At 40.8% G+C, this 496,035-nt stretch overlaps 1 protein-coding gene across 2 annotated transcripts; it reads left to right on the top strand.

Moving 5' to 3' along the window:
• Window positions 1-9,155: 9,155 nt before the first annotated feature.
• On the top strand, window positions 9,156-247,281 carry ESRRB (estrogen related receptor beta). 2 transcript variants are annotated; one of them, XM_020986520.1, is made up of 7 exons: window positions 9,156-9,268; window positions 178,677-179,083; window positions 197,200-197,316; window positions 215,835-215,945; window positions 217,441-217,602; window positions 237,639-237,908; window positions 246,881-247,281. In XM_020986520.1, coding segments are annotated over exons 1-7 (1,314 nt in total). In that variant the 5' UTR covers window positions 9,156-9,266; the 3' UTR covers window positions 247,126-247,281. The 2 variants fall into 2 exon arrangements, with proteins under 2 accessions (XP_020842179.1, XP_078006767.1); XM_078150641.1 differs by lacking the exons at window positions 9,156-9,268; window positions 178,677-179,083; window positions 197,200-197,316 and adding an exon at window positions 215,252-215,296.
• Window positions 247,282-496,035: the final 248,754 nt, after the last annotated feature.

Here is a 496,035-nt window from a genome sequence, read left to right as displayed (position 1 = left end):
GCCAGGTGTGTGGGTGTATGTTTCTGCAGGCAGAGAGAAGGGCTTAGAAGATGTGGTGTATGCTTCCTAACCATCTTGTCCTTGCCTAATGGTGATGAAACATATGGGAGAAAGAACCATCAGCTAAGGTGAGTGCAATTTCCTCTAGGACACAGTAAGGTAAGACAGTCTCAAGAGGTGATGTAGAGTAAAGAGAACTGGACTTAGAGTCATGTAGAGTTATATGAATCTGCATTTTACAAAGCACTTCACATATATTTCTTCACTTGATCTTCACAAGAACTCTATTAGGTTAGGTTAGGGTTGTTATCCCTATTTTACAGATGGGAAAACTAAGACTTAGAGGGTTTAAGCAACTTGGTGACAGAATAAGTGTCCAAGATGGGATTTAAACCACCTTTTTCCTTTGTCTTTTTTTTTTTAAAGACTAGTGGTATGGTGGATAGAGTGCTATGTCTGGAGTCAGGAAGACTCATGACTTCGCGAGTTTAAATCTGGCTTCAGACACTAGCTGTGTGACCCTGAGCAAATCATTTAACCCTATGTGCCTCAATTCATCTGCAAAATGAGCTGGAGAAGAAAAAGGCAAACTACTCTAGTATCTTTGCCAAGAAAACCCCAAAATGGGATCACAAAGAGTCGAACACAACTAAAGTGACTGAACAAATCTCCCTGTCTTACCCTTGTTGGAAGAACAGGGGTTACTCACAGACCTGGTTCCATTCCTACTTATTACAACATTTGTGTCCTGCTCTGTTTCCGATCTGGGCCAGTTTGCCCCCTTCTTGGGCAACCTGGTAACTCCTTGTTCCTGGGCGTTCACATGTTAATGTTGAACTTAGCACAGATATTCAATTTGCTTAGCCCATGGCAGCTCAGAATTCCTGAACTCAAAGAGATCCATCAGGTTCAGTTCAAGGAAGCAGGGATCATAGGTATGCACCACCATGCCTAGCCCTTGTCTTTTTTTGCAAAGCATTTTGCTGAGACGCTGAGTTGTAGATATGGGTAGATTGGTGCCCCTCTGCCCTGCTACTAAAATCATCTCCAAAAATAAAGTAGAGTTGGCAAAGGAATATTCTTAATCTGGCATTCTGGGGGATGGGGGAATTCTGGTAGAGACAGCATGGTGTAGTAGAAAGTGGGCTGTATTTGGAGTCGGGCCTGAGTTAAAATCCGGCCTCTGATTCTTACTAGTTGTGTGACCCTGGGCAAGTCATTTAATACTGTTTGCCTCAGTTTTATCATCTGTATAATGAGCTGGAGAAGGAAATGGTAAACCACTCTAGTATTTTTGCCAATGGGGTCACGTTGAGTTGGATACCAAAGCAACTGAACAACAATGACAACATTTGGAGTAGGGAAGAAGGAGGATCTTTCCATTGATCTTGGGGATCTTTTTGGAATCCCCAACAACTGTCTGCTGGGTCTCTTCACTCCTGATGGATAAAGACCCTAACCTCTTTTCAGTTTAAAAGGTTTCCTGATTCAACTTGATCTTTTGTTCTCTGGTGGAGTGTCCAATTGAAAGATGAGACCGGAAGCTTTGTTAACTGAAGAGGCATCTGTTCAGTCAACACACGGGAAGCAAGAACTTCAGCTAGGGGTATGGCAGTCCATTGTTAGTGACGGGGCAGAGTGGGAAAGACAGTGGATTTAGAGGCAGGGACCCTGACTCTGCCCCTTACAATCTGTGTGCCCTTGGGCAGTTTGCTCCACTTTGCTGGGTTTCTGCTTCCTTATCTGTAGAGTGAGGGGGTTGGACAAGATGACCTCTAAGAATTCTCCTAGTTCTGTCAATAAGCCTATGAATTTTCCCATCCATTTGTGTTTCCTTCCTTTCTCCTGACTTTTCCTTTCCCTTTTACTCTTACTAAAAAATACATGTGTATGCACACATGCGTGCGCGCACACACACACACACACACACACGACACACACACACGACACACACAGTTCAAAAGAAACCCATACAACATAGCCCCAAAATAGATACAAGCAAATGAAAAAAAAAGCCTGCACCTTTTTTTCATTCTGGACTCTATCCAGGTTCTGCAAGTGCCAGGAGATGGAGAGAGAATGGAATGATTCATGTCTAAGTAGTAATTCTATTTCGCCCTACCCTGGCTATACTAAACCAAGCTAATGGAAGGGAGTGATAATCAGAAGTTGTCTCTTAACTGTGTGACCTTGGGCAAGTCATTTAATTTTGCTGAGCCTCAGTTTCCTAATCTAGGAAACAGAGATACTGTCTCCTACTTCATAGGCTTGTTATGAGATCAGATAATAATATGTGTGTCTAATGGTAGCCATCTCTAGGGTGGGGAGGGGGAGGAGACAAAAAGGAAAAAAATAAATTTACATGGTAAATCTGTTGTATATTTGAAAGGAAAGCAAATTGTGCATAGTAGATTCACCGTTTCATGTGCAATCATCTTTATTCCATAAATTAAAAATAGAAAATTAATATATGAAAGTGCTATGAAAACCATGAAATGCTATACAGAAATAGGATGAAATATTATAAGTATAAACTTAGTTGACATGGTGGTGATTGTGATCAGGCCCCTGATACAAAATTTGCTTAGGGGGTGTGTGTGTGTGGATGTGTGTGTGTGTGTGTGTGTGTGTTTGTGTGTGTGTGTGTGTTTGTGTGTCCTTTTCTTCTGGTCCAATACCGCCCGCTTCTTGAAATTGAAAGAATGGTAAAGGTGAGAATAGGATCAGCAGATTCCAACCCTTTCCTTTTCTAGAAAAGCAGACTGAGATTCAGATTGCTAAATTAACTCCCCAGAGTCACAAAGCTTGTGGCAAGCCAGGCTGGAGACACAGATTGACGTCAGATTGCGAAGGGCCAAAAGTGTTAGGCTAGAGGGTTTGCATTGTATCCTAGGAGTCAGGATACTTATTGAAAGTTTATGAGCAGGGAGGTGTGATAGTAAGACTTGTGCCCTAGGATTATTGTTTAGTAGCTGTTCGGAAGATGGATTAGAGAGGAGAGAGATTGGAGGTAGAGACCATTACAGTCCAGGTGAGAGATGATGAGGGGCTGAGCTAGTGAAATGGGAGTGTTAATGGAGAGGAGAGATGGGAGAAATGTTGTGGAGCTAATAAAAACACCATCACCACCCTTAATAACAATAATAGCTGGAGGGACAGTAAAACATGGTGGATAGAGGGCTAGCCTTGGGGTCATAGAGACCTGGGTTCCAATCTCACCTCTATATACTAGCTGGGTGACCATGGGCAAGTTAACACCACCACTCCCCCTTCTGGAAACTCTCTAGGACCATAAATTAGAGATGGGTTGCTAGGATTTCATATCCTGAGAGTTTCTACCACCCACTTCCCCAAATAAAGATCACAGAATCCAGTTCAGTCATTTTTCAGACTTGTCTGACTCTTTGGGACCCCATTGGGAGTTTTCTTGGTAAAGTTACTGAAGTGGTTTTTGCCATTTCCTTCTCCAGCTCATTTTATAGATGAGGAAACTGAGGCAAACAGAGTTAAGGAACTTGTCCAGGGTCACACAGCTAGTGAGTGTCTGAGGCAGGTTTTGAACTTAGGTCTTCCTGACTCTATGCAATGTTCCACATAGCTATGCAGAATCTAGACCTTTCCCTAAGAAATAACAGCTGAACTCTATAACATTACTCCCATCTGCCATCTTTTCTCTACTAACATTGTCAGTACGTTAGCTCTCTCCCAGGCTACTACAACAATCTCTTCAGTGATCTCTTTACCTGTAGTCTCTCTCCTCTCCAACATTATATAAATGAGTGGTTCTAAATCTTTTTTTGGTCTCAGGATTCCTTTATAATCTTAAAAATTATTAAGGACCCCTCCAAGAGCTTTTGTTTATGTGGGTTATATCTATTGGTATTTACTGTATTAGAAATTAAAACTCCTTCATATTATTACAAAAATAGTTTTGACCTTGAGGACCCCCTGAAAGGGTATCAGGGACCCTCAGTAGTCCTTGGACCACACTTTGAAAACTGCTGATATAAATGAATTTTATATACATATATATATATATATATGTATATATATATATTAATTAATATGTAATGCTTTAAAGTTTGCAAAGCACTTTGACTGTTGATAGCCCCTAATACAGTGGATGACCTTGGCATCTTTGATGTCTGTCCAAGCTCTAAGCGCTCTACAACACCTGCTTCAGCCGCCTTCATGGCTGTTGGAATAAATTGTTCTCATCTGCCCATTCCATTGGGGAAAGTCTTCACATGTTTGAGATAGATATCCCTGTACCACACCAATGGGTCTGAGGCCTCTCAGTCACCCTCAACCTGGTTTAGCCCATATGCTGAGATGGTTTTATTAGGGTGTGGCTGCTTGCACATGCTACAGATCCTTGGAGCCACAGGTGAGAGTTGGGTGATAGGTAGACACTCAAAGTGGATGAGCAGTGATGAAAAGGGCTCAGCAAGCCCTTGTACTAGAGACTCCAGCCCTCCCTGAACACCCCATACACTCCATCAGACAAGTAGAAGTGATCAGAGAGAGAGAGAGAGCAGTGTCATGGGAGCAAAAGGAGAAAAGACCATCTAGGAGGACATGATTATCAACAGAGTCTGAAGTGTCAGAGAAGTCAAGAAAGCTCAGATCCAAGAAAATGCCGTTGGATTTAGCAATTAAGAGATTATCAGTGACCTTGAAGAAAGAGAACAGCTTCAGTAGAATGGTAAAATATGAAGCCAAATTATAAGGAGCTGATGAGTGATCTGGAGGTGAGAATAGAGAGCCAGAGTGTAGACTACTATTTTTGGTTGAAGGGGAAAAAATCCAAAGCTATGTCTCCCAGAGAAGAAGCCTATCTGCAAAAATTTTAATGTAGGTTTTCAATCCCAAATGATCAAACATGGAAACCACTTTGGTTTCTCTGGAGTGCAGTCCCTCTGCATCATGATTCTCCAGTTTAGAATTATAGATTCATAGCTGGAAGAGGCCTTTGAGATTATATGATAATGTTACCCTAATTTTACAAATGAGGAAACTGAAATTATGACTCTCCCAAAGTCACACTGACAGTTAGGATTTTAACACGGGTCCAAATCCTGTACTCTTTCTACTGGGATCATAGCTGGAAGGTACCTTAGAGGCCTTCTAGACCCATGATTGTATAGATGAAGAGCTGAGGCCCAGAGAGGGTTGCCTTTCTTTATTTTTATTTGTTTGGATTGAGAAAAGTAAGTAGATCAAAAAGACAGGGGGAAATGCTAGCCCCAATCAGGAGGTGGTTGTGTCAAAGTGTGAAAAGTTGATTGGAAAATTTTCTTTGGTGGGAATTCCAACTCTTACCTTGCTAGGAAGGTTAGAGAGAAAATAAACCCAGTTCTACCAGAACAGGTAATAGTTTGGTATTGGGGACCTCTGGTGCCATCCAGTTGGGGATAGAATTGTACCTTCTGAGTCATAATTGCTGTTGTCATTATCATCACAATGATCCTTTTCAAATTTGGCATATATCTAGGTGATGATGTTCAGTTATTTCAATCATGTCTGACTGTTGGGGACCCCATTTGGTGTTTTCTTGGCAAAGATCCCAGAGTGGTTTATTTTCCAGATGAGGAAATTGAGGCAGAGTTAAGTGACTTGTCCAGGGTCACACAGCTAGTAAGTGCTTGAGGCTGGATTTGAACTCTGGAAGAGGAATCTTCCCTGACTCCAGGACTGCCATTCTGGCCACTGCACCACCTAGCTGCCCATGTACCAAGGTAGTGTAGTGGATAGAGCATTGGACCTTAAGTCAAGAAGACCTCAGTTCAAATCCTGCCTCAGACACATACTAGCTGTAGGACCGTGGACAAGCCACTTAATCTCTGTCTCATTTTCCTCAGCTGTAAAATGAGGATAATAATAGCACCTACCTCACAAAGTTACTGTGGCTTTCAAAGGAGATAATGTATGTAAAGCACTTAGCAGAGTGCCTGGCATATAGTAAGCGCCTAATACATACCTATTCCCTCTTCTACTTAAGTGACTTGCCCAAGATCATGGTAATAAGTAACAAGCCTGGGATCTGAACCCAGGTCTTTTAACTCTTAATCCAGGACTCTTTCCACTATAATCTGCAGCTTCTCACCACATAGCAGGTTCTACCTATTATACTTACAGAGAACTAGGTTCAATTGCTGCCTTCTGGTCCTGACTTGTGACTAACACGGAGAAGCATGTAGGTGCTTTGAAGACAACTCCACCTGGCATTCAGAAGACAGATTTGAGTGGAACCAATTCTGCTGACAAAACTATAAGAAAGGTAAAAGGTGCTTCCTCTAGGAAACCTTTCCTACTTCTCAGGGTGACAAGCTTCCCCTTCAGACCTTCCTTATCACTTTATTTTGTGATTCTCCAAGGCAGTGATCTATTATTGGATTACCTCCTGCTGGATTGTAGGATCCATAAAGCAGAGTGTCTAATCTAAATCTTGTATCTCTCCCACTGTCTAGGGTAGGGTTATGAATACACTAGGTACTTAACATGTCTGTTGCATCATATTATGCCTTTGATGTCCTTCCACCATCTATATCCCTAGTGGTCCAGTGATATTATTCTCCATATAACCTATTTTCTAGAGCACTCATTGAAGGGCCCTACCTACATGTTCCTGAAGTGAACCCTTTACTTGGATTTTCCTGTTCCCACTGCCACCATTCAAAACTGTTGTTGTTTCCTTCTCCTGCTCATTTTACTGATGAGGAAACTGGGGCAAATAGGGTTAAGTGACTTGCTCAGGGTCACACAGCTAGTAAGTGTTTGAGGCCAGATTTGAAGATGAGTCTTCCTGACTCCAGGCCCAGCACCCTATCCACTGCTCTACCTATCCACCCTATTCAAAACTTACCTTTCTAGTATCTCTTCCTTTCAAGCCCTAAAAATCTAAGGGTGGTTCTAAAAATTATAAAATACCATACTCTATCCCTCATCATAAAAGAAAGGGTTCCAGTTCCAAAGTCTTCACTTGTACCCACTGAAAAGAGGGAGGCCCTGTATGATTCTCCCAAGTGAATTTGCTGATGCAGTCACAGTAAATAAAGGTTTCTTCCCTTCCCTTCTCTCTCCCTTACCAATCTCTAAGAGCCAGAATTGGATTTCCCTAAATAGCAATCAGGTACTTATCTGGTCACCTATAGAGTAACCTATACTTTCTTCACTTTTCTGTGGAATGTGGGCCTTGTTGCTCCTTGGAAAATTCTGCTCAGTGGGCTGCCCCCCAAGAAACTTAACCAGTGTGTTCAGTGGGCATAACCCCAGCCTTCTCTGCACTATAAAAGTAATGAAGTAAGTCCTTGTGTTCCTGTCTGTGCCTGTGTTTCATGTCTCAAATGCTCAGCCTTTCCATATTTTCTTGGAGGATACTTTTTCAGACAAATACTTCTAGAAAATTTTCCTGGATAAATGGAAAGGTGTCTAATCTCTGCCATATAAAACCAAACTAATCTGACTTCTAACTGAGAATTTCCTGTGGTGGGACTATCGTCTTCAGGATTTCTTTAAGCATGGCTTGCTATCCATGGGCCTGCTGCGTCCTGGGATGATAGTATCTAAAGAACTGGAAACTTTATTCTCAGCCCCATGCCTTATGCCCCAACCCTCACATAGTCTCCAAGTAGGAGGTTCCTATCACTAAGTTAGGAAAGGTGTCCTTTTCTCCTTCCTGATTTTGCAGTATGGTAGAAACTTTCTTTTTTTTTCTTTAAATTTTTATTTCATAAAACATTTTCCAAATACATATAAAATTTTTTAAAGTTCAATTTAAAATAATTAATTTTAATTAATTTTTTAAAATTTGAGTTCCAAATTATGTTTCTCCCTCCCGTCCCTCACCAATCTCTTGAGAAGGCAGGCAATATGATAGCTATTATACGTGTGAAATCATGCAAAACATATTTCCATATAGTAGCCTTGTTACAAAAGAAAACACACAAGAACCCCAAGAAAAATAAAGTAAAAATGTATGCTTCAGTCTGTAGTTAGAATTCTTTTTTTTCTTTTGTAGGCAATGGGGTTAAGTGACTTGCCCAAGGTCACACAGCTAGTAAGTGTCAAATGTCTGAGGTTGGGTTTGAACTTAAGTTCTCCTGACTCCAGGGCGGGTGCTCTATCCACTACGCCATCTCGCTGCCCTTGTAGTTAGAATTCTTAAGTTCTCTCTCTGGAGGTGGATTTTTCTTGGATTATTATTTTGATCAGACTAAGTCTTTCACAGTTAGTCATCATTATAATGTCACTGTACTATGTACAATGTTCTCCTAGTTCTGCTCACTTTACTTTGCATCAGTTTGTATAAGTCTTCCCAGGTTTTTCTGAAACTGTCCCCTTCATCATTTCTTATAGCACAACAGTATTCCATCACAATTACATACCTCAACTAGTTTAGCCATTCCCCAATTGATGAGTATCCCCTCAATTTCCAGTTTTTTTTCCACCACAAAAAGAGTTGCTATAAATATTTTTGTACATGTAAGTCTTTCCCCCTTTTCTTTGATCTTTTTTGTAATACAGACCTAGTATTGGCGTTGCTTGGTCTGAGGTTATGCACGGTTTTATAGCCCTTTGGGCAAAGTTCCAAATTGTTTTCCAGAATGGTTGGAGTAGTTCAGAAGGGATAGAACTTTCATGGAAAGCACTTTGAGCTGATGAATGCTTTCAAATAAGAACTTTTCCTCTAGCCTGGGCTGTTAGAGCTCAGGATTTCAGGTTTGTCTTTTAAAGCATCTAGAAGCTAGTCCAGAATTGGGTTTTGCCTCCTCTTCTCTTCATCCTCCATCTGCTGAACTTCATTCATTTGCTTTTGTGACCCCCAAGTTGCTGGGGAAGTAATTATCTTTTTCACTTTCCATTTTTTCACCTTCTAGAAATCATGTCTCCTCCCCTCCCCCCTCCCTATTACATACATCTTTAATTTTATTTTTTACTTTTTTGGGGGAGGGGTGCTTATCGACATATGTGAAGAAGTATACATGGGGTTCGGTATACTGGAAAGACTATAGCTTTAGCTGTTTTGCTTAAGACCTGGTTATGTTTTTTTTTTTTTTTGTCAGCTGCCTGTTATATCAATCACGGAGCCGGGATCTATTTATAGGTTGGGAGTACTGTGTCCTTAGTCACAAAGAGAGACACAGACAGGGGACTGTCGGCTTATGCAGGAGGAGCCAAGCAAACGTCTAATCAGCAATTAGGAACACCTGAGGGGTAGAAAATTCCACCACAGCCCCCTTGGTCCTGTTCTCCAAACCTGAAGCATGTGAGTAACCAAACTTCTCTCTTTTTCTTGCCCCCATGCCCTTCCTTGCCCTCTCTCCTCCCTCTTTTTATCTAGGCACCCCCTTTCTCCCTCTCCTTTATTTGTGGATTGAAATATCACCCGGCACTAATCTTTCCACTTTTCATCCTGGTTCAAAACTCCGAAGCATCTCTAATTAGGCTGAGAGGAAAATTTTTGCCTTTCTCAGCCTGTCACAGGAAGGTCAGAGTGACTCAGAATGCTAGGGTGGGTTGGCTCCACAAACCCGTTGGGAATCAGTAGGTTTCCTTTTGTTTTTATTTGTTTGTGTTCAGAAAAGTAAGTAGATCAAAAGGGCAGGGGAAGTTCCAACACTGCTCAGCGGGTGGTTGTGTCTCACAGCATGAAAAGTTTTCTTTGGTGGAAGATCCAGTCCTTTGCTATGCTAGGAAGCTTAGAGAGGAAAGATACCCAGTCCACACAGGACAGGTAATATTTTGGTGTTGGGAACCTCTGGTCCAGTAGGGTGTAAAGTTGCACATGCTAAGTCATCACTGCTGCTGTCATCATTGTCACAATGATTTTAAAAATCTGGCATACACCTTTTTTACGAGTTAGCAAGTTAAAAACAGTTTTGCTTCATGCTGTTTTGTGTTGTGTTTTGTGTGTGTGTGTGTGTGTGTGTGTGTGTGTGTGTGTCTGCCCAGGCATTCAGTTCCTTTAGTGAAGTGGGGGAGGTCCAGTCGAGATCTGATGATTTATCTTATTTTAAAAACTCTCATTAGTTTTGTGTTCTGTTGGGCATCTTTAGTCCTGAAATTGTGTGTGTGTGTGTGTGTGTGTGTGTGTGTGTCTGTGTTTGGAGGGTTGGAGGGGTTGGGCGGGAATAGGGGTGAGATTCTCAAAGAGATAACCACCAGGAGTTCAGGGCTGCTGAGGAAGTCAGCTCAGCATCACTCACAGAGGAGAAACTTAATCTCATTATTCTTCTTGAAACAGCATTTGTTTCAGACATTTAAAACTGTGTACAAGCTTGTGAGTCATTTTGTCCCCAAAGTAGAAATTTAAAGTTCAATTGCCTTATATTTTATAAAATCTATTCTGTAAGTTTTTTTTAAAGCTTTAGTTTATACCCGTAGGCAAGTGGAATAACAATAAATAAGTTTAGTTTTGGATGGTAGGTAAGAGGGGAAAAAATTAGTTTATAATCTTAACAATAGCACAAAATCCCCAGAAGGAGTGGGGGCAGGGGAAATGCAGTGTCAGAGGACATGGATGTAAGATGTTTTTAAATGGACATTTGATGCTCAATTTTAAAAAGATATATTTAGTGTTTGCACATAATTTCTTTACATGCTATTTGCAATATTTTCAGTTGCTAAAGAAGACTCTCTGACCTGTTTTTATTGTGCCTAAGTTCTAAAACAAGGTTGATAAAAGGAATTTTTTTAAAATACTCAATTTGTTTAAAAGATCGTCTCATATCATATAAGATAGAATCTCCAGCAACCTTCTTAATAAACAGCAGCCTAGCAGCATGTTGAACTTGATAAAATTAAGACCAAATGTTTAGTCACTGTTTTTTAAAAATATAGATAGGAGTATATGTATATATCATATATATGCATATACATATATATATATATAATGTGTGTATACATACATATTCTATATATACTAGGTAAATGCAACTTAAACTTTTTCTTAGTTCTTTATTTCTGTGTGTATTTCCATTGGCTTTATATATAATTGCTTGCTAACTTTAACCTATATACTTTCTGTGGGGGCAAGAGAAAAGAGATCTGAGCTTCACAAACCTTGTTAACAAGGACAAATTAGTTAATGGGGAAATTCAGAATCAAGAATTCTGGTTTAAAATGACAAACACTATTATTTAAAACTTCCTTTGGAAAATGTGATCAAACAAACAAATTCCCCCAGAGATGAGTGAATGACTATATACAGAGTTAGAGACTTTGAATTTTGCCTCTTGAAGCGTTTTGGAATTTTTTTTGGTAACCATATGTCCTTCTGACATTCCCAATCACATTGTAGGGGGAATGAAATAATTGGAAAACCAGTTTCAGAAATCAGAACAATTCACTGTTCAATCCAGCAAACACTCATTGAATGTCTCCCAAGGGAAGGGTTCTGAGTAAGATACAGATAGATAAAACAAGAAGAAAGGATTCTTACCCTCAAGGAGATTTTAGTCCTCTAGGATTGGTAAGATAGGTATGCAAAAACTATAGTAAAACAGAGACTTTGACAAGTACATGCATAAAATAGGTAGAAATTAAGTCTTAGTAAAGTTCAGAGGAGAAAGTAAACTATATGTTAACTTCTGGCTTCTGATGATTTCTAGAGAAAGTGTAAATTAAAAAAATAATTTTAACCTTTTACTGTAAGGACAAACATCTCCCTTCTCCTACCAGCATGCACACACATTCAGGCATGACTGCACACACATCCATGATTAAATGCATTGGGAGAAATCCCAGCATTCCTGCACAAGTCCTGTTATTTCTTTCGTGTTAACTATTAGGTGAGAAGAATATTTGTTGGAGCCCTTTAGGGAAGAACTGTTCCTTGTCTCTTGCTACCTTGCAGATGCTTTTCCAATGGAGGTGGGCAATTTCCTTGGAAAAATGATGGAGAGCCTGGTGTTCAGAACTTGGGGAGGTTGTTTTTCCCTTTTTTTTTTTTGTGCTTGGATGGAGAGATGCAGTTGGTGGGGAAACTTCGATGCATTTGCGTGAGGCAGCTTCTGATTATTTAGTTTCTGCTTCAATAACGATTAATTTTGTGTGGACTGAGCTCCCATCAGCCTCATTTTTTTTTCCAAACTGATTTCTTAAATGTAATTTGTCACGGGGATGTCTGTGATTTCAGGACTGCAAAATCTAACTCATTCTATCCTTGTCATTGTTTATTTCTCTGAATGTAAACTAGCAGTCGTGAGCACACTAGAGTGTGTGCCTGGGCGCACTGTGATTTTTATTTCTGTCCCCCCTCTCTAGTACTGCGCATGGAAATCCAGAACCAATCTTCCATGTGGGATAGAAGCATGAGGTGCAGGTGTCTGGAATAGAGCAGGCTCAGGTGCACAGCTATAAATCTCCAGGAAGAAGTGCAAATACCTCGAAAGTACTCACCTAATTCAAACAATTTTACATAGCTGAAATCTCTCCAAATATCCCATAAATAAAAAATGGCAGCCAGGAGGATTTTTTTAATCTCTTCACTTGTAAAGTCTATCTGTCTGTCTATTTCTCCTCTCCTCTCCTCTCCTCTTCCCCCTCCATTTCTCTCTCTCACTCTCCATTGCATTATACTTATTCTCTTTCTCTTTCTTTTTCCTTCTTTCCCTCCCTCTCTCCCCTTTCCTGAAAACACATTTCTATCTGGCACAGAAAATAAACTCAGATTGTGGGTAGTTATGTTAATCTAATTCAATCCTCTGTGGGTTAAGAGTGAAATTCTAATAGTGGAACTGTTGAGGGCTTTTTTGTTAATGGCTTGGGGATTACATTGAGTTAAAGGCTCATTTCCTAATCAAACAGAGAGGGAGAGAGTGACTCCGAATATTTATGAGTCTCCCAGTGAGAGTTTAAACATTCAACTCCAAAAGCAGGATTTCTGCAGGAGGAAAGAGTTAAAACCCCTCAGGGCTGCTGTGGAAAAAAATTAAGCCAGTTGAGCCATCAGCATTTTCAGCTACCTGTACAACTTGAGTTTGGCAAAGTGGAAGGGAGTAAGGAGCTGAGGAGAGAGGAAAAATAATTTCCCAAAGCTGAAATGGAAACAGTGGCAAGAATTCTGAAGCTAAAATCAGGTGATGGCTTTAGAATAGAGTCCCCTGTAGGTAGACACACATACCCAATACACACACCAAAGGTCTGATGAGAGAAGCATGTGTCATAAACACTCCAGAATAGATCAATTCTCCTAGTTTTCCCACCTCTAGATTGGAAGAAAGAGGAGTGTAGCTCAATTGACCAAAAGCTGGCATTTTCATCTAGCTTTGAACAGGTTAGTTGAAGGGTATGTATGTATGGAGGGAGAGTGGGTTGGGGGTGGGGGGAAGCAGCAGCAAATTTAAATGAGTTCCTCACTTTTGTCCCCTCCTCAAAATGCTAAGAACCATTCTTCCCTCCCCTCTCCCCTTTACAGGCAAATCTTATCAAGTCACTTTCTCCTCCTTATCAATGATTCAGTTTGCCAAAATCCAAGGGTGGATAGAAGGTTAGACTAGTGTTTGGTGATACAGTTGCGTGACTGAAAAAGCATTGAACAGGCAGGGGGAGGGGTGGAGTGGGAGCACAAATGCTTTAAGGTATTCTGGTTTCTGTTGCTTTCAGAATAATATCCTCACACAGTACCTTTCGCACAGGATCTCAAAGCACTTTGTAATGACAGTCTCATAGCATGCAGGTGAGAAGCAGGTAGCAATCAACTTTAAGCCAGAGAAAGTGAGGCTTCACTTGACCGAGGTCAAACAATGTCAGGGCAAAACTGCTCTCAGAATTTTTTCTTACTCCTACTCAAAGTGGTCTGGCCTTGGTCACCCACCCTTTTACCTCTAGGGAAGTGGAAATGAAAGAGAATCAGACAGAGATATAAGCTCATAGTCCTCTAGGTTGAGGTTTTCCTTTTTGCCTATTCACTTTTTAGCACTTTCTGGAAATGTTGGCTGGAACCAACTGGCAAGTTGGCTAGCTCTCCTATTCTCTTCCTCTTGTGCCCTCCCCTCCCTCCCCCATCCGATCTATTCACAGAGTACTCCAGAGCATAGGTTTTTGAACTAAAAGGGATTTTGGAGCCCATCTGGTCCAAATGCCTCATTTTACAGAAGACGAAATTCAAGCCCAGAGAAATGAAGTTAATTGGCTCAAGGCTAAACGTGTTATAAGTGACAGAACCGGGATTTGAACTCTAGGTCCCTGACTCCAAATCCAGTGCTTTTTTTCCACCCTGCCCCCTCACTAACAATGGACGGCCATGTCCCTAGCCGAAGTTCTTGCTCCCTGTGTGTTGGCTGAGCAGATGCCTCTGCTGTTAACAAAGCTTCCGGCGTCATCTTTCAATTGGACACTCCACCAGAGAACAAAAGATCAGGTTATATCAGGAAACCGTTTAACCTGAAAAGAGATTAGGGTCTTGACCCAACGTGACAAAATAGAGCTAGTGGGCAGTTGTTTGGGATTCCAAAGAGATCCCGTGGATCAATAGACAGATTCCTGTTCTTCCCTAATGCTGTTGAAAAGTGCCTCCTTGGCCCTTATCCCACATAGTCTCCATGCTGTGATGGATGGCTCCTGTTTAGTTAGGAGGTTACACCTGCACCTGCCTCTGTTTCATCAACCCCGGGAAACAGGTAACAACATTCTGGACTTTCAGCGGTTTTCTACCGTCTGGTTTCGCAAACGTATTCTCTCTGCGTGTTTGTGAATGTGCTCAGGATTACGATGCTCAGGAAATAAAGTGCCCATGTCCTTCCTTCCACTTAGAAGCTATTGTGTTCCTACGTAGGAAATACAAGCAGGAGTCTTACATTCCAAAGACATTACTGTAGCCAAGGGGCACGTGGGAGAATGCTTTGTTCTTTTAAATGTCCAGTTACCTAAACAGCATTAGTGTGATCATCCATTCATCTTGGTCCCCACCGTTGATCTTTCTTTCTCCTGTTCTCACATCCTCAAATCAGGTGCGTCTTCTATTCATTTCTATGTCCTGTTTTTCCCAAGAACATACCCTTGTTCAGGGGCGGGGAACCTTCGACCTCAAGGTCACATGTGGCCTTCTGGGTCCTTGGGTGTGTGGCCTTTTGACTGAGTTAAAGTTTGGTAAAAACAAATCCTTTTCTTAAGGGGATTTGTTCTGTGAAGTTTGGATTTGGTCAAAGGGCCACACTTGAGAACCTAGAGGGCCACATGTGAACTCGAGGCTGCAGGTTCTCCACCCCTGATCTAGTTATTCAGGTGACTTTGTTGGAGTTATCCAATGTAATTATTAAAATATCTTTTCCATGTGAATTCTACTCTTGTACCCCATCGTCTCCTCTTTCCTAAAGTCTCTGCCAGGCCAAGGTATCTGGGTGGTGCAGTATATAGAGTAGCGCACCCAGAGTTAGGAAGACCTGAGTTCCAGTGCAGCCTCCGATTCTGTGTGACCTTGGGCAAGTCTCTTAACATTTGTCTGCCTCAGTTTTCTCAATTGTAAAATAGGATAATAACAACACCTACCTCTCAGGGTTGTTGTGAGGATCAAATGAGATAATACTTGTAAAGTGCTTAGCACAGTTTGCAGTGCACAGTAGGTACTTAATCAATGCTTCTTTCTTTTCTTCCTCATTTGTGAACCGAGGATGATAACACCAGCTCTTACTTCACGGGGTTGTTGTGTGAGTTAACATATGGAAAGCACTTTAAAGTGTCTTCTTGTTGTTATTATTATTCTTATGATGATTCCATCCTTCTTTTGGTCATTAGCCGGGGAGCCTGAGCTTCTCAGACCTATTTGGTGGCTTTTTTAGATCTCTCCCTTGCTTTGGCTCTTCTGGCCCCAGCTGGTACACCTGAAGAAAAACTGGTCCAGGCTGCTGTGCGTGGAGTGAGAAGGCTGGCATTTGAATCCTGCCTTGGTGAGATCACTAACTGTGTGGCCAGAGACAAACCATTTTAATACTTGAGCCTGTTTCTCCGTCTGTCAAATGGGGTTAAAAGAATTTGCACTACCTATTTCACAAACTCATTATGAGGGGGAAAAAAAAACTTTATAAGTCATAAGGAATTATACCAGATGTCCCAAAAATCTTAGTGTGTTTTAAAGCATACTAAAACTTCACTGAGACTTTTGAGACTTGCTGTATAAATGGGAGTTTTTTGTAGTTTCCAAATATAAATGTTTTGAAAGTGATCTAGACATATCCTTCTATTTCTCTTCCCCTGCTTCTCTCCAGCCCCCTCCCCCCCGAACATGTTAATCTTGTTTTTGCATATAGAAGGTAAAAACTCTGGATGGGCTGAAGGGGTTAAATGATACTGATAAAGGTCTAGGTGTTTCCTTGGGGAATGGTGACTGGCTGAGTGAATCGATTGCCGTGGCTTAGTGATCTCTCTAGCAATATTCAGGACTGAAATTATTGCTGATTTAACCAGATTTTGTGTATGTGTGTGAGTATGTGTGTATTAGAGAGCACAGTACTGCAGAACGATGAGACTTGGGGCCATGTTGGGGTGAGATGTAATTAGAAAAAGAAAAAAAAGTGCTGCTAGGTTGATTGTTCCCAACTCCAAGAATGGAACCTGCCACCACAGAGTATTTTTCTCTGGGTGTAAAGGACTGTGAATTTCAAATATATGGAAGGGATCACTGGATCTACTCTCAGCTCTGTTGCTAGCCACTAGGTCTTCAGTAGAGATCTTGAACATCCCCACCTATAGTGGAGATAGGCCCAGGAGGTTTCAGCTGTGCAGCATTTTGGGGAAGGTTCTTGCCAAGGACTAGGCTCAGTCGTGTTTTCCCTGCTGACCCCTTTTTATCCTTTCTGTCTACCCACATGTATCTGCTCTCTGAGGTGGTGTAACCAATACCTGAAGGAACTCCTGCATCCTTGTGGTCTCTCTTTTTCCGTGATTTTTCAAAAACTTTTTTGGGATTTGAGAGGCAGTATGGATAGAGACCTGGTCACCAAGCCAGGAAGACATGGATTCAAGTCTCACCTCTGACATATACAGGCTGAATGACGACCTTGGACAAGTCTCTTAACCTCTTAGTGCTCTAGACGACTCTTTCAGGCTATAAGTTGATGAGGAGAAGCTGACCTGCATTGGTAGATGGGGTTTCCTTACCTGGGAGTGTGAAATTATGCTAGGGTCTAGTCCCTAACCCAGTCTCATTTAGGATATAAGGGAAACTCAGTCAGGATTAATTATTTTGTCATAGTTTATCCATGCCAAGCCATAAGCATACCAGAGTGAAAATTCTGCATGGCTATGGTCCCAGAAACTGTATTTGGGTTTCTACATACAGAGAAGTCTGAATCTCTGGGCACCAGATTACTAACAATCTTTGTATAATGGAAGGATCTGGTTTTTATTCTCTCTATATTTGTAGCTTATAGGAAACTAGTGAAAAGGACTCACCCCTGGGAGCCAGAAGATGTTTCCAGTGACAATCTTGGGCAAGTCACTTAACTGTCAAACAGGGCTAATAATACCTGCTCTACATACCTTCCAGAAGTGTTAGGAACATAAAACGAGGCAATAAATATGACGTCACTCTAAGAAGCTGAAAGTGCTATATGTGTGAGGTTAGATTACTGTCAATAAGACAGCATTATGGAATGGGAACAGCAAGGATAGTGGACAGTCAGGCACTGAATTTTGATTTAGGAAGACCTAGGTTAAAGTCCTGCCTTAGAAAAACTAGCTAGCTGCATGAATATGGGTAAAGTCCATGCATCTTTCTGAGCCTCAAGGTTCCTCATCTGTAAAATAAGGATAATAGCACCTGTCTTACAGGGTTGTTGTGAAACTCTGATGAGAGGATGTTAAGTAAAGCTCTTTGAAAATCTTACACTATTTAAATGTAAGCTAAATTTAAAAAAAAGATCAATAGTTGATTTTTCAAAATTGGCAATGTCTCTTAGCCTATTTGGATAATTAATAATTATGAAATCATAGATTTAGGACTAGAAGGGACTTTAGTCTAACATTTAGTCCAAAGCCCCTAATTTTTACAAGTGAGGAAATGGAAGCCTACAGAGGTGACCACACTGGGATTCAAACTTGGGTCATCTCACTCCAAACCCAGAATTTTTTTTTGCCCATGATATCTCATAGTACTATAGTACAGGGTTAGCTAGGTGGTACAGTAGATAGAGCACCAGGCCTGGAGTCAGAAAGACATGAGCTCAGATATGGCCTCATTTACTAGATGCGTCACACTGGACAAGTCTTTGACCTCTGTCTCATTTTTCTCAACTGTGAAATGGGGATAATAATAACACTGCCTCCCAAGGTTGCTGTGAAGATCAAATGAGATAATAATTGTAATACACCTAGGTGCCATATAAATGTTAGTTATTATTATTTTTATAGTACTGCATTCTAATTAGTAGTATAGTAGTTATTACTTTGTATGTGATTGGGAACTGTTCTTTCTTCTCCTATTTCCTTTTTGGCAATAGGTGCCCAAGAGACAGCAAAATTCAATGAAAAGATCTGGGGTCACAGGACCTAGTTTCTAGTCTTGGTTTGTGTTACTGGGTATGGAACCTTGGTCAAATCACTGAACTGGTCTCAGTTCCTTCATCTGTAAAATGAGGGTGTTGAGTTAGATGACCCCTGAGGTTCCTTCCGTGCTCCTGTGCATCCTAACTCTGGGAGTATGCCTCATAGGCTACCATTTGACCCCTCTGATTTAGAAAACTAGGGAAAATGGAGAGGATTATTGCCTTCTGGCTACCTGATTTACACATTGCCAGTTGTTTGGGGATTTTCTGACACAAGTCTTTCCTCTCATTCTGGACCCAGTGTGTAGGGTAGCTAGTTTTAAAGCAGTCAGTGCCTGAAGACTGCCTCCAAAATGGGAACTATTTTTTAAAAAGATGCCTAATATTATTATGACATCGTATTACTCCTATCTCAAACATGGCATGTCTAGAATAGCCCCTCCAGGTTTAGAGCTATATTGAAGGTCCATATTCACTTGAAGTGATAGCTCATGAGTCCTCATTCATGAGTTTACTTTTTCTCCAGCCAGCCAAAGGACATAATGAATTCAAAGCAAGGGTATTTAATGAAATAGCATAGTAAGAAGCTATGTAATAGAACATGGGCATACTCTCCCATAAATAGAAATGTCATTGGTGGACAATATATGTTAAAAGACAACTTATTCCTCTGGCATTTTAGGACCCTTGATATCTTCTGGCCATGTCATCGTTCTGCTTTTACTAGGTTTGTCTTTCAGTGGGCATTGTATCTCTAGGGGCCCAGCATCTCTGCTGATCTTACCATTTATCGTCTCTGCTAATTCATTGTTTGACTCTCTGCATGTCTTTGTTGGATGCTTTTGCCAGCTACTATCTTCTGGGCTCATCTTTTCAGAGCCAGTCAGGCCATCTCAGCTTCGGTCTGCTAGGGTATAGTAGATAGAATCTCTCCCCAGTAAAAGTGGTTTGGCAATTCATTAGTCACATCTCTATCAAACCTACCTAACAAAAAAACCCAGGCAGATTGCCCCTCTGCCACCCCAAAATAAATTTTCATCTTTCTTTTTTGGCTCTATGTCTGGGCCAGAGAGTAAACTTTTTTGTTGCTGTTAACTAGCTAATTTAGGGTTCTCAAGATCTTATACATTCTCAAGATTCTCTCTGGCTTAGCTGCAAATGAATTTGAGCCAAAACAAAAAATAGTCTAAGGAAGTAAGGTTAATGTTCTCTATCTATCTAGCTCTGAATTCCTGTCTTCATTATGCATAGCTTTTGGAATGGCTTATGGTATTGTGGACAGTGAAAATCTCAGTTGCCTTATATTCATGTATTCCCTCACTATCTCTATATCCACAAGTGCTTAGCAATCATTAGAGACTGGATGTCTCCCATGTGATCTATTGCCTTTCATATGCAGAACATCCATCTTAATTTTTTTTTCTCTTTATAAGATTCAACCATTTTGATTGAAGCCGGAATGGTTTCAAGGTTATTTCTGTCACCTAAAAGGAGAGTCAGTTGTGTAGAAATCAAAAATTCGGAGAATTTAAGATTTTCCATCCTCTCTGGGGGTTGTTTAAAATCTGGTCCTCTATAATCCTGTGTGTGTAAATATGTGTTAGAGGTGTTGAGGGTCATCTCAAACCTTTCTCTTCTTTCCCTGTTTGAGGCAGAAGGTAATCTGGAAAAGAAGGAGTAATTACTGTTTGTTCTGTATTGCTTGTTGATTATAGCCCCATATTGTGTCTTTGGGGCTAATTTTTGCTTCAGACAGGCATGTGCTGCTATCCTAGGGAAAACCAATAGAATCTAAATGCCTGCATCTAAACGTGGAGAGAGACATTTAGCCCTAGGTAAAAGATCAGGGGTTATTGGATATTTATTCTCTGCGAATTTGAGCATTATCTCCCACTGTATTTTCCCTGCAAGGAAATCCTTATCTTCTTAGAGATGGAAACTGCCAAGCCTAATCTACAATCTAATGAGCAGCCTCTTTGGACATGGACAGTAAGCAATCAGTAAGCATCCCATTTAAACAGCAATGATGGAGAAGGGAGAATTTAAAGAATAAATCTACTGAATAACTTGATTTCTCCAACTTCTCAGACTATTTCTTTTTGGGGATAGAATTACTAAATTAATTGGGGGGGAGAATGGAAGATAGTAGATGCATTATGTCTGTACCTAAATAAATCATTTCACATGAATGTTTGCTCCTTGGAAATCTTACTTTGAAAAATCGATTCCCAGTGGCACGGATGGAGCACTCTTTCATGGAGGCCAAAAAAATGTTGAAGTCTGATTTGTATGAAAAGGAAACATTTGCCACTAACTGTCAGAAAATCAAGATTCTAGTTTTGGCTCAGTCATAACTCAGAAGACAATCCTGAAGTGATTTTCCCTCTCTGAGCCTCAGTTTTCATATCTGTAAAACAAGGAAGTTGGAGTAAGTAATCTGTAAGGTCCCATTCAGCTCTAAGATTCTATGATTCCGTGTCTCAAACAAGAGGTTATGGCATTTAGGGATTACTTAGATGGGTAGTATTTAGAAACTTCATGGGCTTGGCCAAAAATAATAGTATGTATTGTGTATCTCTGACTTGTTTTCTTTTTTAAAGCTCAAATTCTTTATACATCCGACTGGCCCTCAATTGTTTGGTTTTGTTTATATAAAATCAAAAGACTTTCTAAGTGCTACACAAATAGGAGAACCTTAAACCAATCCATTTAAAATTCTATTTAGGAATGACATAATTTCCAAAATGTCATCCTTGTCTTTTCACATCACCATTCTACTGTTTTGTCATCCCCTTCCTCCAAGATTCTATTCACTGAAAACATTATATTTTAGAAGCTATTAAGCAAGAATAACTCTGAGCATAAATTCTGTCCTTCCCCTCTTCACTTCCTTTATTCCCCACATTTCTCTCTGCTGCTTTCTAGGGAAAATTTCCCTCCTTCTCTTCCAGCCCCATGGCCTTGATTTCATCATTACTTAGCTGTGTCACTTATTTCTAAAATATTCACTATTGTGATTCTACCATCATGCCTTAATTCCTTTCTCACTGATCCCCTGTGCCTCTTTCCACTCCTGTCTTTACCTTTTCATAGGGTTTATAAAGCTGTTGCTTTATATATAAGACCCCTGACGTCAGGCACTCCCTAGTCATCCACCAATTGTTCCCATAAGGTTCTTACAATTGGACCTTCACTAGTTAGATGGTCTTAAGGGTTTCTGTCATTTCCATACTCAGCCTGGGGACATGCTTTGTTCTCTATCCCCTGAAACCTCACATTTCCTTTAACCAACCCTTTCCATGCTGGAAGTGAGAACAGAACACACTGCAAGTTTTTGCATCTTTTCGGCGTTTCTTTTTTGCTTTTCTTCCTGCCCCTGGGAGAAACCAGTCCTGAAGCATTTCATTTTCTTCCCGTAGTGATCGCCTGTCCCTTCTCTAAAGGCCTATACTGTCTGTACGGTTCATCTGTTACTTGATCACATTTCCCCTTTGGGACATCGATTTAATTTTTGCTTTGCTACATGAGTCAGATGTTACTTACTTATTGTATCTTGTCTCACCTACTCTATTGTAAGCTCCCCGAGGGCCAGACTCATGCCCAAAGCCATTCACTCTGTATAAGTGGTGGAATATGGATTCTAAACTAGGTTTTCTGACTTCAAATCTCATATTTCGCCCACTACATCATACTGTTATCTATCGCACACACACACACACACACACACACACACGTACTTGTATTTTAGAATTGCTTCATTTTGCTTCCCACTCTTGTCTGTTTTCTATCTCCTTCTTCATTTTCCATTAACTTACCTCATAGGTGTGGAACATGCAGCCTTGAGGCCACATGTTACTTCCTAGGTTCTCGAGTGCTGCCTTTGGACGGAGTCCAAGTTTTACAGAACTTGTGAACTTTGGATTCAGTCAAAGGCCTGCACTTGAGGACCTAGAGGGCCACATGTGGCCTTGAAGCCCCAGGAGCCCCATCCCTGACCTAGCTTGTTTCCTTTCCTACCTTGTTTTTTGCTCAAAGATTTGATAAGGTCCCTTCCAGCTCTAATAATGTATTTTTCTTTATAAAGCTACTGAATGTTCTCTCCAAAGACTCAGATGGAGTAAATGGTCCTGAAATGTTCTCTAGTTCTTTCCCCTCCAGCCTGCATCTTTTTATATATATTATAATATGGAACACAATATAAAGCTCCAGCCCTAAATACTCTGTAATTATTCTTTAGTATTTCTTTGGGACTGCTGTTAATTTTGTTTTTCTATAACATGATTAAAAACAAAACCAGAAAAATCAATGATGCAGTTGGCATTAGACAAAACTAGAATATACACACACACACACACACACACACATCATATATACACACACACACATATTTATATGACTAGAATTAGAAAATTTGTGGTAAAGCCTGTTTTTTATAAGACCATCTTTTCTATTTCCTGTAGCTTTATTTTTCTCATCTTACTTGTCTCTTTTCCTCTACTTTGCATTCCCTACACATGTACCACAAATCTCACAAGAATGAAGCCTCTTGCTATCTCCAGCTTCAGTGTTTCAGGCAATCACGGTTATTGTACAAATATGACTCAAACTCCCATGGGTGCCTTCATTAGGAACAAACCTGGAACTATAAAACAAGTAACAAAGTTTTAATTAGGCCCAAATAGCAAAGTAATAACAAAGTATCCCCTCCCTGAACAAAGGGATACAATGTGCCACAGATCCTAGTCACTAGAGGGAAAGGGAGCACTTTGTTTTGGAATTTCATAGTCCTAGGCTGTGTCTCTTCTGGAAGCCTTCTCTTGGCTCTTTTTTCCAGCAGCCAGAGGTGCCTCACTCCTGTTCTGTCCCACTTCCACAGCTGCTGTTTCTCCCTGCCTCTGAAGCTACTGTATGCCCCTTCTTTTCAGAACCGCTGCTTCTGTCTGCTGCTGGGCTGCTGCTTCTCCAGTGGGCTGCTGCCATCCGCTACTGGGTTGCTGCTTCTCTGCTAAGCTGTTGCCATCTGCTGGAGCTGTCTTTTGATTACTGGGGCTTCTTCTTCAAAAGCAGTGTCATCACTCTTTTGTAAGACTGCCAAAACATGCCAAAGGCTAGTCTACAAATTTTCAGCTCTGTTGCTATGGCCACAGTCACACTCAGCTAGAATAGGAAAGGAACCCTCAGGTCATGTTCAGAGATGGAAAAGATTTCAGAGGTCATTTGGTTCAGTCTGTATCAAAACCAAAATCTCATCTACAGCCATCTTGATGAATGGCTACGTAGCCTTTATTTGAAAATTCATAGTGAAGGGAAAACACACCACTTCTATTTGGAATAGCTCTATTGGCTACTCTGACATTCCAATTCAATAAGCATTTATTAAGCACCTACTATATGCAAGGCACCATGCTAGGCAATGGGGATACAAAGACAAATTGTAACAGTCCCTGCCCACAAAGAACTTAACTTCTACTGAGGAGATAAACTTATAAACAGATAAGGGCGTACAGTATAACTTGAGAAAAAGAGAGCACAGCACTAGAGGGGACTTTCCATAGCAATGTGAGTTAAGCCTCGAATGAGGCTAGAGATACTAATCACTGTGAAAAACTATAGCAATGAGAGATGAAATCCTGAGCACAGCGAACAAGTAGGCAAAATTGGTTGAAGCGTAGAACACTTGAAGTGAATAATATGAAATAAGTTTGGAAAGGTAGTTTGGCATCTGATTGTGGAAGGTTTTACATGTCAATTTGAGGAGTTTATATTATCCTAGAGACAACAGGAAACTACTTAAGGCTCCTAAGCAAGGAAGTGACACGTTCAGACTTGGGCTTTAATTTTGGCCGCTGTTTGGAGGAGAGATTGGAAAGAGGAAAAACAAATGGGAAGGAGTCCAATTAGAAGGCTATTACAAGAATTTAGACAAGAGGTGACGAGGGTCCCAACTAGGGTGGTGGCAGCATAAGCAGAGAAAAGGGGACAAATGTCAGAGGTATGTCATAGAGACAAAAGTAACAACATTGGCCAACTATTTAGATATGATGGATGAGGGAGTATGAAGAATTGAGGATGACTCTGAAATTGGAAGTCTGGAAGGATGGTATGCCCTCAACAGAAATAGGGAATTTTGGAAGAGAGGTAGGTTTAATGGGAGAAGAGAATAAATTCTATTTTAGAAATGTTGATTTTGAGATTCCTATGGAACAGCAACTTGGAGACTTTCAACATTCAGAGTTGGTTTTTCCACATGTTGAGCATGAATCTGTTTCTTCTCTAAGATGTCGCCTCCTGGCCAAACAGAATACATTTTATTCCTCTTCCATATGATGGGCTTTCAAATGCTTGAAGATGATTATTGGGTTCCTACCTTCCCTACTCTTCCTAAGACTTTTCTTCTTCAGGCTTAAGACTCCCAGTTTCTTCCATTGGTCTTTGTATGGCGTGGTCTCCAAGGCATTCTCCTTCTCCTCTAGATGCTCTCCCTATTAACAATGTCCTTTTAAAAACTGTGGCACTCTGAACTAAGCACAGCTTTCTAGATGTGGTCTGACCAGGGTAGAATCCAGCAAGATTTTCATCTTCCAGGTCCTGGTCCCTCATGTAGCCTGAGGCAACTTAAGCTTTTTTGGCTTCCGTATCATCCTGTTGGTTCATGAAATTTGCCATCTACTAAGACACCCAGATCTTTTTCAGATGTGGCCTTATCTAGCCATATCTTCCCCATACCATACTTTCTCATTTTTGGAAACTTACTCTGATTTTGCTTTCATATTACTAGCATTAGCCAACATTTTAGCTTGTAAGGATCTTTTCCTATCCTGCCATCCAGTGTGTTAGCCATCCCTCCTAACTATCCCTCATGCTGATTTCTCTGCATTTTGTATTTATTGAATTTTGTATCTGTACAGCTCTGTGTGTTTCATAAATTTGCAAATGGGGATTTGCAAAGTGGCTTGGCATAGAGGATAGAAGTATGAAATATGAAGACCTAGCTTCCAGTCCTGTCTATAACATCTCTTGGCTATGTGATCCTGGGCAAATCACTTAACCTTTTGGTGCTGCAAAGCAATTCTCTAAGTCTATAAGTTGCAGCTCTTCATTGATAAAGAGTTTCCTTACCAGGACTTCTCAACACCAGAGAAATCCCAACTGTACTTCCCCCACTAAAAACCATCCCCCCCCCTTTTCTGTCAATCAGGACCATCCTATTTAACTCACCATTTCTGTGGTCTTCCTTCTATCTATGCACTGTACTAACCTGAAATCTGTAGTGTGTGGGCATTGTGTTGTAGTAGGGAAAAAAAATGCTGGACTTGGGGTCAGGAATCTTGGGTTTGAATCCTGACTCGGTAGCTCCCTCACTGTGTAGCCTCAAATTCTTCTGAAGAGGAACAGAACCTCTCCTAACCCATTATCTGGAAAATGGGGATAATAAATACATGTACCATCTGTCTCACAGAGTTGTGATTAGAGCTTGTTGTATATATTAAAAGCAGAGGTATCAAATGTGCAGCATTGGGACCTGAACCACATTAAAATATAATTGGGGGGGGCAGCTAGGTGGCGCAGTAGATAGAGCACTGGCCCTGAAGTCCGGAGTACCTGAGTTCAAATCCAGCCTCAGACACATAACACTCGCTAGCTGTGTGACTCCGGGCAAGTCACTTAACCCCAATTGCCTCACCAAAACAAAACAAAACAAAACAAAACAGAATGTATTTGGGAAATATTCAACAAAATCAATAAAAATGCAATAGAACATAGATAATATGTTTCCTAGGTCAGTATGTGCCAACAGGGATCCTTGTGTATAGTTTAACGTCTTTTTCTACTTGAGTTTGACATTTCTGTTTTAAAGTATAAATATGTACTTTATTAAAAAAAAAAAAGCTGGGAGGGGGTAGATGTCTGTTGCCTATTCCACGGGCTGTTGACTACAAACTAATTTTGCCTTAATTCCTTTTGGGGCCTTTTCAAGTCCATCTTTTGATTCCCAGAATGCCAGTCACATTTGCATATCATCTTCTATATCTCTCTCTCCTCAGATAACAACCAATAAGCTTGCATTGTTTTAAAGGCAATCTCAATCTTGTGTGCTTACCTGTAGTTGATCTAGGTCTATGAGGCTGCCTGATCATTTCCATGCTTCTCTTAAGGTAACTGAACAGTGTGAAGCTTTTGCAGCCCAGAATGATGTTCTTGTGCATGATTGATGCATCCCTTACTCCCCATGATTGCAATAAAAATGCTTGCAAGATGGCTGATAGACTAAATTCAGTAGTACAATTTCTGATCTTTATTGGAAATCTCATCAATTGCTTTGAACCATTGAAATCCTTTGTTTAAGGCTTAATTTATATTTTATATATGTATATATTTTAAAATATTTTATACGATTTAATGATTTCATGTGGGAGCACTCCATTTCTTGGGGAAGCTTTCATTTTTTTTCTCTTTTGACAGTAATATTGGCCTCTAAACCCTTCCCAGTCTTTTCCTCTATTTTTTGGAGGATCCTTAAATCCTCTTTGGGGCAGTGCAGTGCAGTGGATAGAGTGCTGGGCCTGGAGTCAGGAAAAGTCATCTTCCAGACACTTACTAGTTGTGTGACTCTGGGCAAGTCACTTCACCCTATTTGCCTCAGTTTCCTCATCTGTAAAATAAGCTGGAGAAGGAAATGGCAAACCACTCCAGTATCTTTGCTAGGAAAACCCCAAATGGGGTCACAAAGAGTGAGACACGACTGAACAATGGCAAAGACTTCTTGCATTTTAGTTTCTTCCCTTTTTCCTGGTTATATCGGAGAATCAGTTTTTTAAAAAATTTTCTGACTGTTCCTTGACTTCTCCAGTTGTGATTTTCGTTATCTTCCCTCTAACTCTTGTTCTGCCATATTAGCCAGACTCTTGAGGAATCTGAGCATCTGTGAGCTATTGGCTAGATTGTAAAAATCTGAGCAGTGACTAGATTATAAGAATCAGAGCATCTTAATGGAGATAAGATGGACCTTATATACAGGAAGACTATGGGAGGGATCTAGGTGTGGCCAAGTAGTCTATGAGGTAATAGAACTCCAGGGGTGGCCAAGGGAGAATGGAGCCTAGATATAGCATTAAGGGTGGGAAATGGTGGGGGGACATAGGGAGGTGTAGGCTAGGTTAAGGGTAACAGAGAATTGGGATATTGGATATAGCCACAAAGAAAGGCCAGGATTATAGCCTCAGGTGAACTCCAGAGATTTGGCCATGTGGGAAAGTCCAGGGTTTTTCTTTTTTGGGGTAACTTTTGTATATAACCTTTTTAAGTAGCAAAAAATGCCCGTTCCTAAAAGTTGTGGACTTGTTTTATTGGCTGCTGTGTGTTGAAATACAGAATCTTAGAAGTTTAGACTGGGAAGGTACATCATCTAGTCCAAATGCTTAATTTTAGAAATGAATACATGTAGTTTTAGAGAGTTTAGCTGACTTCCCCACAGCTAGTGTCAGAGATAAGATTCCAGGTGTCCTGGAGCCTTCAGATTTAAAGTTCTTTTTCCCAATACCAACTACAGCTATCCATTCCACACTGTGACTTTCCCCATCACAGTTTTTATATGTCACAGATTGGCATAAGAAATTAAATGGGAATTTTTTTGGGAATTTTGTGGAAGCCACAGACAATATCCAAAGGCCAGCAGATGACACAGAAAAAGTTTAGAAACTCAGAAATTCCTAAAATACATGTATAGTGTCATGTAATATCAATTTAAAAAAAAATTTAATGCTATAATAATTCAGACTTCTTCTCTGGTATGAAAGGAGGGCCAAAATATTTTATGTGGGTTTTTCAGATTGTGGGGATGCCACACCCCAAACTCCCACAATGTGAAAGGGATAACTATTGCTTTCCAATGATTTAATGCAGTGCTCTATTTCACTAGGAAAGTCCTCTAGGTGTGAAACTCAGTTGTCATTTGCCATTTATTTGATGTATCAATGGCTAAGTTTTTCTCTTTAGAACTTGTTTTATAGTATTTGGATTTTTTGCAATGGGTATTTGTTAGCATCATTCTGATTTTGTGGTATTTTGAATATAAATTGTATTCATTGATGTCTATGGTTGGGCCTGACTTTTCTTTAACAACAGTTGGCACTCTGGGTGTAAAGTAGCTTCCCAGTAAAACTAGGGACCAGTATGTTGTTCCTTACAACTATTTCTTCCCCCCCCCCGCCATTTCCCATGTCCCCTTCTTTCCCCACCTCTTTTGGGCTGTTTTCAGGAGTCAGCTTTGTTCTTTAGTTGTTTTTCAGTTGTGTTTGACTCTTCCTGAACCCACTTGGGGTTTTCTTGGCAGAAATATTGGAGTGGCTTGCCATTTCCTTCAGCTAATAAGTATCTGAGGCTGGATTAGAACTCATGAAGATGAATCTTCCTGATTCCAAGTCAGTGTTGTATCCACTGTGCCAGCTAGCTGCCCTATTAAATGAGATTAACATTTGTAAAATACTTTGCAAACCTTAAAGCACTATATAAATGCTAGCTATTATTGTTATTGTTATTATCATAGCCAGCATTTACATAGGACCTACTGTGTGCCAGACATTGTGCTAAGCACTTTGTTGACACATAAAATATTCATTTCATTGAATCCTCAGAACAATCCTGGGAGACAGGTGCTATTATTATCCTCATTTTACAGTTGAGGAAACTGAGGCAGACAGAGGTTAAATGATTTGCCCAGGGTTAAACAGCTGGTAAGTGTTTGAGGCAGGACTTTCAAGGAATAGAACTTCTGATTGAGATTAATTGACTTGCCCAAGATTTCACAGCTATTAAGTGTCTGAGGCCAGATTTGAACTCAGGTTTTTTTTTTACTCCAGACCCAGCATTCTATCCACTATGCTACCTATCTTCCCTAGCACATTTTTATTATTATTTCTAAACAACACTGAACTTCTTTAAGCTTATTTTTATCTTTGTCTACCATGGGAACTACATTTTCTCCAAATTTATGATTTCTTATAATAGGATGGACAAAGTTGAGGTATACAGGTTTACCGACTGACTGAATCTAGGACTGTCCATGCCAGTAGAATGAATAGATCACTGTATTTCATGAATGTTTCTTCCTAGGCTTATTTATAAGAAGGATTCAGATGGATTTTGAACATAACTTTTTCAACTCTGATTTGTGTGACTCACAGTGAGAAGTTTCCCAACCATGAAGGTTTCTAAACCTTGCTAACAATTCCTTGTTATCACAATCAGGGAACGAATCCTTTTGGTTAGGGATCTTCTTGGTAAACCCTGGCTCCAGGTACCTCACCCTTCTCCCTGAATTCTCCTGCTAGGAACCCCCAAATATGAACCAAGAAGCAGTTTCCCCAGGAGGACAGGGGAAGGAGCCAGCAGATAGATGTGAAGGGCTTCAACATCTCTAATCCCACTTTGAGGATTAGGGGTCAAAATAATCAGGGATGGAACAAAATGATATCCAGGAAAAATAGCCCAAAGGACTTTTTTTTTTTGACCACTGGAGAGTTTGAGGAGAAAGGAAAAAAATGTAATTAGCAGGGAGATATACAAAGAGGTCTTATATAAAGGAAGTCCCATATAAAGGAAGAATCTAGGTGAAAAGAGTCAGCTGACTATCCTTCAAGCAATTTGGATCCTTTTGTCTGTTCTCCTCTCTTTTTGAATTTTAAAAAATATTTAGTTCAAAATTCTTCCTCTTCCTCCACCCCTCCCCAACTCATTGAGAAAGTAAGAAATACAATACCCATTCTACATATGAAGTCATGCAAAACATATTTCAACATTAGCCATATTGTGGAAGAAACATGGCAAGAAAAATAAAGAGGAAAAATATACTTCAATCCGCATTTGGAGTCCATCAGTTTTTAATCTGGAGGTGGCTGGTATTTTTTATGATGAATCTTTTGGAATTATCATGGATCATTGTATTGATCCGAATTGCTAAGTCTTTCACAATTGATTTTCTTTACAATATTGCCGTTACTGTGTAGATTATTCTCCTGGTTCTGCTCACTTCACTGTGCATCAGTTCATATAAGTCTTCTCAGATTTTTCTTTTCTTTTCTTGAATAAAGCCATTTTTGCAACCAATTGTGCTCCCACAATGTATTTACCAAGAAACCATATAAATTAAGCCTTTAGCAAAGGATTTCAATGTGTCAAAGCAATTGATGAGATTTCTGATAAAGATCAGAAAATATATTACTGAATCTAGCTCATCCCAAGTTTTTCTGAAACCATTACTTTCATCATTTCTTACAGCACAGAGGTCCTTTTAATTTTTTTTTTTTTTGGCTAGGCAATGGGGTTAAGTGACTTGCCCAGGGTCACACAGCTAGTGAGTGTTATGTGTCTGAGGCTGGATTTGAACTCAGGACCTCCTGACTCCAGGGCTGGTGCTCTATCTACTGTGCCACCTAGCTGCCCTCCACTCCCCCCCCCCAGGTTCTTTTCATTTTTCTTTGATCTTTTTAGGATATAGACTTAGTAACAGTATTGCTGGGTCAAAAGGTATACACAGTTTTGTATCTTTTGGGGCATAGTTCCAAATTGTTCTCCAGAATGGTTGGACTAGTTCACAACTCCACCAACCTTGCATTAGAATAACTATTTCCCCACATCCTCTCAAGCATTTACCATTTTCCTTTTCTGTCATCTTAGTCAATATGATGGGTATGAGGTGATACCTCGGAGTTGTTTTAATTTACATTTCTAGAATTATTAATGATTTAGAGCATTTTTCATATGATTATTGATAGCTTTGATTTCTTCTTCTGAAAGCTGCCTGTTCATATTCTTTGACCAATCATATTCTTTGTTCAATAAGAAAGTGATTCTTTTTTTTTGTAAATTTAACTCAGTTCCCTATACATTTCAGAAATGAGACCTTTATCAGAGAAACCCACTGTAAATTCCCCCCTCCCCCCATTTTCTGCTTTTCTTTTAATTTTGGCTGCACTGGTTTTGTTTGTTGTTTTCTCCAAGAACATTTGAGAGCCTATCCTGTATAATGCTGAAAATAAGCATTCCATTGTGACTTCGGTGCCACCTCAGCCATATTCAGTGTATGTAGTCAGGACTTAACAACTTGTTTCCTTCCAAGGAACAAGGCTATTTTTAAAAATAATTAATTAATTTTTAGTTTTCAACATTTACTTCCATAAGATTTTGAGTTTTAAATTTTCTTCCCCTCCTTCTCCTCCCCCCTCCCCAAGACAGTATGCAATCTGATATAGGCTCTACTCATACATTCATATTAAACATATTTTCACATTAGTCATGATGTAAAGAAGAATTAGAACTAATGGGAGGAACCATGAGAATGAAGAAACAAAACAAAACAACAAAAAAGGAGAGCAAATAGTCTGCTTCCATCTGCATTCAGACTCCATAGTTCTTTCTCTGGATGTGGACGGCATTGTCCATCAGGAGTCTTTTGGAGTTGTCTTAGATCTTTGCATTGCTGAGAAGAGCTAAGTCTATCAAAGTCAGTCATTGCACAATTATACTGTGTATAATGTTCTCCTGGTTCTGCTCATTTCACTCCACATCAGTTCATAAAAGTCTTTCCAGGTTTTTCTGAAGTCCACCTGCTCATCATTTCTTATAGCAAAATAGTATTCCATTACATTCATATACCACAACTTGTTCAGCCATTCCCCAATTGATGGGCATCCCCTCAATTCCAATTCAAGGAACAAATGTCAGTTTCCCCAGTCATACTTTTTAGACAAGCCCCCTTAGTTGCAAAATGGTCTGACCATATGGGCTGTAGACTAGAGGGATCTTATCCCAAGGTATCCTCACCTATTTCCAGGGCCCTCACAAAGATCAAAAGCTAGATTTTTTTCCTCTGAAATGGGTTGAATCTGTTGCCTAATCATTGTCTCATTATAGGGAAATAGAAAAGTCTCTGCAGAGGAGAGGATTTTTTGTGTGTTGACAGACACCATAGGGGTATTCCACACTCATGCTAGCCTTGCTAAGAACAGGTGGTCTGTGGGGGACCGATGAGTGGTAGGAGAAGGGAAAATTCTTGCGTAAGGAAAGTTAGAATTTAATCATTACCATCACCATTCTCTTTATAATTTGAATATGAGCTTCAGTTGCCTGCAGCTTGGGCCCAAGGGTAGAACCTATTACAAATGCTACCGACTTCCAGTGTATTGAAGTTTCCAGGTCATAGAGACAGGACTACTTGTCATGCTGTGATTCGGAAAGTGCATAATGGCCCAGGCAGAGATGATGAGATCTGTCTCTTCACAGTTGTGAACTATTCACCAAAGAGAAGGAAGGAGAAGAAATATCTTACAATTTTATTGACTAATATCTCTTAGCTCTGTCTGGAGAGTTGGAAATGAAGTCAAAGTTCCTTAACTTCTAAGATGATTACTCCCCCCAGGTCCTTTGGATAAGAGTGTTGATAAAAAGCTGTGGTCATTTACCTGAATCAAGGTTTTTGGTCTTTCATTTAGAGATAGTCTTGTAGTCTATAGGTAGCCTAGAGAAGTTGTCCATACCACTTATTTTTCCATCCATCTGCCTGCTCCTTTCCCTATTATCTTGGGAAAACTGCTTCTTGGCTCAGATTTGGGGGGTCCTGGCAGGAGAATGGAGGGTCAAGGGTGAGATGAGAGGAGGTTTTTCTGAGGAGGTTCCTCACCAAGAGGGTTCATGTCCTGCTTCTAATAGCACACTGCCTGACACATAGTAGGCACTTAATACTTGTTTACTGACTGACTGATCATAGCCCCAAAGTATTCTATCAAATGCTTTATGCATATGACCTGGCACTGGGTCCTGTCCTAACAGAGTTGACCATCTTAAAATTGGGGAAAGAGGAAGAGGGAAGCTTGCTTACATTTTAGTTTAGCCAAAGCATAAAGAGACTCTGTGAGTAAGGCAGTCTTTGGGATGAGCTGTCAGGACTGAGAAATTGAATTAGGAAAACCTCTGAAGGTCAGGGCTTTTCTGACCCTGTTGTACACATGGGTGGTTGCAAACCACAAACAGTGGAACCAAAATTCTTCTCAGTTTCTCATTTGCCTCAACACTGAGGTTCATTCATGACTTCTATCCCAGCCTTGACATCCATTTATAACCATCCACACTAATACTTTAGTGCAGTCCTAAAGCATCCTACGTATTCCCACACATAAGCAATTTCCTTTGCTTTTTTAAATAAACAAAACTAAAGTCTTCTTTGAAGTCTGATGTGAAAATCCCTATACAATCTCCATTTTCAGCACATCTCCCCCATTCATTTATAATTTTGCTCACCCCTTGCAATTACTTCATGAGTGGAATGAGGGTAGCTCCCCCTCCCCACTCCTGATCTTCTGGCCTGGGACACTTCCCATGGAGATAAACTTGGGCCCTGGTCACTTCCAGTAGCACAGTCGTTTTGGCCTCTTGCTGAAGGGCATGTATGAACAAAGGTTCTTCGGTGGTCTCTTGGTGCTGTGACAAAGAATATGTATTATGGGGGTGATACATCACAGCCACTAACTCAGGAAGAGCTGAAGTGACTCCTCTCCTTCTTCCTCTCTCTTTCCCTCTCTCTGCCTCCCTCTCCAATCCCCCCACCCCTCCCCATCCCTCCTCTGTCAAATGTATTAGAACTTTTTAAGCTATCCATTGGACTTTTGAGGAAGTGGGAAGGAGATTTTTTTTCTCCCCCCCCCCCGCCCCGCTGCTGCTATGACAGCTGTTTGCACATGGTGAGAAGAGCATGAAGCCCGACCATGTGTCACTGAAAGTGGCCAAGGTGCAGGCGAGGCTCCGTGGGAAGTACCATAGCCCAGAGATGTTGGGAATGGGGAGGTGGGGGTTCCTTTGATTACCCTCCTAACGTAGATATTTTTAAATTTATTTGTGCATGTGTCGCATCCTCCCAACAGAATGTAAACTCCTTGAGGGCAAGGGACTTTTTATTTCTGTCTGTGTCTCCAGCACCTAGAACAGTGACTGGTATTTAGTATGTGCTTAATAAATACTTGGTGAATAAATTGAATAAATGTGAACAGATATGCATGTACTTGCAGATGTATGTGTATATATACATATATATTGACATGCATATGAGTGCCCATGCTCCTTATTATCTTTAAGCCTGTCTCATTGCCCCAGTGAGATTCTATGGCCGACTTCATATATAATAATAAAAATATAACACAGGGATGATCACTGCCTTGAAGGAGTTTTTACCCTACTTGAAAGAGGAAGGCTAAAGGGAAAAGTTAGAAGAATGTTATGAATAAATGTCTAAATTCATTTCAGTGCTATATAGACGAATGTGGATGAGGAGTAGATGGAAGGACAGCTTCTGGTGTAAAAGTGATGAATATAATGAGAAAATGTTGCTGAATCAGGCATTTCCACTGAGGTGGGGAGGGGAGGGGTAACAGATGAAGTCAGGAGGACTTTTGGTGTCCTCTGATTCCTCTTTCCATGATAAACATACCCTCAGGATCCAATCAGACTGGTCCGGGACCCAGCCAAGAATTCTAAAGCTGTGTGTCCTCCTATGGGCTATGGCACGTTCAGACCCGAGTGGAAAGCCTGGTTGCTGCCAGTAGTTCTTTCCAGAGTCTGGAATGTTTTTTCTCTTTGGCGTGGAGAGAGGGTGCTGTTGGTGCATAGGCCACCATCTGCCTGAGGCTCTGCACCTGTCTCCAATACCAGCACGGTTCCCCAAACCATGTCCCTTCAATTGGCAGCTAGGCTGGAGGACTCCAGGGGTCTAGGGCTGGGCATGTGTGACCTCACAAGCTGTGCTTTCTGCTCCTTGGGGTTGCATTGTTTTTGTCTCCTGAGTATCTGTCCAAAAGTCCACTACTGCCCTTTGCTACCATCAGTACATTTCCTTCAGCTAGCTGTGCCAGAGGCTTCTGATGGTGAGAAACGACTTTGCAGCAGATCCTATTTCTCTTATATCTGTTGCTTCCTATGGTCCTCAACTCTACATGACAGAGCTTGTGCAAAGAGGCAAGGACCCATCTGTCTCTCAATGCCTCACTCTCTTTATTTTAGGGAGTTAACATATCCTTACAAAATTTTATCTACGGCCTCTGAAATAAGTGAAGAAATCCTTTGAAAGGCTCCAAAAGATAGACTCAACAGCCTCCAGAATGATGCTCTGCATACAGTAGGCTCTTATTAAATTAAACCGAATGGAATGTATGTTAATCATATGTAATGTGACAGTATTAAAAACTGGACCTATGGAAGACTTTGCTGAACTGAAGAGAAATTTCTCTTTATTTGTAGTTTCTTGATCACCTGAAATGAAACTGAGGCTGCTGTGATGTTTTAGCATCTATTATAGAGATAAACCGAGATAACATATGTAAAGTGCTATATAAATGCTACCCATTAATTTTAGTAATCATATTTTTCTTGAATTGTGGTCAGTAAAGTATTTAATGTTTCTGCTTGTTTTGTTTTTTATGTTGTGCGTGTGATTTTTTTTTTCTTGCATTTGAGGTGCTTAATGTCCTAGCATATGGTCAATTTTGGTGCCATTGCTGTGATAATTTAACATGCATGCGAGATGTCATGCTTTAGACATGTGTGTTTGGTCTGGGCATCCACTAGGTGAGCTATAGCCATGAAGACCCTCACCTCACCATCTACTAATATAGCCCAAGGAAGGGGAGAAAGTGATGATTTTTAGGCAAGAAGAAATGAAAAAAGTCTTTCACTATGGCTCCAACCTAAATTCAGAGCCAAATTGGACTTTAATTCTGAGAAGGTAAGCACTAGTGAAATCTCTTCCAGGTTGTGGAAGGGATGGGGAGTGGGCAGTTCCTATAAGTAGCAAAATTAATAAATGATTTAGCTGGTCTCCTGGGTCTGACTTCCAACAGAGGGAGTCCCCCTTGGCCTGATTGGTCATTGACGCCAGATGGAGCCTGAGCCAGCAGACCACATCTGCATACCCACATTCCTCACCACCTGCCTTCCATGGAGAGCTGCGGCCCTTCAGGTCCCCAGGTGCTCTGACCACCCCATCGGCACAGCTGGAGGCAGCCATGCACACCTCTCCCTATGTCTATGTAGACATTTCAGGCACTGACCTATGCAAACAGAGGCAGAATTATAGTGGCACATAAACAAATTAGCATGCTTTATAAGGTGAAAAGCACCATAAAATTGTCCTGTTTTTGTTTACAGCATCAGGGTAGGGGGCTAGAAGTGGAAGGAAGTTGAATTAAATCATAAAGGTGCCCGGGTTGCTCTTGCCTCCTCTCTTCTCTCTGTACAGCGTCCCCCCCAACCCCGCCTTAAATGGACGCTCAGTCCATCCCGCCATTGTTCCTGCCAGCCTGGGTCCCAGCAGGTGTTCCCTAATTAGCAATCTCTTCATTTCCAATCAAAGCACAAAGCGGCCCCAAAAGCCTCTCTTTATGAGGGAGCTGAGCAGCGGCTGGGGATGTGGAGTGGGATAATTGTCTTCGCCACTGGCAGCAGTAAGCAGGATGGCTAATTCATTATTGTAATAACTTTGCTTGTCCTTGGGGAGGTGGGGGGAAAGGGATGATGGCAGTTATTGGGGGGGAAAGGACCAAGTGTGGCAGAGCTGGCTGAGCCAGGGTGAGAGGGGAGTTCAGCTGGTTTGCACGGTCGGGCAGGTGAGGGACTCGGGAGTGGAATGTAGGGGGGAGGTGTATGTATGAGGCACCTACCCTTCTCCTCCTTATCCAGCCTTGTGGTAGTGAACTGTTCATCTCCTGTCCTGCACCCACTTTCCTCTGACCCCTTCAAATGTGTGGTGAGGGGTAGGGTCCAAAGGAAAGTTGGGGGTGGTAGAGGGTCAAGGGAAAGCTGATTTAAAGAGGGTTTGGAGAAGAAAACTTTTTTCAGAAGGGAGTTAGTTGCAGCTAAGTTAGCTAGGCCAGGGGTGGTCAGCCTGTGGCCTTGAGGTCACATGTGGCCCTCTAGGTCCTCAAGTGCAGCTGTAAGTCTGCACATGTGACCTCGAGGCTACAGGTTCCCCACCCCTGGTGTAGGCATAGTCATCACCTGTGAAACTCCCAAAAGGCTTGGAGAGGGGAATAGAAGTTCCTATCTCAGAGCTGTTGTGGACACTCCTTGCCTCCTCAAAAGTTCTGCTAACTCAAAACGAGATATGCATTATGTTCACCACAGAGCTCTTATTCCCCAATATTGTTCTATCTCCTGACTCAATGACTTTGCACTGGCAGTCCCTCAAGTCTCAAATACTCTCCCTTCTCTCTTCTAGACTGCCTTTCCTGGTTTCCTTCAAGACAGCTCAACTCCCATCTGCTGTAGGAGGCCTTTTCTGGTCTTCCCTACTACTAGTGACTTTCCTCTGAGGTTACTTTCTATTTACACTACGTATGTCTTGTATGTACAATTTTTGCATTTTATCTCACATTAGAATGTAAGTTCCTTGAGGGCAGGAACTATTTTTTTTTTGTATCTTCAGCATTTAGCGCAGTGCTTGTACTAATAATAAATGAGTAATAGATCAATAAATAAAAGAATAAATACTTAATAAAAGCAGCAGATTGACTGGTTGACTCCATATTATGCCACTTTTATAATCCTTACCAACCTCAGCTGTGCCTTCTAAGTTTCAAGAGTTACCAGCTTGCCAAAGATCAGTTATTTCAGCTTACTCATGTGGCTTTGGTTTTGTATAGAAGTGAATAAAGGAAATTGATATATTTAAGTCAGAGCAAAGACTCCCTCCTTTCTGTCTTTACAGACACAAATACATAGACCCTAAGTTGGAAAGATGGCAATGAATGAATGAATAAAAAAAGCTTTTATTAAGCACTGGGGCAGCGGATAGAGTACCAGGCTTGGAGACGGGAGGACTCATCTTCCTGAGTTCAAATCCAGTCTCAGACACTTACTAGCTGTGTGACCCTGGGTAAGTCACTTAACTCTATTTGCCTCAGTCTCCTCATCTGTAAAAATGAGCTGGAGAAGGAAATGGTAAACCACTCCAGTATCTTTGCCAAGAAAACTCCAAATAGGGTCACCAAGAGTCAAACATGACTGAAAAACAACTAAACATGTTACCAAGCACTGTTCTAAATGTTGGGATTACAGATATAAAAGCAAAGAGTCTATGACCTCAAGCAGTTTATATTCTAATTGGGGGAGACAACATATATATGGGAGTGGTGATTAGAAAGGGGCACTTTGGTCTAGAATATTATAGGGAACATGACAGAGGCATAAGGGAAAGAGATTGATACGCCCCTTCCAGGAACAATGGCAAAGTTGATTTGATCATGGTTGGAGAGTTCTGCTTATTTTGCAATTAACAAAGAAAGAGTAAGGTAGCTGTTTTTGACTTTCTTTTTGCTTCTTTTTCACATCTGAATGAAGGTCGTTATCCCGAAGTTTGTGGGACTTGGCTTCTAATCATATGGAGGAAGATCCCAGCCCCAGTGCTGCCATTACCATATAGACCCTGTCCTATATAGTCAAGCAAGTTGCTATTGAAAGCCTCTGTTCTGTACTGAGGATTCATACCAAAGGGAAGGGACCAGTCTCTGAGTCAGTTAGGAGATGGAACTGCCCCCCCACAGACAAGAAGTGAGACCAGTTCCATCCCTGTACGGAATGGGTAAGGGTATACCTTGGAATGCCCAGCTAGCACACTCTTGGGTACCAAAGAGAGTTCTTCTACCTCCCATGGATGCCTGTCCTATATTGTGTTAGGTGCTATGGGAGATGCCCTGCCCTCAAAAATGCTAGAGTCTAGCAGGGAAGACAAGGAGTGAATATATGGAACAACCAGAGAAGAGAATGATTTCTTTTATGACTATATATGGGTACATATATGTAGTGATATCTATCTATATTTATTTATACATTTATTATACGTTTGACTACATATAGTTATATAGCAGTGAATAATAAAGTAATACTAATGGTGGTTGTAGTAGCTAGTACATGTGTGTATATACATGTATGTGCATGCAATATACATATATGTATACACATGCATATGTATGTACATATAAAGTGTATATATATATATATGTATATATGTGTATATAGTGCCTTAGATTTGCAAAATGCTTTCCATTTGTTATCTTCTTTTATCCTCATGATGACCCTGTGAGGTAGGTACTATTATTATTCCTATTTTATTGAGGGGGGAAACTGAGGTGAGAGAGGTTAAGTCATTTAACCATTAACTATTGGAGGTAGTATTTGAACTCATGTCTTCCTGACTCCAAGTTGAGGACCTTATTCACTAAGCCCCTAAGCCACTTCAACCACTAAGTTAATAGATACAAATAGTAACTGCAGTTACAAGTCAGAGAACAGGGATCACCTCCTCCATGAAGCCTTTCCTGATCTTCCCAGATGAAAATGTTCTTCCTTACTCAGATTTGACAGAGCACTTTGCCCTGTCACTCCATCTCATGTTATACTTCCTATCATATTCCCCTAGTAAAATGTGAGATCCTTGAGGGGAGGGCCTGTGTCATTGTTGTCATTGTTTCTCCCCGGTGCCTAGACTCAGTGGACACTTTTCATGACTGTTGAATGTTGTGTTGAATACTGTCATATAGTAAGTGTGTGAGGTTACATTTGAACTCAGGTCTTCCTGACTCCAAGCCCATCCTGGATAAAGATCCACTGTATCACCTAGACATGCATGAGCATGGTAGGTAGAAACAGAAAGGAGATGGACCTGATTGGAGTGGACAGTATGTGTTGGGGTAATATGACCAGTTGAGGTTGGGTAGTCAAGATATGTTCATATCACAAAAGGCCTTGAATAGCCAGGCTAAAGAGTTTGGGCTTAATCTTAAAGGCAAGAGGGAGCCATAGCAAATCAACACTAAAGCTCCTATTTGGTAGGCATTGCTCTGACCAGGAGAGGGATGTATCATCACTGGGGCAAACGTGTGGGATGTACATAATCTGTGATTATGTAGATGTGAGTCCATTCTCTTACAATTTCCATTCCCATCACTTTAGTTCAGGCTGAAATTACCTCTCACTCAGCCCATTATATTACTTGTTCTTAATATCAATTAATAATAATAATAAATAGTAACAATAGCTAGCAAAATCCTGCATCTCTCTTTGTTTATCACAATACCTTTATCACATTCTAACTTGTAAATTATTTGCATACATTTTACCCTCTTATTAGTCCCTAAATTCCTTAAGGGTGTATAAATGGAAGAATTCTCCCTCATATCCCACACAGTCCATTGCTTCCTCTTCTCTAATGTACGTAATCTGTATACACTTGTCTGTGTGTATGCCACATGCTTTTAACCAACTTGTAGGCTCCTGGAAGGCAGGAATGCTATTCTACCTAAATTTTGTACCTCCTTCAGTCCATAGTATCATGCTTTACATAAATGAATTTAAAAAAACAACACCCCCCACTCATTGTTAAATGCTCCCTATGGGGCAAACACCAAACTTGGGGACACAAATGCAAAAGTGAAGACAGTTGTAGCCTTCAAAGAACTTATATTCTAATGGGAAAGACAACAGACATAGCAAGGGGAATGGCCAGGGAAGGATATTATGGTCCAGAAAGTTACAAGAATGCTGAGTGTGGCTATAGGATAATAGATCGATATATCTCTTCCAGGTGTAATGGTAGAGTTGATTATGATTATGGTTTCAGAACTGAAGGGAGAGCTGAGAAAGAGTCTGCGGCTGTTGTGGAGGTCACTGAGGAATGGAGAGAAGGGAGAAAAAGTAGTAAAGCATAGTTGGGGTTTGGGTGAAATAGTGGGCCGGGCGAGTCAGGAGAGTGGGGCTGAGGGCAGAAATTCTGGATATGAAAGGGTTAAGACCTTTCCTGGCATGGTCTTTGACCATGGTGACAAGGTGACTGGTGAAGCTAATGAGATGTCCAGAAAAAAAAGTTTGCATATAGTAGGGGCTTAATAAATGTTTGTTGAATTTCAGTTTTCGAAAAAAAATGCCACAGAGGGCCAAGGATGGAAGAGATTTTTTTTTCCTTCCTGCAGATGCTTTGTTTAAAATTCCCTTTTTCTTCTCACTTTCTTAAATCTCCATCTGATTTCATCTTTCATCTGCTAACCCCTTCTCATACATGCTCTTCTCCCTCGTGTTACCCCACCGCATGCCAACCTTGTTCATAGGCACCCCTCATTGCTAGGCATGCAGGCTATCATAAAAAGATTCTTTCCTCTAGGGGAGGGAAGGACCTGAGTAGGACTTCTTAACCGGGAGTCCATGGACTTGCTTTAAAAATATTTTGATAACTATTTTTCAACATAATTGATGTCCTTTGTAATCCCACATATTTTATTGTGAGTATTTTAAAAAATGTGATTCTGAGGAGTCCACAGACTTCATCAGATTGCCCAAACCGTCCAAAACACAAAAAAGGTCATGAACTTCTGGACTTTGGAGACCGAGACAAAAATTGGACATCATGGTCCAAGCCAGAAATCTAGCTGGCCTGGATATCCTTCCGAAGTCCCTGCCCAGACCACACAGAAGCCATGACTAACCATCTTAGTCCCCACCTCCAGCCACTGCTGAAATGCAGGATCATGAGCAGCAAGTGGCAGAATGGCTTCCTTGGCTATCAGCCCTTGGAGATTTTCTAAAGGGAAATTTTGGAATAGCTTCTGAGTTTCTTCCTATTTTAAAAGTCAAGAAAGACACCACCACCAACTTCTTCACCCAGAGATCATTCATTTTCACGTCTGTCACTTTGATGAGAGGGACCAGAGGACCCTGAAAGAACTTGGGAGGGAGCCTCGTGAATGTCTATCACCCTCTTCCCAAGGGGACAGAAGGCAGCCCTGCCTGGGGCTCTAAAAGACAAAGGATCCAGGGAGAGTTGGAGACTGGCCTCTTTGCCCTTTCCTTCCCCATCTTCTCTGAACCTAAACTGTTGCTCAACCAGTAGCAGCCGCGTGTGAAGAGAGCCAGGGAGTCGGCTGGAGGGGGAATATTAATGATCCAATTTTCAGCCGGGTTCCACTCCAGGGCCTTGCCTGCGACATGCATTTTTAATCATAACAAAACAGAATGACAAAGGGAGTCATTTGGAGCTAGGCAACCCTGCAAGCTAGCCCCTGGTGAAGGACCTCCAGGGGATGAAGGGGGAGACAAGGATGGTAAACATGGGAGATAAGTGGAAAGGAGGCTCTGCTCTTAGCCCTTATGAGCAATTCCTTAGCCTAGCACCCAGAATGGAGATCCTCACTCTTTCCATCCAACTTCAGAAAAGTCTGATGAGATAGACCCAAAGCCCGAGTCTTCTTCTAGTACCTCACTACAATACTGGTTCTAGAGTAATCCCTTTGATGGGGAAGGGCGGGATGGGGTGGTGGTCTGGCACCCCAGAGAGGAAAGGGAATTCTTGGATTTCCATTGGTTTAGGTCTAGAGTAGCTTGGAGATTACTGTGGAGATCAGCCCTGCTTAGCAATTCTCTCCTGCTGGTCTGGGAGCCAAGATGGGGTGATGGTGATGGTGGGGAGAGAGAAGATGTAGTTAGTTTCTCCCAAGTGAGATGGAAGCCCAAGAGAATGTCTAGAGGGAAAGGAAGGGAATTAGCATTTGTGTAGCACCTACTGTGTACCAGGCACTCTAGGAAAGAAGGAAGGAAGGAAGGAAGGAAGGAAGGAAGGAAGGAAGGGAAGGAAGGAAGGAAGGAAGGAAGGAAGGAAGGAAGGAAGGAAGGAAGGAAACAAGGAAGAAAGGAGAGAAGGAAGGAAGGAAGGAAAGAAAGAAGGGAGGAAGGAAGGAAAGAAGGAAGAAAGGAAAGAGGAAAAGTATTTTCAAAGTGCTTACTACCTACCAGGCACTGTGCTAAGTATGTGACAAATAATGTCTCATTTAATCCTCCCAGCAAACCTACAAAGTAGGTGCTTTTCTCCCCATTTTACAGTGGAGGAAACTGAGGAAAAAAGAGATTAAGTGACTTGTGCAGGCTCACACAGCTATCTGATTCCAGACTGAACTCAATTCTTCTTGACCACTATTCTATTCACTAATTTCAAATTGTAACCAATTGCTCTAGAAGGACCTAAATTACTGTAATACATTAATGTCATATACCACGTAATGGTTATTTGTTTGTATCTCGTCCCTCTACTAGATGGCAAGCTCCTTGAAGACAGTGTTTGTTTTATCTAAAATTTATTTAGCACACTGAGCTGCAGACAGGCACATTCTTTCCTTCATATTTCATTCAATAATTATTGAATGAAAGAATGACTAATGAATCTCAGTTTTGTTAATTGATCTATTAGCTCCAACCCTGGTTGCATTCTGATGCTATGTGTATCCCTTACCACCCACTTGCATTGTATTGCTAATTATGGGTCCCATCCTGGACTTTCTGTCTCATCCCTGCTACTTAGGACTATGGGTTCTATTTCCTGCTCCTCGGCTCTGATCAGACACTTGTCTGGTATCAGAATTCATCAAGAAGTTGGATAAAGGAGGGCTTTTATATTTAGACATAGGCATCAACCCTCTCAAGTCGCCACGGAGAAAACTCAGAGTTGGAAATCGTCCAGGAGTGTTTGCTGCCTACCTCCTTCTGGCCACTGGAGTTCTAGGAAAAGAAGAACTAACTAGCTGTGTGACCTTAGGCAAGGCACAACCTCTCTGGGCCTCAGTTTCCTCATCTGTAAAATGAGGATGTTGGTGTAGATGGCCCTTAAAGTCCCTTTCAGCTCTTAGTCTAAGATCTTATAATAAAGGCGCAGTGGATAGAGCACCAGCCCTGGAGTCAGGAGGACCTGAGTTCAAATCCAGCTTCAGACACTTGACATTTACTAGCTGTGTGACCCTGGGCAGGTCACTTAACCCCATTGCCTAGCCAAAAAAAAAAAAAAAAATGAAATCTTACTTTAAAAATGAGATGCATAGTGCCACTTTGGGACTGCTTTCTGTGGTTTTGAGGGCTTCCTGTGGAAAATCTTCTTAGGGCAGTACAGGGGAGGGTCTTAGTCAATAAACATTTAATCAGTCAATAAACATTTATTAAGGGCCTACTAGCATTAGACATTATGCTAAGTACTAGACTTAGGTACCTGATAATAATTCATTTGATTGTAGAGTGTAAAGCATAGTATTTCTTGAGAGTGGAGACGAACATTTTTTTTTCCTTGTTCAAAGGAGTAACATTTATATTTTATTTTGATCTTGGTCCCTGAAGCATTTCCACTGGGAGTAATTCTTTGTCACTGGAGAGGTAATGTGGTATAGTGAGAAAGCAACTAGAATTGAAATTTGGGAATCTGAGTTCAGATCTCAGCTGCTCTGAAATTTATCGGCTGTGTGACCATGGATAAATCATTTAAGCTGAGACTTAGTATCCTCACTTAGAAAAATGGGGATAATAATATTTGCACTAGCTACCTCACAAGGTTGTTGTGAGGAAAGTGTTTTTTATCCCCTAACGCTCTACATAAATATATCATTATTCCATCATCCCAAATTCATGGGATCCCCACTGCCCTACAGGGAGTCTTGGGATGGTTAGAGCAGGTGACCCTCTGGGGAGATGGCTTGCATTTTGACTTGATACAGGTATCACATCTTAATCCTCCATGCATCATCACTTGGGGCCCTTGATGTGATGCAAGGTGCCCTGCTGGACCACTGGTTTCCAGGGTGATACTGGAACTTCTGCAAATTGAGCAGCCTGACACCCAGGATTCTTGCTTTCTGTAAGGTAAGTGCACCTGTGAGCAAGTGTATCTTATAGACACGTTGAATTCACTTCCCCCTTCCTTATTCCAGTCATCTCTCTCTGATGTAAGGGCAGGTTTTATTCCCGAGCTGCCTCAGGGCTCCTCTTTCTGATTGCATTAAAGTCTCCGTAATTCTCCCCTCATTAATGATTGGCGTATTTTTACCTCTCACTAAAGGAGCTTCAAGGCAACTCCCGGGGGGCCGTGCTCTCCGAATGAAACAATTTCATCCTGCTCCAGAAACGCATTAAAAAGGGTTTGTCAGGATCTTATCGCTAGTTAGAGAAAGCTAATCAAATTACTTCTATTTATTAGCTGGTGCAGCAATGTGTCATTCTCTCAAGCCCAGGTGCCAGCCCAGGCTGGGTCTGGGAAGGAGCTGAGCGTTTCCCCACCAGCCCCAACAGCACCATCTGCTGCAGGAGTCTAGGCGCTGGGACAGGCTTGCTGCCCAACTCCTGCGGGCTGCTGTTGTCATTTCCTCCAGTCCAGGGGATTTACAGCTGCCCACTGGTCCTTCTGAACTGTATAGAGCTGTTGATACCCCCTGTACCACGTGTTTATTACAGGACACAGACAGACAGACCCTCTTGGATGCATTCCTAGGTATGTGCCACTCGGCACTGGAATTTCCGAGGGAATTGGGTCAATAGCAAATCTGACTGTGGGTCAACTGCAAATCCGGGCACATCGGAGAAGCGGCTGTTATTGATGTAAATAAAGTTACATATAGGCTCTGCATGCCTTCTACCCCATCTCTTTATGCAACCTAGTTCCTGTAGTAATAACTCACATTTGTGTGGCATTAAAAAATTTACAGGATGATCTAAGGGCTTTTTAAGTTAGGAAGCATAAGCATTTTACAACCATTGCCATTTTACAAATGAGGAAACTGAAGACCAGCATTTATCCTATTGTCATTTTGCAAGCAAGGAAACTGTTAAGAGACTTGCCTAGGTTCACAAAGCTATTAAATGTCTGAGCTGGGACATGAACCTGTGTCTTCTGACCCTGGGATCAGTGTTCTTCCTATTATGCCATGTTTCTATGAAAAAGTTGGACTAGGTCAGAAATGGGTAGATCATTAATAAAGAGCTGGAAGGGACCTCAGACCATCCAACTCAAGCCCTTTATTTTAGAGGAAGAAATTGAAAGGTGAGTGAAGTGACTAGCCCCAAGTCAGAGTCAGAAAAAGGCAGACCTGGGAATTGAGCCTCAATCATCTGACTCCAAATCCAGCATTCTTTCTGTTCTATCCCACTGCCTTTTTGGGCATGTAGGTGGCCCAGTGGGTAGGGTGACAGGGCTGGAGTCAGGAAGACTCATCTTCTTGAGTTCAAATCTGACCTCAGACAGTTACTAGCTGTGTGACGCCACATTGCCTCTCCAGTGATAAAGAATGGAAATTTCCAGTGGAAATGCTTCAGGGACCAAGATCAAAATAAAATATAAACCATATTCCTTTGATCAAGAAAAAAAACCCTGCTCATCTCCACCCTCAAGTCACTTCACCCTGTTTGCCTCAGTTCCTCATCTGTAAAATGAACTGGAGAAGGAAATGGCAAGCCACTCTAGTATCTGCCAAGAAACATGACCCCAGATGGGTCATGAAGAGTCAGACATGATTGAAAAGCAACTGAAAAACAACAATCATACTGCCTCCTAGGGGGATTGTGGAAGACAGCATGGTGAAGCAACGAAGAGTCTAGCTCTAGTCAGAGAACCTGGGTTCAAAACCTGCCTCTTATGCTTACTATCTGATTGATTATGGGTACATCACTTAGCTTCCCTCAAGTTCAGAATCCTTATCTGTAAAGTAAGGAGATTGGATTAAATGTCCTCTAAGGTTCATTCCAACTTCCAATCTATGATCTTTCCATCTGTAAGCATCCTTTCAGTTGTATCATAGATGCTCATTCTGCCTCCTTCCACACTCCCACCTCGATATAGGTTGTTTAGCTGTTTCAGTCACGTCCTACTCTCTGTGACCCCCACTTAGGGTTTTCTTGGTGGAGTGGTTTGCCATTTCCTTCTCCAGCTCATTTTACAGATGAGGAAACTGAGGCAAATAGGGTGAAGTGACTTGCCCAGGGTCACACAGCTAGTAACTATCTGAGGCCAGGTTTGAATTCATGTAGATGAGTCTTCCAGACTCTAGGTCTGGTGCTCTATCCACTTTGTCACCTAGCTGCCCCTGTACTTAGGGTAGTTCATTTAGAAAAGGACCAGTAACTCTACAGAAGAAAAATTAAACTGGAGTCAGGAAGCTGGTATGGTCATTAAAAAAAAAAAAGGAGAACTATGTGAAGTAGATCCCCTAACGTTATCCAGATTTGGAGTCAAAGGACCTGAGTTTGAATTTCATCTCTGCTTTATATTACTTGTATGATCTTGGGTGAGTTAGTTTTGTTTCCTTGGGCCTCAATTTTCTCACTTGTATAATGAGAGGTATAGACTAGACCTGGCATACTTAGCTTTTTTTGTGTATCAAGGGATCCTTTGGCAGTCTGATAAAGCTTATGGACCCTTTCTCAGATTAATGTTTTTATACTTATAAAATAAAATATGGGGCATTATGAAAGAGACCAATTATATTGAAACATCATAATCAACATATATTAAAAATAGTTTCCTGGACCCTAGATTAAGAACCCCTGGACTAGATGATTTCCAAGGTTTGTTCCAGTCCCAAATCCTATGATCCCGTACGTCATTTGGCTCTGCATTCTGGTGGCACAATCAGAGCAGACAGAGACCTGGCAAAATCAGAAGCCAAAATCCAACCCCTTCCATCCTGCAGTGAAGGGATGCTCAGAACTGCTCAGAGGAACTCAGCTGCCTTGCACAATCCAGGCCCAGTTCAAAAGGCTGAGCTGAGTGCCCCGTCACGTCCAACAAAAGGACATATTGATTGATTTGTAGGAGTATTTCCTGGGGTCCTTTATATCTCTCTCCCCGGTCTCCCATAATGAAGAGGCTCAGAGTGGCAAAAAAGAAAGGATAGGCAGGCAGGCATCCGGGTGGGATTTCTCCATCTTATCAATCAGGATTTTAATTAGACACGTCCAAGAGGGCAGTTCCATCTCAGGGCAGGCGGTAATCTTTATCAAGCATGCCACATCTCTAATTACTGTTTACTGACAGATAACAATTGGGGGACAGGAAAAGGAGCAGAGGCGACAGAGAAAGGACAGTGGGAGCCTGAGTGTGTCCATCCACCTAAGGAGATAGCCCCTTTCAGAAAGTCACTAAAGCATAGCTGAATTTCTCTTATTCTCTGCAGAATGTCTGGGGCAGGGGATATGGCCTCAAGTACACTCTGGCACAATGAATGGTAAGAAAGGGGCATTCTAAAAGGTGAGGGGAAAAAAGGGTTAGATGCATTGATGGGTAAGAAATTATTTTTCTTCTGTTTCCTTTTACATTTTTGTATCTAAATTGGATAATAGGATTATTAGTATTTAGAACTAGACGGGACCTCAGAGGTCATCAAGTCCAACCTACTCATTTTACAGGTGAAGAAACGAGGCCCAGAGAATTTAAAGGACTTGTCTTAGGTCACACAGGTATTACAGAGTGACTGATAGAGGCAGGATTCCAGCTCAGATCCTGGGATCCAAATTCAGCACACCGTCAGTTGTACCTTGTAAATGTTTTTCATTGAATTGAATTGAATCGCTATTCTCTCTTTTCCTTTCCCCTGTTTTCCTACTCTTTTTTTTCTCCAATAGAGTAAAGATTGCCTTTTGCCTTTCTGTGTGTGTCTAGAGTTTAGCACAGTACTTGGCACATAAGCAGGCACTTAAGAAATATTTGTTGAGTTCTGGATGGCATTGCTTTACAGCTCGATGTGGGGAATTTGCTTCTTAAGTGTGATTTTTATTTTGGGATCTAAGATCATTCAGATTCCTGAGGGACTAAAGACAAAAGCCCCTCGCTATTTTGGGGTGTTTCTTCTGGTCAACACTATTGATAAACCATCAAAGTAGATGGACCCTGAAGACTGTAATTTGTGAACAGCTCAGCTTGGATGGCTTTGGCCCCTGACCCGAGAGTCTGTGTGTCTGCCACTCAAGAGATTAACCTGACAAGATAAAACATGCCATAATTTAGGATGTTAACTGGCTGGACATTTCGAGACGGCCTGGGAGAAAATGATTGTCACGCGAAGAAAGGATAAAACTACTTCTGCTGCATCCTAGATGATAGAACCAGGAACCAATGGGTAGGACACAGATTTCATTCCATATGGGAAAAATCTTATAATATACTTTTCTGTTGTTGTCCCAGCCCCTACCAGATGGAATGCACTACCTCTGTAAAGTAGGGAGTTTTACATTATTACAGGTATCCAATTAGAGACCTGATGACCACTTTTTGGAGATGCAGTAGATGAGATTCATGTTTTGGGTAAGGATTAGTCTAGAGGATCTCCAGGGTGCCTTCCAACTGTAGGAATTCTGTTATCCTATTACCATAGTCTCAATGAAGGTAGGACCATTTTGAAGGTGTGGGCAGTACAGCAGAGACCAAATAAGGAAATCTATCAATGGAACTTATAATGGCTCACTTACCTCTCTGACTTTGTAGTTCCCTGACCTTCAAAGCTGGGGCCACATAACCCCTGACTAGAGGTTAGTCTGAGACTAGTCTTATGGCTCGGGCTATATGGATATAAGGACCCCCCTAGCAATTTTCAGCATCGAGTTAGTTGTCCTGAAGGTTCCACATGAACTATTCATACCCCATTCCCCAAGGCATGAATTCTTGCCTTGTTCCTTGGTGATTTCCTCCTGGCTACCCAAGTCCCCTCAACACTAGTTTCTTCTCTCCCTGAGACCCAGGCTTTTCACAACTGGATCTTCAATTCCTTTCAGCCTGGACCACTCACTGTTGATCACCCTCCCTGTCTCTCCTCAGATAGGCAGCCTAGATCTTACAGGGGTGGGGAATCTGCAGCCTCTAGGCCCCATGTGGCCCTCTAGGTCCTCGAGTGTGGCCCTTTGACCGAATCCAAATTTCACAGAACAAATCCTTGGATTTAGTCGAAGGGCCACACTTGAGGACCTAGAGGGCCACATGTAGTCTCGAGACCACAGGCTCCCCACTCCTGGGCTGGTGCTAAAGATTAGAAGATTGGGTGGCATAGAAATAACTGGTTGATTTTAGCACATACAAACACGGCACTACTATGATTCTCCAAGACTCACTTCCATTATTGTTAAGTGGGTTACCATGTGGGGTGGTCCCAGAACTATCATTTCAATATAAGGTCTGATAAAGCAAGCAGTATGTAGTGGGAAAGAATCAGAGGACCTGGGTTTGAATTCTGTTTCTGCATCTTACTACTTGTGTGATCTTAGGCATTCACTTCATCACAGCCTGGGCTTCCTCACCTGTGATGTTGAGCTAGATGACATCTAAGTTCCTTTTCTCCAGCACTAAATCTGGGATATAATTTACAGACTCACAATTTAGTGCTTGAGGCAGATAGAAGGTGCTCTCTATTGTGTGATGGACCTAGAATCAGGAGGACCTGAGTTCATATTTGACCTCTGACACTTACTAGCTGGGCTCTGCCTGCCTCAATTTCCTCATCTGTAAAATGGGGATAATAATAAAACCTACCTCTCAGGGTTGATGTGAGGATAAAATGAGATTATATTTATAAAATACTTTGCAAAGCTTAGAGCTCTTTACAAAGGCTAGCTATCATTATCATCATCAATTATTTTTAATAGCACCTACTTCACAGGGTTTTTATGAGGATCAAATGAAGTGCTATGTACCTACCTTCTTCTGCCTTCTACCTTTATTACATAAAGTACTTTGCAAATCTTAAAGCACATATTATTACTAGCCACTATTACTAAGTCCTCTTCACCTGGGAACCAGTCAGCCAAGAAGTATTTGTATGAAATGCTGTAGGAAATGTATAAAAAAACATAGACCTAGTCTGCAGTTTGAAGGTTTTTATCATGTAGGAAGAGAGACACAAGAGACATATAGGACAGTAACAAGAGAAGAATTAAGTGCTTTTCTGCTTGGCATTTAAAGCCTTCATAATCTCTCTCTCTCTCTCTCTCTCTCTCTCTCTCTCTCTCTCTCTCTCTCTCACACACACACACACACACACACACACACACACACACACACACACACACTTTTTTCTCTCTCTTCTACCTCTTTCCTGTTCTTCCTCCTCCTTCTTCCTCTTCTTCACCCTCCTCATCTTTCTTCTTCTTCTTCTTCTTCTTCTTCTTCTTCTTCTTCTTCTTCTTCTTCTTCTTCTTCTTCTCTCTCTCTCTCTCTCTTCTCTCTCTCTCTCTCTCTCACACACACACACACACACACACACACACACATACACACAAACTTACACTACATTCTAACCACTCTGGCCTTCTGGATATTCCCCATTCATTACATTCCATCCCTCATCTCCATACTTTTGCTCAAAGGCTATCTCTGAAATGTACTTCCTCCTCACTTCTGTCTCTTGGAATTCCTAGCTTTTCTGAACCCTCCAGTTGTAAGCACTCCCGCCTCACTGTCCCTCAATAACTTTGTATTTATTTTACATGTATTTTGCACGCACATGTTGTTTTTGAGTTGCACCCCCCCCCCCCAAAGATGTAAACTTTTTCAGGGCAGGGACCATTTTATGTTTGTCTTTGTAACCCCAGGACCTACAGTGCCTGGGACATAGTAAATTGGTACTCAGTAAATGATTGCTGAATTGAATTGAATTAAATTGAATTGTTATACTACAGGATGCTGATTATGAATGCAATGGGCATTCATGGAAAAGAGAGATTTGTGTGGACTGGAAAAGTCTGGGTAGACTTTGTGGAAATACTGGGACTTGAGCTGGACCGTTGTCTCCTTAGAGGGGAAAGATTTAAATGAATAGAAGGGGAGAAAAGACATTTTAGGGAGTATTGTTGGGGGTAGAGGAGTTGGGTGGGCTGTGGGTGGGAGGGAAATGGCATATGCAAAGGTATGTAGAGGTGAGAATGAATGTGATATAAAAAAGTCTCTGAGCTAGAGATTGGCCTAAATGTCATCCCCTTTCCTGAATACAAAGCCCAGGATTCTTGGCCAAGTGAGCTCCAGTGGGCCAAACTTCCTACATATTCTCTTATTCTTTTTCCTGGGTTTGATTCCTAGATACTCATTAATTGCATGACCTTGGGCAAGTCATTTGCTGCCTTTGAGTCCCATTTAAAATGAAGATGATAATACTTGTGAAACCAACCTCATAGGGATGTTATTCAATGCGACAAAAATTTTCACATCTATTTGGAAGGTATTGAGGTACCAGGCATACAAAGATGTGGAGTTATGAGTGTTTTGTAACTCCCCCAAGTGCTATATTAAGTGGTTTATTTGAGCTACTATTGTTGCCATATTGCTTAGTTTTCCTTCTGCCCTCTAAGAGGGAGGCTGCCTGTTAACAGTGGAAAGACCAGTGACTCAGGTCAGAGGACCTAGGTGCAAACCCCACCTCTGAGATGAACTTAGCTGTGTGACCTTGGACAAGTCACTTCCTGGAGCCCATGAGAGTGCTGAATTAGGTGGCATCCAAATTCAGCATCTAAGATGTATGAACAGCCCAGCTAAGCCATCCCTGCTAAGGAATTCCTCTCCCCTTCCCTTTGATATCATTCTTCAATTCACCGAGTACATTTATCCATGTGCAGATCACAGAGCTCCCCCTGTACTTATTTGGCGGTTCCAGGACAAGGTGGGAGAGAACAAGGGACCATGGTGGACTATTTATCTCTCATGCCAAACAGCTCTTCATTAACCACAGAGTGACCTATTGTGCAATGGCGGGCTTCGTTGTGCCAGTCTGGCCCCTGGCAGAGCCAGCTTAGAGCATCAGCACGCTCACCTCATATTCAGCCCTTCCGTCACGCAGCCAGCCTCTGCCTAGGAACCACAGGTTGGCCATTGCTTCCTGCACTGATTCCCAGCCCCTGTGCCTGACCATCCAGCCAGTGTTACAGAGGGGTGGCCACCGAGGCTTGGCCTGGAAGGCCGCTTCCTACTCAGCTGAGCGAGCCAAGCGGGAGCAGGAGAATGTGCCTGAGATCAACAAAGACTCAGTAATTGCACCGTTGTTCTTTCATTTTGCGACGAAGTAGCGAGCGGATTATAGACACCACATGCTATAGATTTCCTGTCAGGCCTCATGAATCAAACGTCGCTGTCTTATTTACTGTCGGCCAGTGGCTGTGAATAACATCACAGGGGGACGCGCATTCCCGGGCTTCTGTGAACGCTTTCCTTGCGGACTAGGCTGCCAAAGCCAAATGTTCTATGGCAGATTTGGGGCAGGAGGTATGGCATTCCCTTCCATCCATCCCCGTGCCTTCTCGCCATGGGCCACCCAGAGAAACACAGTGGCCAGAATCTAAGCACACATTTGTTACCTTTAAAAGCAGCCCTGGCAAACAGGCAACCCTAGGTGAAGATCTTGCTCCTTGGGTTACTTGCTGGATTCAGAATTTGGGTTTCTCCAGTCACTTGAGTATCTTGAGATTCTTGCTGGCTCACAGGCCAGTCACCATCCACAGCCTTACCCCTTTTGCTCCCAGAATGATGTTAGGCACTGAAAAGAATGAATAGTAGCTATTCTCACCCTTCTGAGCCTTCCCTCTGCTCCCTTCCCCCAGCAAAATTTCCAGGAAGGGCTTGCCCTGTATTCTGTAAAAATGATGTCGTGAGGAGAACACTAATTTTGGTGGCAGAAGACCCGGCTTTGAATCTTTGCCCTGATGCTTACTAGCCTTCTAACTGGCCAAGTCACTCACCCTTTCTAAGTTTCTGAATCTGTAAAATGTGAATGATAATACCTACATTAACTGCCTTATAGAGTTGTTGTAAGGAAAGCAATCTGAGAATCTTAAAGTGCTACCTGAAAGAGAGTTGTTATTATTAACATAGTAGATGTTTGTTGATTGCATAGCCATTTGTTAGGTCAATTTCTTCTCATCATCTCAGACCTCATTGAAGAGGCCCTGGAAAATTCTGGAGTTTGCAGCCTGGTTGTTATAGCCCAGGGAATGATTAGATTCCATTATGATTTTACTTCTTTGTTGTTTAGCATCTTGGCAATTTGTAGCAATTTGTAGGAGGAGTATCTACGGGGTGGCACAGGGGATAGAGTGCCTGATCTGGAGTCAGGATGATTCATTTTCCTCCATTCAAATCAGGTCTCAGTCACTTCCTAATTGTGTGACCCTGGGCAAGTCACTTAATGTTGTTTGCCTCAGTTTCCTCAACTATAAAATGAGCTGAAGAAGGAAATGGCAAACTACTCCAGTAGCAAGAGAAACCCAGATGGGGTCACAAAGAGTTGGGCACAACTGAAAATAACTCAGCAACAAACAGAAGTATCTACTAAGACTGGAAACTACTTGCCACCTAGTGCAGGCTAGTTTTTCCCCTGAAAAGAGCAAAGCAATTATATTCGAGACTAATGCAAGAAGGTTTGAACCATTGACATTGCTTTCCAGTTACCTAAGGCATGAAGAGTCCAGCTTGTGAGTCCTCGATACTCCTCACGTTTGATGGATTACCTGCTATTATTGTATGAATCAATGCTCCTGACCCCCTGAGTTGGTACAATTCTGTATGGAGACGAGAGAAGCTATATCCAACTGGGCCAGTGCTGTGTCTCTGCTGACTATCCTTCCTGTGCACTTCAGTAAGCTTCCTTTTATAAAATGTTATAGAGTCTTTGAGTATTTTATTTTATTCCAATCCTGAGGTTAAACTACTGGATCGTTCTAAGTCAGGCCTGACCTGGACCATTTGGCATAGATGATGGGATTGATATGGAATGACTCTGGGATTGCATCCAACCTCACTCCTGGAGAGCTAAGATGGCCTTCTCTCTCGCTGGCCTCCCTGACTCCAGTCTTTGGGTCCCCTCCAATCCCTTTGGTGAATTGCAAGATTAATCTTTGTTAACTGAATCACATTTGAATTAAAAAAACTGTCAATAGTTCCCTATTTGTCTAATTCATCAAATCTGTATTCCTTCACTTGACTTTCAAGGCTGTTCACAGTCTAGCCCTTCCCTACCTATGCAGTCTTATTTCCCTTTATTCCTTAATACCCCCTCCTTTCCATAGTCATTCTGGTTTTCTTAATACCTCATAACAATGATATAAGATCATAGAATCATAGTTCTAGGACTGGAAGGTACTTTAGAGACTATATAGTCCAATCTTCTAATTTTGTAGATGAGGAAATTCTGGGAGGTTGACATATTCATTAAATATATGTATGTATATGTATATATATATTATATATATGTACACACACAAATATATACATATATGTATCTACTATATATAGAGCATTATTATTTTATATATATATATATATATATATATATATATATATATATATATATATATATATATAATATATATATATATATATATATATATATATATATATATATATATATAGGTATGTATTCCATGTTTTTCTCCTCCCCTGGCAACACTCTGCCTTTTCCCCTTTACATATTTAAATCCTACCAAGCCCACTGAGCTTGATGGTTCAAACCTTCTTACATTAGTCTCGAATATAATTCCTTTGCTCTTTTCAGGGGAAAAACTAGCCTGCACTAGATGGCTTACTACTTGCTGTGGTAAGGCTGAGCCTAGGCATAGGTCCCCAAAGTGGGTGATACAGCCCCATGAGGGGCACTGGAATGATTGGGGTGGGGGGGTGGTAGTAGCCTAAGGTGCAATTGGGGGGCATTGAATAAAAATAAGGGGGTGGTGGAAGTAAAAGGAAAGAAGAAAAGATAAAAAAATTTTGAAAAACCATTTGTACATGTTTTATCTGTTGTGTAACAGAGTTAAAGTTGTAGTGATTACATTATTTTCCAAATAAACACACAAAATGCAAGTTATAAGCAATCAGTGGTCAAGTCTGATGACAGGTCTTAACAAGCAAGTGTTGGCAGGTGAGCATGTTATGCATTGTCAGGAAGTCCAGCATGCATCAGCAGGAACATGTGCGTGTAATGACTTGTTTACAATATGATACCATGTGGTTACATGATGCAATATTGCATCATCAAAATTTCAGTGCGAGAAAAAACTGCAAGTTTATAATAAATTGTTAAATTTAAGATACATCATTTAAAAAATTATTTTTTTTTGAAATGATGCAAATTTTAAAAAATCATTAAAGCGTTAAAGAAAGTAGATTTCTGGAGGGGGAAGCTAAGTAATTTTTTTTTTTAGAAAACGAGGTGATAGGCCAAATAAGTTTGGGAACTTCTGATCTACAGGATCTTTGAGCTCAGGAGTTCAGAGCTGCAGTAGGGCTTAAGTCGATTTGATGTTCACATCAAGCCTGGCCACAATATGGAGAGCTTCTGGGAAGTGGGGCAGATGAAACCAGCTGCCTAAGGGGAGAAAACTGGCCCAGGTAGCAAACAGGACCAATTGATCTGTGATGCCCTCTGAACTTCTAGCATAGGCACAATCTCGAAAACCAACCAAACAAACCAACCAAAAAACAAACAACCCTGGCCCCCTTCCCCCTTATCCCCCCACCTCCCCCACCCTGGGCAAAAAAACCCAAAACCCAAACCAAATGAAACCAAATTAAACAAACAAGCAAATAAATAAATCTTATACCAATCCTTCAAGGCCTAACTCAAGTCTTACCCACTATTCTTGCCCTCAGTGATGTTCTTCTATGATTCACTGTGGTGCTTGAGGTGTGACTGTGTCAAGCCATCTTCATGCTTACTGATATACTGTCCCAGTGGTAGCTAGGTGGTGCAGTGGACAGAGTGCCAGGCATGGAGTCAGGATGACTCATTATCTGAGTTCAAATCTGGCTTTAGCCACTTAATCGTTATCCTTTCCACATCTCTGAGGTTAGGGAGTGGCACCCCAGTGATCTGGAAAATCTGCATAAAAATTTTTGACACTTTCTTCATACTAGAGAAGAAGTCTGAATTTTTTCTTTTTTTTTTATGGGTGTTTACATTTTATTGTAAATTTATGTTAAGTATTTGGTCATAGGCTCTGCGTCTTCTGCTGGCCTTTGCATGTTGTCTGCAGCTTCCACAAAACACCCCCTGAATTCCCATTTAATTTCTTATGCTGACCTGTGATATATTGAAATCTCAATGGGGAAAGTCATTATGTGGAAGGGATAACTACTAGCTGTGGGACCCTGGGCAAGTCACTTAATCCTGTTTGCCTCAGTTTCCTCATCTGTAAAATAAGCTGGAGAAGGAAATGGCCAACGACTCTGGTATCTCTGCCAAGAAAACCCCAAGTGGAGTCATGACAAAAAGACTGAACAGCAGCAAATACTGTCCAGCTATAGGCAACTGTTGTCGTGTGGATTGGAGTCATCTCTCCAGTTAGATTATGACAGCCTTAGGGGCAAAGGGATGTTTTTCTTCTTTTATATTTAGATGAGTGGGAGTGGGGTGAGAGTGGGGAAGGTGGATGGCAAGATGGGCAGAATATTGGACTTGCGCTTAGAAGAACCAAGTTATAATTCTGCCTTGGCTGTGTGATGCTGGGCAAGCCACTCTCTATACTGCAGTTGCCCCCTCTGGAAAATGAGGGGAAATGAGGGGTTGGATTCAATGGTCTCTAAGACCCCTTGCAGCTGTACTACTTTTTGATTGATTGGTTGAGGAACTTATAGTTACAGCTCAGTGTAATGGGGACTTTGAGTACCTAGGCAGCTATTTCTACCAGGATTTCATCTGTGCTGAGCTAGTGTCAGGCACAAGTAATACAGATAGACATTAACCCTCCTCTTCTTCCCCTTTCCCTATCTCACCCCAAAGAGAGCAAGTCAGTGGTACATAATGGACCAAAGTAGAAACTTTAGCTTTCAGTGAGGCATCCATGCATTTTTGAAAACCTACTAACCTCTTGTTTTGTGAATCATCCTCAGACTCTTTCCCCTTCTTGTCTTTCAAAAAAAGGGAAGCGGGGAGGGATGGGAACAAAGGAAAAGAGAAGACAAGCTCTTCACTTGCCTGTCCTGTGCCCAGAGGAAGTGTTTTGTCTTCAAATGTAATTGTGTCTGAGGAGGTGTCCTCTGCAACCTGGCAGGTCACAAAGCCATCTAATGAGTCAGCACATGCTGGCAGAGTAAATTAAACCAGCAGTGGCTGATGGGGGTGCAGCTCGGGAGTCAGAGGACTCAGAATTAAGATTATGCTGCTGAGATAGGGAACTCGCCCCGCCAGAAATAAAACTGAGACCCTATTGTGTGACTAGGGTCTTGGAGATAGATGGAGACAAGGCATTGAGAGCTATGCAACTACTCTAGAAGAGTTATAGAAATGTACATTTTGATCTTGAGGAGAAGAGGAAGAAGAGGGGTGACCAGTGACTTAAAGCTCTTGTGGCTATTTTCTACCATGCATCCGAGGATTTGGCATGTTCTTACTCAGCAGTATGGTCTCAACTGCTCAGCTACTGTTCTCTGTATGTGGTCAGTTGACTATGTCATTTCTCCTATACATTGCACAAGACTACTCAATCAAGCAAACCTATTGAATGTTGACTATTGCCTGATATGGACCAGACATCTCTCTCTGTTTCTCTTAGCTTTTGGTGAGGGCAGCAAGTGGAATGTGAAGTTAGAGACTTGAGAATCACACTTGTAAATCTTAAGTTTACAGCATGCAAACGCCTCTTTGGGCAATGGTAGTAGGAGGGAGAAGAAAGGAGGACAGCATGGAAAGAAATATAGCCTTTTGTACCTAGAAGTGTTTGAACTCACATCTGGGGGAAACAGAGTGATGGAAAGGACTTGCAAGTAGAAGCTGGAAGTGCAGCTAGAAATCTCTCCTGAAACATTTCTCTCCATCTCCACTGTACCCTTTTCCAAGTTCTCCACAGTGAGAAGGTACACCCAGGTACATATGTCCAGGACCAAAAGGCAATCAGAAGGGTTGTTGTTATTATATGTCTGACTCTTCCTGACCCCATTTGGGGTTTTCTTGGTAAAGATCCTGGAATGGTTTGCCATTTCCCTCTCCAGCTCATTTTATAGATGAGGAAACTGAGGCAAACAGGGTTAAATGACTTGTCTAAGGTCACATATCTAGCAAGTGTCTGAGACTGGATTTGAACTCATGAAGATGAGTCTTCTTGACTCTAGGCCAAGCTCTAGCCACTGTGCCATCTAGCTGCACATCAGAATGGACCTAATAGAAATCAGGCAACCCAAATGGCCACCTTATTAGCATCAATAATATTATTGATACATATATTATCTCATATATTATCTACATATATTATCTCATTTGACTCTGCCCTCACAGTGTAGTAGGTAGAATGCAACTCTCTTTCTTGCCATTTGTCATAAGGCTGTGAGCCACGCCACTCCCTTTACGAATGAGACCCTGAAGAAGCTATTCTACTGCAGGCCCTTCCAATGCTGGTTCTCTGTGATCTGGTGCCAGATCTCCCATCCTCCTATGGGTGAAAGAGGGTCCAAGGACTGGCTAGGGGTTGGGGCCAGACTGAGCAGGGTGGGGGTACCTGACAGCTGAGTCCCTTCTCAAAATGTACCTTTGGGGAGGAACCCCATGCCTTTCTTCCACACCGTGTACCAGGTGTCTCAAAACAGAGGTTTAAAGATTCAGAGGCCATCTGTCATTGTTCTGTTTTTTCTTTCATCAGCAGAGTGATGGATTCAGAGAGTGAAGACCTGAGTTCAAATCCTAACTGTGTCACTTACTACCTATGTGACCCTGAACAAGTGATTTAATCTCTCTCAGCCTCAATTTCCTTAACTGTAAAATGGGTAGGAGGGGATATTGAATTAAATAATCTCAAAGGTCCCTACCAGCTCTAAATCTGTATCCTATAACAGTGAATGAAGCTCAGAGATTATTTATGCTATTTTTTTGTATTATCTTTCTTATATGTTTAAGATTTTTTTGCTTTGAATTATAATAAATCATTACTTTAAATGCAATAAATAATAAATACAATACAAGCCTGGAAATTTATTTGAATTTTTTATGAAAAGTGTTGGGTAGAAATGTATTATTTTTCTAAAGAAGGAGGGCAATGGTACATAAAATTTTATTAATTTCAGATTCTCCTTCATCTCATCTGTTCCATTGATTTATGTTCCTGTTTTTAAAACCTGTATCAAATAGTTTTAATGATAATTTCTTTATAATATAGTTTGTAGTCTAGAAGTGCTGGTCTCTCTCCATTCCTACCTTTTTTCCCCATTGTTTCACTTCATATTCCAGATCTGTTGATCCTCCAAATGAATTTCATCATTATTTTGCCTTACTCTGGAAAGTATCCCCTTTGTGGTTTGATATAGCATTAAATTGCAAATTAATTGGCAGTATCGCCATTTTTATTATATTGGCATGGCCCAGCCATGAGCACTGAATATCCCTTCAGTTATCTAAGTTGTTCTTTATTTCTCTAAAGAGTATTTTGTAATTGTCTGTACACTAGTATTGAACATATCTTGGTATTTTATGAATTTTGTAGTTATTTTGTATGAGCATAATCTTTGCCAAAGTAAACAAGGTAGAAAAGCCAAGGCTAAAAGTGATAGATGGCTTCTTTAACCACCCTTGTTGCATTTGGTTAAGGTGAATTATGATACTGAAGGACCTTGACAATATGATTCTACTCAGTTGGATGAGAATTGAACTATCTCCATGTGGCTTTCCATCCCCTAGAGACTTAAGCATGATCATATTGCTACCCTTAATAAAGACAATAATGAGAAAAAATAACTCACATTTACTCTCCCCAATAATAATAACATGTTTCTATAGTGTATAAAGTTTACCAAGTGCTTTCCTCAAAATGGCAAAAGTAGGCATTATTATTATTTCTGTTTTACAGATTAGGTCAGCAAAGTTTAGTGAATTCAGTGGCATTACCCATAGCTACCCAGCTAGTGATGTCAGAGCTAGAAAGACTGGATTATTTCGGAAAATAGGATCATAGTAGGATTTAGAATAGGAAGAAATCTTAGAAAGAACCACTTGTAACTCCTCTCATTTTTACAAATTAGTAAATTGATGTTTGGGTAGGCTAAACAGCTTACCTAAGATACTAGCACTTGAACTTAGGTCTTTTAACTGCCCATTTAGTTAGTCTTCCTAACTACTCCATATTCTTTCCCTGATTAACCAGACAGTGTGATGAGAATATTTCTTAGTCTTTTGGGCTTTTTCTCCATTCCTTGGCTCCATTTGCTAGAGGGGGCATAAGGACCTTGAGGGGAAAAAACCAGACCCATAGTAATGAAGTTCTTGTTCTCTTTTCAATCACTGGAAATAAAAGAGCTTCCAATCCACCTCCTGCTTCCTATTGTAGCCCTACTACCTCTCCCTTTCTCCCTCCTCTTCCCCATGCACACAGATGCACATTCACACATTGGATCTGGGATTATAATTATTGCTACCTCCATCTGTGAGATTCAGGGTGCCCTCTGGTGGTCAAGGATGTCTCAGCTGCACCTCTGGAGCTGGGTACTGGCTGTGACAGCTCCCAGCGGCCGGCCAGTCTCCAGCTTTGCTGAAGGTCATTGAAAGGGTGTATTTGCCATTGCCATGTGCACTTGCTTTCCTTTCTTTTTCTCTCTCCTCTACTGTTAAGGAGAAAGCTTTAGCCATTCTCTGCCCCACAGTTGCCTGCTATTTCTTTGCTTTTCTAGAGTTCTGGAGAGCAGCAGGGAACATAGAGGAATCCTGCTGGACAGAGCCCACAAGGAAGCCCCCAGAAGTGAGGGAGATAGAGCAGAGGGATGAAACAGGTTCATTAGTGTAGCTCATGGCTGGCTAAGAGTTCCAGTCCCTGGGGATCTGGGCACCACATGAGTTAGGAATAACTAAGGAGTGTCTACTTTTCTTTTCCTTTAAAAAAATCTTAGTTTTTCTTTTCTATAAAATATTTGAACTGAATTTCAGACAGAAAAAAGGACAGATTCTGATTCGCCAATTCTTGAATTCAAGTCAGCCAATAATTGTTAAGAACAGAGACATTGGCAGCTAAGTGATGCAGTGAATAGAGCACCAGCCCTGGAGTCAGGAGGACCTGAGTTCAAATCCATCTTCAGACACATAGCACTTACTAGCTGTGTGACCCTGGGCAAGTCACTTATCCCCATTGCCTAGCCAAAAAAAAAAAAAGATCAGAGACAACTGTAATGTTGTGGTTTAGTCATGTTTGACCCTTTGTGACCCTGTTTGGGGTTTTCTTGGCAAAGGTACTAGAGTGGTTTGCCATTTCCTTCTCTGGTGGATCCATTTTGTTAGGCAGTCAGAGGTTAAGTGACTTGCCCAGGGTAATCCAGCTAGGAAGTATCTGAGACTGGATTTGAACTCAGGTCTTTCTGATTCCAGGCCCAGTGTTCTCTCCACTGAGCCACTGGCTGCCTCTAATGTGTCAGTGTAATGTGATAGGTGATGATGATGATGATGATGATAGCATTTCTATAGTGTGTTAAGGTTTGCAAATCACTTCACACATTTCTCATTTTACCCTCTGGAAGGTAGGTGCTATTGTTCTCCCCATTTTACAGATGAAAAACCTGAGGTCAAATAGGCATTAAATGTCTGAGGCATGATTCAAACTCAGGTCTTCCTAATTCTAATTCCAGGGCTCTACCCACTCCACAACCTAGCTACCTTAGTTGGTTACCTTCCTACCGCTCCACTCTGAAGTTCAGTCCAGTCCTTTCTCCCCACCTCCAGGTTCTTCTGGAATTAGGTAGGCCCAGGATGCCAGGGTCTGTGGAGTCTATCTTCACTAGCTGATTCTGCTTTTCAGTGACATTTGCTTAGAAATCCTGGTTTGGATATTGGTGATCTGAAGGATTTAATCCTAAGGCTCCTTGACTGACAAGTCCCCCAAAGCAAGGATTCTGAATTGAAATCCACCAAGTAAGAAAGCCTGCATGCCAATGAAAATTAAGAAATTGTACTATGCCCATCTATATAAACTAGAGTCAAATCTCAGGTCACCTTCCTTGGAAAAGAAGAGAACCCCATTTTAGGGAGCGGAACACTTACCTAGGGTAAATGACTCGCCTAGAACCATAATTAAAGGGCCACAAATTCTTTATTTTGGTGTTTTGACCCGGTAAACAAGTGTCTGTTAGGAACTTTGGGGGTGAGTTGTGTGTTAGATTATACACTATTTTTTTTTAAGTGATGGCAACCTCCAACATTTTTTTTTTGGTATTTTCTTTGTTTTCTTTTGGTAGAGAACAGGGAAAGTTAGTCACATAAGTAATTACATAGGAATCTAGATAGAATAACCAAAGGCAAAGGTAGCCAGGTCACCTTTGACCAAGGATGAGCTTGGCATTATAGAATAAACCAGTCAGTTAGATTCAGGGCATCCGCAAACTGAGTTTGGGGATGTTGTGGTAGGGATCATGGGATCATGGGAGAGATGTCTTTGCCCAGCCTAGGGAGAGTCATTAATAGACCACGGTAGGTTTAGGAAAGCTAGATTGAAGTGCTGAGCAGTTAAGTACTTCCTTAATCTGGGACTTCATAGGATTTTCCTTTGTATGCATGGCAAATATACCTTGCTCTATTATTTTTAATTTTTAATATTCTCTTTTCCATTAAGCCTTAAAAATTTACTTTTGGGGTTTGGAATGTGTAGAAATGGGGTAGGACAAAAAGAAGGAAGTAGACATCAGGGGACAGAATCAAGAAAAAATAGCAGTGCCCCCAAGAAAAGGAACAGGGTTAGGGTTAGGGTTCATATTTCTGAGCCCAACAAGTCAAGTTGGACTTGAAATCCGAGAGAGTCCAGAAGGCCTAATACTTGACTTGGGGTTTAGTGACTAGGGAAAATTAGAAAGTAATGAAAGATAATAAAGCTCTGGATCCAAGGGCAAAAGGTCTCCTCGATCAACTTCTCATGGATCTCATTTCTAATCAATTTCTGCCCTTGACCCTCTGGTCTTTTCTACCTCCATCCTGCTCTCCTTCTCACCCTGGAAATGACTCTGCTTCTTGGGCAGGGCTACCAACTTCTCTTGGTGACTTCTATCCGGAAGAGAAAGATCAGGGTATGGCTGGTCCAGGTAATTCTTCAAATACAGGTTCTGCTCCATTTAAAGAAGTACCTGGAACAGCCATTCCCCGACCTTTCTCTTCTGGTTCTTCCTCCCTTTCACCCCATATTCCATATTATGTGTAGTTCTCCCCCATTAAAATGTAAGCTCTTTAAGAGTAGGGGTTTGCAGTGTCTTTGCTTGTCACAGTGCCTGGCAGTAGTAATAATCATCATTTATAGAGTGCGTATAAGCTTCCAAAGCACTTTATAAATATGATCTCACAGCAAAACCCTGGGAGGTAGCTGCTGTTGTTATCCTCATTTTACAAATAGGGAAACAGGTAGACAAAGCCTTAAGGGACTTGCCCAGGGTAACACAGCTAGTGTGGGGGTCTGAGGCCTGTTTTGAGCTTGGGTCTTCCTGACTCCAGGCTCAGTATTCTATCCACTGTGCTACCTTGATGCCCCTATCCAGGTGTGTGCTGGGGCTAGCTCTAACTGCTTTGCAGACCTGACTAGAATTTTCAATGTGAGCGATTGGACCTCAGAAATCAGCAAGTACAACAAAGAAGGACTTGGTTTTCTGTCTTGTTGACTGTCTGGACTTAGGAAAGGATGGAGAAAATATTAGCAATACAGGTAAAACTTAAAAAGTGTGTAATGCAGCCCCCTATCATTCCTGCCTACCCAAGGTGGTTTGTTAAATATTCACCAACACATCCCTGCCTCTGTCTCTCTGTCTCCACTTGACTCCAGCTGGAGGAGTAGGTCCCTGAAATATTCAGGGATTCAACTGGATCCATCATATCAAAGGTACAGGGCTGGATCTTTCCCTTGTGGTTAGCAAAGAAAGAGGCCAAAACTACCAGAAGGACAGTGAGCTTTGGAGAGTGTGCAAGGATTTTTTTTTTCCACCCTCGTAAAGTAGATTAGCAAGAGAAGGAGACATTCCACTAACTGATGCCATTTGATTGGCAACCATACCAAGGGCAGCAAGCTACACAGACCTGGGAAGAAAGGCTTCCTGTTCCATGGAGATTGGGAAGGGCAAACAGCCAGTGGCTGGCAGGTGGTCATCAGAGGTGAGTGGAGGATTTCACTGCGGGCTGAGGAAAGTAGATGTGCTCAATCTGGACAGAGTCCTGATGGGACTAGCTAACCAGAATAGCTTAGTGCCACATTTTATTGTTATTGTTCAGTCATGTCTGACTCTTCCTGACCCCATTTGGCATTTTCTTGGCAAAGATACTGGAGTGGTCTGCCATTTCCTTCTCCTGCTCATTTTATAGATGAGGAGACGTTAAGTGACGTGCCCAGGGTCACACAGCTAGTAAGTGTCTGAGGCTGGATTTGAATTTAGGAAGATGAGTATTCATGAAGCTTTAGTCCCAGTACTCTGCCCACTGCACCACCTAGCTGCCCTATTGCTACTCACTCTGTAGCAATAAGAGCTCATGTTCATATAGTGCTTTAAGTTTTGAAAAGAGGTTTGTTCCTTGAAACAACCTTGTGAGGTGGGTGCTATTATTATCCCCCTTTTACAGCTGAAAAAACTGAGGCTCAGAGTGGTATAGCAAGCTGCCCAGTGTCACACAGAGATCAAGTGTTTGATATGAGTTATGAAACCAGATTTTCCTGACTCTAAAGCCAGCATGCTCTTTGTGATGCCAAGGATTCACAAATTACATTCTCATTATCTTGCATTAAGATCTGGCAGTTAGAAAGTCTTCCTTAACCTCTCTACAAAGGTGCTTCTTCCTGCATGTGGCCCTTAACTCTTCTTACCCTAGCTTATATCCTATTGGGGGTATTAGAGCTAAACATATTAGATAAAGGAACATAGTTACAAGGAACTGGAAGCCAAACTTTCACTGAACTCCATTTATTCTTTTAATGTAGTAGAACAGCCTCTCCTTTCTTCACCTGTCTTAGATTTTGTGCATACTTTGAATTCTCTTGCCCTGTTAGATTATTTCTAAATTTTTTTGTTCACATACAAATAAACCCCAGAAAATGTACTCTTGAAATCTGAAGTGTGTGAAGACAGGATCTGGAGGAAATAGCAAAGGGAGTAGTAGAAATGGACGCCAAAATTTGGTGATGACAGTGACAGAAGGGTGACAGGTAATTTGGAACTGAGTAGGGAAAATTTCTGATCTCAGAGAGTCAAGGTGGTTCATAGATCTTCCAAGAGGTTTGTGACCTCAAACTAAGGTCCAAGGATAATGGAAGTTTATAAAGTAAAAGTGGAATATAAGTGTCGTAGGTCCAAGGGAAAAGGTCTTCATAATCAGTTCCAAAAAAGAAACTGATACCCCAGAAGACAGACCCACCATCTTTCCAGGTATTCGGGTTTTCAGACTTCATGACATATTTGACTCTTACCTTTTCCACAACATACACACACATATATGAATGACAAAAAATATATAATAAATATATTTATATATAAGTATACATAAATTTATAAGGTATAATATAAATATATTATATATAATAAACATAAATGAAATATAATAGACTATATAGTATTATATTGCATAATATATAAATATGTAATGACTGAGATGAAAACTACATATATATTTGTGTGTGGTGTATATGTATACATGTACACACAGAGAGATACATACATACATACGTGCATGCATATATATATACACACAAACACATGCATACACATACATGCATACATACATACACGCACACACATATATGGAGAGAGAGAGAGAGAGAGAGAGAGAGAAAGAGACAGAGAGAGAAAGAGAGAGGGAGTTTTTCTCCTGGTCATTTTTTTTCCTTTTGTGACTTTTATCTTCCTTGATGTGATCTTGATATTGTTATTTTGGAAGCAGTAGGACATGCGTCTGGAGGCAGCACGGAGATTGGAATGTGGGCTGACACAGTTGAAGGGAATAAAAGAGGTGATTAGAGCCCTGAAGTTAGGTAGGGGGACTCTCACTCCTTGGATGGGTAGAGTAGAGCCCAGGAAAACAGAAGTCACATTTCGTAAAGTCTCACAGATTTTTTTTTTCTTCTCAGTACCTTGCTTTAAGATTTGCAATGAAAAAAATCTTCATTAACTTTTCTAATAAAATAGTTCCCAGCATGTAGCCCCTAACTCTTCCTACTCCAGGGCTGTATGGCATCCGTGTCTGTTTTGCTGAAAATACTAAAGATAATGCATTAACTAGATTGTGACCTAAACATTAGCTGAACTCATTTTTTTCTTGGAATGATCTTCACCTATCTCAATCCTGTCCGTCTTTCCTGGTCCACCAATACTTAATAATAATCAATTTATTAGGTACCTACTATGTTCCAATCACTGTGCTAAGCAGTAGAGATAAAATGAAAGTCAAAAACCCCAGTCTCTGCTCCCAAGAAGCTCTCAGTGTAATGTGTGCTGAGAACAATATACAACCGACCAGACACAAACAAGATATATACTGGCTAAGTGGGAGATCATCTCAGAGGGAAGGCACTAAGGAGGACTGGGAAAAGTTTCTCACAGAAGATGGGACTTTATCTGAGATTTTAAGGAAACTATGGAAGCCAGGAGACAGAGATGAGGAGGGAGAGAGGTCCAGGTATGAAGAACAACCAGTGGAAATGTCTAGAGTCTGGAGATGGAATATTTTGTATGAAAGGAACAGTAAGGAGACCAGCGTCATTGGATTGCAAAATAGATGGAGGGGTATAAAATATAAGATTAGAATGGTAAGAAGGAATCAGGTTATGAAAGATGTTAAAAGCCAAGCAGATGATTTTATATTTGATCTTTAAGGAAATAGGGAGCTACTGGAGTTGATTGAATGGGGGTGACACAGCCTTGTGCTTTAGGAAGATCCATTTTATGGCTTAAAGGAAGATGGACTGGGGTGGGGAGAAACTTGAGGCAGGGAGTCTAGGCATGATGTGATTCTGCACCAGGGTGGTAGCCATGTCAGAGGAGAGAAGAAGGAATAGTTAAGAGCTTTTATAATAACTACAAAGATAGAAACAAGACTTGAGAACCAATTGGATGCAAGGGGTAAGAGTATGCTAGGAGTCCAGGAGGACACTTATATTGCAAATTGCATTGAGTGATGAAGCCAGAAACCAGACTGCAGAGGGTTAAGAAGAGGAGAGGAAAGCAAGTGGAGACTGGCTTCTTGTCTGCTCAAGGAATTTCACCACATAAGGGAGGAGAAATAGAGGATGACAGGTAACAGGGATGGATGGATCAAGTGAGGGTTTTTTGAGGATGGAGAAGACATGGGCATGTTTGTGGTCAGTAGGGAAACAGCCAATCATGTATGTACACACATGTATATATTCTGCACATACCTATCTATGAACACACACGTACAGATATACGTATGTACATAATACAATATACACATATATTTGTTCACTCACGTCCAACTCTTTGTGACCCCATTTGGGGTTTTCTTGGTAAAGATATTGCAGTGGTTTTCTATTTCCATCTCCAGCTCATTTTACAGGTGAGGAAACTGAGGCAAACTGAGGCAAGTGGTTTGCACAGGGTCACACAGCTAGGAAGTGCCTGAGGCCAGATTTGAACTCAGAGAGATGAGTCTTCCTGACTCCAGGCCTGGCACTCTATCCATTGCATGACTTAGGTGCCCTATACATACATATACATATACATATACATATACATATACATATACATATACATATACATATACATATACATATACATATACATATACATATACATATACATATACACACATATACTCATGTATTTGTATATGTAGAAATGTAATTTCTATATATGTGTATATATGTATATGTTTGCATGTCTATATACATATAAACACGCACACATACATACATACAGATTTGGCAGGAGGCACTAATGGAAGGAAAGATCAGGAAAGACTTCTTAAAGGAAGTGGTTCTTATATGAACTTTGAAAGAAGTTAGAGTTTCCAAGGGGCAGAGGTGAGAAGGAAGAACATTGCAGTCATGAGGGGTAGATGTAAATTCATGTGTGGGACCCAACAAGTAAGCCAGTTTAGCTGGAACAGAGAGTAAGGGAAAATAATGCATAATTAGCCTGGAGACACAGGCCGGAGTCAGAACAGGAAGGGCATTAAGTGACCTTGTATTTTATCCTCACGGTAATAGAGAGCTCCTGAAGGTCCTTCAGCATGGAAATCAATGCGACTGGACTCGTGTGACCTTCAGTAAGTCACGTGTCTTCCCTGGACTTCAGTTCTCTCATCGATAAAATCAGGGAATTGTACTAGATGAACCCTGAGTTGCCTTCAAAGCCCTAGATCTCTGATGTGGTGAGAGAACAGAGAAAGAATATCAGTTGATATCTATCTGGAGGCTAGTTTGGAGGAGAGAGAGACCGGATGTTGGGAGATCCTTGAAAGGGTTTTTGCGATAGACTGAGTGAGAGGTAGGAATAAGGACCTGGGCTAGGGTGGTTGGGGTATCAGCAGAGAGAAGGGAGTGGATAGAAGAGATGTGGAAGTATTAGAATCAGCAAGACTTGGCAACTGATCACATGTGGGGCTGAGGAAGAGTGAGGAGATGAGGATGAAGCTTAGATTGCAAACCTGGGTGACTGGAAGAATGAAGGTTCCCTCGACAGAAATAGTGAAGTTTATGCCAGAGGTGACAAATCTATGACAAAAAGAGGAGGGCCAGAACTAGATTAAAATGTAATTGGGAAATGTTTGGCAAGATAAAGATACAATGCAACATAGATAATGTAAAGTTGTGGTTTTTTAAGACAATGTACATCAGCAGGGATTGGTTTCTTTTGAGTTTGATGATGTTGGTTTATGGCCTTGGCTTCAAGGGCACCTCCACAAGATAGTACAGAAGTAGACATCTCTAGTCTAGCTCTGACTGTTCTTTGAGGTTCACTATAGCTGCCTAGAAGAGATCTCTATCCCATCACCACCACCCTGATACAATAGCCTAATATAGGGTGTATGGGACACTCAGGGAGGACCAGCACCTCTGGCATGGGGGCCTGCTGAGCCCTTTTCAGGGCTGCTCATCCACTTTTGGTGTCCACCTGTTACCAACTCTCACGTGTGGCTCCAAGAAGCTGTAGCATGGGCAGCGACCATAGTCTGGTAAAACTATCTTGGCAGACGGGCTAACGAGGTTGAGGGTAACCGACAGGCCTCAAACCCATAGGTGAGTTAGGGGTATGTCTACCCCAAGCATATAAAGACTCCCCTAATGGAAGGGGCATAGGAGAACAATTTGTTCCAATGGCCATGAAGGCAGCTAAATTAGACACTATGGAATGCTTAGATCTTGGTCAGACATCGAGGATGCTTGCGTTATCGACTGCACCAACGGCCATCACCAGTCATTCTAATTTTTGTCTTGCCATTGGACTTGGATGACTCTGGAAGAGAGAGTGAGGCTGACAACTTTGGCCAACTCTGCCTCACTTAAATCCAATTCATAAGTGAGTCAAGACATCACTCCGTGATGTCATCAGTCTTCTTCAAAATCAAAAGAAAACAACAGGCACCACAGTGTGAACTCATTAACCACCCAAACTAGACAGTGCTAACAGTCTTTTAATAGGAGATTTCTCTTCTTGCCTCTTCTCTCTTTTCCCCTTTACTTCCTCTTTCCTATTCAGGCTAGTTCATCTATCTTATGAATAGATCTGGTCACATAGCTCTTCTATTCGAAAATTGCCAGCAGCTTCATACAACAACCCAAATAAAATTCACACTTTTTTGACTGTTATTCAAAGCGCTTGACAATATGGCAGGACCCTAATTTTTTTTATCCGTATGTCAGACTGGGCCCTGCTAAACACTCTGTGCTTTGGACAAACTAGACCATATCTTAAATATGTTCTTCACTTTTCCTACATTTGTAGTTTTGCTCAAGCTCTCCCTAATTCCTGAAATGCTCATCCATTCTTCAACCCCCTCACCTCTATCCCTCCTTTATGTCAAACTCAAATGCTGCTTCCTTCCTGAAATCTTCCCCAGTTCTCCCTAGTTGGCAATGAGATCTCTTCTACTCCACTACATCTCATATAACACTTTATTTGCAACTCTCTTATACTATTTTTAGTCAGTCGGACAGTAAACATTATTAAGCACCTACTATGTGCCCAGCACTGAGAATACAAAGAAAAGCAAAAGATACTCCCTATTCTCAAGGACCTCACCATCTAAAGGGGAAGTCAACATGCAAATAACTATGTACAAACAGAGGCTTAGTATTATTTGTGTATGTTATAACTTCCTTCTAGATTACAAGTGATATTATGGTTATTATTATCATCATCATCATTATTATATGACTTGCCCATAGTCACATACCTAGTAAGGGCTGGAGCTGGGACTTGACTCCAAGTATTCTGAATCCAAGTTCGTTGCTTTGCCTATGATGCCACCTTGTCTCTGAATGTCAATGATATTGTAGAAAAAATCACAGGCTTTAAGTGATTATAGACATTTATTTGAGGGATGAGACAATGTTAGGAGGTAGCACAAAGTAGGTTAATGACTTATGGAATTCTTGGATTTGTGGAAGCCTCTTCTGTCTCAAAGTATGACTCAGCTCTTGAAATACAGTTCCCTGTCTTAATTTAGAATGAAAAATAGAGAGATGAGTGGATCAATAGAGAGATACAGATACTTAGATGGATAGATGGATGGATAGAGAGAGAGGGACAGACAAATAGATGGACAAAGAGATAGAAGGAAAATTTATTGTTTACTATATGCTAGGCACTGTGTTAAGTGCTAGGGATAGAAATACAAGCAAATAAGATGCTTGCATTCTAATGGAGGAAAGTACCACATAGAGAAGGGAAGAGGGAAGGGACAGGAACAAGCATTTATTAAATGCCTACGATGTGTTAGGCAGGGGCAGCTAGGATTTCTACCTAGCAGTGGATAGAGTGCTGGGCTTGGAGTCAGGAAGACCTGAGTTCAAATCCAGCCTCAGACACTTACTAGCTAGTGTATCCCTAGGCAAGTCACTTCACCTGGTTGCCTCAGTTTCCTCAACTGTAAAATGAGCTGGAGAAGGAAATGGCAAACCACTCCAAATGGGGTCATGAAGAGTTGGACATGAATGAACAACTAAACAGCAACAATGTCCTAGGCGTTACGCTAAGCACTTAATAAATATCTCATTTGATAATAAAAGGAAACTGGAAAAGGGCAGGTGCTCACATGACAGCACAGTGTAGAGATGGATGGGGAGCAGCACGTAGGAACAACTGAGGCAAGAGAAAACGAAGGCTCAAAACTATCAGAGCCTTGTGTCTCAGGGACAGAGTTAAAGTTTGGGGGCAGGTCGGGAGAGGAGGAGGATGGCTGAGCAGAGCAAATTCTGAGGCAGCTCCAGAGTGCTGGCCAGGATGCTCAGGCCTGCCTTCCTTGTGTTCCTTAGTGACTGGGAAAGGGAATATGGGCTGGAAATGAGTGGTTTTGTGGGAAATAAGCAGTTTTGCAGGGGTTGTTGTTTTTCTCCAACCTTTCACAATGTGCAGGACACTTGTATTGGATTTTTATTATTGTCATTACACCACATATCAGCAGTCTAAAGAATGACAGAGCCTGAAATCTTATTTGAATTCTTACTCACCCAAAGCTTAATATCTTTGAGAGCCAAGGATCATGAGCCTGTCCTAATACGTATGGTTATGCCACCACATCTTCATATTGAGTTCTATGCACATGGTCATAGATTTAGAGTTGGAAGGGACCGGACAGGTCATTTAGACCAGGATTCTTAACCTTTTATTGGATTGTAGATCCCATTGGCCATCTGGTGAAGCCTCTGGACCTTCTTCTAAGAATGTTTTTTTTTTTAATGAATAAAATAAAATACAAAGGAAACCAATTCTACTGAAATAATGATGTATTTTTCCCCATCTAATTTCATGGATATCTTAAATCTACCCAGTGACTTCTTGGGGGGAGGGTCTCTGGGTGGCAGGTCAAGAACCCCAATCTAGTACAATTCCATTTTAGAGATGATGAAACTGAGGCCCAGAATCACATAGGTAGTGAGTGGCAGAAATGAGATTCAAACCCAACTCCTTTGATGCCAAATCCAGTGGTCTTTCCAGTGTACCTTCACTATCTTTCCATGTGAGCCTGTATAAACAATGGAATCTCTCCAGATTTCAGCTTTCTGCTTTGCTCCTCTCCAGACTTTCATAGCAGAGATGAAAACCCCAGGGAAAAGGAGGACAAGCATTACATCAATAAATAATTCTTTCTGTCCGTCCCCATCAGTGTACAGCACTTTGATGGCTTGTGGGTGGCTAGACAGCTTTTAAGTCAACCTCATTATTGCTTCTGTCCCCCTCTCTTTTTCCCTCACGTCCATTATTCCTCCTAATCTCATGGGAAACAGGGAGTTTGTTGGGACTTTGGTAGTAGCCTACAATGGTTTGTGTATGTTGCCCTGTGGAGAATTCCATGAAAGTGATATTTATTTGGTACTTTAGAGTTAGGGATTAGACGTGTGTGTGTGTGTGTGTGTGTGTGTGTGTGTGTGTGTGCGCGCGCGTGTGTGTGCATGTGCATAAATATCTGTATATATACACATATACACATGTATATACATATACATACATGCATACACATGCACACACACATATCCCTCTGCCAACGCAGGTTGACACCTTCTCTGTACCTTAGTCTCAGAGAATTACATAGAGTCTTCAATAGTTATAACTTGTCCAGGGTCAGAAAGTCTATGTGTTTTAGTGGTAGAGCTTGAACCCAAATCTTCCTGGCACTAACGCCAACTTTATAGCCATTGCACCATTCCCTTCTCCAGGTAGCATTTTAAAGCTGGTACATTGCTTCTCATATGTTATCCCATCTGGGCCTACAACAACCCCATCTGTGGGGTAGGTACTTTTGTGCCCACTTTACAGCTGAGAAAGCCGAGGCTGACTCAAGAGAAATTAGTACCTTACTGATGGCCACATGACAAGTGACTGTTCCAGATAAAATGCCAACCCAAGTCTTACTGATTCGAAGTCTAGCATTTATCCACCATGCTGTGCTACCTCTCTGTATAGTTTATAGACGTGGAATTTTATATAGATTTTAATACACATATTATATATAGGTTTTACTTTACATATTACATATATAGAATATTACATACATACTATAGACAGAATCTTCCATAGAATATAATAGATTTTATTATGCATATTATATATAGAAGTTTATGTGTGTATTTTATACATAAAATTTTATGTTCATAATAATTACATAGAATTATCCATTTTATATATATATAGCATTTTATAGACATACTTTGAACAGAATTTTATATACGTGTTCTATATAGAATTTTATATTCATGTCATATACAGAATTTTCTATACATGTTGAAGCTGGACTCCAAGTATTATGAAATCAAATGTACTACTTTTCCTATGACACTGCTCTGCCTTTCCAATGTAAGTTGTATTTTAGAAATATCTAGATAGCACAGTGAATAGAGAACTGGGCCTAAAGCATTGAAAATCTGAGTTCAAATCCAGACTCAGGCACTTATTAGCTGTGGGACCCTTGGCAAGTCACTTAACCTCTGTCTGCCTCAGTTTCCTCAATTGTAAAACAGGGATAATAACTTCCTTCCTAGGGCTGTTGTGAGAATCAAACGAGACGATATTTGTAAAGTGTTGAGCACGGTGTCTGGCACCTAGCTGGCACTTCATGTATGTTTGTTTCCTTCCTTCCTAATAATAATTACAGAATTTGACGCATAAAGACATTTATTTGGAGAGATGGGTTTGTGTTGGGTTGCAGCATAAAGTGGGTTAATGCTTTACAGAGTTCCTGGAGTCACTGAATTTCTGGAAGCCTCCCTTATCTGGAGAAGTAAATCAGGCCTTGAAGACCTCTGAAATACAGTTCCCTCTCTTCACTTTGAATGACCAAGGTGAGAAATCCTGAGGCAGCTTCAGAGTTCTGGGCAAGCTGCTGAGGCCTAGCCTAATTGTATTCTTTAGTGACAGGGAGAAGAAAAGGAGAAAGAGTGGGGTAGAATCACAGAATTTATTATCCCCAGCATAGTCCCTTGTACCTAGTAGGCACTTAAGATTTTTTTTTTATGTTGTTCAGGTGTTTTTCAATTGTGTCTGAGTCTTTATGACCCCATTTGGGGTTTTCTTGGCAGAGATACCAGAGTGGTTTGCCATTTCCTTCTCCAGCTCATTTTACAGATGAGGAAACTGAGGCAAATAGGGTTAAGTGACTTGCTCAGGGTCACCCAGCTAGTAAGTGTCTGAGGCTAGATTTGAAGTCACGAAGTTGTCTTCCTGACTCCGCTCTACCTATTGCACCGCCCGGAGGCCAAGATATGTTTACCTTATTGAACTGAGCTCCTCAGACCAAGAAGGGCAGAGGTTTTCTGTACTCTGTTCCTATTGGCTGGAATAAGATTTACAGAGTAATTAATTGGCTGCTTAATTATAAGCTCCTATAAGGGCCTTGTTTATACATGGTAGTGGAATATGGGAAGCATTTTCATGGAGGTATGGTCCATGTGCAGAGTCTCTGTAGTGACATTTTGTCACATGGGGGAGGGATGATGGCTGTCGTGACCTTCCTGCTTAGTTGCCTTCCAGACCATTTAAACTCACAACAAAGGAGTCATCAAGCTCCCCCAAAGAAAAGGTGGTAGAAGCCTTTTTGCATGCCTCTACAGCCAATCAAAGGGCCTCCTCTTTATCACATGGTTAGCTGACCACGACCAGTTATAGAACGTCCATGTGCTCACAATAGTCTCTCTAAGGCACTTCCATGGCCCATTATCATGACTCTCCCAGGAGCAGAACGCAGACTCTCTAGCATCTTCATGTGGGGAGACACCATTAGTAGTGCTCTATGCATGCATACTGCACCCCAATTTCAATACATTGTACCTAAATCTTGGCGACTTCACAAGGTTAATGGAAAGGTTGAAAAATAAACACATTAAGAACTTAAGACCTTGCATCAAAACATTCCCACTACTGTTCTGCCTCACCAGTGATGGAGGAAAAGGCGATGAAAGCAAGTTTATGATGAGCTAGACTCCATAGAAATCTTGGTTCTACTTAGCTCCTTCATCTGAGTCCAAATCAAGAAGAAGATGTGAAAGAAAAGCCAAAAGGAAAAGTTGCTGGGGATTAATTACTTATCCAGGTGTCAAGTGGTGATCTCTCCTTGAAAGCGGGGATTGTTTAATTTGTTTCGTCTTTTCGTCTCCATCACTTAACATAGTGTCTGGAACCCAGTAGGCGCTTCATGAACTTCTGTTGACTTATTGCTTGATTCATCTCATCTAAGTCTGGCATTCCTTCCAGTGATGCAAGCTGCAACTCTTCCATGCCTATAACCCCTAGTCGTGTCATCCAGTAAGTTTTCCATAGGCCCACCCTACATTCTGGAGGCCTTCCTCAATTTCTCTTGAAAAGTGAAGGGAACAAGCATTTATCAGCAATCTAATATGTGCCAGGTGTGGTGCTAAAGCTTTCACAAATATTATCTCATTTAATAATGGCATTGAGAGGATGCCATTGAAGCATATAGGCTTTCCATAGGTTAGCTCTTGTTCCTGTGATGTGACCGGCCCACTCTTTTCATTCGTAGAATTCTTGAATGACACTCTTTATTCCCTTTCTTCTAATTCCTTACTTGAAAAGCATTCTGACCTACTCATACTCATGGGCTTCTTCACTGGCTCTGTGGCTTATTTTTAATTTTAACCCTTTGGGGACCATCATGTTATATTGCTATAGACATAGCATCAGAATAATAGGGATATTAAAAAGATAGGCCTTTATTTTAGAGAGAAGCTTGAGATCATTAAAATAACTGCAATTTCCCATCATTGACTCAGTCTGCTTTCCTTCCTTTTATTCAATTCTGGGCTCAACTCATCTATTGTCACTGGTTGCCGTACATACATGCATACATACATACACATACATACACATAGGAAAAGGAAATTGATGAGGTCAGTCCCTGTTCAATTTAATGAGCTCCCTAATCAATCTGTTGAGATAAGCCATGAGAGACACATCCACTCCATGGAAAAGGACATGCTCACTGGCACCTTGCTGATAGGATATGAGGATTTCTTAATGATCGGCCAACTGAGACTCAGGAGGATAAACTTGTCTAAGAAACTGCCCATTATGTGGTCTATAAAAGCAAAGACTGACCAGTGTCAGTAGACTAGACCTGAATACTGGGGAGTTAGGAAGGAAGCTGTGCCCATGCATAATATCTTCCCTTCAGAAGTGGTTGATAGTGACTTGTGGTAGAAATACATCAAAAGACATCGTTACATGCTTTCACATTATCCAAGAGGAGAGTTCCTGTGTGTGGGCTCCCCTAGCTTATCAGATGGTAGCAAATGATGGACTGAGAGATTTCTTGAGAAAGCACAAAGTGGAGACACATGCCCACTCAACCTGAGAAACTAGTCAATGGTCAATGTTTATGAACCCCAAACTGCTGCGTAGAAGAGGGGAGATTTTGAATTCTCTGTGCAATGTGGTTCTGGAATCTAGCCTTCTAGTCGCAGCAAGATTTCCTGGGCAGAGCCAGCTTTGAGAATTGCCTCCTGGGTGATCCTAAGTTAGAGAGTACCAAGTTTGAGAGTTTAGGAAACAAACCTTTTAGAAAGAGAAGGGGATTTCCTGATGCAATGAGCTGAAGAGAATCGTATACATATCATTCTTGCTTAGTGTCTTAATTGTCGAACAAAGCCAGTAGTTCCTAAGACAGGGCAGCTCAAATGGGAAGGGAATTACTAACTCAATAACCCACAAAGTTTACCTTCTTAAGGGTGTCTAAACTATAGGGAACTGCTACAAGTCCTGGAGAAGTGTAGGCTGGTGTTGGAAAGGACTCACTAAAATAATCACGGGGTTGCCATAAAAGTAATGGAATAATAGCTAGCATTTTACATAGCTCTTTAAGGTTTGTAAAGCACTTTTTATGCTTTATCTCATTTGATTCTCACAATGACTCTGGGAGGTAGGTGCTGCTATTGGCTTGTCGTCGTTTCAGTCACGTCCAACTCTCCAAGACCCCATTTGGGGTTTTCTTGGCAAAGATACTGAAGTGGTTTGCCATTTCCTTCTCCAGCTTATTTTACAGATAAGGAAACTGAGGCAAACAGGGTTAAGTGACTTGCTCACGTTCACAAGCTAGTAAGTGTCCGAGGCTGGATTTGAACTCAGGAAGAGGAATCTTCCCAACTCCAGGCCTAGTACTCTATCCTTTGTGCCACCTGGCTGTCCAGGTGCTATTATTATCCTCATTATATAAAGAAACTGAACTTGAAAGAGCTGGAAATGGCTGAAGGAATATTTGAATATTTTATTTTTTTATAAGTTCCTGTGAATCCTTTGTGTCATATGCATGGGGTGAAATAAAGACTGTGCTGTGCCTGGCATGTGTTTACTACTTTGTATGCTTATATGGGAACTAGGCATTCTATGTAGGAAACCTGGAAATGAGCTATCTTAGGAGCAGAGTTGAACTTCCAAAGCTTTCAAAAAGATGTTGGCTCTCCCTCTGTTTTTATAACTCTGGCCAAGTTGGGTAGGCAGGCAAGAGACACTCAGGAAGGAAGGAAATCTTTTCCTCAGTCTATAGAAATCTATGGCAGTGCAAACTACTTAAAGGGGTCAGCTAGATGGTGCAGTGAATAGCACACTTGGCTTGGAATCAGGAAGACTCACTTTCCTGAATTCAAATCTGGCCTTAGACACTTACGAGCTGTGTGACCCTGGGCTAGTTGCTCAACCCTATTTGACTCAATTTTCTCATCTGTAAAATGAGCTAGAGAGGGAATGGCATCCCAAAATATAATATCTTCTAAGAAGACCCCAAACGGTGTCATGAAGAGTTGGACATGACTTAAAACGATTCGACAACAACAACAACATAGTTGATTTTTTTCCTGGATCAACTCCAGGTGGGGGCAATGAGTGAAAGAGAGAAATCGTCCGTCATGGATCATGCCACAGGATCAGAATGTGAGTCCAAAATCTGGAGAGGGAGATACCCTGGACCTTAGGTTGCATATACACCTGTGGACAAACTAACTATATTTTGTTGTCTTCATTGGTAAAAGGAAGGGGTTGGATTAGATGGTTTTTTTCCTCATCTGTAAAATGAGCTGGAGAGTTTGGAAAAGTCAAGCCACTCCAGTATCTTTGCCAGGAAAACCCCAAATGAGGTCACCAAGAGTCAGACAGGACTGAAACAATTGAATAACAACAACGATCTCCTTTGTGTTCTGTATTTAACCACAGACATCTGTGGCATCTACCATTTTTCTACCATTTTGGTAAGAGGATGTTAGGATAATGCTGCTTGCACATAACTGTATTATACAGAACATAGGTTTTTCGTGTTATAATGAGAGAATTTCACTTACATCATTATGTCTGGGATGGAGTTGGTGAATGCTAATTGATCAACTCTATGGCCAACACCATGGCTTAGAAAACTGCTTTGTATTGGGGTTTTAGCTGACATCTGTTGAGCATCCTTAGGAAGTCTGTTCTGTTACTTACAAACTAGGCTTTGATGATAAAAAAGATGACTTATTTCCCACCCCCCACCCTAGACCAGCCAAAGGGTCATCTTACCAATAAGACTTCCATAATGGTACCAGAGTATATGAAATCCTATGTTTCTGACATGACTCCACTCTTTCCTGCAAACCTTTTGGGTACCTTTAACGGACTTCCGTTCTGTGGGGCCTACATACATTTCCTTTTCTCTCTCTCTCTCTTCTCTTTCCATTCTTCTCCCATTTTGCTTTGTTGTTTCTCTGCTCAGCTTTTCTTCTCCTCTGATGTAGAAGTAATATCTAAGCCATGCTAGCTAGACCACTTTTTCTTTACAAACTATTGAAATTGTCCTCAGGACTTACTGGTTCAGAGGACTGATGTTCAGAGCACTGAGGTTGCTTCCTTGGTGGCCTGAATACCAAAGGCATTAGAGAAGGAATGAGGAGCTCTTCCTTCAGGCTTGACACAGGTCTGGTCATAGCAGAGCCAGGGAATGTATATCTAATTGAATCAATGCTGAATCCCACCTGAACATGCCTTCCATTCTATGGCTAAGCAAACTTCCTTTTGGGAACTTTTAGAGGATCTACAAGGGTCTCATTTCATTCCATTCTTGAACCTGAACGACCATATGAGCCCGAGTCAGGTCTGGCCTATAACATATGACATCAGTTAGCAGAAACAGACTATAATGAAGCTATTGAAGAAAGAAAAGGGCAATGAAGAGGAAGGTGAGCCTTATATAATCAGAGGCACTGACTGATAAAGCCCTCCGTGATGTATCTGGCTCAGATGATGATTTTGCTGGTTCTTGATGATTCTGTTGGTTTTGTGAGGGGGGCCCCAGTTGACCCAATGAGGTTACAGAATAAACTATCTGTGGGCATTCAGCAGCTATGTGCCTATGTATCTTTAAGAACTCTGCCTTGAAGATAACTAATTCTATAAAGTATCATTTGTTGAGTTTGCATAACTTTTGTATTGGGACATGAAGGTGATCTATGGGCACACATGCTGTGGTAGGTCTGTGTCTTCATAAATGCCTGGGCTTTTGGTACTAAGAACTGTTTCTGAACTGACTGCTTGGTACTTTTTGTGTGGAGTTTGAAAAGTTGTTGGGAACTCTGCCACGTGGGCTTTTTGACTATTCTTTGGCGCAAGGCACTGGGGGGAGACACTTGAAAGAATAATCCTTGGTCTTTGCCAGCCCCCACAGACCTTTCTAGAATGGCTGATAGGGACAAATGTATCAACTACACCCTAGGTGATTTGCTGAGACCAGGGGGCTGTGTCAATGTAAATAGAGACATACTCCAGAATCATAGCTCTTTTTACTCTTTGAGACATCCAGTGAGAGGTGAGTGAAGATTCCAGACATCCTCCTGAACTCTTACAGAAAGAGCACCTGCTTGCCCCTGGCAGATGGTTTACATACATGGGCCTAGCTCAGTCTCTGGTGCCCCTTCTACTCTGTATCTCTCTCCCTGTGCATAGGTAAGTGAGCAAAGATTTTGAAATGGACATTTCCGTGAGTTTGAGAGTTTAGCCAGGCAGGAGGGGAATGGGGGCAGCACAGGTAGGGCACTGCTCAGGGCTCAGCGTAGGAGAACACGGGTAGTATCCGTGGAGGTTCTTGACCCTGGCACAGAAGAGCACTGCTAGACCTCAGCACAGGAGGGCCTTGGCACTGGAGGCATTGATCCTGTCAGTGCTCACAGCCCAGCATAAGAGGCATGGTTATGACCCAGGTGGGAGCAGGAGAGATGGTTTCAGGGCCCATGGGCCTGAGCAAAGGGTAAAATTCTTGGCCCTGATGTAGCAGGCAGTGTAACCGGCTCCAGTGACAATGGGTAGCAGAGTGCCACAGGCCCTAATGACAGTAGAATGGATAGCAACAGTGGGCAGGCCCCAGCAGAGTGGTGCTGATGTGATCAGCAGCGTAGGTGCTACAATCACCATTGTAGCCTTTTGTTTACTGTAATCTGGAACTAATAAGGCCTTTTCACATTTCTGTCAGTATAATACCCTGTGGTAATTGGGCACTTAATTCTCAGGATGGACTTGTAGGACCAAGGGGAGGAATCGAAAGGAAATGCCTTGCTTTCTGGTGACAGAGGGGAGGTGAAACTGTTGGTTTCCATGAAAGAAGTGGACAGTCTCTTAGCTGACCCTTCTAAATGGACAAGTATTTTTGTATCATTCCCCTGACAGGAGGAGATTTTGGCTTATGGGCCAGGGAACAATGAGTAGGTGAAGTTATGGTACAAGTCTCAGTATCACATCCTATAAAAGAGTGCCTACTATTGCTAAACACAGTGCTAAATAATGGGGTACAAATAAAAAATTAAGATAGTTCCTGCCCTCAAGAAAAGAGCTTATGTTCTATTACAGGAAGTTATATAAGAAAATGGTAGCCAATGAGAGTGTTTTGGTCTGGGAAGTCACAGGCTTGGTGAGGAGAGTCATGTGCCCATTCACTAACACATCCTTTCCAAGAATGTTAGTGTTAATCTGATTATTGTTCCCAGAACAAGAGTTGGAAAACAGGGAATGAGATGCAACATGGTGTGAAGATGGCAAAAGAGCATTGTGGGGTTTACTGGGGATCCTGGGTATGGAGAACTCACCATTTGGAAGCCTGCATTTACCATTGAGGAGGCTACAGTGACCCTGAGGGTCAGGATGGAACACTGGGTCTGAGTGGATGGATGATGGAGGGAGGAAGATGATTTATGAGCTAACATGCTTGACATGTGCTGGAATCATTACAATGGCAATTGTCTTATCACAGAAAAGGAACCAGAGAGTCACAAGGGAGTCCCAAGATGGCATCATTGCTCCCTCTGATAGATGAATAAGGACACCTACCAATTTAATGTTCTGGTCTAGTTCTTAGAATGCAGGCTCAGTCCTTTCATTCTTTGTGCTTTTACCCATAGCACCTTACACAGTGCCTGATATATAGTAGTTACTTGATACACACTTATTCATTGATAATGATGTAATAATTGCCATTGTAGAACTGACATGCTTTTAAAAATATAATATTTTATATTTTCCTCAATTACAAGTAAAAACAAATTTAGCACTCTTTTTATTTTCAGATTTTGAGTTCTAAGTTCTCTCCATCACTTTCCCCTTCCTCCTTCATTTAGAAGGCAAACAATTTGACACAGGTTACACACATATTGACTTATGCCATAAACATCTGGGATTCCATATACCTGTGAGTACTTTTCCTAATAATACTCCTCCTTACCTACCATAATAGTCAGTCTTCCTTTTTGAGTTACTTTTGGCAAAAAAAATTTTTCCCTCCTCACCTGATGACCAAGCCCCTGGTGAGGAAACTTTCAGCGTAGGCTGGGCCTGGAAGTACATCCGTGGCTGCTGCTGCTGCTATCCGAAGCCCTTCCAGCTCAGTAAGGCCTGCCACAGCTCACACTTCTTTGGGTCATTTGAACATTCCAAGGAGGCACCATGGCATGGCCTTAGTGAAGGAGGTCAGCTCCATTGAACACAAATGACATCATTAAGAAGCTCACTGTGAGATGATTGGGGTTGAGGAGGAAGTAGTTTGAAAACGAATGTACCTTCCAGGTACTGGAGTCTTAAGGGCTGCTGCCCTTTATCTACAGTTAGAATGATACAAGCTCAGATCTTCTGGGACTTGGGGGTGGGATGAGAGAAAGTGAATGCCTATGAATAGGAAATGTACAGCTGTCACACTGAATAAGATCAGTCACCAGTTAATGCCTCAGTTGGATCCTGTCTTACCAGGGTAGAATCTTATCAAGGTTTGAGTGTAATAGAGTAAATGGATGTAGCCACAAGGGAGAAGATCACTGATAGGTCAGATTTGAGAGCTCCCATCCTAACTCCCTAAGGTCGATGGCCCAGGCAGAATTCCTCAGTAGACACCTTGTAGAGCATCGGAAGAGAATGGTATAAGTTGGGATGCAAAGAGTGATGCTTTTACCCATTCTAGCCCTGTTGCATTGTGTTACTAACTAGATCAAATGGACTGGTTTAACACTAAACTTCTCAGGTCATTAATAAGGGAGAGTAGAATGTTTGGAGCATATAGCTAATATTCTGAGGTTAGAATAATATAGTCCAAAATATATTTTGAGAGCTGGAAGAAACTTTTTCAATCTATTTTCACTTCAGTCCCCTCCAGCCATTCTATGATCTGGCCACACTGAACTACTTGCTGTTCCTTGAGACTAACGTTTGATCGCCTGACTGTATCATTGTACTGGCCATCTCCTAGGCTTGATAGGTTTTGCCTCCTTACTGCCGTGTCTTAGGATCCCTGGTTTCTTTCAAATATTATGCCAATTCCAACTAATTGTAGGTTTCCAGGTCCTCCTAGCTGCTAATATCTCTCCCTCTCCTCCCCATACCTTTGATCTCCTCTGTCTCTCTCTGTCTGTCTCTCTCCATCTTTCCTTCTGTCTCTCCCCATACACACACACACACACACACGCGCACATATAGATCTAGATACAAAATTGTGGAAATAACAGTCAATATCTCCTAGGGTTGTTGGGAGGATGAAATGAGATATTTGTGAAGTGTATTGCAAATCTTGAAACATTTTATATATATATATATATATATATATATATATATATATATATATATGTATATGTATATACATATATATATATGTATATGTATATACATACAACCAATTAACTTGGTTCACATTATATATGTGTGAGTGTATGTATGTATATACGTACAACCAAGTGAGTTGGTTCATTTTATATATATGTAGTTCATACTATATATATATAGTATTCATATTATATATGTGTGTATATATATATTTAATATAAAGTATGAACCAAGTTACTTTAAAATTTTTATTTTCAGCTTAAAAACTGAAAAAGAGCCTTTCCACGGGCACAGAACACAAAAGTAGTAATAGCTAGCAGTTATATAGTGTCTTAAGGTTTGCAAAATATTTTTATGTATATTATCTCATTTCATCTTCCCAACAACCTTGGGGGGTATTTGCTATTATTTTCCTCATTTTACAGATGAGGAAATTGAGGCAGGCAGGAGTTAAGTGACTTTCCCAGAGTCATACAGCTACTAAGTGTCCAAGGCAGGATTCAAACTTGTCTTCCTGACTCTGGGTCCGGTGCTCCATCCACAGTGCCACCTAGCTTCAGGATTGTGTATGAAGCCACATAGCTCCATCATCTCCATTATATACCTAGTTATTCATATTTCATCTTCCCCATTAGAATGTAAACTCCTTGAGGGCAAGGACTGTTTTTTAGTTTCTTTGTAACTCCCAGACCTCATCACAGTGCTTGGCACATGAGAAGCCTTTAATAAATCCTTGATCATAGCCCAACTCCCTCATTTTGCAGATGAGAAAACTGAGGACCATAAAATGACTTGTCCAAGGTTGCTATTACATAGGTTGACCATGCTTTCCAATGCTACACCTTTGGTGCCTTTGCCAGAGACAGTGACAGATCACACACCTAACCCAGCCTGACAAGTTTTATATTCTTATAACATCACTTAGATCAAATGAGATCGTATTTTTAAAGCACTTTACAAACTTTAAAACATATAAATGTTAGCTGTTACAATTTAGGTTTCATATTGTTAGAGACTCTTGTTAGGATAAGTCCTTTCAGAATCCATTCTGAGATAGTGACTAAATAAAAATATTCTTAGCTGTGGCAGATTTCTTTATAGTATCTTGAATTATGTAATAACCTATCTCCAGTTGTAGATGAACAAAGATTTAACTAGGACTTTGGTCCAGTATACTCATAAGTGCAAAATATTACTATTCTAATAACCAATCCTGTCAATTAAATTTGTCTTAGTCACTTTTTATGTTATTTTCACACCATGAGTTACAAAGTAGATTTGAAAACTCTTCTGTGCTGCTTGTTGCAGGCACATTTCTGCCTCAGGTTTTAAGTTGCTGGTTTTGGTTCTATAGGTGAAGATGAATTAGAGAACTACCCAGCCTCTTTGCAGTCCTTTACTACTGAGCACAGAGTAGATCGATCTGTGTGAATAACTGTTTTCCTAAAACCCATAAAGGGAAATAAAAGGTGTTTGGAGCAACAAAAAACCAAAACTAGTTACTCAGTCACTGGGGGTCCTGCTACTTGGAAATGGAAGTATCTAGAAAGAAGGCCTCCTGAATTTCACTGGGGAAATTAAACTGGACTAGATCTCCTACTTCGTGGGTCTATAGGAATGATTGTAGTAAATCCAAGTGGGTCAGAAAAATGTTCCATGTTTGAATCTGCTCCAACCCAAGCAAATTGCCTTCAATGAGCAGATGGCTGGGCAGTAAATTGTTTTTCAGAAAAAAATGTAAATACTTTCATTTCTATGTTTCCCTCTCTATCACATCATGTGTAAACTCTTGTAGGATAGACGCTGTCTTGTTTGCTTGCGTTTGTATCTCTAGCACTTAGTGCTCTGTCTGACCCATATAAAGTATTAAATTATCTATCTTTCTATCTATCTATCTATCTATCTATCTATCTATCTATCTATCTATCTATCTGTCTGTCTATCTATCTGCTATCTGTTCATCCAAGCTGTCATATATGTATCCATACTTTTTAATCTATCTATCTATCTATCTATCTATCTATCTATCTATCTATCTATCTATCTATCTATCTATCTACCTAATGACCTTTTCAAGAATCAGCTAGCTTCCTAGGCAGTATAGTGGATAAGTTGCCGGACTTGGAGTCACAAAGATTGGAGTTCAAATGCTGCCTCAGATACTTACTGTGTGACCTTCTGGCAAGTCACTTAACTTTTCTGACCTCAGTTTCCTTTTCTGTAAAGTGAGAAAGTCACACTCAATGACCTCTGATGTCCATTCCATTTCTATGTCTATGATCTGATGACCCTTTTCTTAGCTTCTTTCTCACAGTTCCACCCTCTAATAATTACCCCCATATATGTATATGTGTGTGTACATATGTATGTATATGTGTACGCACACACACATACACACACACTTATACACTCATATTGACAGAAAAATGACCTTTGCACACAGAAGGCAAAACAATATAAATATTTGTTGAATTGAATTAGCTGGACTTCTCATCTAGGACGTCTCATTTCAAGTGATTTTGAAATGCAGACCCTCATCTTATAACTCTATTGTGTACTAAACTGTTTAATAAATTGGTTTTTTGGAATTGAGGACAGATTTTCCTACTGAAACAATATTATTAATGGTAGCTAATGATTCCAGTACATTTGTGGTGGTGAAAATAGTAGGAAACTATAGTTGTAATGCTAGAAATTAAACAAAACAGAGAAATAGTGCAATCAAATAGGAAATGGAGTTTTAATTATCTTATAGATCATAAATCATAGAATTGTAGAGCTGAAGACACCTTGAATGCTACTACTTGAGGTAAAACAGGTTTGGTTATCAGGAGGTAAACTGGTGAATTCCACTGTGGATACTTAGGGGCAATTTCAAGGGCTTTCAAGAGTCGGAGAGTAAATAAAAATAATTCACATTTATGTCATCCTTAAAGGCTTACAAAGTATGTTCCTCACAATAACCAGGTGGGATAGGTAGTTTAAGTATTATTACGATGCCCTTTTTTACAGATGAAGAAACTGAGACTTATAGAAGTTAAAATTATTAAATCAATGTTATATCATTGTTGACTATCCTACCTGTGCTATGACTCAGTAAACTTCCTTTTGTTAGAAGGTCTACAAGGGTCTCATTTCATTCTTAAGCCAGACCAGAACCAGCAGCCTGGCCTGAGTCAGACTGGGCCTACAATACTCCCCTGGAGACAATATGGTAAAGGGTCCTGGGCTCATGGATTTAGAGCTATAAGAGACTATTTAGACATTACTAGTCTAATCCTCTCATTTTACAGAGGAAGAAACTGAGGCTTACAGAGATTGTGTCCCCTCATGTCACACAGATAGTAAGTGGCAGAGATAGAGGGTCACAGAGCTATTGATTGTCAGAGTTGAAAGATGAATGCAGATTTCTTGACTTAAGACTCTAGTCACTCCCCACCCAACCATATTGCCTCTCAGCATCATTGCTGGGTAATGAGGGAAGCCTGAATAACTGCTTTCTTTTCTCAAGGTTTCTTGGCTACTAGAGAAGGAGGTAACAGAGGAAGAGTTGGAAAAGAAGGGAATCAGGGAGGTGGTTAAAGGAGATGTGTGCACGCTCTTGAGAAAGATATTCACTCAGGACAGGCTAATTTTGTGAATGGCAAAAAAAGAGAAAAGAGAGAATAGTGTTAGTGTTTGTGAATTCCCTGCTCAGTGACAAAAGGAGAGGAACAAAGATGGTGGGAAATGTCTCCTGAGCTAGCTAGCCATCAAGTAGCATTTTCACTGTGATTTGGTCACAAGAGCAGTTGAGACAGGGACATGAGCAGACTTAAGGTGAATGAGAGGAAGGAGACAGAACAACTGTTCAACCAACTGTTCAAATCATATAACACATATATGCCAACCTCTGTTTGTCTCAGTTTCCTCAAATGTAAAATGGGGATAATATTAGCACCTGCCTCACAGGGCTTGTCGTGAGGATCAGATGAGATCTGTGAATAACTTAGCATGATGCCTGGCACATAGTAGGTACCATATAAATTCTAGTAGTATGTAGATGTGTGTGTATGTGTGGGTATATATATATATATCCATACATTTTATATATACACATACATACATATATACGTATATGTGTGTATGTCAGTATGTGTGTGCAATATTCCTAAGCTGAGTGTTTTTAACTCAGGGAGTGCCAGTAAATATAGATGAATTGAGCCTAGCATCTTTTCCCCTCCAACCCTCCAAATCAATCAATCAATCAATCAATCAGTAAGCATTTATTAAGCACCTGCAATGTGTCACCATAATAGATAATAGGGATATCAAAAACAAAAATGAGGTAATTCCTAACCTCAAGGTGCTATATTCTGTAAGGGGAGACAATATGTTTTATATACATGTATGGGAATTATGTAACAAGTAAATACAAAGGAATATTGGGGGGTGAGATTGGCATCTAGAGGTCAGGACTCAGGACTCAGATAGATAGTAGAGCCTGAGCTGAGTTTGCTCCAAGGATGATGCACTAGATTTATAGTCAGTTTTTTTTAAGCCAGTTATTGCCAAACAATCATACTTACTCCGATGGCCTGGCCACGTTGTTTGAATGCCAAAATGTACATTTGCCTTAAAGACTATTTTACGGAGAACTCACACAAGGCAGGCGCTCACGTGGAGGTCAGAAGAAACAATACAAGGACACTCTCAAGGTCTCTCTGAAGAACTTTGATATCGATTTTAAGACATGGGAGACATTGGCACAGGGCCGCCTAGCATGGTGTACCCGCATCAAAGAAGGTGCTGTGCTCTACGTGCAAAGCAGAATTACAATAGCTCAAATGAAACATGAGATGCACAAATTTAGAGACATCTCCCTCTCAAATGGTCATGACCACTTGTGCCCACCTTCTGAGCTTTTATTGGACCGTTCAGCCAGAGCTGGACACACTGTACCTCGACCCCGACATCTTGATGTCATTTTGGTTCTCTCCAAGCATGAAGGACAAACAATAACAAATCGGTGGTCCTGAATTTACATGTCAGTTTCGCATCTTACCACCTATGTGATGTTACCTCTATGACCTTCAGTTCCTCATTAACAAAAGGAGGACAGTCAATTAGGTGGTCTCCAAGACCCCTTCCAGTCTAAATCCTATGACTGATTATTAGAATGCAGGCATTTGGCTATGGACACACCATCTCCTTTGGGACCTTATTGTTCATAATAAGGCCTCTGTGTATGCCTGGCACCTTTAGCTTTTCCCCTTCAGAAGCACCTTTGGATCCACATTTGCATCTTTATTATCGCTGGGTTCTTTCTAGATCACTGGTGTCTGCTTCGTAGTTTACTTGTGGAGTGAATCCCCTAGAGCTGAACATAGAACTCAATCTGTGTCTTCACTAAGCAAGTAAAGAGGACTTATTGCAACTCCCTGCTCTGCTAGGCTCTACAGAATTATCCCAAAGCAGTGTTTATAATGCCATTGCACTGGATGGCCGTGTTTAATGTGCTATCTGTTTTGACCCCAGGTCTCTCTCTGCATCATTGCTCTCTAACCAGCTCTCTGGCAGGCTGCAGCTCTGGATAGGGTCATTCCTGACAAGTGTATTACCTGTGTTTATCCATATTAAATCTAGTATCATTAACTGCCCTCTGCCAATTTTTCTAAACTCTCTTTAATCTTTCTACTGGTTCACTTTCTGTATTTTGCTAATGGTATCTCTCTTCCTGGTAAAGCAAACCATTTGAATCTATGAGTCCTATCAAAGCTTAGTACTATAGGTCATTTAACACAGTGTTGCAAGGTAATCCTCAACACAAAACAGTTTTGCCTGGGATTGGTACAACACCAATCATGATGATGTGGCTGTACCACGGTACCACCTAGCTGCCCTAGGTAGAGGAGGTCAGAGTTTCTTATACTTCAGCCAAACCAATAGATTACAACAAATTGAATGCAGAAGCAGATGTGAGAATCCAACTGGCTTCTTTTAATCCAGTCACTAAAGAGAGTTGAAAAAAAAATACAATGCCAGTCTTCTCATTATTATTATTATTTTTGGTCTTGGAAAATATAACCTTTTCATAAAATGTTTTGTTTATGTTAACAGGTAATGGGCTTATTATTATTATTATTTTAAATGAATCAATAAATATTTTTAAATTTTATCAATTTTAATTTCTAATACAGTAAACATAGATATAATAACCTACACAAAGTAAAGCTCTTTGGGGTCATCAATAACTTTTAAGAATATTAAAGGGGCCTCAATAATTTTTGTGAGAGTAAAGGTGTACTGAAAGTTTGAGAACTGGCATGTTGAATAGGGTCCTGGATTCATATCCCTCCTCAGACATTTGCTAGCTATGTGGACCTGGGCAAGTCCTTAACCTCTGTGCCTCAGTGTTCTTATCTGTAAAGCATTGAACTCAGTGACTTCTAAGATGGTTTCCAAGTCTAAATCTATGATCCTATGACTTAGTAGTATCCATGAGTGAGAAATCCAGCAACTGGTTTTTCAGCTTCTATGCCGTATCTCTTTTTAAATAGTCTAGTCTTACAGTACAGAAATATTTCCTAATCTGGAAAATGAGTGGGGTTGGACCAGATGATCCCTAATGCTCCTTCTCTAAATCTTATGATTCTATGTATTGCTATTATCAAATAGAATTGTTTAAGAATGAGGATCTGCCTTTACTATTAGTCAGTCAAGATGAGTGGGCCTGGAGTCAAGAAGACCTGGGTTTAGATCCAGCCTCAGCCACTTACTAACTGTATGACCTTGAACAAATCACTTCACTTAGACTTTTGGGGGTCCCCAAGATGCTTTCAGGAAGTCTTTGAGGTCAAAACTGCTTTCACAAGAATATTGAGTTGTTTACCTATGAAAACATTGCTCCCTTTTCCAGTGGTCATTCAGTCATTTTTCATTTATGTCCGACTCTTTGTGACTCCATTTGGGGTTTTCTTGGCCTCAGTTTCCTCATCTATAAAATGAGCTGGAGAAGGAAATGGGAAACCACTCCAGTGTCTTTGCTAAGAAACCCCAAAAGGGGTCAACTCAACAAATAGATTGAGCCAGGATTTTCCAGAGCTCACCCTTCTAATTATCAATCCAGAACGGGAAGAGACCTCAGGAGCTAGTACAGATCTAGTACAATCTCTTTATTTTGAAGATGAGGAAACTCAAACTTTTGGAGGTGAAATGATTTACCTAAGGTCAATGTGGCATTTGAACCCAAGTTCTCTGACTCCAGACCCTTTCCATTGTATCACTCAAGGCATATGACTTCTTCAATGACTGGCCTTGGGAACAGAAGTATAAAAAGAATAACTTAGGAGTTTTACAATTGTTCTTTCCTGCTATGATTGTTAGCTGAGTTGTTAACGGCTGTATTGAACAAACATGAAGTTTTCATTCTATCATTGATGATTCCCTGGAATCATTATTTGAAGCTTCTTTATTTTAAGAAGTCATCATGCTTGGATGGTTGGCAAAGACGTGAAATTCGTGAAACATTGTATGTGATATGTACAAAGAGGTATGGTCTCTCATTTTCTCATTACAGCAAAAAAGAACCCACTTCAATGGAAACCAGTTTCACTGGAGAAGGGAAATCCTTCAGCTGCTGTCAAAAGTATTGTCTGAAGGAGGAGAAACTATTAGGGTTAGGGTACGTGTTTGGTTTTTCTTTTGGATTAGAAAGAAGAAAATAAGCTTCTAGCTTCCACAGACTGTCAGTTCCTGAATCCTGCTTCCTCACCATAGTTGCTATCTTGAAAACCTCTTACAAGGGTATGAATCTGCTCAATTAAAGGAAGACTTGGCCTCGGGTACCATGTTGAGCATGGGTCCTAGAAAGTAATGTAGTCCTTTGAAAGCAGTTCTTAGGGTTCCTTCCTCTTTCTAGTGACCTTCCTAGGATAAAGTGTGTGTATGTATGTGTGTGTGTATGTGTGTGTGTGTGTGTGTGTGTGTGTGTGTGTGTGTGTGTGTGTGTGTGTGTGTGTGTAAGTGAACTAGGGGGAGGAATCCAAACATTTCTTCCCTCAAGAAGTTCCCTTTGCTTTTTTACCTTTGTTGTAATAGCAACAATACTAATAGGATATGAGACTTTTTGCACCAATAATGGCCCATTACTGCTTCAGGAAAAACCATCTTGTCTTTTCGGCACTTATCTGTCAGCAGGAGACTATTATAGGAGCACAAACTCACATTGTATTAATGTTATCAGTTAATTATGCCACATGGGACTCATGCCAACGAATCAGGTAGGAGGCTCGCTGACCACCACTCAGGGATATGACTTCAAATCCTAACTTAAAGGAAGTCAGAAAACAGCATATAAAGTAGGGGACAGTGTTCCTCCCAACCTGGAGTCCACGAAACCTTCACCCTGAAAACTGACTGGCTAGAGTGATAGACCAGCTTCGCCAACAAGGCCCAAGATAGAGTGAGTGACCACTGGCCAAGGACTGATTGACTTCTTGAACAAGCTGACCCCAGTCGTTGCCCTGGTGCGGAATTGAAGCGAGCTTGAGTTGAGGTTTGCAGAAGTTCAGTGGAGGCTTCTTCCATACTCTAGGTTGGTGGTAAGAAAAATCCTGGCTTGTCACGCATCCTTCCCAAAGCATCACCCTGAAAGGGAAGCTTCTCCTGGGAAAAGTGGGAAGGGAAAAGAGTAGTTAATTTAAATGAAGGGTGACCTTCACCAGAATTTGTCTCTTCCTAGTCAATGAAATTATCTTGGTTGGTAGGCCACCTAGTAGTTTCTCATTTGATTTTATCTTCTAGGGAGGATCAGTCCAATATACTTCCTTGCTTTTTTGGAAGCTAGGATGGTTTCTGCAGCACCTGCTGAGCCACCCTCTTGGAAATGGAAGGTTCAGTGGATGGAGAGCTGGACCTAGAGTCAGGAAGACTTGACTTCAAACCCTGCCTCAGACACTTAGCTGTGTGACCCTGGGCAAGTCACTTAAACACTATCATTCTCAGTTTCCTCAAATGTAAAATGGTCGTAAGAAGAGCACCTAGCTCACAGGCTTGTTGTGAGGGTCAAATGAGATAATGTGTCTAAAATACTTTGTAAATTTTAAGGTGCTATAGAAATACAAGTTACTGTCATTAGAGCTGTAACTCAATGGTATGGGGAGATTTGGGATTTTAAAAAAATCCATACTTGCCTTCTTTTTCATAAAAAAGCTATTTATGCAGTCCTGGAAAATGACCTTGGGAGAATGGAGGTTGAGTGAGCATGTCAGGCAATAATTAGTGTGTTCTGGGGTAGAGACTTCTTAGTAAACTCATGGGAAGAAGTTCCTTACTGAGGTCTACCCCTCAGTCCTTTTATGTGGCCATCTCCAGCCATCCTGATTATAGAATCAGGTTACTTTGTTATATGAATTCAAGCAGTGCTCACATTGGGAATATTCAGCCTCCTTGCTGTGAAGTGTGTATTAATTACTAGTGTATTGAGTGCTTTGGGGCAGGATGGATGGACAGTCTGGACCAAGCGTCTCAATGGGTGCATGTGAGGATGCTCACCCACTTACCCTTCCTATCAGGAGGACGTGTATTGAATGTTGTTGGTGTTATGCTGTGGAGAAGTTAGGTGGCATATAGGATAGATCATTAGTGGTGTAGAGGATAGATGGAGTTGGGAAGACCCAAGTTCAAATCCTCTCTCAGACTAGCTGTGTCACCCTGGGCAAATCACATGACCTCTATCTATTTCAGTTTCCTCATCTATAAAAATCAATCAATAAACACTTATTAAACTTCTACTATGTGCCAGGAACTATTCTAAGCACTGGGGACAAAAAAAGAGGTAAAAGATAGTCCTTGTCCTCAAGAGCATACAATCTAATGGAAAAAAAGGGAGTTGGACTTGATGATCTCCAAGATCATTTCTAGTGCTAAATCTACAATCTACTTATCAGCATTACCTTTTTACCTAAAAAGTATCAGCCGGGGATAATGGGGGTAGGAGTGTGGGCACAATGACCTTTGCCTTCTACCCATGCACGCTGGTACCAAAAGCGTCCTTCCCTTGCGTATATATTGGTATAGTAGATAGAATGATAGACTTGGAACCACAAAGACTGGAGTTCAAATCCTTCCCCGAACACTTGCTAACTTTGTGACCCAGGGCAAGTCACTTATCCTCTACTTCAATTTCTTTATCTATAAAGTGGCAAAGATGAAAGTACCTACCTTCCAGGGATGTTCTGAGTATCAAATGAGATAATAAATGTACAGCGCTTTACAAACCTTAGAGTGCTATATAAATGTTAGCTGTTGCCGTTGTTGTTACCAGGTCTTGTATGATTGCTGGGTTTAGTTTTTCTTAGGAAGAAGCTGACATTTTTTAAAGAAAGGGGGAATGAAAGAATGGAAAGCTGCTTCAGAGAACTTAGAAGTTGAATAAAGGGATAAGATCTCAGAGATGAGCAGATGTAAACAAATACATTGAAGAGCTCTGGCATTCATACTCTACAGCTTCTAAGCCCACTCAATATAATGCTCTTTACTCACCTCCTTGAAGGTTTAGTGACTTATCTCTTTGGGGATAGCTGGAAGGAATGGGAGGAGGCAGGGCGAGTATTATGCCAAGGGAAAAGTATGTGGGTGACAAGAGCTTTTTTCCTCAAAAATTCCACGTGGTTGGATTATGAACAGTACCTGGTGACAAAAGCCATCCATTCGAGGAAAGCAAGACGTCCCCTTCTTTCCAATGTGGTGGCAAAAAGCTAAAATTTTTGCTAGCCACTTGGTTGAACAAAACCACAACCCATAGACTCCTAAAATGTTAGAACTAGAAGGGATCTTTGAGGTAATCTTGTCATTTTATCAGAAGGCTGAGAGGTACCCAAGAACACACTGACAATTAGTGGTAGAACTGGGACTCCAGAACCCAGGTCTTCCTACCCTTAATCCAGTATTCTTTATATACTCCTCTCTAACTGGAGTCACCAGGACCTGACCTTGGGCTTCAGAAATATATGAATTTGCTTCATCTGATATCCTATTTTTTTGTGAGAAGCCTTATGAAGGACTATCCAGAAAGGTCACTTCCATGTCTAGCGGTGATCCAGGAAAGATTTTACAGAGGGAATCTAAGGAAGTTTAGGTCTTCCAGGTGAGATCGTATCCCTGGCACTCAGCTCTCTGCCATCAGATGGACTACAAAGTCCTGCTTCTCATGGAGGGAACAGGGAAAGAACTTCACTTCTGTTTGCACAGTATACCAAATCCCTCACACCATACAGGCAGTGAGAGAGTGGGGGTTAGGGAGATACAGGTAGGAGGAAGGAGATTAGAGGACACCTGTCTCATGAGGGCAATCAGCTCGTGCCCTGAAGTATGGCATTCAGTCATCCTTATCTCTATGCCATGGCTGCCGATGTCGTTATTGCTGGTCAGAGCATAGCCAGGATTTTTAGTCAACACAGCCTTATTTTCCCCATGCCCTCCAGGGGCTCACTGGAGGCTCACTTGGTAGTGGCATTGTATTGGAAAGTTCTTTTTCTTTGAATTAGCATCATGTATAAAGATTTTTGGTCCCCTTGGTATGTGGTCAGTCCCTTCTTAAAAAGAAATGACATACCCAAGTGTGTGCCTTTGTGTGCACATTGGTCCTTTTAACCCAGCCTGACTGAATGAGACACCCCTGAATAACCACTCCTCCAATCCTCCTGTGCTGGCTAACCTTTGTGGTTATCAGTCTTCTCAGTATGTTTGGCCCATACCATGGCAGTCTCATTCCTGGTCTGGATATCCTATTCCCAACTTTCCCAGTATACTTCATTTATGTAAATTAACACCAGGGACCGTGCTCGGGGGAAACTGTTCTGCAGTCTTTTGTGGTAGGTGCTTATGATTCTCCTTTCTTTCTAATGTAACCAAGTACCCTACGTGGTTTTTAAAAAGAGAAGTGGGACTGCTGCTTGGTCTTGCACACCAAGCAGACATCTCCGTCCATCGCTCTTTGTGATGCCTCCTAAGTCTCTCACTTCAGAGAGTCCCACAAGTTCTGAGAACATTCGTGTACGTGAAAAATCGCAATTCCATTTCCCAGTATGTATTAACTTACATTTATCCAAGTCAAACATCATCTGCCACCATGCTGCCCAAACCCCCACCTCTTCCCTATATGATTAGCCCCTCCTGGGGTTTCTCACAATTCTCACTGCTTTTATTTCTGACGGCTATACTGCTGCCTGCCGTTACATTCCATTTAGACATTATTTTGATGATAAAATTATGTCTTTCCCCTACTGGCTCATTGTCTTTCGCAGACTGTAGGAGAATAAGGTGGTGGTCTCTCCTGAGATTTTTTTCTCTTCTCTCTTTAAATAATTCTTTACCTTGTTTGACTCATTTAAATTATTAAATTGATTATTATCCCATTTGGCTGGCAAACTCAAAAGATGAAAACAGAAGAAAAGGCAGAAAAAAATAAATGGTTTGTCTGACAAGTTGTTTCAATAAGATGCCCCTATACAATTGTGCATTGTATGCTCTGTCTAGAAGTATGAGATGTGTGTGCTGATAGCTTTTTACAGGTATTAAGGTATATGTTTGAAGAGATGTCCTTGGGTATACACCTTCCAGTGAGTTGGGGCATGTAGGTTATTTTAATTGAATGCCATCTTTTGCTTATTTTAGCGGGTAAGCATATGTTGCCACAAATCTGAGAGTTGCATGTTCATAAATTATGTGGGTAAAGAAAGAATGATGTAAGTCTGGAAAGCTATTTTCACAGTAAATGAACGTCAATATCCCAGTTGTTCAAGGGAGTTTCAAGACAGATTCAGTGAAAATACTATTAAGGAATCTACTTCTTTTCATAGCACTCACACTTCACATATAAGCAGGGTCTAAGTCTGTGAATCCCCAAGTATGGGGAATTCTCATCCTTTAGGGAGAAAAGACAATCATGGACACAGGAGAGATGTGGCCCTTACTCAGTATAGAAGGCAAACTGAGATCTGTATAACAAAATGGTCCATAGACGGCTTGGTCTAAATGCCCAAGGAAAAAGGGTTGAGGGGTCTTAATCAAATCACCCTATCTCCCCTAGCCCCAAGTAGTCCTGGCTTTGCCCAACCAGTCTGACATGTTTTCATTAACTGTGAGACTGAGAAAGCCCTCTGGCTATGTAATCCATGTTCTCCTCTTCTGATGGTATTAGACCATGTGTGGGTATTTGATTCCATTGAAGTCTCACTTGCTTCTCCCCCTCCCCCCCACCCCAGTTCTGTTCTGTCACTTTAAGTCCAGCCCCCGAGAGGTAGCCAATGGGAGCAATACCATATTCATCAGTCTCTCAGTCTTAAAGCTACAGTAGGGTTAGTGGGATCTAAATCTCTTGTGCCCGAGTCTCCTCAGCTGTCTCCCTTCCCCTCTGCCAGCCTCAGTGTGTCTGGATGAGTGTGAGCGTTTGGATGTGCATATGTCTTTCTCTCCCCACCCCCATACTCCCTTTCTCTTTCTCTCTCACTGTCTCTTTCTCTCTCTTCTTTCTCCCTTCTATTGTCCCCCTGCCTGGATTCCGGACCTTTTCATCACCCTTCACTCTGTTTTCCGTGTGATTCTTTTTGTCGCCTTTCTCTACCAACTGGGAATGCTAAAACTGGACTGATGGACATGTCAGAACTTTGCATCTCGGACCCCCTCAGCTACCACAACCAGTAGGTGCCCTGCTTGTCTGTCTTATGTCTGTGTCTCTGTTCTCAGTTTTGCAATCCTTCTACTAGGCATTTAAAAAAATAAAGTGATGGGGATGTTGCTGAACGCAGGTGAGGACCTGAAAAGTGGCAGGTGTTTTACTTTTAGTAGGAGAGGAGGAAGGCTGTCATACTTTTTGGGTTTTCCTCTGCTTGGATAGATCATCCCGTAACTTTTTTCCCCCTTTTCCTATTCATGTACCTTTTGGGAAGGGCATCTCCTTCATTCATTCTCTCTTCTCCCTCTGTTTCTTCTCCTTCTTTATCCCATTGTGAAGAAAACATTTGCATCATTATTGGATAGGGATGCGATAGCCCTGAGCCGGTGCAGAGACGGAAGTTTTCAACCTCGGCTTTCGGGGTAAGGGAGAGTCCGCTCCTCGAAGGAAAAAAGATTCCTGTTCACTGTTTTTACTTTATTTTTAATTTTTCCCATTCCTTCGTGGGGGAGATATTTGAGGGTGAGGAGGTGGAGGAATGAACAGAGAAAATTCAGCCTCCCGTGGCTTAGTTTTGATTCAGCAGGTTCACTCGTGTTTGCTCAACGGTCCTCACTCGCTGGCAAGCAAGTCCTCCCTTCCTGTGTTCCTCATGGATTATAATATGATGTGTGCACAAGACTGTGTGCAAAACGAGCCCCCTTCCATGCTATGTTCTTCCCTCCTCCGGGCAGGAAGAGGGGATCTTATGTGACTCCCTGAAATACAGAGTAGATAAAAACTCAGCTTCTTTCTGGACCCAGGGGGAAAGGGACAGAGGCTAAGCTACGAGCAGGCGTCCCGCCCAGGAGTGGGTGGAAGGCAGAGATGCTGAGCCTGGGGCTGGAGCAGTAAGACAGAGAGGTAGAGAGGTCCCACTCCTCTGATTTCAGTCTAGAGTGTGTTGGGCGCTGGGCACATAGGTCTTCAGGAAAGTTGACTAGGAGACTTTCGGGAAAGTTGGAAAGAGAGGCGAAAATTACTTTACACTGGAGCCCAATATGATTTCTTTTCCCACCAACTCCTCATTAATAGGACTGTACCAGAGCTAAGCTGTTCCCAGTTTCTCACTATCCGCACTGTCTGTTACAGGGCTCTAGGCGATTTGTCCCAGCAATCCGACCCTTAGGGACAGCTAGCTTCACTCTTTTCCCCTCCCCCCTTCATTTAGTGTGCCTCTTGTGAGAAGATGCTAAAGAAACCCGTGCCGATCTCAAGTGCCAGAAAAATGATGTTCTCTCTCTGTGTCATATGTGCTCCTCTCAGTCTTCTTCAGCCTTTTATTGTCTCCTTTATTTCCTCAGATTCATCTTCACTCAATTCCAGAATTGTTCCTATCCCACGCTTTCCCTTGTCCCCAGTCCTTTCACTCAGTCCACTAAAAGAAAGGGCATGTGTGAATGCATGTATTTGTAAGTGTGTACTCATTTAAGGTCTTTGTGTGGGTTAAAAAGATTAAAATTTAAAAAAAACCAGACTTTAGGGATTTGGGGGAAAACTTTCTCTTGCTCATCTTTCTTTTTGTCAACAACCAAAGTTAACATTTCTTTCACTTCCCCATCCTATTCTATTCCCTCCCTTTCCTCCCCTCCAAACACAATTATTGCATCAACCCCCTGCACCTCCCAAGGAACTCTCTGGATTTCATGGAAGCTTTAGGAACCACATCTAATATACCCCACAATCCCCATAGTCATCTCCATGACTCCCACCCAACAGAAATGATGAATCCACATGGTGATTCTGAGGTAACTTCCTATTTGGAGGGCATAAGTATTGCAGTCTTCACTTTACCTCTTTCAAACAAGTTCCAATATCTTTCTAGGCACAGTGATCTCAGGGAAAAAATATTGAGTTGGATTGAAAGTGGGGCAAACCACCCTATAGATGGAAGCTGGCCTCTGGTGAGGTTTCTAAAGGGAATCTCTTTGCATTTAACAAACAGTGATCCTCCTAACTTGCAAGGCAGAAAAGGACATTTTGGTTAAATAAAGGAGAAGGGAGAATTTTAATGTTGACGTCTCCCAAGAATAGAAGGGAAGGAAAGGGGAAAACAAGAAGAAACCTGAAAGTGTATGGACATGATTCTGTGGAAGTATTGATATATCTGTATCCATTTTTTCCCACATCAGACTACCATGAATGCCAAATATTGGATATCTAAATTACTCAGACTTGGTCTCTCCAAAGATGACGTTTTTAGTTGTGCCTATTTGTGTATGTACACATACACACACACAGGTACAACTATTATATATACAAACATACATACATGCATATATATATATATATATATATATATAATAGTTGTATCTGTAAAATAATTGTGCCTATGTATGTATATGTTAAGCAAGTCTGATAATTCTGTATAGAAAGTAGACCCTTTCGTATGTACTGATCAGGCAAGCACATGAGATTGTGGGTCTAGGGATCATCAGCTGAGTTGCTTTAATACCAGGATTGAGTCTGAATAGATACATAGGCAATGAGGGAAGCCCAAGGAATGAAAAAAAAAAAGGATATATAGTCAGCATCCTTGGGAAGAATCCCAAGAAGCAAATGCCTTCAAAATTAACTGACAAATGTTCAAACTCTGTCATATATATTCTATCAGTTTGTCTGATTGGCAGAAATATATATACCTGCTCTCATTGAGGAATTAAGAAACCATCCGAGGGAAAGTCCTGTCATGATAATGTACTGCTTTCCTCAAGTCCAAAGCCTGCGATGGCACCTTTGAGCTGGCATTGTTGTATATGTTTATGTCACTACCTGTGTGTGTAGGTGGATATGCTGGTGCACTTTCCTCTTGCATTGTGTGGCTAGCTGTAATTCAAAGTAGGTTCAAATTTTCTGTGGTCCAGGTGCTGCAGTCTCCAATGGAGAGAGATCGTGGGGGCCATAGTCTAGGCTGGTGTCTGGGGAAAGTTTTCCTCTTTAGGGTCTTTCCTTTCTAGCTTTCTCTCTGTGACAGGTGAACCAAACCCTGTGGAAGAACCTTCCACAACAGCAGGAGTGGCCCAATAACAAAGCAGATGATTTGAGTCTTCTGCCTGGCAGGTTGAGTAAATGCATCAATTGTACTGCTGGTGGAGTGGGTAGTGACACCACATGCACTCTGTCATAATTGTGCATGTGAATATGTGTACTTATGCACTGTGCACATCATAAACAGAATCTTTTTGCATGAGATTATTTGATAGCTCTTCAGTTTATACAGATCCAAGAGTATGCCACAGCTTAGAGTTCAGAGAGAGAGAGAGAAAACAAAAATTCCGTATTTCAGCTTTTAATGTTCTCTTCACTTTCCCAGGTGAGAAGAATTCTTTCCTTCACTCTCCTTCATTTTCAGCCAAGTCAATAAATGTAGGTGAAACCATTACCATTTCTAATCAATATTTTATATACACATATAATCAGCAGGAACATGAGTGTGCTTGTATGTATGTCCATGCTGTGTGCTCAGACACAATTGGGACCGACGGGAAGGCAGCGGCCACAAAAACAGTGACAAATGTGGATGTCCTCTCGACCATCTTATTCCCAGATCCACTCTTTCTGCTGTAACCCAAAGCAACAAAGAACAAACTGGACTGAAGGTAAAAATGTGGCCTCAAAATAAATAAATTGTCACATCATAATTCAAAATCAGTGGCCCAGAGGAAAATAAAAAATACATCCATTTTCAAAGACAAGTGGGTTTTTTTGGGGGGCTATTAAATAGATAATAGATTGTTTCACCTTTTCCAAGGAATTTTAGGTAATTTTCTGTCCAGTGAAATCTTGGGAAGGAGAGGGTGAACTATGGGAAAAGATAGGGACAACTATAATGCTGTATATAACTATATATATAAAACTGTATGTATACACACACACACACATTTATATAGTTATATATATGTATACAAAACTATAAGACTTTTATACTAAGGAGTTATTTTGGGCCCCAGTTGGGGTTGGGGAGGGAGTGGTGAGGGTTGGGAGTTGTTCTGGGGCACAGAGTGATAAATAAGCAGAAACTATTAGGTAAATGTTGAGCTCTCAGGGTGGCTGTGAGGCCCTTGCTCAGCTCAGTAACTGACTTTCACTGGAAATCTTCCTCCAAGTCTTTAATCTTCCTGTTGTTCTTTCTTTTATTTTTTTTAAAGAATCCTTTTATCATTAATATGGAAACATGAAAAGCTCAATTTATTTAATAAAAAAAAAGAAAGAAAAGAAGAAACCTGCCTACCCCACCAAACAGGAACCTTTTCATTCTATTGATTTGGAGTAATCAATAAATATTCCATTTAGTCAGAGATAGAGGGAAAGGGAGGACTTTCGGGGAAAGAGCTGCAAGGAAAGTTGCTTCGATGGAGATTTTCACATCTCCACCACAGCATTACTGGATGAACACAAGGGCCTTCATCCCTTAGCCTGCTTCTTCATCCTGGACCATGCCCTTCTCAGCTGATCCTTCTTACTTGGGTGCTTGACTCATGTCCTTGGGAATTTATCGTGTCTCAAAGTCATCTTTTAAGATTCTGTTAACTCATTAGGAACTTTTCTCCAACTTGCCTTTGAATTTCTTCCTCTGGAACTCTTTGTGGTCATTTCCTGAGGTAGAAAGACCCAAATGCTATAGCTGACAGAAAGAATTACATATGGAAGAAGATGTGAACATGACATTTAGCCTTCTGGATGAATGTCTTTATTTTGATGACTGTCTTGATATTAAAAGGAGGAAGAATGGTTAGCTAGGTAGAGGGAGTAGGAGAAAAAACAGGGAAAAAAAACCAACCAAATGCTTCCATTTCCCCACCAGCCTAACCCGAATCTTCATGCTGGATCATAGGAGCCAGTTCAAATGATCCACCTCTTTGCTTTCAATTTAAAGGCAGTTCTCAAAGAGAGAGCCGCTATCAGCTAGAGTTGTGTGTGTGTGTGTGTGTGTGTGAGTCAGAGGAAGCAGGGAATCTGTTACAGGAATTAGTCATTATTCCACTTACTCTCCCCAGGAAGCCCCTTTCTTGGAATTTGAGGGCTCTTGAACTTAATTTTTCAGTGGGGGATCCAAGCATGCACTTTCATTCCTGAACTACTGTTGAATAGTTAATTTTTCTTTATACTCTTGTAAAAAAAATCTAGGGGAAAGAGGGTGTGAGGTGGCAAAGGATGGGGGAATACAGCAAGATCTTTCAATGTATTGGGGAAAAGGTATGAAGGTGACTGGCTGCTGGACAGGTCTGAGCCCAGATTTTCCAGAACCTTCCTAATTTGTCTTGTTTTCATCCTTGGAAGGAATGTTTGCTGGATTGAGTTGAACTGAATAGAATTGGTGAGTCCCTATGTGTCCTTCATGTCTGTTAAGTTTTGTTTTTTCCCTTCCTTCGTGGAGCCACACCAGAGTAGCCTGGAGAGTTATGGAAGGTAGTCATGACCCCACAGAGGCTGTAGAGAATCCCTTGGTATGATGTATGTGTTGGGGGAGGGGAGTAATGTTCCTGGAAGCCTGGCATCCTTGCCCACCCAAAGTCTCCCAGGCCTTTCAGCCCCGGGCGGCCTCCTTCTTGCTCAGGGAATGCAATGAGTATGTTTGTCATGTTTGTAATTGCAAATGTAATTAGCAGACCAGCTCTGGGGGATTGGGGATGTTCAACTTTCCCTGCACATCAGGATGACCCCTTGTAATGTCTGGGCCAGGACATATTAACCCTATCCAGTCCAGCTTGCTTTTCCTTTTTCCTTTGATCTGGATTCAGAGGGTGGACTATTGACCTTTTAAAGCCTCGGCTCTTTCCCACCTCCACTCCCACCCCATGCAATTTAGAGGCAGGGTCAAATGACCTTTACAAATAAGATTTTTCAAATGATCATGATGATAATGATGCCAGCTCATGAGGCACAGTGGAGAAGGCTCCCATCCTCTGACAGTATAAAAGTCTGGGCAACAAATACCCTGTAGACCATAGGTCAAATACTCAATTTCTATCTATGATACTCTGATTTCTAGAATTCAGGGAGTTGTAGAATCTTGCTTTCTACCCAGACCCTCAATATATATATATATATATATATATATGTACACACTTCCCCTTCCACAGGGCCAAGACTTTCTCAGAAACCTTCCTATCCTGTTTGTCTCTTCCCAGCATTGCCAGCCTGTTCTACCAGCCACCCAGTGATGGTTCCCAGTTAGAGGGGGCAATCCTTGTTTTAAAAAGGAAGCCCCCCCCATCACACAGACCATTTAGAATAATGACTCTCCATCCCAGTGGATTACGTGTGTATTCACTGCTCTCCCTCACTTTGCAGAGACAACTTGTGAAAAGCAGGGGGCAGGTTGCTATCACATAATCCTGCCTGTCTGGGCTCAGACTCCCCAGCAGAACCTGGTGGTTGGCTCTTCTTTTTCTGAATGGGGATAGAAAGCCAGGGTAGAGCAGGGCAGAACATGAGAGAGCGTGGAGTAGGGACAGAGGAAAGTGGCTAGGAGTAGAGGCACCGGGTTTTTTTGTTTGTTTGTTTGTTTTCTCATGGAGGGAGAAAGATAGAAGGAGCTGAATCTAGGATAATTCAGTCATCTGACCTGGATTTAAAATCAGACAAACCACTACACCCAGCACTAGTAAAAAGGAGAATATGGAGCCTTTATTATAAGTGATATTCTTCTATTTATGTGTATTCCCCAATCGAGAAGAGACTATATATATATATATATATATATATATATACACACACACACACACACACACACATATATATCTATGTATACATATACATACCCATATACATATATATATATGCATATATGTAAGGATATATACATGCATACATATGCGTGTGTTTCTAAGTAATAAAAGCTGACTCCATTCATAAGAAAGTCACAAACTATTTCCAGGATTTTTTCCCCTTACCCTGTTTTTTTTTTTTTAAATGCTTGGCTTTCTTATGCAAATCTCTTGTTTAAAACAGCTTCCTATTCTCAGCCTTTTTTTGGGGAGGGGGGTGGTGTTAGGATTTAACTGGCTGGAGCATTCTTTGATAAAGCGGCTGTTGTGTTTTAGATTTTTTCCATAGTATGAAAGAGAGTATAGAGACACCTGCCTTGTCCCAGCTTACACTGCTGGAGAGGTGTTCTGTCTTTTTAGGGCATCTTTCCAATTTTCTTGCCTGGATGGGGCTGGAACAAGGGGCTAGGGAGGGAGAATGGGAAGCTGGGTTCCTTCTTTGGGTTAACAGATGGCAACAGTCAAAAGAGCATTTGGACAATCTTTGTGTCAAGATCTCAACTTTGCTTCCTTTCCATGGAAAGAGCCATGGACATTCTATAGGTTTTAGTGTCAAACATTTTCCTGGATAGAAGTAAATCTTTGTTAATCTGCCCATGGGACTTTCGGATTGAGTAGGAGAAAACAAAATAATTTATCACTTAAATGCTTTCGATTCAGAATTAGTCTGTACTATATTTAAAAACCAAAGAACAACAACAACAAAAAATTGTCCTTGATCGTAGGAGAAAAAATATTTCCCCTTTTCCCCTCTGCTTCCCTCCTCCCGCTCCATTCATTATTGTTTTGAAGAATGGAGGTGAGTTTTGTTTGGGGGGGGGTCGTTGAATTTTTTCTTCTGTTTATTTCTGAGCACTTTAGAGTATTCTATTCAGCACTGTCACTCACAGTCCCCGTGACTGAACAGTTTCTGGGAACAATGTTGCTGGAGAGGGTCATTTTATTTCCCAATGTCATTTTATCTCTAGAGGTCAAAATACAGTCCCTAAAGATCCCCTAAGAATATTTTGTTTTCCTCTTCTAGTCTCAAAAATGAGCATTTGTTGTTTTAAAACACAACAGATTTACCTAATACACAAGAGTTACAGAAGCAAATGCAATTTCCTGCTCATTGTTATTTATCTTAAAATTCCATTTAAAATGATAGATGTGTAAGATACTCAATTACAAGCAGTTGTCTCCTTGTATCTAGAAAAATAAAGCTTTAAAAACCATCGATGTACCCATACCTTATCTTTATTCTTTGACAAAAAGGAAAAAAGACTTTCTTGGATTAACTGAAGTTGACAAGTTTTCTTTTTGTTCAGAAAATAATCTCATTGGCCTAATTACTTTACTTGTGAGTGCCCTCACCTGCTTTTTGATTTTTTGATTTTTAATTTTAAAAAAGATACTTGGAAGGGTTTCTGAGTGTCACGGGATCTTTCACCTGCTTTTGCCTTCTGAAGGACATAGAACAAGGAAATACTGTCTGTCTCAAAGGAAAGGAAATAGGGGAGGGGTGGTTGAGATGTGGAGAGAAAAGGTTTAACTGAAATTTCTCATGAAAGTTCGTTCATACTTAGTCTTTTTCTTTTGAGAATTTCTCATCTTTATCTGCTTTTTCTCTTCATTCTAAGTGTCTTCTCTCCACCATTCCCCCCTTCCCCCCCCTTTAAATTGACTTAAAGAAAGTACGTATGTGTGTATTTGTATGTCTCTGTGTGTGCCTGCAATTTCTAGCACAGCCTGCCAGGGTGGGTGCTGATTTAAGATGCTGAGCTCCAAACAAATCTTGTTGTTTTTCTTGTCATTTCAGTCCTGTCTGACTCTTTCTGACCCCTAAACAAATCTAATGATATACAAAACCTTACTACCTCATCTCATGTAACTGTCCTGCTCAGGTACTTTGGTGGAAAGGAAAGGAAGAAAGTAAGGTCTTGGTATTTCTTTATGGGCTTACTAGCTTCTGAATTCCAGGCAATTACAAAGATTGGTTCAGTTGTGGAGGCTGGGGTGCAATAGAACACAGGCTTGAGGTGTTGTAGAGAGGGTCCAAAAGTTCAGAGTTTATTTGGGATTTATTCAAAATTTATTTTTTTTTAAACGCTACCATCCTCTTCACTCACTCCTGGCCCTTCATTTGAGGTTAGAAGAACAAGGTAGGTTTTAGCTAGGTCTGAGCTTCTTAACCCGTTTTGTGTGTCTTCGATTCCTTTGGCAGTCTGGTGATGCCTATGGAGTCCTTCTCAGAATGATGTTTTTAATTTCATAGCACATAGGATTACAAAAGAAAGTAACCATATTGCAATATAATTATACATATACACATACATGCACATACATAGATGTAATAGGCATATGTTATGTTATATTATAGTCTATTATGTATAAAAGCTCACAGATCTCAGATGAAGAACCCCTGAGCTAGAAGGAGGTCTAGAAGTTCTGTCATAGACACCTCTGTTTTCTAAAAAATATTCCTTTTTGGTAGTGAAACATAGCTCCAGTGCACAGACATTAAACAGTATTTATCCTTTTCTTGCTAGCATCATTCTTTATCGCTCGTCTCGTTGGTGTCTTGGTATTGCATTACTTAAAGGGACAAGATAAACTGGGTGGAAAGAATTCTGGTTTGACAGTCATCATAGTAATAATAGGAGAATGCTAAGTATTATTAGTTAACTAATTTACTAAATTGCTGATAATAACAATAGCTATAGCTTTTTTCTTCCCAATAACCAAAGCAATTTATGACTAGCTTTCTCACAGCATCCCACCAAAGTGGGTGCTTTGTCCTAAACGTAAGCGTCTTGATACAAACGTTAAGACATAAATTTACATATACATGAATTCTATGTATGTGTGTCTGATTTCATCTGTGTGTCAGAATTGTGTATTCTCTAGGTTAGAACAAATCAGTATAAGACAGGGACTCAAGAAGGCAGGTGTATTTCATGTAGAAGAATGTGGAGTTTGATTTGAATTTTTTTGAATCATCGATGGGCAAGAGGACCGGTGACATTCCGAGCAGAGTGTTGGGCTTGGAGTCAGGAAGACCTGAGTTCATCTCCCAGCTCTGACACTTCCAGCTCATGACCATGGGCAGCTCACTTAACTGTTGTGAGGCTCAGGCAGCTCTCTAAGACTTATCTACCGAGTTAGAGATGTGTTGACTTTGTCTTGATGCAGCCAAAAAAGGTATTGACCTCTGGGTGACTCAGAGCTCCACGGCTGGGCTGCCCACGGATCCTCCTTGTAGGACAAGGGATGTACTTCATAAGCCAAAAGCTCACAGGAACACAAGAATATTTTTCGGTTTTGCCATGTGCATTGATAGGGAAAGAATTACTAGAGAGAGAGAGCGTTTTTCTGCTCTTGATTATTTTCTTGGCCATTCAGTAACCATCTCTGGGCATCACATGCCTTGAACTGGATGCTTGTGGAATAAACACTTAGAGACAGCTTCGTGAAGTTCTTCAAGAACATCATTCCTCTCTGGACACAGGCCACACCTTGAATGGACCTTTTCCGGGAATTTTAACATTGATTTTCAAATTCAGAGAAGTTTTACCCTTTGATAGGAAAATGCCTTTGTTATTGCTTCTCTTTCTCTCTACTTTTTCATCTATTTGCTTCATAAATATGGGGCAATATAGTATTTCTGGCACTGACACAGCTAGTTAATGTCGTGCTGGGCTTGGAGTCCAGGAGACCTGAGTTCGTATCGTGCCGCAGACACACTAGCTGTGTGACCCTAGACAAGTCACTTAAGTGTCTCTGAGCCTGTTTCTTCATCCATAAAATAATAATAACACCTACCTCCTAGGGTTGATGTGAGCATCAAATGAGTTAAAATGTGTTTACGATATTATACTTTGCAAATCTTGAAGCACTAGCTCATATCTTGTGTGTATATGCACTTCCTGTTTTCCTTCCTCCACCCACCCCCTTGAGAATTTTATCCATGTTGTTTTACGAGGAAAAAAAAAACAAACAGAAAAAAGCATGTGTTGCTTCTAATGATTATTAGTTGGCTTAGCAATACAGCACCAAAGAAACTAACCCAGAGTTTGGCTGAGGAGCTCTGAGGCTGGAGCTGCCTTTTTGCCTCAATCGGTGAGAAATTTTATAGCTTCAATTCCCCTGTTGGGCCCTGAGTAAAAAATTAATTCATGAATAATAAAAACCAATCAGTCTTGTTGAGTTTAAGAAGGATTAGGAAAAAGGGGTGTTTTTTCTTACAGAGAACATTTGGAATCTGAGTGTCATCTCCACTGAGCAGTCAGGAATGGCTCAAGCTTGCTTTTATTAGCAGCAGACAGCAGCAAAGCTGGCAAATGAGCTGTTTATTATCCCAAGGAGTATTGTGTCTTTAGGTGTAAGGTCAAGTTCTGATGACCAAGGGGCATTTTCTACTCATTTATTTTCTTACAATTCCACACTTCAAACTGGTGAGAAGTCATTGAAATCATTTTCCTGTGTAAGTAATATACAACCAAAGAGCCCCAGAGCCTATTATTATGAGGAAGCTGATTTCTGAATGGATAGAGTTGTCCTTAGTCTCCACCCCCACCCCCACCCCCACCCTGACCCTTACTAGGACTGAACCTCAAAACAATAAAATGGACTGGCCTTGAAAAGAACAGAAGTTAGGCTTGTAGACATCCTCTTCACATCTCCCCCTTGATCGCATGCTATCTATGATTTAATATTATTTTTTTTGGCTCAGGATGTGGGGCAAGAGTGCTAAAAATGTACTTTGCTATTACCACTATTGCACAATTAGAGCTCTACCCAGCCCTGTGAGATTGAGTATTGATGAAACTGCACTTTAGTAGAAAGGATCTAGTATTCAAATTAGGGCTTTGGTGCATAATATTAAGAGTAAAGAAGAAAGATGAGGTGAATTCACACACACACACACACACACACACACACACACACACATATACATGTATATATTACAGCTAGGTGGCACAGTGGATAGAGCACTAGACTTGGAATTTGGAAGACTTATCTTCCTGAGTTTAAATCTAGCCTCAGACACTTACTAGTTGTGTGCCCCTGGGCAAGTCACTTAACCCTGTTTGCCTCAGTTCCTCATTTGTAAAATGAGCTAGAGAAGGAAATGGCAAACCACTCCAGTACCTTTACCAAGATGTCACAAAGAGTCAGACGTGGCCTAAATGACCAAAATCAACACATGGATATAGACATATGAACACATGCACACACATGCACACGTGTATGTGTACATGTGCGTGTATGCGCACACATATGTACACTACATATATAGATACATGTACGTTGTAAATATGTGTATATACAGATGTGTATATGTAAAAGCAGCTAGGTGGCACAGCAGATAGAGTGTCAGGCCTGGAGTGAGGAAGACTTCTCTTCAAGAATTCAAATCTGGTCTCAGACACTACTAGCTGTGTGACCCTGGGCAAGTTACTTAGCCCTGTTTGCCTCAGTTTCTTCATCTGTACAATGAACTGGAGAAGAAAATGGTAAACCACTCCAGTATCTTTGCCAAGAAAATCCCAAATGGAGTCATGAAGAGTTAGACACTACTGAAAAATGGCTGAACATCAGATGTATACATACACATGTGTACACATGCATGTATACATATGTGTATGGGTGTGTATATTTAGGCATATACGTGTTTTAAACTTAGCTCGCTAAAAGCTTGGTTTTCTTCTGGCCAAGCCATGAAGACAGCATTTGGTCATGTGCAGATACTGTATTGTTTTATTTCATCCTTTGTGCAGCTTTAAATAACTCACCTCTGTTAGCTCATTGGATTTGACCATCATCCTGGGACACTAGTGGGTAGAATCTAAATACTTGATAATTTTGCAATTTGAAAAACAGTCATTTGGTCAAGTCTCCCAGTCCACCTGGAGCTCTTGGTAGGATAAGACCGATACTGTCTCCTTAAGTTGTCTACCTGAAGAACGGGTTGAGATTAGAGACCCCTTGGACCCTGAAGTTCTTTGTGACAGGAGTCCACCCAATGTTTTACTTTCGGAGACTCCAAATCAGTTGTCCTACACCATCCAGTCATGCAGTGGTGGCTGGCTGGCCACTCGTACCACTGCTCATTCTCAGGGGAAAGAAAACATAAATTAAGGGTGAGTGAATAGAGGGTTGAGCAAGAAATAGAACCAGTTGGAATAAGGATGGACTGACGTCCTTATGGGGAACGAGTGAATGAGTGGATGGATGGATAGATGAATGAATGAATGAATGAGTGAATGAATGGAAAAGACCCCATTAGCCTCTACCTTTAGAGTAATAGCTTTAAACCTCTGCGTCAAATTGCCTAGGGTGTGGAAAACAGAAGCATTCTAGAGCCCCCTGCAGGGCTTGGATAAAACTGCACCTGTATTACACTGGGTAAAGCATTCCGGGGGTATGCTATTCTGGAAAGTGATTCGATTAAAAAATCCTGCAGGGATGAGTGATCTGGAGGAGGGGCTTCACTGCTGATCAGGCTTCAGGAAACAGCTCCAGTTCTTTCTTCAGTCTTTGCTTACTTTTAGAATTCACACCTCAGTTTTTCTCTTAAGTCATCTTCCTCATCAGGACCATTGCCTCACTGTTAAAAGGCTGCTTCCTTCCATCACCACCCACATCCCACACCCCATATCCCACATTCACAATTTTGGTGTTTGCTCGATTTCAGCAATTGTGAAGTCCTACAATGGAATATCAAGTAAGTATTCAAGGGTCCTACTGTTGGGAAGACGTGATCATCTCTGTGTCCAAATATATTGGTTGCTGGCAGACAGAGATGCGGGCAGTATCGAAACAGTTCCACCAGCATCAACCAGTTGTTTGCACTGGATCTCAAACTCTGAGTCACTTAAGTCCCAGTGGGATGATTTCTCCCGAGGAGAAAGGTTTGGATAGGTTGGGATTGAAGGAGAGAAAATAATGTATTACTAGCTGTGTGACCCTGGGCAAGTCACTTAACCCCAATTGCCTTTAAAAAAAAGAAAAGAAAGGAAAAGAAAATTCTCTAGTAGCAGGAAACTAGAGAAAGCAGCCAAAGAGGATCAACTAAATCTTAGAATTCTTTTCTGATTTAGAACATTATCACCCCCTCTCCCATTAGAATTCCTGACCAGTCTTGTCTAAATTACTCCCGTGGGTTTGGACCCTGCATTGCCTCACAACTGTGAAAAATCAATGGCTGGCCTGTCTCCATTAGAACCTTTGACCGGGTGTTCGTACTTACTTATCTCAGCAGTGAGGATTCAGAAATTCAAGTTTTGTGTTTCAGGCCTTTTAAATAAGCCCTTCAGTTGCATGTGGATACTATGCAGATGGTTGTGTGAAAAGGGTACCTGAGGCCAAGGCCATCCTTGTATTACTGCTGCAATGCATAGGAGGGAAAAAAAAGCAGTTAAGGGTTAGAGGGGGCGAAGAATGGACATAAGCATTGCTATAGAATGTATGAAAGAAACATTTATTAAATACTTAGTATGTGCCAAGCACTAGGCTAAGTGCTGGGGGGATTGCAAAGAGAAAAGTGTGATAATTCTAGCTGTCAAGGGGCTCCCATTCTAATTGAGCAAGACAAGAGATACAGGAAGGGAGGATTCAGCTAGAGAAGATAGAAAGTCCTGGTGGTTCTTAGGGTGTAGAAACACATTAGATAGCACTGCCCAGGGATCTGTAAGGTATAGTAACAGGGCAGATGGAAAGGCCCAGTGACACTCCATCTTATAAAAAGGATTGTAGTCAGGATTTCCATTCCATTCAAGTAGCATGACTAGCCATGTTAACCCAAAGCCAGCAGTAGAGATGGGGTAGAGAGATCCAACCCATAACCACCAGGAAGAGGGTTGAAGTGGGATGGGATTTTTGATTCTCTCTATTGAGAGAGGTGAGGGTGGAGTGGGGGGAATCAACATCTAGCCAGGAAGGAGATGAAGGTTGGGGAGAAAGCGCACCCCATGGCATCTTCTCTGCTGGAACCTTGGGTGCCCATTGGGCGGGGAGTGGGGGTGGTCTGAGGCAGGAAAGGGGAACGAGTCACTTCTCCAATTTCTGCTAATACTGCGTCCCCAGGTCCTCTAGTCTCATTCTTTAGGGCTTAGTTCTTAGGCACAAAGTCTTTGCCAGAAGTATTAAGGTATTGTTCTCTTTAGCATTGACCTCAAAGACTGGAAACGTGACAAATCCTGATTTTCTGGAGAAAAAAAAACCCAACTCTTATAGAACTGGCAATTTATCTAACCCCTTTTTTTGGGGGGGGGGACATTCTTTACATTTTCAGCCTGTTCAACGATTCTTTAGAGAAATAACTGCGGTATAGTATGGAAAGAAGAATATATTAGGGAGTTTGAGTAGCAGCCCCATCACTAAGCAACCATCAGAACCTTGGAAGAATCCCCCCAACTCTCTGGCCCTGAGTTTCCTCATCTGTTACATGAGGAAGTTGGACAAATGGCCCCTAAGTTCCTTTCCGATTCTGAATCTATGCTGCTAAAGCTAGGTCCTTCCTAGCTCTGTTAATGACTTCTGTGAATTTGCTGCCGTTTATGTGAGGTTTTGTGGTTGTATGGTTGTCCCATGACCCCATCTGAGGTTTTCTTGGCAAAGATACTGGAGTGATTTTCCATTTCCTTCTCCAGCTCATTTTACAGATGAGAAAACTGAGGCGAGCAGAGTTAAGTGACTTGCCCAGGGTCACACAGCTAGTAAGAGTCTGAGCTCAGATTTGAACTTAGGAAGACAAGTATCCCTGACTCCAGGCCCGGTGCTCTATCTACTGTGCCACCTAGCTGCCATGCTTTATGTGAGGTAGGTCGTGTTTTTCTTCTTGCAATTATCAGAAACTAGAGTGAAGTGTGAGCTGTGAGTCAGAGAAAAGAGGAGGATGATGGTAGTAAGGATGCCAAACTCAATAAGAAGCAAACTCCTGGCAAAGACTGCTTTATTAGGCGAAAATGGCCTGACATACAGAAACAACCAGAAGTCCCAACACAAAGGGAAAATGTCTCCAGGCTTCTACTAGGAAGGGACATGGTATAGTACAGCGAGCGCTGACTCTGCAATCAGAACACCCGTATTCGAATCCCACCTCTAATTCTTACTTCCTGTGTGACCTTAGACAAATCACTTAACTTCCCTTGTCATCAGATTCCTTTTCTGTAAAATTTGGCTTGGACAATGGCTTCTGGGGATATTTTGGTGGTAGAGTGGATAGAGTGGATCTAGTGCCAGGCCTAGAGGCAGGAAGACTCATCCTCCTGAATTCAAATCTGGCTTCAGATGCTTACTAGCTGTGTGACCCTGGGCAAGTCACTTCACCCTGTTTGCTTCAGTTTCCTCATCTATAAAATAGGGTTAATAATAACACCTGGGGCAGCTAGGTGATGCAGTGGATAGAGTGCTGGGAATGAGTGAGGAAGACTCATTCTCCTGAGTTCAAATCTAGCCTCAGACAATTACTAGCTATGTGACCCTGTTTGTTTCAGTTTCCTCATCAGTAAAATAGTCTGGAGAAGGAAATGGCAAACCACCCCAATATCTTTGCCAAGAAAACCCCAAATGGGGTCATGAAGAGTCAGACATGACTGAAAACAACTGAAGAACCAGAAGAAAAAGAAATGTGGCTTCTGAGATACCATGACTTGAGAATCCATGACCAGTCCTGGTAGCAGCAGGTTAGATTGAAGAAAAGAGAAAGAAAGATACTAAGACCCCTATAAAAGAACTTCTGAAACTTCCTAAAGAGGGGAAGCAAATTATTTAGAAGACCCTGGTGAGATATAACACTCAACGGTGGTCAGGTAGAGAAGCCAAGGCCGATGCCTCCATGAATACCAATGCAGGGCAACCCACCATTCTGGAAGCCAAATGAGACTGGGGTCTGGATGACAAGAGGGTATTGATTACCCATCTCAAGCCAGGGTTAAATGGTAGGGAGGTTCATGAGAATGACTGAACAGTGTCTGCTTTCTCAATGGAACCCTAATGTTGCCCTTAACCTTGATGGAAATATAAGGGGTGATTGGAAGGTCAAGGAGAACAGGGCCATAGACTTCTTGTCAGGAAGAGAGGGTAGGAGGGCCAGGTCTTAGGAGCTAATTTGTTTCTGGCTTCAGGGTTCTCTGCCTTGGGTCAGCATGTTTCTAGCTTTTTGGGGTTGTGGTTGTCACTGCTTTACTGAATCTGGAACTTAAATTGCCCTAGGTCCTTACTCTTTGATTTAATACAGAGCTAAGGTCCTCCACATGTTCCACTGGACAGTGGTGTCAAACTCAAATAGCAATGTACCTCTGCCACATATGGCTTTAGAAAACCACAAATTAACATTATCTATGTTGTGTTGTATTATTTACTTTGTTAAATGTTTATCACTTCTGGTATAAAGTTAAAATTTTTTTTTACCAGAGCTCAAATTGTATTATAAAATAATAAATATCAGAACAATCTGGTACTAGCCAAGAAATAGAGTGGTTGGGGCAGCTAAGCGGTGCAGTGGATGGAGCACTGGCCCTGGAGTCAGCAGGACCTGAGTTCAAATCCAGCCTCAGACATATAACATTTACCAGCTGTGTGACTATGGGCAAGTCACTTAACCCCAGTTGCCTAACCAAAGAAAAAAGTGGTGGATCAGTGGAATAGATTAGGTATATAATATACAGTGGTAAATGACCATAATAATCTAGTGTTTGTCAAACCCAAAAATCCAAGCTTTCGGGACAAAAATTCATTATTTGACAAAAACTGATGGGAAAACATTATGGCAGAAACTAGGTATAGACCAACGTCTCACACTATATACCAAGATAAGGTCAAATGGGTATACAATTTATATGGAAAGAGTGATACCATGAGCAAATTAGGGCAGCATGGAATAGTTTACCTGTCAGATCTATGGATGTAGGACCAAACAAGATACAAAAAGCATTACAAAATGTAAAATGGATAATTTTAATTATGTGAAATGTTAAAGGTTTTGCACAAACAATAGCAATGCAACCAAAATTAGAAGGAAAGCAGAAAACTGGGGGAAAATTTTATAGCAACTATCTCTGATAAAGGGCTCCTTTCTCAAACACATAGAAAACTGAGTCAAATTTATAAGAATAAAAGTCATTCACCAAATGGTCAAAGGATATGAACAAGCAGTTTTCAGACAAAGAAATCAAAGCTATTTATACTCATATAAAACATTTCCTAATTACATTTTAATGTGATTTAGATCTCACTTGGGAGTTTTGCAGGCCTTGAGTCTGACGCCTCTGAAGGGCATTCAGTCAGGACTTAGAGGTGAAAGGGCAGGATCAGAGGTACCGTTCACTGCGTATCATGTACCAAGGAAAAGACACCTTGACCTAGAGCAGGACAGTACAGTATTTGGAATCAGGAAAATCTGAGTTTTTAATTTGACTTCTGATACTTAGAGGGTGTATGACTGTGGGCAAGTCACTGAGCCTTAAGTACGTCTCTGAATTTTAAAGTTATACACAGATGTTATCTGCCTTGAGAATATGATGAACATGAAATCATAGGTCCCATTAGAATGAAAGCTGCTTGAGGCCAGGGACTCTGTGTTTGCTTTTCTTTTTATCCTAGGCATTTAGAACCATGTCTAACACAGAATAATCTTCCTGATTGACTTGCAGATATTGACCTGTCACACACCCTTTCTGCATTTTGGAGATAGCCTTTCATTTCTTGTATCCTTGCTTTGCTGCCCAGAAATGAAGGCTGATCAGGAAGCCACTTTAAAGGGCTGGGTCAGGAATGGAAGAGACCTAGGGACTCTGGGAAGCCATCCTACAAGTCCATCGAGTTGGCATTGACTTAGAATGTCTACATGCCCATGATTGGCTCTGGGGGAGTTTTTCGGTTTGTTGCTTGAATCAGCTCAGAATGTACTTGTTCCCTCAGAGTGCTTTGATCTTTGCAGAACAATCCAGCTCAGAAACAGCCTTCCTAATACTCCCCCTGGCACTGTCTGGTCCAAATCGGGGCAGTCTTACCAGTCCCTGAAAAGGCTTCAGCACTTTGGGTCAGTGGGTGCATACAGTATCTAAAAAGCAACTGTGCTATATTAATTTCCCTGGATGGGCGTAGGCTGCAGCTCTGTCCAGGGCAGCTCTCTGCAGCAGCCATATGGGATGAGCCATCAGGGATATATTTGTTTACCTTCAGTAGTTTGCTTCTTCTCCTATCTGTGCAGTGGGAATGAATACCTATTTGTGCCAAGGGTGAGTGGTGCAAAGAGGACACAAGCACCATCCTTTGTTTTGTAACCTGGGGCTCAATTCTTGTGGGCAGTTATTAAATGCTCTTGGAGTAAAAGTTCCTTTACAAAATACACAAGAGTGTTTTGCAGTGATAGGCAGTGTTTGACCTCCATGTGTAGTGTATTATTGGCTGGGGGGAGCTAAGAGTTCCAAAAGGAACTCTTAATTAGAAAAATATTTTAAAGAGTAATGGATAATGCTGGACTTGGAATCAGGAGAGTCTTAGGCCTGAATCTTGCCTCTGATATTTTCTATCTGTGTGACTATGGGCAAGTCATTTACTCCCTGGGAGCTTTATTTTTCTCATCTGTAAAATGGGAATATCATACCTGTAGTTACCAAATTCACTAGGTTGTTATTGGGACCAAATGAGATAATATGCTGTAAAGCGCCACATAAATAAAATGTCAGCTATTATTATTGCAGTGGACAGTCTAGCGTCTGTTTCCACCTCAATGAGTTATATGTGCTATAGTTACTAAATATGCTATAATTACTAAATATGCTATAATTAACAAATATGCTATAATTACTAAATATGCTATGATTACTAAATATGCTATAATTACTAAATATTCTATAATTACTAAATTAAATGTTAACTGTTGCAAATGTATGTACTTAGTGTTAATAAACAAGGGTGTTGTTGGTATTTCCTGTGCTAGTTAGGGGAGGGCATTGTTTTGCTCTTTTTTATATACATATGTGAGGTTAGTAATTTCTTCCCTTTGAAAATTTTATTTTATTTTTTTCAATGAAAAAGCATTTATTTTTCTTTCTTCCATCCAGCTCCAATTTAAAAGAAAAAGAAAATCTTTGTAACAAATATGCATAGTAAGGCAAAACAAATTCCCACATGGTCCATATCTAAAAATGTCTTTCTCACTCTGCACCTTGAATCCCTTTGAGGCAACATGGTACAATGGAAAGCACCCTGAAATTGAAGTCAGAGGACCTATGTTAAATCTGGATTTGGCAACTGATTATCTTTGTGACTTTGAGCAAGTCACATGATTTCTTTGGGCCTCTGTGTCCTCATCTGTAAAATGGAAGAGTTAGACTAAATGACCTCCAAGGTACCTTCCAGCTTTAAATCAATGACCTTAGGATTCCCTGTGAATTTGGTGCTTCTATATATGAAAGATGGCAGGCTAAATCAGGCTGAGGGTAACCGACAAGCCTCAAACCTGTGGGTGAGTTGGGGCTATCTACCCCAAGCGTGTGAAGGTTTACCCTGATGGAATGGGCAGATGACAACAATTTGTTCCAATGGCCAGGAAGGCAGCTGAAGTAGGCACTGTGGGGCACCGAGAGCTTGGTGAGACATCAAAGATGCCAAGGTCATCTACTGCATCCTGGGCCATCGCCAGATGTCCTGACTTTTGCCCTGCTGCTGGACTTGGATGACTCTTTTTTTGTTTGTTTGTTTTGTTTTTATGAGGCAATCAGGGTTATGTGACTTGCCCAGGATCACACAGCTAGTAGGTGTCAAGTGTCTGAGGCCAAATTTGAACTCAGGTCCTCCTGACTCCAAGCCCAGTGCTCTATTTACTGCACCACCTAGCTGCCCCTGGACTTCGATGACTCTGGAGGAGAGAGTGAGGCTGACAAACTTGTGCACCTCTGCCTCACTTAAATCCAATTCATGTACAAGTCATCATCCCACGATGCCACTGGTCCCCTTCAAAAACAAAGGAAAAACAACAATAGGCAATGTAGTACTAGAAGGATAACCTCTTATGTTTCGGATAGGACAATGCCAGCTGAAGCCAGCCTACCCTTTTATTTGCCTGTGGGAAGTCCTCAGAATGAAGGTTAGATTACCCCCTTAGAGGTGTTATCTTATTTTGAAATGATACAGTAGAAATCTGGCTGGCTTGTCCAGAGGGTCTCTCCGGCTTCACCCAATGGAGCCCTTGTGTCAAAAGACTTCCAAGGGAGATGGACTCCCATACTCTTTACTGCCAGCTCATCACAAGGTGAGGTGCAAAAACTTATAGGGAACGTGGAAACTAGACTAGAAAACTTGCTTGCTTTTTGTTATCTAGTACAAATCAGCCATTGGTAGCTACTGGGCTGTGAGCATAAAGAGCACTAAATAGATATGGGATCTTCTGGAAGAATTGGGTGGGCTGCCAGTAAATGCCCAATTCTGTAAGATCACCAGGAGAAAAACAAGAAGGTAAGGTGGGTAATCCAGGGATGGGCACCAGAGGAAAAGTGGTTAAGATACTTTTTTCCTCTTTATTATTGATGCCTTTTGTTGAAATATCACATTTATTTTGATATATGTCTCTCTGCCCCTTCCCTTTCCAGTGCTCCTTCCTTTGTAACAAAGATTTACAAAGAAAGTGAAATAAAGCAGTTTAGTAAAACCAATGAACACATAATACGCCTGGCAGTATATGTAGGGTCCTACAACCATCTTTCTCCATGCTATTTTTTTTCTTTAAATTTTTTTTCTTTCGATATCTTTTGTTTTTATATCACCTTTTCCAAAGACATCCCTTCCCATTTTCTTACCCATCCCTTGTAACAATAAATAAACAATGAATAAAAGACAAAGAGTTCATCAAAATTAATACATTCCCCCAATTCTAAGATACATATTCTACACCCCCCCCCTTCAGTCCCTTCACCTTTCCAATGAAAGTAACAAAGTCTACTTTCTCGTTGCTTTTCTGAAGCCTCAACCTCGGTCATTTTAATTATATAGAATTCAATTTTGATGGATTTTGTTATTGTTTTCTTTCCTAGTATTGGAGTCATTCAGTGTGTTCCTGGTTTCCACTGTGCATTATTTCATATAAATCCATGCTTCTCTGAATTCTTCATTGCCATCTTTTTAAAAGCAAAGTAATATTACTTTATATCCATGTACCACCATTTAAATTCTTCCCTAATTGATAGGCATCCATTTTGTTTTCAGTTCTTTCCTACCATGCAAAGTGCTCTATGAATATTACAGTGTATAAAGGACCTTTCTGTCTTTAACTTCTTTGGGCTATACAACTTGGTCCTGATTAGTGCAAATAAATGTATCCCCTGAAGTGGTGGCATTATTTGAATTCATATTGCATATTTCCATTGGATTGGAACCAATGATCCATATTTTATGTGATTATAAATTCGGATACTGCAAATTTGAATACATGTGACCACTTCAGAGGAGTCATTATTTCCACTAATTGGGGCCTAGCTGTTATCTAGCAGGGGGATCTCTGAGTCAACAAGAATGGACATTTTAGTCTTTTTTTTTTTTAAAGCATAACTCTGAATTGCTTTCTAGAATGATTGAACCAAAATGTAGTTCCACAAACAGTGTATCAGTGTGCATATATTTCCTTAGTACACTAACATTCACCATTCTTATATTTTGTAATCTTTTGTGAATTTTTATTGGTGCGAGGAGGACTTGTGCTGTACTAGTATTTACTGAATGCCAATCTCTCCCATTCAAGTGAAATAAAATTCCTCCCATCCATGGTACATGAAGCCCAGACTGTTCATGACAAGATGAGTTTTATATAAATATATGTATGTGTGTATATATATATATATATATATGTATTTTCATAATAATAATAAGACATTATTGCTGATTAAAGTATTCCTCCTTAGGCCAACTACATATCTATGTGAAGCCAGATTTTCTTTACAAATGTTAACGAAAGCAATATATCATAACAGATTGAATACAGAAGCAGGTATGAGAATCTAGCTGTCTTCAATTAAGTCATTAAAAAGTTTACAAAATTTTGTAAAGCAATATCACTCTTCTTGCTGTTCTTGTTTCAGAAAATACAGTTATTTTCACTAAAATGTTATTTATGTTCATATATAATGGGTTTATTATTGTTTAAATTAATTAACCAGTATTTTAAAATTTTATTAGTTTTAACTTCTAATATGATAAACATCAATAACTAGAATCTATATAAAGCTCCTTGGGGTCCTCAATAATTTTCAGAGGGTTAAAAGATCCTGAGACCAAAAAGTTTGAGAACCACTGCTTTAAACCAAATAAATGAATGCAAATTTTAAGGCAAATCAAATGTACCAAGTAATATTAGTGAAGTCTCGGGGTGCCGAGACCCTGAGAATGCCAAGGCAGAATTGCCTGGAATAAATTCACACACTCAAGCCTTCTCTTAGTCAAGTGGCAAAGAGTTTAGTGTAACCCTTGAGCAAAAGTGGGCAAGGTTCCTTACAGGAACCTGGAAAGCTTGAGGATGGTGCTGGGGCTTATATGGAAATGGGGCATGGGAAAGGAATGCCAGGGATACTAATTAGGTAATCTAAGGGTCCAGGTGTCTTTGGGAGCTATGGATGGGAAAGTGTAGGGAGTATAGTAGACATTGAGGGAATTGTCAGAGGCATGGACTTTGGGAATCTGGTGGGAGAAAGAGTCCTTGGGCCAGCCACGAACAAAAAACCCGAGGGCCAGGCACCCCTCTGTCTGTTCTGATAAGAGAATGCATTCTGCAATAAGAGAAAATTTTTTCATAGGACGGAGGACTACCGAGAAATTGGGAGGCCTCCAGAGACATGAACTCAGGGCTGGAGCCTGAACACCTCATCAATGGGCTCTCTGGGATTTGAGACGCTGAGAAGGCAGTGTGTTGGATAAAGCACTGAACTGGGAGTGGAGAGACATGGGATCTTTGCTCCAAACTAGCTGTGTGACTTTGGGGAAGTCACTTTGCCTTTTTTTTCCAATATCCTTTTCTCTCATTGTTTCTCATAGTAATTTTCTCTTTTCTTCTTTATCTTGGATCTCAATTTTATCATTTTTTAAAACGAGAAGATTGGACTAGATAATCTCTAAGACCTTTCATATGTTCCTGGTATTTGTGTATCCATACTCTACAGGAACTTAAGTTGCAGCACAAATGTTTTGAAATGACTTATTAAAGTCACCTAGCAAACCCAAGGCAAAGCCAGGGACAGAACCCAGGAGTTATGATTTCTAGGCTGCTTGCCAGAGTATTTACATACCATTGTAGCTATCCATGTATGAAAATTAAAAAAAACCACAAAGATTCCCAAGACAGTTATGATTGAAAGATATGTAATTTGGTAGCTAATAGAGAATATTAATCCGTGTGTGATTGTATTGATAGATAATCATTTCTGGTTTAGGCAAGATAAGCCTTTCCTAAACAGATCTATTGCCAACCTGACTATCCCAACCTACTGCCTGCCTCTCTTTTTCCTTATCGTGTGTGTGTGTGTGTGTGTGTGTGTGTGTGTGTGTGTGTGTGTGTGTGTGACACAGGGAGAGCACAAAGAAGTTTCGGCTCAGATCAGACTGGGCTCTTTAGGCGAGAAAGGACGATGCTTAAATTTTTTTGGAAGACGATACTTAAATTGTTACAAAGGAAAGAACATGTCCTTTAGTGTAACAATTTACACTGGACCAAAAGAAGCAAAATCTTTGTCAGTTAGTCAACTTGTTAAGCAACTAGTATGTGCCTGATTAGGTAATATAAAGCTAAGGGAATGAGTTCCAGGAAACATTCAGAGTTCTGAGTTTTCTTTTGTAGTAGGGGAAGGGAAGGGTTGAAAGGAAAATTCTTCATTGAGCTTTTCATTCTGATTAACGAGGCAAAACCCAGGAGAAAGAGAATTAAAAGGAGTTTGTTGTAAGTACGTCAAGGTATCAACATATTGATGGGCTGATTACTGAAGATCAGCCTTATCCACTTCTTAAAATCTTATTTGTGCCTGGCCACGTGTTAGTGGTGAATATTAAATGCAGTGTCCAGACCTGGTCCCTAGGTATATGGGTGTATCTTCAGGGAGCTCACAGTCCTATAATCAAGAAAGCCAGCACAGCTTCAAACAGATTGGAGCAGAGTGTTAAAACCCCCTGCAGATGTGAATGCCTTGGTCCTCTTGGGTCATTAATAGTGCCACATAATTCCTGTCATGTAGACCTTTGCTTCAAGCTCTGCCAGATGACACCTGGCCAACAAAGCTTGTCCAAGGTCAGCACCAGGGTTGCTAGATTGAACGAGTGATTTCTGTAGGCATCCTATGTAGTCTAACTGATATATCTTCTGCTGCTAGTGAAAAGTGAGTCTAAGAACCCTGTGAAAAGAGTCTTTGGAGCATTGGGATGGTGCAGGCTTCCTTTTGAGAGCTAAAACTTCAAGGACAGATCTCAGCATCTTTTTTTAATATAAATTTATTTATTTTTAGTTTTTAACATTTACTTCCACAAGTTTTTGAGTTCCAAATTTTCACTCCATCTCCCCCCTCCCCCCACCCCAAGATGGCATGCATTCTGAATATCTCTTCCCCTAGTCTGTCCTCTCTTCTATCTCTCTCCCCTTCTCTTATCCTCTTCCCCTTCTATTTTCCTGTAGGGCAGGATAGACTTCTGTACCCCATTTCCTGTATTTCTTATTTCCCTGTAGCATGTGAAAACATTTTTTTTAAACATATGTTTTTAAAACTTTAGGTTTCAAATTTTCTCTCTTCCTCCCTCCCCACCCACCCTCATTGAAAAGGCAAGCAACTCAATATAGGTTGTACATGTGCAGTTATGCAAAACACGTCCATAGTAGACATGTTGTAAAAACTAACTCTATTTCCCTTAATCCTATCCTGCCCTCCCATTTATTCTATTCTTTCTTTTGACCCTGTCCCTCCTCAGAAGTATTTACTTCTGATTACCCCTTTCCAATCTGCCCTCCTCTCTATCATCCCCTGCTCTCTTGTCCCCTTCTCCCCTATTTTCCTGTAGGGTAAGACAGATTTCCATACCCAATTGAATGTGTATGTTATTCCCTCCTTAAGCCAAATCCTATGAGAATAAGATTCACTCATTCCCTCTCACCTTCCCCGTTTCCCTCCACTGTAAGAGACTTTTCTGTTTTTTTTTTGTGAGATAATTTACCCCATTCTACTCTCCCTTTCTTCTTCTCCAGTATAATCCTCTCTCATCCTTAATTTTATTCTCCAGATATGACCCCTTAATCTTCAACTCACCCTGTGACTTCTCATTATCTATCTATCTATCTATCTATCTATCTATCTATCTATCTATCTATCTATCTATACTAACATACATATAATTTTTTTCCTCCAACTACCCTAATACTGACAAAGGTCTCATGAGTTATAAATATCATCTTTCCATGCAGGAATGTAAACAGTTCAATCTTAATAAGTCTCTTATGATTTCTCTTTCCTGTTTACCTCTTCATGTTCCACTTGAGTCCTGTATTTGAAAGTCAAATTTTCTATTCAGCTCTGGTCTTTTCATCAAGAATGCTTGAAAGTCCTCTATTTCACTGAATGACCATTTTTTCCCCTGAAGGATTATACTCAGTTTTGCTGGGTAGGTGATTCTTGGTTGTAATCCTATCTCCTTTGCCCTCCGAAATATTATATTCCATGCCCTGCGGTCCTTTAATGTAGAAGCTGCTAAATCTTGTGTTATCCTGATTGTGTTTCCACAGTACTTGAATTGTTTCCTTCTGGCAGCTTGTAATATTTTCTCCTTGACCTGGGAACTCTGGAATTTGGCTATATTCCTAGGAGTTTTCCTTTGGGGATCTCTTTCAGGAGGAGATCTGTGGATTCTTTCAATTTCTATTTTGCCCTCTGGTTCTACTATATCAGGGCAGTTTTCCTTGATAATTTCTTGAAAGATGATGTCTAGGCTCTTTTTTTGATCATGGCTTTCAGATAGTCCAATAATTTTTAAATTCTCTCTCCTGGATCTATTTTCCAGGTCAGTTATTTTTCCAATGAGATATTTCACATTGTTTTCTAATTTTTCATTCTTTTGGATTTGTTTTACAGTGTCTTGATTTCTCATAAAGTCACTGCTTCCAATTTCTATTCTAATTTTTAAGGAAGTATTTTCTTCAGTAATCTTTTGGACTTCCTTTTCCATTTGGCCAATTTTTCTTTTTAGGGCATTCTTCTCCTCATTGGCTTTTTGGACCTCTTTTGCCATTTGGGTTAGGCTATTTTTTAAGGTGTTATTTTCTTCAGTATTTTTTTGGGTCTCCTTTAGCAAGCTGTTGACTTGTTTTTCATGATTTTCTTGCATCACTCTTCCAGTTTTTCCTCTACTTCCCTTACTTGCTTCTCAAATCCCTTTTGAGCTCTTCCAAGGCCTGGGACTGATTCATATTTTTCTTGGAGGCTTTGGATGTAGGAGCTTTGACTTTGTTGTCTTCTTCTGGTTGTATATTTTGATCTTCTTTTTCACCAAAGTAAGATAATATAGTCTGACTCTTTTTGGCTGCTTGCTCATGATCCTGGCCAATTACTTGAGTTTTAAACTCTTTGTTAAGGTACAAGTCTGCTTCCAATGTGGAGAATGTACTGTCCCAAGTTTTGGGGGGTTCGTACGGCTGTTTTCAGAGATACTTGTAGGGACCTGTAAATTTTCAGTTCTTCCAAGGTGGTATGATAAGGGGTGAGGTGTTTACTCCCTTCCTGGCCTGCGACTACAAGTACTCCTTTCTGTCCTATAACTGTGAGGAGGGTTCCTCTCACAGCCACTACAAGCTCCACCATGCCAGCGTTCCTCCTCACCCCAGCACCGCCGCCCAGAACTGTGGCCCAGATCCAAACATGGGCAAAGCAAGAGATTCCTGCCTCAGCACTGGCAAAGAGATCCCTGCAGTCCCTCTCTGATCAGCCACTGGATTCCCCCTCAGTCTGTGGGCCGGAAGCTCGGGAAGCAGCTGCCCCCGCCCAGGGCCATGCTCTTGGGGAACGGAGCTGAGACCCTCCTTCCTTTCTCAGCACTGACAGAAACAGACTTTTCCCACTGACCTTCTCAGTTGTCTTTGGCATTGGTGGATTGAGGAGTCTGGAAACCTCCACAGCTGCCCACGATTCAGTCCTCTGAGGCCTGCTCCAGGTTCACTGTGGCCTGTGCTCCCATGCTGCATTGCGCTCCCAGCCTGGCGCGATACACCTTTCTAAGCAATCGTCCACGTTGTCTTGGGCTGGAAATTTGTGTCACTCTGTCTTTTTGTGGGTTCTGCTGCTTCAGGATTTGTTTAGAGCCATTTTTTATGAGTATTTGGAGGGGTTTGGGGGAGAGCTCAAGCAAGTCACTGCTTGCACTCCACCATCTTGGCTCCGCCAGATCTCAGCATCTTAATCTCCATCTTTTTCTGCTACCATCACTTCTTCCTTCTTCTGCTCCTACTCATGGGTAGTATTAAGCTTTGCTGATACAATGTAACTACAATATGCAGTATTAGTGAAAAGTGCCAACGCCAACAATAGTTCAAATCCATAGCTAAACACTTTAAAGTTACAAAGTTTTTCACATATGTCTTACATGATAAAGTCAATCCCTCTGAATCTCATTCTTCCCCATGTAAGATGGGGCAGGAGCACATTGATAAATATTTAATAACTGGCTTTCTGAAAGAACAAAAAAAACACATGACACACTTTTAAATTTGGCCCTGGATTCAGGAAGACCCGAGTTCAGTCTCAGACACATAACACTTACTAACTGTATGACCCTGGGCAAGTCACTTAACCCCATTGCCTAACCCCCCCCCAAAAAAAGATTCTCTTTGCCCATTAAAAAAATAAATTTAATCTGCGTTATTAACATTTTCCCTATCACTGGCTTAGTTTGGGTAGTTAACAAAACAATAAATCAGGCCACGATTGTAACATTTGCTGATTTCTAAAGTGTAAACACTCGCCTGAAAATTTAATGACTGACTCTCACCCGCAGCATGAGCTTATACTACTCTCGTTATTTATATCACAAGGTTGTTGTGGGGCAAGCTCTTTACAACTCTTCAAGTGCTGTATGGTTTTAAATTTGGAAATAATTTTTAAGTGTCTGTTTCGTGCAAGGCCCTGGGGTTATTGTCTTTATCATTTTTATTATTATGGTAATTGTTATTATTAGAAGATGGCATTCATTAATTAATTAACAAAGCAATATTTTTTGAGCACCATTATTTTTCAGGCTCAGGTGGGTCTGTCCCCACAGATACTTAAAAAGAGTGGTGATAATGGTCTAATCACAGCTGAATTACCACACAGGGTTTGTGGATACTTTCTGTTGCAGCATACCTTAGTAAGCAGTATTGGGAAGCATTAAATAAATAATAGACATAATTATTGCCCTAGAAGAAGAATTAGCTTCCCCCCCCAACCCTGTGACTTCCTTAAGGTAATGTCAAATGAATGAAAAAAGCATTTATGAAGCTCCTACTGTGTACCAAGCACTGTCGAATAACAGATTAGAATAAAAATGGAGGGAAGTCTATAACGGAGTACTGCGGGGCTCTCTCCAGGGCTGCATCCTGGTTGATATTTTTATCAGTAACTTGAAGGAATAGATGAGCATCCTTATCAAACCTTGCTAAGGTGATTTAATGCTGGAAGGGATATGACAGAATTGCAATTTTTAAAAGTCTCAAAAGGGTGTATTAAAGCTAAGAAGATAAAAAGTAGTAGGGATAAATATAAAGCCTTACATTTGGGTTAATTTTCTTTGAAAGCTTAAGAAGTATAAGATATAGAAGGAGCTCATGTGAAAAAGACTCAGAGGTTCTAATGTAACCTCAGCAACAGGAGTTGGTGAGATGTGATAGACAGAAAAAAAAGGAATAGCAGCTAGGTGGCTCAGTGGATAAAGTACTGGGCCTGGAGTCCAGAAGACTCGAGTTCAAATCCAGCCACAGATGTTTACTAGCTGTGTGACTCTGGTCAAGTCACTTAACCCTGTTTGACTCAGTTTCTTCATCTGTAAAATGAGCTGGAGAGGAAATGGAAAACCACTCCAGTCTTTTTGCCAAGAAAATCCCAAATGGAGTCACAAAGAGTAGGACATGACTGAAACAAGTGAACAACAAAATCCTAGAGTAGACCCGCTATACATTGCCTTGGTCAGACCCTCTCTAGAGTACTATAATTGATCTGGCTGCCATATTTTGGAATCATCATCTAGAAGTGAACCTGGAGAATGAGGACGTGTAGATTCGGGATATTTAGCCTGAATGAGAGGATGTTTGGGAGCAATATGATAGCTGTTTTTAGTTACTTGAAGGGATATTATATGGAAGAGGAGAAGAGGAAGAGAATGAAGTAATCATTTGTCAGCTCCCCCTATTTTTGCCAGGCATTTTATAAATAATGCTTTACAAATTCTATTTCATTTGGTCCTCACAATAACCTTGGAAGGCAAGTGATATTATTATCCCTGATTCATATTTGAGGAAACTGAGGCAGACTAGTTAAGTGACTTGTCTACAGTTATAGCTAAGTGTCTGCTGCTGAATTTGAACTGAGATCTTTAGATCTCAAATCTTGAATCTGAACTCAAATATTCTTATTTCAGATGAAGAATTCTATGTGCTTTACAATCTAGCTCCCAAAAGCCTAGATGTTTTCTGCTTAACTCAGAGGGCAGAATTTAAGAGTAACAGACAGAAGTTACAAGGAGACAGAGTTCAGCTCCTCATGAGGAAAAATTTCATAACCATTACAGTTGTCCTTAAGTGTAATGGACCAGCTCGTGGGGGGTTGGGGTGTGGTAGTGAGTTCTCCATCACTGGTATTCAAGCAGAAGCTGGGTAGCTACTCTTTGTTAAAGACTTGATTTTGGGTAGGAATTAGATTTCAAGGAAGAAGCTTTTACAAACCTTAAAGCATCCTGTAAATGGAAATTGGTGAGTTAAATGAATTCTGAGACTTCTTCCAACTCAAAATCTATAATTCTATGGGATATAGACCCATGAAAAAATTCCATTTTTATTAAAATAGAATTATTAAATTCCATATTTATTTAAAAAAACCCAACCCTGAAGTCAGGAGGACCTGAGTCCTCCTGACTTCAAATCTGGCTTCAAACACGTAAGCTATGTGACCCTGGGCAAGTCACCTCACTCCAATTGCCTCAAAAATTAGAGTGTATAAAAAAAATTGAGGCTGCTAGGTGGTGCAGTGGCTAGAGCACCAGCCCTGGAGTCAGGAGGACCTGAGTTCAAATCCGACCTTAGACACTTGACACTTACTAGCTGTGTGACCCTGGGCAAGTCAGTTTGCCCCAATTGCCTAAAAAAAAAAATCCATTAAAAATAAATATTACATTAACATGGAGAAACAATGGAGATAGGTTTAAAAGCACTAGGGCAAGTATTCCAATGCTTGCCAACAGCAGTGCTGGTTTGTACCACTTGGGGATAATGCTGCTTGGGTGAGGCTAAGCCGACTCCATTGAAAAAAAAAAGCTGTTCTTGAGGACACTTAGAAAAGAGGAGGGATAGGGTTTGGATGAAAGTTGAAGACAGCAATGAGCAACCATTTGGAGGTTCACTCCCTTTCTCTGCCCCCTGGCTGTTTGGCAGCTGAGGTGGCCAAGTCTCTATCTCAACTCCATTCAGGAAGTCTTAGCTGGAGCAGTCTGTGACACAGGCTCCCCTAAAGGACTGTGTTAGGAGAGGCTTCGCAGCAGCGCCTGCAGAGCATTCACTCCCAGTCAGCCCACGCTCAGGACCTCTCCCACCCTCTACCTCTTCACCAGCAGCCCTGCCTCCCCTGGAGATGCCTCTGCCCCGAGACCTGCTGTCCTGATTGGTGAGTCCCTGGACAAGATGGACATTTTATGAGGGGCACCAGGCAGGCTCCCTTTACTCCCAGGGGCTCAACTCACTTTGTGGATTTCTCCTATTCTTTGCCAGCAGCCTTATCCCCTCTATGTTTTATTTTCCTCTGTTATAGAGGTTCTTAGCCTTATTTGTGCCACAGCAGTCTGGTAAAGCCCATCTCCTCCCTCCTCAGAACAATGTTTTTAAATGCATAAAATAAGACACATACAATTATAGTGGAAGACACTACAGTTTTCAAAATTAAAAACAAAACAAACAGGTTCACAGATCCCAGGATAAGAATGTTTGCTCTATTAGAATACAAGCTTCTTGAGAGCAGGAATCATCTTGTTTGCTTGTATTTGTATCCCATTGCCTGACACACAGCAAACACTTAATAAATGCTTTATTCACCCCCTCCTCCACTCCCTCATCTCTCTCCCCTCCATCTCTCTTTTTCTTTTCTTTCTCTCTTCCCTCCTCCTCCTCTTTTCTTCTTCTCCTTCTTCTTCTTCTTCTCTTCTTCTTCTTCTTTTTCTTCTTCTTCTCCTCCTCCTCCTCCTCCTCCTCCTTCTCCTCTTCTCTCTCTCTCTCTTTCTCTCCCTCTCTCTGTCCATCTCTCCCTCTGTTGCTGGAAGGCATCTTAGAAGCCAAGCCCGCTAGTCTAGCTCTCATTTTATAGATGAGGAAACTGAGACAAAGTGACTTGCCCAAGGTCACCAGGTATTAAATGACTCTTCCTGCTTTCTAGTTCTGTCATTTACTATAGAATCCTCAGCACAATTACCTCACAATAATGCTGTGACAGCCTTGAGTGCTGTGATCCTAAATTTGAAGGATTTAGTTTCTGGTGACAACTGCTACTGAGTCAAAAAACAAACAATTCCCCACCCCCCCAACAAGAAATCAAACCCTTGACTTCTCATCAGTGTGTCTTTCGCCCTTTGTGTATGAAGGATATGCTGACACCCTGTACCTGGGGCCCTGCTCCTGGCTGTGGGAGTGGCCCATATCAGGAAGCCGTTCATCTCCATCATCCTTTCCTTTCTGCACCTAACCATCTTGGTGTAGGCCAGCTCTGAGTTCTTTTCCATAGTGGACTGAGACTCCGGGAAAAGACTCTCTTTTGTGGGAATGTATTTTGACCCTAATTCCCTAACTTGAGGGCACCTCAAAGAGAAGAACCTGTCTACCGTTTGCTCATTATTACTCCTTTGACAGGGCCTGGGGGATTCAAGGTCATGGGAAGACACATGCCTTTGGACATGGCCTGTGCAGCCACATACCTTGGTTTAGTGTCTTGAGAATGAGCTTGCAGAGCAGAGCTCGATATGGCTTTATGTAGTGTTAAAAAAAAAGCATCCATGGAGCTAGGGTTTGGAGGTCTCCTCCCTATACTCTGAGCAGTTCTTATGATGTTGGCCCAATTGGTGATACTGGACCAGAATTTATTTTCACTGCTGATCTCTGTTCTTCCTGCTCTTTGTCCCCTAAAACACGCAAAGTACAAGGGACTCTGCAGAATAATGAACAAATGACCTGTTACCCTCTGGGATGCTCTGACCCTGACGTGAAGAAACTAGTCTTGAGTTACAGAACCAATTTTCTGAGTGAGGAAAATGTTAAGGTTGCCAGCTATAAAGATCAATGAACCAACAAGCATTTATTACCTACCTAGCACATGCCAGGGACTGTGTTAAACACTGGGACTACAATGACAAAAATGAATAGTCCGTGGGGTAGACAACATATACTTTTATAGGGAAATGAAAAATATATGATTAGGGGTTAAACCTTTGGGGGGTTTTTTTGTATACAGAGACTCCCAGATGAAGAATTCCCCTATAATCCTGTGTGTTGGAACTTTCTCAGCCATGTATAGTTTTTAGAGAATTGCCTAGAATACTGAGAAACTAAGTGACTTACCCAGGGTCACACAGCTAGGATATAATCAGCCTTTTACAAAGCTGGGTCTGCCTTAAAAGGCCACATCTTTCTCTAACTACATCATATCTAAAGTAGTATAAAATAGTATAAAAATAAATAGTATAGAATAAAATTTTGGAGGTGGGATGGGGAGGAGGCACTAGTTACTGTTGGGGACTAAGAGACGGCATCATTATGATAATAATGGCTAGCATTTATAGTGCTTTAAAAAGTTTGAAAATGATTTACATATGTTATCTCATGGGTCCTAATGACAACCTTGGGAGGTAGGTGTAAGAGCACTTTACAGATGAAGAATCTGAGGCAAGTTAAATGACTTGTCCAGAGTCACACAGCCAGCTAGTATCTGAAGAAGGATTTGCACTCAGGTTTCTCCTTCATTTATTGCGCCACTTAGCTGCCTTAGCACTAATAGATGTGGGGACCAGGAAAGGCATTATGAAAAGATGGAGTGTTGAAGGATACAACAGATTAGAAGAGAAAGATATGAGTAGGGAGTGTATTCTAGCTATGAGAGAGAGCCTGTGTAATGACAACTCTTGTAGGTGAGGTAAGTAAAAAGAGCAGGCTTTTGATTAGTCTGAGTACTTTGATCTCTTTCACTACAAAAAAATTTGCTATTTCCTCAGAGAGGAACACTCTTCACTAATGCAAGTAGCAGCCCTCAGTTGTCTGGGATTTAGTATGTAAATCCTGGATTGTTGCTTGAGGCACATAGGGATTAAATGATTTGCCCAGGGTCACACACATAGTTAAGAGTAAGAGGCAGATTTGAATCCCAGTCTTCCTGACTCTAAACCCAACATTCTAACCACTATTCCATCCTGCCAGCCCAAAAATATTCTCTCTTTTCCTCCAGATCTACTATTTACTATGTTTCTATGTCTAGTTACTTTAAAATGTAGTGATTTTATCACTGTGGTTACTTTTCCTCTCAATACAGATCATAAACCCTCCATGCCTGAATAACGTTCATGCCAAAGTGAGCAGCCCCCTGTTGATGAGTCTCTTGACATTTAACTAGGCTGATTCCTCAGTGAAAGACATGTTATCTGTTGCTAGGTCCCCACTCACGGTCCTTGTAACTTAGTAGGAATGACATTACATGCCCTCTGCTCTCATAGTTTTTTGAAAACCTTGGGACACCTCCATGCCACAGTGATGCATTAGGAGAAGAGGTAGGTTGATGGTCCCATATGGTCCTTCAGTGGCATCTCACTCTTTTTTTTCCTGAGACCGGACAGAAAGAATGTGTAGGGGGACCTGGTTTGCTCTTGTCTTTACTGGATTTCTCAGCATATTATTTAAGTATTAAAGTATACTTAAGTATTACATAAATGTATTGAAGTTGTTAAAGCTTAAAACTACATTAAAAGTTTTGGAATACCTGTGTCTTGTCACCTTTTATTTCCCCCTGAAAACTTTTTCTCTATAGCTGTATGTGATACTTGTTAAACATAATACAAGTATATCCTGCTTTCAGAAAATCCCAAATCTGAAAACTCAAACATATCAGAACTTAAATGGTAGGAAGAGATTATTGACCTTCTGCCAGAAGCATTTTCCATTTATCTTACTGTTAGTGCCTTCCCTTTGACATTATCTCTAATTTCTCTCTCTCTCTCTCTCTCTCTCTCTCTCTCTCTCTCTCTCTCTCTCTCTCTCTCTCGTGCTCATGCGCGCGCACGCACACACACACACACCCCTCTTTTCATGCTATTATTCCAATTAGATTGTGAGCCACTTGAGGGCAGGGACTATTTTTTACATTTTTTTTTGGTATCTCTAGCACTTAGCACAGTGCCTGACAGCCAGTAGGCACTGGATAAAAGCTTGTTTACTTATTGATTTTATAGAAGCATTCTTCAAAATGTTGAAAAGCTCAGTGCAAGGTTCCTTTAATAAGCTGCCTTACCATATTTAAAATAGGATTCAATTTACAAAACATTGATTGTTATAATACTCTGGGGGTAGACAAGTGGGATTCACCAGTATACTTTCTCCCCTAATTGGGAATAATTTGTTCTCCCTTTTTCTGTGGGCTGAAAATATTATTTCATTATTGATTTTGATCCTTAAGAGAAAATACAATCCTTATATCTTGTCATTTGTACCTGTCTGGAACAGAGGTTAAATTTTATTTGACAGATCATGGTGGGCAAACTTGGGTGTTGGGATGAGGTGGGAATGATGGACATCTAGGAATACAGAGAAGGGAGGATGGTAATAGACCAGGGGTTAGGGGTTGGTGGCCTATACCAGGAGGTGAGAAGCAGAGACAAGGATGAGTCAGGGTTAGGCCAGGACAAAGAAGGGGTGACTTTAGGATGACTTGAGTTTTGGTATTCCTTCTAGGGATCTCAAAGTAGTTTACCTAATTCTCAAAGTTTTTTTAAAAAATAATTTGCTTGACATATGTTTGTTGTTCAGTTGTTTTAGTCATGTCTATGACCCCATTTGGGGTTTTCTTGGCAAAGATACTGGAATGTTTTGCCATTATAACAAAATAGAAAGGAGAAATTACTATTATCATTTTTCACATTGGGACCTCAGGAGTTTTTCTTGAGATTGGACAAGGAAACTTTGGCCACGGTGATATTCCCCTTTGTCTCTTTGTTTCATAGTAGTAACAAAGGCAGGGGAACTGGGACCTTGACCCTGAACACTGATGTATAGAGGACATTGGACCAATTGAGCTTAGCATCGAGTTAGAGTGATTAGTTAAAACGGGAAGTCAAGTCATCTTAGATTTCCTCCAAGGGAGGTGAGCTCCTCTCTTACCTGGTCCCCTACTTTGCCCTGTATATTTTCTGATGCTTATTCCAGTGCCAAAATGACTAGTTATGGCTCTGTTTTGCTCTATACTCCCTTTTGCAGATGGAGACAATCAAAGCATCTCATAAGCCCTTGAAGAAAGTTCAAGGTGCAATTCAAAAGTAATGACCAATATTTTTTAACAAAAGTGCTAGAATTAATGTGTCCAAATGAATGTTTTTGCTTTCAGTGCTATAACCTTGGAAGTCTGTGCACTTATCCCAAGCTTTTTTTTTTTTTCAGTTTCTCTTTGGGAATTACCTTTGGAGGCTTTGGCTCATTATATTACATATCTTCAGGGATGGCAAATCTTTATCCTTTGAGGGTTGATTTTAATTCAGAAAACAGTCAAATGTCATTCAGAGCCAAGCATGGCAAATGAGGTGGATGATCAGGCTGAGGAATACAAGAAACAGCGTATGATGATTAAAATGATTAAAGAGATGAATTTAGGAGGGATTCCAGAGCTGTTTTCAGAAATGAAAGTGTCCTAGCAAAAACGTATAGAATCTCCCAAGGAGACTGTGCTAAGTGTAGCAATATCCATTTGAATGAGTGTGCAAGTTCTGGGGGGTTTGTAAAAAAAAAAAGTCCTGCTTTTTAGTCACAACCCAGAGCTCTGGGCCAGCTGACTAAATGCTCTTCAACAGTCTTTGTGAGAGCCCAGATTGGTAACAGAGAAAATTTAGGAAATTGATGGAAGGTGATGGTTGCTTTCACAAGCCCCCAGTGTGTTTCTTACCATCAAAAATTGCCAACTCCCCAGAAGAACTCTGATGCTGTCCTTCCCTGTGAACGTGCCAGAAAGCCGAAACGATCAGGAACTAGCCAGAGTCTCACCGATTAGTGGAGACAGCAAACATACAATCCAATTGCACTGCATATTATTTACCTTTGAAAATTAACCTGACTGCAGGAACCCTAGAATTGACATTTTCTCTTCCTAGAAAGATCCAAGAGAAATTGCTCTGTGGAAAAGTGGAGGTTTGCGAGCCATGATTTTAGAGGTTTGAAATAAAAAAAAAATGGCAAGCTGTGATAATAACAGGAGGCCAGGGACAAGGCTGGGAGGACCCTGGAGGATATTCCAGGAGAAGCTGGTCTTCCCTGAACCCTGCAGAAGGACCAGCTGGAGACCCTGGACCCCCAGAAAGTCAGGGAAAACAAATATTGCAGCCTGCAATCGAAGCTGAGAAGGAACGTGGCTGGATCATATGTCAGGCCATTCCAGTGATTCTATTCTGCCTACATGGAGTTCTCCTCTTTCATTTTGTTCAGCAGGCAGGAAGCCGATTTTAGGTCCCAGAGATATAAGATTTCTTTTCATGATTGGTCCTGAGCCCTGCAGATGGTAACAATGCGGTCGCCTCTTCTCCATCCACAAAATCCCTCCGGAGTTTGCACTGAGCTCATGTCTCCTGTTCTGCGTTGCCAGACTCATGTCTGGGAAGAAAGGTTCCTCTTACCCTTTGTCTTGATCTCTGGGTCCGAGCCATTGCTCGTGCTGGGCACAGCCAATGCTATTCACTTGGGATGGATTGTGAGAGTTGGGACAAATGTTTTGGTGGAAAAGCACAAAACTCCCAGCCTCAAAGGGAAAAGAAAGGATGAATGTAATTCAGATCAAGACAGCCATTCACAATGGAAGTCACCTTTAACATTTCTCCACTAGTCCTTTAGCCCTAGAAGATTTCTATGTAATAGATTCATGATGTGTTTGGATCAGGATTGGGTTACTTCTGTAGACAGAACTGCTTGAGAGGGTAGAAGCTACGTTGTCAAGATGAATCTTCCTGACTCCTGGCCTGGCACTCTATCCATTGTGCCACCCCGATGCCCAGAAGCCATAAGTAAATACTTATCTCAGTATAAGGAAGATTTTCTTAATAAGAACTTTCACAAATCAGAATGGACCACTTGCAGCTAGTAAGTTCCTTGGCATTGGAGGTCTTCAAGAAGGAACTGAGCAAAAATTTGGCTTAGAATCATAGACCTGGAGCTTAGATTCTAATTAATACAACCTTCTCAATTTATAGATGAAGACATTGAGGTCCAGAGAATTTAAGGGCCTGCATCAAGGTTACACAGGTAGTAAGTGACAGTAGGGTTTGAACCCAGGTCCTCCATTTCTATCAGCCTTTCTACTAAACCATGGTGCCTTCAGCACTCTTAGATTCAAGCTTAGACTAGCTGATCTCTGAGGTCCTTTCTGTTATCAGGATTTTTGGCTTACCTGAGGGAATCATTCTCACTTCCTCTAGGTAGCAGAGCGGAAGCAGCTGGTAATTGTTGACTTGCCTCTCCTCCTAGCAGCCCACACAAATGCCTTACTAAAAAGACCTCATATAAGACATTACCAATCAAAAGTATTTTTTCTGAACAAGTTGTGGGATAGCGTTGTGATGGAATACAACTGCACTATAAGAAATCACGAGCTCAATGATCTTAGAAAGGCATGGAAAGACTTGCACAAAATAATAAAGAGTGAAATAAGCAGAACCAAGAGAACATTGTGTACAGTAATAGCAATATTGTTTTAAGCATGACTTTGAGTAAGTTACTTTGACTATTACAAATACCTAAATTAACTATAAAGGACATATGAAGAAAGATTCTGTTTGCATGCAGAGAAAGATCTGATAGAAGTATAGAATAATTTTACACATGTATGTGTATATGTGCATATGCATATATAGTTATATATATGTATATATGTGTGTATATGTATGCGCATGTGTGTGTGTATATATATATATATATATATATACGTATACATATTTGTGTCTAATGGTGGCCATCTCTAAGGCAGGGGTTGGGGAGGGAGGGAAGAAAAAAAAAGAAATTTGCATAATAACTTTGTTGTATATTTAAAAGGAATAGCAAGTTATATAGATTTGCAGTTTCATGTGTAATCATCTTTTTAATTATTATACTATGTTATAGAAATGCTTTTTTTCCATAAATTAAAAATAAAATAAATAATCAGCATACATAAATTATATTTTGTAGTTAAATATCTAGGGAATCCATCCTGACTTTGGGGAGGAGGTACCTGCCCTTTTAGGGAGTGGAAGACAAGGCTAGAAATTTACTGTCTGCTGGCTATACTTTCACAGTCAAGTACAAATTACTTAAAATAATAACTGTGGTGCTTTGATATGTGTAAAACCCATCTCTTCCCTGAGGCCATTGAGGTATTAGCTCCATTTTATAGATGAGGAATCTCAAAGTCAGGGAGTTTGTGTCTTTTGGGGGCCATACAGCTCAAATGTCAGAGCTGGGTTTTGAAACTGACTCTCTTAACTCAGAGTCCAGCACTCTTGTTACTCTGTTCCATGGTAGTAGAACTAATTGTGGTGGATTTATTGGCGTCATAGAACCTAGGTTCAAATTTTGACTCCGATATGTTTTACCTACATGACCGTAGACAAGTCACTCATCCCTGGATCTCTTGGTTTGCTTACCTGCCACGGTGGGTGTTTAGTTAGGTGGCCTTTGAGATTTCTTCCAGACATGCAAACCTATGATCCTTCCGACCGGGTTCAGGTCCCAGTTCTCTAAGCCTCGCCGTCCTCATCTGTAGAATGAAGGAATTGGATGAGATGGCTTCTGAGGTCCCTTCTTTTCCTAAACTTAGAATCCCTGTGATAATAACAGTACCATCTTTCACTAACTGCTGCCTTGTCCGTGTTTCCTTTGAGGTTCTGTGATTCAGGTTTCAGTCATGATTCAGAAACATGAGGTCATTTCCCCTACAGTTGAGAGAGCTTTGATGGAGAAGAAAAAGAAATCAATTCAACAAACATTTCTTAGGCTCATAGCACTTAGAGCTGGAAAGGGCATTAAAGATTACTTTCTAACTGGACCCCCTCAATTCCCAGATGAGGAAAATGACTTCCCCAAGGCCATAGCAGGGTCTAGAATCTAGGTTTTCTGCCCCTAAGCCCAGGGTTATTCCCCTCCCCCTTCCACTCCGCTGCCTGCCATGTTAAGTGTTTGCTGTGCTCAGGGGACTGTCCTGGGGGAGATTTGCAGTGATTGTCCCAGCCTTCACAGAAGGAGGAATAGAACATGACACCATAACACAGAACAGAGCATGAAGAAGGATCATTTCCTACATCATTCTCAACTCCTCACTTTCACTTGTCTCATTTATCCAATCACTTCCCAAATCTTGTCATTTCTACCCACATCATACGTCTTGAATACATCCCCCTCTCTCTAGTTGCATGACTCCCAACCTAGTTCAAGCTCTCACCATTTCTTTCCTCAGCTGTTGCCATAGCCTCCTAATAATAATTCTCCTGCCTCACGTCTTTACCTTCTTTGATCCATCTTCCACGTGGCTGCCAAAGTGATTTTCCTAAAGTTATGGGTCTGACCATGTTACTACCCTACTCAGTAATCTCCAGTGGCTCCCTATTACCTCTAGGATCAAGTAGAAAGCATTCTGCTTGGCATTTAACATCCTTGACAATCTAGTTCCTTTCTAGGCTTATCATACCTTATTTCCCTCTGTATACTCTATATTCTAAACAAACTGACCTTCTTGCCATTCTTCGTATATGACACCCCATCTTCCATCACTAGCTTTTGTACTGGAAGGAAAAGAAGGGAATAAGCATTTATTAAGTGCCAGCTGAATGCTAGGCATTGTACTTAGTGTTTTACATGTTTTATTTCATTTATTCCTTACGACAACCTTGGGATATAGCTTCTATTATTATCCCTGTTTTACACTTGAGAAAACTGAAGCAGACAGCAGTTAAATGAGTTGCCAAGGTCACACAGTTAGTAAGTGTCTGAGGTCACATTTGAACTCAGGTCTTCCTGACTTAGGCCCAGCTTTCTATCCGCTGTGCTACCGAGCTGCCTCAGGGGATGCACTTGGAATCACTGGTTTCCTTCAAGACTCAGTTTGAGCCTTTCCTCACCACCCTCTTCAGCTATTTCCTTCCTGCCCCTCCATCCCCTCAACCCTTCCAAGATTACCATGTGTTCTGTGTATACTTGTATGTGCACGTGTTGTCTTCCCAGTTAGAATGTAAGCTGCCCATGGGCAGGGACTTTTCTAATTTTGTCTTTGCATCCTCAGAATCTAGTATAGGACCTGGCACCTAGTAGGCATTTTTTTAAATGCTTGTTGATTGATTAGTTCTAACTGGCATCAGGGAAGGCTTTCTGGAAGAGGAAGACTAGTTATGTAAGGCTAGTAAAGGTTATCTCTTAAATAGAGACTAGAAAAGATTGATTAAAAACTGTCTTCTGCACAGAGGTCATAGAATCACAGAATTTCAGAGTTGGAAGGGGCCCCAGTGGCCATCTGCGCAAACTTGCACCTGAAAAAAGAATCTCTCAGTTACTTTTGACAGCAGAGAGGAGCAGGGAAAGAGACGTTTGAAGGTCAAGATACATTGGGAATTGTAGGGGAAAGGGTCTGGTTAATGAATGAGAAGGAGGCTTATAACATTCAATCATATTCCAGAAAGAGGATGTCATATCAGCTTGAAAAATTAGAAATCCGTGGTGCAGTGGATAAGGCACTGGCCCTGGAGTCGGGAGGACCTGAGTTCAAATCTGGCCTCAGACACTTGATACTTATTAGCTGTGTGATCCTGGGCAAGTCACTTAACCCCATTGCCTAGCCAAAAAAAAAAAAAGTTAGAAATCCAATGTTCCATTCTGGTCATTGCAAGTAGATCTTTTCTTGCCCCATCCCTAACAAAGGAACTTCCCCATGCCCTTGGACCTGGACTCTGGAAACTACAGACAAAGGAAAGGTTAGGACTAACAACCAGGCATCTTGATGACTGGAGCAGGATCTCTTGGGTCAATATTTGGTGTAACCTGGCGAAATCGGAATGTCCCTCAATGTGTGCCTGGTCACTCACTAATTGAACAATGGTGTCATGCTGTACCTTGCAGTAGAGTTTTCTAGGAAAATAATCTCGAGTGTGGGTGTTTCTGTGTATTGTCAGCAGCCAATATTTGCCAGGTGCCTACTGAATGCATGGCACCACGCTTGTCTGTTTATCAGCTTGTCATGCGAACTTGAAAAAATACATCCTTTGGGGACCCTTGTCAGACACTGTGCTATACTCAACAGATTTGCATATACTTGTGTGCGTGTCATAATCAATTCAATTGAATTCAACAATGCACAAGGCACCGGGGACACAAAATAGTCTCTGCCTTAAAGCAGTTTACATTCTACTGAGGCAAAGCAACATGGAGACAGAGAAGTAAATACAGAATTTATTCACAGTAATTTCAAAAAAGAGAAAATGCTAGTAGTTGAGAGGGAGAGGAGTGGCTCCTTAGGAGGCATTGAAACCTGTTCTATGATGGAAGATAGGGATATATGTCATATACACATATCTAGGAAAAATAGATATGGTAAATATTATTGTTCAGTCATTTTTCAGTCATTTCACATTCTTCATGTCCCTTTTTGGGGGTTTTCTTGGTAAAGATATTGTAGCGGTTTGCCATTTCCTTTTCCAGCTCATTTTACAGATGAAGAAACTGAGGCCAGCAGGATTGAATGACTTGTCCGGGATCACACAGCTAGCAAGTGTCTGAGGCCAGATTTGAACTGAGGAAGATGAGTCTTCCTGACTCTAGGTCTTGAACCTAGCTGCCCCATGTTACATATTGTGAATGTGTATATGTATATATGTGTATGTGTATATGCATACATATGTATATATGCACGTATATATGTATGTGTGTCTATATATGTATACCTACATATATACACACATGTATATATACATATATGTACATAACATATTGTTACTCAGTCATTTCAGTCATGTCTGACTCTTTGTGACCCCATTTGAGATTTTCTTGGCAAAGATCCTGGAGGGGTTTGCCACATTTCCTTCTCCAGCTCATTTTATAGATGAGGAAACTGAGGCAAACAGGGTTAAGTGACTTGCCCAGGGTTAAGCTAGCAAGAGTCTGAGGCCAGATTTGAACTCAGGTCCCCCTAACTCCAGGACTGGCACTCTATCCACTGCACCACCAAGCTGCTATGCATATATGTATATACGTACATGCATACATATCAATGTATGTATCCCACAAATAAGAAGCAACCTGGTATAACTTGGCCTTGAAGTCAAGAAATCCTGCATTCAGATCCCTATCTCTATCATATTCTAGCTGACTGATTGTAGCCAAATCACTCAAACTCTTAGTTCTCTAGGAAGATAACTAAGTTGCAGAGAACGTGCCAACCTGCTTTGCAGAGAGAATTTTCTCACCTGGAAGTTCCCTATACCAATGAAATCATAGGCCTAGTCCCTATTCCGTGTATAAAGTAAGCTGAAAAGTATTAATATTGAATTTAAAAATATAAATATATTTTAAATATTTACAGAACTTTTAGGACCCATGCATCCAAATGATCGCTGTTCTCTTTAAAGTAGTCACCTTGGGAAGCTGCACACTTGATTCTATCAGTGTTATCACTGCTGTTGCACTTTTGGAGCTCCTCTTTCGGGAAGCCTACAGTAGCATCAATGTTGATAAATCTTTGTTCTTTGAAGAGGAATTTGATTTTTGGAAACCACTGAAAGAAATATAGAGCCTACTCTAATGAAGGAGGTGGATGGCCAACCTTGGTCACAACATTTTTAATAAAAACAGAAACACAAAATGTGCTTCCATGGTAAAAGATGAGATTTGTTTTCACATGTGCCTTCATGTGTGTGTGTGTGTGTGTGTGTGTGTGTGTGTGTGTGTGTGTGTGTGTGTGAGAAAGAGACAGACAGACAGATAGACAGAGAATAAGTGAGAGAATGAGAGAGAAAGAGATAATGAGAGAGAAAAAAGAGAATGAGAGAGAGGGAAGGAAGGAGGAAGAGAGAGAGACAGAGAATGAGTGAGAGAATGAGAGAAAGAAAGAAAAAGAGAATGAGAGAGAGGGAGAGAAGGAGGGAGGAAGAGAGAGAAAGAGAGAGAAAGCGCACTGGAGGAAATAAAAGAGGTTAAGTGTAAATCCCACCTCTGTTTTTACAGATGAGGAGCTGAGGCTCAGAAGGTTTGTGACTTGTCCAAGGTCATACGAATAACAAGTAGCAGAGATTACAAATTTAATTTTTTTTAACTCTCTTAAGCTGTTTTTAGAAGAGTGTGTGTGTGTTTGTGTGTGTGTGTGTGTGTGTGTGTGTGTGTGTGTGTGTATACTTTTTAAACTGGTTCTAAAGGCAAGTCCAAAAGAGGAATTTCCAAAATGCTGTAAGTGTTGGCAGAATTAGTGTAATAAATATATAATCTGTTTTTTAAAAAAAGTATTATTGATACCCCATTTTTATATCTTAATTACTTCCCCAGTATATCTCCTACTCCTACCCCAGGACTCCTCTCTTTAAGAGAAAACCCAACAGACACAATAGCGGTGTCTATTAGAACATCCCCACTGAAAGGAGAAGAGTAGTTCATCTTATACAGCCTTTCTTTGAAAAAGACACACTTATTAAGATGTGTAAATCCTGGTATGTTACAGGTTTTTTTTTTAAATAACCCAATTTCGTTGAAAAAACAATGCCATGTTACGTCTATGTACCTAAACACAAGTGCATGCAGCTTCTGACTGATTATGGGAGGAAGGCATGAGGCACATGGTAGGGGAAGGTTTAGAGGGAAGATGGATGAATAGACAAAGCAAGAATTCTATACATTTGTGGGGAAGGAGGAGAAGGAGGAGAGTGGTAAGATGTGGAAGAGTGATTTGGGATTGGAACACTGACTTTGCTAATTACTACCTGTAGGATTTGGGGTAAGTCCTTTTGCCTCTCTAGGCCTCAGTTTTGTCATCTGTAAAATGAATAGGTTGGCCTAGGTCAGAAGTTGGGAACATGTGGCCTTGAGGCCACATGTGGTGATCTTTAGCCTTAAGTCATGAATTTATGAGGGGATGACCCAGGTCCAGTTTGTACTTCAGGCTACTCAGCTGTATCCTATGGCCTGGATCTGACCTGCTGACCCCTTTCTACATACTGTCAGTAGAAATGAAGCCACCGCTTTAGCATCTCTACAGATGCACATACCTGAAACTTGTCATTCTCTTTGCTTTCTTTTCCCTACAGTGGCATTTCTCTCCACCCTTCTCTTCTTTACTCTAAGTAATCTTTACACCAACTCAGAGCTTCCCTCCTTCCCCAAACCTTTCCCAAATCTTTAATCACTTTTGGATGAGCCAGCATCATGCACAGCAGTGGAAATAATAATGAACTAAAAGTCAGGTGATACTTGGGCTCTTTTCCCACCTCTGACACAAAATGACCACTTGGGTGATCTGGGTCAAGTCATAGACTCTGTGCCTCAGTTGCCTCATTTGTAAAATGACAACTTAAGACTGGATGACTTTTAAGATTCCTTCTAGCTCTAAGATTCTTGATCCTTCTCTGGGCTCTGGAAGCCTTATCTACATCTCACAGAGGCCTAAGCTGTTAAGCCCCATACTGGACACCAGACTTTAATTAATAATTGATTTAATAAGGGATGGGATGAAGAGAGACATATCATAGAATTATCGACTTAGAGCTGGAAGGGACCTTCGTGAAATCGACCCTTTAATTTATTTTACAGATGAGTAAACTGAGTCTCAGAGAGGTTAAGTGATCTGTTCTGAGTTGTACAGCTAATAAGCTGTTTTTTGTAATTTTTTTTTTTTGCTAGGCAATGGGGTTAAGTGACTTGCCCAGGGTCACACAGCCAGTAAGTGTTATAAGTCTGAGGCTGGATTTGAACTCAGGTCCTCCTGAATCCAGGGCCGGTGCTCTATCCACTGTGCCAACTAGCTGCCCCTGTAAATGTTTTTTGATCTATCACTTTAAGCTTCCTAGTTGCCCATTCCTAGTAGCTTTTTTTAGACCAGCAATACTGAGTGGACTAGTTTTTACTTAGATTCAAGCATGTGGGTAGAATCTTACATCAGCAAATAAGATGGAGATCTTAAAGAAACAGTGAATTGGCAGGTGCCAAGTTCTAGGCTTGGAATTTAGCCTTTTGCCTCTTCAAAACCCCTTTCACTGGCTTCTCAAGGACAATCTAAGGAAGTCAGGCTTCTGTCTTCAATCTGATTCCCTCCGCTCACCTCTGTGGAGACAGACTGCTCCCCTATTAGATTGTGAGCTCCCGAGGGCAGGGACTGTCCCTTGCCTTTCTGTATATCCCCAGTGCTTAGCACAGTGCATGATATATGCTGTTGTTCAGTTGTGTCCAACTCTTCTCGACCCCATGGACGCCAGGCCCTTCTATCTTCTACCATCTCTTGAAGTCTGTCCAAGTTCATGTTTACTGTTTCCATGACACTATTTATACATCTTATCCTTTACCATTCCCTTTTCCCAGCATCAGGACCTTTTCCAATGAGTCCTGGTTTCTCATTGTGTGGCCAAAGTATTTAAGTTTCAGTTTCAATATTTGCCCTTCCAATGAATAGCCTGAATTAATTTCTTTAAGTATTGACTAGTTTGATCTCCTTGCTGTCCAAGGGACTTTCAAAAGTCTTCTCCAGTACCATAATTCAAAAGCAATAGTAGGTGTTTAATAAATGCTTATTAGCTGACTGAGAGTACCAGGCATTTCTAGCATTGCCTCGGACTCTTGCCTTGGACATTCCAGTTCCATTCCATGACTTTTCTCTCTTCAGTGGAAGACTGCATTTGTATTCCAAGTTGCATTACAAGTATTATATTCTTTCCTGGAAGACCCTTTCCTTTGACCCAACAGAGTACCATCTTCTCTCTTGATCAGTAACTTATTGTAGCATACTTTTCCAGGGGTTAGTACTGATTCACCCCATCCTCTGTGGAAGTGAGTGGTAATGCTGGAGCCCACTGGACTCCAAGGGGACCTACCAAGGTCAAGAAATCTAGAGAAGTTAATCCATATGATTCAGCTCAACTGTATTTAATAAACATTTATTAAGCATCAGCTATGCACAGGGCTCTGTGGATACAAAGACAAAACAATCTTCAAGACAACTTACCTTTTCACCATTGACACAAGTAAGTATTCAGGCAATGAGCATTTATTAAGCATCTACTAGCTTCCAGGCACTTTGCTAAGCACTTTGGATACAAAGAAAAGCAAAAACATTGTCCCTGTTATCAAGGTGCTCACATTCCAATGGGGGAGACAGTGCTAATAATTGGGGGATCAGGAGAAACTTCATGTAGAAGGTCTAGAAATTGGAAGCTAGGGATTCTATGAAGTGGAGGTTAGGAGGTAGTTTATTCTGACGTAGAATGGTAGATTTAGAGCTGGAAGGGTTAATAGAGGTCTTCAAGTCCACTCCCACTCCCTACCCCCATTTTACAGATGAGGAACTGAGGCTCAGAAGGTTTAAGTGAATTGTCCAAGGTCATATGAGTAGCAGGTGGCAGAGGTCCTTTGCTTCTGAATTCAATTCTCTTTTTACTCTCCTAAGCTACTTTTTGAGGGGTGTGTGTGTGTGTGTGTGTGTGTGGTGTGTGTGTGTAAATCTTGTGCAAAGGCAACATAAGCAATGTGCCTGTGTACGAAGACACTGCTCTGAATGCAGGTTGATTCTCTCAACTGGGCTGGACATCACTTGCCTACCTCTTGAAATTGTTCCTTATGTCTCTGAATGCCACTGAAGGAGCCAGAGCTGCTACTGGAAGTCAGGTTCCCAGGTGCCCAGGACTGGTTTAGAACTCTTTGCATTTCTCTCCTTTGCTGCTGCCTTAACATCTTGGGATGGGGCCCAGGGGAAAACAGTCTTTGTGAAGCATTAGCAGAGCTCTGTAACATGAGAGCAAGGCAGAGATGAATAGTCAAAAGCAAACTCAGGATTTAGTATGGAGAGGCCAGAGCCCTTATCCTTTCATTCTGTGGTTTAAGAGACAGGCCTAGAACACGTAGGTCATGAGCTTGTGGCCAGAATCAGATCTGAACTCATAGGCTGGGCCTCAATTCCCCTCGAGGCTCATGCTACCTCTCACTGCTTCTGTGATGAACAGCAGCTGCCTTCATCTCTTGTATCATTTTTGAATCAGGTCCTGGAGTTGTGTATAAGTCCCTGGGCTGGCCTTAGGAAGTGGGCACATTTAAGGCCACATCAAAGTGTTAGGTCCTCTTCACAACATGGGGCCATCCACTCTCTGTTTCACTATTTGTTCTGAAAGCTCCAGCATACTCTGATCTTTGAGCTGCCCAGGAGCCTTGACTCCTAAGTATTTTTCAGCTTGCCCCACGGAGGTCATTTGGCCCTGACTTTCAGTACACGATCTCTTTTATGTCTTTGACTCTCCAATCCTTCTCCTTTAGAAGGGTGCATTACAGAAAAGGTCCCCAATTTTCCCTACCCTTTCCATTATTTTCTATAAACCAAAGGGAGAGGGACTATTTCTGAGTGCAAGAAACTGCCTGCAGAATATGCCCTCGTATCCTGCCAGGGAGAGGCTACAGTGCTATGGCATCACATTCATTTTTAGTCTTTAATTTCTAAGCACTGAGAAAAAGGCATGAGGTCCAGCAGGGGCCAAGCTGAGAGATGCTTCAGGGGAACATTGTCTGGGGCACAGAGTTCTATCTCTGCCATGGACCTTTGGGAAAGGGCTAGAGACTGCATAGGGCCCTCAGGCCAGAGGCAGAGGAATACTAACCGAATCACATATTCTCAGGATAACTGGCCCTCAGGAGTCTGGCTTGAGTGGGTCAGTGTCCTCACAAGGGGTCTTGCAACTCAAGACTGGCTGGAGCTTCCTAAACCTGACCCTATGTATAACTAGAAAGCTGTGAACTTCTCTAGTCATTTGGGTGCCCTGGTATGGGCGTGATGGTTCTTATGAAACTACCATCTAGTACTTTGAGGGAAAACACAACCTTCTGCGGGGAGGGGGAGCTGTAGGGCACTGGGGTGGGGGGGGAGTGACATTCTAAAGGAGAGCACGAGGGCCAAAGATACAATGGCAATTTCAGACTGAAATTTGGGGCCGAATGACCTCCACACATCATTCCTATGGGGAAATTCCTACGAACCCTGATAGTTTCTAGTGGGCAGTGGACCACTAATGCTTTCTGTCCCCTTCCATTCTCCTCCAAGGAAGAGTACCAAGTTCCAATCCAGATCAATGGGCACATATCCAGTTCAGTGCAGTCCCACTAAAGGTTACAGAAAGGAGAGAGAGGAGTGGGAAAAAAATGCAATGAAATTTGGAATTTTAAAGGGAGAGAGAAACATATTTTTCTTGGGGACAAGGAAGACATAGGCTGTTAGAAAAATCGGGTCTCTACTACCATCCCCCCCTCCCTCCCACCTCATGCCTCTCTCTCATTGAGGGGAAGGACACAGTGACAGGCTCACTTCTTACTTAATACAGAATGTGTTTTATCTCCCCCGACTTCTTGCAGACTTAGTTTAAAGATCTCAGCTCAATACCATTAGTGTATCTCTGCAGAAGGCCCTTTGTAAAATTGATTAGAAAGTGGGCTTTTGCATGTGGTGGGCATGTGGGGGGGGCTCTAATCTGATTTGAGTCTAAGATGTTATCTTTAATTCAGTGCATTGTGGCAAGTGGCTTTGTAGAACTTCCTGGGGAGTCAGGGCCCCTAATATGGTTTGAGAATACATTAGCCAAACGAGTTCAGGAGGCCCATTTTAAGGAGGGAGTAGGTAAGGGGAGGTGGTGGGCAGGCTGACTACACAGAGACGATTGTGCATTCAGCCTAAGTCCTAGGCATAGGTTATTGCTAGAGTTAATAGGAAAACAGGTAAGAATGAAAACTTAATTGCTGGCCTCGGTGGCCACCATGGGAAAGACAGAAAACATGACCCTTTCTGACGCAAGGAAACTACATGAAACTATAGAACAGTTGGGTACATTCGTGTTTCATTTAACTTTGGCCCTTTTCCCAACTCATTTTTATCCCATGTCAAAGTGTTATCCATCTTTTCATTTCATCCAATCCAGACCAATAGGCATTTAGATATAGAATCTTAGGATCATAGCTTTTGAATTAGAAGGGACCCTAAGGTCCCTAAGTCCTCTGGTCCAACCTTTCATTTTATAGATGAGAAAATTGGGGCCCCAAAGTCATAAAGATAGAAAATGGCAGAGAAAAGTTTTGAAGTCGTATCTACTTACTTCAAATCCTTCCACCATGCATATCTTGATCCACCTATAGGCAAAGTAAATCTGTTGGGGTAGGCCCTCTACAAAGAGTCCCTTAAACACCGACCCTTCAAGTACCAGGAGACATGAGAGGCTTTCCAACTTCCATCCCCTCATTCTGTCCTCCTGAGGGTCATGTGGATGGAATTCTCTTCTGTGTGTGTGTTTATGTACACACACACACACACACACACACACACACACACACAGAGAAACCAAGTCATTGACCAAGGACATGAGTCCACAGTAAACCTAGAGATAGAACAAGCATTCCTTTTCCTCATATTTTGTCTATCACTTCTCAATAACAAGAACACTTCTGAGATGGAATTAAAAGGTATTCTTTGTGGGCTATGGACTTTGAAATGGAAGTGACCATAGACTTGGGGTTAATGCTGAGTTGGGGAAAGCAGAGGAGAATTCCATCCATATGATCCTCAGGAGTCACACACACACACACACACACACACACACACACACACACACACACACACACACAGACATCTTTTTTTCATTTAAAAAATGTGTGTAAGTAATGTAGACTAATTCCTGAAGTACATTATGTACTGTACTACATTCCTAACTATGTTCCTAACTCTCTAAAGAATGGCTACAAAGACCAGGTAAACTGGTAGCGATATCTAAAACACAGGGATACAGTGTTGTATTTGGCTATATTAAAAGTTTCTACCATAAGTCAACTTAGGGCCAGATTATTTCTCCATTTCTTCAAATGGGAGAGAATGATACTTCCCTATGTGGGACAGCTAGGTGGCGCGGTGGATAGAGTGCTGGGCCTGGAATCAGGAAGACCTGAATTTAAATCTGTCCTCAGACGCTTACTAGCTGTGTAACCCTGAGCAAGTCATTTAACTCTGCCTCAGTTTCCCCATCTGTAAAATGAACTGGAAAAGGAAATGGCAAACAATTCCAGTATCTTTGCTGAGAAAACGTGTGATGCACGTAATGTTGTTTGGGCTACTCAGATGTCCAAGTTTTAAGCTCTTCTTCTGCCACAAACTTCATGGAAAGCCCACTCTTCCAGGACCATCTGAGCTATATGTGTGGGTCAAACCACACCAGAATGGGAATAGAGGGATTAACCTTCATTTCCCCATCTTATTCCATTTGGTGTCTCCCATTCCCCTGGCCCATCAGTGGAATTATACCTAAAACCTGTACTTGTTCTAACCCTACCTCTTCAGTGGAAAGATATGGAGTCAGAAGATCCAGATTCAAGTTTGCCTCTGATGTATATTGCTTGTGAGATCTTAAGCAAGTCACTTAATCTTTAAAGGCCTCAGATTCCTCATTGGTAAAATGAAGGAGTTAGAATTGATCTCTAAGGTCTGTCCCAGCTTTAAATCTTTGAACCAATGATCTTCAGAAAAAGATGTGGCAACGGTAAGGGATCTCTTACTTTTTTTTGTTGTTCAGTTGTGCCCGACTCTTCATGACCCTATTTGGGATTTTCTTGGCAAATGTCCTGGAGTGGTTTGCTATTTCCTTCTCCAGCTCATTTTACAGAAAAGGAAATTGAGACAAACAGGGTTAAGTGACTTGCCCACAGTCACTCAGCTGGTAGGTGTCTGAGGCCAGATTTGAACTCAAAGATAAGTTTTCTTAACCTCAGGCCCAGCACTCTATCCACTGAACCATCCCTTACTTTATAGATACCCAATTAATAAAGGAAAGATAGAATTTATACAACCAACTTCTATTCTTTTTTCAAAGTAAAATCATTATGTCCTACTTTAGGAGTGGAATCTTAGGGTTTCTGAATCTGGATTTCAGAGCTGTCAAGATACTTTGAGGCAAGAAAAGGAGCTAATATCCAGGGTTCTACTACCTCCAAAAATTCCCTATTGGGCACTGGGTTCCTGCCTTTTCTGTGGGGTAAACTAAAAGCCAGAATTGGGCTCATCCATCTCCGTATGGAGTGTGCCTCCTCAGCATTCCCAGGAGTGCTGTCCTCTGTCAATGATGTTCTCAGAAGGTTCGTTGATTTTCCCCCCACACTTTGCTCCTCCCCCAGAACTCCACAGGATTTGACGTGCTGCTGCTAAGGTTGGTGCATTCTGTTCAGTCTCTTGCACTTCAATGGACTTCCTCACTTTTTTATCCTCCTATGAAGTCAGCACCGCAGTGCAGAGGAATAATCCAATTTTACTTGATTATTAATAATTACTTTCTGCTGCTGTTTTTGTTTATTACCTTTTTGGGGACATTCTAGATTGAATTGAGTTGATTGATTAGAATAAATGCTGATTGAATAGCCTACTCTGCAACTCTATTTTCCTTTCCTCTCATCCTCATGGAGAAGAGGCCAAATGTGGTAATGGCCTGAGAGTTAGGACACCTGGGTTCCAGTCCTAACTTTGGTGGTCTTGGGAAGATTGCTTCATGTCTCTAGACCTCAGTTTCTGTATCTATAATATGAGAAATAGATGACCTCAAAACTAATGCAGAAATTCTATAAAGTTATTGAGTAGCTCATAGAATTTAGAGTAGGAAGGAACCTTAGAAAGCATCTGGTGCAACCTTCTCATTTTGGAAATAAGAAAATCATAGACTAGAAAGGCTGAGTCAATTGTGCAAAGTCACATAGGTACTAAACATTAGAGTCAGGATTTGAACCCTTGATTGTAGAAAGTATTCTTCTTCACATGTAGGTAGGACTAAAATCGTAAATCTAGAAATGGAAGATACCTTAGATATCTTTTAGTCCAATACATTTTTTTTTGTAGATGAGGAAAGTGAGACCCAGAGAGACTGAGTGACTTGACTGATGGGGTCACACAGGTAATATCAGAGTTGAGGATTTGAACTCAGGTCCTGTGACTCCAGACTTGATGCTCTTTTCCTCTGTCCACAATTATAAAAGGGGCTCCAATTTAGTCATGGGTGACCTAGATGAACTGTAAGGTCCCTTCCAATTCTGACACTCTATGATTTCATGAGTAAATGCCCTAGACCAGAGGAAAGCACAATGTAATTCACTTCCCAGTCAGCTTGCTAAGCAACTATTTCTCCTGCTTCTTCCCAGAGGAAAATGAAGTCATTTCCCAGAGGTTACCATGGTGTTTGGCACATAGCAAATGTTTAATATATGCTTTTTCATTGATTTCTCCACTTATTTGGTCATAGATCAGTAATTCTGAGTTTTATCAGTGAAGATATTCCTTCCAGTGGGGCAGACCACCACCCACCCATACCTTCTCATCCTATGCAATTCTTCTCCATGTTTTCCCATAGTTCTTCCACAGAGGATCTATTCTGTGTCCCAGAGGTCTTCCTCTTTTCTTTTTACATCATTTGAGTACGAGTGAAACACTAGGATTTTCTGTTATCACCTTAATCTCATCTACCAACAGTCAAATTATTTTGCCGATTATACATTTCCTAGGTGGCATCCTTTTATGTCATTCGCTTTGTGACCATGGGTATCCCTTTTGTCTGCTTCATCTACAAAATGGAGATAATAATAGCATCTGCCTCCCAGGAATGTTGTGAGGATCAAATAAGATAATAATAAGAATAGTTTGTGGTTCTCCAGCTCATTTTACAGATGAAGAAACTGAGGCAAACAAGGTTAAGTGACTTGCCCAGGGTCACACAGCTAGTAAGTATCTGAGGCCAGATTTGGACTCAAGAAATGCCTGACTCCAAGCTTGGTCCTCTATCCACTTCACCACCTAGCCATCTAATACTTACATAGTGCTTTTTATGTGGCAGGCATTGTGCTGAGCACTTTAGGTCACTGATGAAAATGTTCTGCAGACCATTCCCACTATTTGTCCCTACCTACTGCCCTTTGGGTCACCTACAACATTGATTCTTCAGAGACTGGGGTTTTCTAAGATTCTCAGCCATACAGAATCAATGGGAGAGCATCCGTGTTAAAAAGATAGATTTTTGTGCCAGATGTTTCCCCTTAGATTTAGAAACAGAAGGCATCTCAGAGGACTTCTAACCCAACATCCTTATTACAGAAAGAAGGAAAGTTCAGCTTAGAGAGCCCAAGTGATATCCCCAACGGCACAAGAACCAAGATTCGAACCCAGGTCCTTGAACTCCAAAAAACAATGTTCTTTCCTCTTCACCACACTGTCTTTGAATCATAATAAGTCACAATTTCTCAAATGCAATCCAGGCCTCTCTTTTAGTTTGCAGGGCTTATTGGAATAGCAGATCAGAACTGAGCTCAAGTGATGTACTAACCACTGTCTCCCCAGTAGCAAAAATTGGAGGAGTGTACCACCATGATGGGCCTTAATGGGTTTAAGAAAACGAAAGAAAGATTATCATTTACTTGTTGTTTTTTTTTAAATTTCCATGACCTCACCTATAATAATAATCCTTTAGATAGCACTTTTAGGTTTACAAAGAATGTTACTAATGTCAACTAGCTAGGTATTGTAGTGGATTGAGTGGTAAGTCTGGAATTCAGGAAGACCTGGGTTCAAACCCAGCCTCAGACATTTATTGGCTATGTGACCCTGGGCAAGTCACTTAACTACTATTTACCTCAGTTTCCTCATCTGTAAAATAGAAATAATAATAGCACCTATCTCACAGGGTTTTTTTGAGGACCAGATGAGATAAATTTTTAAAGTATTTAGCACAGTACCTGCCACATAATAAATACTATATAAATGATGATGTTATTCAATTGTTTCAGTTGTGTTTGACTCTTTGTAATCCCATTTGGGATTTTCTTGGAAGAGATACTGGGGTGGTTTGCAATTTCCTTCTTTAGCTGATTTTACAGGTGAGGAAACTGAGGCAAACCAGGTTAAGTGACTTGCCCAGGGTCACACAGCTAGTAAATGTCTGAGATTGGATTTGAGCTCAGATCTTCCTGACTCCAGTGTACTACCTACCTAACATAATAATAACAATAACAAAGCCTTTTCAAATTTATAAATAACTCTAAGACATTTGAAGCCTTTCAGCATCTGGCTCTAACCTATTTTCCCCATCTGATTCCATATTTCTCCCTATCACATATTCCACATTGAAGCCAAACTTCTATACTTCATACAACCCCCACACGGCAGTTGTCTTCTGTCTTTGAGCCCTTGTACAGTCTGCCCTCTCTCCATGCCATAGGCATGCTCTCCCTCCTTACTTCTGCCTTTAGCAACCTTCAATGCTCAGTTCAAATATCACCTCCTAGGAGAAGTCTTTCCTGTTTCCCCTCAGTTGTTGGAGCTCCTCCTCCTAATTGGGGTACAAGGGCCTACTGCATTCTGGGTGCTACAGATACAAAGATAAAACCAAAACTGTTCTGTCCCCAAGGAACTTCGTCTACTGGGAGTCAGGAGGAAACAAGGGGGCATGTAACATATACAGTCAAAACAAGATAAAAAATAAGAACGGTCACAAGAAATAGTCACTTAAGAGTAGAAGAACTAACAACTGGGAGAATAAAGAAGGGCCTCAGACTCTTTATTGAATTGATCTTTCTACCCTCGGCACCTAACTTTTGTGTCATTGTTGTTGAGTTATGTCCTACTCTTTGTGGCCCCATGGACCGTAGTATGCCAGTAATGTATATGGGGTTTTCTTGGCAGAGATACTGGAGTGATTTACCATTTTTTTCTCCAGCTCATTTTATGGATGGGGAAACTGAGGCAAACAAGGTTAAGAATCATTCAGTTATGTCCTACTCTTTGTGACCTCATGGACCATAGCATGCCAATAATGTATATGGGGTTTTCTTGGCAAAGATACTAGAGTGGTTTGCCATTTCCTTCTTCAGTGGATTAAGGCAAATAAAGGTTTTGTGATTTGCCCAGGGTCACACAGCCAGTGAGTGTCTGAGGCCAGATTTGAACTTAGCTCTTCTTGATTCCAGGTCCAATGCTCTATCCACTGAGCTACCCAGATGCCTCACCTGGCTTTTAGGAGCCATTTAATACTTATCGAATTAAATACAAGGACAAATAGGATAAGTACAAAAAACTCAGTAAAGTGCTATGAAGAATTTGAGGTGTATGTATACTTTTTGGAGCAGAGAAGAGGAAGTGACCTTATAAGTAATAAAGACCAGTTTCACATTCCATGCAGAAATCTCACCAGCAGCCATGACAAGTTGTTATCTGCCTTCTGCTTGAATATTTTCTGTGATGGGGAATCTAGTGTCTCAGAAGGCAACTGAGTCCACATATTATCCTCCTTTGGCATTTATTGTCTGTACTCATTTGGCACGAATCATTGACTGTCTGGTGAATCCTTTTCAAGCGTGTGGTCTCATCTGAACTATAAACCCTTTAAAGACAGGGTCTACACTTCGTATCCCTGTATAAGTAATAGGTGCTTAGTAAATACTTTGTGGTTGATTGGTGTAGAGGCTAGAGAAAGTACCCTTGAGGTAGACTCCAGCATCTCCTGTGGAAGTGTTAGAACCTGTATCTTCCTGTCCCCAATGTTTTTCTTAGAAGCAGCTTAGCAGAGAGGAAAGAGCTTAGAATTTAGAGTCAGGCAATGTGGCTTCAAACCCATATCTCTCATTTACTATCTGTGTGACCTCAGGCAATTGACTTCACCTCTTTGGGAATGAAGAGGTCAAAAGTTTCCAATCTCTAAAATGAGGGGCGTTGTTCTTCCAAGGCATCCAAGATTTCTTCCTGTTCAGAATCTATGGTCCTATAATAAGATGGCTTCTAAGGTCTTTTCCAGCTTGAAATCAGTGACCCTTAAAGAGACAGTGCTCTAAGTATTTTTTTATGTTGTTTTAATTTAATCTTTGCATTAAAATATTCCTCTGATACTTCATTGAGGTGGGAAGTTGGACTTTGATGTTTGAAGGCATAAATAGGTTAGAAAAATCCCTTATAACCCCAGTGACCCACCATGTGTTGTCTAAAGACCAATCTTACAAAGTCTGGAGTATAAATTGGAGGATAAAGCTAGGTGTCATGGGAAAGAGAGCACTGCACTTGGATTTTGCAAGACCTACGTTCAACTACAGCTAGGTGGTCAAGCGCTGGCTCTGGAGTCAGGAAGACTCATCTTCCTGAGATCAAATCTGACCTCAGATACTTCCTAGCTATGTAACCCTGGGCAAGTCACTTAATCCTGTTTGCCTCAGTTTCCTCATCTGTAATATGAGCTAGAGAAGGAAATGGCAAACCGCTCCAGTATCTCTGCCAAGAAAACCCCAAATGGGGTCACTAAGAGTTGGATATGACTGATCAATGGGTTAAAATGCAATCTCAAAGACTTACTGTGTGACCTTGGGAAAGTCACTTAATCTCTGTTTGCCTCAGTTTCCTCATCTGTAAAATGGGAATGACTAGAATAGCCTCTGTCTCCTGGAGTTGTTGTGAGGATTAATTGAATAAATCAAACTTATGTCAAACTATATAAATGCTAGTTGTTATTATTACTATTATTATTACTATTACACTATTACATTATACAAGTTCTCAAAGACTAGCCTATCAATTTGTGGAAGGGTTGTGAGCTATTTTGCTGAAAGAAGAATCCACATGGATAAAACCATAGCTCCTTGAAGTATTAATTAAATTATTATGATTACTGGATATTGTTGAATAGATATAATTTAAAAGTCAAATGCCGGAGTTCAAGTCCTGATTCTGCTGTTTATTAGTGGGGTGACATTGGACAATTTACTTCACCTAAAATTCATTTTCATTATCTTCCAATGGGGTCAATAACAATTGAACTACCTATATTATCCATATCATACGGCAGTTCTTAATCTTTTTTTGTATAATGGACCCATTTCACAATCTGGTGAAACCTATGGACCTTTTCTCAGAATAATGTTTTTAAATGCATAAAATAAGATGCGTAGGATTATAAAGAAAACCAATTATATTACAATAGTTAATTATATATATATATGTATGTATGTACATATATATATATATATATATATATATATATATATATATATATACACACATATTAAAAACCCAAGATAATGGACCCCATGCTAAGAACCTTTGTTATAAAGGAAACATTTTGAAAACTTTAAATTGGTTATATAAAAGTGAGTTAATATGTTATTCATTTTATTACCCCATATGATCCAATATAAGAATACTTCAAAGTATTGGTTTGAAGGTATAAGAGATGTGGTTAAATGGCTAAAATAAGGAAGTAGGATGGAAAGAGCTGGTTAGATCAAGAAATCATAGAACTGAAAGAGATCTTTGAGGTCTCATATCACACATAAGGAAACCGATGTCCAAAGAGATTTGGGGTTTGCTCAAAGTGATAGTTAATGACAAAACTGGACAGAAAAACCAAGTTTTCTGCCTCCTAGTTCCATGATTTCCACCCCTCACTCCCACTCCTCCATTACTAAAGTGACAGTACGTGAAGCTTGGAGCCTGCCTGGGCTTTGTGTTGGGGAGATGAAGTAGGCAACTATATGCCCCAGAGCAGGTTGGGTGGAGATAGCATTAGGACAGAGAGTGTGGTTTGGCTATGTCTGTAGATTGGGGTTGGAGGCTAGGGAATTATGGATTCTCTGTCTTTACGCATCATATTGATCTCACTCCCGTATATTATGGTGAGTGTTTCATTTGTGTAATGTGGATTTTTCATTGGTCAACTTTATTTTTAACACTTGAGTTTCCATCAGTAGTTTACTGTGGGCATTAAGGGAAAACCAACCCATGCAAAAAGATGGTGACTAGATTGAGAGGGACATTATATCTAGATGACAATAGGCTTTAATGATGATGATGATGATAATCATCACAAGGGCACAGAGGTAGCACAACAAGTGACCTCAGAGGGCATCTAGTCAATTGCCCCCATTTTATAGATGATGAAATTGGGGCCCCCAAGGTGTTAAATGACTTGTCCAAGATCACACAGATATAGGTGCTGGAATCTGGACTCAAATTCATTTCCTGTGATTCCAAATTCAGCACATTTTCCACTTTATTGTATCACCTCTCCATCCTCAACATTGATATCACATGTTCATTTAAAAGAGCCAGAATATTGTCGCATGTGCCGCTTCACTCATCTTCATGCCCTTCATAGTGTCTTAGAATTTAGAACTGAAAAGGTCTTTAGAGGTCATCAAGTCAGTCTCTTTATTTTATTTTTAATTGGATACTTACCAGCAAACACAAGCATTGTGGTATACAAAGAAGAACAAAAAAGAAACCATGATCTAGTAATGTACACTTTTTAAAGTAGATTTTAAATTTAGTGTGGTGGTAACAAAATCGCCCTGGGTGTGCTGTCTTCTGAACTTTTTGTTCTCTTGTTCTTTATTTTGTTGATGATATTTTCTTCATTTTTTTTTCTTTTTCCATTTCTATCAGGCCCCACTCACTCCTTTCCACCCAAGAAGAAATGCTGCCTTTTAACAAATTTGTTTTTGTTCATTGGTTTTTCAGTCATGTCCCACTTTCCTGTGGCCCCTTTTGGAGTTTTCTTAGCAAAGATACTGCAGGGGTTTACTATTTCCTTCTCTAGATCATTTTACAGATGAGGACACTGAGGCAAATAGGGTTAAGTGACTTGCCCAGGATCACATAGCTAGTAATTGTCTTACTCCAGGGCCAGCTCTTTATCCACTGCTCCCCCTACCTGCCCCATACTAGTAAAGCCTAAAAATGTTTGTCTCATTCTGCACCTCTAGTCCATCATCTCTTGTGCATTCTCTACTACCTTGAATTCTTGCACTGTGGGATATAACCCTATAAGTCATATGTATGGCCAAGATGTGCCATCTCACATGCCAAAAAACATGTAAGAAACATGTTTCATCCTTCACTGGTCTTCTGAAGTCATGATTGGTAACTGTATTGATCAGAGTTCCATAGTCCTCCTTGTTTCCCAGATGAGGAAACTGAGGCCCAGAGAAGTGACTGAGGTAGTAAAGAAAGCATCTGGTATTCAAAGCCAGGTCCTCTGACTCTATAACTTATGCTTAATAAATGCTTGTTGACAGAATGACTGACTCTACTGGAGATAACCACACTTGTCTCCATTTTATAGGTGGTGAGGTAGAATGACTGTTAGGTCCAATGACTTTCCAAAGGACATATTGTCTGTGGTGGAACTGAGAGCAGAATCCAAATCAATCAGTCAATAAATTAATCAATCATCAATGAGCATTTCTTCCACTAGATGATGGCTCAACATTAGGCTGTGGAGATTTTGTTCATTGTGACATCTGAGATCAGAGCAAAAATATATCCCAGCTCCAATCCTGGAGGAGCTTGATGAAAGAGTGGTGAAGGGAGGGTGAATCACAGGCTGGTGACTGAAAGGGGATGCTATGGTCCAAAAAATATCAAATTTGGGGTAATTCTCCTGGATTTCCTATTGGGAAATTGCTCCCCCATTCTGTGTCCAGCCCCGTGAGTATTCTGCTTCCAAGATGTAAGACCTCCCTCTGTCCAGATTCAATATATGGTTGTCTCAAGTTCACCTAATTTCAGCTGGCTCTTAAAGCTCTCTAGGCCTGTTTTCTGCTCTTGTCTTGTTTCCTCTCAGAATTTAATTGTTGATTCTTCATTGACTGGGGTTTCAGTCTTTGATTTCTCCCTTGCACATTCTCTCTACTACCTTGAATTCTTGCACTGTGGGATGTAACCCTATAATCTGAGGCCAGTGGTCTTCTGGTCAGCTATAGCCTTCAGAATGTCCAGAATTTTCTCACTCCTTTTCACCCTGCAATGAAAAGGATGAAATTAGTTGTCCTCATCCCAATTATTCATCTCTCTTAAAATCTAATGTACTATCTACTTCTTCCTTATATCCAGTTATAGCAAGGAAGACGAATAGAAAAATACTCAAAAGTCTCTGTTTCTCCTAGGATACTCTCTGCCTTTAAATTACATATGTGTATATATTACCTCTCTTCAAATTATAATATAATATATAAATTAAAAAATTATAATAACACTGTTGTGTAGATGCATAGCTTCTTTAACTCATTTTTTCAAAGGTTTTACACACCTATTAGAAAGGCAGTATGACTTACTAGATCGAGGGTTGATGAAAGAGTCACTAAGACTTTTTTCCAAATCTTGCTTCTGACACATACTGTCAGAAGGTATGGGGTAATTACATAACCTCTCAATACACCCAGGAAGTTTCTGATCTGCATCAATGAAGGGAGTTTCCACGCTGGGATATCCCCCCCCCCCACACTTGTGAAAACACAGGTCTGGGTAAAAACAAAATTCATGCCATATAACTTTTTGGAAGTAGAAACATAAGGTAGTTTTAACCCATCTTACACATGAGGAAACTGAGGTTCCAAGAAGTTAAATGATTTCTCCATGGTCGCACAGCTGAATGGTGGCAGAGCCAATCACATATCATTAGCGTTTTTAGGAGAGAATTTCTGGGTTCTGAAGCAGACTAGGTAGGCCGAATTTCTCCACAGCTGAGTAGTAGAATACACCTCATCAAAAGGAGGTGACTCTCATTCTTCTGTTGGTCAGTTCGGCCATCCTGACAAGTCACCTCACTCCATCCGTCCTTACTCACCCTTGATCTTGTCTTACTCCTACTATTCGAAGCCCCCAGCTGCTTTTTCTTTCTGTTCACATCTGTACCCCCCCCCATCAGCCAAAGCTTGTCTGCCCGTCTCTGATCTCTCTTCTCTTGCTCAGCTAATGGAGTGTGGTAATCCCATTAGGTCCTTGCAGTGGGTACTGCCGAATCTGCTCCCAACTCTGGTGCTAGGTCTGGTGTCATTGCCAGCAGCTCTCTTGGCGGGATGAAGGTTGCATTAGTGAGCAGTAATTGAAATGCAAAATAACATTTTGATCGAGCGAGCAGGCTGTTTATTTATCAGATCAATAGCCAAAATGCCCCATCTGGAGAAGTCAGTGTGATAATAAGTGACAGCATTTCCAAGGGTAAGCAGGATAGAGAGCTCTGACTCCCCAGACTAGGAGGAGGGTCAAGGAGAGGCTGGAAAGTGACACTCACCTCGATGATTCCCCCTTCCCTGACAAAGGCACTTGTTTGTAGTGGCTGCAAAGGACCTAGAATTGTTAGAAAGCAGCCCTGGCTGAGTGGGAAAGGGGGCAGGAGGGAGGGAAGGGCAGTATGATGGGGTGGGAAGTGAATCAAATTTGGCGTAAGAGGACCTGAATTTGAATCTAACTCTGCTACTTATTACCTGGGTGACCTTAGGCAAGTGAGTTTGTGCCTCAGTTTCTTTCTGTATAAAATGGGAATGCTGGGCTTTGGTGTATGGGCTGGACTAGACCAAAGACTCTTAACTTGGGGTCCATGAATTTTTTTTTTACATTCGGTAAACATATTTCAATATAATTGGTCTTCTTTTTAATCCTATATCTTTTATTTTATGCATTTAAAAACCATTATTCTGAGAAGGGGTCCATGGGCTTCACCAGATTGCCAAAGGGATTGATGACACATAAAAAAGATTATGAACCACTGGACTAGAGCCTCCCTACCCTGTCATTAAGATTGAACAAAAAGGTCACAGAGTGAAACTGACCCCAAAGTCCTCAGGGCATGGACTTAACCGTCTTTCCAAATCACCCTAGGGAAAGGACTAAGACAGGGTAGAAAAGAGTCTACTTTCTCATTAGCTTTTACCTTCTGTAGAAGGAGAGTGGGAAGAAGGGATCCAGATAGTTGAATAGTTTCTGGTTTGGACTTTTAGATTTCTATTGCAACTCACAGAAGAATCTCATAGAAAACTGTTAACCCAATATAAAAGCAAATCCCGTAAAACCTCATTATATGACTTCACGGAATCATAGAATTTGAGAATGGGAAGGGATTTTAGCATCCATCTAGTCCAAATAATACTACAAAGGAATCTTCAGTATAACAAAGATGAAAACTTGGTCATATGCTTATGCTTCATTATCTCTAAAGTCCTTTTCTACTTTAAAGTCTGTGAGGCTCCCATAGGGGATGGGGTCTTGGATGAGGAACAGTGGGGTGGGACCTGGGCAGGAGCTATGGAAAACCATGCCATCCTGAGTTGGATAGAAGCCTAGAAAGTTAGAAGCAGCCTTGGCTACCATTTAGTCCAACCTCTTTCATTTTAGAGAAGAGAAAGTTACGAGGTTAGAACTAAGAATTGGTGAATTGGAAAGTGGCAATCCCATTATATCTGTGCAGTTTCTCAATTCCATTTTAAGCCTGGTATCTCCTGCACTGTGGCACCCAAATATCCACTTTTCCCTGCTTTAACATATGGGCTCTATATTTGGCTAATCAGGTATATTTTCTCAAATTCTCCCAGTCCCATTAACCCTTTCATCCTTCCTTGGAGGTGAGCTCACTCCAGAGGTATCAGATCCAGCCACAGTCCTCTTCCCACACCTTCCTTCCCAGGTGACTGTCCACTTGAGTTACCTTGTCTCTCTGTCACCTACCTAGCCTGTCCATTATCAAGAAGATTGAATAATCAAATCAGAAAGTGAAACTGACACAAAATCCTCAAGGTGTTGACTCGACCCTCTTTCCATATTACCCTGGGGAAAACAGCTAAGTCAGGGGCAGTGTGGTAGAAAGTACTCCACTTCCTCATTGGCATTTTATCCCCTGTTAAGTGAGAGTGTTGGGGGTAGTGAAGGTGAATGTAATCGTATGGTTTGTGATTCAGACTTTTATATTTCTGTTGTGGAAACTCATGGAAAGGCAAGCCAGTAAAATTCCATCATATAGTTATCCCTTCCATATCACTGGGGTTCAGTGCCTCTTGTGATCTGGAAAATCCTCATAAAATGTTTTGGCCCTCCCTTCATACCAGAGAAGAAGTCCATTGATATTATACAATACTATACATATATTTTATGCATTTCTGAGTTTCTAAACTTTTTCTGTGTCATCTGCTGGCCTTCATGTGTTATCTGTAGCTACCGCAAAACTCCCAAAAGATTCCCATTTAATTTCTCGTGCTAATCCTAGATATATCAAAACCTCAATGGGGAAAGTCGCAATGTAGAAAAGATAACTGTAAAATCTTTTGCTATTCATAGAATCACAGAATCACAGAATCTGAGAGGTGAAAGAGACCTCAGTGAACACATACCCAAACAGAACTGCCTTCCCCCCCCCCCATAGCATTCCTACCAAGTAGTCATTCAGACTCTGCTTAAAGACGTCCAAAGTGTGGAAATCACTCTCTGTTTAGGTAGTTTGTTAAATTTTGGGACAGCTCTAATTCTTAGGAAGTTTTTCTTAATATTGAGTTAAAATTTGCCCATTTGCCTCTTCCTCCTGATTCTTCCCTTTGGGGTCAAAGGAACAAATCTAGATTCTCCAAAGGTAGGTCAGATTTGGTTATATTGCAAGTCAAATTATAGCCCCCATCCATGCTGTAACCTACAAGGCATCTTTTGCAGCATCTCTGGCAACCCTTTAATGAGTTGTAGGCTTTGTCCCCCAACACCAGAATTAAAAGAGAGTTCTACAAGCTCAGTCTTACCTTCTATCCAGTCTTTCAAAGTGCCCTCTCATTATTTCCCTACACTCATGGTCTGCTTGGCCCAAAGCCATAGTTTCTATAAAACTGCCCCCTTCTCCTAAAGAAAGCCCTACGGGAATAAAAGAGATGCTAGAATCAGAGGTCTTAATGATGGAAGTTATAGACTGAAGCATACTTTTTTTTTTGGTTTTCTTTACTTTTCTTGAGTTTTTTGTCTATGTTTTCTTTCACAACAAGACTATTATGGATATGTTTTGCACGATTACACATGTATAACCTATATTGAACTGCTTGCTTTCTCGATGAGGGGAGGTGGGGAGGGAGAAAGAAAGATAATTTGGAACTCAAAGTTTTAAAAAATGAATGTTAAAGATTGCTTTTACATGTAACTGGGGAAAAATAAAATACTAAATGAAGCATAAAAATGGCATCAATGATGGAAGAGACAAAGGGAAGATGAAGATGAATAGAAAACTTTACTTTTACCTTTGGAAAATAGAAAAAGGTAACCTATTCCATTCACTCTTTTTTCTTCGAGGACAGAGAGACTGATTTGGTGTGACCAGTGTCTAGCCTTTGCTTTCTTTCCCAGTGGGGTAGGTCACCTTATTACTCCCCAAGTGGTAATTCTCAGTCCTGGGGGGCAATGTCCTCAGCCATGACTATGAAAAACAAAGCAAGCTAAAGTGATACTCTTGCTATTGATTTCCTTCCTTTCCATCTCCTCCCTCTGCTTTGAAAAAATGATCATTTGTCCCAGCAAATATATACTAAATACCTGGTATCTGTTAGTGCGTTAACATTAATACCCATGAGAGGCAGATTACTACAGCTCTAAAGGCCAGACCTACCTAGGCAGAAAGGGAGCATGAGAGTAAAAAGGCCTATATGGTATGATTTTAATGGGAGTATGCATGGATGATGGGGAGAAAGAGCTCTCCCAGAAGGATAACCTATTAACAAGGATTAATTTGTCTGATTAGCTCTGACCTAGAGGTAACAGAAAGTGCTCAGACTCATGCATGTTTTCAAATACTGTACAATTGAAATCACTCAAGAGCTGCCAAGCCAAGTGGATTTGATTACTTTCTTCCCTGTTGGCTAGTTTGTCTGGGAGATAATTGTAGAATTGCCATCTATGGTGCCCTTCTCCCCACTAGTTAGCCAAAAGCCTGCTAAAACATTTGGACCACGGGCCTTTTGGGAAAAGACTTTGTGCCTCTTAATGATGAAATTCTGTGGGCCAACAAAAGCAGCAGTTTTGATAATGATACTTCTAATTAGGTGCACTCCTAATTTCATGCCATTCTGTCTGAAGAGATATTTTTGTCCATTCTCTGGACTAGTTCCTGCTCCTGTATAAAAGCTTGAATAACTTAGATCTGTAGATCTTCCTCTTTTCCATCTCTGAAATGAGATGGGAAATGTCCAGCTCAGTGATGTTACCTCCGCAGAAATGCTGGGTGATGCCCTGGCTCTGGGACTCTTTGCCCGTATGACTCCTTCCCTTTCTCCTTTGATCCCAGGGTTCCTGACCCCTCAGTTAGAGGAATGCTGGTCCACCCATACAAGTTCAAAAAACCGCACAGTAGATGGTAAGGGATGGATCTAGAATTGACACTCAGCTGAGTTGTCAGAATTGCCGATGCATGGTCAATTTCCTGTAGTGTCAAAGTGGTGCATATTTTGAAAGGGGAGGGGAGGTTCTTGCAAGGAGGTTCTTCCCTCCTTATTTGACACTTCTCAAGGAGTTATGAAACTTGAAATGTTACTAGTAGGGGCCTGGATCTCTCCTTAGGTCAAAATTGTGGCTGTTCTGTGGCTCAGACCTCCCTTTAGAACATTCTCCCGTGACTCTTTTCTTTCACCTAATTATTAATTCTTTTGATATCTTCTTTCCATATGCACTTCCCTCTGGCATCCCCAAAGCAGTCTGGGGAAGTTTCTCCTGTGCTTCTTAATGTTGAGAGAATGAGCAGACCGTTGTGCATGATAATCTGCTCCTAGATTATGCAACTAATTACTTGCTAGACGAACTAGTTTGTCTCTTGGCTCCCTGCAGATTTCACCTGACCAAGGAGCCCTGCCAAATTCCTGTAGGGTCAGGTTAGAGGTCGTGGCCAAGCAATGGCCAGACTTGACAAGGGTAATCCATCTTTATCTGCAAGACGCAATGAGACTGGAGGTCCTGAAACTACAGCTGGTGGGGAGAGAGTGTGTGGAGATCAAAGTCAGTACTGGTCAGACTTATTCCATATTTATTCTCTGACACCAGCACCTCCTCTTTTCCTAGACAATGCCCCACTTCCTCGGGTCAGTGCTACCAATGAACTGTTCCTTCAAATATACTTTTGCTTGCCTGATATCTTAGTTGCTAATAAAATTGTATTGATTTCTGATAAACAAATACATAAATTTTGTGAGTTTTTACCATCTAGTTCAATTTGGACCCTTTAGATTTAGGTTGGAAAGTTTTTAGGAAGGGGACAAGCTGATACCCAGCAAGTGTTTGTCAGTCAATAAGCATCTAACTGCTTACTTTGTGTCAGGTAATGTAGCAAATGCATGGGATACAAAGAAAGGCAACATACTGTTCCTTCTCCTAAGGAGCTCACCGTCTAATGGGAAAGATAACATGCTCACAGCTAGGTATAAATGTGGTGCATTCAAGAGGAAGCCATGGAGGATAGCCAGTGAAAGGCCATAGTGTTGGGAGATGGAGGGTCATGTGGAAGGAATAGTAAGAAAGTCAGTGTAGCTGAATCTTAGCCTACATGGAAGAGAAACAGCATATGAAGACCAGAAAAGTAGGCAGGGCCTAGGTTATGAAAGGATTTAAAAGCCAAACTGAGGACTTCAAATTTGATCCTGGAGGTAATAGGGAGCTGCTGGAGTTTATTGAGAAGAGTATTGAAATGGTAAGATCTGGGCTTTAGGAAGATCTTTAGGGAATTCTTTGGGGAAAATAATCTTGGGTCCCCTAGAAAGGTCAAACTGGGAAGAGGAGGGGAAAAAAGCTTTGGTGTTTGCAGAAGGATGAGCCACATGTAAAACCTGTCTTGTCCCTCTATCTTAGAACTTCTCTTCTTTTCTCTTTTCTGGTGTTCCTCTACCTGATAGTATCTGGGGTGGGGGAAGAGAGCATAATGAGAGGTGAATCCCATACTTTGCCCTTTTCCTCATTATTATAGCTTACACACACACACACACACACACACACACACACACACACAACACACACACACACACAGAGCCATGGGACATTGAGGCTGGAGGGAAATTATTCCCCACCCACATTTCCCTTACAGTCTTTTAGTCATGGTATAGACGTAGGGGTGAAGTGACTTGTTCACAACAAAATGAGGTCTCTTACTCTTAATCTTGTTTTCCTTCTGTTTTACTTTTTGATATAGTATAGATACAAAAATAGATTCAAGAAGGGTTTAAGGAAGACCTGAGTTCAAATCTGGCCTCAGACACTTACTAGCTGTGTGACTTTGGGCAAGTCACTTAACCTCTGTTTGACCAGGAGGCATTGAGGTGGCTCAATGGATAGAGCACTGGGCCTGGAGTCAGGGAGACCTGAGTTCAAATCCAGCTTCAGACACCTACTAGCTGTGTGACCCTGGGCAAGTAACTTAACCTCCTTTTGCCTTAATCCACTGGAGAAGAAAATGACAAACTGCTCCAGCATCTTTGCCAAGAAAACCACATGGATAGTATGGTCCATGGGGTCAAGTAGAGTCAGACACCAAAGGGTTTAAGGAAATCTATATGTGATAGATCCGTAATAGGCTCTGAATAGAAACTAGAGATGTTTATGGTTTTATCCCTAACTTTTTTGAAACTGAAATAGAATAATCAGAGGCAATTAAGTAGTACAGTGGGCCAGGAGTTAAAAAGATCTGAGTTAAAATCTGGCCTCAGAAACTAACTAGCTGTGTAACTCTGGAACTGGGATTAGAAAGATCTGAATTCAAATGTGGCCTCAGACATTAAATTCGCTGTGTGACTCTGGGCAGGTCACTTAATCTCTCAGACTCAATTTCCTCAACTGTAAAATGGGGATAATAATAGCACCTACCTCCCAGTGTTATTGTGAAGACCAAATGAGATAAGATTTGTAAAGTACTTAGCACAATGCTTAGCACTTAGTAAGCACTTAATAAATGATTGTTTCCTTCCTTCCTTCCTTCCTTCCTTCCTTCCTTCCTTCCTTCCTTCCTTCCTTCCTTCCTTCCTTCCTTCCTTCCTTCCTTCCTTCTTTCCTTCCCTCCTTTCTTCCTGTCCCATAGCTCATCCTTTGGCATCTCAGTTAAGGACATTGCCCTGACCTAGTTGGCCTGGTCTAGGGTATCAGTTCCTATGCTTTGATAACTTAACCCAGCCCCATGGGCCCTCTGTGCAGTGCCAGGCCCAAATTCTCTCCAGTCTCAGTCCATTTTTCCAGTTCGGCAGGGCCTCTGAGCGCCGTGCTGTTTCATGCTGTTCTATGCACTTGCTTCTGTCCCTGTTCATCCTGATTGATGCTTCCAAGAAAGTCAGGGATAAAAAACCCTGATTGAAAAGCACTAATTACCCATCATTATTTTCCACGCTGTAATTTGTGTGGAATGAGATTTCAATCAGTTGTCCAAGATCAGCCTGGTTTTGACTAATCTTCCTAACTACAAGACACTTAATTACAGATTTCTCCCCTAGCTCCAGTGGGCACTGAACAGGCAGCCTCACACTCCAGAGCTTGTGTTTGCTTTGGGGTCATTTTTCAGCAAAGGGTCATGGAGGGGTCCCTGAAAGAGAAAGAAGGCGGGGGAATGGGGAGGGACACAATAGGCAGTGATAACTTCGGAGGAGACACAAGAAAGCTGTGCCTTGTGAGAGGCAATGAAGTAATGGAAAGCTTCAGACCTAACCTATTGGCCTTGTATTTATGCCAGGCTTATCTTCTGATTCTTTTTATCTCCAAATGGCCTGGACTGGAAGTCATGACACCTTCTCTGTCACACTGGCTATGTGACCTTAGGCAAGTCACTTTTGGTCTCAATTTCTTCATCTGTAAAAACTGGAGTGTTAGCTTAAGTCAACAGTTTTCAAACTAATTTGTTTTGGAATACTTTGGGTCTTGAACCATATTTATGAAATCTGTAAATATAGCTTGGGAAGGGGGGGCCTTAGAGACTCAATTTTTTTTTTAAAGCTTGGGCTTATGATTTTAGTGATATAGGGAATACCCAGTGAGGGCACCTTTTAGTCTTAGAAAATTACCTGGGGCATGAAGGAGGTCAAGTGACCTGCCCAGTGTCACAAACCATGTATGTGTCAGAGGCATGATTTGAACCCAGGCCTTCTTGACTCCTAAGTGGTTGACTGTCTTTAAGGATGATGATGATGATGGCTAGCATTATTATTAAAATCGAACTTTGAGGTTTGCAAAGCACTTTACCGATGTTATAAAATCTGATTCTTACAACAAACATGGGAACATGGGAATATAGGTGCTATTATTATTCCCATTTTACAAGTGATGGAACTAAGCCACAAAGAACTTAAATGACTTGGCTGGGGTCACACAACTAGTTAGAGTCTGAAGCAGGATTTGAACTTAAGTCTATCCTGACTGCAGATCCATCACTCCATCAGTGGATAGGGTGATACCATCTAGCTGCCTCTACAGGTATGGAATTCCCCCCTGGTAGGGGACAAAGGGATGTCAGGCAAAATTTAGCCCAAAATAGAGGAATTTGAGCTTATCTTCATACCAAACAATTCCACACACAAGTATTTTCATATTTAATACTTTAAAGGGGCAAATATCATTGGTAGTGAAATGATCTCACCAAAAGCCCTCTTCATGTCATTTGGAAGCCTAGCATTTCCTGAGATGCGGCTTGGGAGACACTGAACTGATATCCTACGTCTCTTCCAACTCTGAAATTCTATGTATGTTTCCACCATACTAGTGCATCTGTGGGGCAGTTAGGTGGTGCAGTGGGTAGAGTTCAAATCTGGCCTCAGATACTCACTAGCTATGTAACCTTGGGTAAACCACTTAATCCAGTTTCCCTCAGTATCCTCATTTATAAAATGAGCTGGAGAAGGAAATGGCAAACCATTCTAGTATCTTTACCAAGAAAAGCCCAAGTGGAATCACAAAAAATTGAACATGACTGAATAACAACAGAACAAAAACAACAAGAAGTGTGTCTGTCCTGTGTGTATTAATTGGAAAAAAGCTACAAGACGAAAGAACCATTCTCACAACGAAATAAATTACACAAGTATGAACAATACTACCAGTAATATGGGAATACCAGTGGTAGTACAATAAAGTAATGCATAAGATCATCAAAACTTTGAGGCCTCAGCTTTGCCATCTGCACCACCAAGAAGAGCCTCCTGTCCCATCCTTGCTATAGTTAATAGTTATAAGTGATAGGGAGTGCCTGGGATGGTAACTGAAGCAGAGGGGAAAGTCATGATGATGAGGGATGCTGCCTGAGGTTCAGTGAATCACAGATGCTGAATCAGATGGGACCTTGGAAGACCCTCTGATCCAACCACCTCAGTTTTACATCAGGAGGAAACTGAGGCCTGGAGAGGCTAAAAGTGCATTGCCCAAGGCCACAAAGGTAGCAGAGATGATTTAAACCAAGGTCCTCTAATTTCAAATTGAGTGTTCTTTCTGCTGTACTATGGAGTTAAGACATGACATAAAGACATGAAAAGTTAAACAAGAAGTTTAAAAAGTTAAACAATAATAAAAGAAATCAGTGATAATATTTTCTCTATCCATTGTTCAAGGTCTGCTCTTTTCATATGTTATAAAATGTCTTCCTGGGCTATTTCTGTATATGGCAATTTTTTTTTCTGAATTCAGAAATCTTCTTGACCATCTATAGACCTCTTTTGGTCTCTATCAATCAATCAAGGATTACTTTGTGACATCTCCTAAACAACAAATTGTCTTGTGTGGTTTATTTATTGTAACATTATTTAACATTTCAAGTCTGGATTTATCAATTAAAAATAGTTTTACATTAAAAATAGTGCCTTAAACATTTACAAAGTTCTTTCCATACATTATCTTATTTGGTTCTCATAATAATCCTGTGAGATAGAGGCTCTTCTTATTCCCAGTTTGCAGATGAAGAAACCGAGATCCAGAGAGCTGCCAAAGGTCTTACAGCTAGTAAGTGTCTAAGACAGGTTTCAAGGCCAGGTCTTCTTGATTCTAAGAATGTGTACTATCCACTATGTCAAACAACTGGTCTTTACTCCCTTCCCAATTCAATGGCAAACTCCCCGAGGGCAAGAACTTTCAATCAGGTTAGCATTCTTTATATTCCTCACAGCACCTGTCACTGGGTCTTGTACACAGTCAGTTAGCAATAAATACATGGGGTTGATCAGATTGTCTTTCTATCTTGCCTCCATGTTGTTGTTCAGTCTTGTCCGATTCTTTGTGACCCCATGAACCACGGCACGCCAGTACTGTCCATGGGGTTTTCTTGGCAAAGATACTGGTGTGGTTTGCCATTTACTTCTCCAGTGGATTAAGGCAAACAGAGGTTATGTGACTTGCCTAGGGTCACATAGCTAGTAAGTCTCTGGGGCTGGATTTGAACTCAGATCTTCCTGACTCCAGGCCCAGTACCCTATCCACTGAGCCACTTAGCTGCCTCCATCATGCCACCAAGTCACTCAATAAACATTTATCAAGTACCTGCTATGTGCCAGGCACTAGATTTAGCACTGGAGAGACAAGGAATGGCAAAAGACAGTCCCTGACCTCAGGGAGCTTATGGTCTAATGCGAAAGACAACATGAAAATTATGTAAAATGAAATATGTAAAACATATATACAAAAATATGTATTAAATGTATACACACATATATAGTTGTGTGCATATATATGTATATGTAGCTACACATGCATACATACCTATGTATATATGTGTATATATACATACACGCACATATATATGTGTGTGTATGTGTGTATGTATATTATATATATATACATATATATATACATATATATATATATACACACACACACACGTATACATATATATGATAAATTGAAGAAAATAAACAGGAGCCAGCCAAATTGAGAACAGAATCCTGAAGCTATGGAATGAGACAGAAGAGATCCTGTCACTCTCAGTTTGGAATTAAGACACTTGAGATTCCTATGAAGTCATCCCCCTGTTCCCATCTCAAACCAAACCTCTCCAGCCTTCATTTCCAGGGTTCATTCTAAGAATCCTGCCAGAGCAGTGATGCCTGAGGGTAAGATACTTCACCCTAAGGAGACCTCTTTCTAGGAGCCCAGAGGGATGAGACGAATAGGTTGGGCATGGTGGGGTAGGGGGAGAGGCAGTATTGGTTAGGATGTTGGTAAAAATCTGGGTCAGGGTAGGTCTATCAATATGTAGCTCAGATCTAGTTACAAGATGGATCAAAAGGAAAACAATACCCCTGGGGGCTTAGGCCACAGAATATTGCTCTTACAAAAGGCAGCTCTGACTCTGGCCTCGAGTCCCTCCCCTCAAAAGAGTCAATTTTCATTGATCCATTTTGGAACTGGACTCCAGCCAGGAATGCACAATGGACCTGATATGACCCACTTCTCCCCAGAGTGAGGACAGCATTTTGAAACCAATCCCCTCCTCCTCCCTTTCCTGGCCTTGCCTCCCACCACCACCTCAGAGACACTGAAAGAATTTCTGGATGCAGCATAAGAGGCGTTCCTTGGCCAATCCAATCCCTCTGACTTTCGTCTCTCATCAGCTTCTTCTCATGTACTGTCTACTTCTATATGCTATCACCCAAAATTAATTTAGTTATGAAATTTGGCAATGTTAAGAAGAGAGCTCACCAAAAAAGAGTAACAACTGGGAAAATATTAGGTAGCAAGAAGAAAATAAAGGTCAAGTGGGATCAGGATGGAAATTTTTTTCTTGGTCCTTAACTTCATGGTAGCAAAAAAAAAATGTCCAGAGTTGGTCACATCTCTAGGGGCAGCTACATGGCATAGTGGATAGGGTACCAGACTTGGAATTAAGAAGATCTGAATTCAAATCCTGCCTCAGACATTTCCTAGTCATATGGCCTTGGGCAAGTCACATAACCTCTGCTTGCCTCAGTTTCCTCATCTATAAAATGGGGATAATAATAACACCTGTATCCCAAGGTCATTGTGAAGATCAAATAAGATGATGTATGTAAGGTGCTTTGCAAACCTTAATGAGGTATAGAAATGGTAGTTATGATGATGATAATTTTGATGATGTCACTTCAGTTTCTTCCAGGCTAGTTGGGTGGCTTAACATAATTGTCCTCTTCCTTAGCCTTACTGTTAATAATTCATTTGTGGCACTATGACCCAGTCTAGCTGCTATCTACAATATGGAAAGAGATTTGGGAGAAGGTGGCAGAAAAGTTTACTACCGAGACAGGAAGAATCACTTGTTAAAAGAGGGACTAGTCTAAATTGGAAGCACCCATCATCACCCAGACCCAACCAAACGCTCATTTTGAAGATTTTGGTATCTTGGAAACCTCTTCCTTTGGTCCTTTGCAACAGGCCCTGACCAACTGCTCCTCCACCATGAATACTCTCATGCCCTAGAGTTTAGGTCCTTTTCAACAAATACTTACCTTCCTCAGAGTCTGAGGCTTCAAGGTGCTTTAAAGTCCAATGCCTCAGTCACACTTGATTGGAATACTTAAATCTCTCTTATAAGGCAAGAAAACTTAGTAGTCCCTGCTTTGAGATAAGCTTAAATCTACCTGAGACATTAAAAGAAGGCACACATTTACACATCCCAGTAGGGCTGGGAGGAAACATAATGTGGTGAAATCCAGTGGATTTTGAAGCCAAGGACATGGATCTTGAATCCTAGCTTAGCTGCTTGCTGCCCAGGTGACCTTGGTAGATATATCCCCTTTCCATGCCTCTTCTTTTTTCCCACCTGAGGGACTGAGCTACAAGAGGCAACCTGGAGTAGTGGATGGAGTGCAGAATTTGGAGTCAGGGAGACCTGGATTCAAATTCCTCCTCCCTTACCTTCTAGCTACAGCAAATTAGCCAACCTCAGTTTTTGCATCTGGTAAAATGAGGGGGTTGGAATCAATGGTTTCTAAGATTCCTTCCAGTTCTAAATCCATTAATTCTGAGATTTCTAAGATCCTTTCCAGCCTGGGATCCTAAGACTGGCTACCTTGGCCAGCTCACTCCAGTCGGAGGAGATAGAATTTGGCCGACTCCCCAGCTGTCACACACAGTCTCTCTCTCTCTGCATAGCCCTTGTGCTGTGTGTAATTCTAGAAATCTCAGGACAGGAAGGGGCTCTCTGGGGTAAAGGCAGGGCTAAAAAATGGTCACGAAAATGGCAAAGTGAGTAGAAAGAATGACCTCAGAGGAGACACTAAGGAAATGAAATGCTTAGACCCCCCCAACCCCCAACATCCTCAAGTCCATGACTCAGGCACCAAAATAGAAGCCCAGCTTCCCTGCCAGCTCCGAGGAAAGCGGGATCAAATTTGCTTCCTTTTCATTCTCGAGGTCACCAGAACTCAATTAACATGTCTGGCATTTTCTGTGCAGGATGGAGGCGGGGCTTACTGAGCCAAATCTGCATAGAAGGTGGGAGCTTGGGTGTACTGGTACTACCCTTGGGTTTCCTGCTGCTCTTCTCCTAGGTCTAAAAGAAAGGGTAAACATTCAGGATGGAGAAAGGGAAGATTGCTGGGTGTATGTTTAAAGGCAAAGCTACAAAAACCTAGCTTACTCTGAGCCCTTTTCCTCACTATGACTACTCATCAGAAGACCAGAGAGGGGTAATGAGGTAAACATCCTTCCCTCGTTGTCCTTTGCAGGGACCATGTGGTGGGTCTTTGTCCAATTTCCTCTGGTCAGTTGCCCACATCACCTAATGACTGGGAGAGCTCATGGGTTGCTTACCCTATTTCACCCAAGAGAGTGATGGAAACAGATGTGGGTGAAAAGAAAGTCTCAGCAAAGACTGGTGTTCTGCTTATTTCTCCAGCAGGATGATTTTATTCTCTCCAAAGGCTGATCAGCAGAACTTGAAGCAATAAAACAATGTGGATTGTTTGTACAACTCTCAAAAAGCTTGTATCTTTCCCTGTGGGTTTTTTTCCAGTTCTTTTCCTGTACATAGTAGGTTCTAAATACCTGTACATAGTACTAAGTAAAGGTTCAATTGGATTGTCTGATTCCCATGTCTCATTCATCTTTATATCTCCCACATTGCCAAATACTGTGCTTCAACTGGGAAGGCACCCAATTAATTAATTCATCAATGAAAAAAAAATAAAGTGTACCCAGTCAACTTGCAATGCCCTGAGCTAATAGAAGGAAGCAGTGGTATGGATTATCCCGAAGAGCAGATAATAGCCAAATTATCATTATGTAATTCTTTCCCATCAGATTTACCTTCCTAATTAGGCTCTGTTCAGGCTGATATTAAAATGTTTGCATTCCCTGAGTACACACAGTCAGAAGAGGCCTCAGGGATCACTTGGTCCAACCCATACCTGAGACATGAATCTCTTCTTCAGCATCTCTGCTGCTGGTTTCTGTCAGAGCGATTGCTAGAGGAAGGGAAGAGGATGCTCTCCACCTTGCCACTAGCCTAGATCAGCTTTCATTGACTCTCGGGATCATAGATCAGAGCTGAAGGGAACTCGGAGGTCATCTAGTCCAAGCCTTTTATTTTACAGATAGGGAAACTGAGGCCAGAGAAGGGAAGTGACTCGTGTAGGGTCACACACCTAATAAGTGGCAGAGCCAGGATTCAAACTCAGGTGAGCTAATGCTAAATCTGGTACCCTTTCCACTTTAGGATAACAGAGGAAGAAAAGGCAAAGACAGTGCCTGGGGTAGAGATGGGCTGAGTTGGCTGTTGGTGAGTGGGGGCCAGCATTGGCCAGTGCAGTTATGGCAGAAAGAGGGATGTGTGTGTGTGTGTGTGTGTGTGTGTGTGTTGTGTGTGTGTGTGTGTGTGGTGTATGCGTGACATGAGTACCTCAGGTTAGGCAGTTCCTGGGAGAGTAGGCAAGAGAATAACCTACCTCACCTGGTGAAAAAGTACCAGGAAAGGGGCATGATTGGCCCATGCCTCTGGAGATGGGGAAATGTCAGTCCTTTAAGCCAAGGTAGCTGGCCAGTTAGTAGCTGTGTCCCCACAAAAGTTCTTATTCTAAGATGACTGCAAAAGACTCATGATGGAAAATGCTATCTACAACTAGAGAAAGAACTTTGGAATCTGAATGCGGATGGAAGCATAGTATTTGCTCTCCTTTTCCTTTGTTGTTTTGTTTCGTTTCTTCTTTCACGTGGTTTCTCCCATTAGCTCTAATTTTTCTTTACATCGTGACTAATATGAAAATATGTTTAATATGAATGCATAAGTAGAGCCTATATCAGATTGCTTGCCGTCTTGGAGAGGGTAGAGGAGAGAGAGGGGGAGAAAATCTTAAAATCTGATGGAATTGAATGTTGAAAACTAAAAATAAATAAATTAATTTTAAAAATTCTTATCATTACCTGCATTTCCAAGCTTTGGTATCATGGGATAAAGACCTAGATTCATCAGCAAAGTTGAGACCCTAAGAAAAAATTGCTCCTGTTGTGCCACCTTAATGCTGCATTCCCCTGGGGTCTGTGATGGAAAGCACACATAAGGACTTGGAGAAGCCTGATCCATCTAATCTAAGAATAAAAAGGAAAACAAGTGAGTTGGGTCTAAAATAACTGAAGGCATCAGTTCATGAATTATCAATTACCAGGTGATATCAGGCAGCCTCCAAACACCCTTCTAAGGCTGGGGCTGATTATCCAAAGCTCATGTTCAGTGGCTGGTAAGCTTGATGACTACTAATAAGCTCAATCTCTTTGTGGGCCCATTAGTTTGGCTCTGCTCTGTAGCTATAAACTATCCTTCCAGCCCTGACTAGCTCACTTGAAAAGTTGTTGTTCAGTCATTTTAGTTGTGTCAGACTATTCGTGATGCCATTTGGCAAGGATACTGGAGTGGTTTGCCATTTCCTTCTCCAGCTCATTTTACAGATGAGGAAACTGAGGCAAACAGGGTTAAGTGACTTGCCCAGGGTCACACAACTAGTAAGTATTTGAGGCTGGGCTTGAACTCCAGAAGATGAGTCTTCCTGACTCCAAGATGGGCATTCTATCCACTGAGCCCCCTATCTGCCCTTGAAAAGGAATACTGATATTCATAGAAGGAACTGGGTAAGGGTGTAGCAAGATCAGAGCAAAGAGGCTACCATAATTGGGAGGTGGGTGGGGAAGCTTCTAACAGATTTAACTTACTCCACTGATCTTGGGAGCAGAGTTCATTATCATATATGAATTATAGTATATATTATTCAGTATAGTTGGGAATGGAGATTCTGGTTAATCAAATATTCTAGTTAACAGAGTGATCATGAAAAATAATTTCCAAAGAATTAGAATGCAATAGGTTGCAAGTTAGTAGACAATAAAATGACCTTGAAAAGCAGCTTAGTAAGTGTTTAGAATGCTCAACTAGGTGTCAATAAGACCCAGGTTCAAGTCTCACTTCTGAAACATAACCTCCTGGGCAAACAAGCCATTTAAACTCTCCATGCCCTGGCAGATTCTCTAAGACTATATAAGTTATTGCTGATATGATTTGGTGGGGGGAATTTCTTCACTGAAAGTTGTCAACATCAGTGCAATCATTAGTTTGATTTTTAAAAAAAATTGATTTAGTACTAAAGTGCTATTGTTAGAAAACTGGGGGCAGCTAAGTGGCTCAGTGGATAGAGCACCAGCCCTGGAGTCAGGAGGAACTGACTTCAAATCTGGCCTCATACACTTACTAGCTGTGTAATCCTTGACAAGGAACTTAACCCTGATTGCCAAGAAAGAAAGAAAGAAAGAAAGAAAGAAAGAAAGAAAGAAAGAAAGAAAGAAAGAAAGAAAGAAAGAAAGAAAGAAAGAAAGAAAGAAAGAAAGAAAGAAAGAAAGAAAGAAAGAAAGAAAGAAAGAAAGAAAGAAAGAAAGAAGAAAGAAGAGAGAGAAAGGAAGGAAGAAAGGAAAGAAGGAAGGAAGGAAGAAAGTAAGAAAGGAAGGAAGGAAGGAAAGAAGGAAGGAAGGAAGGAAAGAAGGAAGGAGAAAGGGAGGAAGAGGAAGGAAAGAAGGAAGGAAGGAAGGAAAGAGGGAAGGAAGAAAGGAAGGAAGGAAGAAAGGAAGGAAGAAAGGAGAGAAGGAAGGAAAAGAAAGAAAAAATGTAGAAAGAAATTGTTTTGATGAACCAAGATCTTGGAGCTGCAGCCTTAGATCTGTAGTGAAATTGTATTGCACTTGGTATACATCTGTGTTCCTGCTTTAGAATCAGCTCTGAATTGTGGAAAGGACACTGGCTTTCTAGTCAGAGGTTGTTGTTGTTCAGTTGTTTCAGTGGTGTTTGACTCTTCATGACCCCATTTGGGGTTTTCTTGGCAGAGATCCTGGAGTGGTTTGCCATTTCATTCTCCAGCTCATTTTACAGATAAGGAAACTGAGGTAAACAGGGTGAAGTGACTTGCCCAGGGTCACAAGCTAGGAAGTGTCTGAGGCCAAATTTGAACTCCAGAGTCTTCCTGATTTTCAGGCCTGGAGATCTATCCACTGTGCCACCTAGTTGCTCCAGAGTTCAAATCTTGCCTCTGGCACTTTATACTTGGGTATCCTTGGCAAGTCACTTAACTTTCCTGGTCTTTCCAGTTCTTTCCTTCCTCCCTTCCTTCCTTCCTTCCTTCCTTCCTTCCTTCCTTCCTTCCTTCCTTCCTTCCTTCCTTCCTTCCTTCCTTCCTTCCTTCCTTCTTCCTTCCTTCCTTCCTCTTTTTCTTTTTCTTTCTTTTTTGCAAGGATCTTTACGTATAGTTTATTTTTAAAAACAACTATAATTATATTTTAAAACTAAGCAAATATGCAGCATACAGAGATCCTGATGTATAGATTAGTGGACCCTGTTTCTATTTGAGTTTGATATTTCATTTGTAAAATTATGGGGGTGGACTAGATAGTTCTGAAGTCTTTTTCAGGTTAAGATCTAGGAGCCTATGTGCCCTGGCTGTGACACTTATACAGTTTCTGGGCTAGTTACTTCATCGTTCTCAGCCTCAGTTTCCTCATTTGGAAACTTGGATCATAATTTGTATTGTCTACCTCATAGGATTGTTGCAAGAAAAATGTCTTGTAAAATTTAAAAGTGTTATAGAGACATAAGTTACTTTATTATTATTGTGAATGATAAAATGAAATGATTCTATTTGATCCATTAGCAGGAATATATGGTATAGTCTTCTCGGCAATCCCAGAATACCACCAATCAAATAATACAGAGCACATCTCTTTCTATGCCAATGCCAGGGACCTAGTCTATACTCAATTGCGCCCTTGCCATACCCCTTACAGGACCCAGGTCCTGGCTTATTTCCATAGGTGACTCCTTTTGCCCTCTCTCCACAGGCTGCTGAATAGGATGTCCGCAGAAGAGCGGCACCTCACCTCCAGCTGTGGCTCCTTTATCAAGACAGAGCCTTCCAGCCCATCCTCGGGCATCGATGCTATCAGCCACCACAGTCCCAGCGGCTCTTCTGACGCCAGCGGTGGTTACGGCCTGGCCATGGGTCATCCCAATGGCCTGGACTCACCTCCCATGTTCAATGGCACAGGCCTGGGTGGCACTCCCTGCCGCAAGCGCTATGATGACTGTGCCAGCGCCATCATGGAAGACTCACCCACCAAGTGCGAGTATATGCTAAATGCCATCCCCAAGAGGCTCTGCCTGGTGTGTGGGGACATAGCTTCTGGCTACCACTACGGAGTAGCTTCCTGTGAAGCCTGCAAAGCTTTCTTCAAGAGGACAATTCAAGGTACAGTGATGTCTTTGTGTTTGTCCTCAAACATGAGGCTGCATGGGAAATAGAGATGTTGCAGAATCTGGGAAAGTCAAGAGCTGTAAAGGGTTACCATAGAGAAGGGGCATTAGACTGTTCTGCTTGGCCTTCAAAGACACAAGAGCCATGGATGGGAGTGGTAGAGAGGAGAGCTTGGCTTGATATACAGGAAAATTTCCTAACCATGAGAGTTGATCAAAAGAAGCATAAGCTGTCTCAGGTAATCATGGGTTCCCTGTTACTGGAGGCCTTCAGGCAAAGGCTGGACGGTCGCTTGTTGGTGATATTGTCAAGGGAACTCTTGTTTCTCTTCCCACTTGGTGATTTTTGGTTCTTCCTCTGCTGGTGGTTTGGGACAAGCCACTGCATCTTGGGGATCAGGAGGCAGGGAACAGTACGGGATGGCTGACAGACTGCTGAACTTTCACATTGAGCTTGGAATCATGGAACCTGTATTTGAATACCAGCTCTACGATTTATTACTTTTGTGACTAGAGTCACTTAATCTTTCTTGGACCTCAGTTTCCTCATCTGTAAAATAAAGAGGTTGGACCAGATGACCTCTGAGGCCCCTTCCAGCATTATATCTATAATCCTATTATCCTTCAACTCTAAAATTCCAAGTCTCATTGTCAACTATGTAATAATAATAATAATATATATATATATATATATATATAATATGTATAATCCTTAATTTCAAGCAATTGCATCTTGAAAATGAAGATGCATGCACAGATAAAACATATCAAGAGCACACATGTATATCTAAGCATATTTATCAGTGCAACTAAAAGATACATCCAGATTGTGACAGATATTGGGATGATAGATGTAAAGCACTTTGAAAATTTTAAAGGACTATATAAAAAGGCTAGATATGATGATTGCCATTACTATCGACACATATGTATGTGTGTCTATGGCAGCAAATGCTCACAGATATGCAAAATAACTCTGTAATTAGAAAAACTATTTCTATTCATCCTGAAAGGGCAGAAATATTGAATTTACAAGGTCCTTTACTTTATATAATTGATGAGTTCCTGAAAATGTTACATGAAAATTGAATTTTTGTAAACTGAATCACGTTTTAATTGCCACAGGGAAGCTCACTATTTTCAGGACTTCTGTTAAATCCTTTTGTAAATGAAGATCTTCCAATTAATTTATCTAATAAAATTGCATTTTCACATGTTGGATTTACTTAAAAAAAGGTCAGGGGGCAAACGTCTTTGGGTACACATAGTTTGTGTTATGTATATGGGTAGTGCTTCATTTTCATATTATTTCTATCATACTTCTACCTCTGACATATACTGAATGTGTGAACCTGGGTTAGTCACTTCAGGGCCCCTGACAATTCTCTTAGATCTAAGTTACAGAGAAGATGCTAACCTACAATGGAAGAAGGAATTTTCTCACCTAGGATTTCCTTATATCAATGAAATCACAGATTTGGTCACTACTTTTAGGTATAAAAGTTTAAAGTTGTTTTTTAGGCAAGTCAATTTCCATAACTCTTGAGTAACTAAATAGATTTAGTTTAAGTTTTCTAAATTCTAAGACAGAAGGCAGAGATATGAGCAGGCCCAATTTCAGCCTGAAAAAAAGTGGAGGTTAGTGGGAAGTAATCTCAGACAGGAATCAGCAAGTAGGAAAAGCAGGCTGTCTTGAGAATCTGTAAATACATTTAATTATTTGCTACCACGAATAAGATAATGATCTCTGCTTAGAAGTCAATCTTGAACTCTTCCTTATAAAATATTCCCACTGCCAGTGCAGATGGACAGTTGGGATAATGACAGAAATCAGTATTTAACAGGTCAGGACTGAGAAATGAATTTTGAAAGAGTTAAGAAACCCTCCCTTGTAGACCGGGTTGCTCTTAATATCAGTTATCTTTTCAGTTTATTATTGACTAAATTGACACAGGGCAGTAGGCACCATATAGAAGTGGAGAATGTTGGAGCCATAAATCCCCTTACAGATAATCTAGTTATAATAGTTCTTAGCCTTTTTTTTTTTTGCATCATGTACTCCTTTGGCATTCTGGTGAAGCCTATGGATCCCTTCTCAAAATAATGTTTTTAAATACTTAAAATAAAATACTAGGATTACAAAGGAAAAAATAATTGTATTACAATAATAACGTAATTTCTTCTCATCCAAGTTCATGGGCCCCCTAAAATCTGTCTGTGGACCCCTTTGATGATCTGTGGATCCCAGGCTAAGAACCCCTGATCTGGTCCAATTCTCACTTTCTAGATGAAAGTAAAGCATTGAGACACAGTAACTTTTCTTAATGTCAAAGAGCTAGTGAATGGTAAAGCCAAGACCTGGATCTTGGTCTTTGGACTGCATATTGTAGCTCTTTCTAAAGTCCCATATCATACACATATTCCAAGAGTCGACCTCAAATAAATCATTGGTGTCAGGGAATAGCTGAAGATGTTGGCCACTGGAATGTACAAAATACATATGCCAAAGACCAGTGGGTAGCAGCTATCTGTGTGTTGCTGCAAATGGCCAAGTGGGATCTCCCAATTTCAGAAAACCATTGGAGTCATCCATAACCAGTAGAAGTGTCAACACACTGTGAGAGAGGGATATTAGTAATGCAAATGTCACTTCTCCAACTTTCATTAAACCCAATAAATAATAAGCCTATTAAGATATACTCACAAGATATTCAAGCCTAGCAAACAAAGTTTTCAGAACTTGTGAAAACAGTAGACAGGATTTCTTCTACTTAGCTAAGATTAGAACTGATCGTCAATGATTTTTAATGGCTCTACAGCAATGGTTCTTAACGTGTGTGTGTGTGTGTGTGTGTGTGTGTGTGTGTGTGTGTGTGTGTGCGTGTGATGAACCCCAATGACAATCTGGTGAAGCTTATAGACTCCTTCTCAGAATGATATTTTCAAATGTATAAAATAAAATACATAGGATTGCAAGAGAAACTAATTGGATTATGAGCTCCTTAAAGACATGGATTGTCTTTTGCCTTTCTTTGTATCCCCAGATGCTTAGTACAGCACCTGGCACCGAGTATGTGCTTAGTAAGTGTTTATTGGTTGACTAATTATATTGAAATAATTATCAGGATTTTTTTAAAACCAAGTTCACAGACTCCAGGTTAAGAAGCTCTTCTCTAAATGGTCCTCCATATGTGGATGGGGCCCATTTGATAACATGCAGATTTCTCCAGGTACCCATCTGGATTTAGGCCATGACATTGATGATTCTGTATCTTGCAATAACCTCAGTTTGTGATGTTGAAATTAAAATAGAATAAATAGAGGGGTAGTCTTCAGAAACCAGCCCCAAGGCTTAATCTCATCAGTGTCTTTTTGATGATGCAGGAATTGAGAATATGTCCATCACATCTGCAGGTAACATGCGTTGGTTGGAGTTGTTAAAACTCTAGAGCAGAGAACATAAAAACCAAAATGGCCTGCTAACTTAGAAAGGTATTCCAAGAAAACAAGAAATGTAGTAAAGATAAGGGTAACAGAATAGACTGAGAGACAGAAACTTGACATGATAATTTGAGGGAGGAGAAAGATGGAGGAACCAAAGACTAACCTGGAAGGGTCAGAGTTTTAATATTAGCCAAAGATGTTAGTAGTCAGGTCAAAGATTGATTTCAAAGTCAAAGACTGATAGCAGTCAAGTACCATGTGACAAGCACCAGCATGCCATAGAGGAGCCTGAACTGCAGGTGCTGGGAAGGAATCCTGCTAGTATGTTACTGCAGTCATCAAAGCTGTGGGAGATGATTGTGTCTTGTTAGAATCTTCATACTTTTAAAGGACGTGGAGAAGTTAGAGAAGAAAAGAAAGGAAACATCAAATGTCAGTGTTCTACATGTACAACTTTAGAAAGTTGATTAGCCTCTCTGGGACTGTCTTTCTCTTTCTAACTTTCCTATTACTGTAGAAGGCACCAACATCCTCCCAGACAGCCCAGCCTTGAAATCTCGGTGTCATCCTTGACTCCTCATTCACACTCTCCTCCCTCTACCATATCCAATCTCTTGCCAAATTTTGTCGTTTTTCCCTTTGCAACATCTCTTGTCTCCATCTCTCCTCTGACATGGCCACCGTTGGTGCAAGCCCTCATAACCTCACAAATGGACTACTGCAAATGCCTGCTGGTGGGTCTGCCTCTCCCCACTCCAATCCTCTATTCAGATGCTAAAGTAATTTTCCTTATTCCATTGCCTTATTCCCAGTGGCTCCCTATTGCCTCCATGATCAAATATAAAGTCCTTTGTTTGGCTTGTAAAGTCCTTGACAACCTGGTCCCTTCCTGCCTTTATAGTCTCCTTCTACCTTTCTCCCCTACCTGTACTTTAACATCCATTGACATTTGCTATTCCTCACAAATGACACCTTATCTCCACTCCATGCCTTTTCCCTGGCTGTCCCCCACTCTCTCCTCTGCTTTCAGGTATTTCCTTGGCTTCTTTCAAGACAGCTCAAATCTTACCTTCTGCAGAGGACTTTCCAGTTCTCTCTTTCTCTCTCTGTCTGTCTGTCTGTCTGTCTGTCTGTCTGTCTTCTCTCTCTCTCTCTCTCTCTCTCTCTCTCTCTCTCTCTCTGTCTCTGTCTCTGTCTCTTTCTCTCTCTCTCTCTCTCTTTCTCTCTCTCTCTCTCTCTCTCTCTCCATCTCTCTCTCTCTCTTTCTCTCTCTCTCTCTCCATCTCTCTCTCTCTCTGTCTCTCTCTCTCTATTTCTCTCTCTCCCTCTCCTCTTTCCCTCCCTTCCCCTCATTCTCTCTCTCTCTCTGTCTCTCTGTGTCTCTCTGTCTTTCTCTCTCCTCCTCCTTTTGTATTCTCTTTTTCTGTTTGTCCTTCCCCTTCCCCCCCATTAGTGCCTTTTCTCTACTATTACTTCCATTTACGCTGTGTATATCTTATATGTACAATATTTTTTGGGGGACACTTTACCTCTTCCACTAGAATATGAGCTCCTTGAGGGCATGGACCATGTCTTTTGCTTTTCTTTGTATCCCTAGTGCTTAGCACAGTGCCTAGCATATGGTAAGTGCTTAATACATGCTGACTGACAGTAAAATTAAGGCAGCAGTGGTGGTAGACAATCTATCTGAAGTCTCTCAACTCTAAATCTAGAGGTCTTTAAGAAATAATTTAGAGGTCTGGATGTTTATAAAAGATGAATCAGAAGATAATTTATTTGCTTCACAAGGGGATTCACAATAAGATCTCATAAGGAAAAATATTAGTTCTTTAGTACTTAAAATAGGACTGAATTTACCAAAAATGATTTACAAGCAACATTTAGGAACACATTTGGGTTTTTTTGTTTGTTTTTTGGGTTTTTTTTAGGTAATTGGGGTTAAGTGACTTGCCCAGGGTCACACAGCTAGTAAGTGTGTCAAGTGTTTGGTCTGAGGCTGGATTTGAACTCAGGTACTCCTGACTTCAGGGCCGGTGCTCTATCCACTCTGCCACCTAGCTGCCCTCTAGGAACACATTTGTAAAGTGCAGTAAGATAGACTACTGTGGCCAGTGTAGAAGAAGAAAGACTATAGGAATTGTGCTTTTAAAAGCCATATGAGAAATAGGTTCAGAGTTGGCTTCATTAACCTTGTCAAGGATTTATTTGATAAGTTTTTACAAGAGGGATACTGACCTGTTTTGACCATGCCCATTGAGGATTGGCTAGAAAACAAGAAACAACATGGACAAATATTATTAAGGTGGGGAGGATTTGTTGGTACCTTACGCGTAGTAGGTGCTTTATAATGTCTGTTGGATTCAATTGAATTGAATGTCCATATACAAGTAGGAATTGGACCTGCAGATAAAATCTTCTGAGAGAATGACTCTTGGAGATCCCTTTGTACCAGCCAGCTTTAGAGGTTCTTTCCAGCCTTGGGAATGAGGAAAAGGGAGGGAGGAGGGTGGAGATTTGGTGAGAGATAAAGTGTAATCAGTGATGAACTATTGTTCAGTTATTTCCGTCATGACTGACTCTTTAGGACCCTATTTGGGATTTTCTTGGTAAAGATACTGGAGTGGTTTGCCATATCCTTCTCCAGCTCATTTTACATGAGGAACTGAGGCAAACAAGACTAAGTGACTTGCCCAAGGTCACACAGCTAGTAAGTGTCAGGCCAGATTTGAATTCAGGAAGATAAGTCTTCTTGACTTCAGGCCCAGCACTCTACCCACTGTGTCATGTAGCTGTCCTGTGGTGTACTGGTGAATATTTAACCACTGGCTTAGGAAAAAAATATACTCACAACACGCTTTTAAGTTGAATTTGCATTATTAACATTTTCTCCATCACTTTCTTAAGTCCAGGCAATCACAAAACAATAAATCAAGCCCTGATCTGTAGCATTTTCCAGTTTCTAAGGTATAGATGTTCATAGTGAATGAGGAGGGTTTTATTACATGACCTCTCAGGTCTTTTCATGCTCTGAAGTTTTATGATTCCATGCCTTCTGTTTAGAGCTAACCGAAGAGCTCCCAGTTGGCCCAACAAAGCCAACCCAAGCCTGATTAAGCGGAATTTAGCTTTCTTTCCTCTCTTAGGGAGGGGGAGTGTAGCATTAGATGAGGCTTTGATGTGACATGGGGGTCCTCTCCCTAACAGAATTGCTTTGGGAGATCCTGAAGTATGCACTGACCAGACATGCATTGAACCGGTAGGCCACCGGCTCACATAGTGGCCAAATATGGCTCCAGCACCTTTTATTACAGAAAAAGGGACGAGTGGGCAGGCTTGTTGTGGGAGGGAGGGAGGCAGAAGGCAGACCTTCCAAATGCTTTTGTTTTTCACTTTGGGCCCTGATATGAGACTGGAAAGAATATTCGCCCCAAGGAGAAGCAGGAGGTGATTGATCAGTTATCAGAAACAGGGTCTGCTTGGCTGGTGTTTGTCTAGATCCAAGTTGTTCTGGATCATTTCCAAGGCCTTTTGTCCTGGAAAACATTGGCTGATCCAGGGGGAGATGAGTTCAGTGACACACATGGGCATTTAGAGAGAAAACCTTTCCAAAACAGGCAGACACTAGCGTGGCACAAGGGTGGTGGCTGGCACCGGGAGCAGATGGGATTGGTGGGGCTGATTTCCATCTGCTTGTCTTGATCTCTTTGGGAAATGCCGTAATCCAAGAGTCACTTCACTGCCAAGTGTCCCCTCATGGCTTCCCCAAGGGCTGTAAGTATAAGCATGCACTCTGTCCCAGAAAGCTCTCAGCCTTGGTGGGTTTGATCAAAGGGAGGTCACAAATACAGAACGGCGGAGCTAGGAAGTCCAGAGATTCTTAGCCTTTTAAAAAAATTGTAAGGCACTTTACAAGTCTTAAAATGCTACCTAAATGCTATTATTATTATCCCATTTGGCAACCTCTTGAAGTCCATGGACGCCTTCTCAGAATGAGGTTTTTAAATAAACATAACAAAACCTATAGGCTTACAAAGGAAAACAATTTTACTGAAGTATAATTATCAAAATACCTTAAAAAAACTAATTCATAGACCTCAGGTGAAGAACCCCCTGATTTAGCCCAACCCCTCATTTTACATATGGGGAAACTGAGTCCCCAAAAGGAGAAGTGATTTGCCCAAAAATGCATAGCTAATTTCATAGATTTAGAGCTAGAAGGGGCTTCAGAGGTTATCTACTTTAACCCTCTAATTTTGCAATACAGTTAGCTAAGGCCAGAGAAATTAGGTGATTTATCTAGAGTCACCCAGATAGTAAGTAGCGGAGAAGGGGTAGGAAATAAGTATTCATGTAGCACCTATTATGTGCCAGGCACTGTGTAGTAAGCACTGTACAAATATTATTTTATCCTTCAACAACCCCATGAGATAGGTGCCATTATTATGTCCACTTCACAAATGAGAAAACTGAGGCAAACAGAGGTTGAGTGGCTAGTCCGGAGTCACACGGCTTAGTATCTGAGGTCAGTTTTGAACTCAGGGCCTCTTGATTCCAGGCTTAGCGTTTTAGCTGTCTTCTGAAGCCAGAAAGTAGCAGAGAGTCCCTGTTTCCAATCTAGGGCCTCATGGAGGCAGCTTAGGTGGCCGAGTGGATACAGCACTGGGCTTGGAGTCAGGAAGGCTTGAGTTCAAATATGGCTTCAGACACTTACTAGCTTGGTGACCCTGGGCAAGTCATTTAACCCTATTTGCTTTAGCTTCCACGTCTGTAAAATCGGCTGGAGAAGGAAATGGCAGACCACTCCAGGGTCTTTGCCAAGACCTCACAGACAATACAGGCGTCCTATCGTTTACAGGGTTATGAACAGCCTGACATGACTGAGCAACAAACATTCTTCATAACGTGTGTGTTTTCTCTCCTGCCCCTCCCATTTAACTTCCATTTTTGTTTTTGGTCCTTTGATTTTCTTTTGTTTGTTTGTTTTTTAATAAAAATCAAAGTGTTGAGGTGAGAGAATAGGAAATTGCCTGTCTGCTATTGATATTAGAAACAAACAAACAAAAAGAGATGAAATGGGAGGAAGAATCAATTTGTTTTCCAAGGGAAAAATCCTAGGATTCTCATAACCTTTGCCTTTGCAGTCAGACCCTAATGGGAGTTAATTAAGGCCTCTTGCCGTCCCAAAGCTGGACTTTTTTTTTTGTGGTTCAGTCATTTTCAGTCATGTCTGATTCTTCATGACCCCATTTGAGGTTTTCTTGGCAAGGACACTGGAGTGGTTTGCCATTTCCTTCTCCAGATCATTTTATAGGTGAAGAAACTGAGGCAAACATGGTGAAGTGACTTGCCCAGGGTCAAATAGCTAGCAAGTGTCTGAGGCCAGATTTGAACTCAGAAAGATGAGTCTTCCTGACTCCAGGCCTGGCACTATCCACTGTGCCTCCTAGCTGCCAAAGCTGGGTTTAATCAAACTGTTTCGACTGACCTCTGGGTTAGTCCTCTTGGAAGTTGGCTTAGTTACATGTGTAGAGCCTAGAAAGCATCCAGGCCTCCCCTAGAAAGGAGGAAAGGGAAAGGAGCCCATGGAAGTGATGAGAGTCAGGGCTGGAAGAAAGGAGGGAAAAGATTAAGTTGAAGAAGGAAACAAAATGTAATATTTTAAATCATAGTAACAATAAAAACTAGCATTTCCGTATTCTACCTGTGAAATCCTTGTCTATAGACCAATGGTACAGAATACACTCCTCCAGTAATAGAACATATTAATTGAGTCATTATAATAATAATGATGGCTAACATTTATTTATGTGGCACTTTAAGGTTTGTAAAATGCTTTACAAATATGATCTCATTTAGTCCTCCGAACAGCCCTGGGACATAGGTGTTATTATTATCACCTTTTTACAGAGAGAGAGAGAGAGAGAGAGAGAGAGAGAGAGAGAGAGAGAGAGAGAGAGAGAGAGAGAGAGAGAGAGAAAGAGAGAGAGAAAGGGAGACAGACAGATAGACACACACACACACAAAGAGAGAGAGAGAGAGAGAGAGAGAGAGAGAGAGAGAGAGAGAGAGAGAGAGAGAAAGAGAGAGAGAGAGAGGGAGAGAGAGAGAGAGAGAGAGAGAGAGAGAGAGAGAGAGAGAGAGAGAGAGAGAGAGAGAGAGAGAGAAAGGGAGACAGACAGATAGACACACACACACACACACAAAGAGAGAGAGAGAGAGAGAGAGAGAGAGAGAGAGAGAGAGAGAGAGAAAGAGAGAGAAAGGGAGACAGACAGATAGACACAGAGAGGAGAGAGAAGAGAGAGAGAGAGAGAGAAAGAGAGAGAGAGAGAGAGAGAGAGAGAGAGAGAGAAAGAGAGAGAGAAGGGAGAGACAGACAGATAGACACAGAGAGAGAGAGAGAGGAGAGAGAGAGAAAGAGAGAGAGGAGGGAGAGGAGAGAGAGAGAGAGAAAGAGAAGAGAGAGAGAGAGAGAGAGAGAGAGAGAGAGAGAGAAAGAGAAAGAGAGAGAGAAAGGGAGACAGACAGATAGACACACACACACACAAAGAGAGAGAGAGAGAGAGAGAGAGAGAGAGAGAGAGAGAGAGAGAGAGAGAGAAGAGAGAGAGGAGGGAGAGAGAGAGAGAGAGAGAGAGAGGGAGAGAGAAAGAGAGAGAGAAAGGGAGACAGACAGATAGACACACACACACACACACACAAAGAGAGAGAGAGAGAGAGCGAGCACTAAGTGACTTTCTTAGGGTTACAGAGTTAGAGGCAATATTTGAACTCAGATCTTCCTGACCCCAAGCCCAGAACTTTACCCAATACATCATCTACCTACCCTACATAGGTAGTTAGTGGGGCAGAGAGAAGAGTAGTAACTAGAGTTAAGTGCACAGCATCAGGCCGTAAAAATATTGGATGCTCAACAGTTGTTGGCTGGCTGACTGGTACAACTGAAAATTACGCTAATTAGGAGCTAGCTGGATGAATGAATCAATGAATGATAATGAACAAAAGGATGAATGAATGAATAAATGAGTTACAGACTATGAATGAGTGAATGAATGAATGAAAGGATGACTGAGTGAATGAATGAATGAATGAATGAATGGCTCACTGGCTTCTATGAGTTTCTAGTAACTCCTGACTGCAGCCATTTTTAGAAAAGCACTTATTAAGAAAGTCACTGAAATATGCCATGTCCATTGGGATAATGGGGCCACTTCAGGGAATTCATTATTTATACTAATTAGGACTTGTCCGTATGCATCAAGGGGTCCTTCCAAGGGCGTGTAGGCATTCTTCATTGACTTGGCTTTTCCAGTGTGTATAGTCAGAGTGAACTCTATTGAATGATTACAGATGTCATTTAGGGGACTCTGCAATGTTTGATGCAATCAACTCATTATCATCTAAAATAAGAACACTGGGTGGACTGTAGTTGAAATGGTTCTTGGTGCCTTTGAATGCAATGAACTTTTCCAACTCTCTTACTCTTCAGGAACCTGTGAGCTATCTGTTCCTTGAGTTGCAACTCCCTTTTTTCTTCCAGTTTTATTTCTAGTTATTGAGAGGTAGTTAGGTCATGTAGTGAATAGAGTGCTACACCTCAAGTCAAGAAGACTTGAGTTCAGATCTGGCCTCAGTCACAAACTATTTGTGTGACCTTGGGCAAGTCAGTTCACTTCTGTCTGCCCCAGTTTCCTCATTTACCTACCTCCCAGGGTTGTCTTGAGGATAAAACAAGATATTATCTGTAAAGCGTTTTGCAAACTTTAACATACTTTATAAAATGCTATCATTGTTATTACGGTGAGAATGTCAAGATGAATACATTCTCGTCCTGTAGGAGCGTCCATTCATCGGTCCCTAGACAAGGATCTCACACTTCAAAGTACCAACACCTAAATTAATGGGGTTTTTGGGTTGTCGCTGAGTCGTTTTTCAGTCTTGTCTGACTCTTTGGGACCCTTTTTGGAATTTTCTTGGCAAAGGTACTGTAGTGGTTTGCCGTTTCCTTCTCTGGCTCATTTTACACAAACTGAGGAAAATAGGGTTAAGTGACTTGCCTTAGGGTTGAGCAGCTAGTAAGTGTCTGATTTGAATTCAGAAAGGTGAGTCCTCCTGACTCCAGCACTCTATCCACTGAACCACCTAGCCGTTCCATTATAATTAATTAATTTAATTAATGTTTATAGGTGGTCTAAAAATTGTATGATTCTTAGTACCTGCTACTGCCCCACCATCCTTTCACCACTGAGGCACCATCACCATAGAATAAAGATGCCATAAAGACCGTGGGCAGTTTTGTGCTTTTCGATGTTTCATGGGCTGCCAGGGTCAAAGAATCACCAAAGGGCCACTTTACTGGTGAGATTTGACAAATGCAGGTTGGCTAGTCCTTGGAAAGCATAGTCTGTTGCTAGAATCATGCTCCAAATCTTACCAGCATAGTAAAACCTTGCCTGAGTTCTTGCTCAGTTGGCATAACCTTCAGCAACCCAGGGTCACCTCCACACTACAATGGAGCATCAGAGTAGGACTTCGTCGAGACTATTTCTTGGATAAAATGGGAATAATACTGAGGCTATACATTTCTAAATGATAACACTGACAATAGCAAGGTTATTTTTAAAACTAGAGAGTCCCATTCTTGTATCTACGCCAGCTGCTACCCAAAATTCTCTCCTCCCCCCAACCTGATTCCTGACATCTGCAAATTTCTTTAACACTTTGGATACCATAGCGGTTTCTAATTTGCCTATCCCATCTCTGAGATCACAGACTCCCCATTCCATTCCCATAATTCATTGCATCTAAGATAGGCCATGGTCCCATGCATATTCATTGATAATTGTTGAAGATAATCCTTGAAAAATGAGTCTTCATTAGTTCAGTCCAGAGTGACAGGCAATCTGAGTATCTCATGAGGGGTAGGAAAGGTGGGGGAGGTTCAGATCCTTATGAAGATGCAGCCATTAATCCATTCATTCATAAGTTTAATTAACAGCTGCCACATTTGAGGCCCTGTTGGTCGTCGGTCAGTCCTTTCAGTCCTGTCTGACTCTCCATGACCCCATTTGGAGTTTTCTTGGCAAAGATAATGTAGCAGTTTGCCATTTCCTTCTCCAGCTCATTTTGCAGATGAGGAAACTGAGGCCAACAGGGTTAAGTGACTGCCCCAGTTTCCTCATCTGTAAAATAGCACCTAGCTCCCACAGTTGTTGTGAGGATAAAACAAGATAATATTTGTAAAGTTTAACACACTCTATAAAATGCTATCATTATTATTACGGTGAGAATGTCAAGATGAACATAACAACTAGGAAGGGTCTGAAGCTATATTTGAACTCGGGAAGAAGAGTTTTTCTTACTCCAGGCTGGGCACTCTATCCACTATATAACTTAGCTACCCTGGGGGCATATAAATGTGTCTAACACGTAATTCCTGCCTTCAAGGAGTTTTTAAGGAAGTGGGGGGGGGTGAAAAGAGATGCAAAATACTTATAAAACAAAATAGGACACAATAAATTCAGAAAGTTCTCTGACAGTCCATAACAGAGAGAGAATATTTTTGGTTGGAAGTATCATGAAAGAGGTTAAAATCTTTATAGATTCATAGCTGGAAGGACTTTAGACGCAATCTGGTCTGATCCTTTCATTTTTATGGATGGGGAAACTGAATGACTTACCTAAGGTCACACCATTGGTAAATAGTAGAGTCAGAATATCAACCTGGGTCCTCTGACTCCAAATGCAGCAAGAAGAGATGAAATAAAGGTATATCAGGAGTAGGATACAGTATCAAAAACTATACAAGGGTGGGAAATTAAAGACTAATTTTGGAAGATGAGTAGTCCAGTTTAGCTAGACTATAATGAGGGGAAATGGTGCCAGGGCACAGGCCCAGTTTCATCCATACTCCATAGGATGGTCCCCACTACAATAAAATAAGACCTGAAAATGTATTTTTTTAGTTGTATTTGAGGATGCTAACATACAAAACCAGGCCTGGTTCTATGCCTTCTCACCCCACTCTAGAGCTTTGAGGTGAAGTCAGTGCACCGGTCTCTGAGTTTTTAATATTTAAAAAAAAATCTCAAACTGGGTACCCCTTCCTCTAAATGCCACAGCTAGAAAATATTCAGCTGTCTTGCCCAGCCTGCTTTTATACATGCTCAGGGAACCCTTAACACATAGCCACCCTGCACATGAATGTATATAACACATGTGAGGACCTTTGAAACCCTCCAAACCCTGCATCAGCATTTCCCCCAGCCTTGGAGCTCTCCCCAATCACCCCCTTTCTTAGCATACAGGGATATGGAGCAGGACGTGTGACCGCCTGCCCCTGAGAGACTGCTGGAATTCTGATGAGGTAATCTCATCACTTTATCATGGGGCACTTACCGAAATTACAAGACAAAGCTACCAGCCGGCTTTGCTGGCAGCCAGCCGCCAGGCCCATAAAACAAATTGAAAGGGACATAAATAAATAAATAAACAAATAAAATCAGGACCTTCACCTTCCCCTACTCCCACTCCTATTCCCAGTCTGGACCCTAAAGGGCCAAGAACTTTACTTAGGTTGCTGCTGCTGACCCTCTTTCCACCTGCTCTCAAGAGGTTGGACCCAGGGAAACTAATGGATTCTAATCAATAGAAGCATCATGCTTAGACTGAGAAAAAAAAACAGTGAAGTCCAAATGTTTCCTCACCTGATCAGGCCATATCTGGAATACTCTGTTCAGTTCTTTATACTTCATTTTAGAACTGACAAACTGGAATGCACCTAGAATAAGGCAAAAAAAAAATGGTGAGAGGATTCAAAATCATACCTTGTGAATACTGAAAGAATTGAGGGTGTCAAACCTGTAGAAGGGCATACTTATTGAAAGGGTCAAAGGATTATATCTAGCCTCAAAGGGAAGAACTGGGATACGGAAGTTACAGAGAGACAGATTTTGATTCAGCATAAGGAAAAAAACAACTTCTTAACCATTAGAGCTGCTTCATAATGGGGTGGGGTGGTAGTGAGCTCCCAGTCCTTAGTATATGAGTGGGAAAGGATGACCAGAGAGGTTGCGTGTGGGGTTCAAAATTTGGATTGGGCTTGACCCAGATGATCTCGGAGGTCCCTCTTAATTCTAGGATTCTGGGATTCCATGATTCTTTAGTGATGGTGGGAACCCTGGCTGACAGACTCGCCCAGAGGCACCAGTCTCCTGTGGCTGCTTTTGTATTTATCTGCAGCTGGCAAACACATTAATTCAGCAGTGACCATAGTGACAACAGAGGCAGGAGTAGATGCCAGTCTTCCTGATGCCCCAACCAGCAGCACCCTTTTCGTTATGCCACTCCCATAATAATACAAGAATTAAGTAACGATTTAAGATAACTATTACAAGAGATGCCACAAGGCAATAGAAGTGCTGTTAATAATAGCTGACATTTATTTCATACTTCACATACATTGCCTCCTTTGAGCCTCTCCATGGTCTTGTGAAGTAGGTGATACTACTAATAGTAATAACTAACATTTACATAGCACTTTGCAAATACTGTCTCATTTGATCCCCACAATAACCCTGGGAAGGAAGGACTATTATTATCCCTATTTTACAGATGAGGAAATTAGGGCAGGCAGGTTAAATGACTTGAACAGCTAGTGTGTGTTGGGGATGGGATCTGAACTCAGGTCTTCCTGAGTTCCTAGGTTCACAGCTCTATGCACTTTGCCGCCTAGCTTCTATTACCCACCTCTTTCTCCTCCTCCTCCTAGTACTAGAATTTAATTAAGGTTACAAAATGCTATTCACATATTATCTCATTTACTTCTCACAACAACTCTGTGCATTAAGTGCTATTATTATCCCCATTGCATTGATGAGAAAACTGAGACTAAAAGAAGTTAAATTATTATTTCCAGGGTCACACAATGATTAAATGTTTGAGGTGGGACTTGAAGGACAGTGCTCAATTCACTACACTACATAGATGCACCACTACAGATATTATTTCTATTTTATGAATGAAGAAATTGATAATAAGTGATTTGACCATGGTCACACAGCTGATAAGTAGCACCTCCCAGAAAAAAGAGACATTTTGCTGCCTGGTTGAGCACTCATGAACTCTGTACCAAAGTAAAAGGTCAGTGTGGTGTCATAGAACACAGGATGGGGAGTCCAGATGCAGGGGTTCAAATTTTGGCTCTGCCTCTAGGTCACTCTGTAAACTAAAGCAAGCACCTTCATCCTTTTGGGTGTAAGTTTCCCAAAAAGAACTAATGGAACGGCTGAGGATGATGAGATAAAAGCTTGTGGATTAATTATATATTATCTATGCACAAGGAGTTCAATGTGGAGCCAAGGGTAGATGTACAACCTTCACTCAAAGTTATTTAGAGTACAGTTATCCCTTCTACATCACGACTTTCCCCATTGCAGTTTTGATATATTGCGGGTTGGCATAAGAAGTTAAATGGGAATTTGGGGGGAGTTTTACAGAAACTGCAGATGACACATGAAGGCCAGCAGACAACACAGAAAAAAGGTTAGAAACTTAGAAATGCGTAAATATATGTATAGCATTGTATAATATCGACATAGTTTATCTTTTGGTACCATAATAATTCAGACTTCTTCTCTGGTAGGGAGGGCCAAAAACTTTTATGTGGATTTTCTAGATTTGGGCAGGGGGACGCCATTTCCCTAACCCTGAGATGTGGGTGGGATAACTACGTATATAGATATAGATATAGATATAGATATAGATATAGATATAGATATAGATATAGATATAGATATAGATATAGATAGATATAGATATAGATAGATAACTTTGTGGTCAGGTTAGATCTCAGGATCTCTCTGCACTGTGTACCCTGGTTGTGACATTTTCTTAATTTTGTTGTAATATTGTCCTATGTGCTGGTGGGGATGAGGAGGCCGATATGAATGAGAGCAGGAACCAGCAAAGATTCCCTAAAATAGAATGGGCTGTCTTGCAGGGGAGTGAATTCCCCATTCCTGGAGGTTTTCAGGAAGAGGCTAATTGCTTGAGTGTCAAGACCCTTGACTCCAGTGTATTATAGAGGGGATTTTTCTTCAGGAATAGGTTGGTCTAAGATCAATGTTTCCCAAAGGTGTTTGTTCCTTGAACCCCTTTTGATAAAAATGTGTTGTGAACTCCCAGGGTAATTTAATATGCTATTCATAATAGTCTGCAATTATTTACTGTTTAAGGTGCCATTGCACTTTTAGCATGAGCCCCTTGGACCATTTGTCTGTAACTTCCAAATCAGAATCATTAGACGAGATCAAGAGTTCTGAACCTTTAGTGTGTCATGGACCCTTCTGGCAACTGGTGAAACCTGTAGACCCTTTCTCAGAGTAATGTTTTAAAATGAATAGAATAAAATAAGCAGAATTATCAAGGAAGCAGATTATATTGGAATATAGTTATTGATTTATCTTTTTAAAAGTCTGTGGACCCCAAATGAAGAACGTCTGTCCTAGATGATCTCTGGGGTCCATTTTAGCTCTGGGGCTCTCCAATTCTATGGCATGGTTACTCCAAAATGATGGAATCTCTGCAGAGCATTTATATTTGTCTTTAGAATATATTATCTGGTTTTACTTTCCTAATTATGCTTAGCTTCCTCTCTTGTTGAAATTAGTTTGCATTTATTGAAGGGAAAGTGACTCATGGATAATTGGGAGTTGGCTGGTTTGGGTTTTCTCTTTGCGGTTGAGTTAAGCTTAGTCCGGTCTCCAAGAGTGGCTCTATGTTACCTAGGCTGGTTCAGGATGTGAGGACAGACGCTCAAGGCAGAGACAGGAAACCAAATTTATAGGGACTAGTCATCTCACAATGGGCAGCTAGGTGGTGCACAGGGCTGGGGATCAGGAAGACTTATCTTCCTGAGTTCAAATCTAGTCTCAGACACTTCCTAGCTGTGTGACCCTGGGCAAGTCACTTAACCTTGTTTGCCTCAGTTTCCTCATCTGTAAAATGAACTGGAGAAGGAAATGACAAACCACTCCAGTATCTTCTCCAAGAAAATTCCAAATGGGGTTGTGAAGAGTTGGACACAAAACAACAGTCACTTTACAAGGCTATGCTAAGTCAGGGAACACCAGGAAATTAGCTTCAAGCAACTTAGTTCCTTGGCCCTCCATTTTTTTTTTTCAGAGCTGCCCCGGAGCCAGGCTGGGAAGGTAGCAGGCAGTTCACGAAGTGCTAGGGAAATCAGACTTGCATCTTTCATGGGCCACAGACGCTAAGGCTCAGACCTGCAGTGACTTCCCTAAAGGAGTTAGGGCTTTGGAGCTCAAACCAGCAAAGGCTGCTTGCAGCTGTTCCTCACCCAGGTGATTCTGACTGTAAAGAAATGCCCCTAATTCTGTTGTTGAAAAGAGGAGCGGCACTTTTAACAAATGGCTAATAAGCTTTGACTATCTGGCTCACTGATGGCTCTACAGTCACTGAGGTGTGATGAAATCTTAGGGCAATGTTTGAGAAAAACTGCAGCAGAAAGCTACCAGCTTGGGCCCCCGTGGTTCCCTTCACCCTCCCCCCCCTCTGGATGGACAGACAGGTGAGGGCCAGGCAGAAGGGGCAGGTGCCGAGCCACGAGATGCCCTCCAGGAGTGACCTCTCTGTGTCTGGTTGCAGGGAACATTGAATACAGCTGCCCGGCCACAAATGAATGTGAAATCACAAAACGGAGACGCAAATCCTGCCAGGCATGTCGCTTCATGAAATGTCTCAAAGTGGGGATGCTGAAGGAAGGTAAGAGGCTAGGGGAGGTGGGCGGTGGGGATGGGGAGAAGCTTTCTGTCTGATGACCTGTGACCCCTCTACAGTCTCCAAGTTTCCTGGTCACTATCCTCAGCTTTTTGAATTCCTTCCCACAGTTGCTATCGCCCCAACTAGGACTTCTGAACTACTCATATACGTTGAAGGCAGCATCTCCGTCCATGAGGAGTATCCTTGATGGACCCTACCAACAATTCAGGGGCTTCTTTCCTTTTTTTCCAGGCAGAGAAGTGGTACTGGGGATGTGTGGTTTAAAGGTCTTAATGGAAGGTCAAGATATTGCTCTTCAGAAGCCTGACCCATGCTGGGACTGGATAGTACCCAGCTCCCAAGCTAGCCCTTCTCCTGTCCTCCTTCCCTTCCTCCTCTCCTCCCCTTGAGGTGATTAGGCTATGAATTACTACAGAGAAAATACTGGATCTGAAGTCACAAGACCTGGGTTTAAATATGAGGTCTGCTATTTACTGTCTTTGTGACCTGGGGCAAATCAATTAATCTCTGTGGGCCTCAGTTTCCTCATCTGTGAGACACAGTGTGGTATAGGAGGCTGGTCTGAGAGCCAGGAAGTCCTGGCCTCAAGCACTGCCTTTGTTTGACACATGGCTGGCTGTGTGACCCCTACACAAATCACTTAACCCCTTCAGTGCTCGGGGCATTTCTCAGACTAATAATGGTAGAGAAAATTCCAAACTGAATTGTGAGGAGTTTCCTTACCTGAGAGTTCCCTACATCGATGAATGTGCAGGTCCAGTCCCTGTCTCTGTCATTTCTATATGTAACATGAAGAGATCGGACTCAGATGATGTCCAGGGTTCTTTCCAGCTCTAAATCAATTCCACAGACGATTGTCCTATGACGCCATGTCATGTTAGTCCTTTTCCCTTCACCCCCTCCAACTCATGTGCAGACTGAAGACTAAGACTTTAAACCCAAGGAATGGCAAATGGCCCTTTTACTGTGATAGCCCATGGGGAAGAGGCCCTCATTCTGGAGGAAGTGAATTGCCACGGCTGGCTGTTTCTGGCCCAAGGTGCTGCTGCTTCTCCCCCTTGCTCCCTGGCTCTTTTTTCTCCCATCTCTCTTTTTTTTCTTTTCCTTCTCCCTTCTCTCTTTCCCCTTTCTTTCCTTATTTCTGTTTCTCTACTTTTCTCTTTCTTTCTTTTTTAAAAAAAAATCTTTTTTCTTTTGTTTCTATCTTACCTGAAACTTTGCTTATTAATTTGCTCAGGGTTCCTTGAACAGTGCTCAGCTTCTTTCTTTTCTTCTTTATTTCTTCCTTCCTTCTTCCTTTCTTTCTTTTTTCTCAGTTCCATCCATCTTTCCTTCCTTTTTTCTCAGTTCCTTCCTTCCTTCCTTCCTTCCTTCCTTCCTTCCTTCCTTCCTTCCTTCCTTCCTTCCTTCCTTCCTTTCCTTCCTTCTTCCTTCCTTCTTCTTCCTTCTTTCTTCTTTCTTTCTTTCTTTCTTTCTTCTTTTCTTTCTTTCTTTCTTTCTTTTTCTTTCTTTTCTTTCTTTCTTCTCTTTCCTTCCTTCCTTCCTTCCTTCCTTCCTTCCTTCCTTCCTTCCTTCCTTCCTTCCTTTCTTTCTTTCTTTCTTTCTTTCTTTCCTTCTTTCTTTCTTTCTTTCTCCATTCAAAGTAAACCATTGGGAATTCATCCTTATGGATTGACTTCAAAGCTTCATGGTCCAGGATTGCCTCTGGAATGGGAAAAACCTGGAGTATATGTGGGGTAGGGGGAGGTGAGGAGGAGGGAAGAGAAGGAAAAAGTCTTGAATGCTACTTACTATGTCATGCTATGCATCCCGATATAGCTGCCTCATCTTATCCTCTTGAGATCCAGTGAATTTTCTGGATTCCAACCTTCTGAAGACACAAAGGTCACCAAGGTCATTCCTTCTACCTTACTCATCTGAATGCATGTGTGTGTTTAAGAGTTGTGAGGAAAGAGTAGAAAGGTCAATATTGGAATAGAGAATAAGATGCCATTTGGGAAAAAAATGTGGTTTATCTCACATCTTGGAAAGAAGTGGGGTGGGTGAGGAGAAGAAAAAAGAAGAGAGGAGAATGAAGTTATTTCAGGCCCTCCTAGAAAAAAAAATTACACAGATCCTGTCATAGCCTTCCCTACTTGCTTGAAAATAGTGATTTAAAGCAAGAAACTTCTTCTTATCACCTAAAGCTCTCCATCTTGTGATGTGTGTGTATGGGGGGAGATTCATGGTTTCTAAGTTACATGTTTTTAAAATAATAATAATAATAGCTAACATTTATGTAGCACTTCCTATGTGCCAGGCACTATGCTAAGCACTTTATAATTTTTGTCTATTTTGATCCTCAAAACAATCCTGAGAGGTTGGGGCTGTTATTAACCCCATTTTACACATGAGGTCACACAGCTAGAAAGTGTCTGAGGCAGGATGTGAACTCCGGTTTTCCTGTCTCCAGGTCCAGTGCTTCATTCACTTCACTGCCCAGCTGCCTTTAAGTATCTATAATAACATTGTACTTACATGAGACCTCTACTGTTAACAGGCTTTCACAACTACTATTTCAGTTTTTCTTTTGCACCCATTTTGGAGAGGCAGTGGGGCATTGTGGGTTCAGAGCTGGCCTAGGAGTCAGAAAGACCTGAGTTTAAATTCCCTGTCTGACCCATACTACCTATGCAACTCAGGGCAAGTCATTGAGAGTTGCCTAGGCAGCTCTCTAAGATTACAAGTTGCTGAAAAAAGTACCAATCTGAATTTGTAGTGGATATTCCTCATGTGGAACGTTCTCTTAAGGTAAAATCAGAGGTCTGACCAGAAAAAATATGTAACAAAATCATGCACAGCTTTGTTGGGTTGATATAGTCATTTTTATTTTATGGATTTGGGAAATATGGCCCAAAGAAATTAAGTGACTTGTTCAAGGTCACTCAACTCGACAGACCTAAGCTTTTCCTGTTGGTAAAAAAAAAAAAATCAAACTATCTGTCTATCTTCAGTTGTGTCCAAGTCTTCATGACTCCATTTGGGGTTTTCTTGTCAAAGTTACTAGAGTACATTTCCTTCTCCAGCTCATTTTACGGATGAGGAACAGAATTGAGTGACTTACCCAGGGTCACACAGCTAAGAAGTGTCTGAGGCCAGATTTGAACTCAGAAAGATGAATCTTCTTAACTCTAAGCTGGCTGCTATGTTCACTGCCCCACCTCACTGCCCTTAACACACACACACACACACACACACACACACACACACACACACACACAAACTCAACTATAGTGAAATTGCATGTGAAATTCTTCCAAAGAACTCCAAGTGTTTTATATAAACTTAGCATAAACTTAGAACAGAGGTTCTTAACCTGAGGTTCATTGACACCCCCATAGGTCTATGGATAGATTTCAGGGTGTCCATGGACTTTGATAGGAAAAAAATCACACCTTTATTTTCACTCATTAACTGAAATATAGCGTTTCTTTCAGTTGTGAATATAGGCAACAAATTACAATTTTTAGAAGGGGTCCCTAGGTTTCACTATATTGCTCCAGGACACAAAAAAGGTTAGAAAGATTTTGGGAGGACAGTGATGAGAACTTTAGAGCTAGCAGTAATCTCAAAGAGAATCAAGGACAATCAACCCTTTTGGTTTACAGATGGGGAAACTGAGTTGACAGAGAGGTGATTTTTGCCCAAGGTCACACAGCTATTTGAGACAGAGACAGGATTAGAACCAAGGACTCCTGACTTTAGGTCTCCTGCAAATGAGAGAGAAGGGTGTGGATGAGAGTGGAAGACAGGAGGATTGTGAGGATGAGTGTGGAGAAGGACTGATGATGAGAATAGGAAAAGATGAAAGAGCATGGAACAGAGAAAGGAGACTGCCCCCCAAAAATCCCTAGAGATTCATGACATGATGAAGATGGATTCTCAGTAAGAGCTACCTGGTGCTGGGAAGAGAGAAGGGGAGCTTTATAAAGGCCTTGCAGTAAGGGAAAAGGAAGGAGGGGGGTGTGGAAGGGGATGGAGATGCCCAGAGGGAAGGGAGGAAGGTGGTTGAGCTCCCGATCAATACGCAACAGCTCAGATATCCGGCTGGGCCACTTTATTTAAGAGAACTGTGATCAATGTTGTGTATCTGGGGCAGGGAGGGAAGCAGGAGAAAACTTAGGAGAAATCCACTCTCTTTGAGAGAAGGCTTCAGAGTACAAGACAATTAAGGCTTGAGCCTAGTTGTCCTAAGACTCCTTATCTACCATCATTTTACACTTAAGTCAGCCCCAGGGGAGAGGGCATAGAGGATAATTGAGGGTTGAAATCTTAGAAACAAGTGTGCCTTCTAGGCCTGGAGACAGGTGAGACTTGTGAATGCCTGTAGAGCCAGGTCTGCTCAGGGAAGAGCTCAGCATTGCCAGCTGGAGAAATGTCTTTCAAGAGAGATAGAAAAAAGGTCTTTCCAGGGTCAGTTAGGCACTTTGGACTGTCTCTTCCTGAGGCAGAGCATCGGAGTTCTTCCTGTGACCCTAAGAAAGTTTTTTTCACATAGAATAGCTCAGCTTGCAAGAGGAGACAAAAAGACAGTCACCAGAGACCTCAGCACTGGCATCTCCAAATCCAGAGAGGAAAAAGCACAAAGGTTTCCCAGTGGTTGACAGAACAGAGCATCTTGGTTCAGTCTCTTTCCTCACCGGTTGCCTGAGCCCCTGATGACTGGCAGAGAAATCCTGGGATCTGTAGACCCTCAGGGAGCTGTCTCCTTTGGAATCATTCCCCAGTCTGGGTCCCTGCCAGAGAGGGGGCTTTTGGCAGCAGCTACCGCTCCTGGCTTTGTTTGGGTGCCTCCTTCTCCCCTCTGTTGGCAGGCAGTGATGCCCTCTGGGAGCAGTACTATGACTAACCCCCCTCCCCTCCCCAGGCTGTCACTGAAAGGGAAAACCATTCAATCTTCCCCAAAGACTCAAACCTTTCCAAAGCTCATCCCTGGAGGGTTCCTGCCTTTGAAGACCCATGATGGTGAATTTTCTGAGATCAAGAATGACTGGAGTACAGATACCAGGAAACCTGGAGTATATGAGGAGGAAATTTGATGCAATGTGCTGGTCAAGGGACCAGAGCTGAGTTCTACCCCTTAGTGACCACAAGCAAGTCTCTTTACTTCTCAGGCCTCAATTTCCTCCTCTGTAAAATGAAGACATTAGACTAGATAATTTCAAAGGGCTGTAATATTCTGTGTGCAAAACAACAGCTCCAAGTTCATATTCTGAGTGATGGGCGTGAGCCTGGACCTGTCTGAGGATAAGGAAGCCTATGGTGATTCTCTCCTCCATGTCCTTTTCTGCTGTCTCTGATGGGTTCATGTACGTCTCTCTGCTTTGCCTATCTTTACCTTCTCTATCTAACTCACTCTTGTTGCCTGTGCTGCCTTTCTCTCCCACAACATAGACATCTATCCATATTGCAAGGTTTTCCATAGCAGTTCATTGAACAGTTCTAGGCATTTATATTCACCCTCCCTCCCCTTTTTTGAACAAAAGGACAGTAAGATATAGTGGACATGGGACTGGACCTGGAGTCAAGTGGGCCTAGGTTTGAATACTGCCTCAGATGCTAACTGGGTGACCCAGGGCAAGTCACTTAACATGCCTCCATCACTATCAGAGCTGTTATTTCTTAATCCTTGACTCTCAATGATCACAGAAAAAAGGTGGAAAATCTTACACTTGGGAACACTTTGTTATTCAGTTGTTTTTCAGTCATGTCTGATTCTTCATGACCCATTTGGGTCATTTCTTGGCAAAGATCCTTGGAGTGGTTTGCCATTTCCTTCTCCAGCTCATTTTACAGATGAGGAAACTGAGGCAAACAGGATCAAATGACTTGTCCAGGGTCACACAGCTGGTAAGTGTCTGAGGCCAGATTTGAACCCAGGAAAATGAGTCTTTCTGACTCCAGGCCTGGTACTCTATCTCCTGGGACAAGAAGACCAGAGTTCAAATTCTGGTGCCCTCACAAGTTACCAAGGCAATCTTAAGCCAGCTGATTTCTTCTACATCTCTCTTTCATCTATATCTCTCTCATGAGGTTGTTTTAAGGTAAATGCTTTGTTAATGTTTTAATAAATTATTTTGGTTTTAATTTATGAAATAAAACAAACATTTCCATATCATAGTAGAATAAAAAAAAATGTGATTGCATATGAAACTGCAAATCTATTATGTTTTGTAACCTGAAAGGTGTTATAAGGGTAAAGGAAGGGAACAAGCATTTATTAAGTGCCTACTATGTACCAGGCACTGTGTTAAGCACTTTATAAATATTTTCTGCTTTGATTCTCACAAAATCGTGGGAGGTGGGTGCTATTATTGTCCCCATTTTATAACTGGAAACTGAGGCAGACAGGGGTTAAGTGCCTTGCCTGAAGTCATACACCTAGTGTCTGAAATAGAATTTGAACTCAGGTCTTCACTATGCCACCTACATGCCTCTAATAACGGTGCGAATTACTTTTTCTATCATTGTTCTGGGACTTAATTCTAAAGGAAGGAGCAGAATGTACTGCTCCCTATCCCTGGAGGGTCCAAAGTTAAAAGAAAGTGGATAAGGAGAGGGATGAAGTGCCTCTTTCCAGTGTGTGTGTGTGTGTGTGTGCGTGTCTGTCTGTCTGTGTGTGTGTGTATGTGTGTGTGTGGTGTGTGTCTGTGTGTGTGTGTCTGTGTGTGTGTGTGGTGTGTATGTGTGTTTGTGTGTGTGTGTGTGTGTGTGTGTGTGTGTGTGTGTGCGCGCGCACGTGTTCGTTCCTGGGATAATAAAGCAAAAGCCCTGCCCCAAATCCTCTCCCTCGACTGGTCCCCAGAACACAGGACAGACTATGAAGGAACAGTTGATAGAGATAGAAGAACCCTGGGATTTGGGGCACCAGAACTCTCTTCCTGGGTGCTTCTAGAATATACACGGACCCGGTATCCAGGAATAAAAGAACAGGAATACTATTCACCAATAATTTTCCAGGATTGTTCTTAAGTCAAAGGACCAGTTTTGGGATTTGAGGAGACGTCCATGGGGCAAAGTGGCCCTACAACCCTCATTGGAACCCTTTTTGCTCCCTTTCCTTCTCCTCTTCATCTCTTCTCCCCTCCTCCTTCAGTTTTACCCATGTGTTTCCTAAAAGATATTTGATTTCAGCCAAAGCTGGGCTGACATCCATGCAATATGCTCTCTCTCCCTCTTTGTGCTTGCTGGGAAGGATGAGGACTCCTCCGGGGATTCTGGGTAATTGGGTTAGTGGCCAGCTCATGTCAGGAAATTAAAAGGCAGCCCTGATCGGGTTCCTGACTGCATGAGATTTAATGGTTTTGTATTTATAGAGTATTCTGCCTCTAGCCCGTGCCAGAAATATCACTTTTCTGGGCATCCAAATGAAGAAAGAGAATGAGAGACAATTCACTTTTAATTTTTTTTTCCCTTCCAAAGTACCCCCCTGTTCAGAAACAAACCAACTTTCCTGCATTTCAGAGGACAGAACTGAAGTATAGCTGAGAAACTTTGATGTCAGCGTCGTTCCACATCCTCTCTCAATCCCCTAACATACATTAGCTTTTAAGAACACAAAGCTTGCCTTAGCATCCCTGAACTCTGCACCACTCAAAACACAGTAGATTGGTTTCCTCTGCTACTTGCCAGGGCTTCCTCTTGCTTTGGGAGAATTCCAGTCTGTTCTGAGCTGAGCATGTATTACAAGGGACTACGAGCTTTTAATGTTTCAGTGCCTAGAAATCATGAGCTTTGGAAATGGCAGAGTCACTTTTGTTAGGCAACTAGCTGGCATGATGGATAGAGCCCTTCTTACCAACTCTGGGACCCCAGGCAAGTCACTTAACCTCTGTTTGCCTTAGTTTCCTCAGCTGTAAAATAGAGATCATAACAGCACCAGGGTTGTTGCAAAGATCAAATAAGATACTTGTAAAACAGTTAGCATAATGTCTGACACATAGTAGGTGCTATAGAAATGGGTGTGTGTATTTGTATTCTTAAGGGAATAAAACAAAAACCCTTTTCCAAATACTCTCTCATTCTTTCCTGGTCCCCAGAAGACAGGATAGATCATGAAGGAAGAATCGATAGAGATCAAAAACAGGCTTATATAAACCTAGAGTCTATCTCCTTTCATCTTTTTTTTTTTTCCCCTTAGGCAATTGGGGTTAAGTGACTCGGCCAGAGTCACACAGGTATTAAGTTACAAGTCTTTGGTCTGAGGCCAGAATTGACCTCAGGTCTTCCTGACTTCAGGGCCGGTGCTCTGTCTACTGCGCCACCTAGCTGCCCCCTTTTCATCTTATTAATAGACATGGAATACTCCTTCCATCAGGTGAAGATTCTATGAGAATTATAATAAGCCTTCTGATTCAGGTTAGAAGGGTTATATTTTGGTAGTTATTCAGTCAACAGATACTGGTTGGGTGCCTTTTGTGAGACTACCACTGTAAGAAAGAAGTATAAGGAATAATATCATAAAGTTATAGGAGTCTAGATTTTTAGAGCTGTAAGAGAAGAAGCTTGGGGCAGCTAGGTGATGAAGTAGATAGAGTGCTGGGCCTGGAGTCAGGAAGACTCATCTTCCTGAGTTCAAATCTGGCCTCAGACACTTATTAGCTGTGTGACCTTGGGAAAGTCACTTCACCCTGTTTGCCTCAGTTTCTTCATCTGTAAAATGAGCTGGAGAAGGAAATGGCAAACCACTCCAGTATCTTTGCCAAGAAAACAACAAATGGGTTCACAGAGAGTCAACATGACTGAAAAACAACTTAACAACAAGAAAAAAAGGGAAAAAGCCTAGAGAATTCAGAGGCAGCAGGTTAGAATAGAGTGAGTGTTAGATTTGGACTCAGAATGCTGTGGGTTTGAAGCCTGCCTCACCACTTACTAACCATGTGGTATTGGACATGGTGCTTGCCTCTCTGAGTATGTTTCCTCATCTTAAGAGTAATAATAACAATAAAGATAATAATAATAATAAATACCTATTTTACAGTAATTGTGAGTCTTTGAGACAACCAGTTATGTTTTGTAAACTTCAAAACACTACATTATCATCATTAACACCTAGAATAGCTCTTCATTTTTATAGAGGAAGACATTGTGGTAACATGATTATTTTTGAAGCAAATATGTCTAAATTTTTATGTCTAAATGAGTTTCATCCCCTTCAAAGTAGTCTCTTCAGGAAGTTATTTAAGGGGTGTTGTCAGAATATTTGGGGAATTCCACCTTAGAAATTGTCTTTAAAGCCAGAAGCACTTTCTTTGGAATAATAATTAACTTTTATATATTGTTTTATTGTCTCATTTGATCTTCATAGCCACCCTATGAAGTAGGTGCTATTATCATCCCATTTTACAGATGAGGAAACTGAGGCCGAGAGAGCTTAAGTGATTTGCCTAGGGTCAGACAGCTAGTAAGCATCTGAAGCAGAATTTGAACTCAGATCTTCCTGACTCCAAGTTTAATGCTCTACCCACTATGACACCTAGCTATTTGAAACATCTGAATTTCTTCAAATCTGGCAAATCCTTCAAAAGAATAATTGACTTTTGGAATCCAAATTTAGCAAACCAAGTGGGCGTATCAAGCTAACCAATACTATTTGCGGTAAAAACCTTACTGTGAGTCATGGGATTGTTCTTCTGTGACTCAAATTAACTCTGAGGTCAGTTTTCAAAGAGCAGTTCCATACATGTTTGAAGTTAACAGCAGCATTACTGGAATGTGTTTGACTCCCAAGTGGAGGATAACACTCAGCTGAACCTATGCTGGTAAATTTGTATGAACACATACATGCTCATATGCTAATGCACACAAGCAAGGGTAGAAAGAGGTGACTCTTTTTTTTACGCTCCTCTGCCCTCAAGGTGCTGACAATCTAGTTGGGGAGATTACCTATATATTTATGAAAAAATTTTTTAAAAACTACAAAAGAAATCTGGGCAGCCAGGTGGCATAGTGGATAGAGTACTGAGCCTGGAGTCAGGAAGACCTGAGTTCAAATCCAGCCTCATACACTTACTAGCTGTGTGACCCTGGGCAAGTCACTTAACCTGTTTGCCTCATTTTCCTCATCTATAAAATGAGCTGGAGAAGAAAATGGCAAACCACTCTAGTACTTCTGCCATGAAAACTTCAGATGAGATCATGAAGAGTTGAACACAATTTGAAACAACTGAACAACAACAAAAAAGGAGTGGAAACTGTGTGTATTTGGCCCCAAGAATGAATATGCCCAGAAGAGGTAAAATATCAATAGTAGAGATCGGTTGACCCTACTCACAGTTCACAGCACTACCCACTATCCTTGTGGCTTGAACCTAATGCCATTAGATCCTTCCTCAGATGCTTCTGAGCTGTGTGTGACTCTGGGCAAGTCACTGAACCTCTCTGATATTCATTTTCCTCATCTATTAAAAAAGGGATAATAATAGCATCTATGTCATAGGATTTTTTTTTTTGTGGAGATAATAGCTGATATTTTTACATTGCTCTAAAGCTCACAAAGTACTTCACATGCGTTATCTCCTTTGATCCCCACAACAACTCTGCAAGCTTGGTTGCTATCCCCATTCTACAGATGAGACAACTGAGGCAGAGAGAAGTGAAGTGTCTTGCCCAGGGTCACACAACTCATGAATGTGTGAGGCAAGATGTGAACACAGGTCTTCCCAACTTCAAATCCAATGTTCTATCTCCCTAGCAAATGAGATAATAGATGTAAAGTTCTTTGCAAACCTGAAGTGCAATATAAATGTCATCATCATCATCCTCATCCTCATCATTTGTTCAACCTGCTGAACAGCTGACAGTAGCCCCCAAATATCAGTCTACCTTTTTGATTCCATCCATTGATGAATTTTTCTTTTTTGAAGTTTCGATGTTCATAACAAGTTAGATTTGTGTCATTCTCCCGTCCCAGTTGACATTAGATTACATCGACAGGGCCAAGGAGACAAATAAAAGTAACTCTCACATTAAGTGCTCTTGCAGCTCACAAGGAAACCCCAGCACAACTGGGCAAGAGTTTGGAAGAACAACAGCTATAGTCATGGTGTGTGGGAGCTGATTTTATTTCAACATGTGGTAACAAATATATATATACATACACATGCAAATATAAAACAAACTTGGAGTTATCACGTCTTCAACATATTAGGGGGTCTTGATGGGCTGGCCCCCAAAGGAAAGAATGTAAGTGACCGAGGAAAGTTGTAAAGAAGAGAATTAGAACTGTCCGAAAGCAGAATGGAAGCAGTCCCCTGTCGTGGAAAATCTGTGTGTGTGTTGTCAAAGTTATCCCTGGTCAGGTCCAGTTTGGGCCAGATGGCTTTTGGGATCCTGCTGGAGATTACAGAATTCTGTAAAAACATGAATCGTAAAAGCATCTGTCACCAGGTGTTGTTTGTGCTCTGGTGAGGCTGCTGTTTAAGGCAGCAATACCGACTCTGACTTTTGGTGGTGTTTCTTTCCCTTCATTTGTTTAGAAGAAGCCACAAGTCCATAAGACATAACAAGCCTTAGCTTTATTGGGGAGTAGGGACAAAACTCCCATTTGTCTCAGAGAATACGTTTCCAGGGAGGTGGTGCTTTCTAACGGGAGAGATGAAGGTGGCTTAGTGGCTAGTTATTGGGAGGATAGCGATTTCTGGTCAAGTACTGTATTTGAGAAGAGAGATTCCCCATTCCTGACCCTGACTCATATCTAGGATTATCCTGAATATGGTTTTCCTCAGGCAGACAAGGCAGGTGCTTCTAGGAGGAAGGAAGTTACAAGGGGAGAGAACAGTAAGTATGTTGATTGGGACGTTTCAGGCTTCATGACTGGTGAGAGCTTTAGCTCAATTCCTACCAATTCATTAGCTTTTGATCAGCTCCAATATGAAGTGATGTGAGCCCTATAACTCAACCTGACAGCAGCCACTGGGATGGGCCCACAGTGCCCACCATCTAGGGCTGTGCTTCATAAGCAATTGCAAATTATTTTTAGGTGTGAGGAATAAAAGAAAGAAAATTAAACTGACTCCCCTTTCCTACCCCCCAGCCCCCTCCCCAGCACACTTTGCTATTTTTACTTCCGAAAGACTGGGATCTAATCCAGCTGTGGGGAAGAAAAAAAAAAGAAATAATGAAAGAAGTGGGAAGGGGGAGGGTGTTGGGGGAAGCAGGAATTATTTTACTTCCATTAAGAAAAAAAAAGTCAGAAGCCTGATGTTATCAAGGGAGCAAGTGGACATCTGATCCAGAACTTGCCAGCAGACATGCCTGCATTTCTCTGACGTGGCCTGATGGAAAGGTTTTGGAAAGATCAGCAAATCAGGCATGTACTGCAGAGGCCCAGGCTGGCAGGATTCCCCTTCCTGATAAACTCGTGGCTGGTCCTATAACAGTGCTCAAGACACCGAAGTTAGAACGGGAGAGAGGGAAAGGGGACTGGTTAACCTGGGAGCCTCCCTGCTAGGGGCCCAAGATGAGGACAGAAGGGAGATTTGTGGTCAAAGGCAAAAATCTCTGTCTAGGGAGTCAGAGGGAGACAACCTTGGGAGGAGCACTCTTTTCCCTTTAGTTTGGTGCCCAGGCTTAGGTTGGGATTATGTGCTCATTGGCACAAAACCTTCCCTGGGTGGTATTGGTCCTGAGTCAGAATAAACCGAACTGTGTGAGTGAGAACGAAAAAGCAGCCCCCAAAGAGCCAGGTTCATCTACGTTCTCTTGAATGAAGAGTTTCATGGCCTAGTTGGTAAAGCACTGCCTGAGAAATCAGACGACCAGGGTCCTAGTCTTGCTTCTGACATCTACGACCTTGGGCCAAAGTCACTTAACCTCCTTGAGCTCATCTGCGAGTAACCCTAGGCTTGTGGTCCGATGAGGCAGATTTAAAAGGCCCCCGAGGTCATAGTAATTCTGACCTTGAAAGTGTAGTTACTAAACACAGGTTGGACTGGATGGCCCACGAGTTCCCTTCGAGATCTCTGATCCTAAGAATGCTATTTCTCATCAAATCATTCCCCACCCCCAACCAGTCCCACATAAATGATCACAGGCTATATACATGCACATATTCTTACAAAGAAAGTGTAAGTGCCAAATGGAGTCTCTCATCTTCCCCTCTGACTTTAATGCCAAGATGGGCTCCTCCATTGATGGTTCAGGTCCTGAGCTATTTCCAGGGGTTTGCGGGGTAGGAGTAGATAACCTTGGAGGTATCTGACAACTGTGTGGTTCTTTGATTTTCATTGCCTTAAGGGGTGTCAATCAGGGATGGGAAAAAGGGATTGTGTAGGAAATTAACTGGCCAAAGCCTTAGATGAGCAGGGCTGGGTAATGCCCCACTCTCCGGGGTAGGGGGTGGTAGAAAAGGAATCTGCTTTTGGTTTTCTTATCTCCATTAATGCAACGAAGCATTTTGCATCCCATAATCTGATTGAAGATCCCAAATACCTCTAAGCAACCTGTGTAGCCATTTTTCCTTCTGTGTCCTTTGCAAGAGTGCTATAGTCTTCTCTGCGGCACTCTGGGGAAAACAGAAAGCCAATCCCCCTCCTTCCCCCATCCCTCCCTCCCTCCCTCTCTCCTCTCTTTTCCCTTACTGCATCTCACAGAAACTGAAGGTGCCCCCAGGGAATATCCAATCCAGCTGCCTTTAAAGGAGCCTCCTACTTCCAAAGAACACACTGGACTTTTTTTCCCCCCCTTCTTCTATTAGAATCCCAGAGGCCATCAGGAGGAAAAAAGAAGGGCTAAGCTAGTAAATGCTGTGGAGAGGAAACAGAACATAAAAGAATGAGGCACAGACATACACTGTGCTCTCTGAGTTTAGAGTTAGGTTGTCTGAGGAGACTGAAGGATTGAAACTAGGTCCTGAAAGATGCCTAGATAAGCAGATGAGGTACCAAGGGCATTCTAGGCAAGGTGAGCCTAACACAAGCCACTTGATCCTGCAAACTGTGTTTAGTATGGGGACAGCCACTTGCTAAGAGCTTTCCCTGTCTTGGGACTTGCAGATGCCTCTCAGATCCACTTGTCCAGACCTAACATCTTTCCTGACCTCGAGTCTCACATCTCCAACTGCCTTTCAGACATTTTGAACTCGATGTCCATGGACATCTTAAACTCAAATGGTCAAAATCAAGCTCATTATCCTCTCCCCGCTCCCACCTTCACCTTCCCCTCTTCCTAACTTCTCTATTATTGTCAATGGCATCACAATCTTCCTAGTCACCCAGGCTGGCACCCAGGTGCCATCTTTGACACCTCATGCTCTCTCACCTGCCATATGCAGGTCAAGCCTTGTTGTTTCCGCCTTTATGACTTCTTTCATATATATTCCCTTCTCTCCTCTGACACTATGGCCACCTTGGTGTAGGACTTTATCCTCCCATACCACAGCTTGCTGATTTTAATCCATCCTTCATGTCTCCCCCCATTCCAATCCATCCTCTACTCAACTGTCAAATTGATCTTCCTAAAATGAAAATCTGACCGTTCACTCCCCCTCTGCCCCACTCCATAAACTCCAGTGGCTCCCTGTTACCTCCAAGATCAAACATAAAATCTTCTATTTGGATTTCAAAGGCCTTCATAACCCAGACCCTTCCTACCTTTCTAATCTTCTGACACCTTACACCTCTCCAACTACTTTGCAATTTACTGACACCGTCCTTCTTGCAGTTCCTTGTACACAGTACTCCATTTCCTGACTCTGAGTATTTTCACTGTCTGTCTCCCATGCCTGGAGTTCTCTCTCTCCTCATTTCTGTCCCTTGGCTTCCTTCAGTTCTCAGCTAATGTGCCACCTTCTATAAGAAGCCTTCCTAGGCCTCCTTAATCTTAACACCTTCCCTCTGAGAGACCCACCCCTTCCCCAATTTATCCTGCATATATCTTGTTTGTATATAATTGTTCACTTGTTACCACCCACCCCACCCCCCATTAGACTGAGAGATCCTTGAGAGCAAGGACTGTCTTTTACCTTTCTTTGTATCCCCAGTTCTTAAAATAGTGCCTGGCAGATAGTAGGTGCTTAATTAATACTAGTTGACTGACTGATTTTCCTTTCACACTGTCAACTCATATCTGAAGTCCACTAACTGCTCTCTAGCTATATTTTGCCTGTTTTGTCTTTGTGAAGCCAATTTCTGTAACCAGAGTGAAAGACTTTGTATTTACCCCTCTTAAAATTCCTTATTAAATTCTGCTTCATTCTCTCAATTTGTTGTCTGTGAATTTGACAAGTAAGCCATCTATGTCTTTGTCCAAGTCACTAATAAAAATGATAATAATAATTATCAGAGTCAAGCACGGATCCCTGGGTTTCATTCCTGCCTTCCTGAGAAACTCTAGACAAACCATCATTTTACCGTCATGAGTTATATTAAGACTCTCTATAGGGACAATTACATTTGTTTATCTTCTTCATACTTCTAAGAGGTAAGAAAAAATGGGGATTAAAATCTAGAACTGGAAGAGGGGATCTAGCTGAACCCCTTCATGATACAAAGGAGAAAATGAGGTCTAGAGAAAGGAACAACTTTCACATGGTCACATGGGTAGCAGGTGGCAAAGATAGAAATCCGAATCAGACACCAAGTCTAATGCACTGTTGGCCATACCAGGTTGATTGGCAACCATCTGAGAAGGCAGTCATATAACAATAACAATAATAAATAATAATAATAATAATAATAATAATAATAATAATAGTCATTATTATTATTATTACAACAGGTAGCATTTATATAGTGTTTGCTGTGTGCCAGAAGTTGTGCCAAGAACTTTATAATTATTATCTCATTCAATCCTCACAACAACCCTGAGAAGTAGATGCTGTTATCTCCATTTTATAGATGGGGAAACTGAGGCACACAGAAGTTAAGCAACTTGCACAGGGTCACAAATCTAGTGTTTGAGGTCAAGTTTGAACTCAGGTCTTCCTGACTCCAGGCCTGGGACTCTAAGCACTCGGCCACCTAGCTGCTAACTCCTTTAGCAGTGTTGTCCATGAGGTGATAAGGCAGATGGAATACTGGACCTGGAATCAGGAAGATTTAAATTCAAATCCTACCTCAGACATTTATTAGCTATGCAACTCTAAGCAAGTCATCTAATCTCTCTCAGCCTCTGTGTCCTCATCTGTAAAATGGGATCAATAATGACATCTACCTCCCAGGGTTATTGTGAGGTTCAAATGGGATAACATGTAAAGTGTCTTACAAATGCTAGCTATAAATATTAGGGTTGCTGTTAATTACTCTCACTCATCTTATGGCTTGTTTTCTTTTCTGGGCATCTATATCTTTGGATCAAAGATCCCTGTCTTTGTCAGTTGGTTTTACTAGAGAAAAAGCTGTGTAGACTTTAGGGTTTGAAAGAATTTGTGTTAGTGAGTGAGGGAAGCGGCAATAGAGAAACATTGATGAGGGGGACAGGAACTCTCTTACTGGTAACGTTTGATCGGGTCTGTTTGCAGCACACCCATGGGAACACTCCGCTGTTATTCACAAAGGATGAAGTTGTGGCACTCTCCTGGACACATTGTAATTTAGTGTTTCTTTTCTGCCAGTGGGGTGGGGCACTGTATGTGGGAGTTTGATCTTAGAGTATCACTACACACGGGTGTTCTTCCTATCCTTGGAAGGCAGAGAAACGGTTGAGATTTGCATAGTCCTTTAATCCTCCAACGTGCTAACAGAGATGGATTACACAGTCTAAGTACCAGGTCTCTAACTCTTAAGCCTATGGAAAGTCCTGGTTCAGCTCCTTTCAGCGTCAGCAACAGCCGTCATCCTCCAAGGCTCATAAGCTGGGTGCAAAGCTGTTAGTTCACCTGTGGGCCAAGAAGGGTTCTTTTGCATGAGACCTTTGAGGAGGAATAGGGATTTACCCTAGTATCCAAATCCAGATTTCCTTGGGTACGGAGTGACCCGTTCTGCTCTGGAGCAGTGGCAGTGCATCTTACTACCTCTAGAGGGAGCTACTGAAATAGGACGTTACCCCCACTTCCCCCTCCCACCCCTGGACTTAACTACTTCATGTCAGAGGGGACCGTTAACAAAGATTGTCTTATGTACACTTAACTAAAAATATCTTTTTATTTTAAATTGCTCCCTTTGCCCCTAGGAAATTGCATTCAGTGCCTACAGTCCCCTGGGAATGGGTAATAATAGCTCAAATGTATATTGTGGATAAGGGCTAGACTTGGAGTCAGCAAGACTTGGGTTTGAAATCTGCCTCAGGTCACTTAAATCATCTCGGACAGGTCACAACTCCTTTCAACTGAAATTTCTTCATTGAAATTAAAATATTAACAACATCTATCATATAGGATTGCTGTGAGGATTAAACGAGTTTAAGTGTTCATATGCATATATATATGTTTGCATAGTTCTTTAATCCTCCAACGTGCTAACAGAGATGGATTACATAGTCTATCTGTTTGTGTGTGTATCTCTGTCTCCCTCTGTCTCTATGTCTCTGTAACTCTCTCTGTCTTTGTCTCTCTCTCTTTCTCCAAACCTTAAAATATTGTGTACGTATCAGCTATTAAACTCAGAGGCATTTATTAAGCCTTTTTTATCTACCAGATACTATGTAAACACCGGGGACATAAAGAAAGGCAAAAATAATTTTCACCTCAAAGAGCTAAGATTCTAATGGAGGAGACAAAGAATAAATAACTTGGGTACATAAAACATATACGCAGAGTCAGGTTCTGAGAAGAGAAAGCTCTAGTAGTATAGGAGAGCAGGCAGGGACTCTTGTAGAAGGTGGACTGTGAGCTGAGTCTGAAAATGAAACAAGGGAAATGGAGGGGCAGCGGAAAGGGGGCAGAACATTCCAGGCCTGGGACACAGCCAGAGCAGGGAAATAGAGTGCTGTGTGTGAGAAGAAGCAGGCAGGTCAATGTGGCTGGAACACAAGAGTTCATGGAATGGTACAAAATACAAGACTATTGGAAAGATGGGGCAGAGCCAGGGGTCCATATGAAGAGCTCTAAATACCAAACAGGATTTTTTATTTGAACTAGGCACTCCATCTCCCAGCTCCCGACATTTTCTCTGGTTGTCCCCCATGCCTGGAATCTCTTCTTTCTCTGCTCCTGACTGCTGACCTCCCAGACTTCCTTTAAGTCCCAACTAAAACTTTCCCTTCTACCTGAAGCCTGCCCTAACCCTTCTTAATTCCAGTGCCTTCCCTCTGTTCATTATTTTCTGTTTATCCTGTATATAGCTTACTTTGTTTATATCTGTTTGCACCTTCTCTCCCCATTAGATTGTAAGCTCCCTGAGGGCAAGGACTATCTTTTAGCCTCTTTATGTAACCTTGTCTCTTAGCACAGTGCCTGGCACATAGTAGATGGTTCATAAAATTGCTTGATGTTGAAATTCAGAAGCCCAGCTCAGAGAATGGCGATGGTATAGCCAGTAAACATTTAGGACTTTTCTCCCTTCTCTCCCTTCTTGCACGGACAGGAGTTCGTCTTGACCGAGTTCGTGGAGGCCGCCAGAAATACAAGCGAAGGCTTGACTCAGAAAGCAGCACTTACCTGAGCTTACAGATTCCTCCTCCAGCCAAAAAGCCCTGTAAGTACTAGCCGCATATGGCATCTCCCTTCCCCAGCATCCTTTTTGCTTCCCTGACCTGTACCCTGTGGCTTCCCCTGGAACTGATATTCTTTTCCATGGCACTACCTTGGGGAGTGATTGAATATTAATGACTCTTCTAGAGTGCTTGAAAATTTACAAAAGATATTTTGCTTCTTTAATCTGTAATCATTTTAGAGCTAGAAAGGGCTTTAAAGATCACCTAGTCCAACCTCAACTCCTGAGAGCTGAGATAGAGGCCAAATAATAGAATGCAACCGTACATTTGTATAGAACTTTATGGTTTCAAGGTACTTTAATTTACTTAATTTTATTTAATGTGCCTTATTTATCACAGTAGCAGTATAGCCACTGGTCTTAGCACCCATAAGATACTCCCTTGTTCTATAGGCTACTCCTCATGAACTCCCACTTACCTCATTTCTTACCTAGCCTTGATCACTGAATGGGTGTTGCCTCAGACAAACTGAGACCTGAGAAGGACCTTAGCTTAAAAAGGCCAAGGTCTCCCACTGCATCCAGGGCCATCTCCAGTCATCCTGATCTATATCTGGCCACTGGATCCAGATGGCTCTGGAGGATAAAGTGAGGCTGCTGACTTTGCACAGCCCTGCCTCACTTCAATCCAATTCACTCGCAAGTAATGACATCCCCTTCCTGATGTCATGGTCCTCTTCAAGAAGGATAGACAAACAACACAATATTGGATCCCGAGAAGCAGCAAGGGGCCATGCATGTCATCTCTGCCAAAAGTCACAATCTTTAGCCATGAGGGTCTTGCCCTCAGGTCTCTTTGTTAGAATGTCACATCTGCTCTTCATCCCTATGATGATTAGTAAAGATCTTTCTAGTAAAGGGGCAGCTTGGTGGTACAGTGGTTAGAGCACCCAACCTGGAGTCAGAAGACCTGAACTCAAATCTGGCTTCAGATACTTACTAGCTATGTTACCCTGGGTAAGTCACTCAACCTTGTTTGCCTTCATTTTCTCATCTGTAAAATGAGCTGGAGAAGAAAATTGTAAACCTCCTCAGTATCTTTGCCAAGAAAACCCTAAAAGGGGTCATGAAGAGTTGAACATGACTGAACAACTGAACAAAGAACTCTCTGGCTGATGCAGCTAAAAATATCACTTGACGTGTAAATACTGTCTATATTGAGCCTTGGAGAAAGGGGTCTACCTTGAAAAGTAGCTGATTCTGACTCTAGAATGCTCATCAGTGCACCCACAAGAGATGCTGAAATCCAAAGCACAGATGCCATATCCTTCTTGAAGAGGACCATGACATCAGGAAGGGGATGTCATTACTTGCAAGTGAATTGGATTGAAGTGAGGCAGGGCTGTGGTTGCTGAGGTGTTGCTAATGTCCAGGCTGAAGCTCTCAGGCTCCTCCTCCTCTGTCTGCCTCCTGCATGCCCCAGGCTCTCTTCCTCTTTCTTCCCAGTTGCTCACGTTTCCCTCTTTGGCCCTTGCAGTGACTAAGATAGTCTCCCATCTCTTGGTGGCTGAGCCAGAGAAGATCTATGCCATGCCTGACCCTACCATGCCCGAGAGTGATATCAAAGCCCTGACCACCCTCTGTGATCTGGCAGACAGGGAGCTTGTGGTCATCATTGGCTGGGCCAAGCACATTCCAGGTAAGTCACTTCCATGGGATGAATGTGGATGAGGGTTCCTTGGGCCAGAGTAGGAGAATGCTGATTAAAAAAAAACAACAACAAACCCTCAGATACCAATACACCAGGGTTGGTGCTCCTGTTCATGGGAGAGCCCAGGAGGGAATCGAAAAGGCTAATTTCAGGCCTTCATTCCTTTTAAAAATTGTAGAACAGATAGCGTGGGTGCCAAACCTGTATGACAGGACCATGGGTAAGTCCTTGTGTCTTTTTTCCCAATTTTGTTGGTGGAAAGAAGACGTTTAGAACACAAGTATCTTGTGAGTAAGGATCGTTTCATGGTTTGTTCTTTTGTCCCCAGTATTTGGTACAGAGTAGGCAATTAGTAAATATGTCTTGCTTGATGAAAGAGCAAATAATATTCATGAACAACAATAATACAAAGATTCCTCTTATAGAAGCATCGGAGCATAAGTTTAGATCTGGAAGGGATCTTTGTTGTTGTTCAGTTGTTTTCAATTGTGTTTGACTCTTTGCAACTCTATTGGGGTTTTCTCGGCAAAGATACTGGAGTGGTTTGCCATTTCCTTCTCCAGCTCCTTTTACAGATGAGGGAACTTGAGGCAAACAGAGTTAAGGGACTTGCCCAAGGTCATACGGCTAGTAAGTGTCTGAGGCTAGATTTGAACTTAGAAATGACTCCAGGCTAGGCACCTCTGTGCACTGCATCATTTGGCTCTTCATCAGATCCAATCCCCTCATTTTGCAAATGAGAAAGCTGAGGCCCTTGCATAGTATATAGAGGACCAGTCTTAGAGTCAGGGAGACCCAGGTTCAAGTCCTATCTCTGACATAAAATAGCTATGTGACATTAGGTAAGTCATTTAAACTCTTAGTGTTTAGGGCACCTTTTTTATATTAAATGGCCTATTTATATAGACCATTTTCTAAGAGTATGAGTTGTCAATCTGCATCTGTGGAGACAGTTTCCACACTGGGATTCTAGGAGTTCTCTACACAGATGAAGATATGGATGCAGCGCAAAACAAAACATAACAAAATATAATTAAATAATGTTAACAATGGTGACTCACATTTATACAATGTGATTGTTTAAAGGTTTTTATATAAAGGTATAGGAAGTATTTTTTCAAAACGACTCTGAGATTGTTGTAGGTAGGTAGTAGTATTATCATCCCCATTGTACAAAGGTTCATCAAGGTGAGGTGACCTACCTGCCCAAGGTGAGACAGTTAGCAGCACAGGCAGTAAAGATGCTATGAGTCTCGGAAGCGGTTGATGTACACAGAGAAATGATATCACCACCCGGGGTGGTGTTTTTAATTACCTTATATTCAGCAGAAAGAATTCAGAGAGCAGGTCCCTCAACCTCAGAGAGCCGAAAGTATAGGATTCTCCTAACCACTCTTTCCCAGCTGGGAACAGTGGAAAACTACAGATCAAGCAAGTCATAGACTTTCTTGCCATTCTGCTGGGAAGGGAAGGGCAGAGCAGCGTTTCCTTCCTCTGACTGCCCTGATTTCTAGATATCTGTACAGCCCATATTTAAAAGCCACAGAGAATCAGAGGGTGATGATTATTTGATTGTGGATCACGTATTGGGGGACAGGTCCCCCCTCCTGCCTCAGGTGGGCCATTTATTGCTAGCCTAGGGCTTGATTGGACAAGCTGGACAAACAGAACAGGACTGTGGGGGAGATAGGATCAGGGCAGGGAGGGTAGGGTATGGGACTGGGGACTCCCACTCTGAACCCAAATGTTTTCTGCCTTGATTCAGCAAGAGCTGATGAGCAGGTGCTTGTCTTCTTACTTTACTGGGGCTCTGTGACTCTCTGAGAGTTTTAGGTTCCATGGTTTTTAACATTACAGTGAGACCATGTGGCCCCTATGCAAAGGGCCCAGCCCCCTTCAGTCATCCCTGCCAGGAGCAGTCAGTGTGACTTGATTTGATATATCTCTAGCCATATGCATATTCTTCCATGTTGACCTTCGTACAGCCTCTGTGTACTAAAACTTCAGTAACTTTAGTTATGGCCCTGATAAAAACACAGTGTCAAGGGCTTTTATTTTAAAAATGTGTTTACCAAAGTTGGAGACTACTGTGCCACCCACTTGCATACTTCAGACTCAGTGAAAAATTAAAAAAAAAAGGGTCTAATAAACTCTGACCTGCGTGTTATTAGCTGGAATTTCTTTGGCATGCTAAGTTTTGTGAAGCACTTTTCATACATTATCCTTTCTGATGCTCACAACAGTCTCCTGAGGTAGAAGCTATTATAATGCCAATTTTGCAGATGAGGAAACTGAATCTCAGAGAAGTTAAGTGACTTACACAGCTAGTAAATGACTTAGGTGAGATTCAAACAGACCTTCCTGATTCCACATTCAAGGCTTAATCTACTAGGTTATGCTGTATTTTTCTGGAACCATAGGCGTTGTCATGTGTGAGAAAGAAAATTCATTCTCTTGTCACCAAAATCTTATGAATTAGACCAATAATCTAAGTTGTTAACTTTTAAAACTTTATGTGGATTGTAGAAATAGCCAACATTTTTCCTATAATGTATCTTCTTTCTGTCATGCTTTAACCATCCTCAGAGGGTATGTGGGTTGGTTAGTGGGGCTGGTTATAATCTTATGGAGATGAGACCTAAATTCTGGAGTTGAGAAAGGATGATGGTGACAGGTAGGAATGGTTGCTAGTTAGCTCAGCAGACTGATTGTTTGGGATTTCATATTTCACGTTTTCTTCATTCTTTGGATTTTGGGAGCTGCAATGGCCAACTTCAGAAAGCCTTTCTAAGCCTTACAAACTCCAGGACTTCCCCTTTCCCCAGGGCACTCCCCTTTTAGGGCAGAAAGCCATCCATGTTATTCCAACTCAGCATGCGTGTGTTTGCAGGTGGTTAATGCCGGGTGTACCCTCTCCTAAGGAGCTCAGCCCAGTGAGGATTATATACTCTGCTTTTCGAAGCTGCCTGTTGCTGGTTCAGCACCAGTGGTGGGGTTAGGCTGCTGCTAAAGATACCTCAGCCTGGATTGCTCCACTAACCCAGCTAAGGGATCCAGTACAATCTCCCGGCTTGCACATTGAGCCTGAAGCTCATGGGTGGTCAGCATGGGGGAAGGGTGATAGGACTGTGTATTGATGACTGCTGGGCGCCCCTTGGTGTCACTACTCTGTCACCACCTTTCTCTCTCTGTCCTGAGCTCCTTGCTGAAGGCCATTGCAGCCCGCCCTACTGCTGCTATGGTCTACCTCAGAGCAATGGTCTCCCCTCACTGTCCTTGTTCCCTAGGGGAATTCTTGAAACTATTTACTGCTGTGGATCTGGGTTTGAATTCTGTCGCTGCTCCTTACCAACCATGTAGCTTTCAGTTGGAATCACTGATCTGGGGCTGGGATACCCAGGGCTTCAGACTGGTTTGATTCAAAGTAGAATCTTTGCTATAACACCTGAACCCCCTTAGGTTAACCTATGTAACTTATGGCTTGGCCTTCCGGGGGAAGGTCTTGATCTGTCCTGGTCTATCACTTATTACATGTCACTTCTATGAAGTGGAGACCATAATATTGCACACAGTTGTTTCACAGGGTTGCTGTGAGGATCAAATTAAATGATAATCTAGGTGTAAAACACTTTGGAAACCATGGTTTAGGGACTGGACCTGTGATATCAGGGGTATAGGGAACTCCCAGGTAAAGAAACTCCCTGTAAGCAGATCTGCGTGGTTCTGCTGCTGATAGTTTTAGAAAGCTTTCTAGAGCACTGAGTCAAGTAACTTGCCTAGGGTTACAGAGCCAGGATGTGTCAGAGGCGGGACTTGAACCCAGGTTGTAGGCTGGCTCTCTAGCCACTAAACTATACTGCCTCTCATAAGTGATATAAAAAGTGGCTATAACAGTAATTATTCATAGAGAAGCTCTATGACCCAGGGCAAGTCACTTAATCTCTCAATATTCTAGGTAGCTTTCTAGGAATGTAAGTTGCAGAAAAGAAGAAGATATAATAATAACATCTAACATTTATATAGTGCTTACTCTGTCCTACTTTATGATTATTATATCATTTGATCATTGCAACAACCCTGGAAAAGAGGTACTATTATTATCCCCCTTTTACAGATGAAGAAACTGAGGCAAACAGAGGTTAAGTGACTTGCCCAAGGCCACACAGCTAGGAGGTATCAGAGGCTGGATTTGAAGTCAGGTCTTTCCGACTCCACTCTATCCACTGCTACTCTGCCTCCCTATAGTAAAGTAAAACAAAACTGAATCCAGCTGATCTTTAGCTGTCATAATGAAAGATTGTCCTCTCCCCCTCCCCTGAATTATGTTGCACTTGAGAAAACTAAGTGGCACAGTGGATATATTATAAATCTTAAAGAGCTCTTTAAATCTTAGCTGTTATTATTGTTATGAATTAATAATAATAATTATTGTATCAACTAGAAAAAATTAAAACAACCCCCCCCCCCAATATTAACTTGCCTCTTGTTCTAAATATGTTTGTATGCTGAGTTCTCAGAGATTTAATTTAGGGCAGCTGCAAAGGGGAAGGGAATGACCATTGATATAGAGCTTACTATATGCTAGACACTGTCCTAAGCACTTTTTAAAATATCATCTCATTTGATTGTCATAACAACCTGTGAAGTAGATGCTATTATTATCCCTATTTAGCAACCGAGAAAATTGAGGCAGGCAGAAGTTAAGTGACTTGCCCAGGTCACACCATGTATAAGTGCCTGAGGAGGACATAGAGGATGTTGGACCTAGAATCAGTTTTAAACTGGGTTTAAACCCCCAAGTGAGATAATGTAGGTAAAGTACTTGGCAAACTTTAAAGTATTTTATGTCTGTTATCATTATTATTAAGAGTATAGATAAAATTAATTAGTGTAAACTCAGACCATTACAGGTAAATCCTATCTTAATAGTAGCACTGTGTAAAGTGCTAAATGTTTTCATCTTTTATTTCTGAGAGGTATTATAGCATACTGATTATAGAATCAGCCTCCAATCCTGGAAGGCTGGGTTCAAGTTCCGTCTCTCACACACACACACACACACACACACACACACACACACACACACACACACACGCGCGCGCGCGCGCATGCACACTGACTATGTAATCCTGGGCAAATTATTTAATCTCTCAGTGGTCAGGTAATTCTTTGAGAGCAGGAAATTCTCACCAGAAAGTCTTAATGCTAATCACAGATCCAGTCCAAAACTGTTTTTGTTTTTCTAATTGTTATCTTCAGTTTTCTTCTACCCACTACTGAACGATCCTATGTTTTATCTTCTCCAACTTGAGGGTGAGATCCTTGAGAACAGGAATTGGTGTTTTTCTATTTGTATATCCAGTTCTTAGCACAATGCTTGGCACAGAATAAGCATTTAATAAATGCTTTTAAAAATTCATTCATTCATTTACCTCCTTTCATTTCTGAATATGTCCTCCCCTTCCCTACCTGGGGAATTATTCCTTGTAACAGAGATTTTAAAAAGAAAGAGGAGGGGAAAAAAGCAATTCAGCAAAACCAATCAATACATCACCCCTGTCAGATACTGTTCAGTGTCCCAAAAAGTCTCAATGAGGTTTTAAGCTTTAACCCTGTAGGTGACTCCCCACACCCATGGTGTTCCATCTTTGAAAAGATGAGAAGGTGGTATCTTTCTTTAACCCTTTCTGGAGACAAGCTTACCCCCAATATTTTTGAATGAATTGACTTAACCCAGTTAGGATCAATGACAAAATCCAGCTGAACATGACTGTCCATCAGTCCCTGAGGAAGCAATACAGAAAGTGCTCTGTGTAGGAGTGGGCCCATTGGCAGCCCTATTTTGTTTGTTCTCCCTCCCTGACCATGGCTTACCAACCTCTTTTGAATCCTTGTTTCCTTTGAGATTTTCAGTAAATCTTCTCATGCCCTTTATTCAATTTGAAAGGAAGTGAATTTGAGTTTGAGGGTTGTATTTTTGTTGAGATGTGTGATATATTGTATGTATGTGAATATGGAACCAAGAATCTCCACTCAGTTCATGAAGTTGGCAAAATCTTGATTTTGTTCATTTATCTCAATAAAAGCTCAGTGGAACTAAAAAAACATAAGAAATACATAAAATAGTTACAAAAGAAATGTATAAAATACATAAGAAATAAAATAATTTTAATAGGATAATATAAATATTTAACAAATATTCATACTCCCAACTTAGCAACCTTGTCATACCCCTGGAGTGCATGCTGGGATTCCTCAATTTGAGAGATCCTTTCCTAGACAGAGAACAGAACCCCGTAGGTTGTTCAGGGAGAGATCATGCAGGAAGGGCCTTTGTAACCTAATCCATCAACAAATATTAAACTCTGAACATGTGCAAGGCTCTATGTCAGTTGCAGTGGGGAGATGGGGGGAACCATACATGGCATCCGATCAGCTCTTGAGGGGTCTTAGAGTCTAGTCTGGGAACAACCCCCCCCCCCAACACACACACATAAACACAAATATACACACACATGAAAAGACGACTAATGAGGCAAGATATGATTTATTGCCAAATGAGTGATATGCAGGCAAGAAATATTAGAGAGTTCCAGAGAGTGAAAGGTCTCTATGAACTAGGCTAAATCAGGAGGATTTCATGGAGAGAGAGGGGAGAGACATTTCAATAGATAAGATATTGACCAACAAAGAGGACAAAGAGGGAAGAGGGGTCCAAGTGAAAACACAGTGAACAAAGGTGGGTTCAGGGGACAATGAAGAGACCATGTCTGAAGTGAAAGGGGTAGCAAATTCTCAGTTACCATTCCCCTCCTGCTCCCCCAATTTCTAAAGACACAGGACCACATTCACAAGCATAAGTTGCAAAGTCTGACACCAAGAAATAAGCCAAACATTAGACTGAATGAAATCCTGCCCGTTCAGGAGGGACAGCCCCTTAGAGACAGACCCTACATAAATTAACAGTATCATTACACTTAATTAAGGGCCAGATCTACCCCTAAACATGTGTTTTTGCATTGTATTTTTTTTTTTTTGCTCAGGCAAAATATCTGAGTCCTTAAAGGGCCTGTGGCCCAGCTTTCTTTCTAGGTGAGGGAGAGAAGATTAAATGGAGAGCCCATGCCTACAACCAAGAATGGGAATTACTTGATTAATTGCATTCAACAAACATTATTAGCTCAATATCCTCCCCAGGCAGTTTGGAGGCCTTCCCTTTCCAGTGAGGTCTCCCCTTCTCTCTTGTCACTCCCTGTGCTGCCCCACCTCCCCACCACTCCAGCATCTATCACTCCTGCTATTTGCATGAGGCCTGGGAGGGGCCACCTGGAGGGGCCTCCTTGCTGACAAGGGAGGCTCTGGGAAATTCTCCTCCCAGGGCAGCCACCGTCTCTCTCTCCCAGGAAGACAAGAGCGCCAGCGGATGATGAAATATGGGGAGCCGAGTGACAGCAGCTGTGTCTGGAGTGGCCTCAGATCCTATAATTACATCTCCCTTTATTACCTCTGCTAATGGCCCTCCAGGACGACAGAAACGATAATAAATTAACAGATTATGAACTCTACTTGCCACAAATTATGTGTTTTTTTTTAAATTCTGGGAGCTCATACTGCCAAAGCACTGAGAGAGGGAGAAAAAGAGCTTGAATGTTACTACTTCAGCCAGTGCCGATAAAGCAACTTTTCTGGGACTTATATGGGTCTGGAAAGGAAGGACAATGAGCAGAGCTTTCTACCTGTCTCCTAGGCTGGAGCACGCCTGGGGATGGCCTACATTTCAAGAGCCAATTCCATCCCAGGGATGGGAGGAATGGGTGAATTGATGAACCCCTGTCCTAAGCTAGATGTGCTTCCTTGGGGAAGAGACTGCTCAACAAGCAGGGGAATTCTGAAACTCCCTTAGGAAAAGGGACCAGCCATGAGTGCAACTCAGACCTTAAATTCAACAAGCTTTTATTAGAAGAGACCTTATTGTGGTTGAAAGTATGATCAATGGGGCAGCTAGGTGGTGCGGTGGATAGAGCATCGGCCCTCAAGTCAAGAGGACCTGAGTTCAAACATAGCCTCAGATACTTATTATCTCTGTGACCCTGGGAAAGTCACTTAATGTTGACTGCTTCTAAGAAAAGAAAGAAAGAAAATATGATCAAAGATTTTAGAACCAAAAGTGACCTAAGTGTCCCCTCAGGGCCATTGAATTGAGGGCCCTCATGTTACAGGTGAGGAAATTAAATATTAGCTTATATTTATATAGCATTATAAGCTTTACATATATCAGAGCAGCAGTGTCAAAATCATTTAGAAAGGGATCCCAGGCTCACTAATAATGACTTAGAAAATCACAAGTTAACATTATCTGTGTCGTAGTGTATTTTTATTTATTTTGTTAAATACTTCCCAATTATATTTTATCTAACCTGATTTGGTCTGCATGCAGGAGTGTTATAGTGTCTGCATGTCTGACACCTCTGTATTACAGGTAAGTGCTATTATTATCATCTACCCCATTTTTTACAAATAAGGAAACTGCCAAAGGTCATATAGCTAAGATGTATCTGAGGCAGGATTTGAACTCAGGTTCATTGTAACTCCAAGTGCAGATTTCTACGTACTGTGCTAGCTGCACAGAGTTTAAGCCTAGATAATTCAAGTCATACAGCTAGTCAATTCCTGAGGCTGGTTTTGAACCAGGTCTTCCTGGCTCTAAGTCCAGTACCACTTCCACCATGATGCAGGGCCTCTAGTAAGTAGAACTGGCAATCAAAAGAGCCAAATTCTGGTTCTAATTCCATCACTGTGTGACCTCAGACAAGTCACTTAAGTGAACCTTGATTTTCTATTTTTTAAAAAGGTGAATAATACTATCTGCCCTGCCTATCTCACAGGTTTGTTTCAAACATTAATGAAATAATGCACGTGAAAGCAATTTATAAACCCTAAGCTGTGTGACCCTAAGCAAGTCTTTTAACCCTGCTGAGCCTAATCTATGAAATGAGGATAATCATAGCAGCCACCTCACTCGCTTCCTATTGTCAGGATCAAATGAGGAAATATATGCAAAGTGCTTTGAAAATCTTCTAAATTCTCTATTGAAATTTGTATCACCAGAGCCTAGTCTCCTGGCACACAGTAGGTACTTGATAAATGCTTATTGATTGATTGATGTAGACTATTATTATCCTCTAAAAAATTAAATGAATTACAAAAACTATTCTTAATTATTAAAACATGAGCACTGTGAGAGCAGGGACTGCCTTTTGCCTTTTGTTGTATCCTCAGTGCTTGGCATGCTGCCTGGCATATTGTAGGTCCTTAACAAAAACCTGTTGATTGCCTGGCACTTAATTATAAATAGTAGGTGCTTAATAAATGCTTATTGACTGACTGCTTTGTTAATGTCCACTATTATTATTATCCCACAAAACAATAATCAAATAAAAGCTACCTTACTATTTTCATTATTAAGGAATAATTATTGTTATTATTATTAAGAACTTGGTAGACTTGTTCAATCTTAGAGCTAGAAGGACCTTCAAATCACTTGTTGAACTCCTACCTGAAGCATGAATCCATTAAATAGAATCTCTAAACCCAAGTCATCTAGCCTCTGAATACCTCTGGTAATGGGTGAGCTCACTACCTACCTCCAGAGGATAATAATAACAGTAATATCTTATATGTAGCACTTTAAGGTTTGCAAAGTAATTAGATATCACAAATAGATATCATAAATATTTAATTTCTGATAGACATCACAAACATCTAATTTCTAAAAGATATCATAAATATTTAATTTCTGATAGATATCACAAATATCTAATTTCTATTCAATATCACAAATAATATCTCATTATATCTTCATAACTACCATGCCAGCCTTTCAAAAATTTGAAAACAACAACCATGTTTCCTCCCCAAAGTTTTCTTACCTCTAACATGGCTCCAATTCCTTCAGCTCATCTTGCTCACAGAATGTGATTCTGAATAACCTCACCATCTTGGTCATCCTTCTTTGGATACACTCCAGCTAATGACTTCAATTCAGTAAACATGGAGTGCCTACTATGTGTATAGGAAACACTGAGCTAAGCACTGGATGAGATACCAGCCCTGGATAAGTCATGTTCCTATCCTGCTCTCATGGTATATAATATACAAATAATGATAATGTGAAATTATATGTTGAGTACTAAAGAGCTGCATACAAAGTATTATTTTAAGTATCAAGAGAAAAAGGGCGTTACTAACTGAAGGTTTCCTAGAAGAGGTGGCATTTGAATTTGACCCTAAAGGATGGATTTAATATCTAGAAGACGTGGAAGGGCATTCTTGATATAAAAAATAGCATGCATAAAGGCATGTAAGAAGGAAAGTGCTAGTTGCATATGGTGAACAGTATGCCATCCAGTTTAACTGGAACATGGGGTATGTGAAGAGAAGCAAGCTAGAAAGGCAAAACTATGACGCTTTGTGGAACTGACTGCCAGGCAAACGAGTCTGAGTATTACTCAATAAGCAATAAAAAACTGAAGGGTTTTGAGCAAAGGAGTGATGTGACTAGATCTGTGTTTAAAAAGATTGCTCTGGCAATGGTATGATGGATAAGTTAGATGGGAAAGAGCTAAGAAGCAGTGAAACTTGTTATTGTTGTTCATCCTTCATTCTCAAAGTGAACCATTGACATCAGGAGGATTATGCAAGTGAATTGATTTAAGTGAGCCAGAGCTCATGCAAAGTCATCAGTCTCACTCTCTCCTCCAGAGTCACTGGAGTCCAGTGGCAAGACATAGGTCAGGACGACTGGCAATGGCCAGAGACTTGTTATATAGCTATTACAAAAGCCCAGGTGGGTGGCAATGAGGGCCTGTAAGTGGCAGTGGAGTGAAGGACAATGATGTGGGTATTGGGGAAGTAGAATTGATTTGTTGTTCAATTGTTTCAGTCATGTCCAACTCTTTGTGACCCCATTTGGGGTTTTCTTGGCAAAGATACTGGAATGGTTTGCCATTTTCTTCTCCAGCTCAAACTTGAAGAAATTGAGGCAAATAGGGTTAAGTGACTTGCCCAGGGTCACACAGCTAGGAAGTGTCTGAGTCTGGTTTTGAACTCATGAAGATGAGTCTTCCTGACTCCAGGCCTGGCAGTCTATCCATTGTGCCACCCTAGTTGCCTTAGAATTGACTACACGTGTTAAAATTAGATACAAGTGAGGAAAGAGAAGAGCCAAAGATAAACAAGATCTTGAATGTGGTTGCCTTGGTTAGTAGCAGTGCTACCAGCAGGAATAATGAAATAATCATAACTAGCATTTATATAATGCTTTGAAGTTCACAAAGCACTTTATATCTGTATATTAGCTTACAACAACCCTATGAATAGGAAGAAGCTAACTTAAGAGGTAAGTGACTTACCTAGGGTCACCTGGCCAGTAAAGTATCTAAGGCAGGATTCAACCCCAGATCTTCCTGAAGTCAGGTCCATCACTCTATTCACTACACCAACAAGTGGAATAGGTTTAGAGGGAAAGGGAAAAAGCTGAAGCCCAGCTTGTTGAGGTTGAAGGGCTGATGAGTCCTTCAGGCACTTCTCAGTATCCCTCTTAAAATGTGACACCCAGAAATGAATATAATCAAGGAGAACTGCCCCCTTTCTTTCTGACATGATTCTTTATTCCAAGCAGCCTATGTGAAGGCTTTGAGTTTATTGTCTCTCTCATCTTGCAAGTGTTGATTTTTTTTAAAAAAGCCAAGTGCATAACTTTACATTTTTCCCTATTAAATTTCACTTTATTAGCTATAGCCATGATTCTAGCCAGTCATGATCTTTTCTGAATTCTGATTGTGTCATCCAAGATGTAGGCTGGCCCTCCCAGCCAGGTGTTTAATAAGCATCCTTGGCTTTGTCTAAGTCATTGATAAAATGTTTGACAGAACATGGCCAGTGGCAGAATCCCGTATTACTGAACTGGAGAGCTCCCTCCTGGCTGGAAATCAGTACTCTTTTGACTCAACCAGCTCTAAAACCACCCAAGTTTACCAGGATTTAATGAGAGACTGCCAAATGTGTTGCTCAAGTCCAGACACACTAAGTCTATGGTATTTCCCTGATCTGGTCTTGACTTTCATCTTGCCGCTTGTACTCCAATGACTCTGGAGTTGACAGTGAGGCTGATGACTTTGTGTGGCTCTGCCTCGCTTAAATCCAATTCATGCACGAGTCAAGACATCACCCTTGTGATGTGATTGGTCCTTTTCAAGGAGGAAGGATGAACATTTCCTGGATCTGGCAAACGTGTCAAAAGAGGAAATGAGGTTAGCATGACTTGACTTGTTCCTAGCGAACTGCTCCTGGCTCATGGTGACCCTTGCTTCCCTTTCTAAGTTCTCACAAACATTGCCTTTGTTCATCTTTCTGAGAATTTTGCTGGGGATCCATGTCTCTGGTCTATAATTTGTGGATTCTGCCTTTTCCCTACCTTCAAAAGTAAAGGTCCCATTTCCCCATATCCATCTCAGTGGCACCTTGTTGGCTATGATTCCTTAAAGATCAACAACAGTGGTTCAGAAATTACAACTATTAGAGTTTTTAAAAAAATTATTGATCTTTTGTCTTGATGTTGTAAACATTTACAGATTACTCCCACTTTTTGAGAGGTCTCAACAAAATAAAGCAGTTAAGTTAAATTGATATTACTTTGATCCCACCTGAAAGTGTATGCACGTTTTACATAGTATTACTATACTATATTACTATAGTAGCCCCCTTCTCTATTTTAAAAAATTTACAGAAATCTATTTTCTTTCCTTCCCACTTTCTACCCCATTGGAAAAAGGAAAGGAAAACATTTCTTGTAACAGATATGTGTATTCAAGCAAAACAAATTTCCTTAATTGCTGCATACATATATTTGTATTTGAGGCATCTGGGTGGCCCAGTGGATAGAGCACTAGGCCTGGAGTCAGGAAGACTTGAGTTGAAATCTGGCTTCAGACACTTGCTAGCTATATGACTCTGGGCAAGACACTCAACCTCTATTTGCCTTAATCCACTGGAGAATGAAATGGCAAACCACTCCGATATCATTTGCCAAGGAAACCACGTGAAGTGCATTGGCGTGCTGTAGTCCGTGGGGTCACAAAGAGTCTGACATGACTGAACAGCATTAATAGCATCTATGTAGAAATATATGTGTGTGTGTGTGTGTGTGTGTGTGTGTGTGTGTGCATTTTTAAATATATACGTATACACACATGCCTCATTCTACACTCAAAATCCATTGCTTCTCTGCTATTGATAGATTCGTCATGGATTATTTAGAATCGTGAATGGTCGTTGCCTTGATCTTAGTTCTAACAGCTTTCAAAGTTGTTTGTTTTTACAGTTTTCTCCAAGCTCTCAGCATTAGAGTATCTTTGCCTGTCTTCCCACTTATTTTCTCCTTTGATGGTCAATTCCACTGTTGTACACGCCATTCCAGTTATTGTCGATAGTAACTAAGTTGGCAGTTATATCTGGGTACTTTTCTCCATCACTCATTTGATGATTTTGATCATTTTAGCAAATCTCCATTCAAAAGTATTCTTCCTAGTTCTCAATAGATGGCCAAGAGATCAGCAGAACCTGATATTGACCTACAAAGTCTGATCTTCAGAGTCAAATACTACTCTCTAATAGTATGTCCTCAAATCCTCTTTTCTATTCTAAAATCTTCACTGTCAGTTTAAAGTAGTGAAGAGAGGGGAACCCTCTCTTTGACCCCCCATTTGAAGGGTCAAGCTCCCAGAGATGACAGGAGTGGATGGGATCAAGGGCACAAGTGATGGAATTAGAATTAGCAAGGAGAAGGGCTGCATCTTCCCCTGAGACACATTATACTTAGTCCTATAGGTGAGGACAATTAAATTCAGAAAGAGAATGTTGTAAACATTTACAGATTACTCCCACTTTTTGAGAGGTCTCAACAAAATAAAGCAGTTAAGTTAAATTGATATTACTTTGATCCCACCTGAAAGTGTATGCACGTTTTACATAGTATTACTATACTATATTACTATAGTAGCCCCCTTCTCTATTTTAAAAAATTTACAGAAATCTATTTTCTTTCCTTCCCACTTTCTACCCCATTGGAAAAAGGAAAGGAAAACATTTCTTGTAACAGATATGCGTATTCAAGCAAAACAAAAAAAAGTAGGAACAATGGGTGGAAATTATATTGAGACACATTGAGACTGATGTAAGGAAAAAACTGCTAATGATTTAAGTTATCCAAAAGTATCTTGGGAGTTAGTGAGATTCCGTTCACTGGAGAGCTTCAAGAGGAGACTTGTTCAGCCATTTTTCAGTTATGTCCAACTCTTTGTGACACCATTTGAGGTTTTCTTGGCAAAGTTACTGTAGTGGCTTATCATTTCTTTTTTTTTTTTTAGCTCTTTTTAGAGATGAGGAAACTGAGGCAAACAGGGTTAAGTGACTTGCCCAGAGTCACTCAGCTAGTAAGTGTCTGAGGCCAGATTTGAACTCAGGAAGAGGAGTCTTCCTGACTCAGCACTCTATCCACAGCTCCACCTAGTTGCATTAAAGGAGACTAGATAGCCATTTTCTTTTTGAGATGTTGTAGATGGGATTCCAGATCTAGTAGGGGTTACATGAGAAGTCTCTGAGGTCTCTTCTAATTGACATGCCAACATGGCACATCTTTTATTCCTGTGTCCAATAAATGATTTTCTTGTTATAATTCTGTGGTGCATAAAATGCCTTTTTTTAATTCAAAAGATACAAATCTACTTTTTAATGTCAAGAGCCCCACACCACTTAAGGATCTTATCAATCATTCCAATGATTCAGATAATTTCTTCTTTTTCTCTTGCCTTACTGTGTCCTGTTCGCACTCTCTTGACATTGGTGAAGGTTTCTCTCTTCCACCTCAGATTATTCTTTTCCATTGGCTCTCACTTCTTGCTTGGATCATTTCTTTCAAGTGGCACAGAGAGGAAAGAGGAGGTCACCACTGCTATACTAGAATGGCATCCAAAAGGCACTTGAATGTGCATATGGAAATATTTTGGAATGGGGTTTGGGTTAGAAGGATTCGGAAAGAGGTTGACCCCTTTCAAAGACAATCAAGGAGAGAGATCAGAAGCCTGGTCCATCTGCTCGTACTAGTAATGCTTAATCTCAGATGGTTCTCTTCACACCTTTTGCTACTCATGGTAGGCACACAATCTCAATACAGTACAAACTTCTGTGGGATCACCTTTTTCCCTAAAAGCAGGACTACCTCCCACTACATATACACATGTACACATGCACACAGACATGCACACACGTGTGTGCACGCACACACACACACACACACACACACACAGAGTACACAGTAGATGGAGGCCACTGACCTTAAAATTTAGTCTAAAAGTAGAAGAAATACTTGTTGAGGTTTACTTTGAACTGGATGATTTCCAGGGTCCCATCCAATTCTGAAATTCTGTGGTCCTTAGTACAAGGTAGAGTCTCTATAGGAATGCCCTCTCAACAACGAGGGAGCCAATGGCCATTAGAAAGAATTCATGCTATCTAAAAATCTTTCTAGTTTACTTTCCTGATTACACCAACAGGACTTTGCTTGGCATTTTCCTCCATTTCCAAAGGCCTTGCCCCCTATTTTACTCTGTCTGTATCCTTCTCCCTCCTCTTCTGCCACCTCCTCAACTCAATGGTCTATCGATTCCTTTCCCTTCTGCCCCCTACTCCTCTTTCTCTTCCTTCCGCCTGTCTGCCTTCTACTCCCCCCCAACCCCTATCCCCAATCCAACATATTCCAATACCTGCTGATTGGTATCTGTTAATTAATGTAGCCTGAGGCCTTTCTCCTCTTCAGTGGCCTGATAAGGAAAATTGGATGTCCATCCCTAGATTCTCCATTATCGCTTCCCACCTCCCCTGGCAACTATAGGCATGCATACATCCTCTCACACTAACAGCATTGTGATAAATACATAATCACCTGCCCCTCTCCTTGCTACTGCATCTTTGGCTGAGATAACACATATATCAAAACCCAAAGCATGGCCAGTCAATATAGCAATCATCAGCTCTTTTGTTAATTGCTGACTTGATAACAAGGAACATCAAATGATCATTGAAGGCCTGGGCTCCGCAGACCCAGCTTGCCGGCATAAGGGTGCTCAGACAAGGAGGATGCTGGGAAGTCTGTATAATTCATTCCTTGAGTATGAGTCTCTGCTACAAGGCGCCCTGAAGAAATTTGAGCAAAGGAATGCTAGGAAGCAATGTGGTATGGTGGAAAGAGCATTGAAGGATTGACTCCTATGTGACCCAAAGTAATCCATCTATCAAGTCAGTTAACTTATAAGGGCCTCAGTTTCCTCTTCTGTCAAGTGAAGGTGATTGGACTAAATGGCCTCTAAGATCCTTTCTAGCTCTAACATTCTGTGATTCCCTTTTGGGGAACAGGAAAAGTCCATTTATAGAAAAGATCCATTTAGAGAAGGGCTAGTGACAGGCCAGGGTACAGGGCATGGGAGGTACAGGAAAAAAATAGATGAGGGTAAGAGCCAAAGACATTTGAAAGAAAAAGTCTGCAAATACCCCTGTGAAGTCCATAATTTAACTTCCCTAGAAGCAACTAAAGCACACACAAGGTCTGTTTTATCTAATCAGCATTTGCTGTGATCAGAGCCCTAAAGTACTGGCCGGTACAGTGGATAGACTACTGACTCTGGAGTGGGGAAGACTTGAGACACTTATTAAATGTATGACTCTGGGCAAGCTGTTTAACCTCGATCTGCTTAGTTTTCTTATCTGTAAAACGGAGATCCTAATAGCACCTACCTCTCAGGGTTTTTGTGAGTATCAAAAAAAGAATTTGCAAAATGATTTCAAATATTTGTAAAACACTGTAGAAATGCTGACTATTATTATTGTTGGGGCAGTGGAGAGGTAGGAGTTGGCAAGAGAAAGAAATAGTGTGGATTATCTAAGACAATCCATGGATCATCAAAGAATACCAACATCAGCTATATTTGGTTTTGGCCAATGTTTTATGAAATCTTTTGGCCCTAGACTTTCTCTTCCTAATTTTATCTTGTCAAGGTTAATATTCAAAGGAGTCTGTGTCCTCTGAGTACACAGTGACTGGAAGAAAACTCAAAGCATGGGGATGAGGGTCTGAGGGCAGCAATCTAAAAGTCTGTGGGTCATGGGAGAAACTAGCCTGAGATTGAGCCTGGCTAGTAGACTGATGATGGAATGATGCATGGAATCATAGAAGTATAACATGAGATGCATATTCAGGTCAAATTGAAAATATTATATTCATTGTACACACTCAGACATAGAAGCAGAAGACTGTCAAATGCTGAAAGGGACTTGGTGGTAATCTGCTCCCACCTGGTCATGTTCTAGATAAGAAACTGAAAACCTGAGAAAAGAAGTGACTCACCGAGATCATATAACAAGGGTGTGGCAAAGTCAGGACAATTCTATTCAATTCAACAAACAGTTCTCCAGCATCATCCATGTGCAGAAAGAACACCTCTCCCAAACTAGACCAAAACCCAGTTCTCCTTTACTCCTAGTTTAGAGTAGCACCACATAGATAGGTGGTGCAGTGGTTAGAGCACTGGGCCTGGAGTCAGGAAAATTCATCTTAAAGAGTTCAAATTCAGCCTCAGACACTTACTAGCTATGTGACCCTGGGCAAGTCACTGAGCTCTGTTGGCCTCAGTTTCCTCATCTGTAAAATGAGCTAGAGAAGGAAATGGCAAACAATTCCAGTATCTTTGCCAGGAAACCCCAAATGGGGTCATGAAGAGTCAGAAACAAAGAAAAACGATTGAAAGAGACCGTAGCACCAGCATTTATATTCAGGAGAATTCTGCCTTTTCTTCCCAAAGTGTAAGACTTAATCACTTTGCCATTCCTTAACTACCTCAAAAACTTTCTCCTTTTTTGTCACTCTTCCTTTGGCCACAGAACCCATAGCCTCAACTTCAAAAATCAATCAACCCATCGATTAGCCATATACCATATACTGTGCTAGGTGATGGGAATACAAAGACAAAAATGGAAAAGGACCCTCCCTCAAGGACCTTGCATCCTATTGATAGAGACAACACATATGTAAACCTCTCTCTGCCTCAGTTTCCTCATCTGTAAAATGAGAATAATAATAGAACCTACCTCATAGGGTTGCTGTGAAGAGAAACTGACATGATATTTGTGAAGTGCTTTATAAATTGTAAAGTGGTATATATACATGCTATTATTATTATTATCATTATTTAAGTATGTATGAAATAAATACAAAATAAATACAAGATAGTCTGGAAAGAAATCTTATTGAGGATGGATTAGAGAGAGGAGAGGCTTGAGGTAGGAAGACAAATTAGGAAGCTATTGCAGTGAACCAGAAGAAAGGGGATGGGACTCTGGCCTAGGATAGCATATGGGAGTGGAGAGAAGAGGATGGATGGGAGAGATGTTATGAGGGTAGAATTGATGAGACTTGACAGCTGATGGGATATTGTGGGAGGGGTGAAGGAAAGGGAAGAATGGAGGATGATGGCACCAAAGTTCCAAGCCTGAGTGACTGGAAGAATGGTGGCACCATTAACAGAAATCTAGGAAGAAGGTAAGTGTTTTTATTGAAGAAAGGAGGGGATGTGTTTTGTTTTAGACCAGCCAAGTTTAGCTTTAAGGGAATTTTCAGCTGCAAATCTAAAATAATCTTCACCCCCTCAGTATTATAGGAACGGATTGAAAGAAACCAAAAAACAAACAGATGTACAAGTTCTTCATAAAGCCAGATCTAGATCATAGATATAGAGTGGAAGGAAGGGACCTTAGAGGTCATCTTATCCAAACTCTCATTTTGCAGAGAAGGGAAACTCAGGTCTGGGGAGGTTAAGTAACTTGCCCACAGTCACACAGGTACTAAGTGACAGAGAATATTTGAACTCAGGTCCCATGGTTGAAAGTTCAGTACTTTTCCTCTTGCATCGTGCTATTCATTCAACACAAATGAAATTCCACGGAGAAGCCTAAGAACTGAGTAAGAACAAAAGATCTAAGCACTGCTTCAGTACCGTCAGACAAGTCCAGAAATGAAGGAGCAAGTAGCAGGAAGGAGCAATGCAGTCATTTAAAATCTCCAACTGTCAGTTTACTTTTGATTGTCCTCTACCCAACATATTCCCATGATGCTAGACAATCATATGCCACTTAGAAATGGTCTTTCAGTAGTGATGTAACATCATCAGTAGGAGCTGAGATTAGGAACAGGGTAGAGATGGGTCTTAGACCAAAGGATTTTGAGCTGGAAGAGACCCTTAAAAATCACTTAGTTCACCCTCTTTGTTTTATAGTATAAAGAAATGGAGGCCCAACAACATTATGGCTTGCCCAAGGTTAATAAGTGCAAAAATTGGATTTGAACCCTGAGACTCTTTGACTGCAAATCTAGTGTATTCGCTACTGTATCATGCTGCCTCTTAATACTTATCATTCCCATTTTGCAGATGGGGAAACTGAAGAGGCTGTGACCAACAGCCACAAAGTGGCAGAGTTGACATTTAAACTCAGGTCTCCTTAATCATACAGATTCATACAAAATCTTGGAGGTAGAAGGGGCCACAGTGACCCTGTAGCCACTTCTGTACCTAAACAAGAATCTCTTCTACAAATAACCAATGAGGAAGGAGCTTCCTCCCAAATCAGCCCATTCCATTTTTGGATAGCTCTAATTGTTTGAACACTTTTTCCTTGAATCAAGTCTAATTTGCCTCTTTGCAATTTCTGCCCATTCATTACTCCTGATTTTGCCCTATATCCAATACTATTGCTTTTCACACCATGGTAGGCTGTTTGGTAGCTGGCTGGCACCATCCTCCCCTTTACCTTCCTAGAAAAGCATTGGCTACATTAGAGACCACTGGGCAAATGCTTCTCTCCCTTACCTTAGTTTGACCAGGATCTTGTGTTTTGGCTTTCTTGCTCTTCTAAACCAGGGTTCTCAAACCTCTCCCTGGGAGACCAGATGAGCCTGCTGCAGAGTGCCTGGATGGAGATCCTCATCCTGGGCATTGTGTACCGCTCCTTACCTTATGATGACAAATTGGTGTACGCCGAGGACTACATCATGGATGAGGAGCACTCCCGCCTCACGGGACTGCTCGAGCTCTACTTGGCCATCCTGCAGTTGGTGCGCAGGTACAAGAAGCTCAAGGTAGAGAAAGAAGAGTTTGTGACCCTCAAGGCCCTCGCCCTCGCCAACTCAGGTAATGGTCCATGCTACGTTTGCACCAGCCAGGGAGACCCTTGGGGCAGGGGAAACTGGAGGAGATGGACAACAGCATCAGCTTAGATTCTAGAACACAGCTCTTGGGTCCTGGAATCTTGAGTCCTTGAGTGAACTAGACAGTCTAGGCTATCAACAATGCCTGAAGTCAAGTCTCCTCCTTCTCAGAGGAGGAGTGAAATTAACTAGCGAGGGCTGTGGAGACATAAGGGTAGGATGCAGTCACCTTTCTATGATTTCAACTAAGGTAAAGGGATTAAAATAATAATTATCATAGCTTCTTTTTCTAGTATTTGACAATTTACAAAGTACCTTTCTCCCAACAACCCTGTGAGGTAAATATAATGAACATTATTATTATTGTCTTCATTTTACATATGAGGGAAATGAGGCTTGGGAAGATGGACTGATTTTTCTTATGGTCACATAGCTATAGTAAGAGGCAGACCCAGACTAGAACCCAGACCTTCTGGCACCTAGTTTAGAAAATGCTATCCGTATTACACTATGTATCAGAATACATGATGACTTTTTGATAGGTGGTAGATTTACCGTCCTAATTATTTCACTTAGTGTAGCATTAAAACAACTTTACATTTCATTTCCTGAGAGTACTTAAGCAGAAAGCTAGACAATGGAGAGTGGGAAGAGGAATGATGTAGCCTCCAGGAGGGTACTGGGCAGTGTGGGCAAATCAACTTGCAATTAAAAAGATACAGATCACATCATCTGAGTTGAAAGGAGGTCTCAGAGCACATCTCCTCTAACTCATACCTGGGCAGGGAGCGTTTCTACAATATCCTCCCTGACCTCTCTAAAACTTTTAATACCATTGGCTAAACTTTACTCCTTGATCAACTCTATCCTCCTGACTTCTGTGATACTGCGTCTTTCAGCTTGGCTTACGTATCTAAATACTCTTTTTGTTCTATTTTCATCTCCTAGTGTTTTTTTTTTAAATTTTCAACAAGAGGTTCTATTCCATCATTCAGTTCCATGCCTTTCCTTGAGGGCCCTGAATTAACAAAGGACTCTACCCCCAGAGATCACCCAATCTGGTTTTGGACAGTTGTCATTCTTAGCTTCTATTTCACAAATATCTGGTGCAAACATAGAGACGTTAGGAGTCTGACTTTAGTGGGAAGAAACAAATCAGGTGGAAAAAGCCACCTTCTAACAGAAATAGCCTTCAGATTGTACCCTAACTCAATATTGGAGTTATATGTGTTTATTCTACCCCCTCAATAGCTATGATGTGAGGTAGAATGTGAGACTACTAGATTAATTTCCATGAGAGCAGAGAGCATGTCTGCTTTAAACTTTGTATCTCCCCTAAGCTCTGTACATAGTTACACATTTAATAATATTTGATGAATGAATAAAGAAATGAAAGTGCAATGGATGTTATGTAATCTTAATGGGCCCTCACTGTTACATGGCAATTGTTTTGTTGTTCCATTACAATCCCTAAAGCAGCTTTTACAAACTTCTTTCTTAAAGCTCCCTGCATCTTCCACAGTCCCCTCTCTTTTATCAAATGTTTTTTATCAACCATTTTACTGAGAAAATCGAGGCCATCTATCTTGGATTCCTTTGTCTCCTCTAATCCATACCTCAGTGGATAAAGTGATGGGTCTGGAGTCAGAAAGAACTGAGTTCAAATCTGGCTGTAGACACTAATAGCTGTGTGATCCTGGGCACTTAATTTTTGTCTGCCTCTGTTTCCTCTACTGTAAAAATGGGGATAATAATAGCCCTTACCTCCTAGAGTTTTTGTGAGGCTCGGATGAGATAATATTCATAGCATAGTGCCAAATATATAGTAGGCACTTAATAAATGCTCGTTCCCTTCCCTTTCCCAACCCCGTTTCCTTCTCTGAGGAAGAGGTGGCCCTTCTTGTCAGCTATTGCTACTTTGATCCTACCCTCTCTCTCTTTTCTGGAACCTTTCTCAGCAATCATCCCATCCCATACTGTATCATCTTCTGCATTTCTCTTTCTGTTCTTTCCTTACTCCCCACAAGTATCTTCAGCTCTTCTCCCGTGTTTGCCATCCTTGCATCAGCTCTTTTCCCATCTTCACTCAACCTTGCCGTCCCTTTCACAGCCACATTCCTAGAAAAGCTGTCCACTTTTACCAACTCTGATTCTTCACTATTCATTTTCACTCCTTATTAGGGTTCTGTTCTGAAACTGCTCTCTCCAAGGTCACCAATGATCTTTTAATTGCCAGGGCCAAAACCCCTGTTCTCAGCACATATCATTCCTGACCTCTGAAACTTTTGATACTACTGACCAAACTCTACTCCTTGATCAACTCTATCCTATTGATGTCAGTGATACTGCCCCCTTCTGCTTCACTTACCTATCTAACCACTCTTTTTCAGTATTCTGACTTATTATCAATTTCTTCTTCCCTTAGTCTGGCTGGCTTTAAGTTTCTTTCAGGGACCCTTTTCTCACTCTATCTTCTTTCCCTTAGCGATTACATCAGATTTAATGAGTTCGGTTATAATCACTACACAAATGGCTTTTGAATTTATAAATATAGCCCTATTTTTTTTCTTTTGTCTTCAAGCCCAGTATTATCAACTGCCCTGCTGGATATATCCATTTGAATACTCCAACAGCATTTCAAACATGCCCTCAAATAATTTGTCAACTTCCTTCTTAAATCTACCCCTAAATTTCTGTTGATGGTACAACCACCCTCACAGTCACCCAGGATCAAATAAAGTAATATTTGTGAAATGCTCAGCACAGTGCTTGGGTGCTTAATAAATGTTTGTTTCCTTCCCTTCCCTCCCTTTTTCTCCACTCCCCTCCTGTCCCCCTTTCCCTTGGAGTCATCTTCTAGTCTTTATTTTCCCTCACTGCCTCAGCCAAACAGTGGCCAAGTTCTGTTAACTTTATTTCCTCAACATTCTTAACATCTACACCCCTTTCTTCTCTCCCATGGTCCTTTCCCTAGTTCAGCCCTCATCATATCTTGATTAGACTATTTTAATAGCTTTCTAAGTAGTCTACCTGCCTCCAATCTCTCCTCGCTACAATGCATCTTTTATATTGGCCACTTCCAAAGTAACCTTCATAACACACAGGTCTATCACCCCTTGCTTAAAATCCTTCAGTGATTCTCTACTGCCTTTAGGATAGAACAGTCAGTCAACAAGCATTTATTAATTGCCTGATGTGCCAGGCAAAGTGCTAAGCTCTAGACACTGTGCGTGATATTTAAGGCTCTCTGTGGTATGGCTCTAACTTAATATTCCAGCTTCATCTCACAAATACTCTTCTGCGTGAACTCTACTTATCAGTCAAACTGGACAATTAGCTGTTCTCTGAATGTGTCATTCCATCTCTGACTCTGTGCAGTTATGAAAGCTGTCCCCCATGCACTCCCTTCCTATCTCAGCCACTAGAAGACCTTATCTTCCTTCAAGAATCATCTCAGGTGTCTCCTCCTTATGAAACCTTCTTCCTCCCCAGTTGTTACTTCTATTTTCCTCTCAAATTACCTTATATACCCTTATCTATAGATATGTTGCACCTCCCCAGTTGTTACTTCTCTTTTCCTTCTCAAATTACTCTATATTTCCACAGAGCTCTCTGTCTCTTTCTCTTGTTCTCACTCTCTCTCTTTCTCTCGTTCTCTCTCTGTCTCATTACTTCTCTTTTCCTCCTCAAATTACCTTATATTTTCATAGATTTCTCTCTCTCTGTCAGTCTCTCTCTTTCTCTCTCTCTCCCTCCCTCCTTCTCCCTTCTCTTTCTCTCTCCCTCTCTCTTTCTCTACACACACACACACACACACACACACACACACACACACACACACACACACAGTGTTCTACTCCTTCTCAACAGAGTGTAATCTCCTTGAGTGTAGCTTCCTACATAATTTTATCTTTGTATCTCTGGCACCTAACATAGCATTTTGATCACAGTCAGTTCTTAATAAATATTTGGTTGAATTGAAAGTGCTGATGAGAGATGGGAGAAAGGAGCCATAATTTCTTGCTTAGGGTGGATGGGGGTAGGAAGGGAAACTAGAGAAGGCTTCATAGCTGCAGTGATGTTAGAGCTAGACTGGGTCTTAAAAGGTTGGTAGGATTTCAATATGTATTGATGGGTTGGGAGAGCATTTCAGATGGAAAATTAGAATTAGCAAAGGCATACAGGTATAGAGAATAGGGATGTTCAAGGGATGATGAGTACTCAGGTGTGCAATCCTCTTTTTGTGTTCTACTGTGTATATAAAAATGCATATTTTATTTGGAATTTGCTTAGTTTGAGATAAAAACATTAAAAATAAAAGAAAAAAGAATAAAAATGGTGAGTAATCAGTTTGGATGGAACTTAGGGTATACGTAGAGGGGAGTGAGAAATAGAGTTGGAAAAGCAGATTAGTACTAAATTATAAAAGGTCTTAAGTTTGAATTTTGCAATGGGAGTCACTAAAGACTTCAGAAAGGGAATGATGTGGTTAGAACTCTGCTTCAGGAAGATTAATCTCACCACAGTGTGTTCGGGGCACAAAGGGAGTAGAGGCAGAATGACAAATCAGGACAAGCTATTGAACAGGTATGGAGGGCCTGCCCTGCTAGGGGTAGTAGCAGTAGAAAAGAATGAGGGAAATATTGTGGAGTTAGAAGTAGTAGGGCAGTACAGGCTATCAATGCCCTCTTCATTTTGCTTGGTTCATGAGGTATTTGGGGCTTGTTTCTTTAGGAGCCGAGATGCAGGTAGAGGAGAGTGCTGGGTTCCATGATGGCTATTGTGGCCAAGGATCCCCTGGGAACTCTGCTGGCCTCTGTTCGCCCTGCGCTACTGCAGTCCCAAAGTTCCCTGACAGCAGTAAAAATTCATAGTCATTGATTTTGTAATTAACAGTTTATCAATGCCATCAATACAGACTTGCTGATGGATTGCAAAGAAATTAATCCTGCAAAGTTTTTTTTTTTTAAGACAGCTGCCAATTTCATTCTCCTTTATGGGGGCAGGGTGGGGGAGTGAGGATGGGAAAAAGAAAGGTAGATAGCAGTTGGGAATCCAGGGGATAAGACAGTGGTTCTGTACGGCCACTTGCTGGCACTGTTCCAAATAGCCTCTGGTCAGGTGCAATGGAGATCTCTTTATAACCTGCCAAGAGAGCAAGAATGGAAGGATGTACTTGATCTAACATATGACAAAGGCTGGCCCCTCGCTGGTTGCTGAACAACATTTCCCCTGACCTACACTTTTCTAGCAAGGACGATGGGGCCAGTTACACTCAACCTAGAAAATAGCACCATTACCATGCCAGGTAAATCAGATTCTGCCACCCCTCAGAAAACAAGACAAGAATCTAAGGATACAAGGATAAGGATAAGAATCTAAGGATATATATCATGTGATTCTCCTAACTAACCCCCTCCCCAAAGTCAGAGGCAGAAGTTTAGGCTAATAAGAGACTTCTGGGACAGAGAGGAATCTTGGTAAGTCATACAGAATCACACCGAACCTCAGAGTAGGAAGGGACTCATAGAGGTCATCTAGTTTAACTCATACCTGAAAAAAAAAACCTTGATTCTGTTTTTCTCTACAACATACCTGACCAATAGTCATCCAGCCTTTGCTGAAAAGTTTCAAATGGTGGGGGTGGCGGGGGCGGGGGGGAGACCCACTCCTTCCTGAGGCAGCTTATTCCACTTTGGGGTACCTCTAATTCCCAGAAGGTCTCTCCTTCCACCAAATCTAAATCTTCCTCCCTGCAGCTGTGACCTAGTTCCTACTTCCTCCTTATGTAACCCAAAAGGTCATATCGAATCCCTCTTCCCCACAACAGCCCTTCAAAGAGTTGAAGACAGAGATCATTCCCACTTCAATCTTTTCTTCTCTGGGCTAAATATTTCCAGTTCTTTCAACTGATTTTCCTGTATCATGAACTCAAGGCACTTTACCCTTTATCTGCCCTTCTGTGAACATGGTCTAAGTTCATCAGATCTTTGGCCATATTTGAGTTTGAATCTACCCAGAAATTGTTCCTTATTTTTTTCTTTTTTAAAAACCTCAAAAGGAGGGGGGGAGGGGTTCTTCTGGCTTTCCTTTCCCTTCCCTTATTCCAATAATTCAACTTCAGGAAGTTCCAATGACACCTTCTTTGGGACCCACAGTTTAAGAAGTGCTGAAGGGGCCACAAGTGGAAAAAGTTTAAGAAGCCCTTCAGTACATCTGTGCCCCTGGGTGAAGGTGAGAAGATAGAGATATTGGGGTATCCATTCGTTCATTCAATATATATTATTAGGTGCCCACTACATGGAAGGCGCTATATTCAGTGCTGTGGAGAATACAGAGATGAACAAGATACAGTTTCCCTCCTAAGAAACTTACCATCTAGTGGATTTTTGAAGGGCAGAAGCCTAGGATGTTAGTTTCATAATATTATTTCATTTCCTCGGAAACTGAAGCATATGTTTTGAAAATCTACATGTTTACCGCACAATTCTCCATATCACAGCATGAGATCTGACCAGTTATGGATTTTAAAAATGGAAATTTCTATATTTCAAAAAGAAAAGCTCGAATATTCCTGCCTGTCTCTTTCTACCCTTTTAAGTAAAAATGTTTTCCCTTCTCTAACTCTGGGACCTCTCCAGGCCTAAGCCTAGGCCCAAGTCTCTCTCACACTCTGGGGGACACTAGTACAGGCATGAAATAGGCAAAATGAAGACTTTATAGGGTCAAGGAAGGAGAACCAACACGCTGATCAGTACTGGGCCATCAGTGTTTCCTTCCTCCAAGATTTACCTCAGCCCAGGGGCCAGGCTGTCCGGGTAGTACCACCCTACCCACAGGTTTCTCTGCCACAATAATATTTGTAAAGCACTTAGCTCAGTGCCTGGGACATAGGAGGTGCTGAACAAATATTCGTTTCCTTCTTTCCTTCCACAAGCCCAAGTAACTCAAAACACCCAAGAATTCCAATACCAGCTACAGTTGGGTTTGATCAGTGTTTCATGAAATGTTTTGGCAATAGACTTTGCCTGCCTCATTTCGTCTTGCCAGGGTATTCTGCTCCCTATGAAGTACCAGAGGGATATCACAGAGAGTCAGTCTGATTCTAGTTTCTTTCACCTTCAGTGAACTTCTTGCCTCCCACATCATGTGTACATTTATCTATATATATAACATATCTGCATATATCGATATATGTTTATATATATGTATATATATATATATATATATATATATATATATGCACACACATGCTATTTCTTCTCATAGAATGTAAGGATCTTGAGGAGGCTTACATTTCATTATTTCATTTTTGTCTTTATATTCCTAGACTCTAGAACTGTGCTTTAGACATAGTAGGCCTTATTAAATGTTTGCTGATTGATTGAAGTGCTAATGAACTCCCAAGCATGTGTTCTGATGTAATATAATAATTATTATTATATTATTGCATATTATAATATATGATATATGTGAGATATTTATAATAGCATGTAGCAAAGTATAATGTATATATTATATGTGATATATTATAATACAGCATATGTTTATAATATATATTTTATATTTATGATATATAACACAATTCATTATATATTATAATATAGTTATAATGTGTATGTATTATAACATAACATAGAACACATGCTCGGGAGTTCATTAGCACCTCAATCAGTTATAATAATAATAGCTAACATTTATATAGTACTTGAAGGTTAGCAAAGCACTTTACAAATATCTCATTTTATCATAACAACTCTGGGAGATGGATGCTATTATTATCCCCATCTTAAAGATGGGGAAACTGAGGCCGATAGTGGTTAAGTGGCTTGCCCAGGTTCACACAACTAGTTTCTGAGGCTGGATTTGATCTTCGATGTTCCTGACTCCAGGTCCAGAGCTCTATCCACTGCACCACCTAGCTGCCTCAAGAGGGATGAGATACAGTGGTAAGAGGTAAAGAGAAGCGAAGTCAGTGTCATAAAGCATATACAAAGCAGGACAGGCATTTATTAATTTCTTACTATATGCAGAGAACTCTACTAAGAACTGGAGATACGAAGACAAACCTTCTAAAAGTTCCTAAATTCTGAGAGCTTGCCTACGTTCTGTGGAGGGGACACAGAGGTGTCAAATGTCAGTTCTTCCTGTGCCTTAATGAGTAATTGAGTGAAAGGCTTTGGTGGTGGAAGACAAAGGGAATGTAGGCACAATTATCCCTTCCATATTGCAGGGCATGGCGCCCCCACGAACTGGAAAATCTGCAAATTTTTGGTCCTCCTTTTGTACAGAGAACTCTGAATTATTCTGGTATTAAAAGATAAAATATGTTGATGTTATACAATAGTATACATATATTTTATGCATTTCTGAGTTTCTAAACTTTTTCTGTGTTGTGTGCTGGCCTTTGCACATCATCTGCAGCTTCTCCAAAACTCCCCCCAAATTCCCATTTAATTTCTTATGCCACGATATATTGAAACCACGATGGGGAAAGTCGTGATGTGGGAGGGATAATTTTAATTGGAGCTAAACCTATATGAGTAGCTATGGGAATTTTATAGCTCTATGCTCAGGGGAATAGTAGGACTTTAATAAAAAAGGTAGGGTGGTATAATAAGAAGATAATTGAATTAGGCATCAGGCAATCTGGTGCCTGATTTAACATAAACTAGCTGTATAACCTTGGCCAAGTAATTTCCTCTCTCTACCAGGCCTCAGCTGTCTCATCTGTAAAAGGAAGAGTTTGGAATAAGTGACGTCTAAAAAAGGTGTCTTCCACCTCAAACAGCCTACTCAAACAGGTTCCTTCAGACTCAAATATCTTATTACATCCCTAAGGTCTCTTCCAGTTCAAATATCCTACGATTCTAATATTTATTTACAGGGGAGTTTTTTCTCCCCCCTTCCACTAGTCATCACAAGCTTGCTTCCTGGCCTTTCTTTTCTTCACAGATTCCATGCACATAGAAGACATGGAAGCCGTGCAAAAGCTTCAAGACCTGCTCCATGAGGCCCTTCAGGACTACGAGCTGAGCCAGCGCCATGAGGAGCCTCGAAGGGCGGGCAAGTTGCTGCTGACCTTGCCCCTGCTACGGCAGACGGCAGCCAAGGCCGTCCAACACTTCTACAGCATCAAACTGCAGGGCAAGGTGCCCATGCACAAACTCTTCCTAGAAATGCTGGAGGCAAAGGTCTGACGGCCCTGGTGCCCACTCCTAGCAAACACACAGACTCCAGCCCACAGACAGACGTGGGGAGGGAGGGAGAAATCAATCCCGTGGCCACTGGCTTTTACCTTCCAATCATTTATTATGGCTAAGAACAAAACCGGAAGAAGTCATTTACCATCTGTTCATCTGTCTGTATGCAGAATCACATGTACAATGGGGAGTGGGGATGTGGGGGGTGGGAGGGGGACGGGCTGGGGTGGAAGAGGGGCTGTTCAGTTCATTTGTGATCTGGTTTTTGGGTTTTTTTTTTTTAGTTGTGCTTCTTACTTCTTGGTGGGCAGCCCGAAGGCCCCTGTCAAGGCCAATTCCTGGGAGGAGATAGGAGATCCCTAGAGGAAGCATTGAAGCTAGCACCTCCAATTAGAAGGCAGCACGTACACTGCCCAGTTCCTACCCTCCTCGTCTTGTCCTTCTGTTGTCCGTGGAGGTACCAGTTATGAGATGAGGGTGGGCAGGGAGAAAGACAAGAATTTTGGGGAAAGTTGTCCAGTAGGATTGAGGCAGGGGGAGCAGGGTCCAGAGGAATTTCTTGTTCTCCCTTCCAAAGAGAGTAGGAGATTTTATCTAATCAGGGACCTCTGTACTGAAAGTGGGGGCAGTGCCAGGAGAGTCAGACCTCCACCAGAGATGCTCATAGGATTTTGGTCTTCTAACTTCTCTGGGCTTCTAGTCCTTGTTTTCACCTTAGTTCCAGGCTGCCAGCTCTTCTACCCACCTAGCATCACAACTCTCTGCTGGAAGGAAAGGCTAGAAGTCACACGCCCGTACACCCAGTTAGGTTCACCCAGAGTTCAATACCACAACCCCCATTGATGAAAGAATCACAGCCAATACTAATGTGCTCTCTAGCTTATCTCTGTCCTTCCAGGCGATTCCCTCCACAGGAACCAAGTACCTTACTAACTTCCTTTCCCAATGTATACTTTTCCCTTTCTCCAGAATTTCTCCTTAGCTACATACAATCTCACCTCAAGTTGCTTGGCTGGGGTGGTTCTCCAGCTAAGATGATCTGAGCATCACAGGAACCAAGGGGAACATTTAAATATGAAGAACAAACTGGTATATGGGGGAGGGAAGCAGTGCATCTGAATAGAAAGGAGAGTTCTAGATAGGAATGCAAAGCCCAGAAAATGTGTTCCAGCATATAGCCCCTGCATAGCACCCCTAGAACTTGCTCCAGATTAGTTTTAAGGCCTTGACAGGGGAAGGGGTCTGAATTATGGTGGGTCTGGGTTGCAAGGAAGAGGAGTTTGCTCCAGTCTAGAGTTCTGGATCTAATTTGTAGACCCTCTGAAATACTAGGCTGAGTCTCTTTCTCTTGGAAAGATTTATATCACTTGAAAGAATGGGGATCATAAGAGTACCAGTTCACACCAGGGTGTTCCATCCTTTCTTTTGCTCCTCAGGCCATTGGGGACAAAAAAAAAGCTGCTAAGGGGGCCCCCTTGAGAATACTCATTCAATTCCTGATGACTAAGGGGCTAATAATCCAGCTGGAAGAGAAGCATGACATTTGGACAGTCTACCTCCTGCCTCTTGGGGTCAGCCTCTCTGGTTTCCGCCCCTTATCTTCTCCCTTCACCACCATTCACCAACCCCACCCACAGCCCCCGAAGGGGAGGAAAAACAGAGAAAGAGAACACTAAATCTAGTTTGTCTGGGTCCTGGCCAGCTGGTCTGGTCACAGACTTTGGTAGTTGGGAGTACAAGAGTGAAAGTCGCTGGTGGCCCGTCTCTGGATATCCCACAGTAGCTCAGGGAGATTGCTAACTGTGCCCCTGTTCCACTCATGCCCCAAAGAGATTCATTTGAAAGATTTTAAAAAGAGGCATTTAGTTCAATAGAGTCAGCATGCTGAAGGGGACAGAACTCTGAGCTTGGAGTCAGAAAGCCCTGGGTCCAAGTCCTGGCTCTCACTTACTAGTTTCCTTGACCCTAGACAAGGTGTTTATTCCCTATGGACTTCAGGCAACTCTGTAGGGTTTATCTACTAGGTTTTTAGCCAGATCTCACATTGAGAATTTCCAGTTCAATGAAATCATAGGTCATTTATGTATTTAATTCATAACTGCCCACGCAGAGTGAGAAAATGTCTGAAACATTGTCAGAAGGCAAAGCCCAAGGTTGCTTTCCTCATTCCAAGCTGCGCAGCCCTGGTCCACCCCTCATCTCGCTCCCAACATCCGTCCTGATACAATGGAAGAAATGTACTTTCAACCCCAGAGAATCTGTCACTCTCCACCCTGAGTTAAAAAAAAAGAAAGCCAGATGTGTCTGTGACCTCTGGGTTGTGTCTCTAGCTGGGAAGCCAGTGTGGCGTCACCTGATAAAGGAATAAGAAGCTGTTCGACTCCCTCAGCCATTCCTTCTGGACCTCTGCTACAGTTTCCTTTGCCCTCGGGCTCAGTCCTAGGAGGGACAGTGCTTGGGTCCAGGCCACACAGCTTGTTTATGTCATATCAGTGGCATATATAAGGTATCTGATGAATCTCTGAGGTTGGGGAGGGTGGATAAAGAGTGCTCTGAGGTCCCCTGAACACTCCCTTGGGCATGGAGGGGTGAGCTGAGGTTGTACCTGTAAAACCTGTTGTCTCTCTTGAGTCTCTCTGATTGGGTAACATGAAAGCCCTCTGGAATTAAGTAGTCCTAGAAGTGAGGGGTGGGGATTTGGGGAAGTCCTCTAAGGCCTTGAGTACATATCGCCCCTGAACCATTATGGGGGAGCTTTCAATCAAAACCAGATCCACATATCTTTGCAACCAGTTAAGGGGACCAATGGATAAGGAATTCAGTTCTGCCTGGTCATTTCTGAAAAAAAAGCCCTTTCTCTTGTGATCTCACAGAAGTCCTATAAATGCTCAATGAGGGAAGGAGGCAATTAGGGGAGACATTTGTAACTTAATATGAATGCATCTTCCAAGGCAAGGCACAGGGTTTCCCTGCTGAGTTGGCCAAAGTGAACAAAGAAAGAAACACTATTCCAAACATTTGCACTTGTATAGGAACCAATACTAGGCATCCCCACACTTCCACCCCTACTAATCAACCCTCTGTTATTCTGAGGGCTTGGGCACCCTATTCTCACCTGACAGCTATTACCTGAGTCACATCCTGTGGCAAGGGCAGAAATGGACAAAGAAGTCGAGAATCCTCCTAGCCCCACCACTGCAAACCACACATTCCTTCGACCCGGATGCTGAATAATTTTTCAGTAGGAAGCAATTACAGAACCTTCTCCCCTTCAACACACCAACCCTGTCTCTTTACCTCAACAGACTCCAACTCTGTCCTATCCCCAACAGGGCTTCTGGCATTCATTGAGGCCTGGCCTCGTTGTAGGAAACCAGAATGTCTAACAGACTGGCTTGATAGGTGAGTTGACAGCAGCAACATAGTGACTGTTAGTACTTTGTGTTCACGTAGACTATTTCATCCAAAAACCACAAGATTATTTCACTAGGAAGCAATATGCTCCCTACGGTTTGTCTGTAAGGAAACTGAGGCTTGGGGAGATAAAAAAGGACTTGCTAGTGTCATACTGCAAGTCAGTGGAAGCATTGGGACTCAAACCAATACATCACTCTTCACTCCCAGCAACAATTACTCCCTCACTGACCCTCATCTATGTAGTCATAAGCACCCAAAGCAATAGCTCTCTCTTTCTCTCAGCCACAAAGCTGGGACCTGGCCATTATAACTAAGAAACCAAACCTAGTATAAAAATATCCCACAAGATACATCCTTACAGTTCCCATGCTCTGTAGAGTTTGAACTGAAGAAATTTCACAGAGGACAAATTGAGATCAGTTTTATCAGAATTACTCTGTGATTTCTGACAGAGAGCTCCTAGGGAAAATTAGAGGATGGTTGGGGAGATGGTCCCCACTTCATCAACACTGAAAATTAGGCCATGGGTCTTCCTTATGGTGACTCTTCCAGCACCTCCAACAAAGCACCCCTCAGCCAACTTAGTGTAAAGAACAGCTCTGCCCCCAGAGGTTCAGAAATAATTCCTCGTATCTGCTGATGATCTGTTCTGGGGAGAGGCATCCTCAGCTGCTGGTGCTATGGGAGTCAACTCAATTCAAATTAGAAAATACCATGGGGGATGGACCTTCCAGAGAAGACTGTACTTTGTCCCATTCTTGGATGCAGAGAGGACATTGCATCTCAGAATCTCAATGGTGTTGTTGTCCCAAACACGATGACCATGGAACCCGTGCTTCTGTGCCGCCTCCCCCTTTTTTCATTACTGCTGGGGAGAAGGAGGGATCAAGAGGTTCTCCATCTTAAATATATTCAGAACTTGCCCAGAAACCAAAAGTCATAACTGGCAATGGGGAAACTTTTGGTAAATGGTTGACTGATCCATCTCTGATGGAAGAAGTGGGAGTGGCTCCACTTTCTGTAGCCTTTGCCTGATCCCTGAGGCTGGCTCATATTAGGGGTGGGGATGGGGTATTGGATGCCCAAGGGAATCTGAAGAGATGGAAAGGTGGGAAGAGAGGCTCGGGGGCACTGCCATACCACCACCACCCCCGAAAAGACTTAGCCTAAAGGTTATACAAAAACAGCTGCTCCTGAAAAATTCTGTAAAGAAGAAATACACGCTCTAATCAATTGTATTCTTGTGGTACAGGTCATTTTGAACAAACCAAGAAATAAAACGTAAAAATACAACCCTGGAGAAAGTAGTATTTGCTGGGCTTTCTTGAATCCTCTCTCCTCCCAGAGGAACCTTAGAGATGTAGGGTTTTATTATTATTTGTGTTCACTTTCCTGGCCCTGAGAGGCTCTCCTAGCTTCCACACACTGCCCTTTGCGGCCAAACATCACAACAGAGGGAGGGAGATATAAGAACAAGATGTGAGGATCATCCCTTGGAGTACAGCAAAGCACTCAGTCCCAGACCAGGTGTCACCAGGCCATGCTAGTGGCTTTAAATTGGCCAGGTAATACTCCCAGTGGTTCCCTAGGGCAGATAGAGTTGGACTCCCCCAAACTTTCCTCTCTGTTGAAGGTCTCTTTCCTTTTCTGCTAGGCTCTAATCTCTTCATCTGAGCTGCCATCCCCAGGGAAGTAGATTACTGTACAGGTAGCCCCATTCAGCTTCCTGTGGAAGCTTGGGAAGCAACCTGCAGCAGTGGCCCCTGAACAAGAAAAGCTCAGAGAACCCAAGAACCCATCCTCATGGAACAGAAAGGTGGGAAAAGAGAGAATCAAACAAACGAACAAATGCTGAAAAAAAATCACCTTCTTTTTTTGGCTCAAATGGCTTCTCAAACTGTGAACATATTTTCAAAGACACCATCCCAATGTTGCAGCATCCTTCATTTGTCTCATCTGTCTCTGTTCGTGTTTTCCCCAACAACTCCTTATGCATAAAATGCCACAAGACCACTCAGCCCTATTTCCAATAAATCATGAAATATATATGGAAAGTTCTTCCCCCACCCCTGCCCTTTCTTGTATTTCTAGTCTAGTTTCAGGCAGATTGAGCTGCCCATGTGTCCCAGGCTGTTGTTGAGAAGACCCTCATAAAGATTCAAAGGGTTAAGGGTACTTAACTTGGTCCATGAACCTAAAAAAATTATTTTGATAGTTATTTCAGTATAATTGGTTTTCTCTGGAATCTTATTTATTTTATTTTATTTTATTTTGTGCATTTAAACATTAGTCTGAGAAGGGATCCATCCATAGGTTTTACCAGACTTCCAAAACGGTCCATGACACAAAGGCCCAACTCCAAGATGTGTTAAAATTCTCGAATTTCACTGAGAATCCCTGTCGGTGTTTTAGAACATCTACTCAATAGTAAAGCCTTAAGGAGAACAAGTTGGGAGGAGGGGCATTCTCATAATGTGAGCATGAGGAGGACATCTGGGAAGCAACACTTTGTGACATTATTTGGAGAATAGTGTGGAAAGGATTCCCTCTGCTCAAGCAGACAGAATTCTGATTCCTGGTTGTGCCATGGAATGTGACTCTGTTGACTCCCTGACTAGAATGTAAGCTCCTTGAGGGCAGGGACTATTATTTTTGTGGGGTTTTTTTTGTATCCCCAGCACTGAGCACAGAGCCTAGCACATGGTAGGAGCTTAATAAATGCTTACTAATTGACTGACTGGGCATCTAGGTGGCACAATAGATAGAGCACTGGGCTTGGAATCAGGAAGACTCATCTTGCTGAGTTCAAATCTGGCCCTCAGACACAGTAGCTGTATGACCCTGGGAAAGTCACTTACTCTGTTTGCCTCAGTTCCTTATGAGCTGGAGAAGGAAATGGCAAACCACTGGAGTATCTTTGTCAAGAAAGCCCCAAAAGGGGCCATGAAGATTCAGACACAACTGAAATGACTGAAAAGCAACAACCAATTGACTAAAGACCATGCCAGTGGAGTGCAAGGTCTGACTTATGCTACAAAGTTGAGACAGTGTAGCCTAGTGAAAAGAATGCTAGTTTTGGAACTAAGGCTTAAGGTCAATACCTCTCTCTGCTGTTTTTATTAACTGCATAACCTTGGGCAAGTCCCCTTCCAGGCCTCAGTTTCCCCATCTATAAAAAAATTAGGGGTTTAACCTCTAAGTCCCTTCTGGTTCTCAATCCTGTGAAAGGTTTGTGTAGGGCTTGGTGACATATGTCTGTTGTCTGAAGACCAGCCTACACAGAGGTTCATCAGCAGAAGGCTGGATACCAGGTAATGATTTTTTTTTTTTGGCCACAGAAACTTTTGAAATTGTCTATTAACTTGTTAATGGCAGAGGGATTGAATGGCAGTGACACTGATGAAATCACAGATCTTTGACGTATTGACATAACTAATGGTCACAGATAACAGATGATCCTAAAAAGACAAAGCCTTTTTGGCTTACAAATAGACAGTGGCAGATATAACCTTTCTCCCCATCCTCTCTTCTTCTGCCCTTGCCCACTCTTCCTCTCCCCCATCACACACACAGGTGCTCAGCCCCAGAGTTTTCGCCCTAGATCGGATATGTCTGAGGGCAGAGGAGGCATAGGCCTTTCCAGATATGGCCAGCTAATTAACGTCTTGGAAATTTTTGAAAAAAGAACTGTGACACGGTGGGAAAACATTAAATTTGGAGTGAGGGAGCCAATGTTAAATCCTGATCCTGCCACTTATTACCTGTGTGACCTTGGGCACGTCATTGAACATCTTCACCTCAGTTTCCTCATCTGTTTAGTGAGAAGACTGTGCTATATAAAGCTCTAAGTTCCCTTTCCATACTCCCTGCCTTACTCTTCTTTTGACTATATTATATCACCTACTTCAGGGTTGGGAAACCTGCAGCCTCAAGGCCACATCTGGCCCTCTAGGTCCTCAAGTGTGGCCCTTTGACTGAATCCAAACTTCACAGAACAAATCCCCTTAATAAAAGGATTTGTTCTGTAAAACTTGGACTCAGTCAAAAGGCTGAACCTGAGGACCTAGAAGGCCACCTGTGGCCTTGAGGCTGAAGGTTCCCCACCCTTGACCTAGTTTCATAGGATAATTTATTGTTGTTCAATTGTTTTAGTCGTGTCTGACTCTGGCAAAGGTACTGCAGTAGTTTGCCATTTCCTTCTCCAGCTCATTTTCCAGATGAGGAAACTGAGACAAATAGGGTTAAGAGACCCTGTGCTCAGGGTCACACAGCTAGTATGTGTCTGAGGCGGATTTGAACTCAGGTCTTTCTGACTCGAGGTCTGGCAGTCTAGCTTCTCCTCATAGGATCATAGATTTAATAATGATAATAACCACAACAATAATAATATTAGCTAGCATTTGTATGCTAGGTGCACAAAGGATAAAATGCTGGGCCTGGACTGAAAAACAACTAAACAACAACAGATAAAAGCATTTACATAGTGTTTTAAGGTTTGCAAAGTGACTTTATAAATATTAACTTATCCTCACAATAACCCTGAGATAGAGGTACTATTATTATCCCCATTTCACAGATAAATAAACTGAGGTGGACAGAGGTTAAGTGACTTACCCAGAGTCATATAGCTAGTAAGCATCTAAAGCTGGTTTGTGGCAGGGGTAGGATTTGAACTCAGATCTTCTGACTTCAAATCTGCTGTACCTGCCATGATATATAGTATGGTTCTAATAAATATTTGTTGAATTGAAATTATTCACACTACGGATTATTTTCAGACAACATCCAGGTCATCCTCTGCACTAATACTCCAAACATTCCCAACATACTTGCCATTATACCCAAATCATCTAGCCCTTACCTCTCTCTATCCCCACCCATGGCTTTTGTCTATACTTGGGGATAAAAAGTAGTAGCTTAAACAAAACAGAATTGGGGAGATAACTATGTTACAAAATTATAATGAATTCTGAAGATAAATATGAAGTGTGTTTCAATTTGAGGCTGTGTGCTACTGGTCCCTTCACTGGTGTAAACTAAACATTAATAGATTGTTGCTCATTTAATTGAGTTAAAAGATCCCAACCATCATTCATGTAATTGTCCCCACCTTTGACAGATCAAGGAGTTAAGTCAGCCTAGAGAAGGGGACAGAAACTCTGTAGTAAGAAAGTGTGCTACATGGGTGCAGCTAGGTGGCTCATTGGATAGAGCACTGGCCCTAGAGTCAGGAGGACCTGAGTTCAAATCCAACCTCAGACACATAACATTCACCAGCTGTGTGACTCTGAGCAAGTCACTTAACCCCAATTGTTTCACCAAAAAAAGAAAGAAAAGAAACTATAGTACAGAAATTTTGCAATAAGGTTATGAAACTGGGAGCAGAGCCTTCCTTAATAACTCATTTCAGGAGCAACCTTATCCTTATGGATCTTTCCTTAAGCCCTCTGCTGTTTTGGTTTAAGCCTCTTTTTTCTTGTCCTATCCTATCTTCAGTGGATGGAGGACAGCCAATTGCACTACCTTCTTCATACTCAAAGCCATATGTGTTTTCAGAATTGAGGTGACCTTCAATTCATTTTGCCTTGGCAACATTTACAACCCCTCTCTCTGTACCTGGAGATGCCCTGTTAGGCCTCAAAATAAAATTAGTGCCCACCGTGCACTCCTCTGCCTTTTCCACTGGTGAGTCACTTACAGAAAGAGACAGCCATGTTTTATGATTGCTCAGTTTTTCCTGAGAGGAATCCTAAGTTCTTCACTGTCTCTTCTGGTCTCATTGGGATAGAGAAGTAACCTATAATTTACGGAAGAAAGATCATGGTTGGGATGCTAGATCAACAGGAAGTGGATTCAGAAATTCAGGAGATTAGAATCCTGAAATAACAGAGCCCTCCAGACCTTTGAGACATTTAGTCCAATGATGTCATTTTATTGATGCCCACGAGGTGTAAAGATTTCTGTGCTTGACATAAAATTTAGAGCTAGAAGGCACATTCAAGACCTTCCTGTCCAACCATCTCTTTTGGCAAATGAAGAAAATGAAACCCATTTGCCTGAGATCTCCCAGCCCATTAGTGGGAAGACTGAGGCTAGAATAGAGCTCTCTTGACTCCTGATCCAGTGCTGTAGAAAGATATCTGGTAATCTTTTATTTTTGTCCCTGTATTGTATGTGTTTCCCCAAACCCCTCCTCCTACCCCTTGTATTGAACCCACCCTTGTAACAACAACATTCTAATCAAGTGAAATGACACAGCACCAGCATTCGATAGTACATACAGGTGAGTTTCCTTAGCAGTTTCTTCAGGACTGAGATCATTCATTATAATTCATCAGAGTTCAATTGTATTTTAGTATTGGTTAGCAACCCAAGAGAAGCTGAATCTACTTTTGGCTGAAGCACCCAGTGCTCAATATTGCCTCACACTATTTCAATTCCACCTGGCTATCATTGGCCAGATGGCGTGCAGAGGTAGGGAACCTGTGGCCTTGGGGTCACATGTGGCCCTCTAGGTCCTTAGGTGTGGCCCTTTGGATCCAATCAACGGGCTGCACTTGAGGACCTAGATAGGGGGTAGAGTGATGGACTTGGAGAAGGAAGACCTGAATTTAAATCCTATCATAGACACATCAGCTCTACCAACCTGGGCAAATCACTCAACTTTTATTCTTATCATTTCCTTATCTGTAAAATGGAGAGTAGCTTTTGACTCTAGTGCATAGCATTACGATGTTGAATGTTGTCTTACCCACCATATCTCAATTCTCTCCCCAATTTTTCTGCAGAAAGAACAAGTGGTTACAATCATAGACAGCACTTGTCATCCCCACCATCCATTTTTCTCTGCTGCTATTCCTGAGTTGTTGAAGGAATCCTGAAACGGTGTAAACTGGGTTCACTACAAATTCGTATTATTTTAGCTCTGTTGTTCAGTCACCATGGAATAGAAGTCCTTTTATTCATCTCAATTTGACTACTTAACCAGAGAGGTAGTTAGATAGGGTGACCAGGGCTTTTCTTATGGGCACCAAAATTTAGCAGTTACAAAAATTTAACACATATACTTCTTCATCACTATGGAAGTCACTAGAATAACCAATTTTCTCCCCCACTCAAAAACGTCTTATTTCTTGTACAACTTTTAAACCACGAAGGTTCATTTCCTGCTGCCTGCCCCAGGCACCAAAATTGCTAGTTACAGATGTGTACCTATCACACTTCCTACTTTGGCTCTTCCATATCTTTTTTTTTTCCCTCAAACTTCTAACTCCAACCCCCTGCCCTCAACCCCACTCCTTCAGCAGATGACCTCCTCTCTTACATTGCTAAGAAGTTTGAAGCACCACTGTACTCCCTTACCAAATTTTATTCATGCTCCAAAGTCTCTCTAGTATATACCTCACCCATCCTTTCCTCCTTTGTGCCAGTAACAAAAGAATGAAGTGGATTTCTTTTTATCAGGACTCACTCCTCTACATATACTTTTTTTTCTTTTAAAAATTTTTTTATTAATTTATTTTAATTTATCAACAATCACTCCCATATACTTTTGAGTTTAAAATTTTCTCCCCCTTCCTCCCCACTACCCTTCCCAAGATGGCACACAATCTGATATAGGCTATACATATACATTCCTATTAAACATATTTTCACACTAGTGATGTTGTAAGTAAAAATTAGAACCAATAGGAGGAACCACCAGAAAGAGGAAACAAAACTCAACAGTAGAGAAAAAAAATAGCAATTCAACTTCCATAGTTCTTTCTTCGGATGTGGATAGCATTTTCCATCACCAAGCCTTTGGAGATGTCTTAGATCCTTGTATTACTGGGAAGGGTTAAGTTTATCAATATTAGTTATTGCACAACGTTCTCTTGGTTCTGCTCACGTCACTCAGCATCAGACCATACAAATCTTTCCAGGTTTTTCTGAAGTCAGCCTGTTCATCATTTCTTATAGCACAATAGTATTCCATTACATTCATATACCACAACTTGCTTAGCCATTCCCCAATTGACGGGCATCCTCTCTATTTCCAATTCTTTGCCACCACAAAAAGAGCTGCTATGAATATTTTTGTACATGTGGGTGCTTTTCCCATTTGTATGATCTCTTTGGGATATGGCCATACATATACTTATAATCATATTCCTGTCCATCTCCTTCTGGACCTTGCTCCATTGATCATTCTTTATCTATCTTCCAGGGTGTCCTAACTACTCATTCCTCTTCAACATGAATAGGTCTTCCTCATCCTTAAAAAATAAAAGCAAAAAACCTCCCTTGACTCTGCCATCCCCATAGGCTAACAACCTGTATCTCTCTGCCTATTCATTGCTAAACTCTTAGAAATGACAATATTATCTGTTTCCTCTTTTTCACCACCCTTTCACTTGTCAATCCCTTGCAGACTGGTTTCAGATCCCACCACTCTGTTGAAATTCCTCCTAAAGTCATTAATGTCCTTTAATTACTCAGCCCAATATTTTTTCATCCCTCATTCTTCTTGACATCTCTGTACCTTTCAACATCACTTACATACACTGATCCATTTCCATGGGCTCAATGATCACCTCTACACTGATGGCTCCCAAATCTATGTAGTTTCCTTAAAATCTCTGCTGAACCAGCTACATCTACAATTGTCTGCTAGATATTTCTCCTGAATGTCTTGTTCTTAACTCAAACTCAACATATATAAAATTGAACTCATCACCTTCCCCAGTAAAGCTGTCCCTCCTCCCAGCTTCCTTTTTTTCTGTTAATGGTACCATGGTACTCCCATTCATTCAGGTTTGAAATCTCATAGTCATCTCTGACTTTCCCCTCTCACTTAACCCCACCTCCATTCAGCTTTTCTAATCCTTCTCTTTCCTGATTTACCCTCAGTTGGAAGTTTTCTCTCCTTTCACAGATTTTCCTAGTGAACCCAGTCTGTATCTTTCCTCCGCCCCAAATTCTACTTTGTATTATATGTGCACAATACTTAACCCACGTAATAAAATGTAAACTGCTTGAAGGCAGAGCCTGTATAATCTTTTATCTTTTCATCCTGGCACAAAGCAGACCCTTAGTGTGTGTTTTTTTTTTAAATAAATTGAATTGTTTCACACAAGTGAAAGGCAGAGAGGCCAAAGGCCTTGAATATAAGCCAACCCCACAAATACAACTTTAACAAACTTCCTTCTTGGCCTTACTCCAGCTAAACACTGAAATTATATATGTATATATATTTGCTAGAAAAGAGATTCAAGGAGGCTTCACAAAGCAAATCAAACTCAGGTTTTATGTAATTCAGAGGTGAAAAATTTGTTTTTTATTGAGTCATCAGGTCAAATAAACTAGTGTTTATTAAGCATCTACCATGTCCTGGGCACTATGCCGTAAGTCCTGGTAATATAAAGAAAGGTGGAATCAATCCCTGCTCTTAGATCATAGTCTAATAGAGGAAACAGCATACAAATTATTGTGTGTATATGTATAGACACACATATATATGTGTATATATTTTTTCTTTAATCATTCAGTCACATCCTACTCTTTGTGACCCTGTGAATCATAGCATGCCAATGTAGCTCATAGGGTTTTCTTGGCAAAGATACTAAAGTGGTTTGCCATTTCCTTCTCTAATATAGGCATGTACATGTATATATAATTATGTAATATGTATAAATGCACATATAACACAGTAAATAGGATTTTTATTTTATCATGCATATGTATATGCATATATACATATGTATGTGCATGTATGCATTGTAATATATGAGTATATACAGGTGCAGTGTATATGGTGCATATTGTAGGCATACACTGCATGCATGTTATCTGTACATTGTATACATATATATGTACATGCATGTACATATATGTGTGATAAACTAGAGATTATTTCATAATAAAAGCACTAGCATTGAGAAGGAAAGGCTTCATGCAAATCGGGAAAGGCTTAAATGGGAAAGGCTTCTTGCAAAAAGTGGGATTTCAGCTGAGACTTGAAAGAAGCCAGGGAAGCCAGGAGGCAGAGGTGATGAGGGAGTGCATTCCAGGCATGGGAACAGCCAGTGAAAATGTACAGAGCCAGAAGATGGAGTGTCTTGTAGGAGGAACAGCAAGAAGGCCGGTGTCCCTGGGTCGTACAGGAGATGGAGGGGAGATGAGAAAGGTAAACAGGTCCAGGTTATGGAGGGCTTTAAAAGAAGATTTCATATTTGATCCTGAAAGCAGTCTGATCATTATTGTCATTCATTTTCTTTTTATAGCAACCATCTTTATATAGCAGCGTATAGGTTATCAAGCGCTTTGTTCCAAGGGATGCAGTGGAAAGAACATTGGACATGGAGTGAGGAGACTCGGCCTGGCGTCCTGGCTCTGACACCAATTAGCTGTGTTCAGATTATTTCCTTTCTCCAAATTTTGATTTCCTCATCTGAAAAAAGGGGATAGGTAGTAATACTCAAACTATCTTCCTCATGGGGTTGTTCAAAGGAAATCGCTTCGTTAGTTGTATAAATATGAGCTACCATTCCATGGTCAGTGTCCTTGCCCAACCCCCTCACATGTTCCTCAGTGTCCCTGTCATAGACAGGCCTGGGCAAATCATAGGCCTGACCCAATGTGACATATCTGATGTTCAGAGATAAGTAGATCTTGAGCAAATCACTTCTCTTCTTTATTCCTCAGTTTCTTCAGCTGGAAAATAAAGGAGTTGGGTCAGATGACCTCAGTGATCCTTTCTAGCTCCAAAGTCTTATGGATTTATGATGTTCTGACCCATGCAGCGGGAGGAGAGGGCTTGGGCAAAAGAAAAGGAGGGATGGTTCCAGGGAGCCTATAGGAAGCTTTCCAATTTCCCTCTAGCCTGCCTTCTCTGGCAATTGCTTTGTTTAAAATGCAAAATGCAGAGGTGTTTAGATGACATATCGGCATCAATCACTGGATGCAAATGCAGGCGAAGGAAGAGAAGGCCCCCTGTAAGTCACTCCTTCGATGTATACCAGCTACCGGGGGCGGCCAGAACAAGGACAGGCTGGATGATAGGAGAGCTCTTCGAAAACAAGATTGATAGAGGGTCGGAGAGAACCCAGAGACCCAGGCAAGGGGCAGGATTACACACATGCCCAACAAATGAGGTTAGCTCCACCAAGAGTATTTACATAGACCCCAGAGATCTGGTCCTAGAGTAAACTCCTATAGGGACACTGTCTGCTTCTTGCCGCTGGAGACATGTGCCATCGTGGGACAGTTGAAGGATCCCCTCTATTTGGGGTAGGGGGACATAGGGTTGAAGCCTTCCCCTGTGATTCCTATGACCTTAAGCAAGTCACTAAATCTACATGGGGTTCTATTTCCTCCTCCATTTGGACTGGAGGACATCTTAGGTTCCTTCAAAATCTAAAATTTCAGGACTCGAATTGGTATTTGACTCGAGTTCAAAATCCTATGAACCCAGGGTGGTGCCAAACACTGGGACAGTGAATCATAATTCCACGTGGTGATAAGAATGGTGGTACTTACAATTCCACCAAATTCAGCCTTGCTTCCCTATGTTCTTACCTTATCTTCTCATTGTTCCCTATCTCCCCAACTAGACCAGACTGTCTCCAAAAGGAGGCAGTGTGATGTGATGAAAAGGTCACTAAGTTGGGAATCAGGAGACCTAAGGTGGAGGTTCAGATCTGGCACTAATTGCGGTGTGACCGTGGCCAAGTCCTTTGTCTGCCCTGAGACTCAGTTTACCCAACTGTAAAATAGGAGATTTGAACAAGATGGCTTCTGAGATCTCTTCCAGTTCCAGATCTATGATTTTTTCATTTTATTTTTACTAGACAACCAACAAAGTCTTCTCCAGAGGCAACTTCATAACATTTCCTTATGTATTGTGAGTGAATTACCTCTAAACCAGAGGTTCTTAACCTGGGATCCAGGAGCATACCAGATTTCAAGGAGCCCAACAACATACACGTGGGGAAAATTATATCTTCATTTCAATTTTTAAAAATTTACTAGATGTGTGACCCTGGGCAAGTCACTTAACCTTGATTGCCTCCAAAAATATATATAATTATTTTCCTATGTGATTCTACGTATTTTATTTTAGGCATTTAAAAAAAATGATCCTAAGAAAAGGCCCATAAGACTTCCTTTACCAGACTATGAAAGGGGTCCATGACACTGAAAGGGTTAAGAATCCCTGGTCTAAGTAAATTAAGTAGTTACAACAAGACCTTTTAAGGGACTGGTTCAGGGGAGCTATTACTCTCTTAAGAAGTTGCTAAGCCCCCAGTAGCAGCTTATAAAGGAACTTTTGCTAATTCTCCAATGCTAAATCCACATCAAAAAACAGTGGAAACATTTTTCAAGAATTTCTTAGAGTATGAGTGAAAAGTTACAAAAACTTAGGATATTAGCAATGTTGAAAATATAATGAGGATGATAAAAAGGTGTACATTTTAAGTAGACATCCCCTGTGATCACATAAGTAAGGAGGTTTCACCATATGCATTAGTACCTTTTTAGATATATGCTGTCTCCCCAACTTCAGTTATCCCTTCCTCATCATGACATTCTCCATCGAGGTTTCAATATATCATGGGGCGGCATAAGAAATCAAGTGGGAATTTTGGGGGGAGTTTTACAGAAAGCTGCAGATGACACACGAAGGCCAGCAGACGACACAGAAAAAGTTTAGAAACTCAGAAATGTGTACAATATATGAATAGTTATTGTATGATATCAACCCAAATTTTACAACAAGGTATTGCAAATACCTTATTGTATGATATCAATCCAAATTTTACAATAAGGTATTGTAAATACCCCATAAAAGAAAAAGAAAAAAATCAGGACTTCTTTGGTGTGAAAGGACCAAAAAATTTTACACAGATTTTCTAGATCCCAGAAGTGCCTCCTGTGATATGGAAGGGATAACTGTATATTGTAAGTCTTTCAAGGGCAAATACTGAACCCTATATCTCTTCATACCTTTAGAGACTGACACAGTGCCTTACATGTTCATAGTGGGACCCTGATAGAAGGGTGCTGTTCATACTATCATCAATACCGATACAGCTCGTGCTGATGGTGTTGTGGATGGCAATTACTAAAATGTCTGCTTCTTTTTCTATGAAGTGATCAAGGCCAGCCTATTTTTTTCCCTGTAGCCCAAGCACATTCCCATGGGGTGTGTAACCTCACTTAGGAGGCAGGAATAAGGGAAGCCTGGGCCTCCACTCCTTGACCTGGCACTGTTTTCTTCCTTTCATCCAGAAAAGTATAGATAGACCTCAGGGCAAATGTCATATTACCTTCTGAGGTAGCCCACCTTCATCCTTGTGGTGGAACACTGGGAGCAGAGGTGTGGCTGTGACAAGGGATAGCTCAGAGGATGCTAGCCAATCATACTAAATCAGCATCTTTTTGTTGGCCAATCACACCAAAGAAAGAACAAGGGTTTGAGTCAAAGTGTCTGACAAAGGAGATGCAGAGAACAGAAAAGACTCAAGGCACAGAGGGCTTACTTAGTCATGGCAGGAATCAAAATGTGGACTTTAGCATTGTTGAGCTCTCTGCAGTCTCCAGGCCGTTCTTATGCAAATGTGCTACTCCTCATGGTGTTTCTGTTGATCATCCAAGCCTGGACCATTGGTAGAGCCCCAACAATTATGTATCTTCCCCTGAGCTATAACTAGGAACATTTTTCACCTGGGGTACAAACATTCAGGGAAAGTGGGTGGTGGGCATCTAAAGAGAACAGTTAGGGGCAGCTAGGTGGCGCAGTGGATAGGGCACCAGCCCTGAAGTCAGGAGTACCTGAGTTCAAATCCGACCTCAGGGGGCAGCTAGGTGTCGCAGTGGCTAGAGCACCGGCCCTGAAGTCTAGCTGTGTGACCCTGGGCAAGTCACTTAACCCCATTGCCTAGCCAAAAAAAAAATCCAGCCTCAGACCAAACATTTGACACTTACTAGCTGCGTGACCCTGGGCAAGTCACTTAACCCCAATTGCCTAAAAAAAAAAAGAGAGAGAACAGATAGACCACAGGACTGTCCAACTTTCAACCCATTAGAGGGTGAAGGTTGGGTAATAGAGACAGTAATAGAAAGGCACCATGGCAATGGAACCCCAAGAAGGTGGATTGGAGAGGGGCAATAGTGATTCAGGGCCATCAAGAGGAGGAAATATCCCCCCTTCCCCAAGGGTGGTTGTTCTATGGGGCAGTAAGGGAGGGGCACAGGAAGCAAAGTTCCTGCAAGGGTGAACGTTGCTATGAGAAGAATACATGTCCCATAGGATTCTGGAGCTCTGGGGCAAAGCCCTGCTTGCTTCATTCCAGTTACAATTCTGTATATCTCACTAAACAAACCACAATCAATCTTTCCAAAGGTATATAAAAATAACTTCTTTGCCTTACAAGTCAAGTAGTGTGTCAATGAGCATAATACGTAGGGATCACTCAGGCATCACTATCAGGTCAGATTCTGGCACCATTGGCCTTAACTGGCAGTGCCAAATATGCTTCAGCACAGAATCTGTACTTATACTGAAACGTGGGATACAGCTTCTTCAATGTGGTGAAGGAAAGATGAGGAAAACCTTTAAAACTTCCCTTCTGTATGACTAGGCTAGAAGACAAGGGCGAAAAATGACATTGTAGTTCTCAAGAAATTGGACATTTCAAACTAACTCAACAAGTCCAAAACAGAACTCATTGCTTTTCCTTTCAAACCCATTCCTCTACTGGACTTCTTTATTTCTGTGGAGGGCGCCAGCATTCTTCTAGTCTCCAAGATTTATAATTTTGGCTTTATGAACTCTCTCTCTCTCTGTCTCTCTCTGTCTCTCTCTGTCTCTCTGTCTCTCTGTCTCTCTCTGTCTCTCTGTCTCTCTGTCTCTCTTCTCTCTGTCTCTCTCTCTCTGTCTCTCTCTGTCTCTCTGTCTCTCTTCTCTCTGTCTCTTTCTCTCTGTCTGTCTCCTCTCTCTTGTTCTCTCTCTGTCTTTTCTCTTGTTTTCTCTGTTTCTCTGTGTGTGTGTGTGTGTGTCTCCAATATACATATCCAATAAGTTGTCAAATCCTACCTTTTCTACCTCTACTCCTTCTCCTCTCATAGTGCTGTCCTTCTCACTCCTCACACAGCCACCACCTTAGCTGCGGCCCTCATCATTTCTCACCAAGACTATTACAGCAGCCTCCTAATTGGTCTCCCTGCCTCAAGCCTCTCCCCACTTCAATCCGTCCACTACAAACAATTCCAAAATGGTCTTCCTTAAGTACAACTTTGATCGTATCACTCCGTTATTTAATAAACTCCAGGGACTTTCTATTGCCCTTAATATAAATTATAAACTCCTCTGTTTGACTTTTAAAGCCCTTAACAACCTGTCCTAAATTTGTCTTTCTAGCATCATTATGCATCACTCTTCTTTCCTCACCCTATTTTCCAGCCAAATTACCCTTCTCTTTGTTCCTTTCATAGGGTACACCTTCTCCTGTGACTGCTAATTTTGCAAGAAGCTCTCTCCCCACACTCCAATCTTAGAATCTTTAGCTTCCCTCAAAGCTCAGCTCAGATTAAACCTCCTCCACAAAGCCTGCCCTGATCTACTCCATTAGAATGTAAGTTCCAAGAGGGCAGGGGCTGTTTTGTTCTTGCTTTTATATCCTTAGAGCCTAATATAGTCCCTTGTATATAGAAGGTGCTTAATAAATGTTTCTTGAATTTAATTTAACTTCCCATATTTGATGGGAATGACTTCAATGGGGGCAATGAAATGGCATATTATATCTTTAAAATGCCTCAAGTAACTTTTTCATTCAAACTGTAATATAGGCATTGCTTTATAGTAAGCATCAATGCTTTGCTGCTGTTGTTCAGGAATGTCCACCTCCTGTGTCCTCATTTGGGGTTTTCCTGGCAAAGAAACTGGAGTAGTTTGCCATTTCCTCCTCCAGATTATTTTACAGATGAGAAAACTGAGGCAGAGAATGCTTCATCATTATTTGACCCCTTTTTAGTTGTTTTTCAGTTGCATCCAACTCTTTGGGACCCCATTTGGGTTTTGTTTTTGTTTTTTTGCAAAGATACTGGAATGGTTTGCCATTTCCTTCTCCAGCTCGTTTTACATATGAGGAAATGAGGCAAACAGGGTTAAGTGACTTGCCCGGGGTCACACAGCTAGTTAGTGTCTGAGGCTGGATTTGAACTCAGGAAGATGAGTCTTTCTGACTCCAGGTCCAGCACTCTATCCCCTGTGTCATCCAGCTGCCCCTATTTAGCTTCTTTAACTTTCCTAGATTTCTCTTGACTCCTGTGTTTATATTTCAACATTTCTATTCAGCTTTGCTTTTTAAAATCAAGAATGCTTACAAGTCCTCTATTCTATTTCAAATCTATTTCCCCCTTTTAAGAACATACTTAATTTTAAAACATAAATTATTATTTATCATAAGGTTTTATCTTTTGCCTTTTGGAATATTGTATTCCAATATAATCACTAAATATAGTTATTGTGCATTATATGTATATGTTATATATCATCTAGTAATAGTTATTACCAAATTTTGTGTAATACTGGCTATGTCTCCTTGATACTTGAAAACTCTTTCTGCCTGACTACTTATTTTTTTTTTGACTTAGAAGCTCTGTACAGGCATACTTTGGAGATGTTGAGGGTTCAGTTTCAAATCACCATAAAGTGAATATTGCAATAAAGCAAGTCATGTGAATTTTTTGTTACCCAATGCATGTAAAAGTTATGTTTATATTGTGCTGTAGTACTCTTTATTTATTTCTCAGTAAGAACACCCTCAACCCATCCCTTTGTGAAGGTGGGAGGCCCACAGCTGTGAACATTGCACATATTTTCAGACTTTTTCAATGTATCTATCAGTTTAGTTGATTTTTCCCCCTCCCTAAAAATTCTGCTTGTTATATGGAATGGGTCTTTGAGAGAGACAAGGAGATATTTGGGATAACTGGGATAAACTATGATGATATAAGAAACAAAAGACATAGATAAAACCTCATTTTAAAAAAATTATCTCTCAATAATCTGTTTTCTAGGCCAATTTTTATAGTAGATGACATATTTTATTCTATTTTTCAGGCTTTTGACTGTTCCATTATTTCTTGTTGTCTTACAGAGTCACTCTGTTTGCTCCCTTCTTTATTTCAGAATCCAATACTTGAGTAAGGTTTTCCACTTTCTGTTCTAAGCTCTTTATTCTCCTTTCATTTTTTCCTCTCCAACTCTCATTTCATTTTTTTCCCTCTTATTTCCTTTTTTTTTTTTTTTTTGGCAATTGGGATTAAGTGACTTGCCCAGGGTCCCACAGCTAGTAAGTGTCAAGTGTTTGGTCTGAGATCAGATTTGAACTCAGGTCCTCCTGACTTCAGGGTCAGTGCTCTATGCACTGTGCCACCTATCTGCCCCTTGATTTTTTTTTTTAATTTCCTTTCTTTCAACCACTCCTTTAGCCTTTCTGGCCAAGCTTTTTCCCCCTTCCTGAGACTCTGCTTTGCAGTTATGAGGTTACTCTCTTCTGTTTACCTCTTGGGCTTCTTTTGCCCATAATATTTCATCACTGTGTTTGGTATTTTCTTCTCGTAGCTCATATTTTCAGCCTTAGCTCTTGGATTGGAATTCTGTGTTCTGACCAGTCCTTCCAACACTCTTAGATCAGTCAAGTGGGCTTTGTTTGGTCCCTTCCCCTCTGTGATCTGGATGCCACTGCTGATCCAGGGTGGGTGGCTGGTATTAGGTCCACCATCTGCTCAGTCCTTAGTTTCTGTCTCAAACTCTTGGCTCTCTGCTTCATGTTCATCAGTCAGTCGGTCTATTTTTCTTTCTCTTTGCACAATCTTTAATTTGGATTTCATCCCTTGCTGGTAAAGACCTCTCTACCAGTTTACAACCAGTATTTTTGTGCAGTTCTGACCTGGATAGGATATGCATCTCTTTTTCTAGGGGAAAGGAGAGGATTTCTTTGTCATTGATACTTTTGAAGCTGGTTTCAGATATAGGCCTCAGTGGGATGTGGGAGATCACACTGGGCAGGCCTCCTACTACCCCCTTGGATGCTGAATTGGCCCCACTTTCCAGTGCTCTGAGAATTACGTGACCATGCTCTGTTTCCTTGCACAGAGACCTCTGTCTCCCTCTTCCGTTATGCTACACCAAGGCATGGATCCAGCCTCAAGTGTCCAATTATCACAGCAAGCACTCCCTTGTTTGGAGTGTTAGTGGGCTTCACATGCATCTGCAGACCCTATTCCTTCTTCTCTCTGCCTCTGCCACCTTCTATCCAGGTCATCAGAGTTCATGCTGGTCTCCCTTACCTGTATCACTAACGCACTTACCTGTGCTGGCACCTGATTCCCTGCTTTGACGCCCTCTACCATCCTCTACTCTCTACCACCAGCATTTTTGTGTGGTTCTGGCATGGATTAGGGTATATATTTCTCTCTTTGGAGGATGGGTGTAATTCCTTTTGAGGCTGGTTTTGGATATTTGCTGAGGTTTCTGTAGGACTCGCTTCTCTGCGACCTTTCACTTCCTCATCCTAGCTGGAAGTCTGAAGGTCAGTTTCAGAGAGGAGCTCAAAGGACCTAGAGTTCTTTTCCTCGGGGAAGACGAGAGGCAAGAGAAAGGCAACTCAGTGGCCAGAGGGGCACAGAGGGTGGGGGAGGGGGAGCAGGTGGAGAGCTCCAGCTTAACAAGAGGATGATAAATGATAACAGCACAAGGAACAAAACGAGACATCCTTCATGCTGTCAGAGCAATGAAGCCAGCACATAACGAGACGCAGGCACAGGGCAGTACATTGCTTTCGAAAGATGCACCAACTATCAAGTAACTTCTGCTCAGAGTCAGCAGCTCAATCCATCTTCTCTGGGGGTGCCTTCTAAAATGGGACAGAGGGAGAAGAGGGAGAATCTTGGGGTTGGTGGGAGGAAGGGAGGTCAATGTGGCCTGGCCAACCTCCACCGTGAGGAGTTTCTCCATCTCTGTGGAGAATTCTCCTTTTGGAAATGTCTCTTTGCTGTCCACAACATCCTCCAGGACAGGGGTTGACTTGCTACAGTTCATCAGATGGGCTTCAGCCTTAGCCTAGTGGGAGAAAGATCTTCCATTAAGAGGAACTAAAATATTCGCACAACCCAGCATCATCTAGGAATGAAACAAACAAACTGAAATGGACCCACAAGGAGATGAAGAGAAAATTAGAGATACTAGGTTGTCTCTGCTTTTTTTTATTTGTTTTGTTTTGGAGGGGGTAGGGGGAGAGGGATTATTCTGATGCATTGAATTAAAGGATAGGAAGTTGAGAGGCCTATATTCTTGTCCTGGCTCTACTATGCTATTTAACTGTATAAACTTGGGAAAAAATCATTTAATCTCTCTGGGCTCCTTGCCTGTAAAATGAGGGATATGGACTAAATACTCTTTAAGGTACCTTCTCACTGGGATAGTCTTTGATTTTGTTTGACTGTCAGCACTCAGAATCATCTCATATTTGAAGCCAGAATAAGGACATGCATGTGTGTGTGTGTGTGTGTGTGTGTGTGTGTGTGTGTGTGTATATATATATATATATATATATATATATATATATATATATATATATATATATATATGCCTGTATGCTGGCATGATTATCAGTGATCATGAATGCACATTCATATACATACATAACAGAGGCAAGCCCAATGAGAACAGGTTGCATTTCCTTGAATGCTTGGGCTCAGAAAGCGATCATACAGCAGTTTATTGTTCAGTCATTTCAGTTGTGACTCTTTGTGACCCCATTTGGAGTTTTCTTGTCAAAGAAACTGGAGTGATGTGCCATTTCCTTCTCTAGTTCATTTTACAGATGAGGAAACTGAGGCAGACAGGGTTAAGTGACTTGCCCAGGGTCACACAACCAGTAAGTGTCTGAAGCCAGATTTGAACTCAGGAAGATGAGAAGTTCCTAGGATTTCAGTTTCCATGAGATTGCATACCAGTGGACTGGGGTGATTGTATCATGGGAAGACCACTCTGGAAAAAAAGAGGTGTGTCCAGAGGATTAGAGGAGGGAGTGTCTGAGACTATAAAGAAGGTGTCCAGGATCCCAGGAGTCTTGTCAGGTAATTGAGACCAAGCTAAGCAAGTAAAACAGGCATCCATATCATGGTAGAGTTACAGAGACTGGATAATGTTACAAGTGGAAATACAAGCACCAAGTTGGTGGGGGCTGGGCAAACTTTGTCCAGAAGCACCAGAGGCTATGATGCACTTTCCCCACTTCAGAGGTGTGAGTCTTAGAAAGACAGTTTGCCAGGCTACTCTGGTGTACTCATGGGGGTATTGGTGTTGGTGTTGGTGACGGGCAATGAGGTGGCACATTAGAGTACTGGACCTAGAGTCAGGAAGACCTGAGTTCAAGTGAGGCTCAAATACTTACTAGTTGTGTGACCCTCAGCAAATCACTTAAACTCTGTTTACCACAGTCTCCTCATCTGCAAAATAGGGTGATAAAAACACCTACTTCCCAGGGTTCTGTCAAGGATAAAACAAGATAATGTTTATAAAGCTTTCTGTAAACTTTAAAGCACTGTATTAATGCTAGGTGATAATTATTATTATATATTATGTCATGATATATAATCATTATTACATATTATATTGTAATATATCATTATTGCAGTAATGGTGATGATAATAATTATGAAAATGGATATAGGAGGTATTGTCTTCCATCTTTCACAGAAACAGGGAAGGAAGTTTAAGAAAGTCAAGGCAACAAGCATTTATTAAGCATTACTATGTTCTAGGCACTAAGGATACAAATAAAATAAAAAAGAAATCCAGTCCCTGCCCTCAAGGAACTTTACATTCTAGTGGGATAAAACAGCACACAAAAGGGAATGAAGGGGAGGATCAAGGTACCATACTCAAGATGGGGCATGGTGATGATATCAGAAGCACAACTGGGAGGGGAATGAAAGTTGGTCAGTCTAGGCCCGTCTCCAAAATTGAGGCCTTGGGAAGAATTCACCATTGGGAGTTGGCATGGTTGGATGGTTGTTTTGGTGATGAGGCTCCCAGTAGGTGATGGAGATTTCAGGGTAAGACTGGTAAAGGGTTGAAGTTAGAATGTCAGAAACTCGACCAAGACCTTGGCATAAATAAATAATCTATGGGTATAGAGAAAAAAAGTGAAGATTTGCCAAGAGAGATATGGATGGATGAGTTTTAGCACTCATTTAACCTCAGAAGCAGAAAATGGTAAGCTAAGTAAGTTTTCCCCTTAACCTTCCATGAAACTAGTCATTTAGAGATATATATATATATCATAGGATACTTGCCACTCTCCTCTCCATTCTCCTCCTTCCCATGTCATCAATGCTCACCCTGGAAGAGATGAGAAATCTGGCCAGACTTAGACATGTAGCCCATGCGCCATCACACTCACTCTGGCTCTGTACACTCCTCTCCTGTCCCACGGCATACCTAGTTCCCTCTGTATTTTGTTAACTAACGAAGGTGAATGAACTTCCCCAAATAGGACCTAGGGCCTGGCATCCCACCCTGTAACGCAGACCAGGTTGTTTTTGAGAGACTAGCTACCTGTCAGTCAGGTTAGATAACTTGTCATATCTCCTTAGCCAGGTAGGGTGACTGGAACATTGAGTGAGGCATTTGTATTTCTTTGCTCGGGGGTGAAAGCATGTATCTATTTATACTCTAAACCCACTTGCATGCCTATTACTCTTCATTAGCCCTAATTAGAATTCCACAGAATAATCATATTATTTTAATACGCTGGGTAATGATTAAGAATAATGATGATTTCCATCACTCTCCCCCCCACCACACACACACCCAACACCAGACTCTTTTCCTTTTACTGCCTCTCCTTTCTTTAGGAGAATTGCTTCTTTTTCTTTCCTCCTTCTATGTAGGGGGATAAAGTGAGGGGGGCAAAGATCAGGGAGGGAGCTGGCTGTGTTATGAGTTCAATTTTTTCAACATGTTCTTCAGAAGTTCTGCACATGTACTGTATTATCCCATAGTATTTGGGCACTGATAAAAGAAACAGAGGACCTGAAACAGTAGCAATATAATAATATGTCCATCATTTTTCCCCTACCCACAGCATTAAATGCTAGGTATAGGATGAAGAGACAGGAAGTGCCCCCAGAACCAGACTGAGGAGAGAAGGAAGGATAATGGAAGGTCCTTTTAAAGGTCCAAATGGATGTTCTGATACAACTAGTGAGCTTCCCTTCCAAGTGTATGTGGGGAGGTGCTATTAGAAGACAGAAGAAAGGTAGAGTGGGGAAGGAGGGAGGAAGTTGGAACTACCTAGAGAAAGGTTTTTCTGAGTGATTTAGGTTGCATCACAAAGTGTAGGCTTAGGTGGGTGAGTGGGGAGAAAGAGGTGCCATCTATCTAACCCAATTGTCTCATTCAGAGTCACCTATCCCAGCAACATTACAAACATATGACCTCACCAATTCCTGAAAGCTCTGTTCCCAGAAGTTCTCCCTTTTTTTGTGATTTCTTTGGGATATAGACCTAGTAGTGGTATTGCTGGATCAAAGGGTATGCACAGTTTTATAGCCCTTTGGGCATAGTTCCAAATTGTTCTACAGAATATTGGATCAGTTCACAACTCCACCAACAATGCATTAATGTTCCAGTTTTCTCACAACAATAAGTATTTATTAAACACCTAATATGCACCAGGCCCTGCTAAACATTGAAGATACAAAGGATAAAAAAAAATGAAACAATCCCAGAGCTTACAATCAGTTCATGGAAAGAACTTGTAAGTCCTGAGGGTGTGCTGGGCTCTTGAGAGTCAATAATTAAATTTTTAGCATGAGCCTTTGCACCTCAGAATTCAGCAAATACTACAAATCAGGGCTTCATGTATTATTTTATTGATTTCTAGACTTAAGAAAATTATGTAGAAAATGTAAGTAATGAAGATTAAACATATGTACTATGTACATTTTCCGCCCTGCAGAGCTGGTTGTTAAACATTTGCTAGCACATCCTGAATGTAGACTCTCCTGAATGCTTCCATACACTGCTGATATAGCTTCTTAGGGGAAAGGGTCATCCTGGAAGCTTTGAGGTGTTCGTGTCCAGATTGGTTGAGATATTGCAGGACCACAAAGTTTGGGGCACTGAGGTTGGAGGAGCAAAGAGAGCATGGACTGTTGGACCAACACTGAAGGGATACATATACATATACATACACACATACATATACACACATGTATACATACATACATATACATATGCACATATAAGTTTACAGACATATAGTATCTTTGGTTCCTCCTCAACTTAGCATTCATAGGTTTATACATTGGATCCCCAAGGGGGAAAGTACTCCTAGGTTCAAAGGTACTCTACGAATCCATGCTCCTAAAAAATAATTTGCAAATCCGATTTGATAAACTTACTTTTAACGGACAGTAGGCACAATTTGTTGGCAGCTACATGGAGCAGTGGATAGAGTGCCAGGCCTGGAGTCAGGAAAACTCTCATTTTTTTCTTCATGAGTTCAAATTTGGCCTCAGTTATAAGCTCTGTGACTCTGGGCAAGTCACTTAAGTCTGTCTTAGTTGTCTGCTTCTTTATTTGGAAAGTGAATTGGAGAAAGAAATGGCAAACCGCTTCAGTACCTTTGCCAAGAAAACCCCAAAGGCGGTCATGAAGAGTGAGACACAATAAAAAAGCAAGGATACAGCAACAGCAAGAAGGCACAATTTGTACAAAGCCAATGCACTTACTAAGATGCCAGAGGAAGAACAACAGTTCTGAAATATCCTCCTCCTCTCCGTCATCATCAATCAATCAATAAACATTCATTAATTGCGTATTACATGCCAGACACTGTGCTAAGCACAGAAATAGGCAAAGAAAAGTCCTTGCCCTCAAGGAGCTTACAATCTAATTCAGAGACAACATGCAAACAAATGTATATGAACAAGCTATATACAAGACAAACTGGAAATAATTAACATAAATGCACATGATGTCTGTGGGAAGAATGGGCACAAATTTAGTGTCAGCTAGCAGTGAGGCACACACATAGGGAACATATATGGCTAAGGTTAGCTCATAATTCTGGTACTTGAAGGTCCCAATGTTATGTCTCTTCTCATGGACTTCATGCTGCACCTCCATGACCCATTATCTCTGCTATGCGGGCCAGTCAGCCAAGCTCCCTGGTTTTTCTCCAAAGTTCAGTCAACTATGAGAGTTACTTCTCTCTTGAATACATAGTTGACTCTCTTCTCTGCTGCCAGAGGTCATGCTTCTTGAAGTTACATCTGCCCCTATCTCTCCTTCCTGATAAATGTGATGTGTCTTCTTGAATGAGTTATTCCACTTCCAGATGCCATGGCCAATGGAAGGAGGGGAAACTGGGGTAGTTTGCTGTTTCCTTTTCCTGTTCATTTTCCAGATGAAGAAACTGAAGCAAACAGGATTAAGTGACTTGCCCAGGGTCACCCAGCTAGTAAGTGAGAGCCCTCTGGTAGAAGTACATGGGTCATATTCCATAAAGTGACTCCCTAACTCAAGTTCCTCAACTCCTTCTGGAGCGTTTTAAAGGTCACTAGGAGTATGATCAATCTGGCAGTCAATGGCCAACGGCCCTTCCAATTCCATTAGGAAAACTTCTTCATACTCCATAAATAGATAACTAGATATAGACTAATATTTGCATTGTAACAGGGGTCTTTTTGAACACATTAACACACAGCCTCTCTGTTGTTTGCTTCCTTTTGTGAATTTAACAACTGGACTGGGTAGGAAAAGCAAGCCACACAACTCCATACACACACACACACTACACAAATGAATACAAAATGAAAACATGGTGATTTTAGAGCAGAGGTACTAGCAGTGGCAGGATGGTGGTGGGAAAGAGAGTGGGTTGAACTGAGCTTTGAAGGGGGTTAGGGATTTTAAGAGGCAGACATGAAGAGGGAAAGTATTCCAGGAATAAGGGACAGTAAGTGCAAAGCCATGAAGATGGGAGAGCAAATGTTTTGTGTAAGGAATGGCAAAAAGATTGACAGAACTCTAGATTTTATGAAGGGAAACAATGTGTAATCCATCTGGAAGGGGAAGCTAGAGCCAATTTGTGAAAAACTTTAAGTGCCCCCCCAAAAAAAATAAAAGCATAAAAAGATATAATACAAGCTTCTCTGGTGAGAGCAATTAAGGAATATTTAATGGAAGAAATGGACTTTTGGTTTATATCTTAAAATACTGGACCTGTGTGTAGGAAAAGGGTCCTTACAGAGGTAATCTGATAAGTTTGGGAATCACTCCCACTAGATATTTACCCTCAGGTAGAGGCATAACTAGTAATTTTGAAGACTGGGACGTAAAGCATGAAATGCATCGTTATATCGACTTCTCAAGACAAATTTAACTGAAAAGCCAGGAGAAGAGACCTTAGGACACAGAGAGGCTACTGCTGAGGCTGCTATGGGGAGCAAGATGGGTCAGAGGTAAAGACATCCGCTACCTGGTAACTTCCTATTTAATTATTCTTGCCATCTAGTTGCTGGGCTCAATTGTTCCTATACTGCAGAGAGAAGTTCGAGTGCCTCAGCTTAAATTCTGATGCTCTAGGCAAACACCTATCTTACAATACCTCAATTAGTTTCCTTTCTTATTGGCAGTTCAGAGGCCCCAGAGAAGGAATCTTGTTTGACAAAGAGAACTGTGAGGAACAGAACAGGGCATCATGCTGAGGCCTCCTAGCACTCAGAGAGCTCATTGCTTCTAACCTTTCTGCCTACCCAACTCAGAATCCCTGCCCAGCCACACAGGTGGGTACAGGACGAGGGGGTGGCATGTATGGGGTTAACTTTCCTGCATTCCTGCCTAGAGACAAATGGTTTCTGATGAGTTGCTGCTGGGAAGGAAGGAGGCAGAAAGAGGGAGAGGGAAAAAAAGCCCCCTTTTTTATTATTCCGAGGTGCATTTTAATTTGCACAAGCCACGTTGTGTCTGTGATGGATTACATCTAGGGAAAAATTACAGCCCAGGAAGCCTAGCAAAAGGGAAAAAAATAAAGGAGATAGAGCGAGGATTAAAAACAACTCAGTGTGATGCTGCATCTTGATCAGAGTTCAGAGGCTGGGGAGGGAGTAGGAGACAGAGAGGTTGAGTTGGGACCACAAGTAAAAGAGTCTGCGGGACAAAGCAGAGACAAAGGGAAGGAGAAAGGAAAGGAGGGAGGAAGGGAGTTATGTCCATCCTCCAAAGTACTTTGTATTTATTTAACTGTGTACATTTCATTTCTTGCCCCTTACCCCTGTAGTAGTAAAGTTATTTTGTAGATATGTCCCATCTTCCTTTTGGATCATAAACTCATTAAGGACAGGGATTACTTGATTTAATAATAATAACAACAATAATAGCAAACATCTATATATTAGTTTACTATGTGCCAGGCATTGTGCTAAGCAGTTTACAATTATTGTCTCATTAGATCCTTAAGCCAACTTTGGGAGGTAAGTGCTATTATTATCCTCATTTTACTGATGAAGAAACTGAGGCAAACACAGGTTAAGTGACTTTCCCAAGGTCACACAGCTAATATGTGTTGGAAGTCAGGTTTGAAATCAGATCTTAGTGACTCCAGACAAGCTCTTCATCCATGCCACCTAGCTGCCCCTTAATTTTATCTTGGTGCCTGGCAGTATAGCAGATGCTTAACAATTTGCTAGTTAAATTAGATTAAACTTCAATTCAACAAACATCCCTAAAATGTCTCTTATATTCAGGGCTAGGCCCTGGGGAGGTTCAGATTAAAAAAAAAATACCTAAGTGTCTCTGGCTTCTAGCAATTCATAGTCCACTAGGGAGATAAGCAATATACACAAATAACTAAACTACAGAGTGGGATGATTTCTAGCTGAGATTGGGAGGAGAAGTTTACAAGGGTCAGGGAGCTTCATGCAGTTGGCACCTCAGGTTGGGTCTAAGAGGGGAGAGAAGGATTGAAACACGCCAAGCCATGGAAGAAATCCCTTCCAGGCAGGGGCATGATTCTGATGAGGTCAGGAAGGACAAGGCGAGGTTAAGAATGGAAGATCATTTGGGCTAGAACATAAAGTATTAATGTTGTGTGTTATACTGCTGGAAAAGCATGGAAAATCAGAGAATCTTGGAGTTAGCCAGGACCTCAGAGATCATTCTAGCTCAGCTGAATTGTCATCCCTCTCTGACAGCCCCGATATCTGGTAGTTCCTTGAAGACCTCCAGGGACAGGAATCATCAGCAGGCGATCTGTTCCACTTTTGTGCAGTTTAACGTAAAGGAAATTTCCTAATGATTTTAAGAGATGCTACCTTTCTGCATCTTTCACCCATTGCTTCTAGATCTGCCTTCTTGTTGAATCATTTCAGTTGTGTCTGATTCTTTATGACTCCATTTGGGGGTTTTCTTAGCAAAGATACTGAAGTAAGTTGTCATTTCCTTTTCCAGCTCATTTTACAGATGAGGAAACTGAGGCAAACAAGGTTAAGTGCCTCTCCCAGGGTCACACAGCTAGTATGTGTCTGATGCCAAATTTGAACTCAGGAAGATGAGTCATCCCCACTCCACTGCACCACCTAGCTGCCCCTGTTTCCTCACCTGTAAAATGGGGATAATAATGATAGCACCTACCTCCCAGGGCCATTGTGAGGATCTAATGAGCTAATATTTGTAAAAGAGCTTAACAAAATGCCTAGTACACAATTGGCACTTAATAAATGTTGGTCTCCTTTCTTCCTATCCAGTATTTGCGCAGCTGATCTTTTGAATCCAAGTTGAAGCCTTTATGTTTATCCTTATTCAATTTCATTTTATTGGATTTGGTCCAATCGTTCTAATCCACTGAGTTCATTTCACTCTTTTAGAGCCTGATTCTACCATCCAACATATTTCATGTCATCCATAAACATGATATCATCTGTGTCTTTATCCAAGTTATTGATAAAACATGTTGAACAGCACAGGGCCTAGCATCCATACTTCAGAGAGTGGCTTATATATCCTAACCATCTCTGGGCCTAAGTAACCCAAGGCAGCTCTCCACACTGATGCCTAAAGTGCACTTACCAGAAAAAGATCATCACGGGCAGGACAGACCTAAAGCGACCCTCTGTGTGGTATATTCTCTCACCTTCATGGAAGTCAGCCATGTCAGTCATTGATGGCTGGATGTAATGGCAAGTCATAGTGATCTTGTATTTGAATCCTTGTAATTGTGAAAATGAAGGCCTCATTCACTGTTAAAGGAATTCCAAGAAGTGAGGGGAGGTGTGTGTGTGTGTGTGTGTGTGTGTGTGTGTGTGTGTGTGTGAGAGAGAGAGGGGGGGGAGAGAGAGAGAGAGAGAGAGAGAGAGAGAGAGAGAGAGAGAGCGCGCGAGAGAGAGAGAGAGAGAGAGAGATTTTGGGAGCTACTATTTCCTTTTAAGTGCCAAGGCTTGGATTGCTTAGTCTATAGGAAAGAGGTACACTGGAAAGAGTACTGCCTCCATTGTCCAAGGACCCAGGTTCAAATCCTTCCTCTGATACTTGTCATCAGTGGCTTAGTCACTTTACCTTCCTTGGGCCCCAGTTTCCTCATGTGTAAAATGAAAGAGTTGAACTACATATCTTCAGCCCTAGCGCCATAATCCTATTACTTCAGATAAGCACAGCTTCAGTTGCAATAGTTTTCATCCATTCCTTTCTGTGATGTCCGAATTCACATCTCAGGGAAGGGTGACACTTTAGGATCATAGAATTTTGAGTTAGAGGGGACTTTGAAAGTCATTTAGCCCAATCCCCTCATTTTATAGATGCCTAGAGAGTCTGTGACTTACTCAAGGCCACAGGCAGCATAAACAGCATTGAATGGATTTCCTCAGATTACAAATCCAGGACTCTGTCCACCCCAATCCAGCAGAAGGAACTAACAGGATCCCTAAGGAGGCTGTGTTCAGAAGGGTGGTGAGTATTAAGGATTTTCCCCAAGGGGATTCTCCCTGATACCAGCTTCAGTAAAAACAGTGTCCTGCCTCCTTTCATCTATTTACTACAAGCTGTGAAGCTCTGTGCAGTGGATAGGGGAACTCTGTGCCTGGAGTCAGGAAGACTCATCTTTGTGAGTTCAAAACTGGCCTCAGACATTTACTAGCTGTGTGATCCTGGGCAAGTAATTTAACCGTATTTGCCTCAGTTTCCTCATCTGTAAAATAAGCTGGAGAAGGAAATGGCAAACCACTCCAGTATCATCACCAAGAAAACCCCAAATGGGGGCATGGAGAGTCAGACACAAATGAAAGGACTGAACATGTTCAAGAGGCTCTGCTAGCACTCATGACTGAACTGGACAGTGTCCCTGCTTTGTGAAGTAGAGGGCATTGAGGAGAAACTGAGGCACAGAGTCACAAGGTTGTCCAAAGCTGTGTGATGACTGAATCTGAAGCATGCTTCAAATATATCAATATTGGATCCAGGACTCTGGAATAACAAGGACTGAAATTATTATAAAAGGAAATTGCAAATCACCATAATACAAAACAGGATGTGATAACTGCCACATGAATGCTAGGAGTTAGAAGGAGGAGAGGATGCTTTATAGAGGGATGATCAAAAAATTAGATGCAGGAGATAAACAATGAAGGGTAAGCTGGATTTCTATCATTCAAGAAGAGGGGTGAAGGTACTCCAGGTAGACCAAAGAGTCCTAAACCAGTGTGGGGAGTCTGGAAAGGGCCAGTATATTGGAATGATAATGAACAGACCCTTCTGGCTGGAGTTGAATGGTTCAGTTAGGACAGTGATGGAAGATGAAGCTAGAAGAGTAGGTGTGTGGAATACTTGGAACACCAAGAAATTTCCCGGTATGAGGGGATTGGAGCATCAGGTTATTTGTGTCATCTGTTGAAGTAGGTGAAGGATTTGGGAAGTGGCCCAGCTGTCTGCTGTTCCCAGACCCTTGCACCTACAGAATCCCTCTTCATTGCTTGCCCAGCACCAGCAGTCCCTCCAGAGCAGTTTAATTGATTTTCTCTCATAATAGACGCAGGCAAGGATTTGTTAAAGAGCTTCCAAGATAATCTTCTAGACTTAGATTTCTTTTCAAGGCATGGAATAAATGTGACAGAAGCCTCCCAAGGTGACCATGATAGGGACACTCTACCATAGCTCCAAGAGGGTAAGTCTTCAGCTCCCTTTAGACTGCCTATACCCATTCCTTTGTCCTTCACTTCCTCTTCGGTAACTGGTTTCTATTCCCTCTCTCTGCCCATACCATAGTAGTAGCACCTGTTAGGGTTTGGAGGAGAACTAGACAGAGCCATACCTTGAAAGTCTGTCAGTTACGTGGGAAAGGGGGATAGGCAATGCTTTAGAGAATCTGATCCCAGTTTCTGTGACGTAGCAGACCCCAAACCTCCTAGCCCCTAAGAAGAGGCAAAGGATTAGAAATGTGGTAGGTAAGGGTGATTGTAGTAGGAGAAAATGGGTTCCACAGAGATGTGGGACCCTCAGGGATAGTGGCATACAGTTCAGGGCAGGAAGAAGGTTGAAAGGTATAGAGTAGGCAGGTTGGAACATCATCTCCCCCTCAAGATATGGATGTCCTGTTGGTGCCCTGGGACAAATCCCTGAGAACTCTGTCCCAGTCACTGCTCTGTGGCTAAGGGGAAAAGGGATTCATATTCTGAGCTGCAGCCAGACTGGGGTGGGGGGTAGGGATAGGGGGGAATAACTTTGCACACATGTAGTCTCTGGCCATAGTATCTTTTATCATATTTGATGTATTTCCAGGGTGGCTGTGTGGAAAATGCTTTGTAAATTATAGAATGCCACAGAAATGCAAGTGATTATTACCAACTCCCTTTGTATGAGTAGGCAGATATCTATATGTTGTACTTTTAGGGATGGCCAGTAATATTTCCCTCACCACCAGCCATGGGACCCGAAGTTGGTCAGACTGACCTATAGGGCGATGAATCAAAAGAAGATGGGGAATGGGGCTAACTTTTAGTGAAAGGCCTAAAGCTAGTTGGGGATAGACTTCCTCAGATCAGGAGGCATTTCTGGTGAATTTTTAATCTTTTCCATAACAAAACCCCTTCTGGATCACTGCCTTATCATGGCAGGGGGGCTTGTGTACCTCAATGAAACCATGAGCTGTGCTGTGCAGGGTTACCTAAGACAGACAGGTCATAGCAGAGAGTTCTGACCAAAGGTGGCAGTGGTCGGTGCTGTTGGCCCATTTTTCTCAATGAGGAGCGATGATATCCCAAGTGTGGTGGCTTAACTTGCATGGATTTGAGTGAGGCGGAGCTGCGCAAAGTGATTCACTGGAAGAAATGGCAAGTCACTCCAGTAGCATTGCCAAGAAAACCCCCATGAACTGTATTAAAAAGCTAAAAGCTATGGTGCCAGAATAGCATATTATGGTCCATGGGGTCACGAAGAGTCAGACATAACTGAACTACAATAGCTGGAACTTCAGGATTATGTCACTAGCAGCTAACTCCAGTCCATACATGGTCGACAATTAAGCATGTCCATTTAGCTCCTACCACCTTCCCCTTGCAGTTTCCATAACTGAGAACAAAGAGTGCAAAAATAGATCTAGCTGCTGGGCATCAGATAAAGCCTCTCCTCTTCCATCCTGTTCCTTTTCCTGCCCAACAGTTGACAATAAAAATACAAGCAAATGGAAAGACAGTCCCTGCTCTCAACGAGTTTACATCCAAATGGAGGAAGACAATACTTAGAAGGGGCTGAAAAGTGGGGTGAAGATACCTGGGAGCAAGAAGAAGAGGTGTATAAAGTCAGGAGTGAAGCTGGAAGTGGGGTGAAGGAGTGAGCATGCTTGGTTTGAACACTTCCTCAAGACAGAGGTTCTGGGAGGAACTCATCAGTTGGAGCAGCTAGGTGGCACGGAGGATAGAGTGCTGAGCCTGGAGTTAGAAAGATTCATCTTCCTGAGTTTAAATCTGGCCTCAGACACTTACTAGCTGTGTGACCCTGGCCAAGTCACTTAACCCTGTTGGCCTCAGTTTCCTCATCTGTAAAATGGGCTGGAGAAGGAAATGACAAACCACTCCAGTATCTTTGCCAAGAAAACCCCAAATTGGGTCATGAAGAGTCAGACACTACTGAAACAACTGAACAACAATGTGAATTGGAGAAGGTGCCTAGAGTGTGGGAGTTGTGTTATAGGGTGGTAAGGGTGTTGGTGAAATTAAGATTTACATGGGGGAAAATGAGTAGTCTACAGCATATGGGAATAATATAACATAAGGCTGGACATTCAGGTTGGGACTAGATTGAGAACAACCTTTAATATCAACTAAAAGGTCTGGATAGATTGAAGGAACTGGGACCGTTTGACCTGGAGAAGGATTTTCCAAAAAAGTAATGAGGAGCCTTTTTTTTTTTTGAGTAGTACAGTGATCACTGGAAAGAGTACAATAACTGTGTGAGACAGGTGCTTTTATTATCACCCTTATTTTATAGATGAAGAAGCCAAGGCTGAAAGAAATTGACTTGCCCAGGGTCAGATAGATAATAAGTGTCTGAAATAAGATTCAAACCCAGGCCTGCCTGATTACATGTCCCCCAGTCCAGCCACTATGCAATATTCTCTCTCAATACTCTCTCATAATAGAAATAATTAGGGAGAGGGTTTCTTCATTAGCACCCTGTTAGGATTCACCAGGACTATGTCTTAGTCACTAGACCCTCAGGGTCTATTCCATCAGCACCTACCTTGTGGATCTGAATGCCCACCACTGATCACTAATCTTGCTGAATAAGAATCTCTCCCTTCATTACCAAATCAACTCTGTCCTTGCTCCTCGTATGTCATACTATTGCTCTAAGGCTCCATTCATCAATACTAGAACTTGAGAAGCCAAAATGTCTCTCGCTGGTCACCACGTCCCTCTGTGTTCTTTCTTCCTTTTAGAATGTAAGTCCCTGTACCAGCTGTACCAGATCTTTAATTGTCTTATAAAGTAGCAATCATCAAAACTATTTGGTGCTGGCTAAGAAATAGAGTAGTGGATCAGTGGAATAGGTTAGATATGCAAGACACAATGGTCAATGACTATACTAATCTACTATTTGATAAATCCAAAGACTCCAGCTTCTGGGATAAGAAATACTATTTAACAGAATGTAAGTCCCTTGAGGGCAAGTGATATCCTGATTTTTTATACTTGTAGCCTCAGGGCTTTAGCATAGTACTTGGCACATAGTACTTAATAAATGTTTTTTTTTTTCCGTTCATTCATTCAGTCATATGGCTCTGTAGTTTTTAGCAAGTGTTTTTTTTTTTCCTGGCTATACCTCCTACCATTTAAAGTTTCTCTAGAGCAGAAGTTCTTAATATGAACTTGTTCTTTTAATAGTTTGATAACTATATTTCAATATAACTGGTTTCCTTTGCAATTCTATATATTTTATTTCTGCACTAAAAAACCCCCCCAAAACATTCAGAGAAGAGGTCCGCAGTCTTCACCAGACTGTCAAAGGGGTCCATGACACCCAAAAGGTTAAGGACTCCTGTTTGAGGGTTTGCATCACTCCTATTTACTGTGTGTACCTTTCAACTACTACTAAGAATTACTTCCATTTGTATAACCCCTTACGGCTACAAAGGGTTTTACATGCTTCATCCTCACAACAATCCCATGTAGTAGGTTATGCAAATGCTGTATTATTGTCCTCAATTTGCAGATGAAGCAACTAAGGCTCACAGAGATGAAGTCATTTGTCCTCAGCGGGGGATACAGCTTGTAAGTGGCAGAGAGCAGACACCCATTCCAGTGTTCTAATTTCATTCTCATTAAACCAGGATGCTTCCCATATCTAACTGCTTGGCCATGAACCTCCGAATGTGAATAAACACAAACCTACCCTTCAGCAGAATGCCAAGATGCCCAGAGCCTTCTTTGCCACCACACCTCTCCAGTTTGCTGCTGGTCATTTATTACTACCCTTGTTTATACCCTTTCTGTCTCTCCTTTGTGACAGTGCCTTGCCCATGCCAATTTAAATTGATTTTGAAAGCCGGCTTTCATGAGGCACTGAATCAAAGATCTTTCTTAAAAACACACTAAATCTTTGGCAGTTCTTCAATCTGTTAATGCTACAAATTGGTTAGAATCAAAAGGTATGGTGGAGTTCCTGGTGTGGGTTTTTGGGGGTCAACCTGATAGGATGACCTCAGAATCCCAGATCAGTTGCTCTCCTGACATTCATTCATTTTAAATTTGGGTCTAGGAAAAGAGCAGAGGGCTAGATAAGGGTCTTGATTTGTTCTGTGAAGTTTGGATTCAGCCAAAGGGCCACACTTGAGGACCTAGAGGGCTGTATGTGGCTTTGAGGCTGCAGGTTTCCCACCCCTGGTAATGGTTCTAATATTGTCTCTGCTGCCTACCTAGATGTGTGACCTTGGGGAAGTCACTTTGCCTCTCTGTGCCACAATTTCTTTGAATGTAAAAGGAGACTCTCAGCTCTAATATTCTATAAGATTTTTCTCTTGGCTTATTCAGGGACTGGACTTATGATTCAACCTGGGAAATTTACCATACTAATTTTCTTTCTATTTTTAAAGACTATGAATACCACACAAGCTCAAAGCTTGCCCTTTCCAACCCGTACTTGAATAGGAATCCTCTGGATAGAATCTTTAACAGGTGAAGGTTTCTAGTGATGGAGATTTGGCCATCTCCCTAGCCAACACACTTCACTTTGGAATAGTTCTTATAATTAATTAGTAATTTTTTCATCTTATCAAACTCTAATTTGTCTTTCTGAGGCAACTTGGAGTAGTGGATAGAGTGATGTATTTGTAGTCAGGAAGATGTGGGTACAAATCTACCTTGGACACTTACAAGGTGCGACCCAGGGCAAGTCACTTAACCTCTCTATTCCTCAGTTTCCTCACCTGCAAAATGAGGGGATTGGCCTTAGTGGCCTCCAGGTTTCTTTCATCTCCAGATCTATAATCCTATGAACTTCTATCCCTTTCTTCCAGTTCTGCTCTCTGGAACTACATAGACAGATAGATAGATAGATAGATAGATAGATAGATAGATAGATAGACAGACAGACAGACAGACAGACAGACAGACAGACAGACAGACAGACAGACAGATAGATAGATAGATAGATAGATAGATAGATAGATAGATAGATGAACAATTGCATTTATATATCAGACAGAAGGGGTATAAATAAGTGATATTATATATGTATATATGTACACATATATATATCTCACTGTACTAAGCAATTTACAAATATTATCTCATATGATCCTCACAGCAACCCAAGGACATAGGTGCTATTATTATCACCCCCATTTTACAGTTGAGGAAAGGGAGGCAAACAGAGGTTAAATGATTTGCCCAGGATTACAGTTAGTAAATGTCTGTGGTCACATTTGAACTCAGGTCTTCCTGATTCCAGTCCCAAGGGTCTACCCACTGTGTCACAAGCACAGTAGTGCTCATTCCACTTCCAAATGTCTGTTCTTCAAACACTTAAAAGACAGCTACTATGCCCCCCACCCCAAGTAGTTTTCTCTATAGGCTAAACACTCCTAGTTCTTTCAACCAGTTCTCATATGGCAAGGCCCCTCACCATCTCGGTTGCCCTACTCTGAATGTGTTTCAGTTTTTCAATGTCCTTCTGGAGTCAAAGTATCCAGAAGTAAACCCAGCTCTCCAGATTTGGGTTGACCAGTGCAGAGGCTCTCTTTTGCTCCTGAAATCTCCTGAGCCTTCCCTCTTCCAGTTCATCCTAACTTCCTGAAACTACTTACCAGGAATTACACAGGTTCATTAGCTAATACTCTTTAAAACCTCCTAAAAGCATGCCAGCCAGCATCTTGATTTATGTCAGCACATGGTATTTAATTTTTCTAAGTGACCCTCTACCTATTTCTTTTTATTATTACTTCGTAATTGCATACATTTCCCTTCCTTTTCTTTTCTCGTTAAAAACAAGCTTGAATAGACAGCCTCATACTCAGTCACCAGAGGTTCTTCATTGATTCTGCCCACCTCATCATTTGGGAAGAAGTTGCCTTTCCTGACGATGTTGCTTTACCCCTGGTCTGCCTTATCTGCAATCTATATGCTTGGTCTAGGAGAGGACTAGTTTCTATTCCCACTTTTCTACTTGTAATTTCTTTGAAGGACAGTGGCAATGTCAATATCCTTCTCTGTATCTTTCTCCCCTGATACCCAAGCAGACCAAAGAAAGTACTCGGGTCATGTGTGCCTTGTTACTCTTGTCCTACAGACTCTTCCATATTCTGAACTAATAAATGAATGATTGCATGGATGTCTTAGTGAAGGATGGTAATTTAAGTTCTTGCTTTGCAACACACAGTGCCCTAAGGTCTGGGGTTACAAAAAGAAAAAACAAGACAATCCCTGCTCTCAAGGATCTCACGCTCAAATTGGGGAAGACAGCACATAAAAGCAAATGATGGTACTTCACCGGCCAGCTGCTCAATGTCTTTCAATGTCCTCGGCTAAAGTACGTACTCCATTGGTTTGCCTGTCCTTCTTTGCCTGCTTATACTAGGTCGGTCAAAAACAACCTAGCACTTAGATTCAGAAGACCTGACTTTGAGTCTCCAGTATATCACTACTATCTGTTTCAAATGATCACAGAATCTTAGAATTTGAAAGTTAGAAGGTAACTTCAGGGTCCAACCCATACTCTAAAGGAATCTTTGTTGTAACAAGTGGTTGTCTAGTCTCTGCTTGAAGACCTCCAAGAAGGAGGAATCTCTTGAGACAATCCATTCTAGTTGTTGACCACAGATTATAAAGTCTATTTGACCTCTGAACTTCATTTCCTTATCTAATATTGATAGTAATTCCTAATAGTAACAATGGTAATTGTTACAATTAGCAATGGTAATAATGGTGTTACTATTAGCAATAGTAATAATGGTAACTGTTACTATTAGCAATAGTAATAATAGTAATTTATATTTGTTTAACATAAATATAACATATTTATATAAATATAAATTTATGTAAATGCAACATATTTAAATACAAATTTATGTAAATATAACATATTTATATAATATATTGTTGTTATTGTTCAATCATTTCAGTCATGTCCAATTTTTCAGGTCTCTGTTTGGGGTTTTCTTGGCAAAGATACTGGAGTGGTTTGCTATTTCCTTCTCCAGCTTATTTGACCGATGGAGAAATTTGAGGCAAACAGGGTTAAATGACTTGTCCAGGGTCACACAGCTAATAAATGTCGAGATTTGAATTCAGGCCCAGCATTCTATCCACTGTTCCACCTAACTGCCCATTTAAAGTTTATATTTTGCCTTTACCTATATATTTGCCTTTATATATTTCCTTTGATCCTTGCAATATCTCTGGGATATAAGCGGTACAGGTTTTACTGTCTTTTTTGTTTTTTTAAATAGATGAGGAAAATGAAGCTCAGAGGGATTAAGCAAGTTGTCCAGGGTCGCAGAGCTAGCAAATAGTAAATGATAAATATCAATAATAATAAATTAAATATTAGTAAATAATGGATGAATAATTTATTAATTATTGAATAATAAATAGCAAATAGCCAGAGTTCGAATCCAGACCTTGTGAGCTCAAATCCATTATGCTTTCCATTACTCTGCAACTGCACCTCCCCCCACCCAAGTATAATTCAATTTCTGTTAGAATATTTCCCGTGTGTGTGTGTGTGTGTGTGTGTGCATGTGTGTGTGTGTGTGCATCTGCATGCGTGCATGCACAAGTATGCTTTTGTGTATGCGTGTGTTTCTGTGTGCATGTGTGTATGACCTACTTCACAATTTTCCAAAATATAGAGGCAATATGGAGATGAGGAGACTTGATGACATTGAAGTGTCTGAGGAGGAAGGGAAATGCCATTCACTTTGCTTCCCACTGGTGGGAATCTTGACAGTCTTTTAAGGGTGTGGGCTTGGCAGTGGCAATTGGTTTCAAAGTCTAGAGTAGATCTCAGTCAACTAGTTGGGGACCACGGCTATCATAATAGCTCATACTTTTATGGTACTTTAAGGCTTTTAAGTTCTTTTCTTACAAAAACCCTGGGAGGTAGTTATTGCAACTATCATTGTCCCCATTTTTCAAATGCAAAAACTGAGGCTCAGAGATTTGCCCAATGACCACCCAATCAGCAAGCTTCAGAACTGGGATTTATACCCAGGCCTCCTGACTCCAAGTCTAGTACTCTTTTCACTACAACAAACCTGGTAATTTATGGGTTTTAGTAATGCTTTCTTTAAAAAATAAAATAAAACTTTCATTGATATAATTTGCTTTTGTAGTGCCTTCATTCCCAAATATTTCTTCCGTATTTTCCTCCTCAGAGAACTATCACAAAAAGAATAAAAAATAGAGGGGGAAAAAAGCAGTTTGTTGTTGCTATTCATTCTTCATTCTCAAAGAGGACCAATGACATCATGAGGATTATGTCTTGTCCTGCTTGAGAAGCGGATTTAAGTGAAGCAGAGCTGTGCAAAGTCGTTAACCTCTCTCTGTCCTCCACGGTCATCCGAGTCCAGTGGCAAGACAAAAGTCAAGATGACTGGCGATGGCCCAAGATGCAGTGGGTGACCATGGCCTTCCTAAATTAAGGTCTTTGCCAGGTCTCGGTTTGTCTGAGGCATCAAAAACCAACAAGTACATCAACCAGGACTGACAGTGCATGTGTCCAGTACTCTCCTTCTACATTCATTGTCCCTCGTCTCCTCAAAGAAGGCAGGGAAGTGTATTTTTTCATCTCTTCTTCAGGTTCAAGTTCAGCAGTAATTAACTTCCCGTCTCACCCTTTCTACCCTTACTCACATTACATTTGCTTGTGAGCAGTAAAACTCCAATACTTCTACCTCAGGTTGACTCTCCTTCTTTATTGTCCTTGGGAATTATTAAAGGGGGCAGCTAGGTGGCACAGTGGATACTGGATAGTTACTGGAATTGAGCACTTATTAGCTGTGTGACTCTGGGTAAGTCACTTCACCCTGTTTGCCTCAGTTTCTTCATCTGGAAAATGAGCTGGAGAAGGGAATGGCAAATCATTCCAGTATCTTTGCCAAGAAACCCCAAATGGGGGCGCAAAGAGTCAGGCATGGGGGAAGGTAGGTGGTGCAGTGGATAAAGCACCGGCCCTGAAGTCAGGAGGACCTGAGTTCAAAACTGACCTCAGACCAAACACTTGGCACTTACTAGCTGTGTGACCCTGGGTAAGTCACTTAACCACAATTGGCCAAAAAAAAAAAAGAGTCAGGCATGACTGAAACGACTACATAGCAACGATCATTGAAGGGCAGCATAGTGGTTCCATTTGACTTGAATCCATCCAATAGTGCTTGGAGAATCCCAGAGACAAAGCTGTGTATATGAATTCTTGAGCGTGTGGCAGGATTCTGTTCCTGCTACTCATGAGCTTCCTTCCTTGGGAGCCCAGCCTTTCTTTAAACCAGTATCACCAGGTCTATATAAGGAAACTGAGGCCCAGAGAAAAACAGTGATGTTCCAAAAGTCACACAGCTAGTGAGTGGCATGCCTGGACTAGAAAAAAGATCTCCTTCCTCCTCATCCCATATACATTTCATCGTAGCCTACCCCAGTCTTTCGCCTGGGAGAGAAGCAACTTTAGAAAATCAGAAGACAAAAGGTGGGCAATACCAGGGAAAGTAAGATGTCTTTCCAGGGGATTTGGAAAGCCCTGCTCAGAGTCAGCTTCCTTTAATTTCCAGTAACCAATAAACATTTATTATTATTCTAGGCCACAATAGTGGTAATGGCATTCGCTCGGTAACCACCCAGGTTTGAGGGGAGCTGTGTCAATTGGTAGAACAGCTATCCTTTTACTTAGAGCCAAGACAAGGCATTTATGTGCTTGAGGCAAGGTTTGATTTCATTCTCTGTGTGTTTACTGGCCACTGGAGGGTTTGGGCAATCACTGTAACTCATCGTCTGGTTTAGAGTCACAACATAAATATATGGAAGTCACTCTATGGAAAGTGGAGTTTCCTGGCATTAGAAATCAGCACATTTCTTTTTAAATGTATTATCAAAAAGGGTCTCTTGTTGTGACTCTTTTGAGGGTTGTGCTGTGGGTATGTAGTGTGGTCTAGTGAAAAGAACACTGCACTTGTAATCAGGACCCTTGGGGTCATCAGGAGCCTTGGGTTCAAATCCTGACTCAGACATCTACTGGCCTTGAGACAATGGGCAAACCACTTTATGTGTCTCTGTCTGCAGATCTGAGCAGAACCGTACTTGTATTATTACTCGATCATTGTTTAGTCATTTTTCAGTTGTGTCTGACACTTTGTGACCCCATTTGGGGTTTTCTTGGCAAAGATACTGGAGGGGTTTGCCATTTCCTTCTCCAGCCCATTTTATAGATGAGGAAACTGAGGCAAACAGGGTTAAGTGACTTGCCCAGGGTCACACAGCTAGTAAGTATCTAAGGTGGGATTTGAACTCAGAAAGACGAGTCTTTTTGACTTGAGATTGGGCACTTTAACCACTGTGCTACCTAGCTGCCCTACATATGCTATACACATTTGTAGCATCTAGGTGGTGCATTCTCTATAGTGTTGGGTCTGGAAGTCAGGAAGACCTGGGTTCAAATCTGCTCTCAGACACTAGCTGTGTGACCCTGGGCAAGTCACTTCACCCTGTTTGCCTCAGGAGAAGGAAATGGCAAACTGCTCCAGTATCTTTGCCAAGAAAACCCCAAATGGGGTCACAAAGAGTCACACATGACTGAAAATGACTGAACGACAATAGCTCGCATTACATACATTGCAGGATTGCTGTGGACAAAGTTGGATGAAATGTTGATGCCATGGAAGAAAAAGGTATTGGATATGATGGCAGAGTATCTGGATTTGACTTCTAGAGTTGCTATTTACCAGCTATGTGACCCGGAGTAAATCATTTCACCTGTCTAAATCTCAATTTCCTAATCTTTAAAAATGAAGGAGTTGGATTATATAACCTCTAATATCATGTATTTAGAGGTATAAAGACACTTAGAAATAATCTAATCCAGCCCCTTCACTTTACAAAAGGGGAAACTGAGGCACAGAAAGTTGAAGTGACTTGCCTCAGGTCACATGGGTAAGATCATAGACTTACAACTGGAAAGGAATGTAAAAGTAATTGAGTAAAATCTGTTTGTTTAACAGATGATGTAATTTGAGGTGAAGTGACTTGTCTAAGGTTACACAGGCTGTAAGTGTTAGAGTCAGAATTTGAGCCCACTTCTCTGACTATAAATCCTAAGCCGTTTGCACTATGCCATAACAGAGTTGGAATTTGAACTCTGGTCCTCTGACTCCAAACTCTGAGTTTGTTTTTTTCCTTGCGTCACTCTGCCTCCAGCTCCAAATCTATTAGGCCAGGAGTGATAGAATTGTGCTTTTCTTATTTTTCTAGGTTTCTTCCTACCTTGTCTAGTCCCGCCTTTGGCTATGTTTTTGTCAATATGATTTTTTGAAACTGGCACCCCAGTTCTTAAACCTTTCCCTGCTCCTAATCTGAGTTGGAATGCCTAGGTGAGTTAGTGTGGATCGAGAAACCTTATTCTCTGCGATCCTTCTTTTGCTTATGGTGTTCTCACTCCAATCTCCATGGTCACCCTGATTATCACCTCTGGGATTTTCCTTCCAGAAGTGTGTGTGTGTGTGTGTGTGTGTGTGTGTGTGTGTGTGTATGCATATGTGTGTGTGAGTGTGTGTGTGTGTGTGTGTGTGTGTGTGTGTGTGTGAGAGAGAGAGAGAGACAGAGACAGAGAGAGAGAGAGAGAGAGAGAGAGAGAGAGAGAGAGAGAGAGAGAGAGAGACAGAGAGAGAGAAACACTGAAAGAAAAGTAAAGACTAGAAGAGAAAGAAGAAAGAAGGGAGGGAGGGGGAAAAAGGCATTTGTAAAATTAAAAGGCAAGGCCCCATCAGATGGTGTTGGGCAGGGAAAGCCTGTTGTAGGCAGGAGTAATTGGTAATCGGAGCCGATGTGAAGAAGAGGATGATTTATGGGAGCATGGAGACAGGGGTGGAATAATTTTTGGAGCAGAACGGGGAACTTACTGAACGTCTGAAACTCAGCTACTTATCCACTCGTTCTTGTGATGAATTAGCTCTTGTTTAAAGTAACCGAAGCTCCATTTTTCATTCTGATTACTACACTTGATATCTTTCTCTCTCTCTCTGTTTCCCTCTGACCACTGCCCCTTAGCAGGTTCTAGGAGCAGAGGCAATGGGTTTATAGAAACTTTCTCCCCTCCAATCTTACCTTGTCACCTTCCCTCCCTCTCCCACCCTCCAGAACAGAGAGATTAACCCTTTAGATGATGTAGTTAGAAAGACAACACCTAGTAATAAAATAATAATAATAATGATAATAATAATAATAATAATAAACAGCATTTATGTTATACTTTAAGGTTTGCAAAGGGCTTTCTAGGTGTTATCTCATTTGATCCTTGTAACAACCCTGGCAGATAGGTGCTATTTTTATCCCCATTTTACAGATGAGGAAACAAGCTGGAAAAGTGACTTTCTCAACCTCACATCACTAGGAATTGTTTGAAGCTAGATATGAACTCAGGTCTTCCTGACTCTAGATCTAGCACTCAATGTGCTGAATTTACTACTTAGCTACCTCTTGAATAATGGCATTAGAAGTAAAAATGGGCTTGTCAGACACCTTACAGTCTAGTTTTTGCTTTTGGTGGCTGGACTTGGAGTACTGTGGTTCTTCCGCCAACCTTGTCTCAAATGCTTTCCATAGGCAGGTTTCCCTCACTTCCATGAAGTGGGATTGTGGTGTGTGTGGGGAATGCCCACCCTGCCCAGTGAGGAAGAGGCCAGCTTTCAGAGATCTTTTCTTGGGAAGGACAGTCTCTGGACCTTCCCAAGGGTTTTGACACAGAGCAACAACATTGTGTTTCTTTTGCATCCAATGAAATGTATTCAAAGTAATGATCAAATAGCTTGAAAAAGTTAAGAAATGAGGAAAGGTGGTTGAAATGGAGGGAAAATGAGATTTACTAGGTATTTGCAACCTGTCACTTGGAATCCTTGTCAGTCACTACAAGCAGGCTGTGTGTGGGGGAGAATATAGGACAGGGAAGGAACCAAAGTGGCCTGATTTTCTCATTGTATCACAGGAACAGGCCTGTTGAGACAGTCAATGCATCCTTATCAATTACCTGAGCCAGAATCCTCGGCGTGACATTCTCCACCACTGGTAAGCCGTCCTCTGCTTGTAAACATCCATTGGCAGTCCATTCTACTTAGGAGCAACTCGGGAAATGTGTCCTTTGTTATCCAGCTTTGATCCACCAGAAATTTCTATCTCCCCAAACCTCACACCTTGCTTGTACAATCACCACTGATATTCAGAAACCTCAGAATGAATGAATGAAGCATTCATTAACTTGCTGTGTGCAAGGCACTGTGTTGAGTGCTGGGGGTCCAAATAGAAAAGCAAGACATTCCACGCTCTCAAGGAGCTCAAATTCTAATGGTGGAGATAATACATATGGAAAGTTTCAGCTGCAAGTCAGATGGAAAGTCCCCATGGTTTTCAAAATATAGTGGCAGAACAGACAGTAATGCCTCCTTTTCAATATCATTTCCACTGATAAAATAATATCAGTGTCTGACATTGAAACATTTGACAGAGCTGAGGACTTTGGTGGTAAATATTTTCTTTTCTGAGTCTTCAGTAGCTGTGACTGTAGCGCCTATAGGAGTGGTCGCCAGGATGCATTTACACAAGAGTTGCTTCCCCAGACGATGGCTGAGGGTGCTGACCTGGAGTCATTTCCATTCCTAAGGCTCTTGGGTTCAGGGTCCTGGGCTATCTGCAGCTGGGTCTGAGGGGAAATGGTAGTCAAGGTTATGGTGGTGGCTTGACTTGCTTGGCATAGGCTGCCTCCTATCTTTCCCTTAGTGGCCCCTGAAGCTTTGGTATTTGGTTGGCAGCTGGTGAATGTAGCTGATCCTTTCTCCACAGAAGCTGTTACCCTTGCTGATGGCTGTGAGGTCTTTGCTGGAAGCAAAACTGAGGGTCTAAGGGGTTCTACAATTCCCAGGGCTCTTGTGCTTATCTTGTCTGCTTGTTGGTGCCACCAGAATATCCTATCTAAAATTTTAATGCTAGGTGCATTTTATTGTAATTATAATAACTAACATTTATATGATGCCTATGGGGGAGAGAGACAGAAAGAAAGAGAGACACAAAGAGAGACGGAGAGACAGAGCAAGTTCTTTAGTGGAAGAAAATTTCCACTCTAACTTCTCAACTCCCCTCTAACTTTGGGGGACAGTGGTTTCTTAGTTTTCCTGTAAAATGAGAAGGCTGGACTAAGTCATCTTCGAGGACCCTTCCATCTATAACATTCAGTGTTGAAATGATGAATGAATCTCTTCCTGTAGGGGAAGCTGCCAAGTGCTTCTCGGCTTGGCTCAGGACTATCAGAGGGCCTTCCTCTTTAAAGGAGACCAGACAAATCTCCATGATACTAGACTCAAGAAAAAGATTCTAGGCCCTTATTGCCTCTACTTCCTCGCCACCTTCTCTGTCATCTACCCCTTTCAATTTGGCTTCTATCCCTGACCAGTCTATCGAACTTGTTCTGTGTATGTGAAGGTTGGGCTTGGCTGTCCCAGCACGTAGGACTTGGTGACAGTGTGTAGCAGGGGAATTATTCTATATTCTATGCCCTAGTCACCCCCATGAAAAGCAGTATTGGAAACTAAGTGGGTGCCTATCAATTGGAGAATAGTTGAATGAATTATGGTATGAATGTGATGAAATACTATTGTGGCACATAACATATGTTTAATTAAATGTTTATTGGATGAATGAATAAATAACTATGAAATTCTATCTAACAGGAACCTTTAAATATAAAAATTAGAAACAATTACCATTTCCTGGAGTCACACTGAGCTGGAGTCAAGGATCAACAACTCACATACACACAGTCATACCATATACATATGCTCTCACATTCACACTTATTATTACTTGACAAATGGAATAAGTTATTACATTTTTACTTTTTTTTGTTGCATTTTTAAATGTTGTATTGCTTATCCTTCACTAAAGGCCATGCCTGGGTATTCATTAACAAGAGATAAAACCATATTCCTCAACCTCCCTCCACTTCCATCTTCCCCAGACATAATTTAATATCATTTAATATTTGACCTTGGACCCTAGAGCCCAAACTAGGGTTGCGTAACCAGAGCCTTGTCCCAGAGGAAATTTAGAAGATGCTAAAGACATTGGCATTACTTTAAAGAACATGAAGGGCAGAGGCTGGTAACAGGTTGCTAAGATTGGGAGGATGAGCAGGCCCTTTCTGGAGGAGCAAGTATTAACTCAGCTGTGATTATGTGTCTATTTCTCAGGGTTCCCCAAGTTGAGAGAATAGAGAGGGGGAAAATTGGCCTCTTTCAGCCCTTCTTGAAAGGATCTATTTGCTCTAGAGGTTACGTTCCACTCCCAGCACCCAGTAATCAGGTTATTGAGAAGCCAAATCAGAAGAAACAACTAACTTTAGGACCTAATTAATTAGAATAATAGCAAAAATAGGAAGCTACCATTCCCTCTCTCCGGGTGTATCCTCCCTAGCCATGACATTATGGTATCCCAGGGTCTCCATTCATGAAAGCCTCTGTCCCAGGGTCTTTGTATTTCCCCATGACAGAGTTTATCCTCACCACCCCAACTGAAGGTACCTTTCATGATGCTTGTCCTTGAAGCAAAAATTCCTAGTTATGGCTGTCAGACCTGAAGCAAATCTATGCCATAAAAACTCACATGCATACTCACATACCAAGGATAGTTGAAAAAAACCATGAACTTGTGGAAAGAGAGACTTGGGTCTGTAACTTACTATTATGCAGTCATTTAGACACGTTTGACTTTTTAATGACCCCATGGACCATCGCACACCAGGCCCTTCTATTCTCCACTATCTCTCGAAGTCTATCCAAGTTCATGTTCATTGTTTCTATGACACTACCTATCCATCTCATCCTCTGCTGTCCCCTTTTCCTTTTGCCTTCAATCTTTCCCAACATCAGGGTCTTTTTCCAATGAGTCCCGTCTTCTCATTATGTGGCCAAAGTATTTAAGCTTCTGCTTCAGTATTTTTCCTTCCAATGAATGCCCTTCCAAAGACTCTGTAGCTTACTAGCAAGTCATTTAACCTTTCTGAGCCTCAATTTCCTCATCTATAAAATGGAGATAATAATATATGTACAACCTATCTCACAGGCTTCTTGTGAAAATTAAATGAGATATTGTCTGTGTAGTTTGTAACCTTAAAGTGTTACATAAATAGTAGCTATATTGTTACACTTGTTTTATTACTTTTGAAAATATATCATAACTCAGAGAATGAAATTCATTCCAGACTGGACTTTGGAAACTACCGTCTGACTCTCCCTTTCCCTGCTACAGTTGCAGAAGATCAAGAAGCATACCAAGTTTCTAATTAGAAATATGTGGCTGCTTAACACTACAAAGTTTTTCCATTCACCATCTTTGTCTACAAAGTAGTCCTCTTTCCTTTCCCCTTTCCTTGTGGTGGTACATTCCTCCAAGGCTCCCACTATCTTGTTCCCTCAATCCCAGTCGTCCAGTCACCAACACCATCTTGCTGGTAGCTCCCTTCCTAATTTTATTCTTATTCACTTACCCTTATTCCCCCTCAGGCCACATCCTGCCCTGCCCACTCTTCCATGGACCCCCAATCCTGGAGCATTTTCTCTTCCACACTCATTCCAGATTGACATGGTAGGGCTTTCTCCTACCTTGACTCCACTACTCTGGCTGCTCTCCCTGAGTCTGGTTACTCCTTGTCTTGCTCCTCCAGTTTCATGGGGAATGGAAGAGAAATCAGTCTACTCTTTGCTCCCCACTTCCCCTTCCTTACCCTTGCTTTCCACCATGACTCTCAGCAACCTCTTTGAAGTTTATGACAACCATCCCATTCCCTACTTGTCTGTGTCACTATTTGCCAACTTTCTAAATGCTTTCCCATCTTTCTCCATGATTGAAACACTCTTTTTTTCTACCACCATCTTTAGAGACTTCAATATCCATGTGGATAACCCTTCTAATGCCTGGTCTTCATAGTTTGAAGCAGCTAGGTGGTTCAGTGGATAGAGAGCTAGGAGTCAGGAAGACTTGAGTTCAAATCCTGTTCAGACACTTCTAAGCTAGCTATGTGACCCTGGGAAAGTCATTAAACCTCTCTTTGTCTCAGTTTCCTCAACTTCAAAATGGGTTCAATATCAACTATCTCACAGGGTTGTTGGGATGATCAAATGAGATAATATTTGTAAAGTGCTTAGCACAGTGCCTGGCACATAGTTGCTACTATAGAAATGCTTATTCTCTCTCCCCTTTCTGAACTTAGCAAGTAAAACTTTCTGTTTCTAAGTTGTATTGATATCTTTTGTTTTCACTTTATTTTAATCTTTTAATATGTCCTCCTGCCCACAATGTCTCTTGTTACAAGGGATAAAAAAAAGAAAGAGAAAAGCAGTTCAGCAAAATTAACCAACACACAATGACAAGTTCTGTAACTTTTACTTCTTCTCCTCTTCAGTTATTTCCCTGGGCAGATTGGGAGTGAGGGTAGGGGTGAAGAGGGAAAAGTCATACTTCAATCCGCAGTATTACTCAAAGCTGCTCTTTCTCCAAGATTCTGAGCTGGGAAATTCCTCTTGGCCCACAATCTCCTGGTCCTTACAACTATCTTATTTCCCTTATTTCTCCTTAACCTGGTCTTTATCCTTATCACTTAGCATGACCTTTAGTCTTTTGACGTCTCCCTGTTTCCCTTGTCACTCAAACCTTGGGCTTTTCCTCTCTATCTAGTTATAACTAGGTTAACCACTTCAATAATACCCTCTCTTCTATCCTAGAAACCCTTGCACCCTTGGTCTCTTACCATTTCTGCCTGTTAATAAGGCCTACCCTATTCAGATCCCGGTCTGACTGGCTAGTCACTGTGAAAGGACATCACAAAATCATGCTGACAAGGTCTAATACAAATATATGCTACCACATCTCAACGGGGTCCTCACTGGGCCATGAAATTTTTTTATTAGACTCTTATTGACTGTTACACTCTCTATAACAGTTGTTCCAAATCTCCTATTATAAATCCCTCAATTCCATTACCTCTTACCTCATTTTTAGAAGATGACCTCATCTACTTTACTTGAGAAGATGAGGTCTTCTGACATGAGCTCCCCTTCTCTAAATCTCAGTCTCATCCATCTCCTCCTCCTTTCCACTACTCTCAGAGGAACAAGAGGCCTTCCTCTTTGCTAGAGCCAACTCTTCCATTCCCACCCCATCCCATTTCCTTCATGACTCTTTTCCATCTATCATTCTTCCTCCCTTATGCATCAATCTCTCCCTCTCTACTGGGTCCTTCCCCTCAACCTATAAACATATTCATGTCTCCTCTAGCATGAAAAAGCAAACAACCTTTTCTTGACTTGGCTACCTCCCGTGAGCTATTGTTCCCTCTCTACATTCACTGTCAAACTCTTAGAAAGAGCAGCCTGCACTTGCTGCCTCTACTTCCTCATGACCCCCTTACTTAACCCCTTGCAATATGGCTTCTGTCTCCACAATTCTACTGAGATGGATCACTGCAAGGTCACTTATCACTAACCTGATGGCCTTTTTCTCAGCCCTCTTCCTTGAAATCTCTGTGGCATTTAATGCTGAATCACCATTAGCTTCATGCCTATTCTTCTCTTGACTTTGATGACATAACTCTTCACCCATTGCCCCTGTATCTTTTGCTTGCACCTGTATCTTTCTCCCATCCCATCAACATGGTAGTACTTTCAAGGATCTATCTTAGGTACTCTCCTGATTTTTTTTTCAACATCTTGTACTCCCATAACTTCAATTATTACTTGCAGTGGTTTTCCAAATCCCTATTTCTATCTCTAAATTCTCCACCAAGCTCTAGTTCCATATTTCCAACTGCCTTCTTGATACCTTCTGCTGGCACCTCAAATATAAATACGCAATTGAACTCATGTCCCCTGCCCAATTCTTCCCCCTTCCCCAAATCCCTATTTGGGTTTCTAGCCCTGCCATTCTCCTAGTCACTCAGATTCATAACCCTGAAGCCATCTTCAACACTTCTCTCTTGTTCCCTCTCTCATATTCAATTGACTGATAAGTCCTTTCATTTCTACCTTTCCAATATCTCTTATATTCCAACATCTTATATTTCCAATATCCCATATACTCCACCACCTCTGAAAATAACTTATTTTAGTCTGTAATCTCTGGCATGAAGAATTGGACATGACTGAAATGACTGAACAGCAAAAAACAATAACAAAATCTTTGATGTAGGATGGAGTATTGGACATGGAGTTGGAAAGACCTGAGTTTAGATCTTGCCTCTGTTTCTTACTTTGTGACCATGGGCAAGTCAAGTCTGAGCCTCAGCTTCCTCATGCATAAAGTTGGGATAATAATACCTGTAGAATCTGCCTTACAATCAGTTCAAATGTATCTAAAGCACTTTACAAACTTTAACATGCTTTTAAAATGCCAGCTATTCTTATTCTTGTACTCTACCTAGACTATTGTAATTGTCTCCTAATTGATCTTCAAGCTTACAGTCTACCCCTTCTTCAATTCATTCTCCAAACCGCTGGCCAAATAACTTTAATGCACAACTGTGATCATATTTTTCCTCTATTCAAAAAACTTTCATGTCTTCTGAATACAGTAGAAAATCCTGAACCTAACCTTCAAGGTCCTCCACAATCTGACTTCACTTTACCATAAAGTCTTATTTCACACAATTCCTCTACATGTACTCTATATTTCAATCAAATTGAACTAATGTCAGTCTCTAATTCTCATGCTGCCTCCACTTGGTTCTGTAAATTGGTTCTCAATGCCCAGAATGCATTTTTCCTCTCAATATTTATGTATTAGTGTCCTTCTTTTTCTTCAAGGTCCAATATAGACGCCACTTTCTCCATGAACACTTCCATACCAATCCCTTTCCTCTGATCAGGTGAAAGTGGTGTCTGCTTTCCCAAATTTCTCATAGCACTTGTCAAAGACCCCTATATTTATTCCTGTCTCACTCTTCCTTGTATTATAGATATTTGCGTGTTTGCCTCCAGGCCTCCTCTTTAAATTGTAAGCACCTTGAGGAAAGACTATTGGATATCTGTCTTTGCATACCTAATGCCTCTTATTATGCCTTGCACAGAGTAAGAGCTTCATGAGTGTTTGTTAAATGGAATTGAATTGGCAAATTCTTTTGGGACTGAACAGGTGCTGGAGCCAGCTCGAACTTGCTTGTCTGATTGTTAAATTTTCAGTGTGAGTATTAGCATCTCAAAAATCAGTGAACCAGGGTCTGATTTATTGTTTTGTGGATGTCTAGACTTGAAGTGCTAATTAACCAGTTAATCTTAAAAGTGATTTTTTAGACTCATTTGTCAAACATTTACCAGAATACTCCTGCATCAAACTCTTTTTAGTATGTGCGTAATGCCTCTCAATTACTTAAAAAGCACTTGTTTTTTTCATTGGATAAACACCTGTTTATTCCATTTACATTGTTCCCTTACTTAGCAAACCCTCTTTTTCAGAGTAAGGAAAGTAAAGACAAACTTCACCCTAGTCTGGTCTAAGTCATCACTACAGGCATACCTCATTTTGTTGCACATCATTTACTACTATACTCTACAGATACTGTGTTTTTTTTTTCCAAATTGAAGGTTTGTGTCAACTATAGGTCTATCATTGAGAAAATCTATTGGCATCATTTTTCCAACAGCATGTGCTCGTATCATGACTCTGTGTCATATTTGGATAATTCTCAAGACATTTCAAGCTTTTTTATTATTATTATGGTGATCTATGACCAGTGATCTTTGTTACTATTGTAATTGTTTTGGGGGGCCACAAACTGCACCCATGAAAGACTTCAAATTTAATTGGTAAATGTGTGTGTTCTGATTGCTCCTTTGACCAGCTGCTCCTCATCTCTCTTCCTCTCCTCAGGCCCCCTATTCCCTGAGACACAACAATATTGAAGAATATGAAATAAACTTAGTTGACAAAGCAGTGTCAGGGTTTAAGAAGATTGACTCCAATTTTGAAAGACATTCTACTGTGCATAAAACACTTTCAAACAGCATCACATGCTACAGAGAAATCTTTCATGAAAAAGTCAATTGATGTGGCCAACTTCATTGTTGTCTTATTTTAAGAATTTGCCACAGCCACCCCAGCCTTGAGTAACCACCACCCTGATCAGTCAAAAGCCATCAACTCTGAGGCAAGACCTTCCGCCAGCAAAAAGATTATGACTCACTGAAGGCTCAGATGATGGTTGGAATTTTTGGCAATAGAGTATTTTTAATTAATTGATGCGTATTTTTAGGCATAATGCTATTGCACACTTAACAGACTACAGTACAGTATAAATACATTATATGCCCTGGGAAACCAAAAAAATCATGTGACTTGCTTTATTGTAATATTCACTTTATTATGGTGGTCTGGAACCAAACCTGCAGTATCTCCAAATGAGTGGAATACAGATTAGTGAAGTGTTGTTACATTTTAATCTCTTTTCTTGCTGCATTTTCGTATCATTTGACTAAACCCCTACTATCTCAAACCACTTCAAGCCCCCTAGCATTCAATCACCAAGGTAATATAATGAGAGGGTCAGAATAGATAGCCTTTAAGGTCCTTCCTAGTTCTAAATCTGTGATTTTTAGGATCCTACCATTTCTATTGCGTGTGTCTTCAAACACAACAGCTGCTCAAGCAATTGCACTTTGTGGATAAACTGACTGAATGTCCCAGATCCATGCCAGGCATCATCTTTTACCAATCAGGCATATGACCATACCTCATGTCAGGCTGGGGATGCTATATCTGTTAACCAGCAAGCAGCAGTTCACATTTATAGAGTACTTAATCATTTACAAAGCATTTTCCTTACCAAAATAAACAAATAGATGAATGAATGGATAAATAAATAAATTAATAAATAAATTAATGAATGAATAAACAAACAAATGAATGAATAAATGAATAAATAAATAAACAGATAAATAAACAGACAAACAAATAGATAAATAGATGAATGAATGAATGAATAAATAAATAAATGAATTCAAGGAAGTTAGTGCATGTATCTTTATACTCATTTTACAGATGGGAAGATTAAGATTTGTAGAAATGAAATTACTTGACAGAATCACAAAATCTCACTGGTGGAAGGAGCCAGAGGCAATGTGGTTATGGCAAAAAAAAAAAAACTGGATTCAGAATCAGAAGAATTGAGTTTAGATCCCAGCTCTGTCACTTACTAATGGGGTTACCCTGGGCAAGTCACCTAACCTCTATGGCACTCAGTTTCTGCATCTGTAAAATGAATAGGTTGGACTAATTGTTCTTTCAGGTACCTTCCGGCTCTAAATGCATGATTCTATGATCTTGGAGTTTATCTGACCCAGTGGTGTCAAACTCAAATAGAAACTTATCCCTGAAGGCTGCATATTGACTTTAAAAAGCATGAGTTAACATTATCTATGTTGTAATGCATTTGTTTATCTTGTTAAACATTTCCCAATTGTATTTTAATCTGGTTCATGGGCTGGGGAGCTTTTCAGCCTCCAGAGGCCTTGAGTTTGATACCTCCTATCTGTTGCTGTTGCTGTTTAGTCATTTTCAGTCCTATCTTTGTCTTCAAGACCTCTTTTGGGGTTTTCTTGGCAAAGATACTAGAGTGGTTCACCATTTCCTTCTCCAGCCCATTTGACAGATGAAGAAACCGAAGCAAACTGGGTTAAGTGACTTGTCCAGGGTCACACAACTAGTAAATGTCTGAGGCTGGATTTGAACTCAGGTCATCCTGACTCTAGGCCAAGCATTCTATCCAATGCACCACCTCTCTCTTCATATGCTCTCTATCTCTTTGATCTATTTCTATATATGGCATGACTCAGGGAGAGGAGAGAAGAAGGAACTCCCGTTAACCCCACAACTAATTCTAGGAGATTTTTTACGAGGTTGCTAGCAAAAGGACCCCCTTGTTTTCTTGGCCAATTAGGACATGTAACTGAAGCCACACAGAGAGTAGAGTCAGAGGCAGGATTTGAACTCAGTTTCTACCCCATTCCATATCCCATACCCCAAAGGGAGATGAATCAGGAAAGTCAGGGTGTACTGGAAATTCTATGGCAGTGTCAATCAAGTATCCAACAGACTACTCTCAGACCTCTCTCTCTCTCTCTCTCTCTCTCTCTCTCTCTCTCACACACACACACACACACACACACACACACACACACACACACGATTTTTATTATTCTTCTCATGCTTATTGACTGTTCTGTCTCAGAAGCAATGAAATAGTGGTCTCTGTCTCCTGGATGTCCATATATGCTAGTACCACCTATTGGAAATGTTATTTCAGCAGTCCGAAAGTTGTCCTGGGTGGTTTCTAAGATCTCTTTCAGTCCCAAATAGATAATCTTACAAGCCTACCACTTCTGCCTCATGTGTCTTTAAACACAGTGGTCATTCAGGCAACTGTATACAGATTGACTGAATTTCCCTGGCCCGAGTCAGGCTACTAAGGCCTGCCAGAGAAAGGGCCATGAACAAGCATCCTATGGGCATGCTATATACTGGAATCAACCATAATAGCATCTCACAGTGCAAATCTAGTTCATTAAACTCACGTCTTGCGGAAGCATACCTTATATAGGTTTCACAGATCAGGGTCTTTCTTCTTTTCCTAGTTAACTCTACCCTCAATCACTACTCACCCCAACCTTGAATCATTTGGGAGAGATGCAGCCCCTTTTGCATCTCAGTATCACTCTATGCTCCCTAGCCTGGTGTTCTAGGTTCTCCATTCACCACCCACCTGCCACCTTTCCAAAGGCTGACCTAAGTGTTGGAGATGACATGTGATTTATCTGATTCTCCCTGCCTTATGGTTAGAGGAGGCTAAAAGGAATTACTTACACCCAACTTGATTTGATTTGAATATATCCAGTGAGCATTTATTAAGAAGCTACTACTATATGCCAGGAACTGTGCTAGTTAGTGGTAATACTAGGACAATATATGAGAAAGTCCCTGTCTTCAAGGAGTTTGTATTCTTCTAGGGACAGGGAGAACATAGGCACAGATAAATAAATATAAGATGATTTGAGGAGGGAGGGGAGAAGATCCAGAGGGAAGAAAACAGTCATGGTTTACTACCTGCCTGGGCCCCCATTGCAAGCTTGATCCAACAGAAAAAAAAAATAAAACAGAACTGTAAGTGGGGCTAGGGGTTGGGGAGGAGGGAGAATCAATAAACAGGTCCATGATGGATCTGGTTTTTCAAGAGCCATCCTTCCCTCTTCCCTGGTACCCCCACCCCCTTAAAGGTGAACTGCATATCTTTAGTTAATAATTAACTTGTCACAAGGCCCATCAATATCCCATCACAGGAGTGACAGAGGAAAAGGGAGGTGACTGGAAGGGGGCAGGGGACCAGCCCAACAACCCAGCTCTGCCAGCAAACCAGGAGCTCATCTGGACCATAATAAATAGGATGAAAGGCACTCCTGATAAATGCCCATGTCATGAAGAGATTTTACCTTCACTCAGAAACAATGTAATATCTCAGCTATTACCCAAAATAATTTATCAATGTGTAATAGCTTTGTGCAGACCTCAGATAGGAGGGGAGCCGCACCGTGTGCACTATCGGAGATGGATGTAGCCTACCTTCAGCTTTTAATTTTTAATGCTCGCAGGCAGCTTCGCATTAAAGGCCAGGTGTCATATAAAGACTTAATGTAAGAGAGGAGTTCATGAATTCTAATCAGGAGATCGACTCCCTCTGCTTTCTGAAGTCACCTCCCTGCTCTTTTTATTGATCTTTTGTTTTCTCTCTCCCACATCCCTTTCTTCCTGCTCTTCTTTTTCCTTTCTTCTTCATCCCATCCCATCTGCTCCCAGGCTTCTTAGCCTCTTGACTCATTCTCTTTTCTTTCCACAGGGGGGGAATACTCTCTGGCTGGCAAAGGTATGGTGGTACAATAAAGGACTCTTTATTAGCTGGTCAAGGCTCTGGAATTATCCATAGGGAGAGGCTTGTTCAAAGTGTGTATGGTATGGCATTTATGTAGCATAAGAGTATTTATTCATTCTTTCATTTATCCATTTTATTATCCATCTAGTCCTTCATTCACTCAACAAGTATTTCCTGAATGTCTGCTATGTACTTGAGCTTAGGGAGTTCTGAGGTGAATCTGGAATCTAGAGCTGATGGGAAATAATTATCTAATCTAATCCTTTCATCTTACAATCTAGGAAACTGAGACCCAGAGGGATGAAGTTACTTATCTAAGTTCCCAGAATAAGTTAGTGGGAAAACTGGGATGAGAACCTGTGTCTCTTGAGCTTGAGGAACCTAGAATTTCCCTGGGAGACAAGAACTCATACACATGTGTTAACAGTCACAGTAAATTTCATAGCCACTCAATGCAAATGGAGTTCTGAGAAGGAAGACATAGGCAAGGCTAGCTAGAAAAGGGAAATTACAATGATGAGAACATTTTTTCTTTCCCTTGTGTCTTCTTCCTGATACTAGAACCACAGCCATTTTCAGAACTGTACTCTCAAACAAAAGACTGGATTGCTTAGTCTCAGTTCTGTCTCATCAATGACTGCCATCTCTAGGAACCTGACCAGCTCAGATCAATTCCCTGGATCTTTCTCATCATCCACAGAGAGATACAGAAAGCAATGGATTCCCAATCAAGTGTCTCCACTTGCCTGGAAACATAAGGGACAAGGCATTATCCCTGTTCCAAAAAGCAAATACCCTAAGGGAAGGAAAAAAGGAAACAAACATTTATCAAGTACTTACTATGTGCCAGGCACTGTGCTAAGTGCTGGGGATATATTATTACTGTTATTGTTGTTGTTTGTCCTTCATTCTCAAAGAGGACCATGACATCAGAAAAATGATAGCATGACTTGAAGTGAATTGGATTTAAGTGAGGGAGGGCTGTGCAAAGTCACCAGCCTCACTTTCTCCTCCAGAGCCATCTGGGTCCAGTGGCAAGATATATAGATCAGGATGACAGGAAATGGCTTCCACTGAGAATATAAATACAAGAAAAAAGACAGACAATTCCTGTCTTCAAGGAGCTTACATTCATTCCAATGGGAAAAGACAACACACAGAAGGGAGACAAAAAGTGAGTGTGTGTGTAAAGGGGTAGGGAAGAAATCATCTGATATGGAGGCCTGATTTTGAAGTTTAGAAGCCAGGAATAGGATGGAGAGAGGGATGAAGGGCAGTGTAGGTGCCTCCACAAAACGGAAGCTTCAGGAGGAATTCACCAATGAGAGAAAGGGGTAGGATTTTCAGAGAGGTTCCAAGTTAAGAAGGTCACAAGAGTGGTTAGATATTTCGGGAGGAAAAGACCCCAGCCACTGAGGGAAGTCCCTTGATGATATGGCATAATTTTAAAATCTAGAAGCCAGGAACAAGATTGCAAGGGGAGACACAGACATTCACAAAATGTTCAAGAAGAGAATACAAATTTTTAGGGTAGCAAGAGCAATAGTTTAGCAGTCAAGAGATACAGGTTCCAGTCCCAGTGTTACCACTAACTTATTCTGGGACCTTAGATAAGTAACTTCACCCCTCCGGGTCTCTGTTTTCTCAATTGTAAAACAACAAAAAAAATTAGATTAGATAACAACTTAACTTCACCCCTCCGGGTCTCTGTTTTCTCAATTGTAAAACAACAAAAAAAATTAGATTAGATAACAACTGTTTCCCTTCAGTTTTAGATTCCAGATTCACCTCAGAACTCCCTAGAGTCCAAAGTCTTCTACTTCTACTTCCTGAAGTACAAAGGTCATGGCCTTAGACCCACTCAGTGGCACATTACTGTGAAGACCTCATTTCAGCAAGATGAGAAAGATGGTTGATCAGATCACCAGTTCTGAGGAGTTCCTGATGTTGTCCTAGCCAGGGGTGGGAACCTGTGGCCTCCAGGCCACATGTGGCCCTCCAGGTCATCAAGTGCAGCCCTTTGACTGAATCCAAACTTCACGAAGTTTCAGTCAAAGGGCCACACTTGAGGACAGAGAGGGCCACATGTGGCTTTGAGGCTACAGGTTCCCCACTGCTGTGATTTAGGCTAATTGTATCTAGTGGGGCAGCTATGTGGTGCAGTAGATAGAGTGTGGGGCCTAGAGTCAGGAGGACCCGAGTTCAAATCTGGCCTCAGATAATTACTAGCTGTGTGACCCTGGGCAAGTCTCTTATTCCTGTTTCCCTCGGTTTCCTCATTTGTAAAATAAGCTGGAGAAGGAAATAGCAAACCACTCCAATATCTTTGCCAAGAAAACCCCAAATTGGGTCACAACTCTTCACATGAAGAGTCAGACACAACTGAAATGACTGAACAACAACTCCATAACTAGTTGGCATGGATAACATGATTCCAACTATATCAGCTACATTACTGCTCTCTCCTTCTCTTTCTTCTTCTTCTTCTTCTTCTTCTTCTTCTTCTTCTTCTTCTTCTTCTTCTTCTTCTCCTTTTTCTTCTTCTCCTCCTCCTCCTTCTCCTCCTCCTCCTTCTCCTCTTCCCCTTCTCCTCCTGTCCTCCTCCTCCTCCTCCTTCTCCTCCTCCTCCTCCTCCTTCTTCTTCTTCTCTTCTTCTTCTTCTTCTTCTTCTTCTTCTTCTTCTTCTTCTTCTTCTTCTTCTTCTTCTCCTCCTCCTCCTTCTCCTCCTCCCCTTCTCCTCCTCCTCCTTCTCCTCCTCCCCTTCTCCTCCTCCCCCTTCTCCTCCTCCTCCTCCTCCTCCTCCTCCCCTTCTCCTCCTCCTCCTCCTCCTCCTCCTTCTTCTTCTTCTCTCTCTCTCTCTCTCTCTTTCTCTCTCTCTCTCTCTCTCTCTCTGTCTCACACACACACACACACACACACACACACACACACACACACACACACACACACACACACACAGAGAGAACACCGAGTCTCTTACTTCCTTCAGACTTCTCTACTGTGAAAATCAATTCCATGGACCACTGGTATGGTAAGGGTGACTTTGGCCAAACATCTAGGAATGTGCTTACTCGCTGCTAGGCGGTTGTGCCCAAGAATTTTCTTTGTCAGCTACAATAATTCTTCTAACAAATTGTTTCCTATTACCCATCATATTAAATCCAAACTCTGCCAAGCATTTGAAGTCCTTTAGCTGCTGAGTCCCACATCCCTCTCTAATGACATTTCCCATTTGGTTCCTCAGTCCCAACTTAGCTAGTCTACTTATATGACTTTTTCTACTGGTGTCCATGCCTGTTGGAGGCGCAGCTTTAAGACCAGCACTTTTTAAATTCAGGTTCAACATTAAAATTAAATGAGGCTCTCAAAAGTCATTGAACAAAGGAGACTTATTTTGTCCCCAAATAGCAAGAATATGCAATATGGATAAAGTGCCACTTGGCTTTTATGGAGATGACCCCCACTATACTCCATTTTGGAAATGAAAAGAGTTATGACCCTATTTGGAGTTTTCTTGGCAAAGATACTGAAATGGGTAAACCAGTCCAGGAAATGGTAAACATTTCCTTCTTCAGCTCATTTTACAGATGAGGAACTGAGGCAAACAGGGTTAAGTGACTTGCCCCAGGTCACACAGTTAGTAAGTATCTGAGGCCTGATCTGTTCACCAGGGCATGGCAACTAGTGTGATCTTAAGCACCCCCCAAGACTGAGAGGCATGGTCTTATTATTTTCCCAGAAGACCAAGAAGCTGGATCAGAGAAGCTAGGGCCAATCAAGTCCGAGGGGTAGCTTTGTCCCATGGTGGCTGAGGCATGGGCATGGGGAAGGAAGCTGCATCTAGAAAGCAATTAAGTTTAAGGTGCTGCTTTATTCTACCCCAATGCCTTTGCATACATTATCCTTCCTCTATTCTTTACTGTGCATTTGACCTTTATTTAGACCTGGACTCAGTTCTGCTGCTGTTCTGGAAGAGGCAACTTCTTCTAACGTAGAGGGAAGGCCAAGAAAACCATTCAGTACTATTAGAGGAATGTCCAACTTTATCACTTTCCAGTCCATTCTGCTCTTAGCCCTCCATGTTTTTATGAAGTTATAGGATCTTTTTTATTCAGCTGTCAGATGCTAGAATGCCTGGCTTCCAAACTGGCTCATTATTTATATAAAATCCACAGGGCATGGCCAAGTTTCCCCAACCAATCCAAATATATTTCCTACATATTTCAAACAATCCATTTGGTCCAATGGCTTTCAAGTATTCCTAAATTAAATAAAGCTTTCCCCACCTAATCTAAAGGCTTTGATTGATTCATTGACTCAACAGAGGTGTTTGTGTCTGGTTCGAGTAATTACTTCTAAGTGGGGTGAGATGATTGATTGATTCATTGATTAATTTAATGGATCCCACTATGATGACATTATCCCTTCAGAGCATGGGGCCAAGGATATTACCTACTTAATAGTGTCCTAGCCATTGCTAGTCCTAGTTTCTCTACACATTCCAATATAAGCACCCCTTTCTTTTCCTTTTTGTCTCTCTCCTTCCTCTTCTCTTCATTCCCAATACCAGGCCCTGAAAGAGTTCTGTGTTATTATTATTCTTTTTTGTCACTATTACCCCATGTCAGGAATTGGTAATTTGCAGGCTCTCTGCCTTCCTCAGATGTAGGCGATATTTCATAGGCTTGATTCTGTGTCACCCATGGTCTCACCCCAGTGGGCATAGGAAGTAATAAAAACTGCTGGCACTTATGGAGTATTCATTGGTTTTCAAAGTGGCTTAGATACAATTCATTTGATCCTCTCAACCATCCTGTGAAGTAGGTAATAGAAGTACCATTAACACCATTTTATGGATGAGGAAATTGAGGTTAAGAGCAGCTAACTTCCTCAGCCTCCATTATCTCATCTGGAAAATGAAATGGTTGGACCAGATAGCCTCTGAGTTTCTTTCCAGATTTACATCTATGATCCCATGTTCCTTCGGTCATACCACTAGTAAATGTCTGACCTGGGATTTGAACTTGTTCTCCCACCTCCAAGTCCTGGGATCTTCGCTCTACACCAAAGATTTGAATGGGTGATGTGACTGGTGCCACTTGACCTGATTCTCTTTTCTTCTACCTAGAAACTCCGGGTCTTGACCTTAGCTGTCATCATCTCCCTTCCCTGAAGTGGGTTCCCTGAACCCTAGTTTGGCTCCCTCTCCTCCAGTCCTTTCTCTCTTCTTGCTGTTGGAAAACATCATATTATCATTATCATAACATCATATTATAACATCTTTTGTTATTTTAAAGTGTTGGGATTCCATAGGGTTTTTTTTAGATTTGGGTTTGTTTTTTTTTTTTAGTATTAAACATTACAGGAAAATATATTGGGTAGGAAAACAATCAAAAGGATACATAACAGTGGAAAGACCACAGGCTTTGGAATCAGAGGACCTGGGTTCAAAACCCAGCTCTGCTCATTTACTTGCTGTGTGATATTGAGCAGGTCACTTCCCTTTCCTGGGGACTCACTTTCCTCTTCTATAGAAGGAAGAGGTTGAGTTAGTTGGCCTCTGAGGTCTCTTCCTGCTCTAAATTAATGATCTTATTAGTCAGTCTCAGGCTTAAACTCATGGAGATGGTGTTAACTTTGACTGTGTTTCCTTCTTTCAGGGTGATAGTCTATTTCTCTTTATGCCAAAGTCAGCCACATAGCTATTGTTTACCATAGGTTCTTGGTTTCTAGCTGATTGTGTGCTCCTAGAGGGCAAGGACATCTTATGCCTCTCTTCGTATCCCAGGGCTTAGCTCAGTGCCTGACATACTGTATGCACTTAATAAATGTTTATTAACTGAATGACTGAGGAATTACATTTAACAAAGCTGTGAGGAACTCAGCCCTTCTATAATCCATTTTCCCAGTCCCTACCTCGTGATATGTTATCGCTTTTTCTAGGCTTTCTCATCTCCCAAACAAGATTTTCTCTTCATTGACCAGGGTTTGGGGAGAAACTATCTTTACCCTAATTCTGGCTATCTGGATGACAAAGACCCTTCCCTCTCTTCCCAAGAACATGTCCACTTGGGCTTTAGACTGTCTCTCTCAACTTATTTCACCCCTTTCCTAAGAAATGTTGAGGAGGCTCCAGCCTTGGAAGCTGTCCTTCATGTTAAGAGCTAGAATGGACTTCTGAGGTCATCTAATACAGGGCTTCTTAAACATTTTTTGCTCATGACCCTTTCAGCACTTCTTAAACTGTGGGTTGCAACCCCATATGAGGTTGCTACCCACTTAAATCTGACATTCTGATTTTATGGATGAGGAAACAGGTTCAGTGAGGTGAAGTGATTTGTCCAAGGTCACACAGGAAGTAAATGGCAGAGGTGGTATTTGGACAAATGTCCCTGACTCCAAGTCCAGAATTATTCCCACTGTACCACACTATGGTGTTCTGGATCCTTTGAAGCAATTCCTCTGGTCATTTGTATGACACTGACCTTGTTTTGTAGTTGGATTTTCTATTATATGGCTCTAAACTAGCAGTTGGGCTCTCTCTTCTCTGAAGTCATGGAACATGAACCACTCCCAAACCACCAATTCCTTAGACCACATGATACTTGCTCTTCACACTGATTCTTCTCTGTTTTTTTTTTTAGAAGTCTGTGTCCCCTAATGCACTGTTGGTGGAATTGTGAACTGGTCCAACCATTCTGGAGAATAATTCAGAACTATGCCCACAGGGCTATAAAACTATGCATACCCTTTGACACAGCAATACCACTACTAGGTCTGTATCCCAAAGAGATCAAAGAAAAGGAAAAAGGGCCTATTTGTACAAAAAATATTTGTAGCAGCTCTTTTTGTGTTGGCAAAGAATTGGAAATTGAGGGATTCCCCTATCAATTGGGGAATGGCTGAACAAGTTTGGTATATGATTGTGATAGAATACTATTGTGCTATAAAAAATGATGAGCAGGATGCATCCAGAAAAAAAAAAAACCTGGAAAGACTTATATGAACTGATGCAAAGTGAAGTGAGCAGAACCAGAACATCATGTACAGTGAAGTACAATATTGTAACAATTATCAATTGTGAAAGACTTAGCTACTCTGATCAAAATATTAATCCAAGACAATGTCAAAGGACCCATGAGGGTCCATGAAATATATTTTCTAAACTTTATTTATCTTGGGGTATGTATGTGTGTGTCTTCCACTGTGCTAAGTTGATTGACTTCTCTGAGGTTGTTTCCTTATGTACAAAATGTGGGGAGACGGCATTTGGAAGATCTCAGTTGGAAGTAAATCCAATACTGAGCCTACTTTTGCTCCAGAGATAGGATGCCCCTTTTATTTATTTATGTTTATTTATTTGATTATTTATTTATTTTAGTTAGTTGCGATTGCTAGAAGCATAGCAAATAGAGCCATGGAATCAGGATAATTATAATCATAATAATCATGATGATGATGATAACAATGGTGAAGATAATAATGGTAATAACAATATAACAACAATAGCGATAGCTGGCATTTATATAACATCTACTATGTGCTAGGCACTGTGCTCAGCCCTTTAAATATATTATTTCATTTGATATTTCATTTGAGGATTTGTGATCCTCACAACAACCCTGGGAAGTAGGTCCTGTTTTTATTTTCATTTTACAGTTGAGGAAACCGAGGCAAATAGAGGTTAAGTGGCTTACTAAGGGGTCACAAAGCTAGTAAGTGTCAGAGGCCAGATTTGAAATTAGGTCTTCCTAACTCCAGGCCTATAGTTCTCTCCACTGTACAACTGGATTTAAGTCTTGACTCTGACACGTATTGACCGTGTGACCCAAGGAAAGTCACTTAAACTCTCAGTATCCCAGGCAGTTCTGTAACACTCCAGGTTGCAGAACATTTGCAAATCTACATTAGTAGAGGGAGTTTTCTCACCAAGAGCTCTGCTATACAGAAGAAACAACAGGTTCAGACTAATTATAGCAATAACAGAAAGATCAACACTTATTTGATAAGAAAAGAGAAGAAGAGGATTGATAGACGTTTTTGGAGCACACGACAAATAGTTCAAAAAACTACAGAAATACATTTGGAATAAGCAGATATTACTAAGCCTTAGTAAAGGCTTAGCAAAGGACATAACAAGTACATTAGATTGGATCTGAATTGATTTACAGATAGAACCTATGAAATGACTGAGATCCAGGAGTAATATTGAAAGACCCACCAGCGTTGACATCCACATAAAAGCAGCCAACAATACAACAGCAATGAAACTTCAAACATTTGGATGAGTCATGCAGAGGGGTTTTTTTTGTTTTTTTTTTGTTTTCCCACAGAAATGGTGGAGGAAGGGGAGGTTGGTCTACATTGACAGTTATGAGACAGGTTATTGCTACCCGTGAGGGGCAGCTAGATGGTGAAGTACATAGAATACAGGACCTGGAGTCGAGAAGACCCGAGTTCAAATCCGACCTCAGACACTTCCTAGTTTTGTGACCCTGAGCAAATCACTTAACCCTGTTTGCCTCAGTTTGCTCATTTGTAAAATGAGGACGGAAACGGCAAACCACTCCAATATCTTTGCGGAGAAAACCCCAAATGGGGTCACAAAATGTCAGACATGACTGCAAATAACACAACAATCACAATTGCTATCAGAAATTACAGAAGGAGACTGGACCTATTTATCAATGTAGGCAATAGGAGGAAATGGTAGAAACTGTTTAATACATCACGGAAGGCTGCAAAAGTTTAGCACCTACTGAATACCTGGAAAGACATGGCCCAGTAGTTAGAAACTCATTATCTTTCAAGGACTAACAGAGAAATAAATATTTATACTGCAAATATATTAAACATATTTAAATAAATACATTTGTTTTTAAATAAATAAATATTAAAATAGCCTAGAGAATTCAACCAATAAAGTATACTGGAATCAGACCATCATCACAGAAGAAGCTGTTGCTTGCAATTGTCTGGAAGCAATATTGATCCACAAAAACCTGAGAAGAATTTAAAATGTGTATATACATATGTATTGTTATACCAGATATTCATAATCTCCTAGTTACATGAAATGAAAAGTTTTAAAATAGAGACGCCTAGCAAAGGAGATTAAAATCATGTGGGACTTGGATGAGGTGCATATGATCTCTGTGCTCCTCTCATACTGCCTATGCTTTCACTGAGCCTACAGAAAGTAAGCTAACAAACTAATGATTTTCTTAGAGGCAGCCGGGTGGTGCAGTGAATAGAGTACTGGGCCTAGAATAAATGTAGGGCAGCTAAGTCACACAATGGATAGAGCACTGGACCTAGAGTCAGAAAGTCCTAAATTGAAATCCAGCCTCAGACCCCTAGTACCTGTGTGACCCTAGGCAAGTCACTTAACCTCTCCTCAACTGTAAAATGGGGATAATGAGTTGTTGTGAGGATCAAATAATATTTTTAAAATACTTTGCAAATCTTAAAGCATTATATAAATGCTAGCTATTATTATTCAATCACAAAAAAGCTGTTATTTTGTCCATCTGTGCACCCATAAAGCATTAAATATATATTAAAAAAAATGGGACAGGGATTTGTCCTAGGACTATTTCTTTTGTTTCTATTTAGACACTGTTGAAGGAGATAAAAATGAGGACTTCTGGTCAAAATGGTAACTTCAAAGTTCATAGAGAAGTCCAGCTTTCCCATATAAACCCCAGGAAATGTCTGAAAAAAGATCTCACCAAACAGCTCTCCAACATTCTGTCCAAAAATGCACAAAAAGACACTTGAAGCTGACTGAGGGGTCACGGCAGGGAAGCCAGTGCAAACGTAGATAAAGTGAAAAACCATCAGAGGTTGGGAGAGGAGCTGAGCCAGGAAAGCCAGGGTAAGCTCTGCCCAATGCATGCAAAATCAGCTAAGGTTCTGAAAACGGAGGATTCCCAAACCAGAGTGATCTCTCATAATCTGGGCCTGAAAGTCACTATGCTGAGGGACAGGGCTCAGTTCTGCTATCCTTGGAGCTGTAGGAGCCACAAACAGAAGACTTGATCAGCTTAGTACCTGGGTGCTAGTATTGTGGACTGTGAAGGAGGCCTAAAACCAGTGTGCTCTTTATCAGCCTTTGTGAACATCCAGGGCCATAGCAGGGGAAAAAACCAATTCCTGTGAAAGGAGAAAGCAGAGACTGAGTGAAGCCAGAAACTGTCAGAAACCACCAGGAGACCAACTGTGATGGGGGCACAGGACGGGACCTACCACTTCATCAAAATCACTGTCAACAGTGACCCCTAGACTGCAGAGTGGATGAGATCAAACCAAGTCTACCCAACCTATTCAGGAGTGCTGGAGGAGCCTACCCCAAGCACAAAATGCCAATCCCAGAACTGATGTGGAAAATAGGAGCAAACAGAAGCAAACACTGAACAAATAAAGAAATACTACGATTCAAGAAAAGCCCAAGAGGTATAAACCTAGAGGAAAAGACTAATTCCCATTAAAAGCTACAAGCAGCAACTCAAAGAAAATAAGGATTTGGTAACAGAATTACAAGAATGACTGGGAAAAGTTAGTCAAGAGATTAAAAAAAATGAAATTATAAATGAAAATTGAGTTTGAAAGGAAAAAATGGGAAGGCCAATAAATGGTTAGAACAGAAAGTAAAAAGTTTACTCAAGTAATGGAAAGTAGAAAGTTTATTCAAGTAATGGACACCCTGGAAAATATAATGGAGCAAGCAGCTGCCAATGACTTCATGAAGCAATAAGAACTATTAGAACAAAGTCAGAAGCTTGAAAAAAAAATCAATCAATAAATATTTATTAAGTGCCTACTATGTGCCAGATGCTGGGGTAAAAACAGATACATTGCTTAGCACTGGTATACAAACACAATTTTTTTTAGAATCCCTTTCCTGACAGAGCTTACAGTCTAATAAAAGACCACATGAAGTATCTTCTATTAAAAAAAAAAACTCGCCTGGAAAATACATCTGTGAGAAATAAGTTAACAGTTAGGACAAATTGCAGAACTCCCTGAAAATAATGACCAGATATAAAACCTGGACACCCTGTTTCGAGAAATTATGAAAGAAAACTGTGCAGATCTATTAGCATCAGTAAGCAATGTAAGAATAAAAAGAATTCACCAATAACCTACTAAAAGGAGCCTCAAACTGAAAATACACAGGAAAGTCATAGTCCAAATCCAGTGCTTCCAAGTCAAAGAAAAAAAACACTGTATGCAAGTAGGAAGAGCTCAAGTAACTAAGAACCACAATTAGGAACATGCAAAAACATAGTAAAAGCAAAGGTCTTTCTAACAAGAAAGCACCAGGATGATCAGAATACTCAAAAATTGGACCTCAGAAATAATTAGGAAGTACAGCATGATGTAGTGGATAAAGTGTTGGACTTGAAATCAGAAAGACTTGGGTTCAAATCCTACTTCAGCCTCTTACAGCATGACGACCCTGGACAAATCACTTAACTTCTCTAGACTCAGTTTCTTTATTTGTAAAATGAGACCTTTGGGCTCTCTTCCAGTTCTAAATCTACTATCCTAGAGGAAAGGAAAAGAGAATAAGAGGCTATCATGTAGGGAAATATTCAATTAATAATCATAGTAATGATGAACATGAATGGAACGAATTGACCTATAAAACAAAGGACAGCAGAATGGATGATTAGAAAAGAGAATAAGAAAATATGTTGTTTATGAGAAACACACTTGAAGCATAAAGAGTCAAAACAAGGGGATATATCAAAACTAATTGTGCTTTAGGTGAGCTAAAACAGTAGGGGAGATGTCAGCAGTAACAACTGATTATTGTTGTTGTTTGTCCTTCATTCTGGAAGAGGACCATGACATCAGGAAGATGATGCCGTGACTTGCAAGTTAATTGGGTTTGAGTGAGGGAGGGCTGTGCAAAGTCACCAACTTCACCTTCTCCTCCAGAGCCATCTGGGTCCAGTGGCAAGATATAGATCAGAATGACTCAAGATGGTGCCCAGTAAAAATAGATATGGTAAAAGGAGATAGATACATAAGGAAACTGGTTGTTGAGTCGTTTTAGTTGTGTCTAGCTCTTTGTGATCTCATTTAGGGTTTTCTTGGCAAAGATAGTAGTTTACCATTTCCTTGTCCAGCTCATTTTACAGATGAGGAACTGAAGTAAATAGGGTTAAATGACTGGCCGAGGGTCACACAGCAAGTAAGTGAATGAGGCCAGATTTGAACTCAGGAAGATGTCTTCCTGACTTCAGGCCCAGCACTCTATCCATTGTACCACCTATCAGCCCTGGAAACTATACTATGCAGAAAGGCACCACAGACAATGAAATAACAACACGGTGACTGCCATATATGTGTTTCTCAATGGATTGACTTTAGATGTGATGAATGACATAACACCTAAGTACTTAGGAAAATGAATAGAATTACAGTGAGAAATAGACACCAAAACTGTAGTAGTTTAGAGACTCAACACACCCCTTTCAGAACTCAACATATCTAACAAAAAGTTAAAGAAGAAAGAAGTTAAGGGCCTGAATAGAATTTTAGAAAAGTTAGATTACAATATCACTAATGTGAAAATATGTTTAATAGGAATGTATATGTAGAGCCTATATCAGATTGCGCACCATCTTGGGGAGGGAGGTGGGGAGGAAGAGGGAGAAAAATTTAAAACTCAAAAGCTTGTGGAAGTGATTGTTGACAGTTCAAAATAAATTAATTAAAAAAAGAAAAGTTAGAGATGACATATTTCCTCATAGAGCTAGAAAAAAATAATAAAATTAATTTGGAGAAACAAAAGCTCAAGAATCACAAAATATAAAGGAAAGAACCATATGAATGCCAGACCTCAAGCTATAGCACCAAGCCACAATTGTTAAAACTATTTGGTACTGAGAAACGATAGAAAAGTTAATCATTGAAACAATTAGGTTTACAGCACAATACGCAAACAAACAGATTAACATAATTTTTGATAAACCCAAAGATGCCAGCTACTTACTATCTGACAGATACTGTCAGGAAGACTGGAAAACAAGCAGAAATTATGTTTAGAACAACATCTCACACAATATAACCCAATAAGCTCCAAATACATGCATGACCTAGATGTAAAAGTTAACATAAAAAAATAGAGAATAGCAGATACCTTTCACAATTCTAGAGAGGGGAAGTGTTATTGATCAAACAAAAGCTAAAGGGGATCATAGATGCTAAAATTGATCATTTTTATTAAACAAATTTGAAAAAAAAACATTACATGAATAAAATCAATGGAGTTAGGAAGAAATTAAGACCACATGGGAGAAGGATGAAGTACACATCAACCTTGTTGTCTTGTCTGTTATTAGAGTTGCTCTGCAAGCCTATGGAAAATGAGCTTGCATCCCAACACTTTCATTTAACTGCAAGAATAAATTATTTTATTATTGTTATTGTACGGTCATATCAATGCATCGTGACCCCATTTGGGATTTTCTTGGTAAAGATACTGAAATGGTTTGCCACTTCCTTCCACAGCCCATTTTGTGGATGAGGAATCTGAGGCAAATAGGGTTAAGTGACTTGTCCGGGGTCACCCAACCAGTAAATGTCTGAGGCCAAATTTGAACTCAGGAAGATGCATCTTCCTGACTCTAGGCTTGGCACTCTGTACACTGTGTCACCTAATTGCCCAATTATTTTATCTATCCAAATAATAGTTAGATAAATATTAGACATAAAAGAAAAACAGTAGGGTAATGATTTTTCCTAGGACCATTTCTATCTGAACTCCACAGAATATAAAGATGAGAACAAAATAATAGTAACTGCTGGGTCATCTTTCCTCTTTCTGAACCAAAATGTGCCCCAATGTAACTTCCACTGTTCCTAATTCTACCCTTCAAGTCTAATCCTCTTCCACAAGACAACTTCTCATATACTTCAAGATAATCATCTCATCTTCCACAAGCCTCTCTTCTCCACTCAACCCATTAGCCAGGTGCTGTGCCCAGTCTTTATGTGATGAGATACAGCCCCATCACCATTCTGGTTGCTTTACTCTCTAGGCAGGTATTCTAGCTGGTCAATGACTCCTATAGATGGGGTGTCCAGAGCTAGGAAAAATATTGAGGTATTGTCTGGCCAGAGAAGAAGACAGCAGGCTCATCACCTCTCTTATTACAGACATCATGCTTCTATTAATGCAGACCAAAATCACATTAGCTTTATGGAATGTCAGATCTGATACTATATTAAGCTGGCGGCTAGCCCGCTAAAGCCCTTATAACCTTTTTTTTTTAAAAGTGAACTGGTAATTGGGAAAATAAAATGAAGTACTATTTTTAAAAAGTGAACTGCTTTCTAGGCATTTCTCTCTCATTTTGTAATTTCAAAGGTCACACAAGTAAAAACCAAAACAAAACAAAATAAAACAAAAACCAATCCTGTCTTTAGGTATCAATTAAATTTCGTCTTGTTAGCTTTAGCACACAGATCCCACTAGCGAGATGCTTCTGGATACTGATTCTGTCACCTGGGGTATGAACTGTCCTTCCCAGATTCTGCCATTGAGAAATACGATAAGAATACTATCTCTTTAGGGGTGTGCTGGAGCTCATTACACTTTGAAACTCAGCAAACACTACCAATCAGAGCTTGAGGGATTGTTTTGTTGATTGTCTAGACTTAAGAAAGTGATAGGGAAAAATATTAATAAGGCAGATTAAACTTAAAAGTGTGTCTTGTGTATTTTTTTTCCTGGAGAGCTGGTTGTTAAATATTTACCAGCACATGCCTACATCTATCCCTTCATTTAAATCATGATAGAAAAAGTTAGAGGCCTGAATTCCACCCACTGTTCCCTCTACGAAATCAGGGTATTGTCTGAATAGAGGTTGTGCAGCTAGGTGGTACAGTGAATGGAGCCCTGAGGTTTGGAATCAAGAACACTCACCTTCATGAGTTCAAATCTGACTTCTGACCCTGGGCAAGTCACTTAACCCTGTTTACCTTAGTTTCTCGTCCGTAAAACATGAGCTGGAGTAGGAAATGGCAAACCACTCTAGTATCTTTGCCGAGAAAACCCTAAAATGAGGTCACAAAGAGTCACATAACAGAACAACAGCAAAATTAGTTTGAATGCCAGAGTCACTCTTAATTGTTGGAGTTACATAGGGAAAAAAATAAAATGGTTCCACTGTCTCTTCCTATTCTCCAACTTTCTTTCCCATCATCCCCCATATCTATTTTATTCTTCTTCTGGGTGTTAACATGTTTAAAAGGGTATTGAGAAGCTAGAGCATGTCTAGGGATAGGTTACCAAAAATCAGCTACAATATACCAGGACGTATCAGTGAATGTCCCTATGGCGTCCCCAGGATACTCCTCTGGATCCAATCCAATTTGGCTCACAGTGTTGATGCTGGCATAAGCCATATACTATTTAATTTAATCAGTTTCTGTGACAAAGTGCTGGATAAGAGAGTCAAGTATCTGTCAACTGGCAAACACCAGTTGGAAGGGACATCAGAGGGTCATAAACTTAAAGCTTAGGGCATATGAGTCCTCAAAGCCCAGTCGGTCCAAATCCTTTTAGGTCACAGATGAGAAAATTGAGATCCAAAAGTATGAAATCACCTGTCCAAGGTCACGTGGGTAGTAAGAATCAGAAGCAGAATTTGATCTCAGGTCTTCTGACTTCATAGTCTATGCTCCTTTCATTGTACCTTCCTCCAGGATAAGAGCACTTAAAACCACCCCTTACAAAAATTGGTTGAAGGGACTCTGGGAGTGTTTAAACTATGGAAGAGAAGACAGAATAGATGCAGGGAGATGTGATAGCAATCTCCAGCTCTTTGAAGGGGTGACATGTGCATAGTGCATTGAAGAGACCATTGGACATGGAGTCCAGAAAGCCTATGTCCTATCTCACCTCAGACACTGACTAGCTGAATGACCCTGGGAAATTCACTTAACTTCTCTCAACCTCAGTTTCCCTGAATGGAAAATTTGGATAATAATAGCACCTATCATTAAGGATTGCTGTGAGGATCAAAAAATAATGTGTTTATGATATAACACAAACTTTAAAACGGTGCACGTCAGAGACAATGGAGGTGTTAACAACGACAATGTGGAAAAGAGATTAGACATGTTCTGTTTTTAACCCTGGAGGAGTATGATAATTAGGGCTTTTATCTTTCTAGCAACTTACAGAGCCCAAACTCCTGGTACCACAATCATGTATCATTGGCAGATTGCCCCCAGATTGCCTATGTCAGAAACCCACCAGAGAAATGATTTTTAAAAAAAGATTTCTAGTATTTCCAGACACATTACATGGAAAAACATACAGTAGTATGTTGTGTTCAGTTGTGTCCAACTCTTTGTGACTCCATTTAGGGTTTTCTTGGTAAAGATACTTGAGGGGTTTGCTATTTCCTTCTCTGGCTCATTTTACAGATCAGGAAACTGAGGCAAACAGGGTTAAGTGACTTGCCCAGGGTCACCCAGCTAGTAAGTGTCTGAGGCCAGACACTCCATCCACTGAGTCACCTAAATGACCCTTAAGCTACTTTAAGGCAGCCACAGAGTCCGTGGCTGGTAGGTGATAATCCAGATGTACTCTTCTCTCGTCTGACCACGTCTGGAATATCGTGTTTAGTTCTGAGAACCACATTTTAGGAAGGATAAGCTGGAATATGTCAAGAGGAAAGCAATCTGGATTCCCTTTGAGCTCATACCATATGGGAAAAGGACTGAAAGAACTGAGGATGTTTAGACTGGAGCGGGCACCTAGGAGCTATCTGTAAGTGTTTGACATGCCATCATAAGGAAGGGGAATCAGACTTATCCTCCTCAGCCCCAATAATCAGAATAAAGGGCAGTGGCCAGAAGTGTCAAGAAGACAAGCTTAGGCTCGATGGCAGGGAAGAAAAACAATTTTCTAACAATCTCATTTAGATTTATCTAAAAGTGGAGTGTGCTGCCCTGAGAGGCAGGGATGCTCCTTCCCTGGTGGTCATGAAGCAAGGGCACTGGCTAACTGCCTGCTGTTTGATGGATGTCATAGTAGGGATTGGTGTTCAGGGATGAACTGGAATACATGGTCTTCAGCAGACCTCTGTGTTTATTACTGGGATGTCACATGGCAGCACGTGACTTGGGCTCCCCCAGAGGATAACCAAACAAATGTCTTTTGCTGCCCTGGACGTTGTGGGGCAGGGAACAATGAAACAAGGGAACAATGCTGATGCCTGTTTACTCTGTCTTATGAACCAATCTTCATATGAACTGTCCCATGCCACCTTTGGGAAGGTCACCTCTTTGCCTAGGCACACACTTACTTGGCCAACAAGAGATGGAGAGATAAAAGGTTTTGTGTGCAGATGCTTGCATTGCCTCCTCAGCAAGGCCTCATGCTTGAGTGGCTCTTACCTGGCTTGGAGCCAACTAGAGTCCCACACATCCTGCTCAGGTGGGAAGGCAGCACACCATTTTATTCACCAACTTGGTCACATCTTATGTTCTGATCTGAGCCCATCCCTGAGACCAGAACAAGTAGGAAAAGGCCATTGCCAGGTACTCTACTCCCTGGTGCCTCAATGGGTAAGCCTTATCAGGGTCTATTGCTGTCTCATTCCATTGCTAACACTGTGACTCAAGCTGCCGTGTACTACAAATTAATTCATTCCTTCAGGCCTTGCCGTTCAGTAACTGGCTGTCACAGCAATCTCCCAAGGAGCTAATTGAAAGCTGCCATCCGTTGCAGTCTTTCCATTAGAGCTGTAATGACGGGCAGCCAAGATGCACACACATACACACACACACACGCAAACATACATATACATATAAACACACACAAATGAACATGGACATACATACAAATATGTATACACATGCACAAATAGAAATATACATTTGTGATCACACTCAAACAAATTTATGCACAAACTTGGTTGCCCATCTAGGTATAGGAAGCAGATTAATATGTACACAGTTTTCCACCAGTGAGAGGCAGTATGGAATATTGAAAAGAATGCTAGACTGGGAGTCAGGAGATTTAGGTTCAAATCCAAGCTCTGAAACTTACCACGGCAAGTCATCTGATCTCTCTGGGACTCAGTTTCTTTATCTGTAAAACTAGGGGTGGGGAAAGAAAGTAGGGCATAGGTGGAAAGTTGGCCTCAGAATCAAGAAGATCTGAGTTTAAGTTCCAATTTACTGGCTACGAGACTTTGGTCAAGTCATTAGATTTCTCAGGAAATTTCCAAAGACTTTAAATTGTAGAGCATTTGCTGATAAACATTAGTAAAGGGCAGCTAGGTAGTGAAATGGATAGAGGGATGGGTCTGGAGTCAGAGAAACGTGAGTTCAAATCTAGCCTCATATATTTACTTAGTGGTAAGTTCCTGGATAAGTCACTTTGCCTTAATTTTTTCATCTGTGATGTAAAATGGAGGTAATATTAATAGCTACCTCCCAGAGTTGTTGTGAGGATCAAGAAACATAATAATTGTAAAGTATTTAGCACAGTGCCTGGCACATAGTAAGCATTATACAAATATCAACTATTATTATTATTAAAAGGAGTTTTCTTGCCAGGAGATTCTTACACCAATAAAACCACAAGCTTATTTTTAAAAAGCACACACACACAGAAAGTTGTATCTGATGGTGTCCTAAGGTATTTTACAATTTGAAATCTTTTCATATCCAACTTAAGGAGGCTGCAGTAAACTTGTGCCTGGATGACCAAGATTAAAGGTAATTTGCCAAGACTTGGAAAGCTGCCCTCCCATCCGACTCCACCTAACACATCCTGCCTACACCACTTCCTGGTATTTCTTATTTCCTCCCACCTACAATACAGGGAGGCTTTTACCTAAAACAAAACTGCTCTGAAGCTTTGTTAGTACTGGCTTCCCTGGTGTAGCTTCCTGGTCATCTAAAGGTGCAAAAAGCCCCAGTCATCTGGAATCTAGCTTGGCCCCTCTGATGTGGCGGCTTTCTAAAGATCAGTAGAGTTACCAAGTCTTTCACCCTATCCCACTCTGATCTTTTTTTTTTTTTTTTGCTTTTTGATGAGGCAATTGGGGTTAAGTGACCTGCCCAGGGTCACGCAGTTAGTAAGTGTTATGTGTCTGAGGTCAGATTTGAACTCAGGTCCTCCTGACTCCAGGGCCCATACTCTATCCACTGCACCACCTAGCTGCCCTCCCCCCCACCACTGTGATCTTGTGACTCAATATGGAGATCAGGAGGGGCAGGCCTCATCCAGGGAAGCAACCTTGCCTGAATACCCTTGCTGTGCTAGGGCAAATTAAACCTTCTTTAATTAACTGTTCAGTGACTTACAAGTGCCTCATTTCAGCCCAACATTATGAGTGCTGGTGTTAGAGCTGCCTCTGACACACATCTACACTATTCTTCCCTATGGGAGAGACAGACAGAGACAGAGAGACAGAGATAGAGAGAGACTGACAGACACAGACACAGATAGACAGAGACAGAGACAAAGACATGCACATAGAAAGAGACAGAAACAGAGGATTTGGGATCAAATCCTGTTTTAGGCACTTGTCAGCTGTGTAACCCTGAGTACTTCTCTGTACCTCAGTTTCCTCATCTGTAAATAAGGTGTTTAGACTCAATGACCTCTAAGTTCCCTTTCATCTTTGTTTCGAGGATCTACAATTATGTGGGTAGGAGTATAGTACCAGGACTGTCTACTTGTCATTGCTTATACTCACATAATAGACAGCCAACCTTCTCTCACCATATATCTTTTAGATGATGCCTTTTCCGCCTCCTGTTGCATGCTTGACATCGTGGGTAATATGCTGCAGCCTCCTTATGCCTACCATGCATCTCTCTGCTGTGTCATGGGTCACCCAAAATGTTCATTCTTCAGTTTGTGGAGCTCTGTGATTTGCAGCCATATAGCATCCCTGAAGAATAGATAGTCTATTGAGTGAGTCTCTCAGTAGATATATCTTAGACAGACACTGCAGATGAACAATGCATTGGGTTCAGAATGGGAGGGGAAGAGGAAAGCAAACTGGACTGCATTTGGAAAACTATAGGATGCTCTCGGTGATCCCAAACTGCTTCATAATTATTCATATTTAACACCAGTATTCTCTGGGGCAGCTAGGTGGTGCAGTAGATAAAGCACCGGCCCTGGAGTCAGGAGGACCTGAGTTCAAATCTGGCCTCAGACACATAACACTCACTAGCTGTGTGGCTCTGGGCAAGTCACTTAACCACAATTGCCCTCACCAAAAAGCCAAACAAACAAACAAACAATAACAACAACAAAACAAAACAAACACCCATATTATCTCAGGGATGCTGGGTGGCTCTGGGAAGGGAAGGAAACCAGCATTTATTAAGTACTCACTATATTCCAGTCACTGTGTTAAGTACTTCACAAATACCATCTCATTTGTGAATTATGGAAATCCTGAATGAGTTAGCCATATTAAATTTTTAATCCCAGGCTGTATTCACTCTGACACTCATCACATTATGGAATCAGAGCTAGTATGCAGTCAGAGAATACAAACCTACAAACCACAATTAGGAAGAATTATAAAATATTAAAATTAAATTAAAAATAAAAATAATCAAAATTATGTATAATATTATATATGATTATCACATATAACAATTTAATATATTCCTATAATATCCTACATATTTCTATAATATATATCAGCAATTCTAAATATGAGAAATTTAAAATTTTTCTGCAGTTTAGATTTATATAAACAGAGATTCATAGAATACTAATGCTAGGAAGGGCCAATCTCATGTAAGAAAAATTTTTTCATGTATAACTTTTGTTTTTCATTATCTTCAAATACAAATATATCCTTCATTCCTCACTTACCCAGAGAGCTATCCATTGTAACACAGAATTTTTTAAAAAGAGAGAAAAAAAGCAGTTCAGCAAAATTAATCAGTACCTGGGAAATAAGATATACAGGCAATGGGGTATAGAAATCTATCCTGCCCTACAGGAAAATTGAAGGGAAAGGGGATAAGAGAAGAGGTTGGGAGATAGAAGAGAAGGTAGATTATGGGAAGAGGCATTCAGAATGTAGGGGGAGGGATGAGATGGGGAGAAAATTTGGAACTCAAAATCTTGTGGGAGTGAATGTTGAAAACTAAAAATAAATAAATTAATAATAATTTTTTGAAAAAGAATAGTGATTTAAAAAACAATTAATCAGTACCTTAAACCAACTCTGACCTTATACACAACATTTCACACCCAAGGCCTCCCACCTCTGCAAAGAAAGGAAGTGTGTATATATATACTTATATATATATATATATATATATATATATATATATATATATATATATATATACACTTATAATTGTATAGCATTCCTTCAATTTTGTTGTTCTTTCTAGGGGTATTGGTATAGTAATTGTGTACATGCTTTTTCTGGGAACTGCGCTCACTTTACTGATAAAGAAGCAAGATTAGAAAGGCTAAATAATTGAGGTCAGATTGGTAGTGTCAGAGCCAGGATTTCAATTCACATCTTCTAATACTGGGGCAGGCAAGTGGTGCCATAATGTATAGGGTGTTGGGCCTGAGTTCAAATGTGACCTCAGACACTTACTAGCTGGGTGACCCTGGGCAAGTCACATCATTCTGTTTGCCTCAGTTTCCTCATTTGTAAAATGAGGAAGGAAATGGCAAACTGCTCCAGTATCTTTGCCAAGAAAACCCCAGATCAGGTCACGAGTTGGACACAACTGAAAAACAACAACAAAGGGTACCACAAACTGAAAAAGGTTTGGGAACCTGTGATTTAGTCCAATACTGGTTCCAGGTGCTTGTTCCCCATCCAGCAAAGAATGTAAGCAGTATCAAGCAAGGATCAGACTAGCCAGCCCAGCGCTGTGTCTCCGAGGGACGTGTCATGAAAGGGCATGGTTAGGTTATATGACATCAGCCTCAAAATGTTGGGGGCTGAAGGAAGCTAAAGATTCTAAGGTGTAGAGGACAGGGAATGCATTCTAAGCATGACAGACAAACTCTGCAATGCCATAGAGGTGAGGGGTGGAGTTTCGAACACTTAGCAGTGCAGTATAGCTAAATAAGTATGGAAAGGTAGACTGAGGCCTGATTGTGAAGGACTTAGGATGCCAAGCTATGGAAGTTGTATTTTAACCTTGAGGCAATAGCTGAAGATTCTTGAGAATGGGAATAAGGTCAGGAGTATGCTTTAGGAAGATGATTTTGGTAGCTGTCTGAATATTAGACTAGAGAAGGGAGAGACTAGAAATAGGGATATCCATCTGGATGCTATTGCAATTACCCAGGATATATCTTAGGGATTGAACTGGGATGGTGGTCATGTGAGTGGTACAAAGGGGACAATGGTGGGATGTTACTGAGGTGAAATTGAAAAGATTTTGTAACTGATAGGCCATGGGGGATGAGAGAGAAGAAAGAATCAGGTATTCATGTTTCAAAGGTTGGTGATTAGAAGCATGGTGGTGCAATTAACAGTAATAAGACAGTTTGGAGAAGCCATAAGTTTAAGCAAGGAGAGAATGAGTTTTGTTTTGGACATCTTGAGTTTCACATGCCTATAGGACCTCCAGGTGGTATGTCTACCAGGAAACTGGAGGTGGAGCATGGAGCTCAGGAACAACATTAATTAGGGCTGGATATATTTATTGGTTAGAGATTATTCTGGGCTAGGTCAGACTCAGGCCAGTCCCCCTGGTAGTTTAGGTTTTATATTGGGACAAAATGAGAGACTTGTAGGTAGTTCAGCAGTTAATTTAAAAAAAAATTGTTTAGCCATAGCAGGAGAAGGCTATTTAACAAGGATAGGCATCTAGGGCACCTTGAGTTGATTCAGCTGAAAGAAGCTCTCTTGTCTAAGTTGCCCATTGTAATCCACCAACCTAGACTAAGAAAACCTCTGAAACAAACCATGGCTACTTTGTATTCAGGTGACAAGGAAGTGACAACAACAATCTGAGCCTCTAGTATCCTGAGCCAACTAAGCTTAGAGGAATATCTCAATTCCTTTTAAGGAAAATTTTGCCTAACTTGCTCCTACCTACAGAGATGATAATGAATCCCTCAAAATTATGACATCACAGAAAGGATTTGGAGAGAGAAGAAAAGAAAGGGTCCAGGACAGAGGCATAGTTAGGGAGTGAGAAATCAAGCAAAGGAGATTTAGAAGTTGGGCAGGTAAGAGAACCAGGAGAAGGCTGCATCACAAAAGCTAAAGAGAGTATCCAGGAAGAGGGTCTGATCAATGGTGTCAAAAGCCGGCAGAAATGTCAATAAAGAAGACTGAGAAAAAGCAATCTCATTTATCAATGAAGAGATTGCTGGTAGTCTTGGAGAGAGCAGTTTCAGTGAAGTAGTGAGATCAGAATCCAGTTTGCAAAGGGGAAAAAATGAATGGGAGGTGATAATGAAAACAAATACATTTTCTAGGAATTTTGTTGTGAAAGGGAAGAGAGATAGAGGATTAATAACTTGAGGTGATAGTAGAGTTAAGTGAAGTTTTGGAGGAGACCAAGACATGAATGAATGAATGAATGAATGAATGAATGAATGAATGAATGAATGAAAAGGCATTTATTAAGTATTTACTATGTGGCAAGCACTGTACTAAGTGTTGGGGATACAAATAGATACAGGTAGATAGTTCTTGCTTTTGAGGAATTCACCCTCTAACTGGGGAAGACAATATCAAAGATGCCACAGCTATAGGAGGGATAGAGAAGCCTGGAAGTCCAAAGGGTTCTTCAAAGGGAATAATGGCAAGGGTCAAAGATCCTTAGGTTATATTAGTATGTCAGATGACAGTGTTTGGGGAAGTTATCAGCAGGGCATATAGACAGGACAGATGGTAAAGGTCTGGTGGTCCTCCATCCCGCTACAAGGCATAAAATTGGTTACTCCTCATCAGAATCGTGTAAACAGTAAAGAAGCCTGGATATCTGGGGAAAGAGGGGAATGGTGGAAGGGTTCCCCTGCTGATGGTGGGCCTTTCTGCTGCCTAGTCATCCATTTGGGTTCTGGAACTGTTAGGGTGAGACAGAGAGTGAGGGGGAGTCAATGGGGATTGCTATATTTGCAGTGAAAAGGGAAGAATCTAGTAGATTAGGAGACATTAAAGATGAAAGAGAAGGATTACACGAAGGGTCATAATCCAGGAGGTCTTGGCCTTGACCTTGGCAAGAAGAAGGACTGTTTCTTTGTTGGTTTGGAGCAAAGGAATAGAGAATGAGAATGATGTAAAAAGACTTTGCAATATGTAATAGGGAGGAAGAAGGCACCCACTCAGCCAGGGATAGTATCCCTTCAGGGTTCCAATGCTTATTTTGCCAAAATTGCTATCAGGTGCAACAGAATGGATTGATGGTAAGGGACTGAAGTCAACTGAGCTATAGAAGACCACCTATGGCAGGGATAGTGAACCTGTGGCCTTGAGGCCACATGTGGCCCTCTATGCCCTCAAGTGTGACCCTTTGACTGAATCATCCCCTTAATAAAAGGATCTGTTCCATAAAACTTGGACTCAGTCAGAAGGCCACACCCAAGGACCTAGAAGGCCACACATGGCCTCAAGGCCGCAGGTTTCCCACTCCTGCTGTACAGCGTTTCTCTAACCAGGACACTAGGGGAACTTATTCCACCAATACCAATGCTGCTCTCACTACCACCAGCTCTTGCCAGAGTCAGAAAAGCTTTGCTAATTCAGCACCGTAAATTTGTTGTAGCAGCAAGAAAAGGTAAGAAATGAGATCCAGAGGAGGGCTTCCATTGACTCCAGAACTATTTCAACCACATTCCTCAGGGGCTAAAATTAGAAGTGAAAGTTGTGACACTCAATCAGCCCTGGAGCCCAGGAACTCAGTATCCTTTGATTGTCTTCTGCTTCTCTGCAGTCAGTGGCAATTCCTTCTTCATTTCCCTGGTTGTGTTCCTGCTCTAATCCTTTCTCATGTCTGCTATCCCAAATTCTGTCCCTGAACTGCCCACCATGCCTCACATTTTTACCCTTTTGTTCAGTTTCCCCACTGTCCCACTCTGTTGCTTGTTTGCTTCTGCTCATCCACTCCTTTTCATCAGGTGTCCCGGGAGACCCGTGAAGGGCATTGCAGAGGGAATCTGGAGAGGTGCAGGCTTCTTGACTCTCCTAGGCATCTATTTTCAGACACCGTCAACCTCCTCTTGAAGCGTAACCCAGAGGGAAAAGGACTGCACCCTCACTCTTCCTGCTTCACATTGACAGGTTGAGATGCCATGGCTAGACTCTCTCTACTCTCTCATCAATCCTATGGAAAAGCCCGGTAGGAGAGGAAAAACAGCCTTGATTCTTAGAGAATTCCTTTTCATGTTCTGTTCAATTTTTGAAATGGAAAAGCAGGTATGGAAGAGAGGAAATATTTTCCGTAGCTTAATTTGTAAGCGGGTGAAAAACTTTCTAATATTCAAAGTTGTCTTTAAAAAAAAACTTATGTCATATGCTACTCCCTACTAGTCAATAGTTCTAATACATTTTCCTAAAGTCAGATGTGACCATGTCACCTCCTACTCAATAAACCCTGTGGTTCACTATTGCCTTGGGAATCAAATATAAACTCTGGTATTTAAAGTTTTTCATTATTTGACCTTTCATATTCTTTTAGCCTGCACACATTACTCCTCTCCACTGACTCTATGGTCTAGCCATCTTAGCCCTCTTGCTGTTTCTCACTTACGATACTCCATCTCAGTCTCTCATTTCCTGCCTCCATGCTCTTGCATTCCCATGCTCTTCTTCCTCATGAGGGCCATATAGAATCCCAGGCATGTTCCTAAGACTCGGCTCCAATTTTACCTTCTAAATAAATCCTTTTCTGGTTCCCCTACCTTCTAATGTCTTCCCATCCAAGGTAGCTGATTTATATATGTATCTGACTGATACCTGTTTGGTATATTTATACATTGTTTCCATCATTAGAAAGTAAATTCCTTGAAAGCAAGGCCTGTTTCATTTTTGTTTTTGTATCTCCAGTGTCTAGCATAGTTACTGGTACATAATAGGTATCACGGTTTTCAAGCAAGAAAGCATTCATTAAGCATCTACTGTACTGATTCAGATCAGGCTTCACAGCAGTGGTGTGCTGGTAAAAGTTTAACAACTGGCTCTCCAAAAAATGTATGTACAATACACTTCTAAATTTAATCTGCATTTTTTTTCTCCATCACTTTCTTAAATCTAAACAATGAACAAAATAATAAGGCAAGCCCTGATTGGTAGGGTTGCTGAATTCTGGGGTGTAAATGTTCACACTAAAAATTTAATATCAGCTCCACCAAGTTGATGAGTTGGCTTTAGCAGGCCCATCCCACCATTCACCGGGAAACCGGAGCCTAGCCAGCACGGACATCTTGCCATCTTTACTGGCTTCCCCAGCACCTAGCAGCATGCCTAGGCACTTGCTAAACTCTTTTTGATTGATTCCAATTCTGAAATTCTATGGTTTCTTTTTCAGTAGTCATTTTTTTTTTGTGAGGCAGTTGGGCTTAAGCGACTTGCCCAGTGTCACACAGCTAGTAAGTATCGACTGACCAAGTGTCTGAGGTCGGATTTGAACTCAGGTCTTCCTGACCTCAGAGCTGTTGCTCTATCTACTGAGCCACCTAGCTGCCCCTGAAATTGTTTTTAAAAAATATAAAAAAATACATAAAAAATGAGGGTAGGGACTGATATGTTGGTCTGGCTATTCCCAAATGGGTCATTGAGCCAAAGAGTCCTTTTCTCTACCTTACTCCCCTCTTTTTCTTCTCTCCACCATAGTTCATTCCATTTTTGGACAATTTTAATTGCCAGGAATTTTTTTCCTTAGGTTTATGTGAAATTAGCTTCTTTGCAACTTAGTTTTGCCTTCCTCTCGACTTGAGTCCTTCCCCACCTTCAGATTTCTATTCTAACCTCACTTCCTCCAGGAAGACTAACCCAAATTAACCTCATATCACCCATCATCTCAGATTTCACTCCAAGCCTGTCCTCCTGGCGCTCACCCAAGAGTGACTGTTTACTAACACAGTATCTTGCCAAACGCAGCACTGGGGTTGCACCATGTTCTGGCCCCAAGGGAATTCTGGGAATTGCATCATTGGGTCATAAGACCATTGCTCTAGAACTGGGAGAAAACTCAGAGGTCAGCTACTCCAACCCTCTCTTTTTTTAGACTGAAAATATGATTGTCTTCATCCACCTCCTGTAGGCATTAGTAATCAGGGAAGCTGAAGGCATATCTGAAGGCTGACTGGAGGCCATTTCTCTCTCCTTTCCCTCCCCCCATAGAAACATACCTAAGGCATTGGTCATAAAAATTATTAGCATGTCTAACTTGTTGCTTACTCTTTTTTAAATTAAATTTAATTTTTTCAATTAGTAAGCATGTATTTTTTCCACTCCTACCTTCCCTCCCACCACTGATAAAGAAAAACAAAACGCTTGTAACAAATATGCATGGTCAAGCAAAATAAATTCTTATGTTGACCATATCCAAAAAATAAATACCTCATTCTGTGACCTGAGTCCATCACTTCTCTATCAGGAGTTAGGTAGCATGCTTCATCCTAAGTCTTCTGGAATTTTGCGGTTGGTTATTACATTGATAGAGTTCTGAAGTCGTTCAAAGTTTGTTGTCATTATTTATAAAATTGTCCTCTCGGTTCTGTTCACTTTACTTTGCATTAAGGTAAAAGGCACCTACTATGTGCCAGGGACCAATCTAAGTGCTTTTTACAAATATTATCTCTTTTGATCCTCACAACAACCCTTGAAGATAGGTATACTGTTATCCCCATTTTATAGCTGAGGAAACTGAGGCAAATACAGGTTAAGTGACTTGCTCAAAGTATCTGAGATAGGATTTGAACTCAGATCTTCCTGACTCCAGGCCCAGCACTCTATTCCCTGCACCACCAGCTGCCTCATTACTTCATTTGTATACCGTCTTGTATAGCCATTCCCCTAGGTGATAGGGTTAGCATCTATCCCAGTTTTTATGTTGATGTTTTATTAATTTTCTGATATCTCTTCCCTTGTGGCAAACAAACAGAAGGTAGAAGAGAGGAGGAGTTCATTCTCGACTGCACATCAGTTGGGGAGACATATCAGCCGTGGCATTGCTGTTGCCTATAAGTCATGAATGAGATATTCTGATCCTGGCTTGCAGTGAATTTATTGGATAAGGAAGTTTGAAATTATTTAGGCCAACTCTGCCATCTCACAGAAAGGAAGTTGAAGGCCGGAGAGGTGATGTGCTTTTCTCAAAGGTCACACAGAGGCTCTCCTACAGACAGCTGGTAGACTTATTCAGAATTTGGAGTTTCACATTCTAGAGGGAGGGCATGGCATAGTGATAGAACTAAAGGATGCTATTTGAGAAGATGAAGAAAGGAGAAACACCCACTCCCTAGCCAAAGCCCAGGACAGGTGGCCTTTGGAGAATCCCTCGTTCCCTTCAAAACTCAGCTTGAGTACCACCTTCCTTTTTTAAATTTGTATTTATTTAATTTTTAATTTATGGAATCAAACCAGCATTTCAAGCACCACCTTCCATATGAAGTCTGGCCTGATCCCTCCAGCTTCCAGAGCCACCTCTCCTCCTCCACCACTTGCCTTCTGTGCTTCTTTTGTATGGATTCACATGTATCCATGTTGTCTTCCCCAACAGAATAAAAACACCCTGACGACAAGGAGGATTTGCTGGGCGCATTTGTCTTTGTTTCCCCAGTACCCAGCATAACTCTTGGCATATATTAGGTCATTATTAAATAATTGTTATTTGTTTAATTGATTGATTGAATAATGCCATCAGAGGAGTTTGTTTAAACCACAGGCTGAAGCACTCCATGGGTCATCTACCATCACTCTATTCCATTTTTGTTGTTGTTTGGTCGTGTCCAACTCTTCATGACCCCATTTGGGGTTTTCTTGGCAAAGATACTGGAGCGGTTGGCCATTTCCTTCTCCAGCTCATTTTCCAGATGAGGAAGCTGAGGCAAACAGGGTTAAGTGATTTGCCCAGGGTCACACAGCTAGTAAGTGTCTGAAGCCACATTTGAACTCAGGAAGATGAGTCTTTCTGACTTCAGGTCCAGCGCTCTATCCAATGAGCCATCTAGTTGCCCAGATAAGTTTATCCTTCTCTGGATACATGAGTCCAAATGAAGAGAAGCAAGGAATTCCTGAGGTAGCAATGCCAGTAGGCCAGGCAAGGTGGAGATGGTGGAGATAGTGGAGAGGGGATGACCTCACCATCTCCCTCAGCTCTGCAGTAAGATCCCTGCAGTCAAACAGCAAATTCTATACAGGGCAATCACACCTTAAGTCAGTCAGGGAGAAAGACAAGGCTCCAGCTGCTGGTAATTCTCTATAGTTTAGGATAGAAGGACACTTCCTCCCCACTGGCTCACAGCTGGTACAAATCTGCCCTTAGTCACTCCTTGTCTAGAGAGCAAGGGGCTTCCCTTGGTCTGAGAATTTTTCACCTCCCATGATCCTTCAGCTAGGAAAACTATGCTAGCCAAAAAGGGGCTATAATCTGTGTGAACGCATACAAAATATAAACAAAATTAGTTGAGAATAAAGCATCTTCATATGTAGTCCCTTGCAATAAAAAAGAGCTCATATCTCTATGCTCCTTAACAATTTTACAAAACACAGCAGCCCTTTGAAGTAGGAAGTATAGAAGTTGCCATCTTGTAGCAGTTATTATCTTAGAGCAACTAGGTGGCACAGTGGGTAGAGCACAGGACCTGCAGTCAGTAAGACCTGAATTCAAATCCGGTCTCAGACACTTAATGACCTGTTTGACTCTGGGTAAATAGTTTGATTTCTATTTGCCTCAATTTCTTGATCTGTAAAATGGGGATAATACTAACACCTACCTCCCAGGATCTTTGTGAGGATCAACTGAGACCATATTTATAAAGCACTTAAGACAGTGCCTGGAACATAATAGACTATATAAATGTTAGCTATTATTATTATTATTAATCATCCCCCTTTCACAGATGAAGAACTTTAGGCTCAAAGAGGTGATATAATTCATCTAGATTCATGCACATAATAAACATCGCAGCAAGGATTCAAATCCAGATCTTCTGACTCTAAATTTAATATTCTCAGCACTACACCAAAGCTACCTTATAACCAGGGGTATGTTGGAGGCAGCTTGAGCTGGCTCAAGAAAGCCAATTGTTAAATTTCTCAATCTGAGAATTTACATCCCAGAAATTGATAAACATTCCAAATCAAGATTTGATTTATTATTTTGGTCATTGTCTGGACTTAAGTTAGTGAAAATATTAATAATGCAGACTAAACTTTGAAATGTGTTGTGTGCTTCTTTTTTTTAAGAGAACTGGTTGTTAAAATATTTACTAGCACACCGCTGTGTATACATCAGACAGTATCATGTCTATCCCCAAAGGAGTTTGGCAAGTGGGGAGGTGCCTTATTCTAGGAGACAGGAGACGTGGCACTATTTTCTCATTCTATCTCTCAAATATAATGATCTAAAACCTAAATTTCTGGGTGTTTTGACTTATTGACTGGTACTTTCCTTACTCCTTCCTATTATTATTGGTTACTCTGGGTATCATTTTGTGCCTACTTCCCTTTCCACACTTAAAAGTAAATAAAGAGCCTGCTGACTCTGTTCATAGTAGGTATATGACTTCAGTCAAATCATCTAGACAGGCAAATCTCTGAGCCTCAGTTTTCTTAACTATAAAACAAAGGAGTTGGAATTATTAGATCCACTCAGGAGTATGCTGGTCAATGTTTAACAACCAGCTCTCCAGAAGAAAAAAAAATACTGCTATGCTCTCAACACACTTCTAAGATTAATCTGCATTAATAACATTTTCACCAATCACCTTTTTAGGTCTAGACAATCAACAAAACAGTACATCAAGCACTGATTTATAACATTTCCTTATTTCTGAAATGTATTAAACAATTATACTGAAAATTTAACAATCAGCTCTCTCCAGCAGCTGATCCCAAAACACCACTGTTCTTACAGTAGCCCATAGAATTTGTTCCACCAGTAGATGTCAAACCCTTACTTAGTAAATCCCCAACCCAGGTGCCAACCCTCCCCTCTCCAACTTATGTTCGTGGAGGGAGCTAGGTATCATTGTACTAAACTTGGAGTTAGGAAAGTCTGAGTTTAGATTGTGCCTCAGAAACATATGACCTTGGGCCTGTCACTTAACCTCTGTCTGCCTGAGTTTCCTTGTGTGTAAAATAATAGCACCTAGATCCCAGGGTTGTTGTGATAATAAAATTATAATTCAACATGTGTAACTTTAAATCTTTATATAAATGCTAGTTACTACTGTCATGATTCTGGTACAATGGAAAGAGCATTTGGAGTCAAAAGACTTGGGTTCAAATTCTGACTATGCCACTTACAAGCTGTGTGACTTTAGGTGGGATCTTAGTCATGTCTCTGGATCCTGGTTTTCTCCATCCATAAAATGAAAAGCTTGTGCTACATGACCTACAAGATCGTTTCGAGCTCTAAATCTATGATTCTATGATTCTCAGTATGTAATGCAGATGGGTTTGATGCCCCCTCCCACTCTCCTCTCAAGTATTTCACTGTCAATACCCACATCGCCCACCCCCCTTCTCCCACAGCATGACAGATTTTTTTTTTTAGGCAATTGGGGTTAAGTGACTTGCCCAGGGTCACACAGCTAGTAAGTGTCAAGTGTTTGGTCTGAGACCAGATCTGAACTCAGGTACTCCTGACTTCAGGGCTGGTGCTCTATCCACCGTGCCACCTAGCTGCCCCTCATAAGATTTCAAAGAAAGAAAATGTACTCACATCAAAAGGCTAGAGTGTCCTGGAATAGACACTAAGTTCTGGTGAGCTGTAAAACTGGCTCGGAGTGTATGGGTATTAAAAGAGGACTAGCCACCTCGGGTGTGAGGGTTTGCTGAGCTCTTGGGGCTGCTCATCCACTTTTGGTGTCCACCTGGCACCCAACTTTCACCTATGGCTCCAAAAAACTGTAGCATGTGCAGTGGTCACACCCCAGTAAACCATCTCAGCAGACAGACTAAACCAGGTCAAGGGTAACCAACAGGTCTTAAACCGTAGGTGAGTTAGGGGGACGTCTACCTCAAGCATGTGAAGATTTCCTCCAGTGGAATGGACAGATGAGAACAATTTGTTCCAATGGCCATGAAGGCAGCTGGAGCAGGCACTACCCCAAGGTCATCCGCTGCATTCTGGGCCGTCGCCAGTCATCGTGACTTTTCTCTTGTCACAGGATGTTGATAACTCTGGAAGAGAAAGTGAGGCTGACAACTTTGGGCAACTCTGCCTCACTTAAATCCAATTCACACATGAATCAAGACATCACGATGTCATGGGTCCTCTTTGAGAACTAAGGAAAAATAGTAACAAGAAGACCAGTTGTCCTGCCGTCTATACTGGCAAATGAATAGTCTGGAAGAGGACCTCCATATGGGATCAAGGCCTCTGTAACTCCTCTCCCCTTTGGCGCAGGGAGACTATGACGTCACCCACACTTGAAGTGATAATAGCAGTATGAGAGCCAAGACATAGCTTCTTTTTTGTATTAACAAAAACTAGTTCCTTAGAATATAGACTCTGTGAGCATGAACTGTGTCACAGAATTATCTCGAAGGCTCCTTGGAGGATGTATTCCACCCTCTCATTTTACTGATGAAGACACAGAGGCTCAAGGACCTGAAATAACTCACTGACAGTCTTACAAGCTTTAAAGAGCAATGCAAGGTCTTTGAATCTAAATTCAATGCTTTCTACTACACACCAAAGGCACTCACAGGATCTTGGAAAGTGGCCAACAGTTAATACCCCTGTGCCATCTGTTATTGCTAAGTAACCTTACTCTTCCCTTCAGGCCTCAGTTTCCCCAGATGTGAAATATAGAGAAAAGACTAAGATCATATTGTTGGAAGGGTGGAAGGGACCATAGAGATCCTCTAGTCTATACATGTTAAGAATGTGTGTGTGTGTGTGTGTGTGCGTGTGCGTGTGTGTGTGTGTGTGTGTGTGCGTGTGTGTATGTGTGAGAGAGAGAGAGTGACGGACCCTGTTAGCAATCTGGTGAAGCCTATGGACCCCCTTTCAGAATAATGTTTTTAAATGCATAATATGAAATATGTAGGATAACAATTGTATTTTTTTGAGGAAGGCAATTGGGGTTAAGTGACTTGGCCAGAGTCACAAGGCTAGTGAGTATTTTGTGTCTAAGGCTGGATTAGAACTCTGGTTCTCCTGCCTCAGGGCCGGTGCTCTATCCACAGCCACCTAGCTGCCCCAAAACCAATTGCATTGAAATACAAGGTGTTTTTTTTTTAAATTCAGAGACCTCAGGTTAAGAATCCCTACAGTGTAGTCCAAGCCCATTATTTTACAGATGAAACCCTGAGGGGTAAAGTGACTTACCCAGGTCTCACTTCCTTATCTATAAAATAATGGGATAGGACAGGAGGATCTCTAGGGTCCCTGCCAGCTTTGGATCTATGATCCCATGATTCCCAAGGTTATAAAGTAAGTATTGGTGTGCGGATTCGAATCCAGGTTGTCTGATTCCAGATCCCATGCACCAAACTGCCCAAGGCACGAGTTTGGTTATTTATGGTGATGTTTGAAGAGGAGGAGCCCATGTGAGAGGATAGCTAGTAAGAGTAACCAATAAAAACAGGGAGGACAAAAGGATCTAGGCCGACCAGGACAAATACCAGAAGCCTATGTTTAAATCCTTCCAATTTCAAGAAAGAGGGGCCAAAAAAAGACAATACTCCAAATTATTTGCCTCTTCCAGAACGAAGAGGCGGGTAGAATGGTTCAGTATGCTAGGGTTTGTTGACTATATGTGTTTGGGGGGGGGGTAGGAGTGGAGGGACATCTTGTTTGCAATGGCACCTAGAGAAGTCACAATGCCCTCTGGGGTGTCCCTGCCTAGCAGGGCCCAGTACTCAGCCCCCACCCCTTCGGTGCCTCCTCTCACCCAAACACCCTCCCTCCCTGGGAGTTCCAGAGCTGTACAAGGCTGAGCTGATGAGCTGTTCAGCCTGGTGTGAAATGCGTTACATTTTCCCCCCAGCTGCTTCCTGATCACAGTATTTACTTTTAATCTCCTCCGCCTCGATGCCCGATAAAAACTTTGTCACATTAGATGGTGACAGATGGGGAAGAGAATGGGGGGGATCACTGCAAGGGAACGTCCTGACTTCCCAATAATTTTTCACAACGCCAATTATGTCCTTCAGTGCTTCCTAGTATGGGCACCCATGTCAGCAGACATGGAAATAGAAAGGCATAAATAAAGACAAAACCAGGCGTTGCGCAGCTTTAATCTGCAGAATAACATTTCTCATTTGTGTGAAATATCATCAGATTCTCTCCTGGTGCTATCGATGCATATGTGAACATGCCCATGCACACGTATGCACACGAGCACATGGATGTTTGCACACACATATGCATGTAACTTTCATCTCTATAGAGCAGTTATTCTCAAACTTTTTGGTCTCAGGACCCTCTTAAAAATTATTGAGGATTCCAAAGAGCTTTTATTTATATGAGTTATGGCTATGAATATTAACATATTAGATATTGAAACTGATAGTTTTAAAATACTTATTCATTTAAAAATAGCAATAATAAGGCAAATTATACATTAACATGAACAGTATATAAATGAAAAATAACTATATTTTCCAAAACAAAACAATTTTTCAGTGATAACAGTGGTATTGTTTTGCATATTTTTGCAAACCTCATTAATGTCTGGCTTAATAGCAGACATTTGGAGTCTCACATCTGCTTTTGCACTCAATCTGTTGTGATGTGTTGTTTTGGTGGAAGTATATTAAGAAAATCTGGTATCACCCAGATATGTAGTTGGAAAAGGGAAGAGTATTTTAATAGGTAAATAACATCTTGCTATTGTTAGGAAACAGTTTTGACCTTGAGGATTTGAAAGGGTCTTTGCAACCCCCAAGAGATACACAGGCCCCATTTTGAGAACCATTGCTGTAGAGCACTATAATTTATAGTGTTTTCATCAGAGCAGTCTCGTGAAGGAAGAATAAGGATTATGCTCCCTATTTAACAGATGAAGAAACTGAGGCTTAGAGTGCTTTAGGAATTTCACTAGCTAGGCAATGGCAGAGACAGAAACCATGTTTTTAGAATGTAAATCCAATGGTCTTTCCATTGTCCCACAGTCTCCTTCGTACACAGCTCCATCTCTCAACCACCACCACCCTCATCCCTATGTAAATACGTACAGGAGCAAGAATTCTGGTCCAGGGCTGAGGGGTGGGACACAAGTTGTGGAAAGTATGGACATAGAATGAGAATGCCTGCCCTAAAAAGACTGAGGCAAAGTTCTAAATTGGGAGCCTGATAATCTGAGTTCAAATTTGATTCTACCCATTACTACCATTTGACCTTGGGTAAATCTCTTCACCTCTTTGACCTTTGACTTCTTGGTAAATAAAGGAGTCGTCTTAGATGCTCTGTTTATAAGCTTTTTGGATCATAGATCACAGATTCAGAGCTTTTCTGGCATCTAATCCAATCTATTCATTTACAAATGAATAAATCAGACCTCAAGGTGGTGACATGATTTGCACAAAGCTGCATCTCAAGTCACCACCTCTCAGGGACTCAGTTTCTTGTAAAATGATGGGATTGACTAGATCAGAGATGTTAAACATACAGCCTACAGCTCCCCAGTGTGGAGGAATCAAATTAAAAAGAAATTGGAAAGTATTTAACAACAAAAAATATTTTAAATACCATAGAACATAGATAATGTTAATATGTGGTTTTCTAAGTCAATACGCAACAGCAAGGATCCTTAGGAACTGGTCAGTAGTTTCATTTCTATTTGAGTTTGAAACCACTGGACTACATGACCTTTGTGACCCGTTCTATTTCCAATCTGTGCTCCAAGGATTCTTCCTCTCACATGTTTTCCACCTTCTGTCGTGGATATCTAATTTTCTCCCTAGGACACCACACCTCCTGTAACCCAAGGTTGGCTGTTCCTTGTTCTAGACTCTGTGACACACAAAGGTAGAAGAAAGAGTGGTCAAACTTCTTGTTCCCCAATTCTACTTTCAGAAACTTGTTTTTTCACCATTAGCCAGAAGCTACCTTTAACGTTCTTTCCATCCTGTCTAAATTCTTGTTGCAGTCGTCTCTGAACTGCTAGATCACTCTCCCTTCTTTCCAATAAGTTCTATACCAAACTCAGTCATCTTCATCCCAATAGCCACTCCTTAAAAAAAAAAACTGACTTCCCTGCTGTGTTGGGTGACACTCATCTGGCCACTAATTACTAGCTCTGGCTCTTGCAACCTATAATTAATACAACCAACACGAAACAGCACTCAATCCCCCATTGATTTCACAATATTAACTATTCTTTGAGAAGCAGATTGGTGTAGTGAATAAAGAACTGGCCTCAAACCCAAGAAGAGCTTTGTTCAAGTCCCACTTCTAACACACACACAAACACACACACACTGTGCGACCTTGGGCAAGTCACTGAAATGCTTAATGCTCTAGATAACTCACTAACACTATAAATTTCAGAGAAAATGCTGATCTGCATTGTTAGAAGGAATTTCCTCACCCAATTGTCTATTATGCCAATGGTGTCAAACTCAAATAGAAATGAAGCCACTAAACTATATATATAGCAAAAGCTAGATGGTACAGCGATAGAGTGCCAGACCTAGAATCAGGAAGACTCATCCTCATGAGTTCAAATCCAACCTCAGACACTTACTAACTGTGGGACCCTGGGAAAGTTACTTAATCCTGTTTGACTCAGTTTCCTCATTCATTAAAAAAAATGAGCTAGAAAAGGAAATGACAAACCACTTCAGTATCTTTGCCCAGAAAACCCCAAATGGGGTAAAAAAAGAAAAAAAAACAGATGGACATGACTGAACAACAACAAAAAACTATATATTAGGATCCCCTGGGTGCATATTGACTTAGAAAACTACATGTTCACATTACTTATGCTCTATTATATTTGCATGTATTTTGTTAAACATTCCCCCATTACATTTTCATCTGGTTCAGGCTGTCCTAAAGAGTGGTGCTGAAGGGGCAGCTAGGTGGCACAGTGGATAGAGCACCAGCCCTGAAGTCAGGAGGACCTGAGTTCAAATCCACCCTCAGAACAAACACTTGACACTTCCTAGCTGTGTGACCCTGGGCAAGTCACTTAACCCCAATTGCCTAAAAAAAAAAATTGAAAAAAAAAAGAGTGTTGCTGGAGCACTTGGCCCAAGGGCCATGTGTTTGAAGCCTCTGCTCTATACCAATGACATTTCAGGCCTGGTCTCTATCCTTAATAACCTTTTGCAAATCCTTTGTAGGGCAATTTATGCTTTTCAAAGCACTTTCAAAGGCATTATCTGATGTGATCTTCTCTGTAAGGCAGACCAGATGCTCTCATTCCTATTTTGAGATTGAAGTAATTGAAAACATATTGATTAGCCTATCATCAAATAGCAAATAAGTCAGGAAACCAGGACTAAAACTCTGGTCTCCTGACTCCTAGCCCTGTCCTCTCTCTTCCATGCCACACTGGGTGTTGTACTTTAAAGAGAAGACCAAAGATTGGTGACAGCAGGTGACAGCAGAGAATAGTCACTTTGTTCAGTTCTGTTGAATGCCATGAGAAGTGTTTACAGTTCGTCTTTTTGCAGATGGGGGGATGAGAGGATGATGAAGGAAGTGGGGAACAAAATAATACAAGCAACTGCTCAGACTTTCCCATGCACCTATTAATTGCTTCAGTTTGCCTCAGGTCACCAGTGGGTGAGAGGGGTATGTCTTTGCCTTCATTCTATGACATCTAGCAAGATAAATATTTTCCATGGAAAGAAATATAAATCTGATAGTCTGCATGGGGGAGGGGAGGTAGCGATAGAACAGAAAACTGAGGCCCAGGACTGTCCTAGTGCGGATGAAAGACCAGGATGATGCAGAGGCTAACTCACAAAAATCACCAGTTTGTGTCTTGTGTGATTAAAGACTGAGACAGTCAAACAATCGATGAAGGACATTTTTCACCAGATTTGTGATCTCATTCATTTGTTATTTCATTGTTTTCTGCATCCTCCTGAGAAAATTCCTTCTACCAATGCAGATCTATGCCTGGTTTAGATTCAGAGCTTGGAGTACTGGGAGATTATTGGCACACTGGGGAGGTGATTTGCCCAGGGTCACTCAGACAGTATGTGTCAGAGTCAGAACTTGAACTCTGGTCTTTCTGACTCCGAGAACAGATCTGTACTGTGTCATGCTATCTCTTATTAGAAAAAGCACTGGACTTGGCCTCCAAAGTCTTAAATTAGAGCATTTGCTATTGTTATTCATATCCCACTCTTTGTGAACCCCATTTGGGGTTTTCTTAGTAAAGATACTGGAGTGGTTTGCCATTTCCTTCTCTGGTTCATTTTACAGATGAGGAAACTGAGGCAGACAGAGTTAAATGACTTGCCCAGGGTCACACAGCTAGTAAGTGTCTAAGGCCAGATTTGAATTCTGGAAGATGAGTCTTCTGACTCCAGGCCTGGCACTCCATGAAGGCAGATTCTATGTCTTATTGATTCTTTAATTTTCTTTGGTGCCTCATACAGTGTTCTGAACACAATAGATGCATAACATTTGTTGAACTGAATTAAAAAAAAGCGGTGCTTAATAAATATTTCTTGATGGGTTGCATTAATAGAAATACTGTGTCCAGATGACGCAAAGTACTTCATACTGGTCAGACCACAAGGGGATTTCAGTTTAGGGGACTAGGGAATTATTGAAACAGAGAGCATTCAGAGAAATGTGACCAATATTAGGGAGGGTAAGGAATATCAGAAAAAGAACCTGAGAATGTTCAGTCTGGGGAAGGACATGATGTCTGTCTTCAAATATTTAAGATACTATAACTAGAAATGGAAAGGACCTCAGGGCTCTAATCCCCTCATTTTACAAATGAGGAAACTGTGATCAGGGATGTTGAGTGACTTACCCGTGTTTATACAAATGGCAAGAATCGAAAGCAGGATTTGAACTCAAGACCTTCTAATTCAGTGCTCTTTCTATTACACCATTGCTTTGGACCTTACTGTGAAGGAAGGGGAGCTAGGTGGTGCAGTGGATAGAGTGCCAGCCCTGGAGTCAGCAGCACTCATCTTCCCGAGTTCAAATCTGGCCTCAGACACTAGCTGTGTGACCCTGGACAAGGCCCTTAACCCCATTTGTCTCAGTTTCCTCATCTGTAAAATGAGCTGGAGAAGGAAATGGCAAATCACTCCAGTATCTTTGCCAAGAAAATCCCAAATGGGGTCAAAACGAGCTGGGCATGACAGAAGTGACTGAACAAGAAGAAAGGACTAGACTCCTTCCGTGTGTCTCTAGATCTCAGAACATTATCAGTCATACTGCTCTCTCTTTCATCCTATGCTTCAGGTTCACTTCCCAGAGTTGGTCTAAAACCAGCCTAAGCAGGCTCTTGCAGGAGTTAATTATTGTGCAGTGGATAGAGCCCCAGCCCTGGAGTCAGGAGGACCTGAGGTCAAATCCGGCCTCAGACCAAACACTTGACACTTACTAGCTGTGTGACTCTGGGCAAGTCACTTAACCCCCACTGCCTAAAAATCTTAAAAAAAAAAAGAGAGAGAGTTAATTGTTAAATTGTCAGTATAAACATTTATACTTCTAGAATCAGTAAACACTTCAAATCAGTTCTTAATTTATTGTTTTGTTGATTGTCTGGACTTAAGAAAGTAATGAAGAAAATTGGAAATTAAACTTAAGTGTACTTTTTTTTATTTTGGAGAGCTGGTTGTTAAACATTTATTGGTGCATCCTTGCCTCCCACCCTAATCTCAACCTCAAGCCTGGTCTCTTCCATAACTAGTCTATAAAGGACTCAGATAAGGGGCACGAGATTAAATCTAACTAACAAGTCTCCTATCCCTGCTTTTCATTGCTGGCATATAAATTGTATTATCTATACAGTCAGAGACTAGAATCTAGACTCATAACCACATAAAATCTTCTTGAACCAGAGCCCAATGCATCACCAAGGTTGACCAAAGCCCTCAGCATCTCAACTCAACATCCAGCTCTCTTTCATGCCACAAACTGAATCTTCTCCTCCACTAAATCCCTCTCTTTCCAAACTTGCTTTTTTTTGACCGGCTTTAATCTTTCACCCCACACCAATTTAGAAATGACTACCACCACAACGCTAAATGTCTCTCACAGTACTCCTCTCTTGCTCTACAAATTAACTCAGTCACCCTGACCTTTCTAACTTCCCAGTCCTTCCTTCATCCCGCTCAGGCCTTCACACATACACTTATCACTTGAATTCTTAAATTTGTCTGAGGAGTCAGGAGCATCCTTCATCCTCTACCCAGAAGATTGTAACAGAGGTCAGAACTAAGACTCGTTATGAGAAGGTAGATTTGGCCTTAGGATAAAGGTCTTTTAACAATTTGAACAGGTTCCAAATGAAATGGAGGCAGAGCAGCTGGGTGGCACCCTCAATAGAGCTATGGGCCTGAAATCAGGAAGATGCCTCTTCCTGAATTCAAATCTGGCCTGAGACACTAGTTGTGTGACCTTGGAAAAATCACTTAATCCTGTTTGCCTCAGTTTCCTCATCTGGAAAATGAGCTGGAGAAGAAAATGACAGACTATTCTAGTATTTTTGCCAAGAAAACCCCAAATGAGGTCACAAAGAGTCAGGCAGGACTGAAAAATGACTGAAGAACCACAATAAGTGGTTTGGACTGCTTTGTCAGATAATGAGTTCCCTGTTCTTGGAAGTGTTCAAACAGAGGCTAGATGACCACCTTCTAAAGATATTTTAGAGGGCAATCCTGCATTAGGTGGGAAGTAGGACTAAATAACCTTTGAGATTGGGCCATTGAATCCTAAAGTTTCATGACGGATTGATTGGTATGACCTGAGCAACCTGGGTCCCTTTGTGCTCGGGTGAGGTTTGGGCACCACTTGACCCAAAAGTAATCCCAGTCAACCCTCCCTAAGGGTGGGATAAACATGTGACTACTACTTTTACATGAGAAGGCAAATAACTTGGTAATTACTACTAACTGGCCCTATCACCATTGATTTCTTCCTTATCTACAAGAGAGCTATGATTATAGTCTCAGTCTATGCCCCAGGAAATCCTATTAAATATCTATATGAATGAAGAGTAATTACAGGGCATTTGCAAATTACAGTTTATGAAAATCAGCTGAGTTCCAGAAACGGGTAAAAGGTAGGTATTGCTATGACTAGGCTAGGAAGACTTCAAATCAAAGCATATTCGAACAACTTTAAAATATTTATTAAGTACACAGGCACCAAGGTAGAACGGTAGATAGAGCACTGAGCCTGGAACCAGAGAAACTCCTCTTCTTGAGTTTGAATCTGGCCTCAGACACTTACTAGCTGTGTGACCTTGGGCAAGTCACTCAACCCTAATTGCTTAAAAAAAAGTCTGAGGAAAATTGGGGGATCAGATTTTGACTCAGAAGTCAGGGAGACATCTTTTTCCCTGCATGTCTTTTTCCCTTCTCGCTTTCTTTGGTTCTTCCTTCCTCTAAATCTGATCTTTCTCTCAATGTTTCTATTTCTGCAGATGACATTATCTCCTCAGTCACCCAAGCTCAAAACATTGGGGGTCACCTTTGATTCTTTCTTGACTCTTGCCCCCTACTGTTGCCAAGTTCTGCTGATTCTTCCTCCGTGATATCTCCTGCATTTTTCCCCTTTTCTCTGCTCACAGTGCCGCTACAAAGTTTCAGACCTTCATTACCTTTCCAGTCTTATGGGAGGAATGATACTTTATGAATGTCACACTGCACTTGCAGGGTGAAAAATCTGGGTTCAAACCATAACACATGACCTTGGCAAATCACTTAAAAATATCTCTGTGCCTGTTTCTTCATTTTTAAAAAATTGAGGGGCCTGGACATGACAGCCTACAAAGTTTCTTCCAACTCTAAATCAGTATTGCTTTGTTTATATTACTTCCCTTCATGCACTCTATGTTCAGACCAAACCGGTCTATTAAACTCTTCCTCAAACTTAACATGTGGTCTCCCCGTGCTGTGCAGTCAGACAGGTTATGCTCCATATGTGAAATGCACTTCCTCCTCCTCTCCACTTTTTGGATCAAATCCTTCTGTTCCTCAAAGGTGCAATCCAGGAGCTGCCTTCTCTGTGAAGTCTGCCTGGTTTCCTCAGCTGGAAATGATCTCTATCTCCTCAAATTATCTATGAGTATCTTGTCTATATCTCTCTTCTATTTCTCCTTCATGTCCTAACTTATGATATACTTATCTGTGTATGGGTCCTATGCCCCAGTAGGCAATAAGCTCCTTGAGGGTAAGGATTATCATTTTTTTGAAATCTATACCCCCCCAAAGCCTAGCACAGTACCTCACATGTGCACTCAATAGGCACTTGAATTCCAGTCAACTAAACAAACAGATATCAAACCCATATTATATGCAAGGCACTGTAGATATGAGAACAAAAATAAAACCACCTCTGCTTTCAAAAAATTTCTGTTAAGATGCAGCATTCACAGAGATGAGTACAATGCCAGGTAATTTAAGGGTTTTATTTTTATTTTTTTAAGGCAATTGGGGTTAAGTGACTTGCCCAGAGTCACACAGCTAGTAAGTGTCAAGTATTTGGTCTGAGGCTGGATTTGAACTCAGGTCCTCCTGACTTCAGGGCCGGTGCTCTATCCACTGCAGGTAATTTAAGGGAAGAAGATCACGCTAGCAACTGGGGGGAGGAATTCAAAAAGGCTTCATAAAAATGGTATTAAAGAAGACATATTAATATCCACTTTGCCAAGGTACCCTAGGGACCACTGGGACTCTCTATCTGCCTTCCATCTGAAACCCACTGTGTATGTGTTATCTCTTCCATTAGAATATGAGGAGCTTGACAGCAAGGATTGTCTCAGAAGTCTCTGAGGCCAGATTTGAATTCAGGTCTTCCTGATTCTAAGTCCAGTGCACTTGATGTCCATCTCTTTCCCCACCCAACCCTACTCCTGACACATACCAAAAAGGTCACCTAAAGAGATTGAAGATAAAAATACTACTTAAGGAATATTGCACTTGCAGCTGTACATCTATCCTACAACAGGTAGAGAGGTCCATGTGAACTGTTCTGTAATGGGAAGCACTGGAGATAAGATCTCCCCCATCTCTCATCCATCCTGCCTATCCACTCCTCATTCCCAACCAGAAAAGGCTATTCTGCCACAATTGATAAGGACGTTTTAGATACTAACCCAAACACAGGTCATGAAGCCCAGGTGAACTGACAGGAAAGTCCAGGTGATCTGACTCATACTGCACCTAGTGGTGCCCCATTCCTCTTTCACTCATGCAGCCCTCGCAGTGGTGAGGAAAGGGGGAATGGAATGGAGATGTTTGAAGAATCACAAGTTCTCTCTCAGCCCTATTCCAGGCAAGAGCATTGACACTGTAGCTATTTCTCTCTCCATTTACTCTAAAAAGTACTAGATCTTAAATAACATTGGATGCCAAAGATGAAATACCAAGATAGTTGGAGAGAGGGGCAGTTAGGTGGTGCAGTGAATAGAAAACCAGCCCTGAAGTCAGCAGGACCTGAATTCAAATCTGTTCTCAGACACTTATTAGCTGTGTGCCCTGGGCAAGTCTCTTAACCCCAACTGCCTCAGAAAAAAAGATAGTGGAAGAGGCAGCGCATCATTGTTGTTAGATGTGGTCTTGGCATCAAAAAGCTCATAATTTGATTAAAAAATGGAATCTGCTATACTAAAATAATAGAAATAAAACCTGAAAAGGAAACACAATATAGAGGGCTAGCCGCAGAGTCAGGAAGACCCACATTCACGTCCTACCTCTGATAGATCCTACCTTTGTGACCATGAGCAAGTCATTCAGTCTTTCAGTGGCCTCATTTGACTAAGACTATATTGTGAATTAGATATATTGCTAGATTCAGTTGATATGTTGGATTTTTTTTTTACAGAATTGTTTTTTTCTTTTTTTTTTATTTGTCCTAAGGGATGGTTCTCTGTGTAGGAGGAAAGACATGTTTAAAATGAAAGTGATTTTTTTTTAAAAAAAGGATCAATTCTTTAAAAAGACTATATGTTGATAGGCATCAGTGGAATAAAGTTCCATTCAAGTAATTCCCTAAATTGATGGAATCTCAGCTATTTCCTCCCCCACAAAAAGAATAAATCACTATAAAATGTTAATTGCTGCTGCTGCTACTACTACTACTACTACTACTACTACTACTACTACTACTACTACTACCACCACCACTACTACTACTACTATTACTACTACTGCTACCACTACTACTACTACTGCTACTACTACTACTGCCACTACTACTACTACTACTACTACTACTACTACTACTACTGCTACTGCTCCTATTACTACTATTACTACTACTACTACCACCACTACTACTACTATTACTACTACTACCACTACTACTACTACTATTACATGTTGACAAACCAAACAACAAGCATTTGTGAGGCATTTCCTATGTGTCAGGCATTGGGCTAAATACTAGAGATACAAAGAAAGACAAAAACAAAAGCAGGCTATACCCTCAAAGAGGGTATGGGTAACACAATGTATACATAAATCATTGTTTTAGTTGTGAAACAATCTATCCCTATTAGAATCATATCCCTCGAATTTGTTATCTGCCATGAACTGAGACTCCCAAATATCATTGAGAATTCAAGAAATAAATTATACTGGAACTAGAGGCAAAACTCTTTCCCCCAATCATCGGGACATACTATTGATACCCAACATTATAATGTTGTGATGAATATGTGATGAATATGACTATCTCCAAACTTTGTGACTCCATTTTGGGTTTTCTTGGCAAAGATACTGGAGTGGTTCGCCATTTCTTTCTCCAACTCATTTTACAGATGAGGAAACTGAGGCAATAGGGATAACAGACTTAGTGTCACAGAGCTAGTAAATATTTGGAATCAGGTCTTCCTGACTCCTGGCCTAAGCACTACCTAGATGATCTTACAAAAATCATTACATACAAGATAAATACAGAGTAAATGGAAAGTAGCCTTAGAGATGAAGGTACTAATAGTTGGTGAAACTAGGGAAGGCTTTCTGGAAAAGATGGCACTGGAGTTGAATCTTAAAGAGATTCTAGGAGGTGAAGGTTAGAAGGGAAAGAATCCCAGGCATGAGAGACAACTAAGGCAACACACAAAGATAGGAGATGGAGCATTGTCTATGAGGAATAGCAAGTAAAAGGCTATGGCAAGTAGAGTAGATTGAGGGTAATAATGTATTAAAAGGTTGAAAAAGACAAGAAGAGACCAGGTTGCAAAGAGCTTTAAGTGACAGCCACAGGAATTAGTTTATGTTCTATCTTAGAGATAATAAGGAATTGTTGGAATTTGTTTATTCATTCTTCTTATCCTTTTTGCTGGTGTTCTAATTGAAACTGTGCTGGCACAATTGTCTATACTTCCAGTGACTATTGCATGGATGGATAAAACATCTGTGTTTTGTAACTGAATAAAAGAATTAAGATGTTAAGTTGCCCCTTTGAAAATACCTTTGGGAAAGCTTTAGTAGCAGACAGGACAATAGGGATGATAGTTACTCCACCCTGTTCCCAGATGAGTTTCACTTCTTCCTTTAAGTCTCTATATTTTGAGAGCTTTTCATTCCATGTAGTTTGGAGATAGTCATATTCATCACAGGGACATCTTATAATGTTCTTCTAATGTTGTAGATCAATAGTATGTCCTGATGATTGGAGGCAAGAGTTTTGCCTCTAGTTCCATATAGCTTATTTCTTGAATTCTCAATGGTGTTTGAGGCTCTCAGTTTATGGAGGATTACAAATTTAGGAATATGATTCAAAACCACTGTGTCATGTTTTGTTAGTTATTCAGTAGGTGCTAAGTTTTTTCAACCTGTAGTGATGTTATCTAGTTGTTTTAATAATAATAATTACCATTAATGATATTCATTACTATTAATAATAATCATTGCTATTAACAAAGGTATCAGAACCACTTAATAGCAGAGCCTCGCTCTACTACTAAGTCTAGCCTACTCCTAGTGAAGTAAGTTGTATATTATAAACAGATTCCGATTGGGGGTACCCTGTTCCCTCTAGAGTCCCAATGGGATACATCCAAATCTCCTTGGGGCTCCAGCAACTAGACTTGTTTCTATCCTGACTACCTTTTATATTATAATTATATCCTTCAAGAAAGCTGGTTTGTCTTATTGTCTTGTGTGCTCCGTGTTTCTTTGTTCTATTGGTATTCCAAATCTTCCTGAATTAGTATTGACAGCTAATAAATGTCAGAGCCAGGATTAGAACAACTTGACTCTTAGAACAATCCACAGCACAGGATTGGTCAGGGTATCTGGCGGTTGCTATGTCAAGGTTTTTCTGCAAAAGAAAAAAAAAGCCTTCATTCAGTTTTCTTCTTGACCAGGGAGTTCAAATGGACCATACTGCTAGGCATAAATGAATTTTGACGTGTTTGATCTGTTTGAGATCCATGTGGGATTAGTTCTAACAAAAACAAAACAAAACATTGTTCTTTCCTATTCCTTTTCACCCTGTTGAGCAGTAGAGACATTTGCTAGGTTACTAGATTACTCTTTCTTCTGAGATTTATTCATGTAAATAGAAATAGGAATGATGCCAGGAGTGGGGGAGGGGAGGGGAAATTCTACACAGACCTCAATCAGAGGTTAGAGAGCTGGTTGGATATCAACGATGCAGAAAAGGACTTGGGGTCAGAGCAGATACCATAATAAGCAAAAGGGCATTTTGTGGTTATGAATCCTATTGGAAGATATGGATAGGTTTCCTCTGTCCTTCTGTAACCAGGTGGGAAGAACAATTCTTTTTCAGTGAGAGAATACAGCTAGAGTCTTGAATTCAGCTCTATGTTTCATACTTTAGAGGAACATCCATAAGGATGCCATAGGTCTAAAAGAGAGGGGATAGGGGGATATAAAGGCAATTAAAGAAGAAAGAAGAGGGGACAGGGAATGCAGCAGTATTGGTGAGGGAAAAGGTCTGCTAATGGAATCATGCCCACGGGGCATAGACTTGGTACTAGAACCTTAACTATACCAAAATAGCAAACTATCAACTAACCCCAGAAGCCCATTAACCAATCAAACTATTAATCAATAAGCATTCATTAAGCACCTATGTGGAGGCATTTAGGTGGTGCACTGGGTAAGAGTGCTTGCTGGCCTTGGAATCAGGAAGACTCAATTCAAATCCAGCTTCAGATACTTATTTCCTGGGGAAAATAACATCTCTCAGCCTCAGTTTCCTCATCTGTAAAATGGGGCAATTTCTCCTCTTGGCTTTTACTTGTGTCACTCTCATCCCAAGTGTTATATATCTCAGCAGTTGATTATAGTTACTTACATACAGTAGTCTTGGGTTTCCATTGATACCATAAGCCCTTAAAGACTAGAATTGTTTTTTATTCTCTTTTTGTTTCTCCCCCTTTTTCTTCCCTTCCCTGACACACAGTATCTAGAAAAGAGTTAGGGCTTATAAAAGTAAGTGCTCTAAAATATTGGTTAACTTAACTTGGCCCTAAAACATTCAACACTAGGGACAAAGGTGATAGAAAAAAATGGAGCCAGGATTGGTCATGAAAGCCTTAGATTCAGATGAATGGAAGTCCATTGACTCCAGAATCTGGGCAATTCCCTGGCAGTGGCTCAAAGGAAACAAAGTACAGCACTTAGCACAGTTCCTGGCACATGGTAGGTGCTAAATAAAAGCATCTACCTTTCCCTTCTCCAGTGGGGTTGACAAAAGAAGTTTAAATCACCCCCTATTTTATACAGAAGCCAATATGATTTTTTTCTCTGGGTACGTATAGAAAAGGGTTGAATGGGGCAGTGCTGGGGTAAAGCACTCGTGTACCTTAGATAAGGCATGAAAATCACCTCCTTCGACTGCTCCTCATTCTGTCTGTGCAGTTTAATCTGCCTTTATAAAACTTATTGCGTAAGACAATAGTGGATAGAGGGCTGACCTTAAAGTTGGGAAGTCCTGGGTTCGAATCCAGCCCCTGACACATACTGCTTCTATACCTTGGTCAAATCACTTAATTTATCAATGTCTCTGACAAACCTCTAAATCAAAAAGTCTAAGACTTCACATGCCTGAAAAGTAGTGAATCTATATCTGTGGAGGGAATTTCCATGGCAGGAATTCTTCATTTTTCTAATAGGTCTGACCCCCTTCCTCCAGTGTGTGTGTGTGCGTGTGTGCATGTGTGTGTGTGTGGACTAAATTTATTTATAGGTTTGAAGGACTGGGAGATATATGCATATATGCACATAGGTGTCTGAATAAGCATATGTGTGTGCATACACACATGTATTTCATTTGTTCACCATGTATGTATATTATGTTACACATATACATACACACAAGTGCTTATGTGTGTATACATATTCATATATGTAGTGTCATAGTACCCTATAAACCTGGTATAGTTTTAATAATATACATATAATTACAGTATATAGTATATGTGATATTATATATATATATATATAATGATATATTACAGTATGTGCAATATACATGTGTGTAAACCAGGTACCCTATATATGTATAATATATGTGAATATATGTAATATAGAGAGACATAAATACATATACACATATATAGGATACTATATATGTGCCCATGCATGCATGTGTGCACACGTGTGTGTGTGTGTGTGTGTGTGTGTGTGTGTGTGTGGTGTGTGTACATGCACAGGGAGTCCTATAAGTCTTGTGTCCCATAAGTAGTTTTAAGCTTTAATAAATGTGTGTATAATAAGTTATTAAAGCTTAAAACTGGACTGACATGATTTCCTGCAAATATACATGTCTATATGTATGTACATACATATGTGCATGCACATTTTTATAGACACATATTTTGAGAGGAAGCACGCTAGATAGAGAGATGGCCTCAGAGTCATGAAGTTGTTTGGTAGTTTTTCAGTTGGTGTTTTCTTGGCAAAGATGCTAGAATGGTTTGCCTGGGTCCTTCTCCAGCTCATTTTACAGATGAGGAAACTCAGGCAAACAGGTTAAGTGACATGCCCAAGTTCTCACAGTTAGTAAGTGTCTGAGGCCAGATTTTAACTTAGGTCTTCCTGACTCCAGACCTGGTGCTATATCCACTGCACCCCCTCGATGCCTCCCAGAGTCATGAAGACTTGACTTCAAGTTGTCACTGACAAACACTGACCCTGGGCAAGTCACTTAATTTCCCAGGGAACTCTTTAAGACCGTAAATTTCGGAACAGATATAGATTTACTTTGGTAGATAATTTCCTCATACCAACCAAATCATGGCTCAGGATAATAATATATTAAATATTATTTTAGCACCTTTTAAACTTTAAAGTACTTTCTAAATGTGAGTTTTTGCTGTGTCCTTGGCCCCTGCTCCATGTTCCCTTTGTGGGTGTCTACTTCTTGTATCAATTCATATTTTAGGGAAAATGATCAGGAAAAAGAAAAAGGTTTGTCTGGATTTGTGAAACAATATAGTGGGGGGGGAGGCAGGCGTCCAGAAAGATTATCTCACTGTTCGAATTCGTTAATGAAAGAAATAAATTAACCAAGCTCATTTTTCAGGGAATTCTTGTGTAAACTGGAAATTTTCCAGTCTGTGAGCCCTGGGCTGGTGCACCTATAAATCACAGCAAGCTCGTTGAGCCAGAGTAGTTCTGATCTGTGGAGAAGGGGAAAGAAGATGGAGATGGGGAGAGAGAGCACAAGAAAGAGGAGGAGGAAAGAATGAGGTGGGTGTTGGGAGGGTGGATGGTTTAAAAAAATGGAAAAGAGAAGCTCAGCATATGTTCACCAGGAAAAAAAAAAAGCCAAGGAAGCAAAACTGAGATTGGAGGAAGCCACAGACGCTCCCCTGCTCTGTCTTCCTCCCCTTCTACTAGGAAAAGGAAATCAGGACTAAAAAAGAGACAAACACAGCCACATGGCTCTGAGCACAGCACCATAAGCTGTCTGCAAACAACCACCCCCTCAAAGCTGGAGAGGGACCCCAAACAGGTCATTTTTTAATTGAATACAATATTAATTACTGCGTGCATCATTAACGGTTTGTGGGATTTGACTAATTAATGTAATAGTTTTTGAGTCACGCTCATTAAATATGAAAATTACGCTGGTGAAAGGTATTGGTTTCATTATTAATCTTGTATGGACAGGATGGGGGTGGACCCAGGAAAGGGAATGGACCCCTGCCTGCCTCCTCTGACTTGGAAGCCCTCTGGTGCCATATAGCCTTAAGAGAAGCTGAAAAGGGGGAGTGGAACAATGAAGAGAAAAGAGAAGGGAAGTTAGAGGAAAACTCTCCATAGATAGAGTCCAGTGGTCACATAGCTCTCTGAAAATCTAGATTCCTGAGCTCCATTTCTGCTTCTTTGCCAAGTGAGCAATTGTTAAATCTTGACCAAATTCATTCATTCTATCAACAAACAGGAATTTTAAAGTACCTACTCTGTGTGACCCTGGGCAAGTCACTTAACCCTGTTTGCCTCAGTTTCCTCATCTGTAAAATGAGCAGGAGAAGGAAATGGCAAACCATTACAGTATCTCTGCCAAGAAAATCCCAAATGGGGTCATGGAGAGTCAAACATGACTAATTGATCAAAAATAACTCAATTCTAGACGTATTGGGGATGTCAATGAAGTCCTGGACCAAGAAAACTTCCTGGTAAGGTAGGATTTGATTTGGGCCTTGAAAGAAGGATAAGAAGGGTAGAAGAATATTTTGGGTCAGGGTAATGTGGGAAAAGGATGGAGAGGGACATATACATCCCTAATAAAAATGTAGAGGTGGGGAAACAAAAGATATCTGGGGTGGAGGAGGAGGATGGAGATAGAGTGGTGAATAGCCCAATCATACAAGAGTGAAGTTTCTGTGTAGGGGCGTGGTAGAAAGTAAGTCTCTCCCCTCTCCAATCATTCACATGGACCCCAGAGTGATTTTCTTAAAGACCAGTCTGACCATGTCACTCTCTCACTCGAGAAATTCCAGTGCCTCCTTATTTCTTCTAAGATCTAATATAAATTCTGTTTGGTGTTTGAAACCCTTCATAACCTGACCCATTTCTATCTTTCCAGTTTTATTATACATTATTCTCTTTACACATTCTACTGCCCAGTTAAAATGGCCTTCTTACTCTTTCTCATGCAAGACACTCTGTCTTTTGATTGAATTTTTTCTCCTTGTCCACCGGGCCTGGAATTCTCTCCCTCCTCACCTCCGTCTTTTGGCTTCTCTGATTTCCTTTAAGTCTGAGCTAAAATCTCACCTTTTACAAGAAGGCGTGCCCCATTCTCCTTAAATCTTAATACCTTCTCTCTAAGATTATCTCTAATTTATCCCGAACAAAACTTGTTTGTACATAATTGTTTATATGATGCCCCTCTCCCATCCATATTAAATTATAGGCTCCATGAAAGCAGGGAACTATTTTTCTCTTTCTGTATAGGTGCTTAGCATAGTGCTTGGCATATAATAGGCACTTAATTAATGATTGCTTTGCAGAGACTTAACCTGAAGAGCCCTGATGTAGTCCAATCAGTACTTGAATAGGAATACTTCTACATCATAACCTTAAAGTGGTTATTCATTCATTGCTTAAAGGCTTCTAGTAAAGGGAAGACCTGTTACCTCCTGACATTCTTTCAAACCTATCTTTGTAATTCAATGCAATTCCAAATGAGACAATGCACATTCAGTGTCCTGCAAATTTTGAAGCTATGAAAAAATATTAATAATAATAACAATAATTTCTACCCATCTGATACAGAACTAGTCCACGATTAGAGCTGAGGATGGATATTAAGAGAAGACTTCCTAGAGGAAGTCTTTATGCTCCTATTTTCCTATTTATAGAATAGATACCTGGCTCAGTAGGTAGAGTACTGGGCTTGGAGTCAGGAAGACCTGAGTTCAAATCCAGCCTCAGAAACTTCCTAGTTATTTGAGCTTGGGCAAGTCACTTAACCTCTGTTTGCCATTGGAGAAGGAAATGACAAACCACTCCAGTATCTTTGTACCATGAAAAGTCATACACAACTGAAACAACTGGGCACCAACAATAATTTTTAGGGGCAGCTAGATGGCGCAGAGGATAGAGGGCCAGGCCTGGAGTCAGGAAGACTCATCTCCCTGAGTTCAAATCCAGCCTCAGACACGTACGATAGCTGTGTGACCCTGGGGAAGTCACTTAACCCTGTTTGCCTCAGTTTCCTCATCTACAAAATGATCTGGAAAAGGAAATGTCGAACCACTGCAATATCTTTGCCAAGAACATCCCAAATGGAATCACGGAGAGTCAAACACAATTAATCAACCAAAAGTAACTCACAGCTATAGGCAATAACACCATAGCCAGAAGATACAGATTTTTATAACTTCTAAACTCACCAATTTTCTATGACACTGATTAATTTCCTCTCCCTCAGTTTCCTCACTTTTAAAACAGGATGATCATTAGGACACGCCTCTTTATTTAACTCAGAGAGCCAGGATAAAGGTGTCAAAAAATGAAATGAGTATTTTTAATGTAAAGAAGTAGTTCTAGGAAGCCTAGTTCCTAATCACAGAAAAGTGGCCAGCTAGAGGTGTTAAACTAACTGTAAAAGATGAGGCCACACTAGGTGGATCCCATCTTGAAGTGCAAATTAGTCTCTTGAGTGAAAACGAAGGAAGATGGGATGAAGAATGACAGCTATTCCTAGGGGTCACCTTTAAAAGTCAGTTTTCCGAGTCCAGGAGACAGACTTGTAGATGAACCCAGATCCTGATGGGAAGAGATATTGTTGTGCAGCCTTCATCTTCAAAAAGGACCAATGACATCACTTGGTGATATCTGACTTGCTTATGAACTGAATTTAAGTGAGGTAGAATTGCGCAAAGTTATCAGCCTCGTTCTCTCTTCCAGAGTCATTGAAGTCCAGTGACAGGACAAAAGACACCTGGCGATGACCCAGAATACAGTGCATGACCTTGGCATTTTTGATGTCTGACCAAACTCTAACCTCCCAACAATGCATGCTTCGGCCACCTTCTTGGTTGTTGGAACAAATCCTTCTCATCCCACCATTCCACCAGGGTTTAGAGCGTTCCACCCACATGCTTAGGGCAGACAGTCCTCTAACTCAGAGATGGGTTTGAAGCCTGTCAGTTACCCTCAATCTGGTTTAGCCTTTCTGCCAAGACAGTTTTACTGGGATCTGGCCACTGCACACAGTACAGATTCTTGGAGCCACAGGTGAGAGTTGGGTGAGAGGTGGACACCAAATAAAGGTAGATAAGCAGCCCTAAAAGAGCTCAGCAAGCCCTCATGCCAGAGGTGCTAGTCCTCCCTGAGCACTCCATACACCCCAAATGGAGCGAGGGAAAGGAAATCTGTCAGAAGTTGTGTGAAATAGAAAGAGTAGAAGAAGGTCCTGGATCATGGAAACAAAGGTAGTTGGGCTGATTGGGTTTGAAGTGTGTTAGAATGGAAACTATGTTGATAAAATCACCTCCTCCCCTACTACAGACCTCTAGAAAGTTATTCTGTATCTTCTTTCTCTTCTTTGAATTCCTTTATGGAAGCTTGAAACCTTTTCTAATGGATACAGAAGGAAAGTCCTTTTTAGATCTTTGTTTTAAATATTTACTTTGTCTTTACATATACATGCATATATGTGTGTGTGTGTGTGTGTGTGTGTGTGTGTAAATATATATACATGTACTTTGTATATATATTGTCTTTATATAGTGTACTTATCTGGAATGTCTTTGGGAAGAGGCAATTGAAGGGGAACTATCCCCAGAGAAGAAATATAGATAGATCTAAAGTACTTTGCCAGAAGTGCTGTCTCTAGCTGGGGGCTCTGAGCTAGCAAAAGAATATAGAAAATTACAGATTCTTTGATACTATTTCCCAGAGTGGGGAAAGAGCATTTATACTGGCAAACCCATCCAGGAAAGAGTCAATTTTGGGGTGAGGAACAAATCTGAGTAACTGAACAAACCTTAATCACTACCCCTTCCCTTCAGTACCATCACAATAGAATATCTACTCTAAGACAATGTGTTAGGTACCAAGAAATATAGGTACCAGAGAAATATAAAGTAGTCACAGCCCTCATGTAGGTTACAATATAGTTGAGAAAAGTACATATAAAAAGAAGACTAATAGTACAGTGTCAAATGTAGTTTTATAAAGAGTAAGTGCTAGAAGGGTATGAAGGGAAAAATGTTCCTTTTCTTTTCTTTTTTTGTTTCTGACTAGGGAAACTTTGTAAAGTACACTGGGAGAAAGCCCTTTTCTGTCTTCACCTGCCTTCTCTCAGTAAATGCATCAAAGTGGTATGGAGAATAATAGTTACAGTAAGTCATGTCCTTATCTGTAAACAGATAGGATTGGATTAGATAACCTGGAAATGTTCTGTCCAACTTGAATTTTCTATGAGAATAAATAGATCCCTGGATTTGGAGGCAAATCAATTTGGTTCAAGTTGCCTTTTGCCAACCTGTGTAAATTTAGACAAATCACTTAACCTGTGTGAATCTCAGTTTCTTAATCTGTACAATGAGAGTTGGACTGGATGACCTCTGAGGTCCCTCCCAGATCTCAATCAATAATCCTATCATTTTATAGACTCTTCTAGCTCAAGAAATCTATAATCCTATTCTTTCTCTAAGTTATACAGACCAAGAAATATTTGAGAGGAGTTGCCTTCATGTCCAGAAGGCAATGGGAGAAAGGATTAGGGAGAAGTAGGGGGCAAGTAGACTCCTCCCTCTCTGCACCTAAATCTGGGCAGAGTTACTTTCCTTAGGTTTGAATGAAACCAACACTTGGTTCTGTACTGTTACTTTTAATAACAATAAAAAACACTAATTTGTCTTACAAGACAGAGGCAGACAGAGAGAGAGAGAGACAAAAAGAGAGGGAGACACAGAGAGACAGAGACAGATTGAGAAAGAGAGCCAGAGGGAGAGACAGAGAGACAGACTGAGAGTGATTGATTCTGGCCAAATCTCTTCTAAGCTGCTAGCCCAAGGCAGGGAGCTGGGGGTAGGGAGTACCAGCAGCAGAGAGATGGAAAGCCAAGAACCCCTGAGGAAAATAAAAGTCTCCTGTCACTTAGGGCTCTGTCTTCTCAAGCACCGTGAAGGGAACTGGGGATGTGGGGCCCTGTTAGCGACAATGAGTGACTGCAGCGTTGGGAGCCCTGGGGAAGCAGGGGAGGGAAGCATGTGCCAGTTCTATTATCTTTATAGCTGTCCTCTTGGCTGGCTCCCACGTGCATGGTGAGTGCTTCTCAGAATGGCCTGGTGCCAGCAGAATGGAGCTGGGGGAGGGTCTCTTTTTTTTTTTCAGGTGTGGGGGCAGGGTGAAGATAGAGGTTGTTTCAGGGAGGTAACGCTCCCTAGATGGAAAATGAGGAAATAGGTGATTGAGGGAGAGAGGGGGTGGGGGTGGAAAGTAAAGTGAAGAGAAACAGTGTATGGACCAAAGCTTACTCTCAGTATAGAAATTATTTTCCCAAATAAAGAAACAAGGGAATCTAGGAATTAAATGTGGGAAATGAGGATGGGATAAAATCAGAGAATGTTAGATGATGTTAGATCAGAGAATGCTTGACCTCAAAGGTCATTTCATTCAAGTGCCTCATTGTACAGATGAGGAAAGTGAGGTCCAGAGAGATTAAGCAACATGCCCAAGGTCATACAAGTGCTAAATCAGAGAGCCAGGATTCAAACTCAAGTCTCCTGACTCCAGAGCCAGGGGTTTCTTCCATTCCATGGGCTTATTATTGTTGTCCTTGTTCAGTCATTCAGTCATGTCTGACTCTATGTGACCCTAAGGCCTGTGGGGTTTTCTTGGCAAAGATACTGGAGTGGTTTGCCATTTCCTTCTGCAGTATGTCCCCATTTTACAGATGAGAAACTGAGGCAAACAGAGGTTAAGTAACTTGCCCAGGATCACACAGCTAGGAAGTGTCTAAGGCTTTATTTGAATTCAGGTCTTCCTGACTTCAGGCCAGACACTCTATCTATAGCAACCCACAGGCTGCCCCAGAGAGAAGAAACTAAAGGTCTCATTTCACCAGAAATGTGGAAAAGCCAGTTTGCTGGCTTTTGTCACACTCAGAGGCAACTAGGTGACTCAGTGGATAGAGCTCTGGACTGAAGTCAAGAAGACCTGAATTCAAATTTAGCCTCACATAATACCTATGTGACCCTGGGCAATTCAGTTAAACCTCTGTCTGCCACAATTTCCTCAAATGTAAAAATAGGGATCATAATCATTATTGTGAGGATCAAATGAGATTATTTGTAAAGAACTTAGCACAGTTATTATTATTGTCATTATTATACCACTGTCTGACTCAATTTCCTCAACTGTAAAATGGGGACAATAGCATCTACCTCCCAGAGTTGGTGCGAAGAATAAAATATTTGTAAAGCACTCAGCCCAGTGTCTAGCATATAGTAAGTGCTATATAAATGCTAGTTATTATTTATTATTATACCTGTCTGCCTCAGTTTCCTCAACTGCAAAATAGGATAATAACAGTAGATCAAATAAGATGGCAAAAGCACTTAGCACAGTGCTTGGCATATAGCAGGTACTTAACAAATACTTGTTTCCTTCCTTCCTTGTCAGGATGCTTTTCACATGTGTACGTATGCATATGGAAGGGTCAAAGGGAGAAAGAGAGAAGCAAAGGATCATAAGACCCTAGATCAGGACTCAATGTAGTCATGTAGTCCAACCCCTAATTTTACAGATGAGGAAGCTGAGACCCAGAGAGGGTGAATGATTGGAAGATAGGCCAGTGATCAACATTTGCTAAGTATTCATCATAATAAAAGCTCTGGGGAGATGGAGGCAGTAAGAAGTAGGCAGGAATTGAACCCTGGTCCTCTGACTCCAGTGAGCAGCTAGGTGGCACAGTGAATAGAGTGCTTGCTGGACCTGAAGTCAGAAAAACTCCTCTTCTGGCTTCAGACACATACTAGCTGTGTGACCCTAGACAAGTCGCTTAACCATTTGCCTCAGTTTCCGCATCTGTAAAATGAGATGGAGAAGGAAATGGCAAATCACTCCAGTATCTTTGCCAAGAAAACCCCAAATGGGATCATGGAAAGTCAGGCATGACTCAATAACATCTTACATACCTCTCTGATTCCCAATGTAGCACTCTATCCACTGCTTCTCATACAAAGTGCTATGTGTTAAGAATTTGGATTTCATGAAATGAAAAGGTTGGACTGATTGGTTGCAGGAAGGAGTTAGGGGAAGGACCCTGACAGAAAACAAAGACCCTGGGGTGAAAGAAACTTGCTGCCCAAGAGACTAGGATGTCACCTCTAAGTTTCTCTAGGAATAATATTTCCCAGGGATACCTTTGCTTTAGGGAATGAAGTTTTAATTTCCAGCCATGAAAAGAGTGATGGTAGGAAGCTAAGGCACGCCAATACAAGACCATACCAAGAATGTTGCCAGCATGCCCTTATTTCCCTCTCACATTTCACTCCCTGAACAAAATACAAAGGTAGAAGGAACTAACTAGAGCCATAACTAAGGCATGATGACCAGAGCTTTGCCCTAGGGCACCAAAATTTAATGAGCACAAAAAATGCTACCTGGGGCATGCTTCCTTTTCCCCTCCACAGCAGCCACACCTTAAGTAAATTCCTCCCCATTCTTAGCAGTTGTAGACTTGCTCCAAGCTTGTCTACCCCCACCCCTAGCCAGACTTTTCTCTTTTTTTTAATTTTTATTTTCAGTTCCAAATTATCTCTTTCCCTTTACCCCTTCTGCCACTCATTAAGAAGGAAAGAAATACCATTCCCGTTAAAATATGAAGTCACACAAAAAGTATTTACACATTGGTCATGTTATAGAAAACAAAAAAAAGTGCTTGGTGATTTTATCAGCTCTCATGGAGTCAATCGTTATATCTATGAATGATTCTCAGATCTCTTTATGCAGTCCTTCAGCCCCAAAGCAATATGGATCGTTCCCAGAATACAGCTGCTGCCCTCCTGATGAATTCTCTCTCCCTTCCTCTCCCATCTATCGCTCATGCCCCAAATGCAAAAATCGTAATTATATCTCTGGAGCTAATCTTGAGAATGAGGGACATCATAAAATGACTAAGACTTTTTCTGAGCCTCCAATTGCTTAGCTGAGAACATTTTCTATTCCCGAGGTAGGACAGAAGAATGGAGGACAGAGTACCCGAGAGAACTCAGGCTCAGAGGTACCATGGTTCAACCTCAATTTAATGTCTGTTGTGAGACAGATTCTTCTCCTGTCTGGATCCCAGCCCTCCTCACTTTGAGATGACAGGCTGGGAAGTATCTAAAACATTCTTGCTTCTTCTCAGCTTTATCTGGTCTGGGCTGTATTTGAAAATATATGTGTATTTGGGGAGCCAAAGCAACCTACAAGCCTTTCTCTGAGGAGCATATGGCTAGTAAGGCAAACCACGAAGAAAATGAATTCGATGATATCAACACACCCGAACTACACCATCCCACCTCCCTCAACCCTTAACTCAGGCTGAGCAAACTGAGCGCCAAGGGTTGTAACATGCACATTTGGTGAAAAGTAAGTCGGAACCACTATAACGTCAGCTCTGCATGTCTAGGGAATGTCAGAGAATAACAGAATAGTAGACCTCATAGGTCACCTCTTCCAGCTTCCTCATTCTACGGACGAATGTATGTATGAGTTAATAAATCAGTGAGGGAATAAATTAAAAAATATTATTGAACACTTACTGTGCACTACATTAAGCAGTGAGGATACAGATTCAAAAGCCCAGACAGTCCTTGCCCTCACAAAGCTAACATTCAACTAGGGAGAGCAAATAGGGCCATCTAGAGACAATTAGGTTGTTCAGTGGGTAGAGTGCTAGGTTTGAAGTCAGGAGGACCTGCGTCAAAATCTAACCTTAAACACTTACTAGTTGTGAGGTCCTGGGCAACTCACTTAGCCCTGTTTGCCTCAGTTTCCTTATCTGGAGAATGAGCTAGAGAAGGAAATGTCAAACCCCCGCCCCCCAGTATCTTTGCCATGTTCTGTCTATTCTACCTTTAAAACATCTCTTATATACAATTGCTTCTCTTTTCAGACAATGCCATCACCTTGGTACATTCTTATTACCTCACATCTGGACCAATGTAATAGGTTGGTCTCTCTGCCTTAAGTTTCTCCCTGCTCTAGCTCATCCTTTATTTAGCTGTCAAAGTGATCTTCCTAAAATGTAAGTCTGACCCTAACAGCCCCCTATTCCATAAACGCTAGTGACTCTCTATTACTTCTACATCAAATATAAAACCCTTTGTTTGAATATGAAAGCCCTTTACAATCTAGCCCTTTCCTACCTTTCCAGTGTTCTTATGTTTTACTCTCTTCCATATACTACATGACACACACCCCCCCCATGGGGTTACGTAGACTCAGATTCAATTGAAATAATTCAACAACAACAATAACAAAAACTGAATAGTGCTGGGCTTGGAATCAAGACAAACCCATGTTCACATCTTGCCTTAGAAACTTAGTAGCAATATGAACTTGGACAAATGACTTAAATTCTGCCATCCTGTTTCCTCATTTGTGAAAAGAGGGGTTGATTATACCCAATAGCCTTTCAGATCCCTTCAAACTCAAAATCTATTGTCCTATGGCCAGGGATCAATATTTTTTTTGGAAAGTTATAGGAATGGTAAGTATAGCCACAGGGTAGCAGTTTGACATACGCTTTACCGAGAAAAGATTCAGATAACAAGCATTTATTAAGTACCTGCTGTATTCTGGGCACTGTGCTAAGGCATGCAAAGAAAGGCAAATAACAGTGTTCTCAAGAAGCTCACATTCTAATAGGAAAGATATCATGAAAACACTATGCTTATTTAAGATAAATACAGAATAAATTGGGATTAATCTTAAGTAATCTTAGCAGGTACTGTCATTGAGGGAAATTGGGAAAGGCTTCTTGACGGAGGTAGAATTTGAGCTGAGGCTTGAAGAAAGCCAGGGAACCCAAGTGGTGGAAGTGAGGAAGGAGACAATTCCAGGCATAGGGTGTGTGGTGGGGAGTAACCAATTAAAGGGCACCAAGTCAGGAGATGGAGTCTTGTGTGAAGAGTAGTAAAAGGGCCAGTGCCATTGGGTCATGTAGTATATGGAGGAGAGTAAAACATAAGAACACTGGAAAGGTAGAAAAGGCCTAGATTGTAAAGGGCTTTCATATTCAAACAAAGGATTTTATATTTGATCTAGATATAATAGGGAGTCACGAGCGTTTATGGAATAGGGGGCTGAAAAGGTCAGAGTTACATTTTAGGAAGATTACTTTGACAGCTGAGTGAAGGATGAGCTAGAAAAGGGAGAAACTTAAGGCAACTTAAGGCAGGGAGACCAACCTATTACGTTGGTCCAGATGTGAGGTAATGAGAATGTACCAGGGTGGTGGCATTGTCAGAAAAGAGAAGTAGTTGTGTATGAGAGATGTTTAAAAGATAGAATAGACAGGACTTAGCAAATAGATTGGATGGGAGAGGGAGAGAGACAGAGAGACAGAGAGAGAGAGAGAGAGAGAGAGTGTGTGTTGAGGTTGACAGAAGGTTGTGAGCCTGTATGAGGAGAGGATGGTGGTGCCCTGGATAGTAATGGGAAAGTTAGAAAAAGGTGAGGGTCTGGGGGTATAGGTAATGAGTTCTGTTTTGGATATGTTCACGATGTCCAGTCAGCAGTTGGAGCTGTGAGACTGGAGGTCAGGAGAGGTGAGGGCTGGATAAATAGATCTAAGAATCATGCATAGACTTAATGATTGAATCTAGGAGAGCTGATAAGATCACCAAACACCTTTTTCTTCTGCAACATGGCTAATGTGGACATATGTTTTAAGTAATTTCATATGTATGATGGGTATAGTATTCTTGTCTTCTCAATCTAAGGGAAGGGGGGAGAAGAAAGGAGAGAATTTGGAACTGAAAATAACATTTTTTAAAAAAGAATTTGTAAAAATCCCCAAGCAAAATAGCATAGAGGGAGAAGAGAAGCAGGCCCAGATCAGGGCCTTTGGGGACACCCACAGGTAGTGGGCATAGCCAGGAGGAAGACCCAGCAAAGGGGACTGAGGAGTGGTCCTGTTACCAGAAAAGAGGAAGGTCTAAAAAACCTAGGGAGAAGAGAGTATCAAGAAGGAAGTGATTAAGGGGGTGATTAATACTATTGAAGATTACAGAGAACTCAAGAAGGGTGAGGATTGAGAAAAGGCCATTAGATTTGGTGATTAAGCAATCACTGGTAACTTTAGAGAGAGCAGTTTTAGGTGAATGATGAGTTGATTTGATTGTGTTTACAGAACTAGAAAGTGTATGGTTTTTTAGGGGAAGGGGAATAGAAGGAAGGGAGGGGAAAACATATGGTAAACTGAAGTTCAGCGAGATTTAACTAGTTAGTGGCAAAGCCAGAAGGTAGTTTGTATCAGTAAAGTAATGAGAATAATGTACTAAAGAAATCAGAGGTGGAATAGGTTACATTAGGCACCTGGCATGATCTATGAGAGACTTCCCGGGAATGTCCCCATCTCTAAGTCAGCATAACTATATGCAGTGAGGGGAAGTTGATAGGATACCTCTGACTGATTAATCCCCTCCCCAAGTGGAGATACTCCAGTCAAATATCTAAGTGCTCCAAGTGTCTACCTCTCTATTAATCCACTCTACATGTGTGCCAGATGATGAAATAAAGGAATATAAGGAACAGGTATGGAGCCAATAAGGTATTAGAGTACTTTAAGAAGTGAAAACAAACAAACAAAAAAAACAACCCTGCACTCTGTTACTCCTTTACAAGATGTGAAGCTGTTCTATTGGCTGATGAAGAAGTGGCTACAGCCCTGATGATCCTTTAAGAAGCAGCCCACACTTTCCAGAGGAGGTGTTTTTAACCTGGAGGGTGTGAACATTTAAATTTCTTTTTATAAATGTATTTCAGTATAAGTGGTTTCTTTTGTGATTTTATGTATTTTATTGTTCACATTTAAAAATATTATTCTGAGAAGGAGGGGGTCCACAGGCTTCACCAGACTGCCTGAGGCATCTGTGACACTTAAAAAGGGTTAAGAATCCATTTTCCAGAGAATCAGCTGAAGCAGAAAACAGCTCTGAGGAGTATGAACTCTAGTTCAGTATGAACTAGTATGAACTCTCAACTTCTAGTTGAGAAGAGAATTTGTTAGGGAAGAACCCAGTTCTTGAGAGGAATCATTTACCTTGCCTCATGGGAAATCACTCCTCTTAACTTTTAGCGGAGTAATTAACACCGTGCTCAATGGGGTCCAGGTCAAGGAAGACTAGCAGAGGCGCTGCCCTCAAGAAGGATAGCATGAGGTCACAATGAAGAGAGAGAGAGAGGGTCTCAGGGCCCTGTAGCATCAGTGGCAGGAGTCACTTTAGCCAAATGTCTCCTCTAAGTGTCTGCCTCTCTATTAATCCCTCCCATTGGTGAGTTTATCCAATGTTTCCAGAGGAAATGTTTTGTAGTTACTGTTCTCACAATACCATCTCAGTAAATATCTTCTCTTTGAATTGATTGTGTCCTTTGTATGATTGTTAAAAATAACATAAGCACACCAGTTAGTTCTGATGAACTAGGTTTTAGGAATGCAGACTCACAGAATATCTTGAACCTGGGCTGTTCATCCCTCAGAGGATCTCACCTGTGAGTGCAAGCTGGGAGTTAGCCTAGTAGGGAGAAGTTGCTACTTAAGGAAAAAAAGGAACAGGTAAAGCTACTTTATAAGCAATTGTGACACCATTCCAAAGTAAAATTATCATTTAATTAGGGCATTTAAAAAAAAAGGGAAAATGGTTAGCATTGGGGATAGATACAAGAGTTGTCGCAACCTTGTTGCTTTTGGACCAATTAGGATTAGCAGAGAGGAACTGACCCAGGTAACCCTCTAGAAAGCAAAGAAGGATGTGACTGTAACTGTTAGGGTGACCCAGAGCCTTGCCTTCCATGAGTGTTTTCTGTACTGTGTGTATACTAACCCACAGAGAAGGCAGACCTTGGTGTAGGGAGGTATAAAATGTGACATGTTTCTGACTCCCCCTTCCCAGCCATCTCCTATCTTGTGAATGTACTGGGTATTCTTCCTGTACTCAAGAATCAATTTACCAGAAGGGCAAGTCTGTGATGACAATCCAAACTTGAATTCATCCTGGGCTATAATCTGATAAAGTGAGCAAAAGCTCTGCTCTATCTTTCCAGGGAGCCTCTTTCAATGAGTGCCAAGCATTATATTTTGGGAACTGGAGACAACAGCTTTCTGTATGGAAGCAGGCAGTATTTTTCTAGTTTCCACCAACCTTGACCTCTAAGAAAGCTCCCAAAAGAAAACACCAATGGCTTATGAGCCTAGTATGGAATATAAGCAACAAAATCACATTCCCAAATGTCCAGGAGGGGCTGGAGAGCAAGCACAAATTGCTAACCTTTATTACATATGGAAAGATTAAAATGATGGCTACTTGTCACTCTCTGGTTAGAAGTAAAATTTATGATTTATTGAAAGAGTGAAATACAATCAGTCCTCAACATTCATGCATTCAGCTTTTGTGACTTCAAGCATTCATCTGATTTCATTAGTAATTTCATTTTCACTTCTCAATTGGCAACCATGAACATTCGAAGCTATACGCGTTAGAGGAAAAAATGTGCGAGAGTTTGTGGAGCAACTGATATCCTACAAGGCACTTTACTGGTCTTATTCAACTTCTTGTTGTAAAGAGCTCCCTGTGCATATGTTGTATATTTTCATTGTTTACCTTTAAAACTAAAGTTGTGTGTGCAATTATGACCCCAAAACATAGTGTTAAGTCCTTTAGGCTTTAAGGTGACAGCAAGACCTCAGCACTCTCAGCATCTTCTGACAGCAGCAACTAAAATCCCAGCAACCTCTCCTTTGATTTTTCAGAGGGTGGCCAAGGTAGAGAGGTTTACAGCAGTATAGTGTGCTGTACAACACCTTCACACTACCATCTGACACAGTGGCAGGTAAGATTAAGGATAAAAATGTTCTAGTTTTAATTTACTATTTAATTTACATTTACTGTGTAGTATTTATGGTACTATAGATTTCATGTGTTGTGAAAAGTGAATGCTGTCGGAAATCAATGTTTTATTGTAATATGTTAGCGCAAAAGGTCACACACAATTCTAGGGAATTACTATCAAGAAAAAATGTTTTGCATGTTACCAGTTTTATTTTGTGTACTGTGTTTTATGGGTTGTTTCATAGTTATTGTGTCAGGAAAAGTGCATTTTGTCAGAATTAATATTTTGTTATAAAAAATTGTATTGCAGAAAAGTATATTTTCAGCAATCTCTAGTGAAAGATTACAGTTTTGGGTGATCACATTAACCTAAACCCCTATTTCCCATAGGTTCAATGTATCAACATTTGTGTTTTTTACTTTCACGTAATTTTCTAGGAATGTTATGTCTCCCCCCTACAAAGTTGAGAGTTGGTTATAAATATAAGAAAAATAATATACACAATGACTACAATAACGCTAATGAAAAGAACATCAGCAATTAAAAAAATAACAACCCTGAAACTGAATTGTGTAAGTATAATAACAAAGCTTAACCCCATAGAAGAAATGAGAAAATTCACTTTTCTCCATTCTTTGCAGAGATGGAAACCATGGATGTAGAACATTCCATATACTTTCTGACTTTTGACAGATTGGTTAATTTTGTTGAATATTCATTCCTCTTTTTTTTTTGGCTCTTTGTTACAAGGGATGGCTGTCTGAACAGGGAAGGGAAGAGGAATACATTTGGGAAAGAAGGTGATGTAAAAACGAAAGATATCAATAAGAATTCTTTTAATTATAAAAGATATGTGTTATAGCTAAGTATGTGAAGACCCCAAGAATGTCTGTGATCTTCAAGCTAGCTGAAAACGATTCCCAGCCTTGGTGGGGCTAGTTTCTGTCTTTCAGAAAAGGATAATACAATTCTATGTCCTTTCTATGTTATACATGAATAGATTTTCAAGATTTCTCCATTACTGCTAAAATGGTTCTTGCGAAGAAGTTTGATTGGCATATTTGTTCTTGAATGAATATTTCCGTGAAATAGTCAATATGTATTTTAGTCCTGTGCATCCGATAAATATGCCCCATGAGTTCAAGGAGAAATCTGTGCATGTGTGATTTATCAGAATGCAATCTATCAAAGCATGCTATTATCAATTGTCTGAAGATCCCCGAATTTAGATGACTATGTCAATGTTCATAACAATTTTAACATTTTATAAATATTAAAACAAAGAAACAGGGTCATGTGACCTCAGAGGCATAAGAGAGCTGAAAAGGACCCAGATATGTCATCCATCTCACTATCTACCTCTTCTCTGTAGAATGAAGCGGGTAGGCTTTGGCTACTGGAGGAGAGAGACACAAAAAGCATGCAAACCCATGTGATGAGACACAGTTGCCTCTGACAAGTCAAGGACTTGGAAACTCCAAAAGGATGGAACATACCTATCTACCACCAGAAACTTGATCTAAAAGGGTCGTGGTCAGAGACTACAGGGATACCAGATTGGCATGCTCCCTTGTTCCAAGACTGAGGAGCCAATGAGACATAGCCCTGCAAGTGAAAAGATACTGAATGGATAAGCATTAGATCCCAAGTCCATGCCCTGTCCTGCAAGAAGGACTTGAGTGTAGAGTTCTTGAGTTTTCATCTAATGACTAGTCCTATTGTATGCATGAGTTGAACAGCTAGAGGCTATTTGGTACTTCTTACACTCTTTTGCCCACTCACAGGAAGAATGGTAAGGATGAGGAAGAAGGGTAATAAACTGTATCTTTAATACAACTTCTGGGTATGTATTCTCTAGAAGGGTTATGGAAGCACAGAGGTGTTCTAGATGTTTTATCATGAATTGCTGCATTGTCTTTATTGATTATAAGTTGAGAATAAACTATTATATGTAGTTGAGCATATTCAGTCTCTTCCTGTAGAGGAAACTATTCCATTATGCCAATCTAGTTCACATGACTAGAACTTAGTGAATTTTAGCAAGTTCAGGGAAGCTATGGGGTTTTTGCCTATAGGATAGGGGCTCAGGGTTTATTTTGAATGAGTAAATCTATACTAACTATACCCCTTAGATCAGGAATTCTTAACCTGGGGTCAGGAAACAGATTTTTAAAGATGTTTTCATAACTGTATTTCAATATAATTTTATTTCCTTTGTAATCCTATATATTTTGTTTTATACATTAGAAACATTATTCTGAGGAAGATCTACAGACTTCACCAAATTGCCAAAGGCATATGCATTACAAAAAAAGATTCAGAACCTCTTTGCTAGAGTAACAAAATGCTATAACCACCCGAAGAGAATTGGAATGCATAGTTTGCTCACTGTCTGAGAACCATAGGGAGCTTGTTAACTTCCTCAGTACTTCTGGTTCATAGGAGGGAATGAATGGTGGAGTTAATATAGAACTGCCCAGCTCTGGATTTTTTCTGTTGAATAGGATCATGTTAGCAGCTAGCAGCATGACCTGGTGGTTAAATAGAGAAGGACAAACAAAACAGTGGAGCATATGGAGATGCTGGAAGGGACTCCTGAGTCTGAAATGAAAACAACTGAGATCAGTCCATAAAATCATAAAGAATATAAGGAAGAGTAGACACAGATTTGTTTTCCAAGCTCCAGATCAGAATAGGCATTGAATTTTGAAAAAGCCAAGTTTATGACTATTAAAATCATACTTTAGATAGCACTGAGTGAACTTATGGAAGTGGTTACCCAAAATAAGCTATACACACTGAAAATATAAATAAGTTCAAGAGAGGTTTTATTAAATTGATATTGAATGATTCATTATCCTCTATGAAAATCCTACTTTGATATCTCATTGTTGAATGAAGATCATGAAGAGTTAGACACGACTGAAACAACTGAGCAACAACGATAATTGTTCAAGTAGTCTAAGGATGTGTTCCCATAGCCACCTGAAATACCCTTGGTGTGTGTGGGGATAAGGGTGCAATAGAAGATTTCACAAGAGTAAAAGTACCTTGGTCTAGTGAAATAGGCTTAAGTCATAGACACATAACAAATTCCCATGAAAGATGGTGAGAATGATCTTCAGGAAAGCGGCAGAACTCCCTCAAGAGGAGGCAGAGTTAGAGTGAATATTGGAGATGAGCTAAAGGAGGTTGAGTTAAACACATCAGTGGTCCTAGAAGCTGAGATAAAAGGGGCAGAGTCATAGAAAATACGGTTATCCTTTCCACGTCATGACTTTCCCCCACTGTGGTTTTGATATATTATGGATCAGCATAAGAAATTAAATTGGGTGTTTTGGGAAGTTTTGCAGAAGCCAAAGATGACACATGAAGGCCAGCAGACAACACAGAAGAAATTTAGAAAGTCAGAGATGAATAAAATATATGTATAATATTTTATCAACCCAAATTTTACAATAAGGTACTGTAAAGAGCTCATAAAAGAAAAAGAAAAAAATTCATCTTTTTCTCTGGCACAAAGGGAGAGCCAAAATATTTTACACAAATTTTCCAGATTGCGAAGGTATTATGCTATATGGAAGGGATAACTGTAGTGATCTAGTAGCTGAAGGGAGTCCCCAGAGGCAATGAACCAAAAGAGTAAATTGCATAGCTTTCTTCTTGCTGTATTTCCAAGGAGAACAGGACTAAAGTAACAGAGACAATACCAGTTTCCAGTTGTATCGTACCTCACCAAGGAGGAGATTTGTTCACTCTTTAGGGACTTAGACATGAATCCTTTCTGTATCCATTCATTTATACATAAAACTGTGATAGGTTTTGAAGCTAGTAAGCCAAATTGTTTATAAGGGACTTCAGCTAACCTTGGGGGAATGTCAGATATTGATGTTACCAGGTTCCACCTGGATAGGAGCAAGAAACAAGAGAAGTGAAAAAGGCCTCAAAGTGTAATAGGGCCCTTTGTGTCAGAAAAGATCGTCAGGGTTGGACAATACATGAGGATGTATTCAACACCATTCTTAATTTGTAAAGGTCTCCTGCTGCCTCTTTTGTCCTGAGCTGCTGACCAGGAGTGCACAACATTTGGGAGCTATTAAACCAGGTTAAGTCCATTGGTTCCCTTCCCTAGACAATTGAGGGTGGTAAAGAGAGGGATGGGATATAGTCATTTGATGATAGGCGGCCCCTAATGGCTGTGTTCAGGGTAGCATCCTACAGAGGCAGTACCTGAGCATCAGAGACTTTGTAGAAGAAAGTTTGCCTATGGGTCTGTCAGGCTGCCTCATCCCCCTCTCCCTCAACAGAGAACTCCACTCTCCATTTGTCAATTTTAAGTGATAATTTCTATTCAATCAGATACATATTATAAGAATATAAACAAATGCCTCTCCCCTTATCACCACCATGATCACTTTCTTTTATAGCTATCATTTATTATGGGATGACAGATGGCCAATTCACAGAATTCCAAAGAGGCTATCCGCCGGCCAATCACCCGGGAACACACACACATTTACATTTCTCCCAAACAGATGGGGAAGGGAGGGAGGAAGGAATGTAGAGTCCTGTCAAAACTTTGGCACTCTCCAAATTTTTTTTTCTTTTCTCCCCTGTATCCCTTGGCTTTCCTTCCAGGTGTGCTCTCCTCTGCTCCCCTCTCTGACCACCAAAACCCTAGTCTGCCATGGTAGGAACCAAGACCAGAAATTTAAAACTGCCAAGTATAAATTGTTCCTTTGTAGTATGAGGGCCAGGAAAAACCAGTCCTTTAGGCATTTATACGGGCTGCTACTACTACTACGCCACTAGGGGACTAGGGACATTCTAGTTCTCTTTCAAAGTAGAAGGAGGAAAATGGGGATGGAACAGGGGTCGAGTAAAATCCTAGAATTTATACCTGGAAGGGGTCATTAAAGATTACCTAATTTGTCTTCTTGCTTCCCATCCCCTTTGTCTATATGGGGAAACGGGGACTTATAGAGAATGACTGTCTTAAGTTTACTCAAGTAGTGTGTAACAGAGGTAGGGTTTGAATCAAGGTCTTCTAACTCCAAATCCAGTGTTCTTTCTAATGTGATAAACGGGTCTGCTAAAGATCTTGTTCATTCCCTCTTCTTTCTCTGTGGGGCCCAAAATAGGAGAGTACATGGTATTATAGAAAGGGCAATGATTTTAGAATTATAAAATTGGGTCCCAAATCCCACCTCTCCCTCTTTTTCAGGTTCCTTGTCATATAAAAGGAAGGAGTTAGATTGCCTACCACGTGAGATCCTTAGTTCTGAAATTTTATTATGCTTAGAAACAAATTACATATCTGAGACCCCTCTAAACTTTCCCCAAGTAGGTAAGATGACTAATATTTAGTGGATATCAATTCTTTGCTAAACTTTGGACTCAGCACTATAGGGAAAGCCAAAAGATATGCCCTAATGAAGCATTTAGGGGCATATTCCCTAAACTGGGACGTTAGGTCCACTAGACCTGGAATCAGAAAGACCTAAGTTCAAATCTGGCCTGAGATACTTACTAGTCGTGTGACTCTGGACAAGTCACTTAACCCTTTTGTATTAGTTTCCTCACCTGTAAAAATGAGCCAGAGAAGAAAATGGCAAATCATTCCAGTATGTTTGCCAAGAAAATTTCAGATGGGGTCAGGAAGAATTTGACATGATTTAAATAACTCAACAACAAAAAAGGGACCTTACAGATATCTGGAGAAACAGAATGAGTGGTTAGTCAATCAGCAAGCATTTATTAAGTGTTTACTATGAGCCAGTTGAGTGACTTGCCTAGGATCACACATCTAGCATGTATCAGAGACAGGATTTGAGCTTTGATAGCTATCTACTGCTTTGCCATGATGTCTTTACATTATTAAAAGATACTAATACCTTAATTCTAAAGCTGTCTTTGTCTGTTTACTTTTAAATCTTCTGTCCTGTTTTTAAATGATTAATTGATACTCTCATTTTTTTGGTGATATCACTAGTCTCACGTATCTCCATTTCCCCTCACTTTGAAAGTATGCTCACCAGAAAAGGGAGAGACATAAGAAAGTGAGAGAGGAGGAAATTTAAGGAAAAAGACTGAAAGATCAAAATTCAAGAGGAATAAAATTCAATACGCCCAGACCATAAGTAGGTAAATGTACAAAAAAAATCCTAGAACTAAAAAGGAAGGTGATTTCTAAATCTTCAAAGACATTTTAAGCCCCTCTTAAACATTATGAGACAAAGGAAAGTGAACCAATGCTTTACAAAATAGAATCCTGTGGAATTCTAAGAAAGAATGGAATAACAACAAGAAAATCCATAATGGTTCAAAAGAGAAATGAAATTGATCAGAGGAAAAATGAAGAATAAATATATGCCATAATTTATTGCTCTCAATACAAAAAATTAAAATGTCAATTAACAAATTATTTTAAAAATCCATTATGAAAAATTTCTCCAAAAAAAAGAAAAGAGAGATTAACACATTTGGAATACAAAAATACTGATGTGGAAGAAAATCTGGCAAAAGAGAAGTGAAAGATAATAACGTTAAATGAACACATACCCTCATTGTCCTAAAAAGACTGCATAGAGACAGTTTAGGGATGATAAGTCTTCCAAAAGTCCATGACAAATCAAAAAGCCTGAAAACCATAAATCAGGAAGTATAAGAAAACTTTGAGGAATTTTGAATGAAAACTCTAAAGCACTAATAGAAAGAATCAAAGCATAGCCTAAAGAAAAAGACCCTACTCTTCAAATTCTGAGACACATAGTGGTTACATTGAATAATTCTGATGAAAAACAACACTTTCTGCAAGAATCCAGACCAACACCCTCAAATATTTTTTAAAAAAGGTTACTCAGGGCACACAAGCAAAAGATCTAGATGGTAATCAAGATAATAATGAAATCCTAAACAGTGACTAGGCCAAAGAACAAATCATGCAATAATTGACAACTATGGGAAAGACAATAATAATGATGAGACAATTTCTGAGATTCCCTAAAAACATAAATTAGCAAAACAGAAAAAGATATGATCAATGAACTGAGTATGCAATTTTTAAAACCAGATGCCAACAAATAAAAACAAAATAAGCGCAAAAGAGGAAATCTTGAAAAGTAAAGTAAAAACAATAAGTCATTAGAAACCAGACACTAGTAAGTGACTACTAAACAAAATTAAAACTGTTTTTTTAAAGATTTTTAAAATTAGTAAAAACTTTAATCAGGCAGTTTAAATAAAAAGGGAAGCAAATCAAATTAACAAAATAAAAAGTGAAAAAAGTAAAATGGCAGCAAACACGATATGAGGAAAAGGAATTATCAGAACCCAATAACTATGGATATACATATGTTGACCAAAATGAGAAAGCATAAGAAATAGAGTATTATCTACAAAAATATAAAGTACCAAAGTTAATGATGGGGAGTGGAGAGAGAGAGGATAAACTATCTATAAAGGAACTACTAAAGAAAATAAGCCCTGGTCCATATGGGTTCTGTCAAATTTTCAAAGAATAGTTAATTTTTCAAAAATTGAGAAATTATTCTTCTAAACTCAATTTATGAGACAAAAATAATCTTAATGCCTAAACAGGAGAAGATAAAGCAAGGAAAGAGATATAAATCAATATACTGTAATGATCAATAAATCAACTAATAGATCAACACATAGATCAATATCCTTAGTGAATATTGATTCAAAATTGTTGAATAAAACTTCACAATTGTAACCATTCATCAAAAAAAATCCTTCACTATAATCAAGTTGGATTCATTCCAGGGATACCAGGATAGTTTGACATTAGAAAGATAAAATAATTAACCATATTAAAAAGCAAAAACATTTAAAACTACATAATTATATCCATATTGGGAGGGGTGAGGAATTGGCAAAAAACAAAATAATTATTCTGTTAAGAAAACCCTATCACATAGAGGCAAGGTCATTTTTAATAAAATTAAAAGTATTTCTATAAATCTCACCATTATTTGGCATAAAAGTAAAAACATTAGCAGTAGCAATAAGACAAAAAAAAGAAATTATAGAGACAAAGATAGGCAAAGTAAGACAAAATTTGCTAATGACATCATGATTATTTACTTAGAATATCCTAGAGAATAAGCAAAGAAAATAATTGATATAATGAATAACTTCAACAAAATTGTAGGCAACCAAATCAATTCATAAAAATTAGCAGCATTTTTATATAACAATTAAAAATCTATATGGCAATAACAGAAAGGAATTCTCCTTCAAAATAACTATAAAATACATAAAATACATGGAAATTAGTTTACCAAAGCACATTCAGTACCTTTATAGATACTATTATATATTTGAATCCCCAGCAGTTAGCACAGTGCTTTGCATATAGTAATAGTTTTTAATTTTTTTTTATTCATTCAATCTATCAATTGCAAAATTCTCCTTAAAGAAATACAGAACAACTTAAAAAACTGGGTGGGGGGATATTTAGTGCTCATGGCTGGATCATGTCAATATAACAAAAATGATAATACTATTAAAATTAATATGTATATAGATATAAATTTAGTGTTATACCAAATAAACTGCCAAAGCAGTACTTTCTAGAGCTAAACAAATTTAATTTAAATGAATAAACTATCTAGAATATCAAGAAATATTTTTAAAAGGTAGCAATGAAGAGGAAATAGCCTTCCAAACTTCAAACTATTGACTTCCACTTCCAGGAGCCAAGATGGCGGAGTAAAAAGGTAGTAGCTCTCACTATCCCCTATCAACCTCTGAAAACCCAGAAAATATCACCCCAGAAAAAAACACATTAAAAATTGAACTAGAAGAAAGATGGGGAGCAGCTGCGCAGCAGCCCAGCAAATGGGTCTTCCAGTGCCTCAGCAGAAATAAGGGAAGCAGCACTACAAAGGGCCCCAGGCAGATAAGCACCCTGCAGCATTCATCTGAAAGGAGCTGAAGAAAGCAACCTAGAATCTTCCTAAAACCCCAGGCTTGCTGATTCCAACCCAACACCAGGTAAACTGTCAGAACCCTATAGCCTCCAACTGTCAACCAGAAGAGACCCTGAAGCCCAGGTGGTAGAGCAGGCAAACACCAACACCTGGACCTCCAAGTGTCTCAGTGAGGGTGGGGGGAACCGGTGGAAACCAGCTCAGAAAACCACCAGGTGCCTCGGCAAAGGAATCTCCCGGTGCATTAGCAGAAACAAGGGAGCAGCACTGCAAAGGGCCCCAGGCAGATAAACACCCTGCAGCACCCATCTAAAAGGAGTTGAGGAAATCTAAAGTAAAAGAAAAGCAGGCAACCTAGAATTGCCTGAAAGTTCCAGCCTTGCTGATTCCAGCCCAACACGAGGTAAGCTGCCAGAACCCTACAGCCTCCAATTGCCAACATAAGAGGCTCCAGCACACAAAGCCAGTGACCAAGACCTAGGCTCCCAACACAAGAAGCTTGGGTCAGTGCCCTCTGTTCTCCAGCAGGAAAGGTCAATCTCTTTAAAGGCCAGGGAATAAAGAAACACCATGAGTAAAAAGAAACATACCATAGATTCATATTATGAGAAGAGTGAGGATCAAGACAGAAATTCTGAAGAGGACAACATTGGCAACAAACCCACATCTGCAACGTCAAAAGGGTTAGGGTTAGGTAGAAGAGTCCTTAAAAAATACAATTGGCCAATTGGAAAAAAAGTACACTGAAGAAAACAAGTCTCAAACTTCAAACTATTCTATAAAGAAATGATTATCAAAAACCACTTCAAACTAGTTTTAAAAAAAGATTACTATTAATCAGACTAGAAAGCAAACTAGAAAAGGAAGAATCAGAAATAATCAAACTCAACTACCCAGTACATAAAAACGTAAGTTACTTGGGAAAGTACTGCCTATTTGACAAAAATTTTATAGGAAAACAGCCTGGCAGAAATTATATTTAGACCAACATCTTCCCTCATATTCCATAATCAATTTTAAATGCATATGTGACCTGGATACCAAAAATAATACCAAAAAAACTGAAAGAGAAATAGATCATATACTTTTTACAGTTATGACTAAGGAACAAATTCTTTTTTGTTTGTTTGTTTGTTTGTTTTGCTTCTTGGTGAGGCAATAGGGGTTAAGTGACTTGCCGAGGGTCACACAAGGAACAAATTCTTAACTAAACAAAAGATGAATATTATGAAAGATAAAATGGATAATTTTGATTATATGAAATGGAAAAGCTTTTGAAAAATCAAAATTAAAGAACTAGAATCAGAAGGGAGGTATTTGACTACAGAAAAAACATTTGTATCAAATAGCTTTAATAAGTGTATAATATCCAAGATACATAGACAATTAACAATAATATATGAGACCAAAAGCCATCCCTCAATAGAAAATTGCTCAAATTATTTTAACAAACATTTCTCAAAAGAAGAAATGCAAATTATTAACAACTATATGAAACTATATGCTCCAAATTACTAATAATAAGAGAAATTATATCAAAGCAACCTTGAGGTTTCACGTTATACCCAGACAACTGGTAAATACAACAAAAGATGGGAATGGTTATTGTTTAAGGGATTGGGAAAAGACAGGCACATTAATGCACTGCTGGTAGAGCTGTGAATTTGTCCAATCATTGTCAAAAGGAATTTGAAATTATGCAATGAGAAAGATTTAAAACATCTTTAATCCAGGGATTTCACTGCTAGGTATATAACCCCAAAGAGTTTAATGGCAAAAAGAAAAAAGCCCATATACACCAAAATATTTATACCATCACTTTTTGTGATAGCAAAGAACTGGGGAAAGTGAGGGTGGAGTGGGGAGGGGATAGTTACTCATTGATTAGAGAATGGCTATACAAATTGCAGTGTATAAGCATAATGGAATATTACTATGCAATAGATGAATATGATGAATACAGAGAAACATAGAAATATCTACATGAAGTGATACAAGGTGAAAGAAGCAGACCCAGAAGAACAGTATGGATGTTAAAACCCAATAACCAACAAATTGAGTGCTTTGAAATTATAATGACCAAAAAAGAGATATGAGAAGACTTTGTAGAGCACAGAGATTATGTAAATGCAAAAGATATCAACTATAATTATTTTTAAAAGAACTGGCCGACCACAAGGGAGTAAAGTTACATGTGCACATGTCTCATCAATCACAATCCTTCCATTAGTCATCACTCAGGGTTTTGCTGGGAATTGTCCACGGAAAGATCCTATGGCGGATTGTTCACTGGGAAGTGATTAAAGCAATCAAACAAAATGAATCAATGAAAACAGTAATTAACTTAGGCATATGCTGTTTGTGTCTGTGGGAATGGGGAGGAAAAGATGGAATCTCACAGACATTACTGAGAAGAACCTGAATTAATGATTCAATTAAATTCTGCTAAAAACATTTATTAAACATCTACTATGTGCTGTACTGGTTGATGGGAATATAAAGCTGAAAACGGCACAGCTTTGCCTTCGTGAAGTTTATGGTCTACTGGGGAGGAGAGAGGGGGTAATATAACATACATAAATATGCAAATATACATTATAAAGTAGGAAGTGATGGAAGAAAGAAGAGGTCCAGAAAATGTATTCTAGGAAATTTAAGGAGTTTGAGAACATTTCCATCAGGTGGGAGGTAGGGGCAAAGGGAGCCAAGCTTCAGGGAAAGCTTCACAAAGGAGACAACATATAAACTGAGACTTGAAGGTAGAGGAGTTTAACTAGGTAACAATGAGCAAAGAATGAATTCCTGGCATGGGGGACAGTCTGCATGGATTCATGGAGGTGGCAGACTGTCTTTGACAAACAGCTAGTACCTTGATTTGTTTGGAACATAGGGTACAGGAAGGGAAATAATGTGAAATGAGGGTAAAAGGGGAGGTGGTATCCATGATGTGGAAAGTCTCAAAGGCCAAGCTAAAGAGTTTTCATTTTATTTTGTAGGTAATAAATAGCCACTGAAAGTTGTTGAGCAAAGCAGTTATGCAGTCAAACTTATACGTTAGGAAGGTTTTTTTCTGCAATTATGGAGATAATTTGGAGAGGGGGAAAGACTGAAGGAAGAGACCAGTTAGGAGTTTATTACAATAACCCATATAAGAAATGATGACAATATTGGCTATGTGACTAGAAAGAGGCAGAGAGACATGAAGGATGTTGTGAAGGTAGGATTGATAAGACCTGACAATTGATTGCACAGAAGTGAAAAGAGGGGCTCTGAGGTTTCAGCCTCCGTAAATAGGAAGATGTAGGTGCCATCAACAGAAATGAGGAAGAAGGAACTGGGAAAAGGAATAGGTTTTGTGGGGAAGATGGTAAGCTCAGCTTTGGGCATGTTGTGTCTGTTGAGGTGCTGGTGGAACACCGAGTCAGAAACGTCCAGCAGGAAGTTGGAGATGGGAAACTAGATCTAAGGGGAGAGATTGGAACTAGATATAGAGAATTGGGAGTCATCTGCCCAACAGTGAGTGGGGAATAAGAGTTTGACTGAAGAGGGAAACTGTCTCTCTCTCTCTCTCTCTCTCTCTCTCTGTCTCTCTCTCCCTTTCAGTCCCTCCTTCCCTCCTTCTCCTCTCTCCCTCATGTGGGCAGTCTCCTTAAGACCTTGCCTCAGCTTGGGATTTTTTCCTGCATCTGCTTACCAAGCCTCTTCCCAAAAGAACACTGATGACTCATTTTGTGTTAAGATGAATTCAAGACGATCTAGATTCACTTAATCTTTCATCACTTTTTGGGGGCAGCTATAATAAATAATATGTATCAATAAAATTTCTTTGTTTTGTCTGGAGCCCTCAGGTGGTAATCCCAGCAATTAGAGAGTCCCCTTCTCTCTTTCTCTGCATCCTTAAGCAACCACAACCTCATTCATGCTATCTCATATATATTTAATATAATTATCTATATTATCTATATATATTGGCCAGTTTAAACTTCACAAGAACCCTGGGAGGTTGGTAAACAAAATATTATTATCCCCATTTGGCAAATAAGAAAACTGATACACAGGGAGGATGATTCAATTCAATTTATCAAGCAGTTGAAAAATGGTACAGTGCCTGTGTGCCAGGCAGTGTGCTCAGTGCTGAAAATACAAAGGCAAAACTAAAATAGTTCCTGCCCTCAAGGAGCTTATACTCTACTCAGTAGGAATATCATGTGCACAAATAAGGATATTCAAAACACAAAGTAAATAGAAAGTAACATTGAGGAGAAAACTAACAACCAGAGGGGATAATTGACTTTACCCAGGTCAGTCAGTCAACTAGCATTTATAAGGCACCTACTGCATGCCAATGGCATTGTGCTAAATGCCAGTCACACAGCTAATTATTGCCTGAGACAGAACTAGAATCAGTCTTCTGACTCCAAGTCCATTTGTCTACAAACTTTACTATTGGTGACAACCTGTGTGTGAGATTCAGAGGAGAGAAAGGAGTGGAATATTACATCAAGTTCCTGAGCCTATGACCTCCCAAGGACAGTAGCACCATTGAGTGTGATGACAGATCGCCATCCAACATCACAAAACATAGGGTCCATTATCCTTAGTCAGCTACAGTAATAATAATGCTTCCTCAATAAAAAAAGAAAAGAAAAGAAAGAATTGGTAGACATTCTTACATAATAAACAAATCAACCATGGAAATACTTTTCAGGAAAGCAAATATTGCTTCACAGAGCAGTGGTAAATACTGGCAACAGGTACAGGCCATTTATAGATTTATAGAATATAATTGAAAATGGTTTCCTTTCAGATGGAGCCAAACAGTGGGTTATTCAGACACTGTACTCTCTCATTGGATAATTAATAAAGTGACATGATGTCTTTCTATAGGCTTAATGAAGGCAGCACTTATGTCTCAAAACCAACAGGTCAGTGTCACATTAGTATTAGCTCCATTTTACAGATTAAGTAACTGAGGGTCAGGGAAATTAAGTAGTTTCCTCAAGGCCACATACTAGCAAGGACAGAGTCAGGACTTAAGCTTAGATTTTCTGATTCCAAATCTAGTGCTCTTTTCACTATCTCATGATATATTTCCTCTTTCTTTAAAAAGTTTTTATTCTAAATCTAACAAACACCAATGAGCGAAAGAGGAGAGAGGGAGAATATTTCCATTTGCAATGTAGAACAAAAAAAGTTAATATGTCAAAGCATTAATCTATTGCATGCAAATTTTTTCCAAGTGTATAATAAATTCCACTTGTTGCTTTTAAAGCTCTTCTGCTTTTCTATATTGCTTTCTGATCTTCTTTGTCTTCTCTTCTATGCAGTTTTTTTAAAAAAAGCTTCAATGGCCTTTTTTCCTTTCTTTCTTTCTTTCTTTCTTTCCTTTTTTTTTAGTAACTCTATTGCTAATTCCTTTTTCCAACCCTTCCCACCCCTAAAAACAAAACAAAACAAAACAAAACTCTCACAATCTTTGTAACAATGAGCAAAACCAAGCAAAAATAAGCCACTTTGGTTATTTGCCTTGTCCAACAATGCATGCCTAATTTTGTAGCTCTTGCTCTTTATATTTTAAAAAATCCCTCAGAAGTCAATGTTGGTTATTGTATTGATTAAAGTTCTTACATCTTTCAAAGTGCATGATATTGTCATTTCTAAAAAAACATATTGTTCTTCTGGTTCTACTCATTTCACATTGTATCGTTAATCAGCTTTTCCCAGGTTTCTCTGAAACTATCTGTTCCGTCTTTCTTATGACACAGTAATATTTAATTATATTCATACACAATAATTTGTTCAGTCATTCTCCAACTGATGCTCATTCCCCCTTCCCTTTGTTTCCAATTCTTTGCTACAACAACAACAAAAAAGGCCTCTGTAAACATCGTTGCTCATATGTAACATTTTTCTCTATTTTTAATCTCTTTGGGGTATAAGCCTAGTAGAGGTATCACTGGTTGGAGGTTTGCATAGTTTGATGACTTTTAGAGCATAGTTCCAAGCCAAAAGTGCCTTAGTGACCCTGTACGAGTCACTTAACCCTCTTAGCCTCAATTCCTTATCTCTAAAATCAACTGGAGAAGGGAATGGAAACCTCTCCAGTATCTTTGCCAAGAAAACCCCAAATGGGGTCACAAAGAGTCAGACATGACTGAACAACAACCACAAATGTCTGCTTTCCTGTAGCCCCTCCAACAATGATCATTTTCATTTTTTGTAATTTTTGGCAACAGGTATGAGGTGGAATCTTGAAGTTTTTTCATTTGCATTTCTCAAATTATTAGTAATTCAGAGTGTTTTCCCCCTATGGGTGATGATAGCTTGGGTTTCTTACTTAGAGAATTGCCTGGGGCAACTAGGTGGCGCAGTGGATGGAGAACCGGCCCTGAAGTCAGAATGACCTGAGTTCAAATCCGGCCTCGACCAAACACTTGACACTTACTAGCTGTGTGACCCTGGGCAAGTCACTTAACTCCAACTGCCTAAAAATTAAAAAAAAGAGAGAGAATTGCCTGTTCATATCCTTCAATCATTTATGCATGTCCTCTGACCCAAGGTCAAAGCCCAAAGAGATGAGCGTCTAAATCTAGCTCCGGAATTTTGGGCGACAGCAAGCAAGTATAGAGGATGGGAAAGAATAATAAGTAATGGGACTTCTCTGATGTCCCAGGAATCATTGAATTAAGGGTAGCCTCAGCTAGGAAGCAAAGCATTGCAATAGAAATGACTGGATTCAAAATCAAAAGACTTGGATTCAAATCACAGTTACATCATTTACCACATCCGTCACTTTGGATAAATTCCTTCATCCTCAATGTCTTTATTTGTACATGGAAAGGGCTTGAAGAACAGGATGTGGAAAGTCCTGTTCTAAAGCCTATGAATCTGTAATTCCTCCCTTCTTCTCAGAGAGCTGGAAGAAAAGAGGCACGGCTCAGGAAGGTCAGCTCGTTGACCCAGGGATTCAGCCAGCCACTCCTGACTCAGAGAGAAGGGACACATGAGGCCACATTCTTAGAAGCAGTACATGAGTGTATCAAAAACAGTCCATTTCCATGGTTCTGTTTCAATGGAAGGGAGGCTCTGTCACCTCAGCCTGCACATGTCCCTCCATCTCCAGTTTCTCAATCTTTGCGAACAATGAAAGTGACTTTCTGCCACTCTCTCAAGGGGCTTTGGTGCCAACTGCCTGCCATAGATCAAACCAAACAAATAGAGTCTGTGGGCAGGCAGGAGAAGAGAAGAGGTCTTAGGGGAGGAAAGAAGCCATTTTCCACAGTTCAATGACCAAGGCTGTATCCCCCACAATTCTTTCCCCTCAACTCCCCTAATAACCCCAAGTCATCCTCATGAGCTCACTCACCATCCTTCAGTTTTCCTTGAGGTTCTGCTATGGAATTTTAGGACAGAGAAAAAAAATATAAATATGGCAAGGAAGAGTCGTGGTGAGGCAGGGATGAGAGAGCAGGGGCGGGTGGGGGAGAAAAGGAGAGAAATAAGAGGTGGGGGAAGGTAGAGGACTGTCTAATTTTTAATAGACTGAGACATAAATGCAACATGATTCACTTTGAACAGGCCACCTGGATTAGATGGAAGTTAATTAAAACAATCCCTCATTTCTCACCGTTTAAAACTTCTTAAGTCTCACTCGGGGAAGGGTGCGGCAGGACTTTTTATTACTCTTAGATGGTGTTCAGAAGGCCCATAAATACATCTCCTCTTCCTGTGATCCCATTAATCTTGCCGCCTCTCCTCTCCTCTTTGCCAACAATCAGATCCCAGTAAACAACCTCAAGTGAAATTTGCAACTGTCAGATAAACATTAAAAATGCTCCTCTTGTCCTTTCCCATTGATAATCCCATTAATATTGTAATGGAACAAAAAGTTATGAAAATGAATGCATGCTGGTTTTGGAAATGAATGATGCTGACTCGCTGCTGGGATCTACGTACACATGCATATGGATAGGCCCAGGACATACTGTATGCTGCCCACATAGATAGCGGCCTGCATGTCTATGGCAGGCTGCAATGCCACAGAAGTCCAGCCATGCATGCACAGAATGCACCACACATACGTGTTCACATGCATGTGGGGGAGAAGGTTGTGAGGTAAGAAAAAGGAACATTATCTACTTGTGAAAATGTTACAGATAATATGTATATAAGCACACACACAGTCACACAAAAACATAATGCAAGACATAGAGAATAAATAAAATAGGAAACATTGGAACATTTTTTATTTTATCATTGCTCTTTTCCTCCCTTATCTATTTCAGTCAGGGTTTAGTATCCACTCTTAAAGATATCCCAATACCAAAATATTACTGACATTTCTTCCTTATTTCTTTCACATGCCTAAGACTTTTCATACATGTGCACACATGTGGGGGTCCAAATATGTTTATCCAACCAATGTACCTTAATATTAGAATATATTGCACTAGGGAACTCTGGAAACAGAAACTTCTTAAGCAGGCGCATGAGGTTTTTTTGTTTTGTTTTGTTTTTGTTTTTTATTTTTACTAAAAATTATTATACATCCCTCTACATCAGGGGTTCTTCACCTCTTCGGCGGTTTGGTGAACCCCATGGGCATTATCTCAACTTGGAGCAACTAGATGACTCGGTGAATAGGACAGTAGGCCTGGAGTCAGGAGGACCTGAGTTCAAATATAGTGTCAAATACTTACTAGCTGTGTGACCCTGGACAAGTCACTCAACCCTGTTTACCTCAGTTTCCTCATCTGGAAAATTAGCTAGAGAAGGAAATGGGATATCTCAAAATAATATTCTTAAATGTGTAAGACAAAATACATAGGATTACGAAAAGACCAATTACATTGAAATAGCATTATCTTTTTAAAATATGTTCATGGACTGCAGATCTGTAATAGATATAACCCTCAAAAGTTATATTGCTGAAAAGTTGTGTATGAATACATTTCTATAAATGGGCAAATTTGAACTCCAAGTAATCCATAGTAGATGACTTGGTCATTATTTTACTGAGAAGACTGAGACCATCTCTACAATAAACTCCCTGCATTTCCCAATCTCTCAGTGTTCTCGCCTATTTCTTCCTTCCCCCCAGTCTCAGAAGAGGGAACACTCATCCTTGCAAAGCTGATGCTCCACCTATGCCCTGTACCCCACCATCTCCCATCCCTTCCATGGCTTTACTCTATCAATCATCCTTTCCCTCATGTGCATCTTCATCCTTCGCCTTTCTCCTGGCTTACCCTATAAATATGTTCAGGTCACAGTACACAAAAAAATATCAACAGGTCACCTTACCTTGACCCTAAAACACCTTGAAGTTCTTATCTTCTTGCCCCCCCCTTTTACTGCTAAACACCTACATTCACTGTCTCTACTTTTTCACCAACCATTTGCTCTTCTATCCACTATAATCAAGGGTCCATACACCTCCACCAATCTACTGAAAATTACTTTAAAAAATTCCTTCCATCCCCTCTATCTAGCATCCTATATCTCTTCAATCCTTTGTAGCTAAGCTCCTCAAAAAAGCAGTGTATAGTAGATGTCTCTACTTTCTCTCCTCTCACTCTCTTCTCAACCTCTTACAATCTGACTTCTGACTTTATTCTTAGGTGCTTAGAGAACATCAAAATTGCTCTCTCCAAAGTTACTAATGATCTCTTAATTGCTATATCCAATGGTTTTTCTCTATCCTCATTCTCCTTGACCTTTCTGCAGCCTTTGACAATGTTGATTACCTTCACCTCTCTTCTCTTGAAGTTTCTGGCACACCACTTTCTCCTGGTCCTCCTCCTACCTATTTTGATCACTCCTTCTCTCTGTCCTTTGCTGCGTCCTCTTCCAGATCACACCCTTTAACCTTTGGTGTCTTATAGAGTTCTTGTCTCATCCCTCTATACTACTTTACTTGGTGATTTCACCAGCTCCCATGGAATTAATCACCATCTCTATGCAGATGATTCTCATATCTACCTTTACTGTCCCAATCTCTAAGCTGACCTCCAATCTCCAACTGCCTTTCAGACATATATATCTGGATGTCCAGTAGACATCTTAAATTCAATATGTGCAAAATAGAACTCATTATCTCTCCCCCTAAACCCTCCTATCTTCTCTGTCACTGTGAAGGGTGATACAAGCCTCCCAGTCCTTCAGGCTCACAACTTGGTAGCCATTCTGGATTCCTCACTCTCTCATCCCCCTTATCCAGGCTGCTGCCACAGACTATTGATTTCACCTTTGCAACATCTCTGGAATATACTCCATTTTCTGACACTGCCACCACTCTAGAACAGATCCTCATCATCTCATGTCTGGACTATTGTAATATCCTGCTGGTGGGTCTGTCAGCCTCAAGTCTTTCCCCACTCCAATCCACCCTCTATTTATCCACTGAAGTGATTTTCCTAAAGCACAAGTGTGATCATGTGTCACACATACACACACACACACACACACACACACACACACACACACACACACCCCTAAACTCCAATGGCTCCATATTGCTTATAGGATCAAATTCAAAATGCTCTGTTTAACATTCAAAGTCCTTCATACCCTAGTCTTTCCAGTCTTCTTACACCTTACTCCCTAACACATACTCTTCAATCCAGTGGCAGTAGCCTCCTAGCTGTTCCATGAACAAGACACTTCATCTCTTGGCTCTGGACATTTTTCATTGGCCATCCTCCATGCCTGGAATACTCTCCTCCTCAGCTATGCCTACTGATCTCTCTGGCTTCTTAAAAGTCACAATTAAAATCCCACCTTTAACTGGAAGCCTTCTCCAAACTTTTTTAAGTCTAATGCTTTCTCTCTACTATTTGTTTTCCTATTTATCTTGCATATAGTTTGCTTTGTATATATTTGTTTGCATGCTGTCTCTCTCATTAGATTGTAAGCTCCTTGAGATTCAGGATTGTCTTTTGTCTCTTTTTATTTCCCTAGTACTTAGCACAGTATCTAGCACATAGCAGGCACATAATAAATCTTCATTGAATGACTGATTAATTTCCAAGGTCATTTATGACCTCCTTACAGAAAAAAGCTAATGTCCTTTTTTCTGTCTTCCTTGATCCCTCTATAGCATTTCCCAATACTCTCTTGGCTGTGATGATATAGCATTCTATAGCACTCTCTACCCCTCCATTTTTCTTTGATGTTTCTCGTCTTTGTCCCACTCTTGAGCATTGCCCAGACACTCTCTCTCTCTCTCTCTCTCTCTCTCTCTCTCTCTCTCTCTCTCTCTCTCTCTCTCTCTCTCTCTCTCTCCTCTCTCTCTTCTCTCTCTCTCTCTCCTCTCTCTCTCTCTCTCTCTCTCTCTCTCTCTCTCTCTCTCTCTCTCTCTCTCTCTTCTCTCTTCTCTCTCTCTTTCTCTTTCTCTCTCTGTCTCTCTCTGTACCCCCCCCCAAAGAAGTACAGTGGCCAGCCTCATAGCCCCAGTCTCCTACTCTCTACTCCCCTACTGGTAGGAATCAAAGTCTCCCTTGGAAAAGGGTGGGTGGAGGATCTAGAGATATCTACACATGCTTCCCTTCAAGCCACTTCTAGATAGACTCATGTGGATACACATAATCTACATAGCACACACACACACACACACACACACACACACACACACACACACACCCTTATATGTACTATGGGGAGGAGGGGGAGTAGACAAAGCAGAAGGTCCCATCCATCTCTAAATCTGTGATCCTATTTTCTCCAGTGACTTTCCATTCCCTGCCCCCTCCAGTTAACAAAAGACCCCCAGGCCCATAAAAGGACCTGAAATAAAACAGAGTCCAATACACCAATTAAAAGCATTTATGTCTAAGAAAAGTCTTGTAGAAGAGAGAAGATCCTACAAGAGAGCAGAGAAGGAGAAAGAGAGTTCTCACCTACTCTAAGGGAGGGAGGTGGGGGTGGGGGAAGGTGATATTATAATTTCTGGAGGTGCTTGGGTGGGGAGCAGAGGTTAAGGGAGAGGACATCTGCAGACACAATAAGCCAGGCAGCAGGATATTTAGAAGATCCCGAGCAAGGTCTTGAGTCTGCAGCTTCTGCTTAAAGCTGGTCAAGGCTGGTTCAGTGGTTTCTGGCAGCTACAGGAATCTCCAAATTCTGCTAACGTTCATTTGCAAAGGAACACTGGTATGTCAAGCAGTTTTGGGCTTCAGAAGCCTTCTAATTGACTGGTTGTTGTATAACTCCATTGTCCTGCTCTGTGAAGAAGGGAAGTTCTAACATATAGCCTTTACAGAGCCCATGTTCACACTCTCTGAGTAAAGTTTAAATATATTTTTAAAACTCCACAAGTTGGATCCAATCTGTTTGTCTTACATTTTCTCATACTACTCCCAGCCTCTACAATTCCAGCCAAAACTGGATTCCTTTCTTTCTCTGATTCCTATTCTATACAATCTCATTTTTGTGCCTTTGTTCTCAAGGACTGCTATATCATCTCAAGGTCCTTCACCTCTGACCTCATGTTCCTAGCAGTGGTCAAGGGAGCTCAGCTCAGGCTCACTCTTGCTGCAGGAGATGGCTCCTGCTATACCAAAATGTTATACTTTTTAAAGGCTTAGTTTGCTGAAACTAAGCCATATAGTTTCAATAGCTTTTGCACAGTCAATCTGTGGACGGGAGTAAACGGGAACAGATTTTGGTGTAATATAAGAAAGGAAGGAAGGGAACAAGCATTTATTAAGCAACTACTGTGTGCCAGACATTGAATTAAGCACTTTACAAATATCTCATTTAATTCTCACAACAACCCTGGGATGTAGGTGCTACTACTACCCTCCATTTTACAGATGAGGATAATGAGGCAGAGGTGAAGTGATCTGAGCAGGGTCACATAGCTAGTAAATGTCTGAGGTCAGATTTGAACTGAATTCCTCCTGACTCCAGGCCCAGCACCCTTGTCAGAACACTGGTAGTAGCTAGATTGGAGTCTAAGGTCTGCCATATAAAACCATGAACCCTGCACAAATCCTTTAACTTTTCTAAGTCTCAGTCTGTGACCTGAACTTCCTCAGCTGAAAAAGGAAGGCAACAATATTTTGACCTACCTACCATGTAGGGCTGTTCAAATTTTTTTAAATTTATTTTGTTAATTACTTCCTAATTACATGTAAAAAAATTTAACAGTCAATTTTTAAAATTTTCGGTCCCAAATTCTCTACCTCCCTCCTGCCCCTCCTCCATCCACCGAGAAGGAAGCAATATGATATAGAGTATACATGTGAAGTTATGTAAAACATATTTCCTTACTAGCCAAATTGCAAAAGAAAATACACAAAAACCCAAGAAAAATGAAGAAAGTTAAAAAAGTATACTTCAATTTGCCCTTGGTTCATCAGTTCTCTCTCTCTGGAGGCAGATGGCATTTTTTATCACGAGTCCTTTGGAACTGTCTTGGACCATTGTCTTGATCAGAGTAGCTGAGTCTTTCATGGCTGATCACCCTTACAATATTACTGTTACTGCACACAATGATCTCCTGGCTCTGCTCACTTCACTTTGCAAAGTTCATATGAGGTTTTTCTGAAACCATCCTGTTCATTATTTCTTACAGCACTACAGTATTCCATTGTCATCATATACCACAGCTTGCTTAGCCATTCCCCAGTTGATGGGCATCCTCTCAATTTCCGATTCTTTGCCACCACAGAGAGCTGCTATCAATAGTTCTGTACAACAAATAGGGCTGTTTGACAATCAAATGAATTAATGGTTTGAATCACAAGCTTGGCTACTTACTGCCTATGTAATCAGGAGAAAATATTTTCCCCTCTTTTAGGCTTCAGTTTCTTCCTTTTAAAAGTTGGAGTTGGACTAAATAATCTTCAATGCTCTTGAAGCTTTGAATCCCAATATCTTGATATCTCTGAGAGCTCAAAAATCTTGGTGTGTGAGAAGTCAGTTTATAATCTGTTCAGAGACATAACTAGGATTTTTTAATCAGGGCAAGGTGGGGCAAGATGAGGATAACTGGGGGGAAGAGGTAATCCAAGCTTTCCTGAGTTTAACTGCCAGTAACAGGGTAGAAGAAACTCCCTTTCAGATAATGAAAAATTTGTGTGCTGCTCGAAGACCAGTTTCTGCTGAAGAGTTGGTGTGGGGTAGAGCCAGGATCAAAACACCAGGGACACAAAGTGTACCCAGGGACAGTGTTAACAGTATCCTCTGAATTTTGATGCCCTGGGGCAAAGCCCCAATCTCCCTACCTCAATTACAGTTCTAGGAACCCTCTGCCAATTCACAAAAATCCTTCTCTTTATCCCATTCAGGGCATTCAAATCATTCTAAGCCACTCATAAACTGGCATTCTAAAAAGAATAGGGGAAAGGAAAGCATTTCTGTTTTTCCCCTAGGCTACTACCTCTGTTATTTCAGTGGTATTAGAGGTCATAGCTCTTAAGAACATATGGCAAGAATAATGTACAATTTTTCACTAAGACGCCCACAGGCGGAAGTCTCTAACATCTCTACAGAGCAGTATTGTGCCTACAGGCCTCCACAGATTTTCTTCTATAGGTTTTGCTTAGGCCCAATGCGTAGATTTAATTATTTTAGTCTCCCCTTGTGACCTGGTCCTTTCACTAACTTATCTGAGCTTGCCCCTCTAGTCCAGTTTCCCTCTAGTTGTTTAGATTCATTATGGATATTGAAAGGCCTTGGACCTCAGCCACCTTTCAGACCAAGGCCTCCTTGGGGAGCTATATTTTCTCTTGCCATGAAATAAGAGGCTCTGTTTGCTGGAATTGAGGCCAGGTAACAGAGCCAATACTAGGCATTCTTTTACCTGGGACAAAAACAACTGTGGAGAGAGGTACACCAGGGAACAGACCCATGGGGTTAGAGGGTGGGATAGAAGACGGTCCAAGCATGAGTATTATACTCTCTGGCACAGGTTTGGGGAGAATGTATCTCTGGGACAAGGAGTGTGTAACAATAGAATACTGTTGTTCCCAAGTAAGGGAGTAGGGTTGTGTAGAGTGGAAGAAGGCCATGGAACTCTGGGACACTAATGTGTGGACTGCAATGGTGAGGAAGAAATTCCCCTCCCCTCAAAAGAATTTTATCCCAGCTACCTGGGGCAAAGTCTCAGTCACCCCCACCCTAGTCATGGACCTGTTGGATGGCCTTTGTCAAAGACCAGGTTAAAATTCTTCTTGAAACAACTTCTTCTTCTTCTTCTTCTTCTTCTTCTTCTTCTTCTTCTTCTTCTTCTTCTTCTTCTTCTTCTTCTTCTTCTTCTTCTTGCTTCTGCTTAAATTTTAAGGCGGTCACAAGGAAGGGGAAAGCTTTGTTTCTGGCTTTTCACCATGGTTGAGGGAACACTTGAGTTTGTGTTAGTTAAGGAACATTTATTGATTTAGGATTAGGAGGAATTCAGATATTGCCTAGTCCAATCCACTACTGAAGAAAACAAAACACAGCCAGGTGAAGGGACTTATTTGAGCTCACAGTATTAATAAGTGACTGAAAGATTATCTAGGTTTCTATATAATATGTATAAAATTATATATCTATCATTAAATATACACACACACACAAATATACAGGCTGCTAAAGTTTAAACTGTACTAAGATTTTTGGAACACTCTCTCTTGTGCATGTGTGTGTTGTATGTGTATACATATATGTTTAATTATATACATGCACATTCAAAATAAATATTAAGCAATTTAGAGAGCATGGAGTAAAGTGAGAAGAGCCTTAAAGAAAGAAGACTAGTTAGGAGACACTTGAAATATTCTAGCACCTGGTGATAAGCACCTGATAGAAGGTGGCTATGAGGAGGGAACTAATACGGGAGATGTAATTATGGCAAAGACAACAACATTTGACAACTAATTGGATGCATCTAATGAGAGAGCAAAAGAGGCAAAGATAATTCTGAGGTGACAAACCTGGGAGACTGGAAAAATGGAAGAGAAGGAAAGTTTGAAAGAGGGATGAATTTGGAGGAAAAGATAATGAGTTCTGCTTTGACATGCTGAGTTTGAGATGTCTATGGGACATCCAGTTTGTAATATCATTAGGCAGTTAGTGAGGTAGGAATGAAAAGCAGGAGAGAGCCTGGGAATGGATGGGTAGTAGATGGGTGGATAGATAGAATTTGCATAATGCTTTAAGATTTGTAAAGTGCTTTACAAAATTTTATCTATTTTATCCTGACAATAACTCTAGGACATAGATGTTATAGTTATTCCTATTTTACCAATTAGGAAACAAACTAACAGAGGTTAAGTGACTTGCCCAGGATCACATGGCTAGGAAGTGCCTGAGGCCATATTTAAATTCCTGATTCTATGTCTAGTGCTCTGTTCATACTGTGACCCCTTGTTGCCATCTCTGTGTAGATGAGAAAGATTAGATAGATAGATAGATAGATAGATAGATAGATAGATAGATAGATAGATGGATGGATGGATGGATGGATAGATGATGATGGTAATGATGGTAGGGGAGGAGTGAGAGAAAGAGAGTGAGGAATAAAGGGAGAGAGAGAAAGAGAGAGAAGGAGCAAGGTAGAAAAGGAGAGAGAGAGGTCTAAACTGCTCAACCTTGGACAAATGCCTATTTAAAATAAGCTATAGCTTGTGGCTTTTCAGGAAGGAGAATCAACACTGCTATTATTAGTAACAGCCAACATTTGTATAAGACCATGTTTTTTATATTTCCAATCTGAAGCCCAAAACCGAAGCTTTGGATTTACATGGACCAGATTCAATCTTGGCGGCTTCTGAACTCGGCTGCACTACTTTGGGATTTCTCTGACTGACTTCTACAACAAACCCCAGGAAGCTCATTACAGTATTAGGAAAATTCTATCATCCTGCAAGATTCCATCAGCCTTGGGACTCCACCTCATTGCCACCCTCTGGACCTCTGAGTGGAAGGTGGAGCCATGAACTCTTTAACCTCCATTTAAGGAGAGAGTACAGCTCTGAACATCTCACTTCCTACCTGGCTGCACTACTTTGGGATTTCACTGACTTTTCCACCATGCTCCCAAGTCAGATACCTTCACCCACACTCCCCAATCTGCTTTTCAGCTTCTTTTTGTGTATTGTATTCCTCTGTTAGATTGTAAGCTCCTTGAAAGCAAGAACTATGTTTCTTTTCTTCACATTTGTGCTTAGCACCATACCTGGCACATAGTAGGTGCTTAATAAATATTTATCAACCGATTGACTTAATTTCTTTGGCTTCTGCCCCCGTGTCTCTTTTCTTGCTTTTAAAATACAAATGGGAGAATGCAGCCTGGGTTGCTGAACTGGCAGTGAATCAGTTAATCAATCATCCTTAAAGTGGTATCAGTGGGAAAACAGGAGGGAAAAAAACTCACATTTTATCAGATAGTTAACCTTGTGAAGGATACTTGCAGCAGTGGGACAAAAGAGGACTTTACATTTTGTGTAGAGACGTTTTCAATGTCAGTGCCAGTTCAAGGTCTCTTCTTTCATGAATCTTCAATCTATCTCTAGCTACTGGCTCATTTCCTGCTGCCCACAAACATGACCAGGTCTCTGTCATCAAAAAAAGATTCTCACTAGTCCCTAACATCCCCTCAAACTACCATCCTATATCTTCTCCTCCCTTTCACAGCCAATTTGGGGGGGGGGAGCTGTTTTCATTCAATTGCTTCCATTTCCCCCTTTCTCACTTCTCAAACCTTTGCAGTTTGGCTTCTGACCAAATGCCAATGCCTGGCAAGTCAAAAGTACTTAATAAACGCCTCTTGACTGACTGACCACATCAATCAATTGAAACCACTCTCTCTAAAGTTACCAATGATCTCTTAATGGCCAGATCTGATGGCTTTTCTTAATCGTCCTTGACCTCTCTGCAGTGTTTGGCACTGTTGGAGCATCCTCTCCATCTGGCTACTCTTTTTATTTCTGAGCTTTCATGACAACTTTGGTGGTTTTCCTCCTACTTGATTGGCCATGCCTCAGTTTCCTTTGCTGGATCGTCGTATATTTGACATCCTCTAGCCCAAAACTCTGTCCTCTTTTCTCGCCCTATACTGTTCTCTTGGTGGTCTCATCAGCTTCCATCATTTCAATTGGCTTCTCTCAAATCTGTATATCCATCCCTAGTATCTCTCCTGAAATCTAGTCCCACATTACCAATTGCTCATTGGGTATTTCAAAATGAGTAGCCCAAAGAGAACTCGAACCAATATTTATAAACTAAAACTCTGAGCTAATATGGAAATAAATTTTGCATGACTTCACATGTAAAATGAGTATTGCTTGCCTTCTCAAAGGGTGGGGAAGGGCTGGAGGAAGGAAGGGAATTTGGAAGTGAAAATTTTTAAAATGAATGCTAGTGATGAAACTCATTATTTTTCCACACATACTCACTTCTCTTCTGAACATTCCTATTTCAGTCAAGAGAACCACTATCTTCCTAGTTACCCAGGTTTGAAACCTCAGAGTTATATTCAACTCCTCACTCCCTCAAACCCCTCATAGCCAATCTATTGCCAAGGCCTGTCAATTTCACCTTGACAATGTCTCTTGAATATGTGCCCTGCCCCCAACCCTTCGCTCCTCTGATACTGCCACCACTCTGGTGCAGGTCCTCATTACTTCACATTTAGACTATTGCAATAGCCTGCTGGTGCGTCAGCCTGCCTCAGGTCTCTTCACACTCCAATCCTTCCTCACTCCATCCTCCATTAAGCCCTAAAGTGATTTTCCTAAAGCCTAGATCAGACCATATCCCCTCCCTATTCAATAAATTCCAATGGCTCCCTATCACCTCCAGGATCAAATGCAAAATTGTATGATGTTCAAAGCTCTTCATTACCCAATTCCATCCCCACTCACAAACACCTTCCCAGTATTCTTTCACCTCACTCCCCAACAAGTACTCTTTAATTCAATGACACTGGCCTCCTTGTTTCTCAAATAAGACACTCCATCTCTTGGCTCTGGTCATTTTGCCTGACTGTCCCCCAGGTCCAAAATGTTCTCTTTCCTTCAGTGTGTGTATATGTGTGTGTGTATATATGTGTGTATCTATGTATATATACTCACATATACACATATATACTCATACACACATACACAAACACACATATGTATATGTATATTTGTGGTGTGTGTATATATATATATTCATGTGTATACGCTCACACACACACACACACACACACACACACACACACACACAAGCTCCTTAAGGGTAGGGACTATCCTTTGCCTTTTTTTGTATCTCCAATGCTTAGCACAATACCTGGTACATATTTAATGTAGTTAATAAATTCTTATTGGTTGACTAATGGACAGACTGATCCCTCGTCCAGTTGCTAATGCCTCCCCTAAAAATTAGCTTGTATTTATTTATATGTGTGCATGTTGTCTCCCCCCATTGGATATAAGCTCACTGAGGGCAGGAACCAATTTATTTTTGTCTCTTTATCCCCATCAGCTAGCACAGGGCCTATAACATCGTAGACTTTCAATAAATGCTCGTTGATTGATTGATTAAATGTATTTAGCAAACCTGTACAGAAAGGCATCCCACAGGCAAAAAAGTCCTCATTTACAGCAACAAGGAAAATGTGTAATATGTGAACACACCCGGTACATATTCATTATGTTATTAGATCAGAAATTCTTAACCTTTTTTTGTGATGATAGACCCCTTTGGCAATCTGGTAAAGGCTACAGACCTCTTCTCAGAATGTTTTTAAATGTATAAAATAAAATGCATAAAATTACAAATGAAACCTATTATGTCAAAATATAATTATCAAATTATTTTTGAAAACAAGTTCACAGATCCCACTGTTAGAACCATTACAATTAAATTATCACAACAGCCCTTTGAGGTAAGTAGTGCAAATATTATTATAGCCATTTTATGGAGAAGAGAACTGAAACTCAGAAGTCCAATGACTTTTCTAATCATACAACTAGGAAGTGGGAGATTAAGGATCCAAATGTCTCCCTTCAGAGTCGAAATCTAGGCTTCTTTCAACAGAGGTCATGACTTCTTGGACACCCCACTTTCAGTATTAAGTTTAGGGTAATGGCTCTGTTTGGAGAGATGAGGAGGCAGGCGGTATATTTTTTTTAATTAAGCCTTATTTCCCCAAAAGGTATTAGCCATGAGTTTAATAGAAAGCTAAAGTGTCCAATGACCTATAGTGACTAATAATGTGGAAAATTCCTTTCTTACTATCACCCTCCCCCTCCCCCAAAAAAGAAAGAAAAGAAAATGGCTATTTTAACTTTTATCTGGGAGTTAGCTAATTTTCACACTTAACTGCTGAACTGGCTAAATTCTTTTCTTTTCTTAAGGACCTTTACAAATTTTGTCATTAATAAAATCAGACATCCAATTAAGAGGAAACTCCTGATTGGTAACTGATCTTTTCCCTGACACCTTTCTCCTTCTCTATTCTTTTCGATGTCCCTTTATTTCCCCCTATTCTCCCCTGCTTACTTTCTTTTCTTTCCTTCTACCTTTTCCCCACCTCTCCACCAGTCTCCCCAACATAAGCCAGATAGCAGCCCAGACAGCTTCCATTAACCTCTGTCATTACTTAAATCCATCTCTTAATTAGCATGAGTTAATATGATTAATCAAAATAATGAGACAAACCTATTAAATGGGGGGGGGGGTTGTTGTTAACTTACAAAGCAGAAGAGGTAAAGTCAGGAGGACTGAGATCAGAGACTAGGGCTAAAAAGGCCTGGAATGTCCTGTGAGAGCAGGGCCCAAGGCAAGGCAGGGCTGCCCAGACAGAACTACCAGAAGTTTGGAGAATGGTTCATTACAGAAGGGAAGGCTGATCTCAGTAAATCATTACTTAGTCCAATGCTTTCCTGTATGACAGAGGCCACATTTTAAGTAGGCCTCCTTTTCCCTTTTTCTAGCATCCTCATGCCTCAGGATTCATTCATTCATTCATTCATTTATTCATTCAATAAGCATTTATTAGGCACCTTCTGTGAAAGTCTCTCCCTTTAAGGAGCTTACATTTTACTATATCTATTGTTTCCCCACGTTGATAGTGTTACAAGAAACGTTCTTCTTGTTTATCTCAAGATTCTGAGATGCAATAAATCCACAGAATTTTAGATCTGGAAGGAATTTTACAAATGAGAGAAAATGAAGTTCAGGGAGCAGCTAGGTGGATAGAGCACCAGTCCTGGTCAGGAGGATCTGAGTTCAAATCAGTCCTCAGACCAGACATTTGACACTTACTAGCTGTGTGACCCTGGGCAAGTCACTTAACCCCGATTGCCTCACAAAAAAAAAATGAAATTCAGATAAGTCTAGTGATCTCTAAACAAGTAGGTGAAACAACAAATAGAGTACTGAACTTGAAGGCAGGGAGACATGAGTTCAAATGTGACCTCAGCTACTTACCAGATAACGTGACTGTAGGCAAATCATATAAACTCTTGATGCCTCAGTTTCCTAATCTATGAAATGGTGATAAAATCATCAACCTTCCAGGGTTGTAGTGAGGATCAAATGAAATATTATTTGTAAAGTACTTTACACACCTGCTTTAAAAATGTGTGCAATGCACAGTAGAAAGTGAATACTATGAAAAAAACTGAGTAATTCAAATATAGCACATAGGCAATTTACAAATGGATTTTGACCCAAAAAAGCTCATTTGTAAGCTATTTTTTGTACTCAGAGCACATTTTCCACTGAAATAAAATTATATATTGTATTTATATATGTTCCCAGATTAACCACATAAAAATTAAGTTTCATATTCTCTTTTTTTGTTCATGTTTGTTGATGATTAAGTTCAAACTAAAAAAGAACATTTTTTAAAAAGAAAATAGATAAAATGGGATCAATAATAGCCTTAGCATCTTCTGGATCCTGGACCCTGCAGTGGGAAGAATGGGGAATGAGCCCCAAGATGAACAAGGAGGCAGACAGAGGGATACTCAGGCCACAGGGCAGTTCCCATAGTAGCTTAGAAATAAAGCCCTGGAGGCAAAGACTTGGGGATTCAAAAGAGACAGAAGATAAATTTGGTTCTTTGGAGACAAGGATGGGAGCCAAGCTGGGAATTTAGCAGTGGGAGGGCTCTGATTGAGGCAGGGAGGATCTTGGTAAGTTCAATACAACTGGAAAGACAGCCTTTAGTCTTATTAACTTGAGAACACAATGTCAGCAACCTTTACTAATGTAGTTGGATAAGGTGAGGGCTCCAGAATAATGAACTTATTCATCTTTTCATTCCTAATCATCATAGAATACAATGGACTGATTTGTACTAGGAACTGACTTACCCTGCACTCATTTGTGCTAACTCCTCACTTATCTTACAAAGAGCATAGCCAGGGGCTGCTGAGCAAACATTTTGGGTGGAGTGGGGCTGGGAAAAGTTCATTTAGAATATACTACCAAAGTATATGCAGAGGCCCTTTAGAATCACTAGCTCGATATCCACATTTTGAGTATTTCTGTATAAACATCAGAGGCCATCGATTTTAGTTTTGCTGGTTCCTTTCTTGTATTTCATCTCCTCTGAATTTCTAGATGTCTCTACAGTTAGTTATTCTTCTTCCTGCATTGTACCTACTCTCTATGGTATCTATGTTGGTGGATATATGTAGGCAATTTTCTCTTTCCCTTTCTTTTCAGTTAATATGGAGTAAACTGCCAGATCTATTCTTCTATTTCATGTCTATTTTACCAACATCTACCTAATTATTTTTTCTCTAAGATAATCCCCTTTCTATTATTAGAAAGATGCTAAGTGACTAAAATGTCTATACCATTGGATCCAGAGATCTTGCTGTTAGGCATATAACCTAAGGAAGAAAATAATCAGTCATGAAACATTTATTAAGTTCTATCTATGTGCCAAACACTGTATTAAGCACTGAGCATACAAAGGGAAAGCAAGAACAGCCCTGCCCTTAAGAAGCTTACATTTTAATGGAAGAGAGAACACAACAAGTTAATTCAAGGAATGTAGTCTTGCAGGGGTTGGTACCAGTAGTTTTGGGGAGGACCTTCTGAATAAGAGAATGCTTGTCCTGAGTCTGAAAGGAATCCAGTGAATCTAACAGTTGTCAATTGGTAAGGAGAGCATTGGTAAGAAGGCTTGGGAGACAGCAAGTACAAGGCAAGAAGATGGAATATGGAGAACAGAAAGTAAACCAATATAGCTAGACCATAAAGAGTGCTGTTAGAAAGCTATTGCAATAATCCAAAAAAGACAACGAGAGCTGAACTAGAGTAAGGGCTATGTGAGTGGAGACAAAGAGACATGTGTGAGAGATGTTGGAGGGATGGAAATTATAAGATTTGGCAACTGATTGGATATGTGTGGTGAGCAAGAGAAGAGTTGAAAATGATACCAACATTGTGAACCTGAGTGACAGAAAGGATAGTAATTCCTTCAATAGTAATAAAGAAGTTTAGAAGAGGAGAAGATTCATGAAGAAAGATAATAAGGCCTTTTTTGAACATATTGAGTTTGAGATACCTTTAAGACAACAAATTCAAAATGTCTCAAACTCAGGAGAAAGAGTAAGGCTAATTAAAATAGAAAGAAAAGTCCCATATACATAAAAATGTTTATAGCAAACTTTTTGGAGAAACAAAAAAATGATGGGGATAAGCTAGAAACCTTCCTAGTAGGAAGTGAAGCAAGGATGTCCATTATCACCACTATTATTCAATATTGTACTAGAAATGCTGTTGTTGTTCAGTCATTTTCAGTTGTATCTGACTCTTTGTGACTCCATTTGAGATTTTCTTGGCAAAGATATTGGAGTAGTTTGCCATTTCCTTCTCTAGCTCATTTTCTAGATGAAGAAACTGAGCAAACATGGTTAAATTACTTTCCCAGGGTCACGTGGCCAGTATGTGTCTGAAGCCAGCTTTGAACTCAGAAAGATGAGTCTTCCTGACTCCAGGCCCAGTGCTCTAATCACTAGTTTCCTACTAGAAATGCTAGCTGTAGCAATAGGACAAGAAAAAAGAGATTGAAGGAATTAGATTAGGCAATAAGGAAACAAAACTATCACTTTTTGCAGATTATGTAATGGTATACTTAGATAATCCTAAAAAAACAAGTAAAAAACCTATTTGGAATAATTAAGAACTTCAGCAAAGTTGCAGGATATAAAATAGACCCACAAAAATCATCGGCATTTCTATATATGACCAATAAAATCCAAAATCAAGAGCTAGAAAGAGAAATTCAATTTAAAATAACTGCAGACAATATAAAATACTTGAGTCTACCTGCCAAGACAAACGCAAGAACGATGTGAATGCAACTACAAAACACTTTTCACATAAATAAAGTCAGATCTAAACAACTGGAAAGATATTAATTGTTCATGGGTAAGCTAAGTCAATATAATAAAAATGACAATTCTATCTAAATTAATTTACTTATTCAGTGCCTTATCAAACTACCAAAAATATTTTATAGAGCTAGAAAAAAATAGTAATAAAATTCATCTGGAAGAACAAAAGGCAAAGAATATCAAGGGAATCAATTAAAAAATATGAAGAAAGGTAACCAGATCTCAAACTGTATTACAAAGTTGTAACCATCAAAACAATTTGGTACTGGCTAAGAAATAGAATGGTGGATCAGTGGAATAAATTAGGTATATAATACACAGTAGTAAATGACCATAATAATTTACTATTTGATAAACTCAAAGATCCAAGCTTTTGGGACAAGAACTCACTATCTGACAAAAATTGATGGGAGAACTAGAAAACAGTTTGACAGAAACTAGGCATAGATCAACATCTCACACCATACACCACAACAAGGTCAAAATGGATGCATGATTTAGACATAAAGGGTGATGCCTTAAGTAATTTAGAGGAGCATAGAATAGTTTATCTCTCAGATATTTGAATACAGGAAGAATTTAGGACCAAACAAGAGACAGAGAGCATTCCAGGATACAAAATGGATAATTTTGATTATATTAAATTAAAAAGGTTTTTCATGAACAAAACCAATGCAACCAAATTTAGAAAGAAAGCAAAAAACTGGGAAACAATTTTCACAGTAAATTTCTGTGGCAAAGGCATCATTTTTCAAATATAAATGGAGCTGAGTCAAATTTATAAGAACATGAGTCATTCCCCAAATGATCAAGGTCAATGAACAGGCAGTTTTCAGAAGAAGAAATTAAAGCTATCTTTAGTCATATAAAGAAGTGTTTTAAACTATTAATTAGAGAAGTGCAAATTAAAACAACTCTGAGGTACCACCTCACACCTATCTAATTGGCTGATATGACAAAAAGAGAAAATGACAAATGTTGGAGGGGATATAGAAAAATTGGGACATTAATGCATTATTGGTGGAGTGGTGAACTGGTGCAATCATTCTGGAAAATGATTAGGAACTACACCCAAAGGGTGTGCATACCTTTTGACCCATCAATACCACTACTAGGTCTGTATCCCAAAGCGATTTTAAAAAAAAGGGAAAGGATCTATATGTACAAACACTTTCAGAAAAACCTGGAAAGACTTACATGAACCAATGAGAAGTGAAGTGAGCAGAACCAGTAGAACAGTGTACACAGTAACAGCAATATTGTACAGTGATCAACTCTGAATGACTTAGCTATTCTCAGCATACAATTATCCAAGACAATTCTGAAGGACCTGGTGAACAATGCTATCCACCTGCAGAGAAAGAACTGATGGAATCTTAAAGCAGATCAAAGCATACTTTTCAAACTTTTTTTCTTGGAATCTTTTTGGTCTGAGTTTTCTTTTGCAACATGGCTAATATGGAAATATGTTTTGCATGTCTGCATATGTATAATGTATATCTAATTGCTTGCCATCTCAGGATGGAAGAGGGGAGGAAAGGAGGTAGGGAAAGAATCTGGAACTCAAATTTTTAAAATGAAGGTTAAAATTATTTTTACATGCAATTTGAAAAAAATATAAAAATGCATAAAAAACTAAATAATAAGAAAGAAAAATGGAAACAGTATAGATATCCATCATTTGGGGAAATGGATAAACAAATTTTGGTGCAGTAACACATCATTAGAAATGATGAATTCCCACCTCTGGCACATATTGACTGTATTACCCTAAGTGACTCTGGACAAGTCACTTAAACTCTTAGTGCTCTAGGTAGTTTTCTGAGACAATAAGTGGCATAAAAGGAGCCAACCTTCACTGTTAGAAAGAATTGCCTTACAAGTGCATGGAAATTCCCAGATGCAACAGAGAAAGAAAGACTGTTCCTGTGGCTAACTGAATTTTATAATGGATAACATGGAATATTCTTGATTATCAACTCCCAGTGGGATGACTCTCACTCCCTCCCCCTTTCTTTGAGGGACGGGAGCAAACTTTTTGCCTCTGGGGCAATGGCCATGTTCTCCTCCCCCTCCTCAATCCTCAGGGTTGGGAACTCACGGAGATTTCACATGAAGATGAAATTATAGTTCTGAGCCCCTAACATAATTTGAGTTGAGCATGTCAACCAATATACTGCATCCTCAGAAGAGATGGGTGCATACTTGAACATAAAAGCAATACCTCGGTTAGAGTAGGAAAACATGATTTGAGTTAGTGAGAGTAACTGAGAACCATATTATACTCCAGAAACATTAGTTAAAACGATAACATTTAGCCTGAGGGATATAATGGCAATATACTTATACACATAAACAAAAGACTACATTTTTGCGTGCATATGTGTGTGTGTGTGTTGTGACATTTAAAAAATTCGAGAGACATAGTTTCTGGGTAATTTAATCATTTTATTAATAAGGCTAGCATGTTTATTCATTAAAAAGAGGTCAATGGTCCTCTCGATGCCAAAGACCCCTCATGGCAGTGGGATCATAGTTTATATGTTCTTGGAAGAATGGATATTCTTGAGGGTGGCAATCAACTCTGGTTAACAATGAGAGAATGAACATTACAATGCGGGGCTGGGCTATATTCCAGTGAAGGTCTTGGGGGAGACTTGGATCCCCCAGGTCTTGGCCAAAGAGACTTATCAATTTCCATATCACCTGTCCAACAAAAGGGAGAATCTGCATTTTGTCAGATCTGTCTGAGTAAACACAATGAGCAGGAATCCACCCATTGGCCTAAACTTAGAATTCTTTTACTATCTTTTGATTAGATCTTAGCCTGAGTAAGTCTTTGAGCAAGATTTCCCATACTGGTTGATTTCTGGATGAGGAAGTAAAAAAGGGGAAGAGCCTTGGTCCTGATTCAATAATTAGTTATTAATACAACAGAGAAATAATAATTTCTCTCAGTGTATAGGTGTATGCATGTGTGTAGGGGTATACTAGGATTTGGAAACACTGTATTTCATTTTTGTAAATTCAAAGACATACTATTTCTCTAATCTGATGTTTCATGGATCAAACCCTGGGATACAGGAAGTGACAAAATGTATTACTAACCAAAATAGATGCCCAACTGGGAAGGCAAAAATTTGCTATTGGAATTATGCAAGATAACAACTTGAGGGAAAAATCTTCTTTCATCATCAGACTAGAGTTGGAAGCATGTGGTCAGTTTTCAGCTCTAAACAAGTCTGCCACTGACTTGGCCTGGCCAGTGATACGTCTGAGTTCCTGTGGAGCCAACACTCACCCAACAATGAAAAGTTGAAAAGAACTATTAAGGAAGGAACCATCTGGAAAAAAAAATAATAAATGGGTTTATTATTTGGTCTGGAACAGAATGAAATAACAAAAACGTTTGGCAAGACAAAACAGTCTTCATGGTATGCCAGGGAAATTCTGGATGAGGTAAATAAACTTAGACTATAGAAAACAAACAAAAAGAAAGAAAGAATTACCTTATCCAAGAGTTCCTATATTAGTAAAATCACAGGAATTGTCTCTATGCCTAATAATAGTAGTCAGCAGGCCAGGTAGAACTTCAGGTGGTCCTTGAAGGATGGGCAATATTAGTATATGTGGGAGTACAGGGCTTAGTCCTTAATTGGTGAAATAGCTACCTCTCTCAAATGAAACAACTTAAAGATGGAGAAAGAAAAACTTAAATCCACATGTATGGGTTAGCCTAGAATTTAGTGAAAATATTTTTTAAAATATAAAGTACTCATGTGTATCTGAGAACCGAGGACCAACACCTAAGACTCCTAAAAAACTTACTTTGTGTGGTAATTGAAAGAAGTTAAGCAATGTCAGTTATTTTAGGACATCCAATATGGATGGCTACCTTCCAAGGCTCCCTGCCAAAGCTATCCTCGCCCACTCTGAGATCAAAAGTTGTGCTGCATAACACACCTGACCCATCCACTGGTTCCTGATGTTAGTGGTATGGTAGAAAGAGCATAGAATTAGAGCTACAAAACCTGAGTTTGAATCTTGGCTCTATTACTTATCACCTATGTGATCCTGAGCCAATCAATTAATTTCTCTCAGACTCAGTTTCCACATTTATAAAATGAAGAGTTTGTATTAGATGATTTCTTAGACCTCTCCCTGGAGAGATCCTAAGTCCTATGTCTTTTTGTCCTGTGCCAATAACTAATATTCAGCCTGCTGTTAATTTGTCAAATTAAACTACTTTCCGAAGTCATAACACCAGTGTTTCAGCTACAGTCATGTATCAGCTTTGTGGAACAGGTCAAAGTCAAGGTCATAGAATGTCAGTGCTGGAAGGGACCTTAGAGTTGATATAGTCCAAACTCCTTATCTTAATGATGAGGAAACTGAGGCCCAGAGAGGCAAGGGGACTCATTCAAGGTCAAATGGACAGGTCATAGTGTAACACCTTCTAAAACACAGGTCTCTTGACTTCTAGTACATACTTTTCATTGCTCCATGTCATGATTTTTAAGTGTGGAAGTGTGTTGCATAAAAATGTAGATTTTTAATAAACTCTAAGAATTTTTAGTAAAAAAATTCTATTCTAATAGAATATTGATGGAAGATAAAGTAGGTCATTGTTCCTCTTTTCTCCCTTTTATTAATGAATTAGAATACCAAAAAAAAACTCAATTGAAACTGATGTAAAAGGCTCATATGCATCATTCAAACCTTTACTATCAATCAGGCATTTGTCATTTCATAAAAAGTAGCATCTGTAATAAAATTACTGCATAAAAGTGGAATTTTATTGTATTTCTGCAGCAAATGTGTGCCACTGACAGTCTGCCTCTGTGATTTCTTTCTCCTCTTGTGCCTTACCATTTCTTCTCTTTATATTAAACAGTAAATAAAGATGCTCCAACCAGGAAGAATTCCAGTTTAGGGTTCAAATGAATCTTTCTGTCCTGAAGCATAGGTTGTGTAAGCTGGGGACTGGCAGCCTTGGTGCCTGGGAAATTAGCATTGGCAGCCTTGGAACTGGATTTGGAGCTTAAGGCTCAATGAGTATAGCAGCCTTGGAGTCAGTGAGTTTAGCGATCTTGCTCCAGGATGTTTGGTATTGAATTGGGAGCCATTGCATTTGATTTTGATCTTGGGGCCAGTATATCTAGTGGTGGTCTTAGGACTCATGGGCTTGCGGTACTTGGAACCTTAGTAGCCTTTTCAAGGATGCCGATGGCTTAGGTGTTGTGGGCTTGTGTCTTCTTCAATTCGTTTTTGCTATATTTATTAGGCGTGCACCTGGTTCATTAAAAACTTAAATCTTAGCTGTTTGATAGGATCCATCCATGGCCTTCTGGTTATATCTGACAAATCTAAAGGCATGTGCCTTAGATAACATATCAGCTTTTACTATTGCTCAGTGAAATGATGTATGCTTATTCTAAAATAATTTTTATTTATCGTAGACTCTGAGAATGTATACCAAGACTCTTCTTTCCTTTTGGGAAAGAAATATTAACCTATGCTCTTAAAATGATGATTCTTTTGCTTCATTAGTAGTGTACTAGTTTTTGCGAGGATACTTTTCCAAATCTGTGACTTAGGGGGAATGTCTATCCCAAGCATGTGAACTTTCCCCTTGGTGGAATGGGTAGATGGGAACAATTTTTTCCCAATGGCCATAAAGGTAGATGAAGCAGGCTCTGTGGAGCACTTAGAGTTTGGTCAGACATCAAAGATGCCAAGGTCATCCATATCCTCAGCCATGGCCAGTCTTCTTGACTTTTGCCTTTTCACTGGACTTAGATGACTGTAGAAGAGACAGTGAGACTAACAACTTTGTGCAACTTGGCCTCACTTAAACCAATTCATAGACAAGTTAAGACATTACTCTGGTTTTCTTCAAAATGAAAAATGAAAAACATAAAACAAAAACAAAAAAATTTTCCAAAACCTGTTATGGTCGATTTTGCTGTCCCAAAAATGCACATTAACATGGGTATTACATGAGTCTTAATAGTTTCCATCGGTTTAATTGTTTTGATTCTTTCCACTTAGCTTTGATTTCAGGATGCCCGTAAGTCTCTTATCCTATTCAGCTACGTTTTATGATAGCTTCATAATCAATATGTCTTGCCATACCAAGGCATGTGTATCTATTATTTTCATGCATCAGTTCAATGTGACCCCTGGATCCAAGCTCAAAGCCTTTAGTGTTTATCTTTCATTGGAAGTCAGTATTATTCTACTTAGATACAAATGACATTTTCATATCATTGGAGAAAGATTCTTTGAGATAAGGAGATGCTTCATGTGTTTTTCAGTGGAGCCATATAGCTTGATGTCATCTATGTACATCAAGTGACTAATAAGATATTTTGGGTTGAATTCCCCTTTAACATGGAAGATACACTTAGTTATATTTAGAAAAGATAATTATAGATTTAAGGCTAAGTAGAGCCTTAATGAGCTTAAACTGCCTCCCTGAAAAATGTTGTGTTTTGTATCAATTGTTCTTGACAGTATTGTCAAGCCATTTAAAAAAATAAAATGTTATAGATATTTTATATCACCTATATTTCCCATTATATCCCTCTTCCTATCGCTGTCAGAGAGTCATCCTTTATAACAAAAAGAAAGAAAGAAAAAAAGAAAAAGATCCAGCAAAGCTAACCATCAAATAAAAAACCAAACATTATTTGTACTTCCATACCCGTGGTTCCCCACTTAAGCAAAGCAGTAGAGGTGGGTGCCTTCTCACATCCTTTCTTTGAAGCTACGCTTTGTTGTTATAGTTTCACAACATTCAGTTCTGATTATTTTATTCTTGTCCATTCCATTTACATTGTTGTAGTTGTTGTGTATATTGCTTTTGATGGCACGTTTTAAATAGAGAACAGTTTTCCATGTGTACATCATATGCTTCAGTGTTCTCATCATACTTCAGTCCATTTTATATATTTGAGGTACATCAACAAGTCATGAGTGTGGAAGTGAGTCAACACCTTTGCAATGACCAAAGAGGTAGTTCAGATGTTGCAGCACTTTAGGACTGTCTCTTCAGTATGTAATTGGCTCATATTTTGGGACATCCCTGATGTTCTCCTCTTTTGATGATAGATATACAGTGTCTTCTGTTAAAAAGGATGGGATTGTGTGTCTGAGAGAAATCTCTTGAAGTACTTGTCTAGTAATTCATGGACCACTGTGAAACATTTGAGCAAATAATTATGGATCTTATTCCACCCCATTACATTTCAGTTTTGCATGGAAGATGGTGTTTCAGTCACCTCCTTTGATATACACAAATTGTTGTGTGCAAGCCTTGAAAGGTTATTATACTAGTAGTGCCCCAGCTTCCTGTTTCTTGTTTGATCCAACCTTTGATTTCGTTATGTTGATTTCTCCTGTCTTTGTAGATGATCAGAAATTTTTGACATCTTCCTTTGTGGGTTTTCTTTCTCCTCTGATTTCTTTGTCTTAACCCTCTATAGTAGTTTTTGATTGTGATGATTTATCAGTTTGTTTCTTTGCATTGCTTTGACTCTTTGTATCATATTAACTTTTTAACTTTTGCTTTCAATTGCTGCTTAAGGGAATCTGGAATTCTGTATACACTTATGTTTTCTAGATCCCATTCTGTGTGTTTTTTCTTGTTGCCTTTATTTTGGCAACATGAATGTTAAGTTTTCTATTTCACTCTGTTTCACATGCCGTTCCCCTCAATCAACAGCACAGACAATGAGTTAGACTTTCAGGGGGTTGTATAATTATTATTTTTAGTGGTGGTAGTGGTAGTAGTGGTAGCAGCAGCAGCAGCAGAAGCAGCAGTAGTAGTAATATTCACCTACTCTACATTCTAGTCAAACTGACCAGCTAATGTTCCCTAACTAAACGTTCCATTTCCCATTTCTGCATTTTTGCACATATGATGCCCTGCTTGTGCAATGCACTCCCACCTCACCTCCAGCTTTATAGAATCCTTAGCTCCCTTCAAGGTGCTGCTCAGGTCCCATTTCCTACATGAGGCTTTTCTGATTTTCCCCATTTGTTAGTGTTACTCCCCTAAAAAAAGTTATATTGTATTTACCAATTTGTGTATGCCTTGTATTCCCCTAGTAGAATGGAAACTTCAGGAGGACGAGAATGATTTTGTTTCTTTCTTTCTATGTGTACCTACCCATTCCCTTGCCACGTACCATAGTTAAGTGCGTATCTCAGGTATTTACCTAATGTTTATTGAGTTGAATTGAACTAAATTGAATTGCATTGCCAGCATGACATAGTAGAAAGAAAACTGGATATAAAGGCAGAGGACCTGGATTTGAATTCAGACTCTTCTATAAATTGCCTGTTGTGGTCTGGGGCAGATCATTTAAGCTTCTTGAGCCTCTGCTTCCTCATCTATAAAAGAAGATACTAGGACTACTACAAGCGCTCTTCCTGCCCTAAATTCTGTGATCCTGTCAGTAGTCAATGCCAACACTTCCCAAGCAAATTGGAAAATGGTAACTTAGGGTGTTCCACACATTTCTATCATATTAGGGCTAGGTAGGAAGGTAGAAAAATAAAAAAGTTCTGCATTCCCTGGGCACAAACAACTGATCTCACAGTAAAGCTGAAAGAACACTAGGCTGTGAGAGTCAGGAGTCCTGGGTTCTAGTCCTGGATCAGCCTCTGATTAATTCTATGACCTTAGACAAATCATCTTCTGGACCTGATTTTCCTCAATTGCACAAAGAGAGGAGTGAATTACATGGATCCTTAGGACCCATTCAGCTCCAGCATTCTACGACTATTGCTCTATCTTCCCAGAGAAAGGGTATTTAGTCTGAAATTCCTTTAAGAGGGAAGGTCAGCCGTGGGCTATAAAAAATACAAAGGCACTTATGAAATTTCAGGTTGTTTTTTCCAACAGTTTTGTTCACTTTTATCTGATTGGCAGAGCAAGTTGAGAAACAGAGGAGATGAATATTTCATCCCCTCCTACTAAATCCAGAAAACCTCCTGTATTCCATCTGGGACAAAGAAGAGTAAATTGACTGTTGGGAATGGGAATTAAACCAGGCTGCCTGCCCTGGCTCAGTCTCCCTTGTGTTTCTCCCACGCACACAAAAAGCCCAAAGCTGTTTTTCCCCCAAAGCTCTAGAGGTTTTCTTCAGAACTATAGATCAGGCCGAGAAAATATGTGTCAGCAAGAAAAGTAAGGTTTTACTGCCCTCATGTGTTCTACCGCTCATATAGCATCCTCTTTTTTATTTCTCTCAAGAGTATTTATAGACCCGATGCTTTGTCAACCTAAGGTGAGTTGGTCCTGAGTTCTACTAGAACAAGACATATTTGATGCTCTGGAAAACTAAAGGTTAGCCATGCATATCAAAAACTTTGTGTTCTAGTCTTTATTATAGAAATATTTCTCAAATATTACCTTCTTTCCCATCTTACTAAACATCACTATGAATCTTTATTGTATTGTTTTATTGTAGATTTGTGGGATGTTTTATTAAATCTGTGGAGGTTCTAAAATATACCCTGGAACTTGCTTTTATGAATCAATGATATTTGCCAATTTTTTTGTTTCTTATCCCCAGCATCTAACATAGCATCTTACACATCTTAGGCATTTAAGTGTTAAATGACTTTGTTGAATTGTATTCTTTTCATTTGCTTCCTTATTTTAAAAGTAGCAAGGTCACCTAGAATCATAGAATAATAATGTAAAACCATTATTGAATTAATGTGACACAAAGCAGCTTCTCTTAAGTTGTCTTCTCATCTTCAAAAATAAAGCTTCTTTGTCTTTCTCAGTGTCCTTTGGCTATCAGTAATATTTTAAATATCATTAGTAACTACCTCAAACCTTTTTGTCAGCTCTAACCCACTTTCTTTTTCTCTCCCTTGAACTATCCTCTTGTTCTGAAAAATGGAAGGTGTTGCACCTGATCTGGATCACTTCACTACCTTTTTATTTTTTATTTATTTATTTTTTTAGGCAATTGGGGTTAAGTGACTTGCCCAGGGCCACACAGCTAGTAAGTGTTAAGTGTTTGGTCTGAGGCCGGATTTGAACTCCTGACTTCAGGGCCGGTGCTCTATCCACTGTGCCACCTAGTTGCCCCATTCACTACCCTTTTAGCTGTGAGAACATTACCAAGATGAGGGCTTTAAGGCTATTAAAGCTGTTTCATACTTGTAACTTCTGTTATGAATTATACTCCATTTATTTGATTCTTTTAGTTAATTAACAAAGAAATTATCATTAAATACCTACTTTGAGCTCAAAACTATTCAGGCACTGTGTCAGAGACTGTAGCAATATAAAACATGGTCCCTTGCCTTCAAGAAATCTAAAAATGTAATAGGTCTGTGACTGGGGACTTTTTTGCTTTTCTTCATAGACTATCTCTCTCGGAAGGCTTTGAGACAAGGAGCATGTGAATCTTCAAAGTGACTCCCCTGAGGTCAGTAAGGATGGAGGATGAAATAGGCAGATATCACTGGCCTTGTGAACTTTAGGTTAAGGTCAAAAAGCCTTCAAGAGACAGAGGATGGGGAAGGTTGCCACCGTGAGCATGAACTTTCCCTTGGAAGAGGGGAGTGCAGTATACAGTCCTTTGTGCTGGTAGTGCTAATCGCACATTAGCCAGATATTAACATGAGGAGTAGTGATCATAATTAGAATGAGCTCCTTTTACTTAAGCCAACGAATGAATAGCACAGAGAGTCCGTAGGAAACAGTCAAGGCTTTCAGAGTCAGGGGATCCAGCAGCTTTTCAGTTTCTAGATATTGTTGGTTGCTGTCAGTGACCAATACCCCTCCTTTCTCATTTCTGGCAGGTTTGCATAAGCACATAAAATTTCTCTTTCTTTCAGCCTACAGAAAAGCTAGCGATAAGAAGGTTCTGCCATAGGGAAAAGTTAGGGCAAGAGATTTAGGAATTGAGGCATTTGCATCTTCTCAGATACATATGTTATACTTTTATCTAACAGAAGCAAATTTCCCACTAAGGTTATAAACTTTATGGAGAGTTTTTGATTGATTCAGCAAGCTGGAAAGGACTGGAAGAGCAGTGGCTCGATGGAAGGGGAGGTTACAGGGCACAGTTCACTGAATGAGTAATATTCCTAGATAAGCACACAAGGATGACATAGCATTATGGGGACAGGGTGTTGAGCTGATGCTCTATCCCTGTCCATGATGCTGGTTCCTCATGGAGAGCCACATAGACACACTGCTACCACACAAATATAGGTGAGAAGAGAAACCGAATACATGTGAAACAAGCACTAAATAATATTGGACTATTCTGTGGTCCTTCAGAGAAGGGAGAGAGCAATGAGGACCAGGGTACTCAGGGAAAACTTCATGAAAGAAGTGCTTAGTAGGTTTGGGTTAATAGAATTTGGAAAAGTGCAAATGAAAGGGCAAGGCATTCCAGGTAAAGAAACAGTGTGAGAAAAAAAGCAAAGGGGGAAATCAGTATGTTAACATCAAAGAATAGTAAGGAAACCAGTCTGAATAGAGCAAAGAATGAGTAATGGAAAGTAATTGGAGTTCAAGTTGAGTAGATAGGGTGGGGACAAGTTACAGATGACCTTAAAAGTCAGGTAGAGGAATTTAGATTTGCTATGGTAAGGAAAAGGGAGCTACTGGACATTTTTGAGTAGAGGATTGGCATAATAAAAGTGGTACTTAAAGAAGATTAGCCTGGCAGCGTTATGCAGGATTGGAAAAGGGAGAAGGTGAAGTCTAAAAGGCTATGTGGAGGCCATCACAGTAATCTAGTTATAAGGTGACAAAGATCTGGACTATGGAGTAGCAGGGAGTCACAATTAAGAATACTTCAAAAGAGGGACTTAAATGCAAAAGATAGAGAAGAAGAAGAATTTCATATGATTTAGAAATGAAAGATACCTAAAAGATTGCCCAGTCTGACACCTCCATTTTCTACATGAAGTGAGGCCCTAGGAGTTGGCAACATAGAGCTAAGGACAACCTACAGACAGTCTACATGCAATGTCAGAGAATGCAAGGAAAGCCCACAACACATTGTGCAGACCCCTTATGGGAAAGTCTTAGGACAACATGGATGAAATTGCACAAGAGGGCCAGAGATGGATGAGTTGCCATCAGCATCACTGGAAGAAGTACACAAAATGCAGCAGTATCCTTCGGACTATTGGTGTATTAGAGTAAGGGAAAACTTCCTTATAATTAGAGTTATCCAAGAGAAGAATAATATGCTTTAGAAATTGGTGAGTTTTCTCTCACTGGAGGTCTTCAAGCATAGACTGGCTGACTATTTTTCTGCCATATTTTATAAGGAATTTTTAATCTCTTTTATTATGGCCTCTGAGGTCTCTTCCAACTCTGAGATTCTGTGACTCTGTAATTCGAAGAAAGGGCCACTAATTTGAATTTGGCAATAAAGGGTTCATTGGTGACCTTTGAAAGAGCAATTTCAGGCTGCTCAGGAAAGGAGCCAAATGGTTCATCTTGGTAGCATAGGCTCTTTGAGACTTCTTCATTGACTTCTGGGTTCCCTGTGGTATTGAATATAGAAGGATGTCAAGGAGCCAGGTTTTATATTTCCCTATGGGAGGAAAAGCATGCCTACCAACTATCAGCATTTCCAAAGGGGAGGAACAAAGAAGAAGGTATTATCTAATGTTCTCTGTGACTTGCATTGGTAGAAGAAATTTTTAGACTCCTGATTATAGACAGAATATGTTCTATTACTAAGACCAGAACACTGAAAGTAAAACAGATTGAGCGCTGGATCACTCCTTAGGACAACTGACTTTTGCCTGGTGGTCTCTGGTGATACCTGCATTTTTTCAGAGGAAGGTAATCAACAATATTTTTGTAATCTCCTGCCCTCCAAAGCTAGGGCTAATGGCCTGGTATGAATGAATGGATAGTTGAAAGAAAAAGTATTTATTAATCACTCATTTCATGCCAAGAACTATGCTAAACACCGCTACAAATGGAAAAGTGAGACAGTTCCTGCTCTCAAAGAGTCCATGCTATATAATTGAGGAATAAAACATATAATGAAGGCTTCATCCATAAGATTGATGGTAAAGCCAAGAGGTTCTTCAGTTACATCAGAAGGTTAGATGGCAGTGCCTGAGAGGTCTGGAAAATTTAATGGTGGGGAATAAGGCAAGACTCTGAGGACCTTAGAATGCACTGGCAAGACAGATGGCAAGGCCTGTTGTTTCTCCATCTTATTAGAAGTATTGTAGTTGGTGACTACCTGCTCAAGCCAGCAATATGGACAGCCATGTCTTTTCCAAAGGGCAGGAGGGCCTCGAGGAGTCCAGCTCATCACCACTGCAAAGGAAGAATGGACCTGCAGGTCCAAGATTCTGTGTTCTTTCCAGCTGGGGTAGGGTTTGAGGGAGGAGGTCAGTGCTCAGCCAGGAGGGAAGAAGGGGAAAGAGACATTGACAGGAAGGCTGGGAGATAAGGATTTTTACTGTTACTCAGTTGTTTCAGTGTGTCCCTTTTGTGACCCTATTTAGGTTTTCTTGGCAAAGATAGTGAGATGGTTTGCCTTGTCCTTCTCTAGGTCATTTTACAGATGAGGAAAGTGAGGCAAATGGTACTAATTATGTGACCTGCCGAGGGTCACACAGCTAGTGAGTGTCTGAAGCCAGATTCGAACTCTGGAAGAAGGGCTTGACTCCAGGTCTGGCACTTCATCTATACCTACCTGCCAAGAGATAAAGATACTTTGTGATATTTGCTCTGCCAAGCTGTCCAGTGCTTGGATGGGGTCTGAGTAGCCTGGAATGAGAAAGGAGGGAACTTTCACTCCCTTCCATCCCTATCTATTTCTGGTGTCCTAGGAGTTTGTTTAGGACCTTTTGATGAGTCATTCATTCAATCTTAATGGAAGGTAACAGCTTTGCTATGCTCAGCAGATTTGCATGATCTGATTTTAGAAAACATAGAATTCTCGCACCCTACAAAAAGTTGAAGATTCTTAAATTGGAGAGAGACAGCTCTAGTTTCTCCACCAAATACAATAATTAAAGTACAAAGGAACACATAGATAGGTATTGTGAGGGATTCAAAAAGGCTTAAAATAAGGTCTGTATTCACAAACTTACAGTCTGGTTGAGATAATGATATACATTCATGAAAAGTTGTATAGCTATATAAGAGAGTAATATTTAGAACAGGGCAGGACCTTAGCAATCATCCATTCCAATACCCCATTCTATGGATGAGAAAACTGAGACCCAGAGATGTTGTGACTTACCTCAAGTCACACAAGGAATAAATAACTGAGCTGACATTTGAACCCAGGACCTCTAACTCTAAATTCCCTGCTTTTCCCACCATACCACATTGCATGAGCCAGGTCACAGGAAGAAGAAATTTCTTGCGCAAAGCAACAAACTCAAGCATTTAAACCCAGGTCTTCTGATTCTAGAATCTTTACTCTGGACATTAAACTATATTGCTGTCTAAAGGAAGGGTGAAGTAACTGCCAACTGAGCAGCCCAGACAATAAGCTACGGGACTTTGTAGGCTGGGTTGGTGTTAATATTGCTTAATCTTTGCCTTCATGTGAAATGAACAAGGTTGATGGAGCCCATCTGTTAGGACATTTTTCTAAACTACTTCACTGCTCAAAGAGATCCAATAAGTGATAGGAATGTAGCTGCTGAGCAGCACCCTGGAGATGAGATTGATGACCAGTTAGGCACGAGGATGTGGTGGAAAGAAGCAACTTCAAAAGAGATCCTTCAGCTCTTGGGAACCGAATTTGTAGTTTTGTGTTGGACGTGTTGATAATTCCACCATGTCATAGTTTAGGTTATCTGTGGCCTTCCGGAGTGGTCCTTCAGTCTCTTCAGGACAAAGTCCAAGCCTCTTTATTTATTAAGATTTACCCAAAGGAGGTAGTAATAGTGATGAAAAAAGGGACGAATAGACAGAAAAGAGAGTCAATGTAACGTTAAAAACAAAACAGAAGAGAGAAGGAAGTCCAGAAGGTGACACAGACAGGCAAGACTGTTTTATTACTATGCTAAATTTAATATATATTCATTTCCAAAAACAAACCATACAAGGCAGAGTTGGCCATTTCATACCCAATCCTCTTTTCTTTCTTCCTTTGTATATTGGAATGTTCATGTTTATTGATATTTACAAAGCTTATAATAAAATAGATTTTTTTTAAATGAAAAGCATTACCCCATAGCAATTTGGTAGAATGAAATATTTAACAAGTGTTCATTGACCATTATTTTGACCTCTTTAACTTACTGTGTATCTGAATTTTGTGTCCTTTTCCTATGTTTTAAAACTGTTTTCCTATTGCCACACCTTTCTGCTCCTCAAGCAATGGTATTCAGGAAAAAGTTTCTTGTGAATATTTGGGAGGTATTTTGATGGTGTGACAAAGAGATACCATTTTTTGTTGTTGTTGTTGTTGTTGTCTTCTAAGATCATAGACTTAGGGCTAAAAGGGACCTGAGAGATCATGTAACCTATCCTCTTCATTTCACAAATCAGGAAAACGAGGTCCAGAGAGAGGACCCAGAGTCACAGAAGTAGTCAGTAAAGGGAGTGGGGGTGGGGTGTGTGTATATATGTGTGTGTGTGTGTGTGTGTGTGTGTGTGTGTGTGTGTGTGTGTTTCGAATCTTTGTCCTCTCTGGCTAGACCCAATGTTCTTTCTGCTGTACCATATATGTTTACTTCTCATCTCCTCTCCTTTCTTTCGCTCTTTCTCTTTGCCTTCCTTGTGTAATAATAACTCCGTTATATAGCACTTTAGAAGGTTCTTGAAGGCTAAGCTAACAGAGCATAAGTTCTGAAAAGCCCTAGCAAACCAGAAATTGAAGTCAGCAAATATTTATTAAGTGCTTATTATGTGCTAAGCTCTGGGGATACAAATCTAAGCAAAAGAAAAATAGTTCCTGCCCTCAGGGATGTTGCATCCAACAAGGGAAGCCAATACATAGAATTAAGCTGAAAATGTGTGTTGGGAGTAGAGGGGATGGATTCAAGCTGCCACAATGAGCCCAGTGGTTAATTCTGTGTCTCTTCTAAGCACTAGCTTACCTAAGTAAGCTCAGATAATCTCATCACCATGTTGATCACAGAGTGATTAACGTTTCCATCATATCAACCCACAAAGACTAAGAAGATATTGAAGTACCATGATCCCCTTCAATGGAGGCAGGAAATCATGGATCCATAAACTATGTACTGTTACAAGAGCCTCGTGACTGGTCTCCTTGCCTCCAGTTTCTCCCTTCTCTAAGTCCTTCTACATTCAACTGTCAAACTAATATTCCCAAAGCATAGGAAAATGGTGATAACTATGACAGGTACTACTCAGAGATTTTTAGTGGTACCTTTTTGTCTCTAGGATAAAATACAAAATACTTATATTTGTCATTTAAAGCCATTCGTATTACTCACCTTTCTGTATCCTCTGTTCCAAACTGCCCTGCTAATTGTTCTCTCCCTTCCTTTCACCCTCACCCTATCATGTAACCCCAGGATATCCCATCTCCCTATTCTATTCCTTGCCATCCCCTCTCTCTTGACTGTACTCCCTGTTCAACTGCAGGTATCCTTAGAAAATAACTCAGATGTTACCTCCTAACCAAGGTCTCTCCTATTCCCCCATTTAGTAATGTCCTCTTATCCTGTGTGTGTGGAGGCAATCAGGATTAAGTGACTTGCCCAGGGTCACACAGCTAGTAAGTGTCTGATGCCAGATTTGAACTCAAGGCCTTCTGATTCCAGGGCTGGAGCTTTATCCATCGCCCTGCCTAGCTACCCCTAAAGGTCACCTAGACAGTGTGGGTCTTTTTTCCCCTTCCTTCCTTCCTTCCTTCCTTCCTTCCTTCCTTCCTTCCTTCCTTCCTTCTTTCCTTCCTTCCTTTCTTTCTTTTCCTTCCTTCCTTCCTTCCTTCCTTCCTTCCTTCCTTCCTTCCTTCCTTCCTTCCTTCCTTCCTTCCTTTCTTTCTTTCTTTCTTTCTTTCTTTCTTTCTTTCTTTCTTTCTTTCGGAAATCAGGGTTAAGTGATTTGCCCAGAGTCACACAGCTAATAAGTTTCTGAGGCTGGATTTGAACTCAGGTCCTCCTGAATCCAAGGTTGGTGCTCTATCCACTGCATCACCTTGCTGCTCCCCTATTATTCTTTAAATTGTTTGATTTACCTTTGTATGGATTTAGTATTTGTTTATCTGTGTATACATTCTTTTTTTTTTTTGGTTGGGCAATGGGGGTTAAGTGACTTGCCCGGGGTCACACAGCTAGTAAGTGTTATGTGTCTGAGGCCAGATTTGAACCCAGGTCCTCCTGAATCCAGGGCCACCTAGCTTCCCCTGCATGTTCTCATTCTTGGTTGAATGTAAACTCCTTGAGGGTAATGACTATATCTGTTTTTCTTCTTTGTGTCACCAGCACCTAGTACATTGTGTGGATCTGTAATTTCATTAGGATGTGTGAGTGCCTCCTGGTGAGGAAACTCCCTCCTTCAACTGCAAATGTCAACTGCTCTGCAATTTATAACCTTATACATAAGAGTTAGCATTTATATAATGCTTTAGAGTTTGAAAGCACTTTACAAATACTATCTCATTGGGTCTTGTCATGACTGAAATTAAAGTAAACTGAGGCACAGAGCTCCAAGCACGATCAATTTATTAGCAAAGTGCAAATTGGACAACAATCAGTGTCTTGGCCTCCTCAGCTAGCTAAGACCCTGAATGATGGCTGACAGAGCATTTTTATGGACTAAAGGAAGAGTATCCAAAAACTAGAAGGCAGCATCATAGGTAGGGAAAACAATATGATAGGTTACAAAGTCAGAAGCATCTTAGATGTGGGGGACAATATGATTGACTGGAAATTTGGAATGTGGTGCTAGCAGCTAGCAAAACTTCTCCTTCCATCTAGTCACTAAGGAAAGCTCGTTGTTGGTGTCCCCCTGCATGGCTGGTTAGTGTCCTAGTGACAGAAGGCCAGGCTTTCTTAAAGGACAGACAGTGGTGCAGGGATAAACAGACTAGACTCCTTGGTATGCCCCTGCATCCTTCAAGAATAGCATTTCCTTGACACAAGAATAGAACAGGGGTTAGCAGGAAAACGGAATTTCTAAACTTGACTCAGAGACAGTAAGTGATTTACAGGAAGGTTGAACTTCCAAACTTAACTCAGAGACAAGTGAAACATGACTTAGGTAATTAGACAAAATGTCAGTGGTGATACAAAATAGCATCAATTACAGAATAGAATCAATTTGATTTTTTTTCTATTTCGATTTTCAAATTTCAGTCTTTACAACAGCCCTGGGAGGTAGGTCTATTATTATCCTCCATTTTACAGATGAAGAAACTGAGACACAGAAAAATTACATTACTTGCCCAGGTTCACAAAGCTAGGAAGTATGTGAGGCTGCATTTGAACTCAAGATTTCCTGATTTAAACTCAAGCACTCTGCCTGACGGTCTATGGTAAGCACTTAGTAGGAGTTTAATACTTTATACTTTAACAGTTTAATACTAATGTTTGTAGAACTGACCTGAAAATAGAAGTACAGATGAAGAAACTGAGACATCTCTTTCGCTTCAGAGAAATCAACTGGCTTGCCCATGGTCAATATCTAGCCCCAGAACCAAGAGGCATCATGTCACAAGGCAAAGAGGACTGGATTTTGAACCTGGATCTGAATCTCAACCATGTCACTCAATGCCCATGTCACTTAAAGTGAGACCTAACCTCTATGTGACTCTGTCTCCTCATCTATAAAATAAGGGTTTTGCACTAGGTGATTTCTAAGGTCATTTCCAGATCTAAAACTGATCTGATCCCACGGATTCAATGCAGGTGTTCTAACTCCAAGCCCAGCATGTTTTCCACCACCTTGTGTCTATCACCTCTCCTGTTTTCCCTCTTCTACCTTAGCCCTACCCCCACCCCCACCCCATTGCTGGTTTTACCCTGCTAGTGGCCTTTTGGCAGCATACTGCCAGTGGCCTTTAGTCAGGGGCATGGTAGAGCCAGCTGTAATCAGCCTGTGGGAGTAAATTGTTATCACTTTCAATGTGAGCATTTATACATCAGAAATAGGTAATTGCTACAAATCAGGACCTGATTTTCTGTCTTGTTGATTGTCTAGACTTAAGAAAGTATTAGCAATGTAGATTAAACTTAAAAGTGTATTGCATATATTTCCCTTTCCCCCTCCCCGATACCCTTTCCTCAGCCTGGTTGATAAATATTTACCAGCAATTCCCCATAAAGCTTTGTAAACAGAAGAAGCACAATAGAAGACTCAGTGAATGAAATCATAACCAGTCTGGAGACCTGTTCACTAAAGGCTAGTGTTGTTATTTGTCCTTTGTTTTTGAAGAGGACCAGTGACATCTCAGGGCGATGTCTTGGTAAATTGGATTTAAGTGAGGCAGAGTTGCATGAAATCATCAGCCTCATTTTCTCTTCCAGTCATTGAAGTCCAATGGCAAGACAAACACCAGGATATTTGGCAATGGCCCAGGATGCAGTGGATGGCCTTGGCATCTTCAACGTCTGACCAAGCTCTACACCCTCCACAGAGCCTTCTTCAGTTGCCTTCATGGCCATTGGAACAAATTGTTCTCATCCACCCTTTCCACCTGGGGAGAAGTCTTCACATGCTTGGGGTAGACATCCCCCTAACTTACAGTGATTACAGTTAAAGTAATAACTGACATTTATATCGAACCTTAAGGTTTGCAAAGTGCTTTGCATCCATTATCTCACTTGAGCCTCATGCTACCCCTGCCCCAAGATTCTGACCCCTGCAGCCAATGCTATGCCTGGCGCGACCCCTAGGACAAACCAAAGATCCATCTGCCAGCTTCCATAGATAGGAGAGCCCATTAGAGCTGGACTCTCACAAAACCTGGAACCAGGAAGGAAATAGTTTGCTTAGTTTACTGCACTATCTACAAAGGAATAATTTATAATGACAGACCTGTGATTAGACACTGAGAGTTATGTAAATGTGTGTAAATGAAGACTGGAGACTCAGTTTGCATAACATATGCAAACTAGGTCATCCATCAGCTCTCTCATTAACGCAAGTGTTAAAGTAAATTCGGTCATTGCAGGAGTTTGACCAATTTTTTTTCTTCCTTTTTCTGCTGAGAAAGCAGATATATTGCACGCTTTTAAAGCAGGCTGGAAATATTTGAGATATCCAAAACCTGTCTATCACAGAGGCCAGTCTGCTGACTGGCACTGCCTGAGAGAGATAGACTCTAGAGTAAGGGATCTTACCTGGCATCTGAGAATCTGGTTTTTTAATATCCTGATAACCATATTTCAGTAGAATTGGCTTCCCTTGCCTATGTATTTTATTTTATGTACTTAAAACATTAATAAACATTAAAACATTATTCTGAGAAGGGGTCCATAGACTTCACCAGACTGACAAAGGAGTCCATGATACACACAAGAAAGGTTAAAAACTCCTGATCCAGAGTTATACAAGGCCCACTGGATGACCATCTTTCTTTTCTTTTTCTTCTACTGACTTCACAAAATTCTGCTGTGGAATGGGGACAGAGAGACAACCCTGAGCTCTCAAAGACTATCTCTGGCAGATTCTGGGTGAGATGCAAAGGCTCTGAATATAGTCCCAGGGATAGAATGCTCCTGCATGACCTGGTCCCTTCACTCCTCTCTGTGTACTTTGGGATCCGGTGGCACTAGCCTTCATTTCTCTCTCCCCACTCTGAACTTTTGTATTATCTGACCTCTCCCCCCCACCCCACCCCCTGACTCCTTTAGAATACTCCCCCTTCTCCTCATCATCCTGGCTTCCTTCAAGATTCCACTCAAATCCCATCTTCTACAGAGGCTTTCCCCAATCTTCACCTTCCCTCTGGGATTACTTCCCATTGTGAATGTACATTGTTGTTTGCATGTTATCTTCCCCACTATACCATGAGCCTTGGGAGAGGGTATGTTTTTGCCTTTTTTTGTATCCCCAGCACTTAGCAAAGAGCCTGGTGCATAGTAATGCTTAATAAATGTTTGTTGACTGACTCACCTGCTATCCAAGTTCAGTTATTTTTAAATCATATCCAACTCTTCTTGACCCCATTTGGGGTTTTTCTTGGCCAAGATACTAGAGTGGTTTGTCATTTCCTTCTCCAGCCCATTTTACAGATGAGGGAACTGAGGCCAACAGGTCTAAGAGACTTGCCCAGGGTCACCCAGCTAATAAGTGGCTGTGGCCATATTTGAACTCGGGAAAATTAATCTTCCTGACTTCAGGCCCAGCACATTATCCATTGCACCACCTAGCTGCCCATCCAAGGTAAATAATAAATAAAGCCTAGCTAAATACTAAATGAGGAGCAGTTAATCCCAGATGGTTGGCCACTGGGTAATGAATTGTTCTGCCATGGCAGTCCATAAAACTGAAGGCTAGATGTAGCACACAGATATTTATTTTATGACAAATCTGGTCATATGAATTACAGAGAAGACTAAGTCTCCAGCAGACAGTACTACAGAGTGCACTATTTTCAAATCTTGCCTGTTATTATCTACTTCTCTGTTATTATGCACTTTAACACTTAAGAATCTGTAGATCTAAGGGAAGAATTATGTTTGTTTGTTTGTTTGTTTGTTTTACTAACTACAGTGACTATTTCAAAGTAGCATATGTAAAGTGATAGAATGAGAAGAATCAAAGATCAAACCTACAGAAAGGAAAGAATAGGATAGAAAAGGAGCAAAGAAAGAAGTCAGTAAGACCAGCAAAGAATGGGTGAATCTTGCTTGACTTTGTAAATAGATGTGATATGTGATTCTGTTACTTAGCCAGTCATCAAGAATTTATTAGTCAAGCCAATGAGCATTAATTAAGTGCTTACTGTATGTCTGTCACTGTGCTAAGTATGGGAATACAAATACAAACAGAAAGAAAGGCAGTACCTGCCCTCAAGAAGTTTCTATTCTAATGGGGGAAGACAGTATATAAAAGGAAATTGAAAAGGGGGTGGATGAGAAGGAAATCATATTGGGGCATGGTAGAAAAAGTCTGGAGTATTAGGAAGGAGAATGAAGACATGGCTGGTCTGGCCACTTTATTTAAAATGGAGGCTCTGGAAGGAGTTCTTCCCAATGAGAGGAAGGGGCCAAAGAGGTAGAGTATATTTCCAATGAGATAAGTCCCAGGTAGAGTGAATTTCTAGGGTGAGGGGAGTCAGGAATAAATCTGGCAGAGGAATGAAAACATGGCTAGGCAAAATGACTTTGCTGGGCACTGTGCTAAGCTTTGGAAATACAAAGGCCTTTAAGCAACTCACACTCTAATGAGAGAAAACACACACAAAAAAATCGTATGTACAAAATATATACAGGATAAATAGAAGGTTATCTCACAGATTGCATTAATAGTGGGGGAACCATAAAAGACCTCCTGCAAAAGGTGGGATTTGAACTGAGTCTTGAAAGAAAGAGTCTTGAGCTTGACTCTTAGCCAAGAAGCTAAGGTGAAGATTGAGAGCATTCCAAGCATGAGAGACAGCCAGTGACAAGGCATGAAGCTTAGAGATGGAGGATTAAGGGGCTAATTTGTAAATGGCTTTGAATGCCAAACAGAAGAGTTTACATTTGATCTAGAGTGAATAGAAGTCACTGGAGTTTATTGCATAGAGGAGTGATGCGATCAGATTTGTGTTTTAGGAAAATCATTGTGGCAGCAGAGTAGAGAATGGATGGGATTTAGGAGAGACTAGAAGCAGAGAGACCAACTAGATGGCTATTTCAACAGTCTTCATATTAAGAAAGTACAGTTATCCCTTCCACATCATGGGGATGAAAGGCGCAGTGCCCCTTTGACCTGGAAAATCTGTGAGAAATTTGTTGGCCTTCCCTTCATACCAGTGAAGAAGTCTGAATTATTATGGTATTAAAAGACAAAATATGTTGATATTATACAATACTATACATATGTTTCATGTATTTCTGAGTTTCTAAACTTTTTCTGTGTTGTCTGCTGGTCATGGAGTGCTGTCTTCGGCCTCTGCAAAACTCCCAAAAAATTCCCCTTTAATTCCTTATGCTGACCCACGATGCATCGAAACGGCAATGGGGAAAATCACAATGTGGAAGGGATAACTATAGAATAGACAAGTCTTGGCAATAGATTGGATAGGTGGAGGGTGAGTGTGAGTAAAGAATCGATGGTGAGTCTGATTAGGAAGGAGAATGAAGACATAGCTGGTCTGGGCACTTTATTTAAAATGGAGGTTCTGGGTGCCTGAGAAAACAGGACGATGGTGCCTATGATAGTAGCAGGAATGTGCAGAAGAGGTGTGGGTTTGGGGGTAATGATCATGAGCTCTGTTCTGGACATGTGGAGTCTGAGATGTCTGCAGGATAGGCAGTTTGGGACATCCAATAGACAGTTGGTTGTACGAGACTGGCTCAGAAGATATATTAAAGTTGGCTACATCAATATTGGAATCATATACATAGAGATGGTAATTGAACCTGTTGCAGCTGATGAAATCCCTGAGAGAGATACAATAGACACAGACACTTTTTAAAAAATTGAATTAATTTATTTTTAGTTTTCAATGTTTACTTCCATAAGTTTTTGAGTTTTAAATTTTCTCCCCCTCCCTCATCTACCCCATCTCGAGGTAGCCACTTTTTAAGCTGGAGTCAATGAACTTGGTCAATTTTTAAAAATAAAAAACTGTAAAAGTTGAATGAACAATCAAAAACAACAACAAAAGAGCAATATGTGCATTGGTAGAAGAAATGCCTTCATTGAGAAGACCACAAATCCTTCAGTATCAATATCAGGTTAAAATCGTGACTGAGCCTTGCAGGAAACACTTTTTTTTTTTAAAGGTCAACCTGGCAGATGTGGATGGGCGGTGGGAGAATTAGTCAATGAATGAAAGGATTCAGAGCTGGGAAGCACGTTGGAGACCAACACCCTCATTTTCCAAAGGTTTTGGCTAGTGGAATGGAGGACTTTCTAACGCTAGTAACAACACAAATTTCTAGAGTGAAAGAATTCCTAACTTGAAGTCCATGAACTTTCAAAAAATGTTGATAATTGTATTTCAATATAATTGGTTCCTTTTTCAAACCTATGTATTTTATGCATTTAAAAATTATTCTCAAAGGGCTTCCATTGGCTTCAATAGACTGCCAAAGAGGTCTGTGCAGGAATGTTCTGGTAAATGTTTGACAACCAATTCTCTACCTCAAAAATGTATGCATGACACACTCTTAAGTTTAATCTGTATTATTAACACTTTCTCCATCAGTTTCTTAAATCTAGACAACCAACAAAATAATCAATCAAGCTCTGATTTGGCTTGCTGATTTCTGAATTGTAAATGCTCACATTGAACATTTAACAATAGGCTCCCCTGAGCGAGAATCAATTTGAGCTGGCTTCAGAACACCCAGGGATCTATCACAGACACAGACAAACACATAGACACAGACACATAGACACACACAAATTAAGAATCCCTACCAGAGGACTTTAAGGTTTATAAAATACTTTATTTACAACAACCCTATGAGGTAGGCATTACAATATGACAATGCATTTATTAAGAGAGACAGGGATGTTACAGCATTGTACTAGGCACTCCCTACTTTTAAGGAGCTGAAATTCTACTGAATGGTAACTATTATACTTAAAGTATTACTATCCCCATTTTATGTTTCAAGAAACTGAGTCATATGGAGTCACATAGTAAGAATATACTGCCTCAGACACTTAGCAGCTATGTGACCCTGGCCAAGTCATTTAACTTCCCTTAGTCTCAGTTTTTTATCTGTAAAATGGAGATAATAGTAGCACCTTTCTTCTGTGGTTATTTGGTGATTAAATGAAATAATATTTGTAAAGCCCTTTGGAAACCTTAAAGCTCTATGCAACCACTAGCTATTGCTGTTATTATCAGTATTATGTATAAAATGGGGGTAATAATAATACCTTGGCAGGGTTGTTGTGAGGATAAAAATGAGACAATACTTGTAAAGTGCTTTGCTCAACGTGCTATATAAATGTCAGATACTACTGTACAGTTATTATTGAGTTGGGATTTGAATTGGTCTTATTCCAGATTCATTACATTCTTTACATTCCACATAATATTGCCTGTCCAAACTGAATACAAAAAACCTCAGATCTCTATTTTTTTAAGTGCCAGCAGACGATCTATCATCTCTCCTACCAATTGCCTTTATGATGGCTCAGCCCCTCAAAGAATGCCCCCTAAATGGTTGACAACCTCATCCCACTGTACCCCACAAACTGCTAGTTGTCCTTCATACACAGAGGTAGCCAACGCATTGGCCTTTTCCCCTGAAGCCAGGACCAGCCCTATCATCATTATCCCTGTCTGTAAGGCACAAACACTTTGTGTTCCAGTTTTAATGATGCATCTTACTCACAGAAAGCCATTAATTCATATTCCAGAGGAGACTTTCATTTTCCTACTGCATTTAACTGTGGTCTAAGAAAGCTTGCATTGTAAATTTCAAGTGGAAAACTCTCCACCTCATCTTCCTAAAGGCAATGCATTTGGGTTTATCCAACACTTAAAAATGGGAGATTCTAATAGTCTAACAACGTTGAGATTTTCCTCTTGATTGTGCTCGGTTCACTCATTCAACATATTCAATGAGAAATTACTGTGTACATGGCCCTGTAGATGAGACAAAGATGGGTCCCCTGCCTCAAGGGGCTTATAGTCTATAGAGGAGCTTACTATTCAGATAGAATCCAAAGCTCAGTTGACTTTCTACCTCTTGACTCACATCTTGTCTCAAAGTTCTTGAGGTCACTTGGCCGGCAGCAGCAAGAGGACTGAGCACTTGTCAAAGCTCCAATGACATACTTAAAACCTGTATGACTTCAACTCGGTTCACAACCTTTCAGCCTCAATTTCCTCATCTGTCAAATGTCAATAATAATTAAGCTGAACTACATACCTGCCTGGGTTATTGTGAAGATCAAATTACATAATACACCTTAAAAGCATCATGAATCATTTTAGGGGGATCAGAACTGTGATTTCATTAGGTAAGGAACCCCCTGGGAGTGAACTACTTTTACCAGTGCAGCTGTGCAACTGTTCTGTAATTTATAACCTCAGAGAGAAGTTTAGGGACACTGAAAGCCTGTCAGTCAATAAACATCTATTGAGTACCTGCTATGTGCCAGGCACTGGTGAATCAGAGAAGTTACAAGACAGTCCCTGATGTCAAGGAGCTTGAAGTTTAATGAGGGAGAGAGGAAAACAACTATGTAGAAATAAACTATCTTCAGGACAAATGGGAAATAATCAATAGCGAAGGCATTAGAGTTGAGGGGGATCAGCAAAGGCTTCCTATAGAAGGCAAGATTTTAGCTAGGACTTGAAGGAGGTCAGGGAAGTCTCAGGTTAGAGTCTATTTTGGGAAAGCTAGGTGGTGGTGGAGTCAGGAAGACTCATTTCCCTGAGTTCAAATCTGGCCTCAGATACTGGGACCCTGGGCAAGTCATTTAGCTCTGTTCGCCCCAGTTTCCTCATCTGTAAATTGAGCTGGAGAAGGAAATGGCTTTAGTATCTTTGCCAAAATCCCCAAATGGGGTCCTGAAGAGTTGAACACACCTGATACGACTGAACAACAACAGGTGGTAGTGGGCCAGGAATCAAGAAGTCCTGAGTTCAAATCCAGCCTCAGATACTTACTAGCTATGTGACCCTGGGCAAGTCACTTAATCTCTGAATGCTTCAGCTTCCTTATCTGTAAAGGGGTTAAGAATACCTACCTCCCAGGATTGTTGTAAGGATTAAATGAGATAATAATTGTAGAACACTTGGCATAGTGCCTGGCATATAGTAAACACTGCACAAATGTTAGCTTCTGTTATTGTTATTTTTACTTTTTGTATTGCCAGAGCCCAGCACAGTGCCTTGTAAGTAGCTAATGCTTATTAAATAGCTTGTTAAATGGAGTTGAAAAGAGATATGTAAGTAGTGACAGAACTCAATGATTCACTGAATAAAGAGGTAACTAGTTAGTCATCGGTCAATAAGCATGTATTGACCACTACGTGACAGGCACTGTGCTGAGCACTGAGGATACAAAGAAACCTACAGACAGTCCCTGCCCTCAAAGAGCTTACAGTCTAATGGGAGAGACACTGTGCAGACAACTACATACACACAAGTAATACAGAGGAGAAATTAGAGAAAATCGAGAGAGGGAAGGCACAAGAACTAAAGTTATCCTCTTTTTTGAAAAAAAAATTATTTATTTTCTTTTAAATTTATGGAATAAAAGAAGCATTTCCATAACATAGTAAAATAAAAAAGATGATTGCACATGAAACTGCAAATCTATTATGTATAACTTGTTATTCCTTTTAAATATATAATAAAGTTATCATGTAAATTTCTTTTTTTCTTCCTTCTCCCCACACCACCACAGAGATGCCTACCACTAGACACAAATAGGTGTGTATACATATATCTATATATATGTGTGTGTGTGCACATACACACATACATATATACATACACACACATATATATACGTACACCCATATATGTGTGTATATGTATATACATATATGTGTATGTGTGTATATACATATGCACACATACATATATGTAAAATTATCCTATACACACTTTTATTTATCAGCCAATAATAAAGGTTACATGAAGAAAGGTATCAATCTTAACAATAAAGGCCATGATTGGACCCAAGGGACTGGGGTACTATGCTTTCTCCCTCTCCTCTAAGAGACTCCCCTTTTCTAAATTCATTTTTGCAGCTGAATTAGTTTCAATACTAAGAAAATCCAACCACCTAAAAAGAAAGGTCAGACTTTTTTTTTCTCTCCCTTTTTGGCTCATTATATCACCCATCACAGTGGCCAAGTAAAAAATTACTTGCAGCTTAGGTTTGGTTTACATCTAAGGGCTCCCCAAAATGGAGGAGTAAAAAGGTATTCAATGTAAAATAGGACAGCTGTGGGGCAAGTATTAATTTTCTCTGTCCACACTAAAATATGCTTAGCACAATGTTTCAATCTCATAACAGCAATAATAAATAATAGCATGTATGTAGCTCTTTAAGATTTACAAAGTTTTATGTGTATGTGTATATATGCATATATATCTTATATGTTCACAATCTCATATTATCATCAGAATAACACAGAAAAGGAGGTTCTGTTATTATCCCCATTTTACAGATGAGGAAGCTGAAGGAGGCAGAGGTTGTGACTAATTAGTGTCTGAGACAAGCTTTGTATTCAGGTCTTTCTGACTCCAGCTCCATCATTCTATCCACTGCATCACCTGTGTACCACAAGTGCACATTGATATAAGACATAAGCAGCAGTGATAACGACAATAATAATAGCTAAAATTTATATACCATTTTAAGGTTTGTAAGATGGATTGCTTCATCTGATTTTCACAACAACCCTAGAAGTCATCTGCTTTTATTATGTCCATTTTACAGATGAGAAAATTATGGTTCAGAGAGGTTAAAGGCCTTGATCACAGTCACTCGAGTAGCTAGCAAGTGTCTGAAGCAGGATTTGAACCCAGGCTTTCCTAACTCTAAGATCAGTACTCTATCCTAGCACCACCTAAAATATAGTTATTGTTGTACTTTCTCAGGAGGTTGAGACTTAAAACCTTCAAAACAAAAATCATTTAATGGGACAGTGGAACAGATTTTTTTTTTTTTACATTTCACCACTATTCTACACTGTCCAACCAGTTATCTCCAGGTCTATGTCTTCTGGAAAGTCAGGCCAGAGGCTGAACTCTTTCCCTGGTCCCCCTGGCCCCAGTGGGCTCTAACCAAGGAATCCAGGATCCCCATGCCTCTCAAACCCGTAAGGCTGTCTCCAGAGCCGGGCATGTCCATCTTGGGATTGTGGCGTGGTCACCTGTGACCAGACAAAGAAGTAAACAAAGGCAGCTAGGGCACTGAGATCCAACATCAGATCAGAGAGGATATATGAGCCTTTCTAGCCTCCATGTTATCAGGGTGGAGGTCAACCCTCTCCCTATCCCTTAAGGAAAGGCTCCATGGTATATGGGAAAGGAGAACACAGAGAGGATCACTCTCTTTTGAAGATCCATTGCAATCTATCCCCTAACCTGTTTAATATACACGGTACTTCTCCTATCTGGACGTCGTTTTCTCCTATGTAAAATGGAGAGTTGGATAAAAATAATTTCTAAAGCCCTCTAAAGTCCCTTTCAATTCTAAATTTATTTTATGTATTTAAAGCTCTATGCTAGGCTGTAGGGAAGCTTAGGTTAAAGAGGTACCTGTCTTCCTGTAACTTACTACCTAATAATCTAAGAGTTCCATTCTGTTGACTCCAAGAGTAAACTCTTTCTCCATATTCATCTAAAAACTCCAGACCTGGCTACAGTATTAATATCATATGATCTCTAGCCAACAATCCATGCCAATTCCCATGACGTCATGTCAACAAAGCAGAACTTCCGTGGGAGGACTGTAGAAAAGAACATTCTTGCTTTTCAGATTAATGGCATCCTAAATAACATTGCTACAGGGTGTGATAGAAAAAGCAAGAATTGAGTTTTGAAGTCAGGCACTACTGCCTCCACTACTCCTTCCTCCTCCAGAAAATGGTGGCTTATTCTATAGACCGAAAAAAATAGAGGCCTAAGTGCCTTCCAAGGTAGCCTGACCCTGAATTCACACCCTTCTATTCACAGAGTGTAGGCACCTTTCTCATAACATGCTCTTCAGCTCATTCTCTAGAAGTGCTTCTCAGAAACTCCTTGAATTCTCCCCTTTATTATTATTTTTAAAAATAGTAACAAAATTAATGATGTTTATGAAACACAGGGATTATCACCTCAAGGCAGTATAGAAAAATTTATACTTTCTCATCAAAAAGAAGGAAGTAAAATTGATAGATGTTCTCAGAGCACAGGATGAATAGGATAGGATATATAGGAGATGTATGTATATAATATATATAAGATATGTATATATAATATACATAGGATATATTATATATGGGATATATATATATATATATATATATATATAGGATATATACATGATATATATCAGACATATAGAAAAATAGGATAAAGAGCTCAGGACAAAAAAATTACAAAAATACTTTGGGAACAAACAAATACCACTTCAAAAAGCAATTGGAAATGTTTCCAAAAGGTACATGCCACAGGATTTGTCTAATGTGATTTTTTAAATGGCTTATCACCAGATAGAGGTTATATGAAAAGGTTAAGATCCATGAATGCAATCACAAGACCCTCGGTGGATGACTTCCACATGAACTCAACCAATAATATGTGAACACCACCACCAATGAGAAAAAGGTCAAACAGATGACTGAGTCATGGAGATTTGTATATAGAAATGGAGGGATTTATGAAAGCTGGATTAGGGAGAAAGCAAGGGGGTTCCAGAAAGACACCTATTTCTGCTGCATCAAACACACTAAAGCCTTTGACTGTGTGGATTACAACAACATGCGGCAAGTCCTCAAAGATATGGGAATACTAGATCATGTTGCTTGCTTCCCAACGAACCTCTATGCAGGCCGGGAAGCAACATTTAGAACCGATCATGGAACGATTGATTGGTTTAAGATTGGAAAAGGAGTACGACAAGGCCTAACCTAAATGCAGAGTATGTCATGCAAAATGCCAGACTGGCTGAATCAAAAGCTGGAATTAAGGCTGCCAGCAGAAATATCAACAATCTCAGATATGAAGATGATACCGCCCTGATGGCAGAAAGCGAGGAGAAATTAAGACACTTCCTGATGAGGGTGAAAAAGGAGAGTGTAAAAGCTGGATTGAAGTTTAACATAAAAAAACCCTGAGATCTTGGCAACTGGTCCCATTACTTCCTGGCAAACAGAGGGAGAAAAAATGGAAGCAGTATCAGATTTTTTGTTCTTGGTCTCAAAGATCACTGCAGATGGTGACTGCAGCCATGAAATGTAAAGGAGCTTGCTCCTTGGAAGAAAAGCTATGGTAAATCTGGACAGCGTACTAAAAAGCAGAGACACCATCCTGCTGACACAGCTCCATAAAGTCAAAGCTATGGTTTTTCCAATGGCAATGTACGGCTGTGAGAGTTGGACTATAAGGAAAGCCAAGTGCTGCAGAATTGACGCTTTTGAATAGTGGTGCTGGAGAGGACTTTTGAGAGTCCTTCGGACAACAAGGAGATCAAATCAGTCAATACTTAAAGAAATTAATTCAGGCTATTCACTGGAAGATCAAACACTGAAGTTTAAAGACTTTGGCCACATGGTGAGAAGACAGGAATCACTGGAAAAGACCCTGATGTTCAGAAAGATTAAAGGCAAAAAGGAAAAAGAACAGAGGACGAGATGGATAGATGGTGTCATGGAAACAACGAGCATGAATTTGGACAGACTTGGAGAGATAATGGAGGACAGAAGGGCCTGGGGGTGCAATGGTCCATGAGATCACGAAGAGTTAGACGCAACAGAACAACATCAGATCACTGAAACTAGAAATCACAGAAAAGTTCTCCTTAAGGAGCCCAAGCCTTTGTTCAAAACAGATTGTGGAATGGAGTGATGGAAACCTTGAAGTTTACAACTAATGATGATATCTAGCATTTATATAATGCTTTAAAATTTGCAAAGAGCTTTAAAAATATTATCTCATCTGAACCTCACAACAACACTGGGGGTAAGTACTTTTATTATCCCCATTTTGCAGTTGAGGAAACTGAGGCAGACAGAGGTTAAGTGACTTGCCTAGGGTCACACAGTAAGTAAGTGTCTGAGGCTAGATTTGACCTCAGGTCTTCCTGACTCCAGGCCCAGCTCTCTAACCACTGTACTGCCCAACTGCACCTCACTTTGGGTAGCAAAATAAATAGATAAATAAATAAATGTACAAATGAATGAATGAATAAATTGATAGATCAATAAATAGATGAATAAATGAATAAATAAATAAAGATAGCTTCTGTTGGACACATAGAAAGACACCATCAAATGATCAGAATTATATATCAGAAATTTGCTATTCTTTATAAGTGAATAGACTGCAAATCCTTGTAGGACAAACGTAATCCTCAAATATCTTTGAGAATTCAGTCAATCAGTTAGACTAGAACTGGAGCTTTGTGAGAGACAGAATCTCTGTCCAAAACATTCAACCTGTCAGAATAAAAAATGTTATTAGTAGATGTTGCTGTACCTGGTACTCATCAACTACATGTCATGAAAAGCTTTCGAAGCTAGAGACCCAGGGAGGTACCTCAAAGATGCTTTCAGTGAGTCTACAGCATATGTTTATATCCCAATATTCCATTTTAGGGGCAGCTAGGTGGTGCAGTGGATCGAATGCTGGGCCCGGAGTCCAGAGGACTCATCTTCCTGAGTTCAGATCTGGCCTAGACCCTTACTAGCTGTGTGACCCTGGGTGAGTCATTTAACCCTGTTTGCCTCAGTTTCCTTATTTGTAAAATGAGCTGGAGAAGGAAATGTCAAGCCACTTCAGGATCTTTGCCAAGAAAACTCCAAATGGGGTCATGAAGAGTTGGACATGGCTGAAAAACAATTCCAAAAAGCAGTCCTTTTATCAACCTATATGATAGTACTGAACATTAAATATTTAAGAACAGTAGTAGTGCAGTGACTCATCCTCCTTTTTTTTCATGTGCACTCTGAATCAAAAAAATAAACATGAAAAACAGGGCACCTAGGTGGTACAGTGGTTAGAGCACTAGGCCTAGAGTCAGGAAGACCTGACGTCAAATCTGGCCTCAGACACTTACTACCTGTATGACCCTGAGCAACTCAGTTAACCTCTGTTTGCCTCAGTTTTCTCAACTGTAAAATGGAGATTAGAATAGCATCTACCTCACAGGGTTGTTGCAAAGATCAAGTGAGATATTTTTAAAGCGCTTGAAACAATGACTGGCATGTATTGGGCATTATACAACTGCTAGCTATTATTATTAGAATAAGATAGTAATAATAATAATAATAAGTTCATAGTTACATATTGCTTTAAGCTTTATCAAACCTTTTACACATATCATCTGGCTTGATGGGTTTATATGATGATTCTTGGAAGCTGCACCAATAGCATAAAGGGCCATATACTCTGGAGCTCCTTGCCCACACTAAGAAATAAGTCTGAGAAATCTATTACAGAATTAGGAGATCTATGCAAATTAGGTCTAAGATGACTACATTGAAGTAGCTAGTAGGGATGGCAGCTGTATTGACTTAGAGAAAGAAAAATCTGAACACACACACACACACACACACACACACACAGAGCTGTGTGACCCTAGACAAGTCACTTCCCTTCTCAGCCTCAGTTTCCTCATTGATAACATGGAGGTAATAATAGCATCTATCTCACAGCACTATCTCACTATAAGAAAATATATGTAAAGCTCTAAATAAATGCTAGATATTATTATTGTTGTTGTTATCATCATTATCATCATTATTATTATTATTACTATATGGACTCAAGAGACTTGGGTTTAAATTTCCGGGTCTGACACTTACTACCTGAATGACCTTGTCACTTGCAAATCACTTGACCTCTTATTTCCTCATCTGTAAAATAGGATTAACAACACTTACATTGTCTACTTCAGCCCAAGGAGAAGTTAAAATTTGCATCAGAGATCACAGGTATACTGAACTATGATGTCTCTTCCACCCTGTCTCAGGATTGTTGTGAGGTCAGTGCTTTGTCAAGCATGTTGCTACAGAAAGAGTTATTGTCATTAATTAATAAGATGTATTAATAATTATGCTGATATGATTTTAATAATAATTCATTTATTAGTGATAATAAATAATAAGGTCTATTCCATTCACTTCCTAGTGAAAATCAGACTACCTTTCTAGATCAGTACCTCATACCTTTGGCAGAGGTTGAAAATATAAAGTTAACTTCACAGATCTTATCTTGGGGAATAAATTTGTACGCTGATTCCATATGAAGGAATTGAGTAGTTGTCTACAGAGCCTTAGATAGGATGCTAAAAATCAAAATCAACTCTTGTCCTTTTGCTAAGATCCATATAGCAGCATTGGCTCAGGGCTCCCACAGACTCCTGGAATTGATAAAGATAGACAGAAAGTTAACAGGAAGCAAAAATATTCCTGCTCATGCTACCCATCTGAGAACTAAAGACAAGTTACATAATACATGGTCTGCTTCTGCTTTTACCAATAAACAATCAGGTCGTCTCTCTTTTGCCCCAAAATAGAGGCAGCTGCCTCAGTAACCTCATAAAATCACAAAGTCTTAGAGCCAGAAGGAACTTCAGAAGTTACCTAGTCTGATTCAGCATTCCTAAAGAGGAATCTCTTCTGGGACATCCCTGATGAGCAATCATCCAATCCCCACTGGAAGACTTCACATGATAAGGAGTTCAGTCTCCTAAAAGGTAAGCCATTCTATTTGGTGGAAGTATTAGTAAGTTGTGGTCTCTTTCTTCGGTCTTTGTAAAGTTCCATTGTTGTTACCTTTTCCACCAAATTTAGGGCCAGATCTCTACTTTTTTCCACATGACAGCCCTTCAAATACTTGAGAACATCAATCCCATCCCATCCAAAGTTGGTCTCCTCCCAAGGCTAAATATCCCTTGCTCCTATTGTATGATATAGTCTCTAGTCCCATGACCATCCTGGTCACCTTCTTCTGGATCTTCCCCATAACGTCATAGGCAGTGGAAAGGATCTTAAAGATCATGGAGTCTACCTGCCACATTTTTACAAATGAGGAAACTGAGGCCTAGAAAGTTTAAGTGACTTGCCCAGAGTCACATAGCTGGTGAGGCAGAATTGAAACTCTGATCTTCCTGATTCCAAGTCTATCACTCTATTCACTACCATACCATGATGGAAATTAATAGAAAAAAATAAGGAATGCTTACTGAATTTGCCTAACAATGTCCAAAGAGCCAAAGGGAAACAGAGACTGGAATCTGGATGGATTACCCTGAAGGGTAATGGAAGAATCCCTGGATGGAGAGTTCTAAGACCTGGCTTCTTGTTCCAACTGTGCAACAAAATTCATTGCCCATAACTGAACACAATCCTCCTGATGTGGTCTGACCACAAAGCAGTAAAGTAGGACTATTGCCTCTGACATTATATAATTAAAAAGGCAGTCTAAGATGGTTAGCTCTTTTTGGTTATCCCCTTGACTTACATCAAGATTGAAGTCCAGCAAACCCCTCTGTAATATCCTTTTCCTTATCTTCTATTATCTATTCATTGTTTCCAAGCTCTACTTGTATAATTGATCTTTGAACTCATTTCATCTTATTGAATATCGTCTATCATACTAAGAAACCTGTTGAAAACTAATTGTTTCTAGGGCAATTTACCTTTACAGGCTTGATCTCTATCCTCCCTTTTCCCCTTGCTTAACATGGTTTTATTATGCTTCCTTCATTCTCTCGCTGTCTTTTTTTTTTTTGAGTCAAGTGGGATTAAGAGACTTGCCTGGGGTTGCACAGCGCACAGCTAGTGAGTGTCCAAGACTAAATTTGAACTCAGGTTTTCTTGACTTCAGAGCCATGGTGTTTTCTCCACTAAGCCATCTAGCTGCTTCTCTTCCTTTGTTCTTAAAGTACTATCTGCCAAGGGTCTTAACCAGGACTGGTGGATCTATAGGCCTGGCGATATCCCCAAGGTCATGTAGGTAATAAAGTATCAGAGGCAGGATCCTTCTAAAAAGGTGCACTAAGTCATATGGTTTAAGGTTGAAAGATTTTTGCTCCCCTCCCATGAAAAAAATAGCTCCCCCATCTATTTCTCTACAATGCCTGAAGAAATTCCCACATTAATCAACTCCTTTGGGTTTGAATCTCTAAATGTCCCTTGTTAAAATGTAAATATGTCATCTACAGCAATAACACAATAAATAAGCTCATGAGTTCTCCAGCACAAATTATCCCATGAGCTACTTGGTAGTGAAGTCATAATTTGCCATTTTCAGCCTGGGAAAAAGCAGGTGGGGCTGAGGATGGGGGAGGAGGTAGGGACCCATTCCTGAGAATACTGCAAATTATCTACCTACCTTGCTAAAGGTCTGGCCACAGCTGGGAAAAGGTGGGATTGGGTGGAGGAGAGAGATGGAGGCAGGGGAGTAACTGGGTCCCAGAATGGTGCTGTTGGCACCCTCTAAATTTTGTACTATGGGGCAGAGTCTCAATTTCCCTCACCCCAATTATGACTCTACCTAGCAGGTTCTGACAAAATGGGACACAAGATAGGTTAAATAAACTATGTTGAAAATGAATAGGGAATGAGTCTGCAGCATGAGATTCCAGCATCTGAGATAGCCTGAAGGTACTAGACACTAATACCCCAAGAGTAGGGCTGAAGTAGGAGAAAGATGAACCTGCAATAGAATAAGGAAAGCATTTGGCAGGAAGCCCTGCCTTCTGAGCCTAGCCATGGATAGATAGGAAAGAGCACTGACCCTGAAGTTAGAGGCTCTGGGTTCAAATCTTGTCTCCAAGCTTACTACTGTAGATCGCTGCTGTTCGGTTGTTTCAGTCGTGTCTGATTCTTTGTGAGCCAGTTCGGGATTTTCTTGGCCAAGATACTGGAGTGGTTTGCCATTTCCTTCTCTAGCTCATTTTTCAATGAGGAAATGGAGGCAGACAGGGTTAAGTGACTAACCCAAAGTCACACAGCTAGTATTTGAACTCAGGTCTTCCTGACTCCAGGCACAGAACTCTACCCACTACCTCACCTAGCTGTCCTGCTGCGTATATGACCTGGAGCAAATCACTTAACAGCCCTGAGCCTCAGTTTCCATACTTATAAAATAAAGGGACCCCATGGCTCCTGAGGCCCCTTCTAGCTCCAAATCTATGATCCTACTGGCTGTTCAATCATGAGCGCTTGCTACCAGCTTAGGCTCTACTTCTATTTTTAATTAATTTATTTTGAATTATCAACAATTACTTCCATAAGCTTTTGAGTTTTAAATTTTTCTCCCCCTCCCTCCCCACCTTTAGACTCTATTTCTTCCCAAAATGAAGGAATTGGACTATAAGTTCTCTAAGGTTCTTTCTCCTCTTTCAAATCAGAAACACTAAAAATCAGCTTTGACAAATCCCTAATTGGGCCTAGTGCTGCCAAGGGGCTAATTATCAGCTGGAAGGAAGTCAGATAGCCAAGAGCAACAGCTCTGAATGGTAAAGGCTAGTGGGGAGAAATATGGAGCAGGAGATCCCAAAAGCATCACCCAATGGCAGAGGTGGGGTAGGGAAGAGGGTCACCAACCCGGAGATTGTTATAGTATACATCTTTGCACAAGGGACTAATGACTCAGAAGAAAGGTCGGAGTGGGAGGGGGTAGAAATGTTACAGATTCCTCTTCTAGCAGTCAAACAAAAAGTATTTATTAAGTGCCCACTATGTACCTGGAAATAATTTTTTTGAAGTGGAATCAGTCTCTACTCTCAAAGACCTAACAGGGGAAAGCAACATGCAGACAACTATGTATGAGTAAGTTCCATATAAAGACAAAAACGGAAGTCATTACCCTAAAGAAATTAGTCACTTAGCATAATTCCAAATTACTTTCCAGAAAGGCTGGACCAATTCCCAGTTTCACCAACAGTGTACTAGTGTACCTGGCTCCCTGCAGTCCCTTTAATTTTGACTTGTCCCAGATTCTGTCACCTTTGCCAGTTTACTGAGTGGGAGGTGAAACGTCAGAGTTGGTTTGATTTGTGTTTCCCTTATTAGTGACTTAGAGCAATCTTCCATTTAGTCATTAATAGTTCGCACGTTTCCCTTTTGAGAACTTTGTTTATAAGATCATAACGTTAAAGCCAGAAGGGGCCTTCGAGGTCATCCAATCCGAGCCCCTCATTTTACAGATGAGGAAACTGAGGCCAAGACAGATTAAGTGATATGAATTGAAGAATGGTCTCTTCTGGTCAGGGATAAATCAGGCTGAAGGGCTGTGTGGTAGGCTACAACCATGCATAGGTAGTTTCATTTTAAAGTATCTTATCTAAATTAAAAGTGTATTTTATTTAAGGAAGAAAGAGGGAAAAGAATTGAGAAAGAGGTTCTGGGCAAGGGCCAGCCACCATTAACATATAAGAAAACCCTCAATTTCCCCCCTCCAACCACTCCAACCCTGGGCCCCCTACTTTGTTTTCTTTATATATCTGCCCCTAGGCTCTGGGGAATTCAATGGCACTTCCATTTCCTTAACCTGGGAAATCATCTGCTCTGTTATCAGTAATTAAAGATTAGGTGATGTAGAAGGTCACCTTGAAAGCAGGCTTCCAGGAATCATATTGGTCTGAAAATTGGCAAGCAGGCTCTAGACTGAAAAATCCCTTCCCCTCCCTGGCTCCTTTCAGGCCATTCAGTCCCTAGCATTCCCAGGCCACCTCATGTACCACAGCAGAGACAGTTTGGAATTTCACAGGACTTCAGATCTTCTACTCTGGGAATTTCCCTATAGACCCTGACTTCTATCTGCATCTTCGAGTGGCAAAAGCAAGGCTGTGCCAGAAAGGGCATCTGCCTTCTCTTGACACCTGATACAAGCGGGAAGAGCTCTGGTCTCAAAGTCAAGTCCTGGGTCTAAATGCCACCTGTGCCCTTACTCACTACCTATTTGTCCTTGGGCAAGTCACATAACTCCTCTGGACCTCAGTTTCCTCCTCTGTAAAGTTGAGGGTTGGACTAGTTGGGGTCTGAGATCTCTTCCAGCTCTACATCTATGGTCCTATGATTCTTGGATCTTTGTGATGATTCTCTTTCTCCCAAAAGTAGACCCCATACTCTACTCCCAAGCCTATAAGAGAGTGAGGTATTTTTCTTGCAGGCACAAGAGATACCCCACTGGCTCAGTTTTGAATTGCCTTGAGCAACTCTAGTTTGTCAAATTATTTTCTCCTCCCTATAACCAATTTCTGCCTGTTTGCCAGGTCAGTTCCAGCTGGGTGTTTTCCTGATTCTTATTTTGCATATGGACTGCTAGGTGTGCAGGAGTCTTTGGTAATAGAATGTAAACCAAACTCCTTGGAGCCAGAAAATGTTTCATTTTCCTCTTATTTAATATTTTATTTTTTTCTCCCAATTACATGTAAAAATGATATTTCACTTTTTTCCCCTTGCAATCACCTAACTACTACTCTTTGGTTGATAGATGGCCAGCCTAAGGCAATTCTTTCTGTGTTGGATCACAAGGACAGAGCTTCTAAAGGGCCGTGAGACAGTCATAGTGCAATTGCTTCACTTCAGGGATAAATCAGGGTAAAAGACTATGTGATGGGTAATAGCCACACTTCGTTTGCCTGAATTCAAAAATATATCTTTGGGGATGAGAGAGAGAAGGAAACTGAGAGATACGAGGTGGCAGAGAGGGGGGAAAGAAGAGAGGAGAGACAGAGACAGAGACAGACAGAGATAGAGAGAGAGAATAGGAGAAGACAAGAGGAGAGGAGAGACAAGAGAAGAGAGAAGGAGGTGAGAGAGAAGAGGAGAGAGGGGAAGAGGAGAGAGAAGAAAGAAGAGGAAGGAGAGAAAGAAGAGGAGATAGAGAGTAAAGAGAGAGAAGAGAAGGGAACAGAAGGGAGAAGAGGAGAGGAGAGGAGAGGAGAGGAGAGGAGAGGAGAGGAGAGGAGAGGAGAGGAGAGGAGAGGAGAGGAGAGGAGAGGAGAGGAGAGGAGAGGAGAGGAGAGGAGAGGAGAGGAGAGGAGAGGAGGGAAGGGAAGGGAAGGGAAGGGAAGGGAAGGGAAGGGAAGGGAAGGGAAGGGAAGGGAAGGGAAGGGAAGGGAAGGGAAGGGAAGGGAAGGGAAGGGAAGGGAAGGGAAGGGAAGGGAAGGGAAGGGAAGAGAAGGGAAGGGAAGAGAAGGGAAGGGAAAAGAAGAGAAGAGAAGAGAAGGGAAAGGGAAGAGAGAGAAGAGAAGAGAAGAGAAGAGAAGAGAAGAGAAGAGAAGAGAAGAGAAGAGAAGAGAAGAGAAGAGAAGAGAAGAGAAGAGAAGAGAAGAGAAGAGAAGAGAAGAGAGGAAGGGAAGGGAGGGGAGAAGAGGAAAGAAAGAAACAAAGGAAGAGAGAGGGAGGGAGACAGAGAAAGACAGAAAGATTTCAGGCAGGGTCAATATTAAAATATAAGGGAAACAAGGATTCTAAAGAGACTCCCTAGTGTTTTTTCTTTCTTTTCATCTATGAATTGCCTCAATGAACCTTGAATGCAGTCACCTCCAAAATGGGTCAAATCATAGTTAGATCTGGAAGGGCCCTTAGAGAACATCTAGGCCAAGCCTCTCATTTTGTAGCTGAGGAAAATGAAAGATAAAGTTGCTTGCTGAAAGCCACTAGTTCTTAGTAGAGAGATGAGTGGGAATATTGAGGTTCAGGGGTGCTGGGACCCCAAAATATTGACAGCAAGAGATAAGGATCTTGCTCGAATAGATTCAACCCAAGCCTTCTTTCAGCCAAAGACAAGGTTTATTTAGGATTCATTAAGGAATCTAAGCATTTGTATCAATAATGCAATCAGGCCAGATTTTAAAGAATCTGAGTCTTGGCTAGATTTTAAGAACCTGAGCACTTTAATGGAGACAAGATGGACTTTATATACAGACTGTGGGAGGGATCTAGGAAGGGCTAAGTAGTTTGGGGTGACTGGAGAAGGGGTTTGGGAGAAGGGGTATCTTGATGGGAGTGGATAGTAGGCTGGGGTGACTGGAGGAGGGATCTAGGGAGGATCTTAATGGGAGTGACTGGGAGGTCGAGAATGGGGTCTAGATGGGATCAAGAGTGGGAAGTAGCAGGGGAGGGAATAGACAATGAAGGGCTGAGCTAGGTTAAGGGTAACCAAGAATTGGGAGATTGGGTGTAGACATGAGGAAAGTCCCATCTCTAGCGTCCTTGACCAAGTGGGAGAATATAAGAAGAGTCCAAGGTGGGGTTTCCTAGGGCCCACAGACAAATGGGACCCAGATTCTTTTCGGAGTAAGGGACAAAGGTCTTGGCTTAGGCCCATACCCCATCAGGAAGAGTATTGTATTTGAAGTCAGAGGACTTGGGTTTGAATCCTGAGTCTTCTACTGTGATTCCATTCAACAAACATTTGTTAAGTATCTACTGCAGGTCAGGCATTGTGCTGGGAGATGAGGATAAAAAAATTAAAGCCAGGCAGGCCTTTCCCTCAAAGCACCTACATTGCACTAAGTGACTCTCAATGATCTCCACTCTCTTCCTCCGAAATATTCTTCTCCTGACTTTATTTCCCTTACATTTTCCCTTCAGGTTCTGGGGACATTCAACATTATTATCACCTCCTTGTCTAGTAAGTGACCCGTGTCACAGGCCTCAGTTTCCTCCTCCATAATGAAGTTGCACTAGAATGAGACTATATCTATGATTATCTCTTCCTGCACTAGGTTTTATGAAAGATTCCTAATTCTCAGTCCAATCCACTAAATCAGGGTTCCCACTTATTCCCCATTCTTTTCCTGATCTCCAAATAAATATATCCATTTTTTAATCACAAAAGAGAGGATGATGAAAAGAACTATGGAGGATAGAAGTAAAAAGAAGTGGCCACATGCTACTTTCAGAGGCTATCAGTACCATTTCCACCTTTTGACACTGACTTGCTTTGTGATCTTGGCTAAGGCACTGGACACTAATTAGAACCCTGTCTGGGCCCCCTCCCCCCAAAAAACCCCTCACTAGCCCTGGAAGGTTAGTGCCAAGAAGGGGCTCTGACTCCCTTCAGAAGTTCTAGAGGTAAGCCTGAGGGGCTGCTGCTCACAAGTCCCAACCAATATGGAATTTCCCATTGATTATCAGCCAGACTTAATTAGCTTTGAGGAAGGATATTTACTAAGCAGGTCTAGCAAGGAGAGTTGTTACAGAAATAAGCATCCCAAGAAAGTTACATTCTTCTCTTGAATATACAAGGTTCTTAGTTTGAGCTCAAACTTAAAGAAAAAAATGTAGCAAAGGGTATTATTCAGAGTCCCTGTTTATGGGAAGACCTTTTTTTCCCACCTGCACAGGATCCTCAAGAAGTCCCCTTTAGGTATAGCTCTCTATTCGGTTCTTAGGATTGGTGTCTTTCTAGCATCCTACTATCTTTGCCAAGAAAACTCCAAATGGGATCATGAAGAGTTGGACATGACTAATCGACAAAAAATAAGTAAATAAAAAGAAAGAAAAGAAAAAGCTGCCTTTCTTCAGTGTGTCTCTCTGCTCTTGATCTGGATGCTGCTGTCAACCACTGATGCTCTGAGCCAGACCCTGCCACCAGCTCTGGAGGATACTGCTACCAACATTTACACAACAGGACCACCAGGACTTCCAGCCTTTCAAAGTTCACCTGGATACCCAGCTGCCTTTTCTCAAGAAACTTCTCGTTAGCCCTCAGCATGTCTCTCTCTCCCCTTGTCAGGATGCTGGGAGCATCTAGAAGCTCCCATCTAGTCTGTTTGGTAACATTGTCAAGAGGGAAAGAGAAAAAAAGAGAAGAAAGCACTTTCTCTCCTCCCTCCAAGAACTTTTGCTTCTTAGCAGACTGGAATCCTTAGCTCCTGAATTTGGAGCTCCTTCCTGCTTGATTGACATTGAAAGAGCTTGCTGGTTTTTTCTTATTCCGTCATTTTTACGTCCAACTCCTTATGACCCCATTTGGGGGTTTCTTGGCAAAGATACTGAAGTGATTGGCCATTTCCTTCTGCAGTCCATTTCACAGATGAGGAAACTGAGGCCAACAGGCCTAAATGACTTGCCCAGGGTCATGGGCTAGTAAGTGTCTGAGGCCGGATTTGAACTCAAGAAGATAATACTTTGGGATTCCAAGTTCAATGCTCTATCTACTGTACCACCTAGCTGCCCTTACTGTTTTTACATGTAGTCTAAGTGCAGGACTTTATCTTCAAACAATCTCAAGGTAGTTCCTTTGTGCTGTCATCTGAATTTATCTAATGACCCCAATGACCCTACGATCCTTTCAGATTTAGTAAGCAGTTACTCATGTCTAATTTATTCTTGATTGATTGATTCAACCAAGATGCCTGGATCTTCTGCATTAATCGGGTATGGAATAGACCACACCTTACATCTACTTGGTATAGATCTTGTACATGCTTAGTTAATACATGTTGTCTCTTTCATTAGAATGTGAGCTCCTTGAGGGAAGGGACTGTTTTTGTCAACTGACTTGCTTTGTGATCTTGGCTGAAGCACTGGACATTATTTAACATCTCCTCTGGGCTCACCCCATCCCCCAACATTCACTGGCCCAGGAAAGTTGTTGTTGTTGTTGTTGTTGTTGTTGTTGTTGTTGCTGTTGTTGTTGTTGTTGTTGTTGTTCTTGTTCTTCTTCTTCTTCTTCTTCTTCTTCTTCTTCTTCTTCTTCTTCTTCTTCTTGTTCTTCTTCTTCTTCTTCTTCTTCTTCCTCTTCCTTCTCCTTCTCTTTCCTCTTCTTCCTTTTCCCCTCCTTCTCCTCCTTCTTCTTTGATTTTTATTGTTTTTAAAAATGAGACACTTTACTTTTTGTCCTGTGTAGTTTTCATTTTTGATTTCCTGAAATATAGTTTAAAAAAAACAAGCTTTTATAAAGCCCATTGTCTTTTAAATGAAACAACCTGACTATGTCTTTAAACCCAAATCACTCTGGCTTTTGTTGAATGGCCAGTAATAGCCCTAACCCAAGTCTCTATGGCTCATTTTTTAGGTTTTGATGATTAGACTGAAGTTCCAAACTTATTTGGCCTACTGCCTCCTTTTTAAAAAAAATTACTCAGCACACCCTGGAAACCTACTTTCTCTGACCCCTTAATATTTCTTTTGAAATTTGCATCATTTCAAAAAAAGATATAATTTTTTTAAATGACATATCTTAAATTTAGTAATTTATTGTAAATTTGTGGGGTTTTTCCTGCATTGAAATTTTGATAACACAATATTGCATCATGTAACTGTATAGTATCACACTGTAAACAAGTCATTACATGCACATATTTCTGCCGATGTATGCTGGACTTCCCAACAATGAGTGACACATTTGCCTGCCAACACTTGCTTGTCAAGACCTGTCAGCAGACTTGAATACTGATAGGTTATAACTTGTATTTTGTGTGTTTACTTGGAAAACAAAGTAATCACTACAATCTTAATTCTGTTATACAACAGACAAAACACGTACAAATGGTTTTTCAAATTTTTCTTCTCTTCTCTTCTCTTCTCTTCTCTTCTCTTCTCTTCTCTTCTCTTCTCTTCTCTTCTCTTCTCTCTTCTCTTCTCTTCTCTTCTATCTTTATGCTTCCACTGCCCCTTATTTTTATTCAATACCCCCTAATTGCACCTGAAGCCACTACCACCCCCCATGGGGCAGTGTTGCCCACTTTGGGAACCTATGGTTTTAGAATGGGTTTAAGTAGTAATCTTTTTCTGTTTTGGCCAGAAACTCTGAGGGTCTCTCCCTCCGGGATTGATATCTTTTTGAGATAAATTGAGCCATCTTTTGCCTCAACTCTTACCTCTCCCTTAGTCATTGAAGTGTCTTGGCCTCAGAAAAACTGAGACCTGGGAAAGACCTTAATATAGAAAGGCCAAGGCCACACATTGCATCCTGGGTCATCACCAGCTGGCTGGACCCTTCGTCTTGCTGGAGGAGGGAGTGAGGCTGATGACTTCGGGCAGCTCTACCTCACTTATATCCAATTCATGGCATATCAAGACAACACCTTCATGATGTCATTGGTCCTCTTTGAGGAAAGAAGAGCAAACAATAACAAAGTATTATCCAATGATTATAGCTTGCCCATAGCCTGGTCTGAAAACCATGGCCAGCCATGTCCCAAATCCTAGCGTTACCTTTCCCTAAAGACTCTGCTTCCTTCCCACAAATAATGGTGATGGCTTCCTGTCTTTCAAAGATACTAAGTAAAAGGAATAAGCCTTAGAATTAAACATAATGGCCTCCTCTTGTTTCTCTGGCGTAGGCAGTGTTGTATCTGCAAGAACCTACAGCTACTTTTTAAAATCCCTGGCACCAAATTATTTTTTAAATCTGTACTTTCCTAAGCTAGGAAAGAGAAGATGGATCCACAAGCTAAGTACAGATTTCCCAAGCCAGCCTTTATTTCATCTTTAGTATAGATGCACCCAAGAGCAATGGCTTTGGAAAATATTACCCTGGACATCCTGTCTTGTCAAGTATGATAGGAATAGTGCTTTGCACAGAATAGACATTTAAAAACTATTTGTAGATTGCTTGCTCGTATATTGGGATTAAACTTTTTCCTGGGGCAGACACCCTGGATGACTCACCTGAAAAGTCCTAGAAGACCGGTGGTAAAGGGCCAGAATACACTTTACACCCACATCTTAAATCTCACCGCCCAAGCACCAAAGCTGGAAAGTAGCAAAATTTGATTCTGACATCCATACCCACACAGCTGCCCATTCTCTACTCTCAGGAATATCCTAACCTGGCTGAAACCCTGGAAAGAGACTCCTCCAAAGGCTGCATGTTGCCTTCTCCAATACCTCAAGCACAAGCAAGCTTCCCTCTCCCCTAGTAAAGGAGCTGTATTAAACCAGTTGAACCAAGCCGCTTCCTTGTCTAGTGGCCGAAACCAAAACCAAGCAAATTAACAGCAACAAAAATGAAGTCAAAGTCCCCCATTAACTTCACTGGGCCCAAGAGCCAATGACTGCAAGGTAACCTGAAGCAATTAGTCAGATTACGGGAGGGCAGACAATTTCTCATCTGCCAGGGATAAGGGAAGTGAGAACAAGGTCAGCAGGCACAGAGGAAGGGATGATAGGGCTGACTGGCCTTCAAAACCGATCCTCTTTTTTACTACTTTCCTATATGAAACTACACACTCTCCCAGGGTGAATACTCCCCGTACCTTATTAAAGTAACTGGCTGACTACTTGAGCGATGCCACAAGGTCCTGTCAGCTTCAAAATATCTCCTTCATCAACCTGCCAGGAATCCCCACCAAGAGAACCAGTTTGTTGAATAATCAATCAACCACAAACCATTCATTCAGTGTGCTAGATACTGTGTTGGGGGTTAGGGATACAAATACAAGGAATGAACAAACCCTACTTCCAAGGAACTTGCATGGGAATGAAGGGAAAGGGAGACAAGAACAATGGAGGGAGAAGAGAACAAGTATTTATTAAGTGCCTACTATGTTACAGGTACTGTGCTTTACAGGCGTGATCTCATTTTATCCTCATAATTTTGGAGAGTTTCTATTATTATTCCTATGTTATAGATGAGGAAACTGACTTAAAGCTCAGTGACTTACCCAGGGTCATACATGTAGTAAGTATCTGAAGCCAGATTTGAACTCATATCTTCCTAACTCCAGACCCAATACCCTATGCACTGCATAACCTAGTTGCATAAATAAATATATACGGAGCAAATGCAGGGCATTGTTTCAAAAAGTTCATTTATTCTATTAAGATTCTTTAAAAGGTGAAGATTCTTGGGTTTAGTTGCAAAGATTTTTCCATCCTCTATTTAAGAAACAGCAAAGGGGAATTCTACACTAAGACAGGGTGATGGGATGCTATGTGAGTACTTGAATTGCTATGATCACCATCTTTACCATTGTTCTCTGCTTTAGCCAGAATGGAATCTTCAGTCATAAGGATGGACCTATGGGAACATACCCTGGATTGAGTGGAATGAATGGAAATGAGAAGGAATATTTCAGTTCCTTTCCATGTAAAGCCAGAAAGGGACCATGTCTGCTTCCTCACCACTTCTTGGCATCTGTCTTTGAAAGCTCAATTGAAATGTCACCTTCAGCAAGAGGCATTTTCTGATGCCTCAAGCCTCTAGAACCCTCCCCTCTACTCTAATTTCTTCTATTCTGTGTGTATTTTTTGTTGACCTATTTATCCTTGAGGGCAGCGACTGTTTTTGCCTCTCTGTAGCATTGAGTATAATGTCTGGCTAAATGTATGTTGTTTGAAGGGGGAAGGTCATTTACTATTAAAATAGTTGTACTTAGCCGGGGTGAGGATGCATGGGGGGAGAGAGAAAGAGGCTTTGGAAAGTTAGGAAGGCATGCCCTGGGAAGGAAGGCTTGGGATTCTTTGCTGTTGTTGTTCATGACCCAATTTGGAATTTTCTTGGCAAAGATACTGGAGTGGCTTGCCATTTCCTTCTCCAACTCATTGTACAGAAGAGGAAACTGAGGCAAACAGGATACAGTGACTTGCCCAGGGTCACACAGCTAGTAAGTGTCTGATTTAAACTCAGAAAGATGTGTCTTCCTGATTCCAGGCCCAGCACTTTATCCACTGTACCTCCTACCTGGGGTCCTTTAGCCATTTCCTATCAGCATATCAGCAGGGATCAGTTTCAGATTAGTTTACTGTCACTTTATAAGGCACGGACAACTTGAATTTTTTTTCTTTTTGGGGGGGGCGGGGGTTATGGTGGTGGTGGTGGTGAAGAATCATTATGGCAATAACAAAGTCCTAGAGTATCGCACCAGGAAATATAGACCACAAATCTTGGGACAACTGGAACTTTAGATAAAATAGACTTGAAGTAGGCTTGGGGTAAGGGAGTAAGGCTGAGAAGTTAAAAGAGAGCATCAAGAACTGAACACAATGTGAGTTCTTCATAGTTTCATCAGAATAGAGTTCACGGGAGCCATCTTCCCATAAGAGATATCTTCCCAAAGATTTCACCAGAGGTTGTTATCTGAGAGGTGGTATGATACAGTAGACAAAGCAACAAATGGGAGTCAGAAAACCCGGGTTCTAGTATCTACTCTGTCACTAACTGGCTATGTGACCTTGATCAAGTCATTTAATTTCCTTGGGTATTCATTTTCTCATCTATAAAATGGGAATAATATGTTCATTGATGTCGAGGTGTCAAGGATCTCAGAAGTCTTTGACTCTAACTCCTTTTATTTTATGGATAAAGAAGCTGAAGCCCAGAGAAGTGACATAATTTGCCCTGGATCACACAGCTGGATGGTGGGAAAGAGTGGAGAATATAACCAGAGTTTCTTGCTTCTAAATCCAGCACTCTGCTATAGCCCACACACCAAAATCTACTTCTCTAGTCTGAGATCCTGATATTCTTCCTCCTCCTAGAATGTATTTTTCTACCATTATTATTAGTTATTGTTTTTATTTTTACAAAATTCCTTTGGAAATATCCTATCCTTCTAAGATAAAGGCTCATGCTGCTTTTCAGCTAGACTGTTAAAGAAACATCAACTCAGTACCTTCCAAGAGATTGTTGTTGTTGTTGTTGTTGTTGTTGTTCAGTCATTTAGCAATGACCACATTGACCATAGCAGGCCAGGCCCTTCTGTCCTCCACTATCTCTCCAAGTCTGTCCAAGTTCATTTCATTGTTTCCGCAGCATTATCTATCCATCTCATCTCTGGCATCCCCTTTTCCTTTCACCTTCAATCTTTCCTAACATCAGGGTCTTTTCCAATGAGTCTCATCTTATTATATGGCCAAAGTATTTAAGTTTAAGCTTCAGTATTTGACCTTCCAGTGAATAGTCTGGATTAATTTCTTTAAGGATTGACTGATTTGAGCTCTTTGATGTCTATGGGATTCTCAAAGGCCTTCTCCAGCATCGCAACTCAAAAGCATCAATTCAGCAGTGCACAGCTTTCCTTATAGTCCAACTCTCACAGCCATGCATTGCTACTGGAAAAGCCATAGCTTTGACTACATGGAGCTTTGTCAGCAAGCTGACGTCTCTGCTTTTTAGTATGCTGTCCAGATTTGCCATACCAAGCAGCAAGCATCTTTCCATTTCATAGCTGTAAGTCGCCATCTGCAGTGATCTTCGAACACCAAAATACAAAATATGACATGTATTGCCTCTAGGAGCTTCCATTTCTTCTACTCCTATATGCCAGGAAGTAGAAGGACCGGTTGCCAAGATCTTAATTTTCTTGAAGTTAAGCTAAAAGCTGGCTTTTACATTGTCCTACATATTTTATCAATTAAAATCCCCTACGTTCTCTCCAGCTCAACTTAATACCTGGTCTTAATCTAAGTTTTTATCATGATAGGCTTTAAGCTGGAGGCAACCTTAGAGATTATCCAGTACAAACTCTTCATTTTACAGATAATGAAATGGAGGCCCTGGGACATAACGTGACTTGCCCAAGGTCACAAAAGGAATAAGTAGCCCAACCAAAATTTCAACATAGGTCCTCTGTTTGCAAATTCAGGGTGTTAGGTAACTAAAGGTCTAATTTCACAGGTCTTACTTTGTCACTCTCCTACTCAAGAATCTTCAGTGGCTTCCTATTGTCTCTCAGAAAAAAATAATCCTTAGTTTGTTATGGAAAGCCCCTCACTGTCTGACTCCAGCCTACCTTTCCAGACATTTCAAACTTACTCTCTTTACACTCTTTATGTTTCAGCCAACCCAGCTTAACTTACTCTTCCCCAAACTTGGCATTCCAGGGCAGCTAGGTGGCACAGTGGATAGAGCACCGGCTTTGGAGGCAGGAGGACCTGAGTTCAAATCCACCCTCAGAACAAACACTTGACACTTCCTAGCTGTGTGACCCTGGGCAAGTCACTTAACCCTGATTGCCTCAAAAAAACAACTTGACATTCCACCCCCTACCTCTATGTCCAGAATGTCTAGAATACACTCTCACCTCCACCTCTTAGAATCCTTACCTTTCTTCCAGGGTTGACTCAGATACTGCAGTCTACAGGAAACCTTTCTTTATACCCCAGGGTCTCCTTCCTCAAAGGCTCATCATTTCCTTATCTATGTAAATACCACATCCTCGGTAGAAGGGAAGCCTCTATTCTAGAGGACAAGGACTATTTTTCATTTTGGCTTTGGGTTCTCAGCACCTAGCACAGTGCCTACTGAGACCTGGGAAAGGCCTTAGCTGAAAAAGGCCAAGGTCTCCCACTGCATCAATGGCCGTCACAAGTTGTCTTCATTTATGTCTGGCCACTGGACTCTGATGACTCTGGAGGAGAAAGTGGGGTTGATGGCTTCACACAGCATTGGCTCACTTAAATCCAATTCACTTGCAAGTCAAGACATTCCCCTCATCGGTCCTCTTCAAGAAAGAAGGATGAACAACAAAAACTAGGGGACTTCAACATGTATATTGATTCCTTCCTACCTTCCCTATAACTGTGTAGGGCCATGCCACCCTCCTAGTCCCCCATAGTCCCCCAGGTCACAGCCTGGGAGTCATCCTGGAGTCCTCACTATCTCTCACCCCCCATATCCAAGCTGTTGTTGCAACCTGCCAATCTATCTTTGCAACATCTCTGGACTACATCCCCTTCTCTCCTCTAACACTGTCACCACTCTGGTGCAGGCCTATCACCTTGAACCTGGATTATTGCAATAGCCTGCTGGTGGGTCTGCCTGCCTCAAATCTCTCCCCACTCCAATCTATTCTCCAGTCAGTGATTTTTGTAAAATTCAAACTCCAGTGGTTTCATATTGGCTCTAGGAGCAAATACAAAATGCCCCACTTTGCATTCAAAGTCCTTCATAACCTAGTCCCCTCCAACATTTATACCTTACTCTTTGATTACTCTCTATTTCATCATTTGTAAAATGAAGAGTTTGTATTGGATAATCTCTAAGGTCCCCTCCAGCATTAAAGCCTGTGATGCTAAGATCTTAGATTAAGACAAGGTATTAAGTTGAGCTGGAGAGAAGGCAGGAAATTTTATTCTTTGACCTGGCCTTCTGGTTGTCCCCTGCACAAGACACTCCATGTTGGCTCTGGGCATTCTCTCTGGCTGTCCTCCATTCCTGGAACACTCTCCCTCCTCTGGCTTCCTGTAAGTCCCAATTAAAATCCCACCTTCTACAGGAACTCTTCCTCAATTCCTCTTAATTCTAGTACCTTCCATCTTTTAATAATTCCTATTTATCCTGTATATAGCTCTCTTTGTATATATTTGTTTGCATGTTGTCTTCCCCTTTAGATTGTGAGCTTCTAGAGGGCAGGGATTGTTTTGATTTGACTTGGTACCTGGAGCTAATATTCACAGGTGAAAATGACACTGTTCACGATAAAACTTGAGACTATTGCAGCTGAAGGTAGTCCTCGGAATGAAATGTCCTCTTGAACTCTTCTCAAGGCCTCTGGAAGGAATATAAGCTCAAGCCCCTGGCAGAGTTACTTTTTGGAGGATGGAGTCTATTTATTCTTGCTTGCTCTGTTGCTAATAGACCTGACTGTGTGCATTGCTAGGAAAAGAAACAATAAAATGCACTATTAAAAGAGTTGCTAATGCCTCCTGGAAAGCTCCTATTCTCTGGAGGTCACATTTCCCCATGAATTCATTACCCTTGGAGAATGTCCCCACAGTATTCAGATGGGGTCTGTTACAGGCTCGTTCTCCAGGATACCCTGCTGTAGACCTCATGGCCAAGGCATCCACTACCCCCATGGGGACATTTGCCCAGTAGTCTGTGGGCAATTTGAACTGTTCTAAACAAAGCTGGAGAAGGAGTGAGGAAAGGGAGACAGAAAACCCTATGGCCTACCAGTGGACTTGTATTCTATCATCAGACATTTATTAAGCACCTACTGTATATACTGTCTGTGTGACCCTGGGCAAGTCACTCAACTTCTCAGTATTGCTGGCAATCCCTGAGACCGTAAGTTGCAGAAAGGGTGCTGGCTTGCATTGGTGATGAAGATACCCTCACTTGGAAGCTCCAGATACCAATAGAATCCCAGGCTCAATATCTACCTCATCCCTAACCCTACTATGTACAGAACACTGCACTAGCCACTAGGAAAAATACAAAAGAAGATATTATTCCTGCCCTCGTGGAGTTTATGATGTAGAAAAGTGATAAATCTCTATATTATATAATAAATGCATTAAAAAACTGAACTAGAAAGTAATATGAGGTCAGGGGAAGGGGTAAGTTGTTATCAACAAACAGGCAACCAAGTCATGGATGGGATGGCATAGGAGCTGGGCTTTGAAAGATTCAACATTCAAAGAATTTGAATTCCTTTAATAGGAACTCAATACATGATGAAAGGAGGGCATTCTAGGCATAGGGGATAGTGTGAGCAGTCAGGGAGACAAGAAAGCATGGGACATTTGGGGGAGGTAAGAGAGAGGGCAGAGAATATGTGTAATATGACAGGAAAGGTTGCAGACCAACAAATTATCAGGAACCTCAAATACTAGAAAAAGTAACACGAAATCACTTTACAATGAAATAGGAAAAATACTGAAGAGAGAATTGACATGACTAGATCCATGTGATCATAGATTTTATCCCAAAAGGGCATAAAGTCCAACTCCCTTATTTTTCAGATGAGGCAACTGAGGTACAGAGAAGTTAAGTGACTTGTCTAGGGTCACACAGAGATAGTGTCTCTGTCAGGATGTGAACCCAGATCTTTCCAATTGCCAGTTCATTGCCCTTTCCCCTATACCATGCTGCCTTCCCTATGAATGAGGAGGATTAATCCAGCAGTGATGAACTAGGGATAAGAGAATACAGGCAGAATAACTTGTTAGCAAGCTATAGAAATAGCCCAGAAAGACGGTTATGAGGATCTCTATTAGGATGGTGGCAGTGGGAGAAGAGAGGAGGGGACAAAGGGAAGATATTGTGAAGGCAGAATCAATAAGGCTTGTTAATGGGTTGGCTCTGGAGGACAGAGTGAGACTGATGACTTTCCACAGCTCTGCCTCATTTAAATCCAATTCACTTGCAAGTCAAGACTCCCCCACCCCAAAGTTATTGGTCCTCTTGAAGAACAAGGATCAACAACAACAATCTGAATATGAGAACTGAGGTAGTCAGGCACAACACTTTCAACATGGTGGAGAGGGCAATGGTGATGCCACAGAGAGAAACAGTGGAGGGAAAAGGAAGAGCAGACTTAGGAGAAAGATGATGAGCTTAGTTTAGACATGGTGAGCTTAAGCTTCCTATGGATACATCCTGTAGATAGAGATACCGTTCTAGAATTTAGAAGAAAGGTCAATCCTGGAGACACAGAACTGGAGTTACCTACATAGATGTGGTCTTGGAAACCATGGGAGAGAAATGAGACAGCCAAGAGAAAGAATGAAGAGAAGAGGGCTAAGGACAGAACCTTGGAAAATATCCATATTAAGAATTGAGGAAGATGACGAAGAACCAGAGAAGGAAATCAAGAGAAACCGGCAAAGAACCAAGATAGAGTATTGTTTTTGATTTTAAGGAAAGAACAGCTAATAGGATGGAGTGGTTACAAAAGAACAGAAAGTAAAAAGGGATGGCCATTATATTTGGCAATTAAATTGTCATTGAAGACCTTTAAAAAAGTTTTTATGTAGTGTGATGGGGCTAGAAGGTAGATTGCAAGTGGTTGGGAGGAGAGTGAGTTATGAGGAAGTAGAGGCCTCAAGTACAGACCAATTTTTCAAGGATTTGCCACAAAAAAGGAACAAAGAGATTGGACAGTAGCTAGATGGGCTAGATGACTCAGAAGAAAGATTTTTTTTTTAATTAATAAGGCCTAAGAATGCTTGTAGGTAGATAGACAGGTGCTAGTGATATGGGAGATAGTGAAGATGCAAGACAGAGGGAGATGACTACTGAATTAAGATCCTAAAAGAGACAGGAAACATGGAAGACAAGGAGTTAATTAGAGACATAATGAGCCTTAGTAAGGAGTAGGGATACCTCCTTTTTTAGTGATCAGAAGGAAGGAGGAGAGTATATATAATGATGCTGAAAACTTTTGGAATATGGAAATAAGAAAATTTACACTGAATGAATGAAAATCATTTATTGAGTACTTAGTGCATACAAAGTATTAGGGATGCAAACAGAAGAGCAAGACAATCTCTGTTCTCAGGGGGAAGACAATGCATAGAGAATGACTTCAATCTTATCAATGAATTAGAAGATGTATCATGTGCAGGATGGATGGGATTTATGCTTTGGGATGAAAAGTGATAGGAAAAACACAGGTTCAAGATAGTAATTGTGAGACTTTCTCTCAGATAAATAGGACAGTGAATAGAGACAGTTAGAGGAGGAGGATTGTGAACATACATTGAAAAACATCAGGGTTATATACCATAAAAGTGTAATATATGAAATCAACTCCATTTCACAACTTTGTCTTCAATGATGCTCAGTGGCCCTGGAACACAAGCAAAAAAATTAGATGGCAGGGCTTCCCCAGGGTTGAGGAGTCATAAGCTGAAAATAATATATAATGGAGAGACATTAGGGGGTTGTTCTATAGCAATAATTAGTGAAATATTAAACATTAAACATTAAGTGGGTGTATTGTGAGGTCAAGACTGGATTTAGAGGCAAGAGAAACCAGAGTTGAAGAGTGGATTAGGAGAACTGGGATGGATAAAGAGACTAGAAATTACATAAGGACAGCAAGCTAGGTATAACTACAAGAAAAGAGGATGACGATTTCTGTTCTGATGTTCTCCTTGAGAAGAGCAGTTTGCTTGGCCCTAGTACCAGCTGCCATAGGCCTAATGGGAGTTGAAAGAAATTTACTCACTCCAACCTAAGTACCAAGTTGAGGAGAAGGATGGCATCTTTTTCTTTACTGTGCTATTGTATCCTAATTAAAAGCTTTGATATTTGATTTACATTTCCTGGTCTGGTCTTTGAGATGCACTGTATTGTAATGTAGCCAACCTTGTAGCCAGGAAGATCTAGGTTTAAGTTCCATCTCTGACATGTCACTCTGGGCAAATTGCTCTAAGCAACTCTCTAAGACTATAAGTAGCAGAGAAGGTGCTGACCAGCATTAGTAGAGGGAATTCCCTTACCTGGGAGTTCTCTACAATAATGAAGTCAAATGTCCATGCCTGTAATCCCTGTTGGTGGGATTGCTGAGGCTAGGAGATATTTTGACCTCAGCTTGTGAGCTACAGTGGACTAAGCCCACTAGGTGTCCACAGTTAGTTTAATATTAATGTGGTGAGCCCCTAGGAGTTGAAGGGGTGGGTATCCAGTTGGCTAAAGGAGGTGAACCAGTCCAGGTCAGAAACAGAGCAGGTCAAAGCTTCCATACTGATCAGAGTAGTGCTACACCCACAAGTAACTCTCCAACTTTCAGCCTTTGTAAGATAGTAAGACCACCTGAGAGAGAGAGAAAGAGAGAGAGAGAGAGAGAGAGAGAGAGAGAGAGAGAGAGAGAGAGAGAGAGAGAGAGAGAGAGAGAAAGGGAATGAAAAGGAAATAGAAAAGAAATAGAAATAGAAATCATAGGTCCAGTCCCTATCTGTCTGGGGAATGTTTTGAATAAGTAAGGGTTTGGTGATTGGCCTATATTTGCATAACTATGATTACCCTAAATATTCCAACCTAAATCTGAAGAACAGCAACCTGTGCTATTGGTAGGTTTAATGTGAGCAAGAAAGTGGAAAAGGGAGAATAATAGGAAGTTATGATCAGAGAGTGAAATTTCAAAATTCCACATCTTACAGGTGGCATCATTCTGAGGGATGATGAGGTCTATGGTATGACAATGGTGGAATTTGAACAAAAAGAGATGGAAGAGAAAATTGCTGAAGTTGAAGAATTAGAGAATTATTCGAAGGGTCTTCAAAATGACTCCTGAAATCCCTAAAAAATATGGGAGGGGGAATGAAAATGGAAAATTGTACAAAAGTCATTGGAAAAGTTAGAAGAATGATCCACAGAGTTTTACAAAAATTTGACTATTTCCAGTCTGCCACTTGTGAGTTTCAGAAGAAAGGATTGTGGTCCTCCCAAAAATGGGATTTTAGAATTAGAAGGAGGGATATATCCCCCCCCTCACTTTACAGTAGAGTATCTGAGACCTGGAGAGATGAAGAAAGTGGGGGAGCCACGATTCAAACCCTCCAGTCAGGGCTCCCTCACCTGTACCATACTGCTGTGGAGCTCTATGATAGAAATAGATGATAGAGATATAAAGATTAAATAGATAGCTATAGAGCATTTATTAAGCATTTACTATGTGCCAAGTACTGTGCAAAGCACTGGGGATACAAATACAAACAAACAAGACAGTCCCTGCCCTCCAGGAGTATACAGTCTAATGGGAGAAAACAACAGATAAATAGGAAATGGAAGGTGGGAAAGGATACCTGGATAGGGTCAAGACAGTTGTCAAGGAGGTGGAGAAATCTAGAGAGTGAATCAAATCAGGAAGGGGCCCACCGGAAGAATCCTATACCAAAGACATATCACACTGGACCAGCCCTAGGCGAAACTTTACTCAGAGCACATCCTCAGCTTGGCTTCCAGACAGGAAGCCCTCATGCTGCCTCTTGCTACCCAGGGTTTTCTTCTGCCATGCTACCCCTCACTAATATTCACCCTTTAGCATCCCAGGTATCAACTACCTAATCTGATAAACATTTGTACTAATGAGAGAGCCTTTGATGGCCAGGTAATATGTCCACATTGTAACTGGAGTTTTACGGGGTCCACGCCTTTTTCTTGTCTAACCTATCAGTGACTCCAATAAGTCAAATAGGAAGAAAAAATGGTGCCAAGTGGAATCTGGCTCTAAGCAGAAGCTAATGCAGCTTATTACATAGTGTGACTTGAGAGGTGCTGAAAGGTACCCGCTGCCCCAAGATACCAGCCCCACCAAGCTGGCATAACCTTGATCCACTGAACAAAAGCAGGATACATGTCCCAGCATTGACAATAAAAACTCCATGTAATAAATGATAACAAATCTAACATGGCTAATGAGTTGTTTTCTCTCTCTCTCTTTGACATCCAAGTCAGCTGAGAGGTGGGATGGAGCTGACAATGGGGTGGGAGATGGACCAAGAAGACAGAGCAGATGGTGAAAGGTCCAGACAATGACGTCGAAGGAGGAGAAACCAAGAGAAAAAAAACAAAAAAAAATCAAGGGAAACCCAAAGGGACCTGCTCCTTCCGAGCTGAACTTGCAGCTTTGACAAAGCTGACTTTAAGGCGACCTTCAACAGAGCTTCTTAGCAATGTACACCGGGCAATCGCTGGTAAATCTTTATTAATTTTAATTGGCGGCACCCATTTATAAGAACCATTAAAAAGGATAAATTGAGCCCATCCGGCGTAATGTCTTTTGTTAATTAGTTTGTCAGCACTGTTTTAATATCCCCTAATGACTTCATATTTCAGTCCTGACATTAAAGGAGACACTGTGAGAAAGGAAATGGTCTTATCACAGTGTACTATACCGTTTTTCTTTTTTGAACAAAAAGTGTCCTTCCAAAAGCTGACCAAGGTTAGATGTCATTTAATTCAGGGAGGTGGATGCTAGAGGACTTTTAAGACCCTGATTCCATACCCCAGCCTTAACACCCGATCTTTTCTCTGCTTTCATGTTCCCCATCAACCCCACTATCCCCCACTCCCCCAATTGGCCCAAGAATCTGAAGAGCAGAATCACAGGGATACATTCAGAAAGAATCAACAAGAAACAACTATTTTCTAGGACAGAGATCTAGGGGTTCCTCCATCTCCTGTTTGTCATGGAGTTTCCCTCAAGAACTAGTGTTCATTCTCTGCTTTAGCAAAATAAAGAAAACAAAAAAGTCCAAGGATGACAAGAATCAGAAGTTGCTTTTGGCTCCTGACTTCATGGTGGGCTCTTTTGTGGTCTTAATTTTAGAGCAAGAGTTAAGAAGTCTGTGAACATGAAGGGGAAAAAAATTATTTCTTTATCTCTACCTTTTAGCTGAAATTTAGCATTTCCATCAATTATGAATGTAGGCAACAAATTACTATTCTGAGAGGGGGTTCATAGGCTCATGAGGCTGCCAAAGGGGACCATGACACCAAAAATACTAAAGACTTCTCTGGAATGAAAACTGACTCCAAAATGGTCTCTAATAATTCCAATTATAAAAAAAGTATTGATTTTTCTGGCCTAGTCTTTCTCTGTCCATCAGACTGTCTCTTCTTTAGCCACATGCCTTCCTCCTGCCCAGTTTCTCTTTACTCCTGTCCTACCTTTTTTTGATGAACTCTGGCTCATTCCTGAATGTTCTAGCTTCCAGGCTGCATATTTCTGGTTCCCTAGCTTTGGACTGCCTCCTCACCTGGGCCCTCAGGCTGGACACCAAACAATACTACCTAAACAGCACCCTTGCTCTCCCTATGAAATACCTGAGCAGCTGTGACCCAGGGGCTGCCATGACTCCTTCCCCAAGTGAACCAGCAATCCTGGCTGCAGAGCCACCTGAGCTTCCCGGAAGCATTGATCCAGGAGTTCCAGAAGAGCATGGGCTCCCTCTTCTTGTCACGGCCTGAAAGGATCCCTAGTGACATCCCTGGTTATAGCCCTTCCCTTCATCTTCTCATGCCTTCTCCAGAAGTGTCACTCCTAGTCCCCGGGTGGTGGACTTATTGGGCTGCTCATCCCACTGCATTGGATATTTCCAATGAGACTATTAAACATGCCAAATGCCAGGGTCTGGTGTTTTGGGCATTGATTGGTTTATCACATTCTTTGGTTGGCAGCTAGCTGGCACAATGGGTAGAGTACTAAAACTAGAGTCCAGAAGTTGTTGTTCAGTCTTTTGAAGTCATGTCCAACTTTCCATGATCCCCACTTGGGGTTTTCTTGGCAAAGATACTGGAGTGGTTTGCCATTTCCTTCTCCAGCTCATTTTACAGATGAGGAAACTGAGGCAAACAGGGTCACACAGCTAGTAAGTGTCTGAGGTACTCCCGAACTCCAGGCCCAGTGTTCTATCCTATTTATCACCTAGCTGCCATGTGTTGACTTAAAAATCCACAATTTAACATCATCTATATTATGTTGTATTTTTACTTATTTTATTAAACATTTCTCAATTATATTTAACCTGTTTCTGAGCCTCAGTTTCCTCATCTGTAAAATTAAGATAATAACAAAATCTACCTTATAGAGTCATAAGGATCAAACGAGATAATACAGGTGGGTCATTTTGCAAATCTTAAAGTTCTATATAAATGTGAGCTTCTAAAAATTATTATTCCAAAGAAAGTCAGGAAGACTGTCAAGAGGGCAAGCAAAGAATGTAGAAGGATTTATCTACTTTAGCAATTTGGTCCTTTATGAAGGAGTATATCCAAGGATGTGTAAGTAAATATTTAACCACCAGCTCTCTAAAAACATATATAGATAGAGATAGAGATACAGATATAGATATAGATATAGATATAGATATAGATATAGATATAGATATAGATATAGATATATTATACACATACACACACATGCACACACTTACACGCACACCATATATGTGCGTGTGTCCTACAAAAATATAAATATAATATGTGTTGTTATATTAAATTAATTTTATATATTATATTAATAAATATATGCTTTTTTGCAGGACACATTTCTAAGTTTAAATATGTTTTATTATCATTTTCTACATCACTTTCTTAAGTCTAGACAATTAAAAAATAATTAATCAAGCTTTGATTTGTTGCATTTGCAAATATCCATTTGGATGTCCCAACCCCTTGCTTTCTGGGATTTTTTATGGAGTCCTTTCATTTATTTATTCTATTACTTCACTAAAAAATTTTGCTAAGCAATGAAGCTTAATACTCTTCTTACTCTTATCCTTTCCTACCCACACACAACTACACACCCCCTCAAACTTGAACTTATTTTAATAAGGTGAAAAGTAAATAAGAGCCAAGTTCAGCATTCCATAACCACCTTGTAATTTCCCCTAGCAGCAGTGGCCAGGCTCCCTCTGGCCCACAGAGGATATGAAACTCAAATCTCCAGAAAGTTACTTTTGCCTTTATACAACTCAGAATGACCTAGCCACCCAAATTGAAAGGACAAAGATGTATTTCCTCACTTCTCATAAGTTGCACTGCTCTTTTTCTTTCTTTTTTTTTTTTAGAGATATCCTGCAGCTGTCCAGCCATCAAACTAGAAAATAGAACATTTGGCCAAGATATTTCCTGAAATATTCATGCTGTCAATTTGTCTGGGTATGGGAAAGTGTTCACACATAGGCCATGCCTTGTCTCATCTTCACAGTTAACCTCAATCTCTTCTCCTTGCCCCCATCCCAAGAGATCTGATCTAATTAGAATCAAGACTACAACTAGACCCATCCAAAGGAAGATGTCATAGAATTGTAGATTAGAGCTGAAAAGGACTTAAAAGGCCACCTACTCTGTCCCCTCATTTTACAGATGAGGAAACTGAGGCTCAAGAAAGTTAAGTAACTTATCCAAGATCACACAGGTAGTAAGTATCAGAGGTGAGGATTTGAACACAGATCTTCTGACTCCAGAGACCATGCTCTTTCTACCACGTAATTTTAAATGTTTGTGTAGCATTTCTCACTGTATTGAGTCAGAAAATATTCCAGAGTACCATGTTCCCACATCTACTCTCGCCAGCTTCCTCCAGGACTGCCTTCTTTGCTCTATCTAAAGTGATGATGAGCTATCAGGACTTCATCGGAGTGCCCACACGGGGACATTAAGCATTTCATGAAAGTATCATACTTTAAAATTTAGGAATTTGGGGCAGCTGGGTAGCTCAGTGGATAGAGCACTGGCCCTGAAATCAAGATAACCTAAGTTCAAATCCGGCCTCAGACCAAACACTTGACACTTACTAGCTGTGTGACCCTGAGCAAGTCACTTAACCCCAATTGCCTAAAAATTAAAAAAGGAAAAAAAAGATTTTCCCAGTATTCATACATAATGAGCCAGAGAGTATGATTAAAATTTAGGAATTCAAACCCTTGTTATACACCAACATGGAGCAGTGGGTAAAGTGTTGGACCTAGAGTCAAGAAGTCCTACATCTGAATCCTGCCTTAAACACTAACTAGCTTTGTGACTCAAGGCAAGTCACCTACTCTTTGCGTGCCTCAGTTTCCCCACTTGGAAAATAAAAGAATTGTGCTTGATGTCCCTTCTACCTCTAAATCTATGATCCTAAGAACTCTGAAAAGGAGATTATAAAAGGAAACATAAAGCAGAAACCCCAACATCTCCAGCTCCTCACACTGGTTATATTTTCTGTTTCTGTGGCAACAGAAAAAAGCTATTTATATTCCAAAAAAGTTTCACCTATCACTTTCAGTTGTTTTTCAGTCTTGTCCAACTCTTTATGACCTCCATTTGGGGTTTTCTCAGCAAAGACACTGGAGTGGTTTGCAATTTCCTTCTCCAGCTCATTTCCCAGATGAGGACACTAAGGCAAACAGGGTTAAGTGACTTGCCCAGGGTCACACAGCTAATAAGTGTCTGAGGGTGGATTTGAACTCAGGAAGATGAGTCTTCCTGACTTTAGGCCCCATACTCTATCCACGGCTCCACCTACCTACTGTGCCACTTTGTAGCAAACTGACCAGAGAACTCAGAGTTCACTGGTCTCAGAGAAGACTAGGAAGCTGGGTAAAGATAAAGAAAGAAGATGCTTTTGTGACATCTTTCTCCCTTTCAGATCTGCCCTTGGTGGTCATTTTAACCTGACCATGGAGTGGTGGAAAAAATAATGGATTTGTGATATAGAACTCTCCTTCTCTGACTTGGCTTCTTTCCTCCCACTTCATCAGAAAGAAGACAAAGCTATGCTGGGAACCTGATTGCCCCACCTTCCTTATGCAGCTTCCTGGTCATTCTGGGGCATAAAAGTTCCCTCTCATCTTTGGTCTGAGCCTCTCAGATTTGGTGGGTGTCTGAGACCGTGTAAGTGGCCATATCTGATGACTTATTGCCCAGATGCATTTCAGAACCAGGAAAGCAGTATCCAGAGAAGCTAAGTAGTATCCTTGCTGCATATTCTTGCTGTGTTTGGACAAAGTAAACTTTCTTTGTCCAATGTTCAATGACTTACAAGTGCCTCATTTTGTCTCCATATCAAACCTGAGCTAAGAAGGTGCTGGTATTAAAGTGGTGCCTCCAACAGTTTGGCATCAGGTTCAGATCCTTGTTCTGCCTATGTGACCTTGAGCAAGTGGCTAAACTTCTCTGGGTCTCAATTTCTGAAAAATGAAGGAGAGAACCACTTAGAGCCTTTCCAGAGCAAAGTCAATGATTATGTGTTTACCCATGTGAAGACACTCTGCTAGGGAGGACATGCCCTTAGGTCTGGTACCGAAGAGGGTTTAATAAGTAAGAGCTCCCACTACCATTTTCCAGCTGTATCCAGTTCACGGGTAAGGCAAAAATATGCAGCTGCCATATTCTGCTTTTGCAGAAAAGGAGCTGTTAAAAAAAAAAAGCTGGTGGAGTAAGAAAGTTCATAAGGACCCACTTTCTGCCCCACTCACAAACCATTTTCCACTTCCCCTCCTATTATTACCCCATTCACCACAATCTTTTCTCCTGTCCCTGCCTCTTTCACCTCCTCATCTCCCAAAGCCTATGAGGCAGCTTTTTTTAAAAGACTCAGTAAAGAAAGTTCTCATTACCAAAGTCTTTGGCACAGTCAAATGGTTCAGCATCAGAAATGGATGTGGTTTTTATCAGAGGAAATGACATTAAAGATGATGCATTATCGTCCACTTTTCTATTGCACCCTAGGGACCATTGGACCTTTTCCTCTGACTTACAGCAGAAACTTTCTCTCAGTGTTGCTTCCTTCAATAGTATGTGAACTCTTAAAACAAGGACATTCTTACTATTCTGTGCTTAGCCCTGTGTTTTATACCTAGTAAACACTTAATAAATGCTTCATTCATTCATTCATTCATTCATTCATTCATTCATTCATTCATTCATTCCACCTGAGAACTGCAGACAAGAAACTACTTTAAGACTATGACTGGAACTAAGGAAAGGGGACAGACAGACCAGGCTTGGCAGTTCCTTTCTGCTTCCTGCCTTCCAAAAACAAAGTATACCTCTTTGTTACATTCTTTCCTTCCTTGGATTCTGCTCTTTTTTTTCCTTCCCTTTTCTTTGAGAAGCAGCGTGATAGAGCAAAAAAAGAGCACAGGATTTTGAGTGAGAGACCTGGGTTCAAATCCCTGCTCTGACATTTCCTGCCTATGTGACCCTGGGTAAGTCACATCATCTATCTGAGTCTGTTTCCTCATCAATAAAATGAGGGAACTGGGCTAGATGAAGCATAAGGTCTTTTACAGCTCTAACTGTATCATCCCATCATCCTATGACACCTCTCCACATTTCTTAAACTGTACTCTCACCCCTGCAACCTCGATACAAATTTCCTGTGAGGCAAAGTAATGGTGGTATAGTGAATAGAGTCCTAGACTTTGAGTCAGGAAGACCTGGGTTCAAATCCCACCTCTGACACTTACTAGCTATGTGACCAGAATTAAATCACAACCCTCTCTGAGCCCCAATCATATATGTGTACATGTATATGTATGCATGTGTGTATATGTATATGTATCCCAGTCACCATAATAGCTTGGATCAAATGAGGCTGCCACAGGTAAATGAGAGATGGGTATCATAAGAAAGGTCTTGCCTCTGGATTGCCTAGTAGGAAGATAAAGATATGGTTTGGAAAGACTCTAATCTTCCATTTTCATGTTGGGAAGAGAGAGTAAAAATAAATAGAGAAAGAAAATGAAAGAAAGAAAAATAGACAGATAGACAGACAGACAGACAGACAGACAGACAGACAGACAGACAGACAGAAGATAGATAGATAGATAGATAGATAGATAGATAGATAGATAGATAGATAGATAGATAGATGGAAGTACCTAGCTAAACTTTGGACACCTAGGTGATACAGTGGATAGAGTGCCAGGCCTGGAGTCAGGAAGTTCTGAGTTCAAATCTGGCCTAAGACACTTTCTAGCTGTGTGACCCTAGTCAAGTCACTTAACTCCGTTCGCCTCAGTTTCCTCATCTGCAAAATGAACTAGAGAAGGAAATGCCAAACTACTCCAGTATCTTTGTCATTGAGAAAAACCCAAATGGGGCTGTGAAGAGTTCAATACAATGAAAACAAGACAACAGCAAGCTAAGCTTTGCTCTATTGAAACTCCTACTGATCATATGTGACTATGATGATGTCTTCTGTATAAAAGTATATGTGAAAAATTCTGTTCTCACCAAGAATACCCTCCATATAAGCATATTGTCACATGGTCTTTATTTTATACATCCCTGTAGGTGATTATGACAAAGGTTTTAGAGAGGTAAGAAACTTTCTCAGTGGAATGCAGTGGGGCTAACATTACCATTAGTGGTCCCCCCCTTATTGTTTTGATTTGCTTTCTTTAGAGAGGCAGAAAAATATAAACTGGATTTATGTTCAATATCCTGCCTCTGTTACACACCACCTGTATAATCTTAAGCAAATTACTTAACCTCTCTGGGTTTTGGTACCTTCTCCATTAAATGAGAGCATTGAACTAAATAGCATCTCAGGTCCTTTTCAGCTCTAAATCTACGATCTTATGATAGCTTGATTAACTTCAAAATCACGATCTTTCCAACACGGATTCCTTTTGTGCATATTTCATCAGTTCTGGCTCCTCTTCTAAACTTCGTAAGTGCTATTTCCACATCACCATAGAATTCACTAAGTACTATGATATTAGAGTACAAATATTGTGGTGTCATTGTTATCAATAACAACAGTTTCCTATAGAAAAACTGGCAGATCTGTTCCTTTTTATGCCTATTTGTTGTCCCCCTAGTTTCTTCTGCATGGGCTCCTGGTTTAAGCCAAAATTTCTGAAGGCTTGTTTTCTCAACTTATTTTTTTTTTGTGAGGCAGTTGGGGTCAAGTGACTTGCCCAGGGTCACACAGCTAGTAAGTATCAAGTGTCTGAGACCAGATTTGAATTCAGGTCCTCTTGGTTCCCAGGCTGGTGCTCTACCCACTGCACTACCTGCCTGCCCACCAACTACTTTTTGACATTTTGTGAAGAAATACTATCAATCACCTTCCAGCATCCTATAATGATTTGCAAATGATCTTGCATTGTAAACTGAAGCTGCCACTGGCTACCACACCTCTCCATCTGACAAAGAAACTCAGTATTTATTAGCAACCTCATTCTTATGATAATCAGAGCAAAAATCTTTACTTTTATCCATTTCTCATTTTTTAGAGTTAACAACTCGTTTAAATAGATTGGGTTAAGGCTGTTGTCAAAGCATTCAGTGTCTTTCCATCTTTTCCTTTCCTTCTTATTTGATGTTGTAACTAACTAAACAATGGTCTGAGGGTACACAGACAGCTTACTTAGAAACAACTCACTCTTTCATCCATTAGCATCTTTTTCCTGTGTATTTATGTATGGTCAATTTCACCTTTTGTGATACTGTTTGGTGTACACCACTCTGGTAAAGAATTTTTGGGGGGCAGCGAGGTGGGACAGTGGATAGAGCACTGGCTCTGAAGTCAGGAGAACTTGAGTTCAAATCCGGCCTCTGACCAAACACTCCATACTTACTAGCTGTGTGACCCTGGGCAAGTCATTTAATCTCAATTGCCTATTAAAAAAAAAAAGAGAATTTTTTGGTTAAGAATTGCTCCCCCAGGCACAATTATTTTAGCTCCTTTTGTTCTTTATTGTATTTGTGATATGACCCTCTATTCTTAGTTTATATGTGTATTGGAGCTTAATGTGGTATACAGTGTAAGAACCTGAACTAACTCCATTTTCTGCTGACTGCTTTCCAGTTTTCCAGGATAGCCTTAAACATGGCATCAGGTGTTCTAAATCTCTTTTAGTCTCTAAATTTCGCAAGCTCTACTCATCCCCTAAAACCAATTAATCTAATTCAGTTCAAGCATTTAATAACCATCTAATCTATGCAAGTTTAAACTATGCTAGTTTAAGGGAAGATACAAAAATGAATACTGTATAGACTTTGCCCACCAAAAGCTTACAGTCTAACTGGGAAGGTAACATATACACGAATACCTCTCATTCAAAATAGAATATAAGAGAGAGAGAAGAAGGAATAAAATCTTCCCAAAAAAGATTTTTGCTTTTATTTAGAGCTCAGTAAAGTCTTCACAGAGGTGGTAGCATCTAAACTGAGATTTGAAGGATCAACAGGATTTCAATAGAAAGAAAATAAGAAGTGAATCCTAAGTGAATCGGAGGAGGTATGGACAAGTTCAGGAAACAGTGAATAGTTTAGCATGAAAGGAAGTGCTATGGAATAAGACTAGAAAGATAGAATATAAATTATTAGAACTGAAAAGCTCCTTAAAGATCATTTACATATTAGGAAAGTGGACAAGTGGCAGAGTATCTTGCCCAAAGCCACCTAGCTAGCTTACAGCAGAACAGGATCTGGAAATCAGATCCTCAGAACCAACTCCCAATCCAATACTCTTTCCACTATATAATTTTGCTTCCCTAAACTTGAGGTAGAATTCCTTCCAAATTGAAGATCGTGAAGGCCATTTAAGGTAGGAATGATTAAGTAGTCTAAAAACCTAACTAAGGCAAAGCCCACCCCCCTACCCCCTGTAACCTGCTCCTGCACAATTCTGCCTCTTCCACAATTTAAATTTAACACCTAGAAATATCAACTAGGACTAGTTTCATAAACTATTTGGGGAATTTTTTTATATACGCTTTTGGGCGCATTTAAATGGCATTAGTAATATTAGTGTTATACTGCTCACGGTAACCAAGGAAACCAGATAAATAAAAAAACACCCAAAATATTTCTGACAGAGTGTGAATATCCCTCCCCCAGTTCTCTTCTTTACATTACACCACCCCATCTGAAAGAGAGCAGACAGATGGCATGAGACTAAGTCTTAATTGGCACTTGTTTGAATTGACCTAGTTTGGAATTGACTTTCATAGTCTACTATAGAAACACTAGGAAGGGAATATTATGAAAAAGGACTGGAGAGGTAGAATACAAAATATTAGATGATCCTATGATTCAACCTCTTCAGTTTTACCTCTTAACATTCCCCTTCACCACACCTGTGGAACCAAAGGGAATAAATATTTCTTAAGAGCCTACAACATGCCAGGCATTGTTGTAAGCGCTTTATAAATATTATCTCATTTAATCCTCACAATAATCATGGGATGTAGGTCCTATTTTATTGTTTAGTCATTTCAGTCATGTCCAACTCTTTGTGACCTCATTTGGGCTTTTCTTAGCAAAGATATTGGAGTGGTTTGCTGTTTCCTTCTCCAGCTCATTTTACAGATGAGGAAACTGAGGCAAACAGGGTTAAGTGACTTGCCCAGGGTCACTTAGTTAATATATGGTTAAGGCTGGATTTTAACTCAGATCTTCCTGACTCTAGGGCCAATGCCCTATCGCTGCGCCACCTAGCTGCCTCTAGCAGTTCTGTCAACAGAAAAATCTTCCTAGCAATTAAGGCTGCCAAAAATGGCATTAAGGACATTTAAACGTGATTCTGGGCTCCAAATCTAGTGTCCTTTTCTTTCCTTTGCACTACATTGCTTCCTATTGTTGCACTGAGGATTCATGATTTGGAGATAAGAGAGTTGGAGGGAATCTCAGGGCTATCTATCTAGCCCAACCCCATCACTTTAAAAATGAGGAAACCTAAATAGATAAAGACTTGAAAAACAAACAAACAAAATAAAATAAAAATGAAGAAACTGTTCAGTGACTTATCCAAGGTTACACATGTGTGAGAATGAGGATTTGTACTCAGATTCTCTGACCCTAGAAGTATATGTTGGAATAAATTACTTATGATGTTCTTTCCAGCATTGTAATTTTGACACCTTTGTAACATCTCCTCTGACCGGTGCCTTTATCTCAAACTTGCAAACCAGTGTTGCATCCTCAGAGGATATCTGTTACCTAGCTTCTAGGAGTAACCCAGTGGAGAGCTATTTCTGCTGCAAGTCTCCACTGGTGAGCTTTCCATTAACAATCAGCCAGAAGATTTAATTTGAGTTTAGTAAAGGCATTTATTAAGATGGTATAACAGGAACAGTTGATACATACATTCTCCCCAAAAACTTGGGTGTGCATTCGCTAACAAGATATACAATGTCAGGCAGCTAGGTGGCGCAGTGGATAGAGCTCTGCCTTGGAGTCAGGAGAACTTGAGTTCAAATTTGGCATCAGACACTTGACACTTACTAGCCTCACCAAAAAAAGCAAAAAAAAAAAAGATATACGATGTCTTTGGGAAGAATATACTCAAACTTGTCATACAGGGGTAATGAAGTGCAAAAGCTAAAACCAAATCTTTACAAATTATCTATTGCAGGGGCATCTAGGTGGTACAGTAGACAGAGCACTAGCTCTGGAGTCAGGAGGACCTGAGTTTGAATCAAGCCTCAGACACTTGCTACCTCTGTGACATTAAGCAAGTCATTTAACCCTGTTTGCCTCACTTTTCTCATCTGGAAAATGAGCTAGAGAAGGAAATGGCAAACCACTCCAGTATCTCTTCCAAGAAAATCCCAAATGGGGTCATGGAGAGTCAGACACAACTGTAATGAGTCAACAATATGAAGGATCAAATAAGATTAAGGACCTAAAGCCCTTGCAAAGATAGTTTGATACAGGATGGTTTTGGACTTAAGAAGAATTGGTTTTGAGTCCTGCCTTTGACACGCACTAGCTGTGTGTCCCTGGATAACTCTCAGTGTTCTAGGCCACTCTCTATGGCAATTATAGATAAATTGCCAATCTGGCAATTTCTGAACCAGGAGCTCCCAACATTCGTGAAATCACCTGTTTAAATTGAGTGTGTATGTGTGTGTGTGTGCGTGTGTGTGTATGTGTGTGTGTGTGTGTGTGTGTGTGTGTATCCTTGAAAGAGTGGCAGAGAGACAGTGATCTGGGCACAGAATTGAGTAGGATTAAGCAATCATACTGGACTGAATTTTGGGTACTGCATAAGGCTTTCGGTGATCCTAAGCTGCTTGCCACTATAAAAGCCTATATCTTTTTAAAAAAATATATTTCTAACATTTATTTTTTAATTTATTTTATTTTCCCCCAGTTATATGTTAAAACAGTTTTAAAAAATCTTTTAAAGTTTTGAGGTCTAAATTTTATCCCTCCCTCCTTTCCCCCTCCCCATTTCCTGAGACAATAAGCAATCAGATATAGGTTATACATTAACATTTATTTTTAAAATTTTAAAATTCCAAATTCACTTCTTCTCTCCAGCCCCTCTCTCATTCATTGAGAAGGCAAGCAATATGATAGCAATTATGCACATGAAGTCATGCAAAACATATTTCCACATTAGCCACCTTACTCCCTCCCCTCCTCCCCCCAAAAGCAAGAAAAGTGAAGAAAGTAAAAACAGTATGCTTCAATCCGCACTCAGAGTTCATCAGATAACTCTCTGGAAGTGGATAATATTTTTCATGACAGGTCTTTTGGAATTGACATAGATCATAGTTCAGAGGAGGTAAGTCTTTTACAGTTGATCATCATTATAATATTGCAGTTATTGTACACAGTCTTTTCCTGGTTCTGCTCCCTTGATTTTGTATCAGTTCATATGTCTTATCAGATTTTGTTTTGTTTTTGTGTTTTAATATAAATTTATTTATTTTTAGTTTTCAACATTCACTTCCACAAGTTTTTGAGTTCCAAATTTTCACCCATCTCCCCTCCCCCACCCCAAGATGGCATGCATTCTGAATATCCCTTCCCCTAGTCTGTCCTCTCTTCTATCTCTCTCCCCTTCTCTTATCCCCTTCCCCTTCTATTTTCCTGTAGGCAGGATAGACTTCTGTACCCCATTTCCTGTATTTCTTATTTCCCAGTAGCATGTGAAAACATTTTTTTAAACATATGTTTTTAAAACTTTAGGTTTCAAATTTTCTCTCTTCCTCCCTCCTCACCCACCCTCATTGAAAAGGCAAGCAACTCAATATAGGTTGTACATGTGCAGTTATGCAAAACATGTCCATAGTAGACATGTTGCAAAAAACTAATTCTATTTCCCTTTCTTTTGATCCTGCCCCTCCTCAGAAGTATTTACTTCTGATTACACCCTTTCCCAATCTGCCCTCCTCTCTATCATCCCCCTGCTCTCTTGTCCCCTTCTCCCCCTATTTTCCTGTAGGGTAAGACAGATTTCCATACCCAATTGAATGTGTATGTTATTCCCTCCTTAAGCCAAATCCTATGAGAATAAGATTCACTCATTCCCTCTCACCTTCCCCCGTTTCCCCTCCACTGTAAGAGACTTTTCTTTTCTGGGTTTTTTTTTTTTGTGAGATAATTTACCCCATTCTACCTCTCCCTTTCTTCTTCTCTGAGTATCATCCTCTCTCATCCCTTAATTTTATTCTCCAGATATGACCCCTTAATCTTCAGCTCACCCTGTCACGCCCTCTATCTATGTATCTACATACATATGTATAATTTTTTTCCTCCAACTACCCTAATACTGACAAAGGTCTCATGAGTTATAAATATCATCTTTCCATGCAGGAATGTAAACAGTTCAATCTTAATAAGTCTCTTATGATTTCTCTTTCCTGTTTACCTCTTCATGTTCCACTTGAGTCCTGTATTTGAAAGTCAAATTTTCTATTCAGCTCTGGTCTTTTCATCAGAATGCTTGAAAGTCCTCTATTTCACTGAATGACCATTTTTCCCCTGAAGGATTATACTCAGTTTTGCTGGGTAGGTGATTCTTGGTTGTAATCCTATCTCCTTTGCCCTCCGGAATATTATATTCCATGCCCTGGGTCCTTTAATGTAGAAGCTGCTAAATCTTGTGTTATCCTGATTGTGTTTCCACAGTACTTGAACTGTTTCCTTCTGGCAGCTTGTAATATTTTCTCCTTGACCTGGGAACTCTGGAATTTGGCTATAATATTCCTAGGAGTTTTCCTTTGGGGATCTCTTTCAGGAGGAGATCTGTGGATTCTTTCAATTTCTATTTTGCCCTCTGGTTCTAAATATCAGGGCAGTTTTCCTTGATAATTTCTTGAAAGATGATGTCTAGGCTCTTTTTTTGATCATGGCTTTCAGATAGTCCAATAATTTTTAAATTCTCTCTCCTGGATCTATTTTCCAGGTCAGTTGTTTTTCCAATGAGATATTTCACATTGTTTTCTAATTTTTCATTCTTTTGGATTTGTTCTACTGTGTCTTGATTTCTCATAAAGTCACTATCTTCCAATTGCTCTATTCTAATTTTTAAGGAAGTATTTTCTTCAGTAATCTTTTGGACTTCCTTTTCCATTTGGCCAATTTTTCTTTTTAGGGCATTTCTCCTCATTGGCTTTTTGGACCTCTTTTGCCATTTGGGTTAGGCTATTTTTTAAGGTGTTATTTTCTTCAGTATTTTTTTGGGTCTCCTTTAGCAAGCTGTTGACTTGTTTTTCATGATTTTCTTGCATCACTCTCAGTTTTTCCTCTACTTCCCTTACTTGCTTCTCAAATCCCTTTTGAGCTCTTCCAAGGCCTGGGACTGATTCATATTTTTCTTGGAGGCTTTGGATGTAGGAGCTTTGACTTTGTTGTCTTCTTCTGGTTGTATATTTTGATCTTCTTTTTCACCAAAGTAAGATAATATAGTCTGACTCTTTTTGTGCTGCTTGCTCATGATCCCAGCCAATTATTTGAGTTTTAAACTCTTTCTTAAGGTAGATCTGCTTCTAATGTGGAGAAAGTACTGTTCCAAGCTTCTGGGGGGTTTGTACAGCTGTTTTCAGAGATACTTGTATCGACCTGTAAATTTTCAGTTCTTCCAAGGTGGTATGATAAGGGGTGAGGTGTTTACTCCTTTCCTGGCCTGCGACTACAAGTACTCCTTTCTGTCCTGTAACTGTGAGGAGGGGTTCCTCTCCACAGCCACTACAAGCTCCACCATGCCAGTGCTCCTCCTCACCTCAGCACCGCTGCCCAGAACTGTGGCCCAGATCCAAACACGGGCAAAGCAAGAGATTCCTGCCTCAGCACTGGCAAAGAGATCCCTGCAATCCCTCTCTGATCAGCCACTGGATTCCCCCTCAGTCTGTGGGCCGGAAGCTCGGGAAGCAGCTGCTCCCCCCAGGGCCACGCTTTTGGGTAATGGAGCTGAAACCCCACCTTCCTCTCTGAGCACCACAGAAACAGACTTTTCCCACTGATCTTCTAAGTTGTCTTCAGCATTGGTGGATTGAGGAGTCTGGAAACCTCCACAGCTGCCCAAGGTTCAGTCCTCTGAGGCTTGCTCCAGGTTCGCTGCGGCCTCCACACAGTGCTGCGCTCCCAGCCCTGTGCGATACACCTTTCTGATCAATCATCCAGGTTGTCTTGGGCTGGAAATTTGTTTCACTCTGTCTTTTTGTGGCTTCTGCTGCTTCAGAATTTGTTTAGAGCCATTTTTTATGAGTATTTGGAGGGGTTTGGGGGAGAGCTCAAGCAAGTCACTGCTTTCACTCCGCCATCTTGGCTCCACCCCCCTCTTTCCAGATTTTTTCTGAACCCATCCTACTCATAATTTCTTATAGTAAAATTTTAGTGTTTCATCACAATCATATACCACAACATATTCAGCCATTCCCTAATTGATGGGCATCCTCTCAATTCCAGTTTTTTGCCACCACAAAAAGAGCTGCTATAAATATTTTTGTACAAATAGATCCTTTTCTCTTTTCTTTTATCTCTTTGGAGTACAGACCTAGTAGTGATATTGCTGAGTCACAGTTTATAGCCTTTGTTCCAAATTTTTCTCCAGAATGGTTAGACCAATTCACAACTCTACCAATAGTGCATTAGTATCTCTATCTTTCCACATTCCCTCCAGCGTTTTAAATTTTCCTTTTCTGTCGTGTTAGCCAATCTGACAGGTGAATGGTGGTACCTCAGGGTTGTTTTAATTTGCATTTATCTAATCAATAGTGATTTAGATACTTCTTTAATGTAACTATTGATAGCTCTGATTTCTTTTTCCTGAAAACTGTCTGTTCATTTCATTGGACCATTTATAATTTGAGGAAGGCTCTCATATTCATAAATTTGACTCCTTTCCCTATATATTTAAGAAATAAGGCCTTTATCAGAGAAACTTGTTTTAAAGAAAAATCTTTTCCCCATTTTCTGTTTTCCTTCTAATTTTGGCTGCATTAGTTTTGCTTATGAACAAACTTTTTAATTTCATGTAATCAAAATCATTCATTTTACTTCCTATGATCCTCTCTATTTCTTCTCTTATCCATAGATCTGATGGGTAATTTTTTCCATGCTAACCTAATTTGTTTATGATATCACCCTTTATGTCTAAATCATTTACCCATTTTTGACCTTATCTTTGTATATGGTGTAAGATGTTGGCCTATGCCTAGTTTCTGCCAAACTGCTTTCCAGTTTTCCCAGAAATTTTTGTCAAATAGTGATTTATTGCCTCCAAAATTTGGATCTTTGAGTTTAACAAACAGCAGATTACTGTGGTCATTTGCTATTGTGCATTGTGTACCTAATCTATTTCAGTGATCCACTACTTAATTTTTTTTTTTTGCTTTTTTGGTGAGGCAATTGGGGTTAAGTGACTTGCCCAGGGTCACACAGCTAGGTGTTATGTGTCTGAGACTGGATTTGAACTCAGGTCCTCCTGACTCCAAGGCCAGAGCTCTATTCACTGTACCACCTAGCTGCCCCTACTATTTAATTTCTTAACCAGTACCAGATTGTTTTCATAATTATCACTTTGTAATACAGTTTGAAATCTGGTACTACTAGGTCATCTTCTTTCACACTTTTTTTTCATTGATTCACTTGCTATTCTTGACCTTTTGTTCTCCCAGATTAATTTTATTATTATTTTCCTTAGCTCTATAAAATAATTCTTCGGTAGTTTGATTTGTGTGGCACTATATAAGCAAAGTATTTAGGTAGGATTGTCATTTTTACTATATTGGCTCAGCCTATCCATGAGCAATTAATATTTCTCCAATTGTTCAGGTCTGACTTTATCTGCATGAAAAGTGTTTTGTTACTGGATTTGTCTTAGCACATAGACTACCACGTATTTTGTGTTGTCTGTAGCTATTTTAAATGGAATTTCTCTTTCTATCTCTTCCTGCTAGATTTTGTTGGTTATATATAAAAAAGCTGATGACTTATGTGGGCTTATTTTATATACTTGCTAAAGTTATTCATTGCTCCAACAAGTTTTTAGTTAATTCTCTAGGGCTCTTTAAGTATAACATCACATCATCTTCAAATAATGATAGTTTTCTTTCCTCACTACCTATTCTTATTCTCTCCATTTCTTTTTCTTACCTTATTGCTGTAGCTAGAATTTCTAATACACAATTAAGTAATAGTGGTTTGGTGATAATGGACATCCTTGCTTCACTTCTGATTTTCTTTGGAAGGCTTCTAGTTTATCTGCATTATAGATAATGCTTGCTCTTGGTTTCAGAGAGATAATTCATATCATTTTAAGAAAGGTTTGATTTATCCCTATGCTCTTGAGTGATTTTTAGTAGGAACAGGTGTTTGTCAAAAGCTTTTTCTGCATTTATTGATATAATCATAGGATTTTTGATGTTAGTTAAGGGTCAGAACTGCAGTTAGAACAAATGTCTTCTTGACTCCATGTTCAATGCTTTATCCACTATGCTTTGCTGTCTCTCTTAATAGTTCAGCTTTGGTTTTCAAATTTATTTTAGATCAAGTACTTTTCTTTTCCCCCAAACTATCCCTTTTACTAAATTTGCCTATTTCTGTTGAGGGCACCACCATCTTCTAGTTACTCAGTTTCACAACTGCTCATGCTCCTTCACCCTATATTTCCAAATAGTTCCAAATCTTATCAGTTCTATCTCTATAACATCTTCCCTATCCCACCCATTCTCTATTCACACAGCCACAATCCTTAGTTCAGGCCCTCTCCACCTTCCCTGGACTACTGTAATGGCCTACTAATTGATGCTCCTGCCGGGCTCAGATCTCTCCCTTCTCAAGTCTATCCACAGTGGCCAAGGTGACTTTTTTTAGAGATAGACCTCACCACATCACACTTATAATCAATCAACTCTAGCGATTTTCCATTCCCTCTGAGACTCCCTCTATTTGGCTTTTAAGCCTTTCATGTCATGGCTCCAAACTGTCTTTCCAGCCTCATAACTCTCCTTCCCACCTTCAACAGGCCAGTGAAATTGGCTTTCTTTGTTCCTCATACATGGCACCTATCTCCCATCTTCATGTTTTTGCACTGGCTGTCCCAAAGGCCAGAAAAGGACACCACCCTCACTTCTATCTCACAGATTCCTTCACCTCCTTCAAGATTCAGCTCAGGCCCTACCTTCTCCCTTTTCTGATCTTCCCAACAGCTAGTGCCCTCCCACCCTAACTTACATTTAACTCTTAATGCTCTTATATGTGCATGTTATTTCCCCTAAATGAATGGATTCCTTAAAAGCAGGAACTGTCCCATTTTTTTGTCTTTATATATCCAGCATCTCAGCACAGTACCTGGCACATGGAAGGCACTTAATGAATGTTTATCAGTTGATTGATTTGAATGGTAGATGAAGAGAGAAATAGCTGGGAAATAGAGATCCTTGCCTTGTTTTATGGCTGATGGAGAACTGGTGCTTATAAAATCTCCACTCCATTCTCTCCTGCATTGCAGAAGACTACATGAATGAAAGAAGGATGAGGTAGTGTGGGCCAGATCGCCTGGATCTCACCATCTGTCCACTTTAGTTTCATGACTTCGATTTTGGTTGAGATGTGCAAAACCACATCATCAATGGTAGAATAGCCTTTTCTGGGTGGGTGTATGTGGGGAACAAGGGAGAAAGTCAGGAAGTTCTGTCTGTAGTATTTCCCAATACCCAACAGCCTAAGAATTTCCTACTAGCCAAATGATGGCCAAATACAGCATTCCCTAATTTTTTTAACCATGAGGCATGCCTTCCAAGAAGAAGGGGCATGAAGCCCTCTCAGAGAAGGGGGTCACAAATCAATGACCAAAATTAATGGGTATTTTTAGCACAACTCCCCTATAAAAACATTTACTTTTTTCCAAATTAAAATAAAGTTCTCACCAAGTCAACAAAAATGAGACTAGAGCCATGAATTCACTCCAACTGAATGACAGTGAGTGCAACACAGCAATTATTTAATGGGGTATATGCAAACGAAGCCAAATTTGAGTCAGCACATGTCAAGCCTTGACACAAACATGATCGTCAGCCAGCATAGGCTCTTGACACAAAAGTCTTGGCTGTTCACTGCATTTGAATAAGAAGTATATAAGCTTGAAGTCAATCTTTGTCTGAAAGCTAAACATATAATATCTGTTATATATTTATCAATGCCATTCATTTTACTAAGTACAATATTCTAAAAACTGCAAACTTTAAAAATTGAAATAACTCAAGAGCAATAAGAAATAGCAATTTTAACAGAGATAATTACTTTAAAATTTCAACAATAAAATCTAATTATACCAAATATATTATTATCTCTAATTTTAAGTGAATTTATATTCCTTTGTAATAGATAAATACATAACTGCTTTGAAGAAAAAAATCTATGTAGTATATGAAACTAGAACAAAGGAAATAAACTATTTGAGTATTTAAAATATAGAAACCCAAAATGAAAATCCAAATCCAGAAAATACCATCCACTATATTACTGAGACTCGTAAGTACTATTACTGATGTAAGGTAAAGCTTCTGAATTAACTTTTTACAAATGTTTCAGCAGTAGACAGCATGAAACCTAATAAATTGAAATGGCATTTGGAAAGTCTACATGCAGAATAGATTGGCTAGACAAGCTAACTTCCCCAGAGAAAACTAGTTGTTCTAGTAAGTAAGACAAACTTTAAAAAAAAAAAAAGGTCTGTGACATCAAAAGGATGTTTTACATCCCATGAGGTTGCTGTTACAGTGAACAAAGTGCTTGTGATGGTATCAGGAAGACCTGAGCCCAAATCCTGCCTCAGACACTTGTTCATCCTTCATTTTGGCAGAGGACCAAGTGACATCATGGGTGATATCCTGACTTACATGTGCACTGGATTTAAGTGAGATAGAGTCGCACGATGTCATCGGTTTCATTCTCTCTTCCATTGTCATCAAAGTGCAGTGGCAAGACAAAAGTCAAGGCAACTGGCCATGGCCTGGGATTCAGTGGATGACCTTGGTATCTTCTATATCTGACCAAGCTCTAAGCATTCCACAGCACCTTCTTTAGCCGCCTTCATGGTAGGGGAAACAAACTGTTCTCATTCAGCCATCCTGCCAAGAGAAGTCTTCACATGCTTGGATAGACATCCCCTTAACTCACCGATAGGTTTCAGGGCTGTTTGTTACCTTCAACCTGGGTTAACCCATCTGCCAAGAGAGTTTACCAGATTATGGCCACTGAGCGTACTATGGCTCCTTAGAGCTTAGAGCTTCTCATCTCTTGCAGGTGACAGTCGAGTGCCGGGTAGACACCAAAGGTGGATGAGCAGCCCTGAAAAGGGCTTGGCAGCCCTCATGCCAGAGGTGCTAGTCCATGCCTTGAAGAGCTCAATCTAAAGGGGGAGACAACATGCAAACAACAATGTACAAATAAGCTATATAACAGGATAAACTGGAGATAATCCATAGAGGGAAGGCGCTAGAATTAAGAGACTTATTGTCTATGTTACTTACCCTCTCCCAGATTGATTCATTTTCCTTATGCGTAAAATGGGGATAGTAACAGCACCTACTACACAGTCTCATGAGGATCAAATGAAATTAGATAGATAGATAGATAGATAGATAGATAGATAGATAGATAGATAGATATAGATATACATACATACATATACATATATATGTGTATGTGTATGCATGCATGCATGTATGTATGTATGTATGTATGTATGTATGTGTGTATAGCACTTTGCAAACCTTAAAGCATTATTATTACTACTGGTGCTGAGGCTGTTGCTGTTGCTGCTACAAAATAAAATACTAGAGTAACATTGTTGCTAGTTGCAGAGAAGAGAGCTCGGGCACCAGCTCCTGGGAGCTAGTTAGAGCCAATTGTTAAATTGTCATTGTGAACATTTAGGTTTTGGAAATAGGCAAAGGGCTACAATTCAGAGCTTAGTTTATTGTTTAATTGGTCAGATGGAAAAAATGTTACTAAAGCAGGTTACACTTAAAATTGTGCTCTTCCCCTTCCCAGCTGATTATTATACATTTACTTGCACACTTAGGTTGTTCAGTAGATAGAGTGCTGGCCCTGGAATGAGGAAGACTCATCTTCCTGAGTTCACATATGGCCTCAGACACTTACTGGCTGTGTGACACTGGGCAAGTCACTTAACCCTGTTTGCCTCAGTTTCCTCATCTGTCAAATGAGCTGGAGAAGGAAATTGTAAACTACTCCAGTAGCTTTGCTAATAAAACCCCAAGTAGGGTCACGGAGAATTGGACATGACTGAACAACAACTAGTTATTGATTTGGTTGAAACACTGCTTAGCAAATCATATACAAAGCAGCTGAAAATGTTATACTTGAAGATAAATAGAGTGGGAAGGAGAATTGTCCATATGCTTGAAGTTTCTCAATCAATTATTTGGACAACAAAAATCTTTCCATTTTGCTTTGGGAGTGGTTGCAGAAAAGTTAAAAATGCACCATCAATTACACCTGCATGATATGTTGTTGAAACTGATGCTTTGGAAGATTTGTTACCTTTCAAACCTGTTGTTGGAAATTCCCCACCAAATAAATTTTCAGTATAATTATTTCATTTTGAGAAGAAAATTATATAATATGGGAGGACTACATGGAACTTTGTACTGATGGAGCTCAGTCTAGCCTTCTAGACTTATGGACTCCCATGAACTCTGGTTTGACCCTCAGCATGCCACTCTGGTTCCTCTGCCGCATCCGCACCTTTTCCCTTTCCAGTAACATTCTCTTCCTCTGTGCCAGTTAATTGCCCTTACTGAACCAATGGGTAGCTAGTTGTCGCAGAGGATAGAGCTCTGGGCCTAGAGTCAGGAAGACCTAAGTTCAAATCCAGCCCCAGATACTTGCTAGCTATGTGACTCTGGGCAAATCATTTAACCCTGTTTGCCTCAGTTTCCTCATCTGAAAAATCAGCTGGAGAAGCAAATGGCAAACCATTAGGTATCTTTGCCAAAAAAAAAAAAATCCCAAATGGGAATCACAAAGAGTTGGACAGGACTAAAAGAACTATTCAAACAACAAAACAACCCCTTTCTCTGCCTTATTTTTTCAATCATTTATTTTGTAAGCCCCTATAATTTGTGTCTCCCATTGCTTGTCCCTCAAATGAACAAACAAAAGAAGAAATAGAAAGCCTTCATTCCAAACATGCACAGGTCTCCAAAACAATTCCCCATGTAAGTCATGTTTTGAAATGGATATCTCTTTCTGTATTTCAAGTTCATCACCTGTAGACTGAGTAGAATGTCTCCTCTTCATTCTTTTGGAATTGTGGCTTATCATTGCACTGATTAGAGTACAAAAGTCTTGCAAAGTTGTTTTACTCTGTAATGCTGTTGTTGCATAAGTTGATCTCCCAATTCTCACTTTTCTCTGCATCAGTTTACATTGTGTTGAGGTCTTCCTCATTTCCTCTGAGAACTATACATTTCATTTCTTCCAGCATATAATATTCCCTTGCATTCATATTCAGCTAGATCCTTCTTGGTGCAAATAACAAATCCCCTGAAGTGGTCACACATATTCAGATTCACACTATTCAGAGTTATATAAAATATGGTACTTGGTTCCAGTCCAATGGAAATATGCAATATGAATTTGAATGATATGACCACTTTAAGGGATTCACTAATCACACCAATTTGCTTAGCCATTCACCAATACAAAGATGCCCCCTCAGTTTCCAGTTTTGGTGCTACTACAAAAAGAACTGCTATAAATATTTTTGTACATATGTGTCCATTTCCTCTTTTTTTGATTTCTCCAAGGCATGGGACTAGCAGTGGCATTTGAGTAAAAGCATGCATAGTTTAATTACTTTTTTCTGCCTTCTCTTTTGCTATTCTTTTCCAGTTCTTTCTCACCATGGGACTTCCATCAAGATGGTAGATAGGATTTCTCTCCACCTTCCCCAACTCCAATAACCATGTTAGTATTGATGGCAAGAGTAATGGTAGTAATAGCCTTGCCAGGCATGTGGCAATGGCAAGGGACTCTGTTGCCCCGGCAAATCTAAGATGGGACTCTCGAGTCCTTGGCAGCTTTCATCTGCTTTTCTGTTTCCTCCTTTCAGCATAGGTCAGCAGTTAGCGCTTTCATCCTTGGTGGTCATTGTCACATCTAGAGTTCCAGGGAAACCAGAAGAGGGAGATAAAGAGAAACAGGCAGGGAAAACACCCAGAATCAGAAGATTGAATGTCTTGTATGAAATACAGCAAAGAAGACAATGTCACTGGATAGAAGAATATGCAGTTGAGAGTAAGATGTAAGGAGACTGAAAAGGCAGGAGGGGGCCAGGTTATGAAGGGTTTTTAAAGCTAAACAAAAGATTACATATTTGATCCTGGAAGTGATTGGGAACTTTGTTGTTGTTGAAGTTGTTTCTGACTCTTCATGACCCTTTTTAGGAGTTTTCTTGGCAGAGATCCTGGAGTGGTTTGCCACTTTCTTCATCAGCTCATTTTACAGATGAGGAAACTGAGTCAAGCTAGGGTCACTGAGCTGGCAAGTGTTAGAGTCTTGATTTGAACTTGAGTCTTCCTGTCCCTAGGGTCAGTGGTCCATCCAACGTGGCACCTAGCTGTCCTCGATAAGAGCTACTGGAGTTTATTGACTGGGGGTGGGAGGTGTCATAATATGGTCAGACCTACGCTTTAGGAAGATCCATTTGACAGCAAAGTGGAGGATGGACTAGAGTGGGGAGAGACAAGGTTAATTTTAAAAAATATTGTATAACTGGAGTTATAAAGCACTGATAAAAATAGATCCTTCAGTAACTGCTGCAAGAATGAACCCAAAAGGCACAAACACTATAGTAAAAAGATTTTTTTTAAATGCCCAAGAAATTGTACTTCATGAAGAAAGAATACTATGACTGGTCAGTTCACTGACCAAAAGGTGCAGTCCCCCCAAAGCTGTCTGTACCTTTCATGGGGAGTATAATAACTGTAATGGGCAATTTAAGAAGAATTCGTTTTTCCTGTATTTGTTATTGTGCACCTTTGCATCCTTAACTTTTTTGTGAATTTTTTTATCTGGGGGAAAATAAATAGTTCTCCTATACTTTACACCTATGTTGTATGTGAGTACCTTTTTTCTGGGCAACTAAGTGGCACCGTGGATAGAGTGCTGGGCCTGGAGTCAGGAAGACTCAATTTCCTGATTTCAAATCTGGCCTCACACACTTACTGGCTGTGTGACATGGGGCAAGTTCCTTCACCCTGTTTGCCTCAGTTTCTTCACCTGTCAAATAAGTTGAAGAAGGAAATGACAAACCACTTCAACCTCTTTGCCAAGAAAACCCCAAATGGAGTCATAAAGAGTTAGACGTGATTGAATAACAACAACTTTTTTTTCCTAGGGAACATTGCTACCCATACTTTGGAAACATAAGCCATGTCTAATTGTTGTTTTAATGATATACCCAGAGTTATTGTAGGGCTGGGGAATTGAGAAAATAACCTATCTTTAGGTTCAGTCCATCCTAGGAGGAATCCAGTCTGTCTAAGTCCAGAGTTCCTTCTTGGACCTCACAATACATACTAACCCCTTATAAGCTACTTGAGAGGAAGGACTGTCTCAATATTGTTTTTATCCCCAGTTCTTGGTACCAAAGCATTAGGGACTTGACCTATGATTTTACTGTGGTAATAAACTCCCTAGTGAGAAAACTCCTATCAATATCGGTTGTTACCTTCTCTGCAACTGAGAGACTTAAAGCTTGTTAACCTAGAATCCATGACTTTGTTTAAAAAAAGTTTTGATATTTATTTTAATATAATTGGTTTCTTTTGTAATAAAATATATTTTATTGTATGCATTTAAGAAGATCATTCTGAGAAGAGTTCCCTCAGCTTCACCAGAGTGCCAATGGTATTCATGACACTCACCAAAAAGTTAAAAACATCTGTTGTAGAGCTTCCTCCAGACCTAAGTGAAACCACTTACCCAGGGTCACAGAGTGTGTATCAAAGGCAGGCCTTGAAGATAAGACTTCCAAGCTCTGAGGCCAGCTTTCTATACTATTCTGCCTCTGGTGCCTGCACATAGTAAATATTTAATAAATGCTTGTTGTTATTTGGCTGATATGGAATACAGAAGAAGTGGTCATTTTGCGGGGGGAAAGAGGGGACCACAATGAATAGAAGGATGGACTTGGAGAAAGACTGGAATTTGAATCCTGCCTAGCTGCGTGAACAGGGGCAAGTCATTTAATCCTCTTCAGGATCAGTTTCCTCATCTGAAAAATGGGTATGATAATGGCCCCATCTCACAGGATTGTTTAGAGGATCAAATGAGATGACAAATACGTAAAATAGTTTGCAAACCTTAAAGCTTTCTATAAATGCTATCCTGTTCACAATTCAGAAGGAAGCCTAATGGTATAACATGGCTTAACAGCAGTTCCTACCACCAGATACCAGGTGACAAAGATTGTTCCCATGATAGTAAAACCCTAGAGTGGTATTCTACTCAAAGCATCAAAAGCCAGATGCCTTGGAATGCCATTATGTCTGTTTTTTAAAGCATTCCTTCGAAAATCAATCAGTCCAGAAATGCCATGGGAAAGGTGACTCTGGTAGTGGTGGGCCAATAATCAGGAGAGATATCTTTCATAACTATTTTTCACAAGGTCTGAAGCCACCACGATTTCTACAAAATTACTAGTGATCATGCACTTATCTGATGATTTTGGGGAAGCCAAGTTGTGAATGTGGCTCTTTCACAGAGAAAATTCTGCTCATGACCACTAGGTGGAAGCATAGATGCCTCTTGGGAAAGACAAAGAGTATGAGAAATTAACCATTGTCAGAATACAGTCACAGAAAGGTGTCAAAAGATTGCCTTGGGTGTTCTCTGAAGAAAGCGGAGGTTATAAGGTGCTGTCACAATCAGGGAAGCAGGCTGTTCAATTGGGGGAGAAATTAGGTGGGAGAAAAACAGCAGTTGCTAATAGCCCCAGTAAGTGAGCCTCTCCCCATTTGTGAACCTGCCTACAGGTAGCACATACAAGCAGGAAGAGCCTGATCTGGTGTAAGACTAGCTCACACCACTCTGTTGTAATAAACTATCAGGACAGTAAAAGCATCCCAGGAGACTGTGTGGTAGCAGAGAAGCCAGTCTGAGAAATACGGGGTTGTTTCTCCTATTGATGAGATGGTGTTTGGATCTACCAGCACCTCTGATGTGAGGGCTTCCAAGTCTTTTTCAGGGCTTCTCATCCACCTTTGGTGTCCACTTCACCCAGTTCTCACGTGGCTCCAACAAGCTGTAGCATGTGCAGTGGCCACATCCCAGTAAACCATCTTGGCAGACAAGCTAAAGCAAGTCGAGGGTAACCTACAGGCTTCAAACCCATCAATGAGTTAAGGGGATGTCTGCCCCAAGCACATGAAACTTAATCCTGTTGAATGACTGAATGAGAATAGTTTGTTCCGTTGGTCATGAAGGCATATGAAGCAGGCACTGTGGAGCGCTTAGAGCTTGGTCAGACATGGAAGAAGCCAAGGTCATCCACTGCATCCTGGGTCATCACCAGTCATCTTGACTTTTGTTTTGTCAGTGAACTTTGATGACTCTAGAAGAGAGAGGGAGGCTGATGACTTAAATCCAATTCATTCATGAGTCAAGACATCACCCCATAATGTCACTGGTCCTCTTTGAAGGACGAAGGACAAACAACAACATTGTCTATATCCCTGGGGTACAATTTTGTGCATTGAACAATACTTTAAGTCACATAGGGTCTTGGACACAAAATGCACTAAAGAACTAGAAGTGATTACTCTGTTATCATAAGGTCAATTACAACTTTGTTGTTGACAATATCTGAGTGGTTCCTCATTTCTTGTGACTGCCTGGTAGAGTTCTTGGGATTTTAGTAGTCAATGGTCTCATGACCCCAACAAAAGAAACAGCTAGCATTATTCTATCTAGATTCAATTACTGTACCAATTTACTTGAGAGGTAAAAGTGTACTTTTTGATCTAAGAGTAAAAAAAAAAGTTTGAACATCTAATCAAATGAATGAGATTCTTATGGTCTAAGTGATGGTGATCAAAAGATTTATCTAGCCATTGAAGGGAAAGGATATTCAGCAGAGATACAGCATTGATTCATTCAGATTTTGGTCATTGACCTGTTCCAGTTTTGGTCATGCTGAGCTGCTGGTCAGAAACCCAAGGAAGGACCTGATGACTATGTATGCCTTGGCTTTTGTATTGGCGGTACTAGAAAGTTAATCAATGGGCCAAGCCTTTAGGACATGGGTCAACAAACTATGGCCTATAGGGCCAAATCCAGCCTGCCATCCACTTTTGTATGGCCTTTGAGCTAAGAATGATTTTTACATTTTTATTTTAAAATGCTTTAGTTTCCTAAGCTAACTAAATCTTAAAGATAGCTTCAGTCCTTTTTAAAGAAAAATTAGCCTAGCCTGAATGAGGGAGGGCCTTGATATATTGACCTTACCACACATCATCTCTTGCTGTAATTCATAGAATCCTAGCATCTTAAAAAGTTAGAAAGGCACTGAAAGATCATGCAGCACAACTCTATTTGAAATATGAATCCTCTCAGGAACATCCCTGACGAGCAGTCCAACAACTTCTACTTGGACACCTCAAGGAACAGGTACTCAGTACCTCCCAAGGTAACACATTCCTCTGGGGGGACACCTCTCAGTATTAAGTTGCTCTTCCTTTTAATACTTTAGTACTTTTAGAGCAGTGAGGTGGCACAGTGGATAGAGTGATGGTCCTGGAGTCAGGAGGACCTGAATTCAAATCAAGCTTCATATATTTACTAGCTGTGTGACCTTGGGCAAATCACTCAATCCTGTTTCCCTAAATTTCCTCATCTGGAAAATGATCTGGAGAAGGAGATGACAAACCACTCCAGTATCTCCACCAAGAAAGCCCCAAATGGGGTCACAAAGAGTAGGAAACAACTCAACGACAACAATACTTTTACATAGTTAAGACTTAGTTAGCATTTACATAGTTCTTTATAAATATTATCTCATCTTATCCTCACATTAACCCAGGGATGTAGGTGTTATTATTATCCCATTTTACAGTTAAGAAAACTGACAGAGGTTAAATGACTTCCCCAGGGTCATACAGTAAGTAACTGAAGCTACTTTGAACTCATTTCCTAACTCCAGGTACAATACTCTATCAATTAATGAACATTTATGAAGCACCAACTATCTTCCAGGCATTATGCTAAGCACTAGAGTACTATCCACTGTACCCTCTAGCTTCTCCTTAACATAGTAGTCACAGATTTTTTTTTTACTATGCACCTCTATCAGAAAAAAAATTTTTTTTAGCATACTTCTTAATTTGAATATATTTATTTATTTATAAATTACATCCTTGTATTACCATACTGGGGAAGCTAGGTGGCTCAGTAGATTGCGTGCCAGGCCTGGAGTCGGAAAGACTCATCTCCACAAGTTCAAAGCTAGCCTCAGACATGTACTAGCTGTGTGATCCTGGGCAAGTCACTTAACCCTGTTGGCTTCAGTTTCTTTATCTGTAAAATGAACTGGAGAAGGAAATGGCAAATCACTCCAGTATCTTTGCCAGGAAAACCTCAAATAGGGTCATGAAGAGTCAGACAAGACTGAAACAACTAATTAAAAAAAATTACTATACTAATGTTTATCTTCATTCTGACAAAAAAAAATGAATTTTTAAAAGGGTGAGATAAAGACAAAATAATATTTGACCCAGAGTTAATAGGGAGCCACTACAGTTTACTGAGTAGAAGAGTCGTATGTCAGGCCTGCTTTAAGAAAACATTTTGGCAGCTGTATATAAGACGGAATTGGGGGGGGGGGGGAAATGAGGCAGGGAGATGGATTTGGAGGACACTGTAACAGGCTAGGGGGAGGAGGAGAAGGGCTTGACATAGGGTGGTGGCTGTGTGAGTGGAGATAAGAGATTAGATGTCAGAGATGTAGTAGAGGAAGAAATGACAAGATTTGGCAATGGTTTGGGCATGTAGGGTGAATGAGAACGAGGAGTCCAGGATGTCACCAATTTCATAAGAACCTGTCTGACTGGAAAGATGATCATATCTTCAACAGTAATTGTTGTTGTTCGGCTGTTTCCGTTGTGTCTGACTTTTGATGAGCCATTTTGGGGTTTTCTTGGCAAGGATACTGGAGTGGTTTGCCATTTCCTTCTCCAGCTCATTTTCCAGATGAGAAAACTGAGGCAAACAGGGTAAGTGACTTGCCCAGGCTCACACAGCTAGTAAGTGTCTGAGGTCAGATTTGAACTCAGGAAGATGAGTCTTCCTGACTCTAGGCCTGGCACTCTATCCACTGTGCCACTTAAATGCCCTCAAAAGTAATAGTGAATATCAAAAGAGGGGTAGGTTTGGGGAGAAAGTTAATGTAATGAAATTTGCAATAAAGATCACACTCCATCCATGTTTACTCATTCAGAGATTCACTGTTCCATACAAAATGAAGTGGGCCTCTTACTCACTGGTGACAGCCTTGGAGCACTAACCCTGCCTCTAAGACATACCTGCCACAGCTAGGATGAGGATGGGAAGAATTATGGGGGAGGAGATCATTTTCCCAGGGGTGTCTTGCAGCTGGTGCTCTGGTTGCCTGGCAGCATTTAGTTTTCAACTGCCCAGAGGGTCCAACACCAGCCCAGAAAGGGAGCAGAGTTGGGAGCTCCCACAGCAGAGGAAAGGGATAGAGTGAGGGAATGTTGAAAGACAGAGGAAGGTGTGGTTTTGTTGGAAACAAACCCCACAATTTGTTGTTATGGAATGGGAGTCACTTCATACCATCCAACTTGTTGATCACATCCAGAGGTGTGCCCATAAATGTTTTAACACCTGGCACTTAATCTGAATTATTAACCATCACTTTCTTAGATCTAGACAGACAAGAAAGCAATACATCAGGCTCTGATTTTTGGCATGTACTTATTTTCAAGGTGTGAATTCTCACACTGAGAATCTAACCATGGGCTCTCAGCAGCTGGTAAGAACTGATTCCAGCACAGCTCTGATTCATATCTCTAGGATCAGGCTAGGGCCAAGAGCCAGAATAAGACCACTGCTTTAAGGAACTGTGACTTTGTTGGTGTGAGAACTCCTGCCACTGATGCCCCTCAGTGCCTTATTAGATGGTCTTTGAGAGCTGCTGTGGCCCTAAAAAATAATCACCCCATGGCCAACCTAGTGATCAGCCAAGCTGGTCCTCAAACAGCAGGCACATAGCACACTGCTGAGCCCATATTTGAAGTCTTTCCAGCTTAGTCGCCTCTGCCAAAGCTTGAGCTCTACTGGTCAAGCCTTCAAGCATCCAGGTTCTCTATATAGGTGACTCCCAGACTGTCACCCTTCCTTGAACCTCTCCTCTTGAGCTCCAGATGTGCTTCTCCAGGGGCTTCCAGGTCATCCCACTAGCATCTCAAGTTCAACTAATCTCATCTTTCCAATAGTCCCTCCTGATTTCACTCTTTCTGCCAATAGTCCCCTCATTCTTCTAGTCTCCCATTTTCAACATCTTATAGTTGTCTTTGATGTTTCCTTCTCTACCTCTCATATTCAATCAATGATAAAATCCAGTCAATTCCACCTCCACAATCTCACTCCCATCAGTCCTTTCCTGCAGTATCTTACTCCTATAGCTACCACCCTAATGTAAACTGTCACCTTCTTAGACTATTGCAATCGTTTTCTAGCAGGTCATTCTCACTCCATTCACTCCATTCCCCCACCCCCAAGTCCTTACTTCTTACTGCTCAAATGTATTTTTTTAAAGCATAGATCTGGTCCTACCACTCCTCCTCTCCAAAATTTTCAATGGCTCCCTCTTACCTCCTAAGTAAAGGTCAAATTCTTTTACTTAGTATACAGGCCACTCCACTATTTGGTACCACTCTACATCTCCAGTTTTGTCTCACACCTCCTACCTTTCACACACTCTATATCCTAGCCAAATTAGTCTAGTCTGTTCCCTGAAAACACCATGTACCTTCCCAACAATATGGCACCCTTGCTTATGATGTTTCCTAGGCCTGGAATGCTCCATCTCCTACCCCCACCTTCATCCTCTGAGTTCTTATAGATCCTTTAAATCCCACATAAAATGCCACTTCTATTTAAGTCTTCCCTACTCATAATGACTTATCTTCTCATACCTCTGAGAGCACTTTGTTGGTCTTTTTTGTGCTTTTTAATGCACTTATCTTGTAATACAGGATGTCCCAAAGATCTTAGTGAAATTTTAAGTAATTAAACAGAAACCAGCACTAAGACTTTTGGGACATCTTGTATTGTGGATTAGGGTTACCTGTGCTTATTCGTTATCCCCTAACTAAATTGTAAGTTCCATGAGGGCAGGCACTATTTTATATGAACTCCACAGGAATTCAGAAAAGGAAATCTAGGTAGGGTTTCATGAAGGAATAAGTATTTGAACTAGGCTTTGAAGAGGAGGCCTAAGAAAATGAAGAAGAGCTAATGATTTGTGAAGCAAACAGTCCTACACTGATCATGCTTGAGAGATGAGTCTGCTTCCTTCAGGACAGGTTACCCAACCAATTAGCTTAATGAACCTTCCTCAATAACTGGAAAATTATAAGAAAATAATTATTCAATATCCTTCCCCCCCTCAAAATCACCAATTTAACCAAGCCCATTGAACACATTAAGAAATAGCAACATAATGCCTTGCATTTATTTAGCATTTTGTTTTTACAAAACACTTTACGTGCTCATTTTATTTGATCCTCTGAATAACTCTTGAAGGTAGATAGTGAAGCCTGAGGATAGATCCTTCTTGGCTGTGGATGTAGGGATGAAACTTTGGTCTGATGTTTGGATCTCTGATGTTTACCAGATAATTATTTTACCTCCTATTGTGCAGCACATTCTGCCAGAATTTTGAACAAAGACATTCCCCCTACTCCCAAGGCAGCGCATCCAAGTGATTCTTACCCCTCCTCCCTTCTGTGACAAACGTAGGTCAAAGAAAGGAGAGACAGCAAGACTTGAAGTTTTGAGACAACCAAAAGGTAGATACCACAAACTAAAAAGAGAAAACACAACAAAACAAAACTAGAGAACCCCTTGAAAACTTGGGCCCCTAGAACAAAACAGTTGCTTGCAACTACCCTGCATCCTGTGCACTCTCAAATTATGAAATAAAATTTTAAGTGACAGTGTGGTAAAATGGTTAGTCAGGATTCACTACCTACTATTTGACTCTAGACGAGTCATCAAGCTCTCTGTGTCTCAGTTTTCTCGTCTGTAAAATGGAGGCTTAGACTTGAGACCTCTGAGGTCCCTTCTCACTCTAAATCTGTGATCCCAAGTTTAATATTCCCTCTTGATCTTGTGCGCCTGGAGGGGCTGCCGATCTCACCTCATCATATCTTGCTCATACTATTCCAAGAAATCATGAAGCTTCCTAAGTTTAGCCAGGTTAAGATTTCATGTTCTCTGTAAAGACTTCATCCCCTTGTAAATTTTTCCCTGCTTTGAGCCCTTTGTTGTTGTTCAGTCATTTCAGTCCTGTCTGACTCTTCGTGACCCCATTCGAGGTTTTCTTGGCAAAAATACTGGAGTGGTTGGCCACTTTCTTCTCCAGCTCATTTTGCAGATGAGGAAACTGAGGCAAACAGGGTTAAGTGACTTGCCTGGGGCCACCAAGCTAGTGTCTAAGGCTGGATTTGAACTCACAAAGATGAGGCCCAATATTCTATCCATTGTGCCACCTAGCTGCCCTTTGAGCTCTGCCAGTCGTCGTTACCCAAACTTTAGAAATTACTCCTGGACTACATTATTCTCTGTCTCTAACTGTGTATAAGCCTTGTTTCCCTGGGGATATGGTAAGGATCCTTGTCCATAATTAGGCCAAAACAAGCTATATTGGCTGATCACCTAGGGATTCCCCCCCCATAATTTATAGCTACATTCTACTAAAAGCCTACCCCCTTCTTCCACCTCTTCTCTCCCTAGAAGGAAGTTTGTAGTTTGATCTCCTACTTAGGGGGAAGCAGTCATGACTCACTCCAGTAATGGCATGGGCATCCTTGCCCTCTTCATTACGCATCATATAACTGCTGAACTCATTCTGACTGCCTGTTTGGGGTCAGCTACCTTCCTTAGTATCATTTGTTCCATACAACTAAAAGTCAGCAACACAGGACTCAGTACGCAGTGCTGACCCTCTTCCTGGCTCTTTTCTTGAAGGACTGGATAGTGATAATGGCCTTTCTCATTATACCTTCTTAGGGGTTTGTCAGGAGGGCAATTAGTGGCACAGTGGATAAAGTGCTAGGCCTGGAATCAGGAAGACTCATCTTTCTGAGTTCAAATCTGGCCTCAGATACTTACTGGACAAGTCACTTAACCTTATTTGCTTCACTTTCCTCACCTATAAAATGAACTGGAGAAGGAAATGGCAAACCACCCCAGTATCTTTGCCAAGAAAACCCCAAATGGGATCATGAAGAGTCAGACATGATTAAAATGACTAAACAACAATATATGCTCGTCTTCTATTTTGTCTTTATTATTATGGCTTCTCTACTCAGGGAAGAGGTTTGATTTTAAGTGTCCAATCCATCAAGAAAACAAAGTTCCCATGGCATGCCAACTTTGTGGTATGGAAGCTTGTTAGCTCTTCCTTCTCCCTAGAATTCCTTGACTCCAGGGCTTAAGACTTTTAGGAAAGATTGAACCCTCACCCCCACTGACCAGCCAAAGCATGAACTGTGCTCACTGAATTACTAGAGACCAAATGCTACCACTATGGAGGTCATGCTCTCCACTCAAAATCACCCAACTTGAGTGATGAATTCCATGCCTGTGAGGTCAATAAAATGGTTTTCTCCCAGACCTCCCTTCCTCTAAGAGGTCTCCTTTTTTCTAATCACTTACCTTGGATGTTCTACCTTCAGATAGGTGCTCCCAATTTCACCGTGGATGACTATATCATTTACCCAGACATCACCATAGATGACCATGTAATTTACCCAGGCCCCAGAATAAAGCTGAGGTTATACCTATCAAGTATGCCTTGGTCCTTAGCTCCAGGCAAGTACTTCTTCTCAAGTGCTCAGGGGAAAAGCCCTTTCCTTATCCCTAGAACATTTTTCCCAGTCACTGGGAGGCTGCTTCTTGCCCTCCCACCTTGATTGCTTGCTTTATGAACCCCTAAACTAGGTGTCTGAGGTTACCACTTTGGAAATATAGCACCCATCTAAGTGTTATGGTATCTAGAGTGCTGGATTTGGAGTCAGTAAGACCTGAATCAAATCTTACCTTGGATATTTGCTAGTTATACCCTGGGCAAGAACCTTAATATCTGTCATCCTCAGTGAATAGAGTGCTTGGCCTAGAGTCAGGAAGACCTGAGTTCAAATCCAACCATAGACACTTATTAGCTGTGTTACCCTGGGCAAGTCACTTAACTCTGTTTGCCTCAGTTTCCTCATCTATAAAATGGGGATAAATAGAACCTACCTCATAGGAATGTTAGGGCAGCTAGGTGATCCAATGGATAGAGTGCTAGGCATAGAGTCAGGAAGACCTGCCTTAGCTGTGTGACCCTGGGTGAATCACTTAACCCTGTTTGCCTCAGTTTCCTCATCTGGAAAATGAGCTGGCGAAGGAAATGGCAAACCAATCTAGTGTCTTTGCCAAGAAAATCCTGCAAGGGGTCTCAAACAGTAGGACATGATTGACTGAGCAACAAGAACATAGGGCTGCTGGATGATGAAGTGAGATGCTATAAAGTGTTCTGCAAACTTCAAAGTGCTATATTATATTATATTATGTTAGTTAATAATAAACCCAACCTCAGGTCTCTGACATGTTCGGTTCTCTTAAGATCATCCTGAGAAGGGAAAAGAGAAAGGAGAAGGAGGGGAATGGAGGTGGGGGGCAATGCCAGGGGGTTGTGATGGGGAAAGGGCTCTCTGTAACTGACTACATTTTAATATGCCTAGCACAAAGGAGTGACTCTAGCTCAGCCAATCTGTCTCCATAAAGCCATGGGGAGAAGTAATCAGAGTCCCCAAACTAGGGTATCCTCCCTTTGACTTTAAGAAGTTAACCATGGAACTTGCCTGATCAATCCCCTACATACAGATGAGGTAGCAGACCCCTGAAGAGAAAGAGTGTTGGCTTTGGAAGCAGATGATTTGAGTTCAAATACTGTTTTTGATACTTTGCAACTTGTGTGACGTCGTGTGAGGACAAGTCACGCTTGAAATTTTTTCAACTCTAAAATGAAATGGCTTCTGAGACACCTTCTAAACCAGGGGTGGGGAACCTGCAGCCTTGAGGCCACATGTGGTCTTCTAGATCCTTAAGTGTGGCCTTTTGACTGAATCCAAATTTTACAGAAAAAATCTTAAAAGGCCAGATGTGGCCTCAAGGCCACAGGTTCCCCACCCCTGTTCTAGACATATATACACACGTGCACGTGCACACACACACACATACACACAGTTCAGGTGAAGAAAAGTCTAATCTTGGGAGTTTCCTTCAAGAATGTCCCTATCTCTG

The sequence above is a fragment of the Phascolarctos cinereus genome, unplaced genomic scaffold, assembly GCF_003287225.1.
Source record: "Phascolarctos cinereus isolate Bilbo 61053 unplaced genomic scaffold, phaCin_HiC Scaffold_3;HRSCAF=262, whole genome shotgun sequence".
In the NCBI taxonomy this organism is placed as follows: domain Eukaryota; kingdom Metazoa; phylum Chordata; class Mammalia; order Diprotodontia; family Phascolarctidae; genus Phascolarctos; species Phascolarctos cinereus.
This window is presented reverse-complemented; position numbering and strand designations above follow the sequence as displayed.

Excerpts from the sequence above, each read along its gene's own strand:
- ESRRB (XM_020986520.1), top strand. Across the intron at positions 217,603-237,638 it reads CTGGGCCAAGCACATTCCAG|GGTTCTCAAACCTCTCCCTG; the intron begins GTAAGTCACTTC and ends CTTCTAAACCAG. Across the intron at positions 237,909-246,880 it reads CCTCGCCCTCGCCAACTCAG|ATTCCATGCACATAGAAGAC; the intron begins GTAATGGTCCAT and ends TTTTCTTCACAG.